Source organism: Phaenicophaeus curvirostris, chromosome 12, assembly GCF_032191515.1.
Source record: "Phaenicophaeus curvirostris isolate KB17595 chromosome 12, BPBGC_Pcur_1.0, whole genome shotgun sequence".
Taxonomy (NCBI): Eukaryota; Metazoa; Chordata; class Aves; order Cuculiformes; family Cuculidae; genus Phaenicophaeus; species Phaenicophaeus curvirostris.
The window spans coordinates 14094721-14638478 of record NC_091403.1 but is presented as its reverse complement, the minus strand read 5'-3'; the positions used below and the strand labels follow the sequence as shown (position 1 = coordinate 14638478).

The following is a 543758-nucleotide window of genomic DNA, read 5'->3' as shown; positions in this document are numbered from 1 at the left end:
ATTTTACTCTCAAGATGCTTTGGTTTGTGTTCACTTTTATCTCCTTTGTCAGCTGCAGGTTGTGGAACAGTTGCTAAGAAAGTGTTCATCTCCTCTAAACTTACATGCTGAAGTGGCAGTGCTATTAGGGTGAAGGAATACAAACCTAAGCTTGAGTTCTGACTGCATGAGGGGTCTGTTGAGGTTAGGGGCTTCTTCGGGTAAGCTGGACCAAATCCTCACAGAGCTCAGAAAAGGCCAGAGGCTTGACCTGACCTATATTCACAGTGACTCACCGGTGAGATTTAATGTTGCTACTTTGTTTTGCCTCCTTTCTCAGCAGTTGCTCGCATTTTAAATAAGTACGCTCTTACCTAACCAAATCTATAGATGAGTATAACTAGGACCTAATAGAATAAGACCAGTATTTGTAATAGTATTAGGGAACATTCCAAAGCAGTTACAGAAGAAAAGAATTTCAGATAATTAGGAGAGGAGTTGGGCTGTGATACAGATTTTAAAAGTACCAAATATAAAATAACAGACAATGAAAATATCAATATTGAGGTTAAATCCTCATGACTCGGTACTTAAGCCAACCTCTGTTGTCTAGGAATTAGTTAGAAGATGGTCCAAACAAGGCAGATTGTGGTCTATCACCTTGCTCTGGTGCGCTTGCACTTACACTTCAAAGAAGTATCTTATGCTAAAAAAAGATAGACATAGTTCTGACATAACAGGGCAACTGCAATATTGTCTGGAATATGTTCTGTAGATTTTTAAAAGTTGGTGGGTTTATTGCTACCTAGATAGAAGTCTAACACTGAATGCTCTGGATCCTGAATGGCAGAAGCACTGACAGCAAGGCCACAAATACATTCTTTTAGTCAACCAGTACATACTTTTAGCTACCTGTGACTCTCTAGCTAATTGTTGAGGAGTGATGAATGTAGCTTGCAAACAGAAACATGGAAGTGCCACATTTTTCCTTCTTTTTTTCTTTTCTGCATAATGTGCTTTCTGAGTAGGTAAAACATGTTGAAAGCATTGAAAGTACTGTAAATGTTGAAAGTATTTTGAAAGAAAGCAGTATTTGGAAAAGCATTTTGAAATGGTGTGGAGTTGCAGAAAAGCAGTTGAGCTATGTTATGAAAACATCAGCCATAATGTGGGTCAGATTTTCAGTGCAGATGTGTCAGATGCTTTTTCTTGGAAAGCCTCAGTTAGTGAGAAGGGTGACCCAATGTTTTCTCACTGTACAAAATAACTGTTCTGTTCAGTGATATCATGTGGATGACACACTGCTTGTATTTCCAAAGTGGTGTCTTGTTTCAGCTTGTTTGGAAGCAGAGATTTTTCTCTCTGAACAGTTTCAAACAGGTAGTTGAGCCAATCTTTTAGGTACTTCTTAACACATGTCAATCTGACTTCCCAGTTTTCTAAACTTTAATGATCTGGTTCTATTTCCCGATAATGACTATTTATGTTAATTAAATGCTTTATAAATAAATATGGAAATTATTCTGTGATACTAATTACAGGCTGTATGGTTCAAATACTTAGTATATTTAAAGGCAAACGGTGATGTGGATTGTCTTTGAGTCAATAATTTAGTTATTTTACTGGTTTCCTTTATTTTAGCCTGATTAATGTCGGACAGTGTTTCCTGAACTAAACCAGACTACGTTGTGTGCCTGGATATATCAACGTATATCAAAGGACAATGAAAATCAAAATGCATCATACAGTGGCAGCAGTAAATGGAAACCCAGGTTTCAGAATGTTTTCTTCTAAGAGTCAAATAAATCAGTTTTACTTGGAGAATCTTAGCTTAAGTGTTGTTAGCTATTTATTCAAAAATTAGATATTTTTAAATAAATTATAATCCTTTGTACTTCTGGAGAATTTCAGCAGTGTTCTACAAACATTAATTAAGATTGACTCCTGAGAAGTGGTTAAGTGACAGATATACTTCACTTAACCCATCACAATATAAGTGATCTCTAGTAGAAGATACAAAAACTTTAAAGAGCAGAACTGTGCAAGAGTTTAGAGCCTGAAGTAAGTATCTTAGACAGGTAAAACTGTAGGTAATTTTCAGGCATGTGGAATACAATTAGTTGCCCTAGGTATGATCTGAATATAAATAGAAGTGCAAAAACTAGGGAACTGAGATTTCTAGTGAATGAAAGTAGTTTTGTATCTGATACGAGAGAAGATACCCACTACACCACAGTGTCACATGGCATGACTCTGGATGATAAACTGAACTGATTCACAGAAAAGACTGCTATCTGCAGAAATCACCTCTAGATGGGCCAAAGAGCCTGAGTGCAAACCAAACCTTTAATGCTGAAGCATGAAGAGTAGTGATAGCAGTTAAGTTTCACCCCCAAGGGTACAGAAGCTGCTGAAAATAGGAACAAACCAGCAGTATCAGTGTGTACATTTACAGACTGAGATTGCTATTTTTGCTGGTGAATCTGTATGCATCATTTCCTTCCTGATATTACTCCACAAAGAGAAGCTTTTGTTTTCTTTCTTTACTGATGAAAGCAACACTTCAAACAGGTTAGCACTGGAACAAACAACAGGTTGGGTTTGGTATGTGCATTAGGACTTGGACCATCCTCAAGCAACTCTTCTATTCTCTCATTCTCCGAAATCTGCTGCAGATATTTGTTTTGGAGCTTCTAGTGTCTACAGGAAGAGACATTTCAGAAATATGCTTCAGCTGTACATATTTATTTGCCTACTAATAACAAGAAAAGAGGTGTGACACCACTTGCATGATACCCCTACCCAACACAGCAAAGCGCAATGCTAACTGTTTTCTTGCTAATTAATGCCAGTGGCCATCCAGCAGGTCTCTTACCATTCAATATTTGATAGCTGCTGCAATGCTGCGATGCCTTGTGAATAGTGCTAGCATTTGCTGAGGGAAACTTTCTGATGCACAGTCTAAATTCACCGATGCACACTCTGAAATCCTGGAGAAGCAAATCAGCACTGAAAAGTGAAATGGTAATGCGTTTGCATCAGATTTTTATTTATAGAAATGACTTGGAAACATTTGGGTTTCCTCTTTGGATATATTTCCTTTCATTTTTGTTTCCCAGCATTTCTGTGCTTTTGGAACTACAAGCTCTCACATAAATATTGGCAATAAAACCACACTGAGAAAACCTACCTGCTGGAGAAAAATCTGCTCATTCTATCCAAGCAAAACGCCTAGATTCTGCAATTAGACTTTATCCTTACTCATACAACAAACTTTTTTTGCATTTTGTGAATAGTAATTCATGACATACGCAACTCTCGACACCTAATGAACCCCCTGCAGTGCTTCTGCTGAGTTCCGTGGCCTTTGGATCAAGCCCAGTTTTCACTTCATTTCCCCTTATTTTTAGCTGCTTCAGTAAGTTCTTTATCTAGAGAAGGGTCTGAAACTTTTATTTTTTTGCATACTTGCATGATATTCTATTGCCTCTTTTATAATTTATAACCACTAGTTCCCCAGGAGTGCAAAAAGCTTTTCAGCAATGCTATACTTGAAGCAGTAAAAGGAAGGGTATCTGCACTGTTGTACTGCTGCACCATAATATTTAAATACTTTATTATTTCATAATCTGTCCTAGAACTTAATCATTCCAAGCAGGGATGGTGTTTTTATGTCAAAAGGGATAAGTTCCAGATTTTCAAATATGCATACATAAAAAAGAAACCATGACGAAGGTCCTCCTTTTCCAATGTGATTCTAGCTTGCCAAAGGCTCCATTTCATTGTGTAACCTTCCAGATGCTATACTGTAAAGTGGGTTACTGGACAGAGTAAGGCAATTCATCCTCTGGAATGCAGTGTTGTTTTGCCAGCTACATGGTTTTTAATTACCCATTATCATTACCTTCATAGTTATTTTTACCAAGGTTACAGATATGCCATGTCTCTCTGAAAGATGTTCTCTTGGGTTCTTCCAGAGACTCATTCTTCCCCCCTAAAGATGTAAATGAGCAGTGCATATAGCACAGCCAAGAAAGTTCAAACGGAATAAAATTGTTAAGAAAGTGAACAGATCAAGCTCCAAATTGCATCCTTAAGAAACTGAAAGTTTTGCCTGTGGAAGCCAGGGTCTGCCAGGAAACGATGTGATTAGTAATAGCTGCTTTGTTTGTTTTTAAGCACTGCTGAAACCTTGTGAATTATAAATAGTCAACCCTCAGGATCCTGGGATAAAGTCTGTTAAAACCATGTCCTGGGACAGGAAAGTTCTCCATTCCATTCCTGACTCTGTCATTGACCATCTGCCACTTGTCCTCTGCCTTGCCTGAGTTTACCCATGTGTAAAATGCACTTAAAATAAGCTTAACCATACTTTGAAAATTACTTTAGTGCCACGAGCTAGAAATGTGGGGTTGCAATACAGAAAAAAATGGTTCTGTGGTTGTGACTGCATTGAAAACCTGCGCATCTCCCTGGCTGCACTCCTGGGAAAGCTAAACTGGTTGCCAGCACTCTACCCTGCACTCGGGCAGCAGCAGAATACCACAGCAAGTATGCATGAAGCCTGCCCACCGGCGGTTGTTAACTTGTTTAGTTGATTTACTATGCACAACAAGAATCTGATCCGCCACTAACTGGAATTAATCAGAGACTTCTGTTGACTTAATGATCTTGGGGTTGATCTCCATATGTGTGTAGACCACTGCTAGAGATTCCTAATGTCCCTGTGAAGGGAAAGGCTTTGTTTGACTGACACACAGACACATTTCTGTGCAATGATCCTGCAGCAGCTAGGCACACAGTATATCTGTCTCTGCCTGTACAGGAACACTATTTACTGATGCTGCTCTTTATTCGAAAATAAACACAGTACTATAGTCATTAATTTTCATAGACCCTTTTGCACATTACTTTAGACAAGCCTTAATGCGGAAAGTTAATGACAAGCTATATGGGAAAGTTCTGCAAGTAGATATATCAGGAAAGGTGGCTTGATGGAAGTGGTGACAAGCTAATAATGAAACGAAACACTGCAATTAAACGTTTTGGTAAGGAGAAAGTGTGCCATGGCCAAGAGAGCAAGTAAGCAGCAGGTAAGTTGTGGAGAGAAAGCAGAGGAGGCTTGATGGAATAGGGTGGGGAGGAGGGGGAGATTTAGGAACAAGAAAGACAGGACAGAGATAAGCACTGTGGTAGCTATGATGGTAGGACTAGGCAGAAACTATTTTGTTTGGTGTTTGATACAGGCCTTGCATGGTGAGATCCACCTCCCTGACTGCGATTTGTTGACATTGATGCCATATGTAGTCAAATGCAGATAAGTCCTAGAAAGACAGAAATGGTAGAGGTAAATAAACTGGTTGGCCTATAAATTAAGAGCAAACCAAAGATGACCTACACGAAGTTTTATCTGTGACATGAGCTGAGAAGTATGAAAACTGCCAAAGAATGTTTAAGAATTATGTTTCTCTAAATGAAAGTTTCCATTAGAAACAGTCAAGAATTATTTTAATGGTTATGAACCAAAACTCTGCAAGATCAACTAGTCATATATCAGTGCAGAAATTTTGCCTCCGTTTACAGGCAGCTGAAACAATACTCTCAGAAGCAGGAACCAATCCATTAATCTTGGATGTTAATGCTGAAGCCTAAAAAAATTGGCCTACATAAAAAATGAGCAAGGGCAGAGAGCACAGAGTAGTTTGTGTATCAAAATTTCTAACACATGCCAGAAGATGGACTTAATTATTGCTATTTATTTGAAAAATATTTCCAGGATTAAAATATACCAGGAACTGTGAAAGGATTTAGAAAAATTTCAGCCAGCGCACGAAATAATTTACAGGCTCACTACAGAACGCAGACCAGCCTGCTGCAAAAAATACTGAGGTTCTGGGTTCTTGATGTCTCGTTTACTCCACTGTACATCAATCATAGAGAGAGAAAACATCTTTACAGGTGTGGCTAAGAATGCATTTTACATAGAAATATAAGGAATGGGCAATGTTGTTCTTGTAGTCCCTTGCCTTGGACAAGGGTTTGACACGTTCCTGAGTCAGTATGCTGCCTGTTGAGAAAAAAAAGAGATGGACTCAGCTCACAAATATCAAACCTGGCAGCACAAAGCTCTGTGTGCATGTGCAGGCTTGTACATAGGTGCTCCTTCTTGGGTAGAAACCAGCTTGTCAGCCGTACTGTTTGCTACACAGGGGGAAGGAGGAACAGCATTCCTGCTATGAACAGTCACATAAACAAATGCGTGCAGGAGAAAAGAAGTCTTATTTTGTACTTTTTGGTTTTATAGTCTCTATTTGGTCAAAGTTTTCAGAGGAATGAGGTAAACCAAGACAGTAGGTTTGAAGATATGTATTTACAGCCCAAAATTCAGACCTTCATAGGAGTTTTCTGTCTTTACAACAAGCCACAACCAAATCCTTGAGCCAAACGCCCAGAACTGAGAGAAGCTTGAACTCAAAGACCAAACTGTACAGTTAGAGCCTATCTCTAAACATTGCTTCAAGTGTAGCACATGGGTGCGAGGTTTTCAAGCCCAGGGCTCTGGTTCTGAGATGCAGGTGAAGCAGAGGTGCAGGTGAAGTCCTGTTGTGTAAGAATTTATGCCCAAATTCAGAACTTGATGTGAATTTTCTGTCTTTACAACGAGGCACAGCCAAACCCTTTGAGCCAAACGCCCAGACTTGGGGGAAGCGTGAACTCAAAGACAAAATTGTGCAGTTGGAGCCTATCTCTAGGCGTCCCTTTCAAGATCAGCACACGGGTGGAAGGTTTTGAAGCCCAGGGCCGAGGTGCCAGCGGAGCAGCGTCAGTGTGAGAAGCAGGTCTCCTCTTGCTGCACCCAATCTCCCACTTTGCTCATGTCCTGCCTGCTCTTAGAGGATTATTTTTGTCTCGGGTTCCTCTCTAGACTTTGATGCAACAATCTACTGCGGGTTACATTAGGCCCGCACAAAATCCCTTTTTGCTTCTCTTCTGCTCTCCAGACACCCGGCAGCTCCTCGGAGCGCTGCAGGTGAGCTCAGACCCAGCATTCTGGGGCAGGAGATGAATTTCTGATTAAATGAGAAGTGCTCGGGAATAAAGATGCGCGGGGGGACTGGGGGGGGGGGTGGAGGGTGCCCAGTTCCCCCTCCCCGTCGAGGTTCAGGGCGGACGCCTCACAGCTCCCCGAAAAGAAAAGAGGGAGCCGACCCGGAGCCGCCCCTTCACCGCCCCCTTGCCGCGCGCCACGATCGCGGCGCAGCACCGCCCCGTGACAGCCAAGATGGCGGTGCCGGGAGGCGGCGCGGCGGGGAGGGGGGGTCCGACTTGAGACGCCCACACGGTGGGGGAGGTGGCCGCCGCGGGGATGAGATAAGGGGGCTCCCACACTTCTTTTACACCCCTCCTCTTCCCCCCACCAGCGCCGGAGGCTGGAGGCGCCGCCCGTTCCCCCGGCGAGGTGATCGCTGCAGAGCAGGGAGGCCGCGGGTAGGGGGCAACTTTCTCCTTTTCCCCTTGGTTTTCCCCCTTGTTTTCCCCCGCCCCCCGGTTTCCTCCCTTACTATTCCGTCTTCCTCCTCCGCCTTGGTTTGTGCTCCCCCCCTCACTTGGTGTCCAGTCTCCCCGATCCCCGTTTCCCCCGGGCTTCCCCCCTTTTCCCTCTTTTCCTCCTTGTTCCCCCTCTTACACACCCCCCAGTTTTTCGCCTTCTAGCCCCCTCCCCCCCCTCCCCAGTTTCCCCTTTTCCCTTGGTTGTCCCCCTCTTTCCCTCTCGTTTCCCCTCCCATCCCTTCTTGCCCTTGTTTTTCCCCCTTTCCCCCTTGATCACCCCTGGGCCAAAGCACGGTAGCCCAGCGCTCCGCAGGGCTCAGAGCTCCTGCCCCGCATGTTCCAGGGGCTGGGAGAGGAGGTCGGGGAAACCGTCCGGGGTGCGGGCTCCCCGCTTTAAACACGGGCTGCGTCAGCTGGGATCATCCATCCTGTGCCTGCCTGCTTCTACTGGGGCTTTCCCTTCGGCCCCACAGCCTGGGACGCCGCTTACCTGGATTAATGAAACGAGGCTTGGATACGATGGTAAAAATCAGCCCCTGACATTTTAATCTTTCGTTCTGTCGTGATGCCTGCATGTGGCACAAGTTGCTGCCTGGGTGATTATAGTATCCGGCAACTTCCTCGTGATTGTTCTTGTTCTGGAGTGGTTTCAAATGGGCTACGTTTAAAATCGTCCTGCATCTGAGAATGTCAATTTGTTAAAAATGAGGTCTTGATTTGGCACTTAGTTCTGAAGTTTAATCTTTTTTCAATTAACTGAGCAGAAGCATGGTATTCTGGACACCTTTTTACTTCATTTCACGATTTTTTCTGGAACTGTTGCTCAACTCGAGGTTTCCGTAAAGCATGCTACATTGCAGCACATAATCTTTCACTTTCTGAATGATTAAGCACAAATGTTTAATCTTGGCAAGTATCTGTAATGGTTTAGGAAAAACTAATTGAGTTAGTCTAGCCAAGGAAGGTTGAGGGGGAGTAAATGAATTATTTCTGGTTTGCGTGTCTGGCATGCAAGTCTGACTTTGTAAGAGCCTACCCTTTCTCTTTTCTTTTTAAAAAATTAATACATTGAGAGTATTGGTGAAACTCAGTCTTGCTTTTAGAGTGTTGAGGAGTCTGTAAGCTCGTTTAAAATGAATGTTAAAGTGGAACTGCATCTCTGGTGAAGGAAGCTTAGTTTTATAGGGGTAATTATGACTTGGCACTGAAATTGTTTAATTATCAAAAATAGAGTGTAAGAGTTCTTGCAGGTAGCTTTCGGGGAAGGGGAAAATCGCATGGAGCCTTAAAAAACGGAACAAAAAAGGTTTAACTTCTCTTGCAGCCTTAAGAGTTTGTGTGATATATGTCTTGCTTGTTCCAGAAGCATTAGGGTCCAGCTGGATGAGATGCTTTCCTCAAGTTTATGCTCAAAGGGCTCAAGGAGCCTTTGCTCCTTTGGAAAAGAACAGGCTTAACCCAGTGGCCTCTTCTAAATAGTGAATTTACTAGAAACTAGCACAAAAGGTAAGGTCTGATCTGCAAGCAGTAAGCCAAAAGGCACTGTGACAATATTTTAAAATAAAGGCTTACTTAGAAATATTTTTCATGGCAGGGGCTTAGAAGTGGATGATCTTTGAGGTCCCTTCCAATCCAAACCATTCTGTGTTTAAGCATGCTAATATGCTTGAGCTTTCCTACTTTTTATAGCAATATAGTTGCAGGTCTATGTTTCTGGTGAACAGTTTGTTCTATATGCTTTGTTTGGCTGTAACACCAGCTTAATGGAGTTTGTGTGTGCATTAAAGGCAATATTAGCAATTTTGTAGTTCAATAGCCAGAGTTAATTATTAGTTAGTGAAAGCATAAATATCGACATAGCCTGGCACATACTGCAGGGCTCAGGTGAGCGTAGCTGATTCAGGTCAAGCATTAGGAACAATGTAAATAACCTGGTCCTATTTAAGAGATGTGCCTGAAAGGGAAAAGTGAAGGTAGAGCCCAGAGCCCAGCTGGTGCTCGGCAGAGAGTGAGGGTGTCTCAGGAGCATATCCAACCCATACTGGCATTCTGTGTCATTCTTGCAAAGGAGTTGGGTGCACCACTGTTCAGAAGCCAGTCTGGCAGTTTTTAATCTACAGGATTTTGTGTTGAAGGGTTTGTTCATTTCTAGATAAATTCCTACTGTGCTGTGTGATAGGGAAAACTGCGTTGTGGCTCTTCAACAGAGAAAGGCAACATCCAAACCAAATAATGATAATGGGATTTGTAATCTTGAGGTTTTAAAAGTGGAAAAAGAAATTTGCACTGTCACTTTAATATTCAACATACCTTTTTGATTTCTATCATGCTTCCTAGCAACTGAATTGTAGTTAGTTTTGCAAGTCATAGTAGATTGAAATGCTTTTTATAACAGTGGCTGTAGAAACAGTTGCACTCTTCATCAAGCTCCAGCAGGTTGTGGAAAGGGAGTAGTAGAATAGCTACTTAGTCAAAACCTTTCTCAATCTTAAATACCTCCCGAAATGAAGACTTGTAGGAAGTCTTCTTTCCATTTATTGCCCTTTAGTCAACTTTGACCTTAATTTTTATGTATGTTGTGGGCCAAAAAATCGAAGGCTAAAATGTTGCACAATTTATTGGATTAAAAAAAAGAAAAGTCAGTATAACCTCATAACCTTGTTCGACCATCGTGTTTGAGGTGTTGGTGAGTTCCAGGCATCTTGCTGCTTGGCAAAGGGTTCCAGTAGCTCAGGTCTTGATACATCTGTACCTGTGGATTTGTTTTGATACTCCCTGGAAAGAACTGTAATGCTTCTTAAAAGGAGGGATAAAGGCCAAAAAAAAAAAAAGACACCAGAATAATTTCTATTTAAATGCCTTAACAAAACATGATGCAATCTATGTTGATTGTTTTATTTCCAGTATGATTCTCATATTTTTTAAAATACTTAAATTCAAATTTTTCTTATGCTGACACTCCAAAAAATCCCCCCCAAAACTCTGCCTCCCCCCTTCTTGCCTTTTAAGAACATTTAGCTTGAACTTGCATAAAAAGCAAGTGTGGAGGTGTGGTTTAGAGGGCGAAGTGGTACTTGGCCTTCTGCTTTAGCCATGCTGCGTGGTCCTAGGCAGGAGCACAGAAAAGCCCCTGCAATTTGTTCCCTTGGACATCAGTTCTGTATGTAAATAAAATTTGCTACTGCAAGCACAAGTAAGAATAGAAATTTTATGCCATTCTAAAAGCAGCAAATCCTCTACAAGCTCAAGCCAGTTGTGCCTTGCTTTAATTGAAGCTAGCTAACAGGTAGGAGATAAATATGTATAAACAGTGAATGCATCACTCCCTTTGAACGATTTAAAATCACCTGTTTCTGACAGTGGTACTGACCAAATAGTTACTCAAAGTGAATGAGGTTCTATGCTGTATTGTATAATAAACCTTGGATATTTTCTACTGTGCTTCAGCTCAGGCACCGTCTCTACCTAGTCTGGAAGCTTGTTCTATGTCTGATCTGAAAATACTCTGCTAATGTGCATACGCTTATAAAGTGCCCACACAGGCCATAGAGTCAGAATTACAGCGTGTAGTGAAGGCTGTGTGACACAGGGATGCTGAGAGGTGTGATCTGTAGCAGTCATTTTGGTGGCAGTCTGTGATGCAGAAATAGTCATTGGTAGTTCCCCAAAGAGCTCAGAAACTGTAGCAAGAGGAAATTGTGGAGAAGTGGAAATGAAAAACTTTGGAAAGTGTTGGCCCTGCTTTCTTAAATGGCATATTTTTACCTTTTCAATCGTGGATTAGATACTGAGCTACTGTAGAAGCTGAAATAGAGCAAAATTGAAGTAAGCAATAACAGGGACTGGAGGTAAAAGAAGGAACGATGATGTAAGAATATGTTGCAAAGAGTAAGGCTGAGTGTTAGAAGTTAGCCAGTTATATGCTTGCTATTTAATTTTTACTTTGAAAGTTGACTTTTAAATTTAGGTCAGAAAAAATCATTAATACTAATTAATCAAATTATTTGTATTTAGCCATCTAAAGTAGAAGTGGACAAGCAATAAGTGTTGTCTAGGTTGTATGCATGTATATGCAAATGAAAAAGTCCCAAGAGAAAACCCCCATTTTTTGTGTGTGTGTTATGAAAATAAAGAGGAGGGGATTGTAGGCTGGGCTCTTGAGTTTGGTTTGTGCCTTGAGCTTCAGAAGAAATTTGTGAGCTTAAGGAATTGCTCTTAGTTGTACAACTGAAAACAGGATCTGGTCCAGCTATGACAGCTTCTGTACATCAGGAAGTTTGTCTGCATGATGCTTTGATTATAAAAATGTGGCAAAAGAGACAACGCTGTTCAGGTCTTGCAAGTGCAAAAGTAATCAGTATGTATGCTGGATGGTGAGAATTTGTTCTGTAGTATACTAGGAGCAAAACCTTCTGTGGTTATTACTTTCCTCGTAATACTTGGCACATAAGGTGACTCTTGCTGACTTGGTATGCTCCATTGCTTCTTTTAAGGGTGCAGTTATTGGCCCAAAAGATGGGGAGGAGTTTTTAAGATGTGCCTGTTCTATGTTAAAGAGGTATTTTCAGATAGCTTTGGAATCCTGAAGCGGTAGTTACATTAGCATATCATTGTACTGCAGCTAATTTACTGTCATTGTTGGGGGGGGGGGGGGGGGGGGGGGGCGGAACACTACCCTGAAGTTGTTTTGTAGTGCTTTGCCAGCTAGCACAGACAGAAGAGTGTCATGGCAATGCATGTGAGTTGATAGATTTATTTGTCGCTGGACTGCTACGTTACATCCACTATGTAGATGATGACCGTTTTTCTAACTGGATGTAGAGATTTAGTAGATCAGGGAGGTATTCAGTGTTATCTCCCCATTATAGTCAGTGTTATCTCCCCATTAAACCTTTCCAGTGTGGTGTGGATCATCTGCAAATGGCAGTTACAAGCCCAGCAGTTGCAAGCTTTGCACGTCATTCACTCAGTGCCTGTAATTTGCAGCACAGCTGAGTCCAGTTTTCTTACCTTACAGGACATTTTTGCTGTCCAGAGGCAAAAAGAGTGTCAAATGTTCCAAGTCACAATTAAGGTGTATTTCAAAATATAGCAAAAACCATAGAAACAATTCCCAATCACCTTTCCCCCCACCACACTATGAATTAAAAATTTTTATTTGGATAGAGAATGGCTTCAAAACAAAACTGAAGTTGGCATGCGTGTCCAAACGTGGCTGAGTGACAGCTGCGTCTGTCACTCTTGGTTGATGAATTTTGAAATTTTCAGTGACAGACTTGGGATTTGAAGCTCAATATTGGAAGATCTGCTGCTCTTGTTTGCCTTTATCTACTGTGCCAGGGAAAACGGAATATTGTATTTGGGAGAGTTCTTCCTTTAAAAAATTGTTGTATAATAAGTAGTTGTACCAAAAACATGCACTAGCTGCCCTCCTGAGTTTTGTTTTGGATGATGTAATATTTACATTTTATAGTGCTTACTTTGGCTTCCATCCCCCTCATTTGCTATAAATTGTTTTCTGCATCCCTCCCTACAAACACAGCGGTACTTTAGAAATTGTTTCTATTCTGCAAGTGTAAGACTTGGTGAGTGATAATGGGAAGTAGAGAATATATAGGAAATGCTTGATCTCTCCCTCAGGGTAAAGTCTCCTCCTTCTTGCCTTCTCTCTGCCAGTTATTCTGCTCCCTTCTCTAAGCTTTGATACTCTGATGGCTGGTTCTTGCTGACTGACTGTAGCAATCCCACTGAATCTAGATTAGCCTCTAAATTTAAGCCTAATTTTTCTTTCTTCCTAGGCATTGTTGAAAAAAATCTGCTTGTCCTTCAGTTCTTGGCCTGCATTCCTTTTTTCTGCTCCCAAACTCATGGTCTTGTGTTCTGTCCCTGCCTTCTTATCCAGCACTTTTCTGTTTCCGGGGCACCTCCTAGAGATCTTTTGTTGCCAGGTTTTCTGAGCTCTCTGGATGGTCTCTTCAGCTGTTTGGATCAAGGAATGTTAACCATGAGTTGCTACAGATGACTGCATATGGGCCTGCAAAACACTTCTTAGCAATTCTGGTCTAGTGAAGTAGGGGCTGAACAATGTTGGGGCTTCTTGTGTTTTGGTTTGTTTGTTGTTTTTTTTTATATTCCAGTATGTTTCTTAGCACCAGTACTGCTATTGGTGTAGCACCAAAGGGAGCTTAGTGACTTGTTAGTTACTGTGTTGCTTAACATTATTGAGTACAAACATATGCAATAGGGTCTAAAAAGTAGTGCAATTGATCCTTTTAACTCTGTTTGTTAGTAACTTTCTCTGTTGCTGTCACTTGTTTAACTGTAGCCCTTGAAAATGTGAAAAAAAAGTAAGTAGAGATAATGTCCTACTACATACAAAAATGCTATGAAAAATCTGAGTTGTATTTGGGTAATTATATAGGTCCTTTGCACCGTGTTTTTTGGACAAGTAGAATCATAGAATCACAGAATTGCTTGGTTGGAAAAGACCTTTGAGATCGTTGAGTCCGACCGTGCCTGTCCACTACTAAACCATATCCCTGAGCAACTCACCTTTTTAACACCTCCAGGGAAGGGGACTCCACCGCCTCCCTGGGCAGCCTCTGACAGTGCCTGATAATGCTTTCGGTGAAGAAATTTTTCCTGATGTCTTATCTGAACCTGCCCTGGCATAACTTGGGGCCATTTCCTCTTATCCTATCTCCTGTCACTTGGGAGAAGAGACCAACCCCACCTCGCTATAACCTTGTTTCAGGCAGTTGTAGACAGGACTCCCCTCAGTCTCATTTTCTGTGGGCTAAACAACCACAGATCCCTCAGCTGCTCCCCATAACCCTTGTTCTCCAGCCCCTTCCCCAGCTCTGTCTCTGGCTGAGCTCCAGCCCCTCAATGTCCTTCTGGTAGTGAAGGGCACAAAACTGAACACAGGACAAGGTGTGGCCTCAACACTTCCCTGTTCTTGCTGGCCACACTGTTTCTGATACAGGCCAGGATGCTGTTGGCTTGCTTGGCCACCTGGGCCACTGCTGACTTGTTTTCAGCCAGCTGTCAAACAACACACCCAGGTCCTTCTCTGCCATGCAAAGGGATGCTTTCCACTGGCTTGTGTTTCTCAAAGCCTCATCCAGCCTGGCCTTGAATGCCTCCAGAGAGGCAGCGGCCATGATTTCTCTGGGCAACCTGTGCCGGTGCCTCATCACTCTCACAGGAAAACATTTCTTCCTAATGTCTCATTTAAACCTCTCCTCTTTCAGCTTAAAAGTGTTCCACCTCATTCTGTCCCTGCACTCTGAGATAATGAACCTCCCTGCTGCAGTCCCCTTTGAGTACTGTAAGGCTGCTATAAGGTCTCCCTGTAGACCTGTTAGTAGATCTTTTAATTGATAGGCAGAGGACAACAAAGTACATCTAAGTACACTTTACAGCCTGCAAGTACACTGGCAGTGGTTCTCACTCAGTACCTTGTGATGCTTAAAAGTCTAGTTTTTTTTTCTTCCCTTTAACTCTCCTCATTGGCTTTCCAGATTGTTGACTAGGAAAACTATTTTATAAAGTCTCTATGGGGAAATTATTCATGTGTTAATGCTGTTTATTTCTTAGACATCTTTCAGCTGTGTTTGAGGTCTGCAGGTGATCTCAAAAATTATAATTTCTGACAATCCTGGAAATTTTGTATTACAGATCAGATCGTTAGACAGAAATGCGTCCTGCCACTGTGTATGCTCTCTTACTTTGGTGTAAAAACGTTTAAAGTTAGTTGCTGGAGAGTAGCTGCCTGTGACTGGTACTGGTCTACAGTGCTGTGTGGATTGGAAAGACTTGGAGCAGGGCTGGCTTCGCTCTCTAGGCTGTCACCTCTCCACTTGATGCTGCAGGAGTAATGAACAAACAGTGCTGATTGCTTCTGCCTGATCTGAAATAAGTTCTTTTGTACCTCAGGGTTATGAACAGACCCTTGAACTGTATTCCCAAAAATATAATTCTGGTAGTCTAGTGTGGGGTCTTTTTTCCCCAAAATTTTTCCACTGGAGGAATAGAAGCAAAACTTTCATCGTTTGCATAAACCCTCCTGCGATGCAATTCTTCCCAGCCTTGCTTATGTTACACTTTGTTTTCTGAGGTCTCACAGTAATCGTCTAAGACTGTTCTCCAAGTCTTGGCAAATAGAAGCCTCGTTTAGACAAAGTTTATTTTTGGCTACAGCCTTGCTGATGCTGATGAGTCATTCTGGGAGACTGAAGTCTGAACGTGTCTCCAGTGACGTGCTCTCTTCCATTCTGTGGTGGAAAGCTTTGCTTCAAAATGCTAAATTGCATCACAGGCTGCCTAGCCTACAAGTGCCTCGATAAAACACAAGCTCAAGCTGTCTGTGGTCATATTGGTATTTACAAGCCAATTATGTTGCACCTGAAGAGAAATAGTGAATCTTGACACTAAATGACAAGGAGATTTTAACTAACTGCAAGAACTGGAAATTGGGTGGATGGAAGAGTACATACATATTGTGTAGGGAGAAGGACCTGCTTTAATATCAGAATCTTACAATGAGGAACAATGTATTAAAGTAGACTTTGAAGAGTTGTTGAGCTAAAAGAGCACTTTCATAGCTGGCTAACACCTGTGAAGAGACATGGAAGGTATTTATTATCAGAGAATAGAGGAAGAGATTAAATAATTTGAAGAGGCCAGCTCAAACGTTCTTTGATTTTTGTTTTTTGGGTTTTTTTTTTTCCAAAGCATTAAATGTATTGTTATTTGCATTCTCAAAATATCAGTGCAGCATAAAACTTGAGGTTTTGTTTCTTCCGTTCTAAATCTGATCTCACAACTTTAAAAATAAAAAAGAAATATAACCTTGTCGTAGCAAGGGAGCCCTACAACAATTCACAATGCTCATTTAATGTGACTGATGCAGTGGAGTGTGCAGTAAGTAAGTTTCAACAAGTACATTGTTTAATTCTTCTTTTTTTTTACTATTTCTGTAGGGAATGAATCTTTAACAAGAGATCTCTGTTAAAGCCTCGCTAACAGCAAGAGAGGCAAAGTGTAGAAGCAATGCCCTGATGAAAAGGTAGGGAACATATCATGAAAGTTTTCAAAAGGCTTGTGTTCTGACTTGAGAGAATTCCTGTGATATTTGAGGTGCTTCTGCTTTGTTCCTGGGATTGTTTGCTTGCTATGAGGAAAATACTGTGGAGTGAAAAAGGCTTGTTTGTCACTTTTGCCAGGCAACTTTGGAGGCACCGGAATGGGGTAAAGGTTTTTGTCTGGGTAGCTGCAGTTATTCAAATGTTCTCTAGACTGTTGAGCTCTCATGTGATCTGTGCAGCATTAGGGCTGAGAAGAGGTTCTGAGTAGCCATGGTAGGATTGACTGATCCCATTAACTTCATTTTGCTCTTGCATGACTTGCCTCTACAATCCCATGGGTTGGGAACACACTTCAGCAGGGTGATGCAACAGCGCACACAAGACTGAATTGCTGGGGACTGTTAGAATTTACTGGCAGTTTTTAAAAATCAGCCAGCGATTTGTCTGTCTGCTCTTCATGTGGCTTCAGAGGAAGGAACTTCTTGGAATGGGATTATGTAATGAATTCTTTAAAAGTAAAAAATCCCCCTTTTCAGTAAATCTTTGAATTGTTTTAAGAAAGGTGTGTTACAGAACCCTGCACTGGTTCACAATCTACGCTAGGAGACACTTGTTCCTTCTCTACAAACAGAACATCTCTTTGGCGTTGGGCTAAGTAGAATGCCACCTGCTTTAGACAGATAGTGAACCTAATAAGGTACTCAATAAGCCATTTAATATTCTCAAAGAAAAATGCAGGAAGGAATGGGAATGAAGACAAGGAAGATCAAAAGATTACAAGGGAGCTGTATTTGTGTCTGTCAGAGGGGGAGTAGTGATGCTGTTCTAATGGAGTCAGATAGTCCTTTTCTTCTGACTGTCTTTCACAGGTCATGTGTCTCTCGAACAAGCAAAAAGCGTACAAGTAAACCCTTTTTGCTCTCTGGGAAATCTGGCTCCTGGAAAGAAGCTGGCACTGCTACAGCAGTTCTGGTCTGCAGCCCAGAGGTACCTGGGCTTACAAGTAACTTACAAGTTACCTCTATGAAAGTCTGAGAGTAGGAGCAAGTTGTATGAATTATGTCAATATTTTATTCCTTGGAAACGGTGTGGTATAGCTATAGTAAACTCTGTACTTCATGAAACATCATGCGTTTTACTGCTGCACGGATGGAGTATGTGGCACATCCTCATTAGTTCTGGTCAATTGGTGAGGAAAAAGCTGATGTGTACTTCCCTCATATAGTATTTGAATGAAAAAATGTGATCTCTTCAAAAAGCTTTTTAGTCATTTTATCTGAATGTGTGAGCTGGTATAAAATCATGCGTTTCAGTTTTTGTTTGCTTTCTATCTGAGAGTTGCAGGTAGTTCATAGCAAATAGAAAAAACTTCGTTGGAAGCAAAATAAGTTAGTGTGTGTGCTGCTCTTTCTGAATTCAGTGGTAAGATCAAAGTCCCACTGGTATTTTATTTATCACAAAAGAGTTAGCCATTTGGAACTCCTGTAAACCTCTCAATCATATTTCCCATAACAGCAGATTGGTTTGGGCTTTGCAGCAGGCTGGTTCCCTTTTAACATTAGGAATAGATCTATAGTGTTAGATCACAAAGCTGATTTTTCAGATTAATCTCTTTTGCACAGTCCCTAAAACGCCAGCACCCATGACTTACAACACCAGTGACAGACAATGAAAATTATTCGTTGCTGTTTCCTGAATGTTTATGGAGAAATACAATGATATTTAAAAAATTGCATTGAACAAACAATGAAACAGAGTTTAGTCTTCATTGTTCAGCAGATTAATCAAGGTAGTAGTTTGTGAATCTGTGGCAGAATTATCTGATTGTTTCCCCTGTTCCCATATTTTTAGAAATGGTAAAAGGTCCTTTTTTCTCCCATATATACATAGTCATGATCTGCAAAGTCTCTGTTTTCAGTACATTCCTAAAGTCAGTTTGCTATTTGCAAGGACATTTTGTTTCTTATTGATGTTTATGGAGTTTAATTTATAGTGGTGGTAATTAGATGCAGTCCATTCAAAATTATTGTCACGACGCGGCTCAAAGACTGTGTATTGCACTTGATTCCAGGGGCTTTTCTAGAGATTCTTTATGATCCCATGGCACTGACTTCAAAGCACAGCCTTTCGTCCCCAGGTGGCTGAAGTACAGAGCAGTGCTAGTAGCTGCTTCTTGGGGTGGCACTGCTAATGTTGGGTTTCAGCTGGGACTTGCTGCTCTGTGCAATGTGACTTCACTTCTGTTGTGGGGTTTTTTTCTGGAAGTTGACTTGTAGTGCTTTCTGATGTATGTAATGATAACGTTCTTAATGGTAAGAGTTTCTGCTGAAATTTTTTTCAGATTCATCAGTTTACAGGAAATTACTCTTCACAGAATGATTATTTGACACTGAATTACTTGACACTCACATTGTATACCTTCTTTCTGGGGCTTTTTAACATAAAGGTTGCATAAATGTGCTCTCGGAGTAAACAGATGTTGAAAAGTTGAGTATCAGAGTAGTTCTAGTAGAGTCTGAATCAGCCTGAATGAAATACCACTGAATTGTTTGATATCTTCTGCATTTTATCCCATTTTCAGTTGCAAACCTTTGTATCAGAAGGTAGAGATCTAAAGGGATGATGCATGAGCGACTAAGCCTTTTTTTCTCCCTTCTCTAAAAGCTGCATTAGATTATGAAAGTCTTGCTGATTTGTGTATTACTTGCTCTAACCTTAAGAAGCAAATTTGTGTGATAGCAGGTGTTTGTATGCAGAGGGTTCTAATTTTAACTGCCTCTAAATGTGGAGAACTTGTCCCAGTTTTCTTGAAACTACTTATGTGAATAAATGAGTCTTTGAATTTAAGACTTTTGGTATAACCATAATATGAAATAATTAGTAGTGAGGCTTAAATTGTGAAGTAGGTGCTGAAGTTAATTTACCACATTGGTAGCAATTTGTAAAGAATTGTTTTATTGATATCTTCCAGGAAGACAGAATGTAATTTCCCAATTCAGTGTGTCTAGAACAGCAGGACTGTATTTCTTCTCCTTATGAAAAAATTGATGTGGTCATGAATGGTTTTTTTGACAGTAGTTTGTAGTACATTTTGTGTATACATTTTGTGTAAAACCTGGTGTATTGCTGGCTATGGATGGGTTGCATATTAAGGATTTGAGCCCCAAAACACTAAAAATGGTATTAACTTTTAGCCTGCAAAAATACTCCAAGAAGATCTGGTCTTGGTATCTGATTGTTCTGGTTTCAGCTGGGGTAGAGTTAATTTTCTTCCTAGCAGCTGGTTCCTAGCACAGTGTTTTGGATTTAGTATGACAATAATGTTGATAATGCAGTGATGTTTTAGTTGTTGCTAAGTCAAGGACTCTTCAGTTTCCCATGTTCTGCAAGCGAGGAGGTGCACAAGAAGCTGGGAGGGAGCACAGCCAGGAGACCTGACCCAAACTAGCAAAAGGATATTCTATACTATATGACATCACGCTCAGTATATACACTGGGGATGGGGATGTGCCTAGAATGTTGTGATTGCTGCTTAGGAATGGGCTGGGCATTGGTCAGCAGCTGGTGAGGTGAGAAATTGCATTGAGCATTGCTCATTTTGTATATTCCATTATTACAATTATTATTATTAATGTATTCCTTTGCATTATCCCTTTGTCTTTATCCCAACCCACAAGCTCTACTTTTTTTTGCCAGTTCTCTTCTCCATCCCACTGAGGCGGTGGGGAGGAGGAGAGGAATAAGCAAGTGGCTGTGTGGTGTTCAGTTGCTGGCTGGGGGTAAGCCACAAGGCATGTGAAATCCCATAGGGTGAGGTGGCTGCAAATATTATAGTTGTATCTGTAGAATAATCAAGACAGGCTTTGAATATGTTTAATATTCAGGAAGCAAATGAACTGCAGATTGTACCTTAGAAGATCCTTTGTCATCATGAACATACTGCAGTAATAGGCTGTATGCAAAATAGGTGAGAACTACGTTTTGGCTCTGCTGTGAGCTTGAGGTAGTGAATTATTTGCAAAGCTTTGCACAGTATTTTGCTGTTACTGTTCTTGTTGGCTCAGCTGCTCTGGTGTGTAAGTTAAGCAAAAGAGGCTACTTGGGTTTTCCATTCCAAGATTTAACAATTAGCTCTCCTGATTATGGGTCAGAATTCCAAATTGGAAAGTTAGTGATTAGAAGTGAAAAATATTCCATGATCTGATGATTAATCTCTTTTGTATTCTTCTATTGTGGTCTCACTTACATTATTGCAAGTTTTCTGTTTTTAAAAATAAACACTATTTTATTGTTTCTGGTATCTTATTTCATTTAAAAATACTGATATCTATTTTTTCTTACCAGTTATAACATCTTGTAATGGAAGATGGAAGACAAGGGGGCTCGTGTTGCTGACTACTTTGTTGTCGCGGGATTAACAGATATTTCAAAACCACTGGAGGAAGAAATCCACTTCAATGATGCTTGCCATAAAATCGCTAAACCAAAAGAACCTGTTACAGATGTAACAGTAATTAATAAATCTCTGGGGGAGGAAGTTCCTCAGGGGTATAAATGCATAGATGTTACTCCCTCAGGACTGTCTGCAGATCTCAATAACGGTAGCCTTGTAGGACCGCAAATATACCTTTGCTATCGCCGAGGAAGGGATAAGCCTCCACTTACTGATCTGGGGTGAGTGTTTTTTCTGTTGCAGTAGGTGATTTTGTCAGTTTCATATGACTAATGAGGAAATAAAGGTGATTTGTTGGAATACCATACTTTTAAAATGTAAGGCAAAACTGTAAAAGTTTGTTGACTTGAGCATGCTGTAACCCAGTGTGGTAGGCAAAATGCATGATGGCTGGATTTTACTGACAGATGTAACCCTTTGCATTTTGGAGTTTTCAGAAGCATTTAGAATTTTCAATGTAAGTAATTTGCTTGAGATAAGATGCTTAACCTATTTAATACAGATTGAAAAGAAGGGGGTTGTATGATGTTATTAGGATCAGCCAATGAATATTTAATAGAATTGAAAATAACACTATTTTGCAGCAAATAAAATACTTAAAAGCAATTATGCATGAGGAGACCTAGTATAGTTTTATCACAAAGCTTTTCTATTACAATGCAGTTTGATACAATGTGACCTGAACTTGGCAGTAAAAATGTTTTGATCAGAGATGACACAAGAGCTGTTGTTAAACCAGTGCTATTCAGTTATAAATCTTAGTATAGAATTAGTATTCAAAGTGTTAAAAATGTCTTCTGCTTTTGTTCATCCCATTCTAACTAGGGTTTTATATGATGGGAAAGAAAGAGTAAAGCAAGGCTGTGAAATAATTCATACTACTCCGTATGGTCGGCCTGCCAATATTAGTGGCAGTGCCTCATCGCAAAAAGTGTACATCACTTACCGAAGAGCATCTGAAAACATGACACAAAACACGCTAGCTGTTACAGATATATGTATAATCATACCAAGTAAAGGAGAAACCCCTCCACATACGTTCTGCAAGGTTGACAAGAATCTTAACAACAGTATGGTAAGGTTCATTATCTGGATTTTGAACACTTGCTGTTGAATGATGTTATATTTGTGGAGTATTTGTGACAGCTCTCAGAGCACTTGGTGAAAAGTTTTGAAAGATAAATGAAATCTTGGAAGAGTTTGAGGATTACATATCTTGGAACGAGTCTTTTGGGAAGTCTTGGACGAAGCAATCTTCTTAGTGCTGACTTAGAAATGCTGACTTCAGCAGCTTTGGATTAGTCCTGAGAAGCTGTTGCATCACCACGTGTATAACTGGAGGTTTTACAGACGTGACTGTTTCTGACACTGATTTTACTGTTGTGATGGGAATTCTGTGTCTAACAACTGCCTTCTGTTTTGTTTTTACTCTCCCCTGTTACCTACAATGCTATTTTAAAATTCTATTTTAAATTGTTAAAAATGCTATTTTTATCATTCTCCTCAGTTGTTTCACAAACTTTAGAGAAAGACAGTTGTGTGTGAGCGATGTTGGATGCTGTTGACTGTAAGCCTGTTTAAATGATTGGTACAGTCCCAGTCACTTGGAACTCCTGAAATATGCAAGTGTCACAGCACTTTGTTTTGCAGAACTTAGTATTTAGAGGTCTCCTGATCGAAACACCAGCCCTATAGGGACATGGAATCACAGAATGGTTTGTGTTGGAGGGACCTCAAAGCCCGTCCAATTCCAACCCCCCTGTCATGGGCAGGGACACTTCCCACTGGACCAGGCTGCTCGAAGTCCCATCCAGCCAGGCCTTGAACACCTCCAGGTAGGAGCCATCCACAGGTTCACTGGGCAGCCTGTGCCAGTGCCTCACCACTCTCATTGTGAAGAATTTAAAATCTGATATAAGTCTTTCCCCTTCCAATTTAGAGCCATTCCCCTTTCTCCTGTCACTCCATGCTCTTGTAGAAAGTCCCTCCCTAGCTTTCTCGTAGACCCCTTCAGGTACTGGAAGGCTGCTATGAGGTCTTCCCAGAGCCTTCCCTTCTCTAGGCTGAATAACTCAAACTCTCCCAGCCTGTCCTCATAGCAGAGATGCTCCAGCCCTCAGATCATCTTTGTGGCCTCCTCTGGATCTGTTCCAATAGTTCCACGTCCTTCTTATGTTGGGGATTGTAGAGCTGGACACGGGACTCCAGTGGGGTCTCACGAGAGAGGGTCAGTAACAGTCAGTATGCTGATGAGCCTGCTGACCACATGTGGGTAGTATCATGCAAATTGATCATGGGAATTGATCAAGACTTGTCTTTAAATAAATGCCTGTAGACATTAACAAATTGATTTTTCAGTTCTACCAGTCCCTGTATTGACTGGGTTATGGGAGTGCTGTCTTATGGAAATTGCTGTTGCCTTTCTTCTATCCCTAAAAGCTTTGTGTGCCTTCAAAGGATGCCGGTCTCTTCCATTCTGTGGCTTTTTATGTTCTTTAGTCTCATGTCCAGAAATTGAGAACTTCAAAAGTATTTAAAAACATCAGCAATACCAGAAAGGAAATTGATGTTTAGAAGCTGCAAAAGCTATTCTGTTATTCTGTAGCATTTCATAGTATGAAATCACAGATGGAATAAGGAATTTGGCTTAATGTGATTAAAATAAAGATACTGGATCAAAAGAAAATTGTCCACACTCGTGTGTGTGTATAAATGTGTGCATGTATGTGTGATTGTCTGTCTATATACACATTGAAGCCAAAAGTTTAACAAAATTGAGAAATGTTTAAATATTTATAGGGATGACAATTGTACTTGAAATCCTGTAGTTGTGTTAACAAATGTCTTGGAGAAGAATTTATAGATGTGATGGTTTGATCTATAAACCAGCTCTGGTTTAGAGGTCAGGCTGAGGCTTGCTATGGGTTCATTAGGTCAGAGCGAACAGTACTTTTCTTTCAGTTATCTGTTTGTGGCTGTTGTCACACAGAGCAGTGAAGCAGGCCTACAGTTCTTACATGTTAGTGCTCTATGGTTTTGTGTGTAGATTATGATTCTTTGTAAACAAGGAGGAGGAGGTTTTCCTTAACTCTATTCTGTTACGTCCTTTGTTATAATTCATTGTGTAATCCAATAATTTCTTTTGTTTTACAGTGGGGTTCAGCAGTATATTTATGTTATAAAAAATCAGTGGCAAAAACCAACGCCATATCATATAAAGCTGGTATGTAACTACTATTTAGCTTTTTTATCTTCGATTCAGGATGTACAGACTTACTTATAATGTAGAATTATTTGACAAAGACACTGTCTTGGCATTATCCAAAAAGGAGTCTTTCACTGGAGAAAATTACTTTAAAATAATGCTGTAAAATAAGCATTACAATTCTATATCATGACTATTTTGTTTTAAAATTTGCTTTTAATTGGAAGCTTAGCTGTGTTTTGATAGGTTTCTACAAACCTGTGTGTCTCCCACCTCTGTTTTTTTTGCTGATAACTGTCTGTTAAGGATGTGTGTGTATACACAGAAGAAAATGCCACAAAAATTATTTGATTAATTTTTATGATCACTTTCTCTAGGAAACATTTTGAAGAATACTCCAGACTTCCATGCTGCCCCGAATATAAGTGGCATTGAGCTATTTATGTATTTTTGGATTGTGTGTCATCTTTATGTTGTTTTATTTATAAGACAGCATTAGATTTGCTATAGCTCTGATGAAATGTGTTGGGTTTTCTTTATTTATAAACCCTTGACTTTGCCAGTCATGAGGATGATTCAGACTTAAGCTTTAATTCACTTATATCCCTTTGAGATGCTGCTGTCTGTAAACAACAGTTGTTTAGGACTAACTAAAAGGGGGTCAATAAATTTTTAAATAAATAAGGATTTTAAAAGACCTCATGTCTTGTAGTAGCTTGCACAAAATTTGGTTCCTGGGGGGGAACCCACTGTCCTTCTTAATTATCAGGTTTTATTGCTTATGAATATTTCACCATATCTTAGAAAAGAATGTGTACTGCTTGTGTTTTCTAGTGCAGAGAAATCCTAAATCCCTAATCATGCAGTATTCATTCTCAGTTGGGAGTCCCCTGGCTTCACAATAGGAAAGGATAGCTTGCTACAGCTGTGTGATATAATTGAAGACCTGCATGTTAAGAGCCTCTGCTTTGGAGCTTCGTGTTTTACAGCTATGTTTCAAATCAAGTCTAAACTTGTCAGTCTGATGGCAGTCAGCTGAATCCTCAGCTGAGATGGATCAGCATAATTAATTGGTTTGATTCTATTGATATCACAAAAAATAATCCAATATCAAACATATTTTTTTTCAGGAAACTTGTTGGCTAGAACCAATTGCTTTCATAATTGAAAACATCAGTCTTATTTCTCAGTTATTCAAGGGACTATTTTTTCAGCTGTATTTTAAATCTTCACTCATACTAGTGATGAATGTGAGCCATTATAATTGTTATAACACAACCCGCAAACAGTAAAAGATAAATATGAGTGGTTCCTAGAATAGTCAGTAGGTCTTCAGCGTTGTAGTCAGGTGATTTCTCCGTAGGTCTCAGAAGCATGCTGTGCCTGATTATTTACAGCTTCTGTTTACTCATCTTCTGAGGTTCATGTATGCTGATATATGATTTTTCTGGGCATGTATTTACAGAATGAGCTATTACAAACACATTTGTGCTGTTCTTTTCGTAACTGCCTCTTTACAAATTGCCTTCATAGGTTTAATATGCAGATATCCTGAAGAAGATTATGAGTCATTCCCATTACCAGAATCTGTGCCTCTTTTTTGTCTGCCTATGGGTGCAACAATTGAGTGTTGGCCATCTAACAGTAAATACCCTCTCCCAGTTTTTTCTACGTTTGTATTAACTGGAGCTTCTGCAGAAAAGGTACTTTGAAAGCTTAAAAAAAATTACTGTTAATAATTTAAGTTAAAAGATTTGGTTGTTCATCTTTTCAGGATGATGATGGTGACGATTCATAATTTCACAGACAAACTTGAATCCATTTGTTTGGGCTTAATTCAAAGACTGCTTTAAAGAGTGGCTTGCATTTATTTCACTGCTAGACTGTTGAGAATATAAACCTCTACTTCTTTTTTTTCCAAGCATGTTAGCCTTTGAAACTACAAAGCTATAAAAATTCTGACTGCATGTACGTGCAAGTATACTTCTATTGCAAGCATAGAAATGACCTTGCATGTATAAACTTGTTCTGAAAAGTAAATTAGATGTCAGAGGAATATGGCTTTGAGTTGCTTATAAAGGACTCCTTAAAGAGCTTTAAAGGCGATTGTAAGGGTAATTCACTGTGGTTGTACTGTATATAATCATTATTTTTCTCTCATTTAAATCGTTTCACAAATTAATTTTTCTCATATGACATTATGTGTTTTAAATAAAGAATAGACAGTCTGGATTTTCACAGCTAGAAGAATGTTCTGCAGTAAGTTGTTTCAAAAGATGGTGCATGAATGTAACTTTTTAAACAGTAACATAAACTTGATTTTCCTTGCATGTTTGGAGTTTTAGATTGCTTTGAAGATTGAGGCAGATTTATTGACTTGAAATCAACTCTGCTGTTTGCAGGTATATGGTGCTGCTATCCAGTTTTATGAACAATATCCTGAAGAGAATCTCACAGAGAAGCAAAAGTCTCAGCTGGGATTAGCAGCTGCTGTTGAGAGCAAGTCAGATGCATGCAGAACAGTTCAAACAAATAAATGCATCTGTCTGCTCTCTCACTGGCCTTTCTTTGACGCTTTCAAGAAGTTTCTTACCTTTCTGTATCGCTACTCCATTTCTGGTCCACACGTTCTGCCCATTGAAAAGTAAGTGATTTCAAAAATTCGTAACAGTAGTCTCCATTGATGAGAGCTCTTTTTTACTTCTAAGTTTCCTATAATATTCTTTTGACTTAAGTAATCAAACATTAAACGTAATGGATACGCTAGTTTAAGCACTTTTTGCCATTGATTAAATGTATCTTTACGTTTCTGTAAAAGCTTAGATTTTTATTTGTGGTTTAAGTCCTGCAAAGGTATCTCTGAAAGCCTTTTTTCATTAGCTTTGTAGTCTTTATCATGGTGATTAGAAGGAGCAAGGTTATAAATCCTTTCTTAATGTTGTGTATATTAAGTTAAAATGAAATATGTAGTTTTTCATTTTTTCAAATGCCCATTTGTTGTGAAATGAGAGATAATAATGCAGGATTGATTTTTTTTTTTTTTTTTTTTTTGCACTAGTAATCCTCCTCTGTTTCTGATAAATAAACTTTTTTTTTCTTATGTAAAGGATTTCACATTTTGAAATGCAGAAGTCTTTACATCCTGGAAGTGGTCGATATCTGTAATTGATGTGTAATACTAGTTAACATCTCTAGGCTAACATAATTTTTTAATACATCAGGTTTAAAATGCAGTACTTGCCATTTTATTTTATTATGTATCAATCTTTTCTGCTTAAACTTCAGTATTAAGTTTGAGGAGACTGACTTTGTGAATTAAGCAGTTTTTGTGATTGTTTATCGACTTCATTGTTCCACTTTATTTACTATACTTGTTTTAAAATTCTGATGTGGAGTGAAAAGATTCTTATTCTAAACTGAGGATTATTTTTAGGTTTTGAGTTTTAGGATTGAATAAAATTAGAAGTAAATATAATAAATATTTTCTTAATTTTGATTTTACACATTCATTTGCTTATTTTGATATCTCTGATTTATAAGCTGACTGATCAATTTACTGTGGATAATTTAAATATAGCTGCACTGCATTGCATTAAGCTAATATAGTATCTAGCCTAGTTTCTTTGGCTATTTTAATGATGAAAGTCATCTGTGCCATACATGTGTGTTTGAATATTTCCAGTCAGCCCTGTTTCTGCAAGCAGCGGGCTTTTCCCTTGATGTTTGCTGCATGGTCCACATTTCTGCTGCCAATTCATACACTAGTAATAAAGACAAAACCCCAAATCCTGTATCAGCCTGGTTCCTTTCCTGCTCTCATTGTCATGTGGCTGCACAGCGCTGATGCTGACACAAGGGACATCAGTTGAGGAGTGGAGAAGAGGAGGCACAAGACTGCGTCTGGTTAATGCCAGTTATGGGATTATAGAACTGTAACAAAATTAAAGCTTAGCACAAATACAAAAAATTAAAAACACAGCATAAATGCTTTGGAGGTTTTTGCATAATATGCGGCTAGTTTGAAATATGTGTATGAAATATATGGTTTGGATTCATAGCTTTATAAAACATTTCTTCTATATGAATCAATGTTTCTTTGTGAGCTTATCTGAACTGCATCAAAATTTGGTTGGTTGTTGCTTTGTAGTAATGGTAAGAGTTGCAGAAATCACAGTAAAGGCTGTGCTGTAGCATGCAGTTGGTGATCGATTACCTGTTTCTCACTGAGTTTCTACTGATCGCATGTAGTTTCTTTTCATGTGAAGTGTGTATTACATGGATCTCCTCCTATTTTAGAACTTCTGTTAAATATAAAGAATTTATAAAAATAAGAACTTTGTCAACTTGTAAAAGCATTTTTCTGTGTTTCTAGTATATAAAGAATATTTGACACTTTCTTCATCAGAAATCTTACATAACATTTTGTATTTGGACAGGAAGGAAAAAGGTGAATGTAATGACTTGCATTGATACTCAACTGAATGTTCTTGGCAAATAACTGGTGCTAGTGTCTGAGGAGATGTGCTGTTTCAAGGCAGTCTCGTAAGCTTGATTGTGTATCACTATAGCATTTTACAAGCATCAGTATTTCTACTTTACAAACATTATTTTTTTTTGTTAAAAAAAAAAAGGCTCCTTGTAGTTTTTCAGTCTCACAAACCAAGCTTGTGGTCTGAAAGATAATCTGGCTTGCCATTGTGGTGGTCACTTGCAGTAAAATAGGTTTTCAAGGTCAGAATATCCCTGTTGGAGTTGGGGGTTATTTTTTTGCTGCCTATCTTCTGAATAAATATGTGCCATTTTTATATAACAATATTTTTTACCGGCCATGATTTTTGTCCTGAGGTAAAGCAGTTTAAACTTACCATTTCTACTGAATCAGTGTTTTTCTTTTCCTCTAGGCACATTTCCCATTTCATGCATAAAGTTCCTTTTCCATCCCCTCAGAGGCCAAGAATTCTAGTTCAGGTAAGTGTAGATTTCTTCTTAATAGCTATGTCTTAAGTGAAGTCAAAACAGCTGATGACCAAGTTAGTAAATAGAAAACAATTTTTATGTCCAACTCTTTCTTTTTTTTAAATTCATACTTAGTTTTACAGATCTCTCACCATTCTGTTTCCAGTTTAGCTAAGGACTTCAATGAGGTATTACAAGATACTGGTTAGTGAACTTGGAACTTTAATTTCCATGTACTTAAAAAAAAAAAAAGAAACTCTGCAAAGTTGATATCTGGTTTGACTTTCACAATAGCTTTTGAACTATTTTCTTCTTGCTATTGTATGAAGGCTGAGTGTGAAATAAATAACATTTAAGCCAGATGTGAAGCATGTTTCCATGATTACTCATTTTCCCAAAGGACTTGGTGCTGTCCTCTACATAATGGATAACTCTTAGTGAAAACTGCAAGAGCCATCCACATTCAGCAGAGGCACACTTTATCAAATGCAACTTACTCTGGCCTAGCTGCAAGACCTACCATATTTTAATGTGTGAGAGTGAAATAGTATAATTGCTAGAGTTAGGTTACTCATTCTTTGAAATTTCCCCCATGTCACTGTTGATAGGAGAGAACAAATCACTGTCTCAAAGACTTGTTAGTTATTATTGAATCTTCAGGGTTTTTTTCCCTTGTAAGAGGCAAAATGCCTCGAGACCTGAGGAAATTCTGTTGCTAAGAAAAGATGACAGAGAACTATAAGTGAGTTTAGGGAAAGACATGTCATGTTTTTCAGTCTGAATTTTGAGGAAACACTGTTGAAGTATCCATGGGTGCACATCCCAGAACAAAGTCTTACGACCTAGATGTAAGCAACGTGAAATTATGCCTGTAAGACCTTATTTTCAAAATGCTGTATGTGTCAGGGTAGTACAGCTATAGTAGCTGCTAGTACAGATGAAGAACACACTGCTTTTAAAGTAGGCAGGGATAGTTGAAGCCTGTGAATAAGCACATCCTTCACCTGTGATTTTATTCAGTGCATTATCTAAGGTCTTTTCCCAAATATAATGTGGGAAATGCCTGTATTGTTGGTCACAAGCTTTTAGGATTCCATTTCATTGAAGAAATAATTTCTCTCTGAAGCTTGTTAATATAAAACAGGCTAGTCTTCTGCTAAATAATTAGCAGAGCAAATCCTTCTGAGTTGTGTTGCTGTAGAGTGTCTTGCAAGTACCTATATGCTTTCGGAAAGTGAGACAGTGTATATTTTAGTAGCTGCATGTGTGCCAGTCTGGATGAATAACCCATTCTTGGCTCTTCCTTAGCATTTGTTACAAGTGAGAGATAACATGGCTTGTCTGACTTTTGAATTTCAAGGAAATTATAGCTATTAGTAAAACATCAAGAATGTGACAGATTACATTTTACAACTTTAATTGTTGATAGGTTGTTTCTGATCTGAAATCTCCTGGATTCCATTCTGTGTCCTACATCCCCTTGTAAATGCAGATGATTCTGTTCTAATGATGCATTCACAACCTGCAAACCCCAAGAGCATATGGAGTAATGTAGTTATGTGTTTCTCTCTCTGAAGAACGCGGGCAGTAAGTGCCCCTTCTGCCAAAGGGAGGTGTGCTCTTTGAATAGATGCTTGATTGTGTTTATCTGCTTTTTCTGATACACAAAAGTCATAGGACATTAGGCTGATGTGTCCTTTCTGAGGGTGGTTTATGAAGGTTACCTCAGGCTAAAAAAAATAAGGTCTTTGAATTCTTTCACTGCACAAGATAATGGTGGTAGTTGTCACAAGGTAACTTACTTGAAGACAAATCTAGCATGTAGAGCGGTGCAGCCATCCTCATTTGTCATTGAAGCTAAATGTAGCATCAGCCTTCAAAAGCTGTTATGTGAAATATGCAGTAAATAGGCAGTATTGCATAGGCACTTGTTAACATCGAATGTTTTGTGTGTCTGTCCAGACGCAGTATTAGGTGACTTAAGGCTTCAGCATTTGTATTTCTAATTAATCTTGTCTTTTTTGTCTGACTGTCTGCAGTGGGTCTAAGGTGAAGCATACTCAAAAGCTACTTCAAAAAGTGAAATGTTAATATAAGTTGTCTGAACTTGCAGCTTAGTTGTCCAAGATACTGTGACTTCAGTGAGTTACTGCTTGTCCTTTTATGTATGCTTCTGTACAACTGATAGCAAAGGCAAGACCGCTTAGCAGGGAGGATTAAGCTAACTGGTATCTTGTTACCTTGAATTTACCAAAGCTGAAAACATCAGTTGAGCTTTGATAAATTGTATTCTTGTACTCATTTAAACCCTCCTATTTATGCTGAGCATATGAATGATTTCTCCTGAAGTCATGAAATGTGAATTGATAGCATCTTTGTATTGGATCTTCAGCTACTGCAAGTTTTGAAGATTCTATCAAAGCTGAACTCTGGCGTTTCTACCAGCTAAGAGCTTAATTCTCATGTCTTTTGAAGACAATGTTACTTTACATTACGATCTGCCATCTCTCCCTTTCATGCCTGTTATCCATCTCCTTCCTCCTAAATCCAAAAAGTATCACCCCCCGCCTCTTAATATATTTTTTTTTTTTTTTTTAGTATTAGCTAGTTTAAATTCCTCTTCATGAGTATACAATATATTCAGTTCTGACCAAGAAAGGAAGATTGTGCTTTGTGTGGTTTATAGTTTTACTAAGAGATAGCAAAGCATAGCATTGCACACCACTTCTTGTGGTGCTATACAGCTGAGATACATGAAGTTAAACCTAGTTGAAATTTAATATTTAGATGTTCTTTGCTATAATTGTATAATTTAAAAAAATACTTACAAAGTTCAGAATAAAAAGAATGTTTACTAAAACCTTTTTTTCAGCTATCTCCACATGATAACCTGATTCTTAGCCAGCCTGTGTCATCACCCCTTCCACTGAGGCAAGTAGCTGTATCTTCTGTTTAATTGTGAAATGTCTTCTGATTTATGTTGTGGAAAAGATTTAGTATTTTGAGTTGTAGTTGTGCCAGTTAACTTAACTTGTCTGTTGCCTTTTGTAGATGGTGTACTTGAAGCTTGTTTGTGATTAGAACTGTACAAGTGTACATTCTTGATGAACAGTATCTGTGCTTTTTCAAATAACTCTTAGTGATCCCTGAGGCAGAATACAGATTGTTAGATCCTCCTAGGAGATGGTACCTGGGCTCCCAAGACAGAGCAGCTTTTGTATTGCAAGGTAGTGGAGGGAATTCTGTGGCTGCATTAACTTTCGTGTCTCAGTGCAGGAGAATGATTAAATAAATGTGTTTTGTTTCCTTGTAAATTCAAAATTTCAAAAAGAAAAGTCACCATGCATGTGTCCTGAAAATAGCATGGATTGATTGAAAAGTCTTGAGGAATCATGGATGCTATTGTAAAATAATCACTTTCTACTGAACAATGAAGTGTACCAAACAGTCCGTCCCACCATCTTCTTTAAAAGAAAGATTTTTCAGGTCTACATTTATAAAATGCTACTTTAATGCCTTATTTTCTATTTTGTTATTGAACATTTTGTTTTACAGTCCCTTGTGACTTACTGGTGTGTTTATATTCTGTAACAGTGGGGGCAAGTTTTCTACACTACTTCAGAATTTAGGACCTGAAAATGCAATAACTCTACTTGTATTTGCTGTGACGGAACATAAAATTCTCATCCATTCGTTGCGACCTTCTGTCCTTACCAGTGTGACAGAGGCATTAGTCTCTGTAAGTAATGTTTTTTTTAATCATACACCTGTATGTGGGAAAAAAAGAATGATTTTTTTTTTTTAGATAAAATCTGAAATTAGTGGTAGTGCTATTAGCTTTAATGGTTACTTAAAACCAAAAATAAAAATAAAGATCATTAGAGAGAAAAAATAACATTGCAAATATTATCTCACAAAGACAAAAATGAAACTGTTGTTGGTTCTTTGTCTGTGAATATTGCAAATAAGCACATTGTTTGTCATCACAATGCACTAAATAAGAGTTCTTCGTATTCCCAAATAGCACTGTATTCTCATGCTGAATTTTAAATGCATTTTTCCTACCTCTTCTCTAAGCATTGTTTTGGTGACTCTGCATTATAGAGTCTATTATACTGAAGAGCTTTTTCCTGAAAATTAAACAAATTGAATTTTAAAGATTTAATTTGATAATCTGACTCTAGATTTTCAGTAATAATTATCTGCCATGTTAAATAATTTTGAAGTGGCAGTTAGTGAAATGTGGTTTATACTTGCATAGACTGTGTTATTGTAGACATTTAACCTATGGTTTTGTCTCTGTATGCTTTCAAAGATGATCTTTCCCTTCCACTGGCCTTGCCCGTATATTCCTCTCTGTCCCTTGGCACTGGCAGATGTTTTAAGTGCACCATGTCCATTCATAGTGGGAATTGATTCAAGGTATTTTGATCTCTATGACCCTCCACCAGATGTTAGCTGTGTTGACCTAGATACCAATACAATTTCTCAGTAAGTATTTATTAACACCTTTTCTTCCATGTTATGTTTTTTTGCTTCCTGTTTTCAAAGACAAAAACTAGCTTTTTGGCAAAACTCTCTCTCTCTGTGCATTTTAAAACTCTGAACTTTCTAATCATAGAATAGTTTGGGTTGGAAGGGACTTTAAAGATCATCTAGTTCCAACACCCCTGCCATGGGCGGGAACATCCCACTAGATCAGGCTGCCCAAGGCCCCATCCAACCTGGCCTTAAACACCTCCAGGGATGGGGCATCCACAGCTTCCCTGGGCAATGTGTGCCAGGGCCTCCCCACTCTCGTAGTGAAGAAATTCTTCCTTATGTCTAGTCTAAATCTGCCCCTCTCCAGTTTATACCCATTGCCCCTTGTCCTGTCACTACAAGCCTTTGCGAACCATCCCTCCTCAGCTTTCTTGTAGCCCCTTCAGGTACTGGAAAGTCACTCTAAGGTCTCCTCAGACCCTTCTCTTCCCCAGGCTGAACAACCCCAACTCTCTCAGCCTGTCCTCATAGCAGAGGTGCTCCGGCCCTTGGATCATCTTTGTAGCCTCCTCTGGACCCATTCCAACAGCTCCATATCCTTCTTATGTTGAAATTCCAGAACTGGACACAGTACTCCAGATGAGGTCTCACAAGAGAGGTAGAGAGGGGCAGAATCACCTCCCTCAGCCTACTGGCCACGCTTCTTTTGATGCAGTCCAGGATGCGGTTGGCCTTCTGGGCTGCAAGTGCACGTTGCCAGCTCATGTCAAGCTTCTCATCAACCCCCAGTCCTTCTCTGCAGGGCTGCTCTCAATCACATCATCCCTGATTCTGCATTGAAATTGGGGATTGCCCTGACCCAGGTGTAGGACCTTACACTTCACCTTGTGCAACATCATGAGGTTCGCACAGGCCCACTTCTCCAGCCTGTCCAGGTCCCTCTTGATTACATCTCATCCTTCTGATGTGGCAACTGCACCATTCAGCTTGGTATCATTGGCAAACTTGCTGAGCATGCTAGACTGAGAGAGTCTGGAGGTTTGCTGGTGCCCTCTGTTGACAAAGAATGCTGTAGTTCTTCTTGTCATGATAATGATATAGTTAAGTCCAACTCTATGCACCAAAGACAAAGCACTTATTATATCAAATTGATTTAAGGTTACTATGAGCATTCTAGTCATTATCTCCATCCTAGTTTAAGTAATTACACCTCAGAACGTAACATGTGGTAGCTGCTTGTGCAGTGGCAGGTGCTTAATACTATTAATCTGACTTTAATGAGTTCTAAGTGGATTGATTTTAATGCTAAAGTGTGTGGCTGCATGACCATCATCCTGAAATATGGGGCACGGTTGTATGACTGTGATCAAATCTCCATATAACAAACCAAGTTTCACTTTGTTGGCTAGTTTTGAATCCTTCTCAGTCCTGTTTAATAGAGCAAAGCGTGTATGTTCTCCTGTATCCCTGGTGGAGTAGAAAAATCCTCTTAATAGTTGTATATATCCACATGTTCCAGTGCATACTCATACTGTTGGTTTGGTTTTTGTTTGTTTGTTTGTTTTTTTTCCTTCCAGAACGGGAGATAAGAAAGCTATTGCATGGAAGATCTTACCAAAGAAACCTTGTAAAAATCTGATGAACACGTTAAGTAATTTATATCAGCAACTGGCAGAATGTGAGTGGGAGAGTACAAAATAAGATTCACATTAGATATAATATGCCACATTAACAGATAAATATAGCTAACTAAATTCATTCTTATATAACCTGTTGTGCTAACCATGATGTTTTCATACAGTATGGGAAAATCTTTAAATCCAGAGATTAGAATCCTTGTGTAGGGGCTTTTGGGTTGAAGAAGACTCGTATAAGGCAGTGCTCAATAGATATCCGTTTGTGTTTGTTATCCTAATATCAAAAAAATGCTAAGCTTTTATACAAAGGGAATTGTAAAGCAAAGAGCAGGCCAGGACCTAATAAAGATCTTTGGTTTATCTTCAAAGCCTGCTCAAGTCTGCTAATATTTTGACAATTGAGATAACTGTCATTTGTACTTCACCTAAAATTTTAAGATGGAAGTAATAAATTGGGGTTTTAAGCACAATTGATGGACATTTTGAAGAAAAAATGATTGTTGATAGAATCCTCAAATATTGCAGAGCAAGGTATGTTGAACATCGATGTGAGAAAGCAGAAAAATGGATAGGGATAATGCCAGTGAAATTCTTTAGAACAAAACATTTGGAAATATAAATATAAAGCTGATGTGCTTGGGCATCATTGCTGATAGGCTTTTTAAAGTGGGAAAGAAGTCCATCAGCACACTGACATTACTTGTCTGTTTACAAGATGATTTTCATAGACATTGGAGGGAGCCTTAATGAGCAATAATGCAATTGTAAAATTATTTCTGTGGCAGGGACAGCAAGTGGTTAAGACATAAATCAGAGTATGAAAGGGATGGTGTAGATCAACACTACATGGTTGAGAAATAAGTATCTTGAAAATGTCTGAGGTCTTTGTAATTATCACCTGGATTTAGGGCACTTTTTTTGTAAAGGCTGTTTACATCTTCTTGGCTATTTAATCTTGTTCCAGTTAGGATGTCCAAGAACAGAATTGTATTGGTATGTGCTGCACAAGAAAAAAATGGTTAAAATTGTCTGTTGCTTCAAAATTTTTGCATGTTTTACCATGAGGTTTTCTTTAGAAAAATATTTAAACCTTGTGTTCTCTAAATTCTATAAAAACAGTGATGCTAATCTCTAAGCCATTTGCTCTATAATAAGAATTTAACCATGATATCAGTATAAGGTTGCTGTAATTATGTTCTGTGGAAAGACACTAATGAAACCATCTTTTCATTTTTTTAGGCATTATTAGAATGTTACCATACCCTGTGTGTTAGCTAGGATTCTAATGCCTTTAAAATACTGATGCAAGCATCTACTTTAAGAATAGAGATTTTGCTGGGTTTTTATAAAAATGCCTGCTTTCTCTCCCTGTGTTGTGTTGCTTTGTGTTTTGATAGCTCCACTTTGCCAACAAGTGGTGTTTTGCCTGTATATATAGGTCTTTAATATGTATAGTCTGCTTTTTGGGAACGCTTTGAAATGAAAGGCACTGTTTAAATAAACAGTAATACACATACACCCTTCATATGTTTGTCCCTATAATATGCTGCTTTAATCAGCTCTTGTATAAATTTTCACATGTTTCTACAAATGGCTTTTTTTGAGGGCTTTTTAAAGCTCTGTCCATGCTGATTCTCTCTGTTGCTGTATTAACCAGTGTGCTGAAAAGGTAAATGTATCTTACATTTGGTATTATGCAGAGAGAGATGAGCTGCATAAGGTCAAGTTGAATCTGTTGTCCCTTGTCATGATTGAATTTAATAGAATATATCATATCTGTTCCAAACTTAATGGAGCTCAGTAATCAGTGATTCTTGTAGGATAAAGAGATTTTTTTTTTTTACCAGCATTGGAAAAAAAATAATGTGAAACATTATAATGTCGTTTCTGTTCACAGTGCAACAGAGACCAAGAGAAGATGCATTAATGGAATTAGGAATGAATGACTACGATTTTAATTCTGGGAAGAAATTGCATTTGTTAGATTTGGAGATCCAAGAAGCATTCCTGTGTTTCATGGCCTCAATACTAAAAGGTTACAGGTCTTACCTCAGGCCAATAACAGAGGCACCCTCTGAAACAGCCACAGATGCTAGTTCTCTCTTTGAACTACAAGGTGAAGAGCCATAAACTTGTTTTATGCATCTTAGTTAATTATTTTAGGTTCTCTCTTATTTAAAGAATTAAAAAACCCCCAAACATTTGCAGTGTTAGTGTTGTGAATGATGGCACAAAAAAAAGTACAGAAGTGCATAGTAGTGGCAAAGATTACAGAAAGGTTTTTGCTTGCTGGTAGAATGTATGTTGACTTTTGGTAAGGGCTCCTTTGTTTTAGGCTTTCTTACATGCTTCTACTTTTACTTCATAGGTTTCCTCAAAAGCCGAGATCGTTCACATCAGAAGTTCTACACATTGATGACCAAAACTCAGATGTTTATTCGCTTCATTGAAGAGTGTTCTTTTGTCAGTGATAAGGACACAAGCCTTGCATTTTTTGATGACTGTGTAGATAAAGTAAGCATGTCTTCGTATGCATATAGTTTAACTTCTGCTGTTGCTTACGTTATCTGATGTAGTACAAGTAGAATATATCACAAGTACAATTTTCTTTTTTCTAGTCACTACAACTTTCCATTTTCCTTTGACTTTGTTTGATTTTCAGCTTTGAATTCTTGAAAGTCTAAATATAGTATCATGAGAACAAATAAGACATTACCATTTTCATATGTATGCAAGCTTCTGAAATACTGGCCCATAGTGATAGGTGTAAATATTCCGACTATGAAGTAGAATCTTTGAGCTTCTTTATCAGAGAATTATATTCTGTAGATAAAATGACTAGCATTTTTATAGATCGTCTAATATTTCATGCAGCCATTTAAGAATGGGGTTGATGAGCAGCACACTGAAAGATATAAGGCAGTCTTGCTGGTTTTTAGTCGTTGTAAATAGAAGATTCCTTGACCTTTTTTTGGACAATGTGCGGACCATTTCTTTCTAATAGTAATTCTCTAGTTATGGGGAATTTTTAGAAGGCTTGTATTATAGGTAAGTGAAACTTATCTGTATAAATTCTCCTTTCATTCATACTGCTGATGTAAAACTGAATCTGAAACTGGATTGCTGATGTAAATATTTTAAATATAATGCTTGTATTAACACTTTTTTCTTGGATAAGAATTTTTTTCTAATGACCTTGCTACATTTCATATACATCGATATTTGATATGGGTTTCTTAACATCACATACAGACTTTGCGTAAACTGACATTTTTTTGTGGGTTCTGTTACTGTGTGTGTGTTGCAGTAAAGAATACCTTGCTATGTGTTGCCATGCTGTTATCTCATTTGTAATGAAGCGAAAGCAATTGTTAAGGATTATGTGTGACAAAGTGAAAGTGCAACAGAATCACAATTAGTGTTTTTCTTGAAATAAGCTTAGATCTTCTGCTGGAGCTCACAGAATGTTGGATTTTCCAGTTCAAAGTGGATTTCTTTTTTATTCTTCCATGGAAGTATCACTCAGATTTTAAAAAACCCTAAGATATTTATAAGACAGGTCCACGTTGCAGTGTTCAACACCATACTAAAGAACCAGCTTTTTAAAAAGTACTGGTGTATTACTTTTGAAAATTCATTGTATTTTGAAAGAGGCTGCTTGAAGGTTTTGTTGCATTAGTTTCTGTTTTCAGAAAAATTGACTGAAACCCACAACCTGATATCCCTGTTTGCTCTTATTGTAACACGAAATAAATGTTTATGAATATTATAAACAATTCCATACCTATTTGTCATCTTACTGGCTACCTGTGACACTTTATTCTGGGACACTGATGTTTAAGTAATGCACGTTTGTCTAGGATTTCCTGTAAAGTAGGTCACCTGCTGGTTGTTCCACAGGAGTTAACACGTGAGACTATGAGGACTGCTATTTACAGTTTCTATTTATGACTATTTCTGCTGTCTAAGTGCAGGAGAGCTAAAAGGACTTGTTTTTAAAACAAATCTGAAAATAGTTAAATTTGGGAGAAATATAAAAGCATGATCTAGTGGTACTTAATGCTCTTTATAGCTTTTGCAAGTCTCAATATTTTATTAGCAACAGTTCTCAAAGGTGTGCTTCCAGTTCTACAGCGTGAGTTGCAGGTATTCCTGCAAAGGTTGTAAATTGATTTATTTAAAAATATTTTTGTAATGTTCACTGGGTTATTGATTAGCACTGGAATTACTGTGTGTTTAAGATTTGCCATGGTTTTAGAATTGCTTGTGAAACAAGGTTTTCAATAACATGGAAGAGTGTTCCCGTGTAAGATTTCTTAGAACAATGGTACATTTGCCTCATATTCTCCTTCCATACAAAGTCAAAATATTGAAGTAAGGACTGCTATACGCACTAGAGCTTTAGCCACCAGATGTTCTACTTTGACCACTTATCAAATATTAATTATTCCATTAAAGTGAACATTTACTTATATATTAATCTTTTTCACAGGGATGAACCAGTCCCTGAAAGGGTGATGTCATGGGTTGAAAGATGATACAACACTTTTCTTTTGGATAGTTCTAAGCCACTAGGTTGAGACAAATTTAATGTGCTGTGAAATTAGTTATCTATAAAATATAATCTAAGTTCTGCCTCAACTAATATACAAAACACTTTAAGCTGAAGAGTAATCTCTTTCTTGGGTTATTTTATCCTAGACAGTAGCAGCAACGATTGTAGTTGATTACCCATTTTGTCTGTGGAAAGGTGTGGTGTAATAATCTCACAAGTCTTCATTTTTTCTGGGAATTCAAAAATTACCTCAATTCAATGCATCTTTGAGCTACTGCCTTTATTATATTTTGCAGGTGAAATTTGTATCTGTGGTGTTCTTGCATCCTTAGAAGTATTTAAAATACCAAGTAAGGGTTTTGTTTATTTCTACTTTTCAGGAGCCATATGTTCTTCTTACTTGGCTGATGCGATGTGCTAATTCTTTCCATCTGTCTCACGCAGGAACATGAGTAGTTAAGAGCACCTCTTTGTATGTTTGTCAAATTTGAAATACTTAAGAACAGTACTGAAACTACTATATTTATTTCTACCTCAGTGGAGGGAGAGAACTGTGGAAAATGCTTCTTTTTTTACATTCATTCTTTGTTGCTAAACTCTTGAAACATGAAGAACACACATCCTTGGGGCTCCACAGGTTGCATATTCAGTACTATTTGGCTGTAACTTGGTTCCTATTTAAGAAATGGCTATAAATGTAAACCATAACAGTATGAGCAGAACACTAGGGCTACTAATGTAATAGAATCATAGAGTAGTTTGGGTTGGAAGGAGACCTTAAAGATCATCCAGTTCCAAGCCCCCTGCCATGGACAAGGGACATCCCCCTAGATCAGGGTGCCCAATCTGTGAATAAAAAGCATGCTCTATGCTCTGTGAAGTAAACGGTTTCTTAGATGAAGATGCATCTCATCTTGCAAGCTGAAGCAGTGTCGATGAGGTGTTGGAGGAGACACAATTGGGAACAGAATAACAGAGGCAAAGCAATACAATTGCTAGTACAAGTATCAAGTAAAGGCTGTCATGTGGGATGTAGTACACATTATACTTGCTCTGTCCCTAGTGATTTCTGGAATGCAAACTTGCGGCATTGTTAAAGGCTTGTCTGTTCTTTTTGTCAAAGGGGGACAGTTCATAGTTTCCCATAAACTTATTTAGAGTGACTGAGTTTTGTGTTGGTTCTTTATTTTTGTCTTAAACAATGGAATGAAAATCTTTCAATAAAATTGTTGGACAGTTATCCCTCCTTCTTTATCCTACAGTTTGATGTGTGGAGCCTTGGAGCGTCTCTACTGCTGTCTTTAAAACAGGGACATTAATTTGGGAAGTACAGATTTCTCCTCCCCTCTACAATAACCAGGCTAGCAAAGCAAAGTTTTATGGTCAGATTGCCGATTACAAAATTGAAAGCAAAACAAAACACGTGTATCCATAATTATGTTTAGTTATAATTTATTATAAGTTGCTTCTGTTATCCATGAACTGAATTTCTATCCTAGCCATGAGAGGACAGGACCACCCAATACATGGTGTATTTTCTCACGTACAACTGTTGAGTCCACTCATCTGACAGAAACGATCGTAAAGCTGTCCTTCACCTTTCAGATCATAGATCTTTTTAGGAAAACTACGTTACTTCTATCTCCATTTAATTCTAGTGAGGTCACGTGTTCTTATTCTGTTATCTCTTTGAGTGCATGTGTATTTCTGCAGTCTCTGCAAACTAGGATGAGCTTAACTACAATGTAAGTGACTGAAATTGCTGTGTTATTTGTAGATTCTGTATACATCAGACAGTTGGGTAAAGTTTGTTACTGATTTCAGTGGTTTAAACAGAGGAAGAAAACCAGCTATTATTTTTGTATTTAAAAATCAATTTCATGTTACTGCTGCAGTTGGCAACATAGTTCCAGAAATGGTTGTATTCAGGGAGATTAACCTCTTTGTACAACTGCTAGTCATATTTAACTGAAAACAGTCAATTCAGAGTCTATCATTAAACATCAATTATTGTGTTGGGGTAAAGCTTACAAAAATGATGCAACAATTGCTGTTCTCATGATAACTTTGCAAGGCATCCTTACTTTTAAAGTGCAGTCTTTAGATGCTGATACAGACTTTACCCTGCTTGACCATCAGCTTTAATGGCAGAAAGTACAGTGTTACTAATAACAACTTTTAACTCAACTTCTCCAGGTAGACATGGACAAAACTGGGGAAACACGACTTATAGAGCTGGATGAGTCATACAAGAGCGAGCACACAGTTTTCATAACACCACCTGAGATCCCTCATCTGCCAAATGGTGAAGAGCACCCTCTGCAATACAGGTAATCTAGGGACACAGCAGGATGCTAGCCAGAATCCAACAGTGGTAGAGTTTAGTTTCTAGGTTCTTTTAATAGCCACAAAGTACAGATTTTTTTTGTGTCTTTATGTTGCTCCAGTAAAAATGGGTATGGAATATGCCTAATGTGCCAGCTCCTTTAAAGTTTTAATGATTTTGTATGTGTGTACACACAGAAGCAACAGTACTTTATAAAGCTGGCTGTGTGTTCATGCTATTTTGTGCTTGCCATTGATGCTTTTTAAGGTAAAATTAACGGACCCAGTGTGTTGCCCTGCAAGCTGCAGATACTCTTTGGAAAGAGATAGCACATTTCAAAGGATCACTGTAAACTTGTGTTACTGATTTAGCAATTATGTCAGATTAGTTTGTCTGTTGGTTTCCTCATTAAGTCTGAGAAGCATTTTTAAATCTAGTCTAATGTAATCTTTTAGATAGTTTGATATCATTCACATTGATTTTTATAAACCTCTGTCATGTGATGCTCTCTAGGGACTTAGCCACTCAGATTATTTTATTTTTTTTTATTATTATTAACTAGAATCAATACTAATGCATTTGTGACATTAATTACAGACAGTGCTATGAAAGCAAATGTATTTATAAATTTAAGTTGCTTACACTGCAATAACAGGTGAAGAGACTTTGTGCAGGTGCATGAAATCGTGCAGATAGATTAGTAAATCAGTTTGTGAAAGGTGTCTGTAAAGGGTTACTTTTGTGTTTTCTAATTCTGTGTAGCATTCAGCGTAATCGTGCAGTTCGTTTCATTTGCTATTGTGCGACGTTTGCTTTGGAACTGCCTTGCAGGAGTTAAGTGGTGCTTTTCTTTTACAGCTACAATGGATTTCCAGTGTTAAAACTAGATTTGTTTGAGCAACCTGAAGGACTTCTCACAGCACCAAATAACAAACTGTCCTCAAAAGCCAATAGTCCGAACAGCCCATCGACCATGTTCAGAAGAACTAAACAGGTACTTATAGTAGTGTGAGGCACTTTGGAAAGTGACAGCTTTCTGCCTTTGTCTTGAGTTTGGCTATAAAGACTAACAGGCAGTGGCTGCAGCCTAACTAATGGTTCTTCACTGGTATGGTAGCTGTGCTAGTTATTTGGGTGATTACCTGTGCTTCTTGCCTTCACAATATTGTACAGGGCCTGTCTACACACATGGTCATTTGCTGTGCTGTCCCTATACCTTGCACATTCTTTACACTGTTCTCCATGAGCATGAACTTCAGCATCCACTTTTTCGTTGCTTTTCACTGTCCTGGGCTTTGGAAAGGGCTCTAACATTCAAGGGTTTCTTACAGAAGATGCAGATTGAAAGATGTAGACATAAATTTAAAGAAATACAAGGTTTTAGGAGAGTAATATTGCACAGCAGCTGTTCTTGGTATCACTCTCTCCGCTTTCATTTTCTTTCCCGCTTCATTGAGTACGTTGTTTGTATTAGTGTTGCAGTTTCTGTATGTATAAAGATATACGTTCTGTCTTTAACGTGTGGGTTTGTGTAATGTTCATGTGAATATACACAAATGATCTTTATGATTCTTTGTAGGAAATTAAATCTGCACATAAAATTGCTAAGAAGTACTCATCCATACCACAGATGTGGTCCAGGTGTTTGTTACGTCACTGCTATGGTCTTTGGTTTATCTGCCTTCCTGCTTATGTGAAGGTGTGCCATTCAAAAGTCCGGGCTCTGAGAACTGCATATGATGTGCTGCAAAAAATGCATACCAAAAAAATAGATCCTCCTGATGAGGTAAAATAATCAACCCCAGACTTCCCAAAATAGTCCATTGGTTTTATTGAATGGAGCGCATGTTGGACTACAGAAGCACAATACCATCTTGTGTGTATTTTAGGTGTGCTACCGAGTACTCATGCAACTATGTGGACAGTATGGTCAGCCTGTGCTAGCAGTGAGAGTGCTTTTTGAAATGCAGAAAGCTGGTGTTGACCCTAATGCGATTACGTACGGCTATTACAATAAGGTAAGCATTTTCGAAAGAGGAGGAAAAAATTGCATTTTTATCTAGGCAAATAGAAGGAAACAAATTAAGGAAGCAATCCAGATGTAATACTGTCATTTCTAGTAACTGGAAGAAACACAAGACAAAAATTGTTGCTTGGTTTTGTAGGGTTTGAAGTCTACTTTGTAACTGCTAATATAACCCGGTTTGAAATTTCAGTTAATGATTTCACGCCTGGCTGTTCCTTAAAATGATTTGGATTTTGATATTTCCAAAATAGGCAGTTTTGGAAAGTACATGGCCTTCAAGCAATCGAGGTGGCTATTTCCTCTGGATGAAAATACGAAACGTTGTTTTAGGAATAGCACAGTTCAAAAAAGCATTGAAAAAGCTACCAGCAAGCACCTCACATACAGCCATTCCTGGTAGAGTATTCACATCCTTTTCTTTATTTTCATGCTGGTACTTTCTAGACTAAAAAGGTGAGAATTACACATTAACTCTGAGAAACATACTATCCTAAAATGAACCAAGTTTAGATGCTCTTTAGTATTCATGAAAAGATGGGACATTTTGATCAACTAAATCGGGTGAATCAAAGACGAGCAGTGCTTTAGTACAGTATTTAGAAAAGCATGTTGCAAATTATCTCTAATTACATCCTGTAGAGCATCACTTCAATGTTTATACTGTAAAAGTAAGCCAATCATTTTTCTTATTTTTTTATGGTAAAGTGTTCACTGTTAATTGGAATGTACTTGATAAGAGACGTTTGAGTTACTGTGGATATTCAATTTATTCTGTTTAACAGTATTATGCTATTAAATACTGCTGTCATCTGTTTCTGTCATTGCACCGTGTGATAGGGGGACTTTCAGACTTTGGCAATATTAAGTCAGTCAAAGAAGTCAGGCAAGGGAAAACTTGTCTTCAAGATATACAAGAACAAAAAGAGTTCAAGAGAGAGAGCGACTCCAGTTCTCGTATGTATCTTGTAAATACAGGTATCTCGTTCATTGTGGGTAGGTAGAGATTTCGTCAAAACCTAAGCAGGGCAGCTGTGAGTGTATGTGAGCATGCTGATTTGTGCCTGTCTCGAGTTCTTTTCTCTAAATGTAATTTTTCTGCATGTTTAACTTTTAAAATTACAGTTTTTTGCCTTCTCAGTTTCAGATAACTGAGAAGGGTAATATAAGTGCTTAATGGTAATTACAGCTTAAAGTTTTTGTATTTTTAAAAAAATTGAAGTGCTTTATAGGCATAATCTACAGGAAAGCCTTTTCTGCCAGTTTGTTTTCTTTATAAATCACATAAAAGGAGAACAGCTGAATTTTCGTAGGTCTGAGAGCAGTTCTAAATTACTCGGCTCCCTAGAATTCTCCAAATTTAGGAGTTGCATCAGAAATGAGATGGGCTTTGGATTTGCTGTGGACTGTGGTTGACATTTTTCTTCAGACTTTACATCTGCTGCTCATGATTCTTTTAACTGCAGCTGAGCAGCGTAGGCTTTATGCAAGCATATAGCAGATAGATTGTGTAGTAAAAATGTGTAAGCGCTATAGATTCCCATACACGTTCAATTGAAAACACTCTTCATGACAAATGTTATCCTAATAATATCATTACTCTACACTTTTCAGTGTGCTTTCCCCTACTATTTGAATTAACTATCGTATTGTCACATGGAAGTGATGTAAAAGTATAAGAAAATGTGAAATGACAAAAGTTACTTTGGTGTTTTCTTCTCACCGTAGTCTTGCTTTCTAGTGTTAGTATTTTTACTTCAGTTTGCTGGAAGACTTTTAAGTGATAACGATGGTTATAAGAACAAACCTATAAGAAGGCAGGCAGGTTGTTTAGGATTAATGAAAATTCTGAGGACACAGAAAATGTGAATTCTGCTGGAAGCTTGTATTATTTTTAGCTATAAGACAAGTTTGTGGCTCTCTATAGTAACGGTATGTGCTGAAAATGTTTTGCACTTTTGATCACAACTTGAGAATATTAAGTTGCTTGAATTCCTTTAGAGAAGTAATTGTCTGTTTTGGGTAGTCACCTGACAGGAGAATTTCCTTCGTATATAGGGGAGCTTAATATAAATACAACAACATTTGCTTCATTTCTCTTATGTAGTCCTGGTCAGGAGGATAATGAGATGTGTACAAAGACAGGCTCATTGGCCCTGAGCCCTTACAAAGGCTGGAGAAAGTACTCTCACACCTGGCCTTTGCAAATGAACAAGAGTGGTCTCAATCTCCACAGCCACCACAAATTTTGATATGCAAGTACTGGTTATTTGGACTCCATGTACAGAAGCTTATGGAACTTCCAGTTGTAAAAGTAATGCTGGGAAATAAGTATCCAAGGTTTACTTATTCCAGGCTGAAAACCTCTACCCAAGTAGATACTGGCCTGTGCATCATGGCTTATATACAACATACTGTCATCCATCTATTAGGTAATGGCAACTTGAGATTTAAGTTGTTTTTGTTGTAAAGAACTGTCTGTCCTCTTCAATATACAGTGTCCGAAGTGGAGAGCACAAAAGAGAGTGGTGACTGCCTGCCTAAACTAAATGATCAGAACTCAAGTAATGCCAAAGCTGCTTCTAGAATAGTGCGACTCAACGGTACTCTTGACAACAGCATAGCAGAAGATAGCACAGGTGAGTGAAAGAGAAAATAGATTTTGCTTCTTGTGCAGTTTTGTCTATATATTGCATTTCTAACAAGCTCTATGTAGCGTGCCTGAGTTCTTTTGTCCACAGACCTACAATATTTTATTGGTGCAGTGGCTGTTGAAATTTGTGGGAGCAGCTTTGTGGCAATGAGTTTAAGTTAAGAGCCTGCAATGCTGTGTTAGGGAGATGTGTCTGAATATTCTGCATTTGCAGTTTTTTTTTTCTTGTTTGCGGTTTTGGGTTTTTTTTTTATTTTGGCTTGTTTGCCGTTTACAAACTCCTGGGTCGGGTTTTTTTCTTATTATCTCCGGCAACTAATTCTTTCAGGCTGGCTAAGAGGTTTCTATGGTGGTACAGTTAAAAGAAACTTTCAGACATTTTCACAAGCCTTTAGCAGTTAGATCTGGTTCTAATACTGTCAGCTGTGCTTGAAAATAATGTAGTGTCATATTTCAAAGTCTGCATCTTTATAGCCTGGCAAAACAATAGAGACTTCTCTGACCATAACTCCTTTGCTCGCTCTATTTCTAATTCATCAAGTTAGGAAGTAGTGTGCTTTTTTGCTATTTCCTAGATATCTTTACTGTTCCTAGCTTCCAAACCTCTTCATACTGGAGTGTGTCGCCAAAAGAGGCAACTAAATACAACTGAGACTTTCTTGATGGAGTCTCTCAAAGTACTTGAGTTTAATGCATGACCTCTTTTAAATTACTTATTGTCTGACCCTTTCTAAAAGTTATGGTTGTGGCCAGCACACGGATACTGAATTCCATCTCTAAGTTATGAACTGTTTGAATGGTGAGACAAATTTGCATACTTCTGCACTCTTGTTTTGTTTTCTTGTATAATGAGAAATAAATCACCTTGTTTCATGTGTTTTTCAGAGAGTTCTGTTGGATTGCTGTTTACATCATCTTTTGAGGATGCCAGTGAAGCAGAAGTTATAAAAAGTAAATCCTTAAGAAGAAGACATAAAAGTGCAGTGGAACCTGACTTAAGGGAAGTATCATGGGAAAGCAGGAACCGTAACCTGAGTGGAGATAGCTTGGTGGGACTCATGATAAATAGAATAAATCAGGAACCAAACCCTGGAGAAATTGTTGAAAAACTAGGAGCTGATGCCAAAATCCTGTCTAGTGCATTACAGAAAAATATTAGGCCAAAGACTCTCAATATCAGAACTTCCTCTTTAGGATCTAAGAGAGAAAGCCTGGAGAAAGAATCTAGTGATGAAGATGCAGCTTTTGATTGCAGTTTTACAGATAAAACAGAGTCTCCTGTTATCTTTGATCTGGAAGACTTGGATGCAGAACCTGAAACACCTACAGCAGTGAAATCCTCCAGTGAAAAATCTAGAAGGCTGCAAAGAAAGAGCAGTTTCCCAGTAAAGCCAGTTGAAAAGACAGATGTTGAAACTGGGTTTGATCCACTGTCCCTGCTGGTTGCCGAGACAGAACAGCAGAAAGAAGAGGAGGAAGATGAGGATGATAGAAGTGTTTCTACTCCATCTGCAAGGCGAGACTTAGCCGAAGAAATAGTCATGTACATGAACAATATGAGCAGCCCTTTGTCGAGTCGTGCCCCAAGCATTGAGTTGCAAAAACCCAATGGTGGCAGAAATGCTAATAAAAAGAGCCCCATGGTAATCCAACCTTGTAGGAGGTCCAGCCTTCCCCCGAACTCCCCAAGGCCATCTGGTCTTACCAAATCCAAGAGTTATCATGCAAAAAATGAAGAAAAGCCAAGAGACAGGCTTTGGTCCTCCCCTGCTTATTCCCCAAACAGCCCAGCCAAGGAACGGCCACAGGATGCAAGCAGTGCATTAACACTTGTGTCTTCACCGTCATTCAACTTGGATACGCTATTGACACCGAAGTTTGATGTTCTGAAAAGCAGCATGTTTTCTGCTGGAAAAGGGGTTGCAGAGAAGGCTAGCAAGTGGTATTCAAAATTTACAATGTATGCTGCATCATCAAAGGTAAACTTTTATAATCCTTCCCTCCCGCCCACCCCCCCCAGCCCGCAATTAAGGAATTATCTTTGTAAAGGTTTAATCACAGGCTCCTATGTGATGAATCCCCCATTTGAATGACACGTATCGTGCATTAAGTTGTTTTAATTTAATTTAGGAGTTGTTTAATTTGTGTTTGAATTTCCAGGACACTAAGTTTATTATCTTGGACAAAACAAAGCTTCACTCTAGCTTGGATTCAGAATATATTTAATGGGAAAACCGAAGTGTACAATGCTGTGGTGACAGGGCAGAAAAGAATACTCTGCCTTCCCTTCTTTACCTAAAGAAAAAAATGCTTAATATTTTTTTTAATTCTTTACAGCTTTTATGAGAAAGAGAAGTCTGCTTGTATTGCTTACCAAAGTGATTTAAGGCTCATGTTGAACTGAGGTCATTTGTTTAGGAAGTTCTTTGCTGCTACCAGGTCAAACCAAACCTCATTTTATTCCCAGTTTCTGGGAACGAAAAGAGAGACAATTTGCTGCTGGTATATTGTCTTAATGTGCTTTTAAGCACATCTGGGACTAAATTAAAATGTTTGTTTTCATTTAAATCTTTTTATTCGGAGAGTCTCTTGAAAGGATCCTGATGTAGCTATTTAACCCTGACTGAAACTCGCCTTGTTTCATATTTCTTCTCAATACAGACCTGAGCTGTGTGACTTTTCAAGAAGGGAAGTTCATGCCTTGAATTTGCTAAGAGAAAGAAGGCTGCCTCTTATTTTCAGAAATATTTTTGCATTCCATTTCGCAGTGGAATTTGTTTTCTTTTCTCAGGATCAAAATTCAGACCGAGCAAGCGTTTCATCCCTTGGAGCTCTAGATTCAGAGTCTACTTCTCTAACTGATGAAGATGTCTGCAATGATTTTGAAAGTGCTTCTCCTCAGGAGAACACCTCATCAGAAATTAAGAGAATTGGCCTCAGCAGGACAAGCCTAGAAAGTTCGGCTTCCCACGATGGCTCATCAAAACAATTTGACCACTGTGGTAAGAGGCAGCTTTTGCATTGTATTCGTCAATCTGAACAAAAAAGTTCCGGTTTTAGAAGCTGTTCTTCCATAATTCTCAGTTTGGAATTATCCTTGTTAGTTCCTTTTGTGGAAGTAAATTTTTCTTCTCATGCCTGCAAACGCTTACTTGTACAGATATGGCCATACGTATGGATATTTTTATTGTAGAACCTTGTTTTGAGTGCTCTTTCTTGTGGTATAACTTGCACAGTAACATTGTGTCACTGAGTAAGTTTTTGGATGGTACAACTGTGCAAATAAGAAACCCTTTAGGTCATTCAATGTTCATGTAATCAGCTGGTTTTGTGTAAGCTGTACAGATCCAGAAAACATCTAAAAAAACCCCTTTCAAATAGTATTTTTATTAGTCTGGATTTGTTTTCTAAAAGTAATAAAAATCCTTTTTGGAAAATTGTTACCATTTTCTGCAAGCCACTTTTGAAGCCAATTATCAGACTGACCTTGTACTTGTATTTTTCCTAATCGCTCCAGGTAATTTGCAGCGACTACTCTATTGATTTCTGTACTTCTGTCATTATGGAGTACAGTGTGTTAAGCAGAGTAAGGATGAAAGGAAGATCTACTTGGCACCTAGAAAAGCGTGCCCAGATTTGGCCCCCCAGTTTGTGGGATGTGGAGGAACCAGAGAGGGGCAGTGGAGGCTGCCATCATGGCCAGGGCATCGGGGCAGCCAGAGGCTGAGGCGAGCCTGGCTCCTTTAGGGTGGCAAAGAGAAGGGGTAGGGTTATCTGCAGTCAAAGCAACACCTCTTACCCTTGCCTAGCTTTTGTCCAGACAAAAACTGTAGGTGCAAATTACTTGATCTGTAAAATTTGTTTCCAAGCTACCAACTGTTGTAAAAGAAGAAAACTGAACATATGGAAATTCTTTGTTGGTAGATTTTATTTTTGCAGTTGTTGGTGCTGGACAGATGGAAGCCTTGCACTCCAGCTTCATGTTGCTTTCTGTCTGAGTATATCTGACTTGTTGCATCATCCATCACACATTTTATAACCACAAAATTTTTTGACCAGAAAAGCAGTTTAGTAAAAAATAAATGTTCCGAATAAGTAATACTTTGGATTTCTTCTGTTAACAGGTTCTCTTTCGAAGTTCCCTTTACCTGACAAATCAGAGTTAATCTCTTCTTGCAGTACAAGTAGTACCAGTGTGTTTCAGAACTACGCTATGGAGGTACAGGATGATTTATTGATTTTAATTGATATTCTGTAAGAATATGTTTTATAATGTAAATGCTGTCTGAATCTCTGTTAAAGTTCAAAGCTTAAAACTAATCCACTGAAAGACAGATGTTTCTGTGACAGAGTAGGTTTCACTTCATATCCTCTCTAGCTATGTCTTTATTGTAGTCACATCTTTTGGTCTTTAAAGATGCAGTTCTCAAGAGTTGGAGAATTGGATGTCGTTGAACTCAGGCATCTAAATCCCTTGCACAGCTAAATTTGTTTAAATTAGAAACACCAAGTCTTGAATAGCACTATATATTTAAAAATACAGAATAAATAACTAGCTGGGTTTTATTGTAACTTCTAGAAAGACAATTTTGCTTTTCAATTTTACAGACAATTTGGATTAGTGGCTGGTCGTTTTCATCGTTTTTTCCCCCTCATTTCTATTACATTTATATTTTTTTATTATATTTATATGTGTTTTTATTATACTGGCAATAATGTTTATTTCAGTCATTTACTGCTAATGCAGTTTGGATTTAGGATTTAATAGTTGTTCTGAAATATATAAGTTTAAACCCAGATGTTCCAATCTAAAGCCTAGGAGCAGATATGGCTGAACTGGTATGCAAGTGGTGAGCAGTATTCATCTAAGGGCAAAGATTTTGGCTGCAGTTTTAAGTGCTTTGTCAAAGAAGAGTAGTTTTGAGAATGTCATAGCGGTGTTGTGTTATCTGCTGTATGCAGGTCCTTATCTCAAGCTGTTCACGATGTCGAACTTGTGACTGTTTGGTTCATGATGAAGAAATCATGGCAGGTTGGACAGCAGATGATTCAAATCTCAATACCACATGTCCATTCTGTGGAAATCTATTTCTGCCTTTTTTAAGCATAGAAATCAGAGATCTTCGGCGACCTGGACGGTAATAACATTATTTGAAAATTCTTCAATTTTGAATGCTTACGATTGTGAAGTGGGTTTTGTTGGTTCTGTTGATAATATTAAGTTTTAGCTTTCCCTGCAGTTATTTCCTGAAGTCCAGCCCCTCTACAGAAAACATGCAGTTGCCATCACTTTTTTCCAGTCAGAGCGGGAAGTCCTGTAACACCACAGCTACTGTTGGCCTCACTACATCTCTGATGTCTGTTCAAGAGGACATAAATTCCAACAGGTAAACCTGCACGTTCTGCATAGAAATTTCTCAGGTGCCTGTGTATGTGCTTGTATTCCTCATCAGCAGAGATAAATTTCATAGGGTGCAACCTTAAGAAAAGAAATACATTTGAGAGAGGATCTCCTTGCTGTCTCTGAGAGACTTATATCTCAGTTGGCTACATCGTGCTTTTTCAGCATGGTGTTCCCCACTTCATCCCTAATGTAAAAATTCATGTAAGCATCTGTAATTCTGCAAGCTTCACGAACTCTTTTCAGGATGTTTGTGTTCATTATCAGTGCAAAGGGGAATAAAACTTGCACAGTAACATGAATGAGTGTAGTGACGGCTGACAAGGTAGAATTTGAGGTGTCAAGTTGATTATTTCTGGTTTATTTCTGTCTGTGTATATGTCTGAGCACCCAAAGTAAAACAAAACCTGAGATTCTTGACTTTTTTTTTCCCCTTCTAGCAAACCTCAGCAGCATGACAATATTTGCGCCAGAAGTATCCAGATCCCCTCAGGAAGAAGGCAAAACACCTCTGTGTCGGAATGTGCAAGTCACCCTGTAGCAAGGAGTATTAGTACTTTCAGTCCGTTGGAAGAAGATGAGAAGGAAAACCAGAAGATCAGCCGTATCGTTCCTACTGGTAGCCTGCCTGCTACTTTGCAAGGACCAACAGTGTGTAGTTTTTCTACCTAAATGTCCTTTTTCAAAGCATGCAATAGATTAGAGGAATATGAAACAGCATTTATTAGGAGAACAGAATTAACCATCCCAAATTACGATAAATACTAGGTTTTATTCTTTAATACCACTTGTAGCTTTTAGTTGTTGATGTATCTTATGGGGAGCAAAAGCATTCATAAGACTTTGTAAAGATGGTTACATTCCAGCTAATGGCACTTTCTTATTTTTCACTGTAGGATTCCTTGGGCCTGGAATGGCGCCTACCTAGTCCTGATCCTATCACAGTTCCTTATCTCAGTCCTCTAGTGGTATGGAAAGAGCTTGAAAGCTTACTTGAAAATGAAGGGGATCATGCAATAACAGTGGCAGACTTTGTAGATCATCATCCCATTGTGTTCTGGAATTTGGTGTGGTATTTCAGACGCTTGGACTTGCCTAGCAACTTACCAGGATTAATACTTTCTTCTGAGCACTGTAATAAAAACTCCAAGGTATGGAATAAGATAGGAAATATTGACATGTGAGAAATGCTTGCTTTCACACATAGGAAGTCATTAGATAATTCAGTAAGGCTTAGAAATGTCTTGCAATGTGCTGGGCCCAGTCCTGAATTGATAAAGAATGTGTCAACTGAAGGAGAATATGTGTAACTCTGGAACTTGGGCTCAGCAATACTTGTGTGGGCTAAATGTTCAGCTATTACTACTCACACTATAATTTGCAATTCTTATTTACAAAGAAGATGAGTTTCTAACTGATTTTATTGCAGTTCAAGTAGTTGAGCAGTAGGAAGAAGAGGAAGTAATGATTTTAGGAGCGTAGGAAGATGTGTAAAATACTTATTTGCTACGTCACTGATACCCTGTTCAGATTTGGCTTTCTCTGCTTTTAGTGTAGCTTAATATTAAAGCTCTTTACCATGAGAGCTATAGATTTGAAGATGCATTTTAAATACCGAGGTCCGCTGGCATGACTTCATAATAAAACATCTTTATGTATGCGTTCTCCTGTTCAGATTCCACGAAACTGTATGTCAGAGGACAGTAAATATGTTCTTATTCAGATGCTATGGGACAATATGAAATTGCATCAGGATCCAAGGCAGCCTCTGTATATTTTGTGGAATGCTCAAAGTAAGTTTTGTTTCGCGTGTTCTTCTTAAAGAACAATTTTCATGTTGAGAAACTGAAGAATGCATTTTGAAAAAGAAAAAGATGTCTTTGGATAGTTCATGCAAGATACACAACTGATTTTTTATCATACTGTTTTTTGTCTTGCAGGTCAAAATCGCACTCTTTTGTTTGAGAGTGAGTGTTAAGTTTGGTATTGCTATTCTAAGTTTGTGTGACTTGTTTTGGGAGGGAGGGTGGTTGTGTGTTTAGTGGTAAACCGCCTGAACAAGTGTCTGTTTTGAATCATTGACTGATGTCTCCAGTGGCTTTTTCTTCATTGAGAAGGGAGGAAATAGAGGGAATAAGTTTCTGTGATACACTGAACTTACATTGACAGTTCATCCACTTAGCTCATATTCTTATTTTTAGAATTTGCTTACTAAGACTTTTGTTGCCTGAAAATAGCTCATGACCATTGTAGCTGTTGGGTTTTGTTATGTGCTTTTTGTTTCCTTATATTGATATTATTTTGATTTGATGTTTATTGCTCTTGGTTTACTACATATATGTCAATATTTTCACAGTTTGTGTAGCCTCCCAACTTTTTAAATAACTTTCTCCTTGCTACACAAAGAATGTGTTTATTCTTACAGCAGTTCTAATGTTTTTCAGCCCAGAAGTACCCGATGGTCCATTTACTGCAAAAAGATGACGACTCTTTTAATCAGGAGCTCTTGAGAAGTATGGTGAAAAGCATTAAGATGAATGATGTGTACGGACCAATGAGTCAGATATTGGAGAGACTGAACAAATGGCCGCATATTAAAAGGCAGCGGTAAGAATACAAACATCCCTAACTGGAGCAAGCTTGGACAATAAGGCTATTGTAATACGAATTCTGTTTTCATAATGTGTTTATTAAAGAAAAAAACCACTATTTTTCAGCAGTGTTCTGAAGTTTATCACTCAGTCCTGTAAATATTTTTATTTTTTCTGATAACTTTCTCAAACTTAGTTTAGAAAAAAATTGGAGAAACTAATTTTCACCCTTTCCTCTCCCTCTCCCCCTCCCCTTTACAGCAACCTCTTTTTCATCGTACGTATGAATGATGGGAAATGAAGTAGGGAATGTGTGTGTGTATTTTGTTATTAAATGTTATGGGTTTTAAATTAGTAATAAAAAACTTGTTCCTAGGGTCCATGGGTGGATTTTTTTTTTGCTTGTTTTTAAGTTTCCAATAGTGAAAAGAAGGGGAGCTAAGAAAAGAAGTATCATTTCAGAAGGTTTTATTCCATTAGCAGTGGAATTAGTGAAAATTATTTTCTATGAATTTTTATTTCTTGCCTGGATTTTCTGCTTTATATTTACAATGAGATATACAGCATCCTTTTCAACAGCTGGTGCATTGACAAGGTGTTTATTTGCTTGTCTGTCTGCTTTTTCAAGGTAGTGTAGTAATGCAGAAGAGCTAGCTCCTGACCTCTTTGTCCAATTTGGTGGAATTTGATTGAGTGCCCTCAGCACGTACTTTAGACTGGAAGTAGAATCAAGGACCTACCATAAGTGATCTCTGTATGTGTAGAGGTGATTATCCTCCTCTACTCTGCTCTTGTGAGACCTGGAGTCCTGTGTCCAGCTCTGGAATCTCCAACATAAGGACATGGATTTGTTGGAATGGATCCAGAGGAGGCCATGGAGATGATCTGAGGGCTGGAGCACCTCTACTATGAGGACAGGCTTGAGAGAGTAGGGGTTATTCAGCCTGGAGAAGAGAAGGCTCAGGGGAGAGACCTTAGAGCAGCCTCCAGTATTGAAAAGGACTCCCCAGGAAAGCTGGGGAGGGGCTTTTTACAAAGGCATTGAGTGATAGGATGAGGGGGAATGGCTTTAAATTGGAAGGGAGAAGATTTCATAGAATCATAGAATCACCAGGTTGGAAGAGACCCACCGGATCATCGAGTCCAACCATTCCTATTAAACACTAAACCATGCCCCTCAGCGCCTCGTCCACCCGTGCCTTAAACACCTCCAGGGAAGGTGACTCAACCACCTCCCTGGGCAGCCTCTGCCAGTGCCCAATAACCCTTTCTGTGAAAAATTTTTTCCTAATGTTTAGCCTAAACCTCCCCTGCCAGAGCTTGAGGCCATTCCCTCTTGTCCTGTCACTTGGGAGAAGAGGCCAGCACCCTCCTCTCTACAACCTCCTTTCAGGTAGTCATAGAGAGCAATGAGGTCTCCCCTCAGCCTCCTCTTCTCCAGGCTAAACAACCCCAGCTCTCTCAGCCGCTCCTCATAAGGCCTGTTCTCCAGCCCCTTCACCAGCTTGGTTGCTCTTCTCTGGACTCGTTCCAGAGCCTCAACATCCTTCTTGTGGTGAGGGGCCCAGAACTGAACACAGGATTCGAGGAGCGGTCTCACCAGTGCCGAGTACAGAGGGAGGATAACCTCCCTGGACCTGCTGGTCACACCGTTTCTGATACAAGCCAAGATGCCATTGGCTTTCTTGGCCACCTGGGCCACTGCTGGCTCATGTTCAATCGGCTGTCAACCAACACCCCCAGGTCCCTCTCCTCCAGGCAGCTTTCTAGACAGACTTCTCCTAGTCTGTTGCACTGCATAGGGTTGTTGTGCCCCAAGTGCAGGACCCGGCATTTGGCCTTGTTAAACCTAATGCCATTGGTCTCAGCCCAGCGGTCCAGCCTGTTCAGATCCCTTTGCAGAGCCTCCCTACCCTCCAGCAGATCAACACTTCCACCCAGCTTAGTGTCGTCCACAAACTTGCTAAGGGTGCCCTCAATGCCTTCATCCAGGTCATTGATAAAGACATTGAACAGGGTTGGACCCAGCACTGAGGCCTGGGGAACCCCACTTGTCACTGGCCTCCAGCTGGATTTAACGCCATTTCCCACCACTCTCTGGGTCCGGCCATCCAACCAGTTTTCCACCCAGGAGAGTGTGCGCCTGTCCAGGCCTGAGGCTGACGGTTTCTCAAGCAGAATGCTGTGAGAAACTGTGTTAAAGGCTTTACTGAAGTCCAGGAAGATACATCCACAGCCTTTTCCTCATCCAGTAGCCGAGTCACTTTATCACAGAAGGCTAGTTTGGCAAGACCTGCCTTTTGTGAATCCGTGTTGACTGGGCCTGATCACCTGGTTCTCTTTGCATGTGCTTCATGATAGCACTCAAGACCACCTGTTCCATGACTTTCCCTGGCACTGAGGTCAGACTGACATTCCTGTAGTTCCCTGGATCCTCCCTGCGACCCTTCTTGTAGATGGGCGCAACCTCAGCCAGCCTACAATTAGACATCAGGAAGAAATTCTTCCCACTGAGGATGGGGAGGCCCTGGCCCCCAGGTTGTGTGAGGAATGTGTGGCTGCCCTATCCCTGGAAGTGTTCAAGGCCAGGCTGGATGGGGCTTTAAGGCAGCCTGATCCAGTGGGAGGTGTCCCTGCCCATGGCAGGGAGTGGGACTGGATGGGCTTTGAGGTCCCTTCCAAACCAAACCATTCTGTGATTCTGTGTGGGGAGACCAGGGCAGTTTCCAGAAGTTAGAAATGACAACATTTTGGAGATGGCAGTCAAATTATGTGCAAAATGTTACTTTTAAAAAATAATTTATCTTTAAATGCTTCTATCTGTTTTTAACATAGATTGTTTTGTGGGATATTATAGCGACATATAAATTAACATTTCCTTTATGATTTCAGGAGCCTTTATAGAGAAATACTATTTCTTTCGCTTGTTGCCCTGGGAAGAGATAACATTGATATTGGTAAGTTTTATAAATTACTCAAATACGCACAGGTGATTGATGTGTGCAAACTAGTTTTTCAGCTACCCTCCCCTCAAAAATGAATTATAGATTAGATGTGTGCCACTCCATGATAAGTGCTGAATAAAAAGGACTGTACACTTATATTCTGTTGATAAGCATATTGTCATTGTATCTGGATTGTGGTTTTGAGCATGGTATGTAGAAATTGTTTTTCTATTTTTGCAGATGCTTTTGACCGAGAGTACAAAATGGCCTATGATCGTCTCACAGCTAATCAGGTGAAGAATACTCATAATTGTGATAGACCCCCGAGTACGGGAGTGATGGAATGCAGAAAGATTTTTGGAGAACCATATCTTTAAATATACTGAGATAAAGAGGTGGTATCGATGATATGTACCTCTGTAAAATAACCACTTCAGTCACAAGGAACATCTCAGTCTTCAGTGTTTAAGAATGTACGTACGAGTGGACCGTGGCTTGGAAAAATTAGGCCTATCTACAAATGTGGAAATGAACAGAGTGAAAAATGGGCCAAATATAATTTCCTTGTCCCTCATCCTTTCTGCAAATCGATGCGTGGAAAGGAAGATTCTAATCAAAATCAGTTCTTTAACTTGGGACAACGTATTACAGTTCCCTTCTTAAAAAAAAAAAAATTACATGTGGACAGAAACAATGCACTGAACCTAATATGAGCGAAGTAAATTCTTCAGTATCTATTGTTTACATAGAATATTCACGATGTTATGAAGAGCATACAAAGTTGTATTATACATATTTTAAATTGTTTATAGTAAGTTGATATTTTTTTAATTTTTTAAAATTACTGAAGTGAATTTTAAATGGACTTTGCTGCATAACCAATACAACGCTTTTTTTTTTTTGCAGTACACTGCTATTTATAGTAACTTGTCCAGTTACTTTTTGAGGAGCAATTTGGCTTTCAAGCAGAATAAAAACATTGACCTTCACCTAGACAGTGCTCTAGATACAGGATTTCTCTTATGCATACATGGAAAATGTGTTACCACAGGTATCAGAAGGAAGGTATGGTCAGCTTCCATAAAACTCTACTGATGAACACACTTATGTCCCTGTAAAACACTTCTGGAGACATCTGTTTCGCTTCCTTTCCTTGTTCCCTTTACTCCCTAGTAAAGAGAAAGTGTCTTACAGGTTATGTTATAGAATCAGTCCATCTCAGCTGTTGGCATTTGTTAGTATGACCTCATTACAGATGTAATACAAAGCAAACAACAGCCTGCAAGAAGTTCTTCATAAACATGCATTGGTCAGAGTCTTGGTGGGTGTGTTTGAAACACAGTAAATACGACACGTACTTAATGCTAATCCAAAGCTTTTAACTAAAGTAGATACAGCAAACTTGCTACAGGGAATATTTGGGGAATGTAGCTTATTGGGGCATATTGTGCATAAATTAAATGTACTTGGAATGTTTGGTCTCTTATTTCACAGGCAAAACAACTGAGTTTTTTTCTGTGAAGCAAAACACTATGTCAGTCCTTGTGCTGCAGTCATGTCTTTTGTCTCATGTTTTCTTGTTCTAGAGATTTAAAATGTTCTGTAGTCTCAGTCACGTAGCGGCTGCTCTCCAGAAAGTAGGCTACAAATATCAGAAGTCTCATGTGCAGGTGGGAAAACAGACATTGAGTTGCATAAAACACCTAAACAAATTAAACTGTGCTTTGACAAATAGTTACCTTAATGATTTTCCAATTCGGATTTCTTTTAGTTGTTGCTGTTAGAATACTTTGAAACATTTGACTGTTACAGTAAATTTTATATTTTGGTCTGCCTACCAATAGGTATTCTTAAAAGTCTGTTAGTTTGCAAGTGTAATACAGCAATATTTAGTCAGACAGAAAGGAGGTAAACTTCAATGCTCACATTTACTCTATTAAATGAAATAGAGTGAGCCTCTTAGAGGCTTGAATGAGAAGTAACGCTGCTATGAAGCTCTATGTAAGCTCCTTGTAGACCTCTCTAAAGTAGTCAGAAGATGCTGCCCTAAGGAGAAGGTTTAAAAGCTGTAGAGCTGCAGGTGTGCGCTGATGCTAATGGCAAGACGTGGTCTTGTTGGATACGACTGTCATTGGGTAGTACATCCTCTCTAATTTGCTGCTAAAGGATGTAGCTGACCTTTCTGAAAGTATCACCCCACCCCCAGGGTTGAGCTGGCAATGCTACGCTTACCAACATTTCTCACTTTTAATTTATTTTAACCATTTGCGATGCTCTCTTTTTGTACTGCCGTGCTTGTAAAGTATTCCTCATGCATGAACTATAGCCACCTTTTTTACCCAAGTATGTGCTACACAGCGTATCAGTGTAGGGTGGACACATAGCCCTTTCGTTCTTCTGAACCAGTGTGAAAAACACCAAGGTTTTTGTTGGTTTTGGGTTTTTTTAACATATTCATTGTAAGTACCTACTAGAGTGCATGTGTGCTCTGCTCTGTACAGTAAGTGCACTGTATTTTCCAAGTAAAAGTTGGATACAGTAGTTGCTGTGTATATAAACTCATGCATGTTTGTGCTGCGTATAAGGTAGAGTTCCTAACTCTCTGCAGTCATGTCCCATATCATTTGCCTCTTGGGGCAGCCACTGTTTTATAGGACCTTCAAGCCATGAAGGAGGGCAAGTGGTTTTTCCAGAGCTGCTGTGGTGTGTTAGAGGTGCTGTGCTATGAAGCAAGCTTCCGCTTCCTAGTTTAGTCTGGCAGGAGCGACTGAGCCCAGTCTCTAACCACCTCTCACTAGGACGTGACACTGCAAACTGTGCGTGGAATAGGCGCAACACTTGCGATACGTGGCCCACTTCCTCATTCTAGTCCCAGCTTTGTTGTAAGCACTTCCAACTCTTTTCAGATGTATAAAACCAACAAGTTTGTGACTACATTCAAGCACTAACAGTCCTGCCAGTATTATCAGAAGAGTATATAGTGTACCGTGGAAAGGATTGTATATGCATCCTTCAAATGATCTTACTGTGGGGCACTCCTGAAGCATTGCTGATGTTTATTTGGGTGTGCTTTCAAATTATTCTATCAGGTAGTAGTTCATCAAGTTTAATCATTATATTTAATGAATTGGTTTTAAAGTCTGTTGTGAGACAGTCCACGGTAGAAATAATATAATAAAACATAGTTGTAATAGTACTTTAAGTGGGAGATTTTCTTCATTCCAGTCATAATAATGTTCAAAATGTAGGTCCTGACGTGGATAATTTTTAAGCATCATACAATTCAGTGTTGAAGCAGATTTCAAATCTCACTGTCCTTTACTAGAAAAGCAATTTGAGTATATTTTCCAGTACCGCAAAGATGAATAAATAAAATGAGACCTATTTTCAATTTAAATTTTGTATGAACTGAATTTTCTCCTTTTGTGTATTAAATAATGCTTATGTCAAAAACCTTAAAGGTTTTACATTTGCAGTGCAATATATATTTTGCTTTACTTATGGTTCCACTGGAATAATTATTGGAGATTAAATACTGAAATGTGAATAGGAATTGTGCTGTTTCTCTGACACTGCTGTTTCCCATTTTGAGGTGGTTTGCTCTTGATACAGATACAGTCTGATGAATTAGACTTCAGCTGGTAAATTAAATGATTTGTATCCCAAGAAAGAGAAAAATCCTGCATGGAAAATCTTTCTGTAACAAATGGGAGATGCAAATAGTAATAAGCGAGGGTATTTCTGGATATTATCTCACTGGGATTTAAAAATGGTACTTTGTTAGTCTGCAAGCAGCACTTTTTAAATGAATGGTTGTAGATTTGTAAATATGTAATGTTTAAATTTTATTTACTAAGACCCAGTGTGTTGGATGTTTGCTTTGGTTTATAGTTCCTTTAAAATATGCAAAGTCAGTGTTCATGATGTTAAGGGGTTTTTTTTTCCTGTCTCCTCCAAAAATGTTTTACAGTGAGACAATAAAAAGCTTAAAATCTTTCTGGTTATTGTCATTAACATTTTATTAGTTGGATTAGAATGATAGAAGTGTCTGCGACTCTTAACTACACTGTTTGCACACGTGAGGCATTCTTCACAGTAAACCTTTCAGGTTTGTTGAGGTCAGTGGCAGTCTTTCATAGGGCTTACGTCGAAGATTGCTGACAACAAGAATTAGTGCTGGAAATGGTAATCTGTAAATAGCAGATTAGTGTCAGGATGAAAACGAAACTCAAAGAGTTCAACTTCTTGTAGTATTTCTCACGCCTGGTTTTAACTTTTATTAGGGGCAGTGTGCTATTCTAACCCCAGATCTATCTTGTTACAGTTAGCTGTAAATCCATTTGACATCACGCTTGTACTGCTGGCACTGAGCACCAGTTTTAGGTATTTAGGTTGCAAGATCAGGTAGAGATTTCAAAGGAGCCATATGGATAACTTTCAGGATTGCTGTGCAACTCCCAAGTCTTTGGTTCTGCATGCAGAAATGACTCTTATTGTTTTGTTTTTAACTTGAAAACTGTAGAGATGTAATTCCCACAGGCTTTAGAGGGCCAGCAAGAAGCATTTCTTACAGAAGTGCATCACATTCTTGGAGATGTGTAGAGTACCAGCTGCAGGTGCTCCATAGTGGCATTCACTGAAATGAAAACTGCCTTAGCGTTGGGAAGTCCTGGCATACTGGCTGCAGCAGGAACCTCAGGGACCGTTGTGCTTATTGTTTACATGCAGTATGAGGGTGTTCACTTTAGAGATGCAGAATGTGTCCCCACACAATGATTTTTGAGTAGAGCAGTTGAGTAAGGGCAAGTCATAGAGGTGTGATCCTGTTCCCACTGAAGCAAGATCATTGATTTCAATGAGTTTGAGCAGTTATGAAGTAACTTAGAGTGTTCCTGAAAATACTACTGTAATGAGTAAACATTGTATGCTGAAAATTTGCTCCATTAATTTTGAGAGGATCAGCCATTCCAAGAACATGCATCTGTATTGTGTCAGCCTTTCCACAATGCCTAAGTATGCATGTTATTAATACAATGTGTATTTGATATCACTCCATTATCTGCTCTTCAGTGATCATAAAGAAAAACAGGAGAGGCTGATGTACCATTTGAGATTTGTTTATTTTGTTAGCATGTTAAATATATTTTATTCTCAGTAAATCTGTTATAATTCTGGTCGCTTTTTTCAGCAGAACAAATGCTACTTTAAGCCCTTTTGAATTTGACATATGCTTACATACATCTTGAAGTGTCCAAATGTCATACAGATACTGGGCAGGATATTATCTTGTCTTCTAACATCACACTGACAATCAAAAACACAAAGTAAAGAGCAAACATAGTGAGCCCCAGCAGTTTGTTCATTTTCCACTTACAGACAGCGATTGAGATAATCACAAATAGGAGCATGAGAAAAAGGAGAACAATTGCACAAAACAAACCATTGCTACTGACTGCAACTGGACTGAGCCCATTGAAGACAGAATAAAGGAACCAAGGAACTGGCAAACTGTAAGGAAAGGAAAAATAATTGAAGTAAATGTTTAAAGGCAGCTCATTTTCTGCATCATAGCCAAGCAATTTTCCCAAACTGTTACAGAAAAAAAATGCATGATTGCATCCAGTGTATCTCAGCATAAATCTAAAACTGATGTTGCTCTTGTAAAAAAAAGCATTTGGGCAATACTTGCACCATTACAATGCAATCCAAGAGTCTAAAAGGGTTTTTTAAAACAGTACCTATGAACTAAGTGTCTCAGTGTGCTATAATAAAGATGCAAGTGCCGAGGCTTTATTGATGAAAGATACAGGATCTGAATGTGTGAATGACTGGATATGCATTCTGTCTGCAAATCTTTGATGTTAGCCAAAGATTTGCTGTGTTCGTGCCTTAAAATCAGTAATTTTCTGTTCATTCAGAATTAGGTGAAGATGTTGGTGCTTCTGAGCTACATGCCATTATTTTAAGCTGCAGAACAATGACCTGAAATATTAAATTTAATATTCAATCTGCTGCACTAAGTAAGAAAGGTCTGTCTTTCATGTCTAGGTTAGGTTTAAAGGAGAAAGTACAGGTGAAATGAAATTAAGACCTTCTTTAGAATAAAACCAGCTTGTTTTGTACTTAAGAAATGTATCCTTCAGCTAATACTCACCCAACAGTGATATCGAAGATGTTGCTGCCTACTGAACTGGAGACGGCCATATCGCCCAAGCCTTTCCGTGCAACAATAACACTGGTGATGAGGTCAGGGATTGATGTTCCTGCTGCCAGGATGGTTAACCCCATAATTTCCTCTGATATCCCGATTGTTTCACCAACCTAATACCGCAAAGTCAGTCAGGTAGGGCTGTTAGTTTGGGAACATGGAGTTTAATTGGTCTGTGTGTATTTTAGGTTTCATGCTGTATTTGAGTTTAAATGTTTTAAACCCCTTAAGCACAATAGCATTTTTTCTGCTTTATGGGATGAAGGCCTAGATTTCATAGTGTATATTGATGTCAGTTTCACTCTGTAGCATAGGGCATCTGATCACAGGGTTGCCAAGATCAAGTCAGTCACAGCACAACCCTTCTGTCCTAAGTTCACCTCTTCTGGATCTACCTTTCCCTCTCCAAATTGAACATCAGCTACATCTGACCCGAGGGCTTTGGGGAATGACAGGTTTTGGATTTGTGGCTTGATCAGCTATACTGCGACTGTGCAGTATATCACTAGATACAAATTGTGGGTCTGTTTCTACAAGATGCAAAGTATTGTTTCCCAGAGCACCAGGTGAGCATTAAGGCAATGAGAGTTGAGATCATACAGCAGCTTCCAGGACCAGAACCTGTATTTTCCCAGAATTGTAATTGGGTAAGTAATAATTATGTTCTGCACAGAAGCATTCATCAATGAAAAGGCAGGATTAAGATAAATCTTGATGGCACTTTTCCTTTCATTGATGCACAAATTCCCTTAGAAACTCTCAAAAAAAGCATGAGCATTTGCCAAATGAAAAGAAACTGAAAATTCCCTTTTGGGTTCTAACAAAACAAAGTTTCTACTGTTTTGCTGGATGACTGCAGCTGTAATTCTTCAGATAAAGAACAGTGATACTGTTCCCTCTCTCTCCGTCTACTTGTTCTGAAATGGTCTTGTTTGCAGAGAGAAAATAAACCCCTCACCTGGTGAGCCCACCACACCATGAGGTACGAGAATGCAGCAATCCAGAGGATGGATCCAAAAAACGTGATGACAAAGAACTTCTTGGAGTCCTGTTAAAATCAAGTTTGAAAAGAAAAACATGGAGAAGTTTCAAGCAAGTTAATGATCCTCAATGAAAATTATTCATTTGAAACACTTCACTGCAATGAATTGCTTTAACATGGAGCCTGGTCTCTAGTTGTATTTAATTTTTGTCAGCTTAATTAGATGACCGATACTTGCTGGTCATTTGTGGTTTATTAAATTAAGCCTCTGGAACTCTGCTGTTAATGCTGCAGCTCCTGTATGCAAGGGCTCTAGATGTGGACAAGTAGAACTGGGGACTTTAGCTGAGAAGAAATCTATAGTTCAGTTAATGAATCCAGCAGCAGAAGGAAGATAGATTCTTACTGGGTTTCTGACGTCAGGCAGAGTGCTCCAGAGAGGAAAGACAATGGGAAAGAGGAAAAGGTAAATAGCTTGTTTTTTCCTAGTTTCTGGCCATTCAAGAGATAATGGCTGGTCATTTTCATCATCATCATCTGTGCTGTCATCATCATTGTCTTCCTCGCTCTCTGAGCTGCTGTCTTCTGAGGAGTCGCTGTCTGAAGAGGGCTGTCAGTCAGCAAGAAAGGGGAAAAAGCCAATAAGTTTTCACACGATCAAGGAGCTGCACCGGGGCCTTGCCTTGGCAGAGGTTACACTTGTAAAGTGGCTGAGGCACCTGCAGCCCCCATCTTCCTGTTGTGGGGCAAAATCCAGGCATAACCTATCTCAGGGCCTGTGTGTTTATGTTAAACGTGTGCCTGTTGTGTCAGTTACCTAGAAAAAGCTTTTGGATGGGGTTTTGACACAGATGAAAGGTTGACGGTTTATCTTTGAAAATCTTCCCTCATTACAACGGCCAAATTGCATTAAGTGAAAGGAGGGATTAGGGAAATAAAAAAAAACAGATACATGTACTGATGGACACAGCGCAGATGGATACTGTTATCTTCCCTTGTGCTGGAGTAGCTCTCTGACCTCAGAGAGTCATTTGAGCAGAAATATTATACGGTGTCAGTTGGAGTCATATTTTGATTTGTCTTTGTAATTTTAAATATTTCAGTTAACACCTTAATATATCTCATCACTGCCCATATGGTCCATTTATAGTCATCAGTTACAGGAAATGGGTTGGGTCCTGTCCCAAAAGCTCTAGAGAGAGGAAAAAGAAAATACATGTGTGGTTTGGTCTGGAGTAAACAGTTATTGCCTAGGATGCTTATTTAGATACCTGTCCATCTTGCAGTGCATCTGCTTTCTCTTTGTCTTTGCTGGGTTCAGAGTCACTGGCAGGGGTTACCTGCACGGTGCTTGGTGCCTTCTTGTCCTCTTCTGCTGAAAGTGATAAGAAGGAATACGGGTTTCAGTCAGCATCAGGTTGTCACCTTCCCCTTGACCAGCAGGAAGGTTTGAGCTTCCAACAAGAATGTGTGGTGTTTCATGTCAAACCCAGCCTGATTGCCTGGGTTTTCTGTTTGTTCTCTCTGTCTTCTGTGGTCTGTGATTGGTAAAAGCCTGGCAGAAACTGGTCTACCTGGCACAGAATGATACTTCGATGATCCTATAACTTTCTATCTGGAACTGCTGTACGAAGCACGTGTAACAACAGGGAAAGGCTAATTATCTGATCTACAGATGATGAATGTTTCTTGGTTTCAGTCCAAAGATCTTATTAAAGCCATCCTTAGAAGCCAGACAGGATGTAAAGCTTTGCTTCCCCCTTTTTTCTAGTAAAGCATGGCATTCTCCAAGGCTTCTGGGAAATGGCTGCTAGGTGCTGCCAGACTTTAATCACTGGGTAGATATTCAAGTGCAAATAGGAAAGTGCTGACACATACAAGGAAATGTCTGCAATGTCCTCTGTGCTTTTCCTGTGTTACCTGTGTAATCAAGAGGAACATGGCAACCTCTGTGCAGAACAGTGTAGAAATACGGATAACAGAGCAGAATGGAAGGAGCACCTGACACACTGCTCTGTCACAGCCAGGGCCCTTTTCAGGCTGCTGCAGTTTAGGTTAAGGGATCCCCTCTGCATAGTCAAGCCTGTCAAGTCAGTGGGGTTGTGATATCTCATTAATTGTACCTGGATGGAGCATTACAGGGTATCTTATCCTGAAAAGGGGAAGTTGATCCTCTACAGTGCTTCACAACTGCTCTAGGGAGCAAGGCTAGAGGGGAGATCTTCAGAAATGTGTGTTTTCAGTGAGTGCCACTTGGGATTTCTGAACCTGGCCCTTGAGGGTGTACACGTGGGATACTTTCAGCCCGAAGTGGGAGACAGAGTGATAATGCTTTTGGAATGTGTGCGGTTCTATCTATGCACCAGCAAAGTTTGTAGAACATGTCACAGGGTGAAAATTCATAGCTTAGAGAAGTCAATGTGGTGCTGAGAACCCACACCGAAAATTTACTTGTTTCTTAAGCAGCATTTTCTCCAAGTTTGGTCTCATTCAAGGCTGTGAGGTGTGTGGGCAACTGCTGTCCTGCAGCACAGCGCTTGTGGAGGTGGGACCTTCCACACAAAAGGTTCAGTGTCCCAGCCTTGCTGCCAGCACAGGCCCTGTCGTAGCGCAGGCTGCTGCTGCTTCTGGATCAGCTCGGAAAGCCTGTGTATCAGTAGCAATATAGAAAAACCAAAAGCTATTAAAAGGGAGGTTGCACAAATCCTTACAGTTGATATGGACAAAGTCAGAGTGGCTTTACTCTCTGGAGGAACTTTTTGTGCTCTCTTGTGAATGCCAGATCTCCAAGCTAAAATGAAGGTACTTTGTTTTAATGAACACCTCATTTGCAGGGCCTACCAAAGATCAGCAGCATAGCAGCACCCAATTACTGTCTGTAATAGCTTGACCTCCCTTTTCCACCCTTCTCGTGGCAATTCATGCTACATCCTTGCAGCACTCGCTGTTTGGATGCTACCTCACTAACCACTCCTGGACTCCTGGGGGGACGGCCTTTATTGCCCAATGTTAGCGCATACCGATTGATTTCTGCTGCATTATTATAGCAGCCATCTGTGACCAGCAATAATAGAAAAATCGTGTTAGACCATAGTGTTTCTTTGGCAGCCCTTGGGTGTTGAGTGCTGGGAAGCTGAGGGATGGCAGTGCATAACAAAGCAAACAGTACTGACTTCTTACACTCACCTTCTGGTTTTGATCCTTGTCCAGCCAGGGTCTCTGCTTTGGCCTTGGTGATGTTGCTCAGGATGTCAACTCTGTCTCTAAATTTTGCTGTGGATGAGAAGAGTACACTTGTCATCAGCTGTGAGCAAGGGAAAGCCTCCACCTTCCCTGCCTCCCCCAACACACACATGCTCTCTTGCCCCTTTCCTCTTGCATGGATTGCAGTCAGTGTCGACTTGAGAATTGTCTTTCTGGCTGTGGCCCTAGGTTTTGGCTGGTGTTAGTTGGTTGTAGTTATTATATTTAAATGCTTAGTAGTATGGCAGTTATGTCAGCAATCTGACATGTAACTAATACTTTCATATTTAAAAGAGAATCTGTAGGGAAGAGAAATCCTTTCCAGTTCAGTAATATAGGGGACAGTGTACTTCATAGGAAGGAAATGCAGAAAGAACAGAGGAGGAGTTTTGATGCAATATCATTTTGTTCCCAATGGACTGTTGAGTTTTTCAGGCTAGGTTATGTGCAAGTTAAACATGACGCCTGGTGACCTGATGAATAAAAAATGTTTTATGTTCCAGATATCTGGAAAATTATTGATTTTTCAAATATACAAGAGTGCTGGAGTCAATCAAGACTCCTGATATTCAGGTTCAACATGGTCCCGGCTGCAGTGTAGCATTCAGTCCTGTATTTATGGGACTGCTGAGAGCTTCTTCCACTGTAAACTGTCCTCGGCTCAGCTGAGCTGCTTTGTAATTGTTTTACAGAGAACAGTGAAAAGGTGTCTGTCCCCACAGTTAGGTGTTGTGCTCAAATATCTTAAGTCCTACTCACACTGAAATTGAGCAAATCATCAGCTCAAAGAAAAGGCTCCTTTTGCTCTAATGTGTACCCTCTGTTGAGTTGCCTATCCACTGACTGAGCCAAGGTTCACAGGGTTTGCACATGGACACTGGCCACAAGACATTAGCCATGCTATGCTTGACTTGTGTGCAGGGCTGTAAATTCATTTCCTCGGAAAGTTTTATCAGACTGATTTAATCTACTAAACTGTTGACTGTGCAACCAGAACATGCTGTTGTCATTTGCCTCAAGGGCAAGGCCCTGACACTTTATTCATCACCATGATATTGAGTTAATAGAAAGAGCAGGTCCGAGGCCCTGAGCCACTCAGGCAGATCTACCGTTCTGAGCTGAACCTCGTGAAAATCAGCAGACACTGGTATACGTTCAATAACTGGGACCTGCTCAGACATTAAGGCCTCTGAGGATGAGTCCTGTTCTGGTAAGAATCCTCTTACTGTCTGACAGAAACATTTTTTACCAGCTGGAATTTCCTCTGAACACTGGAATGGCTGGATAGTGACGGAAAGACTGGCTGGGACTGAAGAGCCTGGCTCTTCCATACTCCTTGTCCATACTGAACCCTACCAGAGAGGATGTGAAGCACTTTGCTGCATTTTCCATCTGTTGATGCTAAGCAGAAGCGTGCCCACCAGTGCAAGGCAATGAAGAGGTGACCTGTTGCTCCCAGTCTCCTCTAACCACTGGGTAACCCATCTTTCTGTTTAGCTTTTCCCAGAAATCGTTGCAAAAGCTTCTGTCAGCAGGGTCAGGGCGGTCAAGCTCAGCCTGAAAGCGATTATATAAATTAAAGCTCCTGGCTTCCTGCCCTCACCTGGGCTGCAGGCTGCGAGCACCAACCTGAGCAGAGCCTCTGAGCATCTCTCTGTCAGGATAAACAGATTGGGTCCAGGCCACTATCCAGTTTTCATGAGATCAGCCTCTTAAAAAGGTGTTAATTCCTCTGACACACATTTCATGCAGGATGGACTGAGACTGGAGGAAGAGCTGGCTATAAGCTGGCCAGATCTGCAGGTCAGCATGGGGAGGAAGGATATCTGTCAGCTCAGTCTTTGCTGGTGCTGGGGATTAGCTGAGCAGGGCAGCGTGCTGGCCCTGTGGGTGTGCAGTGCTGCACTGGCTGCCCTTTCACTGAGGACTGCAGGTCCCGGGAGTGTTTGCTGTAGGTAACTCTCTGCCCTCTGGTCTGAGAGCCTGTCACACGAGAAAAGCAACAAAGCTGGTGAAGGGGCTGGAGAACAGGCCTTATGAGGAATGGCTGAGAGAGCTGGGGTTGTTTAGCCTGGAGAAGAGGAGGTTGAGGGGAGACCTCATTGCTCTCTATGACCACCTGAAAGGAGGTTGTGGAGAGGAGGGTGCTGGCCTCTTCTCCCAAGGGGAGAAGGACAAGGACAGGGGACAGGACAAGAGGAAATGGCCTCAAGCTCCGCCAGGGGAGATTTAGGCTGGACATTAGGAAAAAAATTTTCACAGAAAGGGTCATTGGGCACTGGAACGGGCTACGCAGGGGGGTGGTTGAGTCACCTTCCTTGGAGGTGTTTAAGGGACGGGTGGACGAGGTGCTAAGGGACATGGTTTAGTGTTTGACAGGAATGGTTGGACTCGATGATCCAGTGGGTCTCTTCCAACCTGGTTATTCTATGATTCTATGATTCTATGCCTGTGTCCAGGGGCCTTTCAGGAAGATTTCTGTCCTATGGATTGAGAGCTTCCAGGCTGGACTTAAGGTGACAGCTTGAGCTTGAGTTTGGCTCTTACATTTAATTCTTATGTTTAATTAATTCTTTGGCTCTAATATTGAATCTAACAGGACTAACTTACAACATGAACAGCAGGAAGGATGTTTTTCTTTAAAATTTGGTATGGACCCAGGGTATTTGGGGATTCTGATGTCTAAAAGTAGACATAAAAAAAATTCATTACTTTTTTTACCCCTTGGTATCATGATTCTCTTAAAACAAGTGATTGAATGCTAATGAAACAAGGAGAAACTGTAGCTGCCTTCAGTCTTCCTGCTCAGCTCTAGCCTGCGACATTGCCTGCTGTTTTATTCCAGTCTGATTTCCAGAATCTTTAGCTTGTTAACTGGGGCATACTGAGGGTAGACATCTCTGTGGGAGCCTTTTTCTTCATTTAAAAGTAAAAGCAGGCTTCTATCTTCTTCCCTGTATGACTAGAGTTTAAAAAATAATCTGATGGTAAGATTGGAGGCTCAGAAGTGAGAAGGTCTCAGTCTTTCTAAAATTCTCATTCCCTTTAATTCTGCAATAATTCCCTCTGGTGTCTAACCAGAACTTGTTGAAAAGATCTCATGTTCTTCTACACACTTTCAGAGAAAGGGGAGGAAGGAAAACTGAAGTGGCTAAAAAGTAAAACACCACGTCTCCTGTAGACAGAAAAGGACTGAAGTAATGATACCTTTCTGTTATAAAAAGAAAAAAGAAACATTCTGAACTTAAACCACTGTTCAAATGAGAAATGTTGTTTCATGCAAGGGATGTTGCATTAGGAACAGTGAAACAAAATTTGTGTTTCAGACTACTGCCTCAGGAATTTGCTTTTGAAGGCCCAGTGCTGGCAGTTTTTCCATGTTTTTGGTCTCTTGCTGTCCTAAAAGAGCCTCTCTGCTGCCCAAGTAAAATGCAGCTGTAGGATAAGGAAGGAAACTCTACAGAGATCCTAATAGTAGGTTAAGTTAGGATCTGCTGAGAAATCATTGGCAACCTTTTGCTTTTGTAGAGTATTTTTTACTGCAGCCTCTAAGTGCTTATGCTACAGGCACTGGCAAGGAGGAACAAGGATCCTTAACAAAAGATAAATTGCTTTGGGATCATCTTTTATGTTGCAGCCTAGTTACAGAAATGTGTCCAGCACATACAGTGATGCATAGGCTGCAAAGAGAAGAACTTTGGTGGCGATCAGTTGGAACTAGGCACCCAGCTGTCCTGGGGTACCAAAGGGCTACAGTACTATTAACACAAAGGCTGAGCTTGCAGTCCTGATGTGCCTTTTGGTTTCAAATCCTTTTTCAGAGTCATCCTGGGGAAGTCACTTCATCTTTCTGGCCAAGATCCTCGAGGCACTTAAGCTTCTCAGTCTATTCATAGATGATTCTTTTTCTCCAGACTCCCTTTTCTTTAGGCATGAATTTATCAGGGTAAGGAGTGTCTCTTACTAGGTACATGGGACCTGGGACATCAGCTCCTTGATTCTGAGTGCTGTGATGTTATAAAATTGGTAACTTTCTTTATCATTATCTTTTCTAAGGAGCTGTCTCTGTTCTAGTAGTGTGGAGTGAAACAGGCAGGTACCTGGGGCAGAGGCTTTGCCTTTATCTCAGTGGCATTAAAATAGTAAAGGTTCTAAGAAATAACCTTTTGGAGGGATTGCAGCCCATCCTCACATTACCCCTGCTGTCAGACCTGCTTATGTATATATGCACACACTCCCATCTAGTGGCTGCCTCATCCAGAGACAGCAGCTCAGTCTGCCCAGCTGAAACGAGAGGGGAAGTTTTCTTTCCGAGAAGCTCCGAACCACTCCCCTCAGCCCCATTTGTTAGATATTCACAAACTGCGGTAATTCAGCCTCTTAAGCCAGACCAGCAGTTTACAACTGCCTCGAAACCCTCCCGCCGTGTATTCTGGGCTGAGCTGGCTGGGGCAGCACTGAGCACACTCCTTGGCCTGAGCTGGCATCCTCAGGTCCCCACAACTCCTGCCGAGGGCCCAGGGTTGCACCAGGACACCAGCCTAGACCATAAAGCCAAGTGTGTGCTGGCCTGGCATGGGAAGATGCTGAATAAAGGTATTTAGAGGTGCAGGAAGGATGAGAAGGCACTGGAGGATCTCTGAGGAGCCACAGTCCCTCTGGCCTGGTACTTTCTGATGCTAAAAGCATGTCTTCTTGTAAATTCTTGGGTTTACCCTTGTGCTGTTGATGCCACCTCTGGGGGGGACAGGAGGCAAGGACAGCAGAGCAAGCCCTGATGAGTCTGGCTCTTGTTAAGCTACCTTTAGTAACATGATGGATGCCTTTACTAAAACCTGTCGAAGTGGATATTCATCTGTCTTGCCATCCTTACCAAGCCTCCTTTGTTCTCTAAATCAGTTTGTGCAGATAGGATTTTGATCTGTAGAGTCCTTTTTGTAACCTCTGTGATAGACATGAGAGGTGTTGATCTGCTTAGCTTCAATCTCTCTTTGAATGGACAACAGATAATCTCTTTAGAACAAGTAGGGCGGTGGAGGGGCTGAGCATGTGCTGAGCTAGGAAAGAAAATCTAAAAAAAAACCGATCTTTTTTAAACATGCTTCTCCATTTCCTGGAAAATGAATCTCTATACTCGTTTCGTATTAAGGTTGATATAAGGCAGCACATTAAAAGTTTGTGAGCGAAGACTCTGGGTCTGTCTGGAAATGCTGCATCTCTGCACCCTGGGCAGTTTAAAAGAAATTGTATTAGTCCTGAGCTGATCAGCCCTGGGGAGTTGGACAATAGCCTGCAAAGTGCTCTGGGTACAAGTTATCATGACAGTGATGATACTGTAGCCTTGCAGGTGGGCTTTTACAGGTGCTCACTGTTGGTCTAAATCAGATATGGATTGACTCAACCATCATAATTGGAAACTGCTGTGCATTTTAAATCTCATTAAGATTTTAAGCCCAGTCAAAATGATATTTCTTCAAGGGTTTTAACTTCTTTTTCCTCTTCTTCAGGTTTATGCCTTGTGAGGGCCTGTGTGCACAACCAGAGAGGTGCATAGGTAATGAGCTCTCCCTGTGTACATATTCCCACTGCAAATGAGACTGATAGGTTGAACAACTCTTTCTCAAAAATGTAGTCAGCATTAAATGCTGCTGTCCCAAGGGTGGGGTGAGGTCTGAGCTGAGAAGAGGAAGGAAGATGTGACACATTATGAGATGGAGGGAGTTGGTGATTCCTGCTATCAGAGGGATAGCAGAAGACACGGGATGGTAATGACCACCACTGCTGGTAGGGGCTCCAGCAACAGCAGCTGCTCCACATGCCCTCATCTCCTCTCAAGCTTCAGTACAGCTACCACCACAGCAGCAACTGGTTTGGCACAAGCAAAGTAAGATATGGCAGGACCAAAATGTAAGGTGTTTGTCCTTGCTAGCTATGTGGTCAGAAGGGGTAACTCCCGCTGTTGTAGAGCTCCCTCCACCTAATGTTATCTGTGATGTTCAAAGCTTCATTTCAAGGGTGAGTTGCTGGCCTCCAACATCCTGACTTAACAAAGACTGTATTCCCAGTTACGCTGCTCTGCGCTCAGGGCTGCAAAGCCAACTCCCTCAGATGCAGAGCATTCACTCACCTTCTGCCAGGGGGTCCAGGGTGTGGATCATGAGTTGGAAGATGGTGCTGCGCATTTGAGAGTTGTGTAGGGAGGCTGAGCTGCTGCCTCGCTGTAAAGCTGATGCAGGCTATGGAAAGGTACAATGCAGCAGTCAATAGCAGTTTCCTCGTCAAAACTTCTCCACTGTTGGTTCACCTTTACCCCCAGAATGCATTTTTACAGAGGCTGATTTCTCCAACCCAAGGAGCAACCCTGGCATGGATTTTTAAACAGCCTCTGCATTTGAGTTCACAGGATGGCTGTCAGTGCCTACCGTTCACAGCAAGAGACATGCTCATAAGGTAGTAGGCCAACCTGTCCTTAGATCAGCATCAATACAATGTCATTATAAATTACAATACTCAAAGTATGTAGTGCTTTTAGTCATAAACTTATTAATAACTGTGTAGATTTATATGCCGATAAAAGGTAATGCTACCGTCCTGTCAAGTGTCCTGACTCAACTCAAAAGCTCTAGTGCTATGTTCTTATAGTCAACACCAGAGTCCTAATGAGCTTTTGACTGAATGTTAATTAGTACAGGTAGGTTACGTGCACAAAGGAACAAACAGCATTCATTCGAGGAAGCTAACACCTGTATTTTATGTACATATGCAGCCACTAATTCAGATCAGCCTCTCCATGTAACGGCTGGCAGCCACAGAGAAGACAAAGGGGCAGCAGTTTAACCAGAAGCAGAGGAATGAGCTCTTCAGTGTTGACTATGCAGAAGGGCAGACCCTACAGCCTCTGCTTTGGGAGCTCAGGAGGAAAACTGACCATGAAACTAGGTAAGAAAAGCCATGCCCTGATTTTCTCCATGCTTATTTACATCAAGGAATTAATAGCATTCTGCTAGTAAAATCCACTTCAGAAGCCTGAGCCATCTCTTAATTTTGATAAAAATTCCCTCAAGGACACAACTCAGTCAGGTGGCCTCTTAAGTAAGCTGTGGGTGTTGTGCCAAGCATGGCTGGTTCTTTGCACCAAGTAGGATTTGGTCCAGGTTTCTTGACACAGAAGTTGACACCTTTATTCACAACCTGACATAGAGAGAGGTTCAAAATACATTGGCTTCAGATCCCTGTAAAGTTGCTTAGACCTACCTGCAGCTTCTTGCCATCTGCTGGCTTCTTTGTTCCATCATCTGCAACTGCCCCACTGCTTTTCTGCATGCAAGCAAGAACAAAAGTGATTGAACATCACTACCACTTCACCTGCTTTTTCAGGATATAATGATAGCTCTTCTGAGTATGCCTGTGACACAGTGAGACAGCTAATACATGGATGCAACTGAAAAAGCTGTAGCTATGTGCTCTCCTTAAACCATGTGGCCTCCAGGAGAAACAGGATTCTACCTACAGCTCCTCAGTGATGATGCAGGTAACTGGAGGTGGACTCAAATGGCCTCTGCCATCTGGTTCCTATAGATATAGGCAGCTCTGGACTTCAACCCCAAACATCTGTACCCTGACTCTTTTTCCAGCAGAGGCAGAGTGAAGGTGCAAAGGGGTATTTTTTTTCCAGTGATCAGCATTATTTTCCATATAGGTAATTTATTTCTCCCAAGAGTGAGAGACCAGCAACTCTTTGTCATGCTACTATATGCTAGTGAGAGTTCTCTGTAAACTTCAATTACAGGGTTTTTTTTTTCTTCAGCCTGAACGGTTGGATTTCATTTGTGATGATTGGTGATGTCCACAGTGATGTATGTGTATAGCTGCAGTATATTCTGCATGTATCCCACTAGAATACAACACACAACCTTTCAGGACTCCCAGCTTTGAGTCCTGGCTGAAAGACAGACAAGGAGAAAAAAAGTAAAGCCCTTTCTTGATTCCGCCCCACTTCAACTATCCTCACCCCTCTTCCTTTCTTTCCTTAAATTATGTGGAGTGCCAAGACCACACAAAGCAAAGCATGCTTGAGTGCCTGTGACGCACATCTGACTAGTAAAGCATGCCAAAGCCAGAGGACTATCTGAAACCTAACGGTCTCTGCTCAACAGATGGCAGTAGCACAGGTCAAGAGGACAAAGATGCAGTAGGGGAAATGAGGAGGGACAGAGGAGGAAGAAGTAGGTAGGCACACTCAAGAAGACAAACCCCCAAGTGTTCTGGAGACCACATCCTTGCCAGATCTTCCAGTCTGGAAGGGTAATTGGCTGTGGGGACACATTCAGATACTATCTTTGTGTAAGCAGTCAACACTTCCTCCAAAAGACAATCAGTGAAGGGCCTTGGAATGCATGGTTACAGCTACAGACCTCCGTGTTTGAGCGCCAGAGGCACATGGAATTGTGTTTCAGAGCACATACAGCTGTGGTCAGTGCACGGAAACGGGATTTGGGCATTTTGATCTTGTTGCCAAATGGTGACTGGGAGAGGTGGTGATGGTTGCTAAAGGCTGCCAGATCCCTTTCTGTGCTGCAGGCTGTTTAACAAGTGACACACCCAGCAACAGAATGGGGAAAAGCGAATTTCTTCCATCTCTCAGTTGAAAGAGGCTTGGGCGGTGCCTCTTATCCAAAGCCTTTTTTTCCTCTGTTTAACACAGAATTGTCAAATGCTGTTCCCAGACTAACAACATGTTCCTGTGTTTTTTCTGAAACTCCTTTACAACAACGGAGTGAGCAAAATCCCACGCATGTCTTTGAAAGTACGTAAGTGACCGCAAATGGTATCTTTAGTAGCTGCATGGGTAAAACACCATTTTAGAGGTGTTCTCTAATCTCTTACAATCTCTGCTATCTAGATTGCATTTCCCTCATTTTATAACCACAATTATTAATCAGTACCTGTATCCCGAGGTTTTGTTTGAATGTGCACTTTGTGAAGGAGATGCAATTTTCTCTTGTGGTTTATGCTACAAATTGTTTCCAACTTGCCCTCTGAACAATAAGGACACCAACCTTCCGTATATGCTCTGCTGATGCTGCCTGCACAGCACTTAGCTTCTTGTTCAGTTCCTGCTTCACCCATTGTTCTAGGTACACGTTCTGTTTCATAGTGAATACATATGTAGCATAAGCAGTCAGTAAAAGGAGGCTTTCCCACCAATCAATGACACTGTCTAGAAAAAACAGGATGAGCATCAGTAAGTCTACAATGTAGAATGAGATGTCTCTAAATAAGGGCCACCATGTCAGGTGGAGTATCTCCCTTGAGAAGACGGCACAGGTGCCAATGACAAAGAGGATATTAAACACTGCTGAACCCACAATGGTACCGATGCCCACATTGCTGTGAGAGATGAAGACACCTATGAGGGAGGTGAAGAGTTCTGGTGCTGATCCACCTGCTGCCATGAAAGTGGCTCCAGCCACATCTTCAGAGATCTGCAACTTCTCTGTGATCACTCCCAAAGCGGGGACAAAATACTCATCACACACTATGGCCAAGGCCACAAATACATATATCATGCCAAAGATGTGAAGTACAACCCACCCTTGCCTGCGTTCTTCCACACTGAATAGGTCTTGGGGATATTCTCCTTTGGACTCATATGGTGGCTTTTCATCTGGGGAGATTTCACTGACATTTTCTTGCTGTGGTGTTTTATCCACTGATTTAGTGATGGGCACTGTTGGCTCAGGATCCACAAATACACAGTGCCTTATTTTGGGTGCTGCTGTGGCATTGCCTGTTATGGCAGTCTTGTTGCTGGAGAGGTCCCTGGAGGTCACTTTGACAGCATCTGTGGGTTGGGGTGCTGTGTGTGGTGCTGGAAGGGCAGAGGGGCTGAACTGGAGCTGATAGAGAGAGAGGACCAACACTACAGCCAGCAAGAAAAAGATTCGGCTCCGTTGTAGCCGTCTTCTCCGTGGTAAATGCATTTCCTAAGGGTTCAAAAATCGGAGCCGTGTCCAGAAGATACTGAAGACCTCTCTTGATCAGTGGTTTGCACTTACATCCACCATTGGAGGTTCTAGCTGATATTAAGTGTCAGGAGTGAAACTGCATGACTCAAAGTGTAGGATCCTGCAAAAGAAAATTTAGTGTGAAAAATAAAGTACTGCAACTTCCCACAATTTGGGTAACTACTTTGCTGACTGCTTTCCTTTTTTTCAATTGAAAGAAATGGACTTAAATGAGTAAAATCAGATCTAGATTCAGGTTTCACTCTTCTTTTTTTTAAATGCCTGGAGGCTATGCTGATTAATAAACATAGGTTTGGTTTAATATAGCGAGGAGTTGTCCAAGACAGTCTAATCTGAGCTGAATTCTGATCCCGCCTAATGCCCATATCCAGCACTTATTAATGTTTGTGGCTTTCATTAAGTCCAGTTGTTACTCTGTATTATTAATGATTGGGTCAGTATTCTGGTGAGGAAAGGATATAGCTTCTGTTAAGGAACCTACTTTAAACTGCTAGAAAAGATGATGCTCTGAAGACAAGGTCATGCTGTTAAAACCTCCCTCCAAAAAGACCAAGTAACCTCAACAAGAGGGTGAAAACTGCTTGATAGTCCCCAACTCTGTTGTTTCCTGGCTCTCCAGTCTTGCACTCCCACAGAATACAAACTAAGCACTGGAGAGCTTTTTTCCCTCAGTTTGAGAAGAGCAGGAGGAAGACTTGGTTCTAGTAAAACTGCAGGTGCTGAATATCCATTTGTTTCTATGATTACACTGTTTCAAGCCCTTTCTGTAGAAATCAGAATTGGCAAAGTGGAATTGTAAACATACCTTTTATTGGGGAGTAATTAGCATATCTTGCATAACTATTTGAACAGCATTTAGAAAGGGAAAAGAAATTGTAAATGCCAGAGTGACAGAGCCTACAGCTGTGACAGTATGGAGATAGTGATTTGGGGCTGGACAGAATTTACCCGACAGCACTAGTTGAATGTTTATCTTAGAGTACCACTCTTCATGGATTTTTTTTTTCCCCCAGTGTGGGAATGTTGCATTATTCTTGAGCTGGATGTGGATCACAGTTTTGTAAGCCATTCTCAGATAAGCTCTTCATACATACAAGTTATCGCACACTTACCCTCTTGCATAAGACCCAGTGAAGTAATCAGCCTAAATTTCTTACAAGACAAGCATTATTATCTTCTTTTAAATAGTTGGGAGGATCACTACAGCAACAGTAATAGAGGGTTGTGGGAGCACCTAGATAAACAGATGATATAACCTTTGCTTTCCATATGTTGAAAGAGCATGAACATGCATATGGCGCAACTGCATAATATAGTATGTACAACAAAGTACGTATTATTAGAAAAGAACCCTCCCTAACAAAGAGTAAAAAGAACAACAGAGATAACTGGAGACATATGTACATGCCCCTATTTAAATACTGTTTTAGATTGCCCTCTGTAAAATGAGATGCTTAAAAGACCTTTTGCAAGGTCTATTGCAGAAACATATTCAAAGCCAGGACCAACTGCAAGAGCTCTCCAGCCTTTCACAATACTTGACCATCAGCCTCCTTGTTTCTCTAATCTTCTGTGTTTAATATTTTTTTTCAGAATGTATTGCCTCTTACAGGTCAACTCCCGATCAAGTAATTTCTCATGGATTGTACTGTCTCAGTCATAACAGATCTGAAGCAATCAAAGAAACCTCCACACCTTACCTTCCAACGAGGCTGTCCAAGAGGAGAGGGAGTTGGTTGAGTAGTGGTTGGAAGTAGTTGAGTAGTGCTGGAAGCTCTTTGACACTTAACAGCCAGATGGGAGATACTGTTGTGGAGAGAGGCAGATGAAAATGATCCCATGTTCACAATGCCTCTGCTAGCAGAGTTCTAATACAAGAGAGGATCAGGTATGAAGGACATATTGCTGGAGGAACAGCCAATCCAGTTTAATACCTGCAGTCCCTAAGAAGATTAAATAGTATTGTATAGATTTGGGTCTATCTCTGAAGCCAGTACCTTTGTCTTCTACTACAGGTTATTCTCAGTATAAGGGCAGGTGATTATCTCTGTTACAAAGTACTGGACGGAAGCACCACCTGTGTGACACATTGTTCTCACGGCAGCTGTGGAAGAGGGCAGCTGGGGTAAATCACACTGCTCTTCTGCATGGAGCAGGGATCACTTAAAAAGGATAACTTGCACACAGATTTGTTTTGAAGCTTCTGGTATGGCAGACAGGGCAGACACGCAGTTCTGCTGGCCTTTGCCACAACAGGAGCCTACTTTGTATTGCCAGAGGTAGGTTTAAAACGCACTGTCTCCTGGAAAAAAACCCTTCCATAAAGAAATTTTTCCGAATATGCAAACTGACCCTTCATTGGCGCAACTTGAGGCCATTCCCTCTCATCCTGTCGCCTGTAACTTGGGAGGAGAGACCAACGCTTACCTCATTACAGCCTCCTTTCAGGGAGCTATAGACAGTGATAAGGTCTCCCCTCAGCCTCTGAGGAGGGGAATGGAGCTGGGGAAGGGTCTGGCACACAGGAGCTACGGGGAGCAGTGAGGGAACTGGGGTTGTTCAGCCTAGGGAAGAGGAGGGTGAGGAGACACCTCGTTGCTCTCTGCACCTCTCTGAAAGGAGGTTGTAGCGAGGTGAGTGCTGGTCTCTTCTCCAAAGTAACAAGTCATAGGAGGAGAGGAAATGGCCTCAAGTTGCACCAAGGGTGGTTTAGACCGGATATCAGGAAAAATTTCTTCACCAAAAGAGTTCTGAGGCACTGGCACACGCTGCCCAGGGAGGTGGTGGAGGTGTTTAAAGGATGGTGGACTGGTACAGTTGGACTCGATAATCTCAAAGGTCTTTTCCAACCACGCGATTCTATGAGGGCAGTTCAGGTCGATGCCTGTATTGTGCAAAAATACTGCCATGATAAAGCAACACGGCTGTATGCAGCGGGGGAGTTGATGGGAAAGCATCCCAGCTGGCTGGTGGTTCTCCTCCTGCTGGTTCTGTGCGCCAGGGACTGTGAGGGGACAAAAAATGGGGAGACAAAAAATGGGGAGACAGCTCCGGTTGGACTCGATGATCTCACAGCTCTTTTCCAACCAGGCGCCTCTGTCTCTGTGACACAGCCTCCCCTCTCTCCCCGGTGCGAGAGGCGGCGCCGGGCCCGGCCCTTCCCGCCCGGGCGCGCGGTTCCGGGGGGGACGCGTTCCGGGCGGACTGGGTGAGCGGCGCGCGCCCCTGTCCCCCCGCCCCGGGCCTGGGGCCGCCCGCACGGGCTGCTGCGGAGTGGGGCCGGACCCCTTGCCTTCTCCCCTTTTCCTTCTCCCCTTCTTTTTCCTTTCCTTCCTTCCCGTCTTTCTCCTTTCTACTCCATCCAGGCTCAGCCCTGGCCACTCTTGCCATTTCCAGGCCCTCGCAGCCTCTGGATGTGCTGCGCGTTGCTCAGGAGCCGATCCATTGACTCCATCTGCGCTAAGTCCCACTTTTTTTTTGTGGAGCATAAGGGTAATAGTGGCTTCCCTCGCATTAAGGTACGATCAGTGTGAGAGATGCATCATGGAATCAGGGGACTTTTGGTTGGATGGGACCTTATAGATCCAGTTCCAGCCCATTGCCATGGGCAGGGATACCTCTTACTGGGTCAGGCTGCTCCAAGCGCCATCCGGCCTGGCCTTGAACACCTCCAGGGATGGGGCAGTCATGACTTCCCTGGGCAACCTGGGCCAGGGCCTCCCCACCCTCACAGTAACAATTTTCTTCCTAAGTCCTCATCTAAATCTCTCCTCTTTCAGCTAAAAACTGTTTTCCCGTATCCTACCCCTGCACTCCCTGATAAAGAACCCCTCCCCAGCTTTCCTGTAGCCTCTTTCAGTATTGGAAGCTGCTCTAAAGTCTCCCTGGAGCGCGTTCCTTTCTCCAGGCTGAACAACCCCAACTCTCTCAGCCTGTCTTCATAGCAGAGGTGCTCCAGCCCTCTGATCACCTTTGTGGCCCTCTGGACCTGTTCCGACAGTTCCAACATGCATCACCTCATAACTGTGTCTTCCATAATCATCTCTGGTCTTTTTCTTCTCCCTCCACGCAGCAGATCACTGTTCTCTACTACGGCAGCAGGGAGGAGCAGGTCATCATGCCGACGGTGGTGGTGATGGATGTGTCACTCTCCATGACACGGCCGGTGTCAGTGGAGGGCTCTGAGGAATACCAGCGGAAACATCTGGCTATCCATGGCTTGACCATGTTGTTTGAGCACATGGCAACTAATTACAAGCTGGAGTTCACAGCCCTGGTGGTGTTTTCGTCGCTCTGGGAGCTGATGGTGCCCTTTACAAGAGATTACAACACGCTGCAGGTAAGGTGCATGAAAAACAAATGCAATAAGTTGTCAATATGAAAAGAAAACAACATCAAAACACCCAGACATGTTTCAGAATGACTGTGAAATCCTGTGATTTCATGTCATCCTGTGCACAGTATCTTGAATTGAATGTTCTATCCTTATTTTAAGGATAGGTGAAATCAATCCATTTGAAACATTTTGCTCCTTTGCAAATCTTCCCTTTGCAGGTAACCACTGGAATGTGCGTATTTACGTTAAAAGTAGAGATGGAGGAAAGGACCCCCTGATGAAGCTCTTAAAAGTACCAGTGGTTCTGTGATGTTCATGTTTTTGTGGTTATTGGTTAGCTCATGATAAATGATGCAGCAGGCAGGACTGTTTAGCAAGGTTTTGAGTGAAATGATTTGGTAGAAAGAGGGTGCTTTTCAGAGTGTTATACGAGTTGAAGCAGGGCGAGAATGAGAATAAAGTGATTTTAGGCCTTGCATGGGAAATGGAGAGAAAATGGAAAGGAGAAAGTCCAAAATGGGAATTTCATATGAATGCAGTAAGGCACTGAAAGTCTCTGAAGCCAGTAAAAATTGTACACATTTAGCTGGTTGTCATATGTAATATCAAGAAGAAATGATAAGCTACTGTCACAGAGCACGTTTGTCAGTTGTGGGACATGTAGATTTTAAAAAATATTCTCTGTTATGTTTGCATTGTAGCAGACGACTGCCAGTACATCCTCTCTCTTTGCTTTATTTTCCCTTCCCTAAGAATCCATTTGAGGAATTTCTGAAAGTCAAGAATCCCACCAAGCTCCTCTAGCACTTTAGTTTTACAGTTGCACCCTTCTCATGATGCTTTATTAAGCGTAATATTTCATTTTAAGGAGAAAAGTTTATTTATGGCTATAGAAGCAAGATGTGGGTGTGAGTTTTGTATTCTGTTCCTGTCTGTGCTGAAGAGTTTTTGTGCAACGAGGTCCGTGTGGCCTCCTCTCTGAGTCTTTAAGACGTTAAAGTTGCTCTGACACCTGGGAAGATTTTCTAAGCTAAATGTTTCGTATGAGACATTGCTTCAAATTTTGATTTTGCTTTGATTTTCTTTGAGACATGCAAAAGATTTTTTTTCTCTCCCAAGGAGCTGTTTTTTATAATATTATCGTTCCTTCAACAGCAGCTTCCATTGTTTTCTCATAATATCATTCACTATTTGCTAATCTTTCTTTTTTTCTTTGTTTTCACTTTGCAGGTCATATATAAGAGCATAGCACCCTGCATTGTGTTATTGTGCAGCTGTGTTACAATGCAAAGCAAACGTACTACAGAACTGTGAACACCTTTTCTATGTTTCCTGGTAGCAATATTTCACCCCACAGTGACAGTGGTGTTTGTCTTTACAGGAAGCCCTAAGTAACATGGATGATTATGACAAAACCTGTCTAGAGTCAGCACTCCTGGGAGTTTGCAATATTGTTCAGCAGGAATGGGGGGCAGCAATTCCTTGCCAGGTATGATGGATTTCGCTCTTCTTAGGATCTAGCGTATTCTTAGTACTCCCTGTAAGTTACAGATAGAAATGGAAATGTAATTTGGAAACTTTGAACACTCTCAGGCATATTGGTGCTACAGGAAGACAAAGGAGTCATGTTTTGAGTGTATCTGGAATATGAACAAAAGGAAATCTGTTTTTGAATGTTCAGCAGCAAAAAACTAGACTGCTTCTTGTCCAGCATGGGTTACTGCAGTGGAGTGGGTTATAAAGTCGTGCCCAAGAGTACTGTTTTGGAGGCTTGGCATTTGATCTGGATGCAACCTCCTGTCCCAGGAGCCTCACTCAGTTTGGAAAGTATATAGTCGCACATACAGTGGCCTTTCTCCTCCAGTACGTGTTGGTTTCTAGGGCTTTGTAACTTGCTGTTGTTGTGCAGGGTGGAAAGAGCAGCTGTTTCACTACCCTGGAAATGGCTGGGTCTCAGCTGAGTGTATGTAGTTCCATTATTCAGTGTAACCTTTTAGTACCTGTTTCTACAAAAAGTGACTTTGGATGTGCACCTGAATGGGAAAATATGTATTTTTGCTTTAATAGTTCTGCTGCAAAATGTGAACATGCTGCAGTTGTATTTGTTTGCAAAGAGTTATGGTAATTGGTATTACCTTTTGTATGGCTTTTGTGGCTTGTACCTGAAGCTGAGTCGCCCTCCAGACTCTGCAGAAGAAATAGTCATAGTTGGCCTTTATCTTCCGTCTGAAAATAAACCCGAAGTTCTTGAGTCCACCAGGAGCAGGCTGCTTTTTCGGCTCGATAGTCTTTTAATGTGCACTTGCAAATGGCCATGTCTGTGGCTGTGGAATTTAAATTTTAGTGCAGTTGCCTACTTACAACAAAATGTGTATTTACCATGCATGTAGTCCAAAACGCAGCAATTAAATCTACAGTTTCTCATTTATGTACCTGTTTCTGGAAATGTTACTTGCAGTTCTTTCCCCAGCTCAGTGGAAGAAATCCCCATGTGAGCAGGGATTTTCAGTATGGAAGCACATGCTGCTAGGAAGACTGCTGAAATGTGTTGGTATATAGTTGCCCTCTACAGCCGTAAACGCATCTTCTCTGGGAAATGCTAATCCATCCTCTTTCATTCAAGGTTGTTCTTGTCACTGATGGCTGCCTGGGGATCGGCAGAGGCTCCCTACGGCACTCGCTAGCTACTCACAACCAGCGAAGTGAAAGCAGTCGGTTTCCGCTGCCTTTCCCATTCCCATCCAAGCTGTATGTCATGTGCATGGCGAATCTTGAAGAGGTGATGTCTTTAACACATACCTTATTCTTTGTTACATTAGGTAATTATTGTTCTTCTCTGAGTTAATGGTCAGGTCAGCACAAAACATGCTTTGATGTTCTTGTGCTTAGTTTTAAAGTTTAGTTGTCATTCTGGTGCTTAGTGTTAGTTTTTTGGTGAAATGTAACTGCAGGGTCTTTGTGAAAGTTTACTGTTGCACTGTTATTATCTACTACTATTGCATTATTATCATGATCTCTATAAACTATGTCGGTTCCTCCCTGAGGCATATTATGCGATTTTTATTTCTCTGTTTATACTACTACCTTTATTCCACTAATTGCATTGAATGCTTTTGTGGGCTTTTCTTATTCAGGAGTCTGATTAGGGATTAAGTTACTTGTATTGCAAAGATACTCAGCACTTAAAACAGTAACAGCTTTATGTGGAAATGTGTGTAAGCAAAACTCTAAGGGCTGTAAGACAGTGTTCACACCAACTTCCCTTCGTTTTGAAGGAAAGGTGACTGTTTACTTTCTCTTCGGGTACCTTTGAAAATCAGTACTAGCTTTAAAAATCTTCACAGTAGTTAGAACCCTGATGAATAAAAAAATGTTTTAAAAGAACCCTACATAGACTAAAGTTTCTTAGATTAAGTTTTATTAATAATATTGCTTTTGACTGGCCACCTATGGGTAGATTTTTCAGCTTCAAGGTCTCTATCAAGGATTATCCTTTTGATTAGGGTGATGGATTGGAGCATTGTTTACAATTCAGAATAACTGGGAAAGTGTTTAAAATACATCTATTACTAATAAGTTTATGTGCTTTCACAAGCATTCTCTAAGAACTTCTCAAAAGAGAATGATGCCTGCCTTCCCTCCTAAAAATTGCATGATCCTGAAGGAGATGGAAACTTAGCATTACCAATGAAATGTTATGCTAGCTAAGGCATTCCTGTGCTCTTGAAGAGTAAGAGCTTCTGGGATTTTTGGTTGCTTGAACCTGCTTTCCTAGCAGAACGTAACACGATAGAGGAATGTATTGGGAGTTGGACTCGATTATCCTTGTGCGTCTCTTCCAACTCAAGATACTCTACGATTATTTGTTACTAGGCCAAATGCTGCATCTGGTCTAATATAAACGCAACAGAAGGAGTACTTTTCCTGGGGGACCCAGAATGCCGGTTTATTCAGAAAGGAATGAGATAATAATGAATCACGATAGCATCCAATTAGATGCTTTTTGCTGTGTTGTGTATGTTTTCTGCTAACATCCTGGTTAACAAAAAGGGATTAAAAAGAAAACTTCACAAAAACATTTCACTTTTTTTTTTTTTACAGCTTCAAAGCACGGATTCCTTAGACTGCCTGGAGCGGCTCATAGATTTAAACAATGGGGAAGGGCAAATTTTCACCATTGATGGGCCCCTTTGCCTGAAGAACGTACAATCTATGTTTGGGTTAGTAGGCCTGTAGATAATGTGTCTTCGTAAAGGTTTCCACTTAGTATCTGTAAAAGAAATCAAATACAACAAGAAAGTAGATTATATGGGGTGTTCTAATTGTTTTTTTATTTTAGTTTGTGATCTTGTTAACTCTGTTTTCATCTTGAGCTTCACTTGTTAAGATCAGTATTTATTTTAATCATTCTATAGCAGACCATAACATCTGTTTACAATTGACAGATAGAAGGTAGTAATTTCCAGAGTTAGTTTGTCATCAGTGGGATAATCTGCTGCTTTGTTTCATAATTTAGCAACGCTGGAACTATGATGTTAACTGTAGGTAAGAAAAAGTTTTGTGAGATAAGTTAGTGTGCTTTAGACAAACTATTGTCAATTGGTATGCATTATGTTTTCCTTAATAATAACTGATCGTGTTCTAGAAAGCTAATAGACCTGGCTTATACACCATTCCATGCTGTTCTCAAGTGTGGCCACCTAACATCTGATGTGCAAGTATTCCCCCGACCAGAACCCTTCATTATAGATGAGGAAATAGACCCCATTCCTAAAGCAATTAATACAGGTAACAAATCTTTGATTACTTTTTTACTTAAATCTATTTGATTTCTACCTTTTCACTACCACCTCTTATCCTGTATAGCTCCTGTTTGATTTATGTTCTCTCTGCAAGGATCAATCCCTGATTGTGTAGTTTTTAGGTAAATGTGGCACCAGGGGATAAGAACATCATCCTGTTTCAGCCACATGTACTTGGTAAAAGGGCTGGAGCAGAGCAGAGGCATTTTCAGAGTTTGGGGTGCCAATTCCTAGGGTCTAAGCCTACCAGAGAGTAGATGGGATTCCCTGCAGCTTCTGGGATGCTAGTTTGAAGCTAGTAGATTTGATTTAGTCTTTTGTTTTCTTTCCTTTTGAATTTATAAAATGGCAATGAATTGGGTGCAGAGTGAAAACAAGTGTGCACAATTCCGTATTTGTTTAGCAACGCAGTTCATGCACAACAGTATGTGTATGATGAAAATTGTGTTCTCATGTCATGGTATTATGTATGAATGTTTGTGTCTTATTAACACCTAGACATCCCTGTCAAGGCTGGGGCTCTGTTGTGCTACCTCATCATTGCTTCACAAAATGTAGCTGTGTAAGAAGTTGTAATGTTAAATTGAGTCTGAATACATTTCAGCTATTTCCAAATTTGACTTGAACCTGTTGTCTCCCTACAGATCTAGAAATTGTTGGGTTTGTAGATATAGCGGACATTTCTAGCCCTCCTGTCTTATCCAGACACTTGGTACTGCCCATTGCACTTAACAGAGGTGAGCAAGTTCTGTTTCTTTTATCAAAAACAGCTTTAAATTTCCACTGTGATGTCTGTGGTGTTTTAGACTAGAAGCACAAGTTTTATGCCAGATGCCTCTATAGACATATTTGTGTGGTTATGTTAAAATTAAAACCTTGAACACAAGCTCTTTCTTTTCTTGGGTACTATGTTCTCTAGAAAGCTAGTAGAGGGAATGATGTCCTTATAACATCATTATTAATAGAACGTGCTAAACTTGAAGCTAAAAATAGTTACAGGCCATGAAATGCATAGTGCAGAATGAATATTAAATGTCTTCATCTAATTGGGTTTTGGAATGATTTGTTGATGTGAAAAGTCTGATCTTAATCACAACTGGATTGCTCAGTTGTACTTGAGCTTTAATTGCTGCTCGTTGGGCCTGAGTATATATGTGTCTACACAAATGACTGATGTAGACCTTAAGGACCGTTAAGCATATTACTGACTCACAGCTACTTGTGTGTATCAGCCTATGATAACAAGGACTTCCCCTTTCCTTTTGTCATGGTCTTGGAGTGGAGCCAAAGAGAAGTGAGTTTTCTATTGGTAAAGAAGAATAAAAGCTCCAGATATGCTTTCATCTCTGTATTAACACTCTTATCCTCCTAGGCCTTTCACCTTAGAAGATATTAACAGTTAAGTGACAGCTGTATTCTGGCTGCTTAGAGCATAGTATGTTTCTCAAAATGACCACGAATTGTATGGAAGAGGAGGACTTGAAATTCAGGATGCTTTTGATTCAGAAGCAGACTTGTATTCATTGCCAAACTCTTAGTGCTGTTTCATTTCATTTATAGTGTCCTCATAGCTGAGGTCTTGCGTGCAGGCTTTTTGGTAACTTTTTTGTGAGTAGGGTGCGGTGGAATATTTATGTAACTACATAGTGCCACTTGGCCCAAATAGTTCATTTAGTGGCTGTTCATTCTACAAAGGTATTAATTGACTCTTGTATGGCAGATGATACAGGGTAGTTTCATGGAAATAGAACTAGTGTGTTTGAATTTATTCTCACATTGTTTCTTAATTTACAATTATTTTTCCCCAGAAGGTGATGAGGTGGGACCTGGGATCACAGATGACACTGAGGATGAAAATTCAGCTAATCAGATTGCTGGGAAAATCCCCAACTTCTGTGTTTTGTTACATGGCAGCCTGAAAGTGGAAGGGATGGTGGCTGTCGTCCAGCTGGGGTAGGGAACTGGATGCCTGCCTGAAAAATCTCTTACTTTGCTCATTTACGCTTTATCTATAAATTATGCCTATTTATATCTGTCCTGCTAGACAAAGCTGTGGATTTTTAATTGTGGTATATTTCTACCAGTATAAATGGCAAATAGTGAGCCTTCACACAGTGGCAGGGAGCAAAATCTAGGCAAAGAGAGGGGTGGAAGATTTTCAGCTTTTGGGATTTGCTCTTTTCAATAGGCCAGAGTGGTATGGAATGCTCTATTCACAAGCTGATAGCAAGAAGAAATCAAACCTCATGATGTCGCTCTTTGAACCTGGTCCTGAGCCCCTTCCATGGCTAGGGAAGATGGCACAGCTTGGACCTATTTCAGGTATTGGTCACGTTCATTTGAATAACTCTTACACATTCAGTGTTTTCTTGTATGAAAGACCTTGCAAAGTCTTAATTTCTTTTCCTCCCCAGATGCAAATGAAAATCCTTATGGAGAGGATGACAATAAGAGCCCTTTCCCCTTGCAACCCAAGAACAAGCGCAGTTACGCACAGAATGTTACTGTATGGATTAAACCAAGTGGCCTCCAGGTAATGATACAGGTTTTTGACTCAGTACTTTACTTTGATCTGTGGTACCCATCTTACAAGCAAAGTGGAGTCTTGTGTGTCTTGTCCTTTTAGTGTAATTGTTTTATTGCTTTTCCTTCATATTTATAAACACTGCCTCTTTAAGACGTCATGATTAAAGTGCAGTCAGAAAGCATAGCTTGTTTAATGATAGCTGTGTTTCCAGTGTAGCATCTGGCTTAGATTTAGTGTAATTACCGTTTATGTTCCGGCCTTTATGTGCTGCAGTCTTGTCAGTGGTCTGGTTAATTTAACAATGAATAGCTGAGGACTTTTTCTGCAGCTTCCCCTGCAGTTGCCAAGATGTTTTAATTTTTCTTTTCATTTCTGCAGACAGATGTACAGAAGATCTTGAGAAATGCAAGGAAACTCCCTGAAAAAACTCAAACCTTCTATAAAGTGAGTAACATTTCAGGATGGGCCAGGTTTGATCCATAGTGCTAGTGGTGCATTTGACAGAGAACACAGACTGTGTCTGAGGAATGATCGGCGCAGTCTTGTAGGACTCTGCAAAACATACATGGTTCTGTGAAGGAGACCTTTTGGGTACATTTTAAGGGCTAGTTCAGGTGAGGCAGGGCGGTCTGGTTTTCCTGCCACCACGTTCTCAGGCAGGGTGGTGTAGATGTGTCATAGTGACAGGTGCCCCTCATGATCCCTGCTGCTTCTGTGGTGAACTTTGCAGATCTTATGCTGTTGTCCAGGCAGAAAAAAAATGAGGAATCAGACAAGAATGTCAGGCAGGTGTCATTCTGAGTCTAAAAAGCATCTCCTGCTTTTTTTCTACAACTGAAGTGGAGAAACAAAATTCCAGGCACATTTGGCCACATGGTAATGATCCATAATCTAGAATGTAGTTGGAGATAATTGTTATTCCTCTTGTAAGCTTAGCGCTGAAGCGGTCTATTACTGTAACCCCCAGCAACTTTGAGAATGAATACCCTGCCTAAATGCACAAAAGCACTTATCACTTTATAGAGAAGAAAGACCTAATATGTATGTTTTGCTGGATGCTGTGGTTAAAGGCAGCAGTGAGTGAAGCCTAAGTTGGAAGCTGTCCTCGGTTGGGACACACAGAAAACAGGCAGGTACAATAGCTGAATGCACAAAAGGAAAATGGGGAGAAGTGGAGATTTACAGGAAGAGGTCAAGGAAAAAACAGCTGTTTAGTTGTGCCACTATAATTCTCAGCCCTGAAGTTTTTTTTTTGGTCTCATGAGTAGCTGGGCAGTTTCCAGCAGCGGTACTGACGACTCAGGTTATTTTCCTCAAAGCCAATAAGCTTGCCTCTAAACAAAGAAGAAAGAAAAGCAGTTTTATGTAAAGGCTTACAGTGGCTTTAAGAGGAGTTTTCCTTCTTTGCAGGAATTGAATCGTTTACGAAAGGCAGCTCTGGCCTTTGGCTTTCTGGACCTCTTGAAAGGTGTGGCAGATATGCTGGAGCGGGAGTGCACCCTCCTTCCTGACACGGCTCACCCTGACGCAGCCTTTCAGCTCACACATGCTGCTCAGCAGCTCAAAGTGGCAAGCACTGGAGCATCGGAATATGCTGCCTACGATCATAACATTGCTCCACTGCAGACAGACTTTTCCAGTAGCAGCACTGAAAGAATGTGAAGGTGTCTGCATTCTGGGAACCTCTATAGATTTCAGACTCAAATTTTCCTGTCCTGTTGACTTTCTAGGGCTGTTTCATTCTGTGTAGAGAACTTCCTGTCAAAACCGGGTCCTGTACCTCTCTAAATAAAGGTAGCTAGTTGTGGTGGCTTTAGTCAGACCTGGAAACTGCACTGTGTTGGATGATGTGCAGAAGTTATTCAGTACATGCGAGGTGAGAAGGAAAATGCCATCATAGGCAGCAGACTGCTCATGGCTTTTGACCTCAAAATGTGGTTACTCTGTAACTGAACTCACTTGTAAAAGGCAGCTACTATACTTTATACACCAATGTCATTAGTCCAAAGAAAACGTGTGAGTCACAGTGCAAGATCAGATGCACAGCTAATTGCAGGGCATTATCACTAATGTTATGCCCAACTTGAAAGACAGTCTGTAACACTGCAATGGGAGTTATTACTTGCATTGCAGTGCTTATGCTTGTGAAAGTAACTTAACCTTGTGAGACATATTTTTATTTGTGTAATATTAATAAAGAGTAATTCTTCATGAAAATTTAAGCTGGATTTCTTCCAGTTTCACAGCAGCTGGGCTGTGTGGCCTAGAACATTGATCTGCTGAAGACTCAGCTCCAGGCTGCTCATCACAGGAGTTAAATAATAAATGATACAACTTCTCGCATTCATGGTAAGATCAAACAACTGAACAAAAGCAAAATTTGTTTGTAAGTCTTTATTAATAGAAACGCAGTATTTCTGAAGGACTAAAATTCAGTAGTGTAGGATCATGACAGCTTGCACTAGGTACCACGCTTTCACCGAGAATCAATTTATGAATACACGTGAATTTAATAACAGAAGTTTAAATGCCCAGTGGAGAAATTAAAGTATGAGTGATCCTTGCTGTCCCATCACTCAGCTAATTCAATCCTTTCACATACTTCATACATAGGTACAGTGTGTACCAAGTGAAATATTAAGTAAGTGTGTAAATAACACTCAGTTCTCCTTGCGGTGGGAGCCTCAAGTGCCCCTAAAGAGAAGTTGCATCATGCCGCTTCCTGACAGGACACAATCTGAGAAATGCAGCATGGAGATTGTACCAGTTCTTTGTTAAAATTTCCTAACATTATTTCCTTTCCTTTACAGTAACAATCACTGGGTCCAGATCACAAACAGGATGTTGTTTGTTATCTTTCATACTGAAAATAATTTTCTGGAGAATTCATATTGTTTTACAGTAGACAAAGATAAACAGTAACATGGCATTAAGCTAATCTCAGCCTCCATGCCTGTTCTGGATTGCTGGCATCTCTTGGCATTGCCCTGGGAGCAGTGGCAGTTGTTGTGAAGCAACCTGTTCATAACCACAACATGGTTTAGAGCAAACCTTTTATATGTTTTCTGAACTGAGTTAAAGAGACCAGAGGGCTCTGGAGGTTACTGCAGGAGGCCAGCTGTGAAGGAGGGCATGTAGATGTTAAATCAACTGAAACAGAAGTTTTCAGGTGAGAGAGGGTAGATAACATGGAAGGTTTGGGGAGCTTCTCTTTTTTTTGCTGCTGTTTAAAGCAAGCACAGAAGAAAGGGTCCCTTCAAAGTCCATGTGGGGTCTCCTCTATTGCAATTTGATACATGCTTTTGAAATATTGCAGGGTTTAATTGACGCCACTACTCCATCCCACTGGGAGCCAGCTGACAAAGCATATATATTCAAATTCTCAGCTGCACCCCTAAGTTTAAGTAGAAAAGCAATCTTCACTGCCTTTCTGAAAGCTACAGCTCTGCCAGGAATGATCAGAGGAGGCCCATCTCCCTTGACAGTTCCACATTTTCCCTTCATATGGGTGAGATGGAGTTCTGCTGGCATTTGGTCACATGCTAAAAGAAAGCTGGTGCCTATGTTTCCTTCTTCTGTTGTGTTTCAGTGCTTATGTTACCCATCAGCAAAGTGTTTTTGACCAAGTTACAGAGCGGCAGCTTCCTTTCCCCAATGACTGGATAAGGATGTGTTGCTACAGGAATGCTAGGATCCACGCAGTGCTCCTATTCTGTTAAGGCTAAGCTAGAAACAGAATAAGTTGGTAGCATTTAAATCGACATTAGCTATGTCCAATTTTAATTCTGCTGCAGAAGAAAAAGGGGTGTGCGTATGCAGAGCAAGTTTACCCCAACTGTTAATGAACACCGTTCGCAGTGGTCTCAGACTGTGCGCCTCCTGCCATCAAGACGCACCCTAGGAACAGCACAAGCCAGCTCATAGTCTGTACCGACATCAGAAGCCCTATCTGCATGCACTATTGGAAAAGCAAATATCCAATTAAAAGATAAACACTATTTCTATTCAGTGCTGCTCCACCATTTATAAGTATATTATATGCAGATAATAGGATTTCTTTCTAATACGGAAGTTGACAGGATACAAGTTTAAATGTTACTGTTCAACGGTAAATGCCATGCATACATGATTGAAAGGGAACAAAATACAGTATATGGGAAAGTTACCTGAATTCACTAGGAAATCATGAAATCTTGTGTAATCATTTAATTTTACAAAATTCTTTACATTACAGTGGGTAAAACCCTAAGAATTAGAGGCTTGACTTGTCATTGAGATAAGTTAGATAAGAAAGCATTGCAGTCCTCCTTTACTTCATCTTCCTCTTCTTTGGTCCAAGATGCCGCTTCCTTTGCTTGTAGAGATAACGGCAGTTTGCAAATACTCCTGAAAAAGAATCAAGTGTTTAGGTCGGCTATTATTACATCTTTTTAATGCTAGTTGGCTGCCCCACATTTAAAAAAAAACCCCAAAACCACCAAAATAACCCCAAACCAACTACCACACAAAAAAGTGATGGTTTAAGGGTGTGCACAGCACTGAAAACTAATGCATCCATGTTCTTGTTGGGTGAAGAAGGAACTGCTGCACAGGCTGTTTGTTACAGGGCTGCTCAGAAGGCTGGTTTGTCACTTTAAACAAGTTGCAACACTGACTGTGCAGAGCTGGGGAAGCATCTAATAGGTATTTCAAAGTGAAACTCAAAGGTATCCTTTAAGCAATGTTTGTGAAAGGGAGAAATCCAGTGAAACCTCAGTTTAAAATTCTAAAATTCCAGATTCGCTTCTCCTGAGTTGTGGATACCAGGCAACTCTGTAGCATGCACACCCTGTGTAACTTCTATTTAAAAATATAACACCAGAAACCAAAGGTGTATCAAGCAATTTTGTGCTGCCATGACAAGATGCCAGAATTTAGTTTCCTTTGAAAAATACACTTGCTCAGATAAAACTGATTTTTTATCTCAATAGTGAGAAATACAATTAAATATCTTACCTAATACCAAGGCTATAGGGGATATTTGAAGCAAAAACGAAAACGGGATTGTGACGTTCAGCGGATTTGGCAATTGCAGACTAAACTTCCCTGTTTCATTGAAGATCGGAATGGATTGAACAATAGAGACAGCTGAAAGCAGAAAGCCACATCATCAAGCGCAGATAAATGTACAGTTGCCCAGCCCACACAAACCTTTTCAGGATATTGCCTCCTTATTTGCCAACTCTTATTATTTCTACTAATTTTAAGCTTGTTTTTTAAACATGCAGACTGATAGAAAATAGCTGCTAAGTGAGGGCAGCAGTTCAGCTATGAAAGCCTAAGCACAGTGAACTTTCCTGGCAAGACACTGCTCTCATACAGAACCGCAGCCTGTGGGGCCTGTGCGGCCTGTGCCAGCGGCATGTGCTGTGCAGAAATACTCGCAGCACTGGGACAGGCTTAGTCTTTGCCGGGCATGGAGTTGGGCAGTGCCCAAGCCTACTCCTGGCTCACAAGAGCAGGTTCCAACAGGTACAATTGCAACACCTTTCTTACAGCTGGATGCTGAGCAGGGATACGCTTCTTGAATAAATAAAACCAGTTCAGATCTATTAAGACAGAAGATGTCACTGCAAAGCCCCACAACTCCGGGGGTGCTACAGCAAGAAGTGGAGGGGCCTGCTTCTTCCACAGAGCAGCCAATCCCAAAGCAGAAAGGGAGCAGAGCCCTACATGGGAAGCATCGTGCCCATCTCAGAACAGGCTATGCTGCTTTCAGAGGATGAATTGGCCCCTCCTTGTCCTGTGCAATGATTTCCAAGATACTGTCAAGATCTGTGATCTGGTGTGAAGCTAGGCTGATCAACTCCAGTCTAGCAGAAAAAAGCAAATTTACTGCTTTGGATAAGCAGAGGGAAGCAAGCATTGCTGTCCTGAGTCGCTCGCACAGACTGCAGCCTGCTCTTGGTCAATTTGTTCATGTAACCTTTTGTTGCCTTTACTTCCCTTTCCAGTGTCCAGAAGAGACTTCACATCAAATTGAAAAGAAATACTTTCAATTCTTGCTTATGTTTGTTTCTGCTCAAAGCAAACATCTACTTATCTGTTGTTCTGTTTTTTTTCAGTCCAGCAGCCAAACAAAAAATCGAGTTATTTGCCCAGCCTTGACTCTGTTGCTTATTAAACCATCTTTTTCAGACGTACCTTCTGCCAGGCCTCCTAAAGGGTAGAGAGGGATCCAGGCAGTGTAACGGAGCCAGGTTAGTGGTTTCCATTCGATACCGATGCATGACAGCATGTAATATGGATACCTAAAACCAATTTCAGTGGGAGAAAAAAAACAGACACTGTTCACAATGGAAGGTGCTACTAGAATTTGTGTCACACATACATATATATGTATATACTGTACAGTCAATATAATTCCCAAACGACACAAGAATATAGAAAACATTGTTTCTGTGGATCACAACACCCTCGTGGGGCAGTTTACAGCACTAATGCTATTAGTCTGACCATACGGATGGACGTAACTGCCTGGCTTGCCTAAGAAACCTTTCAAAATGCTTCTTTTGAAAGAGAAGCAGAGCATAGTGTGGCTTGTTTAACAATGGGAATTCAAAGCAACAGAACCCTCAAGAAAAGAAGCAACAGGCTTCTCTGGGTTCAGGGCAGCATTCTTTCCAAACTCCAGCTTTGTCCTGGCTTTTAGCAGATGGAGCAACCCAGGAAGGCTGTGACAGTCTGTGACTAAAGGAGGTTTTGGTCTCTGGGGCCAATGCACCAGTGCCACTCTCCCAAAAGGTACAACGATCAAAATCTTCTTGGGAACAACCACATTATTCTGTGCACACCTGCTAGAAGAAAAATCCCCACAAACCTGAATAGCTCGATGATACTCCAGAAATAAAATATGAAGAACACCACAGGTTTGCTCTGCATTTCCTCTGAGCTGCTGAGGATAACAAACAAAATAAAGTTTCTTCCAAATACCTGTATAAGAAAAACAAATTGAGGAACAATCACACTCTTCATCCAAAGAAAGGGTGAGTCCTTGTTGTCAAAACCACACAGGATACTTGCTCTTCATGCCTGAAACACACGGTGAGCACACAACTAGCTCAGCAGCTGAGCTGTGACCTGCTGCTCATGAGCACACATTTTGCTCTGTATTGAGGTGGAGTCCAAGGGACCTGGTTTTAAATCATCCAGCCTCATTTTTATGCACAACAGTGGCAACCAGCATAAAAAGGGCACTGGAACCAAATCAAAATCATGTACTTTTCATCAGCCGCTTCTTGCATTTGCTGTTCTGATCTATCTTACCTAGGTGATGCACTGGCACACGTTGCCCAGGGAAGTTGTGGCTGTTCCCTCCCTCGAGGCGTTCAAGGCTGGATGAGGCTTCGAGCAACCTGATCCAGTGGGAGGTGTCCTTGGATGGGCTTTAAGGTCCCTTCCAACCCAAACCATTTTCATGTTTCTATGAAAAGGACAGCTTGTCATGGCTAAGACTGGGAAGCACAGATTCCTGCCTCTTGAAGAACATATTCCCTCGTCCAGTGCCAGTGAGGTTGTATCACTTATTTTTAGGAAAGTGTCAACAGTTGTGTGAAATAAGGGTTTACTTTAAACAAGGGAGGAGCAAGGAGATGAACCTTGAAGTGTTACCTGAAGTACAGCAGGTATCAGTGGTGTTTTGACAAGTCCTATTAGGGAGTTCACAATCTCCATTAATGCCAGGGTCTCGCAGAAATACATCATGTCACTAATAGTGTGAAACGTATCATAGAAAGAATCTGTAAGACAACATGAAACCACATTAGACAACAAATAAATTCCCAAGTTTGGGAAGCTGGTGCAGCAGCATAGCTGCTGATAACAGGATTCCAGCTGTATTTGAGAAAAACATTACGCATCTTATGCAACTTCATTATAGATCTTATCTTGAAGCCACAGCACTAGGTCAGTAACACTGCTCAAGTGCTATTTCATACAGGGAAGGATCAAGAGCTATTTCAGTAATTACTGTACAAAAAAAAGCGATAGTGCTGCACTGCAATAGAATGAATGGTTCTAGCTTAAAATCCAAAACATTCTTCCCAGCTCATTTTCAAAAATACTAACATTGCAGTGAGCAAGACGTTTTGTTCCAACTGATTTCTTTAGAAGTAATCTTGGCAGCATACATGTATCCTTCATCAGAATATGCAGTGTGATTTACAAGAGGACATTATTTTTGTCCTTGACACCAGGACAGCTTTTGAGAGGCTTTTGGTTTGTGCTTCAGTGACATGTTTACAGTTTTGTTTCCTAACTCTGTCTTCCTTTAGATCATAGAATCATAGACTCACCAGGTTGGAAAAGACCCACTGGAACATCAAATATAACCATTCCTATCAATCACTAAACCATGTCCCTCAGCACCTCATCTACCCGTCCCCTAAACATCTCCAGGGAAGGTGACTCAACCACCTCCCTGGGCAGCCTGTTCCACTGCCCAATGACTCTTTCTGTGAAAAATTTTTTCCTAATGTCCGGCCTGAACCTCCCCTGGCGGAGCTTGAGGCAATTTCCTCTTGTCCTGTCCCCTGTCACTTGGAAGAAGAGGCTAGCTCCCTCCTCTCCACAACCTCCTTTCAGGTAGTTGTAGAGAGCAATAAGGTCTCCCCTCAGCCTCCTCTTCTCCAGGCTAAACAACCCCAGCTCTCTCAGCCGCTCCTCATAAGGCCTGTTCTCCAGCCCCCTCACAGGCTTCGCTGCTCTTCTCTGGACTCGTTCCAGAGCCTCAACATCCTTCTTGTGGTGAGGGGCCCAGAACTGAACACAGGATTCGAGGAGCGGTCTCACCAGTGCCAAGTACAGAGGGAGAATAACCTCCCTGGACCTGCTGGTCACACTGTTTCTGATACAAGCCAAGATGCCATTGGCCTTCTTGGCCACCTGGGCCACTGCTGGCTCATGTTCAGTTGCTGTCAATCAACACCCCCAGGTCTTTCTCCTCCAGGCAGCTTTCCAGCCATGTCACTATTTAGAAAGTATTAAAAACACAAAAAATACCAAAAAACCCCAATGTAACGAAAATAGTGCTTATTACTTGCCTTTTCCCAAGATGAACAGTCGTACTGTCATGTTCACAAAAATCCAAGAGAATCCCAAAAACTGTACAAGATTATACATGACTAAGTATCCCTTCTTCAGGTGCCTGAAAGCTAAAAATCAATAATGAACCCATCAGGTGAGAAGAGCACAATGGTAACACTTCTGCAAAGAGCACAGCTGCGAACCAGGCTTTTGATGAGAATAAAGCTTCCCAGGAAGCTGTCAGTGGTGATAAAAGAGTTGCTGTGTGTGCTGTGGGTTCTGCCTGCTTTTACCAACATCTGCTAGAACTCAGTTCTTGCTAGTCAGATTTTTTAAATTCCTTGGAAACCACAGTTCATTCTTATTAAATTCCTAAACAGCTCACAAGACAAAGATCCCCCACTAGGATGCACCAAGTCAATCAAAATTGCTCCACAAGAGCTGAGGTTCACACGTAAGAGTGACAGCAGGTTTCTAAACCCCACTTTACACACTAAAAAGGTATTGCTACTTACAGTCTTTCGGGACTCTGGATTCTATTTTCATTTTGTTAATCTTTTCTTCTTCCTTAAGATGAAGGATAAGGTTTTAAAGACTGTTACTGTAATTAGCAAGTGATTTGTTAACTTCACTACTGCAAAACTAGGGTTCAATACAAAGCTAAGCAGTCAGTTGCTAGAGGGTTTAAATTTTCACAGCACATTCATCATCCAAAATTATGGTACTCTAAAAGTTAGAGGATGTTAACTAGTTATCCTACCTTCACTATGTATTTGATCCCAGCAATTGGATGCTTTCGCTGAAAAAGCCTCCTGTTTTCCATGTTAATTCTCAGTTATTAATGTTTCTTAAAAGCATTGCATGACCCACTAGAGACATGAGGGGAACCAAGAACATCCAGCCCAGGCCCTCTGCCTGCCCTTCACCACTGCTTGCTGGCTCCGGGCACTGCAGTGGCCCTTTCTCCTCCACGCTAGGCTCAGTAGCTGTGGAGGGGAACAGATTTGCAGAAATGTGGTTGGTTCAAGTCTTTCCCAAGACAGCCCGGCACCTCCCTGCTGCAGTGAGCAGCTCAAGCTTACCAGATGGCCAGAACGCACTGGCAGGGCCAGACCAGTGGCTTGGCGAAGAGCCTCAGAAATCCCTGCTTTCCAGACAAAGCGTGCCTGGGACTGACATCCCTGGGCTCTGCACGGCACACTGACAGGATCACAGAATGATCTGAGGTGGAAGGGACCTCAAAGCCCATCCAGTTCCAAGCCCGTGCCATGGGCAGGGACACCTGCCCCTGGACCAGTCTGTTCAAAGCCCCATCCCACCTGACCTTGAACACCTCCAATGAGAAATCAGCTACAACTTCCCTGGGCAACCTGTACCAGTGCCTTCCCCACCCCCACAGTAACAAATTTCTCCCTAAGAAGTCATCTAAATCCGCTGTCTTTCAGCTGAAAACCATTAACCTCTTGTCCTATCCTTACCCTCTGTGATAACGAGCCCCTCCCAGCTTTCCTGTAGCCCCCTTTAAGTACTGGAAGGCTGCTATATGGATCAGGGCATGTGATTGTGAAGGTATTAGGCAAAGGCTGGAAGCTTTCAGCTCCTGTCCAGTACGGAGTTGGTGCGCAGCCACCACTCCAGATTCACACTGCTGCTCTTTCAAGCCAGAAGTGTGCCTGTTTCTGAGTTCCTGCCTGCAATCTGGGCTGTTTAACTATTCCACGTGGTATCTGTACGAAACAGCAGTAACAATCAGCATGCCAGACAACTGGGAGTACAGTGAAGAACACAAGCTCACGTGCAAGGGCAGAGCTGCCTTTGCTTTGTAGTTGGCAGCAAGCAGAAGCTACATCCGCACGTGGGACTGACCTTCTCCTTCAGCTCCATTTCAGCATCCGATTCATCTAACCAGCGGTCGAAGTCAGGAGCAAGAAAGAGTGGGCGCTTCTCTTGCTTGGTGAGTCTCTCCCACCAGTTACTCTCTTTCTTCTGCACAGTGATGTTCAGCTGCCTTTGAGTTAACCTGCACACAGGCTGAGAGCAGACACACCAGTGTACATCAGCACAAGACCAAAAGAAATGAGCTCTAAGACTGAGTTGATACTCGGAGTTCTCCTTTCCTTATCACGGAGGCAGAAATGACATGGGCACAAACATCTCTCTGGTGCCCAAGGCCAGAACCTGTTCAGCTCAGGCTCCAGAGGAGGTGAAGGCCTTCCTGCAGCCGGGCACCATGCTGAACACCACTAAGGAGCCTCACATGCAAATCTGACTACGAGTCAACCACTTTCATGCCAAAAATACAGCAGCCCAACTGAGCCTCCTTTGAGCTCTTCTCCCTGCTGGGCAGCGTGGCTGCATGGCTGTTATCTCCCCTCACACGGAGACACCTCTCAAGGGAGCCCTTTAAAGCAAGGAGATCTTTTACCAATGACAATTCACTGGGTGAACCCCATATGAACCCTCCCTCAATGATAACTGGACTGCCCAGCCAGGCAATGCTCCTCTTTAACATGGATTAGTTGTTTAGTCTAAATAAACAACATTTTAAATAGAATAACTCAGTTATAATATTGTGTGGCTTAGTATAGCGTTAGCTTAAGTAAGAGTTATAATGTGTGATTTGGTACGCTATTTGTTCAGCTTTCTCAACACAAGTAGCAACTCTTGCTCTGAAGCACCAGGCCACAAGCTGGGAATTTCAAGTTAAATTCTTTCCCAGCACACACAGCCAAAACATAGCCTCCAGAATCAATGAAAACCAGGAAAATACTGAGGCTTTGAAGGTACAGATCATCAACACCCGCGGCACCAAGACCAGAAAACAACCTGTCTTAAAGACAGCGAAGGAATTCAATGAGGAAAGAGAAGCACCAGACACAAATATGACTACTGGACTGAACCATTGTGTGAGGGGTAGGTAAATTGTCTGTAGAGCTGTAATTGTCCAGGGATTTCTTGGTTTACGTTGGTCCTTCTCTGCGGAGTTGACTGTGCTAAATCATTATGAAACCTTGAAGCAGAGACCTGAGTGTTTCGTGAAACCTGGAATCTGGACTTCAGAGTGAACTGACACCTGGTAGAAGTCAGCAGGGTAACTAGACAGGAGGAGAGTATGGTGGAGATGCAAGATAACACTTTGAAAGCTTAGTTAAGTGACAGAGGAAATTGGGTGTGGACAGATGACAAACAGCAGCTGGGCCCACAGGATCTTCACTATCTGCCACTCAATACCCAGCAGGAGCCACACCAGAAAACTGCCTGCTGATGACCCTAAGAGTTTCCCCTCCAGCAGTCTCCTCCCTTGTTAAAGCAGCAGAGGTGAACAGTGGCTCCCGGTCTGACTGCAGCTATCCCTAACAGGCAGGAATAAGCAGAACAAATCCTGCACTGGGAGCAAGGCCCCAGTTCTGCTGTGCCGCTAACAGCTTTGAGAGGTACAGACAGACTCCACAACCACCTGTGAGTTACACCAAGGGACTGCTCTTCCAGCTGAGTTCTCTCCTACTGGACTCCCAACAGCAACTGAGAAGAGATTTTGAAGTAGGAGCTACAGAACATCCATACTGGCAAGCAAAGAAACCTGCTCAAGCCAGAAGCCCTAGTTCTCATGACTTTATCTTGTTGGGCTACAAAAGAAGCCAGGAAACATCACACTGACACTTTGCAGCACAGAATTCCCCAGCTCTCCAGTCAAGGTTGCATCAGACAATGCATTGCCAGATTCTTCCATTACTTTGCTGCTTTAAATCCTTTAAAAAAAGTATTGTAACTACTATTCACCTGCTGATATGTGTAAGGCCCTGCTTCTGTTAAATCTGACCCATGCAAGCACTAACTCCCACAAGATGATTTGCATAAAGGCAGGACTGACACAGGCAGTGTTTAATTTGCAGCACTTAGAGTCACCAGGCAAATCTAATCAGCAAATTATGGACTTTGAGCACAGCAACTTTCTTGTCAAGCTTTTAAAAAAACTACTTTTTCTTTGCAAGAGTTAAGTTAAAATACCTACATTAGGCTCAACCGGTTCTAGGAACTCGATCTCAAATTCGTAGATATTGTCCCCTTTGGCACCATGACCCTGAGCTAAAAGACAAAAAAGAACAGTCAGCGTGAAGGTCTAGGCCAGCTCTGCACACCCCACCTGCAAAGGATGCTTTAGACACAGAAATACCCAGTGGTTATTGCTTCCTGCTGCCTCGCTGGAAGGTCAGAGGAAACTCCAGGATAACAGGGAAGACACAGACAGCCCAAAATGTTGCTTGGAGGTGTAACTGCTGGAGCCGGCAGCTGAAGCTGCTGCAGCTCTGCACAGTGCTGGAAAAGGGTCCTTGCTTGCAGGAAGGCTGGATATGATCCTCCCAAAAAGAGGGGCCCAGAAGGCTGCTCACAGCTTGCATCCAACTGGAAATCCCCTGTGCAGGCCAGCCATTGGGGGATCCCACCTCCAGACTGAGGAGTCAGCAGGCAGGTTGGTAAAAGCCTGATGCAGGGAGTCCCTTCCCCATAGCACGAGGGGGTGTACATCTCCCATTTCCCACATAGGTGGGTCTCATGCCCAGAAAGGCTCCAAAAACCTGCATGCTGAGTTTAATTTCCACCCTTCTGTGCTGTAAACTGATCCTGAAGTGAACATGATGTGCAACACCCCCCTATCAAACGGCCCTAGCTGAGGCTTGCTGGAGAGGCAGCATTTCCTAGACAACGCGTCTTAAAGAAAACCACCAAATAAAGGAGAAAGCCCAAATAAAACCAGCCACAGCGCAGCCTCGGCGCTCCCCAGTCAGGCCAACTGCCATGAGCCCCACGGTGCTGCAAAGTGCACCTCCCCAGCTGAAACAAAACCATCTTTTAGGGAGAGATCTGCTTTACCTTTCAAATCAAGTGCTAGTTCCCGATGCAGAGGTTTGATAACAGTTGCAAAGAAAGTCTTTGTGAGAGGAAAAATTGCTGCAGTTATCTCTGGGGCTCAGTTGATGCAGGTAGCAAAGATACAGGGAAATTTCATGGATATTTAAATATGGGGGAGGTTGGGTTTTTTTCTCCCTAGATAAGACACAACCTGTTATTGTTCCTAGTGCTGGAATACAATGATTTGTAGATAGGTGCATGTTGTGACATACCCATAAATGCCTGGCTCCCAGCGCAGAGCTCAGTTTCTGCCACCAAGGGAGGTGATGGGGACTGGGTGCCTTGGGCTCTCCTGCGGGACCCCGCGGCTGGGGGCACCCTAAGCTCTCCTCTTGGCACCCATGGCTGCTGCCACCCCAGGCTCTCCTCTCAGCACCCTGGGGACACCCCAGGCTCTCCTCTGCAGCCCCATGGCTGATGTCACCCCAGGCTCTCCTCTCAACACCCTGTGCTGCAGGCTCCCTACCTCTGAACTGCAGGACGTTGTCGGTGATGGAGATGTCTGGGTGCTGCAGACAGAGATGAGGCGTCAGCTCCCATACCGCACTCCCAGCCCCTGCTGCTGCCCTTGCCCCTTCATAAACCCACGGGCGTGGAGCAGGGCTGTGTGGGCCCTCCCACAACCGCCTGCCCACACCAGCACCAGCTCACACTCCAGCTCGTGCTTGAGATCTAGCTCCAGCACCAGCTCACGCTCCAGTTGTACTAGCAGCCGCTCCAGCACCAGCTCATGCTCCAGATCCAGCCCAGCACCCAAGCCAGCTCACGCTCCACCTCATGCTCCAGATCCAGCACTAGCATGCAAGCCAGCTCATGCTCTAGATCCAGCGTCTCCCGAGCCACGTCATGTTCCAGCTCATGCTCCAGATCCAGCACCAGTGCCCAAGCCAGCTCACGCTCCAGCACCAGCTCATGCTCCAGACCCAGCACAAGTACGCAAGCCAGCTCATTCTCCAGCACCAGCTCATGCTCCAGATCCAGCACTAGGGCCCGAGCCAGCTCACGCACCAGCACCAGCTCACACTCCAGTTCATGCTCCAGCCCCAGTGCCCAAGCCAGCTCATTGTCCAGATCCAACACCAGCACACAAGTCAGCTCATGCTCTAGATCCAACTTCAGCGCTCAAGCCAGCTCATTCTCCAGCGCCAGCTAATGGTCCAGCACCAGCTCGCGCTCCAGCGCCTAAGCCAGCTCATGCTCCTGATCCAGCTCATGCTCCAGCCCCAGCGCCCAGGCCAGCTCACGCTCCAGATCCAGCACTAGGGCCCGAGCCAGCTCACGCTCCAGCTCACGCTCCAGCCCCAGTGCCCAAGCCAGCTCATGCTCCAGCTCCCCCGCCCCCGGTACCCGCACGTCGCTGAGCTCCACGCGCAGGTAGAGCTCGCGGTGCCGCTGCGCCCAGTGCACGTGCGGCCGCAGGCTGGGGCCGGCCATGGCGCGCGCCGGGCTGCCAGGGGAACGGGCGGGGGCGGGGGGACCCGCGCGTAGGAGGACCAGCCGGCCCCGCCTCTCCCCGCGCGTGCGCACGGCGCCTGCCGCAGGAACCGGAAGCGGCCCCGGAACTGGAAGCGGCGCGTAGGGGCGGCTCGGTGGAGCGCTGCTAGCACCGGCGGGGGTGAGCCCTCGGCAGGGCCCGCGGCTGCTCGCCCCTCTCAGCCCCGACCTGCCCCGCCGTGGATCCGAGGACGGGCCGGTTTCTTTGCTGGGTGCGGGAAGGTGGCGGTGAAACGCTTCGCGTGGTTAGGAGGTGGCTGCGGCGGAGATCCCGTAGGGGCAGATCCTCGCCTCGTGGCCTTAAGTTGCACCAGGGGAAGTTCAGATTAGGACGGACATTAGGAAAAAAATTTTGACGGAAAGGTGCATTGGGCACTGGAACAGGCTGCCCAGGGAGGTGATTGAGTCACCTTCCCTGGAGGCATTTAAGGCACGGGTGGACGAGGTGCTCAGGGGTATGGTTTAGTGTTTGCTAGAAATGGTTGGACTTGATGATCTAATGGGTCCTTTCCAACCTAGTGATTCTATGAGAGCAGTTCAAGTAGGTGCCTCTATTGTGGATAAGTACTGCCATGATAAAGAAACATGGCTCTACTCAAGGGAGAGTTAATGGAAAAGTGTCCTCGTCCTACTGGTTCTGTGCACCAAGGAGTGAGGGAGGTCAACAAAATTGATAGATGAAAGACTAGTATGTGAGGTGCTCAGGGATCTGCTTCAGTAGTGGACAGGTATAGTTGGACTTAATGATCTCAAAGGTCTTTTGCAACCCAGCAATTCTGTGGTTCTAAGCGTCTTGCGCTAGGATGAGAGGAAATGGCCTCAGGTTGCACCAGCAGCCATTTAGATTGGATATTAGGAAAAAATTATTCACTGAAAGGGTTCTCAGGCACTGGCAGAGGCTGCCCAGGGAGGGGTTTGAGTCACTGTGTCTGGAGGTGTTTAACTGGACAGGTACAGTTGGACCCAATCTCAAAGATCTTTTCTGACCTAGTGATTCTGTGATTCTTATCCCATACTAACATCCCCTTATGTTGGAGGGGGGCAGAGGGAAGGGACAGTGTGCGCTCTTGTTTGCTTGTTAAAGTCTGCCAATATTTGTTTTCTCTCTCTTTTTGGGGGGGAGTGTGAGGAGTCAGTTGGGTTATTACTTATCAGCATCTGGGTGTAAGTGAGGAAAGGAGATTTTCCTTCGTTAATATTCTGCAGTCTGTTTCTGTCTCAGGATTGAGGTCTCATTGTCAGTTTATAATGCTGTCTGAGCAGAGCACTTTTCTGCGTGTGGGTTTGAATTCTCCTTCCAGTTTTACAGGGCTCTTCAGCTTGTACGTTGGTTTTTCTAGAATTGTAGAGTGGTTTAGGTTGGAAGGGACCTTAAAGCCCATCTGTTTGCTAACCCCTGCCATGGGCAGGGACATCTCCCACCAGACCAGGCTTGTGTTGCAAATAGCTTGGACAAAAGCAAGACCTGTTTATTGTATTTGTGTTGTCAAAGATGGAACCAAACTTGTAATGCGCATTTTCTCTGCTTTGCCCTTTGTGGCTTGTGTTCAGATGGGTTTGGTCCAAGGTGCAGGTCATCTCTTTTTTGTTCACCTGTGGTCAGATCTCTCAGCTGCTGTGAGGAGCAGCCAGAAAGCCAGTCCATCGCGGAGCTTTGCCTGAGGTAGCTGTGCTGCCCAAGCCCATGCCTTGAGATCCAGTGGCCCTTTAGTGCCTTTTTGCTCAATGGGATTGCATTATTTAGACTGTGGTAACATTTTTGATAAGTTCAGGCCACCAAGCTCTGCCCTAGCAGTGTGCAGAACAGTTGTGCAGCTTTTCCGTTCTATGTATAGAAAAAAACTCTCCTTTTGAGTATGGATAATCCTTAAACCTTGGTCTGTCTGGTAATGAATTATGTGGCAGGAGTTTAGAGCTTAGATCCTTTTGGAGCTGCCCTCAGATCTGGGATTTACAGTGGAGAGACTCCATTTCCTCTTGCCAGACATCTGGACTGTTTATTCCTGCTCAGATCTGCTTTGTAAAGCACAGCGGCCTCCAAGCAGAGATATATGATAAATTGACAACCTTTTTGGGAGGATAAGACTTATCCTGCAGATAAATCTACTTGAAAACTGGGGTTTTTTTCCCACTGTGTGCCCTTTCTCTGGTAACGCCTCACACTTCTGGAAGAATCGTGTCCATACAGTTTGTAATGGTATCCCTCAGATGATATTATAGTGGTGATGATAGCTAGACCCTTTCAAGCTTTGTTTGAAAGGAGATGCAAACAAATTTTAAAAATTATAGGAGAATAAAGGAAATAAGGGCAGCAGTTGCCTGGGCCCATTGTTCCAAATCAACCACCAACGTTGTTTCTTTTAAGCCGCTGGTTGTCCCAGATCTCACTACAGTCCTGATCATCCCCCATTCTAAAACTAGTGTAGTGAGGTGATATTTGTGCAGTTCACGGGGGGGGAGAAACAGGTGGGAGGGTAACAAGGAAGAATTTATCCATTTAATGAACTGAAATGAATCATTGGTATGTGGAGGTTGGTAGAGGCAAGTGACAATAAATCTGTGTGGCTCTATGAAGTTCTTAGTCCCATTTGGAAAGGCCGAGTGATCACGGCCTGTTTTCCACAGCAGAAATCCCTTTCCCAGTGCTTTTCATTCTGCTGTGGTTTTGTTTTCCCCACATGACACGATTGTTGTCTTACCACACCTTTTCTGTAGTGTGTTTTGGGAGTCTGGAGTGAATGTTTGCTGGGCTGCTGGAAGGCAATGCTGAATCTGTGCTATTCTGTTCTTCCAGAAATATGCAACATGGCAGCAGCCATGGAAACTGAACAACCGGGCCTTGAAATCTTTGAAACTGCGGGCTGTGAGGAGCAGGTCCAGAGAGAGGAACAGCCAAAACTGGAACCGTTCTATGTAGAGAGACATTCCTGGAGCCAGCTTCGGAAACTGCTCACAGATACACGGAAGTATCATGGCTACATGATGGCAAAAGCCCCTCATGACTTCACGTTTGTGAAGAAAAATGATCCTGAAGGACCTCATTCTGATAGGATCTACTATCTGGGTAAGCTCACGACATCCTGTGCCTTGACTGAACAGTTTGAGCTGGATGTTGCTGGCAGTTTAATCAGAATGGTTTTCTGGCCAGATCATGATCATAATGTCTCATTAAAACTTGCAATGTAATCTGAAGAACTGATGTGGTTGGAGGTGACCCATTAGGCCTGTTGGAGGTGGAAGAGAACTGTGAAGTGTTCTCTAGGGTGTTTTTCTGCACTGAGATGATGATTTTAAGTTTGTTATCATAGAATCACCAGGTTGGAAGAGACCCACTGGATCATCAAGTCCAACCATTCCTATCAAACACTAAGCCATGCCCCTCAGCGCCTTGTCTATTTCCCCTCATTTCAAGTACAATATCTCCTTTCCAAAATCTGTGTCAGGTTGATCTCTTTTTCTCTTAAGAGAAAAGATACCAAAACAGAGATTATGAATGTAATTTTGAGAGTCCTTTGTGCCTCAGCTGCTGATAGAGTAGGTTTTCCAGGGATTCTGGAGGGAACAAACAGCATTGTACGGTGGGGACATCTTAAAACGTAAGTATTTTTGTCAACATTTTTGACCTAGATAATGAAGAGCTTAATGTAATTTATTGTTTTTGGCCTCAGTGCCTCAATTCTGCATTGTTTCACTGATAAGTGTTCACTTGGTGCATCTACATTTCTAAATTGAAGTGTTCTGACACTAAGCAATACCGTGAGCAACCTTCTGGGTGGCTTTTTGGAGAAGGCCATGTGGTAGAGGAATGATTTTGATAAAGCTGCACTAACTCAACATTAGTCCATGAAAAAATGGGTTAAGAGGAGAAGCAGTGGCTGGAGTGAGGGCCTGGGAACCAGAACCATATTCCAGCCCCATTGCTTGCTGCTCAGGCTGCTTGCTTAAGCTCAAATTTGTGATTCACTGAGTTTTGCATGTGGCTTGCAGGGACATAGTCAAAAAGCTGCTGATCTGTTTGGGTTTTTTTTCCCCTTTTCAGAGGATGGGGCCACAATCCTTGTGTGATGCAGGCATGTATCCAAGCACATTCAGGATGGATTAAGGCTGACCCTAACTGAGATGAGCTCTGGTTTCCTATGTGCTCCTTCCTGAGCTGTTGGTTAGACTTGGCCTTCCTGGGGCGCATCTGGCTCCTTCTGGGCTGATCTCCATGTGCTGTAGCAGGAGCTTTATGAAACCTGCATAGCACTGAGGGAGAGGAGCAGGAAAGGGGCATTCAGACCTTCTTGATTGCCTTATCTGTGATGCACAAGCTCCATCATGCTCTGTTCCAGCCAGGGGAATTAGCAGAAAGGCCATCCTTGATTTTAAAAGCTTATGAAATAGAAGGGCCTCCAGCCTTCAGGAAGACAAGGATATGCTTCAGGCAGTGTGGGGTAAGCCTGAGCATATTTCACAGAATCACAGAATAACCAGGTTGGAAGAGACCCACCGGATCATTGAGTCCAACCGCTCCCATCAAACACTAAACCATATCCCTCAGCACCTCGTCCACCCGTGCCTTAAACACCTCCAGGGAACGTGACTCAACCACCTCCCTGGGCAGCCTGTTCCAGTGCCCAATGACCCTTTCTGTAAAGAATTTTTTCCTAATGTCCAGTCTAAACCTCCCCTGGCGGAGCTTGAGGCCATTGCCTCTTGTCCTGTCCCCTGTCACTTGGGAGAAGAGGCCAGCACCCTCCTCTCTACAACCACCTTTCAGGTAGTTGTAGAGAGCAATGAGGCCTCCCCTCAGCCTCCTCTTCTCCAGGCTAAACAACCCCAGCTCTCTCAGCCGCTCCTCATAAGGCCTGTTCTCCAGCCCCTCCACCAGCTTTGTTGCTCTTCTCTGGACTCGTTCCAGAGCCTCAACATCCTTCTTATGGTGAGGGGCCCAGAACTGAACACAGGATTCGAGGAGCGGTCTCACCAGTGCCGAGTACAGAGGGAGGATAACCTCCCTGGACCTGCTGGTCACGCCGTTTCTGATACAAGCCAAGATGCCATTGGCCTTCTTGGCCACCTGGGCACACTGCTGGCTCATATTCAGTCGGTTGTCAACCAACACCCCCAGGTCCCTCTCCTCCAGGCAGCTTTCTAGACAGACTTCTCCTAGTCTGTAGCACTCCATAGGGTTGTTGTGCCCCAAGTGCAGGACCTGGCATTTGGCCTTGTTAAACCTCATGCCATTGGACTCTGCCCAGCGGTCCAGCCTGTCCAGATCCCTTTGCAGAGCTTCTCTACCCTCCATCAGATCGACACTTCCTCCCACCTTAGTGTCGTCCGCAAACTTGCTAAGGGTGCCCTCAATGCCTTCATCCAGGTCATTGATAAAGACATTGAACAGGGCTGGAGCCAGCACTGAGGCCTGGGGAACCCCACTTGTCACTGGCCTCCAGCTGGATTTCACACCATTTCCCACCACTCTCTGGGCCCGGCCATCCAACCAGTTTTCCACCCAGGAGAGTGTGCGCCTGTCCAGGCCTGACGCTGACAGTTTCTCAAGCAGAATGCTGTGAGAAACTGTGTCAAAGGCTTTACTGAAGTCCAGGAAGACCACATCCACAGCCTTTCCCTCATCCAGCAGCCGAGTCACTTTGTCATAGAAGGCGATCAGGTTAGTCTGGCAAGACCTGCCTTTTGTGAACCCATGTTGACTGGGCCTGATCACCCGGTTCTCTTGCATGTGCTTCATGATAGCACTCAAGATCACCTGCTCCATGACTTTCCCTGGCACTGAGGTCAGACTGACAGGCCTGTAGTTTCCTGGGTCCTCCCTGCGACCCTTCTTGTAGATGGGCACAACATCAGCCAGCCTCCAGTCCAGTGGGACTTCCCCAGTGTTCCAGGACTGTTGGAAGATGATGGAAAGGGGTTTGGCCAGCACATCCGCTAGCTCCTTCAGTACCCTAGGGTGAATCCCGTCCGGCCCCATAGACTTGTGGCTATCTAGTTGGGCTAGCAAGGCTCTGACCACCTCCTCTTGGATCACGGGAGCCTCATTATGCTCCTCTAGCTCCTGGGTTTGTACACAGACGGAACGACCCTCCTTACAAGTAAAGACTGAGGCAAAGAAGGCATTAAGTACCTCAGCCTTTTCCTCATCCCCTGTCACTGTTGTTCCTTCTGTGTCCGATAGGGACTGTATGGTCTCCCTAGTCCTCCTTTTATTATTTATATATTTGTAGAAAGATTTTTTGTTATCTTTCACAGACTTGGCCAATCTGATTTCTAGCTGAGCCTTAGCCCTCCTGATTTCCTTGTTCTCTGCCTTCTCCGTGACTTGCATTTCTGTGAAGTGGGGAATGCCGAGAGCAAGGCTGCACTGCAGAGGCTGTCAGTCCTTTCTGGCAGGAAGGGCCTGTGAAAGTGCTCCTCGGCATCCTCTGAAAGTGTTCGGATCATTGACAAAAAGCTAACACAATTTTTTTTTTTTCTTCTCACTTTCACTATAGCAATGTCTGGGGAGAACAGGGAGAACATGCTCTTCTACTCTGAAATTCCCAAAACCATAAACAAAGCTGCCGTCCTGTTGCTGTCCTGGAAGCCTCTTTTGGATCTTTTTCCGGTGGGTCCTGATTTCTCTTTTGGTTTTTTTTCAGCATAGCCAGTACCTACCTTTGGGGTTGTACTTATAAGCAGAATATAGAGTTTATGGTCTTAAACATTTTAAGATTCTCCTTGTACTTGCTTACCTGCAGCCATCTCAGAAACAGGCACAGCTTTCTCATTAGTGTTTGGAGTTACAGCCTCTGTATGTCGTAAAAACTGCGTGCTGGATGATTCCACTTTGCCAGCACAGAGATTGCAAGTGCTAGTTTGCATTAAATTCTCTCTGCTGTGAGATCCTGGAGAATGTTGAAGGGGCCAGTAGTCTCCTGTCATTGCTGTATTGCAAGAAAAATAATGAGTTTTCTTGAGCATCAGTCAGTGGCTCCATGACTCATGCTGGAGCAGAGGATCCCTTTCCCACTCTCTAGGATGTGTTATCCCTTTTCCAACCCTGTGCATAGCAAGCCCGCACCAATCTCATGCACTATGGCAGATTGGAGTAGGTAGGACAAAGTCCGTGTGGAATTATGTGTGTTTTTTCACTTGTTATTTCCTGAGGCTGCCAGCCAGACATAAATTCATGCTGTGTTGTCCTCCCACCATGCCAGTCACTGTGTATCTTGGCAAAGTTAGCAAAAGCTCTCCTGCTCGCTCTAGAAATAACAGACCTTCGGTCCAATCTTCCTTATAGCAATAAATATTGGTCATACTGCTGGCCTTGCTATGCGAGAAGCGGCTGTCGAGTTTACAGCTGTGTAAGATCTGATCATGGCCTGCACCTGCAAGAGCTGATGGCAGAGGCACAAGCAGGAGTGCACTTCTCGCCGCCAGCAGGATTCTGGAGGAGGAGGGTGTCTGCACAGCCATCTGCTCCGGGAAGTGTGACATGCAGAGATACTCTGATATACAGTCACACATGTAGAGCAGAGGGTGTTGATTGTGCTTCTCTGCCCGTATTCAGGCCATCCTGGACTATGGGATGTACTCTCGTGAAGAGGAGTTGCTACGGGAGAGGAAGCGAATTGGCACCATTGGGATCGCCTCTTACGATTACCACCGAGAAAGTGGCACCTTTCTGTTTCAAGCTGGGAGTGGAATTTATCACGTTAAAGATGGAGGGCCTCACGGATTCACTGTAAGTATACTCATCACTCTTGTTTTCTTCAATGCTCCTTTCCTCTGGCTAGAAGCTCCTTTGGCTTGGTAAAAGCAGGGCATAATTGTCAGTTATTGCTGCATTAGCACGACAAGTAGCCTTGATAATCCTTGAAACTGGAGAAGTCCCCCATAAGGATGCATTTCCATGACTGTAGAAACTCAGATGGTGAATAACAAGAAATAGTAGAAACTGTGTCAGCAAGGCAGGACACCAGATTTTGTTGATTTTTTCATAAGCAGCAATGACAATAAAAAGAAACACAAAGGCTGTGATGATCTGTGCTCTTTCATGTAGTCAGTAGTCACGTTGGAGGCAGCTTTGTTCCCAAGCTGTGGTTTAGAGGTCACTGTTCAGCAGTCAGTGCTCTGTGTGTGTTACAAAATTTGGCTGTATAACCTGCAGAACAAGCAGCCTTTACTCTGCTAGTGCTGAAGCTGAACTTCAAAGCTGGAATAATTTATTATCATAACAAATGCCTAATGTATGTCTCTTCCTGTTGTCAGGGAGAACTTAGTGTACCCTGATTTGGTTTTGGAGGACAAGATCGTGTGTTCTGCTGGCCCTTTTTTAGGGTGCTGTTTTTAAGAGCGTGCCAGGCTTCTGTAGGCAAGCTGCCTTCTGATTTGCAGCTAACACTCAGCACTGGGGAGAGAGGCCCTCGTGGGATCTCTGCAGCCATGGTAGAGGCACAATATGAAATATCAGCATAGTATTTTTCTATGTTTAAAATGGATAGATTGCATTTTAGTAAATCTGCGTCTTTGAAGTCAGGGTCCCCGCTACCATGGTGTTAGAGACCTGCTGACAATCCAGTTTAGTTTATCTAAATGTCCGTGTGTTGTCACTTTTTACTGTTCTTTGCTTTTTTCTTTCAAATAGCAACAGCCTTTAAGACCCATTATGGTAGAGACCAGTTGTCCAAATATCCGAATGGATCCCAAACTTTGTCCAGCTGATCCAAATTGGATTGCATTTATCCATAGCAATGACATCTGGATATCTAATATAGAAACCAGAGAAGAAAGGAGGCTAACATATGTGCACAATGGTAATGCGTCCTGAATTAAAGTCTCTGCACTTGTTCTTGCTAGACTGAATTAAGCAGTGGTACTAGTGGTTCTCCTGAGATCTAGGGGAATGGACACTGTTTATTCCACCTTTTTTGTTGCGTTCTATGTGTTTAGTCTAGTGCAAATATTGTGGAATTATTATTTTCCCTGCACTGTGGGATCTGGCAGAATGAGTTATTTGTTGAATACATATGGAAAGGCTTTTATCCTGAGACACAGTGCATTCCTTTTTACTGCAACAGCCCTTTTCGTGTGGAGGAGCTGTGGGTGGAATAGAGCTGGAGTAAAGCTTCTGTCAGTGAAATCAAGCTCCAGGCCTTTTAGAAACAATATAGACAGTTCCTGAGTAGCACTGTGGCTTCTGCTGGCTCCTCAAACTCAGTAACTTAGGGACTTGCTTCTTACCCTCTCCAGCTCTGTTTTAGACACGTTCTGGAGGAAGGAAAATGGGAAACTGCGGGTAAAATGCTTTTCAAATATTGATTGCGTTTCGTATTTAAAACATACTTTATATTTAAAGTATATTGTTTAAATTTTAGTTAAATTTCTGACACTTCATAATAATGCTTTAGCTCATTTAAATGTTAAAATATTATGTAAGTACATTAAAAAGAAACTGTAGCAATGGCTCCTTCTCAGATGATAATTATTTATGGAGCGCTGCTAAGTTACCTCCAGGGTAACAGGAAAAATATTGAAGCCCTATGGGTATGTCATCCTATTAAGCTATTACGTAAGTCAGTTACTTTTGGTTCGTACAGTGAATGAAATACCAATGCTATCATTTTTCTGAATGTTAAGATTTGCAGTTTTGGTTGTTCCAAAAGGATTGTGGGTTTTTTTCCTTTCATTTTCTGAAAAGTTGTGGTTCAAATTCACTGAGCTCAGGTGAAGACAACATCATCTTTCTTTGACTAGTGCATAGGAAATCGAGAGACTAACTAGGTAGGAGTGAGAATGAAGGGTGCCTTTGCTTCCCTAAATGGAAGTGCAATGTCAGTTAGGATTAGGTCATCCCGAAATAAATCAACAGAGCAGCATGGAAGAAGAAAACAAATCTGCTAAGTCAGATTTATAATCATGTAATTGTTCCCTGGGGCTGAACTTGGGCTATGTTTGGGATAATGAAGAACTGGTTTGATTCTGCAGCACTTCATGAACTAACTCTTTTATGTCTTTTTCTAGAACTGGCCAATGTTGAAGATGATCCAAAATCTGCTGGCGTGGCTACTTTTGTGCTGCAGGAGGAGTTTGACAGATACACTGGCTACTGGTGGTGCCCAAAGGCACAGACGGGTAAGTGTGGTAGATCCAGTGTGTCTGACAGGCAGAGGTATGGGTCCCCCTGCCATGCTGTCCTGTGCAGTTACTTTTTTCTGTTACTTGTCTTAGAAACCTTATACTCGTAGCTCCTTTTGGAGTATCTGCAGTGGTGGGCATGATACAGCTGCCGTGTGAGCACATTACTGGGGGAAGAGGCTTTCCTTCTCACTACAGTGGTAGGAGTTGTAAGAGTCTCAGTGTTTTGCTTAATAAAACGTGAATCACAGTCTTTGGATTTTAATTCATCCTACCAACCTGCCTGTGCTCCTGGGAGAATATTAATACCTGTGATATCCAGTAATGAGAGCTGTTCTGACCAGGGAATGCTAATTCATTTACAGCACTGAATGGGGGTAAAGTTCTTAGAATTCTTTATGAAGAAAATGATGAGTCAGAAGTGGAAATTATTCATGTCACATCACCCATGCTGGAGACAAGAAGAACAGATTCCTTCCGGTACCCCAAAACTGGTGAGAGCCTCATATCTTACATCTCTGTTTCTGGAAGACACATGTTTATTCCATGTGCCTGACAGCAGTGAGGCCCTAGCCTAGAGCAGGGGCTGGTTGGAGAGGTGTTGAGTAGTCTTTGAATTGTTGTCCAGGTGGTGGAAATGGTTTCGGGGAAACTTCTGCTGTGGAGGTTAGTTTAGTCACTGGTGACTGTGCTGTGGGCTTACGAAGAGCTGTGAGTCTGGATCTCTCAGGAGTTGACGGAAACCCTGATTATCACTATTTTGGAGATGCTGTCTCAAATCCTGGCAGATCTGAGTTGCTGAGGAACTGATTCTCATTACAGCCCTGTATCTCTGGGGGAAAAGCTGCACATTTATGGCCTTTTGATTTTTTGAGAGGATTTCTGTTTAGCTGCTGGCAGCACCCTGGTTGTTCAAGTTCTTTTGGACTCTGGTCTCTATGATTGCTTTTGGACTTTGAACAACAAACTTAGCATGCTTACAGCCTACCAAGAAAAACTGCTATTGACATATTTTCAAACAGTAATGATCTGGAGGTTTCAGCAGTAAAGAGATGAGGGCATGCTTGAAGTGAAGTGCCATTAGAGGCAGGAAAGTAGGACTTAAGCAGACCTGCTAAGAGCTGATCCACTGTCAGGTGTACAGGGCAAGCTGGAACTGTTCGACCCTTGTTCTTCTGAGATTTCTCTGCTGATACAGCAGGGCATGTTGCTCACAGATAACAGCGGTTCACTCACTTTCCTCACTCCCGAAATCTTCATTTTTTTGGAGAAATCTCTTTTCTTTGGTGGACCTTCCCAAGCTGCAGACTTCATTGAGATGTTGTGGATTCCCTGATCCACTGGGAAAAGTTTTCTGCTCATGATCCAGATTTGCCACTTGTTTCAAGGATGGTGAAAGGCTGTGTTAGCCTAGGAAGAAAGAGATGGCACCTCATGATTTTTTCAGTGCTTGTGTACATCCAGATTTCCAAGACTACTTTGCCGTAGCTCTGTTCAGTGCTAAGTGTTAGCAGTTTAGGGAAACAAGCCAACAAAAGTTCCGATCTCTTTAAAAAAAAAACCCCTAGGTTTTAGTTTATAGGTTTTTTTAATGTGAGTTGCTCTAATTTCTAGAGATGCTTTTTAGCACTCGATCACTGTGTACCACCTTGAGAATGGCAGCCGAACAGTAAATCAAAACTTGCTTTGCTATCCCAATCACTCCTGACCATTTATTCCAACTAGTATGTGCTTCCTTTGACTGTGGGAGAGAAGAGACTGCCTGTGACAGGAGCATGGCTCTCAATCTGATCAATTTGCGGGATGAGTCTATCTCATGTCTACGGTCTCTATTTTCCCTGCTTGGTTCTGTGCAGTCTCTCACAAGTGGGCCATTTGATCATATTCTGTATGAATAACACCACAGTAATCCACAGTTTGGGCCTGCCCTCTTGGAAGCAAGGAATTGGTGCCTGACTGCTAACATCTGTTTTTATAGGTACAGCAAATCCAAAGGTCACTTTCAAGATATCTGAGGTGACAATCAATGCAGAAGGCAGAGTAAGTTCTTGTTTTCCAAATAAATATTATTTCTGTGATTCTTTTTTGGTAAAATTCATTTTCCATTTGAGTACAGATAAGCTTTCTTGGTTGTGATAGTGCAATGGCTTTGCTGAAGGCAGCGCCTTTGGCTCATTCCTGTGCAGGTACATAGTGTCATATGTGTGTAGCAATATTTCTCAGGGCTTTATGTTCCTTCCCTGCTACTGGTTTATGAACTGAGCTGCAGAAGAGAATATTTTAGGTGGGGCTGCTTAAACCTTATGTGACAAATCTCTTGGTTGGCTGCAGATATTGGGGACGTTTGATTGCGAAGAGAATACGTCACCTTGTAAAAGCATGAGTGTATGGAAAGAGATGAACTTTACTTTCTCTCCAGGATTTTTTAACAGATGCAGAAGTTTCCATAGCCCAGTCCAAGATCTTTGGACGGCTGGGATATTAATCTTACCAAACAGATACAGTAAATGCCATAGGTTATTTGGATTCTCTCTACTTCAGCCATCAACAGTCACCTGCTGGGATAGTGATGTTGATGCCAGCCAGCAAAGGCAGGGGAAGCCACAGCAACCCTTGAGGTGCCACTGTCACTTGTTCCCAGTCCCGGCAGGGTCAGACTGCATGTCATGAATTAGAACTGCATTAACTGGATGTCATGCAGGATGTTCCACATCTACCAATGAAAACACCTTACAAAATAGCTTTGTACAGATCACTTCCCCTTTACATTGGGAAACTGAATGTTCAAGTGACTTGGCCAAGATGAGCAATGGATTTGTGAGCAGCACCCAGATTTCTGGAGTCCCAGCCTTGGCTGTGCTGATAGTGTGCAGCTCTCCTGCTGTTTTGGTGTCTAGCTGCAGGTGAGGTTCAATGCCCAGTGTCGCAAAGGCTGAACAATCTAAATTGCATGAGCTGCAGAGAGGAAGTTTTCTGTGTCCAGATGCTCAACGTGCATGAAAACTGGTTGTGGTAGTTTCTCTTAATGTCACTGAATTGCTGCTTTGTCAACAGATTGCAGATGTTGTGGATAAAGAGCTAGTTCAGCCGTTCGAGATCCTCTTTGAAGGAGTAGAGTACATTGCTAGAGCTGGGTGGACACCAGAAGGAAAATAGTGCGTATGTTAATCCTGTCTCTGCTCGAAGGGTTTGGGGCAATACATTTAGAAGCAGAATGTAGTGGTCTCTGTCTTCTTCAAGCTTAAGCCTGCTTTCATTTTTACATTTCTACCAACTTGTTTGTGCAAAGGAGACAATTTTTCCCAAGCCACAGCAGAGTTCTTGTTTCTTTCTCTGGTGCCTGGCCCTACTGCTTTGCTATTTGGCACTCGCAGCCTTTGATGTACGTGTCCTCTCAGCATCTCTGTGAGAGAGAGTGCAGTGCTATTGTCCCCATTTTACAGATGGGGAACTGAAGCCCAGAGAGGCTAAATGGTTTGCCATGGTCCCTCAGGAAGCCTGTGGCTGAGGAGAGAAATGATCCCAGGTCCCCAGGCCCTAGGCTAGCACTCTAACCACTGGACATCCTTGCTCACCAGACTTACTGATGAGAAAACCTGATGTAAGTGCTGCTTACATTTGTATGTCATTTTTAACCCTATAGATGATGTAGTACAGTGTTTCTAACTTGCCAGAAGCTTCTCCACAATTGCATTTCTCCAGTTCTTGTCTCTAAAGATGGCTTTCACCTTTTTAAGGCTTTTTTCCCCCCAAATGTGGAAGAAAAGCAGGGACGCATTTGCTACATCATCTTGTAGTTTGGGGCATTATTGATAGCGCTACATGTAAAGTCATCAGAAGTACGGCAAGGTCTACTGCCAATATTTAGATGCCAGTGTTATTCTCTGTCAGGTATAGTTTTAAAACATGAGTATTTTCACAAGTGTTCTGAAATTTCAATTGAAAGTTTTCTGCTTCATTATTTCCTCTGATTTTTCTCTTCTCTTTGTCCCCTAAAGCACAATTCAAATCTGGGAGGATAGAATTAATTAAACTTTTGAACCGGTAGCACTTATGCAATATTGAAATTAAGTGAAATAGGTTCTTATGTTGTGGGAGAGATTCATTCATGTGGGTGAAATTTTACATGTGGCTTTGTGCTTAATCTGAATGTTCTTGACTCCCTCAAAATGCCTAGTGCTAATGAGTGGCTGTTGAGATTTTCAGACCTGTCTAATGCTCATGGTTGCATGTTATTTTCTCTAATATCTGTCTCCCCAACAGCATCTGGTCCATCTTACTGGATCGCTCCCAAACTCGACTTCAGATAGTCTTGATCCCTCCTGCATTATTCATCCCCATGGAAGATGATGCAATGGAAAGACAGAAACTTATCGATGCTGTGCCAGACTCTGTTACACCTTTTATTATTTATGAAGAAACAACAGACATCTGGATAAATGTAAGAATTGGAATTTCAGCCTTCTCTTACAGTTTGTTGTTCAAGACCCTGTTTGTAGCACTTGAGCAACATTGGTGTTACTGTGCTGCTTAGGAGAATATTCCCACTGTGCAAGTTCAGGAGAGGTTTAGACTGGATATTAGGAAATATTACTTCACCGAAAGGGTCTTCAGGCATTGGAACAGGTTGCCCAGGGAAAGGTTGAGTCACCGTCCCTTGAAGTATTTAGAAGACGTGTGAATGTGGTGCTTAGGAACGTGGTTAAGTGATGAACTTGGCAGTGTTAGGTTAATGGTTGGACTTGATCGTCTTAAAGGTCTTTTCCAACCTAAACAATTCTGTGATTCTGTGCATATTCTGTGCTTCTTGCTGTAAAGAGCTCACAGTGTGCAGAGAACAGAAAGATTTGGGATTTGAAAGCAGAGCTGCTCTACTTGAGGCAGCACAGTGGTCAGACAGAACTAAGAGCAGAACCCAGGTCTCTGGCGTGCTGGGGCACCCCCTTTCCCACAGTGTCACCCACTGACAGCCTCCAGCTTCTTGGTGTAGTTGCTCTCCAACAGGGATGCCAGCAGATGTAGTGTTCTTCAGCCAACAAAGATGTGTCTACATGATAATGCTGTTTACACTTCTGCAAAGATCAATGTCTCTAGAATGACATCCCACTGGAGGTGTACCAGGGTGCAGGAAGGCCTGGAAACATCAATCACTGACAGGTAGTTGGATCATTCAGCAGAGAGTGTTTGCACAAAGCCTTCCAAGGAATCATCTGTCTACAGTGAGCACTCTCTATGATGCTGTGTTTTCTCCTTAATAATAGCATGCATGGTTTCAGGATGGTGCAGAGAGTTGTCCTTTCTCCACTGTTTTTACTGGCTGGAGTGGTTTTTGACTGGCAACTTGCAGTGTGCACATGAATGCTCCTGAGTCCCGCAAAAGATAGTCCCTTGAAGCAAGAGTTCGGAAGAACTTCCATGAGTGGGAAGATTGTCAGGTCATCTTTAAATAGCCCTTCACTTGTGATCTTGTAGAGTACTGGACAGAGAAGGCCGCTGAACTCTGGCTTCTCTTGGTGGCTTTCATATGCTGTCTGTACAGCTGGACCAACCTCTGTATCTAAGCTGGGAAAGCTGGTGCAGAAGAATTTGCTTAATTAGTTCGGTGGCCAGAATTTAGAGTTACACTAGCAAAAAGCCTGGACCTATGTGGCTGCTGGCTGCAGACCTCCGCTATCTGATTTTCCCAGTAAGGAACAATGCTGTAGCCTGCTGGTGTGAACAGTGTTTTTTGTATTGAGCAGTAAGAGGAAGTTCTTGTGTGTGTCTTCGGTGCCAAGGTCCTGCTGATAACACTGATCCACTGTTTTTTCTCCACAGATCCATGATATCTTCTATGTTTTTCCTCAAACCCATGAAGATGAGATAGAGTTCATTTTTGCCTCCGAGTGTAAAACAGGATTCCGGCACCTGTACAAAGTCATCTCCGTTTTGAAGGAGAGCAAGTATAAACGGTCAAGTGGAGGCCTCCCTGCTCCAAGTGAGTGAAATTATTCTTTTACTTTAATTGGGCACTTGCTGCCAACTAGTGAGGAAATAAATGTCCCTCCAGGTGGCAGGAATTACTGCCTTATTGGAAACTCCTGCTGTTGTCCAAGAAAGCACTTCACTGTGCAGTCATTCCTCTGGCAATTGTACAGGGGTTATTCTGTATTCGGCGTGCCTTAGTTTAACCCTTAGTCTTCCTCACAGACCAGAGGGAAACATTTCAAAAAGTCCAATGGGAAATGAGCTTCCTGTGATACTGTGAAATGCACTTCATTGGTTTTTCTTTGTCAGTGTTGGACAGTTTGTGTGCTGACTTTGCCAGAGGTTAATCGTTACAGCAATAGTGTGGCTACCTCTGATGTCCAGGCTCTGATGTATCTAATAAGTGTACCTTGGTTCAGGACTTGATTTTGCAAGTAAAACCAGCGTAGTTTTTGTCAGCCTCTACAAGCAGATTGGTAGCATAGAGTCTCACAGAGAGCACAATTTGAACACACTCTAAAGACGTCCGTACAGGGTCTCCCTGTCTGAGTGGGCCACGTGTCCCTTTAAAAAACCATGTGTGCTTGGCAGTAAAACCTGTGATACAACAACTATTCAGAGAATTTCTCTCTGCTTTTAAAATACGATCCCAGTATTGCTGTATAGACAGAGATAGTAGTAGGAGAAAATTACTGTCAGCTTTTGTGAATGGAAATGCAGGAAGAGTAATTTCAAGCAAAAAAGCTTAAAGGACTATGTGTTTTTGTGAGCTGTGGACAAAGTTTGGTCTTGTTCAAATGCATTGTAGTTGTGTGCAGAGCTTCTGGAGTGTTTTTTCCACAGCTTGTGTTCTTTAAATTACAGTTTTATGTTGTGGTACTTAATTATTGTATGTTGAAGGCACTTACTGAGCTCTGCATACACAAAAAATACACATAATTTTATTAGGGTTGCTAGTTTCATGCAACTGTTGGGGGGATTTATTCCCAGAAAGCATTATGTTCTGGATTATTTAGATTTCTCTGAATGTATCAGAGTTCCTTCTCCCTCATTCTAAAGGAAATGAAGCCATCTTATAAAAGCAGAGTTGTTCTGCAGCCTGCTGCAAAATTCCCTATTGTTGACACCTGAGATTCCCTGTGCAGTCCCATTTTTCTGCATAAAACCTCTGTTTCTGTGCCAGTGACACAGAGGGGGCGCAAAAAAAAAAAAAAAGGCCACAAACTGTCCAGGCTTCAGATTGAATCCCTTGAATCCTTTAACTAGTATTTCACATCAGTCATAGTGTTTGTTCAGGGAGCTGGCAGAGGTGTGAGTCTTCTGTGAAGGCAGGTTGCTCTTGGGTTTCATCTTGTGAAAAAGTTTGGAAGGATTATTGTGACCATGGGTTTTGTAAAATGCAAAAGTGTAAAAGTCTCTGTGTTGGTTATTTGCAGGTGACTTCAAGTGCCCCATCAAAGAGGAGACAGCAATTACCAGTGGAGAATGGGAAGTGCTTGGTAGACACGGTTCCAATGTAAGTCTCTGTTCTTGCTGCACCAATTCTCTGCAAGCAGCACACTTCAGGGAGAGGATCTCTGGGGCCTCACAAATCAGGATAAGTCACATTAGTGAGGCTCTGCTCCCTGAGAAGAGTGGACCTTGCCACACCCTGGTACATATGTATCATCTAGGTTTTTTTGTCCCATAGTGTGCTTTCATCCTTCTCTACCTCTGATCCATTATTCTGGACCAGAGGCTGTTGGTTTGGCAGTATGGGAAAGCAATCTGGGCAACATTAGTTGATTTTCTTTTCCTGCATATTCCTGTGTGGATCCTTGCTGACGAGGCATTTTCCCCACTAAGTTAGAGAGGAGGAGAAAGGAGCAAAAATACTGCAAGGTAGCAGTGAGGAATTTCCACATTTTCCAGGGGGAGCAAGATATCATGATGGTGTCCAATTGCTGTCCTGGAAACAAGAGATACTCATTGAAGGGAGCAGCATAAATCTGTTAGCCTTGTCTCTTTTTAGGTAGAACACACAGTATTTGTGTTCCACTTGGCCTCCGAGCTTGCATGAGGAGGGAGAGCATGCTTTCAAAACTGCTGCTTTTCTGGCTCTGAGCTGGATAAAATCTTTGATCGTTTGTATCAAACAGCAATTCAAGGAGAGATATTTGACTGGTTTGGATTTTGTAAAGGTCATTGAAATCCTTCCTAAAGGGTAATTAGAAATGGGATTAGGGAATGAGGTGTGTAAGTCAACCTGCATTTGAATCTGTTCTGCTGTCTGCTCAGAAGGAAGGGGGTAAGTGAGGAATGTTTAACAGGACAGTGGTTTACAGTCATCTGCTGCCTTGATTTCTTTCTGGAGTACTTTATATTATGCACAATTTAGGAAAGGATCTGAAGAGTGGGGAGGCGACAAAGTATTTGGGACAGATATTCAGCATAGCAAACAACAGGGAAGACTGGGAAGAGTAAAGGACACATGCGAGAGCACTGAGCAACAAGGTGTGAAGTGCAAATCAAAACTGACAGAGTTGTGAACAGTAGAACAGCCATTTGGCTTATTCCTTGCAGATTGTTGGGCTGTAACTCAGCTTTATGGAAGTGAGACGGGAGAATGGAGGGTGAGGCTTGGAGATGGTAGAACTGGGTGTTGTTTTGACAAGAAACAATATTGAGGGATGTGTTATTTGTTTTGATTCTGACAGATCTATGTTGATGAAGCCAAAAAACTGGTGTACTTTCAAGGCACAAAAGACTCACCTTTAGAGCATCACTTGTACGTTGTTAACTATGAGAATCCTGGAGAAGTAAAGCGGCTGACAGAACGGGGTTACTCTCACGCTTGCTGTGTCAGCCAGGTACCTGTCTATCTTGTGCTGTGGCTTAATCGCCAGTCTTGTCCTTCATCAGCCAGCAGACAAGACTGTATTTGGATATAACATAAGTAGATTTTATACGTTGTGTGCTCCTGTGTGTTGTACAGTGAAACCTGGAAACCAGATTTGATCTCCCAGTGTAGTTCCCCTTCAGCTCGCTTCAGACAGAAGGAGGCACAATGAATTATGGGTTTTGCCTGAAATGGGTTATATAGTGATCACCAGAGGAGATGAGCCCATGGAAGCATTGGGTAGGGTTCCAGGCATGTGGGGCTGAAACCTGTTCAGCTGGGAGTACTTTATCCAGAAGAGGATGTGTGACAAGGTCCTTATGCCACTGCTGCTTTTCCTGTATTTTTGGCTTTGTAATGTTAATACGAGTTTTGCTAAGGACTGCGGCTCCTCAGAGTACATCTGCTGTTATCACAAGAGCTCAAACTTTCTGGTTTGATTCAGTCCATAAGCATCTTCTGAAAGATCTACATGCAGAAAGAAATGATTGCTTTTGCTTGTGCCTCTGCACTGAGGAATTTGAGGTAATGTTATTTTTCTCCCTAGGATTGTGACATGTTCATCAGCAAATACAGTAATCAGAAGAACCCACACTGTGTGTCACTTTATCGGCTGACGGGTCCTGAAGAAGATGCAGCTCACAGGACAAAGGAATTCTGGGCTACCATTTTAGATTCAGCAGGTAGTGGCATGAATGAGGAACTGGAAAGCTACAATCACAGAATTAAAGATATGCCAGAATGTGCTTGCTTGACATCTCCTGTTGTGGGTGGATGAGACTTCTCTCTCACACTCATACTTGCATGAGTTCTTGGAAGTGCAGGACTGGCATTTTCAGCTCAGCAACGAATGTGTGTAAACTGAACATGAAGGAATTTAAAGTGGGAATTACCAAGTTTCTGCTACCATTGCCAGTAGAAACAGTAGAAAGCCAAGTTTAGCACTAGGAGGGGGATTTAAGTGTGCTCATTTGCTCTGTGCCTGCTAACAAGCATGATTGTGGGGAGGAACATATGCTTAGTTATGTGCTGCTTCCTATTTGTGTCTTTGTGAGACAGTTCTTCGGCTTTTATGTTTCCACTGTGTTTGTATTCGCTCTGATCTTTCCTTCCCTAGGCATGCTCCATGTCCTGTGCTTTCCATCTATTAATATAGTGAGTCCTAAGTGTGGTTAGGGAGGGACGGGATAGCTGTAATGGCTGTGTCAGGGAAGAGTTACTACTGTGCGGTGGAGAGCAGGGATGGGAACATGATAGGACTGAGAAAGTTCCCTTAGGGCTGGGGCATTCCCAGTCTCTGCCTGGTCCCAGCCCCATCCACTGGAAAGTGTGGGTGAGCTCCATTGGGGTTGCAGCGAGACTGGTGATAGGGCAGGGCTGGAGCAGAGCTGTGTTATTCATCTGTTCCCTGTTAAAGCAGTCTTCATTCCCTCCCATGGCAGGCCCTCTTCCTGATTACATTCCCCCAGAAGTGTTCTCCTTCAAGAGCTCCACAGGATTTACACTCTATGGGATGATGTACAAACCTCACAATCTGCAGCCTGGAAAGAAGTACCCCACTGTGCTCTTCATCTATGGAGGGCCTCAGGTGAGTGCAGCGTGTTGTCAAGTGGTGAAGTGACCTGGCCTGGATCTCTCTACCGCGCCCCTTTGTGCCAAGGACAAAGTGCAGCATTTTGCTTGTTTGGTGAGTAGCTGCTTGGCCGGAGGGATTGTAAGTGTTCATGATCTCCAGATCACAGACCGAGGTACTGCCACTTACCTGAGAACAGATATGGAGTAGCAAAGCTGGAACCAGAAGAAAGGGGTGTGCAGGTATTCCCTCTTCCCCGTGCTATCTCCCCCTCTTCCATAGGGGCTCCTATTCTTTCCACTTTCCCGGTGTCTGTGTGACGGAAGCTGACAGTTACCAATGTGTGCTCAAAAGAGTTTCCTCCAAAGTCCTCATTCTCCCACTGATGACCAGATGGTGGTGATCCCCTTAGCCCTGCGTTGGTTCCCCCAAATACTCTGCGCTGCTGTGGTCCAAGACAGCTAGAGTGACACTTGTTGAAGGGAAAGTTTTTCTCCTGGAAGAGAACAGAGAGAGTGGAGAGCAGAGCTGCAAACCCGGGGCTGGATAGGCAGCAGCCCAACTCTTACTCTGCACCCATTGGTGCTGCAGCAGAGCTTAGTTCAACTCTTTATATCTGTGGCACAGGGTGGCTTGCTACTGCAAGGAGTGTTTTCATAGCAGACTGCAAGCAGGGAGAGAGAATCCTGCAGCAGAGAGTAGGGTTCTTGAGAACTTCACATTATAAAAATGTACAAAACATTTAAAGGAAAATAAATGTAAATGAAATCTGAAATTGGATTAAGAGGTAGACTCTGGATTCCATTACATATGTGGTGGTGTTACTCTATTCCAGGTACAGCTAGTGAACAATCGGTTTAAAGGAATCAAGTATTTCCGTTTGAACACTTTGGCCTCTTTAGGCTACGTTGTTGTTGTCATTGACAACAGGGGGTCCTGCCACCGAGGGCTGAAGTTTGAAGGAGCCTTTAAGTACAAAATGGTGAGTGGATTCTGGTTCTTCATTTTCAGCCACAGGCAGGTTGAGTCCCAGGGTTACCTGAGCTGAACCACTGATGTGGGGCAGATGCCCAGCACTACCTGTGTGACCCTGCCTAGATTTGGGGAAGGGAACTGAGTATGCTTGAGCAGTGGGGATTTGAGGAAGGAAAGAGGTAATGTCAAGGTTTGAGGTTTTGAACCCACTCCAGCTTGGCAGCCACAGTGCAAGATGGTTCATAAGGGAGGCTCTGACTCCCACCAAGTATGCTTTGCTGCTTACATGAAGCAGGATAGTTTTATTCAGTGTGGATTACTATTTAGGGCAATTCCTGAGTCCAGCTGGAGGGGCTGAGTGTTCAGCTATTTGTGCAGGCAGGGAGGGCCTGTGCTAGGCTCTGCTGGGTTTGTGGTGTGGTGCCATGTGTTTGGGAACGGCGTTTTCAAGCACAGAGCTAGAATGCCGCCTTGCTTTTGTAACAGCAAAAAGCGAAAACACTGAAAAATCTCATCCCCAGACAAGGAAACAGATGTAGAAAAGGATAGTTAAGAGGTGGGTTGGTGTGCATTTATTGCCTTGCAGCGGAAAAGGGATTGTCTTTTTGTACCTTGCCTAGCCCATGGATTGCTGATGAATGGGTGGGTGCGGCACAAACAGAAGCAACAGTGCTCTGGAAATCGTTACCTTTGGAAATCTTTGAAGGGTAACTTTTGTCTGGAACAAACAAAACTTAACCTTTTTCTCTTCCTCTCCTAGGGACAAATAGAAATTGATGACCAAGTGGAAGGGCTGCAGTATTTAGCATCCCAGTATGACTTCATTGATTTGGACCGTGTTGGCATTCATGGCTGGTCTTATGGAGGCTACCTCTCTCTTATGGCTTTAATGCAGAGGTCAGATATCTTCAGGGTATGTTCATACATTGAGTACTTATTCTGGTGGTGCAGACAGAATTTTTCCCTTAATGATGTAACCTCCCATAGGGTGTTCACAGCACAAAGATATTTGAGTTTACTCTAGACAAGTGAGGACACAGTGCTCCGGCACTTTTCTTCAAGACTCTTCCATTCGGGTGAGATCAGAGGAAAACCGCTTTTCTAGCACACATTTCTTCCACAATATTTCTTATTAGGCTTCCAGGCTTTGGGTATTTTTTTTTTGGTACTTCACACACAACAGATCTGAAAATCTATTGACTCTTTAAAGCTAGTGTGTGGTAACAAGCCAGAGTACCTTTTAAAACCAGCATTCAATGAGTATTGCAAGAGCAGTTATAAGTTGTTGTGTGACCTTGGGTTGTCTCCTTGGTTCTTTCCACTTGTTTTTCTGTGTGAACATGGAGATGAGATGCTCTTCCTCTATCAGCCTGTTGTCACTGTTGGACAGGCATTCATATTGAGTCTGTATGGTACAACTGTGGGACTCAGCTTTTCGGAGGCAGTGATGCCAATACAGCCTCAATAACTCATACTAACAGATGCATCAAATCACAAAATTTCATTTGTGTAATTAAGTGCTGCCATTTTCTACCTCTCCACACAGATTTGCAGCTCCTCTTCCCCAGGAGAGTGTAGTGTTTCTTATTTGAGTATAACCACCCCGAAGAGCATGGTGTGACTGCTCCATCACTGTGTTTGCTTGCTCCAGCTCTAAATGAGCCGTACTTAACCTTGACCTGATGTGAAGCTGTGATGGTGTCCATGCAGCCACCTGCATTAATGTGAGCAGGGTGCTTTTGGGCAGAACATGCTTACCATCCAAGAAGCCTTGCATGTAAGAGGAGTATGAAGCTATTCATGCAGGCCAGTTGTACTGGAATATCTGAGAGTCTGTTCTGATGAGCTGGGATGAGGACTAACAACTATTCACTTCATTCAGTGGAGCAGAGAAGGATATTTTCTCTCTGAAACTGTCTAAGAGAGCTTTAGGCTGTTGGACCGTTCGCTCACAATAACTTAACTGTGCTGCTATAGATATGGCAGTCTCTTGTCACCTGTACTGAAGGTACCTTGTACAGTCTCGGCTGTTACTCATTTCTTGTCAGCTGAGCTCTTTGTGCTGTGAACCAACTAAGAGAAATGATCCTGCTGAAAAAAGACACCTCCTTCTCTTCCTCCTCCCCTTTCCTGCCCTGAGAGAATAGTTTCTTTGCAGATTGATCTATTCCTAGATCAAATTGCGCATGCTGCTTTGTAGTGGTGTGTTCTGAAGCATCCAGGGCATGAAGACAGGTACTGAAAAGAGGTTCTTGTGATTTTGTGACTTCAGATCACTATAACCAATGGCTAGACTGCTGTTGGACAAGTCTCAAAAGGCAGAGATGTGCTAAGAGCTGCGTATTGGTCTTGGGATGTGTTTTGTTTGTTGTGGCTGCTATTGCTTTGTCTAAGTCCAATGTGAATATTTGTGGGAGGTTTAATAATTACTTGTCTCAAGTCCATAAGGATTGTTATATTTGTACTTTTAAAATACCTGCCTTGCAAGGAGTTTTCTGGTGGTTTGGGTTTTTTTTCTCCTTGATCTTTTTTTCACAAGCTTCTCTCAAGCTGATGCAGCTGTGCAAGGTAGCTTGCTGAGTCCTGGGGAGCTATCGATCCCATGTTCTGTTAGACTTTTAAATGAACAAAGATTTTCCAACCAGAAAGCATAGCGCTCTGCATTTTGTACAAAATCCGTTTCCCTCAGCAAGCCTTGTTATGTGTTTAGTGTTGCTTCACATTTGTCTGTAGGGTCTTCCTTGCTTTCAGCAGCTGCCTTGCTTTCAGCACATGCAGCGGAACTGTGGTGATACCTATGAAGTGCAGGAGGGAGAGTGAGGATTGCTTTTCTTTTTCCACTGCAGGCTGTGCGTTATAAAGTTAGCAGTGTGTCTGGGGCAATTATAATTGCACTGGCATAGAGATGTGGGAAGAAGGGGCAGCCCCAGGTCAGGGGTTAGGTGTTATCATTCCCCTCCCCATGCTGAGAGCCCTGTTTCACTTACAGGTTGCCATTGCCGGAGCACCTGTCACGCTGTGGATTTTCTATGACACTGGTTACACGGAACGTTACATGGGACACCCGGATCATAATGAGCAGGGATATTACCTAGGTTCAGTGGCCATGCAAGCTGAGAAGTTTCCTTCTGAGTAAGTCCGTTTATGGCTCTTGCTTTCTACTTTTCCTACCAGAAAAGTTCCAAGTCCCACGGACACATTTTTATCTCTCTGTTCTTGAATCCTGGAATCACAAACACTATTATTAAATGATAATTAAAAGAAAACCAAAACAAAATCCAACACTAGTAAACTGAATAGACTTGAGTGAATATTTGCATTATTACAGGCCATTCCATGTAATCCCTTTTATCCTAGCTGTAATTAAAGACTACCTTTCATATCTAAAGCAATGAGAAACTTATTTTCAATTATATGGTTAGCACTTTAGAACCACATTAGGCTAGACAAAAACTAGTTGGTCCAGATGCTTTCTGCTGTATCAGCACAGAGCTGAGACCATGGACTTCCTTGCCAAAGGGATGAAAATCAGAAGTGATTCTGAGCAAGTGTTAAGCCATTGTATTGTCTGAGCTAGGAAATACTTCTGGGATAAAGAAGATAGACAGATAAAAGGTCTGACTTTGATGTGCATAACCAGGAAGAACATTTGGAGGGGGACAGAACGGATTTGGGAAACTTATGCATCTTCAGAGAAATCACTGTCTCCAATGCAAATATTTTCTTCTGTTGAGTCTATTTGAAGGGATGCGTGTGGACTGAAATGACCGGCAGGTTCTGGGATGCTCTCTAGAAATGTTTGTTTCTTGCTTTTCTCAGACCAAACCGTTTGCTGCTGCTACATGGGTTCTTGGATGAGAATGTTCACTTTGCACACACTAGTATTTTGCTCAGCTTTTTAGTGAGAGCTGGGAAACCGTATGACTTACAGGTAAGGCCAGACCAGGATGTCAAGGTAATGTATCTGTCTTTGAGGAGTTCAGAATTGCCACTTGCAAAATGGCTTTGCTGGGCAGCCTAGAATTCTAGGAGCCTAACTTTTCTTTTTTTTTTTTTTTAAGTAATGTTTTATGAGCGAACAAAAAGAAATTTTAGGCAAAGGAGCAGTTAAGAGCAGTTAAGGCTGCTTCCAAGGAGATCTGCAGTTTGGAGGCAGCACAGCGGTGTTTTTGCAGTGTGGAACAGCATTACGCATTTAATCAAGCCCTGGTGGTTCTGTGAGATGTAGCCCAAATATCCCACACTGGGCTGCAGAACTGGGAGGGTGCTGATGTACACAGTGGCTCTGGGCAGGATCTGCCTCTGTTCAGCCAGGCTTAGCGCCTTCAGCAGAGCAGTAGCTGGATTAGAGGGAGTGATGCGTTGTCTCTGGGGTCAGGCAATAGAGTGGGAATATTGGCTCAAGTGCAGGCAGAACTACTGCAGGGAGATGAACATTTTGAATGTGGCTATGGGGACCGGTTTAGATGATGGTACCTGCAACTCTTGTGGATACTTACAGGGTTTTTTTATGTTTTAGATCTACCCTCAGGAGAGACACAGTATAAGGGTACCCGAATCAGGCGAGCACTATGAACTCCATCTACTGTATTACCTGCAAGAGAATCTGGGCTCTCGTATCGCTGCCCTGAAGGCAATGTAACTGACCTCTGCAGAACTCTGCTCCACTGACTGCTTTACCAGATGAGATGTAGGAAACTGGAGAAAATAGGATGGAACATTGCGTTTTGGTGCCTGCCACATGTACATGCACATGCACACACAGAGACACTTTTTTAAAAGTAAATTTGGTGCCATACAGGGAATTAAAGTACGGTGACCTAATAACTTTAAAGCTTACGATGTAAATAAAATCAAATGTCTGTGGTATAATGCGGTACCATGGGTGTTCTCTTGGGGGAGGAGCTGAAACTGAAAATAATGCACTTCTACAGCACCAGATCTTTGCTTTTTAAAAGCATTATGACATAATTGATGTATTTTTACAGTGTGTTCCTTGGTATCTTATTGCATAATACTGGATGATTTACTCACTACACAACAAGAGTTTACCTGAATGGTTACAACTTGTACATTTTAAATGCTATCATATAGCTTTTATGCTTCTTGAAAGGGATATACCTCACTCCTTGGAAGCTGGTCACAAGTTAGACATATCACCTATCTAGATATTAATTGCTTTTTGAGAAGAAAGACTTTTAAGCTGCCTCCTAAAGAATTTAAATTTTGGATTCAGATCAGTTGATGCCAGCTTCTTTTCAATTTCTTCTCTCCCCAGGATAAATCATACTCTTATACAGCAACTCGAGATCCTATCCTGATTGTACTTGATTTCAGTGGGCAAGTGAAATGATGTTTTACTGTCATATGGGTATAACAGTCTTTTATTTGGAGATGTAAACTAGCTTAAGTCAAAGACCTGAAACTGTAAATTTTGAAACAAGCTTAAAAGTGCAGCCTATTTCTCATTGATGTTTTTTCCTGATGTTCATTCTGGAGCTGGGTTTGCAATATGTTTTCTTACCGTCACATCAGCATGATATAGGTGTATGCATCCTGTTACAATTCAGTACTCTAATTCAAAGGTCTATAGAGGATTTGGTGAGGAGAGACCTTATGAACACTACAAATGAGGCAATATGAACCGTTTCATTGAATTTCATGCTTTTTTGAAGGAGTATTTCCTGGGTTCGTATGCTATTCAGTCCTCCATTCCTGGATCCTTTCTAGCACCACTGCGTAGCATGATTATGATGCTGTATTTGAGAAACTCCTGTCTGTATAGCTTAAAGTAACCCCCCTAAGCCTAAAGGATATGCAGTCCCAGTTGTGTTTTTGCTAGTGAGGTTTTAACTAAGCAGCAGGCTTGGCTAAGAAGCACCATAAGTATGTAAAGTCACTTTTAACTTGCAACAGGTCATTTAAGATTTATTCTCTTTAATCCAGGAAATTCTCCCCTTGGGGCTTGCCTCTGAGACTCCTATAAGTTTTAATGGTTTTCTTAGAAACCCAAGAACTTCCTTTTTTTTCTGTTTTGGTGCTAGAGAGAAGCGGAGCATGATTTTCTTTTCATCTTCTAGAAATCTGGAATCACTCTCAGTGTTTAGGCTCTTAGTGCTCCACATGTTGTAACCTTGTATTTTGCTCGCTTTTGTACTGTTCAGCTTGATCCTGAAACTGAGATTTAGCACAGTCTGGCTGTATTGTATCAAACGGCATGTTTTTGAATTAGGCTGCTGTCCGTATGCACCAAAGCTATTGGAGCTGGGGCAGTTACACAGTTGTAAAAGCTGTGTGCGAAAACAGGATCTGGTTTTTGGGTTACACAAGAGAGAGCCAAAGCAAGCAGGCACACGGTAAATAAAAATTTCCTCTCAAGTGAGGATGTTTGGTTTGGGCTGTTCTCTGGTTTTGAGATCACAGTGATTATAAGTGGATCAGTTAAAATACCATTAGCAGCTCAATAATAGGCTTACAGTTTTCTTTTGGGAAGGATGTGGCAGAGAAAAAGCCCAGCTCCTGGAATGTCTTCTCTTAGTTGTTAAGTGTCACTGAAGTGAAATGAATGCAGCATCCCTATGGAGTGTGCTATAGTCAGTATTGAGAGATACAGGGATACGTGTGCTGATGCATTTGAACTAGAACAATGCAGCAGTTAGTAAAGACAAGTATAAGCTGTTACTATGGAATTTCATTGTGTCCCTTATGTGTTTATGCTGTATTATATATACATATATCTATATCTGTTCATATATACATATATGTATAAAATTACACATGGATAGCTTCACCTTTTCAAAGGTTGTTTATATTTTGTTCAATATTAAATGAACTGGCTTTTTGGGGTGTATTTGTTCCTTTTCTAGAGATGATTACCCTTGAATGTAAATGTATATGATTTTTAAGATGAAATTAATCCTTTTGGTTAAAAAAAACAGTACAAACATGGCCTTCATCAAACAGTGCATTTTTGGGAACGGAAGAACTAAGTGTTATGCAAGTAAACCAGGCTAGGTTTTGATTTAGCAGATGTGATTGTAAGTGCTGACATATAACTTTTCAATAATGCATCCTTTCATTGTTTTAAATATATCTATTGAAAAGCTATTAAAGTACAATGTACTGTAAGTACTCTATTTTACAACATAAATTATGTATTTCTTCCTTTCCTACAGTTATTTTCTCCTTACAGTGGTTAAGCACTTTAAGACCCCATGCTCTCTTATCCCGTGGAAATGCTGGGAGGATTCATCATCAGAGTTTTTTAGTTCTTGCAAAAGGCACCAGCTTCTAGATGAAGGTTTGAGAGATGCCTTGTGTGAAGTCTGATCCAGCCCTATGCAGTCTGTGACTAAATTTCCAGTGACAAGGGAGTAACGGTAAAGTCCATTGCAGTGGAGACTGCAGAGGTAGAAAGGTGTTAGTGTTGAGAACTGTTATAAAGTGTTTTGGGGAGGAGGAGGACTCGTTCGAAGTGTTGGTCTGGCACTGGGCTAGAGCTGGCATAGAGAGTCGTGGCTTTGCCCTGCTCTGCACTGCTGGAGTCACCTGCTTCCGGGACAAGGTTGTAGCTTGCAGTCTAGGAGGTGGTATCTTGTTTGATATTTGGGATTATACTTCATCACTTCCTGCATGTTAAAAAATGTCTTGATTAATGAGATCCTAGGGGAAAATGTGCAAGAAAGGTCGTCTGGAGGAAAAACTTGTGAGGAGGAACCATGCCTGTGGCTCCCAGAGCAGATGTTGGTATGTTCCCTTGGAGGATCTGCCTCCACCTCTGTGCCCGGCAGGACGCCTACTCTGAGCAGGATTAAGCCTTCGTTGCATGGTGGATATTGGTTGCACAGGTGTTTTTGAGATGAATGTTTTAATTTCATGTATTTTAAAAAATATATGGAGATCTGAGCGATGAGATACGGAAGCTGTTGAGGGCTGATGCCAGTAGTTTCTCCTTGTTTGCAGTGATTGGAGTTCGTTGTGGTTGTTTCTGGTGGAAGGATGTTCTTTTGCCCTGTTTTAAGGCAGCTTCTGGTAATTCCTCTTGAGTGTGCAATGCACAAAGCTGTTGGGTTTCACCCTTTGCATTGGTGTTGCATCCTTTACTCCCCTTTGTTTTCAATTATCTCTTTTTATTCAAAATGAAGAGTCAGTATCTACCCAGAGCTGTTTAATTGTTATAAACTCGATGAACTAGTGATTTCAAAGCACCGAATAAAGCTTTGAAAATCAACTGACTTCATTATATTAGAATGGAAGATGCTTTCCCTACTTAACTAGTGGCATTTGGCAGTAGGCTATGGAAATACTTCCGGGGCGGGATGGTGTAGTAATGCTTTAACCCTGGAGCATCATATGCCTGAGCCTGTGTGGTGAATTGTGGAGAACTCTCAAACTCTGAGCCCAGGGCTCCCAACACTTCTTCCCTACCAGGAACAGTGGGCTGTATTTCTCCTGTGTGTGTCCGTGTGCAAGGCAGGCTGTTTTGCCGCTGGTGTGGCGCTCAACTTTTGAAGAGGCCATAACAGAGTATAAATAAATCATCAGCCAGATTAGGACACTGCCTTGATTGCCTGATTACTTGAGTACCAGAACCCTGTAAAGAATTTGTGTGCCCCTCATGGTTCTCTGGACCGCTCCTTTGGCAGGGGAAGAGAGCTCTTCCTGTGGTTTTTACTTGGATGTTCTGCACAGTAGAAGTTCAGGTGTTTAATTTTAGAACATGAAGTGCCTGCTGTTTGCGTTAACAAAATTGCATGTCTCACTCCAGTGGGTTTATTGGTCTTCCTCCCTCCCTCACCTTTCTAGCTACTTGGCTTTTGATCATGTAAAGTGGAGACGTTAGTTTTGCTGCATTTTATTACGAAACCTTTGTTGCAATAAAGATGCTGCTAAATAAATTGAATTAAATGTTTTTTCTCCCTCTTACTTTCAGCTGTCTCTTCTTGATTTAGTGGAGTTTGTGTGTAATTAAATCCCTTCTCTCATTGCGCTGTGGAAAGCAGCAATGATGGGAAATGTGTGTGTGAGCTTTTTATATACTTGTTGGGTGTTTAGCAAAAGCATCTGTGATTTCTCCTGCCCTTTGTGCCTTGGTGGATTGATTTAAACAGGAAGATCACGCATTTGCTTGGCATCACTATATTCCCCTTCCTCAATGTTCCCATGTGTACGCTGTTAGTGGCTCTTGGCAGCCACCAGCTGGAGCTGTCGCACTGGGTACGGCACATCTGCAGCTTCACTGTCTGAGTTGAGCCAAATGCCACCGCGGAGGAGGTGGCCCTGGTGCCAGAGCAGAAGGACAGCGTAATCTGTGTGTAGTGGAGGGCTATGCTGTGAGAAGAGATGACTTTGCATACAGTCATCTCATCTTGGCTTCATGTATGTCTTGGTGAGCAGTCTGGGCTTTGCAGGCACCCTGGTTCTGCTTAGTGCTGCCCCAAAAGGGCTGGGGCAGGGGGGCTCAGGGCAGCCACAGCTTGCATTTTTACTTGCTCATTCCTGATTTTTCACTCCCAGGAAAGCACTGCTGGCTTTCAGAAATAAGCTGGTAACCAACCGTGTGGATATGTTGCATTCTGGGGTTTGTGTAGGCCCTACTGTAACATGGCAGAGCTTCCCCAGTGCCTTCAGCAGCTGTTGTGCAACACGAGCCAGGTCACCAGCTTCACACCAGCTGCTAGCTGTGGGCTTTTGGGTTGTGGCAGGTGGAGGGAGCTGCTGATGGCTTGGAGCTGGATGTGTAGGTGTGTCTGCATCACCAGAGAACAGAGAGAGAGGTTTCTTCATGCGCTGCTGTGCTTGGAGTATTTTATCACATCAAAGTACTTCTTTTGTCTTGCAGGCGCCCCAAGACCTCATGATGTCCTACAGTTTGGGGTAGGATAAGCAAGGAGAGCTGCCCTGCTCATTCCATAGCGGAATGAAGGTGAGCTTGCAAGTAGTGTCATTTAATACAAACTTTGTCAGTTCTTTGCTAGCTAGAAACTCCAATGGGTCTTAATCCTGGAAGTGTTAATATTGTAAACTCATTTTCCTTCTGTGGTCTAGTTTATAAAATGTTCCCACTTTGCAAGAGTGGAGAGTCTGGCTCATGCTCTCTTGGGCTGGGCTGGAGCTGGAAGAAGCCTGAGGCTGCATGGCTCACCCACGGGCTGTGCCGACTGGGAGCCGCTTCAGGAGTAGGCAGCTCTCCCGTGGAGGGGATGGCTCCTGCGTGGGCATTGTGGGCAGAGATGCATTCCTCAGGTTGGGCCTGGTGAATTACCAGCTCACCACATTTCTGGGGCACGCTGACGAACAAGCCTTTGTGCCATCCTTCTAATTCTAAATGACTTAGGAAAACACGCTGTGATCTTTTAAGTAACCATTCATCAACACGTGTTCACTGAACAGGAAAACAATTCCATGAGCCAATAGGCACTCTTGCTCTCTGCATTAATGCAGCTGCCCATTTCTTAAGCTCTGCAGACCAGTAAGGGTTTTGCATCAGGCGAATCACCTGAAGCCTTCTGCTATGGCCAAGTATTCATGTTAAGGTTTTGGGTATTCATGTTAAGGTTTTTGCCAAGTTCAGGAGGCCAAACATTATGTCAGATGCTCTGTGTGGGCAGTGCTGGATCCAGTGGAGGAATCCAGTGGTAGAAAGATGGGCAAATAGGCAGAGGCCAGTGAGATAATGGATAGGTGATCCAGGCCACTGCAGTTTTGCCTGTCTTGCCATGGTCATTGTCACCTGTTCCCATCCCTGCAAGCTGAAGAGCAGTAAGAAATCCCATTAATTCTCCCCCGGCTTGGACCTGGTCGCAGCCCCACTTCAGTCACTGGAGGAGGAGCTGTGGGAGGAAACGGCTGCGGCATCACAAGTTGCCCTTCAGCCAGGAGCCCCTGCCACCCAGGTGAGCTTTTTGATGCCAGTTTCTCCCCATCCCTGGTGAGATGTCAGCTGTGGCACCTTGCAAGGCCGCTCGCTCACCCATTTGAGATTAATAACCATGCAGTCCCCATGGAGACTCGTCCCTCCCGCTGCATCAGTGCAGCCAGAGCCCGAGGACTTCACAGCCTTTTCAGGTTCCAACAAAACATGTTTTCCACCACATTTTAAAAGGGGGGTTTATTTTCAGTTTGGTGAGCTGGCGGGCATGAGTGCTTTCTGTTGCTGCTGGAGGGACCTAGAAAATAGCTCTGGTGAAACCAACAAGTCTGTGCATTTGGGGTCTGGCAGGAGGCTGTTGGTTCAAAGCTGTCCAGTGCACCCTCAGTGAGGGAAAGAGGCCAATGCCCCCCACCCTTCAACCATAATTTTTTGTTGGACTCTCTCATCACTCTACTCAGCAGTGTCTGTGTTTTCATCAAGAGCTGAATTATTGCTGTGTCCATGAGGAGCTCCTCCAGGAGCTGTTTATTAACTTCAAGCTTCTTTTTTCCTGAAAACAACTTAAAAAACTAAACAAAAGCTTGCAGAAATGTGAGAGCCAAGGAAGGTACCCTGCCGGGGCAGGATAGGAAGTGCTAGCCTGGGAGGGGAGCAAACAAAGACCCGCTGCAGCTCAGGGTTTAAAAGGTGGGTTTTGTGGGGCATCATCTTAATTGTGCACCCAGATCTCCCTGCGGGGAGGGAATTTGGGTTACTTTGCGACATTTTGGCAGCAGTAGGGATCGGCTGAGCGGTTGTGGGTGACCCTGAGTGAGATGTTAGAGACCAGAGAATGGTTTGGATTGGAAGGGACCTTAAAGATTGTATCACTGAGGGATGTTGTCCTGTAGCCCTTAAAACCGCTGGGTTGGCTGCAGTTTCTGCCATGTTTGTGGCCCGATGGGTACATTATTAAGCGAGTGTTTGGCAGCACATGTTCTGTGGCTCAGCAAAAACTCCATTTGCTCTGGCCCTGCTGTCCTCCCAGCCCTGGGGCAGCAAAACCTCCTTTCCCAGACTTGGCAAACCTCTTTCAGCCTGGGTTTTTACCCAGCTTCTCTTCCTATTGGTAAAGCTATTAGTACTGCAGAGCTCATCTAATAAGGGAAACCAACAGCAAGCAATGATGACCAAAAAGCAGCGAGTTAGGAACTTACTGGAAGAAAGGGCGATGGTGCAGGCCCGGAGCAGCATCCCACTCACTCAGCAATTAGTTCTGTGATGGTTTGCATCCTGCATAGGATCTTTGCACCAGGGAAAAAACCTTTTGCTTTTCTAACAAGGCTGGTTTTGATGATTCACTCGCACCTTTCCTTTTCCTTTCGATTCTACTTCAAATTTGGTTAGAAATAGATGAGTAAATACCGTGTACGTTTATGTGGGAGCAGTGGTGGCTTGCAGTTTTATGATTTTCCCCCCAGCTGTGATTCATTGCTTTTTACAGTTTTTAATCTATTCCCCCGCGCCCCCCTCCTGCTTCTTCCTTTCTCTGGCACAGCCCAGCAGCTGTCGTTATCAGTGAAATGACTTGACTTTGTTTCTATTCATTGATTTGTTGAATGAAAACTATTTATCCAGGACTGACACGCAAGATTGGAGCCTTTCAAAAAGAGGCAACTCCGTAATTTTGCTCCAAAATGAGCAGAAGGAGAGCTCCACATTAAACCAGCCCAGCTGAAATCCCTAGCCTCTCCATGCTGTGATCATGCAGAAGCAGTGGCTCCAGAACCTACAGAGGTGTTCAATAGGAAAAGTATCTTTTCCTTTCCTCAACTGGTGCTATGAGCAGCCTTGCCAGAGGTGAATTTAGGGTTTCTCTAGGGGTGGGAATGCCATGAGGTGTGGATGGAGAGGCAGGTGCTGGGCAGCAGGTATCTGGGTGCAGGTTAGCCAACCCCCTCTGCATGGCGAACACAGAAATGCTGGAGCAGCAACCAGATGTGCTCCTTTACCTCCTGTATTTTCCATCCCCTGTGAGCATATCCCCACTTCATTACAGGGCAACCAGCAAAAACAACCCTCTGGATCCCTCCTGGGATCCAACCAGCCTGGAGAGAGGATTGCACATCTCCAAAAAAAAGTCCCTGCCTTGTCCCCAGTGGGAAGCAATGGGCACCTTCAGGGTGCACCTCGCCCCAGCCTGGTTGCTGGGGTTTGTGCTGGTGAAGGGTCTGGAGCACAATGGTTCTGGGGAGCAGCTGAGGGAACTGGGGATGTTTAGCCTGGAGAAGAGGCTGAAGGGATTGCTCTCTACAGCTCTCTGAGAGGAGGTTGTAATGAGGTGGGTGCTGGTCTCCCGAGTAACAAGTGGTGGGATGAGAGGAAATGTCCTCAAGTTGTACCAGGGAAGGTTTAGATTAGATATAAGGACAAATTTCTTTACTTAAAGAGTGGTGAAGCAGTAGCAGAGGCTGCCCAGGGCAGTGATGGAGTCACTACCCCGTAGGGGTTCAAAAAATGTGTAGGTGTGGCACTTGGGGACATGGTTTAGTAGGCACAGTGGTTTTGGGCTGGCCGTTGGATTGGGTGATCTTAGAGGTCTTTTTCAACTTTAATGATTCTGTGATTCTATAACATTGAGGATTATGCTGGATATTGAACCTGCAACATCCATGAGGTTGCAGCGTCTGTGATTGAGGCTGAGCAGGTGTTGGGTTGTTGATGCTCAGGTGGACCAGTGGAACACATGGGATATGAACTGGCCTCAGTTATGGCCTCAAGCTCCGCCAGGGGAGATTTAGGCTGGACATTAGGAAAAAATTCTTTACAGAAGGGGTCATTGGGCACTGGAACAGGCTGCCCAGGGAGGTGGTTGATTCACCTTCCCTGGAGGTGTTTAAGGCACAGGTGGACGAGGTGCTAAGGGGCATGGTTTAGTGTTTGATAGGAATGGTTGGACTCGATGATCCGGTAGGTCTCTTCCAACCTGATTATTCTATGATTCTAACTGCTTTGTGTTGCTGTACAGACAGAAGTAGGCCTGGAAACTGTGTCTGGTTTTGACATTGTTCATACTCAGGTCTCTAGGTTTGGGGGTTTTAAATTAAAATCACGGTGGCTGCTGTGGCTGCTCAAACCTGGCTACTGACACAGAAAATGACAGAATCTGGTTCCCTGCCAGCATCTTTTGCTCCATCCGCACAGCTTGAAGGACAGTTTGTGCCTGGGGAATACACTCTTGTTTGAGGGATTCAGGATCCCTTTTTCCCACAAAGCCTTGGGTTCTTTCTTCCTGGCACAATCAGCCCTCTTGCCTCTTTTCTTGCCTTTTCTTCCACAGCTTTCCCACATTCTGTTCACACCTTCATGAATATTCAGAGGCCATTGGCTATATGAAGCTATTGAGAGCTCTTGTTAACACTTCTCCTAATGACCTGCACCTTCAATAGAAAACAAAAACACAGATAAGAGCTTGTTAGTAGAGACCCTTGTTCCCCCCCTAACAAGGTTTCCATTGACTCGGACACTTGTGGTGACACATTGCTTGATCTCACTGTTGCCTTTTTTGATTTGCTACTGGCTTTTACGGAGGTTTTTTTCTGGTTTTTCCCCCCCTTTTTCCTTTTTTTTTCCTTTTTTATTGTGCAGTTTTAAGCTAATTAAGAAAAAGGTCAGGTCTTCTCAAACGGCGAGTTACCATGCTACAATGAGCCCAGCGAGCAGTGCATGATGCAGCCCCAAATCGTTGGTTGATGGGCTCTCCTGCCGTATGCTGCAGCGCGTGGGAAAGTTGTGCTGTGAGTGGCATCACTCTGCCCGCGCTGAGCAGAAAGAGCTGTAGGTGGGTCAAGAGGTGATTAAAGCCTGACAAGAGGCTCTGAAAAGGGGCTGAGACCACCTGCTGTGGTTCCCAAGGGCTCCCTGTCCAGCCTGGCTGGACATCCCAAAGCACCATTCGTAAAGCCATGCTATGGGGTGACTCTTCCAAAACACAACCAGGCTCCTGTGCTAGCATTGCCACGCTCCCAAGAGGCTCCTGATGATGTTGCTACAGATTTATGGGTGTATACAGTGACCATAGCAGTGTCCCCAACAGCATCAATGGCCATGGGGCTTTTCCTCTGGATAGAAACCTCTTCTGGCTTCAGCGACTCTTCTTTTCCTATCCTCCAGTTGTGCTTCCCCTTCTCCAGCCACCACCATCATCCGCCAGGCTTTCATTAGGCTGGGCCCACCCATTCAATTCCTTGAGGTGCCTTGCTTGTTGTTGTTGTTTTTTTGCCACACCTCATTATTTCCACTATTATTAGGCTCTCGAAGCACTGTTTGTCATCTTGTCAAGGCCCCTGAGTTTCTATGGATACTGCTCCCCTAAGTGGCCATGCTATCAATTAAGACAGCTCAGCGCCTGAACTCCTCTAGAGGACTTCGGGAAAATCCAGAGATAATTTCCCTGCGATGCTCTGGTTGTTACCAAGCTGCCTTTTGAAGTGGCCACTTGTATGGATCTCAGGGTATTTGGGGTTTCTAGGTGTAACCAATCTCAAAGGCAGGATCACCTGCTTGGCAAATAGAATTAGATAGCAGGTGAAAGGGGTTAATAGTAAATCACTAGATAATATATGTATATTTAAGGCTGTAATAAAGAAAGAATAATGAGATAACTGTCAGTGATGGAAACAAAAGGCACCGGCAAAAAAAAACCAACCCTGCTATGGTGTAAAAGGTCATTTTGTTGTGCTCTTTTGCAAGTCTCTGGGAGGAGGCAAAGCCTTTCCCCCCCACTTCTTCATGCCAAACCTGAGGCCAGATACACATGCGAAGCCAAGAGGATGACGAGTATTTCTTCTGAAAATGGGACTGCTCAAAAGTTTCTAAATAGAGCAATTAAAACTTGTTTTCCTTATGGAAAGCAGCATAAGCAGGCAAAAGGAAAGGGATAGCATTTTCTGTGGGAAAAGCAGACAGAGGAAGAATGTGCTGGGTTTATTGGGACATCAGTAGGAACAAGCTTGCGCACAAGGAACGGCTTTGCCCATCTCCTGGCAGTTTCTTACTCTCTCTTAGCTTCTCCCTCACCCAATATGCTCTCGGGGACAAGTTTGCTAAATTTCTTTTGCCTGCACTCAGCTACTTTGGTGTCTGCTGGCCTTGCAAGAGCCAGCGCTGTCTCTGGGCTTGTACCAGGTCATTTTTGCCCTTCCTGCAAGGGTGGGAGGACAGGAACACGTTACTGGAGGGATGCAAACTGCTGCCCAGAGAACACCCTATCCGGCTCCCTAGCTCTCAGACAGCTGCTTAGTTTTTCTGTGCCCTTCTGCAATGGTAAAAATGTAGATATGTAATGATTTCTCAGAAATATCAAGAGGTTTACAGCCTTTTGGGTGTAGGATAGAGAGCCTGAACACTGTTTGTATTTACTCTCCAAATAGAATTAGTATCTGGGGGTAGGAGGCAGCAGAGAAAAAGGCTTTGATTTGAATTTTGGCTGGTGATTACAATTCTTTATATGCTCTAAACCAGTTTATCTATCCCTAGGTAGATGTATGCTGCCAGCAGTGCTGTAATACCCATTGAGGGCTGCCCAGAGGTACAAGGAATAAACTCATATGTTATTAACTAATACAGGAAAGTGATTCGATATGGGTCTCAGAAGCCAGAGTAGATAAATAAGATGATAAATGTTGGCATTAGCAGACGTGACTGATTCCTCTGTCTCTGTGATTTGGTAGTGCCCAGTAATTAAACAGTTGGACTCTAATGTATTTTAAACTAGAGCTGCAGCCTGTAAATCACGGAGATTATGCTCTTCCCTGCTGTGCGCTCTCTGGGTCAGGAGGAATTTCCACTCCCATGCCGCAGCTGTCCGCGGGCTCCGGCTGGGTATTGCATCAGTTGGGACTGGGAAAGGCAGCACCAGCCCTGCTGCTGGTCCTGAACTATAAACCCATTCCCAGAGCCTTTTCCATCCCAGCAGGGCTTCCCTTCCAGCCCTGGAAGGATCCCAGCCCTGTGCTGTTTCCATCTTGGCTTGTCTCATCTATTCTGGCTGGAGCAGCTTCCTGCCCACAGGCACATGCGTGCATACCTGAGATCACTGCAGACCCTAAAAGCCAGAGTTCAAAACATCCCCAGGGGACAATTTGTTCCCCAAACCTGTGCTGTGTCACTGTGAGAGTGTTGGCCCCTTGGGCTGGTTTTGCTTTCAGACATGATTTTCATTATTATTGTTTTCAATGAACTCAATTTCATCACTGCATTTACACTGAGGTTTAGGTTTCTTTGCAGCCAGACTACAACCTTGTACTAAATTTAAGTGTTTTGTCTTTCTTTTTATATATAGGTAGTCCAAGAAGGAAAATCAGCTCTTTCCAAGGCATTGAAGATATACTGAAGGATAAGTTACTTTTTACCTTTATACAAAACTAGTTTTCATTCTCATCATTCATTGGCCAGACCCAATTCTTCTGCAGGAGGCTGCCTGTGTTGCACAGTTTCTCCATTAACATTTAGCAGGTTTAAGCATTTCCGTGCTTCAGCCATTTTACACCTTTTAACACAGCTCCTGGATTAGCTCAGGCTTTCAGTTGATAATTTCTCTGTGATAACTGGCCACACATTCAGCAGACATCGTTTTACAAGAGACCTGCTGTAATGACCCTGCCCACATGCGGAAGTGCTGCCTGGAACCAGAGCTGTGATAAATCCTATCCTTGCTCTTCCTGGGTATAAATATTTTTAATAAAATCTATTTGTACCTCAAATTCTTTCCTCTTCCATCTCATGCATTTTTAAATAAAATAAGTAATTCTGCCATATTGTTACAAATTATGGTCTCTGAGGTCTGCCTGCTGCTCAGCACACTGCAGCCATGAGAAACCTTCCCCCGATGGGAAGAATGAAGATGAGTTCTCCTTCTGTTTTAGCTAAAAGTAAAGTTTCTTCTGCCATTTTTATTAGTAGAAGGTGATGATCTTCAACCCATAGTCTGAAGCAACAACTAATCTTGCTTGCAGCACGGTAGCAGCAGGTTAACAACTGGTGAGCAGGGGTTACTGGAGAGGAGTTTGTATTTTGGAAAATGTAAGGTATAACCCTCCTTGGTAGGCTTTGGAGGGAGTTTGCTCATCTGTGAATCATCCTGTGTCTTGTTTTTTCCATATGCTGTTGCTGTTTTGCCTTCCAGCTTATTTTTATCCTGCCTGTTCCAGGTACCACTGTGACACGTGACCTGCATCAATGTGAGGGACGTCACCCTGTGAACTATCTTGTGTCAGCTGCCCTTGGCCAGCCGGAAGCCAAAGGATGCCGGGACCTTCAGCCTTGCCTGGTTCCACGGTGGACTGTGGTAGAGTTAAGGGTCAACCCTCTCTCCCAAGTGCCACTGTAGTGGCTTGCTTTCCATGCCATTGTGCCTCTCTGTGCCCTGTCCTTTGAATGGAGCCTGCTCCTTCCATTGCACGTGGGGTTGTGTGGGTGGGATACACCTCAGGCTGCCCATGACGCGAAGGGATAAAAGTTTCACAAGTTATTGCTGAGGCTTAAACAAAGAAAGATGTGAGCTTGTAGCTTCCTCTGGAGATGCGCTATTAGACCAGAGAGACTGTTTTGGTGTGAGAAGGAAGCCACTGAAAAGAAGGTGCTGGTAAGGGATGGTACAGAGCTGGGAGAGCTTTCGAACAGTAATTGCACACAGAAACTATGGGGATATTTTTCCCATGATGAAATATCTCTGGAAGGAATTAATTCTGAGCCCTGGATGACCTACAGTCATAAGCTTTGAGGAATGAAAATGCCCAAATCTTGTCCCCCTTGGAGCTGGAATTTAGGTTTCTTCCTGTCTGGTCCCCTTGTAATCAGACTCCCTCCTCCTTCAGCTAACAGTGCCTTTGCTTGCTAAATACCTCTCTTTTTAAGAATAAATATAAATGACTCAAATAAGACTGGTGTGTGGAAAGCACTAGAAGCCATCTGATCTGATACAGAAAGGATCGGGATATTTTAGCTGAGTGAGCTGGTAAATGGAAAATGCAGCTGAATGTAGACAAATACCAAATGTTAACTGGGGCAGTGATCAGAAAGAGGGCATATATGTAGTGGGGGCACGTAAAATGTGTAACAGCCACAGAGGGGAGACAGGGGTTACTGTAAAAAAAATGCTCAGAGTGGTCCACCTTACACTGAATGGAATGGAATAAAGTGCCTCCAGACCCTACTGTACATCAGCAAAGGCAGCTGTGGCCTTCGCAGAGGTTTCCCGTGTAAGCAGCCAGCCCAGGGCTTTGCAGCAGAAATAGAAAGTGTGGCTGTGTCCGATAAACTGCTTCTTAAAGCACCTTTGCTCTCACATCTCTGTTAAAGCAGCAAAGATGTGTCATTTCTCCAACTGTGTTGCAAACATTGCTGTGTTAATTCATTGGATTTTATGTGTGTGGAGTGGCAAACAGGAAAGCAAAGGGGCTCAGGTTTGCCTGCAGCTACCTTTTATGGTCCAATCAGCCAATTTTCTGTGTAACTATAATAAATCACGACAACAGACACGCAGGATGGTGTTGTCTTTATGTAATTATTCCATAAATCGCCTCATTTTCTCCCCTAGAAAGCCCTACCAATTCCTTCCCTTTTCTTTGCCAGAGAAGGTTGTTATCCTGAACACAATAGGACAAATGTGTTTGAAGAGTTTATTTTGTAAGCAAAGGGTATAGCGATGGAGCCTGCTCCTTTTTCCAACACGTGGCTCTCATGCGGCTGTTTGCTGCAAGGGGGAATTTGCAAAGCAAGGAAACAATCTTACAGCTTGGGAAATCGAGCGTGAACTCCAGGACTGAAGCAAAAGCATCTCGCTGAAAAGCCAGTCACCACAGAGCTGAGCTGCCCAGGGCTATGGTGGGGGAACGGGTAACGGCACTGCCAAGCGGGGCTCTTCATCCTCCTTTAGCTCTGCGTTTCAGTTCACCTGGGCTGTGGATTAGAGGTGTCTGCTGTATCCATGGCATTTGGCTTCTCCGCAGAAAACCACTTTTTTTTTCTTTCCCTCCCCTAAATTTTGAAATTCCATCATGTGGTGCCAAAGGGTGGCTTTTGCATCTGTGAGTTGTCCCCACGCAAGCGATATTTCAGGGCACTCAGGCGTTCCAGCTGCCTCAGATGGCACCCATCACTCAGCCCAACAAAGTCACCTTGCAGAGCAGCACAGAAACACCTCCCAAACCAGCCCAGCTCCCCTTGCAAATACCATGCTCTGCCACAGATTTGCTTCCAAGAAGCTTTTAATTACCTTCTTATTCCATTTCCATCCCCATCTCCTGGCTAACTGCTGTTTCAGACTGCTTAACAGTAAGCATGCAGACCAGGGCAGGTTCTGCCTGCAAGAAGCCAGATAAACTATTCTTCTGTGGGCGCTTGCAGTTATAAAACCCACACAATTTGTGTACAGCAAGACTTTAGGGACCTCTTGGCTTGGCTAGTGTTTCGATAACTGAGCCTGTGTTGTTTCTCCCTCCCCCTGCCCTGTAGAAGATACTTCTTAAAAATATGACAAGTGGGAAGAGGGAAAAAAAATGACAAGGATATAAAAGTTCCATCAACTTGTCCATGTCACTAGAGACCCAAAACTAATAAGTCGATCTTATGTCTGTATAATAAACTCATTTATTAGGTTTTTATTTTAAGAGTTGGTGGTTTTAATTAGATTGATATGGCCCATAAATCACTTGATTTGGCTAAGCCCTCAGATACTTGTATTTTAAATTAATACAAGTGCAGCTTAATTAATCTGACTGAATCCTGGGACAAGCAATGTTCTGTTTGCAGCATCCAAGAGTACATTGCAGAAAAAGGAGTTTTTTAAAGTAATGGAGCTTCCTTGTGGGAAGGCTAGATTGGCTCAGCTGGTTGAATCAAGGTACATGAGGAGCTGCTGAAGATGCAACTCCGAAAGAAAGCAGTGCAACCTGCAAGGTGAGAAGCTAGACCTGCAAAGCCAGGAGTCTCTCAAATACCACCAAGACTGGCTGCTTGCTGGGGTTCAGCACAAAAGGCAGGTGCGGTACGGCCACTCTTTGTCTCTGCCCTGCAGCCTGGCAGCCAGGCAACGCTTGTCACCAGGCCAGGCGAGGAGCTGAACGTCGCAACAGCAGCCACTCTGGCTTGGGGAGTCCTGCTCTGCTTTCATCCTTTGACACCAACAAATGCATTCCCCAGAAGGTGAGTTTAAGCTGTGAGTGAGTGTAAGCCAGGGCCTGATCTCCTTGGTGGTCACTACCTTAATTTTTTCTGCCTTGTTCCCCAGGGCACTGGTGATGAGCAGACCAGGGAGAGCAAGCAGAGTGGGCTGATGTGGAGGTAAATTGATGTACTCAATCTGAGACATACCTATCCCACAATTCCCTCCCCATCAAGAGTACTTCTCTGGTGATGCTTCTGGTTACTGGATCACGGTAGCAGGGATTTTATTGTGGCTTGGCTGTATAGAGAAGGCTGAGCTCAACTTCATGAGGGATATAAATGATAGTGTGTTCTTACAGGGATGCACCCATCCACTTCCCAGTGCTGAGGATCACTAAACCTTCACCAGCTGACTAATATCAGATACTTGGCTGTTTTTTCCATCTAGTTTTTTCCAGAATGCTCTGGGCTGACAGCTCTCAAGATTGATGCTCCCTGTCTGTACAGCCCAGACAACTGCTGTGCAGCCTTCTTCTTACTCTCCTACTAATTTGCCTTAATCCTGAGTTTAAGCGACCTCCCCAGTGGATAAGAGTGGAATTCATGGTCTGCCCCAGCCTTGGTTTCTCTCTTGCCCACAAGCGGTCCGTGTGGGACAGTGGCACAAGTCTGGTATCTACAGCAGCTCCCCAGAAGCTGAGTGAAAACCCCTTCCAAGGAGACGACAGCATGTTGAGCAGCAGAGCACCACAGGTTGTTTCTGTTATGATATGTATGCCATAATGTACGCTTTCTTTAAAAGCAGGAGATAATGCTGTTATAGCAGTTGGATTAATCTAATATTATCCTTTGTCTTCAAAAGGGAATTGCCTAAATAGCCAGAAAGAGACACATATTTTATGAGTCCTTCTTAAGGTCTATTCATCAAACTTTCCAAGAAAGGCATCGATGCCCTTTTTGCTCATGAGAGAGAAATCAGATTCCCCACGGCTTTGCTTTCAGCCTGCTGTAGCCTTGCAGCGTAATAGCTGCATCACAAACGGTATGGACATTCTTTTCCTCTACTGGTCTGCAGGAAAAACCCTTGTGGAGGGAACCTGTAAGAAGAGAGGGAAAACAGCCCGATTAGAGGCAATGGTCTCTTAGCTCTCTGCCCTTTCTCCCCCCTGGATGAAGCAGATGTAAAACAATAGCTTTATTTTTGAAAATTTTAATTGGGTAGTTCAAAGGAAGCAATGGAGGCTCTTTTGATCTCTTGGTGTGTTTGAATGCCATGTTGCAACGGTGCCTGCTGGCCATGGCAGTGACCTCTTGTGTTAATTAGTGTTTACCAGAAATCGAATTAGCTCACAACTGGGAGAAAGCAGAGTGAAAATCAGAGGATAATCGCAGATTTGTGTGATTCTCAATTAGAGGTAAAAGGGAGTCTTTGGCTGCAGAAGGTGACATTAAAATAACTCTGAGAACATTATATTTTCGCTCTGTTTTTCTAATACTCTTCGTCAGATGGTACTATTTCTCTTACTAATACCCTGTGCTGCCTTCATCTTTGCTGAGTCTGCTGGTCCGTGATGCTTATTGGAACTTAAACCATAAACCAACACTGAACAATGATGCATTATTTATAGCAGACCGAATGCTGTAAGGTTGACAATAGTGCAAAGCTTCTCTTTCTTGTGGTCAGTAATCCATAAATAAATACATCATCTATTTAGGTTTGCAGAACTGTCTGATGGATGGGAATAGCCTGCATTATACAATCAGGGCACTGCGGATGCTGTGAAAGCCAGCACCTGCTTTTGTGCAAACTGGCCATTTCTGAAGAACAGCATTAAACTCTTTACATCCACCGGACATGCAAGAGCTGCCCAGGAGCCTCCCTGGTGCCCATCTGTGGGGCTCTGGAAGATAAAGGGCAATGAGGGGTTGTCAATGCAAGAACAGAAATGCATAAAACATCAGGTTCTCTGTCTCTGTGTGAAATTTTAGCAAAGGACAGAATTTTATAGCTAAAACTATCTCAAGAGGCAGGTATATGGCCCCAGTTTCTCAGCAGAGAATAGCCAGGGATGTGGAAGTCAAACATCTGTCCACCATGTACATTTGCAGACCTTCGGTGTGTTGGACTGGAGTGAAATCCCATTCTAAGATCAGCTCCAGATCCCAAAGTTTCCAAAGTGCAGGAATGCATTTATTCCAACCTTGCTTTTTGCTCCTAAGCCAGCTTCAAGTGACATCAAGCTAAACAGTGGATGGTGCTTCTTGCACATGCAGCATTCATCAGCGTGGGGCAAGGCACTGGGACAGCAATCCAGTGGCATTTATGTAGTATCCTTGGGCAGACTTCGCTCTGTTTTCTGGGGTTAGCCACAAGAGGGTGGCATGATGATGTGCACCACGCAGCCTCCCTGCTTTGTCTTCTTTGCTTTTAGCCTGGCATTTTATAACCAGCTCTGTAGATCTAATAAAACTTTGGAACAGATCCCCATTTTTGGCAGAGGAACACATTTTCCACTACAAAGGAGGCTGACAGGTGTTTCTGAAGGCAGCCCTGACTGTGCAGTGTTCCTTGATGTTACATTTACATGTGTTCTTTATGCCTAAACCCAATCTTAGAAGGCACTGTAGCAGTGTATAAAATGTAGGCTGTTTAGGGATCAAAACTTCTATTGGTGCTTGGTAACTGCTGTAGGGAAAAGTCTACAGATGTTGTTTAGGAGCAAATGCTATTTTTCATAGTCTTGCATGTTTACAAGGCAGTGATGTTCTTATGCAACTGTTTTATACCACATTGGGATGTTTCTAGTGGGTCTTTATTTGATTATAGCTGAGAGTGACCAAGCTGGTTAACAAATATGCACAAAAAAGATGCACGTGACAACAAGAGAGACTAACTTAAACAAAACAGATTAGTTTCATCTAAAATCTACCCAGCCTGGATGGTCTCAGCATGTTTATTCTAAATCAGACTGTCAGTAACCCTGCCCAACTAACTCATTGTGAATAATGGATCAGTCGATGTGTTTCTGTGTAAGGCAAGTTAGCATTTGATTTTGCAAAGCCTTGCTTGAGTGAGTTTTGGTTAGAAGTTTTGGTAAGAGCAAGGAATAGGGCACAGAGGACATCCAGGTGGCAATACAAGAAACAACCTCCCCCCACATACTCCAGTTTTTTTGTGCAAAGCTGGAATGGGCTGTCCAGGGAGGTGGTGGAGTCACCATCCCTGGTGGTGTTCAAAAGATGGGTGGATGAGATGCTCAGGTTCAGTAGTGGACATGTAGGGTTGGACTTGATGATCTGAAAGGTCTTTTCCAACCAAATGATTGAGTCAATGAAAGCTGGATTTTTTTATCTTACTTTAACCTGACTACTTTCCACAAGTAAACAGACAGATGAAGTTGATGTTCAGAAAACACCTCAGTCTCACTGCTGTTCATAGCCTGGCACTCATCTAAATCAAAACTCCCCCATCCGTGCAGGTTTCTGCAGGGTGCAAGAGTCTCTGCACGCTCGTGGGTCTGGCAGTAAGGCCTTGTTTGCAGAATCCCTTTTGCCATGAACATATTTTAAATACAAGTTTCCGAATCTCGTTCCTTGCTGTCTCCATTTGTTTTTCTCCTAATAATGCACCTGCCAATATCTGCCCCTAAGCCTCATTTTAAGTAGCATTTTCCATAGTTAATTCCATTCTCCTGCTCCCTATCTATCTTTGGCAACTGCTGAGCGCCTGCAGCAGGACCAGAGGAAGAGGGAAAGCCCTCCCTGGGTATAACAATAACGCAACACCCATTCCTGGAAGAATGATGAGATAGGCTGTGTAATAAATATTTATGAGAGCAAGCATAATGAAATGAATGTGTAGGGTACTGAGGCTCCCTTAGGGTTTGGTCATCACATGTTTTTTTCCTCTTTTCTTTCTTCTCCGTTACACAGAATTGTCCTGATGTCCCTGGGTTGTTGAGCAAATTGCTTATTGTGTTGCTCACTTACACAATGCATGTTATTATGTGCAACCAGCTGCTCCTGTTTGGCATTACTCACACATACAGAACAGGAGGCTACCGTCACTTTTCTCATCTGGAAGTCAACGTTCCCTCTAGCGCCAAAGTTGCTGCCAGACCAGAAGAAGTTTGGCAACAAAATGAGTTCTGGTGGTAAAGGTCCCTGAGAGACTCCTTTTTCTGGGAAGACCGATGTTGCAGTTTTGTGATGAGTTTGAGTTGATCTAGCTTTGTGCTGCTGTTGAAAGCCTCCTCATGCCTCTGTCTGTATATTCCCATTCCTTTCTTTGTGCTGGCACTAACTCTCAAGTGATTGTACAGACAGCTGGAGCAAGGAACAAATTTTGTTGTTATTGTTATTGCCAATTAAGTTTTCAGCACCATCCTTTCCTCTGTCCAGCTCCGGGCTCATTCAAGCACTAATGCTGGCACAAAGGAAAGAGCAGCCAACTCTTCTGGTAATTAGAACAGCTTAAATCCATCATAAAATGCCAGCCTCAGTGTTCCAGACCTGTCTGGAGTCAGAGATGGTCAGAAACCTGAGGAAAGTTGTATTTCAGACTGGGAGATATAATCCTGCTTAAGAGAGAAAGAATCTAAGCATGGTTCCAAACACATCTGAGGCACTGACCCACCCTGAGGTGAGGGTTGAGTAATTGTGGGCAGCATTTCATACACTTCATATCTGCTGAACTGGAGGACACTAAGCCCCAGGGCAAAGTTTTCACTCAAAAGGAAAACATTTTTGAACAAGTGCTTCTACAAAGGCTTCAATGTGCTTTAACTTTAGAGTTTTAGGGTTAGAGAGCATGAGGGTTTGTGTCTGAGCTGCTCTTCCAGATCAGTGGTCAGAAGGAGCACACTCAGTCTGCAAAGACAGTGCCTATTCCAAAGTTAAACAGTTCCCTTTAGTGTGAAGAGGACTAAACTAAGAGAATTTAAAGCAACCTTCACCTGGGATAAGAACATCCTCATTGTTATTTTTAAAATAGCTCTTCTGCTTTAAACCGCTATCTCTTTTAACTGTGAAGTAACTTCCATTTCTTTCATTTGCTTTAGTTGCTGTGACCCTGGACCACATCTTCTCAAGGCTCTGAACCCCGACCCACAGGAGGCAGCCTGATGGTATTTTCAGTGCTAGGGTTCAGACTGAACCCAGAATCGGGATAATACTGTGCTGCCTATTTAATACAAACACGTACTGTGCAGTGAATCTTCTTGTTCCTCACTGCTTTCTCTGTGAAATGGCTGTTCTTCAGGTTTCTTTACTTCAGGGAATCTTTTGTGGCAGCATGTGTTTTTCTTTACCTGCATTTGTTTAGTATCTTGTGCAGCTGGATCCTGGTAGGTTGAATCCTCCAGCTGCCAGCTGGAAGTGGACACGGGCTGCTTAGTGTGGGTTTGTATTCAGAGTCTGGAGAAATTCTGGTTCAAATACCTCTGTAACTCATGCTGTGGTGCTTCAAGGCCTCTTGCATCTCTGCCAACCTTTCAAAAGGTCGCGTAGGAAAAGCTCTTGCTGAGCCAGCTAAACTCATCGCAGATTTTGCTGGATTTCCCTAATGAGCTCTTCATTGCTGCGATCTTATACAGACCAAGAGATGCCTATGATATATTGATTTTTTTCTAGCACAGAACTAATGTCTCCTGAAGGGGGAACGGAAAGCTCAACTGCAAACACCTGCCACTTGCTGCTGCTGCTCTTTGCCATTCATACTTTGTCAGCTCAAAAAGTATCAGAGGTTTGTGGCTATTGAAAGCTAGAAAGAAACTGCAAGCTGGTAGGGACAGGAACACTGGGGAATCTGCTTGCCGTAAGTATCAGGGCAGAAATGCTGTTGTCTGGGAAAGGAATGTTCCTTTTGTTGGGACAGGTCTGCTTTTACTTGGTTCATTATGGACTTAGAGCCAGGGAGTCATCCAATCCCTCCCAAATCTACAAAGTGGTTCTTTCTCCAGGATCTCCTTCCTCTGTAAATGCTGCGAGAAGTCGTTCCACGCAGTGCAGGGCATTGCTGCGGGCAGCTGAAGCAGCTAATGCCTACCCGGGATGTGTGACACCACAAATGCCTCCCTGCAGCCACAGAGCAGGCTCCTGTGAACGCAGGCATCAGCAAGTGTTGGCTTTGGTTATGAAGGAGTTGCCCTGCAGAAATGCTGATTTTTGCAAGCTCGGTTTGACAGTGGTGATGCGAGTGATGGGGTGGATGGTGGGGGCTTGGTGCTGCTCTCGCAGAGTATGCGTGTCGTCAGTGTGAAAGGAGCCGGTTCTCTGGGTCACATTACTCACAGTTCAGGGGCTTTTTTCCCTTCTCCCCAGGAATAGATAGTCAAGGAATATATCTGTTGCAAGCTTGGGTTTGTCTAAATGCTGGTTTAATTCCTGTTAACACTGATGTGCAGGAAAACAGAGAGGTGCCACAGAGGAATCAAGTAATGTTAATGTCAGGCAGGGAGCAAAGACAAGAATTAGACCTTGATTTCTAGGCTTGTTCCTGCTTCTAATTCTGACCTGTTGACAAGGAGCTGGGTCAATGCCTTAACACGGGCAGGTGCCGTTAGCCAGAGCGTGCAGTATTTTGCAGACCACTAGCAGTTTGTTATTTATATTATGCCAGATTTGCCTGACTGTTACGTAAAGGTTTCCTTGCTCAAAAAAAGGGAGTAATGTCTGGGATTTGTGGAAGAAAAAGGGCAGGGGTGTGTTTAAAAGCAAACCACTGGCAGACGTGATGGAGAGACATTCCTCTACAGCCTAGTTAAAGCAACTTGACAGCACCTTTAAAACAGTCTCATGAAGAAAGGAGCAGGTGAGGAAAAGCCTGGAGAGAAAGGAGGGTTTGCTGAAGTTGTTAATCTCTAGCTCCATGCTGGAACAATGGAGAGGGGAGCATGGCTGTTACTATCCCGTTTTCTTTCTGCAGGGAGGCAGGAGTATGGATGCTCAGGAAGAGGGTCAGTGGATTTACTGTGGCCTTATTACCCCCTCCTTCCCAGTCCAGGGCCTGATGCTGGGCAGAGCCTGCCTGCACATCTGTCCAGGACAGGGGACTGCTGGCTCCCCGGGCTCCCCTGTCCTAACAGTGCCAAGCGCTGATTTACCGCTGTGTAACTCACACACATGGGAAAGCTGCTTCCCACTGCACAGCCTTTCTGGTTTCATTTAAGTTTTTATAGTTCATTAAACAAGCTAATAAATACGAGGGCCTGGATTAAAAAGGTTTCTTTTTTCATATTCTGTATAGGTGGAGCAGACTCTGTGTTCCACACTGCTGCAGTAAAACACCCTGGTGTGCCAGGCAGACATTTCTCCTTTCGGAAACTAAAGCAGACCCCTTCCTACCCACTCTGGATGTGGGTGTCTTCTGCTTGGCACCAGCCACAGCTGCCCAAAGAAGGCCTTGGTGTCATTTGCCCTTAGGACTAACCCCGTACCTGCAGCTTTACACACAGATGTACAGTGTGACTTTGTGTCTGGGACCAAGCTGGGGAGGCAGTGGCTCTGTCTCCATCTCTCAGCACCCTTCAGCTCCATGGCTTGGCTGGGCTGGTGGAGGGGTCCGGCCTCTCTCCGCAGTGACAAGGTGCAGACAGGCTGAGCTGTGTGTATTATTTGCTTTATTTTCAAAGGCAGCTGGGAAGCACAGGAGACTTGGACACCTGAAAACCCCAACAAACGATATCCACCTGAATGAGCTGTGCTTCAAAATGGGTCCCAGCAGGACTGCAAGCCAATGGTGACAGTCACTGGTGTCTGTTTAGAATCATTTGGTTGGAGAAGACCTTTGAGATCATCGAGTCCAACCGTCCCTGTCCACCACCAAACCATTCTTGTGGGGCAGCAGGCTCTCCTGCTCTTCGTAGACACAAGCTTGCACCAGGGGCCATCAGACCTCAAGTGGCCTTGGGTCAGCCATAGTGGTCTGTCTGTCGGTCTGTCAGCAGGAATGTGGGCAGCTGTGGGTCCTGCAGTCCTGACAGGACAGAGGGTCTGGCAGAGGTGTCCCCATAGGAACCCCATAAAGAGGAAGGCAATGGTTGGCAGCAATGCATTCTCCTCCACACTCACCTGTGGCAGAACCATAGAATCACAGGATCATAGACTGTCCTGTGTTGGAAACGACCCACAAGTCCTTTCCAGCTCCTGTCCCAGCATAGGACAACCCCAAGATTCCTTCTGGAATATTGTCAGGCTTGGTGCCATCACCGCTTCCCTGGGGAGCCTGTTCTGCTGCAAGGGGCTGCTCCCCACCCTGCAGCCTGCTTGTAAGGGGAAAAGTCTGCCCCCTCCGCTGGAAAGGGCTTCCCCTGCTGCAAAGGGGCTGCTCCTCCCTCTGCAGCCTGCTTGTCAGGGGCAGCTCCCTCTGCAAAAAGGCTGCTTCCACTGCAAAGGTGCTACTCCCACTGCAAAGAGTCTGCTCATCCCGCTGCAAAAGGTGCTACTCCCACTACAAAGGGGCTGGTCCCGCTGCAAAGAGGCTGCTCTGCCAGCTAGCAAGGTGCTACTCCCACTGCTAAGGGGCTGCTCCCCCCACTGCAAAGGTGCTACTCTCCCTGCTACGGGGCTGCTCCCGCTGCAAAGAGTCAGCTCCCTGCGCTGCAAAGGCGCAGCTCCCGCTGCAACGGGCATCTCCCTCCGCTGCAAAGGTGCTTCTCCCACTGCAAACGGGCTGCTCCCCACGCTGCGAGGCGCTGCACCCCCTGCAAAGAGTGAGCTCCCTCCGCTGCAAGGGGCAGCTCCCCCTCCCCCCGCTACAACCTGTTGCGGCGGGCAGAGGCGGAGCGGCGGAGGCAGAGCCGCCCCCGGCAGCGGCGCCGGGCGGGCAGCGGGGCCGGGGCCGCGGCGCAAGATGGCGTTGGGGCGGCGGGAGAGCGCGCTCCCCGCGTAGATGCGGCGGCGGCCCCCGCGCCCGGCGCCCCGCGGGGCTCTCATGGCGCTGGAGGACCTGCTTTGTCTCTGCTTCGCCCTGCTGGCCGTGCAAGGTGGGTGAGGAACGGCAGCGCCCGCCCGGGCTCTTTCTCCTTTCAGCGGTCGCTCCCCGAGTCGCCCTCTCCTCTCGTGCAGTGGCCACCCCCGCCTCGCCGTGCCCTGGTCTCCCTCTTCCTTCCTTAGTGGCCACACTCCGAGTCGCCCTCTCCTCTTTTTCAGTGGCCACCCACCCCGTCCCAGTCGCCCTCTCCCTCTTTAAGTGGCCACCCCCGACTCGCCTTCCTCCCCCTTGAGTGGCCACCCCCTGGTCTCCCTCTTCCTTCCTTTAGCGGTAACTCCCCGAGTTGCCCTCTCGTCTCTTTCAGTGGCCACCCCCACGTCCCAGTCGTCCTTTCCTTCTTTCCGCGACCACCCCCTGTCCCAGTCGCCCTTTCCCTCTTTCATTGGCTACCCCCTGCCCCAGTCGCCCTCTCCCCCCCGACTGACCATCTCCAGCTTGCCCTCTCTCTCCTAGTCTGTCACCCTCTCCTCCATGCCTGCTCCCCACTACCACTTTTCTCTCTCCTGAGCAGTTTTTGTCCTCCTGAATGAGGTGACAGCCACGCTCCAGCCCTTGGAGGAGGCCTCCCCGTGACACGGGGAGCCCCCCTCCAAGGGCCGGGCCAGCAGCTGTGACCCTTGCCCTCCACCGTGCCAGCCCTTGGCGACACCGCTCAAGTTTCCTCTGGATCTGAAGCGCTTGTCCAGCGTGACGCTGGCCCGGAGGAGACCCTGGTGTCTCGCAGGGCCGTGGTGGGAACACTTTCTCAGCTTCTGCTGGTGCAGAACACTGGGTGGGTGGATGGCCCACTGGCCACCAAAGTGACCCAGGAATGGCTGTGCTCGTCGTGCTCCCCGTTTTGCGGTGGTGACGCTAATGGCTCTGTGTGCGGGTACGCAGGTGCCTGTTGCGCTGGCCCACTCTCCGCCTTCGCTGTGAAAGTTTGCGTCCAGGGTTGTTTGTTGGAGCTGCAAAGCTTGGGATGTGTGGTTTGTTCCCTTGGTGTGCACAGACCCAGTGAAGCTTTTGTCTGCGCTCCGGAGAAGGGATAGAAAGGTGTTGGCTGGCGGAGCTGCACCGAAAAATCTAAGCCGGTGTGTGCCCTGGGGTTGGTGTTGTTTAAAAGAGCCTCCTGAACAGGGATTGTGCTGGAGGAACTGTCCCTTTGTCATTGTGCATTTTTATTCCTTTTTATGGTACGTCCAGGTTCAGCAGAACATAATGACGCCACAAAGGATGTTTAGTCTTTATGGCTCTGAAAATAGCCTTTTGGGGAAGAATTTAGTGCAGTGGGTGGGTGCAGGGTTGGTCTTCTTTCCTTTCAATTTTGGGAATGTTGTGTGAGCTTCCTCCTGTCAGGGGTAGGTTGTCATTTGATAGAGGTGCAGTGTTACAGTGGCTTTGTGTAAAATGAATAACAGTCTGTGTAAATGGCCCATTGTCATCAGTGGGTGTAGGATTTTTAGGTGGTTGGCAGCGTGTGACCCCACCAGCAGATGAACGGGTGAGCTGGGGCTGCTGAGAGCTGCCTCTCCTGTGTGTTTGAACAAACAGCTATGTGGATCCTGAGGCTTGGAATGGAGAACAATCGTTTCAAAAAGAAGACAAAAGGGGGGTAGTGCAGTGAATGTTGTTTTTCAGACCCACTTCAACAGGAAAACTTCAAATGCTTTGCGGGAATTTGTAGTTGTGGCTTCTCTGCTTTTTTTTTTTTTTTTGTAAGCAATTAGGCAACCGGTGAAAAGTGTTTCTGTTTGTTTTCTGACCATGTCTTGTGCATAGGTAGGGAGTGCATGCATGTGGTCGGTGGATGTGCTGCTTGGTACATGTGGATGTGCTTTCCAACAGGTGGGTTTGATTCCGAAAAGAAAAATATGGACTTGTTTCAATATGAAATTAATTTGGCAGAGGGCTGAAATGGTTTAGGGAAAGTCTGCGTTTGATCCTGAAGCCCATGTGTTTTGATCCAAAGTTCAAGCCTCTCTGGGTATGCAATACTTAGGGAAGAAGTAGACTGGAAAACCTTTCCTCCTCTTTGGACTTGCTGAAAGCTGTGCCAGTTTACACTAGCTGGGATGCGATCCAGTGTTTTGAAAGCTTCCTGCCTGCCTTACTTTGGGACTGTTTCCCTTCCAGTAGCAGGAATGGGTTTATGGAATTATAAAACCCCCGACCAACCCCTCTTCAGTTAACTCCGGCAAGAGGGTTGTGCTGGTTGCTTTCCTTGGGGCTCTCCACAGGGGACGTGTTGGTGGGGAGTGGGCTGAGCTTCCCATCCGAGCCTTCAGCTGAAATGTATCTGGCTTTATGTCAGTGGGATTTGTGGTCGAGTCCTCTTGCTGCAGAACAGATTTCCTTTTTTGACATCACCTAACACTAGTTCTGGTTTGTTTTATCCTTCCTGTGGCATTTGTCTTGGCGGCATAACCCCGCAGCCTGTGGTGTGCAGTGAGTGCCTGGGGAAGTCAGCGTTGCCATTGTTCAGAGATTGTGCGTCTGCTGCTGCACTCTCCTGCGCTTTGCAGGATGTCACCTGCATGCAGATCCCTCTGCCCTGTTGCCTGTGCTGTTGCAGTCTTGCCTCTCTGCAGGCTGGGTTGTGAGGAGGCAGGATGAACGGCGCAGGCAAGGGGTGTTTCTTACAGTCCCCAAGAACCAGGGGGCCCTGACAGTGCCAAACCCTCATGCGCACCACGTTAGGGAGGTTTGCCTGTCTCATGTTTCGAGGGGCAGGGTTCTCACGAGGGAGTTGTGCTGTAGCTGTCATGACAGCCAGTCTCCAAGCCTTGACGGCAGAGGCTGCTCCAGAGTGGGAATGTTTCTGCTTGCATTTCTCTTCTAGTGTGTAAGGCTGAAGGAGAAACCGCTCAGGCTTGGTTCTGGTTTTATTTTCCATTTTCCCTAGCTTTTCCTCTGTCTTTTTCTCTTTTCATGCCCTCTCCTTTCATCACCTTGAAGTCCAAAGTAAAGCAGAGCCTGCGAATTTTCTGATGTGCCCCATTTCTGCAGCAGACTCTCTTGGCAGCTGTAGACAGTTTGATCTGTTGCGGGGGCCCACACGGGGTGGGTGTATGGTTGATGGCACAAGAGCCACTTCCAAGTGACACAAATAACAATTCAAAAAGAAAATGTTTGGCCATTTGCCTTTCCCTGGGGAAGCAGGGAGACGATTCTCCATGTGTGTATGCTTGTAGCCTCATTTGGAGCTCGAGACAGCTTCTGTGATACGGCACAGGTCTCTGTGCAGCAGGGACACCAGAGCTACTTGTGTTTGGGAACTGCTGGGATGGCTTGGATGTTTCCGTGGCACATGGGATGTCTTGCTTGAGTGCTCACTGTGATGTCAGGCTGGTAGCTTCACTTGTTCTGATGTCCTCAGGGTCCGTCTTTAGACAAAAATAGAGATGCTGCACATTTATCTGTCGAAGGTGTTGAGTGAAATCCATCAATGAGGATGAAATCTGTCAATGAGTGTTCAGCACCTGTATGATCTTCATCACTGTAACATACTGCTATCCCAAGGGTAGGGTTGTCCCATGTTGGCTCATGAGTTCATGGCTCGCCATACCGTATTGCTTGCTGGGTGGTTTGAAACCTACCTCTCTCGGACCTGCCTTCCTGAAGGCTGGCTGTTCTCCCAGAAAAAAATCCAGGTGCTTGTGAAGCAGTTTGGACATTTGCAGTGTAAGAGATGCTGCTTGCATGATTTACGTGCTCCTCTCCTGTTTAAATGGCTGCCTGGCCATTAAGCCTAGTCATGGTTATATAATTAAGATGGGAATTAATACTTAATCTGATTGTAATTTGTTGCTGTAATTAATCCCAAAGCATATTTGTGTTTGAGGTAGGCAGGTACCAGAGGGAAAACTGAGGCAACTGTTACATGTAGTGGATTTTCTGCTTGGACACTGAGAATTATAGGCCTGCCTCAAGTGATGGCAGAAACCCTAACCTTTATAAATCATCGTCATTGTGTTATCTGTAGGAAGCAAATGTTTGCTTTATAGTCAGCTGTAATGCTAGAGGGGATATGGTAAATCCTTGTTATCAGTATTTGCCAAGTGTATGTTGGGCCAAAATCAACTATGATGCAATTCTGTTGCTTTCTGGAGAAGAACTGGACTCGCTGGTCTACAGTATTTTTAGCCTGGTTTTCCAAGGAAAGATTACTTGCCTAATCATGCTCTCTGGTGTCTGTCCATCTCCCTTTCCTTTTCCAAAGAACTGGGGAAAAGCACAAGATTTAGAGTGAGTCCAGAGGAGACCATGAAGATTATCTGAGGGCTGGAGCACCTCCCATATGAGGACAGGCTGAGAGAGTTAGGGCTGTTCAGCCTGGAGAAGAGAAGGCTCCAGGGAGACCTTAGTGTAGCCTTCCAGTACTGAAAGGGGCTCCAGGAAAGCTGGGGAGGGGCTCTTGATCAGGGAGAGGGTGCAGGGAGAGGGTGAAGGGGAACGGTTTTAAGCTGAAAGAGGGGAGATTTAGGGTAGGTACTAGGAAGAATTTTTTTCTTGTGAGAGTAGCAAGGCACTGGCACAAGTTGCCCAGAGAAATCTTGGCTTCCCCATCCCTGGAGGTGTTCAAGGCCAGGTTGAATGGGGCTCTGAGCAACCTTATACAGTGGAAAGTGTTTCTTTCTGTGGCAGGGGTTTTGGAACTGGATGGGCTTTGAGGTCCCTTCCAACCCAACCCACTCTTTGATTCTGTAATTGTTGGACCTACTGGTCAGCCATAGCCAGTGTGGATATGGAGAATATGGAGGTTTTGAAAATCAATGATCAAGTAGAGCAGAGAGGTGCAGTTCCTGAATGGACTGAAGCAGAAGCACTGGAAAATCCACTTGGAGGAAGTGCCTCAGCTGCAGCAGGAGCTTTGAACAGAGCTTGCAGTGCATTCTGGTAGGACAGGGTCATCCAGTCACAAGAGTCAAAGCTGCAGGAAATCAGTCTCAAGTCCTTGTATCCACTTGCTTATTTTATTTTTGAAGTCCTCTATGCTTTAAAATATGCTGCTGATTTATGGTTGCACCAGCATTGACGTCACGGGGCTTGGTAACTGTTTTGCTTTCCTCTCTTCTTGGGAAGGCATTCTCCAAACACAGGACTTGGAGCTGCTGTGACATTGGGTCGCTGGTGTGCGGAAGTCAAACACCACTGAATTTCCTAATTCTGAAGAGTAACAGAGCCTTCACAGAGAGGAGAAGAGCTGTGAACAGTGTTGCCCTCCAGGAAGGCAAAATACCTGCTGGAATTGCAGCTGCTGAGGAGAGAGTTTCCCTGGGTCAACCCAAATGCTTGTCATCAGCCTGTCTGAGCATATCTAACACTTAGCTGTTTGCAGGTGTTGAGACACTTTGCTTGTGAGCATGTAGGTTGTGGTGCTTCTCCCTTGGACATGTTTTCTTTCATGTTGCTGATGCTTTGTGGTGTCTCTGAGTTGGATCCTCTCCTGCTCTTAATCTAGGGGATCCTGCTGTTGTGATGTGGGCCTGTTGTATCTGAGAAGTCCAGCAGATGCAGTGTGTTATCTCCGTGGGTAATAAACATCCTCTGTGGTGGTTGTGATAAGCAATTACTGTATTCCACTGTAGCTTTCATATCAGATGTTTTGAAATTATTTAAAAGCCTGTATCTGCATTTTAAACACAAGTGCCTATTGCTGCCATATTAAATTCAGCTGGCCTATTGAATAACCTGGTTTATGACTATGTTTTCTTGGTTTTTTAGTGTTTTAATTGCTTTTCAAGATCTCTTGTGTGGTTTTCTTGAGGACAGGTCACTAATATTAAAGGTGTGATAATTAATGTGAGCATCCCCAAGAGGCTGCTCTCAGCCCATATTGGTGGGAGAACTAAAATCCAGTGTGTGAAGGTGTCGCATTTGTGCTGTCTGCTGTGGCATTTTCCCTTACTCTGACTGACTTCTCTGCTCTCATTTCCTGCCTGGGTCTTTAAACCACATTCCCTTTGGAGTTGGGATGGCTTAGCAACTTGTTTAAATGTAAGAATATGGGAAATTAAACAGTTAAAATGGAACTCCAGGGAAGGGTGCTGGGATGGCAGTACTTAGAGCAGAGGTGGAGCAAGCCTGTGATCCAGCAGCGATGTTACTCTGTGCTTTATGTTTCACTGTCTGTGCTGAGAAAAATGCATCTTCGATAATTTCTAAATTGACTGTCGATAGATGATCAAGTTAATTGGTGTGAACAAAGGATCATTACTTCATAGGATGCGTTTCCTATGTGATGTTGTGTGAATATACTGAGGGTTTTGGCAAAACCTGGCTGTTATGCACTCAGGACCTTGAAAAATCTTTTTCAAAAGCATCAGCAGTGCTTTCAGGTTTTAGTATAGCCTGAAGTTTTGCACTTAACTGCAAGACTGTCTGCTCTGTATTTCTTGGTTGGCTGGTGGGATCTAATTTGCAGGGTGGGTATGTGTATTTTCCAGACAGAAGTGGAATTGGGCCTGATATTAAAAGCAAACTAGTGATTTTGGAAGTCTTCATCCCTTTTGGTTTTTTTTTTGGAGCTGGTTTACTGAAAAACTCCCATGTGCCCCTTGAGGTGCTGATGTGATGTGCTATTACCTTTCTGGAAGTGCCAGAGCTGCTTTAAAAGGATGATATGCAGAGTCCTGATAGTCAGTTGACGCAGAGGAATTGGGCCAGTTGCAGCCCATTCCTGTGCCCTACCGTCCCACTCACCTGTTTGACTCCTGGGAAAGCCTGAAGAGCCTTTTGTGACCAAAAACAAGCAGAGGATTAGCAGATGTTCAGGCTGATGTTCAGAGGGTTTAGCCTGGTCGTTGGGATGGGACCTTTCACTGTAGTGGAGATAAGGCTTGTGTACGAGATGCTGGGGCTCCTTGGAGGTTATCTGCAGCAGTAGGGTATGCAGTGTGGCATGGGGAGGAGGATCTGGGGCTGCCGGCTTGAATCCCTTATTTCCCACTTGATAGATATATCATTTTCTGCTGTCACAAAGAATTCAGATTGTCATCCGAGGGCCATTATATGCTCCACAGGTTTGTGTGCACTTGCGAAGGCGCTCTGCTTAGCAAGATGTCTTGGCAGAATACAGATAGAAGATAAAAGGAGAAAAAGGAACACAGCATCTGGTCCAATACCAGCTCCCTTGCTGGTTTATATCCTCCTTCCCTAGAATGCTTTTGTAAACATAATGCTGCCTATTAGCCATGTAAATTACTGTCATTGGTGGCAATTGTTGTGATGGAAAGATAAGCATCTTGAAATTCTGGTTTGATTTACCCCTCCTGCCCACCCAGGCTTGCTAACCAGTCGTTTATGGCAGCACTGATTGTGGCTTTTGTCAGAGAAATCAAAATATTGATCAAAATTATATAGCATTGTTTTTCCTAGGTCACAGATGATGCAACTTTTCTTTCTTTTCCTTTGTATTCTTTTCCCTGTACTGAAAACAAAACAAACCTTTCCTCAAGATGAGCTGTGTGTTCACAGAGTCAAATGTCATCTGCTTGAAGAGAGTCCTTAGGAGCAGACATCATATCTGGAGGCTTTTCTCAAGAGTCTGGCAGTTGAAAATCTGGCTGGCAGCATTACCACAAGTACTATTGTAGAGTTTTCTTTACGTGCAGAGTAGGGAGGGAAGGAAGTTTCTCCCAGCTTCTGGCAGAGAGTAGCTTCCCATTTACTTAGTGCTCGTGGCTGCTGCCAGGATTTTCTGTGTAGCAGCAGAGGGAGTTAAGCGTGGGGTGAAAGGCTTTGGTAACACTTCAGCATCTGGGCACGAGGCTGAGCTGTCAAATAATTCTTCTTGCTCTTTGTGTTTTATACGAGTCAAGGCGCTTGGGTAGCTTTGTAGGTCTAGGGCTAGAGAACTTGCACTGCCTTCACATGCGCTGTGGGCAGCTGAGGGCATTTCTCACTTCAGGTTTGGTGCTTTTGCTTGGACAAGAGCATCTCTTAAAGAGTAACACCCACTTCTGACTTAATATCTTGTTGGTGTTTGTCACAGCCCTCTGGGAAGCCGGTTTGATGTCCTTGCTCACCAATGTGTGTTTTCATTCAGTCTCTAGCAGTGGTTTCTAGGTGTATATGAAGACAGGTACCAGTATGAAAAGCCTCCCTGTGAGTATGTGTACTCTGCTCAAGTTTCCTGGTAACCTGCTCTTTACTAAGATGGTCCTTGAGTCTTTCACCTGTTTTCCATCCTGTAATCTCAGCCTTCTGTAGCTAACGCTAGGGTAAAACACCTGGTTTCTCAGCAGTTCAGCGTTTCCTCAGCAGAGGAAGTGTCTTAGCTACTTTGATTCAGAGCCCAACTTTTTGGATCTGAACACTGCAAGTTCCTGGAGGCACCTGTGCCCCTGCAGTTCAGCACAGAGCTGCCGTTCAGCTTGGACAGCCAGTGCTAGATGTGGCTTTCCAGATGTAGAGGGATGTGAGCCAAGCAGAGGGAAAAGTTAAGAAACCTTCAGTTCTGAGAGCGTCTCTTTGGTGAGGAGCCAGGCTGTTGCTGAGGCAGATTTTGAGTTCTGCAGCAGGATGCTCACACGCAGGAAACCAGAGGAAGAATCAGGATGAGGCACATATGTGATGCTTCTCTGTAAGTTTTAAGACTGCTGTCTAAGCTGGAATTGCATCATGTAGTTATGGTTGCATAGAGAAATACCATCTTAGTCTTAACAGCAGCTTTCACCAAGTAACAATGCAGCTTAACAGCAGCTTTCACCAAATAATAACATGGCCACATCCATCAATGCTTCAAGTACAGGTGGAGCATATGGAGGTTTGCCCTCTCCTACCCATGATGACTCTGCCCTTTTCCACATCACCTACATAACATGGTTTTGTTTTCTTGTTAGTGCCTGCAGCCTCTGCCTAGCAGTGTCCGTGAAGTAGCAGTGAGCCTTATAGAATGGTTTGGGTTGGAAGGGACCTTACAGGTCATCCAACCCCCCTGCCGTGGGCTGGGACACCTCTCACTAGACAAGGCTGCTCACTAGGACTTCTCAGGCTTTAGGAAGAAGACATTTGGATCCCTGCTGCATGACATGCTTAAGAGTGGCTTCCAGCAAGTCTCTGTCTGCATCATAGTTTTTAATTTGTAAAATGAGTTATTAAAATTCCTCTTAGAGGGACTGAATATGCAGACATTCAGGGTGGCGGTGTCCAGATGCTGCAGGCAGTGTGCTGCAGGGTGAGTTTCAGATGTGGAGGCCTGTAGAGGTGGGAGAAGAGATGCTGTACAAAATGCATCTGTGTATGTGGCTGTGCAGACATGGCTGTGCCTGCCTGTCTGTGGTGCATCAACACTGGGTGTGTGAGGGTGAATGTGAATACAGAGAGGTGTACGTGCTGTGAACAGGTCTGCAAATGAAAATTCCTGATTACTTGTTTATCTGTTTTAAAGTTTGTGGGTTTAAAAAATGCTGCCCTTGTAGGGAATATTTTCTTCTCGACAGAAACTTGTTAGACTGGAAATTTCACAGTATTAATTTTTATGGCATTTTCTAAGCTGAACTAATTGGGTATTTTGGAAAGGGTGCAGGCAAGGGTGTGGATGTGTGTTTTTATGTAGATGTCATTAAAAATGTGACTTGGATTATTCTGCTCCCTGTCTGAGGGATGTGAAGGTCTCTGCTGGAAAATGCAAGGGATTATAGGCTGGTGACTAACAAATAATCCTTGGCTAATATGGGGTGGGCTCAATTAATGTTAATCCCAGCTCAGCAGGAGTAAAAGTTGGATAAAGTCAAGGAGATTTTGCAAGGCCATTACTGACCTGAGTAGGAGAATGATCACACAGCGTTCCCCAAAATGAAACCAGTTCTGTGGAAGAGGCATCGTTCTTATAATTTCCTTCTTGTGCTGGAGAAGGAGCTCTTCAAAATGGACCAAGCGTGCCTGGTTATGAAGATAAGAATTTCTCCATGCTGATGTTATGTGCTTTTGCACGCAGGACCTCATTAAAAGAAGAGCAGCAGTAATTAGTGTAGATTAATGGAAATAAATCTGTTTTTACAAAACAAATGAGGTTGTGTTCCTTGGCCCAAAGCAGCCACCATCTAGAGTGCTCATCTAGCAGTCTGATGCACAAAGGCAAAACTTCTTCTCACCATGGAGAAAAATGGGTGATCTGGGCATTTTTGCTGAACTCTCAGTAGAAGGTGTTGGTTTTAGATGTGTTTCAGTGAAATAAAGCAGAAGCCTAGGGACAACAGGGAGCAGCATCACATCCGTGCTTGGACCACACTGACACAGGAGGGCCCCAAAGTTGTGGGATGGTCCCCATAGGCATTCTGCTTCTTGGATACTGCAGCGTTGAAAGTGTGTCCTTCACTATTTGGAAGCAGACCCAGTCCTTTTACTTCTTCGTCCTCAAACTGTCAGGTTTCAGCTGGCTGCAGTTTTGGAAAAAGGAAAGATTTATGTTTTCTGAAGAGAAATTTGCACTGACAGTGGGTAAATGCACTGTAGATGCTGGAAAGTTGAACAGCCAAGTAGATGTCAGGGATTTTGGAACACAGGCTATGAAATGTATTTTTCCTCCTGGTGTTATGATAGAAGTAAATTAAATTTTGGAAATGTAAGGGCTAATTCCCACCCATTCTGACCTTGATCCTACATCTTCTCCTTGTTTTCTTCCATCTTCAAGTGCATCCTTGTAGCCCATGGATATGGGCATTATCTTGCTATTTCTCCAAACACAATCCCTAAGCTGTAAGAATTCACTATGAGTTTTGAGAGATGACTGAGTTTCCAGATCACGATAGGATACTGGTTTGTAGAACTGGATTAGGTGAGAAGTTACTCCAGGAGGATACAGAGTCCTGAGATGGACAGGTCCTTGGTAAGGTCATTGCATTGTCTACCTGTGGGCACTCCTTTGACTTAAGAGTTCAGCATCTCAATTTGTATGATTTTCAATGTTTTCTTCTCAAACCCACCCTCTTGTCTACTGTTGTCCAGGTAAGGCTGGCTGGATAGCTCTATTGATAACGTACCTTTGTGGGTGAAGTGATAACTAAAAGGAGCAGAGCAGGGCTAGATAAAGCCAGGAGCAGTCCACACCCATGGAGGGAGCTGGTGTTGGATGCTGCAGCCTGTAGCTGGACAGTGAAGCACAGATGGATTTTGTGAGTTTCTGGAGGCCATGTGGTGGATGGTGACAAAGTTGCACCAGGATAGAGTCTGGTGCTTTGTCTGCACTGCCCTTGCTGTCTGTTCTCTGCAATGTTAACTCCTGGCCTAAGCCCTCCTCACCTTGTTCTTGTGTTCCAGTGCTGTGCGAGTAGTTACGTGCATTCAGTGATCCTTGTGTCCTCCCAGAGAAAACCTCTCTTGGGGTGATGCAGGCTCACAGTGGCAGTTGTGTGCAGTGAGCTATTAAAACATACTTTCAGATGTTTTTGTTGCCATTCTGAATTGTTTCTTCTTCCCCTGTGTGCTGGTTCATTATTTCTCATTAATTCATGGTTTGTGCAATTACCTGGGAAATTGCAGGAGAGTTGGCAGTTTGATAAGCCTGACTTCTCTTCTCAGGGGTAAATGACTTTGTAATAATACAACATGTGAGAGGTAGTTCTTCTCTTCTTGGAGTGGCAAGTTGCAGCTCGGCCCTCACTGCTGGGGCACTGCGGGACAGGCTGGCTGCATTGGAGAGCCAGAAAGCACAAAGGGGCAAAGAGAGGGGATCTGTGTGCAGATTTCTGGGATGCCTGGTAGGACTGAAACCAGAGCCACTCTTGGCATCTTGTGTCTGCTCTGTATTATGCCACTTTACATCCTGTCCTGAAGAGCCACTCCAGACTCGAATCCCGGCTATCAAGAAAGTGTGAGCAAGCAAGGGAGGCTCTACTTAATGTTAAAGAACAGAAACATGCAATAAGTACATGCCAGGGGCTGTTGTTTGTTGTTTCAGCTCAGTCTGAGGAGTGTGTGTGTCTTGGGATGTGTGTCAGAGCAGTGTTTCCCCTGCAGAAGGGTTCTTTGCCCTTTTCCTTTGCAGACAGCATTTCAGGTAAGAGTAGAGATGGAATCTGATCCCATTTTGCATGGAGAAATCCAACCCACAACAAGATAAAAGGGCTGTCACTGGTGAAAATATCACAGTTTCTTTGCTTGTAACAGTTTTTATGGGCAAATATGTTGTGCTGATGGTTTCCCTGTACAAATGCTCCTTTTTTTTTTGAGGGCTGTATTTACAGGTGAACTTCCCAGTTGCTAGGAAGGACCTCTTGATGAAAGCTGGACTAAGCAGTTTGAAAGATAGTTTAGCAGTTAGAGTACAGGCTGTTGGTAAAGTAAAGGGCTGTACCTGCTCTCCCCTTTCTGTTTTTATTTTCAGGTGAACTGCAGAATCTCATTATGAATGGCAGTGGCAGGGCTTTGAAGTTTTCTGGCCTAATTATCTTATTTGTGCTCTGAATAGCAGTGAAATCCATGTGCTGTCAGGGAGACTTAGCTATTGTGCCAGCTGTACAGGGGTGGAGGAAAAAGGCCTCATGAATGGACTTGTGTGGCAGATTTGTTTCTGAGGGTGCAGGCTGGCTTGGGCTCTCTGTGTGTTTCCAGCTATACAGGTGCTGTGGGATTTCCTGCGAGACCTGGATGGGTTGAATGAGGTGCAAAAGGTCTTGCCTGTAGGCTTTCCCTCTGACTTGGGTAGAAAATGCCAGGTGCTTCACAGAGGTCTTCCATGAACATTGGTGTCCAGCTGCCGCTGTGGAGATGCGTCTCATCCTTCTATCAAGAGGAATCTCATCCTTCTATCAAGAGGAACTGTTTGGTCGTTGCATAACTTTGCATGCTACACCATATAATGACAAAAGTGGTGGGTCAAATATAGCAAGCTTTAGTGGTGTGTGTGGGAGAGCTGTGACTATCGTGTATCTGCCCGTTATTTCTGAGACTGATAGAGACATATCTCTGCATTTATGTTTGGATATAAGGAATCTTCTGCTGTTTGAGTGAAAGAGGGGTCAGATATTATTAACTCTAGCTATTCCCATCCCAAAGTTTTCGCAAAATGTTGCAAAATGTCTTGTGTAGACAAGGAACTTCTGAGGCAGATACCAGCTAAGTAACACTAAATTCCATGTAGCAAGAAGGCTGCTAAAAGGAGTGCGGGAATATTTGTTGCCTTGATCATCAGTTGAAGGCAGAGGGATGAGAAAGATCTTTGATGATTAAGATCTTTGATCTTTAAGATGATGAAAGATTCAGAAGCATTAGAACGTACTCTATCCCAGCACTGTTCACTGGGCTGGGTTGGGTTCTCTGTGCTGCCCTTTCTTTATGGGAACAGGCATGACCACAGCAAAAAAGGATCGAGGGTAATAGCTTGTTTTATCAGGTGCTATAGCTGACTGGTCACTGAGGAGTTTGTAAGAGCTGCTTTCTCTGGTCTTCACTGTTGTTGTCTGGGTTCAAAGTCATCCTCCAAGTTTATGTGCAGTTGTGGCTGGGTGGAAGGCAATGGATCAAGTCCTGTGGCACAAAAGTTTGGCAAAGTGCTGATTCCGCCTTGCATGGCTTGAGGGGTCTGTGTGAACCCTCTCTGTACTGCTTTGTAGGTGAGGTCAGCCAGTCTCTACAAGGCTATTGTTTACTCCTAATAATGCTTCCTAATAATGCATATCCAGAACACTGATTGCTAAAATGAGTGGGAAAAGTCAGGTTATCTTTGCACATCTTGAATATTGTCTTTCCTTTCTGTAGTTACAGATAGCAGCTGGGAGAAAGTTGGTTTGGAAAACAAAGCTGTTGGGAACTGTTTGTTTAGACACAAGGCAAAATGAAAGTGGAAAACATAATCTGTCTGTTCCTCTCAGCCTCCCACCTTCTTTTTGTTTAGAATGTCCACATGCCATTTACTTTCAATAAACAAAAGATGTTTCTTATAAGATGGTGTTTACTAGTAGGGGAATGTGGTTAATTAGAGAACAGAAATCCCTGCTCGTGCCTGTGTTTTCTTACTGGAGCAAGAGTTCATAATTTTATAGACCTTTCAAGAATAGATTTCCTAAAGCAAACAGTGAGGAACTATTAAATTAGAGCTGTGTAAAACAATAGTGTGATTGCTTTGTACTAATGGGTTTACTTTCTGTAACAAATAAGAGTGATTTGTGCTGGAGGGAGATAACATGCCTTTCCTGACATAGCTTGGAGCTGATTCAGAGGAGCAGCCAAATTGTAGATTCTTGGGCAACTTCTTTTCCTCAGGATGAAGGAGATAAGGACCATATGGGTGTTATCTTACTCCATTTTTCTTCCAGGGTTGTGCATGGAGGAGCAGTTCCCAGAAAAGGGGTTTCTCTCTACAGTTTGAGAGCCACCAAAGTCTCGCTACCTCTCAGAGTTAGACAGGGTCACAGCTCCGCAGCATTTGCTTGGGGCATCTCTGAGACCTCTTTGCCCTTCAGAGGGAGCAGGAGAGTGATGCAGTTCCCTCCCTTGGAATCATGGTGTGTCAGTACTGCAGGCAGGTCCTGTTGAGGCCCAGGTTGGTATCCATCTGCCCATTTATTTCTAGAACTTCTCACATGGAGCTTAACCAAGCTGAGGTGCCAGATGCCTGGTCTTGCTTCTGCTTTCCATGTGTCTGTCACCTCTAGGTATTGGTGGCTCAGCATTGTGGTGACCTGGCTGTGAATGAAGCTCTGAAAATAGCATCCCTTTGAGGAGGGTTCGTGTTCCCTTGTGCAGCTCTGCCAGCTGTTACCTCCCTGGCTGTGCCAGGCAGTTTGTCAGTGCAGGCAGAGACAGGCACGACAGTACGGGTGGCCTCAGCTTGAGCTCCTGCTTCCTCTGGTCCTGCAGACAGCGTGCATATGAGGATGCCTGCCTGGAGCCTGGGTGGGATCTCTAGCAGATGCAAGCACAGGGCTCATTGCAGTGACCTCTGCTGAGACATGTACATTGAAAGGGACCAGTCTGCTGTGTCTCTAATGTTCTTTCTTGTAGTTCTCAACTTTTACATGGTCTGCTGGACTGATTTCTAACTGCCCTACACATATGCATGCTGGAAAACCTTGTACCAGCTTAACTGGGCTCTTAGAAGAGAAGGTCCTTGCAGAGAGTGCTGTGTTTTGTAAAGAAGTAGCTTTGCAGTGACATGGTTTCAGTGCTGCAGATGTCTGGGCTGACTTTCAGGTTGTTCCTGGGCTAAAAATATGGCCCATTAAGACTTCTGGAATGAGAAGTAGTCATATATTAAAGATTCTTTTTTCCTTATGTCTTATTACTATGAGATTTAACTGATACTGCAGTTGGAGACCTACTTTGTAGGATCACTTTGTCTGAAATAGACATTGAGAAGAGAGTCGAGCATGTGTGTGTGTTTTTGATGGTGAAGTCATGGTGCTGCTCCAGAGGGTTGGGAGCTGGGAGGGCTTGGGAGCCACGCTGGTGTCTGGCCCTGACTGATCAGGGCCACTGGATTAGCTGTTTCCATCTCTGATCTTCCCTGCCCGCAGATGACAAGAGATTCAGAATTGCGTGGAAAGGATTACCATTAGGAATTTTGCCACCTACTTTATTTGAAACTGGATGTGCTTCCGATGTGTTGAACAAATGGACAGTGGCCTTTCTTCTCCCTGGGGACAGCTTTTACATGTATGGGAAACTACAGATGGGGCCCAAGGCAGAAATGCAAATTGGCAGGGCTGTGATACGAAGCATTTGGCAGCATTGCAGGCTTAAAAGCTCCGTCCCCACGGCTGCTTGATCCCGCTTTCTCAGTTGTGCTGACACAGCTGGTTATGGACTGCACTGTGAACTGTGCGAGTGGAGCTTTGGCCTCAAAACTGAGGGATTAAGGGTTGTGCTGGCACTGTGAAGCTGGCCTAGCCTGGTCCATCACAGTGCTGCTTGCAAGAAACCCTTGGAGATGTAGTCGTTTCAAAATGACTGCTGTGATTACAGCTTTGCGGAGAAGCGCAGCAGTGCGAACAGCTAATTAGTTTTTATAACCCTCTTTTGTTTGCTTTTGAAGACACGAGTCCCTCACTTGCTTGCCTGGCTCCCGTTCCGTGTCGTGACAATGTCACTGCCAGTGTGTGAAGCTCGTGTTACGCGGAGAGAGTTCAGGCAGGTTTGGTTTCAGCACAGGTCTTGTCCCTGAGCTCTTCCAGCACTTCCCTGACTGGAGGCAATCGGTGTTGGAACAGGTTTGGCCCTGAGACTTCAAACAAAACAGTTTTGAGGGGTGGATCTCTCCTGGTAATGAGTTCAGTGATGGGTCGACTGCTTTTTTTAGATGAAAAGGTCAGATCTGTTGCCTGGGTTATGCAGAAAGGTTTTGTTCTTGAACAGCCTGCTCCTGATCAGCTCCCATCTGTGCTGAGCTGGCAGGCACTGGTCTGAACAGTGTTTCACCTCAGCGGTGAGTGTTGGGAGAGGTCACTTTTCCCTACATTTTCCCCATCAGTGAGTGCTGGAGAGTTTACTTTGAGGTGAGTGTGTTCATTTAAGGCTGGAAAATTTTGAGTTCAAATCAGCAACTTAGATAAACGTAAAACACCCTGGTTTTGAGCCTGCCCTACTTGGAGTTTGGTTTTAATCACAGATCTTAACAAACTGAGTCTATTGAAAACATTCTCAGTGAAACACCCTTCTTTTTTTTTTTTTTTCTCAGAAGCTATTAGCTGTCTTCATGAAACAATATTTTAATTGAAGCCATGATAAAAGCAGAGTGGCAGTGGTTGTTGTAAAGCTTAATTTATTGAACAGCCGTGTTTTTAGTGCAAAAAAAATCTGTAAAAAAAAATGCTATGCGCCTTAAAGCTGTCAAAATAAAACCTACAACTTTGAAGTCTTAAAATACTTTGGGAAATGCTGAATGTTTTTGACTGGTTATATGAAACAGCTGAACTGACTTAACTGGAACAAAATTAGAGGAACAAAGAGGTTTTGTTTCTAGAGTGTATTCTTTGCCCTTTGACAGCGCTGTCTGGCTCTCACTCCCCGGAGCAGTTCGCTGTCGGCTTCCACGCTTTGGTTAGACTTCCCATATAACCAGTCCACTGAAACAACAGTAACATGCATATAGATGAGTAAAAATCACAAGAAGATTCAGGAGCAAAGCAGGACTTGACCCTCCTGTTGTGTTGTTTTTTTGATGAATCCCAACTCTCATATTGATGGTTCCTCTTCCCCAGTGCCACGTGTTAGTGGTGAGTTTGAGGATACTGCAGGCTAGCAGGGCTTTTCCTGGCTGGGGGTTGATGTTGCATTCTACACAGGTGGACCTTCTCAATGTGGTTTCGAAGTAGGAGACTTGCCTTCTGTGGAAGATGCTCTGAAATTCTTCCAGTGAACACCTCCTATGGGCACAGCAGCTTTGATAGGCAGATGGTGAGATGGCTTCTGTGCACATGAAGTGTCCTTAGCATGGTGGCTGGTGTGCAGTCTCTGGGAGGTGCTTATGTGCTCTGTCCTTCTGTAGGTGCTATTTGTATGAAAACAGGCTCTATGTAAAGTCTGTCTTCTATTGGGGAAGGATAGACAGCAGGAGGAGATGAGCAGCTGAGAAACAGAGCTCTTGTTTCCATGCAAATATCCTATAAAAAACAAAAGGGGGTGAGAATCACTCAGAGATGCAAGCAAAAAGGCTCGAGTCATTTTCTGTGAAGCAACATCAGGTCCATGTGAATGTGATTTTTACACTGTTGTGCGCTGTGGGTCTCATGGGTAAGTCACAGATGCTGCTTTTGTTTTGAGCTTCTCTAGGACTAAATCCTTTACACTGTGGGAATTTTGCTGCTGGCTTCACTACACTAGAACTAGGGCTTTTAGGGTCTGCTGTTGAAATGATGGGAGTAGCCTCTTCTTTCCAAGTCCAAGCTTGTTTAGGAGGTAGAATGCAAAGTAACTCAGAAGTTGCCTCCTCTGCCTGCATGCTTTACTTGCTGTGGCCCTGAGGATCCTGGAGGCGTATTTCACCGTCTTAAGGACTGCACTGTGATTTCTTTCCTGGTCCATTGGAAAGAGGTTATTTCCCTTTCCTTGGCATCTGAGGAGACATCTTCCTTGGCCCTGCGTCCTTGCTAAGACCACCAGCAAAACAGTGTTGTGAACAGCAGCCTCACTGGGGTTGCCTTGAACTTGGCAGCACTGCCAAACTTGAAGGTCTTTGAGAGAAGGTGGGACTGGAGACAGGGACAGCCCTGTAATGTGTTTTGATTGATAAGGCAGTGGGAAAGCACTGTCAGGAACTGATGGGCATTCACTGCATCAGGCAGCTGGGGTGGTTTGAGACCTGGCTGCTCAGAGCTGCCTGCCCCTGGGGCATAGGGTACTACCTTGATAACACAGGTGTAAGGGCCATGGGCATATCTCCCTCTTCCATCGCTGCCCCTAGCAAGGCATGAGACTCTCTTTATCAACCTTCATGTCCTTTTGACCTACAGGTATAGAGGGAAGTGCAAGCCAGTGCACTGACTGAGCAGATGCATGCCACAATTAGGAGCTTACTTGGAAATAAGTATCAGCAAGATGTCAGCGAGGTTAGGCTCATTACTAGACCTCATTAATTCTGTGGAGTACCCTGTAGAGAATACATTAATATTCTTATTCTGTTGACATATATTAACATATATAATAGTTGTATAATTGTTACAAGTAATTATGGTAATAATAAGCTTCTTCTTATAGACAGTAGTCAAAATGGATACACAGAAGTCCCTGAAGGTACTTCTAAATTACAGTTGATGGACAGGAAGGTGCTGGTGTGTGTACTGGGTGGTGAGAAGTGCTGGTTTTCTGCCTGGGGGTGGAGACCAGATTTCACAGGTGCAGCTGAATGTGTTTATCTATGCTGGTTGGTTGAGTTCAGGCAGTTTGGGTCAGGAAGTTCCTCTGCTTTTAGCTGGGAATTACCATTCCCTGCCCTGGCATTTGCTGCCACTCAGCAGAAGCATAGTAATTTGATGTGTATGCTCTCCTATGCTGTTGCAGTGATGCAAAAGTAAAAGGATATTGCTTAAGTTACCTTTAGCCTGAAGTGTCAATTTGGAGAAGCCCGTTCTGCTTTGCATTGCAGAAGGATTACCATCAGAGATGGTCTTATCTAGAGGTATCCTTTCTTAAAGCACTCAACTCCAGGCTTTTCAGGTCACTGTCCTAGATGAGATAAAGCTTTTGGTTGTGTGTCATGTGTTCCTATATAGTTGTTAGCTTACTAGCCCAAATCTTTCTATTAATTATTACTGAAAACCAGAGCGCACCCAGATTTGTAGGTCATTAAAAGAACACTAAGAAACACACAGAGCTCAAAAGGTTCTGAGTAAATTCTGTTCTCCTGTTCTCTTAAATATAAAACCTGCTAACAATCGCATGGAGACCCACAACGATTACAGTACAAGGCTTGGCTCAAGGGGTACAGCTCTTGGTTTATTGGAAAATAATACCCTGTGGCATATGCGAAAGGGTGACAAAGCAGCACGATTATGTCAAAGAAGTAATATTCAAGGTTGTCTACAGAAAGATTAGCTTTTCAAGCCAGCTTTTACAGATGAAAATTGTCAGCCACTGTTGCAATAAGGAGTAGAAATAACTAAATATGAATTGTTGACTCATAAAGGGGGAGTCATCTAAAGTGCTTTGTGTTGCAGGGTTTCATGAAAATGGTTTTGAAATGTTCTGCTGCGTTTACCTTACAGAGAGGCCGGTTCTGCCAGCTGGCCAGTGCTCTCAGTAGCGCAGCATCCTGGAGATGTTCGGGGTGGAGCGTGTGCCCTAGAACATCCTGTCCATCTTGCAGGGGTCAAAACAGGATTGTTCCCAGTGCTGTTTTTTTTTTTAAAACAAAACCACAAACACAGAGAACACTTAAGAAAGGCTTTGTTCAGTCCAGGTGTAAAAGTTTCTAGCTTGATTTTCAGTCTCTTTTGTCTGGGTAACAGTTCCAAATCACTGCCAGTCTTGGCAGGGGTATGGCTCTCTAAAATATATCTTAGTGTTCCTGGTATGTAGGATCAATGCAAGTTGTGTTCAGTGAACTTCTCTTTCATAAAGTTCATGTTATACTATATAAAGGACTTTTTTCTTCTTTCCCAGTGTGACCACATTGCTCTGTGTTGTAGATACCTTGCATCTGATGCCCAGTGTTACAGGTCCTGTTTCCTTTATGGATTACTTTTTCTTCTGCTTCCATTGTCACTTTACCTTGTTTGGTTGCTTTTTTTTTTTTTTTTTTGTGTTATGGGGTGAGGTTTTCTGGTTTTGGGATTTTTTAATTTTTTTTTTTATTTAATAGTTTGTATTAAAGTCACATGCTCTTTACAGCAAGCATCTTGGGCTTGGTTTTTGCTTTGTGTTTGTGAAACATCCAGTGCGGTTCTGCTCTAATCTTCAAGGAAGGCAACACAAGCAAAGTAACGCAGCCTGCAGCTTTTATCTGAAGATGATCCAAGCGCTGGAGCTTCTCTGCTATTGAGGACAGGCTGAGAGAGTTGGGGTTCTTCAGCTTGGAGAAGAGAAGGCTCCGAGGAGGTCTTAGAGCGACCTTCGAGTACCTGAAGGGGCTACAAGAAAGCTGTGGAGGGACAAAGGCTTGTAGTGATCGGACAAGGGGCAATGGGTATAAACTGGAGAGGGGCAGAGTTAGACTGTACATAAGGAAGAACTTCACCATGAGAGTGGTGAGGCACTTGCACAGGTTGCCCAGGGGAGTTGTGGCTGCCCCATCCCTTTAGGGGTTAAAAGCCATGTTGAATGTAACTCTTTGAGCAGCCTGGGCTAGTGGGAGGTGAGGTGGAACTGGATGGGCTTTGAGATCCCTTCCAACCCAAACCATTCTGTGATTCCGTGATCCTGCTAAAGCTTAAAGGTTCTGATTTCTCCATTTTTCCCCAGACCCTACTGGGCTGGGTCCAAAAGGTGAAGTCAGACACCGCCCAGTTTCTCCGGAGCTTTATTTCCAGCTTCAACCCTTGCATCCTCCTCTCTTAGTCTAATTAAAACCCACTGTAACAAACGCTGTGAAGCCAGCTGCCGTGCTTTGGCAGGTAGCAAATGCAGGGCAGCAAAACCTCTAGCTAATCCATCCATGCTATGAAGTCATAAGAATCTTGTTAATTTTTAAAAAGCCCTTGATGCCCACTAATCCAAATCAATTTTCATTTCTTTCATAAAGTTGTACTTCCATTTAGGCTTCAGCTAAGAATTATAGCTAATTTGTTCGATTTTATAAAAGTATAATTGAAAAAGTGATTTTAATGTCCTGGCAACCATATTCCCTTTCTTTGGTTGTTAATGAAAGAATCCATTAAAGTTAAATGATTTGGGCACAGATTCAAGTTGAATCGCCTGAATATTCTAGGGGAGTGTTTCTGACCATCTGCTGCTCTGTCATTGGCATTTGTGTTGTAAATGGGACCAAGAGAAGGACTTCACAGGTCTGGTTCGAACCATTAAGTGTAAAATATCATTTTAATTTTCTGATCTCAGTGTAAATAGTGGGAATACTCGGGAGAGTTGAGGCTGTTCTGGTCTGTTGTATCCTGTGCTCATAAATATCGTTGCCGAGCTGTACTTCCACATCCTTGCCGGGGGCTCTTGTGGCAGTTATTGATTACAGTACATGATTCAGCAGCGTGTTTTAAGTTCCTTTTAATGACAGGCAAGACAACTGGAAGCAAAGCCCACAAAGGGGAATGTTCACGTGATGAAGAAGTGTTTCTCCCAGTGTCTCGAATCGTGCTCGTTGTTTCCATCTGCTTGCAAATGGAGCAGTGCATCCAAGTGCAGGGCTGGTGAGAATGAGCAGGGACAACTAATAAATTAGAGTGGCTGGTGTCGTTGCCTGTCTTCTTTGCATGTCGCTGTGGTGGGTGATTTAAGTCTGTTGAGCCAAACTGATTCTTGGAAGCACAGGCCTCCTATACTCGAGCAAGGGCAGAATCGGAGGGATTGTGTCTTCCTTTCCCTGCAACACACTTGCCCTCTTCCCTTTGCTGCCAAGCTTTCCACCCTCCATGGTGACACCTGATGTGGCCTGCTGGGAAACAGTACCAACAGCACATCGGGCCATGAAATCTGCTGGGGATGGCTCTGGCTCTCATTGGGTTCAAGCCCCTTCCTTGGAGGTGGATTAGTCATAGAATCATAGAATCACCAGGTTGGAAAAGACCCATTGGATCATCAAATCCAACCATTCCTATCAATCACTAAACCATGTCCCTCAGCACCTCATCTACCCGTCCCCTAAACACCTCCAGGGAAGGTGACTCAACCACCTCCCTGGGCAGCCTGTTCCAGTGCCCAATGACCCTTTCTGTGAAAAATTTTTTCCTAATGTTCAGCCTGAACCTCCCCTGGCAGAGCTTGAGGCCAGTCTTTGGCTTTTTGTTAACACTAGAAGCATATTCATCTAGTTAAGGATAGCTCAAGCAGCCACCCGCATGTTATGACATTGGGCTGCTTATCGCAGGGTTAATATTTACCCACTCAGCCAGCGCTCCCCTCCAGCCCCCTTTCAACAACCTTGCAGTGTGGGGAAAATGAAATTACAGATGTTTTCTTTCTTTGGAACATGTAAAGCATAGCCCGAGCTTCTGGAGGCCTTTCAAATGAAGGAGGGCAGGATATGCTCTGCCACTTTGCTCCAGAGCTTTACACTGCGTTTTGCATATGGAAGTCTGAGTTGCAGAGGTTGAAGAACTGTCTGGTCAAGAGGATAGGGTTTGTTTGGTGGGAAGTTTGGTTTCAAACCTACAGTGGGGACACTGCTTCATTCTTCTGTGCATGGATGTTTCCCAAGGTTTGAAATTGGGTGGGATGCTTATTTTTTTCTCTCTGTAGGGTGGTGGGAGTTGACAGATGAAATATTCACTGTCGGAGCTGAATGTTGTTCCATTTAGTGTATCTATATTTGTATCTTTGGAATATATAAAACCACTAATGATGGGAAAAGAACTACAAAATATACTCAGAATTTTAACTGTAGCCCCCAGTGAAGAATCTTTGTGTATTTTATTTGGAAACATTAGTTTCTACTTAAGTGACTGTTCTCAAGAGGCATAATACTGAAACTTGTATCACATTGCATACTTTAAGCTTTCTCAGGCATGGAAAGGTGAAAGTATATCCTAAAAATACGCTAAACAAATAGTTCAAGAGCAAAAATAGGTAACACTAGCAGGAGATCTTGTTTCAGACTCTCCTGTGTTGTTTGTAGATTGAACGCGTATATGATGCATGAAATAAAATCAGGAACTTCTGCCTCTAACAAAAGCAAAATGACTGGGTTTCCTTTCCAGCATCAGTGAGAAGTGCAGGAAGTAGTTATGAGTTTAAATATTGTCTGTGAAATCGTGCAGATCTAAGCCAGTCTTTTTAGCATGATGTGGGTCTCTAAAATGGTGAATATGAGGCTCATTCAGCTCAGACTGTTGCTCAGCAGCAAAATTACTCACTGCAGCAAATGGGCCTTCTAATGTTAACACCAGCAGATAACAAAAATAGCATTTAATAACTTTCTAGGGCTTTGCTCTTTCAAATCATTTACATAATTTGCAGGTACAAGCTGCTGTGCCAGACTGTCCATCTGATTCTCTCTCTGATTGGAGCATATTAATGCACTTGTTTGATGGTCTGTTACCAATAATTACCTTGGATTGCATTAGGAGCATTTCTAACATTGCAGTTGGTCTGTATTTTTCATTAAGTGTATTTCAGAGCCCAATTACCGGACTCTGATGTGTTACTCTTCCAGTGCGCTTGTTCAAGCTTGTAATTTTAATATGCCTCTACACTGTAAATTTCTGAATACAAACCCAGGGCTCTGTCCTGAGTTCCCCATGCATTCTGTGCTTCCAGCAGCTTCTGCAGAGATCACCTTGCCTGTTCCTCATCAGCCTTTTAAGAAGGGAAGGATGACAGCTAGGGGATGGAGGCTTCTTCAGAGGTGTTTGTAAGAGCAAAGCCTGAAGTTTGGTGTGCTGCCCGCTTGGTGTGGAGCAGATGGGCAAGGGACAGAAACAGCTCTGTCCCCCCCGTAGTTGGGCAGCATGGGGGATAGTGAAGAGGTTTTCAGAGATTTTAGTGTTTAAGTGACTTTGACACTTTAAATAAGCATCCTCCAGTGCAAGGGGGGTGAGTGTTGGTATCGCTATGCACAGGAACAGCTCTCCCTGTTCTGCTCTCAGTAGTGCAAGACAGCCCAGGGAGGGGAAGGCCGAGTTTAGCAAGTCCAGATTTTGGCCTACTCTAGACTTTAGCTGCTCTTTAAGAAGCCTTTCTGGGGTCAGAGAGGAGAAAATGCAAAGGCTTAACCTTTATGAAAGAGTCAAGTACTTTACCATTATGATTGTCATTGACAGTTCAACACGATGAATAAATTATTACTGCTATTGATTTGTTTCATCTTTCTGGACCATTATTTGCAGGGGATACATCAGAATAACGCTCGTCTCAATGAAACTGAACTCAGTCCTGAGAGCTGGTTTTGTGTTTATCCCTGTTTGGTAGGCGTCATCTCTGGGTACAGATAAGGTGCCTGGGCAAACCTGGTGCTTGTACAGAGGCATGAGAGCACTTACTCCTTCCTAGAAATCGGTTTGCACTTTACTGGGTTGGAGTCTGCAGGGTTTCATCAGCCACGGGTTGGTGGTTCTGAAGGTCTTGGGTGACTGAAGTGAGCAGCTGCAGTTGGCTTCAGCATTAGGAGTGTCAGAAGTGTCTTTGAAAATACTTAGAGAGAGACCTTTTCAGCTGCTTTATTTCCTCAATGCCTGGTATTTTATATTTATCCAGAAAGATATTAATTTACCCAGGACTTTGGCAGCCTTTGCTTTTATCTAAGTGAGTCTAGTCATTAACCTATTTACATTAATTACAGCTTCAGATAATATCAAGCTTTTCAGGTATGGCCTATAAATGGTGATGTGGCATTGCATGTGTTTTAGATGATGTTTCTTTCATGCCTACCCCTCTGCTCTCTTGCTTTTAACTGGGGGTTTGAACAGAACAGAGACAAGAGGCTCTTGCCTGGCATCGTTCTTCAGGGAGAGTTGACTTTGGAGCATGCTACAACAAATCAATACATTATGATTCATTTAACTTTTAAATGGAAGGGCTTTGTATACATGCAAAAGTACAGTAATGGACCACTATGAAATGAATGGGTTGAATTGATGTCCCAAGCCACAAAGCCTCATAAAGATTCCTTCGATGCAAAGATCTATATAATTTAAGTGAAGTGGAGCTGTAGGAAGAAGATATGTTTGTCTTGGCAACATGCTCACTCCATTGGTCTTGTTGCAGTAGCTGGGCTCCCTTTTGAGTGTTCCAGGAATCACAGAATCACAGAATCACAGAATAACCAGGTTGGAAGAGACCCACCGGATCATCGAGTCCAACCATTCCTATCAAACACTAAACCATATCCCTCAGCCACCCGTGCCTTAAACACCTCCAGGGAAGGTGAATCAACCACCTCCCTGGGCAGCCTGTTCCAGTGCCCAATGACCCTTTCTGTAAAGAACTTTTTCCTAACGTCTAGCCTAAACCTCCCCTGGCGGAGCTTGAGGCCATTCCCTCTTGTCCTGTCCCCTGTCACTTGGGAGAAGAGGCCAGCACCCTCCTCTCTACAACGTCCTTTCAGGTAGTTGTAGAGAGCAATGAGGTCTCCCCTCAGCCTCCTCTTCTCCAGGCTAAACAACCCCAGCTCTCTCAGCCGCTCCTCATAAGGCCTGTTCTCCAGCCCCTTCACCAGCTTTGTTGCCCTTCTCTGGACTCGTTCCAGAGCCTCAACATCCTTCTTATGGTGAGGGGCCCAGAACTGAACACAGTATTCGAGGAGCGGTCTCACCAGTGCCGAGTACAGAGGGAGAATAACCTCCCTGGACCTGCTGGTCACGCCGTTTCTGATACAAGCCAAGATGCCATTGGCCTTCTTGGCCACCTGGGCACATTGCTGGCTCATATTCAGTCGGCTGTCAACCAACACCCCCAGGTCCCTCTCCTCCAGGCAGCTTTCTAGACAGACTTCTCCTAGTCTGTAGCACTGCATAGGGTTGTTGTGCCCCAAGTGCAGGACCCGGCATTTGGCCTTGTTAAACCTCATGCCATTGGACTCAGCCCAGCGGTCCAGCCTGTTCAGATCCCTTTGCAGAGCCTCCCGACCCTCCATCAGATCGACACTTCCACCCAGCTTAGTGTCGTCTGCAAACTTGCTAAGGGTGCACTCGATGCCTTCATCCAGATCATTGATGAAGACATTGAACAGGGCTGGACCCAGCACTGAGGCCTGGGGAACCCCACTTGTCACTGGCTGGATTTCACACCATTTCCCACCACTCTCTGGGCCCGGCCATCCAACCGGTTTTCCACCCAGGAGAGTGTGTGCCTGTCCAGGCCAGAGGACTGACAGTTTCTCAAGCAGAACGCTGTGAGAAACAGTGTCAAAGGCTTTGCTGAAGTCCAGGAAGACCACATCCACAGCCTTTCCCTCATCCAGCAGCCGAGTCACTTTGTCATAGAAGGCGATCAGGTTAGTCTGGCAAGACCTGCCTTTTGTGAACCCATGTTGACTGGGCCTGATCTTGCATGTGCTTCATGATAGCACTCAAGATCACCTGCTCCATGACTTTCCCTGGCACTGAGGTCAGACTGACAGGCCTGTAGTTTCCTGGGTCCTCCCTGCGGCCCTTCTTGTAGATGGGAATGCACAGCTCACCTGCCTGGACAGATGCAGTTGAAGGCAGTCAAGTGTGTTTGCTCCCACTTTGCTCAGAAGGATGTTTGGACCATGAACCTCCTAAAGCTTTAGAGCAACACACATCATCCTGAGGGCATATTACAAAATGTTTCTGTCTAAAATGCAGTTATAGAGCTGTCGGACGCTGTTAGGACCTACCTAGGTTATGGGATGGCTGAGCCTGTGCTCAGCAGCCAGCTCCTGAATATCTCCATTGGACTGTGCATGGTCAGAGCTGAGCTGGCCCTGCCGGTGCTCATCCTGGCTCCTGGAACATGAGGGAAACTACCTTGACACTGCACACTCCTCCCCTGCAGCTGGGTCCATGCAGGGGACAGGGGATCACTCCTGGCATGGCATTGTACCCACCCCTTGATACAGGGACAGTGTGACAATCTGAGAGCAGTCTCTTGCTGCATGCAGTGCCAGTCTGGCACCCAGCTGCTCCTGAAAGGCTGGGATCTGCTTTGTGACAGGGGATGATCTGAGCGTCCCTTGCTGCCATCTGGATAAGTATTCCTGCAGCAGTGGGAAATGCTGCATTATTAAATAATCCATCTATCTTGCGTATATGCAGGATTAGGATAAGGCCTGCTTCCCGCTAGCGAGCGCTGCTCAGTACTGAAACTACTCAGCTGTGTGTGGATATCAAGTGTTAATAAAATTGTCTTTCCAGGAGCCCTGGAGATAGTTTTAGGAGGTTTCTGTTCCAGAGAGCCTAAATGCAAGTTGAGGGTGTAACCATCTTACTCTTAGCTTGTTCATGTTGCCGTTACAAGGTGGAAAGTTCCAGTAACATCTGGTAACTGGGAAGGCAAGGTAGGGATCTTGACCCCTCCATCTCACAGGCTTGTTACAGTTGAGTGGAAGAATGTTTCCTGTTTTACTGTGGCATGAGGAGGTAGAAAACCTGAAGCACAAGAAGATTTAGGTGTCCGGCTCCTCTTTCAGTGTTGTGTTCTGTAGGGATCATAGGAGTGAGGCATTCCCACCCCAGATCTCCTCCAGTCCTGCCTTCAGCGCTGATGTTGCTGAGCACCCAGAATGCAGGCTTCATCAGAGACCTCTGTCCAGATTTCTTTCTGGGTCACCACTTGCCAAGTGCAGTTGCCCTAAAAACAGGGTGAAACCAAGCTATTGACTTTTAATTGTCAGTGCATAAAGTTTCCAAGAAGAAAGAGGGCTTTGTGCTGCTTTAATGGGGACACACTGAAGTATAGTCACTCTTTGAATTAGACATGAAGGTTTTCTATGGTCCCAAGAATGTCTGAAGAGCATCACCAAAAGGTTACTTTGAGCAGAACAATGGCACGCTAGTTGGCTTGCTGAGAGGTAGGAAAACCCTTTGGAAGTAGCAATTGAAGTTTTTCTGCAGTGCTGTTCACTCCTGATTAAATGAGATTAATTGTGCTGTTGAGTTCCATGAGTTCAGCATCCAAAATAAATATATAAATTAAGAGAGGTGACAGTGCAGAGGCTCTACTGCAGTTTGAATTCCTGCCACCTCCTGCAGGCTGTGGAGAGGAGAGAGGAGGTTTTTCCTCTTGCTGCCTAATATCCCACAGAACACACATGATGACCAAGTGCTCTGCTCGCCTCTTCTGAGCCACTTTCCTTGCTCCTGGGAAGGTTTTCTTTGGCTAGAGCTCTGCAAGGTGCACAAACCGGTTCCAAAGTGCCAGATGTGTGTGGAATAGGAAACACGCTGGCCAGGCTCCAGGCTGTGGGAGCTGCAGTGCAACAGCGGCTTCCCAGGAAAATCTCCCATCTGCCAAGAACAAGAAGTGATGTCAGCTCTGGAAGTGTGTCAGATTAGAAATCCTTGTACTTTCTCTCTGTGAAGTATTAATCTCCCAAGGCCTGGGCTGTAATGGGTTCTATCTGGCTTGGTGCAACTTTGTTTTGGGCTGGAAGTGTTTGATGTTTTTTGAGTGAAGGCACTTGAAGCTGTCAGTATTTTTGCTGCTTTGAGTTGGGTCCTGTCCTCGAGTTCATCCTGGGGCCTCACTCAGCTGTGCTAAAGATGAGCTTGCCCTGCCTTAAAGTGAAGGTCTAAGCCTTGTATTTGCCAGGCTGGATGTTTGTGAGAATGGGCTGGGGTATGTGTGTGCCTTGTGATCTTGTTTGTGCCTAAGCTTCTTTGTCTCCCCCAGCTGAATGAGTTTGTTGAAGATAAGACAGTACATCTCCCTCAAACACTGCCTTTCTGTCTGCCTTTAGGACATCCCCTTTGGATGGTGACTTGGTTGGTGTCAACGTTGTGGTGGTGATGGGGAGCTGTTGGGGTGTCCTGACACCAGCCAGAGAAGACCCTGTGCTGTGTAACTGGGTTAGGTTTATCTGCTGAGTTTATGGCAGTGGTGCATTTGCAGCTCTGGCTGGCTGAACTAGTGCGACAGTGGTGGGTGTCCGTGTGGAGATGTGCTGTTCTGGAGCAGGAAGTGAGCTTACTCATGGACTTCACTCAGGAATTGTGGATCAGTTGTGTGAGGTGCTGTGCAAAAAGAAGGAATCATTGATAAGCCAGTAGCATTATGCCTGTATGTTTTGGTTTTAAAGTAATTACTCAAACACAGCTCCTCCTCTGAACAAAGCCATTTGTCTCCTGTTGAACAGTGACCTTTTATTTGCTCGTGCTGTGTAACAGAGCTCAAGGGCATGTTTACTGCCAACAGCCAAAATTTCACTTGAACAAGCATCTCCCTTGTCTAGGTCTTTTCTCCTCAATTTAAGTGGCTAGATCCCAAGGATGGGAAAGAACCCGACATCCAAGGAGACAGGTGGGGTTTTGTGCTGTTCTCAGCCATGGAGTGCAAGCTCCCAACAGATCTATGGGTTTGGAATATTGTGTGTCTTGGATGTGAAAACACTGCTCGGAGAGTCTTGTCTCTGACCAAGTAATTGCATTGTTAGGAATCTGTCAGAGTTCACTGCATTGCTAGCTCACACTTCACCTGGTTGTTTATGGGTATGAAATTATGAAAATCAAGGAAGTTGATTCTTTTTCTGCTTTGCCGAGTGGTAAGTTGAGTGATTCCTGCCTCTGATGCAGGGGACAGGGGATGGTAGGAGTGGGCTTTGCTGTGCTTTGAGATGTGCCATTTGGGAAGGGAGATATTGACTGGTTTAACATGGATTTTCAGATGCCTTCTTTGGAGCTGGAATCAAGTCTGCTGCTGGCAGGGGTGGTACTCCCATGGAGGGCAGAGGACAGCTTTGTGCCTAGGAGGTTTACAACCTTTGTTCATCCAAAATGCCCTGTTTTTTATCTCACTCTGCAGGAGACTTTTTCATTTACTTCACCAAGCCTTGACTGGCTGGCTGGCTGATGGAAGTGAGGACACAGATGGGAAAAAAGAACATCTTCTGGGCTGTTGTTGTGTGTAATGAACCCTCAGGGTCAGCAGCATGGCAGAGCCCTGCAGAGCCTGAGTCAGAAAATATAGTTTTCATGGGAAGAAAATGCTTTTAACTTGCTGCATCAAAGACATTTCAATACATCTTCATTCCCCAGAACTCTGTGTGTGCATACACATATATGCAGTATATATGTTCTATATATGTTGTCACAACCTGGACCCATGAGCCACATGCTCATGTCCAGCCCTGACTGGGGGGGAATTGGGTTCGTTTGTCTGTGTGGCGATCCGGAGGCCAATAAGGTCACTCCCAGGGTGAATATCAAAACAGTATTTATTTCTGGCTCTAGCAAATATAAACACACCAAGATACCGGGGCGCACATCAAAGACACGGGGGGGTGCAACCACCCAAAGTTACAGGAATGAATCCCTGAAAACCACCAAGGTCCCTCGGCTCCGATTCATCACACACACCATAAGGTAATGGGGGAGAGAGAGAGAAAGAGAGAGAGAAGGAAAGAAATCACCACATCGAAGGCAGCAGATGATCTCGGGACCACGTGGTCCATGCTGTGTGGTGCAGGCTGGTCCGATTGAAGTGTGTGAGTGAGAGCGAGCATGGAGGTGAGAGCGAGACTGCCCCCTGGTTCCTTGAGAGTCCTTTATAAGGCCAGCCCGACCCTCATCAGCCTGTGTCTTTTTGGGGGTAGCGGGGTCAGCAGCAATGGCTGCATCCCTTCCCCCCACCAAAGCTAGCTCTGGGGCCCGACTTCACCCCAGCGAGGGAGAGCTGTGCCTGCTCCTGCACTGCCCCCCCTGAGCCTCGGTACTACAGACAAGCTGGTGCCACAAGTGGGTAGTCCTCAGACAAAATGTTTAAGGCAAATAGATAAACATAGTCTGACTTTACATTCCACCTCGGGACTTAAGCATTTGTCACAGAAGTCAGATCGAAAACTCAGGTCTGTGCTGCCCATAGTGGTGACGCTTGGGGGTGCAACTTGCTCAGTTGAACCTGCTGCTGCGTCACCTCCACCCACCCGCAGCCAGCTCTGGGTCTGGAGTGCAGCCAAGTAAGAGAGAGCGGTGCCCGCTCCTGTATTGTCCTTCAGCTGAACCCAACACACAAGCAGGCAGTCTTCAGTCAAAACGGTTAAGGCAAAGAGAGCTGACTTTACATATGTAAATAGGTATTTGCACATATATTTATAATCTTGAAGCCACCACTGCCTGTCTTAGAGTAGCTCAGCAATTTGCTCAGCTTCATGGAGTTTAGTAGGAACTCTACTTTTACCTGGGCTGGATGGGCACAGACTGCACTGTTCCTCTCTCCTCACAACTCACCACTCTACTTTTGGCTTCTTTTCCTCCAGAGAAGTATTTGGAGCTGTTCTCAGTTGTGCTGGGTAGTCTCTGGGTAGCAGGTAGATGGGTGGTTTTATGTGCTGTGATGTAAAAGCCTGCTTTGAATATATATGTGATGTTGCCCTCCATAGGGCAATGCTGTGCAAGGTTCCCTGCCCTCAAATGAGGGAGCCGTGAGCTGAAAACTTCCAGTTCTGCCAGGTTTTGATGCTTGAAACTGCATCCAGGAGGTGCTAAAGGTAAAAAGCTCCCTGGCTCCAAAGCACACATCTGTAGCTAAATCACCTGCTTTGAGCTGGTATGTGGAAAGACCTTTCTGACTTGGAAGCCCATCTCCATGTTTGTGTCAATGTCTGGAGTAGCTGTGTGAGCCAAGTAGGTGTTTTGGGTAGTCTTCACTGTGTTCATTACAGCAACACTTCCGGCAGGTAAGATGATAAAGGTGAGCAGGAGTCTGCATGAGCGTGTGGCTGTGTGTTTGAACAGGGTCCTATCCATTTCTGTCACCATGCGATGAAGAATGGAGGTTGGAAGTAGTCAGCAGCTTCTGTAAGCACTAAACATTCCTGATTTTATCTCATTGTCAGGCTTGCTAATTTGGTGCTGTGTTTTGAACCAGACCTCCTCTTATGTTTCCAGAGCTTGGAAGGTATCTTGTCCTTAGTTGAGGAGTGTTTATTCAGTTTTATTAATGTCTTAGGACAAGATTCGTAGTGGGTTTTTTTGCAATGCCAAGTCTGGGTCCTGGGCCCTGCTGCTCCCACCTCTACCCGTGCAAATTGCCTGTCCCACTGGTGCCCATAGTGTTGATGCTGCACAAGGGATGCCTCTTCTATCCTGTAATGATAGCAATCACAGGCAGGGGACTGGTAGGACCCTTGTGTAGTCTCCTTCTCACTGAAGGGACACAGCTGGGCAAAGCCAATTTCTTGATGGTCATTCTGCAAACCAGCAGTGAGGGCAAACATGGCAAGTTTGCATCCCCATGGGCTTGGTGGGCACCACATCAGCCCCACATGTGGGCAGGGTTAGGCCCTTCCTTTCAGGGGCACCTACAGCTTCCAGCACATGCCTTGAAATAATTCCATCTCCCCACACGTGTAATTTTGCGTGTCATTGCCCCTAATTGCATGCTTAACACATACTCTTTTAAAATGCAGCCCTTTTATCAGCAGTAGGTAGTAGCAGGTTTAATAGGGTGTTTGAATTCCTATAAAATTAATCTGTAGCCTTCTGAGATAGGAGACGGGCAGGGAGCCATGTGGTTCATATCCAGTGTTGATAAACTTGTTATAGAGGCAGGAAACATTTCTGATTGGAGCAGTGACAAAATAATTTGGAGTGGAGCCATAAAAAGAGTGGATGGTGATGGTTTGAGCACAGTAGAGATTGAAATTGCTGGTGTGTGGAAGCAGTGCTGCCAGCTAACATTGACTTAGCGTCTCTGGAGAACTCTAACAACAAATGCATTTTATTAATGGCAGTATTCTTTTAGGAAATGCTGAGCTTTGTTTCAGAGGTGAAACTCTCCTACAAGCATGTAGGTTTGGAAACTGGCCAGACAAAGACCTGTTTGGCTTCGCTTGCTGCTGGTCACTGCTCTGGCCTCTGGCTGCAGCAGGCAGGTTGCCTAAGGGCATGTCATTGGTGAGATATGGTGTGGCTGTCCATTTGCAGCTGGAACATCCTTTCTCTTCTGGTGGGGAAGATGCATCCATCCATTCTTACTCTGGATTCAGCTATATGGGATAAAAGGCTCAGAGGTAGCAGGTCACATTTTTAGCCATTGTTCCCTTGGCTCTCCTTTGAGTCTTCCTGTACGTGAACATCAGCAGCAGACACTGCCTTTCCTGGTTCCCAGCTGGGCTCCAGCTCTTGCTGCCAGTTCTCTCTGAGGGTGTTGTAACACATCCTGCATCTCCTCTGAAGGAGTTTGCTGCTTTGCTGTCTAGGTCTTGTGGCCTTGGCCTTGTGGCTGCTTGTGCACCACTGGAGTTGTGATCGCTGGCACTGCGGTACCAAGCTGAGCTTAGACAACTTTGCTTTTGCCTCACTGACTTGTGGAGGTGATCAGCCTCAAAGGAGGCTCTGATATGCAGGGAGGTGATGGGGAGCCCTCCCTTCTCATGGGCTGTTATGGCAGGTGAAGGAGAGGTTGGGACCCCGATGCATCTTATGTCCCAATGCATCTGCCATTGCCATCACTTCACCTTCTTCCAGATGCTCTACTTTAATCCAGCATCAGAAAAGCAAGTGTGGGTAGAAAGAGTGACTGCTGGGCGCTGCTGGGAGTAGCAGAGATGGTGCAGGTTGTCCTTGCAGCCTCAAGGATGCGTTATGGAGAATGTAGTGCACAAGTGCAATGGGAGGTGCTGGTCACCTGACAAGGCTGAATTCATCCTGGTATTTTCAACCACACTCATGGAGAACTGTGCATCCTTCGCCATGTAAAACTAGGCTGTGACTAACCAAGGAAAGCAAACCCCACTGCAACGCTGTCTTTTCTTTGCAGGAAGGCTGTTGGAAGGGGATTCCCTGGAGCTGAGCTGTAGTGCTGGTCCTGCAAAGGTGATACTGGAGCCAAACCAAGTCGTGGTTTTGGACTGTAACCTGGCCCCTGTTGAGCAGGTGATCAATATCACATGGAAGAAGAATGGGTTTCCATTAGTGGAGGAGGAACATCTACACGTGCTTCCGAATGGATCACTCTTCATCGCATCCCAGGCTGTGGCAAAGAACAATAAATATCCTGAGAGGGCTGTTGCTGAGGGTAATTACTCCTGCATGTCTCACAGCTCCCTAGGGGCTGTCACCAGTCAAACAGTTGGAGTCAGATTTTCAAGTAAGTGTTGGGGTTTTTCTTTTGATTTTCTTTTTTCCTTCTCCTGGTGTTTATACAAACCATGTGCCTCCTAGAGAATCTGAGATAAAATGTCTGTGAAGTGAAATTGACGTGTAGGTGGGATTTGGGATAGTCCACAAATAAGCGGTGGTGTCTTTTTGTTATCCCACTTGTTACCATCCTCTGAAACCCTCCCAGGTAAGTGCCATCAGCTGTGAATGAAAAACAGGACCCTTGTCTCTCTCCAAAAGCCAATGGTGGTTTTTGCAGAGAACTTGACAACTTCACAGGGCTGAGTGCAGCACCCTCTGTCTGGAGAGGTGGTTCTGAAGGCCTGGCTATGACAGCTCTGGCTCTCCTGGCCAAGGCTCCAGTGGGGTTTTTGCCCCTGTGCCATAGATAAGGAGCGCTGCCTTGAGTCTGTGAGCGCTGGCTGAAGCTGAGGGGCCGGGTGATGGGGAGGTGGTTGGGAGAAAGCACCCATTGCCTTTCCTCTGCATGAGTCACCTCAGAATGGTGTGTGCTGGAGTGTGAGGACAGCTGGCAGGACTGGCTGTGTTTGGGATGGGACCACTTGCAATTGTGTGCTGTGTGCTCCCAGCTCAGTTTGCTGAGCTCTTTATACCATCCACACCCCAGAGGTGGCAGAGGATGGCCTGCAACTCTGTCCAGATCAGGATCTACCCTGAGTGAAGAGTGTTAATACACTGATAAAGAGTTAATCACCAAGAGACAGGTGGATGTGGGTGGTTGCTTGAGAGGCAAAAAGCATTGGAAGTGAGCCAGGCTCTACTCAGGTGGTCCAAGTTCCCCTTTGTCCTTGCTCTGGGTGGCTAGCTTAAATCATAACAGATCATAATAGGTTTCTAGGGGCACCTATTACCCTCACCATTTGTGACTTCTGGTGACTTTGACAGCTTTAGGGTGTCTGAATGTGGCCTTGTGGAAATGTTAAAGACTGAACACAGCTGGGAACTGGTGCTCCAAGGGAGGCCTTGGGTTCTTTCATCTTCTGTGCTGTGAGGTCCTGACAGACAGGATTTTGGATGTCTTCTCTTCTGATGGCTTTTGTTTGTGAAAGCTTAGCTCTGCCTTCAGCACAGTGAGTAGCGGAAGAGCAGGAGCTTAATCTTTGGCAGAGCAACTTATCTGATGAGAGCCCAGGCTGGTGACTGTAGAGAGCAGGAGCATTGTGGCTCTGTGTGCCTGGCAGAGCCTAGGGAAGTACCAGGGTCCCAGTGGGGACATGCAGTGAATGTATGTTCCCAAATGTACCTTCTTAAAGCACAGTGCTGCGGATTTCAGGTGTGGGAGGAAGGCAGGTAAGCCAGAAGAGTTTTACAATGCGCTGGTGCCACTGTGAGCAAGTTTCAGCATGGAGTGCTGTGTCCAGCACCCTGCTTTTCAACTGCATTATGCAGCATCTGCTTGGGGCTTCCTGAGTAAGGAAACCTTCATGCATTGGTGCTGTCTGAGAGGTCTGTAATGGGATCCTCCTTTCCCACAAAGACCAAACTAGACCAGGATATTGGACTTGTGCTGTTGGACTGCGTCTCACAAATCTTGCTGGGCCCCCATGGCTGAGCAAGACGTGGAGCTCCTGGCCCCCACAGCTACCTCTCCTCTCTGATGCAGGTTACTGGGCTGTTCTTGTCTTTGAGTTTCTAACAGTGCGTTTGAGTGGAGTTGGCAGTATCGGGACTGAAACAGGCAGGCAGGATGATGTAACCTTTTCTGACACCTTTGTGCTAATCTCAAAGTTCCCCTCCTGCAGTTCCAGTTCTTAGTGCTGGGCCTGAAGAGTGAGGCCCAGTGTGAATCAGGAGTTGATCAAATATAATACTGTTCCAGCGTGCCCTGCTGTGACAGGGTGGTCTGGTCTTGTAACAATTTGAAAAAGCCCTCTTGTAAGGAACTGAGAGCAAATTCAACTGGGAGGCTGCAGGGAGGAGGTCATAGCCCTGAGCAGAAAGGATGGCAGCTCTGGTAATAGGTTTTTGGTCAATAGGTTCTGGGTCTCACATGCTGGGTTTGGTTGTGCATATCAGCTCAGATGCTTCCAGGTCACTGTCCGTCTCTACTGGGTTCCCTGGTGAATAGTCAGCACTATTTGGAAAGGAGTATGGTGAGGACTTGAGGAGTTCAATGTGGAACAGGGAGTGAGGAGAGGAGGGCAGAGCTGAGCAGCTGTAGCTCCCACAGTAGCTGGTGAATGCAGTAGGTGCCACTGGGTTTGCTCAGATGTTCCCACAGGCAGAATTTACCCCATCTCAGCATAGTGAAAATCTCTGAACTCTATGGGAATCTCCAGACAATGAAGAAAAGTGCAGAGGCTGGGACAAACAGCTGTCTACAAAACATAGAGTCTGTGGCTCCACTTGGTGTTGGGACTGTCTTGTGAGGTGAATGTCTCTTTATAATGGGAGACATGAAAGAAAGGGCTCTTCAGGCTGTTTTTCCTTTTGGTGTGTGAGAATGACACTCCAAGCCCTGAACCGCTTAATCTTTGTGCAGCATTCAAGAATAGAATTCCTTTCTATTCAGGACTGGCTCATGGAGCTGTTGTAAGTGTGTGAGTGCCATAAATGACTCCTTGACCTACTAAACAAGCAAGGTTAGAAAATAATGCAAATACAGTCAACACTTCTCTCTAGTACAGTGACTTATGTAAAGGTTGTTGAATGCAGCTGCACAGCACGCCAGGAGACACAGGCTTGAAATGCATTTCCAGTCTAGAGAAATCGTGGCTGAGGTGGTTTTGCATTCGCTCCGAGCTGCGGTACGTGAAGATGAAGAGTTGGTGTCCTAACACCCACTTTACACCATGATGTATTAACCTCTGATACCACAGGAAGGGGATCCAGGTCTGGCTGAGCTCATGTTTCATTTCATTTTCAGTGCTGTAGAAGCCAGCGCTCCTGATGGCAGGTGAAGCTTTTGCCAAATTGGGAATATCTTTGACTTTTGCAACATGTCTCCCTTTCTGCTCAGAGTACGTTTGGCACACAGCACCCACAGATTGCAGGGCAGCCATCCCTCCTGTCTTCTCTTTTCCACAGCACTTTGGAATGCCAGGTAAATAGCTGTTACCTTCATTAAGTGAAGAGAGCCCCGAGGTTCTCACAAGGGTGCTGTGAAGATGGAGTTGGGGATACTGCACACAGATATTGTCTTGGGAGGTGGAAGACCTGGAGGGGAAAAGGCATCATTAATCCCAGGGATTTATTTGGCTGCTCTTGCCCCAATCCCAGCCAACGTGAAATAGGGTGACATGTTGATGCGCCTTTTAAGGATGACATGTTGATGCGCCATGCCTCTTGCCCAGTGGCAATGGTTTGTGCCTCTGTTATGGATCTCAGGGTTTTGCCTAGTGACTCACAACTGAGAACAGTGGAGACATCTCAAACCCAGGAGACTGGCTTAAATTGTTCTTCCTTCCCACTGGATTTTTCCAGAGGAGCATGCACAGGCGACATGTCTCTCCATCCCATTCTGGGATTCTCCCACAACTGGAATTTCAGGTCAACTCTCTCCATGTGTGTACTCATCTATCTCCTTTTACTGCCATCTGCACAGGGAAATGTGCTGCTCCTGTGGCAAACACATGCATCTGACATAACGTATTCATTTGTGTGAATGGAGAGCAGCGAGGGAATTGATTAATGAAATGCATCTCTCACTTTGATTTGTTTTGTGGGCTGGGCAGAAGCACTTGCTATGTTAGCATTCAGCTGGTGCAAACAAGGATTGTGAAGGCCTTTTTTCTCCCCTGCCACGGAATACAGTAGTCTATCCAAAGCTGTGTACTTGTAGATGGAGTTATTCTTTTTGCTGGTTAGCCTGGGCACTGCTGATCAGTACTGGGCAGTAGAAGAAAACCTGTTCAGCAGGTGGGATATATTAACTGACCAGCAGTTTTCCTTCCCTGAGTGGGGTATCCATCCACAGTCCGCTACCCTCACTTCACGACAGTGGTGGCTGTGGTGAACAAGGAGCGATGGCTCTTGGTGTGAGCATGCCTGTTAAGTAAGCAGCTGTTCTGTTGGATGAATTAGGTGTGCGGATTTCTCCGAGGCCTGCGTGCTCCCATGTGGAAACACCAGGGATGTTATTCTAGTGGTGGGAAGGTGTAGCTTTCTACCTGTTAATAACTACATTTGTGAAGATTTGTTAAAGCCATTAATTTAGCTTAAACATTGTGCACGAGGGAGGGTCTAGAAAATTACAGTAATTGTGACTGTGAGAGGAACACTTTTGCTGTGCCTGGAGGGAATGGGCTTGTGTTGTGTGGCTGCTGGCAGCGAGCGTGGGAAAGGTTTGCCATGTTGCTGCACCTGGAGGGACAAGGCCTTAGCAGGAATCAACACACACGCCTCTTGTGATCCGCTCTCTGCAAGGATAGTGTCTCTTCTCCATGATAAACGATGTGTCTGGGATTTGAGGAAGGACATACTAGGATATACTCTTATTTTATGAATTTCTTTTATGGATTTTATGCTATTTATTTTGTGGATTAGGTGCATAGGTGAATGACGGCTGGTGACTGTATACAGGGCAAAGCTGGGCAGGAAAACCTCCAGCAGGTGAATGCACAGGCTCTGAACCATCAGCAAGTGTGACTTTTGAATGCGGTTTCGAGTAGGCAGGGAACCAGCATCTGTGAAGAGACAAGAGCAAGCCCTGTCTGAATTAGCACAGGTCCTGTGCTGCCATATGGCTCTTTGACCAAGTGCTGTACTGGCTCTGCCTCCACCACACCATGGAGCCATGGCAAATCACTTCCATGACTTTCTGTGCGCGTTGCTCTTCACCCCACCAGCCAGTTCAGAAGTGAGCCGTCCAGAACCGTCTGGGCAGTGTATGTGATCTCAGTAGGGGCTGAAGTTGCCCGCATCTTAGAAATACCTACTAATATTTGTAAGAGATATAAGGGGACGAGCACACAGAGTCTGGGGGCAAAGCGCTGTGGGAGAGAGCAGCAAGCCTGTGTCAGAAGGCTGAATTCCTTGCATAGACTGCATTTTCTGCCTAGGGTGTAGTGTTGCTGGCTGGCAGTCTTTTTAAGCTCACGGCCGGCCTCCTGCACCGATCAGGCTGCTGGGAGAGGGGGAGGGTGCTCTTTTTCACCATACTCCAGTCACCCCTGGGTTCGGCGCTAAAAGCCTTGGCACACACGGCTTGGCTGCAGCTGGATTTAACATGTTAGGGGGGAGGGAGCTGCATGCTCTGTTCCTGAAGGCACAGAGCTTGATGTTTCGGCATGTTGCTGTAATGCTCTTTACCTTCTCACCTGTGGTGGGTAATTTTTACTGAGTGGCCTATTACTGTGTTCAAGGTAATCAGTGCAACAGGGCTGGGAGGTGTTTTGTAGCTCAAGGTGGCTTTGCAAACTAAAACTTAGCTAAGGAGTTGAAAATAATGTCGAGTATACATCTGTCATCTTTGTTTCCCTCTTCAAGCATCATCTTCCCTACCTCCCTAGGTGAAAACCTCTCACTTTGCAGCACTTCTGCAGTGGTCCCTTTCATCAGAATGTGTTTCTCAGAAGAGAACAACCCTTCCAAAGCATCCCAGTGGCCCTATGGTGAGCAGTGTGTTGGAGCCTGTCTTGTGCTTGCTGTGACCCACACACACGTCTGTGCAGTGCATCAGAGTAGCAGGACCTGCTTTCCCATCCTCTCCTTCCACAGTAGGCATACCTTTCTCTGGCAGATTCTCTTCTTTCCTCCCAGTGCCACCTGTTTGCAGCACAGCCCTGAACCTAGGCTGGGTTGCATTATAGGTACTGGACGTGTTTTGCTTCCTTTCTTCCACCCTGGTACTCCTTGGGATGAGAGAGGAGGGATATGAAGGATGACAGCATGCTGTGGTCTTGGCCCCAAGCTGGTGCAGAGGATTCTTGTGGAGTGGCAGTGAGCCTGGCCAGCGAGTTTGCCTCTGCCTGAGCCTCACTGGTGCTGAGATCCAGGGTTCTTCTTTAGTCCTGCATCAAAGAAACCTTTTCACTGTTCTTACCTTGTTTTGGTGTTGCCAAAACAAGGTAAGACCCCTGTTCCTGTTTACTGTTCATGTTTACTGTCCTTTCCTTCACTCAGGAGGTGCAGGCTGCTTCTGTCAGAGCTTACAGAGGCAATTTTTTTCAGCTGGTCCTCAGGAATTCCCACTATCCATCTCCGGATCCTGTGGAAGGAAGATGGCTGAGCTGATCAGTCTCTGGGTCACGCCACAAGAGTTATCAGAAGAAGGCACTGACAGGCAAAACAATGTTTGTTCTGCATTACGCTCCTCCACATCCTAATGAGAAATCTGTCATGGATGCATTTCTTGGCTCTTTGTTTTTGAAGAGCCGTTGCAGAGCCCCGCACAGCAAGCAGATGGGGCTGGGTGAAGGGCAGGATCCAGTGCTCAGCAGGGAATTTCAGTCTTACAGACGTAGGTCTGGCAGGTGATGGGGAGGAATGGCCAGCAACCCCTTGCTTTGAGACTGAGTGTTGTCTGAGTAACCCCAGAGAGCACTGTCACCTTTGGTGTACCCCCTTATACTTCATGCCAGAAAGTGCAGAGGGAAGCCTGGCTCACTGAACATCCAGCATCTCTTACCAAACTCTACAAAATGCACAAGCCATGAAGGAGAGCAGAGAGAGTGGGGAGCTTCCCACTGGGATTTACAGAGCCTTTTCACCGCTGTTGGTGACAGTGGTGTTGCTCTTTGTTGACACCAGGTGCTACTTAGGTTCTCTGGTCTCTGGAAACTGGTCGAAAGCTGCTGTAAACTTTGGGACCTTGTCGTTTCAGCTTAGATGATGGCACTTAATAAGGAACAGAAGACAGACAGGTAACCTGATAGGAAGTAGAGGGAACAGAGGTGGCTACAGATTTCATATTTTTAAAAGGATTCCTGCCTCTCATCATCACCTTTCTGGGTATGTGACCCTTCAGAGCCTACCAAAATATTCTTATTAACACTTGTAGGATGAAAAGAAAAGAATAAGAAAGAGCATTAAGGATATCTGTTCCCATGAGAAGGTTGTTTTGATGGTGACGTCCTGAACATGCGCTGGCATTTGATGGATTTTTTTTTTAAACTCTTGGATTCAAGAAGTTCTATTAACATGAGCTTAAAAGATCTTGCAATCCATAGAAATTGCTCTGGGTTAAAGTGGTCTAGAATGTCTCTTTGAACATCCTAAAGCAGTTGGCTGAATTGAAGCCTTACATATTAATGTCTTTTTCACATTTTTTCTAAGAAAACATTTTTCATTGCCATTCGTATAGAATTGAAAAACTAGACTTGGCAGACAGCTGGTGAGAGAATTCAGTCTGTGGCGGCTGCAGAGAGCAATGAGTTGCTTTAAACATGTGATAACTATTTAAATGAAAGAAAACCACTATTGACAGCTGAGAATACGCTGAGGTTAAAATGGGTCATGTAAAAGCATTTAATTTTCAAAACTGTACATACTTTCTCAAGCTAACACTGCAGTGAAGTGTGAGTGTGTATGCATGTATGTTTGTGTGCAATGCAAAGAAAGCTTCAGTTTGGAGTCCTAGAAAATCCAAACTGATGATGGATGTTCTTGGAAGCAGTGGTAGGACAAGCACATAATTGTGTTGGAGGACCAGAAAGTCAGTTGGGGTCCTTATAAGCACAGTGCTGTGCTTGGCCCAGCAGTCAAGCCTGTTTTCTGGCTGAAATTTGTTTATTGTGCCACGTTCAGGATTTCTGGCACTTGTGCTTTAGCTTTGCTGGATGAATTTGTATGGCAGGGTGGGTTTAACAGCAAAGGCAGTTTAACAGAGACTTATTGAAAGAAAGAGCCAGTTCTTCTGGTGGAGAAGAATACAAGTTTTCTGCCCCCATCAAGGAGCCAACATGCATATTCAAAACTCCACAGTGTGACTGAGATGCCTTCGGGTTGTGCTTTTGATAGGACAGATGCTGGTGGCCACAGGGGAGGATTACAGCTCCACTGAAGTCAGTGGGGTTTTGCTGTGTGTGTAGAAAGGGAGGAAGATGAGGTGGCTGTGTATGGATGATAGGAAGAGTGCAGTCCAAGAGCAATCACAAACGTTAGTGCTTTGTCTCCAAAGTGAATTCAGGCTTTGTAATACAGAAAGAAGCATAAAGGCAGGGTTGAGCCTTGGAGAGCAAACAAGTGTCCTGGCACGTATGAAATCCATCTTCCTTCTCTTAGCAAGATAGCTGTGTCTGTGTTCCCTTGGCTGCATCTCATCTGCTTGAGCAGGATGAAGCTTGTTGCTGCAGGCAAAGCCAATCACTATAGAGAGGGAGGATCATAACTCTTGGGTCTCTCATGCCAGTCTTCAGCATTGCCAGCCTCTGGGCAGTTGTTTTGTGCAAGTAACTTGACATCTGGCTTTGTTCTTCTTCTTGCCTTGTTCTAATTTCCTGTGGCTGCAGGAGTGCCACAAGGCAAGAGGAAACTTGTCTCTCTGGGTTGTGGTATTTCCCCTCTTCTTTTTCTCACTCTGTGTCTTTCCCAAATGGAGCAAGTGAACAAACAAGGAAGCGATTTAGGAAGGCAACAGCTGAAAACAGGTAATGGCCTATCTTTGCTCTCACACTGTTGCCTTAAAGGAGAAGATGAGGCAAGAAGCAAATTTGCACATTGAAACTTTTCAGTTCCTGTTTTTAGGACTTCTGAGGGTCTGGAGGGCATGAGCAAGTGAGGAATTAGATTGCAGGCTATCTTTAGGAAAGAAAAGCCTTCCTTTTAACTTGTGCATCATAACAGATTGCAACGCTCAGGAGAAACACTGAATTATTAACTTCCCTTCCCTTCTTCTTTCCCCAGCCTTATCGCGCTTTTTCCAACAGCCAGAGTCGCAGACAGTGGAAGAAAATGGCATGGCCCGGTTTGAGTGTCGGATTGAAGGACTGCCCTCCCCTGTCATCACGTGGGAGAAGGACCATGAAGCTGTTCCAGCAGAACCCAGGTGATTCCCTGATTGCTTTCCTGGGTTAACTTACAAGAAAGCAACCCAAAGCCTGACAATTTACAATGTGGAAATCCTTCATAAAAAGGTAGAATGGAGAGAAAGATGATAGGAACACCTAAATAAAATTAACCTTCCCCTAAATATCATCCAACCCACCACCACCAAGAACAAAAAAGAGCCAAACTCATTTATATTACTGTTCTTGTGTTCTGGAACCTTTGCTGTGGTGGACCAAGTGTTTGAAGCTAATGTTTCTTCTGGAGTACTGTGTGTGCTTAGTAACCTGGGAGGTTTTTCTATTTGTTTTATTCTTATGTCATCTAGTAAAAGACCCTGAATTTTCTCTTTTGGGGGATGAAAAAATAAGAATCCTGAAGCACAATACCTTTTCCTTAATGACAGTCAAGTACAGGCACAAGAAGAGGATAAACCATTAGTCAGCTGTTAGTTGGTCTGTAGACCTCACTCCTGCAGGCAATCAGTGACTGTATTGTCCTTTAGTTCCTAAAAACTTGTGTTCTGTTTTGCAAAAGGAGCTGTTTCCCTCTCAGGGATTTTAAGGCAGGAGGAGAGGAAGGAAAAACGGGGGTGGTAAGGTTTGGAATGATTTTGCTTCGGTAATTAAGAATAACTGCTTATATCCTTGAGTCTGAAGTGTGGCATCTAAGGGTTTGTAGGAGGCTGTTGCTTTGTAATGAGAAGAAAATTAATTAATTAAAGAAAGAAAGGAAAAAAAAAACAAAAAAAGAAAGGATTGCAGAGGGAAGCGTGCAATAGATAGGGCAATGGCTTTTTAATGAGACAGCTCGATGGATGTTGTGAAATTACTTGCTCGGAGATTGCTTTCAACACGAGCAGCCTGAAAATTGTTTTCCTTGTAATAGCCAGACTGTAATCTCTGGCTGCAGATCTTGCTTTTTAAATCATGTTTTAGCTAATATGCTTTTTCAGAAGGATTTGCTTTTATGTTGTTGTCTAGTTGTTGTTGTTGTATTTAATATAACCAGCTTTCAAAGGAATTAAGTGAATTCCAGGAAACACTGGCTGCCAACCAGAGCTCTCTGTTATTCTTACCCCATCACGCCTAAGGACCAGATCAAGCTCTGGGGCTGCAGGTACAACCCTTGAGATAATGCTACTACATTGGTGTTTATGGTGTCTTTTAAGGGGGATATAATCATCATGGCAAACTGACATTGTTTTTTCTTTATATTTTCTTTTTTTTTACCTTTTTTTTGTATTGATCTTGCCTTTGGGCAGTTTCTTAAGCCTTTGCCCTTGGGTGCAGCCACTAGCATGGTGCCACCTTGAAGTACTGAAGGCTGAGCTTTAAGAATACTTAGGCAACCCAAATGGTAGTGTTATTGAGGTTTTCAGAATACCTTTTTTGCTTTGCAAAAGTTCAAGACAAAACCAAACATTCATAGGTGAGTGAGGCACAAGTATTTTGCAGCTCTGGCTCTGAAGTAGTTTTAAAAACCATGATCTTAAATCTGCAGCAGCTGCCGAGAGGTGGCTTGTGGGATTTCTCTAGATTGCAGTTGCTTTGGGGTGTGTGCTGCGTCTCTTGGCATAAGCTCTTTTCAGTTTTAGGTACAGGCTGGGTTTTGCACCAGCCTCTAGAGCCACTCGCTCCAACGGATCCGTGTCCTTCCTGTGCTGTCCTTCCAGTATACAGAAATCCTGTCTTTCTTCCCTCCTTGCTACCCTGGGAGAGCAATGCTCACTTCTGTTGTGCTTTCCCAACAGGATTACTGCATTAAGTAGCTCTCTCTACATCTGGCATCACTGAAGGGACCGTCTTGAGCTACATGCTGATCGAGTCTTTTCACTCTGCCTTGCCTCCAGCTCCTGCTTTCTGTAGAGAAACAGTGTCTTGTTTTCTACCCTCAAGAGAAGCTGAGTGTGTGGGCTGAGTGTGACCGTGGACACGGTCCTGAGCATCCTGCTCTAGCTGATCCTGCTCTGAGAGGGGAAGGACCATGGACAGTTTTCAGAAGTCCTTCCTGACCTCAGGGGTCATTGATACATAATTGCAGTGTTTTTTAGTGGCTGGGAGATGCCTTGCCTAGTGTTTGAAATATGTTGATATTAGTTACAGACTCAAATAGCAGATGCATGACAAAAATAAATATTACCACAGTGGGAGGCTTCCCCTCTGCAGAGTTGAGAGGATGCAAGTATTTGTCTGCTTTCTCCCGAGTCCTGATGGGGCTTGCTGGTGAGGGCTTTCTGGGTACCACCTCCTCTGAGTTCTCTGGAGCTCGATCCTCATAAAGTGTCTTTGTAAGTAGTGGGAGCATGGCTTTAGGTATGTGGGACTGTTGCCCTTGTGTACATGGGAAGCTTTGGCGGGTCTGTGTCCATGAACCAGGCTGTAGGATTGTGCCAGTAGATGGTATGGTCACTGGAGGACCTCTGTCAGCTCTTCTGTTTCTTAATCAGCTGTGAAGAGGACTAGGAGTGATGAGCTCGGACTGCAGCAGCTGAGGTCCAGAGCAGACGCTAGACTCGCAGCAGGGATGTTTGTCTCTGGAACAGGCTGCTGAGGGCAGGGGAGGTATTTGCAATACTGGAGATTTAGGATAAGTATTTGGAGGAGCAGGTGTGCTGTTGGTGACCATGGTTTGAATACAAGATGGGTGATCTCTTAAGGTCCTCCTGGTTCAGTGACCTTGTTCATGGCGCTCCAGCTGTCTCAGCACCTGCAGAACCACAGTTTTACTTATTGGGTTTACATATTGGGGTCTTTGTGGATGTAAGAGCTGTCATTCATGGCTATAACTTGCCTTTGTGCTCTTCCCGTGGAATAGCTGCTATCCCTCCCCTTAGCAATTGCCTTTGAATGTGTCCTCTTCATAATGAAGACTGATAACCCAGAGCTGCCTGTCAAAGCTCGGCAGCTCTGTTTATAGAGGCTTGCAATTAAAAATGGATCTCATATATAATTAAAAAGGATCACGTAGGCTTTACGCCTTGCATTCAAGAATAAAGAGGCTGCCATCTAGGAATCCAGGCAGAAAATGGAGATGCTGACAGCCAGCTCCTACTTTTATGCTAATTGCTAATCATCTGCTTTGTTCAGTGTAATGCAGCAAGGGTTGTGTTCATGTTGTGAGCCGTGTAGCCATTTCACTCCATGGAAGTGCTGCCCAGTAGCACCCCATGGGCAAATAAGGAAACCGAATGCCCAGCTGTAAATTTGTCAGCTGCTGGTACCAGAAACTCTTGGAAGAACAGAAGCAATCAACACAGCACAGGAATAGTACAGCTTCAGGGAGCTGTACCGTGAAGGTGTAGCTGTGTGTCAGTTGGTCCGTTCGTGTGCTTGAGCTGCAGAAAGAAAAAGATGATGTTTAGACTTCTTTGCATTGTATTTTTATTCTGCTACCAAACCTTTGTGAAAAGCAAGTGGTGAAACCAGCTGAAGTGTGTGTGAAGGCACTCGGAGTTGTCATCAATCTGTACATAGAAATGTACTTATGTGTATGTAGTTGTTCTATGCTGCACAGCTGGTTTGTATCAGCAAAGCCTTGTTGGCCTGGTGTCCCAAAAGCAGATCCTGTGTTGTGAAGACTCCAGGGCGACGGGTAGATGTGTACCTGCTGCATTTTAAGAACCACCAGTTGGATTGCTCAAAACTTTCTCTGTCCCATTTGTCTGTGGCTACCAGGACCTGCATGTGATTCGTTGGCAGGAGAAAAGGAAGGGATAAAAAGAGCTTTGAGTTGATGGATAGCTCAGGTAAGGCGCAGCCTATCTCACACTCTCCTTTTGGCCACTCAGGTTTATAACGCTTCCAAATGGTGTCCTCCAAATCGTGGATGTGCAGGAAAGTGATGCTGGGGCTTACCACTGCGTGGCAACCAACGCCGCCCAAAAACGCTACAGCAATGATGCAGTCCTCAGTGTCCTAAAAGGTAAGGTGTGAGTGCGAGTGTGTTCGGCTGGGCACACATCTGCCGGATAGCCATGGTGTGTGATGGCAAGCCGAGCTGAAATATCAGTGAGCATCTCTCTTGCTGGTGGCTCTGCTCATGGCAGGGTTTGGCCCCAACATGCAGACATGGAATTTTAATATTGATTTCTCTGGCTTTATAAGCAGGATAAGTGGCTGGGTTGGGAGGTACTGCTGCCTAGGAGTCACGGCTGGTTGCTCTGTCTAACCCCAGGACTAGGCAGCCAACAATAATAATGGGGTTGTTTCTCCCTGTGCCCAGGGATTTTCTTTTGCACATGAATTGTAACAGCAGGTAGGTTTTAACCACCCCAGACTCGTTGGTACTCTGGGGATCTTGGAAAGGGCCAGGCATACTGCTTGCACCTTGGGGAAGTGCTAGTTGTTGTGATCTTACCTCCAGTAGCCTGGGATGGCAAGATGAGTGGAGACTGACACAAACAGAGGAAGAGGCTTGCTCAGGCTAGCGTAAGAAACAGTCAGAGGCTGGAGTAGTTGGCAGGGCTGTGTCTACCCTGGGATGTGTAGCATTGGCCAGAGGAGGTTAGGCAAAATGACTTCTTACTTGCGTTCTGTGTCTGTTGCTGGCTCTTTTCTGAGCTGTTGGGTAGGCTCCAGAGATCTTTTTGTGGTGTTTGGGAACAGCCTCAGCTGGGGTTTCTTCTGGTGACACAGACCACTGGAGCAAGGTTTTGGATGTGCACTATTCTTCACCTCCCAATCTGGGCCTCAGTCTCTTAAGTGCATTTTTCTCTGTAAACCGAGAGCACAGTGGGCAAGTCTGGACATGAGAACGTAGCTGAAAGCGTAAGTGCAGTGGGGGTCTCCAGACTCCAGCATCCATCCCAGCATGCCTGGCCACCTCCCCAGTATGGTATAATCCCTGTACTGCAAGTGGGCAAACTCATGGGGTCCAGGATTCTGGCTGAGCTGTCCCTTCTCTCAGGACAGTGCCCTCCTGCCACGTCCGCCTCCTGTTCACGCTGACCTCAGTGTATTTTGTAGACAGCTTTAACCTTGAAAGCTCTGAAGTCTTTCCCAGCCCCTTTTGTCTTTGTTTAGGATTGCGTTGCTTGGCATTCTGCTGCCAATGTATTTTCACAGAGATGGCTTTGCTGTTCATCCATCAGCAGGGAGTGTAATTAACCGTGGAGCCTGAGAATACACCTCTGATCAATGGATTGTGTCGTGGAGGTAATCTGTGTGGAATCTGCAGAGAATTCATGAGTGGTTGAATGCTCTGTATCTAATTGCCAGCCCCTGCCAGATCCTCTGTGTGCTTAATGAAGCACAGAGGTAAGGGGAGCGCTTGCTATGGGCAATTCCACACTCTAGAGGCAGCTCCCATGTTGGGTCTGGTTTGCTATTGATAAGTAATATTGATCAAACTACGAAGGTGAATATGCTGTCCTTGGCATCATAACTCGCTCTGCATAATTGTATCTTGTAACTCTGCAATGTTTAATCTGCTTTGCAAATGGAGGCAATGGAAGAGGTTAAGCGGGAAACATTCCTTCTGGAGCACCAGCAGGCCTGAGCAGATTTCTGCCTGGAGTTCTCACCCAAATCTCACTTCTGCAGCACCACACCACCCGCTGGCTGCAAAAACAAATATGTGAGGTTGAGTTTTTCACCAGATTGAGTTGACAGTGATGAAAAACATGCCTGTTAAATCTCTGGGTTTTTTTCTAACTGGGGAGGAGTATCTCCAAGACAGATGGGAACTACAGTGACCTGTGCCGGCTGCAAACTCCTCCATGAGTGACTGGCATGGTATTGATCCTTTTTTGTTTCAGCACTTCACCATTGGAGGCACATTTTTGGATGCCTGGACTGGCTTGAGGAGTCTTTCCTCCCTGTTCAGAAGAAGCTCATAGTAGTTGGAGTGAACTGATCCAGCAGAAATCCTTTGCTGGTGGTAAAAATAAAACCAAACTAAACCAAAACAAACAAAAAATCTCAAGCGATTAACAACCCAACAAAAGAACAATAACCTGAAATACAGCTGTTTACTGTTGCTTATTTGGAAATTTCAGGGACCAAACTCCTACGCGTGTGCAGGCAGGAGCAACTAAACTACTTCTTTCCTCTCTTCTGATTGTTGGTGAGTCATTTGTGCTGAGGTCAGGTGGGATTTCACTCCTGCTGCACTGGAAAAGGTTTGTGCAGTGGGACCTAGTGTCTCCTCACCAGCTGTGCTGGCAGCTTTGGTGCCAAAAGTGACAGCGCTAGGCAGAGCAGCGTGGTGGTGACTGAGTCTGTGTGTTCATGATGGATTTTGAGGCCGTGCTGGTTATAAAGCAAACACTTCCGCTTGCACTGGGTTCCCCACCCTCAGGCCTGGGAACATCTCATGTTTATGCCTCTTCCCCTGCCAGACAGTGCTGGATTTGAGCAGGCTGTGCAGAGCCAGAGAATCCATTTCTCTATAGCTCTTCTGCCCAGTTGTCCTTTTCCTCCTGCTCTCCCCCTTGTTCCCAATATGACGGCTGGAAATTATTCCACCTCCCTTATTAAAGACCTTCTTTCCATGGCCTGAACTCCCAAAAAGTGTCATTTCTTTTGGTGCTGGGATTTCCCTGTCACACAGGGAAGGCAGTATTGTGTGTTTGTGGCTGAACACATGCTGGTCTTGCCCAGGCAGGACAGAGCAGAGTGCGTGGTGATGCTGTAAGTGCTGCAGATGTTTTGGCTGTGCAGACTTGATGGTGCAAATTTCCAGACATTCCCTGGGGAATCAGCGTTTTGAGCTGGAAGGGAAGAGAGCAGACTGAGAGTGGGATACAGTCACAGAGCCCTGAAACAGCCTGCTGTTGAAATAAGGTTAACTTGGATTTTTGCCTTGGGTCTCCACTGCTCCCCAGTGGATGGAGTGCCAAACGCATCTGACAGCTCCGTCTCTTCACCCCTCACCTGGACAGATGATGAATGAGCACTGCAGCCCTGCTGTGCGCTGTGCCAAGAAGGGCATTAGGAGCTGGCTGTAGGATGCTTTTCCTAGGCACTCCGTCTGTGCGTGCTGCCTTCGCTTGAGGTCAGGTCTCAGTGGGGCTGTGTCTTGTTTCTTGAGCTCCTTTTTCGGGAAGCAGGCTATGGAACTCTACTCTGAACTCACATATGAAGAGTTAATTCCCCGTATGTCCTGGTCATGCTCCCAGATTCTTGACATACACAAGAAAGTGCTTCATAAAGCATGTCTCAAAGAGGCATAGCAGAAAGCCTTTGGGAAGTTGATGATGTGTGTTCTTAGCAGGTCGCTTTAACTATCACTTCACTTTTCGCCTCTGTGTTGTGCACATGCTTGCTCTTTGTAGGTTTTCTTGGGGATACAAACTACCTCTTGCTATGTGTGTGCCCCACATCTGGTGCAATGTGGCTTGCAGCCCCAGCGCAGCACAAGTAACTGTCAGAGGCTGTGCTTCTACAAGCACAGTGCATTTTTGTGAGGAGTTAATCCATTCTGGTTTTAAATGACACAAGGAGTGTGGCTCCCACTAACCCGCATTATGTCTTCTTCATTGAATGGATGCTGGGATCTCTCTTCTCCATACCTCATCCAATTTCACTTTTCTGAAGTGAAACTTTTTATAAGTTCATCTTATAATTTTTAGTTGCACGGCACTGAAGGTCTTGAAAAAAAATTCTCTTTCCTCCTTGGTTTTTAATCCCTTTGGTGTGTATAGGCAGTGTGATGTCCCCAAAATGACCTAAAGAAAGTTAAAGATATTAGTGATTTTAGAATATTAAGAGTCTTGTCTGGGATGGGAGAAGTACAAGAGGTAAAAACAAGACCATCCATTTTGAGATCCTGACCCCACCACTCCTTCCTGTGGATTCAGTGTTTGTATCTTTTTATATTTTATACTTACAGGGTGGTTATTGCAGAGAGTCAACAAAGCATGGGCCTGGGAGCCAGGAGCCTTGAGTTCTCCTTTCCTCTCTGCTCTCAGGCTGGAGAGGAGAATTGGTTCCTTAACATTTTAATTTCTGCCTCTGTAAACAGGGATAAGGTGACAGGCTTGGAGTTGTCCCCTAGAAGTAATGGGTTGGTCTGGACAGTGATTATGGGCATTTGGTGCTGGAGATCTGTCTGCTCAGGTGAGCTGGGCATCAAGGTGCCCTTGCAGAGGAACACGTAGATATGTACCTGGTTGTGGGTGTTTTCCTTCCTTGTGTCCTCTGCACTCTATTCCTGATGTGTGCAGAGCAGTCTTGATGGCTGTGACACATCACTCTGGTGTGTTGTTAAAGTCTTTGCCTCAGTCCAGGCTGGCAGGAATCAGAATGTGCAGCAGCCTTCCTCCAGCACCACCAAAACATCTCCACGGTGGTAGTTGGGTGGTGGTCTCACAGTCATGCTCCACGTGGTCCTGTGCTGCAGTAAATGCAGGAATGGGGAGAACGGATCAGGGCAATGTGTGTCACTACAGCAGGGCTGAGCTCTGGGCTGAGCGTGCTGCTGAAGAGGCTTCCAGCAGATGAACACATCCCCCATGAGCTGGGATTTAGTACTGTGTTATTAGAGATGACACTGCGAGATTGCCCTTGGCAGAACATCATTTACAGTTGACAGTTGTAGCAGCTTGCTGCAGCAGTGTCTTAGGAAATGTATTCTTGAGCCAAATATTTGTATGAAATACGATAACAGGGACAGAGCTTGGAGGCAGCTGAAACACCTTCACATTTTGAGTTCTTTGGTGTTTGTATTGCAGTGGCTCACAGATTGTAAGGGAGAGCCTGGCTTTGGCTGCTGGGACCTGGGTGGCTTCTGCTCCAGAGGGCTGTAGGAGAATACAACTATGGAATGGGATAGGGGGAAGGTGGTGATGAAGTGAGCAGCACTCGCAGTTGGCCACCACCTCACAGAAGCAGACATGCCGTTACCACAAGCGGATTTGCAGTCCCTGCATGTGTGAATGACATGCTGGATGCTGGGTTGGCTCTCAGCCTGAGCCCTGACGACACGTGCTGTGCTCCCCTCACAGCTTTGAGTGTTGGTGCTGTGCAATGTAGGGACAGGGCAGTTTGGATTTGGGTCATTGCTGCTTTATTATGACCTTCCTGACTGCAGCTAGGTGTTGATACCGTTGAGTATGCTGTCTTTGATGGTGAAGGGCAGCATTAACCACAGTGGGGTGATGGTTCCACCTGGTCATGGGTGGTTTCCTTGTGGTGGGAACCCATGCGGCAGAGGCTGCAGAGCCCTGCAGTGTTGGAGGGGAGAGATATCAAGATATCCACAGCTGTGTTTGTGGTCACAGCAGACTGCGTAAGGAAGGCTAGCAGATCATGGAAATGCACAGAAAGAGAAAACATGGGGTGGAATAAGGCAGCGCTATTTTTGCTGTGTTGTTGGTTTAATAAGCAAGTGATGCTTCACCTCTGGAGGAGGAGGCATCCCAGTGCCAGCCTGCAATTGCTGGGTCCCTGTTCCTTGTGTCTCTTTTGCTGAGCACACGCCTCTGTCACTTTTCCCTCTCTTTTTTTAGCATCCTGCTTTTCTTTGCCCTCTGCTGTCTTGCTTTCCCAGCAGTTAAGCAGGGGACTGTTTTCCACTTGGCATCCCAGAAACTCAGCCGTAAGGACCGTGTTCATGTGTGTTCCGAAGCTCCAGTTTCCTAGGCAGCAGGTGCCAGAAACTGTTTGCATAAAGCGTCTGCTGGGTTGTGAAAAATACTCAGGATCCTCCTCTGTGGCAGAGGACGCTGAGCGAGGCACGGTAAGTGTGAATTCAGAGCATAGCAAGATCAAGGAGGAGATACCCAGCATTTGGTGAAACTTGTGAAGGGTGGGTACAGACATGTGTCAGGCACCCACCCAAACACACAGCTTGCTCCTTGGCTGGAGTTCGTGTGGGGCCAGCATACATCACACCACTCACATCGCCTAGGGAAAGCTGCTCGCAGCTCAAGTGTCAGCAGCTTGTTCCCAGGAGCCGAAGGGGGAGTTTCAGCTCAGCTGTCTGTGAAGTTTGGTGGGGCTATGATATGCCATGCTCCTGACAGCTCTAGCAGCCTGCGGTGACAGAGGGTTTGATACAAAATTCAGAGCCCTCACCTCCCATTAAGCAGAACAGCTAAGCCTGGGGTTGACACCGAAGTGAGTGGCAACAGAGGTGTCAAGGGTAGTAGAGCAGAACAAGGGACGTACAGCTGGGAGTAGGTGAGCTGTTTCCAGGTCCTGTGGAGAAACTGGTCTCTTCCACACACAGCTATGCATGATGTTTGGAGCTGTCAGGTATGGGCAGTCTCCCATATTACAAGCAGCTCTGCCTCTGACTCCTGAAGACTAGAGATGGTGGGGTTCAGGGGTAATTTGCTCTACTCCAGTGTACTCCATGTGCAGCTTTTCTTAATTGAAATCTGCTATGCTTTCAAGGCTTCTTGAAATAAGAAGTGGTGTTTGGTAAGGTCTGAATGAAGCGTGGTATCTCTGAGAGTCTGTTGGTGCTGGTGTGACCCAGTAGTGCATCAGCACATCGGCACTGCTGGGATCACACCTGGTCTTTCCTGGAGGAAATTGAACAGCTTGTGCCTGCATGGTGAATCTGGAAGGAAGTTTAGAATATAGAGATCATAATTAGGTCAGCAGCTTGCAGTGGGCTGCTGGACAGGAAGATTGATGTGGTTGGGTTTCTGATGGCACTTGTTAATTATTAATCATCTGTGTCACAGCAGAGCCTCAGTAGCTCTCTGAGGTCGAGGGCTGGCAGTGCCCTGCAGCACTTACAGCATCCTAACAGCTGGAGTGAAGATGTTGGAAGTGTCTAGAGGCATAGCAAAGATCACAGTCCCATTGCTTTAGAGATGGGACAGACACATGGAGGAGACTTGTCCCTGTCTCTAAGTCCCACCAGTGTCTACAGGCCTGATGGTGCTAAGGAGGAAGAATGTGGTGAGTCAGCCCAGATCACAGGGGTGGCTGAATCAAGAGCTCAGCCATGCTGCTCTGAGCCCTTGCTTGGATATCTCAGATGCCAGGGATCGCTCAGGACACAACTGGGAGTTTGCCTTCAGTAAATGAGAGATGCTTTTGCCCTATTCTGTTTCCAGTGCAGCCAAGGGGCAATGCCACGTGGATTGTGAAAGAGTGGGAAGCAGGAAGAGAGAAGGATAGGATAAGGAGGGGCAGGCAGTGTTACCAGACATGTGTCTTCAGGCACAGCCTGAGACTGGGGCTCTCTGTGGCACTCGGCACGTGTCCATCCAAAGTGCTTTGACAGAATCTGTGGGTATCACTAATGACCTTTCCCCATGGAAAATGAGCTTTCCTTCCAGACTTTTCCTAGAAAAGCAGATTTGTGTTGTCCTGAGTTAATGCAGATGCATCCATCTGCCTTTAGTTCTTCCTTCCAAGTTGGCAATCTTCATGTGCTGCCAGACTGTGTTCTGTAGGCTCCCAGCATGTTGTGTGTTTAAAGCGTCGTTTGTAGGAAGCATTCTGCATACCTGGCATCAGGGGGACTGCAGTACAATGTGGTTTCCCATAATATTTCTCTTTTCAAAGCTGTGCATGACAGTAACATGAACTGCCATCGCTGGCAAATGGAATGGAGCAGAGCACAAGCCCTGAGCATAGAGAAAGCAGGTTGTGTCCTTCTGCATAGCCCAGGGCCTGCTGCCTGTTCCCTCTCTGCTGTCACTGGATGTAGATGTCTCTCGTTTCTGTGCAAGAAGTAACAGAGTATCTTCGCCTGCCTTACAGCTTTTTCCTCGGAGATGTCTCCTGCATCGTTCTGGAAGGTGATGCTCTGGCCTTAGGAAAAAGACAGAGAGAGCTGATGTAAGGATGGTTAAAGTGTGAGAATGTTTCCATTGAATCCCAGAGGCCAGCAAGCTTAGGTCCCCAGGGCTGTTTGGTGTTTACTGATTCGTGGGAGGTATCTATTTAAATCTCTGATACTGGAGTTTTCTGATGCTTTCTGGCTATTACTTCTGCACCTTCACTTCTGAGAATTAGGGCTTTTATGAACGCTGAGCAGATGGAGTCATGGAGATGCCAAGAGATGTGCCCGCTGCAGTGCAGTGAGTTGGTAGCAGAGTCTAGGGTAGACTTTCTTGAACCATTGGACCAGAGCCTGGCTGTGCTGGGAAGCTGGGATGTTGTCCTGGCTGGTCAGGGCTGAGGTGCAGTGCTGGAGCTGTGTGGAGGTCTGGTGCCCACAGCAGCCAGCCAGGTTGAATGACAGGAGTGGAGCAATGCAGGTCACATCAAGGGTGGAGTCTGGTTCTGCCCTTGTGTTGCTGTGAGCAGTGTGTTGCAGTAGCATCAGTGTTGTCAGCCACAGGACGTGCCTGGCATAGTGTGATGGTTCCAGTTCTGATGGTAACTTCGCACAGCATCCTCTTGCAGCCCTTGTCCTTCTCATCTCTGTTCCTGGCAGCTGCTGGGGAATAGCTGGTGCTTGCAGTGCTTTAAGGGCTTCATGTGAGTAACATAAGCTGTCTGGGGCTTAGGATTAGGGCAGAGAGACTGCTCTGCCATTCTTCAGAAGGCTTCAGAGACACTGGGATACCTCTGCGCCTTTCTCCACTTCTTTTTGTTGGCCTCTCACCTGATCTGTCTTAGCTCTGACTGCACTGAGTGACTTTCTTCAAAGGAGTTGTTTACACTAAGGTCTGTAAAAATGTGCCAAGAATGATTAAAGGCTTATGAATTAATAGTTATTGTCTAAAATTGTGACATTTTCAATGCCACTCCAACATGGTCCTTCTGGTAGGTTTCCTATGTCCTCTGTCCTCTAGGCTTGGCTTTCCTGTTGCTGCTTCTGCCTCCGAGAAACTCTATGATGTATCTGCAGCCTTCTGAGGATTCAGATGCATGGCCTAAAGTCTCCAACCCTTTGGCTAATTAGGGTCTCCAGCAGAAAAACAGAAGCGCTCTAATTCTCGTAAGAAGCAGCAGCTCTGTGCAGTGGAGCTACAGGGCCACATCGCTGTGGTTGTCGGCACGGCACCTCCTGTTTATTTTGCCTAGCTCCCACTCAGAACACTTCCAAGCGCTTGCTGGGGAAGCAAGCAGAAATTCATCGTGCAGTCTGGCTGGCTGCCGTCCCTTTTGGCGTGCTGAAGAGCAGCTCCAAATGCATGTACGCAAACAGAGAGCCAATGTTGACAGCTTTACAGGAGGTGGAGTGGCGGGCAAAGCACATTCTGACTGCTTTGCAGCAGAGCTAAATGTACTCTGGACATGTAAAACTCTGTACCCTGAAGGATCAAGGGCTTGAGGGTGTGGGAAGAGCCCCCCAAAAGTCCAGGGCAGTTCCTGGAAAGCTGCCACTGCTCAGTCTCCTTCTAGGCTTCTGGTTACGTATAGTTCAGGGTGTCAACTTATGGCTCAGCTTGTACATTAAAGGATTTAATTTCCAAACTGAAATCTGTCAGCTGTATAAAGAAGTCAGGGGGAATGAAAGAGGACTGCCTGATGGCCCCTCTGCCTGTCTGGACTTGGATCTGTGCGCTACCCAGGCTTCCAGACACAGGACACACAGCTAGGGAAAGTGTTGAACAGGCTGTTTCTCTTAAGCCAAGTGAAAAGCAGTTCCCAGAGCAGCTTCTTCTGCCACACTTGGCATGTAATGCGCTCCGTGGAGAGACCCCAGAAGCTGTGGCAGGTGCTGGGCTGAGGATTGTGTCCAGGTAGTAAATAAACACTCCTCATCCACACTTATTAATTTCTTTCCTTTTTTTTGTTTTATTTACAATCACAGAAGTGTATTTCATCTATTAAATTCTGCATTTCACACGTTTGTATATGCAGACCTTAAAGGAGGAAGTAATGTGTCTGCCATAAGAAGTGTAGGATGCACCATGTATTTTGGGATCTGTCTGTTGGCTTCTTTTCGGGAATTTTGCGACAGCAGTTTGAGGTACAAGTGGAGAATCACTGAGAAAGTGATTTAACTTCTGTGTTTTAATCATTTATGTATGTTCCTTTTTATGCTGCTTTAAAGATGATAAACGATTGCTTTACTGCAATGCTAGTGTAATGAGTAGGAAGAGAGAGACTTTGTCCCTGTTCCAAAACATGGAGATAAATTCTTCCCTGCTCAGCTTTTCAGTTAAATCTTTGCACTGACAAGTCCATAACTGCTTACAAAATGTTTTGGGGATATGAGGTAAAAGACAATATGAACCTGATTTACTTGAGACCATTTATATTGGTTGGAAGGAAAAAAACAATTAGGCCAATAGTGTCACTTGTGCAATAAAAGCCAGGTTCCTTTTCAGGCGCCCTGCCAAGCAGACTCGTGTGCTGACCCAGGCATGGCACAGCTGCCAGAAAAGGGAAAGAAAGGGGCATTTCTCATAACAGAGGCTGTGGGCAGTGGTGCTACCAGGTTGCACTGGGACAACTTTTGCAGTCCCAGTACTCAAGCATGGTCAGTGCTGGAGTTTCTGTTGAGGCACACATCTAAAAACTCCTGCAAGGCTTGTCAACCAAAGCCTGATCCCCTGCAGAGGAGGAGTTTTCAAGGCTGAGAACCATCCAAACAGTATCAATTGTTTGGTAAATCGAGTCCATAACCTTGTAACCAAAACCTGTCCCTGCCCAGCCTCAGTGATGGAGGAAAAGACAACCTGCATCCATAATGCCACAGGGACTGGTATAGCAAAGGGGGAAGAAAAACCCAACAAAGCAAATGGTAGTTTTTGGGTAGGATGCAGTGTTGCAGAAGCTGCATTTAGGGAGAAAAAGAGGCTAGGTTTGTGATACTTTGGGGAGGCCCGAGTTGTAGGATGTTGGAAGGGCAGCACCCAACATCTCTAACCACTTCTGAATAAAAACTGGTGCCAACCCTCTCTTGGCTGCTTTGCTTTCCTGTTTGCAAAGCTGTGCCCTGCTGTGTTCATATGAGAATTCTTGTAAAAGAAGATATGCTTGTTGCTAAGTATGCTTAGGTTTGAGATCTGACATTGTCTATATTGCCCCCAAAGCAGATATGCCAGAGCATTAGGGTGTGGTTAGGCAAGTGTCCTACCTAGAAATGTTAGATGCTTGTTATCTCCTGTCCTAGGTCCAGCCCAGATGTAAAAATAATCTGTAGATAGATTGCCAGGTCAGTGCAAAGGGATGAGAAAGGCACGTGTGGAGAATGTTTTTCTTCCTCTGTGCTTATTGACAGCTTTCTCCCTAAGCAGTTCAGGAGGTCTGCAAGCTGTCTGAGAAAAGGTAGAGAGCTGGGGAGTGGGAGCAGGACATGCTCTGCGAACACAGTGCCTGCATTTCTGAAGGTGTGTGCTTCGTAATGGGTAATTTGCTCCTTTATTGTCTGCAGAATAATAGCAGTGACAGTGCTGACTTTCTCTAATGAACAGCTGCTCAGTGCTAGAATCTGTTCCTGGGGTGGGGGGCGGCTCGCAGGGATGAGTAAGGTTTCATGCTCCTCCTCCAGAAAGGGTGAGAAAGTTCGCAGAGGAGAAGATTGTTGCTTGATTGTTGGATATCTCCAAATCTTGACCTGCTGACAGCAGGTCAAGAGAGCTGAATGTGTCACCGTGCAAGTCATGTTTAACCTTCCAGCACTTTCGCTGAGGCAGTGTGTTTATGGAGTGAGGAGAGGGGTGTTAGCTCCTGTCCAAGAAGTCATCTTCTTGTCACTGCAAACGACCATCACAAATTGGCTGAGGAAAAAACATTTTCCTGCTGTTGCACTGCCTGAATTCCTTGCTGATACTCTGTACTAACAAGAGCAGGGAGGCAGGCAAGGATAACTGATGAATTATGAATGTGTTAGAGGCAGACTCAAGTTGTAAATTCTTGGAGTTTGAAATCGCTCGTGTATGTTATAGCTCAAACTATAGCTTCAAATAAACATTATGAGCTTTGTCCCAGGCAGCTCCCCATGGTGCCTCCCTTCACATTGCAGCTCACAGTTCCCCTTTGCTTTGAAACAGTGCAGTGCTACAGGCTTAGGGAAGAGTGGCTGGAAAGCTGCCTGGCACAGAAGCACCTAGGGGTGTTGGTTGACAGCAGGTGAACATGAGCCAGCAGTGGCCAAGGTGGTCAACCGTATCCTGGTCTGTATCAGAAACAGTGCAACCAGCGGGATCAGGAAAGTTATTGTCATCCTGTACTTGCACTGATGAGGCTGCACCTGGAATACTGTGTTCAGTTTTGGGTCCCTCACTACAAGAAGGAGGTTGAGGGGTTGAAGCTTGTCCAGAGAAAGGGAACAGAGCTGGTGAAGGGGTTATGAGGGGTGGCTGAGGGAACTGCAGTTGTTTAGCCTGGAGAAAAGGAGGCTGAGGGGAGACCAGTCTCTGCAGCTCCTTGAATGGAGATTGTAGCGAGGTGGAGGTTGGTCTCTTCTCTCAAGTAAATAGTGATAGGATGAGAGGAAATGGCCTCAAGGTATGCTAGGGGAGGCTCAGATTGGATATTTGGAAAAGTTTCTTCACCAAAAGGGTTCTTGGGCACTGGCAGGTGCTGCCCAGGGAAGTGGTGGAGTCCCCATCCTGGAGGTGTTTAAAAGAGGGCAGATTAGGTGCTTGGGGATATGATTTAGTAGTGGACAGGTACGGTTGGACTTGATGATCTCAAAGACCTTTCCCAACCAAATGATTCTGTGATTCTAATGCAGGGTGGATTTTTTGGAGGTTAGGCTATGCTGACATCTGTCTGGCATGCTCACTTGCTGCCTCAAGGCTCTCTACGTTCCCTATCCTGCCTCCCTGTGGTTTTATACTACACTTGATCATAAGCAGTGTGTATTTCCCCGTGCCCGCTCATCACCAGGCTCTGGAACCCAGCTCCAGACACTGAGAGATGCCGGTGAGAGCAATGGAATGAAAAAGTGGAGCGCTCAAACTGGGCCTGACTTTCCTGTCTCATGATAGGAGTGTGGAAAAACACATAAACTGAGACGTCTGCTCTAGAGAGTCATTCATAAATGATAAAACCTGGGGGAACATTTTGACGTATTTCAGCATGTCATCAGTAGATCTTGTCACTAGCTCTGTGATGGCACCCTTGCTGTCTCCCTGTGAACACAAACATGTGCACGGGTTGATGAAGGAAAAGAGCTACCTTCCCTAACTCTTTCAGTGCCCAGAGGGTTTCTCTCAGCCCTAGTGCACAGCTCTGAGCCATTCCAGAGCCATGTTTGGCACCTTACAGGCATTTTTTTCAGTAGAAGAGGGTAAAATTGATCAATCTGTTTCAGAAGGGCAAAAAATCCACAAAAGCCATCAGTGACAGTGAGCTTTGCCATGGTTATACCTTGGGCTCTGCAAAGCTTTTGCTTGGAGCAGCTTTGCTACTTGGAGAGAGAAAACAAAGCTGAGGGCTGGGGGCAGAAATCTCAGAGATGCAGTTTTAAACAGCAGTGCTGTGAAAGCTTTTAATGCCATGGAAAGGACAGCATGGCGCAGGTGCATTCAGTGACCTGTTTTGCTCTGGCAGTGAAAGATATCTTGGAAACTGCAGTTCTTTTTTTTTCCCCTTTGGTTCTAGCAATATTCCCTCTTGACCTGAAATTGTCTTAATGGCAGTGGAGAAAAAAACCTCACACTGGTTTTACTCTTCGATGTTTGCTGGAATCCCTTGTGTGGAGGTTTTCCTGGTTAGTTTAGTGCTGTTCTTGGGAACTCTTCAAACCAACTGAAGCTGTTGCAGTTTCAGAGCATTTAACCTGCGATCTATCCTATCCAGCCAGCCCTTTGAAACAGCAGGTGAAAAATACACTCTATAAGGGGCTTGGTTTAAAGAGGAGCTTGACTTGAAGACTTGCTCTGGCAGACCCACAGTGAAGTACAAAGCTGGAGAGAAACGTGTTTGTGTGTGCAAGAGGTGTATGGGGCATTCATCCATGCATATGCTGAGGAATGTGCTGGGAAAGCAAGCAGAACTGTTTGCTTTTGTGATATGATTTGTATAATAATTAGCAACAAACAGACGTGGGATCTGGGCTAATATATTGCCTGATAGTTTTTCAAGGCTGACACCAGAGTTTTGGCTGAGGGAGAAGGAAACAGAAATGGATGTTGAAGCTACAGAGCCCTGTGGCTGTTGCCACTCTTGATTGTCAGAGAAACATTGAGTTGTGCCCTTGGGTTTAGCTGTTGGGAATCATAGAATGGTTTGGGTTGGAAGGGACCTTAGAGCCCATCCAGTTCCAACCCCCTTGCCATGGGTAGGGACACCTCCCACTGGACCAGGTTGCTCAAGGCGCCATCCAATCTGGCTTTGAGCATCTCCAGGGATGGAGCAGCCACAACCTCCCTCGGCAACCTGTGCCTCCCCAACCTCATGGTGAAGAATTTCTTCCTAATGTCTAATCTAAATCTTCCCCCTTCCAATTTAAAGCCATTTCCTTTCATCCTATTGCTCCATGCCTTTGTAAAAAGTCGTGCCTCCCCCTCTCCTGTTTTAGTATCAGCTCTTTACACTTCCTGCAGAGTGAGTACGGGGCTAGTAAGTGTCTAGATGTCAGTCCTGGTCTCAATGGTTGGTTACCTGGTTGTCAGTGAACTCCTGGCTCTCTCCTTTCCTGAGCACCCAGGGAGTGGGGTGGGCAGCACCAGGGGGAAGGACAGCATGCAGTGCTGGTGCAAGACTGTTAGGGTGAGGGTGGTGAAGCCTATCGTTGGACCTTCCCCAGTCAGGAGAAATGCAAGGCCCAAGGAAAAGTGGAGCTGGAGGATGTGCCTTTCCAGCAGCGCTTCACAGTGGTTCTGCTAAACCAGGAGATTGCAGAGCTGGGCTGATGGCTCCTGGGGCTGTTGCAGACTGACAGCTTGTACAGCTCCTAAAATCCCTCTCCTAGTGACTGGCAGCTGGCTAGAGACCAAGTGATCTCAGGTAAGGACAAGTCCTGTCACATCAAGTTTCTTTAACCTGTAAGGTGCCTTTGCCAGCTGGAACCTGGGACCAAGCACCTGAGTGCAACAGATGGCTATTTAAGTCAGGTTTGAGGAGCTTTCTGTCTTCCTCTGCCCTGAGCATGGTAGAGAAAGCTGCTTGGAAATCTGGCAAGGAATATATTGCCATCTGGCTGGTGTTATTTTTTTACTCCAGGTTCATTTTTCTCCCCCAGCACTGGACAAAAGGATAACTTTCTGCACACATACACATCTCAGCCATATCCGGCCCAGCAGGTACGCAGGCAGCTGGCAGTGTTGTGTAAAGAAGCTTGTTCTGTGGTAGGCTGGAAGTCTGTCCCCATATACTCTTGCTCCCTGGGCTTGGAGTGCAGGCTGCTGCCTTGTTCATTTTCATCAGAAGCTGTTGTGGCCCAGCAATGGGTCTTGAATCTCCAGGGTGGGCAGGTGAGGCTTACTGAGCCCTGCACGAGGGTGAGCCAGTAGTTTGTGGAGAGATGTGACTGTATCCAGCTCTGCTGCCAGCTCTTCAGCAGAGAGCAACTCCTCACCTGGCTCCTTTGCACCTCTTTTCCCCAGCCCACTCCCCAACCTCGTCATATGTTGTTGGGTTCTTTGGTGTCTTCCCAGTGCTGTGGCCTTCCCTGTAATGGCTGCTATAACTGCCTTTTCCTTTGTTTCTGGTGCCTTCTTATGTGTTTCCATCCAAATCCTGGCTGGAAAGCTCCTTCTTGTTCTTTCTCTGGTGTTGCTTTGTCTCTCTGCCATATGGGGTAGAGGCCTCACCATAGCAATGTGCTGAGCAGCCTCGCCTAGCCAGCCAGGTCTCAGTGGAGTCCCCTTACTCTGTTGTTTTGCAAGACTAGTGATTATTTGTGGATTTTAGTGCTTTGCTGAACTGGAGCTAGACTTAAAAGAAAGCTGCTGTTCCAAAGAGCCTTGCATTTCTCTGATCCTTCAGCTTACGTGCCTGTTGTGGAAGCTCTCATGCCTCTTTTTACATTAAGCTCATTTTCTGTCTCAGTAGTTCTCAAGCCCAGCCTTTGCGCCACTGTTAAGAATGGCCAGGACTTTGATCTGTTTGTCAACAAGGCCTCTGAATCCATAGTGTGATGTGGTTTCTTCTTGTCCCTATTCTGTCCCCGAGTTCTTCTGCTGTGGCTGGACTTGATGGCTGCTGGGCTGAAAGCATCCACGGGCACAAATAATGCGAACAGCTGATGTATGTGACTGTAGCAAAGCTTTGGCCAGCTCACACCGTGCTGGAAGCACAGAAGGAGGTCATATATGCTTGTACACACCAGGCGCTCTGTGTAGTGTGCATGTTCCGCTGGAAGGAGGATAGCTGTCTTGGCTTTTCCTTCGTGCCCCATGGCAGTTCTCACTGCTTGTGTTTGTCCAGGGCTGGGGTTGCAGTTCAGTGTGGTCCAGCCCTTGTCCCTGGTGGGGACCATGGGCACTCTTTGGTCTCTGCTTCCATCTGCTGGACAAGCGCTGGCTCCTGTTCTCTTCCCTTGGTGCCTCTGGGATTTTGCTAGCTCCTTTTAAAATGTGCTCATCTAATGCTACAGATGGAAATCCCTTTCACGTTTGTATGGACTGCAAGAAAATCTGTGTTGACCCAGCTGTCTTTGGCAAGGCTTCTGCACTAGGGTAAATGGCAACAAGCCTGGAGATGGGCTGAGCACCATGCATTCAGTGCAGCAGTGTGTAAGCTGCCTGCTGTGCTGTTACTTGGATGCCACGTGAATGGCCAGTGTGGGTCAGGCCAGAGGTCTGGCCATTGCAGTGCCCACCTCCAAAAGTGGCCACAGCAGATGCTGGAGGAAAGCATGTGAGAAAACTGAGCAGGGAGGATGTAGTGCTTTCCTCAGATATTTCCCTCAGCATCTAACAGTGGGGGATGTGGGAATGTTTTGGGCTGAGGACTGCAGTGAGACCTTATTTAACAGTCCTGGTAAATGCATCCTTCATGACCTTCTCTGACCATTTTGAGATGGTGAGTTTGTACTGTGCACAAAGGTTCTGCTCCTATGTGTTTGAGACCTGCTGCCAACAACTTCCTCTGCTAGATCATGGGAGCAGCTGGAGTAGGCCTGAGAATTACTTGTATTGTGTGACTCCTCTGCAGTTATTTTTCCCTTCATGAAGACAACAACAAGTGTCTCAGAGTTAGATGTATTTGGAAGAGCTGGAAGAACAGGATTGCTACTCTCGAGGACCGTGAACGGTCTGGTTTGCTCAAAAGTGCTCTGGTTGTTTTCATCTAACAACAGAAATTTGGCTGCTGCAAAGGCGTTTCCTTAGCTTCCCTTAACCTCTGCTCAGCAGTGGGCAGACAAAAGCAGAAGGTTTGTTTCTAGCAAAAAATCTCCATCCCCTTCTCAAGACATTGTGCAGTGCAGACTATGGATCTTTCTGTAAGCGCTGCTTGATTTGTGTGTTGGCTGTTTATGCATAGCATTAGCATCAATCTGCAGGGCACCACTTCATTAATTTTTTACACAAAGATATTGTAGACAAGTGAAATCAATCCCTGCTTTTCTCCTTCTACTAGGTGAGAGCTGTTACCATGTATGAGACCTGGGGAAGTATGGCTGGGGTATCTGGACTCTGAGTTCTCTGCTTTTTTAGGAACTCTGCAATTTGGAAGGATAAACTTTTCCTTTTATTTTTGACATTAGGTTCTCAGCCAGCAGGAGGAGATGTCACCATCATTGCTGCTCCAGAGAACACCACGGTGGTGGCCGGGGAAAGCGTGGTGATGGAATGCATGGCAGCTGCTGATCCCACCCCCTTTGTCTCCTGGATACGACAGGGTGAGCACGAAGGACAGAATTAAGCTTTTATTGTCTAGAGAAACCTGTGGACACTTTATTTAAAAATCTATTGAAAACGGGAAAGATCTGTGGGACAGGAAGGGTGCTTGTTCCTTCAGTACCTAATGACACAGGTGGGGCCAGCGTAGGGTAGCCTTGCTGAACTGGAATTACTGATTAAATCTAGAAGGTTACAAAGCACACAGCTTGCTTTGTAGCTGTTTGATTTGTGAAATATATGAAGTTATAGTGCCTGGATGCCTTTTGATCTAAATTAGTCATCCTCACTGCATGAGCTTGCGTGGTGAAGGTCATGAGATGGAGTCAGGTCTGTGCCACTCCTCTGGGGACTCAGAGGTCAGTGGGGATTCTGTGACATCTGCTGTTGCATTGGAGGAATAACTTGTGTTATCTTGCAAGATTATAAAACAGGATAAGATCTGTTAATCATTGGAGTGTTGCTGGGGCATTTTTACTCTTACTGTAGTCAGATTGGTAACTGAAGGATTGAGAAGATGCTGAGGTCTCATCAAAGGTTTACGAATGAGCCAGGCATACATTGTCCCAAGGTTGATAGCCTAAAGCACGAGTGGGATGCTAGTGTTACTGAATGTCACTTGCATCAGATGTGTTACAGAGGCTCTGACTGAAAATGTTCTCAACTTAGGAGTCAAATCCCTCCCAGAAGAGGCTCTCAGTCATTTTCATAAATTCAGGTCATGATTTAAGACTTCTCTCTCCTGTAACTATTTATTGTGGTTGGTCTTCAGCCCAGACTTGTCCACAGGCAGTGATTTTTGTGTATAAAAATATTTCCTCTTTCCAACAAAAAAAGGAGCAAAAAACCTTCAGAGGACACAACTTTGGAAATCAAATGAGCAAGGATTAAATGTTCTAGTAGAAATGTTTCTGTATAGTTCACAATTACAAGTACTGAGCTTTCCGATGCTGGATCACTTACTTATTGCTTTACTGAGAGCTACTGATACCCATGGTAGGTATTATAAGAGTTAATTATCACTGTGGAAGTTTGTTGGCTGAAGGGAAGAAGAGGGGAAAGGGAGGGTAGGTTGGTGAAACAGTTCACTGCATGCTTTATTTTTAAGTGTTTGGTCCCCCTCTGCTTCCCAGTGTGGATTCTTCAAACGAGAAAAGGTGGATTAACTGTGCTAGCAGCTCTGTGTTGTATAAGCACGTTTCATTCCAAGACTTCATTAAGGAACAGGCTGGGTTACTGGACAATTAGTCATGTAGGTAACACCGAGGACTGTACCTCCATGTTGCCAGTTTGGCTCTTGCCAGCCTTGGTGGTGTCAGCTAATTGCTACCATCTGGAATTGAACCGCTCCAGTGCAAATGAGGTGCACAAATTTTCTCCTCTTCTAAGTGTATAGCCACTGAACTCTGAGGCCCTCTGCAGACCCCCAGATTGGATGGAGGGGGCAGAGGGTCTGATCTCAGCTGTGTTGCCTGGTGATGGTGCTAAGTAGGCGTAGCTGCTCACAGTGGAGGTGGAGAGCTTGCTTCTGTCTCAAGATACAGGCTTAGCTGAAGTCGAGAGAAGCAAAGTCAGGTGAGTACTGAGGTTTTTGCTGTCATCCATGCTTCTGCAGGTCAAGGACGAAGTCTGGTGTTCCACATGTCCTCCCAATCTGCTAACTTGTGCCAGAGCTGGCTGTGGGCTCCTGACTTCCCATCAAGTCTTTCCTAGGGCAGACTGTTCCCAGCTCTTGGCTTTGCTTCCCATGCTCATTCAGTGGTACCAGCACCATGGTCCCCATATTTCTCATGTCGGAGCAGTGCTGGGAATCAGCAGTGCCCAAGACCAGCCTGCTTCCTTCTCCGTGACCTGCTGAGGATCCTAGGACTCAGCTTTTGGCCAAGGGGCTGGAAGCCACTCTTTCCTCCTTCCCTGCTCAGCAGTGCTGGGCACCCACCCAGGAGAATGGGGAGAGGGCAACTCATGGCCCATGTCTTGGACCCAAGCACCAGAGCTCCAAGGAGAAATGGGTGTCTTCCTGATAGCTGACAGATCAGGAGCCAAGCTGGAGGCAAAGAATGAGTTGGAAAGCTCAGTAAAAGTGGGTTCATGCCTGGGACCCAGCGGAGGGAAGAACCTCTCAGTCTTTAATGATTCAGTGCCCTTGCTGATGTTGGCATTAATGAGTCAGGGGAGCAGGTGTGTGTGTTCGTGCATGGGGGTCAGCAGGCAGATCCAGCATCTTATCCAAAAGGTAGGTTAGCATTGATTTCCCTTGAATGTGCTGTTCCTAGGGAGTCTTATTGATGCCTAGGGTGTCTCCAGAGACTATTTTGATCCAAAGCAGAACTTTTTTGGTTGTTACATGCTAAACTAAACCTTGGGCCAATGTTGGCTTGGGCTGGCTGATGTTCGGTCAAGCACTGAGCGGTATCCTGATAAGAATCCTTCTTGGGGCTGGGGTTTGGGATCTGGGGGTCTTTCCCCCAGATCTTAGCTGTAGTAGATGCATTGTTTACAAGTCCTCATAAAGTGCAGCTTGGGGCTCACTGCCATGTTCGTGCACATTTCTTCCTGCAGATGGAAAGCCCGTTTCTACAGATGTGATTGTGCTGGGCCGGACAAATCTCCTCATTCCCTCCAGCCAGCCCCATCACTCTGGGGTGTACGTCTGCCGTGCTAACAAGCCCCAGACCAGGCAGTTTGTTACAGCCGCCGCTGAGCTCCGAGTCCTTGGTGAGTAGGGCACGGGATAAATGCTCCAGATAAAAACACTGACCAGACAGGTGTGGATTTCCTGGACCAACATCCAGAAGCTCCTCAGGAAGTTGCGTTTATGGCCTGTGCTGGGTAAAATGAGAGCTAGGCTAGAGCCAGGAGACCCTGGTCTGGGGTAGTGTCACCTTTTTAATTTGGGGCTTAGTTCCTTGTATTTACTGAACCATTTTATTCCTTATTCTTGTTCTCCAGGGTTCCCCCATGGACATCTGTATCAGCAATTAACTTTCAGTAGCATAGAAGCCAGCAGGGTGAACAGCCTAGGATCAGGGAATGCAGCACATGATTGATATAGAATTTATTTTTCCTTTTGGACAGAGTCTAAATTAAGCCTCAAGAGTCTGCCTGGCAAATCCTATCTTGTAAGCAAAACTTCTACTGAATAAAACATAGCACCAAGTGGGGAGGAGAAGGGATTTGCTTTGCTATCTTTTCCTCCTCCTTCCTGCATTAATTGGTCCTCTCTGCTCCCAGCTACACCCAGCATCTCCCAGGCTCCTGAAACCATCTCACGCACCCGAGCCAGCACAGCCCGGTTTGTCTGCAAGGCAGAGGGGGAGCCAGCCCCAACCATTCACTGGCTGAAGAATGGTGAGGCCATCCTCTCCAACGGGCGGGTGAAGGTGCAGAGCAGCGGCAGCCTCGTCATCAATCAGATCGGGTTGGAGGATGCTGGCTACTATCAGTGCGTGGCCGAGAACAGCCTGGGCATGGCTTGTGCCACTGCCAAGCTCTCAGTGATCGTGCGGGAAGGTCTGCCCAGTGCTCCCAAGAAGGTGTCAGCTGTGTCCCTCTCCAGCACCACAGTCCTTGTGTCCTGGGAGCGGCCGGAATACAACAGCGAGCAGATCATTGGCTTCTCGTTACATTACCAGCGGGCTGTGGGTAGGTGTTACGCGCCTGTGCAACACAGCTATGTTGCAGTTACAAGATACAAAGTACAGGCTGACATTCTTTCCCAACCAGTGACAAGTATGAGGCAATTCTGATTAGTTTAGCCCTTTTCATTGCAAAGGGTAAAGGAATTTTGTCTTGGAGTTAGCATCAGCCTGTGACAGTGCCTGTAGGCTAGCTGAGATGTAGTAACTGCTGACCAGCAGTAGCATATTCACGTAGCTCAGTTGTCCAGATCCTAGTGGGACCAGGCACTTGTGGAAATTTATTTCTGTTCTTTATTTTTTTCTTCACTACAATGATTTTATATGCAAAGGATGCAGTTATTAATGGAGATAATAAACAGCTACATTGTGTGCAGGGGTAATAACTAAATTATTCACACCCAGAATCTGAAATGAGGCACTGGGGTCTCTCGGGGTCTGTATTCCCAAACAGCCAGCAAGCCAGTGCTCTTGCTGAACTGTTGCCAGAGCTCCTCTGAAAATTAAGCTGGTAACTTCAGCTGCTTTAGCGTGGATTAAAGAACTTGAATCAAAACGGAGATGTTAACATTGAGGCATTGAATGTTTCTGCCCAAAGAGTTTGTGTAAGAATGGGTTTTGTGCAGGTGCTGGGGAAACTGGAGAAGACATAGTGAGTTTTATGGGGTATTTATGCTATGGACTTTGTGAGTTAAGTGATTTTTCTAGGAGTGTCCTAACAGTTCACTGACCTGCTGATCAGAATTTCCTTGGCTCTAGGAACTGATAATGTGGAATACCAGTTTGCTGTCAATAATGATACCACTGAGCTGCAAGTCAAGGACCTAGAACCCCATACCAACTATGTCTTCTACGTGGTCGCGTATTCTCAGCTTGGAGCCAGCCGGACATCCACTTCTATCATTGTTCAGACCCTGGAGGACGGTGGGTTGAATTAGATGGTACTGGTGCCTAAAAATATTCTTGGCCTGTTTCATAGTGAACATTGAATATGCTATGAAGAATAGTATCCTAGAAACCAAAACCTGTGGCTCCTACAGCTTCTTGCCAGAAGCCCTTTTGAAAAAATACAAACAACAATACAACCAAAACCAAAGCTCCCTGGTCTGATCGTCGGCTTGGGTGATGAAGAGCATGAAAATGATCTGACTAACACTGGGACCCATGAGAATCTTGTGGGACCTGTGGTGAGCTCCTCTGAGCTCTCACCTAGCTGATTGTGTGCTTCAAACTGGACTCTGTGCTAGACTTGATTTCAACTCCAAACAAAGGCATCTATTACAGTTTGTAGGGTTGGGAGCAGCCTTCAAGTTGGATCCCTTAAGAACCAATAGTTTGTATGTGTTGATTTTACCATTTATCATGTAGCATTTTGTGAGCAGTAAAGGCAGAGTGCCAGAAGGACAGCTGCCCGGTGGGGGAGAACATGGACAGCTTTCAATAAACTGCAGGAGTGAGGCAAGAAGCAATGGTTTTGGCAGACGTTGTGCAAGGCCCTGCTATGCTGCAGGTTGCATTATGTGCTTTTAATACTCCTGACAGAGTGAACTGTGTGTTCCCGTGTGTATGTGTCTGAAGCCTGAAAAGATGAGTTGAAAGCACAAAAGCTGCTTGTAGCACAGAGCTGTGATTCTTAAGGGAATGGAGATTCCTGGAACTATGTGCCTTTGCCTTTAGTATCTACAACATAGGCCAATCAGCTGGTTTGTGCTAACCTGCCCAGTTTGCAGTGGATATAAGGTCACTTAGGTTTTGCTTCCTGAGGGAGCAGTGTGGTGTGGCCAGCAGGTTCTTATCAGCCTGTTGAAGCTGAGCAGCCCACCGTCTCTGCTCCCCAGACACCCCACCAATGCTCTGAGCTGTTGGAGAGCTGTGGGGTATTGCTTCCCCCTGTACAGACAGCCTGTCACCAGCGGCTGGGCGCAAACGAGACCAGGTAGTGGTCTTCAGCCAATGGAGAGAGCCTTTGATGTCTTTCTCTGGTCTTTGCTGACTTCCCATTGTTGCTTCTGCCCAGTTCCTAGTGCTGCCCCTCAGCTGTCCCTGTCGAGCATGACTCCTGGTGACATCCGTGTGACTTGGTTGCCTCCTCCTCCAGAGCTGAGTAACGGCAAGATAACGAAGTACAAGATTGACTACTGTACCCTCAAGGAAGGTGAGCAAAACACCATTTGTGTCTTCTGCTCTAGCAGTGTTAACAGCATGTCATGTCAAGGCAAAGAGGTGCAAGGCTGAAAACAGAGCCCTCTCTTAGCTCTGCTTTGCTAGTGGTGGTCTAGGCAGTGCTTGTTCTGTGCGACTTCACACCACTCTGAGTTGCCTTTTTCTGTGGTTGTAGAGGTGCCTGTGTCCCCAGGGAATGGCCTGATACTTGCATATTTCTACTGCCCCATGAGTGTCTTCATAAGCAGCCCTTTGGTGCCATCTCCACTGTGTGTTTGGGGGAAGAGCTTTATGCTGGCTGGGCAAGAAGGGTAAACGCATTTAATTCTTTTAAAATAGAGTCTAATCAAAGTGATCCTTGTGGAAAAATAGCAAGTATCCTGGCCAGACTGTGCTGCTTTATTGCTGGGGTTTATCTGGTTTTCTTTATGTTGGCAGACACTCTTAAGAAGCCTTCAGCTGGGTTGATAACATTTCCTTGTGCTGGATGTGGCTGTTCCAATTCCACATGTGATTGCTTTGCAAATCCTTCTGGGTACTTGCTCTTAAAACCATCAAAGCTCTGCAGCTTCTCACTTCCCAGGGTCATGATTCTTACCAGGAGAAGGATGGGGAGTGTGATGAAGTGCTGGACAGGTTCCCAAGTGTTTGATCTGGATTAGTAGCCTGCACTGTGACTCCTAGCTCTTGGGTTTTTGCCCTGAGCTTGCACATGGCTCTGTGGCTTCACAAAACCTTGGAAATATTTGCAGTCCAGGGATCATGCTCAGCACTATTTTGTTATGTAGGAGTGGCAGTGCTCCCAGCTGAGTTTACACCAGGTGAAGCTGAAAAGCAAGACCTCTACATTCACCAAATGGAGAATATGAATCTTCAGCAAGATCAATTAGTTGTTATAGTGAAATCCCAGGTCATTCTCAGTTTAAATTTCCTGTTGCCTCCCTATGAACTTGGGTGGGCTGAAGGGGGAGTGATAAAACCTCGGTCTGGCATGGATGAAGGTGTGAATTTTGCAGAAAGCAGGGTTGCTGGATGGGTCTGGTTCAAGTTAAGGTGAGAATTTAAATATAACAATGAGGAACACTGGAACAGATCACCAGCTACTGTTGCCTGTGTTCCTGTTCTGTTGTCATATAATCTGCAGCAAGGCTTCTGACAGCTCCCCTCCAGGAAGGCTCAGCGGTGCTGACAGCAGCATGCAATATTGAATAGGATGAAGGGGATTGTTGGTCAGGATATCTACTCTGCTCAGTCTTTAGTTCTAGTTTTTCCTGCTGGAGTGAGAGAGCCAAACCAGCTCAGGGTGTGCAGAACACGTGGGGGAAGCTGGGCTTTGTGGTTGCTCAGTTGTATTTCCCTTTGACTGGGAAAACCGTCTTTTCAATGTTGTCCCCTTCTGTCTGTTTCAGCAGATCAGGTCACCTCCATTGAAGTGGGTGGAAATGAGACACAAATCACTCTCTATTCGCTCCATCCCAACAAAGTATACAAAGTTCGTATTGCAGCCAGCACCAGCGTGGGCTATGGAGCCCCTTCTGAGTGGACCCAGCATCGTACTCCTGACAGAGACAACCAGACGCATGGTAGGAGGCTGGGTGGTGCCTGGGATTCGGCATGGAGTGTGCAGGACATTGGGGAACTTGAGGAATGATCAGAGGGGTTTGCTTTCATTAAGAAGTTATAACTGTTGGTTTTAGTACCCACCTTTATCTTTCTGTTGAGCAGCCCCTGCATAACTTGCTGCTTGCCTGGTCCTCCCTCCATGTGCAGCTGTGAAAATTCTTAATAAGGAAAGAAAGAAACAAAAAATCAAACCCCAATATTATGGCATTTGGGAGTGGATAGACGATTTTGCCACAGAGAGCTGAGCCCAAGCCAGACTCCAGCAGTGGTTAAAGATGTTGGTATCTTGGAATACATTGAGAAATTCCCATGCTGGCTTTGTGACATTGTTTTTTCCTGTGTTACCCAGCTGGTAAAGTCAACACTAGAGCATAACTGTACCACTCTCTCAAACAGTGGAGATATCCCATTCAACAGGACAGCCTTTCCTTACACCCCTTCCTCACTGCCCAGGACATGCCTGGGAAATGGAGACAAGTGGCTGTACATTTGTCCCTTATCTTTTTCTTCTTTCAGTTCCATTTGCCCCGACGGAATTAAAAGTCCGAGCAAAGATGGAGTCTCTCCTGATAACATGGCAGCCCCCAGCCAACCATGCCCAGATATCTGGCTACAAACTCTACTACCGAGAAGTGGGCCCAGAGGAGTCTAGTGATGAAAGCCCTTTGGATGGTGCTGAAGATGACAGCTGGGACGTGGGACCCATAAAACTGAAGAAAAAAGTGAAGCAGTATGAGCTCACTAGACTAGGTTAGCTGGTTCTGTCCTCTCAGCGGTTGATGTGGAAACCCTGGGTCTGGCTCTTGCACTTTGTAGCAGCCCCAGGATGTTCCCAAGAGGCTCAGTTGTCTGCTTGACTGCAGATACACAGGACCAGGACTGTGTGAGCTTTAAGAGAACTCAAAATCAGTTCTGGAGTTGAGCTCTTGGGCTCATTCTCAGCAGAGTTTAAAACAGAAATTTCAAGACACCAGTGTAGCAGGGAGTGTATTTTTAACCAAGGGCTACTAATATACTTAGTATGCGCTAATAAGTGGATGTGAATCAATTAGTGTTTGTTATTGTGTTACTATAAAGGGTGCCCTGATTAGAATCTGCAGTCAGGACAATGATCTCTCCTTCCCTGTGTATTTCTAAGAAGCTCCATAATTGAATGCTGTTTGAAATTTTGAAATCTCTCTCTGTTAAAATGTAGAGATGGGTTAATTCACAGCATGCTGGGTTTGGGTCACTATTCTCCTCCATAGAAGGATAGAAGACTGAGTATCCATGGCTGGAGAACAAGTCTGCACCACTGTCTGATCTGCCTGCCTGTGCTTGGTGTTTCCCATAAGGAGTGGTGTTTCTAACATCTGATTGTACTAATTAGTTGATTTGCCAGTTGGTACAGGATGGAGAGAGAGAGAGGAGTCATGGCAGATACATCTTTGAAACAGGATTCTACTTCTTAGAGCTCTTCCACCCCCACTCCATGCTTCATCCCTGTTGCTACCCAGTGAGCTGAGACTATGGGGCGAGTGTTTCTCATGCTGGTTCATCTACGCGTCTAGCGTGTTTATTATGCGTGGTGTAAAGGTCAGACTGCAGCACCTGGAAAGACAGTTTGTGTCATCACTGAGTAGGTTTCCAGCCATGTTACAGCCATCCTGCTACTGAGAAGGTGTTAACAGTTATGAGTTTCTCTGAAGAATTTAGATCTGTAATTACTGGACGGAGAAAACCACATGTGAACATCATCACGCGCTGCACTAACCACTGTCAAGTCAGTTAGCAGAGGGGCTTGGGAGTGGGCTGAATTGGCTCCAAATGCTCTGGCACGATGCTGCTGAGAAGGCTGCTTGTTCTTCTGTAATTACTTCCTTAAATTTGGGTATCCGTTAAGCCCTAATGGCTTCCTTATGATTTGGTGGTTGTGCATTGGCTTTCATTGTGTCAGGAAGAGAGTCTTGGGTTTCTGCCAGCCGTGGATGTTCTCTTTTCTCCTCCTTACACTGTTGACTGACATGTTCCTGCATGTGTACAATAAAGGAAGGGGTCAGGAATCTGGCTTTGCGAGGAAAGGCAGGGGTCTGGACATTAAACTATGAGTGGTTGGGATTTAGAGGGGTTTGAGTTTATATCAGGGAGCTAACCTGCACAGGAGCTTACGTCGGCATTAAGGATCTTAAGGCAGAGTGGGTGGCAGTCTCAGGAAAGGCTGGCAGCCCTAACGTCGTCTGTGTTGCATGTTGGCTGGTGGGGAATTAGCTGGGGGGACATCCCAGTTCATGGATGTCTGCAGTGGGAACCTCTCCTAAGAGCCCTTTGTAAAAACAAACAAAATACCCAACACTGTCTCTTGGAGTATCTCTTGATATCAGACTATTCAGTTGCAAGGGACCTACAGCGATCATCTAGTCCAAGTGCCTGACCACTTCAGGGCTGACCAAAAGGAAAAGCAAATCATTAAGGCTATTATCCAGACACCTCTTAAACACTAACAATGTCACTAACAGAGACATTGACCACCTCTCTGGGAAGCCTATTCCAGGGTTTGAAATGCTGTCAGGGAATCCCAGGGTTAGGCGCTGGGAATGCAAGGCTGCAGCTCAGGCATGGTTGCATGCCATTTTAGTGCAGACAAGATCCACCTTTCTTGTTGGAGGCTTCATCCTGCTGCCACACTGTCTCTAAATGCCCCATAACACCTCTGTAGTGTCCCTTGGCTTGCTTTGGCGTATAGCCTGAAAGACAAAACTCCTGCCCCACTGCTTGTTCCTGCATAGCTTGATTCTTATTTCTTGATTTTCCTTGTTTCTTTCCAGGAGAACAGCAGGGCAAGAGGGGAAATACTTCCTGGGGAGAGAGCTCCTTTCACAGTGGATGGTGTGCAGAGAGCAGTTTTGGATGGAGCTGCTTGAGCACAATTGCTCTTTATTCACAGTGATGGCACAACTATTACACCAGCAAAGAGCCTTGCCCACCTTTGCTCCCCTGATATCCTGTAACTTCAGGCTGTGTTTTAGGTTGTAGTAAGGGTCTTTGTGCTAGTATTCTTTTCTGTCTTCTCTTGCACTGGCTGGTGCTGCTATTGAAAAGGTGCTAGCTTTGTCCACCACCTCTTCTTCTCTGCCCTGTAGGCTTCCTCATCTTTTTGCCTTGCACTCAACATCTCTCTGCTTGATTTTGCTGTTGATAATGTCCCAGATCTTCCCATTTGTGTCATCTGAAACAAGAGAAGACTTTTTCTCCTGTGCTGTTGCTACTTCTGAAGCGAACCATGTTCCTTAGAGTGATATCGCTAATGGCATGCCTTGTGACTCTTCTGAGAGCTAGGCACTAAAATCCTGCGAGACCTGAGCAACTGTTCAAAGGCATGTGAGAAATGCTGCAGTTCTGTGAACCAACGAAATCAAAAGGAAGCTGTCCTGAACCACCAGGAGGACTTTTCCCTGAGAAATTCTCATTCATTTCCATCTGCATTCTATCAGTTAGTGCTCTGCGACTACCAGGCCCACAATCTACATGAAAAATGAGCAGTAAAGATCTGATCCTGTCTTCCACATCCCCATGAAAAGAGTGTGTTCCTCTGGGAGCTACTCCCTGGAGATCGGGGTATTTTCCCTTTTATAGAAAAGTATAATATATGACATCTGGCCAACATGAACACCTTGAGAAACTGAATAAACCAATGTATTTAGCATATTGGATATGTTATGCAGTCATCCAGATTAGTGATCTGAAATGATCTGGACTAGATTATTCTGCTAATATTTAATGTATGGTGGAATGCAGTGAAATACATCTGTTTTTATGCTGCCTACTAGCTTCTTGACAGCTTGATCGAGCTTTATGTCTGTATGTTCCAAGACCTTGAACACCTGGGCCTGTGTATAAAAATTGAAGCCAAGGCTCTGACTGAGAAATCCAAAATACCCCCATTTTCAGAATGTGAAATGCCTGATCTTGTGACAGAGCTCCTCTGGCTTCATGTGAAAGTGGCTGCTGTATTGATCCTACCCAGGGATGGAGATGGAGGACTTGTCCTTTGCTTCACTTCATTTTCCAACAGGAGCTGCCCACAGCTGTGTCACATCTGTGAACTCTTCCTCATCATTTTGAATTCATCTGTGATGAACTTGTGCCTCAGTGAAGGCCGGGCAGGAGGTGGAGCGTGTGTGCTGTTAAGAGAAGCTGTGTGGTTCTTTGTTTCCCTGAGCCTGTGGTCCCAGCCATTTGGAAGTTGAGTGCCCTTTGGCCTCATCTCCCCCTTGTGTGGGTTTGAAATGTTTTCCTGTGGCTGGAGAGTGTGGAAATGCAGATCAGGCTGCCTTGGAGGCAGACAAAACTCTGTTTGCTTTTGGGATTCTTTCGGGGAGAAAAATGTGGCTGAACTGTTTTTATATTCTGAGTGCGAACGTGTGTTGTGGAGCAGAGAAAGCCTTTGGTAATTGGTACCATTAGCCTTTGGGAGTGTAATCAGTGCAGTAATAATAAAATTGGCTTCAATAAGAAAGGTTTTATTCTGCTTGCATTGTCTGGCAAAGAAAGCGGTGATCTTTCAAGGCAGGGAATGTGCAGGCACATCCCAAATTAACAAACTTCATCAATGTGCTGCAGCCAAGGCAACCAAAGACAGTCTGGGCTGCTCTCGCTGAGCTTCTGACTGGGCTGGCTGCTGAAGATTGAAGCTGGCAAGTGTCTTATTGACAACTTTGTATCTCCCAAGTTGTTTCTTTGATTAAATATCTCCATTAAAAACAACCTCAGATATTACTTAACACAGCAGAGAAGTATTTCAGCTGGTGAAAGGCTGGAGGAAAGAGCAAAGTGAATTTTTGGCCAGGGCAGCACTGCTTGGAGACAGTGTCCTGTCCTACAGCTCAGTTTGGGTTCAAGTGTGAAGTTCCCTGTAGAGTACATGGCTGTCTGATGGGCAGGGTGTGCAGTGAGCATCATCCAGTTTCTGGTGTGGGTTTTGTGTGAGCTTTTCTACTTGGAAATCAAGGAACTTTGCTGTGGAGGCAAAACAATCACCACACAACAAAAGCTGCCAGTGACTCACCAGGGCATGTGAGGACTTGCTGGGAGATCCTCACAGCAGTGAATAAATCAGAGAGAACTTTAGAAATGGGAGGTGCATTTTGGAGAGGAAAGGATGTCCTCACCGATGAAGAATAAACAATGCATCCACCTCAGAGGGGTAGAGAGAGGGGTCACTGTGCGTAGGTTTCTTTAGTAGTTTGTGAGGGAGAAAAGTCAGGAGATCCTGAGATGATGTGCTGTCGGCTGTGATGCTGGTTAACCCTTGTTGGTGAGGGAAGTCCACCTGCTGCTGCTAATTTCTGTAAAACATGAAGGGAGAACCAGAGAGCAGCTGTGATGATGTCTTTGAATGTGAAATGCCTTTAAGTGGAAGGGGCGCTCTGGAATGCATTTAAGCAAATGCAACTCTGTACAAGCTACTTTCTTGGATAGTGAGAAAAGCTGGTCAGATCCAAGGAAACATGTTTAACTGGGGAGAGCTGGTAGCCAAAATAACCCCAGACAAACTCTGCTTGATTTTTCCAGCTCCTGGGAAACTCTATGAGGTGAAGGTGGTGGCATTCAGTAAGCACGAAGATGGTTACGCAGCGGTTTGGAAGGGCAAAACAGAAAAGGCACCTGCAACAGCAGTAGGTGAGGCATGCCCTTCATTTGTTGTCTGTCTCTTCTGCTTGACATGTGGCTTCAAAGGAGGGGTAGAGGTAAAGTTACAGAAGACGAGCTTGAAGGAGGACAATACGAAAATGGGGAAGGTCCCAGTATAAGGAAACTCAGTTTGAGTCATTGCACACTGCATTGGAAGAATATCTTGGGAAGTGAGAAAGGAGCAAAATATCCCCCTCCTCATTAGGGTTGTTCTTGTACTGCATGTGGTTGGCCTCCACTGTGTTCTCTCTGGCCCCAAGAGTGGCTCAGGGATGGTGTTGGAAATGCCAGACAGCCTGAGTTTCATCTCTTAGGTTATAAAGATTCCAGAGTGCGAGTTAGCAGCATGCCAGGCTTTTTGCAGTGTTATAAAGAAAATAAAAGCTCTGCAGGTCTAGGCTGCGTTCTCAGCTCTGCCAGGCTGTCGTGGAATGGTGGAAAGTGGTAGATTCCTCTACACTGGACACTTCTAGCGCTCAGCTGGACAGGGTTCTGGGCAATCTCATTTGAACTATGTGTCACCTGAAGAGGTTGGACTAGATGATCCCTGAGATCCCTTCCAACCTGACATTCTGTAATTCTATGAAAGCTTGATCTGCTCCTTACCCCAGAGTAGGCCTGTCAGGTAGGAACCTTTGAAGCTGATCTCCTGGGCTCCACAGCAATGCACCACTGCCTTGGTGTGTAGATCCTTATTGTGATCTTTCCCACATATGAGGAAAAGTGTGGACCTCTAAGGGCTAAGCTGAGGATCTAGGCTTATGCTGGAGGCCACCACATCAGTGGAGGCTTCACAAATTACACCTATTTGATTCCATGTTTACTGTACAGTCATGTACATCTCCACATCTCTCTTCTCTCTTTGTCTCGATCTGTAGACCCCCCTGTACAGAAGGGTCTTCCACTGCCCCCAGTCCAAGTCTATGCAGAGTCCAACAGCTCAACTTCCATATGGCTCAGGTGGAAGAAACCTGACTTCACCACAGTCAAGATTGTCAACTACACTGTGCGCTTCAGCCCCTGGGGCCTGAAAAATGCCTCTCTCGTTACATACTACACAAGGTAAGGAGGGATGCTATGGGTTCATCTGCCTTGTATTGCTTGTGTCAGGAATAAACACAGGGCAGGAGGAACCTGCATGGAAGTTCCAGTAATGAGCAAATTCCTGGGTATTTCACACACTGGAGATGTCTGCCTTGGTCGCAGATACATTCAGAACTGCTGAAATGCGGCTCTGGGACTCGTCTGGGACTTGAATACCAAGGGATCATTTATTAGCTGGTTTCTGCATCTTTTCTGCTGGTTGAACCTTACATGCCTGTTTCTGTGTTAATAACACAGCCAGGTGCAGTTATGGCAGTATCAAAGCGTTCCTGATTTGTGAGATGGTCCTCGCAGGTTTGATTTAAAAATTGATTTGATTAAAAATTGACTTCAAGCAGTTACAATAATTTGGGGTTATATTTTAAATCTGGATTCCTAGGCTGGTTTTCAGCCTGCAACCAGGTTGTGTTTTCAAGCTTTTCTCTGCAAGTACATCAAAAATAGTCCTGGAGGCTGGGAACCTGCTTTGCTCTGTAACTGGGACCTGAGTGCTCTTGCATTTGTATGACTTGAGATGAAAAATCTAAAGCTTTAGGAGTTTAGGATGATCTCTTACAGTGTTCCTGATAAGCTACCAAGGTGACATTGGTTTGGAGAACCATCTAGTGTTCGTGGCATTGTGAATGTGTCCTCTTTTGGCAGCTCGGATGAAGACATTCTCATTAGTGGGTTGAAACCCTACACCAGGTATGAGTTTGCTGTGCAGTCCAATGGTGTTGGCATCGATGGGCCCTTCGGCAGTGTGGTGGAGCGGTTCACCCTTCCTGACCGTGAGTATTTATGGGAATTGAATCCTGATTTCTCCTGACTTTCCCCAAATCTCTTTCAAATCCCTCCTAATGTACCTCTGAGAGATGTGGTCTCAGATCACCTCTGAGATCTGGCGTCCCTGAGTACATAAAAGGCTGAGAGCCACTAAGCATCCTGGTGGCTTTCCCATACCCACTGAAGGAGTGCTGCTTTGTGAACGGAGACGAGCATGTGCAGAGAATTAGGACAACATTGTTATTATGGGATTACTTCTGGGTTCAGAGAAATCCTTCTTGTCAGGGAGAGCTCCAGTTCAGCTTCAGAGAGCAGCAATGATGTGCTTTGGAGGTGTTGTATGTCCTGTCTCAAGCTGGAATAGTTGTGTTTCAGTATTCTTTCAGACATGACCAATGTTGCACAGTCTCACTGAGCTACATGGCTTTACTAGCACTGTCACATTCCCCTTGGCTGGCTGGTTACAATGCACAAGTCCTGATTGGGTTCAGCAATCTTCACCATACACTCTACACAGTTTGTTTGGATGAGATGTCTGGCCACCGAGGTCACTCAGCATTTTATAGAGTCATGGAATCATAGAATCCTTTGGTTGGAAAAGACCTTTGAGATCGTTGATTCCAACCATACCTGTGCGCTATTAAACCATATCCCTGAGCAGCTCATCTACCCATCTTTCAGGCACCTCCAGGGATGAGGACTCAACCCCCTCCCTACTTTAGCAGACACTGAAGGCACAGAGCAGTCATCGTGCTCTTCAGGCTGAATGTTGCTCTTCCCGTTTCTACTGTTCATGCTGTCTCTCTCCTTGTCTCTTCCAGGTCCCTCGACTCCTCCATCTGATCTGCGGCTGCACCCACTCAACCCCTACGCCGTCCAGGTGCACTGGTGCCCCCCTGCTGAGCCCAATGGCATCATTGTGGAGTACCTCATCCTGTACAATGCCAACAACACGCAGCCTGATGACATGTGGACCTTGCTGACTCGGGAAGGTGAGCCTCCTAAAGGTGTTGTTATACCCCACTAGGTCTTCCTCGTGCCTTCTTCCCTGCCCACAGAGCCCTGGCTGGTCAGTCCTGCTGCTCTGATTTTTACCCCTCTTTGAGCAAACACAAATAAACATTTTAGAGTTCACACTGCCAGCTTTCTTGGGGTGTATTCTGGGCCTTGCTCCTGGACACAACTACTGAGAGACATGACATAATACATGTCTAGGGCTGAAACAGGCTTTCTCATCCAGCAAGCATCCTGCAGATACAGGCTGGCAGCCAGTAATTCCTAGGAGAGTGTATGCCAGCAGTAACGTGTGCACTCTGCATCATCAGCTCTTTAATCAGCACATTTGTTAATACTGAAGAGTTGTAGCAATTACTCTTGAAGCTCATGACACAAAATCCCTCACTTCTGAGGGTCCAACAGAATTCCACTGCTGCTTTGCCTCTGAATACTCTTGAAACTGCACATCTTCAACCTCTTTTGACCTTCTTTTGATCAGGAAATATCTTCAGCACTGAAGTGCATGGCCTGGAAAGTGACACCAGATACTTTTTCAAGATGGGAGCAAAGACAATTGTGGGATCTGGTCCTTATTCAAATGTTAAGGATGTGCACACACTCCGGGAGAAGCTGTCTGGTATGAATTTTCTTTGTCCTGGTGCAGGAATGAGTTGTGTTGCTGAAGACCACAATTTGTCCGCAGCAGCATTTCTGTTTGCCAAGCAATTGCTTGATGTCACCGCACAGGATGAGAGATAGGACTGCGCGTAGGCCTTGCAGAGGATCACAGCAGAGTCCGCAGATATCCAGCTCCACAGGCCTCAGGCAGCTCCAGAACCCATCTCACAGCCAAACTTCATCTCTCTTTCCCATCCCAGCTCCTGTGGAAGGGCACATGCAGTCTGCATCTTGCTGCCTTTCTGTTAGGCCTGTGTAATGAATCTGCATAGGTGCTTGTTTGCTTTAAGCTGCTCTGAATTGTCCCTGCCAAGTAATCTCTTGCCCTTATGAGCATAGAGGCATCACCTTTTGGTTTTAGTGAAGCTGGTGCTTCTCCGTCAGAATAATCTTTGTACCTTCTTCCCACTAGCAGCTGAAATTATGTCTGTCCTTCCCCTATCAGATGTTTTGGATATCCACTCTGTCACGGGAATCATTGTGGGAGTCTGCCTGGGGCTGCTCTGCATACTCTTCTGCATGTGTGCCAGCTTCCGCAACAGCAAGCAGAGGTAGGTGCTGCCTCGCCGTTGCAGGAGGTAGAGGAGATGTGGAAGGAAACAAAATACAGTGAGCTGCTTCCCTGTGTTCAGCTGGGCTGTCTGGGGTGTGGTGTATGACACCAGTTAATACAAAGATCGAGTCTTGCAATGCTGACTGGCTGAGAGCTTATCTAGTATAATCCTTTCACTGGTTTATTTTCTCAGTAGTTTCTCTTTAATTTGCATTTTTAGACTAATAGGGCTTTCTCTGAGAAAAAAAAATAAAGAAAAGGGAAAAAAAAATCATTATTTGCCAATTATTACCTGTATGTGTTAGTGTGAGCAGTGTTCTGCTTCTGAGGTTGGACAACGCTGAGGATGTCGGGAAAGTGTTTGTTAACCTGCAGCTGGGAAATGATGAAAGGATTCCCAGTGATGGACGGCTGGTTTGAGGAGGCTTGGACTCAGCCCAAAGGCCTCTGCTTTCCCAGGGGTCTGAGTCCAGCCACAAACATTTGGAAAGACCATGATCAGAGGACAGCTTATTAGTTTTGGAGGAGAGGTTTGAGCTGGCAGCATATCTTGGGGCTAGGAACAAGAAACTTCAGAAGTGTTATCCTAATGTGGCCACCACACATTTCTGTCCCATTGTATCTCTTGTCTGTAAAGCAGCAGTGGCAGGACTGACACAGCTCCCCATGGGCAGGGGTTACAGAGCACTTGCTCAGGTGCTGGGAATCGTGTTATCTGCCACCCTTAGGATCCACTGGTGAGGGGAGGGCTTGGCATCCAGCACCAGGCTTTGTACAAGCTTTAGGATTAGTGAAGGTGGTGAAGAGATGTGCCTGGTGAGAGGTTACTGCAGTGAAAGCTGTTGCAGTAGGATGTGGGTAGAGGATCCTCTTCCTCAGGAGTGGCGGGGCAAGGGGGGGATTTGGCCTGGTTGCTTCCACAAGGACAGGCTGAGTGGCTCAGAGGGGACCGCTTTCTCTGGAGTCCATGGCTGTTTGGGATGGAGGACAGTGAGGCTCATGAGAGATGTCAACTCTTGCTTGTTTTCCCTCAGGGAAGCCCTGCCAGGCCTGGATTCCCAGGCAGCTGGCAACCACACTTACTACCACCGGAGCAGGCAAGGGGTGGCAGCTCCTGGTACCACCTCAGATTCACATGAGCTGGAGTCCCTCATGTCCCCACTCCCAGAGGATGCACCCATGCCCCTGGGAGACATCACAGAACTGACAGAAGTGCACAGCCTCATCCACACGAGCCTCCCTGAGGACATCGTCCATGGGAAGAGGAAGGTAAGGACCCAAGTGTGTGGTGGCTGGGCTCCCACCCTCGACGAGAGCCTTTGTTTGGTCTGTCACTGCTGGAAAGCCAGTGTCTGATCTCGTCCTGGCTGTGCAAGGTGCTGATAGTATTGGCTGTCAGATCCAAGTTGGGGATCCCCATCTGCTACCCCTTTTTATATCCTGAGACAGTGACCCTTCATCTGCAGAGAAGCAGTTACCAAACTTCCTACTGCAGAAAGCTGTGCTGTTTCTGTTGTGGTGGCTTATTGATGGGGTGAGAAAGCGGGATGTCCAGGGTAGATGCTGTGCCTTCAAGGATACTCTCGCTTTGTCCATAAACAGTGTGTTCACTGAAATACCCTTGGAGATACACAAGAGATGAAATTGCAGTAGCCTTGTTGTTTGAAGCCCTGTTTTCTTCTTCCTGCCCTGCTTGGTTTGCCTGCCATTGCATTGTCTTACACTCTTCCCTGCCCATTTCCTCTCTCAAGCTTGCCTGAAACATTTCATTCCATTAGGGAACCTCTAATTGGCCTAATTTAGTTAATCTGTTTATGTCTCTCTTTGTAGCCCAGGGAGAGCATGTGAAGTAATTAGGAGGTTCAGTAGAACAAATGTATTGTGAGCACATGGGATTTCACGTTTGCATTGACGATGCACTCGTGTGCCACGGGAAGAAAGGTGAGTTCAGGATACCTGGCTAACTGGGAGACCTGTCCTTGCAAGTATGGTCTTTTGGAAACTCCACGTCTTCTGCGGGCTCTACTGGTCCTGCAAGCTGAAGCTGTGCTCTTGGCCATCCCCAAGTGCTGTGACTGATCAGCACGCAGCTGAAGGAGAGGCAGTTTGCAGCTACGGTGCCTCTACGGATTTGGGTGGAATGTAGCTGCCTGTCTGGACCCAAGCCGAACAGCATGAGGCATTTCCTACAGCTTTTTGTTAAATAAGGAACAAATGTTTTCAGTGACGATGACTTACCCTGATGACAGGTCGCAGTGAGGGGAAGTTCCCTTTCTTGCGAGGCCTTTCTGGGGCAGCATATCCACATGTCTCTTCCAAAGCAGCAGTCCTGTCCGCAAAGGTTTACACAGAGATTTGTGCAGAGCAGGGGCTGGAGAGGGCAGTGCCAGTCTGAGCTCGGGGTCCTCAGCATCTGTGGCAGAGGCTGGCAGTGTCCAGTTGTGTTCAGAGATTCAGGGATGATTCTGGCTGTGTTTCTCCCTCCATAATTAGAACGGCCATGGAGAGTTAAATTCACTGGGGCTTTTTGCCAGCAGAATAAAGAGTTTGGGGTTTTTTGATGGATGTGGGTAGGGAAGCAAGGATCACTGAGGAGCAGCTGCATGCAGCCACCCGGAGAGCAGTGTTGTCACCCTTGCCTACTGGTGTGGATGACCTCGAGGTGAGGGAGAGCTCAAGTGGCCATCGGGAGCAACAGGCTGTTGTTGCTAGGAGTGGGCACTGGAGGGAGATGTGTTCCCACGCAGGTGGCCCTGCTCCCTCCACTGCCCACTCCCTGCTGGACGTGCCACCTGAGCCAGCCCTGAGCACGGCTGTGTCTTGTCTGTACTCTGATATCTATAATCAAAGATGAAAAGACTCAGGCCAAGCCCATCTTTATATTGCCATTTCCAAGAGACCACGTATCTGGATAGCAACGTGATTTTGCGTGGCTGGGCAGTCAAGGCACTGGGCAGTTCTCTTGAGCATGGTTGGACTGGTACCCACGTGCCTGGTCCCTGCAGCAGATGTAAATCAGAGTCAGGTGCAGCTGTGAGTGTGTGCATTTCCCTGCTTGTAGACAAAATGCTACCAGCCCAGGCCCAGGAGTGTGCTGTCAGTTCCTTGAGTTGCTGTGTGCTGCAAAAGGCTTCTTCCAGCAGCCATTTGAGCAAGGCTGCCAGAAACCCCAGGGGCCCTGCCTGGAGCTGAGTGTTGCTGGGAGCTTCATACCCTGCAGTGGCCAGCTGCCTTTGTTGCCTTCTCTTTTATTCTCTGATACCATGTGTGTTTAGGGCTGTGAAAACCCATGGCAAGAAATGTGTAGAGCCACAGGAGAGGGAAAATCCATGTGGAAGGGAATCTGGTCTAGCCTGGCAAGGGGAAGCTCCCCAGGGTGCTCTGGGTTGGGTAATATTATTTGCAGCCTTAGTCAATAAAGAAAGGGAGTGAGAAGTGTTTCAAGGATCCCTTTTGTTTAACAGCATATCATTTCACCACAGAGCTCAGGATGTTGGCTGGGACACTCTTAGTCTGATGCTGCTGCCAGCGCTGGGCAGGTTTGTGTAGCTGTGATGCCAGGAGACTGGCAGCTCCAGGGCTGTGTGACCTCCTGTTCCCTGCTTGCCTCTCTGTCCTCAAGTTACACTCCTGAAACCTGTTTTCTGTTGGCTGAGTAGCCCTTGCTGTTTGCAGTGGCAGTGAGAGCTGCTCCCATGCTTGCAGGCTTTTCACATGCTGGCTCATTGCTTAGCTCGTTTCATGGATTATTCTTTGCTATTTTCATTCTTGTGGCAGCTCCTGGTTCCAGTGGAAACTGGAGGCTCCATGTTGTTAAGAGATGTACAAAGACAAAGAAGGGGCTGTCCTTGTGCTGTAAGCAGTCAGCAGTGAGTGAATGTAATTTTGCAGCTATAGGGACCGGAGGACAGTGAGGCTGAGGACAGGAAGTCTTTAATAGCACTGAGACTTGAACTGGCTCCTGCAAAGAGTCACAGGCAAGGGTTTTGAGAAGTCCCCTTGTGTGTTTTCAAGTCAAGATTGGTAGTTTCTTCAAATGTAGGGCTGTGATTCCCCCTGAGCCACTGGAAGTAATGCTGAGGGTGCAGGTTGGTGCAAGCAGAAGGTGGGAGAGTATTGGTACTGCTGGACAACCCACAGAGCCCTTTGACCACCCCGTCCCTGTGTGCAGGACATGAAGGTGCAGCCTAGCTGTCAGCACGGGGCCCCTTGGTACGGCTGACAGCTCTATTAGCCAAGAGTGCGCTCGGCCATTTAGCAGGCCCTTTTCCTTCCTTTCTGTGCATTTCCCAGCGGTCACACACAAGGATTTGTAAATACATCGATAAGAAATTTTCCCCTCTTACTCTCTTCCCCTTTCAAGTGACTCCTGGACTGACGCTCTCATTAGTCCGCGTTATAAATGACACCGTAATGCACAGGCTGTGGTGATGCAGCTCTGTTTCCCCTGACAGATGGACTGAGGATGCTGCAATGGCTCTACTCCAGACAGCTCTGTCGCTGCTGCTTTTGGGCCAAGCAGTTTAAGGGTTGGGGAAGAATGTTGAAAAGCATCTGCTTTCCATGGACTACTTCAGCTTTTCATTGAATGAAGCCAAATGCAAGCATTTTGGCTTGGAAACATTTGCCATTGTGCTTCTTGTGAGCTGGAACCTTCCTTGCTTGCTGTCTCCCTCCTCCCCTGTGGGCCTCCTCCCCACAGGGACTGCATTTATTATGAAGGATCCCCGTGACTTGGAGAGCAAAGGCTGCAATGCATCAGGGAACTTGGATCGACTCAAGTGGTTTGTCATTTTGTGTTGAAATTTTTCTGGGTGGAAAAAAGTCCCAGTGTTTTCTGAGAAGCCTTAGATGAGAGCTGTGCTCCTGTTGGCAACCAGCAGAGATTCTCCTTTATTGGGTTGAGGAGAGCTTTGTGTTACGTTGCATCTTGTTTAGGGGCACAGCTGCGGGCAGGGTTGGCTGTGTGTTTGCATGATGCGGAGCTTTTGCATTACTGGTCAGCCATGAATTGTTTCTCTGCTGTGACACCCTTAAGCTGGACCATCCCCAGCCTTGTTTTGCACAGGATTTCAAGCTAGCTTAAATAACCATCCTCGTAAAACAAAGGGGGTTTCAAGGTCAACATTTCCTACATGTTCATTTTCAGCTCATCTGTTTGCATGAAATCATTACTTGTCACTGTAGGTGATGTGATCAAGGCACATTTTTACCAGTAAAAAGGCTAAAATGAAAACACTTATATGCTTTGATAAGGATTCAACTGTAATAGAAACGTCTCTTATTGGGAAATATTTTTATTAGTTTTCATTCTTGCATTTGCAGTGAACTGACAAAGGGCTTTTCCTTCTATAAATTAGTGCTAGACTCACACTCCTTGCTTTTGTTATTGTGTTGTAAAAAACAAGAGAACATTTCCTGGTCTTTTGAGCTGTTCACTAGTGTAGAAATAAATAATATTGTTTATTGCACTAGGAGATACTGCTTGAAAAATAGAGAAGCTCTCAGGCACACAAGACCTTCAAGACTGTGATGAAAACAGTCCTGCAGTTAATTGCTGCTGCCCAGCCTTAGAGACTAAGCCCCAAGAGGTTTTTTTTCCCCTTCTTTCAAACATAATGTACTTGAACAACATGTGGGATATAGGCCATGTTGTGTGGCTGATGGGTTTTTCTGTTTGTTGAAAGTTGCAAACTGGTACAAAACAAGTTTGTTCTTCACTGCAGCCAATTTCAGCCAGAGCTGAACAGGCTGTTCCCAGAGTCATCAAAACCTATGTAAACATGACAGATTGACATTTCCGCTAACAGATGGTCCACAGGGGATTGCAGTAGAGCTGCCTAGTTCTTTCCATGTTCTTTGGTATTCACAAGATGCCTGCAAGAAGGTTTTCAAGTTTGCTCTGAGTGTGTGTATGCGTACGATGTTCAGATCTTTCTGATGGCAAATATACATGTAAGCATCTATAATAGGACACACATTTCTGTGCATGTTTGTGTAGGTTGAATGCTGAGATTTCCAGGCAGTATTTGCTCAGGAACGTATGTTCCTTGGAAAAGGCGCACAGAAGCCATGAGTCAGTGCTGTAGCTGCAGAAAGCCTTTCAGATGGCAGCAGAAGCAAATTGAACACGTTCTTTGAATGCTCATGGTTAGCAATATTCCTTATTGTGATCTGTGTATGATTGCTTGGTTGGTTTCTTGCTATTAAAGTGTAGCTTAATGATTGTTCACTTAGAAAGGGAGCAAGTAGGGAATGCTACTGACTCAGAATATATTGTTGAGGATTGCAGAGAGAGGAGCAGCAAAGGCTGCCTCCAGCAACCACTTCTAAATTAGTGAGTGCTTGATAGCCCCAGTGCTGTGTTTGGAGACCACTGTTCTGCAGGTGCTGTCGAATAAACATATAGAATCATAGAATGTTTGTGTTGGAAGGGATCTTAAAAGATCCTCCAGTTCCAACTCCCCTGCCATGGGCAGGGACACTTCCCATCAGACCAGGCTGCTCAAAGCCCCTTCCAACCTGGCCTTAAACACCTCCAGGGATGGGGCAGCCACCACTGGACCAGGGCCTCACCACCTTCAGCATGAAGAATCTCTTCCTAACGTTTAATCTAAATCATCCCTATTCCAATTTGAAGTCATTCCCTATCGTCCTGTCACTCCATGCCCTTCTAAAGAGTCTTTCCCCAGCTTAAGGTCCCAGAGCCTTCTCTTCTCCAGGCTGAATGACCCCAACTCTCTCGGCCTGTTCTCATAGCCCTTGCATCATGTTTGTAGCCTCCTCTGGATCTGTTCCAACAGTTCCATATCCTTCTTATGTTGGGGATTCCAGGACTGGGCACAGGACTCCAGGTGGAGTTTCATGAGAGGGGAGTAGAGGGGAAGAATCCTCTCCCTCACCCTGCTGGCTGCGCTTCTTTTGATGCAGCCCAGGATACAGTTGGCTGCCTGGGCTGTGAGCGCATGTTGCTGGCTCAGTTGAGCCCCTAATATTTTTTATTTATTAAGCCCTTTAGTGCTTGTTTTCTTAAGATTTGATTCTGAAGTAGTGGCCGAGCTCCTATCACCTGGGGTTGGTGCTGGGATGTAACGCTCCTCTGCCTCCTACAAGGTGTGAGCCTCTATGGCGCTTAAGTTGAGATGGACAGAGAGTGATCATGAGAGGCTCAGGCAGCTCTTCAGCACATACACAAGCGCTTTAATGTGCCTTCTGCCAGCATGGACAGCACGAGGTAGCATTTGCTTCTTGCTGAATAGCTGACTTAGGAATGCCTGGCTCACATACAACATCTGGTTGTGTATTTCTACCTAATTTCCAGCCAGATGGTCTGAGGCACAAGGAGGTCAAATGACTCACATAGGGTCAGGCTGATGTCAGAAATCTCCTAGATGTCCTGGGTGGACTCGTGCCACGTTGACTGTTGTTGGAATAGGTCTGGCCGGTGTAAGTAGCAGCCACATATGCACAGCAGAAATCTCAGTTTCTCCTGCCTGATAGCGAACAACGGGTGGTTGGTGAGTTTGAATGCGTAGTGCCTTGTGTCTTCATCCTACACATCCGTTGTGCTTGCACCACCAGTACTCTGTATGCACATGTACACAGGCACAATTGTTCTGTCAGGTCAGGATTTTCTCTTATCTCCAGCCTTGACTCGGCCTCTTGCTTTCTATCCAGGCAACATGTACCACGTAACAGAAGGCCAACCTGCATCAAAAGAAGTGTGACCAGCAGGGTAGGGGAGGGGATTCTCCCCCTCTGCTCCTCTCTCATGAGACCTCACCTAGAGTCCTGTGTCCAGTCCTGGGTGTTTCCCGTCCCTGGAGGTGTTCAAAGCCAGTTTGGATGGGGCCTTGAGCAGCCTGATCCAGTGGGAGATGTCCCTGCCCATGGCAGGGTGGTTGGAACTGGGCGGGCTTTGGAGGACCCTTCCAACCCAAACCATTCTGTGATTCTATGATCTGTGGAATGAGCCCAGAGAGCACTGGCTCTCGTGGTCCTTAAATCTGAATGTGTGCATGTGTATGTGTGTATGTATGTGAGTCAGGAGCAAGGATGGGCTCAGGTATAAGCTGGACAGTCCAATAAAACCAGAATCTGGAAAGAAAATACTTTTCTGTATGTGAACTAATAGTCTGAGCTGTTAAATAACTCCAGCTCTTAAAGACACACATTTCCCATACACAGAGGTGTGCATTCAACAGTTTATTGCAAGGGGAAGCTGAGACAACCCAGAACAAATTGCATTCAGCCCATATAATTTAATTAGATCTACAAACAAGGTAACACTGGTTGCCCAGGGGATTTAAAGCTGAGCTAAGAATTGCTTGGTGGTCTGCTGCTAAGAAAAAAATAAGGCCCCCAGTTTTGTGCCTCTGTGTTGTTGGGGAATGGCAGAGTGTTAACCCAAACCTAGCTCAGAGCAGGAAATGTGTCTGCATCACAGAGCAAGCAGTTCAGCATTGTGAGGCGTGAGCTGAGGGTACTGCTCCATGCTGCAGAGCATCACTTGTGCCAGGGCCAGTGCTGTGATCATTCAGCCCAGGTTCCACTCTCCCCGTTCCCTTACAGCTTTGCAGTATTTGTCAGTAGGCTCTTACTGCTCTGGGTTGGTTGCAGCTTTGCAGGATGTTGACGTTTTAATAGTGTCTTGTGCCATGATGTACCTGTTGGCTTCACAAGTTGAGAATCCATGGAAAGCCCCTTATGTGACCAGTTGTGAACCATCTGACAAGTTCTATCTTGCTGTGCATCAGAACACGTAACAGAGCAATAAAGCTTGTTCTGTGGTGCCTGTGAGTCCGTCACAGCGAGTATTTTTATTTTGATGCCATCAGAAGTGTTCTCCACATATAACACTGGTATTTTCCCCGCTTGCACTTCTGTTTTTCAAACTCCTTCTCTTTTCAGGTTTACAAGGGTAAGAGTCTGTGATAATTGAATCTTTTCTCCTCCCACTTATCTTGTGCAGTCTTCATGGAATAAATCAGCCAACCAGCCCTGGATGAACAGCATCGCCAGATATGGGGACACCATCACAAAAGAGCCTCTCTCTGCTGTGAACGGATCGCTGAAGCTCCCATCCAGCACGGGACAGAAGCTTTTGTTACAAGCACTGGTTTATGACGCTGTGATGGTGGGTGTCTTCGGTGGTTTATGGTCTTGGGTGTTCTGATGCATTTTTTCCATTTATGTTCTGCATCTCCCTTTCTCCTTTTTGCGGCACAGGAGAAAATGTTTTTTCCTCTGAATTGGCTTTAGCTGGCTGGTCTTGGGCTTTACGTTTTTGCCAGGTATAGGAGTGTGTGCAGCGAGGCTGATGGGATTTGAGTAAAAGCTGTTTGTTTTTTCTGAGAATCGTTCAAAGCCTCAGCTCTCCCCTCATCTTCTGTCTTGACTCCAGCCAGACCTGGAGGGTGTGTGCCGTGGGCTTGTTCTTTTGGTGACAGTCAAGTGGGGCCACACAGCTTGGTTGTTGCAGTCTCAGTCTCGGAGCCAGGCGACAGCAGTCTGCTTTGAGCCTTTGCTGCAGTCACACAGCAGGCAGCCTGTGAACGAGTTAGGAGCTGCAATGGCAAACAGGTTAGGAGCTGTAGTTCTCAGCACAGTCTGCTCAGTACAGTCATTGAGATTTACACTGTGCTCACCTGAAGGAGGAATTGCATTTTTGCCTGTAAAAGGAGTCAAAGATCAAGGGTTGATTTAAACTCCATCCTCGGATAGGGCAGAGCAATTTCCACTGCACTTGTCTTCTTCATGTAAGTGCACAGATTGGAAGGAATCCCTGTTTCTGATACTGATTCATTGAAGTAGATATGCAGCCCTGTGTTTGGGAGAGTTTGTACAAGGATGGTGATGTCTGTGCCACGGTCTCAGCAAAGCAAGCTGACACCTGCTGAGATTGACTCTGTACCAGGAGGTTTCTTTGCTTAATGCTTTAAAAAGTTCACCCTCCACCTCCAGCAAGTACTTCTAAGTAACCTACTTGTGTTTCCTTCCAAGATAGTAGTGTGAAAATCAATTATACACAGGATGTAATTAACGTTGTGGATAGAGTTAAGACAGTGTTTTAGAGCCCAATTACAGGGCATTATTTACAGCACAGCTTACCCATCAGAGTTTGTCAACAAAAGGAGAAAAGTGTTAAAATATGTAAATGATACACAAAGTTGGCTTCAACAGAAAGTGCAAATTACACGTGGGTCTCGCTTCCATACTTTGAATTACCTGCTTGCAACTAAATCATGCTCAGTGCACAGTCTGAGTGCTGACTGCTGAGAGAGCACTGTGTGAGCTTCCAAAATGATTTGCCTGTTCCATTATTGGATGGTGATCCAGCAGAATGACCTGCTTTTTAGCCAGAGTTGTGGAGCCCTGTATCCTAAGCTCTGCTTAAACGCTGCAAGAGAAAACTCATTGTTTTCTTTCTGAATTAAAGAGCTTGAATTTTACAAGGGAATGGAGTGATAGGATGAGAGGGAGTGGCTTTAAATTGGAAGAGGGGAGAGTTAGATTAGGAAAAAATTAGGAAGAAATTCTTCACTCGACTGGGGAGGTTTGAAAATTGTGGTCTTTGACAGCAGTGTGGACGAATGGCTACACAGGCTGCCAAGAAACCATGGGCAAATCACTTCACTCCCTTGGGACTTGCTTTCCCAAATGTGAAATAGGAGCAATAATCCTGAGGTGATTTGAGATGCTTCTTAAGACTTCAGTTCTGAGAAGCATATCAAGATAATGCTTAATAGAGGCAGGGGTACATCCCATTTCATTCTGTGGGATTAAAAAGTCACACATTTCATTGCTTGGTTGGGTCACAGCCTCAATTATCTGAATTTCATTTAGTTTACCTTCTCTTTTTTTCTTTTTTTCCTCAATTTCCCTCATTTGATACCAGAATGATGCAAAGAAAAGCCACCCACCAACCAGCCTCCACCAAGTGGAAGCAGAGGTCATTGTTCATTCTGACTTTTCAGCCTCTGACAGAGACTATGACTCCCAGCTGCACACCCTGGAGAGTGAAGAGACAGAAACTGAGGACCAGGAGCCTGAAGAGATCCCCTCCAGAGAGCTGGCTCTTCCTGGCACTCCCAGCACCCAGCAAGATGCTAGCCAAGTATTGATGGAGTGCGCGGGCAATTCTGAGGTCCAGGCCCAGGACAAGGTGTTGTGTACTGGCAGAAAGACTGACAAAACAGAGGCTGTTGGCATCCGAGGGCTCACCAATGGCTTCCACAGGCACCGGGAAAGTCTGGATTCAGTGGAGAGTGGAGATTTGGACTCCATCCAGGAAGGCAGGGAGGATGTGCAGCCAGTCAAGTGCCAGTCACTTTCCCTGGCCCCAGAGGAGGTCCAGCTCTATAGTAACTCTGGTTTAGCCAGTTCATCCTCAGCATCTGAGAACATGGCATGTGTCCACAGTCATTGAAGAGTGAACTAATCTGGTTTTGATCATGGGAGAGCTAGAAGCGCTAGGAGGGCCTGTCCCTGTGAGGTACTGTGTGCCTCGACTCATTGAACCCAGCAGGAGCTGAAAAGGTGCAGCATCTTACCAGCATAGGATGAGGACCTGTCAGCTGTACGTTCTGCCTCCAGGAAATCAGGACTGGTAAGGGCACACCTTCTTCCTGCTGAAGCTGATGTTTTTTGTGGGAGCAGGACTGAGCCATATGTCAAAGCCTGATGTGAAACCGTGGCTAGGACAGTGCGTTCTTTGTTAGACTGGGGCTGTCACTGCACTGTAGTTCTCGAGGCAACTGGCACGACATCTTCTGATGCTGGGAAGAGGCACAGCACACCAAGCGATTCCTCTCAACTATCCCATCACCAGGGAGCGCCTTGGCACTACCTACTGCCCACAGCGTCGGGATGAGTTTTGTTGGAGGAATCACACAGGGGAGTGGAAGCCAACACAAACACAGTGAGCTGTAACCACCAGCCTTTTCTGCCCTCCCGTGGTTAAAAGGATCATAAGTCTGTCTTTGTGCACTACCACAGTAACTATTACTAACAGGCTGATGTAGTGGCCTTTTATTACACACTCTACGAGTGCCTCTAACAACTTGTACTGTATAGAACCTTCTTCAGTGTCTGGGTCATTTCACCAACCTGGACTTTGTGTTACGTAGGTTCTTGTACCTAATATTTTAGGTACACATCTGTCCTTTTAATGTACAACATGTATTTTTATTTCCTTGGAACATCTTTATATTATTTAATTTTATAAAGTGGAGTAGCGTGTGGTATAGAGTAGCATTTGTACTACTTCTTGCTTCCTTTTTTTTTCCTCCCTAACAACACAACTACCTCATGTCTGTTGGAGAAAAAAAGCAGTTGATCTACTCTTCTGTTATAGCCCATTATAGGTTTTAACTTATTCTTATACTGCCTTTTTCTAAAGAAGATGTTTGCACTGGTTGTTGACTCTTTTTTTTTAAGGCGTAGTGCTGCAGATCTGATGTCTCTCTTGCTTTGTTTTTAAGTCTCGCTATAGGACACCAGCCCCACAGCTGGAGAATTGGGCTGTGTTTCTCTGTAGGACTGTGTTTTGCAGGAGCTGACCAAAGGAGACCGCTTCAGCTGGTGGGATGTGGGTCTATCTTTCCTCAAGAAGCTTATACTAACAAAGACAAAAAAGAACAAACAATTGCAAAAGTAAATTGTGATCTCGGGGACATTGATTTCTCTTTTTCGTGCCTAAGTGGAGACACCTCAGATGAATTTGATTTCCCGAGAGCAGCTCTCAGCATTCTGTAAGCAGTGGCCTTACTGAAAGGTGAACCAGTGAAATTTTCCAGTCACTGATAGTCCCAGCCAAAGTGGTTTAGGGTTATTTTTTAACGACCAGAGCTTAAAAACTAAAATTAATTCTTTTCTCTTGTAACAGTCTGGGTTTATTATAGATGGTGTTTGAACATCACCCAGTGACTCTTCTTTGCTGACACTGTCTCCTTGCTGCTGACATGTCTTAGCCTGACCTTCTGGTGTGGGGCGAACTTTGTTCTGCCTTCCTCTTAGCCTGTCTGTGCCCTGTTCCAGGCGTGAAGCGTTTGACTGTGAATGCTACAGAATGGACCAGCTCCTTGAGGGTAACTGATCAGTAACCATTCATTGGGTGTTTGGTAAACATTCTGCCTTCCTGGTGGGTTCAGGTGTCTGGACGTTTGTTTATTAAAAAATGAGGGAAAAGATGCCTATCATCCTCTTTTCCCCACAGCCATACATGGAGCTCTGTGCTGATCTGAGATCTCATAAAAGAAGATAGACTTTGGGTTTTTTTGAGGTGAAATCTGGAGTGAGATACCACTGCCGCAGCGAGGAGAGCCTTGCTCCACCAGCATCCTATTCCTCCTTCTGTTGGGCAGAGCCACATTACAGTGTTTGGAGCTGAGCTGGACCAGCCTGTGACCTTGCAATCCTCCATCAAACCCTGTTAGCTCCAGCTCTTCAGCAGAGGCGTATCCAAGTCTCCACATGAGAAGAATATTGGAGATTCCACCTTTCCCTGTCCTACAGTGTCTCCTCCCAACATGATACACCATTCTGGTAAACAGGTATATTTCCACTTGTTGCACTTACTCTGTTTCTCCAGTTGGTGCTTGGTATTTTGAGGATTCTCAGAAATGCTGTTCCACGCTCTTGAAGCACTGTGCCTCTGAAGGGCTGTGGCACAAAGATTGGAAATCTGTGCCAGTCGGCAGACTGGCAGGAGCTGGTACGTGTGCGCTAGAGCAAGGAGCTAGAAAGGCAAGAAACCATAACTGGGCAGAGGAAGCACATAATTAACCATTAGTTCTCACTGCTACAAGACTTTGTGAAACTAATGACTTAGCAGGTTTACAGATCAGGCAGTGAAGTGTTATTGCAGGCAATAAGGGCAATTCCCAGTTCTATGGGAGCGGATGCAATTGCAGAGGTATAACCCCTCCAGCTGGGCAGTATTGCCACTGGCTGAGGAGTGTGCCACAGTTTCTGGGGTAGCCCTTTGTACATTCGCCCTCTGCTTTATCCGTGCTGACTAGCAATCGTAACACCACAGGGCGAGCATTGCTAATCGGCCAAAAAGCTGTCCTTGCCTGTCACTGAAGCCAACACAAGCAGATTCAGTGTGGCATCATTCACCTGCATCACCTTGGGTGATCAGCAGATCATAAAGTTCTCATAGTTGCATGTTTCAATAGCTTTGAGGGAGATGCAGCGGAGTACAAACGATTCTGCTTACACATCACAAAAGTACTTGGTCTCCTCACACTGTTGCTTATTCCGATCTTGTTACAACAACCAAGTTGTACCAAAGTGAAGCTGGCAGCCTTTGGATGTCCAAGGACTGTGGTAGCCGTGGACTGGTATGGCAGACTTTGGCTGCAGAAATCCAGGCAGTTCCCTCGGAGCTGGGAGATCACTGCTGAGCAGTGGCAGTGGCACTGCCTTCTCAGTACGAACATGTGTCCATGCAGAGTGCTGGATGTCCTTGTCTAACTGTGTGTACCCCAGGTCCCTCCTGTCCTGAGGGCATGTGGGACCTCTCTACTCTGAGCTAGAAATGAATGGAAGAAGACAGATAATACACGTCTTGTGTGTAAAGCTGAAACAACCAGTGCATATATTTTTTTATCATTAAATAAGTAGCTTTCTGGCAGATTTCTCACAGGCACACAAACTGCTGATACCTTTAATTACCCACCATACTTAATCTATGTTCCCACGCATCAGGCTCCTATTCTCCCTTTTCTTCGTTTCAGTAACACTAAAGATTATTGCTGTTCAACTTTTTGCTGGTGTATATTGTTTTACATTGTTAAAATGTCAGGTTTGTCTCACTGGCATAATTTTGTAGTGTTAATGTTACTGTTTGGCTACACAACTGTATATTCCCCATGCTGCTGCGAGAGTCACGATTCTCATCCTTTTATTTCTTTTAATTCCTTGTTTCCTGAAATACATGACTTGGCTAAAAATCTCTTTCAACTTTTTGTTGGTTTGATTTCTTACTTAACAGACAGCAAAGTTCTGGTTTAAATAGTTCAAAAGAGATAACTTACAATCTAGGGTTTGAGGATGTTTTCATTTCTAGCTAACAGTCCTGAGATCAACCCTTGAAATACGCTCTGTAAGGAATCAAACATTTTAAAAGAGCACTGTATATGGTTTTGATCTCATTAGAAATAGGTGTTTTGAAGGGATCATCGTGTCTTTTCTAATCAATACTTGTGTTAGAAAAGAGGTGTTTAGTCCAGCAGAAATCTACCATCTCATTCTTCTGTTTTTGTATTCCCTTGCTTATATTTTAAAATGGAATTTCATTTAATTTTCTACACAGTGCATAAGGATGTGTAACCAGAACTTGATCTCATTTGAAGATTGTGTCTGTGTTTGGTTCCCTGCTGTACTTCATTATAACTTTCTTTCTTCAGAGACTGTTCTGACTCCACAAATACTCTTTAGTGTTAAAGTGTAAGAAGACATTTTCCTCATATTCCTTAACTAATGGGTTATTAATAAAATATTTTTTAAAAAGAGTGGACTTTATCTCACAATTCAGTCTGTTACAGCTCTTTCTCTGGGAGAAAGTCTTGTCATGGTAGGCTGATCCTGCAGCAGTGTTTGGAGTGACTGGACCCTGGGAGATCTGCTGTACCCTGCCCCTGAAGACATGGAGAGTCTGGCCTAGAGCGCTCTGCCTGCATGTGTTTGCTGGAGATGGACCTGCGAGGTGTCCCTGCCAGTACTGTCAGCCTGGCTAGAGCTGTGCCTTGCAGAGCAGGGGACACTGTGTGCACTTCCTAACACCTGAATCCAGTTTCCTGCTTGCCTTGAGTAACTCCCTTCTGGATGGATCTAAACAAGACCCTGCATGTGGCAACCCCAGGTCAGGTGGTGGAGCACCTTCTGCAGCAAGGCTGTGCCTGGCTGGTGGGAAGCAGTGGTGGGAGCAGGACCCAGGATTCACACTCATGCCAGTTCAGTGCAGAAGCTTGTCATGGTGGAAGCTGGGAACGTGGGATTTCAGGTGGGTGCCTGGTTCCATAGCCATCCCTTTGGGGATTTCAGGTGGATGCAGAATTCGGGTTCATTAGGTATTTCTTGATGCTCGCTCATTTCTCAATGTTGAATTAATTCCTGTAAGAAAAAAAAAACTGTCCAGTTTTGTACTTTATCTTGATGGGGAATGTTTTAATATGAAAAACAGGCAGACGCATCTAGCAAACAAGTGGTGAGACTTCTCTCAGATGGTGCGGAGGGCTGAACACTCAGTGGCTTGTGTCCAGCTGGATTGGCGAGAGAATATCTGGCAGTGCCTGAGAACACACTATTAACCTCCCATGCGTCTCCCTGTCTTCCTAGGATGCATTCCCTACTAGAGTAGATAGTTTCCATTATAACTTCATGCTGCCAGGACTACGGGACCATAAAATCTCATTTGATCTGCATTAGTGAGGTAATAAATCCACACTTCTCTGATAGGTGTTAAAGGGAACTGTGTCGGACTGCGTAGCTCTGATGAATCTGTCTTCTGATGACAGGTAACCCTACGAACGAGCAAGGAAGGACCTCGAGGGGTGATGGGTGACTGCAAATCCCACTGCCAGCTCTCAGCTCACAGAATGAGATGCTGGTGGGAGGCTGCTGAGAGAGGACACAGTGGGGTGGCTGGAAACAGGGCAGCACATGGGCAAACAGAGAAGAGGGGTGGACGCAGCAGGTACAAGGGACCTGGGACCACAGGGAAGTGCAGTTAAGAGCAAGGGGTTTGTTTGTATTTCTTTCTCTTCCCAGCCGTTGCCACCTCAGTACACTATGCCATGGTGCAGCTGGCAGTATTTGATGCAGCGAGCTGGGGTCTTGTCTAGTCTGGAGTAACTCAGTAAGCTTCAAGTGTCTGGTGCAGTGTTTTGCCCAGCTCAGCCCTCCACCAAATGGTACAGTGTGAGGTGAGGGACTGTGTGATGCATCAGGGTGGCCAGGGATGCTCAGCAGACACTAGTGGTAGAAATTGCATCTTGGAGGAATCCTTCAACCTTCTCCTTTCCAGCAAAACTCTGGAGCTTTGGTTACATCAGCACAGTCAGACTTGTGATTTGCATGGCAGGTACAATCATGGGTTTCATCATTCACGTTGGGTCTCCACACTCATTTCCGCTGGTGGCAGCATCACTCAAAGCAATCGTTTTCAATTAATGGAGAACACACAGCTCCTTCTCGGCCAGGCAGCTAAGCCTCTCCATCTGGTGACAAGTGCTGGCTACTGCCACCACAACAACTGTGTCCTATAGAGCCAAACGTAAATGGAAAAGGGTTTCTGCTAGGGAAAGCAGCAGGCAGAAGCATGTCCTGGGGTCATCCCACCACTGCTGGTCTAAGCTCAATGCCTTGAGGAAGGTGCCATGACTTTGGCTCCCCTCTCTGTTGCTCACTGACCACGAAACAGATGCTAAAACCCCATGTGTACATACAGAAGCAAAAATCTCACAGGCTGTTAGCAGACAGGGAAACCGCAATTATACATGGAATAATAAATTGAGTGAATTCAGACAAGTTAATCTCCCACTTCATCCGCTGAAACTACTAATGGTGTCTTGGGGACTTCAGTTTGTAGTTAATTGGTGTAAATCAGGAGCACTACTGAAGCTGATGGAAATTCACTGTGCAAGGTGTGAGTGGTGAGCAGTACCTCTGAGGTCAGCTCTCATGGAGGATAACCTTGTGGAGAAGGAGGACGGACAGATCCTGTGCCCCTCTGTGGGACAGAGGGATGGACCCTAGGACCTCTCTGCAGGGAAGAGGTTTAGATCCTGGTTTTGGGTTGGTCACTGCCACTCCTGTGACTCCCCTGCTCTTCCCCAGGCTCCAATTTCTGCTCCCAGTGTGATAAGCAAATCCCTGCCTCTGACACAAAGCAACTTTTTTTAACCCTTGTGGTTACAGAGGAGCAGAGAAAAATATGAGTGCTCTGGATTCCTGCTCTCAGGTGTCTGAGAGCCCCAAACCTGCCTTTTCCTTTAGAAATCTCAAGGCTTTTCATGTGAATCCACCTGCACTTGTGATTTTTGAATGTGATACCAGTGATGTTGCCAGTGTTGTTTGCAAGATGCAGGGCTAAACTCTTGATGCCCTAAATATGCAGCTACCTCCCCTGGGTCCTGCTGTTGCCATCCTGGCCATTGCCTGCACATGGAAGCAAAAGCACCTGAAATCTATGGTTCCTGAGGAAAATGAGCCCTGTAAAACACAGTGTGCTTCGTTTCCCTTGAAATTATTAATTCCCACAAGCCATCCTTGGTGCTGGTGGCATCCCAGGAGCTGCCACAAGCCCCGTGTCTTGTGGTTGGCTGCTGGCTGGTGGGGCCCCCCGGAGGAGCCAGGGAGACGGCTGGGGAACAGGAGCAGGGTTGGTGCCAAAAGGTCAGGGACAGCGCAAAAATTCAGATGTTACTGAGAGGCTGATGGAGCCAGAGCAAATTCTTCCCTGGCTGAAAGCAACCTCATACAGCTCAGCCCTCCACTAAATGAGGGAAGCGTTAATGTGGAGCAGATGTAGTGACGTCTTCTTTCCTCGCTAGCTGACTCCAACGTGCTCAGGGTGCAACATCCAGGGGAGCCACACATTGCTTGTCTTTAGAAAGGATTTTTCACCAGGTTTCTGGGCACGGTTATGAGGTTTAGTAACCTCATCCATCAGGCTCTGTTTTTATTCTGAAAAGTAAATTACAGCACAGAAGACTTTGAGCCGTCACTGTAGAGCTGACTGCTGCTGCTGCTGGTGATGTGTCCGTGGAAAATGTGGGCCAAAGGGCTCAGGCAGGGTCATCTGGAGGCAGCAATATACTGTGTGAGTTCTAGGGGTGTGGGGACACGGGGATGCATTATCCTCATTTCATGCCAGGAGGGCAGACAAATTCTCTTGAGGGTTGTGGCAGGATTTAGGAGCAGACTCATTCCTTACTGAGGCCTCTTCAAGGGTGAGCTGGCTGGTTCATCATCTGACTGACCCAGCTAAGTTGCCTTATTATAGTGTCTAAAATCGGGAGTGCAGAGGTGGGACAAGCCAAGCTCCTCTTTGATCCTGTCCCCAAGATCCCGCCATGGCTGTCGCTCTGTGACCCCTCTGCCCTGCTTCCTGGGGACACCAGTTACCTCCAGGCATTGCCTGCTGCCTCAGTGGGTGGTTCTGTTCCTCAAAACAAAGCCTGAAAGTGAAACTCTTGCTGCAACCAGGTGGAAGTTTTGCTCTCGTCAGTGTTTTCCCTTGGTTCAATGCCAGATCTTCGGATCCCTCCCTAAGAGGCAGCTCCTCAGCTCAGGGATGGGACCCTGCCCTTGTCTGCTACTGCAGATCCAGATACCATTGCCAAGAGTGTGTGGCTTTGAGCAGTGTGAGTAGCCCTGTGAGATGGCCCTTGGTGAAGGGTGCCCTGTGAAGGGGCTCTGGTGACAGGGCTACAGTGAGTTGAGCTTCCTGTGGGAACCTTGTAACAGGAGCCCTGTGAGTTGGCCCCAGTGAAGAGCCCCATGAGAAGACTCTGGTGACAAGGCTGGGGTGAGGGAAGCCCTGTGAGGGGAACCCCTTGATGTGGCCTCAGTGAAGGGATCCTCAGGACTGGGCTGTCATGACAGGGCTCTGTAAAGGGAGCCCCATGAGGTGGCCATGGTGAAGTGAGCCCCATGAGAGGGCTCTAGTGCCAGGGCTCCAGTGAGGGGAGCCCCAGTGAGGTGGCTTCAGTGAGATGGACCCCATGAGGGGGCTCTGATGAGGGCAGCCCGATGAGGGAGCCCATGAGGTTACCCCAATAAGCCCCAGTGAGGGGGTGCTGGCGATAGGGGTTTGGTGAGCGGAGTCCCATGAGAGGACTCTGATGAGGGCAGCCCTGTGAGTTGCCCCCAGTGCGGGGAGCCCCGGTGAGGGGTCTCTGGCATCAGGGCTGCAGTGAGAGGTCCCCAGTGAGGTGAACCCCATGAAGGGGCACTGTGGAGGTGACCCCAATAAGGGGATCACTGTGTGGTGGCTCTGGTGACAGGTCTTCAGTTGGGGAAGCCCCAGTGAAGGGAACTGCTGAGGTAACCCCCAGTGAGGGGAGCCCTGTGAGTGGAGCCCCATGAGGGGGTTCTGTTGGCTGGGGTCCCAGTGAGCGGAGCCCCTAAAGGTAGTCTCCATCCATTAATTGTGAATGCTGTGTTCAGCAACCAGAACCACGTTGCACAGAGTAGTGCAGTGAGCTGAGCCACCAGCAGATTCTGTCTGAAAAAAGAAACCAAAATGATGGGCTCCTTCCAATTTCTCTTCTTCTTATGCAAAGTCTCAGGACAATCAACTTTTCTTTCTCATTATTCTCCCTAATGGATTTTATAGAATCACAGAATCATAGAATAGTTTAGGTTAGAAGGGACCTTAAAGATCACCTAGTTCCAACATTTCCTGCCATGGGCAGGGACACCTTCCACTGGATCAGGCTGCTCGAGGTCCCATCCAGCCTGGTCTTGAACACATCCAGGGATGGGGCAGCCACAGCTTCCCTGGGTGACCTGGGCCAGGGCCTCACCACTCTCAGAGTGAAGAAATTTCTCCTTATGTCTACTCTAAATCTGCCCCTCTCCAGTTTATACCTACTGTCCCTCGTCCTATCACTGCAAGCCTTTGTGAACAGTCCCTCCTCAGCTCTTTTGTAGCCCTTTCAGGTACTGGAAGGTCGCTATAAGATCTCCTCGGAGCCTTCTCTTCTCTAGGCTGAACAAGTCCAACTCCCTCAGCCTGTCCTCATACGGGAGGTGCTCCAGCCCTCGTATCACCTTTGTAGCCTCCTCTGGACTCGCTCCAACAGCTCCATATCCTTCTTATGCTGAGGATTCCAGAACTGGACACAATAATCTGGACAGAACAGAATTTCAGAACTGGATGCGATACCCCACACTTTCTGTCCCTTCTTAATTCCTACTCCTCTTGGAGTAAATGATGTCTCTCTAAACGTTTTGGCGGAAGCAAAGCACAGGATCACGGAATCACAGGATCACAGGACAGCCTGCCTTGGCAGGGCCCTTGGCGGGCAGCCCAGCGCGCGGACAGGTCCCGCGGCGGGCGGGGCGCCCCGAGGGGCCGGTGAGGGTCCCCGCCCCGCCCGGCGGATGCGCCAGATGGCGCCGCCCCGCCCGCCCCCGCCCCGCCGAGCTCCGCGCGGGGAGCGACGCTCAAATCCGCTTTTTTCCCTCCCCCCACCTTACACCTCCTTCCCTTTCCTTACCACCCCCTCCGACCCCGACCCCGTCCCCCCCCACCCCGCCCAGCTGGGGGTGTTTCTCGCCTCCCTCCTCCGCTCCCTCCCCGTGGGGCGCAGGGATGCCATGGCCGCGCCGGGCTCCGCGCTGCCCTCCTGCCTGCCGGGGCTGCTGCTGCTGCTGCTGCGGCTCGGCTGCCGCGGAGGTAAGAGCCGGGGAGCGACCTGCGGACACCGCCGCCGCTCTCACCGACCGCCCGGGCGCCCTTCCTGCCGGGCTCGTCCCCAGCTCCCCGGGCTGATCCCCGTTCCCCCTTGCTCTTCCCCAGATCCCTGTGGTCGTCCTCAGCACTCCCCTCTTCGTCCCCAGCTCTCCTCTTTATACCCAGCTCCCCTCTCCGATCCCCAGCTCTCCCCTCTCCGATCCCCAGCAGCCCTCTCCGATCCCCAGCACTCCCCTCTCCGGTCCCCAGCTCTCCCCTCTCCGATCCCCGGCTCTCCCCTCTCCGATCCCCAGCAGCCCTCTCCGATTTTCAGCTCTCCCCTCTCCGATCCCCAGCAACCCTCTCCGATCCCCGGCTCTCCCCTCTCCCATCCCCAGCACACCCCTCTCCGATCCCCAGCTCTCCCCTCTCTGATCCCCAGCACCCCTCTTTATCCCCAACTCCTCTCGCTCATCCCCAGCACTCCTCTTGTTTGCTCCCGGCTCTTCTCAGCCCTGCACCAATGTTCCCAGCCCAGCACTCAGCCCATCCCCGTGGCTTCGAGCCACTGTGGAGGCTGAACGGGAGCTGAACAGCTCTGGGGGCTCAAGGAGGGCAGAGCATGTGTCCACCAGTGCAGTGTGGAAGTGTTCAGCTGCTTGCATCTCCCCTCTGCTCATCCCTTTGGAGTTCGGTGGTTCTTGGCAATGGACTTCTACACCAGCCTATCCAACACCTTAGGTGGCCCAGCGTGTGCCCCCAGTGCTGTGTTTTCAGTTGGAAACCAAAGTTGTGGCCTCTGGGGAGGGGACCGTGGTCTTTGAGGGGCTGCAGCCGCCCTCACCGAGTGGCCGGTATTGGGCAGGGATGGGGTGACCACTATGGCATCCATGCCCAGAGAGCAGCCCCGAAACTATCACCTGCGGTGTGAGCAGGAGGTGGCACCCATGTGGACGTGTCATGTTTGTCAGCAAAGATGGTAGCTACAGGAAAGAGAAATTGGGCTGCAAGTTGTAGGGATGACAGCTAACTACTTTAAACCTACACATACTGTGCTCTCCTGTAATGCCTGGCTCGGTTCGTACAGCTGCAGTCGGTAACACCACCCTCCGGACCAGGGCCGAACTACAGAAACATTCTTCCCTGGACTGACTATGTGCACGCCCTGCTGATAAATTACAATATTTTCCTTCTGCTGGTGCTGCTGCTTAAGCAGAGGTCTAATCTGAGAACGAACAGGAGAAAGATGCTATTCTGCATTGAAATACCTGTGTGCCTCCTGCTCCCTCTTTGCTTAGCAGCCTTAAAGATAAAGAAAAATAGGAATTGTTTAAAAAAACTTGCAATCAGCCCAGCATGGTCAGAGGGAGAAAAGTGTGTGTTAGATTAATCAGAGTTTAGCTGCCGTGGTGTTTAGGAAACAGGGCTGTGGGCTCTTCCCATAATAAATCTCGCCACGTGGTTCGTAGCAGCCATGGGGAGGAGGAGAAGCTAGTGTAACTCACAGAAAATGTAAGTTATCTGTGAAGTGGGTGTAATGAGGCAAGTCTCATTACTCTGTTGCGATTCCTGGGTGCACAGCAGTGCAATGAGGATCGTTAAAAAAGTACTTAATTTTTGGGGAAGGAAAGGGAAAGAAGTGAATTTTTGAAAGCAAAACTTGAGTAAGTTGAGTTTGTGCCTGGTTTATTGCCTACTGTTGTCCAAATTGCCCCATGTGTTTATTTATGCTGTGACTTGGCAGGTCAGTGGCTCCTCACTTTGGGGTGTGTTTTGCTGACCTCGCTAAAGAGTACTTGGCTGCACTTTAAAAGTTTTTCTGTGTTGAGGAGGTTTTTGTCCTCCCCCCTTGGTGGGTTCGTATGCTCTAGACACAGTTAACAGTGAGCTAAAGTGTTTCTGCGCTCTGCTGAATTTAATAAATCCTCCTGCGTCGATGTCAATCAGCGCTGGAGCAGAAAGCCTTGCTACAGGGACGGATGCTGTGGCGGGAGCGATGCTGAGCTGCACGGGACGGGATGCTCTGCTCCCAGCCCAGAGCTTTTCAGGCTCCCCAAAATGCTGGCCTGGTGACCATGACCGAGGTGGTGGGAGCTGCTGGTCAGCATGCTGGAGTGGGCTCAGCAGTGAGACCGTATTTTCTTTTCTTTTTTTTTTTCCCCTTTTAATTTCCTGGAGCTCTTTGTTCTGGGTGGTGGACAGCTTTTGTCTGTTATTGCTGAGCCTGGCATTCAAAGGCAGGCATGGGATGTGAGAAGCTCCCTGACTCTGCCTTGAAATTAAACATAGTCATTTATATTTAAGTAGGCTTAACTTCTAAATTATTGAAGCTGTAAGCTTTCACTAATTCCTACTCTGTGCGGCTTTGTTGTTTTTTTTAGATGCAAAAAGAGGATTGCTTTCTCCTAAATTCATGTAATACTCCATCTTTTTTTCTTAATATACACAGAGGGTATCAGGTATCATTTCCTCAGTAACACTCAGAGACCCTATATGAAATTCAAGCCCACATTTGGGCTTTATCCCTCTTGGGGAGTTCGACAGGAGACTCTGAGGACATGGTTTTCCTGCGTGGTGGATGCAGCAGGCGGCTCGTGAAACAGAGTGGTTGTCTCACAGCCGTGCGCTTGTGCACTGCGTTCGGGACCTGTGCTGGGTGTGAAGCTCACTCAGGGGTGCGAGTGTGCAGCCGCTTGTGCTGGTGGCACTCAAATGTCTGCTGGGGCCATCATGGTGCTGAAGCTAAGCTTCTCCTTGGAGGTATTTAAAACCCAGCCGACAGAGAGGGGAGAAAGGCAGGTTGGTCTGCTGTTTATCTGCCCTGCTGCCCTGTGCACAGGGAGCTGCAAAACCACTCTCATTTTATGTGTGAGAATGAGAAAGCATCTCTCCGTCTTTTCTGTCTGCCTGAACTTTTCTGTCTCCAATTTTCTTGTTTCTGGAGAGTCCCGTATTGCAGTGCATGAAGTGCTTCACAAACGCTTGGGATGCTGCTTCCCCTGCATCTTTTTGTCCCAGTGCCTTGAAACATCTTTGCTGTGCAGGGACCCAGCTTGCTCACCTCGTTGCAGCACGAGGTCCAGCACTGGCTCCAGTGAGAGCAGGATGGGTGCACGGCTTCCCCTGCTGCAGCAGCAAGCTTTTGAGCAGACCTCATGCTTAGTTTTGCAGCCTACAACGGATCTGAGACAGGAGATGCTTTTTTCTGTGCCCCCATTCCTCCCTGTATTTCATGCTTTGCACTCCTGAATAACATTGGGCAGGAACAGGAATAGTCCATTCAAAATTACTTTGAAATCACGGACTTATTTGAACTTTACTGGAGCTTTTAGTTTTACAGAGTTTAGAAACTAATAAATTATGTAGCAGGGCTCATGAAAATTTACCCGAGTCCGCTTATCCAAAAGAATATTCAACTTTTTGGTTTGCAAGAAAATAAAAATAATTGTTTACACGTGTTCTGGAGTCATTGGCAAGCATATAAAACTGATGGTTAAGGAGGTGAACATGTCAATAATTGCACTTTTAAGAGAAGAGAGAGGCAAATAGGAGGGCACACTGAGAAAAGCACACAGCATACTGATCTGGCCTCGCTATTATATCAGATGTCACTGTTGTATCGCACCCTCCACTCGAGAGGAGCCCAGTAACTTAACAACCCAGACCCACTCCTGCGTCGGTAATTTAAAACCAGAGTTTCAGAGCAGAGTCAAGGATTTGCTGCCTTTCTTTTTGTTCTTGCCCATGTGATTGTGTTGATGAAGCTAATGGCAAGCTAGGAGGACGCGGGTTGCGGCGGGTGATTCTGCTGAGTTGTGAAGATCGTTTTGCAAAAGGATCTTTCCCACTGAAACCTGAGAGTACGTGAAAAGTGAGAAAAGTGCTAGTGTTTCGCTGAAACGGCTCTAGTTTTGGAGCAAGCCGGGCTCGCTGTGGTGCTTGGCTCCATGAGAGGAGTGAGGCAATGCTTTCCTCCATCCTGAGTTTCAGGGTGGGAGGTGGTAGGGCAGAGGACATGGTTGGGAGGAGAGGGTGCAGTGTTTCCTTTGAATCCACTGGATGCAATTAAGAGTTTCAAAGGTTTTCACGTGCACAGAAACTTCTCTTCCTCGAGAAGAACTTATCTTTCCTTTCCTTGCACGCTATCCAGTCCTGCCTGCCAGAACTCCAGCTGAATTTCAAGAGCTGGATGATGGGGCTGTGCTGGCTGGTGGTTTTGGCACCACGATGCCATCAAGTCTGTGGCTCTTGGCAGCCTCATGCCTTCATGCTTCTCCCAGCTGCTGTCTCTCTGATCCATGGGCACCGTCACCCACCACGTGGCCAGACCATTCCCTGCTGAGTCTGTGCAAAGAAACAGCCACAGGGACAGCCACCTTCTTGCTGCTTTCTTGCAGAGTCGGGGGCTGAAGCTGGGCATTGGCATTAGAGCAGCCTTGGGGACCCTGGCTTTGGGCACGGCGTTTCCCATCTTGGTTGCTGCCTTTGCCATCTTCTCATGTGCGATGGTTTCCTTCTCAGTGTTTCTAGGGCTGATGCCCTCTGCAGTAGGACTGTGATCTGGTCAGGGCTGTGAAACACATGGGGAATTCATATAACACCACGTCCTATGCTCTGTTTGCTACCCTGTTCTCTGGATGCTTTACCGTGGATGGGGCTACTGTCAGCGATTAACTCGGAAAAGGTCTTTGCCCTTTTTCCAGCCACATAACAGGTTTTACCCTGCCTTCCTTAGAGATGGGGGAGCCCACATGGAGTCAGAGCTTGTCCTGGAAGGGGTCTTTGTGCTGTGAATGCTTCCAGCTTCCATGCTGTGTTTAACAAGCGACCTCCTGGGATTTGCCCAGTCTGGTCTCAAACATCTGAAAATTATTTGGGGCAGCTTCTCTGGCTCTTTGAGCTCTGTTTACCTTCATGGATTAAAATCTGTGTCCCCACTGAGGACAGCGATGCTGGGCGTTTCTGGGCTTCGCATCAGGTTGCTGAGAGGTCGTGTTATTCTCGATAGAGACCTGCAGCTGCTTAACAAGTGGATGTGGTTTGTGTGCCCTGTTGGAAAAATTGCTTTATATAACCTCCTGTCCAAAAGGAAAGGGAATAAAAAATTCTGAGCTAGTAAACTTTACTGCCAGCAAGATTTTGGGCCTGTTACAGCCTATTCTCCTCTTCTTTAAATGTAAATCTTTCTGGATGCCCTAAAGAGCCAATTACTGCAGTGCAGTGTTTTTCTCCTTAGGGTCTGAGTCAGCCTCAAGGAGATTTAAAGGGGCACCAGCTGGATTTTTAGGTTGCCAATCTCATCAGCCTGAAACCTGCTATAATCATCCAGGGAACATCTTTCAGGCCCAGCTATCTCTCCCTTGCATATCCTCCCATTGGCAGAAGGGTTTTAAATAAACATAAACACCAGGCAGGAATCATTTTTTATAGGGGTGTCCCAACCAGCATCTAGGTTTTTGGTCCTAGTATTAACTTGCATCTTACTTTTAAACACCTCTGGTCCTGAGCTCCTGGGACTCCAGGGGCACCTTCTTTTGGCTTTATTGAAGCAGGATGGGAGTGGCTGTCCTTGAGGATGGTAAGGCTAGACAGTGGGTCGCTGCTAGGTTATGCTGTTATGTTGGCAACTAACACAGTAAATCAGGAGAGGGTGAATTTCTGCTCGAGGGGCAGTTTGCATGTGGAAGTCGTGCTGTTGGTGTGATGAGAGAGGAGCTGGTGCTGCCCTGGTCTCCCTGCTGGTGCTCCTGGCGATGCTACACTGGGAAGAGCAGGGGGAACCTGACTGCTCCTGCCATATCTCGCCTTGCCACAAGCGCAGAACGAGTCCTTGGCAGGGCACTTCAACTCTCTGTGATTCATGTTCCCTGTCTAGAACAGGAGCAATAATACCGGCTTCATCTGTTGGGATCGCGTGCTCCTGGGATAGGGATGGCCCTGCTGGCTGTGGGTCCGGACTGGGTCCAAGAGGATGAGCTGTGTTGTGACTGAGGTCCTTTGCAATGGATGTCACCGCTAATTAGAGCAGTGAGATTAGCTGTTGTGTTTTTCAGAAGCAGAGGAGGGAAAGCCAAAACCATGTTTCCCAAATTGAAAGGGACGATGCCAGGGTATGAGCAAGTTCTTTTGAAGCTTTGAACATGAATCACAGTGTCAAGTAAAAAATAATTAAACTTTTTCTTTTTTAAATGTACTTCAAAGTGTTTTGTAAGCTTCCCATTAATTCCAAGTTCTTTCTCTCAGCACTAAATAAATCTCTTGATTCAAAAGCCCAAGTGCTAATTGGTTTCTCTGAGTATGCCTGCCTGCTTGATCAATAGGGGAAGTAGTTTTTGTTAAATATTTGCACATATAGTCATATACTGTATCGCTTAGGGAAATTGTAAATGTTTCTCAGAAGCAGATTTGTGGGATGAGGATTCCAGTAATTTTCCTGTGGCCTTTATGTCAGAGCTAACAACGCTTCCTCCTTCCATCCTTTTGAAGAAAGGAAAGCGATTTTCCCTCGCTTGCTCCCCAGCGCAGCCTGCTGGCGTTGAGGCAAGCAGTCTGTTCAGCTGCCTGCACAACACCCCTGCCTCTAACTACAAACTGAAGCTGCTGTGAGCCGAGTTTTACAGTTTCTGCACTAAGCAGAGGGTGGTTATGAGCCATACTGCCTCGCAGTTTGTTTTAGGAGGTATCTGGGACGTTGTGCGGGATGAGTGGGGTTTGGATACACAGCCAGCGGTTGGAGAGGGATAGGGCTTTCGGAGTCCCCAGGTGAATGCACACAGCAACGACGATTTCCTCTGTCTGTCTCAGTTAATTACACTTTCACTGTTTCCAGTGCCTTTGGAGCATGCTTTGAGCATGGCAGCATTGTTTTGTGCCTCTCTGCTAAAGACAATGAATTATTTATGCTAACGAAGTTGACTTCTCCTTTTCTCCTGTTACCTCCTTGCTTTGTATCTACTCTCCCTCTTGCCCATCTGAAGTGGACTCTAGAGCAAATGCTTCTTGCTGTGCTAAAAGCCTTCTTGTCCCACCATGGAAATTCCTCTGTAAGTGTCCCTGTTCCTTTGTCTTCCATCCTGAGCATCCCTGGATGGCAGAGCTCTGTGTTTGAAGTCCGCCTTCCAGATCTGGAGCTGTGTGGTGTCTTGGAAGGTGAACTCCTATGTTGCTGTTCAAAGCCCAGTCCTTGAAAACATTTTTGATGTGAATAATCCCATTAACTGGAATTTCCCCACATGGTTACAGTCAAATGGATGAAGGAGGGTATTTAGAAAGGGACGAAGAAGTTGTAAGATGCCCAGCTCCTACCATGCCTTGCACCCAGTTCTCTTCAGAGCAGCTGTGACATGTGGGTCTCAGGCTGGGCTGTTTGTGGACCGGTTTCTCATACCCGTTCCTCATAGTGTGCAACACTGCAGTGCAGCATCCTAGGGCCTCATTCTTTGCGGAGAAACCCCCATGGAACATGATGTCCTGTAGAAACACGGCATTGAGAGGGGTATCCTTCAAACAAACCCACTTTGTTCCCCCAAATTAGGCCACAAGGCTGAGGGTCATAGAGAATGGGGATGGCTTCAGGGTGACCTTTGGCTGGAGAAGAGCCTATGGCCACTTCCTCAGAGCTTGCTGCTTGCTGGGGACCTTCTGGGCTCACTTTCCCTGCATCAGTGGAGTCACACTGGTACAGACACACTCAGATCAGCTTGCCAGTTGCGTCTTGCCAACTGTGCCACCAACAACTTTCATGAGACTTCGACATTTACCCCATGAAAGGTAAGAGCCTATGGTTGTGCAGAGTGGGGTACTGAGGTCCTGGGAGTCCAAAGCTCAGCAATTTCTGATCTGTCTATTTAACAATGCAGATAGGCAGCTTTAGGATGTCTCACGCACCCTTGGTGCCAGAGAAAGGCATAGAGACTTTTGAAGAGCAGTAGATGCCCCTCTACGTCTTTCAGAATCCAGGTATCCAGGGAGAAGTGAGACTTTTGGCTGAGATTGCATTGAAAGCCGATGTTGAGGTGAAAGACAGAGCTTGACCACTCCCTAATTCCCAGATGGGATGGCCTTGCTTCTCCCCATGTGTCTCGTTAGTTTGTCGCCTGACCCTGGGCCCCAGGAATGTGGCAGTGGGATTTCTTCAAGGTCAGGGCATTGATTGAGGAGGATTTTGGAGGACACTGTGAGTTATCTGCTTGTTACAAACCTGCTGCACAGTGTTGCGCATTCAGGCATAATCCCACTCTTGACTACAACCTGGGGAGACCCCAGCACCAGCCAGTGCCCGTCCCCATACCAGCATGTGTCTGAGGGCACCAGTCCTAATTATGGGTGTCACGGCTTCTGCTGCTCACGCAGCCTGGAGTTAGGATGCAGAGCGAATGTTTATGGAGGTAAACATGATTATCTCCAATCACAGGCCTTAATGATGGTTATTATAATGACAGCTATTGTGGGAAGGGCATGTAATTATGTTGATTCTTCCTTTTATTGTACATATAATAATAAGCTGTTTTATCTGAGAGTAAAGGAGAGCTGCGGGAAGATGGGGCATTTATTTCATTAGAGACTTTTCTGATTGCCTGCTAGGCTAAATCCTGAAATTTTGTTCGGTCTTTCTGGAGTCAGAGGTTCCCTTTTCAATGGGGAGTCAGGACATGAGGGTCCTTATCCTACCTGACTCCCTGGAGTGCCCATGCAGGGAACATTTTCTTCGCTGAAAGTTTTACCAGGCCCTGGCACAGGCTGCCCAGGGAGGTGGTGGAGTCACCATCCCTGGAGGTGTTTAAGAGACAGGTACATGAAGTGCTCAGGGATATGGTTTAGTAGTGGACAGGTATGGTTGGGCTTGATGATGTCAAAGGTCTTTCCCAACCAAGTGATTCTATGATTCTATGACGGGGGCTCCAGTGGAGAAGGGGCTGTTGAGACTCTAGCCACCTTACAGAAGAATGCAGAGCATTCACCTAATTCCTTAATTTTCACAAAAAGAGTAATTGATGGGTTTGTGCTGGATGAAGCCTAACTTGCTGTGAGGACCCCAGGGTTATCTCATAAAAAGAAGTCACAGTGAGCGATAGAACATTGACATGGCTGGAGCTAGCCTGACATTTTAAGACTTAATGGGTTCATAAAGTGTGTGGTTTAGGTGTCTGTCACTAAGTAGAGTTTGTCCATTCCCTCCACACACTCATACCTCGATGGCAGGACATTTGACCTGCCGTGCGCTACCTCTGCCTTCTTTGTCTGTGCTGTCCATCTGCCTTGGCTCGGGTTGCACTCAATGTTTATCCTCTGTAATCCAATTTAAGTTGCCGCAGAAAGCAATGGGGATTTACAGAAAGAAAGGAAAAAAGTCTCACTGGGTTTGCAAAGCAGAAAAGACAGACTTTTTTTCCCTTCCTTTTCTTTAGGATAACTGCCCTCTCTCTTTTTGGTTTTTTTTGTTTTGTTTTGTTTTTTTTACCATGCATTAGTAATCTCCCTCCACTCTGTTTTTCAACTTGGTGTGGTGGGGTCCTGTCCTTGGTGGGGTCTGTGTTAGGGACAGGCATCACAAAGACTGTGCTGTGGCTGCTGTTTGCCCAGGGAAGTTGCCTGTTGTGCGTCCCAATTCTGCAAGCAGCTGTGGAGTCAGTCCCCTGAGCCATGAAAGAGTGTAGAAGCTGTGTTGCAGGTCTGAGCAGTTGGAAACCTCTGCCTATTGATGGGCTGTTGCCTAAGAAAGGCTTTCTCTATATTGGGATGAAATTGTAGTTTTCTTACTCTGTTGGAATTTCTTCTCCATAGCTCTTCTTTAAACAAAAAAATTGCCTCTATCCCTGCATTTACACCATTCAAATATTCATGACTCCTGTTTCTTGGTTGCTTTATGTCTTTCATATCAGTCTGTATTTTTGGCTGATCTTTAAACAGCAGCTCTATTTCTGTAGTCTTCTGCAGCATCTGGTCCTGACTGTATGGTGAATTAGACCCTGATAAGGTATGCTGGACCAAATGAAGCATAACATGCCAAAGACTATGTTTAACCTTCTGTTGGCAAAAGAAGTGAATTAGTATGTATCTGTGTGATGGGAAGCAAGGGTTTACCTATTGTTGGTACAAATTCTGCAAGAACTTCTCTCTTGTGGATGTAGTTTAGCATAATTACTTTTCAAGAAACCTTTTGCGTGTGTGTTTGTATTTTGGTGCTTAACTTGCTCTTCATTAAGGACTGAATAGCACCATCCTTTGCCTGTTACAGTGTGAGAGAGACCAGAGGGATAGAAAGACACAGTTATGTGTGAGAGGCAAACAGCCTCCTGCTCTGCCAAGCAGAAGTGGTGTGAAGGTACTAGGGACAGTATGGTCTGAATTGGGAGGTGCCAATTCCTCTCTTCACCCCCACTGGCTGTGTCACAAAGGGGCCTGGGGCATTGCGCAGCACCCTCTCTGCCTGTGGGGGAAGGGAGCAGATTTCTTGAGGTGCTGTAACTTCTGGGAATGGCTGGTGCCCCATGATTGTACAAATTTTACAGAATCATTTAGGTTGGAAAAGACCATCAAGTCTAACCGTAAACCTGACACTACCAACACCACCACTAAACCGTGTCCCTAAACACCACATCTACATGTCTTTGAAACACCTCTGGGGTTAGTGACTCAACCGCTTCCCTGGGCAGCCTGTTCCAGTGTTTGCAACCCTTTCAATGAAGTAATATCTCATGATTTCCAGTCTGAACCTCCCCTGACACAGCTTGAGGCCATTTCTTCTTATTCTATCAATTGTTACTTTGGAGAAGAGCCCAGCAACCATCTCACTACAACCTCCTTTCAGGAAGTTGTAGACAGTGATAAGGTCTCCCCTCAGCCTCCTTTTTCCAGGCTAAACAGCCCCAGTTCCCTCAGCCGCTCCCCATAACTCCTGTGCTCCAGAGCCTTCACCATTTTTATTGCCTGTTGCTGCACCCCAGCAAAGGGACGTGAAGAGCCTATCTGCAAGAGGGTATGAATTGGAGCTGGGGTTTGGCAAGCCAGTGGAGGGGTGTGCCTGCTCATTGCCTTCACTGGAGACTCCAAACACAGGCTTGAAGGTCTGTGCCTGTGTTTGTGCCTCTGGAAACTGCACCCTGAGATTTTGATAGCAAAGCACGCCCAAGGGTTTTGTGTTCCTCCAAAACACTTGCACCCTGTAGCCCTACTGTCACCCACCCTATCCAAAGTGGTTTTATCGTCCCCTGTAAACTGCCATAGCAGTTGGCTCTTGCTGCTTCTTGTGAACACAATGCTGACTCTGTCTTTCTCTCATTTTAGATTATGGTCGTTCCTCTGAGCTGGCGTTTGTTGTGGAGCCTAGTGATGACATAGCTGTGCAGGAGCAGCCCTTGATCCTCTACTGCCAGGTGGAGGGCATCCAGCCCATCACTATCACATGGCGGAAGAATGGTGTGATGGTCATGGACAGTGAGAATGCCTTCGTGTTGGCCAATGGGTCGCTTTATGTCTCCCGCTTCCAGAGAGTCCGGGGAGATGGGTCTTCAGATGAAGGCGAGTATGACTGCATGGCGCAAAACCACTATGGGCTGGTGGTGAGCCGGAAGGCGAAGATTCAGGCAGCAAGTAAGTACGGGCATTGTTCCACCTGCACCTTGTGGGGCAATCGTGCTTTTCTGGGATGCAGGAGGGCAGTGTGTGTGTGCTGGGTGTTCAGGGAGGGTGGATTAAAGAGGTGAAAGAGAAGAAAGAACCTGGAGCTGGTGTGGGGATCTGACCGGCAGCTGATCTGTGTAGCTGTCCAGGTGTGAAAGAAGAGCTAGTCAGCCTTCTTGAGGAGAGGAAGAATATCTGCCTTCTAGCAGTAAATGACTTGTCTCAGAGGGGTAAGTTACATTGAAGTCATGCCATGAAGTGGGCTGTGGTTTGTATCTCTTGTGGTGGGTTTGGAAGCCCCTTTGCTGTGCGGCATGGCTGGGCTCTGCTTGGTAGGTGGTGCTTCCTAAACCATAGGTGAAGACTTTCTGAAAGTCATTGTTTCTTTCATTTTGTTATTTAAGGCAGGCAGTGTGGAGGCAGCAAGGTCTTATTTGCTACCCGACATGGTAGAGCCTTTGGGGGCAAGGCTAACAACACCACACAGATTGTCTTATGGGGGAGCCAGGAGGAGGAGAGAGATGAAAATGTCAGCGAGGGATGAAATTTAAAGGCGGGGGAGGAAGACTTACAGGGCAGGCTGTGACTCCAGCCCTGCACAGTACCCATCTTAGCCTGTTGCATCACCACAGCTGGAGCAGTTGGTCCTGTTGGGTCTCCTGCCATGAAGGCTGCTGGGTTCCCCCTTGCTTGCTGTATTTGCTGGTTTGTGTTTGTCCCAGCACTGATGGCAGAGCTGAGGTGTCGTGGTGGTTTCTGTCCCTTTTCTGTTGGTGACCAGCTTTGCCCACAGACTTGTCTGTGGGTTCTGAGGGTGCAGCTGCTGATCCTTTTTGTATTCAATCAGGAGTCACTGCTGGCTGCAGTGTCTACACAGGTGTGAGGTTGGGTGTCCGGTATCACCCCGAGACCCAGTCAAATGCTGATTTGTTAATTAAGTTCTACTGAAGGATTCTCCAACTTGTTTGGGAGATGGCTATCGCACCTCTTTCTCTGCAAGCCACTTATTACTGCTTCTGCTATGTTTGCAAATCTCACCATAATATTTTGGTGCAGGAAAAGTCTATGGCAAAGTCTGGGACCAGGGTCCCCTGGCTGCACTTCTCAATTTGGGGGGCCTTTTGGAGCACTGCTGCCTGCTCCCTGCAGCGCCAGGGCCGGCTGGCAGCCCACCAAGGGAACACTCCAGCCCTTGTGTATAACAATTCCTGGGTGCATGAAGTGGCCATCTGCAAACCTAGCTTTTCAGTAGTGTAAGAAGTGACATTGTCCAGGAGCCAAGGGCTTTGGGTCTGTGCCAGATTAGCAGCTGGATCTCAAACTCCTCAGTGTTGTGGTGCTAAACCTTGGAGCACTTTTGGTGAATGGCTCTGGCATTTATTAGCTGGGAGCTGGCTGATGCGCAAGCACAGTGTCAAACTTCTCAGACCTATAAAGAGGAGACGTGAGAGCCAGCAGGATTACCTTTGGGATAGTGGATTGTCATTAAACAGTTTTATCTTGGCTTCTGCATCAATATGTATGTGATGTGCTCTCTATCCCTGAATAGCATCTCCTTTTGTAGCTGTAGTTTTGTGTAAATCAAAATGAAAAAGGGTTCATGTTGAAAATGCTCTGGACTCTTTCCTGGCTTCAGGCTTGGTTTCTTGCCAGCCCTGAGAAAGATCTGGGAGAAGCCAGCACAAAACACAGGGCAGCTGGCCTCAATGCCACAGGTGCCTGCAGATAATGGGAATAAAATGTGATGTTGTGGCAAATGTAACCTGCTGCTCAGAGTGAGCTCCTCTGCTGTGCCTGAACCGCAGGAGCACACACTTGCTCTTAGGACTTGGCTTAAATATACATGAAACCTCCTGAGATAGAATCACGGTTGTACCCTCAAGTCTCAGGGTGGTTACACACAAGTAATAGTGATTTTCTTTGCCCCGCGTCCTGATAAACAAGTCAAACAGAGGAGAAGGGGAATTATCCTGCTTTAGAGACAAGGGGACGGCTACATTGAAGAAATGGGTGCTGGCTGCCTGGAAGGAAAAAACCTAGAGTGCTCAGCAGACCTTTGTGAAGCAGAGTAAATACTGCTAGTGGGTAAAACCTCATCCAAGTGCTGACCTCTTCTTTCCTCTGAGCCTGACATCTGAACACAAAAGCAAAGGAGAAATAAAAACCTTTCACAAACAAAAATCTTGAAAGTTGATCGAGGCCATGCTATGGAGGAATAAAAGGGATCTGACAGACTGGAGCCCCTCGAGAGCTCTGCTGCACTTTTTGCTGTCTTCAAAGGCAGGCTGTTAGTCCCGAATCACCGTTACAGACCCTGGCTTTGTATTATTACTTGGAATATAATCTTCTTTGCTCAGAGGAATGTACATATTTATATTCAGGAAATGTGGGCTGGATATCATATTTTTATGTTTCAAATTTACTTCAACACTTGGCATTGAGTAAAATTTAACTGGAAGAATATGGTGCTCTCACCTGCTGCGCGTGCGGGCCCAATGGGCTTGAGGTGCATGCAGTTTCCCTGTGGAGCAGACACTTGAGGAATCATGGAATGGTTTGGGTTGGAAGGGACCTTAAAGATCATCCAGTTCCTCCATCCCGCCATGGAGAGGGAGACCTCCTACTGGACCAGGCTGCTCAAAGCCCCATCCAACCTGCCCTTGAGCACCTCCAGGGATGGGTCAGCCACGACTGCTCTGGGCAACCCAGGCCAGTGCCTCCCCACCCTCACAGGAAAACATATCTCATCTAAATCTCCCCTCTTTCAGCTTTAAACTCTTCCCCCTTGTCCTATCCCTGCACTCCCTGATAAAGAGCCCTTCCTCAGCTTTCCATTAGGCCCCCATTTTAGTACTTCTTAAAAGCTTCCTCCTAAAAATTGACTCATTCAATTTACTTAACTAAAATTTCTCTATGTCATCATTGTTAACTGGAGGTGCTCAGCAGAGAGAAGTGCACTGTGGGCTGATTTGTGGATTGGCAGGTCACGTGCTAAACACATTGATGATATTTTTCTAGTGTAACCTTCTTTTGAACAAGTGTGCAAGGAGCTTATGCATGACTGAGCTGAGCCGAGGCACTCAGCATTTCCACTCTCTGCCTAACATGCCAGTCAGAATTTCTTCAGTCACTTTTTCTGTGTCTATTCAAACCCTGGTGTGTTAGTTTAAAAGATTTTGGAATGCCACACATTTTTATAATCTGATCAGGTTATTGAATACAGATCTTTTCTTTCTCCTAATGACAGTTTCACAATTTCATGAGAGTCTGAGCCGTCTTTATTTAAATCAGTTTTGTAGGCAGACTGTTCTCTGGAGGCACTGCTTGGCTGTGTCTTCGTGGAGCTGTCTTTCCCTTGTGCGTGCCAGAAGCTGATGCCTTTGCTGTCTGTGGATAAAGGTACCCTCTGAGGAAAAGTAATAGCTAGAGTCCACTCCTTTGGCAGGTGAGCTCCCAAAACACAGCCACTTTTCTCCTCATCACCACTCTTTGCTTAACTTGGCCTTATTTGACTGTGATCGTGTTGTCTCATGGCACTTCCAGCCCTTTTTGCTGATGCTGTAATTTGATGGAGCTGGCTCAACATCATCATAAATCACAGCCTGGCTGGTGGAGTAAGACCCATTGATTATATCACTCAATAACAAGCAGTTACTACTAATTGGAAATCACCATCAAACTGGAGATCAGATCAGGCTCTGCACGCATCTGGCTTGAGAACAGCAATTTTCCCTGTTTGATCTGGTGCTATAAAAAACAGGAAAGAGGAGAAGTCAGTCAATTGTGCAACTTAGAGCCAAGGAGGCTTCTTGAATCTTGACGAAATGGACCTACGCAGTATTTGAAGTACTGTGGGACCTGAGAATAGCTCTGGAGATATCTGGGCTTGTAAAGATGCTTTCCTCATCAGGTCTTGCTGCAGGTGGACAATTTTGTAGCCAAGCATAGCACCATGCGTCCCTTCTCTGCTCTCTTACCCCCTTCCCTTCTGCATTCTGCCCCAAGTCCCACTATGCCTGGCTGTCCATTGCACATACTCTTGCTGGAAGGATGGAAGGATTGATAGGCCGGGCAAGGCAGATGTTTTTTCCCTTCCCTGCAGACAGTGGCAGCTCTTCTCACCCACCCTGGGGCCAAGCATGTTCTCCCTGCAAACACACTGGCCACTGCGACCTCCAGGCCAAGGATCTCAAGGTCGTCTTCAGAATGAAAGAAGCTGGGAGGTCTGGTGTGTATCCATACTTGCAAACTTGTTTCCCTGCCAAGCTGTGTGGCTAGGGGAGGAGGCTGGGAATTGCAGGGTTTTTAAAGCAGCAAGGATCTTCCCATCATTTCAGCTTCTCTGCACAGAATATATTCAGGGTTTAACCTGCAGCCCCCTTTCCAGGCTCTGGGGTGGTGGGAAGAGCTGCTGAGCCCAAATAACGGTAGCATTTATAAGAGTGTAGAGACAAGAAGGAAGTCTAAAAGGATTAAGGAGAGACAAAGGGGGCTGATTATTTTATGGGTCACAATACAAGGCATTAGAGTGAGATCACAAAGGGATGTAATTACAAAAGAAGGCCATACTGGGGGAATCAAACCAGGATTAGAGTGGGAAATGTTTTTACACAGTTTTGTTCTACTCATTATGAAGTTAGCATTTTAAATTAAGGTTTAAATAAGGTGGCACCAAAGTTGTCACCAAGGTATTTCCTGGCCAGTGCCACTGTTTGGATGTAGATTGTGTCTCTGCTCAAAAACACCAAGGCAGACTTTAAACACATTGTTTTGCTGTTGTTTTTTCCTGTGTGCCTGTACAGTATCCATACAGTCAGCAGAGCTCTATCTATAGCTCCTGCTTAGATCGAGTGAACCTCTTTCTGCAGTTGGAAGCGGGATACTTTTGTGATGACACATTTTGGTGGTACAAAACATGTGCTGGAGGTAAAGGTATGCTTTTAAAGCAAGTGCCCTGATGTCGGTTTGCAGCTCTGGAGATGCGGTCCTGTTACTCCCACGGACTTTTAGCTGATGGTTGCTTGCGTTTTATTACAGTTTAACCCCTGGTGTTTTGTGCCAAGTTTCCTCCATCCACAAACAAGGGTTGGTTTTGGTTTTTTTTTCAGTTGTGGCTCTGCTTGTTTTTAATGCCTGAGCATGAAGGCTCAGTTCTGATGCCAGTAATGCTTCTTTATTGTTTGTGATTTGAATGCTCACAGCTCTTGTTAAGCCTACAGCAAATTCTGGGCTTGTAGCAGTAGGTCTCAGAGGGGAAAAATACCCATGAGGGTATTTTTTTTGCCTTTACCAAGTAAAGGCAAGAAAAAGAAATTAAGTGAAGCAAAAAAGGCTCTGAGAGGTTTCCAGGGGATGGAAATGATGGGTTATTTCTCTCCATCAGCTCTTTGGCTGCCTCTAGGACGTGCTGGCTCATGTGATGCTGCCTCTCACATCTCTCCTGTTGCAGTGTTTGGCCCTGTGTGTGCTGCAAAACAAATGTACAAATATACAAATATAGGAGTCACCAGAGGGAGATGGGGGAGATTTGACTGGGAATTTTAGATTTGCAGGATTAAAAGAGTTTGTCACCACCCACTGCATTTCAGCGTCTGCATGTAGCAGCCGGGATTCATCCGGAGACTTGAGCACATTACAAGACCATATTTCTTTCAGCTGCTCATTTCTTAGCAGTGTGATAGTTATTTAAATATCATCTTGCACTTCTCCGTGAGGCTTCTAATGTGGATGCGCCAACCTTCGCTCCAGCAACATTATCTCTCATATAGGGGGTTTGCACTGCAGGCAGTAATGTCACTTAGTCATTTACAGAAAGCTCAGGGGAAATATATCAGAAGAATTTCATTAATGGTAGCACTGTTGAGTTATTTGTCTCAATTAACTCTTGGAACACAGCTGAGGAACTTCTGACATCTCTGTTGCATGAGGCTGCTCCCCAGTTTGCTGCCTGGGTTTTTAACACTGGAGGATGCTCTGCTGGTACTTGTGTGGACAACACGGTGCCCAGCCTCATGGGCTTTTACACCACTTGTCCCTCTGGCTGCTGCTTTGCTCCAGCCTCTCCTTGAAGCAAAGGGCCCCCCTCCTCCATTATTTTATTCAGGAGGGCAGGTCTCTGCTGCCGTAGTCGTCTTCTTGCAGGCATCACCCTGTGGTCTGTTTGGGACTGTCACCTAAAGCAGCTCTTTCTCTGCTCAGGCTTGTCTCAGCTTAAGGATTTACAATGCCAGTACTTTGAGGGTTGTGATGGTTCTACGTGGGTTTCACTCCCATACTGCTCTACAAGGATCCCAGCTGGTTGAGCCAGTCATGGTGTGGACAGCAACGCCAATCTGTGCCTCACTTTCCCCTGTCCGAACCCAGGATGGGTTTCCCTCAGTACCATCAGTTGCACAGCCCTGTGAGTATCTCGGAAGGGCATGCTGCTGTTTTGTGTTTGCCTACGTTAGCAGTGAATGGTGTTTCATTTGCTGTTGCTTCCCTGCAAGCTTGCCAAGAGGCAAAGGGCACGCAGTGTCAGTGAAGGGCTGCTGCCCAGGTGAGAGCAGGGCTGTTTTTCTAATGCCATTTGTTGGCAAAGCTGTGAGTAGGAATTGATTTCTGGGGGCGTTTGACCAGAGCAATCAATGCTCTTGATCTAGTGGGTAGCCATCGAGTTAAAGGGAAGCATTGTTGCATTTGCTTGGTCATGGTTGTAACCCACAGTTACTGAAAATGGCAAAATATGTAAACAAATAAAAAGACACTGAAGTGGTAGAGAGAGATACCTGACTTTGTCAGGGCTGGGTCTTTTGTGCTTATCCCAGCCTGCAGCAGCCTGCCTGCTATGGGATCAGGATCTAGGGAACCTTTGGGTGCAGCAATGATATGAGCAAGGGCACTTTGGAAGTCCTCTCTTACTGCTAAACCTCACACAGAGGCCAAAGCTGCATTCCTAGGGCTGGTGGGATGAGACCTAGGAGAGTCATCAGCCAGAGCTCCCTGACACCAAGGAGCTTCATGTACACCTGTTCCACTCCAGTTTTGGTTCTACCTACACACTGAGGGATGCTGGATCCCAGCTTCATGCACACCTATTCCATTTCAGTTTTGGCTCTACCCAAACACTGAGGGATGCTGAATCCCAGCTTCATGCATGCTTGTTCCGTTTCAGTTTTGGCTTTACCCACGATTCCAGGCCTGTTGCTGGGAAGGGAGTATGCTCCCACTCTTCCTAGGCACAGCATATGGTTTTCAGAGAGGTTCTTGCTTTAAACCCAATTTTACAGTTGGGTTGACTGAGGCAAAAGGAGGTCAAACGATTCGCCTGAGGTCACTCAATAAGTGGCTCAGATTAAATCTCAACCCACGACGCTGCCTGTTCCCAGCACTGGCTGTGCTGGCCGGACCAGATGGCCTTCTGAATGCAGCGTCAAGATCCTCGGCTTTTTCTCTACCTCATTGTTCTCCATTGTGGGCTTCTGAATGCAGGACCTTGAAAGTGAGAGTCATTTGGATTTGCTGAGTCCAAGTTATTCTGTTTAATGATACGGATTTGCAGGAGGGTTTAAACACACTGCTTGGCTGTGGAGGTTTGAATTTTGCAGAAGTTTACCTCTTTCCTTTGGTTTTGTGATGCTAAAATTCTTTCTGCCTTTTCCAGATAGAATTGGTCCCTTGCCTTGTCAGCTTGCCCCGCTGCTGTCTCACCAGCTGAGTGGGGCTGCCCTGGCTTTGTACGTGCTCAGGTTTGTCCAGAGGGCTCTCAGGGAGTATCATCTCCCTGGGATAATTCCCTGGGTGATTCTGCTGCAGCTTGCACCCAGCTCTGGTCTCTCTGTGCTGTTTGTGCCTTCAGCCTTAGCTTGATCCTGGGATCGCACAAGGGGCTCAGTGCAGAGTGCTGCTGGATGGGCGATGTCATATGTTTGGCGCCGGGAGCCTGCAGGCTCTCGTGTTAGCTCTGGAAACACTGATGGAGATGCTGACATCTCCCCCCTGATCTGTGTCCTGTCCCGTACATAGCAGGGCCCACAGCCGCAGTTCGAGCAGTGCTTTGGGTATCAGGAGACAAGCTCCATCCCCATTCTCTAAACCAAGGAGCAAAGCATGGGAAAGCATGCTTTGGGTAACCTTTTTTGGAAAGCAGATTGACAAATTTTTGGGACATGCAGGGCAGAGACATCTGCCCAGGAAGCAGCAATGCTCTGGTAGCTGTTATGTCCTACGCACACCTAGCTGCCCTGGGGAAGGCTGTGGTCCTCGAGGTGGTGGGGAGTTCTGTGCCCGCACATCTTTCTGCCAACAGCCTTCTGCAGGAGGGCCAGACTTGGGACTAGCACCACTCATATGTCTTGGTAAGTTGGCACCTCTTGAGCACGCCTTGATTAATGGTGTTTTTTTGTTAGTCCTAAGAGGGCCCCCATTATGTCCCTTTGATGCTGCATTTCACACTTACCACTGTCACTGAGCTCAATGACTAATTTTCACAGGTCACAGGAGAAGGACAATGGATCAGGCCATATTTGGAAGAAACAAATGAAATTTTGCTGCAACTGAGAGTACCAATTAAGAATGAGGATCAATTTGGGTGTACAAAAGAGATAGTTTTAGGCTGCTGGTGTGTAAATGAGTGGCCGTGTCAGTAGCAGAAAAAGCTCAATGTGTGCATACTTCAGCTGCAGCATTGTACTCTGCTGCATTTGACAATACTTCTGGGCTTATTAATTGAGGAAAAACCAAGTGTTTTCCTGCCTGCTGTGCCCAGGAGGGGCAGGCATAGCAAATATGCTGGATCAAGTCATGTTTGATCCCTGTGAGATGATTTTGGCCAGGAGCAGGAGCTTGTGTCTCCTTAGTTGCATTGCTTATCTTGCAGCATGGCTCTGTAAATTGAGTGATGGCTTTTGAGCGCAGCGCAATGTGCTCCCTGCCCATCTCTTTGGGTAAAATGATGCCCATCCTCATCTCAGACTGTAGCTTGCCCTGCCAGGGACTGTGCTGCTTTGCTGAGACTGCAGAGGAGCACTGATTTGGGGGAGCTGTCAAAGAGGAAAGGGGTAGAGTGAACTTTCATAGAGGAGGATGTCATGCAGCAGGAGGGTTGAGGAAAAGCCAAGGGTGCATGAGCTGGGTTTAAGTTTGCCCAAGTCTGCACACACAACAAAAATTCAGAGCTAATGTGTATTTGGGATGAGCTAATTGCAAATGTCCAGGTCCCCAGGCTGTGCCAGGTAACATCAGTCTGCAGATCATTTTGGTAAGAGCATCGATTGGAGTATCCTTTTGCTGAGAGGCTTCTCCAGGGCCTGCGGGGTTCCCACAGAGCAAAGTCTTGAACAGATTTAAATCCAAACAGATTTATGGTACTGAGCAAACCTCCAAAATGACCAGGTGGAAGCAGTGGTCCCCTGTTTTCCCTTGTTCCTTGGTGTGGTTTATCCATTACCATTCAATTTTCCCTGCAGCTCAGCATGTTCCCCAGAGAGCAGTGGGACATTCAAGCCTTGGTGCAGGGGCTTGCTCTCGTCCTGACCCTGTGTGGTGACATTGCCCTGTATGGCGAGGCGATGCAGTCGCATCCCTTTGGTCCCCAGCATGGCAGTTCTGTTTGAGGTGAAGGTGCTTACCAAGGCACTTTGTTTGCTCAGAGCAGCATCTGTGTCCAGCTCACCATGGTTTCCCACAGCAGTGTGTAAAGGAGTGGGAAGGAAAGTCCTGACTGCATCTTTCATTACTGACCCTAATGCTTGAGGGGAGAGGAGAGGCAGAGCCCCAAGGGAATCAGCTTGAACTGTCTCTCAAATAAAAGGGAGGGGAAAAAGAAGAAAAAGTCTTTGCATGCGGTACTGGACATTGGAAAGATAACAGCAAAAATAATCTTTTTTTTTTTTTTATGGTAGACAAAGAGAAAATTAATTCCTTGTCCCTTGGGGCACCCATGGATGCTCTAGAGCTTTGTGAGGGTGAGAACTCTGCAGTTCCACATGACAGAAACTGGTTAACATTTTAAATATAGGGACCAGGCACTAGTTTTAAGGATTAAAACTTGACCATTTAGGCCAAAGCAAAGAGCAGGTCGATGCCTTGGAACGCTTGGCTCTCTGCTACTGCCATACCATGTGATCTCAGACAAGTGTCCTGATGTCCATGTGTCTCCAGGAACTGGGGACGGAGGCACTGGTGCTCCCCAGCTCCTCCCAGCCTCTTTGGGTTTGGGGGCACATGACCTGTAGCAGTCTATGGCACGCTGTTGGGAGGTGCCTGACCCCACTTGAAGCTGTCAGAGCTCAGTATCAGCACTGGCAGCTTGTTCCCACCGCAGTGGATCTGGGGAGTCTGGTTGGTCCCATGCATCTGGTGTGGTGCTGGTTGCTCTGCTGCTAATCAGGGCTGAGGAGCTGGGGTGCTGTGTGGACCTCGTGTCACTGCTGAATGTTGATTATCTTGAGGCTTGTGGGTCTGCCTTTTCTGAGACCTTTGAGCTTTTATCCAATCAACCTGTTATCAGCAAGGGAGTTCAGAACTTCTTTTAAGGGAAGACAGAGATCCCTGTACCCTATATTCGTATGCAAAAGCCTCTTGGACAATGTGTTTTCAAAGCCACTGTGGATATATGTACACAGGAGGTGTTCACGTTTCTGTGCTGGGGAACATGTACCAGGCTTTCTATTTTAAAGCGTAGTTTGCATATGTTTGAAGCACCTCTGTGGCTCCTGCAGGGGAAATGGGATTTGTACTTGTACAGCTCCCTGCCCAAGGGGAGCCTGCTTAATTTTTCTTTTGCTAACTAGGTTCCCCCAAGAATGAGAGATCACCTGATCTTCCAAAAGCATTTCCAATATGTGGAGAAGTCTGGATGACTCACAACTTTTAATTAGCTCTCCTGACCGAGGCAAGGATCCCTTCCTCCCTTACGGAGAGGTGGTGATTAGAATTACAATGAAGATAATCCAAACTGTATGTGTAGGGGTTTCTGTAAGCGGAGAACAAAGCAGGACATCCATCTGGTGGTGTGAGCCCATAATACCTTTCTGCTCATTTTTCCAGTGCAACAGGAGCTGCTTGGGACGGAAACAGGCTCATTATTTTGGAAAGGCTTGCTGACACGCAGAGCAGGGCTGGTTTGTAATATCTGAGGCACTGAAACCACTGCTTGGGAAGGAGCGTTGCTTTTATTTTTAAATCCACCTTTGTATTTCTCCTTGTTAAAATCTGCAGCAATGAGGGATAGCAACCTCTTCTGAGCCTGCCGTTAATTAGTGTATGAATGAGAGATGCCCTTAGTTTTAGCAAGGCTAATCAAAGCTGTAAGGGAGTTTTAAAAGGAGATACCCAACAGCCAAGCTAAGCCTATCCTGCCACAAACATCCCAGCAGCACTGGGGAAATGCATCAACTGGAGACAACCTCCTTTTTGAGTGATGCTATTTCCCCTCACTTATAATTTCCTTCTCTGTATTGGGCAGAGCTCCTGCCTCAAAACTTTGGCATCCTCTTATGCCCTGTCTTTGCATTAGGAAGGTTGCCTTGTGCCATGGGATCTGCTTTCCCGTACTGTGCCCTGCAGCAGGCAGGGAAGAAACAGAGTGTGCAGCAGAGGAATGCGATACTGGGCCCTCAGCTGCGGTGCTCCTGTGCTTTAAGGGCAGCTGCATTTTGCCAGGCTGCTCCAGCACTGTGAGAGGATGGGGGCATTGTGGTGGGGCTGCCTCAGTGCAAATAGAACAACAAAAAGCCCCGTTGTGGATGAGCGGCCCGCACTCCATGCTGCTGCTTGCTGCCATGCCAGCAGCGCAATGCATACTTCAACTCGTGCCATGGCAACAAGTTCATCCTTGAGCCAGTCCAACCGTTGGCTGCAACCTAGTAAAGCGGCCAGGAGCTGGTCCAGCCTTCAGCATCCCCAGAGGGGCCCAGGGAGGGAAGAGGGATGGGAATACGTTTTGTGCCTGCAAGATGCTCTGCAAGCTGCAAAATTCAGGCTGTTTTTTTTCCTACCCTAAAAGGACAGGCAAGGTGCTGGGTGGTCCTTTTGACTTCTGAGCTGGTCAACATTGATGTGCAGAATCATAATAGCTCTTGCCCTCCAACTCAAAGAGATTGAGAAGGAAGATGCAGAGCCCAGATCCAAGGAAGTGTTGTTCAAACACAAGGAATCCATTCCTCTTATTAGTGCTTCAAGTAGTAAAAACACACACCCTACTTATCAGAGTTAGGGGCAGTGTTTGCATTGAAGGAAATGGGATCTTGGGTGCCTAACTTGCTGCCAGCACTTCTAGGTATGCCGGTAGGGTGCAGCTGGTGCAGCTCAAAGGGAAAGTACAATCCACTGTTGAATGGCAGAGATTTGAGATGTGATGCCAAGGCTTTGTGTTTCAATTTTTTGATACATGCTGTGAAATTTATAGGTGGAACATTTCTAGGGAATTGCTTGGCTTCCTGTAGGAAAAGGGGGAAAAAAGTGGAGAATAAATAATGTACAACTTTGATAGCTTCCAGCGTTCAAAACCTGAGTCGAGCTGTCTTTCTCTCCTGAAATCATAACTTTTGTTCTGAATTCTTAATATTAAAAAATAAAAAATTAAAAATTAAAAATAACAAATTCCTTTAGCTTGTATGTGGACTTTTAGCTGTTGTGATACACTTAAGTCATGCGTCTAGCATTTATGATTTGTGGAGAAGAGAAAACTTGAAAACATCTCTCTCTTAACATAATGAGACCTAAGGTTGACAGAGCTGTGAAACGCTGAAAGTTGGGGCTTAGTGGCATTGCCAGACATCAGAAGGTTCTTGATGACATGATGAGAGCTGGGAAAGCTGACTAAACTGATGAGTTTCTTCCATTTCAGGCCCTTGTCATGTAAATAGGCTCCAATCTGCATGTCAGATCCCTTGGGTAAGGGAGTGTAATGACATTAAAAATAAGGCAGCAAACCCCTCAACGTGTGTGTTTTAGCAATCTTTAAACAGGCAGAAAAAATGCTTGGAGGAGTTTGAATCGGGGGAGAGGGCTTGTTAGCGCTCTGCTTCCAACGTGAAAAGGTAACTGCAGTGGCTTTAAAGAAAGTACTTTAATGCTACATAAATATAATTGCTTCGATGAAATGTCTTTAGCCTCCTGAGGGAAGTTGGAGTCTGGTAAGCCTTTAGATATGAATGGACGACTCTGTAATTGCTATTGTTTCAGAGACACATTAGGAAGGCCTAACACTGATCACTTAATGCTGATCACTTCTGGCATGTTATGGAAGCAGCGTAATGGCAATCCCACGCAGCGTGCAGGGAGAGGGTAATAGTGTGCATTTTGCAGGGCGAAAAACTGACAAATGCTTCAGGACTGGAAGTTTTTTTCCTAATTAGATTGTGGGTTTGTGAATTTTATTTGATTTTCTTTTCCCCTCCCTTTTCCTGCTGGTCTGCAGAGTGAAGGTACCTAATGCTTTGCGATTTAGGCTTTGGATAATGAGCTTGAAGGCAACATCTCAGAGGAGTGCAGAATTGATGGGATAGGACATCATCTCTAGTTGATGCAGTCTTCTGCCTCAGACAGGGTCCAAACCAGCTGGTTGAGAGGGCGAGATGTTGATATTGAAGATATCATATATATCATTTTCATTTTTTTTTAATGCTGATTAGTAAAACATGGGATGTTCTGGTACCTGAGAAGTGCTTCCACCTCTGGACTGGGAGCAGTTATGTTTAAAAATCAGAATCTGGCCTTAGAGATAATTCCTGAGAGATATTTTGGGTTGTCTTCTGGTTTTGGAGACTGTAGGCATCCTGGTTTTCAGCTTTTTCTCATAGCATAGGGGCCAGAGAGGCTAGCAAGGTGCTTTGGCATGGTAGGCAATGAGCTGAGAGCTGTAAGACCTTTCCCTATCTTAGCAATTTTGCCTTTGGGGGCATTTTTCCTAGGAACAAGTGAAACCGAGGTCCTGAGAGGTAATGGTGTAGCTGAGAGGACTGGCACGTCCTTTGGGATATCAGTGTATTTCTCATGCTATCAGTTGGACCTAAGCTTATTGCTCATTTTCCACTGGGCAGTGTTTTTAGGTGCTTCTGATTGCAGTGTGTTCCCTGCCAGAGATGAGGGCCTGTTTGCAAAACCGGGGAGGTTTCAGACCTGGCTGTAATGATTAAGGCCAGCACCATGACTGGGTAGGGCAGGCAGTGGAGCTCTCCCAGTGCACCAGTACTCAGTCATTACAGATCAAGGCCTGCATGTGACTGGGTTGTCCACAGGGGTTAGTGCATTGCCTGTGTCTTATCAGAGATGGCATCACTTGCCAGCTTTGTTATCATTTGCTTTGCTTTTCTATCAGTGTGCCTTATTTCCACAGCTCTCCTCTCAGAGGTAATGTTACCCAGACTAAGCAAGACATACTCTCTGTTTCTGAGGCTGGCTCAGTGATCCCCAGCGTGGGAGCATGGCCAAGCAAAAGCTGTCAGATTGCTCATTTTATCTCTTGCTTCTGTGTGCTGACATGGACATTGACAGCTCGTATACTTCATCGCTGATGCTCAGAGCTACGGATGTGTTTTCCAGCTTCGTTAGTGCTGACTTCTGTTTAGAAGTGGTATCAGCTTGTGGCTATTTTATTGCTTGATCCTGCAAGAATATCTATCAGGTAGTAGCCAAAAAGGAGATGAATTTCTGCCTTTGGGTTCGTAAGTGTCTCCTCTAATACGCTACTTTTCTCTCACCACCCCACATGCAGCTCCAGTTTGTCTTCCCAAGAGGAAGTCAATTCCAAAGTATTTGGCAGTTGCTACTCAAAAGGCCTGGAGAAAGAGCCTGCAAAGAGCTCTTCTGGGGAGAAACAAAAAAGATGGGGTTAGGTCCTTTTATCTTAGCCCTGTCCTTGCATAGAGACTGATGCAAACATAGTCCCCATCACCGCTGCACAATCAGCATTGTATTATGAAACAAAAAGTAATAACTTACTGATGCTTTCCCTTGAATGTTTAGCCTCGAGTGGTAAATCTTGGTCTTACTTGGAATTTATTTTCATTCTGGATGGTTTTACTGCCTTCAGAAACTTCACTTAAAAGAGCAGGATTTTATGGCTCTAAACTGTTCGGTTTTAAGGACTTTTTTCCCCCTGTGGGTTTGTTTTAAGGAAAATGAGACACACAATAGATTGTCCCAGATTAATAACACACTTGTTTTCACTGTGAATGCAATCCTGGGCTGCAGTAATTTACTCTCTGTCTTGGCACGCTGCTAATTAGGATGAACACTGATGTGAAAACTCTACATATGGCCAGTGCCAGCTTTCGTAATAAGTTGCCCCAAAAACATGAGGAATGAGGGGTAGTGAGTCAATGAAAATCCTGACATAAATTGACTTTTTGTATCCTGGCAGTGCTTGGCTGAAAGCCAATGACAATAAGAGCCTGTTGTGCCAGAATTCACAGGCAAATAACACTTGTCCACTGCAGCATCCTTACGAGACACTCTCCCAGCAGCCGTCCTTCCTTCCTGCCACTCATTCCCTTGTGTCCAAGGAGGCTGCCGAGGAGCAGGGGGAAACGTCTCAGTGTTATGATGGGGTGCAACGAAATCATGAGTGACAGAGTGACATTTTGACAGCTTGACTTCAGGTTCCTACTGCAAATGTAAATACGTTCATTTGAATCCAATTTACATAACCAGGGAAATAAACAGAGGTTTGCTTAAAGGTGACTTTGGGGGATTTTATTTTTTTAATCTGGCACATTTGTGGACTTTTTTAATGAGTTCAGTTGCAAATTTCCATGATATTGTGGAGGTCCAAATGGCCTTCATCCCAGTTTCCTCCAGTCATGTGTTTTTACACTGAATTGCTTTGTTTTCTCCCAGTTTAATGCTACTCCTCTTGTGGGTTGAGAGACCACCAGCAATATAGTTAATTAAATGTACCTGTTGAACAGCTGATAAAATTGAATCACAATTCTGTCCTCCTCAAAGCAAGGACTCTTAAACAGCCCGTAGTCCATTTTATCTTTTTCGTAAGGGATCTTATCATAGAATGGTTTGGATTTGGGGGCTGGGGGGTTGTTGTTGTTTGCTTGTTTCTTCTTTTTGTCCTCATGAAGTCTTTCTCTTTGATTTGGAAGGTTTGCACTCCCTGGCAGGGAAGTCTCAAGCAATAACAAAGCCAGCACTCTGTCATGCAGCTAATTTAGCTGATTCACCACCCAGCCTCTCCCCAGCTAATCTGACTTTACACGCGGCATTAGTGTAAGGGGGTTGGACTGTACAGTACTCCATTCCTGGGTCTAGAACTGGAGTTGGATCAGTTATCTTGGCTAAGAGCTAGAAAATCTTTAAGCTTAACCACAGATGTGGAGATCACACGGACCTTGAAGCTGCAGGTGTTTGATTTAGGCATCTGGCTGCCTTAAGCCATGGAAGTGAGAGATGGGCACCTAGCAAAGCCCTAGTTTCACACCTGGGGTTTTGTCTCTTGTCCCTCCAGGAACTTCAGCAGCATGCATCGCTGCAAGTGGGTGGAGGATGTCACCCAGAATTCCTAAGAAGTAGCAGATTGCTTGCTGTGAGCACCCAAATGGATGCTGATTAAGCATCTGCTTTCTTCTCATTTTTAAGTGAAAGGGTGGCAAGGTAAAGTGACAGTCAGGCCTCGTTTATCTTAACGAGAAAGGTTAGGAGTTTAATGGAGTTTTGCTGAGTGAGGGTGTTTCAGCTGATCATGTGTTTGTTGGGGAGACATCTCTCCATTTTGGGTGCATTTTAGCTCGAGTGGTGTGGCTACCTGGGATTTGATGCTAATGTCCTCTGAAGTCTTTCCTATGGAGAGAGGCTTTAGAAGAAATCCAGGAGGATGTCTAGCGTTCCTGCTGTGACTTGGTAAATGACTTGGATAACGATACAGTGAATTGTGCAGATAGCTTCTCCCTGGTTTGCATGGTGCCTGGGGCTGTGTTGCACACAGCTCTGAGATGCTCACTGTGCTCAGCAATGGTCACTTTGAAGCTCTTTCCTCTAACAGTTTAGACATTTAGCAAACGTACTTAGCAGATACCAGCAAGGAAATGTGGTCGTTTTTATGTTCCAGCCTCTCACCTTGCACTTAGCACTTCTGAGGTTTGTTTGACTTATTAATAGTGTAGCCTTACTGTATAGAGCCAGAGTAATCAGCCACTCACTTGGGCCTGCATCAACTAGGCAGAAGTAAAGCTCTTTTACTAGTTCACGTGCAGCACCATGCTGGGTGTATAACCTTGTTTCTCAAGCCTGTTTCCTAGAATATAAACCCAAGCAACACCTACCCCTTAATGGGACAGGCCTCCAGCTGGAGTCTATCAACGCAGCTCCAGCTGAGAGCAGTGCTCTGTCTGCAAAGGACTGTGCTGAGATTAGCGAGGGAGTTCTTGCCGGGGCAGCAAAGCAGGTGAATGCTATCACTGGCATTTACAGAGGGGACAGGAAGCAATAGGAGGGGTGGGATGGTGCTGAAACAGTTCTGAGCTGGCGTGGAGTATGAAAACCTCCAGTCTCTTGTTGGGGCTGTGTGCCCTGCCTGGAGAAGAATTCAGACCCGCTCTGCTGGAGGCGTTCGTGCTCAAGCAAAGGCAAGATCAAAAGCTTCCATTCTAATTTGATGCTTTTTAACAGACAAATAGCAGTAAGATCATTAATTATTGTACTTAGCCAACTTCAGTGATTAAGCATGCTGTGAGTATCAAGGGCTGGTGAAATCTTTCTGGTGCTGAAGAGCAGGGATTGTGCCTGCTGTTGAGGCTGGATGGTGTTATAAGCAGGCAAGCGGTGTGTCTGTGCCAGGCTATAAGCTCCATGTGGCCCAGAATATTTTCATGTCATGCTTGATGGCATGTGAGTGCTCTCTGCTTTGCTATCCAGGTAGGTAGGCAAGGATCATGCCTTTTGGAAGAGGGAAGCAGAAGCAGCAGTATTCTGTGCTGTGGGAGTGTGGAGCACCTTGTCTCATCTAGACAAATGTCCCTGAGGTCTCCTGCAGGTAAACCCCTGTTGGTTTCTTGATTTCAAGTAATAGCTCTGATGGTGTTACTTTTTCTCCACTGAGCACAACGTGGTGGGGGCTAGAGTAAGGGCCATTCCCTGGGGAGGGTGCCCTCCACCTTGGCAGGTACTGTCTTGAGGCAGAGGTGCCTTGGCCTGAGCTCTTCCCAAGCTGAGGAATTCTGCAGACATCTTGTAACTATTTATGCTGAACAAGGCTGGTGGGTAGCTAGAAAGCTAGGTGGTTGTTTTCCATCCACCCATAGTTTGTCGCTTACTGCTACCCATGGGGAGAGAGTTTTTCCCCTTCCTCCAGAGTGTGAGACCTCATTGTTCCCAGCACCTGAGGCATGCAAAATCCCCCTCACAATCCTGGAGGAAGGGTCCAAGGGCAACCGTGGCTGATTAGCGGGCCCTGAGCAAAACATGGGCCAAAAAGCTCACACGCATTACTGTGCAGGGAGAGAAAGTGGGCCTTCTGAAGAGATTGCAGGTCCTGCCCTAGACCATTCTGGCTGCAATATTCTCATTGTTGTGGGTTGTGATGACCCTGTGGGGCTGTGGTGCTTTTCCCCAAGTGAGAGCTGGCATTTGAAGGATTGAATTGGACCTGGGATAATCACGCTCTTCAGCTTGGTTTGTGTTCAGCATGGTGGGGTGGACGCGTCCCTTGCTGGGTGAGTGCTTGTAGATGTATCTGATGTTTTTGTGACTCCTTCCCGAGCTATTTCCTCTAAGTCTTTAGTGTTAAATCAGATACCTCCCCCAGCCCCCTAGTGTTGTTGGTAAAGAATGATGCAGAGATAACGCTCTTTGGGGGTGTGTGTCTGCCTTCTCTTCATGGTTCTCTCTGAGCATCTCATGTACCCTGCATTAAGGGCTGTCCAGCCAAGCCCATCATGGGTGCTGCTCACCCCACAGCCCTCCCAAGGCTTTGTTACAGAGGTGTTTTGGAGCAGATGTCCCAAATGAGCATTTTTTTTCAAGTTCTTGCCCCACTAGAGATATTCTCAAGAGAAACATGCTTCAGTTTTATAATGTAGATGAGCCTCTCTCTCTTTTTTTTTCTTTTCCTTTTTTTCCCTTCAATTTCAGACCCAAAAGTAGGCAGTGAATTCTAAGGCTTGAGGGAAGCAACTGCACAGAAGGCTATTGCAGCCCAGCTGCGTTGTGCAAGGTGGGAATTTGCAATTTTAAGTGGAGGGAGAGGGAATCGTCCTGATAATTAGATAAAATACTTAAAGTACCTATAAATACAGATGTATATTTATATTAAGACTCTCCCAGCACACGAGTCCCCTGTCTGCTCTGGGTTGCCAGACCACCCTGTCCTGCACAAACAAATGAGTTAGAAAGTCCGAAATTCCATCTCTGCCTTTCGGGGCTTGTCTGGGGAATTCCTGAGTAATGGAGGTTGAATTGGGTCACAAGGGCAGCGAGGAATAAATCTTCAAAGGTTAGCTCTGGCATGAAGTCTCCTTTTTTAGGCATGTCAGGGATTCTTTTGTTTTGTATTGTTTTCCAGAGTCCCCGGGCCAGGGTACAATACCTCGCTGGGGCCAAGCCTGGCCGGGCACAGCCCCCCAGCATTGTCCGGGGGGCCGGGGAGGGGGCCGGGGGAGAAATGACATCTTAAAGAATGGCACTTCTTCTTATGGACACTTAGTAGATCAGTGTGCATTCAATTAACCCTATAAACCAAGCGAGGTCCAGGGAAAGAGCCTTTCAGGCATTACGGATGGGAAGTATTAAGGAGGGTGGGGGGAGAGCTGTTGATGATAAAGCTGTTTAAATAAAGCCCATTAGGCAGAGGTGGGGGTGTAAAAAGGGGATGATTTTTTTTCTTGAAAGCTAAATTTACATGCATTCTTATGTGCTGGTTGAGGTTTTCTTTATGTAAAGTTCAGAAATGGTTGCATAGCTGTGGCTGAGCATCTTAGGTGTTCGGTCCAGCTGTCTTTGGGTCTGCTGGGAGCAAAAGGCTCCTGTAGGCTGTGATGAGTGGAAAACACATTTTACACGAGTATTTTCTTCCCCCTCACATTCCTGCTCAGCCCTGTGACAGCCTATGGGACATTGCTGACCTCCTTGAGTGCATGGTCGATGGTCCCCTGGGTATGAAGACATCTAAATGTTTCTGTGAAGGATCAAAATGCCTTGGTTTTTCTAGTTGTGTGTCATATATCTTGCAGGGATGCTACAAGACATTGTCATGGTTTGAAAATACAATATTTATTTCTAATAATCTCTGGAAACTTCTGTGTGCCAGCAACTGCACCTACACCATCCTCACCAAGCCCCTGGTGCCAGTCAGGGCTAAGTACCCTCTCCAGAATGAGAGCGACATTGTGAGCAGAGAGACCAAAACATCCAAATTTCTTTCTCTACATATGGCTAATATTCACTTGGAGAAATCCAGCCCATTTGGAGATATTAAACTAGGCATAGTAATAATTTCAGTACGTATTTCAATTTACTTTGCTGCCAATAGATTTAATTTACCAACTGTGGAGTTTTGGATAGAACTGCCTGTATTCCTGCCATTTTATGGTGCATTCTGAATAGATTATATGTAAAGTTGTAAATTAATAAGCCTCTTTCTGATTTGTTGCACGTATGACATGGACATGCAACTAAATTAACAGTCAAGTCTTAGTTTTGCAGAATTTAATTATATCTGCAGATGAATAAGCATCTAATTCCTCTCTCCCTTCCTTATTGTGAAGCACACTGGAAATCTTTTTTTTCTAAAGACACTGGTATTTTGGATTATTTTGAGAGGAGATCCATGAGATCTGCTGCACTCCCAACTTATCTTGGAACTGCTGTTTGAATTCACAGTGCAACTGCTCTAACGTCTATTGATTATTGAGTGAGAAGTGGCATTTCTGCAGTGTTGTGGCTTTCTGGACATGGTATCACCGAAGTCCCACCACGCTAGAAAAGCAATGTGTCCCTGGGACCTTGCAGCCCAGGTTGGTTCATGGCAGGTTGCTGTGGTCTCTAGTAGACTTCACATGGGCTGCAAGTGTAGGCTCACAGGAACACATGGGAGATGGCTAAAGCAGAAAAATGGCCTCAGCCTTTGGGAAGAAGGAAAAGAAGCAGCTGAGAGTTTTGCAAGTGGTTTGATTTCTCAGCCCTTCAGCTGGGGAAGACCTGCAGCCTGCAGTAAAAAGCTGATGGTGCTGCAAGGTGATGGCTTTCCTGTGATGGTTTTTCTTGGAAAGTGTCCTTAACCAGGACAGCACAAAGGTGTGGGCTGCAAACTCTAAAAACAGGCTGAGCCCGTTACTTTGCTGTTTTTAGGTGGGATGTTTTCAGAATGGGGCAGGATCAAGCAGTGCCAACTGTATTAATTCACTCTTATGAGCCAATTCCTCATTACTAGGGGTACAATCATGTTAGTGAGCTGGGAATATGACCTCTGGAGCTGCTCTGCTGACAGTTGGTAAAGTAAAATGCAGTCTGATTTTTGAACAAACATAGGAAAACAGCAGCAAAATGAAAACACCTGTCGTGTGGGTGGTACCTACTCAGTAGGTGGTACCTAGCTCAGTGCTAAATTAGGAGGGCATCATCCCCTTCTCTGTCTGCTCTATGTTGGTTTCCTAAAGAAATAGCACCTTTGTAGTTACTTTACCTTGACAAGTGTTCCAGAGCCTGGTGATAACAGCCTTGTGCTCTAGAAAATGTGCAAAACTTGTTGGGCTTCATGGAGGAAAAGAGCTGATGATGTGGGGGCTCTTAGTCCTGTCCCAAATTAGTCCCTAAAATGCCTGGTTCCCTCAGAGAATAGATGCCTTGGGCCTGGATCTCATTAAGGTGTGATTGCAGAGAGTGATGTCCTGGGGCCACCCTGGCACTGGTCTTCCATGGTTGCAGAGGGCCTCCATAGTGTCAAGAGTTTGTTAATGTTATCTGTTACTGAAAAAATAAACCCAACAGCTCTCTTCTCTGCTATCCTTCATAGGCTTCAGCCTCCATGGAGGAACATGCACAGCTTGGCTTTCTGGAGATCCATGTCTCCGTGGGATCTCCAGAAGCCTTAGCTTTTCTAGGATCTGAGCCACAAAGTCACCACTTGGTTACGTTACTCCCAGGTCTGAATTGTGTAGGTACTTTACTACTTCACAGGATTGAGGACTTTTTGCACAATGCCTTTGAAAACTGTCTCTATCCTTGCTGTGTCAGTGGCATCTGTTGACCTTTCTTGAGCAGCACAGATGAGATAATGGTGTCCTGCTTTATTAGCTCTTTATTCTGACAAAACTGATGGGTTGCTTTCTCCCTGCGTTGTGCTGATTATCCTTTTGCATATCCCTGTGCCCTCCCCTTGATTTAAAAGTAGCTTCTCAGTCAATTGCAGTGTGGATAGCATCCTAGGAGTAAATACTGCTTCTTTCCTAAGCAAATACCAGAAGAGCCAGCAAGTATCATAGAATGGTTTTGGTTGGAAGGGACCTTTAAAGCCCAACAAGTTCCAATGCCCCTGCCACCAGCAGGGACACCTCCCACTGGATCAGCCTGCTCAAAGCCCCACCCAGCCTGGCCTTGAACACCTCCGGGGTGCCGGGGGTGGGGGGCAGCCACACCTTCCCTGGGCAACCTGTGCCAGTGCCTCCCCACCCTTCAGCATGAAGAATTTCTTCCTAATGTCTAATCTAAATCTTCCCCCTTCCAATTTAAAGCCATTAAATATGAAGTGTCTCTTTTCCTGTTGTCGCAAAACTGTGGTGTTCCCTGAGATTGATTGTGTTTGCTGGAGGGCGTGCTTTAACACAAGCACGTTTTTGATATAAAGTGGGAAAGGTTCTCAACAGCTTTTAACTGGAGTTGTTGCTTTTGATGGGGCTGCACTAATTTCCAGTGTCTTCAAAGCTGGTGGGGAAGAAGGCTCATGAAATCCCAGCTCCATCCGTGTGCGGTGGCAGGTTTACGGTTGTCTCAAAGGGACGTGGTTTGATGCTGCTGTGTTCTAGGAGAAAATAGAATGAAATCCAAACAGCACCAATCCACACACTGGGGTTGTGTAAATGAACTGGAATTTAGATTTGTGTCTATCACTGCCCGAAAAAAGCAGTCTGAACTATGGTGAAAGTTTGTGAGAGGAAACTGAGCTATTCCACCCTCCCACCCCCCAGCCACTTTCTCTAAGCCATGCCTGGTTGCCAGTAGCTTCCTGTCTGTTGCTAGTTTTTCTTTTTGAATACAATTTAGTTTCTGCAGGCCAGTAGCTTTTAATGATTTCCTTTGAGTCCATGCATCCTCTGGAGCAGCCCTCTTCTCCCTTGACATTTGATGTGGGAATGTGTACATCAGTATTGTTGCTTAAACAATACCCTTCAGGCACCGATGCTGGGCCCTCAGATAAATCACAGATTAAAATGAAGCAGAATTGCTTGATAAAGTCTGTGGTGTTCTGGCATGCAGGGAACAAACTGCACAGAGCCCAGGTAATGGGAACTTGTGTGTGTTATCTGGAGACCCATGTAATTAATGAACAAGAAACCTGTTTACACTGACAATGAGTGGCAGAGTTACTATAATGTCTTTCTGCTTTGACTGCTGAATGAGTATCTCTGGAGGAACAAAAGCCCTAGCAGCTCAAAGTCACATCTCAACCAGAAAGGCCATTTGGAGACAGTGCTGAGAATCAGAGCCTGTTTGCTTTTATGAAGAATATGAAAACAGCCTTCCTTCTAATAAACACCTCATTTATTTTCTCCTGCCTCCTGAGAGATCTAGTTTGCAAATCCTGTGGATGGAACAATTAGCGGATTCGATTCAGTGCACATGCCATTGCTGAGCAGGAAACAAGCACGCTGGGCATGAATAGCATCAATCTTATTTTCAGGCATGTACAAGTATCTGGCACTTTCGAGAGCTTTGCAAACAGCCTGTAGTTCTGTTTCCACCCTGATGAGGCTGCAGCTGTATTGCGCTGGGCTTCACCGTTACAGCTGCTGGAGTGCTGATGGCTTGGTGGGCTTTTATCTTGCTTGATATTTTGTCCCAGCTATTTTCCACGCATGGAGAAACGCTCCCGCGTAGGAGACAGCGTGGCAGCAGGCGCTGGGAAGAAAGAGCTGTCCCTTTAACTGTGCAGAGCATGGGGCTGGTTTTATTTAGAGCTCTTTTAGCAAGTTGTCTCAGCACATCAGGGCCCCGCTTTTATCATGCCTGGCGCTTTTTTTCTCCCTCTTTGAGACCTAGAAGTCAGAGGCCACGGAGGCGGGGGGTGGGGTGGGGGGTGGGGTGACAGAAAGCAGTGACCTCTGCATAAGTGGGGGACCAGATGGCCACTCCTCTTCCTCTGAGCCTTTCTCCCCTGGCCCCAGGGCACAAATCTGTGACCTTCCCTTTAACTGAATGCCCAGACTGTGTGACTGGGGCTTTGACATGCTCTTTAATAGGCATACATTATCCCTCTATTGCTAAAAGCCCAGAAAACTGGGTTCGTTTAGATGGAATTTAAGTAAAACTGTTTGGATTGGTCTTGCTATCCCCTAGCTGCCTCCTGCTAAATTGTTGAATTTCGTGCTTATGAAAGGAAATGCACTCAGGGATGGACAGGGAAGCATTTTGTTTTCCAAGCTTTGCAAGCCTCAGTGTTTTCTGCCAGACAGGGTGTTTACAGAGTGTGTGAGCCTGCTTTTGTGCCCACACAAGCAACGCCCTGGTACTTAGACCATGTCAAGCCCTTCCCCTCTGGTGCTGAAGTTTTGCTCCAAAGTTTGCCTCCCAGTTAAAGAAAACTTTGTGTGTTAAATAGCAGCAGAACTTGGGCTTGTAGCCCGTTACTGAGTTTGTAGGCACAATGGGGAGATGTGATCACTAAAATTTCACTAATTTTCAGTTCTGGTGATAGGCATTGGTCTAATTTCCAAGCGTGGGCCAAGCTAGAGCGTTGCAGTGTGTTAGCACTGTGAGAATTGGTTGATGGGTTTTGCTGCAGCTGGTTTGTATGCTTTTGTGATGTGGATCTGTCTCATGTCGGGAGATGGTGTGCAGACAATCTTCAGACATAATTGGTTAATCTAAATAAATATTCTTTGAGAACTTACACCATTCTTTGTCTAAAACTAGTATGTATACTGAAGGCAAATCCTGGCCAGCTTGCAGTAACGAAGGAAGGATGTGATTGTAACAGAAGTTTAGCTTGTTTACTAGTCAGAACAAGGACAGTTCCCCAGCAGGAACAAAGAGCAGACCTGAGCTCACCAAGAGGAGACAATGAGCAAGGAGATAAGCTAAAGAGCATCAGAGGATTCTGAAGACACAAAGGAACTGTGATGTACATTTGAGAGTGGGTGATATGAGTTCTGTGTATGGTTAACTAATATTCCTCGAGTATGTAACCAATGTTTCTCAAAATCTGTATGAATATACATGTTTAACCAGTATAAAACTCCTGTAACCGGCCTTTGCAGTATGCCTTTTTTAGAAGGGCATCCAATTCAGCGCTGAATTGTAAAATCAAAATATTATTATCTTTGCTTTGAAGACTTTGTCCTTTTTAATATTTTACCAGTGAATGAATGTTTCTCACAGCACCCCTCAGTACTGAGCACAGGCTCAGGGAGAAAAGGCAAAAATACCCCTGAGGAGGAGGGCTAGCACTAGCCCAACTGGAAATGGAGGAAATATTTTGTTCTCTGTGAATTAGGAGTCACTGGGTTTTTCTCCAATACCCTGGTAACTGAGAAGTTAATCTGATATTTCTGTCTCTTCCTGTAGCTGTTATTAGAAGAGGGTAGGCTCTTGTTAAAGCGATTTGCGTAATGGTAGCTCTGCTTTTCAGGAATGCCCTTGGGAGAGACTGGAAATACGCTCTTTTCCAGCAGAATGGAAATGCAGAGGTGTTTTTTTTTCTGCTAATGACCAGCACACATCTCTACTGATCGGCCACGGATGGCCTCCAACCTCTGCCAGGCAAGCGGATGCTGGGGAGGGGCTTTATTAATGCCTCCCATTTCTGAAGGGTTAAGGACAAGAAAGTTATTTAAGGAATTTCCTTTCCAGGGCAGACCTAGGGAGGTAGGTATAAGTGAAGGCCAATTTAGCCCGGCTGAAAGTGATAGATGCAATTGTCTTTGAAGTTCTTGGGAGCTGCACTTCCTTACTGCATGGCTGAATTGAATCCAGAGATCTTCAGCTATGAATCCATAGCCACAACCCACGGTTTTGTGACATCTGCCGTGGGTCACCAGCTACTGAATGTGGGAAGGGAAGAGCAAAAAGCTGCCAGGAGTGCTGGTGCCGATGATACTGGAGATTTTGACTGCGCACAGCTCATGTTCCTGTTTTGAATTAAATTAGAAAGTATTTGTGGATGAAGTGACCCATTAGTTGGGTAATAACACTACCTTATCACACCTGCTTATCAGTATTAGTTATGCACTATAAAACCCATCCCAAAGCCCTTGGGGGAATCAATTAAATTGAAGCGGGCAGCTTTGTGTATGTGTGTGATGGAGCTGTTGTGGGATGTGTGGCATGTTTGTACAGCAAACTGTTGCTGTCTTGAGGCAGGCAACATTTCCAAGCTTGTACAACCAGCCCTGCCTGTAAGCTGTCAGCATCACACATCTCTGTTGCCCTTACCGATTCCTCACTGAACAGAAGAAACGGGCCATAAATTTGCTGATTATGTGCATTTAGGCGGACTAGCCCCCTTAATGGCCTTTACAAGGGTTGCAGCTGCCAGTGATGGAGTGTTGCATCCCTAGCTTCTAATAGGAGATGGTTGCTTTTTCATGCCATACGTCCCGTTAAATAAATCTGAGCCAATGGTGACTGATTGCTGATGTTAAACTGTAGAGGGAGAGATTAAACATATTATCCCTGTCTGCTTGGGAGGGCTTTGTTCAAGTCTTGTGCATTATTTTTAAAGCAGAGATGGGCAACTTTAAGAAATAGTCTTGTCTGTCTTCACAAGTGTTTGAGCCTAGAAGCAGGTAAGGGGAGCCTGATTTAATGCCATATTTAACAGAGAGCTGGGTCTCATCTGACCCTGCTTTGCAACACTTGAGGAGCGATTGGTGCCCTGTCTGCTTGCATCAATAATTATCCCTTATAAAGTATTAAGGGGTCTGGTAGCACAGATGGTTGTGGTGGCTGATCGGCTGGAAAGGGCTTGGTTTACAGGTAAAGGCTTCTAGTGTAGTGATTGAATCTGCTAACATTTCAGCTGGAAAAAAGAAGCCAGAAAAAAGCAGCCTTCTTGTAAGTCTTTCAGGGCTGCAGCAAGAGGAAAAATGCAGTGGTTTGCATCATCCATTAGAGCTTTTGCTGCTGGGGCTGCAAAATGGCTGGTTGCCTCTCGTCAAGCGGCAAGGAGCGGTTGGAAAGGAAAGCCAAAGTTTGGGGTGATGCAGGGTTCCTCACCATGGCCCCTTTCACACCCTGCCAGCCACCACCGGCTGGGGCTTAGCTCTGAGCATCCTCTCCCTGCTTTGAACCTGAGGAGCCGTCACACCTTAAGGTCAGGCGAGGGACCCTGTTAGTGGGCAGGGGGAGGTGGAGGGAGCAGAATGTCATTTTGTCATTAGCCAGGCTTCAAAGGCAGGCAGCATCGGGGAGGGGGCGAAAGGAGCTGTGGGGTCATGGGGGCTGCGAGCCCCTTGCCCAGCCTCCCCACAGGCTGGCTCACCTGGTGCACAGCTGCTGCAGGGCGGGGAAGAAGCCCAGGGAAAGCCAAGGGATGGAGGAGGCAATGTGGGGAAAGCCACACTGCCAATGCCTTTGGCCCCACTGCCTGCCAACTTCAGCATGCAGGCTGTATGCTAGGGGCATGATCTTTAGCAGTGCTGGATGATGGCATGAAGCACTGCCTGTGGGTTAAAGCAAGCTTGCCTTTGGAGCAGTGCTGCCTAAAATGTTGTAAGGGGGTTCTGCAGGTCTCTTGGAGACTCTGGAACGTGTTTTTGGCTTGTTGGGGCTGCTCATGTTCGAGGCTGGTTGCAAGGCTCTGTGCCCTTGTGTTCATACATCCTGCTCTGGATAGGTGTAAGCTTTCCTGAATCAGATCCAGACCCCAAAAATCAATAGTATGGGTTAAAATTATAAGATTGCCAAAGGAGGGAAAAAATCCCCCTTATTTGGGGGATCTGTGACTTTGCACTCTGGGCCTTGAGGATACTTTGGGGTCCTCTGTCAAGGGTTTTCTCTGCAGCCGCCAGGGGCAGGTTTGTTTATTCTAGTCCAAGCAAAGATCCTCCTGCAGATCCCTGCAAGCAGAATTGGGGAGAAACGCCAGCTGCAAGGCTGGAGATCAAAGCACATATGTTGGCAATACTGGGAGGCTTCTGGGATCAGCTGCTCTTTGACCTGCCCCTACAAAAACCAAAGACCCCACTGCATGGCACGCAATGGGAGGTGATGGGAGAGCTGGGCGATGAGATGAGGTGCAGCAGGTCTGGATGCAGCTGGGAAGCATGTGGAGCAGCGTTTGGTGTAACCTAGCCAAAGCCAGCAAAAACGTAGCACAGCTCTGCTTCACAAGCCTCTTCCACCCTGAAGCCCAGTTGGGCTTGTGTGCTGGTAATTAAGATGTTTGCTGTCACTTCTGTGGACATGACAATGCATATTCATCAAATATGTAAATGAACACATTAAGCTATTTGCACAAATTTTCTAGATCCAAGAGGATGTTGGAGGTGAATTGCTGTGAGAGTAGCTCTGTAAACGATTCCCTGATACGTAAGTTGCACTAGGGTCCTATGTGCTCTCTGCGGGTGCTCTGGTGATGCAGAGCAGGAACTCATTTGGGAGAAAGACTTGGGGGTTGCTGATTGATGAGAAACTCAACGTGAGCGCTTGCAGCCCAGAAGGCCAACTGTATCCTGGGCTGCATCAAAAGAAGTCTGTCCAGCAGGGTGAGGGGGGTGATTCTTCCCCTCTACACTGCTCTTGTGAGACCCCACCTAGAGTCCTGTGTCCAGTTCTGTAATCCCCAACATAATGAGGATATGGAACTGTTGGGGTAGGTTGAGGGAGAATGGTTTTAAGCTGAAAGAAGGGAGATTTAGATGAGATCTTGGGAAGAAATGTTCTCCTGTGAGGGTGGGGAGGCACTGGCCCAGGTTGCCCAGAGCAGTGGTGGCTGCCCCATCCCTGGAGGTGTTCAAGGCCAGGTTGGATGGGACTTTGAGCAGCCTGGTTGAGCAGCCTGATCCAGTGGGAGGTGTCCCTGCCCATGGCAGGTGAGTGGAATTGGATGGGCTTTGAGGTCCCTTCTGACCCAAACCTTTCTATGATCCTGATTTGCACAAGTGCAGGCGTCATTACCTCTGGAGCAGGGTTACAGCTGCATTTGTACAGACAGCTCTCGGATAGCCTTTCTTCCTGAGTGAGGATGGGTTGGAGGGATGGGCAGGCAGGTGAGGAGTTATTCATGGAAAAAACAAAGCTTCCCAAGTGCTAGATGAACAGTAACACACAGAAGTTTGCTTGGGCTTGCTTTGAGCTTCCCAATAACCCCCAACACAGCCACTGCCTCCAATGCATCTGGTACTACCAAAAGGAAAATACATGAGACCTGTAACCCTTGCCTGCAGTAGCTTAACAATACCTCTGAGTATTGCTTCAAATACATATAATAAGTCTGAGCTAATAAAGTAACGAGTTTATGAGCTTTTAAAAGATTTTACTAGATAAATGGAGGGCCTAATATGATTTGATTTCTTAATATAAACAATGCTTTTGCTGGGGCCTCTTAAAATATTCTTAACTTTAACTGTAGAAAATCCAGTGTATGATTTCTGTTTCTGTCTGCTAGACGCTCTGGCTTTCGCTCTCTGTTTATGCTGCAATGCTAGTTATGCAATAACAATAAGATAAGGCTTGTAATGTTTAATTTCTAATTGTTCTAACATGCAAATTATTTCCAAAGCTGGCACACAATAGGATAAGAGGAAGGCAGGGACTGTGTTTTGCAGATGCCAGCTGTGTGGGTGGATGTGTTGTGCTGCAAGGTCTGTGAGAAGGAATTACAAGTTGATGCTAAGCAGGATGCTGGGGTTTGGGACTAAAGTGTCAGTTAAATGCAACTAAACAGCAGCCCTTGCCTGGATGGAGAAGCCTGTTTGTGGCTGCAGGATATTTCACTAATGCAAGCATTGTGACTGATTTTTTTTTTTTTTTTTTTTTTGTTTTTCCTTTCCCATGCCACGGGACTTGATAATCACAGAATGGTTTGGGTTGGAAGGGACCCTAAAGATCATTCAGTTCCAGTCCCCCTTGCTCTTCTTTCTGGCCATGCATGCTGTCCCTGCCCAGTTTTGGTGCTGCTGTGGCATCGGTGACACCATCCAGCCAGTGCTTCCCGTCCCAGTATTTGGCTCCTTGGAGGAAGTTTCCCACTAGCTATCTCACAGCTACTGGGTATTGTGCTCTGGCTGTGAATAGGTCCCATTCAACCTTGTTTTATTCATCATCAGCATAGCACGAGATTACAGTGGAAATGCTAATAGGTTTCTGAACAACTTAGTATCTACTTGGGTGAAACAGTTACTCGTTGACTAATTAGTAAGTTAATTGTTCTGTATCTCCTTGAGATCAGGTTGCTATTTTAATGTAGAGGCAGGTGATATGAGTGGTTGTTATTATGGCTGGGCTGAAGAAGTACAGGGAAATGGTAATGTTTCTTCCAAAAGGAGCTTTTCCCTTTCTGTTTGCCATGTGCCAAGCCTGGATCGAGCAGACTTGTGGTCTAGGCCAAGTGCAAAGTGCATGGGTGTCACACGTGTACTCTGTAAATGGCTTGGACCTTCTGGCAGGTATGGTGTGCTCGGCTGGACCTGTAATCAGGGATTTGCTTTTGGAGCTCCTGTCAATGTCCCGGCACACATTGAAAGCTGTAGCCTGGAGCGAATCTTGGTGGAGTGCCTGCTCAGGGTCTTTGTGTTGACCACTGCAAACCCACTCCGAAGAGTTGGAAAGGGGCTGGTGTTGCTTGGAGCCACACTACAGACAATGGGTCCTCCAAGAAAGGGTGAAGGCCTTTGGAAACCTGACCATCTGCCATGATATTGACACACATTTTCTCTCCCACTCTTTGATTTGGAGCCAGGGGGATGAGCTGTCCTTCGAAGCCAGGATGAATCTTGCTGGGGCACTCAGCTTTTCTTGCAACCATTAACATGTCAGGCTTCTCAGCTCCTAGAGCTGCTTACAAACTTCGGGCACACTAATTAAAACCATTCCTAACATAAAACCCCTTTTTTTTTTCAGAAAGAAAGGAAAAGACCTCTCCTTGAAGTTTATGATTGGATGTACGAGTAACCTGGCCTTGGGTTTCTGAGACATGAAGTCTTGTCTCTGGCTTAATTTGTGTGATGTAAAAAAGACCTTCCTGTTCTCCTCATCAGTAGCTTTCTTCCCCCTTGTGACCCTGTGCTTGTGTCCAGGAGAGGTTTTCTGATGTTAGGAAGTCTTAAGTGGTGTCTGTGTATAGATAGTGGCAGTAGTGGAACATTGGGAAGACTCCTCCAATGTGGTTAAGCCATATTGCTTTGGATAGAAAAAATATCCATGTTCTTCTCCATCCCTCCCCATGGCAAGGAGGTTGGAACTGGATGGGCTTTGAGGTCCCTTCCAACCCAAACCATTCTATGATTTATTTTTCCTGAAGTGGCCAGCTTGCTTTTGAATCTCGACAGTGGGATTTCTGCTGTGCAGTGTCCAGAAAAGCCTTCTGCATGCATTGACTGGCAAGAACAATCCCTGGGTAGCCGAGGAAGCGAGTATTTTTGCAGCATGCATCCAAGTGTGACTCAGACGTTTCCCGCTGCCACAAGAGCTAGGATGGGCTGTGAATACAGATCGTTCCTTTCCCTGCTTATCCCAAGCTTCTCATTGGGGAAAAGGCCCTTGCTCAGGGGCTGTCAGAGAAGGAGGTTATAAAAGTTTTATTATTGAAGTGGAAAGATGTTTTCAGCCTTGTTGTTCCTTGGGAAATAACAGAGAAAAAGACAGGTAATGTTTTGTGTCTTTATTGGATTGGGAAATAGTCTATAAAGTGGAAGTGTATTCAGGCTCTGGCAGAAGCTGCCCAGGGAGGTGGTGGAGTCACCATCCCTGGAGGGATTAAATAGACTGGTACATGAGGTGCTCAGGTTCAGTAGCGGACAGGTACAGTTGGACTCAATGATCTCAAAGGTCTTTTCCAACCAACCAATTAATTCTGTGACTGAAACTAAGCCCCCATGTCTCTCATTAATGCCGAGTCAGCAGCATCTAGCTGGTCGGATGGAGGATTTGCACAATGAGGGGCTTTGAATAGGTTCTGTTATAGCAGGATGGGCGCTGGAGAGCCCTGAAGGAGCCCAGTGTGAGGTGAGAAGACCAGAGCCACCAGCCCCTCGTGGATCCTTGCAGCAGTGCAACCAGGTGCAATCTGCAGGCAGGAAAACTGGGCTTGACGGGAAACTACATGCCTGGTGAGTAGGCAAGATCTTGTGTGTGCTTGGGGTTGTTGGTAAGACACTGAGGATTACCTGTGAACCATAAACCATCCTTAAAAGTAGCAAGTCCAAGTCAAGCTATGTGGCTTAAAATGTTTTATTGTGTCATATGCCAGGGCTATTAGTCCCCTTCTGTGCTCCTGTCAGGCAGTGTGGCATCCAGGAGTGAAGTTTAATCAGATATTAAAACCTGCTTTTGAAATTTCTCCTAATGCCAAATACTAAATCAACCTCTTCATGGTGCTGGATTTTTTTTTAATTCTGATGCTGTTTCCTGCCTGGCAGCTTTACCTTTATTTCTCTTTCTTTCTCATTTTCCATCAGCTCTATCTGTAACCATTTTGTGTTTTATTGAGCATGAAGGAATGGTGATATCTTTTAGATGAGTGATATTTTCATCTGAAGATGCTTGTTTAATATAAGCCTCTGTTCAGCCATTATCCCAACGGTGCTTTGTGTTTACCAACAGATTATTTCAACTAGTTTGAATTTGGAGGCAAACTGGTTGTGTGGAGAGTTTTTCCCCCATTCTTCCACCCCAGTGAAGATTCTCCTTCTCTTCTGGTAAGATGTTACACCCCTGGAACAGGATTTGGAGGTGGCACTAGCTGTGCAGAGCTACAACGTTGCTCCTGGTGCTGAGTGTAGCCTATGTTTACCATTATGCTACAACCCTCCCCTTTAGGTAAAACGGGTGTTTCTGCCTCCCTGCAAATGGTAGCAGCTCCAGAGAGCAGAGACCATCACCATTCAATCTCCTGCTGTTTGGGTCTCTGCATTTGGGAATCAAATTTTCCATCTGTGGGAGTAGATTATGATTCCAAAGTCATTAGAAAGGGTCTGGATTTCCTCTTGGTGCTTTAAGCAGTAGCTCAACTCTCAGTGACAGGGACAGATCCCCAAATACCTGCTTGTTGCAAGGCATCCCTGCCACCCTATGAGATTCCCCTGCAACAGCAGCTGTACTTAGGGATGCTGAAATGTGCCTCAGTTGTTAAAGATTTGGTTTTGTTTGGCCAAAGGTTTGTCATAGCAGTTCCTTGGAGTGGAGATCTCAGCTGATTTGAGTTCACCCTTGGAGGTATGTGGCTGGCTTTTGGCACTGGTGATAAGCAGGTGGCAAAGGCATGTGAAAAGCCAGCAAGAGCGTCATTTGCCTCTGTCACACTGAGGTGCGAGGTCATGTGTAGGGGGCTAGCAGTGCTGCTCACTGCATGACGAATGCCATAGCAAAACCACAGTGGTCAGAGCCTGCTGTGCTCCTTCAATGCTCCTTTGATCCTCCCAGGCTCTTCTTTGCCTGTCCCTGAATTAACCCTGCTGTCTCTGATCCCCAGCTCAGGCTGCCGTGGAACTGGGTTCCCATCAGTTCTCTAAAGCAGGTGGTGGAGGGGAGAATTTTGCTGCCAGGAGTTGTTTGAAAGCATGGGCATGGAATAATGGAGGGTGTAAGGGACTTGATGCATCTGCAGAGGATCATGGAATCATAGAATTGTTTGGTTGGAAAAGACCTTTGAGATCACTAAGTCCAACTGTACCTGTCCACTACTAGACATATCCCTGAGCACTTCATCTACCTGCCTTTTAAACCCCTTCAGGAATGGGGACTCCACCACCTCCCTGGGCAGCCTCTGCCAGTGCCTGAGAACCCCTTCGGTGAAGAACTTTTTCCTGAATTCAGATGTGAACCTGCCCTGGCGCAGCTTGAGGCCATTCCCTCTCATCCGGTTGCCTGTCGGTTGGGAAAAGAGACCAACACTCACCTTGCTACAGCCTCCAGGGAGCTGCAGAGAGTGAGAAGGTCCACTCTGCCAACATAAGCAGGGTTGCTCCCAGGGAGAGGCACTACTGTTGAACCTGGCTCTGAGTGCTTGAATCAACATTTTTATCCCCATCCCTGGTTGTACCCTGTGCACAGTAATTCCTGAGCTGATCTGCTCCATTAGGACATTACAGGAGCATTAGTTAACAAGGCTGGTATTGAGAGCGATGTATCAGGCTTTTCATCTGGGCCGTCCTCACTGCTGTGGAATTTGCATCTGGCTGGTGTTGTGCATCTCACAGGTGAGCTCTGAGTGCTTGGTGAGAAGAATCTGTGCTTCCAGATCCCCTCACCATGCAAATGAGCAAGGACCACCCTGGCCCTGTTTAGTATGATGGCTGGGCTGTAACTCTGGGCTGGTGTGAGTTCATGTCTCACTGCAGTGGACTTGCGTGACTGTCTTTGCACCCAGCTCACCAGCGAGCAGGCCATGCATCTGTGTTAATTGAGATAGCTTAATGTGGGGAGCTCATCACCTTGATTTCCCCTGGGGCTCTGGGAGTCAGCTGGGGTGCCGGGGCCTCCCATCAGTGGGCCAGTTTGGTGCCAGATGGCGGGTGATGGCTTGCGGAGGCTCCAGAGCTGACATGCCCCATTGTGTGGGAACACAAAAGCGAGCTGGGTTGGATTTTTTATTTTTCCCCTCATCCTGCTTTCATTTTCCTTCTGCGCTGTCACCCTCATAGCTAATTCTTGCAGTTCTCTTTATTTATGTCATTTCATGGTGGGGAGGGTTAAGTTGCTGGTGATGTTTTCCATGTGGATGCTCCTGCCTTCTCCATGTGAGTATCTTACGGACTTGGCTATTTCCCACCTTTTTTTCCCCACCTGAATGTGCACGTGGGTTGTGTGGTCTCATGTGTGTGCAAACACCCACAAAATCCCTCCCCAGGCTGGGCATTAGATACTAGATTTTTTAACAAGGTTTCCTCTTGTCTTCTGTTCACCATACTGAATTTTGCTGCCAGGAGTTATTTGGAAGCATGGGCATGGAGCTTTGGAGGTGTAAGGGACTTGATGCATCTGCAGAGGGCTTATCTGATGGTCGTAGAATCATAGAATCGTTTGGTTGGAAAAGACCTTTGCGATCACTAAGTCCAACTGTACCTGTCCACCACTAAACATATCCTTGAGCACCTCATCTACCTGTCTTTTAAACATCTCCAGGGATGGGGACTCCACCACCTCCCTGGGCAGCCTCTGCCAGTGCCCAATAACCCTTTCAGTGAAGAAATTTTTCCTGATTTCAAATCTGAACCTGCTGTGGTGCAGCTTGAGGCCGTTCCCTCTCATCCTATCACTTGTCACTTGGTAGAAGAGGCCAGCACTCACTTCGCTACAACCTCCTTTCAGAGAGCTATAGACAGTGATCAGGTCTCCCCTCAGCCTTCTTTTCACAAGCTTGCAGGAGAATCTCTGTCCCCTAGTCAGGGGACCAATGCTTGGAGAGAGCAGCAGCCTGTCCACCCTGACCAGCTGCATTTGTGTTTCTGTGTGTGCTTGTGCAGCCTGAAACTCATTTGGGTAAAATATAGCAAGCTATGGGAGAATGCCTAGAGGACAAAGCTGGTGAATGGTCTAGAGGGGAAGTCATATGAGGAGCGGCTCAGGTCGCTTGGTCAGTTCATCCTGGAGAAGAGAAGACCCCATCTCGATCCAGCTTCCTCACAAAGGAAGGAGGAGCAGCAGGTGCTGATCTCTTCTCTCTGGTGACCAATGACAGGACCGGAGGGAACAGCAGGAAGATGCGCAAGAGGAGGGTTAGATTGGATATTAGGAAAAGGCTCTTCACACAGAGGATAGTAAAACACTGGAACAGGCTCTCTGGGGAAGTAGTCATGACAATGTTGGGTACATGCGGAAGAGAGAGGACTCACTGCAGGTTCAAAGATGCTTTTGGATGGAGGAGCTGCTTCATGTGGACCTGGTGTGACGTATAAGTTCTCACATTGTCATAGGAATGGGTGTCTGGAGGGACCCCGGCTACTGTTCATACGCTGACAAGCCATACTGGGGCCCAACCCCCAATACAACCATCCCAGCAGAGGTGCAGGAAAGGAATTGATTCTCGCTGGCTCATGCACAGAAATACAATCTCTGTCTCCTCCAAGCTCTCGGTGAGAAATTGGTGAAAACATCAAACCACACATCCTGTACGGTGGGGCTGATATGCTGGAGCTATGAACTTTCTCTTTGAGGTGGTAATAGTTTGGCTGGCAGCCAGGAGCGGCAGCCACTAATGGAAAGGGGGACTTCCAGAGATAAGCTATTTTCAGCCAACGGGGCTTCTCGCTGCGAAATAAATAGAAAAAGGACGAGCTGTACGTCTGCGGTCACGTGTCCTGCTTTTGTGGATTTGGCCCTTTTTCTGAAGAATGGCTGTAATTCAACTTGAATTTCCCCTGGATCGCTGCCAGGAGGGTAGGAAGCTGTTGCTATTGCCAAGGAGTGAACAGGAATTTATGTGTAGCTCAGCCACAGGGATGAGATGACAGCTAACGGCTTAGCTGTTGCTAGGAGGAAAAGCAGACCTAGGAGGAAGCTAGATTTTCTCAGTGTCGCAGCAGTTTAGTCCTTTTTGCATCTTTGATACTATCACATTCCATCTAGATCAGGTGACATCGTAATGCAGTGGCCTGTGCTGACCGCAAAGAGGGGAGCAGAGGCGCACTCAGAGTTTTGGATAGTCATTTGCATTTGAGTGAAATGTAGAGTTAGAATGAACAGAAAGGAGCTTTAGAGCAGTACTTTATAATGCCCAATCTTGCACTGTGGCTGTGCTTGGGTCTGTTGGCTTCTCCTCTCCCCTGCCCATGGGCACAGGGAAGGCTGAGTGTTTCCCTTGCAAGGGTGTGAGGTGGCTACTCTGCATCAAGCAATGGAAATGCGGCCTTCTGTGACTGTTTTTTTATATGAACTACTTCTTTAGTCAACATATGCACCACTTCCACCTCTATTTCATTCCTTAATAAAGAGGGCAGTTTATCATGCTTGGCACAGAAAATGGACATGGAGAATGACATACTGTTCTGAAGGCTTTGAAATTAATTTCTGTTGGACAAAGAGACTGTTGTTTGGGTTACTTCTGCTGGAAGCCACCTTTCTCCTGCACTGCAGCCAGTTTGAGTCTACAAGGAGCCTTTACCTTGTGGCTTTGTGCACTGGACCTAGTGCTGCTGGGAGGTCTGTAATGTTGTGGAGTCTGAGCATTGCAGCTGAGACTCAAATGTGCTGTCCAGCCCATGCTGTGTAATGGGATGTGGCAAAGAGATGTGTCTAGGTACTGAGGTCGTAATATCTTAGAATGGTTGGGGTTGGAAGGAACATCAAAGCCCATCCAGTTCCAACCCCCAGCCATGGGCAGGGACACTTCCACTGGACCAGGCTGCTCAAGGCCCCATCCAACCTGGCCTTGAACACCTCTAGGGCAGGGATATCCACACCTTCTCTGGGCACACTGTGCCAGTGCCTCCCCACCCTCATCGTGAAGAATTTCCTAATGTCTAATCTAAATCTTTCCCCCTTCCATCTGAAAGCCATTTCCCCATGTCCCATGACTCCCGTGTCCTTGTAAAAAGTCCTTCCCCAGTTTTTCTTGTAGCCCCTTCAGGTACTGGAAGGCTGCTATAAGATCTCCTTCCAGACTTCTCCAGGCTGAACAATCCCAACTCTCTCAGCCTGTCCTCATACCAGAGGTGCTCCAGCCCTCAAATCATCTCCGTGGCCACCTCTGGACCAGTTCCAACAGTTCTGTTTCCTTCTTATGTTGTGGATTCCAAAACTGGACACAGGACTTAAGATGGGGTCTCACAAGTGTGGAGTAGAGGGGGAGAATTCCCTCCCTTACCTTGCTGGCCATGCTTCTTTTGATGCAGCCCAGGATACAGTTCCATCATATCTGACTGCTGGATCCTTATTGAAAGCCTGATTTTCTCTCTGTGCTGTGCTTGGGAGTTGTGCTGAGTGCGAAGAGATCCTTCCTTATGTGTGTCGCAACGTTTAAGACCACAGATATGGTAAAAAAAAAAAAGCAGGGCATCATCTTGGAGGCAGTCCCACATGTCGGAACGCCTCCTCCAACACTCATGCAGCTGCTGCCTGAGAGAATAGCTTGGTCTGTGTAGTGGGCACCGTAGTGCAGAGACACAATGGGCTGTAGCTCAGTTTTCTATGGATTTGGTGGTCTCAGCCATGCAGGAGCACTGTGATGGCCATGGCTCATCAGCACTGAGCACTTGCTGAGCTGCCTTGCCCAGTCAAAAGTCCCACCATAGCGGGGCTGACCCCTCTGCAGCAGAAAGGAAAATGGAAGAGTGAGTTACCAGTACTCGTGCGCTTTGCTCTTACCTTGATGAAAATGGCAACTTGCTCAAGTCTCCTATAAATCACAGGTTCCATTTGGAAAGGAGTTTTCTGTGGTAATTAATGAGCCAGTATAAAGACATTAAATGGAGAATGTGCAGTGATAGAAAGGCTTGTCAGTCACTGAGCCATCTTCCCCCATGTGAATAACCACACAGGAACAAAGGCCAAACTCCTTATAGACTGAAGTGCACTATCTCTGATAGCTAGGAATGAAGTAATCCACTGAAAATAACAAAGGCGTGCAGAAATACATTAGTAAACTAATTACAAGAGAGTTGGTAAAAACAGATGCTGGAAATTTAAAGCTATTATTGGAATGATTGCTAGCAGAAGAATGGTGGCTGGCAACAAAAAATTAAGAAATGCATCTCATTTAATATTCATTAGCCTGTAAATCAGGAGAACTCCCTGTCTGACAGAGGGGGTGATGGCATTTCTGTGGGCAGGCATGATGAAAAGCTTCCTTCAGCTTTCTGGATTCCACCATCACCTGTGGAGATACCAAAACAAAGCTTGTGCTTGTTGGTGAGCACAATAAACCAGGGATAGCTGGCTGCTGGCTTTGCAGACCAGGATGTTTCTACACAGATGTATTGCAAGGGCTGCAGCAAGGCGGGATAACGCCTTGGGCTTGGAGGATTCACTGCCCTTCTGAGCTGATGAAAAGCAGGATTGCTCATCCGCAATTAGTATCGGAAGCAGTTGGCTGCAAAAAAAGTGATCCAGGGCCAGAAATGGCAGTGTGGGAGCTTCCTTTTCTACCATCTCCCATCAATATTTGCGAGAGGGATGGAAAACATTGCTATTGTGTGACAAATCAAAATGGAAACTGTGTAATTTGTCTTAATTGAGTGTTTTGGAGTAGGAAAAACAGGAGGAGTTCTGGATGGGAAGCTGGCAGGAGAGACCTGCTTGCTGGCAGTGTGCTGCATGCCTTGCTTTGCCCTTGCTGAGCCAGCCTCTCCTAGAGGCTTGCCCTTATTCTTATTACTTCAGGGGTCTGCAAGGGCACTTGACTGGGATAAATCATAGGGATTTTGCAAAGACAAAGTCCTGGGAGGTGGCAAGGTCCTGAAGAAGCTATTGCCCTAAGCAGGGTGGACCATGGTTGCTGGAGGAGAGCTCTGCTTTGGTGTGGGGGAGCCTCATGTGATGCTGGGGTTCTCCCACTGAAGAAGACACCATGCAGACATGCAGGAGCCTTTTGTGGTGACTGGTGCCACTAGGCAGGTGTGACAGGATCACCCTTGGTGCTGGAGCGCTGTAATGATGACGGATAACCTCCTCCTGCTCTGCAGAGTCACTAGCCCCATATGCAGTGTGCCCAAGCAAATTAAGAGTTGTTTATGACATTTAATACACCCCCTTCCCTCCAGCAGCAGGGCGACAGGACCATAGGTTTGGCTTCACAAATGGTCGCCTCAGGATACACTAAACGCTGTCATGAACCAGAGAGCAATTTTGTCTTGAAAAATTACTGCAATAGTGCTCTGTGATAAAGGTCTCTCCCAGCCATGCCTCCCTTTCCGCCAGAAACTTCTCTCCCTGAAACCAATTTGAGAGCGTTAAAGGGGCTCTTTATTAGTTGATTCCCCTGCAAAATGAGAGGGTGCTGAAGATGAATAACCACCTTGGGCTGTCAGCTGTGCTGTTCTGCATGGCAGGTAATGTGATGGGGTGCTGCCACTTGCGCTGAATGTGAGGGGAGTGAGCAGTTTGGTCCATGGGATTGCCAAGATGCATCTTTAGAAGCGATTTATGAAGAGTAGTGTTGCCTTGTGGGGAGAGTGTGCGTTGGTACTCAAGGGATGATGTTGGATTTGGGTTGTGACAATAGATATCGCTGTTGCCTGTGTCTGTTGCTGTAAAATGGCCAATAGGTTTATAAGAAAGTTTTAAGGATTCTCAGACAGCCCTGGTTCCTTGCTGGACTTCAGAGAAGAGTGTTTTTGCATGGACATTTCCATGTATCGGGACTCGCTGCTCCTTATTTCTAGGTTAGGATGATTTCTGGCTGCAGCTGTGTTACAGGAGGTCTTGTGTGGGAGCAGGAGACGTTTGGGCGGTGCTGCTGCATGAGGCCAACTGCTTTCAGGGGTTTCTTCTGGCACAGGCAACTCCCCTGGTGCTCTCTGTTCTCCCTGTTCTCCTAAGCCAAGATAGCGTGAGGGTGGTGTGGTGTTGGATGTTGGAGGTGCTCCCTGGCATGGCGTACTGGGACAGTGTGGGCTCAGTCCCTCTCCAGAGCGAAAGGACTTTGTGACCTTTTTTAAACTGTGAGATGTTTAAAAACAGCCCTTGGGGTGTATGGCCCTGTTCACTTCCATGCGTGGTGCAGAGACTGCATTTACCCAGACAAAAATTTTTCCCACTCACAGGAGTGAACCCTTGCATTAAGAATTGGTAGCATTGTACTTATTTTTCCAATAAGTGAGCTATAATCCATACCATAAATCCATACCATAAGTGTCCTTTAGGGTTGGGAGAGCAGCTTGGAGGCATGTGTGATTGTGCAGGAAAGCTGGGGTGTACTGGTGATGGGAAGTGCATTAAAGGGAGCCTCGGATTGTGCAGGAAAGCTGGGGTGTACTGGTGATGGGAAGTGCATTAAAGGGAGCCTCGGGAAGTGGAGTGGAGCTGCAACACAGGCATTGGAAGGTTTTCTAGGTGCTATGGTGACGTCTCTACAGGGGCCTTCGCAGGAGTATCCTGTTCTTCTCCTCCCATGCTTGTGCAGCATGGGTGGAGCAACCAGGTACCACCAAGTACATTCCCTCTGAGCCCGCTCCTCCTGCGTGCAGTGCAGATGTGCTCATTACCTTCAGAGGATATTTGTCATCACTGTGCAGAAGCAGCCCCTGTGGAAAATGGCAGCCAAAGCAAAACAGGAATAAGCATTTTTTGCAAATAAGAGTTCAGGATTGTCCCTCTTTCCCTCTGTCTGTCTAGCACAGAGCAAATGGGGCTTCCTCCTTCTCTCATCTCACCATGTACTTTGGTTCCTCTCAAATGAGCTCCATCCCTGCAAAATGTCTTCCTCGCTTCAAACTCTCCTGACTCTTGCAGCCAATTTTCTTTTGAGATCTGAGGCCTAGTGTGGGCAATAGAGATTTGACATTTTCACTGCTGTGATTACTGGGCAGCAGCAGAGGGGATTTTCCTCTGTACTGGGAGAGACATGGCTGGTCTTTAATATTTCCCTCCTTTTCCAAAGCCAAGAGAAAGGCAATTTTTCTTCCCTATAGATGTGAGTGAAGGCTCCTGCTACTCCTGGAGAATTAAATAGATAAATGGGTGGCGCAGTTGTTCACGCTTCACTATGCACAAAGCAGCTTGCATTCAAAATTGGGCTCATGGCAGTTCAGCAACAACCTTGCACAATAGCATCATTAGACACGCAGGGCCGACTCACAGGCGCGGAGGCTGCTCTGCAGCTGGAATAGCAACCGGGCTCTAGTGACGTGGGCTGTTTTTATCTTTATAAAAATGCAGTTAAAAAAAAAGATGGAGGAAGAAAATACAGCGTCATCTTCTTAAAGACTTGGGAAGCATCCCTGTTGGAAAACAGAGAGGATAGGATTTGTGATGTCCATACGCCCCCCATCTTTTTGTGCTAGCTCTTTCTTGCAAGCAAATCCTTAATTTCTAGAGTGTGGAGTAGAGCAAATAAGGGACCTGTGTCTGTGAAACTGACTGCTTGCTGACTGCTTTGAAAATATTCCTTGGCTGGTTGCTGACTTGATGATGAAGGTCTCCTAAGCCAGGAGGGAATGGAAGAAGATGGAATCCCTCTGTGTGCTTCAAGGCAGCGAAGCTGTTTGGGAAGGACTTATGGTGCCAAGGAGAATGGGGGCTTTTTACAAGGGCATGGAGTAACAGGATGAGGGGAATGTCTTTAAATTGGAAGGGGGAAGATTTAGATTAGACATTAGGAAGAAATTCTTCATGCTGAGGGTGGTGAGGCCCTGGCCCAGGTTGCCCAGAGAAGTCGTGGCTGCCCCATCTCTGGAGGTGTTCAAGGCCAGGTTGGATGGGGCTTTGAGCAGGCTGATCCAGTGGGAGGTGTCCCTGCCCATGGCAGAGGGGTTGGAACTGGTTGTGCTTTGAGGTCCCCTACAATCCAAACTCTTCTATGATTCTGTGAATACTCTCCTAACACCAGGCTTGGCATTGAACCTTTCAGGCCATCTTCTTCCCCTTGTGCCTTAAGTTGACGATAATGTTTGCGTTTTAATGATTCTAACAGACCTGGGATTTGCTTTGACATAACAAGTTAATGTTTTCTTTTTCGATATCAAATCTGGGTTAATCTCCAGCTTAGCACTAATGCTGTATGGAGCAAAAAAGGATTGGCCGCTAATGGGTTCAATTCAGTTTTTCATGGAGTAAAGAAGATTTCACTCAATACCTATTACCATTTTTATTCCATTGGCCTTTCCAGAGGGCTGGTTAGAATGGAGAGAGTGTTTGCACTCGGATTAGGGGAGACCCAACAAATTTGTCTGCCAGAATGAATCCTCTGTGAATGTGGATGAGAATGAGAGCTGTTGCTCATCTGTGCTGTGTCTGTAGGACATGCCTTCAGGAGCTGCATCCTGGTGAGGGTTAGGTAGTGGAAGCTGCCAAGCAGAGGTTTCTTTTCAAAGAAGAGCCTCACTTGTGATTCAGCCTCATCCTAGTTGAGGTCCCCCATGACTTTAAATTGGAATGGGGAAGATTTAGGTTGGACATTAGGAAGAAATTCTTCATGGTGAAGGTGGTGAGGCCCTGGCCCAGGTTGCCCAGGGAAGCTGTGGCTGTCCCCTCCCTGGAGGTGTTCAAGACCAGGTTGGATGGGGCTTTGAACAGCCTGGTCTGGTGGGAGGTGTCTCTGCCCATGGCAGGCGGATTGGAACTGGATGGGCTTTAATGTCCCTTCCAGTCCAAACCATTCTATGATTCTGTGGCGGGGGAATAAGAGATGAAGACTAACTCCTCTCCCTCATGTGTTGGTGTAGCTGTAAACAACTGAGCCTGAATCTAGCCTTGACGAAGGTCTTTGGGCGAAGGTTCACCCATGCCTGCAGTGAGGGAGGGCTGCTAGGACCGTGTCTGCTGTGAGCCCATTTTATTTTGTATTTCCCTGCCCTGTGCTGGTCTGTGCATACCATGGCCAAAAACAAGGTGTAGTGATAGCAGGAGCTCTGAGCGACCGTGGCTTGGAGCATCAATATGGAGCAATGAGTGTGTGCGTACTTTGGGACTGATTTTGTGGCTTGATGACCCCCCGTGCTCACTCTGTGTGTGTATGGTGCCATGCTACATGTGGGGTGGCAGAGGGCAGTTTAGTGGGAACACGGTGACATTTGCCCCATCTGATGACACTAAAAAGGGGTGGGGGCAGCACCTGTTCCTCTGTTAGCACATGGATGCTGTGCTGCTGGACAACTGGTTCCACAGGCAGGTGGATTAGAGGGTGCCTCCCCTCTTTGGAGCTCACGAGTGAATATTGTGATTGCATGTATTTATTTTTTAAATTATTACGGCCGTTAGCATAGAGATGAGATGCAGCTCCCTGGCCACTGGCCAACCCCACCAGGGCTGCTGTGCTGCTCTTCTCCATTGCAACTCTAACAATAGCACCCGGCTGCTAACAGGGGTCCTGGTGTTTGCTGCAGAAAGACAAGAGGCAAACAGGAACAAGGACTCCACTATACGAGTTTGTTACAGTCAGTTGGGTCATATATAAAGATCTCACATGGGGCAGCAGAGATCTAACCTCTCTCTGCCCTGTAAAGCAGTTGTGCTTCTATCTTCTTTCTTTCCTTATACCCAGGCTGAAAACGGCATCCCAGGTAACCACTCACTTTCAAGTTTTCTTGCTGTTTTACATGAGATGCTACAAAAGCTTTTGTCTGTACAACTGTAAATAAACTCATAAATTGGTTTTAAAAATAGTTTTTTGTAGATCAGTGCATGAATTTTTAATGCATCTGTTGCAAACCAGCTGGTCTTGGCAAGGGGTCACAATGTTTCCTAGGCATTTAACATAAAACCGTGCTTCAAAGCTACATTATAGGGTCATTGAAGAGTAATATTTTACTTAACGTCCTCATAACTGAATTATTTATAACTTCCATGTTTTATTCATGATAAATATTAATACTGGTGTCTTTAAGAGTAGAGGTTATTGCTGCAGTTTTACCTATAAGAGGTGATATTATTGAAATAAAGGAACAGCAATGAATTATGGAGCCAGCAGAGCCAAGTCAGTGCTGGGGCTGTTCTCATTCACACCTCTCTCTTCTTATCAACCCTGTCAGCTACTGAAAAACCTCAGCGCTGAGCATCTGTACATTTGAAAGGAATTTTCCTGCAGGCATCTGAATCTCTGCTTTTTTTTCTTTTCTTGTTTTTTGTTTTGTTTTGTTTTTTCCTTTATAAATGAGCTTTGTGTCATTCTCATTAATTCCTGGATTCATTTCTTGGTGAAAGTTCATAAGCTTTGGTTGCAAGGTGCCCTCCCTGGGCTGGATCTCCAAACAGCACCCTTGGAATACTCTGCAGGCTCCTGTTGAGTTCTCCTGTCACTGACATCTCTAGACTCCCTGTTTTTTGAAGCAGCCCCTGCCACCTTGGAAGAGGATCACCTGGTGTGGGAGCCCCCCTCAGCAGACTTTCGACTCCTTCCCATGCGGCCATGTGCTCTGGGCCACGAGTGCTCTCATTTCAAAGCTAAATCTGTGTGAATTGTTTAAATTACTATTGCACGTTGCACTTCATCCCTTACCAGAGAGGATATTTCTATTAGCTTTCATCTTAGGAAAGGGAAATATATTTTATGATCTTTTGCCTCGTACTGTGCAACCGCATCCTGGGCTGCATCAAAAGAAGCATGGCCAGCAGGGTGAGGGAGGTGATTCTCCCCCTCTACTCCTCTCCTGTGAGACTCCAACTGGAGTCCTGTGTCCAGTTTTGGAATCCCCAACATAAGGATATAGGACTGTTGGAATGGGTCCAGGGGAGGACACAGAGATGATCTGAGGGCTGGAGTGTTTGTGCTGTGAGGACAGGCTGGGAGAGTAGGGGTTGTTTAGCCTGGAGAAGAGGACACTCCAGGGAGACCTTATAGTGGCCTGCCAGTATGGAAAGGGGCTCTAGGAAAGCTGGGGAGAGACTTTTTACAAGGGCATGGAGCGACAGGACGAGGTGGAATGGCTTTAAGTTGGAAGGGGGAAGATTTAGATTAGACATTAGGAAGAAATTCTTCATGCTGAGGGATGTGGAGGCACTGGCGTGGGTTTCCTGGAGAAAGTGTGGCTGCCTTGTTGCTGGGAGGTTGGATGGCGCTTTGAGCAGCCTGGTCTGGTGGAAAGTGTCCCTGCCCATGGCAGGGTTGTTGGAACTGGATGGGCTTTAAGGTCCTATACAACCCAAACCACATTCTGTGGTTCCCATCTGGCTGTTGGATTGCACAGCCACTTCCAGGTTCTGCTTCCCTTACTGTACCCTGATGTAGGGCCGTCTGCTCATCCCACCCTCATGGATTCAAACCTGCAGCCATGCAGGGACGGAGCTTTGCTGCATGTCCCTAGATCAGCTTAACAAATCTGCAGTCAGCGTGTTGAGAGTGGTGGTTGCGGGAGCAGTGCGGGTTAATGCAACACATATTTAATGTATGATTGCTAATGGCCATCTCCCATCTGCCTGAGCCCAACTGGAGTTTGCAGATGAATGATTAAACTGCCCTGACACAAATGCAGCTTGTTCCTTAGCGAAGGTACATTCATTACACCTGACGTGCAGAAAAGGGGATGAGGTTTTCTCGCTAGTGTGAGGGGTATAATCGGGCTGAGGTCGCAGAGCAGGGGTCTCTCTTGGAGTTTATCTTATATGATAATGTGAGAGATTATCCTGCAGATGCAGCACTATAAATTAATCATGAGCTAAATAACCACTGGGATGTTTATTAGCTTTGGATATGTTTATTGCAGAGTCAACAGCCAGCACCTTCCAATTAATTAATAGTAATAATTACTGTATTATTTATGTAGTCTTAACAGTGTGCCAGAGTCTTTCTGCACAATGGTTACAGCTGTGGCTATGCTGAAACAGTCTGGTCTGTATTTATCCTGCGCAGGCATACTGAGGTTTGTCATCCCAACCCCAAAAGCCTGGGTGAGCTGAGCTGCTGAGCTCTTGGCAGCTGCTCTTTCTATCTGCTGAAGCCTGTTGCTCTGCAGCGCAGGCCTGTGGCCGTTCTTTCCGCAGTGCTGGAGAGCAGAGTGTGCAATGAGCTGGAGCATGTGCCAACCAGAGATGGAAATCAAGGGCTGCAAGTTTTACTGGGGTAACTGGGAGCTCTTTTGGTCAAGATATTTTAAAAAAAAGTAATTTAGTAGCCAAACCATGCACATCAGAAGGATATTTACAGCTGATAAGATGTTGGAAGCAACAGAAAGGCTAGACATTTTTTTTCTGATGTGAGCTTGGATCCAAACCCTGCTGAAGCTGTTGAGAATGACCTCTGATAAGTGGCAGTGCAGTGTCTGTGCTTCTCGCTGCCCCTGTAGACCTTGCTGTGGAGCATGTGTGTCGTGGAGCAGTCTCCTGTCCTGGTTAAGTCAATCATTTCAATGTGCAGAAGCAGACATACAGCAAGAACTTGCCACTGGTGGTGTTTCTCCATGCAGGAAGTTAGGCTGTAAAACAGACTGCTTTTCTTGCATTACAGTCCTGTCTGCTGTCAATGGGAAACTGGGGTGTTTCTAGGTCACGTGAAGTTGTTGGCAGTGGATTTCTTCTCACACATGAATGTTTTTTTCTCTCTCTGTGTCTTCCAGCGATGTCTGACTTCCACATCCACCCTCAGAATGCAGTGGTGGAGGAAGGTGGTGTAGCCAGATTCCAGTGCCAGATCCATGGCTTGCCTGAGCCAGTCATCCTCTGGCAAAAGAACCGTATGCCGGTCAACACTGACAACGAAAGGTAGGACATGTCAAAGCCATGTACTGCTGTCATTCTCCGGGTGGAAAAAGGTGGCCAGGCTCGCTCTTGCTCTCATAGTTGTGATGGGTTACAACTGGCCAGAGCTGAGGGTCTTGGCCACTGTTTCTGCTATAGGAAACTTTCAGTTAATGTGGATTGTGTGGGCCCCTTCTGGCCAAGCACTGTGTAGAAATACTGCATCTTCCAGGGGAGGTGGGTAAAGCCCATTAGTTGACTTTGGAGGGGCAAGGGCTTGCATTGACTTTCCCTGATCAGTGCTCCTCCAGGTTAACATTCCGGTGTGAATAGCCCGCCCAGCAGTCCTAACAGAGGGATGACATCCATCATCCCTCTGTTGCTTCATTTTATACAACTGTTTCTGAGCCAGATCCATGACTTAAACTCTTCCACGTGGGTCCTGAACTCTTGCAAACACTGAATTACACTGGGGCTGCTAGAGTTTCCTTCCCAGGTGGACTCCCTTGTGTGTGGCAGCAGGGAAGCTCTGCAGAGAGCGTCCCACAGTGCCCTGGGCTGCTGTTTCCCATGCAGTTCTCCTAAAGAGAAACGCCAGCCACTCCCCTTCCCCAGCCTAGACCTGGGATGGCACGTCCTCGCTTCCTGTGTTTGACAGACTGCTCCTTTCATGTCGGAAACCTCCCTCATCATGGTTTGATCCTCTGAACAGTAATAGGGCCTGGCGCAGCACAGGTGGCAGGAAATGCATGCTCCATGCTGGCAGCCTCTGCTGGTCCCAGCTGTGGTTCAGAAGCTGCACAACCTATGGTGGAAGCACACCTCGATCATGAATTGACATCCACGCATTGGGAATAGGCGGAACCAGGAAGCTGTAAATATTTTCATGAAAGCCTCTATTCTTAAAAATGTCAGTACTGCAGCAGAACGTGGTTGGGTTCTTTGGAGGCAGGAGAAAACAGGAGGGCTGGAACAATGCCTGACCTTTTCAGCATTACAGTGAACTTAAAGTAGAAAGACCCAAGAGGCCCAACCCTGCCATGGAAAGCTGCAACTGTCAAGTTTTGTTTTTCCTTACTTTTTTCATCTGAACTTTTTTTAGCCTGGCACAGGGTTGATTTGTCGAACTTGATCTCCTCTCCTCTGAAGGGTCCTTACCCACACAAGTGCAAAACTGGGGGTGTGATAGAGCAGCAGAACTGGTCCAAGGTAGGATCAGCAGGAGTAAGGGGTGCAAAACTGAGCCTGATGCCTTGTGTGTATCCTGTTGCAGGAAAAGTGAATTTCCCTTGAAGTCCCTCGTGCTCCTTTCCATTTGAGCCCAAGGTTGCAGGTATGGAGGTGGTTAGGGATGTGGCAAGGATTTGAGTGTGACCAGGACTTCTATTCTCCAAGACTGAGGAGCTCCAAAACCTTTCTCCAACCAAGCTGTGCTCATTCCTGCTGCTTCTCCACCAGGGCAGGAAGCTTGCCCAAGCCCTGGAGAATGAGGGCTGGGAGCAGTTTCCCTGTGTTGAGTATCCTGATTTTGAACAGATTTGATGCTTTGTAGGGAGTAGAGTTACTGGAGAAGGTTTCTGTTGTCAGTTCAGTAGATTAATCTCTGACACCAATGAGCCTGGGTGATGAGGGTTGCTTTTCTAACTGAATTGGATTTCTGCATTAATCACGCTTGGTGCATTTCTGCGTATAAAGTGTATATAAATTTGTATGCCGAGCCTTGCACTTGGAGGCTTTGAAGGCAGAATAATAGCTTTGGAATTGAATCTTCTAATGCTGTGGGCAGATTGTTAACAAAAATGAAGGCTTCTTGTGCTATAATTCATCCAAAACAATGGGCATTTTGAAGTCCCAGAGAGATTGCAATCAACTTTGGGACGTGTAAGACTGATTGCTGTCATGCCGCCACTGCCACTGAGCCACATGTTAGGAGCCCAGCACAGGGAGCAGGTTATAGGCACTTAACCATATGCTGATATAGAAAAAGATATTCTTCATCTTCCAGACGGAAATGGATTATTAACTCATCATAGGGTAATGACCTACTACCAGCCAATTTAGACACATGGTTGTCAAGCAACCTGTAATGTATGTATACGTATATGTGTGTACGCACACATGATTTAAATGTACCTGTGTTTTGAATATATTAAATCACAGAATGGTTGGAAGGGACCTTAAGTTCACGGAATTCCAACCCCCTTGCCATGGGCAGGGACACCTTCCACTGGACCAGGTTGCTCAAAGCCCCATCCAGCCTGGCCTTGAACACCTCCAGGGATGGGGCAGCCACCACTTCCCTGGGCAGCCTGTGCCTTCCCACCCTCAGTGTGAAGAGTTTCTTCCTAATGTCTAATCTAAATCTTAGCCCTTCCAAATTGAAGCCCTCGTAAAAAGTCTATCCCCAACTTTCTTGTAGCCCCTTTGGATGCTGGAAGGCTTTATTCATGTGCAAATGCACTGCCAGAACTTTTTCACAGGTTAAATAGGAAGCATCTACTTAGCCTTCCAGCAAAAGCCATCCTTTCTCAAGGATGCACCAGCAGATTAATAAGGGGGCACACTCCCTGTAAAAGAAGACCAGAGGCTCAAATATCCACAAAAATAAAGAACCGATGCAGTGATAAGCATGGGCTCAGCCTGCCAGGGGCTGCCTTGCTCAGGTGATATTAGCACCACTGCACTGATGCTGGGAGCCAGCTTGCCCCACCTCCGTGGGTATGGAACCTGACTTCTTGTCATGTCCCACCTTGCAAGTTTTTGTCTCTGCTTTTCTCTTCCCACAGGTACACGCTGCTTCCCAAGGGGGTCCTCCAGATTACAGGACTGAGGGTGGAAGACGGCGGGATTTTTCACTGTGTTGCTACCAATATTGCTAATGTGAAGTTCAGCCGGGAGGCCAGACTCACTGTGTCAAGTTAGTACTGGGAAACACTGTCCTGACTGTCTTTCCATCTTTTAATTCCTGCTGCTGGTCTAGACCAGGACAGCTAAAGAGAGCTTCAGGCTAACAGTGCTAAGAAGCCATAGCACCATCCTTGTTCTGGATGGTTATTAGTTCCTGCCAGATCAGTGCATTTGATAGCAGATAAATCTGTGTCTCTGCCTCTAAATTAATGCCAGTTTCTGGGTGGAGAGAGGACAGTGAGAAAATGAGTTACAGCAGCTTTACATTAAATAAGTTCTTCTGGAAATGTGGAAGATTCATCATTTCCTTATGAGAGCTGCCCACTCTGGAAGTAATTGCAGCACTCAGGGTGATCAATTATTTATCTAATGGGGGAATTATGGTCTGTAGGCTGTTAACATTGCATTGGGACTGAAGCGAGCTAACCTTTCCTCAGAAGATGAGAAACTCCGAGCACCTCAGGCTGGATTTTGACTAGGTTTTCTATCCATATGTGAAGTCAGTCGCTGAAATGGGTTTTTACCTCTGGAAGCTCCAGCTGAAGAAGCAACAGTGCCTTATGGTCTCCTTCCTTTAAAAAAGGGCCCAAATCACATACTTGGTGTGTGGCTTCATACTGCCAGAGGCAGGATGTGATGAAGCTGTAAAGGCAAACCGAAGCAACTCACATCCATGCTTTGCATGTGCACAGGTTTGATCTGTTTGTGAGAGCACACAAGACAGAAGGGATGACCTTGAGTACAGCAAAGGAAGCATTAGGGTGCAGATATGGTGCCTATCACATTTCCGTAGCTGTTCTGCCCTCCGCTGACCTGTGCATTGTCTGTGGGGAACCCAAGCTGATCTCTTGGAGCCCCTTCAAGCCATAAGTCATTAGCCAATTTCTAAACCTGATGCTAAATTGTTACCTTCTAGTTAGGCTTTATCCATTTGCCAGTCTTTTTAGTTTAAAACACTTCTAGCTTCAGAAGTCTCTCCTGATGTTTCAGTAGCTGTTCCTAGTGTGAAGGAAGTGGGAAGTATGTTAAATGACATGACCCAGCCCAATCAAGCAGCCAGAAGTGAAATCTGTGTTTGTGACCTCTTCTTGGAAATGTCTTTGGCGTGCTCATCCTCCTTCAATGAAAACAAGGCAGCTTGCTTCTCCAGGACATCAGAGCATTTGAGGGTTGCCATTATAGAAGATAAGGGTGCCAAAGATGTGGTCTCCTGCAAATTGTGGTTATGTGTTGCTGGCAGGGTGGCTGGCCCCTGAGAACTCCATACAGGTCAGACCCACCCCTAAGATGCTGGGTACCTACTGTCGTTCCCTCTGAGAGCAGTGGTGAAGCATCTGTAGCTTTTGGCTAGGGGACCACCCTAGGTTCCTGGTGGAAATGGAATGGACATAACTGTTTTGGAGATAAGAGACGAGGGAAGTCTGCACAGGGTGGGTTGGGTGTGTATTTCTCTGTGAGCTTTTTTAAGTTGCAGCAAAGGATCTCCCTGACCCTGTGAGCTGTGATCCTCCTGTCCATCAGATACACATAATTGCTGATGCCTGGTGGTTGGAAGCTTGCCAGCGTACGCTTGTATCTCACAGCCTGCCTTCACCCTCTGAAACGGCTGCCTGGCCGGTGGTTCTGGAGTAGGAGACTTAATGCCTGTACAAGTGTCAGATTAGCTTCTGTTGACGGTAAAAATGCAGCATGTGTGAAATGGGGTGGACCTGAGGAAGGGGTGAAGCTGTGTATATCAATTCTGATGGGGAAAGAAAGCAGGTTAACAGGTTCTGAAAGACCTGGGAGCTTTTGATGCCTGTTACTTATCTGTTTTCTTGATCTATGCAAACAGTAGCCACGTGGAAGGAAAAGAGAGAGGTAAATTATCGATGGGGTGAAGTCCTTTGTGTCAATTTACTAGTCTGAGTTATTGTTTCTCGCAGGGCAGCAAGTGCTAGTTGTTTTCATCTGATCATCCCTCATTTCAGATGGATGTTTTCCAGGTTTCCTGTCTGTGAAATGTTGGTGGGTTTTCTGTTCCTTAAAGCAGTCAGATGATGTGATGAATATGGGGACCGGGTGTGTTGAAGGGCTTGGACTGCGCTTCAGTAACTGCATGTCAGCACAGCTGCTGTAATGGGATGTTTGCATGCTTCCAGCCCACGGAAAACCCGTTGCACTGGGTTAAACCTCAGTGAAAAAAGTTTATGCTCTTGGTGTTGGTGAAGAACACAAAAATATCTGTTAGGTGAAGACAGCAGGTATGTGCTAGCATGTTAACCCTAGGCTTTGGCCCACCACCAGAGGTGATGGTGTGCTGCAACGGTAGCACTGGGATGTTGCTTCACTGGTGTGGGTGTTGTGCCAGTAAATCCTAACATGAGTGCTGCTGTGCACATGTCGTTAGGCATCATGAGGTAAACAATAATCTTTCATATCTCTCTGTCTTTACCTATTCTTGTAAAGCGAATGGTGCTCTCTGCTCTCCTCTTCATTGTGGCAGGAGGGCTCCCTATTTTCTTAACAGGGCAACAACTTCAGCCATTGCTTCACCCACAGAGAAGCACTGGGTCTGCCTCACTGAGGTTTCCAAACCAAGCCCTGGCTGGAGATGGAGAAGGGAGAGGGAGGTGGGCTCTGAGAGCCTGTGCCTTGCAGGGCCCTGCCACAGCCCAGCTGGAGAGGAAGAGCAGGGGATGAAGGAGCCTACTCACAGCACTTTCCTTCCTCTACCCAGCAGTGGTGATGGGGCTGCCAGCAACAAGCAGCATGGATATCTCCTCCAGTCCTCCTGATTGATTTTTTTCATGCACCTGGTTAGCAGAGATGCTCCCAAGGGGCTTCCTGCCTCGCTGCCTGCCTCTCTGCACTGACACCTTTTCAGCATGAGCTGCAGCTCTCTCTGCTGCTGTCCTTTTGATCAAGATCTAACAGCATGTGCCAGCAATGCTCGCATCCCTGCTAGAGTGCCTGTCACTCCTGGGGGTGCCGGGAACCTCCCCATCCTCACCATGATTGCTGCTGGCAGAGTCCCTGGGGACCATGTGCGTCATTGAAGGCTTTTTCCCTTTCAAAGCAAATGCCTCCACGTGTTGCCCTGATCCCAGTCGCCTATTGCAAATCCCTCACTTTGTCACTCCTTCCTTCCTGCCTCTGCGTCAAAGAGCTTTCCTGGATAGAGAAGGAAACCTCCTGCTTGATGGCTGGGCATGGTCAACCCCTTTACATGGTGCTTGCATCTGACCACTGCATCCCTGCTGGGTCACTGTCCCTTCTAGCTCTGGAGCTGTCACTGCTGCGGGTGTTGGGCTCAGCATCGAGGAGGCAGCAAAGCCAGAAGGGAGCATTCCATGTCCTTTGCAAGCTGAGGTGAGCAGTGGTGGAAATGCCACTTCTAGAGCTGTACAATGTTTGACCAAACTCAGAGACCTGAGCCCCCACCTAAAAACCTGAATGTGTATTTGGGACTCAGAGTATAAAGCAGAGTGTGTGATTTTTTTTTTTTTCTATTTTTATTGCCAAAATAGTGCTTTATAAATTCTGGTTTGGACTCAGCTCCCATTTACTGATATTCTTGGGTGACCTTGGACAATTTATTTCATTTCTCTGTTTTGAAATATTGAGATCACTATATAACACAATAATATCGTATTATTCTAAGTGTGAACATTTAGTATTGTGATTTAGAACAATAAATCTCCATGGGCTTTAAAGGCACTGCAAGATACTGAGGGAGAAGGTATTGTTTTTCAGATCTCTTGGGGTTAACCAGCCGGTCATATGAATTTATTGTGCATTCTGGTTCTCATCAAAAAATCTGCATTTTATGGCTTGCAGTGAAATGCATTTAGCGAGAAAGTCAGCTCTTAAGTCACACTGACACGGTGATTTTTCTTGGATTTTGCCTATTGAGACCCAGCCTCTGAGTCGTTTTATCGCTCCCTGTTTAGCCCTTGTAGGAGCGATTAACAAACGAGCCACTCTGATCTGTGCTTGCCCTTGGACCGCTGCGAAATCCCCCCGCTAATGCCCCTGAGCTGCTCTGAAAGGGCAATGCTAAGAAGCGCAGGAAGAAAAAAGAATGTTTTCTTGGAGAAAACCCCTTGCAGATGGGTTCTCTTTAACAAGCTTTTTGGACATCAAAAAGTCCACATACAAGAGTCAGCATGGGATGCTCCCTACAGCAAAGCCCAGCCCATGGCAGAGCTCAGCTCCCCAGCCTTCCCTGTGCCCCTGTTCTGCCCGGGGGCAGATGAGCAGCCCAGGTATTTCTCTCTGCAGGTGTACAGAGAAATTTTGCCAGCAGCAGCTGTCAGATGGTTGAAATTCCTGAAACACTGCTTGACCTCAGCATTTCTGGAATAAAACACAGCTCTCGTTGGAAAAGGGGAGAAAACTAATGCAGATATTATCAGTGTTCCTGTTCACTGATGGAGAACTGAGACTATGTCCTTTTATTCCTCCTTTCCTGCTCCCAACAAATAGGAATGGAAGCTGAAAGGACCTTTTGTCCTTTTCAGGAACTTGGGAGATGTGGGTTCGGCTGTGGGATACTTGACACAGGATGGTGGTTTTGTCCCACAGTCTCCTCCTGTCTGGTGAGATGGGGTTCCTTTTGCTTATCCTATGCCTTTCTGGTTTCCAGAGTCCTTGTGCCAAGGTTTTATTTTATTACGGGTCTGTGCATCATCGTGTATGATGGGCTTCATTCTTGATTGCTGCCACTTGGTGCTACTGTAGTGCAAATAAACGATTTGGGATTGCATTATGAGCGATGATTCCATCACGGTTATATGAGATAAAAAGGATGCAACCTTTCCCTGTATCCAGTTACACTGGAGCGGGCCAGGACAGGGGTTCTGTAAAAGGCAGGGAAATGACCACCCTGGGGGCTGCCATTATCAGAGGAGATTTCTTGAGTTTCCTCTCAAAAAGGAGTCAGGGACTGGCAACTCCATCACTCTGTCCCAGAGCAGGGCTTTTGGAGCAAATTACACCATGAGTGAGAGAGGATGCTCACAGAGAGGCAGATAGAGGCATTATGGACTGCGTGGATTACTTTATGGCTTGAGGTGCTGAAAGATAAAGCAACTCCTTCACTTTTTTTCATTCCTGTCTGCACAAGCAGTCCTGCAGCTTCTGTACTTCCTATATACAATGTTTTTTTCCTGCCTATCTGCTCTCTGCAGTTCACATCACGATTCCTTCTTTATGCTGCCCATACCTGGGTGTAAACAGGGCTGCTCATGGCTGGGCTGGTTGACTAAGAGGTTTTTCGCAGGACTATCAGTGTGCACTTGAAACACGATCAGACAATGTGACTGGGAGGTGTGTCAAGGGAGGCAATTCTTCCTCTTTACTCTGCTATCATGAGACGCCACCTGGAGTCCTGTGTCCTGAGAAGACCACGGAGGGCTGGAGCACCTCTGTTATGTGAGAGTTGGAGTTGTTCAGCCCGGAGAAGAGAAGGCTTCCTTAGACCAGCTTCCAGTACCTGAAATGGCTCCAGGAAGGCTGGGGAGGGACGTTTTACAAGCGATAGGATAAGGGGGAATGGCTTTAAATTGGAAAGGGGAAGATTTAGATTAGGTACTAGGAAGAAATTCTTCACGCTGAGTGTGGGGAGGCCCTGGCACACGTTGTCCAGGGAAGCTGTGGATGTTTAAAGCCAGGCTAATGGGAGGTGTCCCTGCCCATGGCAGGGGATTGGGACTGGATAGGCTTTAAGGTTCTTTCCAACCCAAACCATTCTATGATTACATTCTGTAACTGCGCTCCTTTTGTTTCATGTACATCTCAATTTTATTGAGGGTTACACCAGCCACATCATTTTTACTTAGAGAATATATGAATCCCTTGATGTTTTCCCTAAACAAGAGAGAATCAGGTACCTTGTAACAGTGATGCTGTCATTTCAGGTTCCCACTCCACCGTTTACAAGGACCCCATGATTCTTGTTGGTCCGGAGAACCTCACACTGACGGTGCACCAGACTGCTGTGCTGGAGTGCATTGCAACAGGCAATCCCCGGCCTATCGTCTCCTGGAGCCGCCTAGGTAAGCCCTGGGGTGACCAGGATTTCCTTCTCTCCATTCCCATTACGTGAAAAATAGGCAGGTGCCACTGACTATTTTATGCCACAAGTGATTCATCCTTTCTCTTCCCACTGAAGTTAATTGTAGGCTTGAAGTTCTTTTTATCCTCGTGTCTCCACTTTGTTTTTTCTCTCTGCCGAGATGCTGTTTTCACCTGTTAGAGGAGTGGGTTGGTTAAAGCTGTAGATGTTTCATGAAAGGTAATAATTCTATCTTTTCTTGAGTGGAAGTGTCTTCTTCAACTGCAAAAACATTACCACTGTTGGCCCAGAGAAGTAAAATCATACACAAACACATCTTTCCCATAAAACAGGCTTGAAAGGAACTTGTTACTTGTTCAGGGAGCTTTAAAAAATTTTTGAGGGGAAGAAATTGTTTAAAGTAACGTTTCTGAAGCTCTGAATAAAAATGTTTCCTGTTAGGGTCTGTGATATTTTTATTAATCAGCATGGAGACCAGAGACAGTGTCTGATGGAATCACACAAGTGAGAAAGAACAAAGTGCCATGTTTCTCCCAGTTATTTTAGGCTCTAACTTTGCAATAGTAGCTTGGAAGCTTGCTCAGAGCAATCCTTCCATTGCCCTACAGAAATCTGTGCTGTGCAAAAAGCTGATGGTTTTTGTTCTATTTTCTGGAGCTTGTAACTCTACCCATGTGCAGTGTAGGGTTGGGTTCAGTTAGTATTTCCCATGCCCTTGTGGTCTGTGGGGTTATGTCACTTTTGGGATGCCAATCTCCCCAAGGTGGCTGTGAAGCACAGACAGAGATGATCCTGTCTCATGCTGTTTTGCTGGATGGGGGCCTTCACCTCCATCTCTCTCCAAGGGTCAGGGTCCAGCTCATGGTATGAGTGACTTCCCACTCCAGGGGAGTCTGCCAGGGGATGAGAACATGCATCCAGCATCAGCTGCATGATTTCTCTGTATTTGCCCTCCTGCTTGCATCCTCTGATGGCTTCTAAAATCAGCTGGTGTCTACTGCTGGCTGTTTTTTTACCTCCAGAGCCATAACTGATGGATTGATGCTGTTTCAAAAATTCCCCAGATAGGCTGTATCACTGTTTTGGTTCTCTTGGACACCAGGCAGCTCTATATTAGCGCTCAACTATAATAAACTACCTTATAATTGCCTTAATTATAAGTGCTTATTACCTACTTCAAAACACTTGTCTGTAGAGCAGTGCAATAATAGTGTTGTGCGATGTTTGTGTGGATAGTCTGAGCTCAGCATCACTTTCCACCAAAAATAAGTACCCTCGTCCTGGTGCTTTGCAGCACAGCAGCAGAATTAGAGATACTGAATGGGAAAGAGATCCCGTTATTTGCCCTCCCCTTCAGCAGGAATGTTTCCTGTCCAAAGCATCACAAGATCTTGTTTAGTATTACACTGATCTTGACAGCGACGTGGTGTACTCTGATGAGTTGGTGGGTTTGTCATCTCTTTGTAGCTGTTTCGCAAGTGCTTTCATGTCTCTGTGTCTGTGTGATCATGAGGAGGGAGAGGGGTTTGTGCTGCATGGGGAGGTCTTCCAAGTATCTGTTGTCTGTAGATGTGGCTTCCTCCTGTGCAAAGGTCTTCTTCCCGAGATTCCTCCTACAGAGCTGGTTCAGCTTGAGTAATCAGTTAACATCAAAAAACTCCTTGTCATTGACTTCCAGAAATAAAAAAATCCATGGCCACAAAGTCTTAAAGAAATGCAGCTGATTTAGTAATAGGCCTGACTTAATTTAAGCAAGAAAAGTCAATTCTATGTGGACAGCTTTCTTGCCTGGTTGAAATAAAGAAGAGTCATGGCGTTGCCATTGTGCCAGGACTTTGCACAGGGCAAGCTGCCTTTTCGGAGTGTCTCTCTGAACCCCTTTGCTTACAGTTTTGATGTTGTATTTTTTTTCTCTTGGAAAGGAGGCAGAACAATTTTGCTTTTACAGCTTTCTGGTGCAGGAGAAAGCAAACCCCAACATTTGCACTTTGCTTTGGCTTTGCTAAAACCCGGCTGGTTTGGAAGGCAGCTATATTTTGTGTGAAGGAAATCATTCAAATTCTGGACCAGTTTTTGAGTGTCACACAATCAATTTTGAATTTAATTTCCTTGGGAATATGTTGTAGCCCCTGACCACAAACAGAATTCCTGTGTCTCTCTGTGCATGAAATGTCAACATTCATTAGAGAACAGGCTCTGAGAGAAATGTAAAATCATTAAGGGTTTGTTCAGGGAAGATAGGGCTTTTCCTTTCAGAGCTACGCACTTGAGGCTTGGACCTGTATGTGTGCACAAATGAGTATCCAGGGCACTTACTGCAAAGCCTTTTGAATGAGTGACGATTTTAATGTATCCTTACCCTTTAACTGACAGGCCACTGAGCTGGCCTCCATAAAAGGTACCAAGGCAGAATAATAAACTATTTAGAGAGATACAGAAAAGTGAGGCGAGAGAGAAAAGACAGTGATTATCTGATAGCATTATACAGAAGTTGTCAGAAAGGGTCGCACAATGGGAAGGAAATTACTAAAGAGGGAGGCATTCAAGAAGTAAACTATACAACAATTGTAGGAGCCAATTAATCGGTAACTTATTGGACACAGAAGCTTGCAATAGAAGGCTGACTGGTTGACAGGAGCACCGTTCCTGTGAGTGTTTAGAAATAATAGAGTAAATTTCACCACTTCACACACTGAATACTCAACTGTTGCAATGTACTCTAAATATGCTAATCCACAGTGCCCAGTGTCCACCGGAGCAGGAGACCCATGCGTCTCTAAAGTGGAAGGCTACTATGGCACAATACAAAGAATTCATAAAAGACCTAAATGATCAACATTAGAAAGTTGTTACTTTCTTTCCACTTGCTACTTATAAAAGAAAGGCGTTCGTGTCATTGCATATTCATATTGCCTGGCACGTTTTAACGGGTCTCTGTAATTGGTGCCAGTGTGCCAATCACTTGGTTAGCAGGCGGAGAATAGATTCCAGAAAGCATCACATACACCTTTGAAAAATAAATCATGTGGCTCCCAAAGTACAGGCAGCTTTCATCCAGGCTTCTCCCCAGCTGGAAACCTGGAAGCCTCTACTTCTCCATAGCCAGAGCATCTTTTGGGAGCATCTACCATCTGGAGAACGGTCTCCTTTATTAATCGGTTGCCTGGTGCTCTTCACAACCTGCTGAACCTCCTCCTGCCCTCACCAAATGAGGACTGGCAGAGAGAATCTGTCACACTTCTACCCAGGCTGGCTTATTTTCAGCCCTCAAATTCTCTTCTTTTGACTTCATAAAAAGAAGTGTAAGGTCATGTCAAGCCATCAGCAGTTTCTAGGCTGTGGGAATTGAGTGACAGTGTTGGCTTTTGCAGTCTTTCAGATCTTCTCCGAGAAGAAATGACTTGCTGATGGCAAGTGATGCCAGGAAGGTAGGTTTTCAGGGTTTCAGTCTCTTGATCCAAGCCACTCTTTAGGTCTCCATGTAAGGGAAACAAGGTTAAAATAGATAGCAGCTTTTGCAAAGCAGGTGTGAGACATCAGTCCCTCTGCACAGCACTTCTGCAATGTGCTGAGCTTTCAGCGTGCAAGGAATTTATTGTGTAAATACTATATATTATTTGTGTGTTGTCAGTGTAACTGAGTTGGTCTTGATATTAGCTGAAGACCACCTAACTGGCCACAGGATAGCTCAGGTTGTGAGGCACAGTAGAGAAGGATGGAGCAGGCTGGGAAAGCAGAGATACTTTGAAGAAGCCCTTTTCAGTGCTCTTTGGACAGAAGGGCTTGTGTGAGAGGCATATGGGATGATGTGGCACAGTAATCCGCTGGCTGTTAGAGTTGGCCATGCTCTCTGAATCAAATGGCAGATCCTCCAGACTTCTGAGCTTGGAGAGCTTTGTTCTTCGGGGAAGAGGCTTGGTTGACAGGAGACGTTTCTTCAGACAACCATACCTTTAATTAATAGTTGGAGCTAGAGGGATGGCTGAGGAAGTGTGTGGACTGTGTGGAGTACCTGCTGCAGGCTGGGTCTTTGCGTGCTTAAATTATGTAGCACGTTATAAATAATACAGTTAAACTACTGACATTCCAGTCACATTTCTGTGGTATTTCTTAAGGCAATGATTTGATGAAGCATCCAGGTATGGCTACTTTGCATCTTTCACTGCTCCAATCCCTCCCTCCCTTGAGAGAGAGATTTGATTTTTACACCTATTGTAAATATGGACTTCCAAAAGGTCTCATTTAAAAGATGAAATCAAGCTCAATTTAAATTCAATTCAGATCTCTCTACACTATCAGCTCAAATGATATTTTAAAGGAATAGTTCCTTCTTATTGCTCATTAAGTATGGGACAGGTCATGTTTTACTGTCCGTTTTATGACTGAGCCATTTACTGCTGCAGTAGCTTGGCCAGCTCTGTGATCATTTAATCATTTAATGACATTGTTTTTCTCTTGCTAAAGGACCTGAGCATTTTTCTTTGCAATGCAAATACTGAAGAGGTCTGGCATTGCCTGCCTAATGAAGCAAGGAAGACGCTAAATTTAAAACTTTCCTGAAAAACAATATATAAAGAGCTTGGCAGGAGCTACATTTGTGAAGTGTTTTGCAGCTTTCAGTCCATGTTTTGTCAGTGTTTCCTAGCTGTTACTCTGAAATAGGATCCCTCACTTCCATGTCTCAGGCCTTCGAGCTGACGAGCATGTACTGCTCTCACTTGTGCTGCCAGTCACTCGCTCTCTGTCCTATTACATGTCTTTCCAAGGGAATCCCAGTGCTTGCTGGGCAGCAGGTTGCAAAGTAGCATTTCTGGGCTGGTGGTTAATTTGTCCTTCTCCTTGAGTGCTGCTTTGCCTTCCTGTTTCCCCAATCTATTCCAGAACCTGTTGGTTGTGAATGATCCAAATCCTCATAATATTCAATAATGTTCAAGGCCAGGTTGGATGCGGCTTTGAGCAGCCTGATCTAGGTTTCCCTGCCCATAGCAGGGGGATAGAACTGGGTGATATTTAAGGTCCCTTCCACCTCAAATCATTCTATGATTATGCAAGGCACGATGTTACATCTAAAGCATATGATTGCAGGATAACTTTTAGCCCTGCATGCCTGCATTGAATCACGAAGCCTCCCTGAGGTCAGGCGTGAGCCAGGTCTCATCTAGGGACCGTGTTGGTGTGCAGCAGAGGCTGTAAAGGAAAACCTTGGGGATAATGAGGTGTCTCCAAGTGACCGCTGCAGTCCTGAGGTGTCTTGTATTTTCCATGAAGGTTTCCCAATGCTGGATTACACCAAATGCAGCCACTGAAGTGGTTGTGTGCCAGAAATAGTGGTAACCATCCCAACTCTGAGGTCCTTCAGCGCTAAATGTCCCTGGAGACTGTTCTGCCCACTGGATGACGACAAATTTTGAAGCAGGTTGAACAGCCATTTCCTAGCATCACTCAGGAGGTCCCTGCAGGAGCAGAAACCAAATAGAGCATCTCAGGGCCTTCCCCATGACCCATTGCTTCCTACAGAGCAGTTCTGGGTTCATTTGGTGTTTTCCTCAGCAAAATTGGGGCACAAACCAACAGGACTCCCAGGAGAATTCTTCCTTTTACTAGCCACACCTTTGCATTGCAAGACACAGACACAGGCTCTTCTGCTATTGCAGAGAACGTGTGTGTGCAGGGCTCATGGGATGCTCAGATGAGATCACCAGGACCAGTTCTTGCTTCTCCAATTTCTGTAGGTTTTTGAAACTCCTCCTTGAGCAAAGGCGAGAGAGAAACTGAATTCCTGTTTCCTGTCTGATGAAAGTGTGCTCCCTTTAGCTGCTCCTCCAATAAAACTACTCCCGTGTCTTACCTCTCTGCTCAGACACCCTGACGCGTTCTAGGACTGATTTAGAGCTGCTTTTGTCAGACAGTGTCTTAAACCACAAACCAATGAAACAATAAAAAGTGATAGCCTGATACTAATGAAACACATTGTAATTAATGCTGGCTGGAAATTTTCCAGCGAAAACAGGCTTTGTTGGAACAAGGCAGATAGTCTAATACTGAGCTATTTTGCATTAAGTGCTTCAGTTTTGAGGACCTTGTGCTGGAGCCCAGGGATGCTGTTTTGGAAAATTTGCTGCTGTCCTGCCAGCCTGCCTTGGACCCAACACTCAGGATGGAGGCAGCCCTTGCCAGTTGCCCTTCCAAGCCAGAGAAGCTGAACACCAGCTCAGAGTTTGTCTCCTTGGTCCTGAGCTATTCTGTGTTCAAGAGCTATGGAATCAAAAAAGAAATGTTCACATAGTTTCCAAAACTACAAAAATCGATCAAGGGTTAGCAGGCAAAAAGGCATAAGTTCTGACTCAGGAAATCCACTAGTCATAAATTGCTGGTGGCTGGGAGCACTGCTGGAGATTGTCTGGTCTTCTCCTTCTGAGAGCTTCTCTGTTGGGAATGGGTTGTTGAGCTGGTTGGGTTCTTGGTCATTCTGAGTACGTACTCAGGCAATGGTTCACTGTAGCTGATATGATTCAGTTTGGTTTAACCACTCTATTGAACAGTGTTCTGGGTGCTTCATCTTAAGGTAAACACATGGTTGAAAGCTTTCACATTTTCTGTGATGGTACCTTGGTTTTTCAAGCAATACAAAGTGTGGGTTTGGGTAGACATGTAAGTGAGGATGCTAGTTTTCTCCAGACAATGCTAGGAACATCAGTTAAAGCCTGTTAACTTTACTTTGCAAATCAGAGCATGGCACCACTCTGTAAGTACTCAGATTGGACCTCACTGGAGGGCTGCTGTGCCCTAGAGAACCTCACTCAAAAGTCCATCATATGACTCTTATCCTTTTCCCCTTCTTTCAGATGGCCGTCCGATTGGCGTGGAGGGGATCCAGGTGTTGGGGACAGGAAATCTCATGATCTCGGACCTCACCGTGCAGCATTCTGGCATCTATGTGTGTGCAGCGAACAAACCTGGCACTCGGGTGCGAAGGACCGCGCAGGGCAGGCTTGTTGTACAAGGTGAGCAAACCTGGGGCTTGAAGAGCAGTGATGCCTACTTTGCAGTGTCCTCTGCATGGGCTCTGTGTGTTACATGGACACTGTGGTGGGTTGGGTTGGACAGATGGTGAGTTTGCTTCTCTGATGGTATCCGACAAAGGACTTCGTTTCTAGACGTGTGTGTGTGTCTCTGTCCCACACAGATGAGTGGCAACCAGGTATCATTCAACTTAGGCCTCAGCAACGTGAGTTGCAGTGGTTTCTGAGCCCATCACAGGCATTTATTTGGCTTTAACAGAGACACTGAATTGTTACTCGTTATTGTGCTTGTAGATACCAGCAGAAAGCCTTGGCTGTACTATTCAGCCAGATTTATCTCTCACTCCTGCATGGTCCTTAGTGATATGGGGATGCAGGCACTGTCCTCACATTGGACCCCTCTGCATGATAGATATCGCTTCTGCAATGATATCCAGAAGTAGACATCAGTGACAGAGTATTGTTCTTCAACTGAAATGGTGCCAGTAAGTCTAAAACCATTTCCAAACAGTCAGTGAGATGGTTTTCTTGAGCAAAGAAACACTATCTGAGCCTCTTGCCATGCCATAAGTGAAGCACCTTTTGGGGGAGAGATCCAGGGGATGCAGGTTACTTCTCCTCCCCAGAGCAGCTGTCCTGAAATGCCACTTTTAAGGGTGATTCAGCCGAGAGCAGAGACCAGCAAGAAACCAAACAAATCCCCTCTGCATACTCCATACATCCAGTCTCCATGGCAAGTGGAGTCAGGCAAGTATTTCAGAAGGCAAACCCAGCTGGCAGCGTGCTCTGAATGGCAGTAATCCACCCCTGATTACAAGCACTCACCTCCTCTTCAAGGCACTCTCATCGGTTCACTCATTAACCATTGACTGATGATATCCTGAATCTAAAATTATACACCTCCTGCTGGAGCGAGCTAATTGAACCTTTCATGCTGGTGATGGGGAAAGTGTCCTGCTCCAGCCCTGATGCTCACCTGACAGGTCCCAGGAGCCGCTGCTGGTGATCCGTCACTGCACCAGATGGTTCCCTGGGCTTTTCACCTTTGCCTTGGGAGCAGTAAGAAGCAGTGTAGAAAGGGTCTTTGTACAGGGCTGCTCATGCCTCTTGAGTCCCAGGTGCTGATCAGGCATGAGATGAGGTGAAAACTCCTCATTTCCTTTGCTTTTGGATTTCTGGGTGAGCAATGCAATGAGGGGGACTCTCAACTGACTGGGGGTGGATGCACTCTGAGTCCCCTTGTTGAGAAACGCCAACCCAGGCCTTAAGAACAACCTCGCTGTACTAACCCTTAAGAGCTGCTGTAGGACAGCTCTACACATGGTGCATGTAGCGAAGGCCTACTAAATGCAAATGCCAAGCTGATTGCAGGCACACAGAGCCAAAAGAAATGACTTGGAAGATCTATGAAGTTGTAAAAATGCAGCTATTGAATACTATTGGCTTCTCCTGTTAGCGGTTGGGTGAGAGGGGGAAAGGTAGCACTACTTCTCATTGCTACAGATTGGCAGTGTTCTGTCTCCTTGGAGATTTGAATATCAGGTCCTAGACAGCTGGAATCTGGGGTTCATCTTGGGTAGAATTGTTATCTGTTTTCACCCAGGGAATCAAGATGAGAATTGATCCCTAAAACGGTAATCACCAGGCCTTGCTGTGGAAGGGGGATGCTCCTGTGTTCGGCATTAGCAGAGAAGTTGGCAGTGGTATGGAGAAGCATGGCCAGTGCACCCTTAGACATGAGCTGCAGCACCCAGGACCCCAACCTATGATGCCCACCTGTACTTCATGTGCTTCAGGGAGCTGTTCCCCAGGGAAGCTAATGGCAGACCCTGGCCAGGCAGCAGAGCTCATCCTAGGTTCACTCACCCTCCCTCTGGAAGCAGCTTTTTCTTCCTCTGAATCTTTTTTTGCCTGAATTTTCCAGCGGAGAGGTACAAATGATTGCTGTTAGGTTTGTCTGGAAAGAAAACAGCAATAATGACTGACATGGGAGACTGTGGGTTTTATCTTTGTCAAGATGTCAGCAATGCAAATTGCATCCGTAAAGAGGAAAAAAAAGCAAAGAGCAGGCTATCAAAAGCCTGGTTGGAGAGGAAGTTAGCACAGGGCTGGGACAATACAGAGTCCTCAAAGCACACCAGGCCAGGTACTCGCTGCCTTTATGCAGGGGCCCTTGAAGTGCCTGGAGGAACAAATTAACTTGCCCCGTCTTTTGAAGGAGGTATGTTTTATAGGTGGGAAACTGGTGGAGAAAGAGTGATGTTTCCTGTTGTAAGGCAAGGAGGTAGTGGGAGGCTGGGACTGAGACCACATTCTCCCTCTTGCTGCCAGCATTGGTCATCGTCCCCATCACAGCAGCTGTATGGGCAGAGGTGTCCCAGTGCAGAGCTCTGTTCTTGCTCCAGCAATAACGTCCTTTCAGGTTGCGGGCTCTCCTTCAGATCATCTAATGCCGCCTTATTATCTTCCTGGGAATTCCTCTTCCCTTCAGAGGAGAAGGCGTCAATCCCCCGCTCTCTCCCTCCCTGCCTTCCCCTGGCCATTTAGGCTCCTTTGATCTCTTTTGTAAGGTTCTTACACAAGAAAGTTTTCATTTTCTCTTCAGATGTCAGCACAGCCATTTGAATATTGCTTTGTGCCGGGCTGCAAATGAAAGTCTCTCGGTGGGAGTTGTCCAAGGGCCCAAATGCATCGCTGGCTGAAACGGGGGCTGCGCGTGCATGTGGTGCAAGGGAAGAGCAGGCTTCGGTGGCAGGGGAAAAAAAATATATCAAAGCGCTTTCTCTCTATCTCCTGTGCAATCTTTTGTGCTTTATTATGTGTTTGGTGTCATAACAAACTGATGGGCTGTGAATGGCCAGATGGTCACCAGTGTTCTCCGCTCCACGCTTCATTTCCTCCTGAAAGCTATGCAGAAAAATGAGATCCCATCTCATAAATGAGTGCCTATCTTAAGGACATGGTTTTGAAGGCTCTGCTGACAATGACAGCCTTGTTTGCCTTGCTTTCTGCCAGCAGAACTGGGCGGTGCTGCTTGGTCCAGCAGACCCGGCCACTGCTGCATTTACTGATGTTTCTTCTGTTGTTCTTGCTTGATGGCATTACAAGCCTTGGCCACAAGGTTGAATTCATCAGCAGATGTACTGCGGTTGCTGTGTTTTAGACTCAGCTCAGTGATACTTAGTTTGTCCTCGAGTTTAGCCCTAAATTCATGCTGCAAAACCAGCTTCTATACATGCTGTGTGGAGCAGTCTCCTTCCTGCCCACGTTTTCTTTCTCAAGAAAAGCCACCATGCAGGTATGTGGGCACTCAGATCTCCTCTGTTGGGATACTGGAGTGAGATGGGGTACCTGAGCTTTCTGGAGCATCCTCCCAGAAGCTTGCCTGTAGTTCATGTGGGAACATGTCTCACTGCCACAGACCTCCAGCCTGCACCTTGCCAGGAATGGGAAGTTCATGATTCTCTGAGGGCTGATGATCAGTCACCATGACAGCCTCCTTGAGCAGTCTCTGCCCTTTTCCTATGGGACATGGTCACGAGTTCTGTATTTGGCCTCAGCAATCCCACCAGCTCTACAACTTAATTAAGTTACTTATTTAAGCATCTGGGCATCCTCTGTAGTCAATAGGGAGAAGCCAAGTGGGCAGCAGTTCTTTGTCTTAAATCTCCTGTGATCTGATGCTGTGCTTCACTGACTTCTCCATTGACCTGTCTTCCCCTTTATACCCTTACTTCAAGTTCCAGTAGCCTAATTTTTGAGGTTGTGTAGTTTCCATATTACTCTTCCTTCTCCTCATCCCAGCCTCCCTCCCTCACTCTGCCACTCTGGCTACTTGAGAACTGATGATGGCTCTGCACTGAGGTGCAAGGAACAAGGATTTGTCTGGCACTGGTGCATCAGCTTTCAATGCTCCCTCATCCTTAGGACAACCCTTCTTGGTGAGCTGCAATAAGCACCATGCCATAAACTCACAGCAAGGGCTGAGAAGCTCCCCATTATCTTGGGGGACATACTGGTGGGTGGTTACTGCTGAGATGAAGTGTCTCTGAAGAGATGAAGCCAGCCTGGGTCTCCTGTTGCAGCCTGCTGTTATCTTGCATGTTCACGCTATCACAGTTTGTTGAGCACAGTAAAAGCTATTGAAGCACTTCATTAACAATTCTGGGGATGGTATTAAGCGTTATTGCTTTTTGATACTAATGTCATGCCTTTAAATATTCATTAAAAATGCATGATCCCCTCCCTCCCATTAAGTCCTGAATAACCAACAGTCTGGTTTCTTCATACTTCCCAAGCCAGTGCTGGATCCTACCCACTTCTCCTTGCCAGTTTTGAATCCTCCACTCTTAACAGTGATCTTCATTAATATCTTGGTTAAGATTCCCATGGAGGGGTGAAAGATGCTTCCTCTCACTGCCTGCAATGGCCTTTTGGCATGTACGGAAGATGGAGAGATGCGCAGGTCCCTGTGCCTCTGTGCAGGGTGAGATGAGCACTGACAAGATACTCTATTAATTATGAATGACGAGGCGGGTGGAGGGCTTGGCTGAAGGCAGGGCTTGGCTTCTGCTCCCTTCCAGCTAATCCAAGGCCAGGGGTGACAAACTCCTGGTTTCTACTTGAAACCATTAGAAAGGGCATGGAGAGGACTTGAGGAGGGGAGAGCAGGCACTCTCCTGTCCAGGAGGGGAGCTGTTTTCTCCAGATCATGCAGCAGCAGCCATCTTGGGACACCTTGCTTGGAGATGCTGGTATGAACTCTGCGTCGGGTCCAGGGTAGCAGAAGGGCGTCTTCTTGTGACAGCGTTAAGACCCTGGTGGTGCCCAGAATGTGTCCATTCTCTGATGCTGTTAGAAGGTGGTGATGGGGAGCCTTTTAATTCCATGGGGTTTCTGCTGCAGCCTGGGCCCTTTTGCTGCCGTAGCTCCACATTGCTGCATCTTCTGCCCCAAAGGAGAGGAGGGGGAGACCTGAGCAGGACAGAGTGATGTCTGGAGAAAGCCAGGAGGAGCAGGAACAGCAGAAAGGCACCCTGTATCTTACAGCAAGGGATGCCACCGAGCAGGGACAGCTTAGCACAGTGGAGGTGGGAACTGTTTGAAGGAGTGGCTGCCTGCTCCCCAGAGAGTTTAAGCAAGTTAAACAGGGTCTGAGGTTTTGATCTGGTTGTGTTTATCGAGACAGTGAAAAGGACGGATGGCAAAGGGGAGCAGGGAACTCAGGAACCCGAGCGGCCGTGGTCTTGAATAGCATCGCTGGCACTGAGCCAGCAGCCACAGCTGCATGTTTGTTACCCCCCGAGTCACACGTGACACTGCTCCAATTACTCCCTCTTGACACGGGCTAATAAGGGAGGATAAGGAGAGCCAGTGATTCCAGAAGGGTTATCCTGGATGCCTCTTACCATGCTTAAACTTTGTTTCTGCTGGAACAAACAGTGGATTTGGGATTTGGTGAAGCGGGGGGGAGGTAGAGGCAAAGAGCCAAGTGGCAAGATCTTTAATGAAGCCGCAGTGAGAGCTGGAAGATGGCTGTGCCCTTCCTTGGCATCGTGGGATTGCACCTGTGAGCATCACGGGTGCAATTCATGAGCCCAGATGAAAGCAGAGAGGTGCAAAGCCACTTGCAAAATAATTGCTCCTACAAAACTGTGCCAGCACAAAGCGGGGGGTGGGAGGTTAAGGAAGTCTTCAAAATCAAGTCTCTAATGCTCTGACTGTATGCAACAAAGAGACCATTCACTGCAGGGAAGAGGGGGTTTTCCCCATTTATCCATGCTTCCAACTTTTACTGAACCCTTCCTGAGTTTTAGTTTAATTCATAAATCTGGAGGGAGTGGGAAGGTTGTAGGAAGGAAAAAGAAAGACAAGGGGTCGATTGGCACCTGGGGAAATTTAGCAGGAGGTTCTAGATATGTGTCCCTTAGGTTGCTGAAATCAAGATCATCAGTAGACCCGAGCATTTGCAGAACTGGCCTGACAATAAACTCTGCCAGTGGACACTCCCTGCCACTAACATAAGTCGGCGCTGCCATGCTCTGCTTCCCTTTGATTATTAAAAATGAAAGAGGGGGCTCCTTCGAGGTAGATGGGCTCTTCAATGAATTTCTGTGTCTTTCTGCTTGCAGGACTTTTAAGTGTGCATGACTTTACTCTTACACACAAGCACCTTTGGCTGCTGTTTGGCCTTGTTGCAGCAGTAGCGATGTTCTTCCCTTGCATAGCTGGAGAAGAGCTTTATCACCCAGTGCTGTTGCAGCAAACCCTGTGGGGGGTTTTGGCCATGAATCACAAGGCTCTGCTCTTGCATAGCTGCTCCTGCTTGCAGCCTGGCCACCTCTCAATGCATTTTGCTGGACCAGTTTCCTAGAATCATAGAATCATTTCGTTGGAAAAGACCTTTGAGATCTTTAAGTCCAACCATACCTGTCAGCTACTGAACCTGAGCACCTCATCCACTCGTGTTTTAAACACCTCCAGGGATGGTGACTCCGCCATTTCCCTGAGCAGCCTCTGCCAGTGCCTGAGAACCCTTTCAGTGAAGAAATTTTTCCTAATGTCTAATCTGAACTGCCCCTGGCACAACTTGAAGCCATTGCCTCTTTTCCTGTTACTTGGGAGAAGAGACCAACTGCCGCCTCACTGCAACCTCCTTTTATGTAGTTGTAGACAGCGATAAGGTCTCCCCTCAGCCTCCTTTTTCCAGGCTAAACAGCCCCAGGTCCCCCAGCTGCTCCCTATAACCTTTGTTCTCCAGCTCCTTCACAGCTCTGTTGCCTTTCTCTGGATGCGCTCCAGCACCAAAATGTCCTTCTTAGAATCATAGAATAACCAGGTTGGAAGAGACCCACCGGATCATTGAGTCCAACCATTCCTATCAAACACTAAACCATTCTCCTTAGCACCTCATCCACCCGTGCCTTAAACACCTCCAGGGAAGGGGACTCAACCACCTCCCTGGGCAGCCTGTTCCAGTGCCCAATGACCCTTTCTGTGAAGAATTTCTTCCTAATGTCCAGCCTAAACCTCCCCTGGCGGAGCTTGAGGCCATTCCCTCTTGTCCTGTCCCCTGTCACTTGGGAGAAGAGGCCAGCACCCTCCTCTCTACAACCTCCTTTCAGGTAGTCATAGAGGTCATGAGTCATGAGGTCTTCCCTCAGCCTCCTCTTCTCCAGGCTAAACAACCCCAGCTCTCTCAGCCGCTCCTCATAAGACCTGCTCTCCAGCCCCCTCACCAGCTTTGTTGCTCTTCTCTGGACTCGCTCCAGAGCCTCAACATCCTTCTTGTGGTGAGGGGCCCAGAACTGAACACAGTATTCGAGGAGCGGTCTCACCAGTGCCGAGTACAGAGGGAGAATAACCTCCCTGGACCTGCTGGTCACGCCGTTTCTGATACAAGCCAAGATGCCATTGGCCTTCTTGGCCACCTGAGCCAGCAGTGTGCCCAGCAGGTCCAGGGAGGTCCAGGTCCAGTTCTTGTAGCGAGGGGCCCAAAACTGAACACAAGTTTTGAGGTGTGGCCTCACCAATGTCAAGTACAGGGGCACGATGACTTCCCTGCTCTTGCTGGCTACGCTGTTTCTGATACAGGACAGGATGCTGTTGGCCTTCTTGGCTACCTAGGCCACTGCTGGCTCAGTTTGCTTCCTTCTTCCATACCAGCATCGCTGCTGGTGGCAGAACTCACCAGCTTCATGCATGGAAAAGTGCTCCTGAGTGGCACTGAGCGCATGTCCCTGGATAATATTGCTCTTGTCAGAAGAATTTAATACCAGCCATCCATTACGTGACACTGGTCAGTACATTAATTACGGACAAGAGGCCCGTGCCTCTTGTCTGTTTGTCTTCATTGTGGCTGCTGCCAGTTCCACCTGATTTTAGGTTTCAGCAGCAACATGGAGAATATTTATCACTTTCTCCGTTGAAGTGTGACTGCTTGAATAAACTCACCTTTTTGGCTCTGTCTTTCAGGCCCTGTCTTCTGTAAGCTGGTAGCACTGGTTTATTCTGATAAATGATTTTAAATCTATTTTGACATGCTGGAAGTGGGGGGAATCACTTTCTGTTTAAAAATATTCATGTTAAATATGAAAACATTTGGTTGTGAGGTGAGCAGCAATTACAGGTATGGTGGAGTCTTCTGCCAGGCTTGACAAGACCCCAAAGCTGCAGATTTGTGGTAAAAAAAGGCTCCCCAATCTATTCCTACCAGAAAAGTCTGCAGCAAATCTGATATTTACTGGGGAAAAAACAACCTGCCGGATTGCTGAATGCATATCCATGCATTTCTTTCCATTTGCAAGCAGTTTGCTGATGCTGCTTCGGTCTTTTGAGCAAAGCTTTAGCACTGCTCAAGCTCTGCCATTGATAAAAGATCAGATTCTCCCAACTGTAAATCCTCTGATTTCCACAGGTAGTTGCTGCCCTCTGTCATCATTACTTTCAATATATGCTAATTTTTGCAAGCCTCCATAGCAGAGGGCCCATTTCTGCCAGGGTGACGGTCCTGCAAGGTGTGAAGTGACATTCAGGTACCTTCATTGAAGCCCTAACTGGCAGGATGGGCAATCCCATTGCAGCATTACATGGATCACAGACGCACCATCCAAACCATAATTATCTGCTGCCTATGCTGTGGGTTGTCCAAGAATCCTGTGTTCCCAAGGCCTGTTAAAGCTCAAGCTACGAAATTGCTCTTTGTACTATGATAAAGTAGGGTCATTATGACTTTTTTCATCCTGCTTCTCCTTCCTTCTTGTAGCCCCTGCAGAGTTTGTGCAGCATCCCCAGTCCATTTCCAGGCCTGCGGGGACTACTGCCATCTTCACGTGCGTGGCCCAAGGGGAACCCCCACCACAGATCACTTGGCTGAGGAACGGGCAGATCCTAGAAACCAGCGACCACATTAAGCTGAAGAATAACAACAGGTAAGTCCTCATGTGCTGGCAGCTGGCACGGTGGCACGGAGTGGAGGGCAGCCTGAGACGTGTGGCTGGATTGTGCCATTCCTCAGTGTCGATCTGCATGTGTGGAGGACTGATCTCACCTACCTGATGGTCCAGATTCTGTCTCTGCAGGTGTTATTCTTGGACAAAGAGCAAGTTGGTTTGCACAGGCTTCAGCTTTTGCACGGACAATGGTTTTGAAGCAGTAGTTCATTTGGGACTGGTTGGTGAAGGCTGGCAGAGAGCAGTCGGGTCTGCAGCATGTCCTGGTTAGCAATGTAAGCTCTGCTTTTGCTGTAGCCCTGTTGCATTGGGCGGTGGCTAATGTGCTCCAGGCCGAGAGGGCCATGAGTGAGCCAGAGAGATAACAGCCTTCCTGCTTCAGCACCTCGAAAAGAGAGTGTTTTACAGCTGGGTTGGCTTTGGCAAGCAAGGTGAGTTGCTGTCACGTGTCCCCCAGACTGATGTAATGCTCCCTCATACTGCTTTTCAGGGAGGCTGAGTTAAAAGCCATTGTTTTGACTCCAGTGGAAAAGGAACTGGGGGAGGTGTTGATGTATTTTCTGCATTAGTAGAGAGCTAATGCAAAGGTGTTAGCATTCAAAAGCAGGTCTGTGGGTTTAACTTGAGCTTTGATATACCAGAACACCGCTTTGGTCCAACTAGCAGTGCTTTGTAGGCTTACAAAGCTTTGTTATACCAGGATATCAGTATGAGACTCTGACTGATGATGAGGGTTTCTTTTTTGTCTTGATCACCATCTGAGTATTTCTGAAAGGACCAAATGTTGTCCCTGGAGTTGGCAGGGACCCCACTTATTCCTCAGTGGAGGAACCACGCTTTAAGCCCTGAATGCTGACCTGTGTGTGTAAATGCAAATACATTTGAAATAACATTTGCATGGAAGCTGACTTGTACTGAACTTCAGCCTTTCATCTCACTGGGGAAGAGCGTTCTCTCTGAATACTAAATAACTGCATTTTAGCGAGAGGTGATGGGGATGTTTGTACTGAGGTAATGATATGGTGGGATGCACTTAGTGTAGAAATTGCAAGTTGACAACATAGTTTCTATGGAAATAGAATGAAAAATACACTGAAAAATAACAGTACCTGTATTGTAAACCTGAATTATTGGTAGAGGTTTGTAGTCTGTGGTGTTATAACTGCTGTCTGTTTTAACAAATGCATCTCATGAGTGCAACTGTCCAGCCTTGCTGGAGGGTCTGGACCTTCAGTTTAGGTTGTTGGAAAGCACTGTGCAGGCACTGTGTCGTGTTCCTCAGAGACAATGAGTGAGTTTATTTTTCTAAGTTTCTGTATAATATGGCTTTTTGTTTTCAGGTTTGAGGCTTTTTTAAAGCTTTGTTATATGAAGGATGGAAGGATGTGTGTTGCAAGAAAGATAAGATGTGAGTTGTAATGAAATCTTTTCAGTCAGTGGACGTTTTCTCTGAGCTGGAAGTTCTTGGAGCTTCAGGGAAATTTGCGTGTGCACACATACAGATGCCATTCAGTCCAGGCTCATGGTCTTATAGTTCATAGCGTGGGTTTCTAGGGCATGTCTGCCGTACAATATGAACAGAGCAGAAATGGGAGAAGGGATATGCGTGCATCCACTTTTACTGACAGGAAAGCAGAGTCAGAAGTGACCAAAGAGTTTTAAATCCATGACAAAACTCAAATTGAATCCAGCTCTGTGTCTTGCCCAGATGTCTTGCCTGAGAAATCATTCCTTTGTGCTGTTTGAGGAAAGTAAAAGTAGGGTCTTTGGTCATGGCCATGTCTTCTGGCCAGGTCCCTGTGCCTGGAGCTGTGCTACACGTGCACGTGAACTGTGACTCGGTGAACATCGCTGTAATCGTTTTCTTATGGCAGTCATTTAATGTAATTTAGCATCAGTCTTTCCCACTGCAAGATAAATGATCAGATTACATTGCATCTGGTGCAGGCTGAGTGAGCTCAGCCAGTTACTGGGGCTTGGCTGACACGTGGCATCTTCTCAAGCTATAGTAATGCGATTGTAAAGCTGAGCCCTAAGGACATCGCACTCGACGATGTTGAACTTTTGGCTTCTTTCGCACTTGTCTTGGTCTACTCTGCCTCCCATCTTCAGGCTATGCCTGGTAGTTTCTAAAGCTGTCAGTCTGAAAAAAGCCTTTGGTGGTACAGCAGGGCTGGGTGTGCCATGAGTTGGAGGAAACAGATCAGAAGCTTGGTTTTTTCTCTCTTTTGTTTTCTTCTCATGGGCACGACGAAGTGCTGTAACCCACTTAGTTCCAGGCAGAATCAGTTTGTGGTTGTGGCTTCGATTTATTAGTCTATTGAACTTAGAAAATATTTTTCCTTGTGAAGATGGATCTCAAATCTACTCATAATGAAGCAACTAAATTGCACTCTGAGCTTTTTAATTAGATTACGTGGTTTCCTAGAAAATTAATTTGGATTAAAACTCTGCTTAATATGGCAATAAAGGTCTGACTGTACCCAAAGAGATTTTTAGGGAAAAAAAGAGTAAATTATCCCAAATCATATCATGTGCTAATTGATTGCGAAATGTATCGTATAAGCAACTGTGTTCTTGTAAACGAACACAGCCACAAGTGAGGTCCAGACCTTCATAACAGGGTGTGTTCAAGATGCTGCTCTGCTCCTGTAAGCTTAAGGCGTTGCTCCTTTCGTCAGTAGCGTGGCTGCACAAACCCACAGCCAGTGGGAAGGTCTGTCCACCAAACTGTTGCTTCGCAAAGTTGTGACGGGCCCTTTGGCATCTACGTCACCCCACACTGTCTCTAGTATGCAGTAGCTGCAAACCCAAGGAGAGGGGACTTCAGAAACCCATTGTCAATGAGATAGCACAGCAACTTCAGGACTGGATTCACTTCAGACTGGATGTGGCTGCTGGCATGACATCAGATGGTCACTTGCTAAACAACTTCCAGCCTTTCTGCACGGTAAAATAAGCCTCATAGTCTGTATCTAATAAATACCTCTTCCCTTGTGGTCGCTCAGATGTGACTTCTCATCACCTGGTGTGTTGATGGTTTCTGGGCACATTAGCATTAGAGATTGGCCTTCTGCTGTGCCCTCTCCAGAGGTTGGTTGTTATGTTTGGAAAGTGCCAGCTGGGTGGGAACAAAATATCCAGTTGGTGATTAGCAAAAATCAAAAGCAGTCCTGGGATAGCGGGTAATTCTCAATGAAAAATGCATGGAGCCTCAGTGTGGGGAATTGTGGGCTTTTCCATTAAAAGCTGTGAATAAAAATCACTGAAGGAGCTAACGATGGGGCTCTCTTGCCGTGTAATCTTGGGGTTGGGACTAACAGCTGCTGGGGTGATGCTGCGCTGGACCATGCTCTTGGATGGAGGAGCTGGTGGAGCCTTTTTCATAGAATCAGAGAATGATTTGGGTTGGAAGAGACCTCAAAGCCCATCCAGTTCCAACCCCTCTGCCATGGGCAGGGGCACCTCCCACTGGACCAGGCTGCTCGAGGCCCCATCCAACCTGGCCTTGAACACCTCCAGGGATGGGGCAGCCACAGCTTCCCTGACAACCTGCGCCAGTGCCTCCCCACCCTCAGCGTGAAGAATTTCTTCCTAATGTCTAATCTAAATCTTCCCCCTTCCAATTTAAAGCCATTCCCCTCATCTTGTCACTCCATGACCTTGTAAAAAGTCCTTCCCCAGCTTTCCTGGAGCCTCCTTCAGGTACTGAAAACTGCTCTAAGGTCTCCCCAGACCCTTCTCTTCTCGAGGCTGGACAACACCAACTCTCTCAGCCTGTCCTCATAGCAGAAGTGCTTCAGCTCTTGGATCATCTTTACAGCTTCCACTGTATGTGATAGACTTTGGTGGAGCCCAGCAGCCACAGGGCCCGTCCCTCTCCGTCGATCAGAGGTTCCATTTTGCCCATATTGTACCTAGGATGATTCAGATTAATCACTGTCCAAATGCCTGAGAGGTGTAATGGGCATTTCCAGCAAAATTCCCACCTGGCATCACCAGCCTGTCCCGAAAGCAGGCTGCAGGAGGAAGGGGCCATTACTGTCTGAGTTAATTGTGGGCTTGTGTAAAATCATACTTCCTACTTTATTACTTCAAAATCTACAAGGAAGCATGAAATAGTATCTGAATTACCACTCTGAAAGGTTTATGGCTTTTCTTCCTTTGACCCAACCAGGTTCAGGGGGTAATTTTTAGCCTAGAAGTATATCACACTGTGGGGTTTATATTGCTGTAATAGCAAGGAACAAAGGCCAACATCTCCAGAGAAAGCAGGCTGTAAATATTGATTTTCCAAGAAGATTTTATTTACAAAATGATAATTAAGGGACTTCATTTGTTCCACTGGAGAAAGGCTTCGTTGGAACCTGGGCTCAGGTGGCATTTGCTCCCCTTGGTGACCTTCACTTGTGAACTGTCTTCTTTTTAAATTCTTCCTCACTGGTTTGCACTGATTTTAGTGCTCTGGGTAATTCACTTCAAGGGTCATGAATGCTCAAGGCTCATCAGAGAAAATACTCCTCTTTGCATTTAATAGCAGTTGTTACTTAATCCTAGGACAAGCACTTGGGACAGGACAACCCTTTTGGTACCAAGCCCAGGGCAACTACAGCCTGTCATTCACATTACCTGGGTGCAGGGAGTTAAGGGTGGGTTTGTACATCCCCTTGTGGTGTGCTTGCCCCACAAACCTTTGAAATTGTAGGGATTGGGACATCTTGAGAGAGGACAGACAATCTTGCAGCTGGACCCTCTTGTCCTGGCAATGAATGCGAGGGAATGGACCTCATGAGGAAACTGGAGCACTTGCTGAAGGTCTTCTGCGTGGAACTCAGTGCCATGCTGGGAGGTACTCCAAGGCGGGGCTGAGCTGCAGAACTGGTTGGATGTGTCCTTCTCACCTGGCATGGACCAGAGTTAAACCCAGGAACCCGGAACCTCCGAAGCATTGGTATCTAGTTGGATTGTGGAGCTGAGACAGCTTCTTCTCGTCCTGAGTATGGTGCCTGAGCAGCAGCAGGTTCCTTGAAGGGCTCAGCATGTGTGCTTGGTGTCATATCAAGGGAGTGCAAACTCAGGCGTCACAAAGCCAGCAAAGAAAGGTCAGTGTTTCAGGTTGAGATGGTGTCACTGCTGTGCCTCCTGTAGCAAAAGTGACACCATTTACAACTTCCCATTTGCAGATAACATGCTTAACAGCCAAATCCCTGTCCTACCTCACTACATCCTTTCATAAAGGAGAGAAGGAGCGTCATCTCTAACCAGCTTTGCAGGCTGAGGGTCTGCTGGCCCTTTCATCCAGCACCAGTGGAAAGAGTGGGCTGGCTCCTCACAGCACCACGTACCCCACTGGGACCAGCAGCATCCCTCCAGAAACTGTGCTCGGGTGAGTCTGTATCTGCAGAATCAGGCTAGGGTTGTGGCCAGCAGGCTGCAGAACCTGCTAAATATGTCATCTGCTTTGTGCCAAAACGGATCCTTCTGCATAACACAGCCCAGTTTCACCTAGGAATTTGCGCCCCTTCACGATATTTAATTTCTGGAGCTGCAGGAACATCTGTATAGAGGGCTGGGGATGATGTGCACTGTGTATTTGTGCGGGAGACTGTCACTCTTCAAGCTTTGTACCTTATCCTAAGCCTGAATGGGGCAAACCTCAAATACAGGGTATTTCTCTAAAGCTGACAACAACGAGCACTAGGTGGGAGAAAGCTCCCTTCCAGCACGGCACCAGCCAGCAGCCCAGGAACAGCTCATTCGGTGCAGCATAGCACAAATGGAGGCAGAGCAGGGCATCTGAATGAGGCGCTGGTGGCTTTCTGTAGCTGCCAGCACTTAAAATGCTCTCGGTGCTAGCCACGGCCTGCTCTCCGCATTAATTTCATCACACTCCCTCTTTTGTGAGCCTGTGTGCGTGCGCATGCTGATATCCTTCCAGATGGGCCCCTCTTCTTTGTGCTGCTGAATCGATGAAGAGGCTTCCTTCAGTTCTCAGACTTTTTCAGAGGAGCCTTTGGAAAGCCGATCTCCGGTCACCGGCCCAGACCCTTGACCTGAGCCAGATCAGTCATCCTGATTGCCTATGTACTGGGAAGACAGCTTGGGAATACTGCGGCTTTCGAGGCAGTGGAGGCCTCTCGTTTCAGCTCAGCCGGGTGTGAATCTGCAGCAGCTCCTCTCCCCACTTCCATCAATGCCTGTCAGGGCATTGTGCAGAGATGTGATCGAGCCCTCGGCTCGCTGAGCGGCTTTGGTGACCAGCAGAAAGCCTTCTGGCATCTCGCCTTGTCTGACGTGCTCACGATGCTGCCAGTCTGGCACTTGCGGGAAAGTTTTCCAACAGCAGATGTCCCAGAATGACAGATTTTTTCCCTGTTGATGGGAAGAAATAAAAGGACACTGCATATTTCAGATGGTTGACATGCAGAGACGCTTTGTGAGTCCTCACACAGCAACTACATATTTTCCTTTTGTTTAAGCTTTCTAAAAAAAAAAAGAATAAGACAAAAAGCAGAAAAACCTGGGAAAGCTGCTGGACAGAACATTGACCCTGCTGTGCCGTGTCCTCCACATCCCAGGGGGTGATGCTGTGGATGAGGCAGGATAAATTGTCAATAGTTAAGATGAAAATGGATGCACAGCAGAGGTATCAGCTGAGAGGATGCTGGGGTTCATGTAACTCACTGCCAGCTCCTTCCCTCCTCATTGCAGCTACCAACATGCTTCAGAGCTCACACCAGGGCTCGCAGTGAGCTTGGCAGCCTCTTCTAGAGATCTGCCTGTGGATGTTAGAGGGCCTAACAGAGAGAGAAAAGACTTATTCTCATGAAGATGGTGTATAGACATCAGGTGTTCTACTTGCCAACTTCTCCACATGGTCTCTGCTCCTCACCCAGGTTTATAGGCATGGCCAGAAACACAGTTGTTTTATTGATCCCATTGCCTGTGCATCATTCCAGGTAACATGGGCCTTAGGTAATGGGTGGCTGACGCTCTTGCTGCACAGTACGTCCAAACCCAGCCTTGTGAATCTCAATCAAAATGCGCTTCTTGAGGCCTGAAGCAAGGTCCCAGATACTTGCCATGTCCTCTTTGTGGAAATGTGTTTTAGTCATTTCTTCTGACTTGACTGTGCATGACAAGTGTTACCAGCCACCCTGGCACCACTGCAGAGAGGCAGCTGGGATGTCCAAGGCTCTGCCCAGCTCCGGGTCCCAGCAGCCAAATGTTATCCTGCTCCAGGATCACTGGCATCCGGCACGTCATCTGTGTTGCGTGAGAGGAGCTTTGCTCACCCCCTAGTTCTCCCAGGAGGGGGGTGTATCTTTGTCCCCAGCATCATTCTGTTGCCATCAGGCTCCTTGCACTGCTTTTCCAGCCAGGCTCCCCTCTGCAATTTTTCCTGTCTCTGCGTAAAGCAAATTAATACCCTTGGAGGTAGCGGAGCCTGAATACTTCTGGTTGTTCATGGGCTGCTTTGTGCTTGGGAAGCTTGACACTGCTCGGGACTTGCGTGCCAGTCCAGCCTGGCTGCTCCTGGGTGCCCAGATGCACAGCAGCCACGTGGAAATAATCCCTGCATTGACAGGGGTAGAAGGAAGCGCTTGTGCTCCTTCCACACATCTGCTTTGTGCAGAGCTACAAGTACAGCTTTTGGACGGCATAATCCTGCTTTCTGCCATCTGTCCTCCCAGGAATCAGCCCTTGTTGACACAGTTGAGCCACACATCGGGGTCCTTCCTCCCTGCGCCCACCCCCAGCTCTGCCTTTCTCCTTCCATTTAATCAGATACGTTGAGCCTGTGGCAATGAGAGGAGCTTAGGGCTGATTCTCTAAAATCACCGTATCAGCTGAAATGATCACATTTGATATTCCTTTTACAATGTTTCCAAGGAAACAAAGGCATAGGACACAAATATATGACTGTTAAACATTTGCGCACTCACCAGTGCCCCAATAATTTGCAAGGTAGAAATATGAATGTTAACTCAAGAGTGATAATAAATTTTAATAGAGGAAGACCAATATTTTGCTGCAATTAGAAGAAACATTCTTTCTGACGATGGTGGGTTATTTATCATTGCCACTTTCCATGTACAATTTTTTCATTTACATAAAGGGCAGCTTTGGTTGTGACTCCTGAAAAGCCATGAAGTGCTCCTTGGGTCAGCAGGGGTGCCTGGGTTTTACTCATGTCCCAAGTCTACCTAGAATTCACCACAGGAGAAGAAAATAATTTATTTCTCCCTAGAAGTGAGCAGGGGATGTGGATTTGATTGGGTTTGGGTCATTCCTTACAGAAAAATAGCAAGCAAAAAGCTCATGCTAGCTGTGGCACAAACCAACGAGATGATGCTGAAGCTTGGAGGCATCGTGGTCTTCCAAGCATTCATGCCAAGCCAAAAGCAAACCATGGTTCAAACGAACTGGGCAGGACTGGAAACACAAATAGGGATTAATCCTGAGTGGTGCATGTATGGGTGATTCTCTAAAACGGAAGAGGAGGCAGTAGTGAGCATCATTTCATTCACACAAATTGAATCACGTTGTTCCAGGCTTGATTTCTGAGGAAGGGAGCAAGCCCTGGAAGGAGCAGAGCTTTCATTGATGGGTCCCTGTTTGTGAACAAAATCATAGAATCACAGAATCGTAGAATTGTTTGGTTGGAAAAGACCTTTGAGATCATCGAGTCCAACCATTGTTCAGAAAAGCTGTTTTGCATGCTGCATAGCAAGATAAAGTGAATGTGTTGTATAATCACTTCTGAGTCAACATCTGTTGGTGTTGTTTTAAAGGCACTGGGCAGTGAAACCTTGGTCTGGCTCTGAACTTGCTCTGATTGTACCCAGCCATTGCCGGAAGGCCATGCAGCTCAGAAAGGGCCTTTAGTTTAAGTGCCTGCATGTACAAGGACTCTTGCTGTCCCCATACCCACCAAGCCACTAAAGACCCCTACCCAAGGTGGCACAGAGATGGGTACCATGCTCAAGAACGTGCTCGTTTGGGAGCTGGTACATCGCTGGCTTTTCCCCCTCCATTTAGGAATGTTTTCCACTAGGGTAGCCAGTGCCTGTCTTTATCTTGGAGGCTCAAGATGGCACCTAAGCCTGGTGTGGAGGTCCCCAAGAACAGGCTGGAGGAACTGTCCGCGTTGCTGCCATGGGAGAGCAATTTTTGATGCACCAGCATCAAAGAGATGCTCGGAGGTTTAGCAGATAAAACCTGCAACTTGCTCCTAAGCTTTGGCTTTTGGCTCATGGTGATCACGTTTCTGAAAATGCAGAAGCAGGAGCTGAGGCTGTGACCCTGCCAGATAAGTCAGCTAATCCCAGTGTTACCCTAAGACTGCTCTAATGTGCTATAATGCAATTAGAGCATCACCAGAGGGCTTTCTGCCCGCTCTTGATTAGACTTGGCTTAGCAACTGTGTGTAGTGCCTGCATGGGTTGCACTGGTGTGTACTGGAACTAAGCCAGTTAAAGCTGGTTTGGGTGCATGGATGCACTTGCCTCAGCGGTCTCTCTGGAGTGTGGCTGGGCTCTTCCTGAATTCAGGGCTTCAGATCATGTCATTCCCCGTCCCACCCTTTATCCCCATCTGGCTGTACTTGAACCACAGACTCTGCAAGTCAAGACAATCTGCTCAGTCACAGCATCCAGAGAATGAAGCTTCCGCCTCCTGGGCTTTTCCTTTTCCAAAAGCACCAGCCCACAGTTTCCTGGAAGCTTTCAGTGGAAACTGAGGCACATGGCTTGCTCAGCCATCAGAGCCATGAGGACCATGGCATGGCTGGGGGGAGGAATGTCCACTGCAGAGCGCTCAGTGAGATGCTTGTCCCTCTCGTGTCCCCATGCAGCACTCTCTCCATCTACGGAATCAACCAGGCGGATGAAGCCATCTACCAGTGCATCGCCGAGAACAGCGCCGGCTCCACGCAAGCCAGCGCTCGCCTGACAGTCCTCTGGGCAGATGGGCTGCCCAGCCCTCCGCAGAGCGTGAAGGCTGAGACAGTCTCTGCAACCACCATCCAGGTGTCTTGGAAAGAGCCTCTGCAGAACACCAAGGAGATCATTGGCTACGTGCTTCACATTCGGAAAGCTGCAGGTACTGTGTTCTACCTACTACCCAGAGCATCCTCAGCCTTTCCGTAGTTTAGCAGCGTGGCCTACTAGGTAAACCAGGTCTGCATTGCAGTAGACAGTGCTGCAACCCATGGTCTCCCTCATCTTCATGCTTCTGAAAGACAAAGATGAGGCAGTAATTCTGCTGTAAGTACCTAAAGGGTAGGCAGGGTGAAGCTGTGGAGTCAAATCTTGCTACCCACCTAGGTCTCTGGCAAAGCGTGCAGAAAATTATGTGGCCAGATATGTATCCATGTTAAGGACCAAAATTACCACTTAGAACATCTGTTTAGTCTCAGAACCTCTTACGAAGTCTAACGCCGCCCTGTTCTCTCTTTGTTTGCACTTCAGATCCTGAAGAGATGGAGTATCAGGAGGCTGTTAGCAAGAACACTTTCCAGCAGCTAGTGACTGATTTAGAGCCCTCAACCAGCTACAGTTTTTATATAAAGGCTTACACCTCCCGGGGTGCCAGCAAACCCTCAGAAGTCACAGTGGTGAGCACGCTGGGAGAAGGTAAGGAACACTTTACACTTGGACCATCAGATGCTGAAACCCGCTGTGCGTAGCAGCAGTGCTGGTCACCCCGATACCCACTCCGAAGTGTTTTGGCACAGAGCCTGTGGTGTTGATGCTCCTCATTCCTGCTTCTCATACTCTGGGATATCGTGTAAAATTCACTTGTATTGTGACACAGGGGCTGGCTTCTTACCTTAAATGTAGCATTGCCTCTCATAGCTGATGTTGTAGCAGACGGGGGAGTGCAAGTCTGGCTGGTCTCATGCGTTGCAGCTGCTCTGGACTTTCTCTGAACTGCTTGCTATATGCAGTTTTCATGCTCAAGCAGTATCTCTGTATCCTCCAGCAGCTCTGGAACTCATAGCTCTTGCTTGATAGGTGCCACACCTTTTAAAATTTTTTTCAGCTTTACCCTGGACAAGTCACAATACAGCTAAGCTGTCCTAACTTACAAATCCCTGCCTTGGAGCAGCCTTCTGTTTTAGTGGGAATTTAGGGTGATCTTGAAGACTTTTTACCTGACTTAGCCTCCCAAATGTGGCCACCTGTTAGCTTCTCTAGTAAGAAAGTGGGTGCTCTAAAGCAGGACCAGGCACACAGGTACCAGACAGAAACCCCAGTCCCAGTGTGCTCTGTCAGCTGGTGTTCTAGGAGCATTCTCCTAGAGACTCATGTGCCTCTCCAACACCTCTGAATCCTGGCTCATCTCACGTACCAAGACTTTCTTAGGAGTACTGCATCTTTCTCATGGGCATTCAGTAATTGTGAATGTGCAGTAGAGAGGGCCTTGGGTGTGAGGATGTTATTTCGGATCAAATGAAAGAGTGTATTAACTTCCAGCTGGGGGATCCAGTTCTCTTTCCGTTTTCAGCCCTTGCAGATGTTTACTACAACATTTAAGCAATGATGCCAATAAATCCTTGCCCTTCTGGGTTGTTACCCTGCAAGTTTATTTTCTTTGGCACTCCACAGGGAATTGGTCACCCTTGGAGTTTGTTTTTCCTTTCAATTTAGAGATCGAGGGATGGACTAAGGCAAAACTTGAAACTCCTTGACCCAGTGCTTTAGTTCAGCTACTGGAGTTAAAAGCCAGATGTGCTTCAGAGAGCTTGGAGTTTCTGCAGAAGTCTGGGTTGAGCTAGAGAGGACTTTTTGTCATTATTACCCTCAGTCATGACAGAAATAGTTAAGTATCTGATAAGAGGATCATAAATTTCTTGGCAGGCTGAAGTTTCAAGCATTACTGTCCTGCCCTGCTATCCTTTGAAAAACACTTGTCTTGGGTAGTGAAGCTTCAGCATTTAGCTCCTTGTTCAGGATTGACAAGCTGGCCTGGTTAACATCATTCAACCCCAGCTTGCATTTGCCTTGTAGGAAGATTAAAAAAAAAAGATTTCAAAGCCCCAGTTCTGGCTTGATTTGTTTGCTTTGCTTCACTCGAGTGCCTGTTGCCTTCTGCTCATGGAGGAGAGAGTAGATCAGAGAGCCGGAGTCCAGTGGCTTTTATCACCAAATTAAGGTTTCACGTTTTTCACAGCCAACACATTTCACCCTGTGCCTCCCTGAGGTGCACCAGAGAGCTGTGACTTGCCTGGGCTCAGGCAGCCCTGGATCTATGCAAACAAACTCAGAAAGGGACAGCATTTCCTGCATCCTGGTTTTGCCATCCTTGTACAGTGCAATGTGCACGAGATGTGTGCAGAGATGTGTGCAAAGCCCCATGGTGACAGAACCCTCTGTGTCACCACAGTGCCATGTCCTGCCTTGTGTGGAAAGGACACGATGGGGGAATCTGCTAGCCAGGCACAGCTCAGCAGAGCTGGAGCAGCACTTGTCTGAGTGGCCAGCAGAGATTCTGTCAGCTGGAGACTGATCTGAATGACCACGTTCTATTGACATTGTCTGAGGAGCAGGGCTGGTTTCAGCTTGGGAAGGTCAGCTTTTCAGGGCTAGGAGTATGCTTACTCGGCTGAAGCCTCCAACGCTTTCTCAAAGTGTGGTGCTTCTTCCTTTGTGCCAGTGACAATTTTGGATGGAAAGTAGAAGGGAAGATGCTATAGAGAGCTACCCAAGTGAACCTTGTCCTCCACAAACCTCTCTCGCTAGGAAGGCCTTCCTGTCTCCTCCCTGTCCTCCTTTATGCCATTTCATAAATGCCGTGCTATTTTAAATCTCAAACTCTCTGCTTCATTAAGCAGTGCACACTCCTTGTTCTTGTCTTTTAATGCTTTTTAGGGTTTTCTCCAGGACTTTTTGACATTTCTCTAGGATGAAGACCGTTCCTTTAGTCATCTTCGGCTAAAGACGCCTTCAAGAAGAAAGTTGAAATGACCTGGGGAAAATTCCAAACAGCACAGAAGAGGAAAACCAGTATCCCAGCCCTTAGCATGAGGGAGATGCCTCACTTAAATTAGATCCATATTATGTCTTATATATACTTCTGTGAAGCACATATACACTGCTGTGTGTCCATATATTTATACACACAGAGATATACTCCATCTGTATACACTTATTTGTGTAATGCTATTATAAACAGCACAGAGTGCGAACATATAATCAGTATTATACATATATATACTCAAAGTTTGAATAAATACTATATATTCCATACTTTGAAGGAGAGATCTTCTTGTGGTTTTTATTAAATGTAAGGCTCTGCAACCATAAAATAAAGCCAACTCTTCACAAATCAGGATGGCCCACATCAGTGTTTCCTTGTCCATGTCCCTTTATGTGGCGCTTTGACCTGTGATTTGGAAAATGATGCTTTAAGGAAGCGTCCAGTTTCTTAAAGGGGAGATCCAGGTAATTCCTAATTTCACCCTAGAGGGAACTGGGAAAATTAGGGAAAAAAAGGAGTATTTGATTGGATTACAAAACTATGCAGCCTCGGAGAGAATAGTACATTCTGGTATACATTCTGAATTTACTCTGTTTTGCACCCAGAAATTGCTGTGTATGGCCTTCCCATCAGTAAAATGCACATTATAATAAATCCTAGCAAGAAGTACTTCAAGCCATTTTTTTACTGTTGGCAGCACTCAGGCAGGATGGGATCTCATTAACCTGACCCAGGACAGCTGCTCTCTGAGCCCTTTCTCCTGAATTCACATAGAGATGCTCAGAGGGCATCAGGCAGAGCCCCTGCAACCTGAAGGAGAGCATCACTTTGATAAGGGACAGGATTGCCCAGACTCTCTTGCTCACCAGGAGAGATGTCTTGTCTTCCCCTAAATCTCCTCACGAGAAAGCTTGAGCTCTCAGTGCTGGTGAAAAGACAAACTGTTGTGCTGTGTGGTTTTGTCTTTACTGTTAAATGGAGGAAATGCCCTTTTTAGCTTTCATCAGTCTTAGATTGACACGGCCACATTTCCTCCGCTTTTCACCATCGCTCATTAAATGGCTGTGCTGAACCCTCTGCCAAAGGACACCGTCAAGGCCGGTTTGCACTGCACATCCTTTAGAGACCCTTTGGGGAAAAACAAGACAAAAAGCAGCATGGGCCTAATGCAAACTCAGCAGTCCTTACATTTGGGAACTTCTGAGCTTGTAATCATGTGGGACTGGGAAAACAGCCCTGCTTCAAAGCCTGGAGGCTGCTAGAGAAGCAGGGCTATTGTTCTGTTGGGTAATTTTGCTGCGGGATCTACCTGAGCTCACTGACTGGTACAGCAGAGCCTGAAAACCCGTCTCCCTCCTGGTGCTGGAGCAAAATCCTTGGGCAGGGCAGAGCTTGCAGTGCTTGGTGCTTTGCACCTTCTGAGTGGTGCCAAAGGCTGGAGAACCCATGGGAGCATTTGGCCTGGGGGTGTTTTATGGAAATGAAGTGAAAAAAAGTCAGCAGTGAAATGTCCTGTTTAGACACATCTCTGCCTTGGGGTGATCTGTGTGTGAGAAAGGGAGGGAGAGGGGCAGGAGGAGGTTTGGGGGAAACGTGGTCCTGTGTGCCCCAGCACTGCACATGGCTTGGTGCAGAAACAGCTTTGGAAAACCCTATTTGCCTCACAAGAATATTGGCTTTGGTTTGCAAATCTTTACCTCTCAGCCCAGGCTGAGAGGGGCTGAGGGGCAGGATGGGGCCAGGCAGCTTTTTGGGGACCCTGGGGGGTAATGGCCATGTCCCCCCCTGCTGCAGCACACCCCGAGAACGAGGGCAGGGCTTGGGGACATTTACTGGAGCAAAAGGCATCCCGGTGGACTTTGAATCAGGCCTCGGTGACACCGGGCAGCAGTAGGGACCTCTTCCCAGCTGAACCCCTGTGCACCTCTAAGGCCAGGTAAGTGCTTGCCACAGCTATGCAGGGATCTGGGCTGCTCTGGTAATTAGGGCTGTTAATGAAGATGTCCTATTTCTCTTCCAAGTGCCCAGCACAGAATCACAAACCTCCCTCCCAAAGCTGACAGGAAGAACACCATGCAAGTCAGTGCAGGTACCTAACTCACTTAAGATGGATGTCTCTGGCTCCATCCCTTCTGGTTCCTTCCTTCCTGGGGGATTAATCACTCTGAACGGTCCTCACTACCCTCAGGGCAAGGGCAGAAAAGTGGAATTTGGGAATGCATTGGCAAAGTTGCGTTCCTGCCCTGACCCGAGGGGTTTGAGCATCAGATTGCAGCCAGAGTGTAAGAGTAGCCTCTTTTCATGCTGAACTGAGCATAGGAAAACCTTGGAAACTTGTACAGCTCCTTGAAGAAGTCCAAAGCTGTTAAACCAGGATCTGGTCCGATCTGATTTTTCTCAGTCTCATCCAGCACATGTTTTGGTGCAGTGACCGCAGGGAAAGCCTACTGGGGAATTTCTCATCACCTAGACTGAAAAAGCACATGCAATCCACTGTCTTTCTCTCTCTGTTTCAGTCCCAGCCATGCCATCCCTCTTTATTAAAGTCATTAACAGCACCACTGTCCAGGCAACGTGGGAGCCCTCCATCAAACTGGGCCAGCATGAAGGCTTCAAGCTGTATTACCGCAAGGTCCACCTCTCCCAGTACACTGGCCCAGTTTTACTGCCCAGCAACGTAACAACGTACAACATTACCCACCTGGGTGAGTACAGTGACAGCTTGATCTGTGTCTCCTCCCAACCCTGGGAGAGCCTGTCATGATTAGCAGGAGGGAGCTGGGATGTGTTGCACAGCCACTGAAAGGGAGATGCTGCAGCTCTCCCCTACGTTTTTGGGATGATTTTCCAGTAGCAGGTGCTTGTCTGCAGTATCTTGTGTGTATTTGATAAAATATGTGTATCCTAAATAAGCACCACTTGGGGAGACAACAACAGTGATTAATCCTGAAATGCCCTTCTTGTGTCTCCTTTGAAACAGATGCATCAGTGGTGTATGAAGTCAAGGTCCTCGCCTTTAACCAGCACGGGGATGGAAACTCAACTGTCCGCTTTGTGTCCTTGAGGGAAACCATGGAGAGGACAGGTGAGACAGGACATCAGTCTTGGTGGTGGTTTGTGAAAACTGCTTTGCAGGAAGGTGGTGAGGCCAGACATCCCCCCAGAAACCTGTGGCTCTACCCCCGTCTCGTTTTCAGCCACTCATCTATTTTCAGCATCACAAGTAATGACGAAGTGAAACTCAGCGGGCTGGGAGCACCTGGTGCAGGTAGAGGTGGTTTCTCACTGTTAACCCTCGTTAGTATTAGCAAGCCAACACCCCTTCACAGCAGAGTTCAACCTCATGACTTATTTATTAAAGGAGAGAGGACAAACCAAGTATTCTTGTAATTGCCAGTTTTGTCCCCTAAGCTCGAGCAAGAGGTGAGGCCATGGACAGGAACCCATGAACCCCACTATAAGCTGAGCACTGTGATCATTGGGTGGGATGTGGTGCACCAAGTACCTCCACTCTCCTGGATATTTTGACCTTCACTGGTGCCAGGAAGGGAGGACACGTGGTTTTGGAAAGACAGGCTGCAGAGTATGAGCACTGCATTATGTGGCAGAAAAGGGGAAATCTCTAACTGATCACACCTTTCATATTCATCTACGTGTAAAAAACCATTCTGCTGCTCTTGGAAGCCCAGGTAACGAGGCTGGCTCTCTATGGACTTTCTAGTCCTGTGCTTGCTGTGACTACCTTCCTGCAGTACCAAGAGCAGGGGAGCTGCTTTGACGAGCAGTAAAACCTCCCAGTTCCCCACCCTGCTCTCTTCTTCCCTGTACATGGCTCCCAGTACCGCCTGGACTCCAGCTTTTGCTCTGAACTCCACAGAAGCTGGATGACCAACAGGCAAACAGCACCACTGACCCCCTTTCCCCTTTCTTCTGGCAGTGCTGAATCCCCCCTGTGACTGCATGAAGGATGAACAGAACAATAAAACCTCCACCACCGGCATCATCATTGGGATCCACATTGGCGTCACATGCATCATATTCTGCGTCCTTTTCCTCATGTTTGGGTACAGAGGAAGGTAGGGGTTGTTCACGCTACTGTGGTGGTCCCTAATGCCATGTGGGTATCCCTGCAGGCATCTTGCACCTCCACTTTGATGATGGGATGTTTCCCATGCACGCCTCAGGATGCATATCCCATGGCATGTGATTGCACATCCTGGCTCCTGTGAATGCTGGATGCTGTTTGCAGCACAGCTTCTGCCTCCCACCCAGGCACACAGACCCAGCAGGCTTCTCCAAATACATCCAATCAGGTCTGGTCCCCATCGAGGGACCTGGAACTTCCTGGGAGCATTACTATTTCTGCTCTGGCAAGACCTGATCCTCCCAGTAAACCAGAAGCCCTTTCATGGCAAGACCAAGAGATGTGATGTTATAGGAGGGACTTAAGGAGTGAAGGAACGTAAGACAGGGATAAAGCAGACTCAGGCTTAGGGGAGGGAAGCTGCGGAGATACCAGCTTTGCTCCCCTGCAGGCTCCATCTCTATTTTTCAGGCTGCTGATGTGCAAAAATGTGCAGGAGCAGCTGTCAACCCCACAGATCCCCAGGAGCCAGCGGAGCGCCACAGGCCTTGTCCTGAATGGGGCCTCTCGCAGGGATAGGGACGACCGGGACATGAATGGAAAGCAGCTGGATATGAACGAGCTGGAGAGATTATTCCCAGCATCCCTGACGCAGGAACAGCAGGATAAGGGAATAATGGTAAGTCCAGCAGTGGAGGATTGGGGCATGCCTGCAAAATGGAGACACAACTGCATGTCTAAGAGCGTTGGTGACCAGCCACTGTCATTGCATTTTCCCCTTCTCTCTCTCCAGTCAGCTCACAGCCCACCGACCACCCACAATGTCACCCAGATATCCACGCTCCCTCTGGATGAGTTCAGCATCATCGAAGAGCAGACAGACCCCCTCCCGAAAAGCCCCTCTGGCAGCAGCCCTGCTGCTTCTGCTCTCGATCACAGTCCCACCAATGAAGGATAAAACTGCCAAGACTCAAACCCTCTTGTAGGAGTTACCAGAAACCAAAACCATGGCTGGTGATGTCCTTACAATGAGTTGTCAATCTCAGGTCAATTGAAGATTTCTACGGTCTGATTGTTATTTTTTTGTTTTGCTTTATTTTTATATATATATATAAATATATATATGTATATGGCCTCTTGGAAACTCTGTGAAGTTTATCTTCCTGACCTCTCTCAGGCCTCTCAATGCATTTTTTCTGATGATGGCTTTATCGAGACTGGTCACGATGGATTTTTTCCTGCAGCTGCTAAGTAAAAGACTCCTTGACAGAGTTTGGCAAACTCTCCCGTCTCTGACAGACTGGGGATACGGTGGAGCCTCCTTCTTTTGGCATCCCGGATCAGCAGCTTTAGGACTACTTTTTAGATCTATTTTTTATTTCCAGAAGACTGGATTCAGAGAAATCCTTTTAACTTGACTCCAAAAATTGAGGCCTGGGAAGGCCATCTTTCCATGGATTTGATGATTTTGTACACTTTCGCTATTTCTCAGGATACCTTTTTTGCTGATTGACTCAAAATAATATGAAAAAAAAGGAAAAAGAAAAAAAAAAGAGTGTATGTGTCAAAGGATGCCTGAGGGCTACTGACAGACTTGGACAGACAACCCCAGTGAACTCAGAACCTACCTCAACCGGAATGAATGTCTTCTGGGAAGCAGAATTACCTGCGTCTTCCTTCATGTTCTAAAAAACAAGTAGCGTAGCACTTGGTCAGTACAAGCTTGGTCCTACCTCAGCAGTCACGCTCTGTACCTACCGCCTTGTTGGTTTCGTTGTTGTCGTTCCCATGTAAAGCACTTCCAAACCTTTGAAAGCAATGTTCTACCTCAAGTGTGATAGAAATGTGTGTACGCATGCGTGCATGCATGCGTGTGTGTGTGTGTATGTGTCCTCTTCCCCAATTCCTGCCTCTCCCACCCAGCGCCACATGAAGCAAGGTGCTTCACGAGTGTTATGAGCTTTACCTTTTAGGCACATAGCAGGGCTCTGGTGTGAGTTTTGTGTGGCAGAGATTTGTATCATGGTTTTTTTTTTTTTACTTTAAGGACTGTCGAGGCCATCATAGCCACGCAGCTCAATGCCCTGTGGCTTGCCAGCACTGTTGCTCTTGCAGGGCCGGATTTGTTGCTGGTGGTGGCTGTCTTGGTCTATCCTGGGTATATTCAGGATATATCCCCGAGGCTGATTCCCTGCAGGATGATTTATGGCACATGCCAGCAAGAGCAACGTAACACACTCCCCAGAGGTGGGAACCTGGTCATCACCATCCTGTCCCTTCAAAGCCCACCCTGTCATCAGGAGCACCTACAAGGAAAGCCTGATACAGCACTTCCCAACCCCCTTGAGATGCTACTGAGCTGCTCCCAGATCCTCCAGCGTATTTCCAGTGAGCAGGAGCTCATCCAGGGGAGCTCATCCAGGGGATGAGCTGAGCCAAAAAAAGGGCTCACTTCCCTGGGAGGGCCAGTGTGAGGAGGGCTCCCAGGCAGTGATGCTGGAGGATGCTGGGGGCTGCCCCTCCCAATGCCCAGAGTGGGCAGAGCAGCTCTCAACACCAAAGACAGGGTTTGTGTGAGACGTCCCCCTCCAGGGACTGACCACCAACCTGCCACCATGGGTTTTTCGTTGTCCTGGCATGGTGCAGTCTTGTGAGTTGGTGTGCAACCAGTGTTGTTTGTGGGGGCATGCACTGGGGCCAGGGATGTCCACCAGCCAGTGCTGGAGGGTAACCCTTTCCCCAACGTGTGTGTTGGTTAAAGGCTTGAACTCTCAGTGGTGGTGGTAAATCAAACATTGTATTTGCAAGGACAAGTGAAAGGAATCAGGAAAGGAAATGAGTTTAAGTTGGAAAAAAAAGTAATAATTTTATATTTTTAAATGGGAGAGTCCCATTTAAAGTCTCCAGTGGGAGAGTCCCTTGCATCAGGAACATCCCCCATCGCCTTCCCACTTGGCCACGGGATGTCCCTAGTAACTGAGTAAACAATATGATACACAGGATGGTATGGAAAACACCTTTTGCCCTGTGCTGGGTCCTGGTGCTGGGCTGGGTGAGCTGTAAGCAGGCTCAGCCCTTCCAGGTCACATTATCTGGCCTGGGCCAAGCAGATGTCACAGCATTGACCTCGACAGCAAGGAGCTCGTGAGGCTTGGTGTTTGTATCCCTTGCCCATTTAAATTTCTCCTCCTGTAGACATCTTGCAGGGTAGAAAAAATGTGAAGGGTTAAATTTATGTATTAAAAACCAAAACAGCCTCTCTCCACCCACCAAAGAGGGTCAGTGGGCATCAGACTGGTTCCTGCTCGCAACTACTGTGGGGGAACACTCCCTCCTGTGCCATGCTGGGCCTGGAGATGGCCTGGGGAGGGAATGCGAGGGGACAGTGCTGGTGGCCCCATGCAAGACTGGTTGCACAGCTCAGCCCATCCTGGGAGCTGGAGGATGCCAGGGCTCGGAAGGGGCAGGAGGGAGGAGGAGATGTCAACCAGCTCGAAATATAACCTCATATCAAAGAAATCTCAATCTCCTCCTGCCATCCCGCTCCATCTCAGCTTTTCTTTTTGTTGTTTCTTTGTGTGTGTGTAACGCTGACGTTCACATCAAATAAGTACCTTTGCCAAAGTGAACACAGAATTTAGACTAGCTTTCAGCTCAGACTTCCTGGGGCTGTGAACATGCTATTAATTTAATATCATATTATTGTGATATTGTAATAGTAACAAGTATTTGTCACTACTTCCTTTTATTAAAGGGACATGAGGTGCCATTTGAGTAGCTGAAACATGGTAGTGTGTCCAGAATAGAGCTTTTTCTTTTTCTAAACAAATAATTATGCAGAAACGTCATGGCTTAAACCACCGCAGATGATGCCTTGGTTTGAGATGGTTGAAGATGGATGTGAATCTTTAAAGACTACTTTTTAGATGTGTAGCTTTTCCTCTTTTTTGGGGTTTCTTTTCCACTCTTGTCAATCTGTACTGTTGGGACCTAATGCAGACGCCTGCTGCAGGTCAGCCCCAAAGGGCTGAGGCTGAAACCTGGAGCTCCAGCAGGAGGATGTGATCTTACCTGAATTATCCAAGTCCCCAAAGCTGGGCAAAAAACTCCTCAAAATGGCACATTCTGGCCTCTCCCTGCCACTTTGCTGGAGAAGTGACCATAACAGCCCCTCTTGCTGTTCATTGATGCCTGAGCTGGGCTAGAGGCAAAGCTGTGCCAACCGAAAACTTGAGAAAACCTCACCTGGAGTCTGTCTGGGTTTAATCTGTAAAGCAAGAAGGGAAAAGGAACAAACAAGGAGATTGTGTTTGGTTTTGGCATGGGGGACAGCTTCAGGTCTGGTCTCGGCGGGGGTTTTATCCTGTATTTGGGGTGCAGTTCTGCTGGGGTGGGCAGGTAGGACTGCAGGTCCATGTCTGCTGCCAGTGGCTTGGATGTGGTTTTATAGGTGTCAAAAATACTTCTCCTGGGTCTTTTGTGACCATTTGCATGGAATCAGAGGCTTTTCCAAAGGAGTTTCCTTCAGGCTTTGGCCAGGCTGTTGGTTGGACAGGAGCATGGAGCACTCTGGGAGTGTGTCCTTGTGCTATCGTGACAGCATCCCAGGGGTGATGAGCCCTCCTGAGCCTTGGGGCAAAGCCCTGCTGCATCCATGCAAGCCCTCTGGCCACAACCCCATCACCTGTGGGGCGAGAAACGGATGGGCTGTGTTGGGCATGGGGCTGTGCCACAGCAAAGGCGTACAGGCATCGTTCTAAGACCCTGGACTGAGGAACCGAGCCAGCCCAACTGTCCCGGGGGCCGTTTGCGGTGCCTCACACCCGTCCTCGCCCGCCTGCTGGAAATTATCTAAGGGTGGGTAGTCCCTTTGCCCAGTAAGTTCATTTTACACCTTGAACATTTAAGCAACAGCTTGCTAGATTTCTTCTTTCTTTTCTTTCCCCTTTTTCTTTGTCGGAGGAATCAGAAAGTTCTATACAGAGATAAAACGGGCAGGTGTTGGATTTGGTGCAACCACCTGTGTTTGGGGTAGGAATCTCATCCGCTAGCATTTTCCCAAGCAAATAATGCCACTAATTTAACTTGCTGCCTTCTCTAGGCAGATCCAAAAATTCCCTCTTGCTTTTCTGGCTGTGATGAGATGAAATTACAGTGAGGAATAAAGTATCCAAAAGCTGATTTCTCTTTTTCTTTTGGTAACCCATAGTGGGCACAAGCTCTCAGAGCTCTCCAGTTTCCCAGAGATGGCTGCTACCTCAGGGATAGTATCCACACCATCTTTAGTTGAACAGGAAATAGTTTTATGCTGTGACAGGGTATTTCCATGCTGTTGGATTCAGGTATTTATGTGTCTACCATATCCTTCTTCTTCCTTGTTTTGTAAAGATGCTGAAATATTTAAGTGCTTGATCAGTTTGGGACTTCTAAAGCTTCCACCCAAAATTAGACCAAGAGACTGGACATTTGGAACTGGCTGATGGTTGGGTTGGAACTGGATGATCTTTAAGGTCCCTTCCAACCCAAACCATTCTATGATTTTAAGTTGGCAACAAAAGAGGGGAGAGAGGCAACAAAGCATTGATGCTTCTGGATGGTGAAGGGAAGGGTTTTCTGCCGGTGCGGGTGTTTCTCTGCGATAACCATCCCATGGCATTTTGGGGAGGATCGAAGTGGTGTGTGAGCTCTCTGAGCTGACTGACAGCACTTCAGCCTGGGAAGATCAGTTAGGAAAAAGGAAATTAAAAGCTTATGAAAACAAACGGCAGTGGCGCAGGGGGAGCTACTCACTTACTTCATCTGTGCAAACAGTGTTTGGAAATCCATCCCTCCCCACGCTGTGTTTGTGCAGGCAGATTAAAGATCCTATCTAGCAACTTGATGCCTGCTCATTTATTTCCCTTACCCACCAAATTAAGGAAAGGGAAAGGAAAGGGAAGGTGCTTAGGCTGGAAAGATGGTTACGTGTGAAGCACCAGCATCCCCAGCCAAAAGCGCTGCTGGTGCAGGGCCACAGCACCCAAACCCACCGTGACACTGGGGAGCAGTGAAATGGCTCTGGGTTTCCTCTGAGAGCAGAGTCTGAGCCTCGGCATCGCATAACAAGAAGGGACGGGGCCAGTGCAAAGCACAGTGAGTCAGGAAAAAACCTGATTTCATGGGGCTTTGCATCAGGGTCTTACAAAGCAAAGAGGGATTTTTACTTTGATCACATTTCCATAATTTATGCTTGGGATGTCTTTATGTTTGTAATAAAGTAATAATAAAGCTGATGCTAAACCTTTGTCTCAGTCCTCTTCAGGAATCAACCATTAAGAGTGATATTAAAAACCCAAATTGCAAAGCACTTTTCTAGTGTTTATTTTCCACCTTTCTTACTTGGAACTGTCTCAATATTTGAAATCCCACTGATCCTATGATTGTTAGCTCTGTATAAAAACAAAAATATTAAATAAAGCCCTTTCTTTTTGTAGTTTGCTCTGTTTAGATTTTAGCCTGTGGCTACTTGTACAAGAAAAATAAAGCTAGAATAAATGAGCTTGCGCAGTTCAGCCTGTGATGCTTTCTTTGTGCCGCAGCCCGTGCACAGCTGCGGCGTGGGGATCTTGTGTGGTGGTTCAGGGCTTTGCCACTTTGGGCTGGTGATTTGGCTCCTCTCAAAGAACAGTTTCCAAAATGCAGTTTTCAAGGGCTGAGGGGTTTTTGTTTTGCTGCTTTGCTCATAAACCTCTGCCCAAGCCATGAGCGGAGACGTGCTGGAGTGTTGGGGGCTCTGGTGGCTTTGTGGCAGCTGAGGAGGTGGCTGGGATGAGGAGCTGCAGGGTCACGCTATGACTGACACCTCCTACTTGGAGGTGCAAATTAATCTCCAATTAATCTTGCCTCTTGCTCAGCCATTGCTGCCACCTGCTTTTCCCACTGCCTCGGGCACTAATAGAGCATCACTCTGCCTGGCTGCTCTTGGCAAAAACCCTGGAAAAAGCTGTGCCCCAACCTCTTCCAGCTGCAAACTGGTCTGTGATGGTTGAGGTGGGCTGGGTGTTTCCAGGAGTGAGCAGTGCCGAGCTGTGGGCACAGCACCAACTGAGACAGCGCAAAACTTGGCATCTCAGCCACAGTGGTCAAACCCAACATCAGCATCTCTGCAGGTCCTGAAGTCCAAAGCCTAGTGACACAGCAGCAGCTGGGGGGCTGATGGAGAGGCCGTATCTCTGCCCCAAAGTGGGGGCTGTGAACCATCAGCCACCTTCTTGCAGTTGTCTTTTGTGCCTGAATGTACCTAATGGGGACCTGCAGGTGATGGTGAGCACCTGAGTGTGCCCATTGCCACCTGACCCACACTAATGTCCCACCCTGAGGAGCCCCTGCTTAACCATCAGAGACATTTAAGTCCCAGGAGAGTTTTGAGCATCGTCTTCTCCTCTTCAGTCTGCCAGAAAAATATCATCCTCAGCCCAAAATCACCTGCGTGGGTTGGAGCAGCCAGCAGCAAGCGGACTATGTCAAGTTTTGCGGATTATTTTAACTGACTTAAAACCAATTAATGAAGTTTCACCAATGAGGCAAGGTGCATTAGTGACAGAGGATGGGTTGCAGATGCTGAAAGGGCCAAGAATGTCAAACGAGAGGCCCTCCACACCGGTATTGCATGAAGAAACAAGGGTGCTGATGACAGCTCAGCTTTTGTCCATTGTGTCTGATTTTTGGGGAGCCCAGCTGAGCCCTGTGGGGACACAGACACAGACACAGCCCTGCAGGGACTTCAGGAACCTGGCCAACTCATATGAGCCAGAAATCCAACCCAGTTACAATATCTCGTACTTTTGCACTGTTTCAGCCATGTTTTCAGGCACTACCTGTGCAAAGGCAGAGAAGGGGCTGGAGACAGTGCCCATCCACACATCCCAAGCTGCAGGACCTGGCTGCCCAGCTGACTATGAGCATTGATTCTGTGCCAAAACTGAAATATTGCAACACCTTTGGCCTTAGCCTGGTCCATCCCAGGACAAAGGTGGCTTCAGAAGCAATATAAGCTGTAGACGACCCCTTCTTTCCCAAAGCAATGAGTTTGGCAGGTGTCTATCCACACAGTTGGCCCTGGCAACCCACAAGGTGCATGCCAGGTGTGCTTGTGGCAATGGGCTTTTACAAGAGTCAGCAGGAACCCCACAATAAAACCTGAACACCCAATGCTCAACCAAACCTCTCATCCCAAGGGACACTGGAAGCTGATGCAGTTGACCCTTTGAGCATCTTAATGGGCACAGAAATGGTTTTGGCCCCCTCTAAAAGCTTGCCTAAGCACGCAGAGGGGTTTGATGCTGGGTGGGGGCTGCACAGGTAATTAGCTGCTGCTGAAAGTAATTAACTGCCTTGTGAGTGAGGGCCGGTGTGGGGGACTGGCATCTCCCTCGTGTTAATGGCAAAGCCAAGCCCAGCCACAGCAGCCCAAGGACAGGTTGTTCTGGGAAAACACCATTTATTGAGGAGCTGGCCAGAGAAACAGCCCTGTCCTCTTTCCTTGCTGCTGTTCTTTCTGCCAAAGGACAAAAAAAGCGAAGGCTGCAGGAAATAAATGAGTGAGATGGAGCCCAGCAGCACTTTGTAAAGACCGTTTCAATAAGCAGGTGAGTGAAGCGTCGCTTCAAACAACTCCCTGAAGCTCTCAAAACTGCTCACTTGCAGCAAAGACTGTCTAAATATATACTTCATAACAAATACAAGCATAAAACCTTGTTTTATTTCCCAGTGGCAGCGCAAGAGGGGGAAAAAAGATCAGAGCTGACTCACTCGGGGGATTTTTTTGTGCGAGTTCAGTGGAATACGGTGCTCCAAATAGCAGCTGCAGAGTCAAGGTACTGCATAGAGCTCATGGCTTTCATTAAAAAAGGACTTTCCTTGCCTTCACAACAATAAAAAAAAGGCTTGACAATATTAATCTTAAGTCTTAGAAACAGAAGAAATAAAAAACCCAAGCAATCTGTTTAAACCGCTTTGATTTTTGACTGTTGGAAAGAGTAGTAGTCTCAAAAAAAAACTGTTTGAGTGCTTAAAACTCATCTTTAATAACAGAAATCTCCTTTTTTGACCACACACATTGAGATTTCCACTGGAAACAGCTCATAGCAAGTCTTTAGAAATACTCCAAAAAATTGTCCTGTGTGTTCTCAGTGCCAAGTGCCGGGTTCCTGCATCGAGTATTGCTGGGGAAGATGTTACCACTAATGTCCTGGTTATAACCCTGCTAAGGCAGCAAGGATTTATACCATCCCATAAAGCCCTAACCATCCAAAAGGTCATTTTAGCTCTAATGCCACTTGGGCATCACCGTTTCATTTGCTGACACTTTTACGAAGCCAAGCGTAATTCCAGCACAGCTGCTGTAAAACCTTTATAGCGACGGCCGCTGCCTCGGAAAATAATCTTTAAGAGCCAGGAGTGAAACATCTTTATAGACGGGTGTGGGAGGCCCTGGCAGGTCCCCCAAACCCAGGGCTGGGTGTACTGATCTGCTGAAGACCTGGTCCAGAGCAGGGTTGATCCTCAGGTCTGGGTCTCCATCCCTGTTGCTCTCAGCACCATCAGAGCCCTCCAGTGCTCCCTGCCTCGGCTAAACTAAAAGTCTTTTAATTTCATACAAACTATCAAAGCCTCATCTTGCCCGGAAAGCCATTTCCTTTGCACCAAAACAGCGAAATTAGTCTTGCTTGGCGTTGTGAAGGAGCTTGTCTTGTTTATTGAGCAATAAATATAAAGGTATGGTAACTAATTCATCAGTCCTTAAGTACAGCCGCTGGGAACGGTCTTTTCCCCATCCAATCTGTGACTGCATGAATATTTCAGAGTCCCCTTTCCCCTGGGTGCTCGCCTTATCTCTAGAGCCTGGATATTATTTTCTGCTTTTCAGCTTTTTGAATGTATTGGAGGAAATGTCATTATTTGGACCTGGGTGGATTACAGTTGACTTTCCTAAGCCAATTTATATTGGCAAGCTGCTGTTTTTAAAAACCCCTATAAATCACTCCTATGAATTTTAATAGTATGTGGTTTCAAACATACTCCCTTAATATGTGACACACTATTACAACTGGCAATAGCTCCTTGGGTCGCACACTCCGTTTTACTATCACCTTCAGTGGCCCAAATTATGGAGATACTGCCTCCTGCCCCAGTTAACTTGTAGGGATTGCGATTTAACGGTGTGCAAAAAGCACGTCTCTGCTGATGCTTTTGATGTTATCTGCCTACCCAAAGCATAAAAGGAAGAATTAGATCTTGATTTCATGAAGCTCTCGGCTAGGGGCTTACCCAGAGCATTTGAAGTGCTGGAGGAAAGGAACGGGGGTACTGGAGTTCATCCCCAGCCCCCTCACCTGCATTGAGCCCTTGCAAATTCACCCCAGCTGCCCCACCTCCCCCTGTCACAGTGATGGCACTTTGAAGATGTGTCTGCAAGCACCGTGCTGCTGGGGATGCACTGGTACAACTCCCCACCAAGGGTCCCCTCCAGCCCACCTCTGCCTACCCATCCCCATCCTTCCCCAGGGGCCATGGGTGCTCTCCTGGCTCCACATAACGCCATGAGCCCAAATGCTTCTCAAGACAGCCCCCATCCCTCTGCAGGGTGTTGGGTACTGGTCACAACATGGTCACCATTGGCAAGAATACGGTTTCAGGCCATTTAATTAATTTCCTTATCTGAAACTTTGTTTGGAAGATCAAGAATTTCCTTCCTCTCTGCCAAGACCCTGTTCCCAAGACAGAGGTGGGATCCAGTGCTTGGGGTGAGACCTTAAAAGATGCTGGCATGGAAATCACTGGGATTAGGACTATTTTCTGCTATTTCCCTTAATAAAGGCATGACGTGCATCCAGAGTGTGACCCCAGGCTTGGATTCATGGCTCTGAGTGATCCAGAAACTCCCTCCTACCAGGGGATGAGACCAGACCTCCTAATCACCTATTGACTTACTTTGATGAGCTCTGTCCTTGTCTTGTGCAAATTGTATTAATTTTCTTCCCCTTCCTTGGCTGCTGCTGGCTGTCAAGGGGGGCTCACACAGAGGGGTGTTGTCACCTGATCACAAGAGAAAGGGCTAAGAGGGATGGGTAGTAAAAGCCAAGGCAGAAAGGAGACTTTGGGAAACCTTCTTCAAGGAACCGGGTCACTGAGCATCTCCTGCGGTTGCTCTCGAGGAGCTGATGATGAGGTTTGAGACTCCAGTGCTGTCACCAGTGATGTCCCCACCAGAGGGAGGACTTGTCCATCTGGCATGGGTTTAGTTGTCCAGGACCAATATCTTGCACATCTGCAAGAAAGAGGATCATTAAGGGATGGGCTGATTGCAGGCAGGGGGTGGGGTGGAGAAAGACCCAGACTGCTGTTTGGCTTCTGAAGGCAATGAGGGCTCCCCAGCACGGGAAACAGCAGGACAGGGACAAAGGGTTGCTGGGATCTCCTCAGACCTTGCTACTGCTGGCTCCGCTGCAGCTGGCGTTGCTGAGCCCTGAAGCAATTGCTGGTTTAATGTTCTTGGGAGAGAAAAAACCCATCCAGTTTGTGCAGGGAGCATAGAAGCTTTTCAAAGGCTTTCACTGTGATGATTTACCCTGAAATGTTGTCATGTTCATCATTAATCTATTTTCCCCCTTTTCTGTAACTTAACCTACGACAAGGCGGCAGTGTAAGTGCTTGATTTTTTCAAGAATAAATTACAGTTTCATAAATGGTATTTTGCTTCACTGCTCAATTTGCAAGTGAAATGATGCCAATTGCTTTGTTCACAGGATTTTACCCAACACGAAAAATACCAGCCTCAAGATTATTATTTTTTTAGCCCTCAAGATATTTTCGTATCCTACATAACAGGAGTGCACGACAGCGCATATGTTTTTGCACTATCAGCTAACCATGAGCAGATACAGGGGCACACGTGCCCATAAAACCCACATACGTCAATCTAGGAATGAGTTAAATAACACACTTCCCAAAGAGTAAATAATCATAGAATGGTTTGGGTTGAAAAGGACCTCGAAGCCCATCCAGTTCCAACCCCTTTGCCATGGGCAGGGACACCTCCCAATGGACCAGGCTGCTCAGAGCCCTATCCAACCTGGCCTTGAACACCTCCAGGGATAGGGCAGCCACCACTTCTCTGGGCAACAAAGATACATGAAGGCAGGCAGAATGGATTTGCTTTGGGATTTGCATTGTGAATCTTTTGTTTCTGTGGGATTTCAGCATTGCCTCCTGGGGTTGGCCAAAAGGCGGTAATTCTGCTTTGTCATGGGCTGTGAGGTTGGAAATTTGTTCGTTGCTGGAAGGAACCCAAAGCCCCCAAGGGCCTAGGACTGTCCTGAAACATCCATTTGCAGAGGGAAAAGCAAAAACCTTTCTTGGGGTCTCACCAGCATGCACAGGGCTGCTGGCCATGACCTCCAGGCTGCTATGGGCTATGCAGCCGAGGCTGATAACAGCTTTAAGCAGCTCCTAGTTGATCCGTGCAGCCCCTGGTAATTATAGACCTGGATATGATGGTAAAACGCTGGCAGGGCATTAACTGCTGCAGGAGGAGAAATCCAAATCACAGTCACTAAACCCCCTGTGTAGCCCTGTCCCCAAATGTTGAGGATTTCCCATCACGTCCAGAAAAAAGCAAAGTTTTTTTGCAGAAAGGAGCTGATTTCATGAAGATTTGATGGGAGGGAAGGTGACTGCTTTGCTTTTTGCTATTTCTTTGCATTTTGCCTTCAAATCCAGGCTGAGACAGTGCACAGCTCCCTGACTTTGCCCACCCTGTGATTGACCAACAGAGCAGCCCCTAATAAAAAGGTGCTCAATGGAAAGCACTAGGTATCTCTGCAGTTAATTAGCCTTAATGATGACCTCTAGCAGCATCAGTGCCCACAGCCAAGTGTTGCAGGGTGATGTAGCAGAGCCACACGAAGAGCTGCGTCCCTGTGCAACAGGGACCTACTCCGGTCCTTCTTCCTAGCACAATTCATTTAATTATCCTAATTAAAACACATGATGATAGGTACTGCTCACGATGAGGGGCTGTGCAGGGACAAGAGGGTGAGCAGGCTTGGCCCCCAGCTCCTGCCCATGACCACAGGCTCCCAGCAAGAGGATGCGGAGAGGAACGAGCAGGGGAAAGAGAAGGAGTTTGGTTTGAGGATGGCACTTGAAGTGACAAGGTGTAGGAAGACAACACTGTTTCACAATAACCTCCTAACCTTCATTAATACTGCTGTCACAGCACAGATGGGCTGTGTTAATTGAAATGAATGGTACATGACAGAGCAGGGATGGGAGGTGCAATAATTCCATTATTCCTCCATGCTTATAGAACCATAGAATCATAGAATAACCAGGTTGGAAGAGACCCACCGGATCATCGAGTCCAACCATTCCTATCAAACACTAAACCATGCCCCTTAGCACCTCATCCACCTGTGCCTTAAACACCTCCAGGGAAGGTGACTCAACCACCTCCCTGGGCAGCCTGTGCCCAATGGCCCTTTCTGTGAAAAATTTCTTCCTAATGTCCAGCCTAAATCTCCCCTGGTGGGGCTTGAGACCATTCCCTCTTGTCTTGTCCCCTGTCACTTGGGAGAAGAGGCCAGCACCCTCCTCTGTACAACCTCCTTTCAGGTAGTCATAGAGAGCAATGAGGTCTCCCCTCAGCGTCCTCTTCTCCAGGCTAAACAACCCCAGCTCTCTCAGCTGCTCCTCATAAGGCCTGTTCTCCAGCCCCTTCACCAGCTTCGTTGCTCTTGCAACTCTCCAGGCTTCATCCTCAAGGAGCAGGGCAGGGGGTGCAGGGGACCAGGGTGCAGCATTCATCCTGCCGGTACCAGGGGGTTCTGAGCAGCTAGAGTTTCCCTGATCTGCTGCCTCCCATGAAAACTAGGATGCTCAGGCAAAGCTGAGCTGCTATTGCTGCTATGGCAAAGCTGCTGCAGCTACAAGGGTCCCTGTGCCACATCCACACAGGGACACTGGGAGGGCAAGGAGGCCCTGGAGGCTGGGAAAAGCATCCAGCAAAAAGATGAACCCTTTTCTCCTGCAATTAGCAGCCAAAGCAACAGACAGGTACCAACTGATGGTGAATCACCGGGTTCGTTCAAATGCCTCATCTGCAGAGGCTGATCCTCCCCCCTCCTGCACCTCTCCCTGCCTTCCTCCAACAGCATTCCCAAAAGACTAAACACCTTTGGTTTCCATGGCAGCCTGATTTTCAATGAGCATCCTTCAAGTCCTGACCAGAAAGAAAGTGTTTCATTAATGCATACAGGACACAGTGGCATCTCCCTGGGGTGACAGCATCCTGTCCCCCAAAACTAGCACCTTCTGCCCATGTTTTTTTTTTTTTTTAATTTTAGCCGACTGATGGGAGCCAGCAGCCTTTGCTCCCACCAGAACCGTAGGAAGAGGCTGGCTGGGCACTGCCGCTCACTTCTGAGATGGAATTTGCTTGTGGCCAGGAGAGGGAATCGAGTTGCTTTTTCTTGGAGGAGAGTAAATAAATAAAGTGCTGTTGAGCATCAGGAGGAAGCTTCTCCTAAGTGGCTGCCTCCCCCAGCCCGTTGAGACTGTCTCCAGCTCACAGGAGACAGGGACACCTCCCAGGCTGCCCCAGACACAAATCATCTTGCTTTATTTTACCTGTTACCATCCAGGCTCTGGTTCTCATCTTCACAAGCCCAGCAGTTTGCACACTTGTGGTTTGCTGTTTCTTTCAAGTTTAACCCCATTTAGCGGCTCTGCTGGGCAGAGGGTGTCCAAAGCTGCGAAGTGGAAAATTAATTCCAGTACTTAAAGGGGGCTCCAGGAAAGCCAGTGAAGGGCTCTCTATCAGGGAGCACAGGGATAAGATGAAGGGGAATGGTTTTCAGATGAAAGAGGGGATATTGAAATGAGATCTTAGGAAGAAATGTTTTCCTGTGAGGGTGGGGAGGCACTGGCCCGGGTTGCCCAGGGAAGGTGTGGCTGCCCCATCCCTGGAGGTGTTCAAGGCCAGGCTGGATGAGGCTGTGAGCAGCCTGATTCAGAAGGAGGTGCAGGGAGGGTGGAACGAGATGATCTTTAAGGTCCCTTCCAACCCAAGCCATCCTAAGATTCTAATGAACCCACAGATTTGAAGCACAGCTCTTCAGTCCTGCAGGATTCCATCCAAAAGTGCCCATCTAAGAGTCAAAGGATGTTCCCCACCAGCCCAGGGCTGTCCAGGGCACAGCAAAGCATTATGTGTTGCCAATGTGATGTCTAAATAAAGTAACCATTAAGCAGAAGCAGGGGAATTTTTTTGCAGAGGATGCTGAGGGAAGGATACGGAGGACATGCCGATGCAGAGCAACCTGGCACTTCACTAAGCTTAGGACCTTTCAAAGACTTTTATAAAGACTCCAAGTCATGGAGCAGCTTTGGCCCTGGCTTTTCCCAGCCCGGGGGATAATTGCCATCCAGCCATGACGTACCCTTTCGCTGACCCCGCCGAGGTCCCAGCCACCCTCCAGGATCTGGCAAGGACAGATATATGGCTGGAACTCAGGGGGCTCTTAAAAGCAGGTCATGCCGAAACAATAAAGCTTTGTCAGAGGCAAAGAGGGAATGAAGCTGCAGTCAGACCCAAATGCTGCCACAGGATTTACTGCCCACAGATGGGCCAGAGGCTCCAGATAATGCACCGAGCATCACCTCAAGGCAGCCCGGGGAACAGGGAACCAGGAAGGTCTCCCCACAGCCAGGACACTTGGTTTGGTTTTCAGTCTGTGCAAGCAGCAACTTCCTCAGCTGTAGCAGAGGGTCCTCTCCAGAGACCAGGATTTGGGAGGTCCCTGGTAGGGAAGCAGCAGGATCCAAGGGTCTCAAACAGACCCAGACTCAGTCTTTCACCTCTGAAAGAAAGAGGGACGCTGCCATGCCAGGAGCACATACTTATCAGGACATATTTATCCTAGAGGTTAGGAAGGAGCTGGAGGGGCACAATAAAGACTGTGCCCACGCACCAAGGGGTAGTCAACACACATCAAATGTAAATGTAGATAAAGCCGGTGCACAGGACACAAGTGAGAGAAAAGCTACTAATTTTTAGAACACCTAACACAAGCTAATTTTAGTGTATAATGACTGCCCTCCTCAGTGGCTCCTTCTCCACTGTTCTGCTCTTAAGAGGACACACAATTCTTTGTTAAGGCTCATAATCTTCAAGCACCAAAAACCCCAATAAGTTTTTACTTGCCCAGTGTCAATAGTGCCACCTGCATTGCATGTGGCTTTTTAACAGCAAAAAGCATATTTTCCTCATCCTTTTGCAAAATCAGCACAGTTTCCATCACCAAATTTCAGACCAGCCCTACTCCACCAGCCCAGATGTTTTTACACAGCACAGGGTGTGAGCGCTTGCAGCAAAGCCTCCAGCTTTTGCACGAGGCAGCTCTCATCGAAAACCCACTGGAGCCAGCAGCAGCATTAAAGGAATATTCATAAATTATTTTGCTACATAAACAATATTAATATCACACCCTCCACCTTCAAAAGCGCATCGCAGGCATGGATTCATTAAGACCGCAGACTTCCAGAAAAGATCCTTCACAGACTTTTAGTTACATGTAAACTCAGCAACTTTATTAAACACTAGCAATATATTTATTTTAATAGAGTACAAAGCCTGGATTTGGCCACCCTAAAACACCACTCGGAGTGCCAAATCTTCGAATAACCCGATCAAACAAAGCTAATGTGTGCAATATATCTTGGGTGAGTAATATACAGCCACATTTCCTGCTCCATTTACCCAGTTTTAACTACACCTGACCTACTCTTATCCTAATAGAAAACGGCTGCTCTTCTCATTGCCTTGTCCTCCACACATGTTTTTCTGATAATGGCCAAACCTAAATCACTTCCCTTTCTCCTAAATGCTGGGCACCAGCTGCCTTGTGACATTTAACGACAACAAGTCCTTTTGCAGGACCTCCAGGTTAGCTCCTGAGGCTCTGGTCCTTTGTCCTGTCTCCACCCTGCATCCGGATCCTAGATATGGTGATCTAAGGCATTAAGATAACTGCCGGGTCCTGCCCCTGGGTCACAACCCCATGCAATGCTAGAGGGTTGGGGACAAATGACTGGAAAGCTGTCCAGTGGAAAAGGAGCTGGGGAAGGATCTGGAGCACAGGGGCTGTGGGGAGCAGCAAGGGAAATGGAGGTGTTTAGCCTGGAGAAAAGGAGGCTGAAGGGAGACCTTATCACTGTTTGCAGTTCCCTGAAAGGAGGCTGTGGTGAGATGGGTGCTAGCCTCTTCTCCCAAGTAACAAGTGATAAGATGAGAGGAAATGGACTCAAGCTGCACCAGGGAAGGTTTAGATTGGATGTTAGGAGAAAATACTTCACCAAAAGGGCTGTCGAGCACTGGCAGAAGCTGCCCAGGAAGTGCTGGAGTCACCATCCCTGGAGGAATTTAAAAGATGCGTGGAGATTAGGGACATGGTTCAGTGGTGAGCTTGGCAGTGTGAGGTTTACGGTTGGACTCGTTGATCTTAAAGGTCTTTTCCAACCTGAATGATTCTATGATTCTATGATCTCAGCTCAGTGAGATTTCCTTTCTCATGGCCTCACCCACGAGGTACATGAAGGAAAACCTGGGAAACACCCCAGTCCTTACTGACACTGGCTTTGCAAGCTAGTGCCTCACTGCATCAGTGAGGATAATGCTTCCAAGCATGCACTATGCATCACCTTGCAGTGGGGTGAGAGGTTCCCCCAAACCCATGAGCATCACCTCACAGAGCAGGTTCAGCTTCAGCAGTAAAAAAATCAGGGGGAAGAAAGATCTGCTTCCAACAGTGTTTTTCCCCCCATGGAGCTTAGCTTGTAGTGATCCACCGAGGTAGAATTAAAGCTTCCCTGAGCAGCAAGCTTAAATGGCCAATTTGACCCGAAAATGTGCTTGATTCACAAGCAGTGGCAGTGCTTCTCCGGCACTGAGAAATCACAGCTATATTTCATTATTTTTACTAATTGCTATAAAGTATTATGGGGAGGTGATGGCTCAGGAGGAAAGAAATACCTACCACTTGGAGTATATTTGCACTAGAGGAAAATTTCCCAAGCTTGCTTAGGGGTGCAGAAATTGGTTCCTGGTGCAAACATACGAGCAAAAGCATATTCTCAAGGAATTAGCGCATGGCACAAGCAAATTGCAGCAATTGTCTCTCTCTTTCCTAAGTGCTGAATTGCCTCTATAATTCCCCATCATTTAGCTGCATAAATCTTGCACAAATAAACCGGCAATTTGCATATGCACAGAAAAGAAATTACAGAAACACGAGGAAAGAAGTTACAGTTTTCCTTCTCAAGCTGGAAGTAAATATGCATTGCTTACTGCCTAAGCTGTGTTTGGCCCAGCTTGGAAATAAAAATTTAGGAAACCCTTTAATTTGCAACAATAAATACGTATCAGAGGATGAAAAATATAATTTGTGGCATAGACAAGCCCATAGTTTCTGGGCTGCTGCCTCATGAAGTGCAGCGTCTGCAGTGGTGGAGCCGTGTGTGCATGTGGAGGATGCAGAGTTACAGGTGATGCTGATGTTCTCTGCGGCTGTGGCCAAGGGATGCAGTTCGCCAGTGCGGTGGAGCAGCCCCATGACTGATGGGAAGGGTGACACCGTGGGCGTGAGCACCTCCAGTGTGGTGTGATCCAGCTCTTACTGAAGCAAGTGGAGAAGCTTTCAGAGAAGCGAATGTCTTCTTGCAGGTAACAACCCTTTACAAATCATCTAGATTTGCAGTCCATGAAATTCCTACTTATTGTAATTTCTATGGAGAACTCTGAGGTCTTCACTACTACAAAAAGCCCAGATTCAAGTCCAGAAATAATTAAATTATTTCTCTGAATTATTGAGCCATAATGCACCAGCTGGCCTTATACCCCTCAGGTGGAAGAAGGCACCAGCGGGCAGCAGGCGGTGGGAATGACTCTACTAGATCGACTGTTCATCACGATACTGGAGGCTTCCCAGAGGAGCAAAGTAGCTGCTTCTGATTAACTCCCTATGGGATTGATCTTATTCTGGAATAAGAGGGCGTTATTCAAAAACACCACAATCCTCCTTCAAATTACTTAATTGCATTTGGAATAATGTGTTTTTCTTCTAAAACATTCCTACAGGGAAAACATGATGGGGGAGGGGAAACTCAATCAGAAGCAGCCCTTTGGAATGATGCCTTATGAAGAAGAGCTCTCAGTGGGGAAATGCGATAGTGGATGGGTTTACAAAGGTTTAATAAATCGCTGTTTGCAGTAATTCCTGCAGGCTGGTAGAGTGGTGCGACTGAGAGGCACATGGCATCTCCTCCTTCCTCATTTTGTCTCCAGAAGCTATGGACCTCCAAAGCTATCCTGCTGTACATATTTTTAATGCTGGTGCTTCAACCACTACCTGTGTCCCCATGGACCATATAATGTGGCAGGCACCTCTCCACACCATGTGGCTGGAGCAATGCTGTGAACACGCTGCTCAGGGATGCATCAGTCAGGTCAAGTTGGAAAGCTAAAAGGAGGCAACATTTTAGCCTTAGAGGGGAAATGAATGATGCTTCTTTAAAGTAAAAGATCTTTGGAAAGTGGGAGAGTGAAAAGTTGATTTAAACCAGCTGATCATCACCAAAGCCCTCCTTAGGAGTTTCAGTTGGTATAACTCTAACACTGCTTGCAGAATAAACGCCTCAGGCTTGGAAATCTATCTGTTTTGGAAGGGCACTGATGGAGCAACGTTCATTGCCCTGCTCAGACTGCAGTGGAAACAGGTCTGGCTGGAGCTGCATGGACTGTGTTGCAGATGAGAGGGCCATCTAAGGTCCCCGGCACTGGTGGAAAACTCGAGAAAGACTTTTTTTCTTCAAGGGGTCCTCCTGCATCATCTGCTGCACCAGGTCCTGTTGGTTTCACCAGCACAAACCAAAGCAGCATTTCACATAACCTTCCCTCTCCAAAATCCAATTGCCAACTGTGATGGTACCACCAGGGATGGCCTAGTCTGTGTCCCCGGCAAAAGGTACCACCAATACTCACTCATTCCCACTGCAGAGCCCATCCCTTGCTTCCCCCTTCGCCTCTCCCATACTGCCAGGGCAAGAAGAGCTTCACATCAGGGAGGAGTAACAAGCAGTGACCTGGGATGAAAGCACAAGCTCTCACATCTTTCATCCATTAACTGATCATTCCTCCTGCACGACACATGCACCAATTAATCATGTGTGATCAATACCTTCCTTGAGGCCCCAGGATGACGAACGTCCGTGCTGATATTCAAAAGACCTTGGGAGAACAGGGACAGCTCCCCCAGGCGCAGGTCAAAGAGCCAAAACTGAAGCACTCTGTAAGGTGATTCATGGTCCCAAGATCTCTCCACAAGGCATAGAGAAATATTTTTGACTAGAAAGCTTCTTCAGCCACATGATGGAAGATTTTAGGTCATGCAGAGGCAGAAAGCTGATGCTGGACCAAAAGGACCTGGGTTTTATGTGCCACGCTAGAGAAAAAGGCTGTCACACCCACCTACAAAAGGGCAATGTGGTTTCCCATCCCACACTCTTGCTCTGTGCAAGACCTTGGTTGCGGTTAAAGATGGAATCAAAGACTCTGAGCCAATTCAGCGGTGCTGTTCTCATGTGTTCCTGTAGACCATCAGCCCTGCATTCTCCAATGTGATGTGTGCAGTCACACTCAATCCCATGCCCAACCCAAGGCCACGTAATGAGTCTGTGACAGGATAAGGACCAACTCTCAGCCAAATCACCATGCTAATGTTCATCTTGCCAACCTCAACCAGGATGAAATCTGCTGTCGGCCATAGGGCTCTCTTCTGCTCATTTCCAGTGGTGCCAGCAGGAAAGTAAAACCCAGTCACCCTCCATATGCAATGCAAACAAAGCTCAGCAGCACAGGCTGCCGGTGGACTACAATGCATAGGGTTTGCTTTCCTCAGAGAAGGTGGGGAAAAGATAAGCAAGCAGCATCCCCACCTTCAGACACCAAAGAAACTGAAAGTCAACCCACTAAGGCGGCTGTTTGACCTGCAAAGATCCATTTTGTCCCAAAAACAATAAATAAAAAAAAAAGGTTGAGAACTAGGGAAGCTCCTACAGTAGTTGTTTGCATGATTTAGGTTGAAAATAATTGCTGTCCAGAGTTATCTGCCTGACATAAGTAATTAGATAACAGAGTACTTACAATCTGTCATTTCCTATGAGCTTATTTTAACATGGCCTTTATAATTTGACCTTTATATCTGCAGTGGCTTTATCTCCTCCCCACTCCTGTGATGGATTTATTCTTCAAGATCAGATGCATGCTTGCCAGTCCTTGGGCAAGGATGCTGCACAGGAGATGTGTTACAGACCCAGCAGTTTCTGTAGTGAGGAGGAGAGACCCTTCTCCCAGATGCTCACAGCTGGGCTGGTGGCAGAAATGCCAGACCCAGACCCTGCTGCAGCTCCACCAAAACTTATCCCCAGGGTTAAATTTGTTGTTTGCACCAAGGGAAACGTCTGATGGGCACAAGAATATGTTGGGCAGTGAGGATTGGTGGGACATGTCAACACAGCACTAGAAGGAAATGGGTTATATTATTAGGGATATGTTCATATATCTCATATATTCACACTTCTCCTAAAACTACAGAAACCTAAAGATCCCTTCTATTACTTCTCAAAGAGCAGGGAGGTGCTTCCCGTTTTGTGAAGGAAGCACCTCCCTGCTTCCCAGTACCCACAGAAGCCCAAATGCAAACTGCCAAGAAGGAAGAGGACCCAGGAGATTTAGATCACCATCACTATTTTCAGACATGAAAGCAGCTACAGGGAGATGCTGATGCCCCTGCAGAACAAACCCTACAGACACGCAGCAGGGACTGGAGCCCTTCACAGCTGAATGGCTCCAAGTAAATAAAACCCCCCAAAATCTAAGACAACATACACTACTTTCTTTCCTTTTTTTATGATTCCCAGACTTGGGTAGGCTCCCTCTTCCTGTCGATATCCCTTGAGAAGCAATCTGATTTTGCTGAAGTTATCAGATTTCTAAAAAAAAGAGATTTCATTTTTACACCTCATTCAATATTTTTATTAAATCTTCCTTCATTTTAGAAAACATTTTCAAACTTCCCCTCATGACTGAAAGATTTGTTTTTCTTTTATTGTCATAACTTCCTTAATGACTTAAGGACCCTAAATTTGAAGAATAAGTAGGCATTGCTAAAAAGACAGATTTTGTATTCATTGCAGTGGTGTATGCGACGCTGCTGCTCAGATGGTGTTTCTTTGCATGTTAAAACTCCACACATCAACCAAGAGACATGAACCTGTATGGGAATGCAGCCAACACATTGCCTTTTTCATGTTTGGTGCTCAAAAATAAACTCTCTATTTATTTGTTGTGCCTCTAAGAGGCAGTGCAGTCTTACCACACTTTTCTATGAGAAAAAAAGGCAACGTGTTATCAACTCACAAGAAGGCCACCACACACCCAGCAATCCTTTTTTGCAGCAATCCTTTTTCTTCACAAACCAAGCAGCCAAGCAAAGATGACAACTTTTGCACATGCAGATTTCGATGGCTGATGATGCTGCACCCAGGTACGTGACAGGTACCAAGCAGCCCTGTCCTGACCATGCTCAGCTTCTCCACATAGTCTCGGCTAAACATACTTTGCATCAGACTCCTCTCATAGGAGTCAGAGCACTAGCTCGACTCCCACCAAAGGTCACTCTCAGATGAATCACTGAGATGCTTCTCGCACGTTTTCCATGTCACCCCAGGTCCCTCTTTGGCTCTGTATCCAGCAAGGTAAGGATTTCACTGCTCCTACTTGGGGGTGCATGTTGCTGCGGTGCACGGTTGGGACAGCTGCCCTGCATGCATGGAGCTGGGAGGAAGAGGGAGGAGAAGGGGCGTAGACAGAGCTACCCCTGCCATGAACTATGGAGGGCTCAGCACTGGACCGATGCTGGTTTTCACATTTCCTCAGCCATAATGAGCAGCAAATATTCCCTCTACAGACCCTTTGCCAAGGAAAGCTTCCCGGGGTGGTTTAAGGGGTCTGAAACATTAGGTCTTACATTGACTTTAATGTTTGCAGAGCACTTACACATCTTCAAGGGTGGAAATCTCTGTTTTATGAAGCCTGAAAGCTTCAGAGACCTCTGTCCCTCTCTTCATGCAGTTAAAGTCAGATATTGGGGTCAGAGTTATTTTGGGACAAGGACACATAGACCAAGGTCATCTTCTTCAGGGACCAGGCTGAAATTCCTGCAAGTTGCCAGCCAGGCTCTCTTCCTACTGAGATTCCCCAAAATACGAAGCAGAATGATAAAGTTAGCAATGGTGGGTGATCTCCTGTCTAGCTCCTCTAGGACTCCACACCTTCAGGGTATGTGGAAAATCTAACAGGCAATTAATCCCTTAACATGGATAGGACCTACCCCTGATTGAAAAGATGCTGTATCATCCACTCAAACAGTATTTTCACCAAGAACTGCCTTCCCACCACGTCTCGAGCAAGCCCCCAGTATATTTGCCATGGTTGCCAGCTGGTAGCTCAAGGCAGATTTGAGGAGCTGTGAAGACCACCAGTCCTATAGAAAAGCCAGGGCTGTGTTGGAACTTCAGTTACTTTCAGAAGCGGTACAGGTGGAAACAGCTGCTGCAAACCAGAGCTGTTCCCCATCAGGTGGACAAAGTGAAGGGTGTCTTCTGCGTTTGCCAGGAGTTCATTTCATTTGTGAGTTTGTCCGTTTTCAGGGGAGGTAGAATATCTCTTAATAGGATTTTAGGACTGGTTTATCTATCAAGGACAAAAATCCCACAACGAGAAAACATCACAGAGAGATTATCCCATATTCTCTGAAGGAGAGATCACAAGATTATCCTGAAATCAAGGCTTGTTTGTCTTGAGCTAATGAAAGATAATTGGTAACTGCCTTTGCATAGCTGGGTGACTCAGTGAGTGGAGAGAAGTAGAAAAGCAACAGCATTTCAAAGGGAAGGAATCCAAGGTCTGATGTGGACTCAATCTGAAAGAAAAACTTCTGGAAAGGATCGGGGCAAGGCCATGAATTTATGAAGTGGTTGTTTGGCTGACTCTAATTTTTAAAGCATTATTATCCTTTTAGCAGGGCTGTCGGGCAGATGGAAGCCAGAGCTGGTGTGATAAAGAGCAGCTGAACAGTTGATTTGCAGCAGTTCCTGCCTTCCACACTTTTTTTTTTTTGTAGAGCAGTGAGCCAAATTGCTTGTAAACAGCTTACTGCAGCCCAAAGTACAGTGAAAAGGGAGATTTCAGGACATGGGAGGAATGAAGAGGGAGACTGAAAAGGGAAAACAAATACCAACACTGACTCCTGAGATCCACCAGCCCAAAGTCAGAAGGAATCATAGAATGGTTTGGGTTGGAAGGGACCTCAAAGCCCATCCAATTCCAACCATCCTGCCACGGGCAGAGACACCTCTTGCTGGATCAGGCTGCTCAAAGTCCCATCCAACCTGGCCTTGAATACGTCCAGGGAGGGGACAGCCACGATTTCCATGGGCAACCTGTGTCACTGCCTCACCACCCTAAGCATGAAGAATTTCTTCCTAATATCTAACCTAACTCTTCCCCCTTCCAATTTAGAGCCATCCCCCGCCTCACTACATGCTCTTGTAAAATGTCCCTCCCCAGCTATGCTGTAACCCCTTTCAGTAGTGGAAGCTGCTCTAGGGTCTCCCTGGAGCCTTCTCTTCTCCAGTCTGAACAACCCTTACTCTCTCAGCCTGTCCTCATAGCAGAGGTGCTCCAGCCCTCGGATCATCTTCATCTCCTCCTCTGGACCTGTTCCACCAGTTCCACAGCTTTCTTACGTTGGAGATTCCAGAACTAGACACAGGACTCCAGGTGGGGTCTCACGAGGGAGAAGTAGAGCGGGACAATGCCCTCCCTTGCCCTGCTGGCCACACTTCTTTTGATGTGGCCCAGGATACGGCTGGCCTTCTGGGCTGACGATGGTGGAAACGCTTGCTTTGAATCCTTGAAGCAAACCTGCTCCTTCCTTCTAGACTGACCCAAACAGTGCAAACCAAAGAGCCATTTCCATAGTTTTAAATGCACTCCACTTGCCCTTGCAGCAATTCCTCACCCCCGCTCACATCTGTATTTCTCCTGCACTGCGTACGTGCAAAAGCGGCTCAGTTGGATGCTGCATCTCTCTAAACTCCCAGGCACACAGGTGCCACCTTCCAAGTAATGCAATCAAAACAATCCAGCTAAAAGCATTTCATCGGGCCTAGACTGACATGAATTGTTTCTAATAAAACTAAAGCTCTGTGGGACAACTAATGGGTGCTTATTAGTACAGGCAATGGACCATTCAATCAACCATATAGGGAAACTAATGGGGATTGATGGCCAAAATACAAGATGAGGACTTACCTCTTTAAATAAATAGCAGATGGGCTGGTGATTGGATTAATCTTAGGTTTCTATGGAGAAAGTTTATACCTAGCTAATAAGAGAAAAACAAAATGTGTAGAAAACAGCATCACTGGGTCCCTAGAGGTTTTAATATCACTGCTTTTGCCACCGTGGCAGCAGGTGGGCTTCCAGAGACACCCACCTTTCCAAACAGCAGTGGTTTGGAAGAGGGGTAGCAGTTGGTATAGCCAGATGATTTAAAAAATGTACAGAGTAGCTAGAAAACCTCTGCCAGCTTTTTTGAGGTCTCTGGCTCTTTTTTTCATCTCCTCTTGTGACAGTTCTGGGAGTCACTACCACAACCTTTGTATGGAAAGCACAAGCAGCAGGCTCAGCAAGAGCATCTCCTGATGCTCTGGCACAGAGCGTGCTGCAATAGCAGCCTAGGGAAGGCAAGCTGTAACGCTGCTTCATTTCAGAATCAAAGCCCGATGTGTGCAGTCTGCAAGTGAGGCAATACCCCCTGTCCAGGCAGCACTTTTAATTTCCTTTCTCTACTGCAGGAGTTCACACCAGACCTCAGAGCTTTGTCAGTTCCCCTCAACTCAGACATCCTGTATCTAACCTGGAAAGACCCTGAGCACAACAGAGGCTCCAGAGCATGCCAGAACACCCTGCATGCCTTGCTTCTGCTTTATTCATCTCTCAACAGCATTCTTATCTTCTGCTGGGGAGAGGGTTCAGGTCTGAGCCTTTGAACTCAGTATGGTCCCTTTTTTAACCACCTTGCAGACAATCCTAACTCTGTGCTTCAAATCCTCCATTCAGCAAAGGTTTCCCAAGATTTTTCTAACACTTAAGATTTTTCTGTCTTTGTCCTTGGGCCAATGTAGGAATGGAGTGATTTCCAGAGCTGAATGAAGTGTATGTGCACCTCCAAGGCTTGCGAGTCACTCTTCCCTGCAGCAAACCATTCCTTGATCTCCACCCTCCCGTTTCCTCTCCTTTGAAAGGCCTCTGACCGGATCACAGATGGCAATTCCTATGTGACAGATTCTAATGTCATTATTGATGACAGACCAGATGTCCAGGGAAGCATATTGCTCCTTTTAATCCAAAATTCATCAAGAGCCTCACCTTTGTAGTTTAGGGCCACTGTAAAGGTATCTCCATGGGAAGGCAGGGGGGCACACATTATTTTTCCCCCTCTTGCCTCATTTTTCTTTTCCTTTGAGGAGGGGAGACATTTGCACAGCATGGTTTGGAGTGACTAAACCCGACACCAAAGGGGTCCTGGTCTGAATAGCAGTGTCATTAAAATGCTACAAAAGTCTCTCTTGAACTTTACAAGGACACAGGAAGGGATATGGTCTGCATGACAGGGTGTGTATGAGCTGTGAGACATTACAGCGTTCTCTCCCTGCTCACTGCTGCCTCTTAGGTACATAATTCCTAGTCAAGAGAAATAAATAATTTCTATTTTGGGCTATGGAGCAATCCTGACTCCTGCTCTATCAGTTTGTCTTCCAGTACTTGAAGATACCTGACCACTCTCAGTTGGATGTAAATAAGATCTAGTACTTGCTTGCAAACACTGATTATGCCAGTGCAAAACTACTCAGAGAGACTCACTCTACGCAACCACCCAGCATGTTTTTCCTTCCTTAAATCACACAAAGGCAGTTGTTGTTTTGAAGGTGCATACTACTGACCTGGCTCATTTTGTCTTTGCCTGTTACCTAAATAGGGTGTATTTTTCCTGTAGATTAAGCACTGTACAGCTCCCTTGCTACAGGGCATGGCAGGATAAAAAGGAAACTACCTGGGATGAGCCGTAAGTAGGAGGTGCGGTGTGGACTGTGTGTAGTTACACCAGGTGAAACACCACAGCTGACTTGCTTCCACTAATATTTTAAAGCCAGAACTCTCATGCTTTCTCTCTCTCTTAGTGACAGGGGAAAAAAATTCCAACAGCCTTTGTGGCAGCAAAGACAAAGCTTTGCTCTGTGGGAGATGTTCTGTATGGCATAATGTATGCTGGGAGCAATCCTGTTGTTTTATGGGCCCAGTTAGTGTGAAGTGCAAAGCAGGCTTGGGGCTGAGGCTGCATTATTTATAGGAGAGCTTAAATATTTCAGTGTGAGGCTGAGGTGGGGAACAACATAACAATTGTGCATTGTTCTCTTTCTTCTCCTAAAATCATTGTTTGTGTTAAAGAAGACAAACAGGGAATATTCTTTTCCGTTAAATGTAATACCACGCATCAACACATCCCAGGGAAAAACAGCAGGGCAAACCCCACAGCTTCTCAAAGGGAGAGGGAATCACCCCATTATGTCCCAGATCCCAAGGATACTTCGGTCCTGTCTTTACAGGGGGAACAACTCAGCACCTGGCATTGATATTTGGAGATGATTCATTGTTTCTGCTGCACTGGAAGGGGACAGCTCAGCAGGTGGGTGTACAGACAAGAAAAGTTTCTTGTAGTTTTCCTCCTCTGAAGCAGCACTTATTTACATGTCTCTCTGCATGACTTAATTGATGAGAGGCAACAGCAGGTTCGCAGCAGAGGAGCGGGAAGCTGTGTTGTAACCCTTAGTAGTAATATTTGGGGCGATGTGGTCTGAGCAGCCAAGGGAGGAGGCCGGGGAGCAGGCAAAGCTGCCTGTCCCAGTTCTGCCTGCTCCATCCCTCCCTGCAGATCCACTGCTGCCATCAGCCGGCAAATGGAAAACAGCACAGGGCACGAGCAGGCTGCTCAACATGCCAAACCCTCCTTTTCCCCGTTTTCTCTCCAAAGAGGCATCCTTTGGCACAAAAACAAAAAAAAAAGGGCAATGCAGCACATGGGATGCTCAGACACAGGGGAAGGCTGGACTTCGGCAAGCAAAACTCACTGTTAAGAGCACTTTATCTTCTCCAGCGCCACAGAGTGGTGTGAGTGGAGTGAGGGTGTGGACAGTCCTCCCCAGGTCCCAGGTTGAGTATTTTGGAGCTCAGCAGAAGTGAGACTGCAGCTCCCTATATACTGTCCACACAGTGCTGAAGTTGCACCAGAGCCATTCAACCCATTGACATAGAGAATAAACAGTCCCAAGAAGCAAGAAGGCTCATCCATCAACATCAGTTCAAGGATCTTTCTTTTAGATGTTTTTATATCATTCTCTTCCTAATTTTCCAGTTCCTCTCCTCTGCCACCTCCTGTTGAGGCACCCAGGATCCTGTTCCCCCGGCACAGGCTTGTGCCACATGGAATTGCATTTACGAGGTCCGACACAAAACAAATGAGGGAACCAAGAGTGGAGGAGTGAGACAAAGACACGGTTATAGAACATGTTCTACCCTGTCATGGTGAGATACAGCTCAGCTTGGTTGCTTCACTCGGTGCAAGTGGATATGTGCTCAAATAGAGAGAACATTCCCAGGAAACACTGTGGCCCCCAGGACAACTGTTGCATGATTCCATCAGTCTCTCCCTGCAGCACCAATAGGACTACTTTGAAGAAATTTCTTTTGTTTAGATTACCTGATAAGTAACAGACACAGCTCATGTTGCCTTTTCAAGTAGCTGGAGGAGAACAGAGATGCAGTGCAGGGCTGAGCACAAGCTACATGCCAGCTTCCTTCAACAAGAGCATTCCCAAGACCCAAATCCTGATGCAGCCCCCATGCTGCCCTGGCGATGCCAACACTTGCTGGTTAGGTACAGGACTATGTCAGTTATCTCCCTGGAAATGCTGCAAAGCTCTCATTTGGGAATGAGGGAAAAAGCAATAGGTCCCTCCTTCAGCGCAGGGTTTGGTGGTGGGAGGCAGCAGCCGGGCTGCCCTGCAGACCCGCTCTCACCATGCTAGTGCAGCACAGACATCGTCACTGCTGCCATCCCCAGCTTCCGCCTAAGCTGACCTGGAGGCTTGCTCCTGACCTGGCTCGGATTGGAGCCCATGACCTAGAGGTGAACTGTTCTATACCCCATATCCAGTCTCCTACTGAGTTTATTTTCTAGTGTGGCAGATCAAAGACTGCTGTGAGGAGCAAATCTATCAAAGGCTCAGCACCCTAAGATAGATCCTGCTTGCTTTTATGTTTATTTTTAACAAGCATACTCCTTCCTATTGTTTAGCAATTGCTTTAAAATAGATAATTATCAGATTTCCCTATTAATGGAAAAAATAAGGCAATCATAATATGTGCTACTATCTGTGCACTGCATGCATCGCATTCAGGGAAAAACAATCTGCAGAGCAAAACAGTTACTGAGTGACCACGTCTCAGCTCAGCAGTTGGTTTCCATTTCAGCAAAAGAACCCCTCTGCTTCCCAGCACTTCCAACAGCACTGCTCTTCCCACCACTTCTCTGTAAGAGCTGAAGAACTCCAGTGTTGGGCTTGCACATCACATGCTACAGCAATTCAAACAGGGAGAACCTGTGCATCTGAGACAATGAATGCCAGCTCATTACTGCATCTGACTTGCCTCTCTGTACACTGTGAGCCCAGCTCTCTTCACATGCTGCTTTTCAGTCAAAACTATACTCACTTTAGTGGAGTCATTCCTGAATTTCACTTGAACAACTGAAAAGGGCTTCTCTAGTTGCCTGATCATAGATACCAGCTCTCAGAAAGCTCTGGAAAAATGCCATCCAGTAGGAATTAACTGACAGCACTTTGTATCCTCTGGCGTGCCTGGATGAAGTGAAAACATCCTTTATTTCTGCTATGCAGTAACCTACACAAAGCCAACACAGACTCAAAGGATGGATGGACACACTGCCTTTGAAGTCCTGCTGTCTTCCACATTGCACGAAGAGCAAAAGAATAAGGGAACATAGGCCAAAAGATAAGGGATGGTCTTGTGGTTAAAGCAGCAGACTGGCATCAGGGAATCCAAGGTGAGAGTCTGACCCTCTCCCCCAAAAAGGGTTGGAATCAACCACAGCCATAAAGACTAATCTGAATTTTGCTATAGATCATGAGTGGCCTTGAGTAAATTGCTTGACTGACCTCACTGCCCATACTAGCTGGGATACTCATGCCCATTTTTGCTGGGATGTTGCATGAATTATTTGGTATTTGGGAAGCTCTTAAATCCATGTAACTCACATGTAACAGTTAAATGTGGTCCTGCTTTTAGACTCAAACTACAACCGTTCAGAGCTGAGCACATTTTGTTTTGATTTTCTTATGATTACGTGAATTCGCCGAAACAAGTGACAGAGAAATGTGAATCATCGCATTCATACGAGTATTTCCAAAACAGTTCCTACTTTTGTCTGAGGAATTGGAAAATGTTAAAGGCAAAGCTATTTCACCCAGCTGACCTAAGAAGGGTGTTTGATTCCACATTTCTGTTTTCAACAAATCTCTCAGGACAAAACCATCCCCTGCACCATATCTACGCAAAGGACAAAAAGGCATTAAATCCTAAGAGGGGGGCTGGAAGAGATAAATAGTTTACTTCTATTATCTTTACCATATGTTCAATTCAAAGTGGATACACATAAACAGCATATAATCTTCCATCTCAGCTTTAGACTCTTTGAAGTGACCTGACCGTAGTACTGATTTATTTCAAACTAACCTTTCTCTTTGAACCCTGGGTCAAGGTTAATTCTACAATAAAACATACCTTATACAGCTGGCTTTTCCAGTGGTGCTAGCGAGTAACGAACCCCTCAGTCATAAGCATTTGTTTCACTGAGTCTAGTATTGTATTTCTAGTTCCCATTCCCTATATTAATTTCCTTTGCAGACCCTAGTTAAGGGGGGAAAAAAAGTATCTTTTCCGGTCCATGAGGTCAATTTTAAATACACTGGAATTAAATGAAGACATTTAAACCACCTTTGTCTGCTGAAATGCATCCACCAACACCAGAAACTATTTTTATTACAGTCTATGTTAAATAATCAGATCTTCAATTTCATAAGAAGCCATACAGCTACGCTATTCAAACTCCTCCACTGGCAATGACCCTTTCAGAACCTTTTACAAAACCATCTTTGCACTGAATCATAGCAAAGCACTGAGGATAGGTTTTCTATCTAGGAAAATAAAATTGGAAAAGGGAAATACATTTGAAGAGGACTTCTCAAAAAAGAAAGAGAGCTCCTTGCAAGTGCCCCCAGCCAGTATAACCTGCCTGTAAGAGGTGAAGGGTTGCACAAGCACATGAGCTAGATTGGTGAGGTGGGATGCAGTCGTTAAGAGATGCTGAGATGCACACCATATTGTTCAAAGGCTGCTCATCGGGTTGTTTTTAAGAGGATTGGAAAGCTGCTTTTGAATCCCAGTGTACAGCCCACAGCACATACTTGCAGCACTTAATTAAAAAGCAGCAATGTGCAAGCTAAACTAGCAGCTGCTATGTATATCTTCTCACTCCAAAGCCTTGCAAATGGTGCCTGTTGTGAGAAGGATGAGATGAGATCTTCTGGGTTTAGGGGTTCAGTGAGGCACAGGCTGGACAACCTCATCTACTGTAGCTAACACGAGGGGGAAATTGTGCTTCTCCTCCAAATGAATGATGGCTTTATCTTGCCTTAACCTAACATATTTTGCAGGCCCAAGCCTACAGTGGGTTGGAGACTGAAGGGAGACCTCATTGCTCTCTACAACTACCTAAAAGGATGTTGTGGAGAGGACGGTGCTGGCCTCTTCTCCCAAGTGACAGGACGAGAGGGAATGGCCTCAAGCTCTGCCAGGGGAGGTTCAGGCTGATCATTAGGAAAAAATTTTTCACTGAAAGGGTCATTGGGCACTGGAACAGGCTGCCCAGGGAGGTGGTGGAGTCACCTTCCCTGGAGGTGTTTAAGGGATGGGTGGACGAGGTGCTAAGGGGCATGGTTTAGTGTTTGATAGGTATGGTTGGACTCGATGATCCAATAGGTCTTTTCCAACCTGGTGATTCTATGATTCTATGACATTCAGCATCAGTGGAACACGGAGGTGCATCTCCCCTAAAATGAGCAGCAAAAGCTTTCAGGGCTTCACCTCTGGCTTAGTGACTGCTTTGTAAAACAGGAATTTGGTCCAGTGTTACATGAGTTTGACCAGACAGCACTCTTTGTCAGCATCGATACAGCAAACTTGTTATCTCATCAATATCTGTCATTGACTAATGCAGATGAGCTTGCCATAAAGGAAGTGCCATCCATTTGAAATCCCAAAGGCAGGCATCAGTTTTAGATCAATGCTCTCAGAATCTCCATTAACTATTATGATGCCAGATCTATTTTTGATTATTTTCTTCATATTAGAACAAGTCAACTAAGAGTCTTCACTTGCTTGAGAGACTCTCTTATAGTAACAAAGTGGTGGAACAGTGAGTCCAGCGTCTCCAGAACTAACGTGGTTTTGAGAAAACCCTTTTCCCTCTGCCTTTCCCACCACCGTTTCACTTTGTCCTTCTCTTCTAGCTTCTCCTCAGAGACTATTGCCTGTTCCACTCTTTAATCCCAAGCCAGGATACCCCATCCACCACAGCAGAGCCCCAGTTGGCAATGCCATATGTGCCCTGCCCACTGCTCCAAAAATCACAGCCCTGGGCATGCTGTGAGGTAGAAGCTTCAGCATGCTGTCTGTCACATCAAAGTGCTGAATGGGAGACCAACACCAATTCCTGAGCTCAGAACAGCAATGTAAAATTCCACCCAAAGGCACTGAAAGAGACATCCCTGCATTTTTCCAATATTCTTAACAGGTGCTGAAAATTATTACATCTAATGATTTATTAGTGAACAAAATCAGCCAGTTAGACAGCCAATGACTGATTTTCAAAGGGATTACACAGAACAATTTAATATAATGCAAGATAATAAACGCATCCTGAGCTGAATCACTGAACGATGTCGCTAACAGCCTGTCAGAGGTATCAGATACGCACAGTAGAATGAGGCACCACATCAGATAAAGTAAAATACATCCTCTCAAGGATACAGAAACACAGAAAGGAATCTCTCTAGCTGCATTTCAAGTACAGGCAATTTACATAACTCCTGAGAAAAAGCTTTGTGTGATGCCAGACCTCTTTTTAAGTCATCCATCCATTCTGCTGGCATATGGGAGACCCTCTGGACCAAATGCTTCGTGGCATTCTAAGAAAGCCAACAGCACAAAATACAATAGGGAACTGGAAATGCGCTGGTTGTGACATTCAAACACATCTCTATTGGTATGAGAAGTTCTGCAAAGAGGGAGAAAACATACATTTTAAAGTTTCACCCCAAGCCTGCACAATAACAATCCCTTACCAATAGGCCAAGAAGGCGTAAATCTCATAGGCTAGATATTTGAAAGATAAAAACACATGTAGGTATCCAGTAAATTGGATAACATAAACCAAAGGTATCTTTAAAATCACTTTTTTCTACATGTTACCATTAAATATGTCAGACCCAAGCAGGTATTTGTGCTGTCCTAGATTTGATGGCTTCATATTGCAGGTGTGCTCATGCAGCCATTATTGAAAGATGCATTTTTAATAAAACGGTAAAAAGCAAGTAAACAAACCTACAACTCAATTCAATTTCTACATGTTATTGTGAAATCATTTTCAACTCGATATAACCGTGCACAGCCTACGCCCTATCTGATTCTATCCAGAATTACAAAAGCGCGTTATACTCCCAAACCATTCAAGCAGGTGAGTAAGAATAGGAACTCTACACTTGGGAATGAAGTTCACATTTTGTTTGCTTTGATTTCACTTTGTCCTCAAATGGCATTTAATATCACTGGTGCTCCTGTTTGCTGTGAGTAAGGCTGCAAATTACAGCTCAGAAAAGGAGCAAGACAGACTTTGGAGATCCACTGCAGGATGAGAACCCAATAATGGGTACCCACAAGTGACCTTAACATTTTTCCAACCATCTGCAAGAGTCTACATGTGTGGTGCCTTTATCAGTTACTTCATGGTCCCCTCCTACTAGAACAGTAGCTATGTTTGTTAGAATTGGGAGGTTAATTTGGCCAGCTGTCATACTCAAACCATTAATTTACACAACTCGAAGAGATATGACTTGCACAACACCTACTCTTTTAAGAGAAAAACATTATGAAAAACAAGCTAATGCATTATGGAATCATAAAATAGTTTGGGTTGGAAGGGATCTTAAAGACCATCAAGTTCCAACCCCCTGCCATGGGCAGGGACATCCCACTGGATCAGGCTGCTCAAGGCCCCATCCAACCTGGCTTTAAGCACCTCCAGGGATGGGGCAGCTGCAACTTCACTGGGCAGCCTGTTCCAGTGCCTCACCACTCTCACAGTGAAGAAATTTTTCCTTACATCAAGCCTAAATCTGCACCTCTCCAATTTATACCCTTTCCCCCTCATCCTATCACCACAATCCTTTAAGAATAGTCCCTCTCCAGCTTTCTTGTAGCCCCTTCAGGTTCTTGAATAGCAACTTAAAAGTCAGAAAGGCTTTATTAGTTGTGAGATGGAAGGTTTGCATCTCCGGGGAGGTTTATTTCTCCAGTGTTTTTGGCATCGATGCCCTCTCCCATCCTCTGTTGGGGGACCACATCCCTCCCTGCCCCCAGCACCTACATCCCCCAGCACCAGCCCTCCCCTCAAGCCCTTCTACCTCCTCCCAGCCCCCTATCTAACTCCCTCAATGCCCCTATATACCCCTTCAGCCCTTCTACCTCCCCCCGTACTCCTAAGTCCCCTCACAGACCCTCTACCTCCTCCGTGCACCTCTACTTCCCCCCTAGCCCTCCAACCTACCTCCCTCAGTACCCCTAACTCTCCCCACAGCCCCTCTACCCCCCAGCATGCCTGTCTACCTCTCTCAGCACCCCCATCTACCCCCCCAGCCCTTCTACACACCTTGGACCCCTATAACCCCACGCAGCCCCTCTACCTCCCCTAGCACCCCCTGCCTCCCCCCAGGCCTCCAACCTACCTTCCCCAGCCCCCATCTACCTCCCTCAGTAGCACTATCTACCCCCCAGCCCTCCTACCTCTCCCCTGCACCCCTAACTCACCCCACAGCCCCTCTACCTCCCCCAGTACCACTAACTAGCCCCCCAGCCCTTCTACCTCTCCCCTGTACACCTTAACTCGCCCCATAGCCCCTCTACCTCCCCTTGCACCTCCCCTCCCCCCTCAGCCCTCCTACCTCTCTCCCCAGCACCTCTATCTACCCCTCTAGCCTTTCTACCTCCCCCCTGCAGCCCTAACTGCTCCCACAGCCCCTCTACCTCCCCCCTGCATCTCCCACCTCTCCCAGCACGCCTCTCCCCTCAGCCCCCTATTTACCTCCCTCAGTACCCATATCTACCCCCCAGCCCTTCTACCTCCCCTGCACCCCTATCTCCCCCCACAGCCCCTCTACCTCCCCCAGCATCCCCCATCTCTCCCTGCACCTCAACTTTCCCCCAAAAGACCCTAGCACCCCTATCTAACCCCCCGGCCCTTCTATCTCCCCCCTCAGCCCCTCTACCTCCCCCCAGCCCCCTATTTACCTCCCTCAGTACCCCTATCTACCCTCCGTACTCCTAACTACCCCATAGCCCATCTACCTCACCCCAACTCCCCCCACAGCCCCTCTATCACCCCCTGCACCCGCTACCTCCCTCCCCAGCACCCCTATCATAGAATCATAGAATGACCAGGTTGGAAGAGACCCCCTGGATCATCGAGTCCAACCATTCCTATCAAACACTAAACCATGCCCCTTAGCACCTCGTCCACCCATCCCTTAAACACCTCCAGGAAGGGGACTCAACCACCTCCCTGGGCAGCCTGTTCCAGTGCCCAATGACCCTTTCTGTGAAAAATTTCTTCCTAATGTCCAGCCTAAATCTCCCCTGGCAGAGCTTGAGGCCATTCCCTCTTGTCCTGTCCCCCGTCACTTGGGAGAAGAGGCCAGCACCCTCCTCTCTACAACCTCCTTTCAGGTAGTTGTAGAGAGCAATGAGGTCTCCCCTCAGCCTCCTCTTCTCCAGGCTAAACAACCCCAGCTCTCTTAGCCGCTCCCCTTAAGACTTGTTCTCCAGCCCCCTCACCGGCTTTGTTGCTCTTCTCTGGACTCGCTCCAGAGCCTCAACATCCTTCTTGTGGTGAGGGGCCCAGAACTGAACACAGGATTCGAGGAGCGGTCTCACCAGTGCCAAGTACAGAGGGAGAATAACCTCCCTGGACCTGCTGGTCACACCGTTTCTGATACAAGCCAAGATGCCATTGGCCTTCTTGGCCACCTGGGCACACTGCTGGCTCATGTTCAGTTGCTGTCAACCAACATCCCCAGGTCCCTCTCCTCCAGGCAGCTTTCTAGACAGACTTCTCCTAGTCTGTAGCACTCCATAGGGTTGTTGTGCCCCAAGTGCAGGACCTGGCATTTGGCCTTGTTAAACCTTATGCCATTTGACTCAGCCCAGTGGTCCAGCCTGTTCAGATCCCTTTGCAGAGCCTCCCTACCCTCCAGCAGATCAACACTTCCACCCAGCTTAGTGTCGTCCGCAAACTTGCTAAGGGTGCACTCAATGCCTTCATCCAGGTCATTGATAAAGACATTGAACAGGACTGCACCCAGCACTGAGCCCTGGGGAACCCCACTTGTCACTGGCCTCCAGCTGGATTTCGCACCATTTCCCACCACTCTCTGGGCCCGGCCATCCAACCAGTTTTCCACCCAGGAGAGTGTGCGCCTGTCCAGGCCAGAGGCTGACAGCTTCTGAAGCAGAATGCTGTGAGAAACTGTGTCAAAGGCTTTACTGAAGTCCAGGAAGACCACATCCACAGCCTTTCCCTCGTCCAGCAGCCGAGTCACTTTGTCATAGAAGGCGATCAGGTTAGTCTGGCAAGACCTGCCTTTTGTGAACCCATGTTGACTGGGCCTGATCACCCGGTTCTCTTGCATGTGCTTCATGATAGCACTCAAGATCACCTGCTCCATGACTTTCCCTGGCACTGAGGTCAGACTGACAGGCCTGTAGTTTCCTGGGTCCTCCCTGTGACCCTTCTTGTAGATGGGCACAACATCAGCCAGCCTCCAGTCCAGTGGGACTTCCCCAGGCTTCTAGGACTGTTGGAAGATCTAACCCCACAGCCCTTCTAACTCTCCCCACAGCCCCTCTAGCTCCCCACAGCCCCCTATTTACCTCCCTCAGTACCCCTATCTACCCCCCAGCCCCTCTACCTCTCCCCTGCACCCCTAACTCCCCCAGCCCTCCCCACGTCCCCCAGCCCCATCTTTCTACTTCTCTCCTCTAGACCCCTATCTGGCCCCCCTAGTCTGTCTACCCACCCAGGCCCTTCCACCTCCCTCCAGCACCTCCCTCTCTGCACCTCCTATTCTCCCCTCCTCCCCCGCTCCCGTCATGCCCCGGGGCGGTGCCGGTGACGCGCGGAAGGCGGGCGGCCCCGCCGGGCATGGCCGGGCTCGGCCCTGCCGAGGCGGCGCGGGGAGACCCGCTGGCCGCAGACCTGCGCTGCAGCCTCTTCGCCGCCGCCCTGCAGAGCTACCGGCGGGACTCGGCCCTCCGGCCCTTCCCGGGCCGCTACGGGGGAGGCGGCAACAAGGACTTCGAGGGGCTGGTGAGCGCCCGGCAACGGGAGAGGGGAGGAGACCTCGGAGCTGCTTCCAGCGCTGAAGGGGGCTACGGGAGAGCTGGGACGGGCTCCTTACAAGGGCACGGAGTGACAGGATGGGGGCAAGGGCTTTGCATTGGCAGGGAGAAAGTTTAGATTAGACGTTGGGAAGAAATTCTTCACGCTGAGGGTGAGGAGGCCCAGGCTGCCCGGGGAAGGTGTATCTGTCCCCTTCCCGGAGGTGTTCGAGGCCAGGCTGGATGGGGCTGTGAGCAGCCTGGCCCAGTGGGAGGAGTCCCTGCCCGTGGCGGGGGTGTGGAACTGGATGGGCTTTGAGGTCCTTTCCAACCCAAACCGTTCTGTGATTCTATGATGGGTGCTGGGGGAGCACAGACCAGGCTGTCCTGGGAGAGAGGGTAGGGCTTGCCCACTCAGGGGACAGCAGTGTCTCACAGTTACAAGTCATTTGATTGGGAAAGACTTTTGTGATCATCGAGTCCAACTGTACCTGTCCACCACTAAACCAGATCCCCGAGCACCTCATCTACCAGTCTTTTAGGCACCTCCAGGAATGGGGACTCCACCACCTCCATGGGCAGCCTCTGTCTGTGCCTGAGAACCCTTTCAGTGAAGGAATTTCCTAATATCCAATCTGAACCTCCCCTAGTGCAGCTTGAGGCCATTTCCTCTCATCGTTTTACTTGTTACTCAGGAGAGGAGACCAGCACCCACCTTGCCTCAACATTCTCTCGCATAGTTGTAGGCAGTGCTAAGGTCTCCCCTCAGCCTCCTTTTCTCCAGACTAAACCAGCCCCAGTTTTCTCAGCTGCCTCTCATAAGGGTTCTTCTCCAGACCCTTCACCAGCTTCTTTGCCCTTCTCTGGATGCATTTCAGCACCTCAGTAATAGCAATAATAATGCAAAATGATCTCATTATGCAAAGAGCCCAGGATTTAAAGTACAATTGGGATTCTGAGCAATAAACCCACACCCAGAAACTGCCAAATCCTGCGTTGGGATACAGAGCATTTGCCCTATGTGAAATTCAAATTAATTTTGAAGGGCTTGTTTTACATGGCCCGAACCCCTCCCCCATGCCTGTCCTGATAGATACTTCACCCCAACAGGATGTTTTCTTTCAGGATCTTGTTTGATTATTCTAGCATGTACCTAAATATAAACATTTATGACTTGTCCATGTTAAGCTTTTAGGATAAGTGACAAAACTTTCCCACAAACTGGATACAAATGTTTATATTCTACAGCAGAAACTGCTTTTCAGTTTGCAACATATTAGAGTGAAATATTGTTTTGTTTTCACTAGAGGTCTCTGTTTAATCACAATGAAAAGCAGGAGCTTGTACTAAATGCCTGTCATGTTAGCTTGCAGATACCAGTGCTCTCCCAAGTCTGAAAGAACTCCTGGAGTCTGTTCCAAACACAGAGAAAAGGACCTGGGATTTGTTCAGTTGGATTTTGTCATCTAAGGTCTTCAGAATACAAAGTACTAAGAAACAGGAGGTAAGTTCAGAAAGAGCGATGAGTTTGTCTTTTAAGACAAACTTGCCCTTCCTCCTACCAGAAGTTAGTTTCTCATTGTGAGAGCCTGACAGTTCAGTGTGATTCCATTCTTTTCTGTGTATACAGACAGGTTGGTCTGTTTTGGTTTTTAAATAAAATTTTCAACAGCTCTGGAGGAAGAAACAGTTACCACTGTCAGCACCTGGTAATGGGCAGTGACTGTAGTTGGTTACTCCCATTAATGTAGCACCTGCATCAATGTTTTAGACCAAGAAAGCCTAACTCCAGTGTAACAGAGCTAGGTCCTGGTTCTCGCTGAGAAAGACAGCTTTGAACATCTGCACACTACCCCAAAAATAGAAAGGTTGAAAGCCACTGAGGTACTTCTGCAGCAGGGGTTGACATAGTTGTAGGGATTAGTAGCAACAGGAAAACAACTTCTTTTCTCACTATTTTTCCTCTTCCAAGGTCAGCTGATGAATGTGTCATCTTAGTAGCCGAAGAGTTGTGATATTTTCCTTACATTATTAATCCCTTATGAATTAATTCAGAATCACAGTACAGGGTTGTTTTTTTTCTGGGAAGAATTGAGATTTACCTCTAGTAGCAAGAAACTGTCAGAATTTTTACTGTCCACTTACTCCTTCCAAATTGTGTTGAATTCCAACACAGAAAACAATCAAAATACTCATGGAAAAAAAAAAACTATATGAAAGATTAAGGGGCAATAAGCAAAACTTCCAGTAGTAATCTAAGCCCAGAAACCAACGCTTGTGTTCCTTCCTGTTTTCAAGTACGAGAAGATCCAAGAACTCACAGGGATGTCTGGGGCTGCAGTTCCTCCTCCGGACTACCTCTTTGAGATAGTGTATTGCGATCAAATGAACACCAAGTTTGCTGAGACCAAGGGGGAGCGGGACCTCATCTATGCCTTCCATGGGAGCCGCCTTGAGAACTTCCATTCCATACTGCACAACGGCCTGCACTGCCATTTGAACAGGGTGAGGCTCTTGGAATTGGCACCATCTTCTGTTGGTCACTTGAAGCTGTTGACACTTTGTAAAAATAGGCCCAAATTCCTTTAGGGATATGAAATGTGCTGCTGACCTTGTAGTGCTGTTTTCACTTCCTTGTAAGCCTTTTGGAGGGTTGTGTGGGATTTTCTAGGGCAGCCTGAGGGGTAAAAACAAAGTGGCATAAACCCCTTTTCTCTAGTGTGAGGAATCATGGCTATCCTTTGCTTCTTTGTAAAGGAATGTAATGCCTCCAAAACCACTGGCCTGCCTGACAGCTTGTGGCTGGGAAATGCCTCTGCACAGAGGAGGAGAGGGACCAAAGGCAATACAGAGATGCTGTCTTTCTTCCTGGCCTCAAGTGTAGATCAGCAAAGTTTTAGGTGCTGCTTGCAAATGGAGACTTCTTTAAATGGCCTGGTTAAGGGAGGCATTCTGTAGGATTTGCACCTCTTCCAATTTCAGAAGAAAGGGGCAGCTGGGACTCCTGCTTTTTGTGTCATCTGGGGAGAGGCTTTCACACAGCAGCTGCTTACCTTTCCAGTCAACCTGGGCTATGTTTTTCTCCATTATTTATGAGTAATGGCTTATCAGGTACAGTAGAGTTACCAGATTAATATTTGTAGCCAGTGTGGCAAGTTCTCTAATTCGAAGTTATTTAAACAATTTATATTTGAAAGGAATTCACAATTGAGAAGTACTTCCCTTTTTTCTAGTAAAGCATGGATTGAAAGGCAAGTGAAGCCTCGCCTTGTTTGTGGAGGTCGGATTATTTGAATGACGGCAGTCTCAATGAATCAGTGAAAATGCCTCTAACAGCAGTGCAGTCATGTTGATATAAAATACTTATGCTGGCAGACTAAACCCAAATCCGGGAAAGCATGAATCTGTCCACACCAAGGGCTATGCCAAGAGGCTAATATGAGGGATGGGAGAGGGCAGCAGCCCCACCCCAAGAAGTTGTGCCAGCACAAAAACAGTGCGTGGACTGGGCCCAAGCTGGGTCTTTCTTAATTTACCTTCAGAACTGCCAATCTGAAAGTAAAGAGCACTTGTATGTTGTTTATAGTGGCACCACAGGATTTCAGGATGTACTTCTGCTCCGTTTCAGACATCTCTGTTTGGCGAAGGTACATATCTTACTAGTGACCTGAGCCTGGCGCTCCTGTACAGCCCTCATGGCCTTGGTTGGCGGCGAAGTGCGTTGGGCTCTGTCCTTAGCTGTGTGGCTGTTTGCGAGATTATTGACCACCCAGATGTAAAGTGTCAGGTGAAAAAGAAAGGTGAGTCCATTGCAACAACTACTGATTTAGCACTTCTATTTCAGGTTTGTGCTATGGTATAAACAGTGCAGTATATGGAATGTGGATACCCTTCAGCAGAAACTGGCTGCAGACTCCTTTTCTGATTGACCTCCCAAAAGCAGAGCAGCTTCCTTATCTGTGAAGCTTCTCTTGAAACAGTATAGTTAAGGAGTAGAAAATATTTTGATGGCATAATTTGTTTTTCCTAGTTTCAGTAATATAATGTGATGTTCCGTAATACCTCATGTTTCACCTGGGATGGTGGAACAGAAGCATCACAAACAGATCAAGGTAAGGTCTAAGAAGCCTCTGCCTAGTTTGTCCTTCTCCTTTGACTGCTTCCTACTTGCAAGGCTCTATCGGTCCTTCAGTGTTGTTTTATTTTCCCTGTTTATACTAGCAGCTCCCCAGGCTCTGCACAGGAGACCTGCCTTCTCTCCCCAGTCTGGGCCATAATGCCATCCATACCAGGGCTGACTAGGAGTGGTATAGCCTCAAGCAAACTTCTCAGTCTATTCTTGGATGCTAAGGAATTCAGGGGAATACCAAGACTAGATCTTTGATTATCTCATTCTCACTCCTGCGGGCACATTTGTGTGTGTGCAGGTTGTTTATGTGCCTTTTTACACTCACTTGAAGTTGCACTGCTGGTTTTGCTTTTCTGTTCCCCAAAAGACCTCCTCTTTTCTATTCTGATGCAGATTCAGAGGAAATAGACAGAAAGAGAGCAAGAGTGAAAAACAGCGAAGGGGGTGATGTGCCACAGAAGTACTTCATTGTCACTAACAACCAGCTTTTGCGAGTTAAATACTTGCTAGTATATTCACAGAAACAGCATAGGAGGTAAGAGTTCAGCCATCTACAGCTATGAGGGGGCTGTCACAGCCAGAGAAACACATCTTGGTTTTGAAAAACAACAGAAAACAAGAAAGATATACTGCACTGGCAGAGTTTGTTTTTAGCTTGTTTCCTGTGAAACAGGGCTTACACCATCATGTTACCTCTGTCTCATTCTTGACGCTCCCAGGCTCAGCTAAATTTGCTTTTTCACCAGACCTGTAAGCACTTCATATCCTTGAGAGCTCTAAAGTTCTGTTCATGGTAGGAAACAAAGGAAACTCATGGCTGCAGCTTCAACTCTACCCTTATTTATCCTAAATGGCAGTGATCACCCAACAAATCAATGTGTGTGCCCAGGCCAGGCAGTTACAGCTCCAAACCACAGAGAAAGGTGTGAACATGGGCAGGAAGGACGGAATTGTGCACTGAGGCTTAGGTAAAAGGGATGGGCAAGCAGGCTCTGTCACAGGGATTGTGGAGCAACTTTCTAGTTTTAATGCATTAGCTTAACTCTGTAAAATAACAAACCCCAAGATACTCTTTGCCAAGGTGTTTGCTCATCTCTGCACTTTTTCCTTTCCAGGCCTTCCAGTCAATCTTCCTGGTTTTACACGCACTGTTTTGCCATAATGATGCTGCTGTACCTGCTGCTGCTAATAGTGATAGGGGCCAGCAACTCGCCGGCCTTCGTCTACTACTGGCACAGAATGTTTGACTCCGAGAGATGAATTGCCCAAGATTATAAACTATTTTCACCACGTGCCTTAATAATAGCCAATCTGCAATGCACTACATCTCTTCTAGAGCTCTGGAAATAAAGATGCCTGGAGCTTTCCAGTTCCATCACCAGTATATTATCCTCATGGCATCTTTTCATTTATTCTTATTTCTGTGTTTGTGATTCATGAGGGTGCCCATGCAGCTGAAAAGGATCACAGCTGTGCAGCTTAGCATGAACCAGTTGTTAAGGGTCTACAGGAAGGAGTTATGTAAAATTAATGAAAATGAAGTGTGGAAACACTCAGGTGTAACCAGTTCTGTGAGGCTGAACTGTGTTTGCAGTATTTAGAAAGGAGGATTTTTCTGTATGCCAGGAAAAACAGCCTGTAGAGAGTCTCACCAGTTTGTTTTCAGAAACTGAAATTAGTGACATTTCACCTGTATCTATGGAGATGGGATCACTGTTAGAACTAACTTTGACCAGGAATTTTTATATTTGAGCATAAAGATTGTAAGAAAACATCAAGAAATAAAACAACCACCAAAATGAGAGTAGTTTCTAGTATGATTCCTTCCCCTCCCCTGTAAAACACTGACAAGGTTTGTGCTCTCAGCCACAATCTGCCTTATCCTTGGTTAGTGTGCAGACCAGACAGACTCAGGCCCTTCAGCATCAGTACTGAACAAAGATTATTCCTGTCTCTCTGCCTTCCACTTGCATTCTCTGCAGCAAGAAGAGGGAGGGTGAAGGGTTCCACTTGCGCTGCCACCTGACAGGCATTTTGGTGTTGGGGCTGCCTGGGTTTTGGAATCTGGTTCAATATTTTTACCTGCATGGAATTGTTTTCAGCCTCCATTTATGAACAAATGGACTAACTGGCAATAACATGCCAACTGTTTCCCCAAAACATTTAAGTACTGGACTAAAGTGGCAGCAGAACTCTTAGGGTTGTATTTTGTCTGTAAACACTTGTAGTACAATTACCTGCATGCAGACTTCACTTAGGCCTCCAGATGAAAACTTGTGCACAGTACTGGATGTTTGTAAGACAAGGTTCTCCACTCTTAAGTTTCCACAAAGAGATCAAGTTTTCTATGGTCAGAATTACATCTGTCCCACTGTGAAATGTTTTGGCTTAACACTGGTGCCTAAAACCTCAGTATATATCCAATTCATTTTTTCTAACCTTCTTACCCAATACTGGGGATTTGTTTTAAAAACACACACAGGAATCACAGAATGGTTTGGAATGTGCAAGCTGGCTGTGAAACATAAGGAAGGAAGCTCTCCTCCTCCTGTCAGTCCTTTGTATTTGTTATTGTTACAAAGCAACCTGAAATGGAAAAAAGGAGGAAAGCACTGTTCTGTGATGAGTGACTTGGCGTGGGATAAAAATGACAAGGAGCCCAGGGATTCTAGGCAAAGAAAAGTAAGATATGCACCACAGTTCAAGCTTGCAGTCTGGCTTTTAGTAGTAGATTTGATAAACGCAGGTTTTCATTGCACAGTGAACCTTAACCACAAAAGAAAAAAATCTCATCACATATTTCCAGCAAATGAGTCTGTGATTACTACCTTACTTGTTAAATATTTCAAAGAAAATCTCTTCTTTCTCTCATGTTTGGCACCTAATTGCCAGAAATAATGACCTGGTAATCAGGTTTTCTAACTCAAGACTGAGAACAAGTTTGTCTACAGAAACCCCTCTTGCTAGAAGCATTTATTCCAGTTAATTTTGCTGCCAGGACAAATTTATTTGTTTGCCATACAGCTTGCAAAACAAGAACATTATAATCCAATTCCCCATTGCCTTTTACAGTCCATTAATAATACTCACTGTTAGAGCATGTTGCCTCAGCCCAAGAAATGTACATGCTAATTATAGCCTTGATTTGCAATTAAAATGTACATAAACTAAAAATTTATTGCACAACAGATTCATCTACTTTATAGCAGTTTACTCCTTGATATTCCAGTGAGTCACACATGGGGTTTCTGGGAGAACATGCTCATTTTTGGTCCAACTCAGCACGTTACATGTGATGTTGTGCCATATATGTGTCAGTTTAGGGTAAAAACAGCTAGAAATCTTAGAGGTATTTGCTGCTATCTGAAGGGTATTGTGTTGTGAGAAGGCTTGTACATCTGCAAATGGAACAGATGGCCTGTTGGGGGGCCCTTTGGAGGAGGAGATTAGGCAGCAGTTATGGGGTGGATGGCTGCTTGTACTGCAGGGAAAGGCACAAGCCTGGGAGTCCACAAAGCAGATGAAAGGAACAGATGGAGAGGGACACAGCAGGGCTTTGAGGCTCTTTCCTTGAGGATTCTTTGCACAGGGACGTTTCTGAAGAGTAAGCAAAAGGAATGAATGCATAGCAGCCACTCAGCACTATCTCCTAATGTCTGTCTGGGCTTTTATTTGGCTTCCAGTCGCTCAGGTGAGCACTCTTCCCAAGTGTGAGGCAATTGCATCCATGTGGGCTGTAGGCAGTGAGTTCCCAAGCTGAGCACCAGGTGCTCTGGGCCGTATCCCAGGACAGAAAAGTATTGCAGGGGCTCTCGCAGCAGATGCATGCAGTCCAGCACTGTGATTAATTCAGCAGGTATCAAAAGAAAAAGTCAGCTTTCTCCAATGTGAACAGTTCAAACAGACCCACAAGAAAGAGATGGCTGCAGGCAGGGGCCTAGTTCCTGTGGACTCATCTCAATTGCCCCATGGAGGGCACCTAACCCCATTCCTCACAGTCTCAGACCTGCAGGGATGCTGGGCACAGCCTTCTCCATGCTTCAGCACCACATCTGCAGAGTGAGACAATGCTGTCCTCAAAGGCAAGGGGAGATAAATACATTTAAGGTGCTCAGATTCTACCTTTGCAGGCCAGAAAAATACTTGATATTCTACTCCCACGCTTGTTTTCTGTGCTCCCTGCTGATTTCAGCATGTGTTTCCCAACGTGGCAAGAGGCAGTCAACTGAATTAATGCGAGTATTGTGCTGAGTAACTAACAATATTATGAATTAACCCAAGGTTCACATTAACCTCTTAAGCCACTTGTATGGCTCTTTGAACGTGCACAGTACCATCAAAATGCTAATGGGGAATGAATCAGAATTCCCTCCGAAACAAAGGACTGCTGTGTCTGAAGCAGGCAGCCCAGGGTGAGGTTGAGTTGTAGAATATAGAGCTACCTGTGCTTATTGATACGTTCATTACATTACTGCAGTGAATATTAAGGAACTGTTACTGAGTCAGACAAATCTGATCCTGCTGTGACTGCAAGAAGTGTGGCAGCTGGTGTTTCCTAGGAGGAATGGGCAGATTTTGGGGAAGCAGAATTTTCCTCCCATAAGGGGAAAACCCAGCCATGTTCTGGGCTGCATCAAAAGGAGTGTGGCCAGCAGCTAAGGGAGGGCATTGTTCCCCTCTACTCCTTTCTTGTGAAACCCTGCCTGGAGTCCTGTGTCCAGTTCTGGAATCCTCAATGTAAGAAGGATGTAAAACTGTTGGAATGGGTCCAGAGGCCACCACAAAGATGATCCAGGGGTGGAGCACCTCTGCTATGAGGACAGACAGAGAGTTGAGGTCATTCAGCCAGGAGAAGAGAAGGGTCTGAGGAGAACTTATAATGGCCATCCAGTATGGAAAGGGGCTCCAGGAAAGCTGGGAATGGGCTTTTTACAAGGACATGGAGCGAAAGGATGAAGGGGGGATGACTTTAAATTGGAAGAGGGAAGATTTAGATTAGACTTTAGGAAGAAATTCTTCACACTGAGGGTGATAAGAGAGGTATCAATCAATCTCAGGAGCCAGCTGCAGATACTGTTGGAGAGCAGGGGTTGAGGCAGTGTGAGGAGAGACAGAACCACCACAAAAAGCAAAACCACCCCCATGGGGATGACAGGAGCAATGCTCCAGGTTTCATGCACTTGAGGAGTGATGCAAAAATCTTTTGCTCTCTAAAGTACAAATTTAAGAGATGCAGGGACATTGAAACCAGGCCCAGGCTTTTGTCAGCAGGACCCAGACACAAGCTGATCCCCATGACCTGGAAAATACCTGCCCCAAATGCCCATAGGAAATGCTAACTGCCTGCTCACTCCCCCTTTCTGCCTCCCTTGGGCACACAGCTTGGCAGCATGCTAATGAGATATTCCCTCTATCATGAAAGCTGTCGCTTTGGGCATCTTGCCCATGCTCCAGGCTTCCCAAAATGTTAGCCTTGAGCACCAGCAGTGGGAGGGAAGGTATCAAGAGGCTGGCAGAAGAAACACCACTGGAGTGCCCTCAAGCATCCCAAGGGACATGCCACACTTCCCCCAGGGACCAAGGGGGATATCCTTACCAGAATTCCAATTTTCCTACTCTTCACCTAAAGCCAAACCTACTTCTGCCCTCTCATCATAACCTTGATGTGTAAAGTTGGTGTGTTCCTCCCACAAGGGAAAAAGTGCTCGTCAGTAAAGCTCTCTGAGGTTCCCCCCTTGCACAGTAGCAAGAGAGAAGTGGCCTTAAGTGCACAAGCAGTGCTGGACACGTTCTCTCCTACTTAGCAGAAAGCAGATAAGAAATGTTTTCAGGACATTAAAGACACTTTCCTACTAAGTTGAGGTTTGCCAGAAAACCAACATGCCTTCAAGGTCTGCCTCCCATTAGCAATCATCAGTAGTATAAACAGAAAGACCAAATGAGTGTCTGATTAATAAATTAGCTTCCCCTACCGCAAGTCATTCCCATCACCTTACAAGAAACACTTTTTATGCACCAGTTGAGCCAAGCCAACCTGGTGGCAGCAAGCCCCGCTCCCATTAGTGTTGCGTAATTAATCTTGAGTAGAACAAGCCCAGGAAAGCCAAATGGCGATTACGCATTTCATTGGAGTTTAGATGCTTCCTAAAGGGCTCACACTAATCCCCACCAGTCAGTCTGGGCTCAGACAGCTCTAATTGATTTTTTTTTCTCCTTGGGCAGCATGTTTAGCATAAACGATGCGTAGCATGGGAAAAGGCAGCTCAGCACCACCCTGAGCACCATGGCTTCCCCTATCATCACTGCCCAGCCTCAGCCAACCTGCAAACACCACTTGCCACCGCTCCTAGTTCAAAAATCTGTCAGCTGAGGCACTGGAAGACCAGTCCAAATCCTTCTGATACAGGGTCCACAAAGCCCCCTCAGTGCCCAAAGGAGATTTGCTTTCTTGAAGGGAGCTATCTCCCAGCTTCCCTATGCATGCAACCACAGTAAGTCACGATTTGTTTTTAAAACAAAGCTTTTTCATCTTGATAAAGTCCAGATGCTCATTCAAAACTGCAGTCATCACAGAAATACCCAGGGAACCACCTCTTGCCAAGTCCAGAGCTCCTGAGCTGCCCAAACATCTCACAAAACAAACAAAAAACCCAAAAAAACCAACAAAAAAAAACCCAACAACCCCACCTGGCTAAAAAATTTCTCTTCAAAGGTAAAAAGTGTATTTAACTACTATCAGCAGAAAATGAACAAAGAAATAATCCACTATTTCTAATTACACGGAAGGGAACAACACAGTTGAATAAAGCCACCTCTTCAACCCACACCCACAGAGGAAGCCTCCACCTTCACAAGCAACTTCTGACACATTGGTGAAAAGCAAAACATCCATTTTACTCACCACAGCTCAGCCGCTCCCCTCCAGCAGCATCCTGTGCCCTCACAGTGCAGCCAAGGAGCCCCAGTACCCCCCTGGCTCCCATAAGTACTGATGGGCCTTCACCCATAGGCGGTTCCTACATCCTTCGTTGGAACAGCCCAGGCATCACCTGTGGGGTGGCTGCAGCCAACTCTCAGCAGAGACTGGGGTTGGGTCAAGCCATTAAGGTAAAGAAAATATGGGTAAAGGAGAAGGGGAAACAGAGAAGAGGAAATGTGGGGTTTACTCCCATCAGCCCATATCAGCTGCTGGGGACAGCCCAGCATGTGGTCTGAGATCTGCTCGCTCTGGAGCAGAGACAGTCAAGACGGGCTGGGCTATGACACCCTCTGGTTACCCCAAATACTCTCTCTCCTGGTCAACCCTGTCCTACAGAGAACGGCTATGTAAAGATATGTCCCCACCACCTTTGCATGCCAGAAAAAGGTGGCAGGGACTATTGTCCACTCTGTCTGTGTCCAAAAGGGAGAAAAAACCCCAGTTCCATCCCTCTGTGGTTCTTCATTCCCCTCTTGCCCACACCCTTCTATCCGCACAGCACCTTCTCCCTCCCACCATGGAGGCAGCCCAGGTGGAAAAATGCCCCTGCATTGGTCCCTCCCCAAAGATTCACATCCTTCCCAGGGCTTCACGCATGGCTGTGGGATCACCAAGTAAGCTCTGAGCCAGGAGAGCCAGAATTTCCAGAGGGTCTTTTCTATAGCAGGTGGAGAAAATGGAGTAAAAGCTTGTCATCACACCTTTGCAGTCTCTCAGGGTGACACCACATAGTGCTGAGCATCTGTGCAGCTCCACATGTCAGTGTAGATGCAAAGGGCACTAATAGATTGGCCACCCTGGGAGACATGGCCCTGGACCATAAAGGACCCAGTGTGTCTCCTCCCTGGGGTCAATGCTGGAAGTGTGGCAGATCCCAGAATCGGGGCTACGGTAAGTGCAGGGTACAAAAAAGGATGGGTTTCTAGATGTGATGGGATGCCAGAACATGGAAGAATGACCATAAACACCCCCAAATGCTTTTCACACTGAGTACAGGTGGGAAACACTTTCCCATTTTCTGACCAGAGACCCTCACTCACCAACGTTGGGTGGCAAACCTCCATATGACAGTCTCCAGAATGATCCTATGGGACAAAGCAGCCCCCAAAGCTGTGCTTCCCATCTCCTTGTGGGTATGTCTCTTCAGCAGACCATGTTGACTGTTATCCCATTGGAGCCCCCTGATGCCACCCCAACATTTACAGCACCATCCTTGATGTTCTTCTCTGAGACTGAGACGGGTTTGTTTCTTCCATGCCTGGTAATGGCTGTTTCAATGCTCCTGAGGTACAAATGCACATCCTCCCAAAAGGAGGGGGTGTACAGTCCATAAATGACAGGGTCAGTGCACGTGTGCAGCAAGCCAAAGAGAAAGAAGCTGTGTTTGACATACTCCGGCATCTTCTGGATCATGGATGGCTGGAACCAGTACCACAAGCCCAGGAGGTAGTATGGGGTCCAGCAGATGATGAAGGTGGCAACAATCACTATGGTCATCTTGAGAGTCTTCATGCATGCCTTGGAGATGTGGTCATTTTGATTTCTTATCAAACCTGCCAGGAGAGTCAAAAGGATAGCTAGAGATGGAAGAAAACCAGGAGAACATAAGCAGCCATGACCGTACTTCTGCCAGAGGCAGCAGACCATCTCATGGTGTGGTCCATTGCCCACAGGAAGCAGAAGGCAGCAAGGAGGGGGATCAAGAAGTTTGCATAAAACCCCTTAGTTGGAACACCCTTCAATGGGTTTTGGGACAGACCAAACAATTCTCCAGGCTGGAGCAGGGTCTATCATGGATTCATGGTGGGGTGGAGAGTAAAGGGCTGGGATCTGCTTACCTCTATTGATCTTTAGCTGCTTACTGATCTCACAAATTATCCGGATGTAGCAGATGATCATGACACTCAGGGGGGTGATATAGAGGGTGGTGAAGGTGAACACGTTGTAGATGGTTTCCTCATAGTGTGTGCAGAAGCTGCCATGAGTAATGCACTGGGTGAAGTTCACTCCTGGGACAGTGTGCAGGTGCAAGAGGAAAAGCTGAAATGGAGAACCAAATAACAACCCAGAGAAGCTTTGAAACAGGGCACCATGTCCTGCAGATGCTCCTAGCTGTGCACGGAGAGCACCTCTCTGCTGTTGTTGGGCTGGGAGAGGTGCTATACACACCTAAATGGCTATGGCCAGGATGGAGTGAAATCCCATTTTCTGACCATACCATATGTTATTTTGGCCAATAACTGCTCAGGTTTGTCTTGGTCCATTCCAACATGTTTAGTAGCGGTGCAGTGATATAATTTTAGAAGATAACCATGTGCGTGAGGACTAAAGAATAGTGGACACAATTTGTTTTCCCAGCCCTGAGCATAACACCCCAACTGTGTTGCAATGAATCAGTGTTGTAAGGAAGCTGCAAAGCATTGCTGAGCACCCAATGCAGCAACCACATGGCTTCACTCAGCAAAGCCAGTCAAGTGGTGATGGAGCCTATTGGTTGGGATGGACTTATTTAGGCTGCTGGCATGGAGAAACCCTTCTCCAAAACCATCTTAACCTGGGCAAACATGCGGGGAGGGCACAGAGCCCTACCTGGGGTGAAGCCAGGAGCACGCTGGCAGCCCAGGCAGCATGGAGCAGCAGCCCATTGCAGCGGTGAGTGTGGGACAAGGGATGGAGGACAGCTGCGTGTCAGTCCAGGCTGATGACCACCAGCACCAGGGCAGCCGCATACATGGCAAAGAGCTTGAGGAAGTTGAGGAGCTTGCAGGAGATGTCTCCTCCGTACCACTGGATTGTTACATTCCACACCGCATCCAGGGGCATCACAGCCACTGTGACCAGCAGGTCAGCCAGCGCCAGACTGAGGATCAGCGGCTGCACGTGGGATTTCCTCCTCTTCCTAAGCAGGCTGCTGCGCACAGACACGTTGCTGCCGGCTGCCAGCAAGAAGAAGATGGCTGTGATGATCACACGGACCCTTGTTGCTTGCGTGAACTGGGGCTCGACCCAGTGCTCAAGGCAGCCAGAGGCTGAAACATTGGAGTCCCCCTCCGCGGTGGGATGGCAGGGAGATGCCTGGAGCTGCTTGTCACTCATTCCCTGCCAAAATTCAAGTGACAAAGTAAATCCCATCTTAGGGATTGTGTCATGTGCTGCAGCTTCAATATAATGAGAAATGTGGAGATGGTGTGATCTGCGTTGGAGGAACCAGCAGTAGCATCCTGCAACTCCCAGCCTGTCCCTGCCAGTGCTGGCATGTCCCAGCCTGTCCCAGCCTCTCCCCTCTGTGTTGCTTGTTTTGCCAAGCTGCCACCCCTCCTGGTTGCGATATCACTGCCCGGCTGCCCGCTCTGGCTACCCCCTGCTGTAGCTATAGTGATCGCTCACAGCCATACATATTTTTAGCTCTCTGCAAGGTGCATGAGCAGCTGGGAAGTGGGAGTGGTGGCCAGGACCATGGGATGAGCCGCTGCCTGCCAGCACCCAGCTGGGAATGGGTCACACTGGAGCTGAGCCTATGCCAGCACAGTCGTGCTCGGTTCAAGGACTAGTCCTTCCAAAAGGTCTTTTTAGAAGCTTTTTAGCTTTTTTGCCATTAGTGTGTTAAACCTTAATGATCCACCTGCATCTCCAGCACCAGGTGCAGGGCCTTGAATGGGAGCAACTGAGGGCAGCCAGGAGGGGAGAAGGGGGGTCCCATGCTGTCTGGGGACTGACAGCAGCTCTCATGAGAGGCTCATGGTGGCATTCGGGAGCCTGGACCTTCCCAGGACCTGAGCAGCATCAGCTCCCTTTGCCTTTGGAAGGTGAAGCAGGATGAGGAGGTGAAGACAGAAACACACCCACACAAGGAATGGTGAGCGGCTGATGAGCCACATGGTTGTCCCTCAAGGCTTCACAATTAATGTCCTTCTTTCCCAAGCACAACCAGTTTGGGGACAACTCACACTTCAAGGGCAAATACTTCCAACTCTTGAGGACACAAGCTTCTAACAGTTCCAGCAGCACACAGGGTAGGTCTCCTACCATATCAAGCATCTTACGGTTTGCTGATACCAAAATAATATATCCCCACCTTTGAACAAACAACAGAAGCTGCAGAGATCTAATCTGTCTCCTCTGCTCTGTGGGATGAAGATGCCAACATCTTGCAGCAAGCTGTAGCCCTCCAGCCCTGCCACCTGCATCCCGAGCCCCTGAGAACAAGCCACTTCGCTACCTTCACCCCCGTCCCTCCAAAGACCAACCCAACAAATTGGGAGAAGAAAATGTAGTTTTAAAAGTACCAAGCCACTCACAGGTTGTCCGGAAGAAACAAGAGGAAACCCGTGTCCAGGTCTGGACTTGTCCCAGCTGATGGGAACATACCTGGCATACGCATGCCCTGATGCTGAGAGATGATCCTTGACTTTCCTGATGGGTCTCCCACTGCTACAGTGCTGATTCAGGATACTCCAGTGTGTCTTTACATCACATCCCTGCCACGAACTTCCAAAATTTTCCTTTGCCGGCTGCCGAGCTGGGCGTTACTTTGTTTTTAGCAAAAGCCTATGCAGGCATTTGGGGATGGCAATGCTGATGCAAACATCCTCTACGCTGGCAAACCAGGAGCAGAGCATGTGGAGATGGGCACCCACAAGCAGCCCAGCTCAGGCAGCTGCTGGTGTTGCACCCTCAGGAAGGGGCTGGCACCCTTGCCCTTGCGGGCTTAATGAGCTGCCCTATTTGAGGCTTAATGAGCAGGCAGCAGAGACGATGATAATGCTGCCGTATTGCAAGAAATGGCCAAAATTCAAGACGTTGTGGCCAAATGTGGTCCTATCAGGGATAAATGCCAGAACTCCCTGCATCAGTTTTCTATAAATACAGAAAAATGAGTTAATTATCCTTGGAGTTAGCAATGAACATCCCGTTGCTCAGACAACTGAGAGACTCACAGCACACACAGACACACACACCCCAGTGATGTTCCTGGACCACACAGGTCCATGGGAGCATCACAGATAAACACAGGTGCATGCCTGGACTGGAAATGCTGTAAAGAGGGGAATTAATAAGGAGAAACTTGGATTGTTTTGCCATTTTAATGAATACACCTTTTTTTTTTCCAGCACTGTATCTGTTCCCACCTTTTTCTTTTTGTATTTCTTCCAGTGTAATACAGTGAGAGCTTGATGTGTGGTGTGAAACCCTGGGAGGTACGAAGAGCTCACAAGAAAAATATAATATGCAATGCAAGGGCAGGGCGGGAAACTGAGGACACCCTGCTCCTCCATCCAGCAAAAAAAGAACAGTAGGGATGACAGAGGGCCAGCCTCAAGCCCCACTGGGGCCAGCACAAACACGCACGCTCCCACAGGCATCACAGGGACTTCAACTACACTCAAACAGACATCCACATCTCCCCATTTATTAAATTAAGAAGTACATAGCATACAGGGGAACCACAGTTCCCAGGCTGGTAGTGGTGGCTCAGTGTTGCTTTCCCAGAGAAGGAGGTGCAGTTCCTGGGATAGGAGATTCTCCATCATTGAAACTATTCCCACTTCTTTTCTGGAGGAAATGCCCAAGCTCTGAGGGAGGTTTTGCCACCTCTGAGGCTGCTCTGCGTGCAGGAGAGCTCCTGGGCACAAGCAGAAAAGGAGAGCATTTTCTCCTTTGTGGGTTTAAGTGTCAAATTGAGTTTAAGTGTCAGCAAGACTGGCTCCGGAGACCCAGGATATGCTGCAGCCCTTAAGTCACTACCGTCCATCAAGATCCCCTAAACCCTCCATCACTTCTGAATTTAACCACCAAAAGGGACCAGTCTGGGACCTCTCTGATCAGAGGCACAGGGGGCAATTTATGCATTCAAAATGCTTTACATTTGAGGGGAAAGAGAAAAGCAGACCCACCCCTGGCACTGCCAGCCCTCACCCAAAATGTGGTCTCGCAAGCTCAGAGTGGAGGGACATCATCCTGCCAAGACCCATTTTCAAAGCTGCTTAACAGCTGCAGCCCTGACATCAACAGTATCCCTCCAGAGAGGGATACCTGCCCCCAGACCCTGCCAGAGCCTGACTGGAACCCCAGAGCCACCACAGGCAGAGCAAGGGGGCAGATGAGCACCAGCCTCCCCTGCCACACAGGAGAGGATCATCCCCATCACCTTCTTACCTGGCCAGAACATCACCCATCACCGCCGTGGGATCAAGCCTAGTCCCTGAGGGAAAAGAAGAACAGAAACCACAAAGCAGTTGGGTGGTAGCCCATTTATTACAGCAGCCACCTCCTTCTCATGTTAGGCTTAAAGGCGAGGTTAATTCAGCCCCACACACTCACCCCTATTTTTCCTTTCATTTAGCTCTCTGCACCTGCATGAAAGCAATTAAATAGCAAGTCAGGAATGTATTCCCTGTTTGTCCTTGTTCCCGGCTGGCTGCCTTTTTGTCTAGAAATGTCCTCTCCATCCCCAACTGTATGATGCAAGAGAGGGACAGGAGTTTTCTAAGGAACTGTAAGCCTCGCTCATGCCACAACAAAGCCTTTGGTCCCTATTTAGAGAGGATTTTTTAGCATGCCATCATGCAGCGATGTCCTGGGCACGCATTAGCAATAAGTTATTTTAAGGGTGGGGTCCCTTACTAAAATGACTATATGTCTCTGGCGTTTGCACAGTAATCCCCTTGTGTTTGGTCTTTTTTTTGCTTCTCTCCTCAAAGGTCAGATTGGATGTTGTCTGCTCAGCAGCCTTCAGCTGAATCTCTGAATGCTGGTTTAACAATCAGAGGGTTTTGGTCCCTGGGATTAGGAAACAGCGCTGGCAGGCAGGGCTTGTTTCCATACACCCCTGCTCGTCTCTTTCTGAAATCGCCTCCTTCTGGGATGCTGCCCCAGGACATCGTGGAGCTGCAGCCCAGCACTGGGTCACGGGGAGCCAGAGCCTATCTAGGCAACCCTGAACGGGACTTTTTTCCCCTGAATCCATATTCTAGAATCATAGAATCACTTGGTTGGAAAAGACCTTCGAGATCATTGAGTCCAGCCATGCCTGCCCACTACTAAACCAGATTCCCTGAGCAGCTCAGCTACCCATCTTTTAAACCCCTCCAGGGATGGGGACTCTACTGCCTCCCTGGGCAGCCTCTGACAGTGCCCGAGAACCTTTCGGTGAAGATTTTTTTCCTGGTGTCTAATCTGATCATCCTGGGATGTTGGAGAAAACAGAAATCAGAAAGCCACACCAGGTAGCACAGCCCCATGGCAATCTTTTGCACAAGCAGACCTTGAACAGAAGTGCAAGCACTGTGTTTTTCCATCAGACATCACCTATAAATCACGATCTCAAGCAAGGAAAGCGGCATGGGATGTAATTTCCACTAACCCAGTGCAAACACAGGCAGGGAGCCTGCTGCTGTTTATCCTCATAAATCACCGCTGGGGGCTTGGCTTCACAAAAGAGAGAAAAACTTTGGTTTTCACTGCTGAGAGAAACTCCTGCTGGATGTGATGGGGGAGTAATGAGGGCTCGTCAGCGAGCAGGGCCACCCTACAGCAGTTCCCATCACTTGTACCCTCACCCCCATCACCCTCACCCCAGGCAGGTGCTTCTGCTGGGCTAGTTGTCCAGAATTCCCTTTTCCTCAGAAAAACCTCATGATTTCATAGTTTTTTATGCTCAGGGTTTTTTTGCTCCAATATTCTTCTGCTCCTCCAAGCCTTGAATTGTCTCAGGAGCAGCTTGTCCAAGGAAATTTTTGTCTCATACTGGACTCGAAACAGAAAGTCTAGTCAGGGACATCTGACATGCAATGTTTTTGTGAGTAAATACCAGCATCCATGAAGTCATTTCCCGGGGTTAGAAATGAGCTCACCTCTGGAATGGCTTCTCTTCTTCCCCAAAGTTTACAAGTCAAGCAGTTGTGAAGCTCCCAGTTTTTGCTCCTGCCATTAAAAAAACAGCATCAGGGCTGCATGTGGCGCGGTGCCACCTGCGGTTTTACACAACAGACAGACCTTGGGCATTGGCCGTTGTGGGGCATCACCCTAAATTCCACAAAATCTTTGCAGCAAAACGCAGAGGACTGAAGCTCAGCGGTCACTGGGGTTAAACCAGCTGCTCATTCTGCCTGCTCACCCGGCCCTGGCCGCTCTGCCAAGCCTGCCAAGAGGGATGATAATTGCTGTCCCTCCTGGGGATAATCTGGGTCATTCTTTCCCCCTCCTAAAAGTCCTTGTTTAAAATAAAGGGAGGGAACTCTTCTGCCCAGTGGCTCAGTATCTTGGCAAACTGTGTCTTTGGGCTGTTTCTTGGTGAAATAAAGTGCTGTTTCTGATTTGGCTTCAGATATCAGAGCCTCGCTAAAGCTCTTGCTAGTAACAGCTCTTCTCTGGGACGTATCATGCCATCAGACAGTGATGCTGAGAAAAACATGCTGTCTATGGTCAAACCTGCTGCAATTCCCATATTTTAATACCCTGGCTGGTGGTCCTGGTGTTGCTGGGCCCAGAACATCATTCTGGATATCCAAGCCTGGATGGTGTAAAGGACAAGGATTCTGCTGGCAAGGGAACCCAGATGTCCAGAGCACCATGTTCAGAAGTTCTCCAAATTTACAGCAACCCACATGGAGCAGCAGTTCTCAGGGTCTTTGTCTTTCACTGGAACATCTCAATCAGATGAAAATCCCCCTTCCCCACCTCTAAAACAGACAAGAGAGAAGGTGAATCTATTGCCCTTAGACCAAAGCCTGAGGTCAAACACCAGAAAACATGGTGGGTTTCGGTGCTGAGCCCTGTCCACTCACCACTAAGTGGTAAAACCTCAGTGTGTGCATTGCTGCTCCATCCATCTTTCCCACCGCAGCTCTGCTTCCTTGCCCAGGCTGGAAAACCCAGTTGCAGGGATTTATTTGGAATGACTCACCTGTCACCCCAGTCCTGCGATGATCCCGTCCTCAATACACCAGGCAAATCCCCTACATGGTCAGTGGAGTAACCATGGGTCCCCTTTGGCTCCGGCACACACTGACCCAGGTGAGGTTTCGCTGCCCTAACTAGGTATATTTCTTGAACTGGAAGAAATTATGAAATTCCAGTGATTTTATTGTGACTAACCCATGGAAGGGAACAATTTTACCCTTATTTTTGGATAGGTTTTTGTTGCTATCCTTGTCTTTGCCTTTAGTGCCCTCTTTTATCTTTAGCTTTTTTTACTCCCTGTGGGACCTGCCCATCATGTTGCTCCAAACATCAAATATCCTTCTGTCTCCATGCTTCCAATTTGGATTATGTGTCCCCAAGGCCATGTTTCAGTGCTCCCTTTGGATGCTCCTTCACAACTATGGGCCAGATTCAAGGGTTGGTGTCTTCTGTTTCACTGGGGCAGAGGTGAGATGTGGGGAAAGCTGAAAGCCCCACAAGACCCTCAATAGCATTACCCAAGGCTTGCAGGAGTAAAAAGCAAGGAAAACCTCCCCCAGCACCTCTTTCCCCTTCACTTGGTATCTCTAAGCAGTTTTCCAGGCTTAAAAATGCCCTTGAAGGAGCTTCCTGTGGGGACACAACTGCTTATAGGAAAGGATTGGTGGCTCAGTGGAGAGAGATGCCATTAAGGCTGAATTAAATAAGCTGGAGGAAAATAATTTTTACTTCCCCACCCTGTTTTAACTTTCCCACAAGAAGCTTGGTTCTGGCTGAGACCTGGGACCATGGGACACTTGGTGTTCTTCAGGATAAGCATCGGTGTTGACATCACCCCTGGGCTAGATTTGGCCTCTCAGGGAGGTGTTTCTGGAAGGTGGTGCTCGATCCAATACTGGGAGCTTTGCATGGAGTTTCTCTTGGGAAGGGCTTATCTCCCATGCCTCCTTCCCAACCTGCTCCCAGTGGTTTTCATCTCAGCCGGGCCAACCTTCTCGCACCAGAGGGCTGCCAGCTCTTCCCTCCACCCATGTTCGGTCCCCACCAAACTCCTCTGCTTGCACTACTGACAAACACACATCTACCCTTCAGTGAAAGCTGATATGGCCACAACTGCCCTGAGGGGAATCCCAGCAGTGCCAGAATTAGCGTGGCAGAGACCAGCTTTTCCAAGCACGCCCTCAGCACGATGCAGGATGTTGTGAGATATTTGACAGCTCCAGTCGTCCCCATGACCACAGACACTGGGAAGGGGAGGTGTTTCCATGCCCTCTTTTGCCAGCAACGATGCTGCCAAACACTTTCAGAGCTGAAACTTGGAGGTAAATCTGCCCTGATTACCCCAGCCTGGACTCAGCTCCATGTTGCTCTGAAATAAATTCAAAGTTATTTAGTAGTGGACAGGTACAGCTGGGCTTGATGAACTCGAAGGTCTTTCCAACCCTTTCCAACCCAGAATCTAGCAATTCTATGATTCTGTGGTCCAATGAGGTGCCCTCACCACCCACCTAGCTCCATACCTTGTACATTTTCTGCCCATCCCGAGTAGAGGCTCAATCCACACGCTAAAAGGCACCTTTTAGCCTGATATTCCAGTTTTGCTGCCAGCACTAGCTCCTCCAGTCTGCCTTATGCAGCCCATGCCTCTCTAGTGCACTGTTGGTGCGATCTCTGCAGAGCAGGAGGAGACAAAGCACAGTGTGCCAGGAGACCCAAGCCCTCCCCTGTACAATCATGGATCATGCAGGATTTTGCTGGTTTGGGGCAAAAACTGGCTGGTGCTTTGTTGGTGTAAATCAGCTGCAAACCTGCCCACCTTGACCTGGTTTTCAGCAAGAAAATAGAGGAGGAAAAGGCACAGATGAGACCAAGGACTACCATCCCATGGGTTGACCTCCCTGCCAGGATGGGTGCACAGTCCACAGTACATCCAAGCTCAAAGTCAGTGCCAGTAAACACGAGCAATAAATTGAGGATTTCTTCAGGAGCAATTAATTGCCCAAAGCAACATGTCCTTGGACACAGCATAGCCTCTGTCCACCAAACCCTGAGCTAAAGCAAACATCCAGTGTGCTGTGGGTTGGGCTTCTGCTCCTGCTCTTCCTCTGCGGTTTAAAATGTTCCCATTGAGGCGCTGCCTTGGCTTGGAACTGGCCACCTTCCCATTGCACCCATTCGCATCCTGTGTCCATGTTTCCATCACTGACCCAACGTTGTGCAGTAACTCAAGCCGTGCCGCTAGCCTGCATCTGTTCCCAGTAAATACTGGTGTTGTACCAGCACATGGCACTGTGATGCTGGCCTGCTAGTGTCCCCGAGGAGTTAATGCTCCAGGCACAGTGCGGGGAGATGCTGGGATGTGCATTACCCATGGAGGGCTCAAAAATAACAGCCTTCTCCATCTCATAGAGAGTTTCTAAACAAGCTAGAATACTTACCTAAATTTCCCCACCTCAGCAATGTAATTAAAAGGGGATTTGCTATTGAGACACTTCTCGCACCCTCAAAGCATCTCCCATTTTGGTTCTTCTGAGTTGTAATTCAGAAAGAGAGACAGCAAGGATGGACATGGCATCCAGGAGGGAAACCCCAGTGGGACCCTTTGAGGGTCCAGGATATCCCTGTGATCAGCAAATCCCTCCCAGGCGACATGGGTCTGGGCGTGGGGCTGTATGCATGCAGCAGGGATGCAGGTAACAACAGTCTGTAGGCACTCATGTAATACCCATGTCATGTAAAAGCACCAGGAATAACCCTTTTCCTTGACAGATGTGATCGTAGAGCAGGGGACACCCCGAATTTTATGTGCAGGAGGGGCCAGTCGTGTTGTGCTGGTGCCAGCATCCATTCGAGGGCTCATCCCCGTGGCCAGACCCCATGAGCAGCGTGGCTGCAGCTGCTTGCTCTGCCCCAGCTCGAGGCTCTTTCACCATTCCAGAAAAAGCCTTCCTGACTTCCAGAGCTATAATCAGGCTTTCCCTGACTTCTGGTGTCCACCCTCTGTGGTGCTTTTTGCATCTGTTTCATAAAAGATGTACGTGGAGCCCAGCACCACTCAGCCACAGTCAAGGCTTCAGCACCTAGGTAAATCCTTCAGGGGAGAAAGGTCTGCTTGCTCCTTTTCTCCCAGCCACAGCCTGTAAATCCTCATCCACACAATAAAAACAAACTCCAGTAGCTCATTTTTTGGGCTCTTTTCCAAAACTTTTAGGCAGCTGGAGTGTGATTTTGTGCTGATGAAGCGGTGGAAGTGGGCTTAAGTGAAACAATATTGCAGTGGCTGCGAGATCTGCTGGTGGTTCAGGGCTCAGAGTGAACCATGGGGACCTGCCACATCTCCAAGCTCTCTTACAAACCATGGAAATCGTCACTCCGGCTCCTGGGATAGCAAAACAGGATTTAAAAAACAATATTAGCCACCCCTGGAGCATGACTGGAGAAGTGCCAGGAGCCAAGCACTTAATGAAATCCCAGCTCCCAGCTCACCCTCCTAAACCACGCAAACTTCCCCAAAGTGTTTGGGATGGAACAAAGTCATCAATCAGTTATTTTAACTCCCATCTTCGTAAACAGGAGTGAGCCTAGAAACATGCAGCAGGGGAAAATAAATGTCAGCTGCCTTTGGTGAAGCGAGGAGCATGCAGGGAGGGAGGACTGGGGCAGCTGGTGAGGAACTGAACATGGCACCAGCCGCAGAGAGTATTTCATGAAACCCATAGGGGATTTAATGGAGCCCACAGAGCATTTCACAGACCCCACAGCCTGTAAACCCCACCCCTGACAGCCTTGAGAGCAGACCCACCACCCACATTGCCCTGCTGGTGCAGTGTAGTCAGCTTTTGCTGACAGTCACAATTCTGGTGCTGTATCAGAAAGGATGGGAGGTGCAAACAGCCAGGATGAGCATCAGTAGCCTGTTGCCCCTTGGATTTATTAGAGGGACACGAGAAGAGCAATGGGGACAGCCAGGGAGGTGTGTGGAGAGGGTGGTGCTGTGGCACCGTCAATTGTCACAGTCCTCTTCCACTGCCCCATCCCTGGCACTGGCTGGGGAAGAACATTAGGCATTGCAGCATTCATATAAATATATTACGGCCTGGTAATCACATATCAATGATGAAACCATAGAAAAAAACCCTGAGAGCTGGGCAGAGCCCCCGGGGGTTTATCCAGGAAGGGAATGCATCTGTGGGGCCATGGCTTTGCTGCACTGGTGGTTTCATTGGGAAACACTAGCTTTGGATGGCTGAATCCACAGACAGAAAGATAAGAGCAGTTTGGTCTGGATTGCATCCTTCCCCACAAACCAAGGGTGCCACAGCCCTGCAGAGCAACAGCGCAGCTGCATCTGGGTATGGGGGAACACCGTCCTTGTCCCCTCTGCCCCATGGGCTGGGGCATCTTCCACCCCAGGCGGACAGAAAGCAGCTGAGCATCTCCTGGAGCCACAGCACAGCCAGTGGTGCTCAACACTGGAAATATCTGGTGCTCTGCTCATGCTGCTCCATCCAACATCAGCCACATGCCGGAGCTGCATGCAAGGGATGGCAAAGCCAAGAGAGATTGTGCAACCAGACTCTTCTAGAGACCTGTTTTTTGCATAAACTCACATATCCCAGACCTGCTCCCGAGGCTGCACACGTGTCTCCTGAGCTGGCATCACAGGAGCCATGCTGGAGAAGAGACACTAAGGAGCTAAGCTAAGGAGGCTGCAAAATCCCAAGCAGAAATGTCTGTGGCTGAAATGGTCTAGAGCTAATGCCTGGTTTCCATAACAAAGTGTAACATCTTTTGCCTTTTCAGCAGAGCACATTTCTTTACCCTGCAACATCACCCATGGAAAACAGTGCCAGCATGTGCCAAGCAGCTGGCAAGACCAGAGCCACTTGCTGAGCCATTGGTGCTGTACCAGGGACGGCCAGGCTATGGTGGAAGGGAGGCGTCATGCAGGGAAGATGAAGTCCTTGCTCTTGGTCTCAGCACCTTCCCCACATCTCATCCTCATCACGGTGGTGAAATGTGGCTGAGCTCCTTGTTTATCTCACAGGTCTGAGGTGTTGCTGTGCCAGTCGCTACTTGCCCACCGGACAAATATTCTACCATGTTTTGGCACATTTCATGTGGTTTTGCCTTTTCCCCTGTAAACATAAACAGGAGTTGGTGCAGGCCAACACCAATTATTTTTAATGTGACACTTTGAACAAGGTTCCTCTTCTACCTCTCCCTCTGGCAGTGGAGCCAATCAGGATTAGTGACAGGCAGCCCAAGACACCACTGGCACGTCCCGCTTGCTGCTGGCTGCTCCAACAACCATCCCCACCCCTCTAGGGTAGCTCCCGCTGTGTGTTGCACATGCTATTGCAGCAGCACAGCCCCAGGGTGCAGGGGCTTCATACCTGGGTAGAACTCACCGGTACAAGGCTGCACACTACATGCAACACCCAGGAGCCCTAAGCCAGGACAAACTGCTATGAGTTACGCAGGAAAATTGTGGCTGCAGAAGGTAAAAGGACCTGAGGGGGACTGAAGCCAGCCTGGGAGCTCTTGTTAGGGGCCTTTGCTGAATCTCCCGTGGCTCAAGCAAGAGGTAGTCATATTTATTTGCAAGATGTGCCCTGCCTCTGCAGGTCTGTGCTACCCTGGGTGCTGAAACCATGCAACCAGCTTTGTCCTCACATCCCCACAGCATCCTCACTTGACCTCTGCCAGAGCCAGCACTATGGCAGAGGTGAGTGGATGGCACAGGCAGCATGGGCGTCAGTGCTCAGCTGAGACCGGTCCCACACCTGGGAAACTTGAGAACACCATGGGCAATGCTGGATGGGCACCGCACTTGTCCCAAACCAGGTGGGAGCCAAAAATGCATTCCCAGAACTCAATGCACTGTGTTCTTGAATGCTGCAGCTCCATCTTCAATGCTTAGCAGCATCTATTTCCAATCCAGACCCAGGACAAATCTCTAACAGCGCTGTGCTGGGATGCAGTGCCCACACAGGGATGTGGTACCCACACCATGCCCTGCCCTGCCACTGGCAGCACCCTGCCATGCCATGGCATCATTGCCAGACCCAGTGGCTGCTGTTTCGCTGAGAGTTTGTGTTTACCATCACCTTGTTAAGGGATTATTCAGCCTGTGGTTTCCTCACTTGTCTGATCTGTTTTTGCTCGGCAGCCGGTGGCTCGCTGCCATCCCCTAAGCTACACGCCGAGCTATATAAGCGACCTCACCGCCTCAGCTGTGGGGAGGCTCGCGCGCAGCCCAGCTCGACAGCAGTGCAGGGGAGGTTTCGGTAAGCTGCAACTCTCTCTCTTCTTCCCAACTGGCTGCAACTCCCTTAACCCGCAGCTGACAAGCCCTCATCTTGCCCCTGGACCACAGCTCGGCTGGTGGCTCCGCGGTGAGAGGACAAGACTCTCCTTAATTGGGGGTTTTATGGTTTTTGTGGGGAAGAGGAAAAAAAAACCAACCCTGCTAAGTTTTTCCCCTTGGTCACAGCTTGCAGTTATATAATTCTGCTGTGTTATTAAGGCAGCATAATTAAGAGTGGCCATGATTGAGGGTGAGGTGGAAATTAATTGATGGGCAGATGAAGGCACAGAGACTGTGGGCTGGAAAACATCAGTGGGAATGCGGTTCTCTGTGTCCTGCTTCCCCCCATCTTCATCCAATCTAAGGGGTTTAGGACAGGATTACTGGAATGCTGGAGCAAGGGCTTACAGCAGGGGATAGTGATGCTTTTCTCATGCAGGGCTGCTGGATCTCCCGTGGCTCTGTCCCACACCGGCTCCCCCTGTAAGAGAGGGGATGCAGGCGATACCGAACCCTCCCTGCTGCCAGGATCCAGCCACTTGAGCCCCCCCAGCACTGCATTTTCCTGGGGACAGAGGGACATATCCCACCCCAAACCCAGCACCGAACAAGTCGCAGCCAGCTCCTAAAATAGCTGCCAAGAGGGAAACAGCCTTTCAGCCTGGATTAATTTTTCCTGGTTATTGTCTGGCTGCGAGTTCACGACCCTGCCGTAAGCCCACAAAACACTGCTCATGTGTTGCTTGTTATTTTTGCTTGACTGGGATTTGCTGGGCCATAATCAAAGTATTTCCTAGTCCCACATTCCCCGGTCTCAGAAGGGATGGTTAATACCACTTACAAATAACAGGGTGTTCCCACTGTTGGCTGCTCTTTGTTAGCCTCATTTTATGGGTAAACTGAGGCACTGAAAGGTTAAGACAACATTCTCCCCATCCCCAATTCATTAATTTGAGGTACACAAAATAAAGCACCCGGAATTCCAGCCAGTTCCTTGTGTACCTTCAGAAATGTTAGATGCCACAACGTTAACGGACTCACTTAAAATGAGATCTGAAGTCACTGAGTCGGGGAAGAGCAACACAAAGCCTCAGTCTCTCATCTTTGCATGCAGAAAAAGGAAAATATTTGGCTTCTTGCTCACATTTGCAGCGAAGGTTTGGCTTGTGCATGGACTTTTCCACTTTCAGAGGCACTCAGGAGCCTTCCCCTTACCCATGCTACTGGGATGTACTGGGATAAGGTGCTATACGCACACTAAGCTCAGTTTGCAGGCAGAGGGATGGAGACACAGAGAGGTCCCTGCTCATGTGGGGGACAGAGTGGGGTGCCAGGGGGCCTGTGGAGCTGTGTGGGCTGCGAGAGCACCCCTGCAGAAGTATTTAAGCTGTTAAAAGGCACTTTAAGGAGATGTTATTACAAAGCAGCACTCTGCAGAAGAGATTTGGGCTCAGATGTGCTGGTGAGAAGCAGAGGGGATGCGAGGGCAGATGCAGAGCCCCTGATGCTCCCCACTTTGGGAGGTTAGTGGGGAGCTGTTGGGGGTGGGCAGAGGGTATAAGCAGCCTTTCAGTATGTTTTGGACTTGTTCTTCCTGAGAGAGGCTCCCTGCAGTTGACAGGACCCCAGGTGAGCTTTGACATGGTCGGGCTTGCCTCCACAGGTCTAGGGAAGGCAAGAGACTGCTGTGGATACTCCAAGAAGCCCCTGGACACCTTTGGAAACAAAGATGATCAGCACAAAAGGATGGATCCCCCTTCTCCTCCTGGGAGCCACGTCTGTTTTAGGTGAAGGTTAAATGTTTCTATTCCCGTCACTGTGCTGTAACCTGCCCACAGGAACGCCAACACAAAGGCACGTATGCTGGCGGCCGCTGAGCCAGCAGACACAGGCTTGACATCAATGCCAGGCACTGCTCTGGGTCAACACAGCATTTGCCCAGCCAGACAACTTCCAGATGAGGGCTGGCGCCTGTCCAGCCCCCAGAGCACAGGCAAAGTTCATCTGTGAGTCAGACAGCCTCTGGCTGACCAGAGATGAGCTTCTCTGCCCATTGGGACTGCTGAGACCATCCCTGCCTGCTGCCCCTGATGCCCTGTGGTGTCCAGCCTACACCCTGGCTCCTATCCTGGCTCCGCTGTGCTCCGAGCAGCCCCACCTTGGCTGGTGCCTTATCCATTGCCTGCACACACATCAACCCCAGCCTCCAAGCCAAGCCCGCCGGAAGCAACAACATGGCTCTTCTCTAGGAGAAGATGCTTGGGAGCAGCAGGATCTGTCCACTGCTGGCTCTGACAGGTCGCACATACTGAAGTGCTGAGCAATAAGCAACCTGCCCCTCTGCGCTGGCAGATCTCAGCAAAAATGTGTTTGCAGGCTCTTTGGAGTTTTTTCTGAGGCTATAGAGGGTTTTTGCCCTGGAGGGTTCTGGTCATACAGCCAGGGAGGGTCAGTTTGTCCCTGGGGAGACACCTAGGAGAACTGCTGAGGCCCTCGGAGTTGGGCATAGGCAAGAGCTGGTGCTAGGCAGCTTTGGGCTTAGCTCCCCACGTAAACACAACTGTTCCAGATAGCACCTTGGGAACTACCCATGACCACCAGCCCATGGGCAGCCAATAAGTGCACAAACCCGTCCATGTCCCATAGCAACAACTGTCCTCATTAGTTCCAACCTCATCCACCTTGGGTTCATTTCTCCCCATGCATGGAGAGGCAGGATATAGTTTACATCTGCAGCTATAAAAAAAAATTTGATCTGAGCTGTTCCAACACAGAAAGCACAAAGAATTTTTTCTTGGGCTCTAAGGGAAATCACAAATGTGCATCATAGCTGGGCTGCAGTGATGCTGTGGGACATGTCCATTACTGCCTTCACTTGGCAACTCCTGCACGTGCTGCACTGCATCCCACTGGAGCTCTATTAAGCAGTTCCAACTAACCACAACCCAAAGGGAAATCTGGAAAACTGAGCCTAAGGATGTCTGATCCCTTGAATCTGATTCATTTATTATTAATCTAATTAATCTATTAATCTCTCATTTCTTGACCCTTAGGTCAAAGGCTTCTGCAACCAGCCCTTGGCAGGATCCAGATAGGACAGAAAACCTTCAGCCCACTGGTAATGCTCAGTTTGGAAAGTAAGTTATTTCCCAGCTCAAGCAGCTATCCCTCGCCACGACACGGGGTGTTCGCATGTGTGTTATTTTTTTTCCACCTTAACTTACAACTGAACAAAATTATTTGAGTAGATGAGGACATTTAGGCAATGGAATAAATGTTAATCATCTGTGACCTTCTATAGGGTTTTGTCTATCACTGACACACACAGTTGGCTTCTCTCCTGGAAAAGTGAAGGTCAAGTGTATGACCACAGCCTCCACTCCTGCAGGAGGCACGCGCGGCCCCTCGCCGCGTTGAGAGGGTGAGGAGAACCCTCAGATGGGCAAGCACATACTCTGGCCTGCCTTTCCACTGTCTAGTCTGTCCTGACACCCTTGAGACACCATAGATTTAGGATTAAAGCCCATGGGGCTTTAATTACCCACAGAGCCCTCTCTGCTTCTTAAGCCCCAGGAGATACCTCAAGCTTTCCTGCCTAGGGCTTTGGGTTTAAATTCCAGCAAGCACTGAAAGGGCTGGATGTGCTGATGCCATAGCTGAGGGATTAGAGCACTTCCCCAGCCTCCCATTCCTCTCCCAGAAGCAATCTTAGCCAGCGGGGAAAACCAGAGCACTGAAAATGGGAGCATTCAGAGAAAGGGTTTGCACCTCTTCTCTCCACCTGCTGAAAGGTATTTTTAGTAAAACTACCAGGAAACTTGTTTTACCCTCAAAGTGGATGGCACAAGGCAGTGATATTGAGGCTGGGGCTCACAGAACAGGGGTGACTCCTGCTCCTCTAGAAAGAAATTAAGCAAAACCTTGAGATTTTGACCAATGCAAATGGAAACCAAAGCATTTACCCTAGGCAGCAGTGAGGTGTAAACTTGTTTTTTACCTCTAGAAGAGGGTATGCGAGATGTGATTGGGTTGAGCAGCTGGGCTCAGTGCAACCAAGCTGTTGGGAGGGACTAGTGCTCAGCCAGGGAACAGGCAAACCTTGTCTGAATCATCCCACACATCCTCTGCCCGCAGGTACAAGGAGCAACTCTCGCAGGGGAGACCCAACCTTTATCTACACCAGACGCAGTACGTTCCTGCCCGTCATGCCACGGCGTAGCCCCATCCGCCTTCACTTCCCTCCCAGACCTCAAGCTCCTTGGCTTCTCCTCTGTCCTCCACTTTCTGCTTTTTTCTGCTGTCAAGGTGCTACCCAGAGCCATATAGGGCCATTTTCCTCCACAGGACTCCCCTCCTCTCTTCTCATCACCACCATCCCTGCAGATTAAAAGAGCCAATCCCAAATAAGCTAGAAACTTACTGAGACTTTACTTCAATCTGTTGCATGTTGAATATTTGCTTGTCTCAGGTAGATGGGCATTTATCCGTGTGTTGACTGGGAAGGGAGAGCATCACCAACCCATCTCCACCTACGTCCCCCAAATTGCTAAATAAGGTCTACGGATGCACCACTCAGGATACTGAATAGGAGATGCCAACATACCAGCAGATTAAAAACTTGCCCGTCTAAGCCAAGTGCTCACTCCAAACCAGACATGATGTTTCTGTGGCTGCTCCCACTTAAATGGCCTTTTCCAGCCACCTGCTTTTGTACGCCAGGGGTTCATTTATGCCCATCACTATTCAGATAGTCCAGCCATCTCCCTTCCTAGGAGAACCTAGTTTATTACAAATCAGGTGGAAACGTAGGAGTGAGAGATGACACAGCACACATTTCCATTTTTAGAAACTTTAGTCACAAGCCCATCCTCATAAATATTATTAGAACATTGTCATTTAAAAATAAACCCAAACCATCTAGTAGCACAGTTAAAGAAATTCCTTTGCAAAACTAACCACATATTAAACTCCCAATAAACCCTCCCTGCGTGTTACAAATCAGCTGGCCCTGAATACCCTCAGCTTGCTCAGTAGCATCTTAGGCTTCTGTAAAACCAGTGCTTGCAATAGGACACATGCTTCCCCTATAGAGAACATACGTTGAAGTATGGCTAAAGGCATTCAACGTGACCATACCAACAATTTTACTTTCTTCTTTTTTTATCTAACCATATTTGAAATGCAGGCAAGTGTTTCCCCTCAGACAGCATTTAAATGACAATGTGTGTTTGATTTCCTTTAAGCCAAAGTTACCCAACACTAAGCATGAGCTGCTTGCACTTTGCTCCCGTCGAGTTTATCTTAATCATCCTGACTTCGGTAGCCTGCAGGGAATTAAGTCAGGAGCATTCAGGCGCCTTCTTGTGCTTTCTTTCCCAGCTCCCTGAACATGCTTTGCATTTATTTAATCTATGTGGTGTGTAATATCTAAACGCATAGTTTGAGCTGTATAGACGCTGCTATATAGAAGCTGCTAAGAAACCAGCTGCCTGTTTTTGGGCAGCCATACGTGGAATGTGCGTCTCAGTAACACACCGCTGATGTTATTCAAGGTCCGCTGGTGCAAGATTCAAAACGCTTTTTGTCTCCATGGTCGAAATGGAGTGAGTGCTCAGGAAAGTGTGGCCAAACCGGTGTGCAGAAGCGTACCAGATCCTGCCTAGCCGAGCGCCTCTGGGGTGTGCACTGTAATGAAGCAACTGAGGAAGGGCGGCTCTGCATTGGACATGTTTGCTCAGGTGCTCCTATAACTTCACTTTTGGGCACAGGATGATGTCTTGATCTCGCCACTGTGTAGGCATTGTACTCCCTTCACTGTCATTTTACCATCTTTCTCTCCTTTGCCAGAATTTTGTGATGCTGGTGCCTTCCCAAGCAGGGCTGGAGAGCACTAAAGGAACAGAGCATGGGGAGTTTGTAGCCAAATAGCAATTATAATTATATTGTAATATAATGTAATTGTACATTATATTGTAATTATATTATTCTGTTAATCCAGTTTTAAACAAAGCATTATGAAAATAGCCTATGTTTTCTCCAGGAAAGTGGTTTCAAGTTTTCCCTAATTTCATCCATTTATTTCCAGCTAGAAAAAAAATTATCAGGTAGCTGCTGTACAGGGATGCTCAGCAATTGTAAAAGGAATGACCTGAGCTCTAGCCTTGGGAAGACAAGGTTTATTATTTAGGATTAAATGTTGTAGGTAATGAAACTGTTTGAGAATCACTGTTTGGGAGACCATTCATTAAACCCATCAGGTAATGCTCATTTGGCAATTAATTTACACCCTGCTTGAGTCAGGATACCATCAAATAAGGGGAGACATTGAGACAGCTTTTAAGAGAGACAAATCATGACTTTCGGACATGAGTTGGTAGCAGAAACCTACCAAGTTTAAGGCATTTGGATTTGTAATTTTGCCAGGTTTGAGCTAAGAGCTCATGTGCTGATCTGTATTAAAATTTCCCTGAAATTCAGCCCTTTGGGGAAAGTGAATAACAGTTCCTAGCTGTAATTATATCCACATGACTGCTTTCTACTAATTGTCAGGTTCAAAATGACATCGTTCCTGTGTTTCTAATGCACAGCTGTTGATAATCAGTAAAAATACATTTTGGGTACAATTTATTCCTTATGCAGTATCTGCCTTATTGCACCTAAATTAAAAGCAGACTCAAGACAGTGCCGTGAGCGGTATGGGGACTTGGGGCTGCTTTCTGACTTGCCTGCCTCTCCTCCAGCCTGCAATATCACCTGCCCCATGGGCCGCATCAACGCCGACTGCGATGCTTGCATGTGTGAGGATGCAATCCTGCATGGGAAAGTCTCTCTAGAGGACGGGTCACCCGCTGCCGATGCCCGGGTCTACCTGCAAGCCACGAAACTCAAGCTGTTGACAACAGCTGACAACAGGGGCATGTTTAGGATCCCAGGGGTTTGTCCTGATGGCAAAACCAGCCTTAAAATAAAGAAAGCCAAATATGCAACAGCGACTGTCACTGTGCCAGTGAGCAACAGAAGAAACCTGGCAATCCAAGTGCAACTGCAACGATCAGGTAGCCCCAAAGAGGTGGGGGATGGGGGGGTGGAAGGGGTGGGAATGTGGGAGGCTTTATGCAATAATCAGAAATATACTCTGATTTTAGGAGAAGAGTAACGAGATGGCCTTTTCGTCTTCCCGCAGGCAAACCCTACGTTTTCAGGAGCCCTGAGGACAAAGCCAGGAGAGTGGGACAGAGCGTGTCTCTCTGCTGCGATGCCGTTGGGAACCCAGCTCCTGACCGCTATCTCTGGTAAGGAACTAAAGTTTGATCAGGCACAGGTCTGATTCCATTTTTATCTCCTTGCCATCTCCATAAAGGTTTTTTTTAAGCTATTAAACAGCTAAATACTCGAAGAACTGAGTGCTGGAAATGACGGTTTCCTTGAGATGTGTGGAGCTGGCGTTTCTCACAGGTGCAGTAATGTCATCTGCAGAGGGACTTACTGGAAAAAAACACAAATAAGAGAGTGAGAAACATTAGCAGCTCTGCCTGACTGCCAGCCACCCAGCAGCCACATCTCAGTACTGCCAAGGGAAGGGAAATAACTTTTAGGTGGTGCTACCTAGCCAGACTACAAATGGGGAAACTGAGGCAAGAGGTCTGGCACAATCCACATGGCAGGATGCAGGATTAGGCCATCACTATCCTGCCAACACTCTGCTTTGGCCAGATGGTCAGTCTCTGTCCCCTTAACTTCCTGTCTGTTCCTGGCAGGTACCACAATGGCTCACTGCTGGATCCCTCCTTATACAAATATAAAAACAACCTGATTCTGAAGAACCTGAACAGAGACCAGTCTGGAGAGTATTTCTGCAAGGCCAGCAGTGCTGGGGGCTCGGCGAAGTCCCAGTCTGCCAAGCTTGCTGTAATAGGTAAGAGAAAATGTGCACGATGCTTTCCAAGCAGCTCGGGAGGTGGTGGAGTGCAGAAACCAGAAACTGTGGTAGATGTGGGAAAGAAAAGTCACAGGGAAAATTTTGGGGTTTATTTCATGCATCTGTTAGCAGATAAGCTTGTGTGTGCTGGTTATGAACCAGATGCTCTCTACAAACAGGAGCTCTGGGTTGCAGGTGACCTGCCAAGCTCACTCTGCTGGTTTCAGCAGATTTCTCACTGTAGTGCCTGACATGCAAATATTTCTGTGGTTTTGGTTTTGGTTTTACATCCTGGGACCTGGTTTTGTCTGTCCATAGACAAAAAGTCAGGCAGCTGCAGCACATCTGGCTGAGGGTAGGTTGGTTGGTAGTGGTGGGTAAGCAGGAGCCGAGATGCTCCCACAAACAGCACTGCTGTAAAGTTAAAGCTGAGCACCTGCTTCACCAAAATGGAGGCCAGATGAAATCAGCTAACCAAAATCCTGCAAAACATCTGTTTTTATTGCTGCAAAACCCTCACTGTTATTGGTAGTAATGTTTAGCTCTGAGGTTTTCAGACCACATAGTGGTTGTACAATTATTTCATGCTGCTCATTAAGAATTTCTATTCAACAGGAAGACAAGAGGCAGCCTGTAACTCCCAACCCCAAAGCCACCTCATCCAGCTTCCGCATGACTGCTTCCAAAAAGAAACTAACTCCTTCTACTATGATGTGGGGAAGTGCCCAGCAAAGACCTGCACTGGGAAGGTGGATAAAGGACTCCGGTGTAAGGACAACGTTGCCTACTGCTGTGGGGTGTCCAAGATGGTAAACAGAGACATCTCCTGCAATGGGTACACGCTCCCCACTAAAGTAGTCGTAGAATGTGGCTGCAAAAAATGCACCGAGACCAAAATAACAGTTCGAGGCAGAGCCACAGCTGCAGATAATGGTGAGCCGCTAAGGTTTGGCCACATCTACATGGGGAACAAGAGAGTGAGCATGACTGGCTACAAGGGAACCTTCTCCATCCAGGTCCCAGCAGACACAGAAAGACTGGTTCTAACTTTCGTTGATCGTCTGCAGAAGTTTGTGAACACAACAAAAGTTCTACCCTTCAAGGAAAATGGAGGTGCTGTGTTTCACGATATCAAGCTACTAAGAAAGAAAGCCCCTATTACACTGGAATCCACAGAAACCAACATGATTTCCTTGGGAGAAATGGAAGATGATCCAATCGCTGAATTAGAAATCCCTCCCAATGCATTTTATAGGAAAAATGGAGAAGCCTACAGAGGCAAAGTGAAAGCCAGTGTGACATTTCTGGACCCAAGAAACATCTCAACAGCTGCTGTGACACAAAGTGACCTGAACTTTGTAGATGATGAAGGAGATGTATTCCCACTCCGCACGTATGGCATGTTTTCCGTGGACTTCACTGATGAACAGGGAACCGAGTCTCTTAATGCAGAGGAGGTGAAGGTTCATTTGGATGCTGCTCAAGTCAAGATGCCCGAGCACCTGCAAGAGATGAAACTTTGGTCACTGAACCCAGAGACAGGATTATGGGAGGAAGAAGGGGACTTCAACTTTGAGAAAAGCAGACGACGCAAAAGGGAGCAGAGAACATTTTTGGTTGGGAACATGGAGATCAAAGAAAGGCGGCTTTTTAACCTGGACGTCCCAGAGAGCAGACGGTGCTACATTAAAATCCGAGCATACAGAAGTGAAAGATTTCTGCAAAGCGAGCAGATCCAAGGGGTTGTGATTTCTATTATAAACATGGAACCAGAACCAGGGTTCTCCTCCAACCCCAGAGCATGGGGCCGTTTTGACAGTGTGGTCACTGGTCCTAATGGCGCCTGTGTGCCCGCTTTCTGTGACGAACAAAACCCTGAGGCCTACACAGCTTATATCTTGGCAAGCATGGGGGGCGAAGAGCTTGAAGCTGTACCCTCTGCTCCCAAACTCAACCCTAACGCTGTTGGGGTCCCACAGCCATATCTCAACAAGCTCAACTACAAGAGGACAGACCACGAGGACTCCAGCACTAAGAAAACGGCATTCAGCATTAACATGGCCAAACCAAGCCCTAATTCCCCAGAGGAGAATAATGGCCCAATTTATGCATATGAAAACATAAGCGAATGTGAGGAAGCCCCACACAGTGCTGCTCACTTCAGGTTTTACAGGATAGAGGGAGACCGGTATGACTACAACACTGTTCCCTTCAGTGAAGATGACCTCATGAGCTGGACTGATGACTACCTGGCATGGTGGCCCAAGCCCATGGAATTTAGGGCCTGCTACATTAAAGTAAAAATAAATGGACCCCAAGAGGTAAATATAAGGTCTCGTAACATGGGTGGGACACACCCACGTACCATTGGTAAGCTATATGGCATCAGGGACGTCCGCAGCATTCGGGATCCTGGGCAGCCAGATGTGTCAGCAGCCTGCCTGGAGTTCAAGTGCAGTGGCATGCTCTTTGATCAAGACCGTGTGGACCGCACACTCGTTAAAGTTGTCCCACAAGGCAGCTGCCGCCGAGAGAGCGTCAACAGCATGCTGCACGAGTACTTGGTGAACCACCTCCCCATGGCCACAAACAACGACTCCAGTGAGTACACAATGCTGGCTCCTCTGGACCCACTTGGGCACAACTATGGCATCTACACTGTCACAGACCAAGACCCAAGGATTGCCAAGGAAATCGCCCTGGGCAGGTGTTTTGATGGCACTTCTGATGGCACCTCCAGAACCATGAAGAGCAACATCGGCATTGGGTTGACTTTCACATGTTCAGAGAGGAGCACAGCGGAGCAAAGCATCTTCCAGTCTCAGAGGAACATGGGCCAGCAGTCCATACTGGTTCAACCAGGGGAGAGCCCTGCGTACCGAAGGCAGCCGGCAAGCCGACGAACCACCCAAGGCAGAATCCCCATGAGAGGTCAACGTTCTCCTACATACTAGACCAGTATAGGACTCTCGGTAAATTTGCTCACATCTAATCAAATATAATTTGAAAGTAACACCTACTTGCTACTAAGTGAATTCAAAGCTGGTAGGTGTCATTATTTTTGAGACATAATTAAGGTGCACTTTTTTTTTTTTCTTACCAGAAGAAAAGACATAAAGCAAAAATTGAGAGCAAGTAGTGACAGTAGTTTCCCATCTTATTAAATGCATCCATTAAAATCTTCTTTCTGCCTGGCATTAAACAGCTTCACATGCTAGCCTAAAGGGAAGACTAAACAGATAATTCGATTGGGTCATGTACATAAACCATTCTTCTGTTCTGCATCTGCAGACTGTGCCAGCCCAAGTACCTGTACAGTAGTTGGTAACATGAAAAGGTATAAACTGATTTCCTCATACTGAATTCAACTGCAAGGTTTTGTACTTGAAATGTAAGTATTTTATTTATTTCTAGCTTCTTTTAGAATGACTGTATTCAAGCTCAGCTACCAGCAGCTGCATTTCTAAGAATTCACATGCTTGATAGCACGGAGAACCTATGTGGATTTGTAGGATCCACATGGATAAAACTACAGTTTTCTCTTGCTTCTTGCATTATTTGACAAGAAAATCCATGCTTTGCGATAGAGTAGGTTAATAAAAATGTAATTTTGTAACTTTGACAATGCTGTGTTGCTTCTGTGTTTGAGATGCCCAAGTAAACCAGGTATAAAGCCGACCAAAGAATAACCTGCAAAATGTCACCTTTCTGTTCACAAACAGATCACAGCTTTATGGATGTGGGACTGATCCTGTGTACGGGTGAGGGGTTTGGTGGGTAGCTGGTGTTCCCCTAAGTCCAGGGCTTGGCCACTGTCTGCTGCAGTCAGAGAATGTGTCCCCACCTTGAGATGTGGAGAGTCAGCAAAAGTGCTGGGAGAAGTAGAGCAACAGGTCAGGGCAAGGGATGAACTAAGGAGAGAGTAGCAGGGCTCTCGGAGTGGGACATGATGCAGGGGAAAGAGGGCTGGAAACCCATGCTTTGAGGATAATAGGAAACCAGGCACTGTAGAACAGGGCTGGGAGGTGCAGAGACTGGGAGAAGATAGGCTTCCTGTCACGTTCAGCAGCAGCGAGCAGGATGCTATTGGGCAAGAAGGTGCTCTTAGCTGAAGGTACAGATCGCCACAGAAGGGCTTGGACAGACAGTAATCTATCTCCAAGTGATCTATCAAATCTATGCTACTTCTAGTGTGGAATCAAGGACCGCACCAGCACAGAAGATATCCTATGTTTACACCCAAACACTGGCAATAAATTTTTGGAGTGCAGGCAAGCCAGCAAACCTCCAACACTGAAATTTCCACCAAGAGATCACAAAAAGGTGCTACTGGATGTAAACTCAAATTCAAACACATGCTCAAGCATAGATTTCCCTCTCCTACCTGATTCCCTCCTGTGGGTGTGAAGCCAGTTCTAGGTCTATGTTTTCTTACCTACAACCCATTAAGGGCATGGAGAATCTTTCAACAGCCTTTAGCAATCTTCAGAATGGGTTCTCAAGTCTGACACAGGGTATCCTAGGCATTAAATGCAGAGCTGTGCAAGAGTGAGTGCCTATGCAGCCTAAAAATGTAAAAAAAATCCCTTAAAAATCTATGGGTTTATGCAAATTGACAGTTATCAAAGAGAAGCAGAAAAGGAAGGGCCATGGAATACTCTGGCAAATCCTCTTCATAGCAATGAATTTAGACTCCGTGTGTTTTCTTTTGTGTCTAGTCTGCTGCAAGGGCTTGGCAGGAGCTGGGGCCAAAGCAGCCAGTAGGGAGCATACACTCAGACCTTCCCACAGACCTCTTGGCTTTTGCTGCAGACTCACAGAGCAATGTCTCTTCCCTTTGCTCCGCTCCTCCTCTGCAGACAGACAGCCAAATCCCAAACTTAGTTTCATCACTTTGAGGGTGAAGTAACACAAATGACTTCTACAGACCAACCCAGGAGGTACATGGATGAAAGCAGACCCAGAATCTCATCCCTGTGCTGTATGTGGGCTTGCCAGAGCCAAACACAGCAGAGTACAGGGCTCTTCCTTCTGGGAGAAGTATCTGTTTAACAGGAATGAAATGGAATGGTCACAGTCCTACAGCATGAAAAGGCAAGAAGCTCTCCAAGTTTCCCCAAACTGTCCCCCACTGTGGCTTAACTCCAGCTTGGAGGAACAAACTAATCTCTGCAATCACCAGGTCTCTGATCTCTCAAAGAAGCTGCTGGTAGAGTACATTGGATACAGAGCAAGAAATAGAGGTTTCAAACATGGGTGTTTAAACACTCTCAACAGAAAACAACCTTGGCCCAACAGCCACCACTTTGTCACTAAGACTTTGACATTATTGATTAGCCACCATGCCAAATACATTATGTTTTTATGGTAGAAAAACTTACAGTGGGTCCTGGCATCCAGCCCTCTCACAGGTTTTATGCTGTAGTTCAGATGCCAGTCCTGCCTTCAATCCTGCCTTCTCCAGCTCCTGAGCGTGTTCACGGTCAGCGTGTGGCAAATTGGCCCCTTCTGCAGTCTGAAAACCACACTCCCACATCTCAAAGGAGAGCATCAGGTGGAAGAACGCAGGAAGGCTGTGACTCTTCTACTCCCTCAGCCTTAGCCTTCGGACCACCAACCTTGAGAAACAAGCTGAAATAGACGTGGCTCCAAAACACCAGCAGATTTGCAGCTAATGGCAAAGCATCTTCCATTAAGGTCACATAGTTTCCAACCTTCAGATAAATCTGTTGACCTATCCCTCTCCTCCTGTTTTTAGGAAAGGGAAAAATATTACTTCCCAGAAACTATCAGGCTGTCAGCAGTTAGGATAAACAAAATAAGAGATATTCTTGTCTAGCCTCAACCTTCAAATTGTTCAGGGATTTTGCAATCAACTTTTTTAAGACTCAAGTACCCTTGTGATTTGTCACTTACAGATTTTGTTTACTTGACATTTATTCAGCAGAAAACGGGAATAATGAGGTTTCCTAGGAAGCAGGGGGAGTAGCAAGAATTCAGATCATGAAACAGATGCATCTAACTGCGAGTCACCAGCATCCTAGGAAATATCACTCCCTCTAACATTTATTTGAAATCCAACATGAAATCATCCAATACTGGAGCCCTCCTGGTGCCCAAATGTTTTGCAGTTCTACCAATAATTTGGCTTCAGTGATGTTAAACTGAGCCATAGTGGATACTGGCTCTATTAACACCTCTGCTACTTGCCCTTTCTTATTTGAGAGGACAGATGGTTTATTTTGCTGTATCACTTTCCAATTGCTAGGGTGGCTGTGCTTGACCTCAGCAGTGGTACTTGGGGACCAAATCACCACATGTTCAAGTCAGCCCTGACATGCACACCTCATCAGTGAATGCCCCATTTTTGTTTTGTCCGTTCTGCAAAAATAATCAGATTTTCATTACCTACTGGGTTGAATCCCTACAGAGCTAGGCAAAAATGAAGTTTCCAAAGAGACTTTTTGGCTAACAACTGCCTGGGGAACACCAATTCCCTTTAAAGCTTCTCTACCATGTCAAAAATAGCATGCCAAAGACTTCCTCCATAAAAAAATAATCTTTCCCTCTTCTCCTCTATAAAAAAAACAAGGGTAAAGTTGTGCCTGTTCAGAGCTAGGACATTAACTAGCTAACCTTTGATAATCTCTTGCATAGAAAGCAGTTCTGAGAAGCCTTAAAGCAAACTGTGCAGATCAAAAGATAAAGTTACAAGCATAGGTATCCTGGCTACAATCTGGTTTAGACATTATTTGGTATAAAATAACTAACTGAAGACATTCTGTACCGGATTTTCACAATCCTCTATCCAGCTGGCCTTGGTTTTCTCCTGAAAGAGATGCAGTGAGCACCATCTACAGGGTTTCTGAGCACACACCACCTCAAATTCCCCCAAAACCACAGAGGAACTCTGCTGTTGCTTTATATTTTACTTAGAATTGAAATGACTGCCTGCCAACAATAACTGACAGCAATAGATCTCACATGAGGCACAATCTAAAACAGTCAGCAAGAGTTGTACAAATTGCCCTACAGGTTCTCTCCAATGCATCTAAAGCAGACACCGCTGGCTGGAAGTTGATATTCCAACAAATAGCATTAATGCCACCCAGCAATAATATTGCTTTGCTTTTTATCTTTTTGGAGATGCACAGGATAGAGACTTCAATCCTCTTTGCTATCACTTTATGATGTCAGAGCAGATTCAAAAAAGCAAAGAAGTTAATTTTCAAGGAATTTTCTTCAAGTCATCCCTAGGAACAAAGCAGTTAGTTTAACAGTTTGGTCATCTAACAACTTTTAACCTTAAATTTCCTGAATATTTGACACTATTCTTTCTACAGGAGTCACATATCACTGTTCATTTTGCTCAGGTCATAACAAACCACAATTCACCTTCCAGTGCCTGGGGACCTGACAGATGAGAAAAGTTGGGTCCAGTCATGCTAACAGATAACTAACAAGTCTAAAATGCTCTATCATTTGTGCTTATTGGTCTTATTGTGCTTACCTATAAATTGGGGAGGAGGATGTATGGGGGTTTATTGTACGCTCATTTCTCTGCAAATTCAACTAGTGATACAATCCCTGCCTGAGGCCAGGTCCCTACCTTGCAGCTGATTAGTATCAACAACTTCACTGTCTATAGGGAAGGTGCTTTAGAGAAAATGTTCTTATCCTCAGCAAACATCAAATATTTGAATTCCAATAGTGCCTATAAACGTTCTTTAAAAATAACTGATGAAAAATTCCAGAAGCTCTAGGAGTGAAAGCACAAGACAAGCAACCATACAGCCAAGTCCAATGATGTAACAAAACGCAGAAGATCCCTGTACACACCCACCATCCCTTCTGTTGGCATAAGCTGGTAACTAACCTTTCACAGACTGATCTGAACAGATCAAAAGCAAAATGATTTCACAACCTTTCCTTGCTGGTAGAAGGTGGAAACAAATCACAAAACCACTTAGTTTGCTTGGAAACAAACTTGCCCATTCTACAGCTTCTATAGGACAAATTGCACCCTTGAGTCTGCAATCAGAGAAAAAATGAATTCTTGACAGGTGCCCGACTTCCACCTTACTTTTGTTGTTTGCAGCTTTTGACTCAGATTCATAGGCTTGGATTCAAGAATCACATGTTCTGGAAAACCTGTCAGAGGCAGATTAATTGTTGGAGCAATGGCAATGAAAGAAAAATACCACAGCATCTGTTTTAACAGATGCTTCTTCTAAAAAAAATCTAATCCATCTTATATAACACATTTTTCTAGATCTATTGCTTTTTTTCATTGAGTCACACTCAAGCGCATCAAGCTCCTGCCGCCTTGGTATGGCTCATGAATTCAACACCTGGCTTGAGCTCCAAGGTCCAGAGCTGACTGCAGGAAAAGACATGAACACACTGAAAAGTCTGAAGTGCCAAAAGGATGAGTGGAAGAGGATGTGCGGCTATTTATTGATGAGCACACAGGAAACAGAACCATTGTAACATTAAGGCTATGCAACTCCTGGATTTTTTTTTCCCCTTGAGGCTTCCAAAATTTCCGTGATGACGTTGTAAATATGAAGCTAAGAGAACAGTGTCCTCCCCAAGTCCAAACAGCTCCAGTGGCTCTGCTTTTGCTTCAGCAGTATTCAGAAAAAGCAGGGCTAAATTGAGCAAATAACACTAGAGGAGCTCCCAAGATGCAGCCATTCTTTGTTTGCTGTTATCCTCCCAGTGCTACGTTATTTCTAAGACACAGAAGTCATCAGTTTTAGGCTTCCTTGCATGAAATGTTCCTTCTGTGTTAAAGTGCATTTGACTCTAAGAAAATTACTGTGGACAGGAAAAGGTACTCCAGTTGTTCCCAAACAAGGCTTAAGTTATTCTTCTCAATCTGGGTTTAAGGGTCTACAAGAAACTAAAAGCAGACAATCTATGAGCCTCAATGAATGCTAAACTCTGAATTAGAGCAGCACAGGACTTTAGTATTTCCAGATTTAAGCGACTGTGCAAAACTTACGCTTGAAGAAAATTAAAGTATTCAGAAAGAAATTAAAAACATTGTATAAAAACAAATTTATTACTCAACAGTGGAAACAGGGATTTATTCCCTCTTCATCAATAACAGAGATTCTCCTCCTTGTGCAAAGACAAAGGATAATTGTCCAGAACCAACAATGAAAACATGAAGATGTCAGTAAGATCAAACACTCTGGGAGGAAACTCCTCAACAGAGTTGAATGTTATAGGTGGGCAATGAAAGATTTCACATTATTAACTTACAGGCACCTTCTTTGACATTTTTAAATACATTTATTATTTTATATCCTATGCCAATATTTCCCTCTCTTTCAGAGTCTTTTTTGATGGGCTAAGTTTGAGTGTTTGAAATCTGCATTCCTGATGAACTGTTCTTGGGTTCTGCTGGAACCAAGAATGCATGTATCCGTTGTAGAAGTCAACTGCTGTAAGCTTCTTCCTTAATATGACTGTTTTGATTCCAACCCAGTCTTCCTAAAAATAAATAAAAAAAAAATGGCAGTAAGCTTCTTGCATGCTTTAAAATTATCTTTAGCTGTGACTAGGCTGGCTTACAGAATGCACGTAATTTAATGTCATCATGTTCAAATTACAAGCCAAATTCTTGCTTGCAAGTGAAAAGCCTGCTAGCGGAACTTAAAAGCTCTTCAAGGCATCAAATCAGACAAATAATGCTAACGTAAACTAGTTCAGTGAATAATAATGGACAATTAAGATCAAAGTTATGTAACACAAATACTAAAAACTGCATCTTCAGAGCAGCAAATATAAAACAAAAGGAAAAACCTACCTTGCAACGAGCTACTAGTGTTTGGGATGGTTTATGATATAGCAGTGAACCAGGAACAGCTCCATGGCCATTTAATATTTGATCTAAAATAAAAGCAAAGCAAGGTCGTCTTGCATTTTTATGCCAACAAGTACAAAAAAGTTTGAAGCACTTTTGTATCTTTGAAGCACACTAAACATCTTGAGTCACTACTTTGCTCTAAATTACTTTATTGTTATTTTGCATTTTATTACAGCCAAGGCAGCGTGGCAGAATCAGAACAGTCACTCTCTGGCACTGCTCCCCATCTCCTCCCCAGTCAGAGCCCCGTGTGCTCTCACACACCGCTTGGCCCACAAAGCGCTCAGAAACAGCAAATGGTTTAAGCGATAGTACACAGGGACAGCTTTCCTTGTGAGAGATCTCCAGACAAAGGCATTAGAAGACAATCTCGTAACTAATTAGAGGATTACAATCCTCCAGTCTCAGGATTCACAGGACTATACCTGCTGCTCACTCAACATTACCACAAAGCAGGAACACCCTTAAAACCCATTTTATGCTCATCTTTGGGCAGAGAAACTTACTGCACTCCAAGTGTATATATGAGAATAACTCAGTTCTACTGGAGTTTCAGAAAGCCGTAATTAAAGCTATCGTTTAGTACAACTGGTTGCTATATTCAAGCCAATGCTTGAAAAGACAGGAAAATTTAATTGAGCAGATTAATTTAAAAGTAAATACCAGCAATGTCAGGGACATTATCCACTTCCACAAAATCCAGGAGTTTAACAGCACTACCCTTCCAGAGTGTCTGTAAAGGAAACTGGAAACAGAAGCAGATGACACAGAGAATATTTTCACTATTTCCAGGCAACTGCCTAAGTTTCTTTCTTATGCAAGACAGTTGTGCTAATAACATCAGGGCAAAAATTTAGGTATATGTCCAGATAAGAGACGTTCTTCACTATATCTACTTTTACTTGTTCTTCTTCAACTCATTGACAAACAAACCTCTAGCATAAGCAGTAATGAGTTAAGCATCCAGCTACAGTAGCTGTTCAGTTGCACTGTTTGCTGTCATGCAGAGGTGTCACTACAGTGTTCTGAAACGCTCTCAAATACATCAGTGGAAACCTCAGTGCTAAGAAAACAAAATAAAACTGTTGAGGTGATTTCATCCTTGGGGATCAAATTCAAGAAAACTCTTCCCCTCTCTAATTCTATCCCTAACACTAAACTACACTGGGATTTTAAAACACATGCTGGGTTTTAGAGGCTAAAATAACTACACTTGTGTTTTAGTCATCAGTTAAAAAACATCAAATCAAACTCAGACACGCAACAGGACAGATAAGAATTCTAAAAAAACACTGTTTTACCATACTTCCTATGGCACGATGCAGTCGAATTATTTGTGCAGCTGTTTGCTCTTCCCATTTTATACAACTCTTAGCTACAGATATTTTAGGAGCTGGGGGAAAAAAAGGTAATTAAAGGACTTAAATACTTAGCTTTGCATCTTTTTGCAAACAAAGAGCTACTATATTATCTTATATAGAGTACCATATTATCTTATTTTAAAGTACTTGGCCAATGCCAGGTTTGCCATCTAACCACATGTGCTTTAGACAACAACTGCACAAAATACTTTGTAGAAATCTCAAATTGGCTTATTTATATTTTATTCTCAGCTATTTACCTACTGCACTGAAAACAGACAACATATATTTACTAGCACAGCTGTAACATTTGTGTTAGTGTTACAACCATGAAGAATAATAAACTGGTTCAGATTTGTGACGTTGCTAGCAATTTTGATACCATACAGGCAACCGGAAAAAAACATTAATGTAGTAAGTCTGAAAGAATTCTGAAGCATTTTTCCCCTCTGTATGAACTTTTAAGCTAGAGAAGGCAGTGAAGAGACACATTGATAAAGGGATCTAAAACAAAAATAACCCAGCACAGTAGGAAGAAAAATAGTTTTGCAACTAATAAAAGAAGAAATTAACAAGTTGCATTAAATGTGTGTACCTACCGAAGGTTACTCCTTCTGTTGGCTGCTCTTTTTTATGTTTTAAGCTTTCAGGCAAGTTTCTCAAAACTGATATCAGCTGCAAAATTAAATGTTGAACACAATATTAACAAAGCTCTGTAGAGTATATTTAGTAACAGTATCAAATACAGTATTTGATTTTTCATCACCGAAACTCCCTTGTGAGCTTTTAGAAAATTGGGTCAGTATATTCAGAAGACTTTATCACACACACAAACAGACTAAAGGCATCCTTCCCACTGAATTGCAACGGAAAAGACACAAGTATTCTCTTATGTATAATCTCCCCTCTGACACTAATCCCAGAACAGGACAAAAGCTGATTATTTACACAAAAAAGCAGATATTCACTTCAGTGAAAGAAGAAACTGTGCTGTTTCCATAGAAAGCACTTCAGTTCTTCACAGAATAAAACCAGAATGGAAAAGCACAGGACCAACACCGATAGCTTATCACATACCACTAAGACTTGCTAAAAAACACTGTTTCAGATAATTTTCCTCTTACCAGTTGTGTTCAACTCAGAACAAGATTTAAAGGAATTCTGTTTAACACCAGGTAAAAGCAAGGTACTAATCAGGAGTGACACTAGTGTGCATGACTTTACCATGTTTGCACCCAACTTCGACAACATCACTTCCAGTTCCTTTGCAGTGCAGTGGGGAGGAACAGCAATCTCTTCTTGCTTAATAATTGGACCTACATCAAACCTGTAAGGTGGAAAACATACGTGCTTACTGGTGGAGAAGCTATAACTCAATTAGCAATTCGAAGGTCTACATTCAGTACATTAACTCAGTTAATAACTACCTTTTCTTTCCTCTAAAACTTCTATTTTTCACACATTATCAATAATGTTTGGTTCACAAGACAACACAGGGAAAAAAATGCAAGATATACAGAATCATAGAATCACCAGGTTCGAAGAGATCCACCGGATCATCGAGTCCAACCACTCCTATCAAACACTAAACCATGCCCCTCAGCACCTCGTCCACCTGTGCCTTAAACACCTCCAGGGAAGGTGACTCAACCATCTCCCTGGGCAGCCTGTTAAGCAAGATTCAACTCAGCAAGCTGAGATTGCTATGAATGCACAATCACAGCTCAGAAGCATAAAAACTCAGAAGAAACAGCCTGAAACATTCAGAATAAATTTGTTTCATGCTTTCCCCAAGATCTGCAATTAGACAAGCGTCTAAGAAAGAAAAGATAGCTATGATGACGCGTTTTCACAAGCCTTTTAAGCCAGAGTTGATGCTGAAGGTAAAACATACAGTCTGTCTCTCATCCCTAGATAGGCATTTGCTTGTCCTCCGTTTCACTTACAGAAGGTTACAGGCGACTCTGAAGTTTGAAAACCAGATCTTTTCTATCACATCCATCCTAGCTATGTGACTGTTGTCTGTCTGCTCCCTGTAGCAATGCTAAGAATTACAGAACAGGCCTAGAGTCTGGAGTGCAAATTATGCATTCACTAAGACACGGTATTTGTGGCAAGTCTCTTATGGTCAGATGAAAGCTTTCATGTTTCATATTTTAACATTAAACACAAACACACATTAGAAAAGTAGTGATTACATAGAAAGATTTAAATGATGACTTAAGTGGTTACAATTTAAACTCCTGAGAGGTAACAGAAGCAGGGAGTTGTTTTGGAAAGCACATGTAAACCTACCTTTTTGGCCTTATTTCCATAATCGTCACCCCAGTCACTTTGTCACCATGAAGCACCGTGTGGACTACTGGTGCAGGGCCACGCCATCGCGGGAGGCAGCTGGGATGGACATTCAGTACGCCACTGAATTGGAATATTTTAAAGTTAGAATAGAGACAGTACTTGAAGCTGAACCTATACATAAGTGGGTGTGCAATATTTATTACACTGAAACTACTTCAAGGATTCATTACTCAGACCTTTTGAAGTGTTACTGGTTTAAATATACATTTAAAGGAAAACTCACAGTACATAAATAACCTTCAGTTTCTCAGCTAAAAGGGAGGCAAGGAATAAGGTAAACAAATTATGCTGAACATTTGCATAGATCTACATCAATGTGTTAAAGACCAACAGGGAAACCTACAAAGACAGAAGCAGGGCTCAGGTAAGCAGATGAATCCAGGGAAGAAGGCAACCTCATCTGCTACAAGTCATAGGTGCTGACCCAAAACAGAGTTAGCTTTGCTCACAAAGCAGCCCTAAATGCCCTGTCAACTCACTTACTATGGGAACTGCAGAATAAGGTCCTCACTTAGGAGACGTCCAAATGATGCCACCACACCCACATCGAACTGCCCCACAGGTCCCGTGTCTGGCCACTCATGAACTGGCAGCTGGAGCTCCCGGGCACAGCTCCTCACAGGAAGGTCCCCAGGCAGGCGGGAAGACAGGGTCACCACCTCCAGGCTGGACACAACTGAGTCCTCTCTGGGCTCCCTGGGGTGGACAAGGCACTGAAGACTCTGTGCAGGCAAAGCAATCCCTTGCTGTGCCCCTACAGCCTTCCACAGCACCTGCGCCTCCAACTCATATCCCCTATGTGCTTTCCTTGCCTCCCTTCACTGACCCCAGCATCCCAACCTCATCCAACACCCGCCACCCACCAAACCTCCTCATCATCCTGGACTTCCCCCTTTCAATCTCAGATGTCTCTTCTCACCCAGCCCCACGGTTCCTTACCCCAGTCTAGTGCTGGATTGTGAAACACTGGCACAGATTGCTCAGAGAAGTGGGAGATGCCCCATCCCTGAAATCATTCAAGGTCAGGTTAGATGAGGCTCTGAGCAACTTGATCGAGTTGAAGATGTCTCTACCCGCTACAAGGGGGTGGACTAGTGACATTTAATGGTCCCTTCCAATACAAACCATTCTATAATAAGTCCTGATGCCCCCGAGATCCCTATCTGTTGACCCACTCATTTTGCTCCAGTTCTTGTGCCATCCTAAGGTCCCTTCTCCCCCTCCAAACCACTGCCCAACCCCCAGTCCCTCCTCCACCAAGCCCAACTCATCCCCCAACACCTGAACACCTTCACTATCTCCCACTCCTCGATGCCCAGCCCTCCTCCAGCACGTCCAGCCTCACCGTCCCCAGCCCCTGCCGTCCTCCCTCAGTCCTTGTCTCCTAAGTTTCCATTCCTTCTCAGTCCCTGTCCTCTCAGCCTCCATCCCCTCAACCTCTCTCTCACCTGCCCGTCCGCTTCCCCGCAGGCCCCGTCCCCCTCTCTCACCTTCCTCCCCGGAGGCCTCGCTTAGAATCATAGAATCATAGAAAAACCAGGTTGGAAGAGACCCACCGGATCATCGAGTCCAACCATTCCTATCAAACACTAAACCATGCCCCTTAGCACCTCGTCCACCCGTGCCTTAAACACCTCCAGGAAAGGCTTCCCTCCCCGGAAGCCTCGCTTCCCTCCCCGGGCCCCCTACCCGGCAGGTACCTGGCCGCCTGCAGGGCTCTGAGGGAGGTGACAGCGAAGCGGTCGGTGCCGAAGAACAACACCCGCCATGGCGGCGCCTTCGCCCCCTCGCGCCAGGCGCGCAGCAGGCGGCCCCGCATCGTCGCGCTTCCGGCGCAGCGCGATGACATCAGCGGGCAACGCGGAACCGCCGCGGGGGTGGAAGCGCCGCCGCCATCTTGGTATAGGGCGGAAGGAAGGGCAACGCGTTACAGTGGTAGGATCGGAGAATCGTGGGATCGAATTTTGGAGTCACTGTTACAGAATCAAGGAATGGTTTGAGTTGGACGGGACATTACAGCCCATTCAGTGTCACCCCCTGTCATGGGTAGGGAGACCTCCCACTGGACCAGGCTCCTCAGAGCCCCCCATGCAGCCTGGCCTGGAGCATCTCCAGGGATGTGGATGTGCTGCAGCCTCTCGATGTCCTTCTTGCAGTGAGGGGCCCAAACCTGAACACAGGATTCGAGGTGCGGCCTCACCAGTGCCGAGCCCGGGGGGACGATCCCTGACCTGACCTGCTGGCTGCGCTGTTTCTGATGCAGACCTGGATGCTCTTGGCCGCCTGGACCCCTGCTGGCTCATGTTCAGCCAGTGTCCACAAGACTCTTCCAGCCACTCTTCTCCAAGCCTGTAGCATTACATGGGGTTGTTGTGTCCCAGGTGCAGGACCCGACACTTGGTTTAGCAGCGATTATAACTTAAAGAATATTTTCATGTAAACTCTGGGGTCAGCAAAACCACTTAAAGAACTGTCTTCTCCCATAACATAAGAATGAAAATATTTTATCATTCTACTACGTACGTTCTTCCCCGCCATGGCAACGTGGTTTATTTGTGTAGCTTTTTGTTTAATGTCAGTTATATACACAAATACCCTATGCATCTAAACCACATAGTTTTTGGCACTAGGGATATCTAAAACATGGAATGTGGGAATCCTATATGCCAGTGAAGACATGTAAAATTGGCTGGTGGGATTTATGTTAGGCCGATACACCAGGGAAGGATCACTAAGGAAAGAGAACTTATGTGCCATGCTGAGAGGCACAGTGCATATTCATTCTCTTTTTCATGTCTGGTGTGCTCATTGTTAGGACTTTCTTTTCTCAAATGCAGAAGATGCCTTGATCTCTAGTGGTAGAAACTGGAAAACTAGTGAGAAAGTGCTGTTACAGGTACAAAAAATAGAGTCAGGCCATTTGAACTGAGGTGCTTGTGTTCCTGCACCCTAAGAAAAGGAGAATATGCTACCAAACATAAAGGTAGTTTCCTAGCTGAGAATCAGTATGTAAAAAACAATTGCTCCAGAACACTGGATTCTCTCTTAACTTGGGAAACCCCACAAACTCCTCAGTTTAGTCACATGCAGGGCATTTCAGTTCCAACCACCTCATCTTGCGGTGCATGGATGAAAGGATATGGTAAAACAATAAAAAGATAAGTGAGAGGGTAGGAAGGATGAAAGAATGGCTTCTGCTTGAGAAGAGATTAAAGTAACCAGCATAGTTCATCTTGGAAAGTGGACGGGGGAGGAAGGGTAGGCAAGCAGTCTGTCTTATCATAAATAGTATAGAGCTGATAAACAGGGAACAATCAGTCCTTGCACAATGACTGAGTGATTACAGGCACTTAGGGATATCAGGCCCCAAAAGAGAGGAAGCAGTGTTCCACACAGCATGTATGTTGACCGCTTATCTCAGTTGCTGAAAAAAAATTGACCACATAATATCTGATGTGCCGAAAAATATGGTTTCCGGAAGTAAATAGCGCAGTTGCTGGAAGGCAGCCTGGATCAAGGCATCTCGTGTAATGAAGGAGAATACCAGCTCTCTGAGTTCTTGGCTGAGACCCTGGAGTTATCACCAGCACTTTGGAAAGGCTGGAGACCAGACACCACCTGAAAGCTGGGGATGTGAACCTGGTATCCGGCTGCTGCTTGATGTTAATTTCCAGGTATCAGATTCTTGCACGGGAAGCACTGACTGTCTCAGCAGCACATCTGCACGCTGTGCAGAGCTTCACCTGCTGCTCATCAGGGATTTAAACCCTGGAGACAGATCCTGGGTTCTGCCAGTAGTTAAAGCTCCTGGATATAACTGCAACTCTGTGCTGAGTTTTTGCCAGACTTGCACATGAAGTAATTAATGTTTCATTTGCAGTGAGTTTCTTAAGTGAACTTAAATTCATCCCAATGAATTTAACATTTGCTGCCAAGTAATTCATCCTCAGCTCTGATACAACTGTACATTTCAAACAGGTTATGGCTATTATTTAGTGTTATGCCATGGGTACAGTGTACATGAGCGTTAACTGAAGATTTATTTTGATGTAATTGTTTTCCAGCAGAGTGAAAGCAACAATCTGATTGTTCCACAAAGGAAATAAAAAAAGAGCTCACAAATGTTATTTTCCTGCTGCATTTGAACTCTGCTTTTGTGCATGGAAATTACCGAAAAAAAAAAAAAAAAAAGCCAGCCCTGAATGTATTCTGTATTAGTTACTCTGTAACCAGGCATTTCGGGTCAAAGACACAGAAGGGTTCAAAAAAGATAAGTAAAATGAAAATGCCAAGGTCAGACTACTCCTAAGAGTAGTGAAAACAAATCTGAGAAGGAAGCAGAACACAAATCAACACCCTATCTCCACTTGGCTTCCTAGCCAAAGACAGTGAAAGCGTCTCCAAGAAGTCAAAAGTTCTCTCCCATTAAAGAGTGGCAGTGCCATCAAGGGGAACATGAAATAAAACACGGAACAGCCATTGCTGAAGAGATTGCTTCTGAGCGCATTTGTAGTCCTCCGGAGAAGAAGAGAATTACTGGGCACAAGGGCCAACTTTAACTAGTAGGAAACTAGTTTTATTTACATGTGCATCAAGCTGAGTCCTAAAGGCATCTTGGCCACACATTTGCATCCTGACATTATTTTAGGGGTCAGAGGGCACAGGAGGTGAAATACAAACTTTTGCTGATGAACTAAGTTTTGTCCCTGACCCACACCACTCCACTCCAGGGAGGAGAGTGGAGCTACCCATCACTTCACCACTGCCTGTGGGACTTTGGATTTGCATGGGCTGCAGCAATGCTTTGGAGGCCACCTGTGCAAGAGGAGCTGTTGGACACCCTTCTGCAAACAGCCCAAAGGCAGGATGGGACTCAGGTGGCCACTGCGGAGCTGCAGAGCTTCCCAAGACCTCCCAGGGGCTGCAAGCTTTCTGTCTTCTCTGATTAGGTTTCTCCACTTGCTTTCAGAAGCTTCAGTTGAGGGAAATGTGGGTTATACCATCATACCCATCCTCCATGAAGCAGTTCGGGATGTTGTGGTTTTTTGTAATTAAAATATAGATACATAAATCTAGCCATGTAGGAACCTGAGTTGAAAAGGGACCTTCTTGGGCTTTGCAGTCATCTTTCTCCAGTTACAGCGACATCTTCACCACAGTTAATAACACCATCCCTCTACTCAGACATTGCAGTACATGAAATTGGACCATTCTATGATTCTGCGTACCAGGCGTTTTCTTTGTGCCTTCCTCAAAGACCATGAGCCGGAGGGTTTGGTTTTTGCTTGTGAGGCCACATGTTTGCTTGTCAATGTACTCCTTCCCTGGCAGTGGAAGGGACACAAGGACATGGAGAAAAGCATTCCCTAGTTTTATGGTACTTTTTAATTGACCCATCTTGAAATGAGGAGGAAATATGGCACAATTTACAGCATGGTGTGTTGTCCCAGCTTGAACTGCTTCCTTCAGCAGAAGGAAGGTCTTGTTTTCCAGAGGATGCATTTCTGAGTGAGTGCTCCCATCCAGTCTCTGCTAGGCTGCTGCTGAACAGTAAAACATCTCTGTCTGGGGAGTGCGTGTGTCTGCTGGGTAAATTTTTTTACAGGGGCACTCAGAGAAAGCTCTGGTTCAGAGGTGGGGTGGGATTCAAAGGATTAATCACACTGGAACATGGCTTCAGTGCCAAAGACACTTTATTTCAAGCTGGAAAACACTGAGAACAGGATGAACATAAGGAGACTGTGCTCATCTCCAATTAAGCTTAAGCTAACCGGTGCTAGCCGTGTGCTCCATGGCCATCATTAAGAGGTATCTAGCTTACTTTGCGATACATAGCTCCATCTATGGCTCCAGCTGGTTCAGGGAGGAGGAATCCTCCTTTCCCAATGTGGCTGCTTCTTAGCAATCTATTGACTTAGCCAGCTGTTGCCAGTACCTGTAAAACAGGGATGGCAAAATCTGATGGGTGCTTTGTGCTTTGCCTGCAAAATCAGTTGCTCTGGTAAGATGCTCTGAGAGCCTTACGATCACTAAAAATAAAAGGGCTTTATCAGGATGTGCTTCCTTTATGGAATAAGGACCAAGCCAGGGTGAACATTATCATATTTTAACCTCAGGGTAACTTATTACTGAGTGTCATTCCACTCGGCATCCTCTTTTAATACTGATTATGCCAATAGCTTGAGCAAATAAGCTGGAAGTTCCTGAGGCTCATTCTTTGGGAAAGGTCGTTCACCCCAAGCTGTAAATGGACCCACTGAAGAGGTGCGGTTTTTTCAGGGTCTGGAGTGAACATCGCCTGTTGAACTGGCCTCACACATGACTCAGGAGCGGAATGAATCACAGTTCATGTGGCACTGCAAGTAGGAGGAGGAAAGGCAACCTAGTTGCTGTAGTAAGGCACTGACGGGTGCTCAAGGGAGACGTCTTGATGCGGCAGGGCTTAAAGAAGAAATGTAGCTTCCTCTCTGCTGGGAACTGGATGTTTCTGGTGAGTTAGTGGAGATTAATGGACATTCCTGGTGCACTAGCTGGAGGGTTAATTTATAGCTATCTGTAAAGAAAGGCTTGTTTATTAAATTCAGTTAGAAGGCTCAGATCCTTGGAAATTTTAAGCAAAGGCTGTATAACTTCCTTAAGGAGAGGTTGAATGGCAAGCGAGAAGCAAGCTGGGCTAACTCCTGCATGCAAACTGCCTGGAAAGCAGTTAAAGGAAAACATTTAATTTAACTCAGATTTGCTCTTTAACTTTTGACTTTACAAAGGTTAAAATAGTACAGCCTGCCTTCTTGCTTTAGTATTTTAAATATTAAACATCTTTCTTGTGTTCTTTAACTGAACTCAGTCCTTAATGTATCTTTATAAACCAACCCATCTGTTTGTATCTCCATAGTATGCTGTTGTATATCCTATGCGAATCCCAAAGACAGGGCACCCCACTTCTATGATACATTTTGAGTAACTGACACATTTTAATGCACTCAGTTCAGATAAGATAACCACCAGTGACAGAGTCTGGATTACAAGAGGACAATATTTTACCAAGACTGGGACATTATGAGTGCTTTGCCCCACTTAGTGAGTATCAAGCAGGGAGTCCACAGATCCTGATTGTGAACAAGAGGGTTTGAGGCAGCATTGATGAGTGACTCTTTGTTCCTGAACAACAGCATATAAAATTGGCAGCATTGGTGTGAAAATCTCATTGGCAAAAAGAAAAAAATAGCAACATTGTTCAGGTGTAAATATAAATTCAGAGTAACACAGGCAGAATGTTTGCTTGAGAGGTCCTGGCCTCTCTGGAGAGGTTCTTTCTACCTGCTTTCATACAAGCATAAAATGAATGAGCTTTCTCTTGTTTGAGCTTGCCATGTTGTACCCAAGCTGGAAAGCAACCTCTGAAGGGTCTTGGGTGTCTTCAGGGCGTAGGAGGCCACAGCTCAGAGTTGTCAACAGCTGAGGCATGTGGAGAGGGGAGCAACAGAGAAGACATCACCCACACTCTCCCAGCTTGTTTGGTGGAGCAGTACTTACCCACACAGGGATGTGGGCAGTGGGGCAGAGCAGCTGTGCAGGGGGAAACTCGAGGAGATAATTTTAAAAATCTCTCCTTCAGGATGGAAGATCCAAGCTCTCCGGAAAATCTCCAGCCCAACTGTGGGACTTAGTTTCCTTGCTGGGGAAACTGGTGATGCAGACAGTGTTCTGGATCCTGCTCAGGCTCTCCACTGGGGTAGATGCAATGGAGAGCACTTTCGTTTGTAGCTTTGATGAATGAAACTTCCAAACTAGTTTGGTCAGTTTGAAGTAGATGTAAAAGATCTTTAAAATACTGTGTTTTCCCTTAAAAGCTTTTACCTGCATAAGATAAATATCCATTTCTACTACTGTATGGTACCTGAGACATTTCAGCCTCACACATCTGAGTGAGATTTGGTGATGCTGAAGATTTTATGAAGTAGCAAAATTATTTTAGCAGTTTTCTAAGCATCCCTGCTGTGCATGGCAGCTTTAATGTGGATGCTGGCAGGTGGCCCACAAGTTATGAAACACCTTAGGAGAAAATCAGTAACATGCATGTCAAATATTCCTGTTTGAGCAAATAATTAAACAGAAGACTTGCACAGCAAGATTTAATGCCTGCAAGTGGCATGTCTTATTAGGGTGTAGCAGACTTGCAACTTGATTTCATTGTCACCAAGACTTTATTTCCTTCTTTCTTAGGTGTGATCCATGTCAATAAGCTAAAGCTCACCTGGATGGGAAGGTAATCACCATACTTCACTGCAGGGAGCAGCTTTGCCCATATTTTTTGAAGTACAGAGTCAGTGGACCACGTATTTCAGAGACCCGTCCTCCAAGAATCGGTAACAGGTGGTTTTCTGGCAGCAGGGAGCAAGCCTGCATGCCTGGTTGGCTATAAAATGTGAACTTTGAATTGCAAAGACGTTGAGAAGGGGGGAGAAATAGTAGCAATCATTAGGTCTATAACCGATAGGACAAATGCTTCCCTGAGGAGTCAGCAGCATCATTGTGGACACGCCTGGCATGGTGGAACCTACTTGTGAGCAATTTCCAGGGAACAGTTTCAGACAGTGCCAGGCCTCATACTGTCATAAAAGTCTTAAGACTTCGTATCATAATTAATGACCTATGGGCCAGCTTGTCTGTGTGTTGTGGTGTCATTCACCTGCAAGTGAGTGATGGTTCAGAGGAGGCCAGTGAACAGTGGCTGAGCAGTGGGCCAGGGAGAACCACCCTAACCGTCTCCAATGAACTCTCAGAGGATGGACAGGAAAGCCCTCTGCTCAGCTCTAGTGCCTCCAAAGGAGGATGAAGAACAGAGCTGAACAAGCAGCCACAAAAGTTGTATTGATGCCACTGACAAATGAAGGACTAAAGGTAAAGGAGGAGCTTTCTTCTTCCTTGAGGAGTGGGAGATACCTTTGTCTCAACAGCAAGGTGGCTTTTCCTCATCTTGGAGTGAAGTTCTCCACTTCCTCATCTGTACACTCTTATACTACCATCTGTGGACTGGCAGCAGGTAATCACTGTCCACATCATGTGTATTCTCTAAGGACTGTGGCAGGGGAGCAAGGAGGGAAGCAGTGAGGTTAGTCGAGGCTGGCTCTCAGCAGCCAAGCTCACATCTGCACAGGGTCACCTAGGCAAGAAGTGAAACCCCAGCCAGCAGACCCTGTGCCAGGCCTGTTCTGTTGCCTCAGTGGCTCCCAGGATGTCTGCACCCTGTCCTGGCAGCTCAGACTCACGTTCACAAAGGAAAATGGATGCCACAGCTGCAGGGACACATAAGGTCTCTGCTCTGAGTAGAGCTGGACCAGGGAGGGGAATTGGCGTAAGCACAGAGTAATTTAAAAGATCATCACTTCTATTTGTGGTTTTGTCTCCTTTCGTCTGCTGTAGACACCAAAGGAGAAAGGTGCTGGCCTACTGTCTCTTGTTCCTCTGAATAATAACTCCTGTAGTTCTCAGGCCTCCTGCTGATAAAACCAGTGGCACTGTGCAGTGGGAGCTAGCAGAGGATGCTTTGAGGTTATTCTTCACCTCTTGTCTCGCTCTCTTTCCCAGGCATCTGTGCACTGAAGAAACTCTAGCGAAGGTGTGATCCCTCCCAGATGCACATACAAATATGAAGTTCTTCTGGATAATCCCATTTTTCCTGCTGCAAGGTAGAGTCTTGGCTTAGAGACATCAGGGTATCTGTCCCCAGAGGAAGCAGAAGCCAAAAAGGAGGCTCACCAAAGGATTTGAGCCTCCTCTGCCTCTTGAAACAATCCAGGAGAGCAGACTCCCACCTCCCAGGAACAGCAAGAAGGGGCTAAGCATGGGCCAGGCTGTGTGGGCTGACACCAGCCAGCATGCCAAGGAGCCCACCAGAGTTCAGGTTTAAGAGAGGAGCTTATCATCATCTCTTCTTCAATGAACACTTAAGATACAGAGCTCAGTCACAAGGACAGTCTGGTGGCTTCACAGAACCTACCCTAAAGGATGTGCTTGAGCCACATTTGCTGAGAAATGTGGATTAAAGAAAGCTCATCTAGGAGTCCCAACAGCCCTGTCAAAGAGAAGCTGGACCGGAGGCAGTTTGCCTCTTGAATGCCTTTTGCTCCATGTTGTTTCCCAGTTCTAGAACTGGGTGTCATTCCCATCTGCCCTGAACACACTGTGTGCATTTATGTCCAGTGCTTAGGCGATGGCCACACTCATATGGTGGTTTCTTTCAGATACTGAGGCTTTTCTGATGAAAAATGCTAAAGTCAAGAGGTGTTTACAAGCCAGCCAGATGGATGAGAATTTATTGCTGGAGGACTGCAATCCAGAGTCAGATTTCCAGAACTGGTCTTGGCAAGGCGATTTTTTGATGAATCATGGCACGCAGAGCTGCCTCTCCGTGGTGGTAGCCGACAGAGTGCAGACAAGTCACTGCAGGAGCGTGGGCAACATGCACTGGGACTGCTCTGATTTGCTGCTCTCTCCTCTGGGCAGCAGCCAGGGCTACCTAGTGGCAAACAGGAAAGGAGTCGCTCTCAATAATGTGAGAGGCCTCAAGGCCCAATGGCATGATGTTGCAGACAGGAGTGTGTGTGAGGAGAAGGCAGGTAAGTGCCACACACCTGGGGAGCAGTGTTACACGCACACATCACACACACATGCTGCTGGGGCATGTGGAAAGGCACAGTCAGCATCCCGGATGCCCCACCATAACAGAATCTGCAGTATGAGCCAGAAACTTCCACTTCTCAGAGCACGAGATAAGGTTGGGCACTTGCAGCTGCATTCTGCCTGCTTGGAGAGATTCTGGGCAACCCTGGGAGCCATGGGGAAGGATGTTTCTATCCCAAAGTACTGCAGTGAGCAATCATTGCATCTTTTTGCTCTTTTCCTCCACAGCCAAGGCAGACGAAGCCGGATACTTTCTTGCAGCCCTCACCAGCACACAGATGTATGACCGCACAGAAGTCAATGCCACCCTTGCGCTGGGTATAGATCAAGAGGAGCTGGAGGAGCTGCTCTGGTTCTTCCGCACAGAAGACCGTAAGTCCCATTGATGTTCCCGAGCTGAGAGTTGAAGTAGAGATACACAGTCCTTGGCTGTTAATCCCCCTGCCTGCTAGAAGTGCTGCAGGGAATTACCCAAGGAGGTGATTTACCCCAGATGCATAAACCCTCAGTCTCACCTTCAGAAGAAGCAGGCTGTGGGTGAAGACAGACATGAGGCTTTGCTGAGCTAGTGTCTCCTCCCAGAGAGGGGTTCAGCCTCTTTCCAGGCATGGCCTAACAAGAGAGCGAATGTCTGGGATGAACAGGATTTTGGAAGGATGGAGGAAGTAGATCCATGTGAGCAGGTCTCCACCACGAGGATTAACTTCAAAGTCACAAAAATAAAGGATAGAGCATCTGCTGCTATCAGTGCTGCACACCCCAGCCAGTGTTTGAGGGCAAAATCTCCCTGCCTGAGTGTGGTGAGAGAGGCTGCAGAGCAGAGGGGTCCTTCTAGCAGTGCTCATGATGGGATGCTGCAGCTTTCGGCCATACTCCCACCCTCCAGCACAGCTGCTCACAGTTCTCAGGCAAGGTTGAGAAGCCATGCATGGCAGATGTGGTCAGTGTGAGAGACAGAGCCCAAGGGGGAGAGCTGTGAGGGGCAGAAATCAGTTGTGTAAGTCTCCTGCCCAGGGGAGGGGATTTGCCTGAGGTTATCCCCAAAAATGTGACCTGGGGGCTCTCCTCTGTGTGCAGAGCTGGACACCAGCAACTCTGCCCTCATCCAGCACCCAAGCCATGGAGCTCTGAGCTGGTGATCCTCGGGAAGCGGCTGTCCAGACTCTGCTGGCCATGCTGCTCTGTGCACACTAATGCTGCTTCTCCGTGCTTCCCTCCAGCATCAGCATGGAATTACTCCGTCCTTGCGCTTTCCTTTGTGGCTATGATTTTGGGTCTTCTCCTCCTGGCCATCAACATTGTGCGAAACAGGTGAGTTAGGAAGATTTGGGGGTCCTTCGGTGTGTGGTGATGCACTGAGATCCCCCTCAGGCAGGGCAGGGCAGGGCAGCGCAGCGCAGCGATCTAGAATGCAGGGCAGGAAGGACCCCTGAGTGATGGGAAAAGAGCAAAGACCGAACTCTCTTTGAACTTTATTGTAAAACCTGGCCTGACTCCTTGCTCTCCTCATGTGTCACCTGGAATTAGCCACTTCTCTGGGCCCTGGATCCTCACTGTAAAGCATCTGAACGGCTCTGCCCAGCACACCAGGGCTGTTGAGGGGGAAGTGACATTAAATGTGTGGTGTGAGGTGCTCTCCTGTAAACACAGGTGCATATGGGATCTTGAAGCAGGACTCCCCAGCCTTTCCCTGTTGGAATTTCCACAGTGTTCCCTGGGGCCATACTGTTGCCCAACAACGCTGCAGCTGAGGAGCAACTTGCTGTCTTCCACAGCAAAAAATCTTGCATCTAGGTCAGAGCTTTCATCTTAAAATGAGAGAAAAAGAGTTAATGTTACAAGTTTGCCATGCTCTCATTGTAACGACAGCTTGCTGGGTGTCACTGCCTCGCTATGGGCAATGTTCTGCAGGTGTGAACCTCATGTCTGTGTGAGCTCAAACACTTCAGACCACTGTGACCCAGTGCAGCAGGTGGGGTTTGCTCATGAGCAGCTGTTGTGTTCCCGGGTGCAAAGAGATGGATGTAACAATCGCTGGGGGCAGGCGCCCGCCTCAGATGCAGGCTGAGCTCGCTGCTTCACTCCACATTCGCCTTTTATGCCTTCCCTGCAGGAAAAGGAAGATCCACGAGTATAGAGAAATGGTGCAAACTGCACAGCAGGCTGAGCTACAAGCCAAGCAAGCCCTGATGTACAGCCCGGGTGAACTGCGAAAGCAGGAGCCAATGCTCCAGGAGCAGAGATCAGGAGGAGTGATGGTCCAATGGAAGGATGGGACCATCACGTCGCTGTACACAGGGAGCACTGAGGATGCCATATAACGGCAGCTGGAGTCAAACCATTCAGGCCCGAAGGGATGTCTCAGGATGTCTCAGAATTTCTCAGTTCTTAGATGGAAGTTTAAAAGTGCAGTTTAGCCTGGGGAAACGAAAGAGAGATGGAAAAGAAGGCAGCAGAGCTGCATGAGCAAAAGTGGCTCTGGACTGGAGGCAGACCTGTGCCTCCCCCGTTTCAGCTCCTGGCTGGTCCTCACCTGCTACATTCAGCTGCCTCCAGCCTTTTCTCCCACGCCAGTCTTGCCTCCTCCCTCAGCTGCCCTCTGCCTCCACCGCTAATGGGTAGGAGCCGAGCTGGGGTGGGAAGTGGGAGGCTTTTCTGCGGTCAGCCAGGGAACGCGCCGTCACATCCTGTCAGGAAAACAGCCACGCTGACTCAGGGGCGCTTTTGTTCTTTTCGGAAATCAACTTTATTAAAATACTTTCCAAAGTGGTTGATCAAAATCTCATCTCTCTTTCCCTGTCAGTAAGGTCATATATATATATGTGTGTGTTTGTGTAATATATGTACAAATATACACATGGATATTTTACTCTGCAGAGTAACTGCAACTCCCGGAAGAAGCAGAATACTTAACCTGATACAGACATTTTTGGAAGTACATCAGTCTTTTAAACAAAGGCTTTTCAGGGCATGTCCAGTGACAGCTCTCCTTGCAAAGTCTTTGAAAAGGAAAACTGTTGTGTAAAAAACTGATGCAAACCCAGCTATTTTGGTATGACTTATTTGAAGCATGGCAATCGGTTTCAGGACACCTGAGGCCTTTAGTTGGCAGGAACAATATCTGCCCCTTATCTTGTTTGGATTAAAAAATAGAAATTCCTCCTACTTATTGCTGAGTCAAGGCACCCATGAGATGAATGAGACGGGTGCCTCCCTGCTTGATTAATGATAAATTTCCCCTCGCTGGTCTCCTGTTGCTGTGCACCAGGTGCCTGAGCTAGCTGGTGAGCCCTGGGGATGGCCCTCACCCTCCCTCAGCTCCTGCTCCTTCAGGAGCCGCTTGGATCCGCATGGAAAGCCGGAGTGGCCCCCAATGCTGGCAGTAGGACAGGGAGCGAACGCCACAGCAGCGCTTGGCCAGGGGTGATGAGAGCCGGGCTCGGGGCAGGCAGAGTGATACCACAGCAGATTCTGGCCTCTCGGGACCCCAAATTGCTGCCACAGGCTTTGCCCCAGCACAGAGACCGGAGCCGTTGTCTGCCAGTGGCTGCTGCAGTGCCCCTGAGTCCATCATGCACGGTGTCAGCCCTTGTGGAGCCAGGGGAAAGGGTCCTCTCACCACCACCATCCCTGCAGGCTGCATCCTAAAATATCTTGAAACCTTTCAGCAAGGTGAGCGTGGGAGCTTTCTTCTTGCTCTGAGCCCGCGAGGTCTTGACGGTGACCAGCTTGGCCTGGGCTACTGGGGGGATCTCCTTGTAGTTGACAGCGGAGAGTGTGTTGAAGGTGCAGCTGGCCAAGCCGTGGTGTGTGGGCAAGGCGACCGGCGTGGCCACTGGCGGACAGGGACGCTCCTCGGTGATGAAGAGCGGCCGGACGGGCAGGCTCTGCTCTGCCTGGCGCCGCACCTCCCGCACCGCTTCATGGAAGACGTGCTGTACCCTCGTGAAGTCCTGGCACGCCGACACCTCATAGAAGAGGCATGCGAACCTTCTTGCCAGGGACATGCCTTCGGCTGCAGACACCTGCCTGACAAGAGCCGAGGGGACGGGTCAGCATCCCTTGGGAGCAAGAGGTGCAGACAGGGAGCAACAGCCCCTGCGTCCCATGCCTGCTCCCCAGTGAGCACTGGGGCAGCACCTGCTCATCCCTCCTCATGGGACAAGCAGAGGGCATGAGTCCAAAAGAGTTTTGCCTTTGCTGAAATCCCAGAGCAATGTGCATTCCCTGGGGAATCACACAACGCCTGGCACAGGGGGCTGGATGTAGTGGCAGCACGCTGGGACACGGGGAGGAGATGGGGCAGGTCCTTGCTGTGGGGAGAAGACTCCATACTGGGGACATGAGGGAGTTCAGTGATGCACAGGGGGGTTCAGCAACATGCATGACTCAAGGACCCATGGGACCAGTGCTCAGCACGGCCCCCGTGATGCATAAAAAGCCAGAAAAACACACCAGGGACATCCAGTCCTGGCAGTAAGGATGGAGTGAGAGAGGGCTCCAGGGAAAGGGCACATCCAGGAGAGAGTGAGGAGCAGGAGCTTCCCTTGCCTGGGAAGGGTGATTCTGTCTTACCATGCAGCCATAAAACATCCCACTGAAATGCCAATGGGATCAAAATAAACACCACATCCTGCAGGCAGGAGAGAAGGAACCTCAGAGATATGAGAGGACAGGGCAAATACCCACAGGAGAGGAAATAACCACAAATAAATCACATTTGGGTTTTGCATTCCAGCTGGAGGGATGGAGGGTGATCTGTGAGCTCTTCCCCCACCAGCAAAAGACAGCCTTGCCCCGTTCCCAATACCTGTACTGCTCCATGTCCAGCTTGTTGCCCAGGAGGAGCATGGGGCAGCGGTGCTGGCAGCCCCTCGCATGCAGGGCAAGGACCTCCAGGTAGCGCTGGCAACTCTCAAAGCTCTTCCTATCATCAATGCTGTAGACAACGAGGAAGACGTTGGCCCAGCGCAGGTAGCGTTCACAGTTCCCAGGGCCATCCTGAAGGCAAGAGGAGCAGCTGAGCTGTGGTCTGGCCAGGTCACACTGGGCCTTTGGCACCACTGGTGCCCCCATGCCTCACCTGGTCAGCGGTGTCCATCACTTTCAGCACCACAGGCTGCTGGTCCACCAACTCCTCCGAGGTGTAGGTGTCCTCTGCAAGGAAAAAGGTGTTTGTGAAGATGGGCTGGGGTGTCCTGTCTTCTCCAAAGCCAAAGCAAAGCCCTGGATGCTTGGGACACCACAGAAAAATCCCAGCCTCCAATGAGGAGCATCCTCCACTGATGCCTCTCACATTGTTCATTCTGAGACAACGTTATTTTGGGAGCCTGGTGGTGATGCTGCTGGGCAAACACACCTAGGACCTATTGTTTCCCTTGGCATGCTGCAAGCATGGGCTGCTGAGGGAGAAGGAGAGAGGGGAAGGAGCCCAGCACCACCATCACTGCGTCTGGAGCTTGGCCCTTATCTAATTCATGACCTGGCAAGATAAAGTGAGCAGGGGGCTTGACACTGGGGCTGTTTCCCTATAAATCAACCAAAAGGAGCACCCCTTTCTTCTGGAAGTAGGGCAGGCAGGGAGAGCTGCTGAGCCATTCACTGGTAGAAAGATGCCTTCTCCCAGCCAGTTCCTAATGGATGCATTTCAGAAAGGTTTTGACATGGGAAGGTGAAACCGCATTCCCAAAAAGGATCTGAGGAGGAAAGGATTTATTCTTCTTTCCTAAGAGTCACTGAGTTATTAGTGGCTGGAGTCGGTTCCTGGACAAGGTCCATATCTCCATTATGTCCCCAATAAATCATTTATGGTTCTTCCCTGCACTCTGGAGTCAGGCCTAGGAAAACAGTTATTAGTTACATAAATGAGTGGAAAAAACAGGGCCCAGAACTGAAAAACATGGACCCTGGGGCTACCCACTCTGTGGCCCCTGCACACCATCCCAGCTCTTCAATTGCCCAATATCCCTAGAATGAGCAGGAGGCACAAGATGCCCCCCAAGGACCCCCAATAATTCAGCTTTCAATTTCTTTGGGGTGATGCGAGGAGCCAACATTCCCTGTGGGACATGCCCATAGAGAGAGTGCTGCTTTCACCTCTGTTTTTACAGGCGGGTTTGGGTCAAATCCAGCCTTTCCGTTGTTTTTCATGTAATTTTAAGTGGTTTGGTTTTTTTCCCCCTAGATGCCATATTCGTGGGAAATACAGGCGATTGGAAAGATGCTCTGTGGGAGCTCATGGGGGACAATGGAGAGGAAATAGCCAAGGAAAAGCATCTTACCCAAGTTTGGATCATATTCACTTATGAACCTCTTGGTTAGAAACTTCACAGTCAGGGCTGCAGGAGGTGAAAGAGGTGGGTGAGGCTGGCGTTCCCTCCAACACCGGCACCCCCCGAAGTCCAGCCATCCCCGTGGTGGTGGGGCACCTGTCTCACCTGACTTGCCAGCCCCTCGGCAGCCCAGAATGGCTACGTTGCATTCGGCAAGGGGGCTTGGGAGCTGCCGCTCGCCACCGGCTCGGGACTTGCCGAACATCAAGGATATCCTCTGTCCTGCAGGAGAGAGCGGGAGGGACGTGGGGTACCCGCTACCATTCCATATGGGGACCTCCTTACTGCCTGGCTGGTGGGGTACCCCAGCGTGGAGGAAAGAGTGGCTCGACAACACTGGGGAAGGGGATCCATTGTCCTCCATCCACATCCAGGAGCCAGGATAGCCAGCATCACCATCCCACACTGGTAGTCAGCATATCATCCAAACAAAGACAGGGACACCCTCATCCCTCCGCCCACCCTTCACACCTCAGACAAAGAAGAGAAACGCAGCCTCCCACCTTCAAACCCACTGCTGGAGGAGATGTGGGGCTCACCAGGGTGCGTGGAGGCCGAGGCCAGGGCTGGGGAAGCAGCAACCCCTGAACCACTGGGGCTGCCAATGAATGAAGCAGGTGGGGGCAAATGCGGCTCCCGCCGCACGGGCCCCAGCCAAACTCCTTGTAAGGAAAGCTGCTGCACTGACGACGGGCTGGACACGCTGTCCTGGCCATCCTGAAGACGGTCCCCTCGACAGGGGACACACCAGCCCCCAGAGCTCCCCAAGCTTTGGGCAGGGAAGTCTCACCCTGAAACCCGTGGGGCCTACACTTGGCATCCACCTCACCACATCCCCAGCACCTCATGGTGTCCCGACACCCCACCGCAGCCCCAGCACCTCTCTGTGTCCTGGCACCTCACCACATCCCCAGCAAGCAAAAGCCCAGTCCCACTCCCTTGGCTGAGGCTGGTGCACTCATTACACCTCCCGCAGGCAGGAGTGATGCTGCCATCACAGCCACCTGTCTGCCCACCACTTGCCCAACTCTTTCGGATGCATTTAAGCACAGGAACCTTCTGCTGTTGGCAGAGATTTTGTAGAGGGAACAAAAAAAAAAAAACCAAACACCTTTTTCCACCCAAAAGATGTGATTCTGAGAGGGAAAAAGGAGCAGAGGGAGTACTCACCGCTGCTGCCTGCACCAAGCCATCAGCCAGCACCCAGCAGGCTCTGAGCCCAAGTAGGTGGTGGAGGCTGAAGTCAGCGTTGTCATGGCAATTGCCATGGGATGCGGCTCGGTGCCCAGAACCGCAGGATCCAGCCCCCAGGCTGGCCCCAAGGGGGTTCTGCAGGGGACATACCCGCAACCGGAGAGGGAAGCTGCTCTGTGGACATGCGGGGCTGCTGCACTGTTGGGATTATTGCCTGTTAATGCAGGGAGGATATTTTTAAACCCTCCCAAAATAGCCTGGGAGTGTGGAAGTTCCTGCAAGCCCCAGGGATGGCGAAAATGAAGTAGATGGGGATGACTTCCCTGTGGGAAGCAGAGCCCTTCCAGGAACCCCAGTCCCCTACAAGACATAGTTCAAGGATGCTTAAAAGCAATCAAAGGTAAATGTGGGGGTTTTAGCTCGTTACAAGTAAAGATCAATGGCAGTAACACAAGTGCAAAGTTGTCACTTTCTCCGCTAAACTGAGATTTTCTTAGGGAATGTGCTGGAACCACGATCCTGGGGCAGTGGCTTTGCCATCACGCAGTGCCCTGGGGGCTCCCAGCTGCTGGGATGAGGGGCTAAGTACGGAGGGAAAAAAGCATCTTTGGCAAGGTGGATTAAATATGCATTGTTACACTGCTTGAATTAAATTATGCATCAAAAATGAAGACCTGCTGGAGGTGTTGATGAAGGGGATTGAGGGTCTAGTTGCCAGCCCTCCTTGGCACCCCATGGCAGAGGTTAAATGGGATTTATAGCCCGAAAGAGCTATGAACAGCACACAAATGAGAGATGTGCCACAAATAACACTTTTCTTCAGCATCAGCCTCTACAGGAGTTTGGGGCGGGGTGGGGGGGGTGTCTCTGCCCACAGCTGGGTGTTACAGGAGAGCAGGGTGAGCCCTGTGGCTGGAGGGAACCTTTCTGGACAGAAGGGGTTTGCTGAACTTCATTGTTCTCACCATGGGATCCCTGGATGAAGCTCAGGCTGGTTTGTGTCTCCATGCACCTAGGGATGGATGTTGCTCCCTGGGCATCCCTGGGGAGGGTTGCAAGGGGAACGGCTCCATAAACGTACCTCTCTGCCCATGGCCACACTCAAGGGCATCAAAGCCCCTTTTCCTCAACTGGGCTGAACGGCACTGAGATTGCTGCTCCCTGTGGTTGTAAAACCCACTTTTTACGAGGAAAAAAATAACAGAATGGTGACATGCTCTTCCCAGCTGTGCAAACGTGTTGCCCTCCCCAGGGTGGGGACGGTCCCTTCAGGATGTCACAGGGAGGATGATTGAGAGTGGGTAGAGTAACACCCATCGCTCCCAGGGTGGCTGAGCATCCTCTGTGGGCCAAGCCATGATAGAGTTGGGCATCTCTGCCGTGACCCACACCAGCCAGTGACGCCGGAGCCCTGCTGTGTTTTGGGTGGGCAGCTGAGCCCAGTGGATGCCTTTGAAAGGCCCTGGTCACGAGCTCAGCTATCTTTAGCGGGAGGTATTTATATTACAAACAGTGGCTGCTGGGCAGCACAGCAAAGGCATCAAAGGGTGGTGGAGGCAGGAGGGGGCTGCACCGGGGCACAGCACAGAAGAGCGTTGGGTGCTGCCTCCCACCCCAAGAGCCACTGAGCCCCCAGGTGAGGATGACCCCAGAGGATGAAGGCTCCCGGGCAGGGCCCCCAGAGCAGGTGCGTATCTGGGTGGAGGAGCAATCATTCTGTGTGGAGAAGACCTTGCTGGTGGAGAGCAGCGAGTACTTCCGTGCCCTCTTCCGCTCTGGCATGAAGGAGAGCACGCAGGAGGAGATCAAGCTGGGGGAACTGAGCGCAGCTGGGTTCCTCGCCATGCTGCAGGTGCTGGCAGGCAAGAGGCCCATCCTTGGCAGCGAAGAGACCATCCAGGCAGTAGAGTGTGCTGCCTTCCTGCAGGTAAAGCCCTTGGCCAAGTTTTTGATCCACTCCATCAACTCTGACAACTGCATCCTGCTGTACCAAGCCGCTGCCATATTTGGCCTCCTGGATCTCTTCCACTGTGCTGCCCTCTACATCAGGGACAGCTATGCTGAACTGGAGGAGTACCTGGACTGCCTCTCTGATGACCTGCTGGCCTATGTGGAAGCCCTCCTACCCAGTACCTTTGTGGCAGTGGGAGCCCACACGCCCACCTTCGAGTTCTTGGAGGACCTCTCTAGGACCATCTGCTACCTGGATGAAGAGACAAACACATGGAGAACCCTTTCCTGCCTGCCGCTGAGCGCCAGCACGTTCCTAGCCGGCATAGCGACCATGGATAATAAGATATACATTGTGGGTGGTGTTTACGGAGCCAGCAAGCAGGTGGTGGAGAGCAGCTTCTGCTATGATGCTGATGCCAACACCTGGAGTGAGTTCCCTAGCCCTCATCAGCTGCGCTACGATGTCAGGCTGGTGGGCCACGAGGGCTACCTCTACGCCATCGGTGGGGAGTACGAGAAGATCTCGCTGAAGTCTGTGGAGAGGTATGATGTGGCCTCCAACACCTGGACATTTGTCTCTGATCTGCCACAGCCGAGCTCAGCAGCACCCTGCGCCCAAGCCATAGGGCAGATCTTTGTTTGCTTGTGGAAGCCTTTGGACACCACCGTCATCTACAAGTATGAGACTCAGCAAGATGTATGGCTTCCCATCACTGAGCTCAAGCGGCACCAGAGCTACGGGCACTGCATGGTGGCCCACCGTGACAACCTCTATGTCATGCGAAATGGCCCTTTGGATGACTTCTTGCGTTGTGTCATCGACTGCTTCAACCTGACATCGCAGCAGTGGACCTCCCTGCCTGGGCAGTTCATGAACAGCAAAGGAGCCCTCTTCACTGCTGTCATCAAGGGTGACACTGTTTACACTGTCAACAAGATGCTGACACTCCTATACTCTGTGGAGGAGGAGACCTGGAAGTCCAAGAAGGAGCGAGCAGGTTTTCCACGCAGTGGCTCCCTGCAGACCTTCCTCCTGCGGCTGCCAAGGCGCGACCACAACATCGCAATGTAGGTGGCCCCCCATCCCACACTGGGATGCCCTCCTTGCATGTGGCCTCAGCTCTGCATCTACCTCTCCCTCAGGTTCCTCTCCTCCTCTGTGGAGCCATGCCCAGGTCCAGGGACGTGTCACGTTGGACTTTGGACGTGACACTAGACCCAGCCAGGGGGAAAGAGGCTGCAGGCAGCTGCTGCTTGACTCTGCCTGCATTGCATGGGCTGTGTGCAAAGTCCTGCCAGATGTGGACTTGCAAGCCAACTCTTCATGGCTTCTGCAAAGGACAGGTACTATAGAGGTGTAAACATGGGTTATATTTAGTTTGACCTCACTCTGAAAGTGTGCAGCATCCCACCTCCTCTCTGCTCCTTTGGAAAATCATTCGTTATATCCTGGAATTAAATGGAAAGCTATAGAAACCATTGTGGTTTTCATTGCTTTTGGGGTTTGTGTCTTCCCCACACACACACACTCTGAGCCTTCTGAAGGAAAATACTTCCTAACAGGGATCCACGTCAAGGCTTGCTCCTGCCCACTGAATGCTTTTTCAGCTGCACTCTGTTTCAGAGCCGTACGTGGGAGTGTGGTTCTCATGCAGCTCCGCACTCCCTAGGGAGGTTTCCATGTCTGTTCCCGGCTGCAATGGAGTCTTGGGGGGGGCGAGATTGGAAGGAGGGTGAAGGACATTTGTCTCTGGTCTGCCACAGCCAAGTGCAGCAGCACCTGTGCCCAAGCCACAGGGCAGATCTTTGTTTGCTTGTGGAAGCCACTGGACACCACCGTCATCTACTGCCCAGGGAGATCTCTGTGGCTGGTCCTGATTGCAATGAGGTCCTGGGAGGAACTGGGTAGATTGTGAGGGGGTTGAAGGAAAGCATCTCCTGGGCATCAGGTGCTTAATGCACTGAGGGGTTTCTGGGACCTGGGGACTATCCACTACCCCCAAGGGCATTTGCCTGCTACCTCCGGGCTTGTCTGCCAAGCCCCAGAACAGACCCAACAGGGTGGCAAGTGCTGGCATTCATCAGAGGCTGGTTTGAGCCAGGACAGGGTCTTTTTAGGGAGGGTGGTGAGACAGTGGAACAGGTTGCCCAGGGAAGTTGTGGATGCCTTCTGCCTGGAGCTGTTCAAGGCCAGGTTGGATGGGGCCTGGTCTGGTGGGAGGTGTCCCTGCCCATGGCACGGGGGTTGAAACTGGATGATCGTTAAGGTCCTTTCCAACCCAAACTATTCCATGATTTCTTTTAGGACATGGCAAACCTTGGGAATATAAAAGGGTGCAAAAAGGAAAGGAAAGGAGAGAGTGTCACCATTGCATGGCCATGCCAGGCTTGCAGAGGTCTTCTTTGTTAGCAAAGTTCCATAACTAGATGTGCTGTTCTCATGAAACACCATCCTCCGGCATCAAAGGCTGCTGGCACTCAGCACCAGCTCTGGGGCGGCTGTAGAACACAGAGCTCCCCTTTGTGACCACAGCACTGCTGGGATGAGGGCAGCAGCAAACTCAGACTACGGCTCAGCTGGTTTCCCATCCATGGGGCAGGCTTCAGGCTGCCTGTGACACCCTGGCCGAGATGCAGCAGAAGGGAACACCAGCTGGGATGCCTCAAATACCTCCGCTGCTGACCATCGCCAAGTTCTCAGCATTTTCAGAACAGTTCCCGCATTTGAGAAAAAAAACACACACCACCAGCACAAACCAAAACAAACAATAAAACCCCAGCTCACAACCATGTTCAGATTTAAAATCACTTGATGTGCCTTCTCCCCATTTGCCCTCTGCTGCTGGGCCAGGCCACCACCCCGTTGCCACCCCTAGAAGGAGGACCGCAACCAGTGGAGGTGCAGGTCTGCTGTTGGCATGGGGGAAGCAGAGGACACTGGTGGATCTCACTCAAGTCTACAGCATGCTGCAGCATTAGCTGAGATGCAGGTCGGATGGTGGGATGAGGGAGGCAGGGGACACTACTGGAGCTCACCTGGCTCCACACTGTGCTGCAGCATGAGCTAAGTGGCATTGCTATCCTCAGGCAGACTGTTAGCAGAAAGCCCATCAAGTCAAATCCTTGTTCCCTTCCTAGACGAAGCCAATTAACATTTCATGCTGTCTTCTCCTAGCTGAAAGCAGCACATGGAACCACGCTGCTTTAAAAGCATTTTAAGTTGAACAAAAAGCTTAAATCCATCCATTAAAATAAAGTTAAAATAATTCTGTTACTAAAATATTTATGACAGGCTCCCGTGGCCAACCCAGGACAGCTGAACTTGGCAGGCTCTTCTCCTCCCTCCAGCCCTGGAACCACCGAGCGATACAACCTCTCCCCCCATGTTCATACACCGGTTTGGGTTTTTTTTGACAGTTTAGGGGTTTACAAAGATATTTGCCAACAAAAATGATAAATGTTTTAAGATTTGAAGTGTAACAACTAGGGGAAATAGCAGGTCTTGGTAGGTACTGTTGAGGTTGGCATGAATGCTCCCAAGAGAGGAGTCATTTGCCGCATCCATCAATCCAGATCATGATACATAAAGTAATACAATATAATTTTAGGTGCATAGGGAGGAAAAAAAGTTATGGTTCTTACCTCTGCAGGCAGGACGGGGCAGAATGATGAGCCAGAAGCAAACAAACCTCTAACGAGAGCGAGAGGCTACTCAGCCTTTGCACACTGAGTGGGCACGACACCGCAAATGTGCCTCACTCCACCATAATTTAGTCCTCAACATTACACATTACTGGCACCAGCACAGCACCGTTATCTTCCTCTTTCAGTCTTCACAGTGTTTACTCCACCAATGATTACAGTTTGAGGCAAAGTCATCTGTCTAATCACAGTTTAACCTTTTGCAAGTTTCTTTTTTAAGGTGACATCATCTTGGCAAGGATGAATGTAATGAAAAGCTGTCTGTGGAACGGACTTGCCTTATAAGGGCCGTATCAAAAATAAAAGCTTGTATTACCAAGGGAAAGCTGGAGGAAAAACAGGACTGGGAGCTCCAAGAAGAGCCTGTGAGCTCCCCATGAATATCTCTGTTGGCCATAGAAGGTGCCACATTCTCCTCTTCAATGCCATTAAAGAAGAGAAGAGTCACTGAATCACTAGGTTGGAAAAGACCTTTGAGATCATCAAGCCCAACCGTACCTGCCCACTACTAAATCATATCCCTGAGCACCTCATCTACCCATCTTCTAAACACCTCCAGGGATGGTGACTCAACCGCCTCCCTGGGAAGTCCCTTCCAGTGCCTGAGGACCCTTTCAGTGAAGAATTTTTTCCTAGTATCCAATCTGAACCTCCCCTGGTGCAACTTAAGGCCATTCCCTCTTGTCCTAGAGATACAGATGGGTCAAATCCACCAAAACCTGGATGCCAACATTCCTCGCTGCATCCCAGCAAGGATGAAGGCAGCCAAGGAGGGCTGTGACCTCCTGCTGGTGTTTGGCACCTACCTAGATATACACGGAGAAGGGACACAGTGTTTTCCCATGGGCTGGGAAATAGTTTGGAATGATTCAATGGAAATATGGTACTAATGCAACCAACAAAGGATTTTCTCTGCTAGATTGTGCCAGTTGGCATTTTCACAGCAAAAGACACAAATACATTTCAGAAGGACCCCTCCAACCATCTTTACTCAAATAAATTACATCCGTATCTAATTCACAGGAAAACAATATACTTTTATGTGAAAACAGTGTCCACTGTTCCACTGCCAAGCCAAGAGACATGGCCCATCTGATCTGAATCTCCCATTCTCTGTCCTTCAGTGACATACAAGAATACCCCATGACATCCAGTTTTCCCTGATCCTGACATTTGTGCTTAACTTCATTTGGAATCGCTGCCTCTATAGTTTAGGGAAGCATCTCCTGAATTTTCCTCATTTGGGCAGAGCACAAGGGCAGCCGAGTTGTTTCCTTTCTGTTCTGATTTCATGAAATTGCCTGAGAACAAACCCTTGCATAAGCCATTTTTCATGGCACTGGATAAATTTCATGTATTTCTAGACCAAGGGCAGCCTATTTTCTTTCCTTACCCTCAATGAATTGTGTCTTTTTCTCATGTTTCTGGCTTAAAGGAGAAGCTAATGTGATTGGACTGGATTTCAATTATGATATCCAACCATGACTAAGCCAGCTGATACTATTCCCAAGCAAGGACCAACAACTGTTTCTGCAGGAGCCCTCAGTTTTTATGAAAACACTCTCTTCTGTTAATTTATGCAATCTTCTCAGAGTCCACATTTGATTGTATTTGAAAACCTATCGCCCTAGGCAGAGGGAGAAACTTGGGGTTTGGGTTTTGCAAAATACAAGCCAAAAGTGGTTTAGGTCTTATTGCATCTAATCTAAAGAGCTGAGATGATCAAGGATGGAGATGTGTGGGTGAAGAGATAAACACACCTGCTATAAAGCCTTTGCCTTAGTGCAGTGACAAATACACTTACGACAGAAGTCCATAAAACAAGAGGAGACACCAGGCTGGTGCTTTGAAGGTTTGTGCCTGGTGAGACGTGCTGCTCGGGGTGAGGATGGAGCAGTAGAAGAGTAAGGGCGGGCTGACCCACCCAAGCCCTTCAGTGGTCCAGTCTGGAGAGGGGAAGCTGTGAATGGAGTCCAGGATGCTGGTTACTGGGCTTTCATCACAAGCTCTTCCAGTGCCTTCTCCCTCTGATTCCCACAAAGCAAGAGAACTTCTTTGATTTCATTTTGCTGAAAACCCATATCGTTAAACTGGGCTAACAAATGCAAGAATTCAGCTGCCTGGAGGAGGAAGGAAGAGAAAGGAGTGATGGTATCATGAGGTTATAGGATGTATTTATTGCAGAGTTGCAGCAGAAACAGCATTGGGTGACAAGGCTGCAGCCAGACAACGTGGCTGGGTTGTATTACCGCTGAAGGGCACTCCTGGTGCCACTGCCAACAGCAGAGCGAGGGCACACATACCACTGCTAGCATTTAAAAGGGTGCCTTTATGCCATCTTTTAATATCAGAAATATTTACTAAAGTTAGCCTCTTGCTTCACTTACTCCATATAAAGTTTAATATGAATTCCATGCAAGTGATTGCCTGCATTATAAGGACACTAGGGAAAGGCAGTGAGTATAAACCAGATTTCATTTGCCCTGATTCCCCCCTTGCTCAGGCTGGGCCCCAGCACCACAACACCTCCCAGAGCCACGTCCTTAATAAATAACCCCCAGCTTGACACCAAGACCGGGCACCCTCTTGCTGCCACAGCCCTAATGAGATGGCAAACCTACATGCAGTTAGCATCATGTGAAACACCACCAGGCCAAATTTCAAGCAGCTTTTCTCCCACCCCAGCACTTCATTACACCCAGGAGAAGACTGCTGGTGGAGACCAGCACCCAGCGTGCCACCGTGGATCTCCCTGCAGGTTGAATGCAAACAGGGAGGAGGGATGGAGATAGGGAGCACGAGTGCTCCTGCACTCAAGGGTGGGGGATTCGCTGCACAGGAGCTGAGAGAGCATTTTGCTTGCATGGTGGGGTGAGAGGATGGATGGAGAAGAGTGACGGAGTGGGTGTCTTTCTCAAGGAGTGCTTACAGTGACAGTGCCCTGGGGGACTGCTCTGAGTGTGGGCTCACTGCTTGCAGGACAATGGGCCTGACAAGCCAGGAGGCTGCGCAAGGGGCAGCAGAGGAGGAGGGAAGCGAGCAGCCCACTGGAAAACCGAGTCTGAAGGACACACCACAACAGGCTGGACTGGGCCACCTGGCTCTGACCTTTTTCTCCGAATACTGGAACATTTCCATGGCCTCCTCGACTTGCCCTTCCTCATAGCCCTGCTTCAGCAGCCGGTCACAGGCACCCAGGTAGCTCAGGATCTGCAGAAAATGACAATCCAGGTTAACCCAGCCTCGCAGACATGGGGAGTGAGTGCATTCAGGAGACCACCTTATCAGCATCCAAAGATGTGCTTGTGGGGAGGCCCTGGGCCACCGCTGTCCTTCTGGCTGCTGTCTGATGCTCAGTCAGGGTGGTTTGTCCATCAGCAGGACTCCCACCCAGAGAAGACAATATCTCAGTGCCCTCCACTCTCCCAGGGTGAGAATGTGAACAAGAGAGGGAGGACAAGGAGCAAACCAAACATCTGAACCATCTGACACACGAAGCGCTGAACTCCAGGTTTGGGGTGAAGCAGAGCCTATCCCGGTGAGATGTCCAACCTCGGCTGACTCGGCCTTTGATGTGCTGGGGTTCAGGCGCCCACGGGTTTGTTCCAGGGACCAAGCACAAACCCACCCCAAGGGAGGCCCATGAGCTGTCATTACTGAAAGTGAACAGTTATTTTTGGATTTCCTCGTTGTTCTTGGAGTGCTGACAGCACTATTCCCAGTGGTATCTTTTAAATACCACAAGAATCATTCGCTATCCAAAAAATTATGGGACAGACAATAATAAATGAACTATACAATAACAGGGGGAATAAAAACATCCCACAGGTCTCCCTGAAGACATGTCATCTGCATCCAAGGAGGAGCTGATTCTTATCTCCCCAGATCCACCAGAACACAGGCCTCCACCCTGCCCAGCCAAGCAGAATTCAGTAAAAGAACATAAAATATACAAAAAAGCCAAAAAAGTCCTTCAGGTATTGAGTTGATGTAGTCTGGATGAAAAGCAGATTAAGAATTTTAAGAAATGTCAGCCTTAAGAAGTTTGTTAACTCAAAAATTAGATAGTCATTGGCATTCATAACCTGGTTTAATTTTCCTTGCTACCATACTAACTAAACATCCCAGATCATTGCTGTATTTTCTTGCCCAGCTGCAGCAGGGACAGCCACTCACCATGCTCACAGCCAGTCCTGGCAGCCTGGAGTGTTGTTCAAGCTCAGCATGAAACTGGTGTGGTTGTCAACTCAGTGTTTTGTATCAGTAAAAATAAATAATATATATATATCCTGAAGACTAAACAAAACCAGGTTTTAAAATGCTATGACCTCCTAACCCCTTGCATCTGATACCAGCCCCACCACTTGCTGGGGAGGAGGAGGTGCCACTGCTGCCTTGAAGCTTCTTCTCACCTTGTAGCTCTCAGGGAGGCTCCTTATCACACTTAGATGTGACATTCCTCCAGTGCAGGCACCCCTGGAGAGGGTGGCTTTACCCGCTACATGTCCAAACCAATAGCCTTGTCACAAACTGCTTGTGTAGGAAAAGCTTTGTGAGAAGACCGCCAGGCTCTCATAGAATAGTAACCTGCTGATTTATCTCTTCCCTCATTCGCTGCTGCTTGATGTTATGTGCAGCAATGTAGCTTTTCACAATAAAGATGAGCACATGCAGTGAAGTAAAGGAAATCCCTCCTCCACTGGGTTTTATTTTCTATGTCCCTCAACCACTTTGGCTGAAGCTCACCAGAAAAGCTCATCACCATAAGATCTGTGCTTCAAGTGCTCCAGCAATTGTCTCCTTAAGAAGAGCAAAGCATTACCGCCAGCATTTCACCAGCCCACCTGGACCAAGGACTATAAGCTGCCAGCATGGAAAAAATCACAAGCCAACACCACCAAAGACACAAATACTGATTCCATCGTGGAAGAACGGGGTAAGCACCTCCCCAGTCTTGCAGCACAGTTTAGACTAGGAATGCATGAACCTGGTGGGCAGTACCCCTCAGGGGCTGAGCCTCCAGGGACAGAGGCTCTCTGAGGAGACAGGAAGATCCCAGCCAGCACCATGGCAGACAGCCGTGCTCAACTCACTGCCACAGATGCTGCCACTGAGAACACAACACCTACAAATGTTGGAGAGGCTCGAGGAGCCACTAGCAGTGGGGACAGCTGATGGAAGGCTTGTAGGCAGTGCTAAAGATCTAGGTTGTCACTTGTGGTAAGACAGCAAGTTCTTTGGAGGAGGAAAAGGGCAGAGGCACATTATGGGAGCACAGCTGAGCACATGGTTTCAACTTTATCGACTTGACAAGAGTCCAACAATGCATAGGAAGAGGTTCCCCAACCATGCACAGCCAAGAGGTGACTGGTGCAGTGGGCTATGTCCCATGTGAGCATCCTGCTCTGAACCCTGTATTTATGGCTATCTGGGGAGATGGAAGCTGACCAGCTATAGCCGTCTGTCACTTCTCACCTCATATAGACACTGAGAGCTTCAGGGATCAATGATGCATTTGTGATTGATTGATGATCATTGATCAAAATGCAATGATGCATTTTTGGTTTAGCCCTTGGCCACGACATCCTAGATTATGAACCTCTGGCACATTGGGGCTAGTAACCCTACTTGAGCCTTTTACAGCAGCTCTTCCACCAAAACTGGAAGGTGTTGCCTCCTTAAGGCAGCAGAGTTGCCTTCTCCACCTGGGTGGGTTTGGGCAGTTTGACTTGACAGTGCAAAGAAATTGAGCAATTTTTGGCTACCAGCTGGTACTACAATCAGTCTTCACCATTGAAGCTGTCATCATCACACACTGAAACCCCGTGTGACTCCAGCAAGCAAGAAGAGTGCTGACAGCTCTTGTTTTTCACTTGAGTTGAAACATATTTTCCAGGAAGGTTTAGCCTAATTTGGCAATTTTGTACTCATAAGAGACACATAAAGGTCTACGCCTTATATTTTATCCTGGCTGTATTGGTCTTAAATGGGGAAGACAGGAACTTCTGGTGAAGAAGTCATAGGATGTAAGGCAGACCCTGTAATGTGGTGCATTAAGCACCTCTCCAAGAGGATGGGAGTCCCCGCATTTACACAGAAGGCAGCAGATTGTACCCATTTCCACCCTTAATAAGATGTGTTGCTTCTTCAAACTGAAGACAGCAGTTGCTACAAGATACCCTTGCATGCAAAGAACATGGGCTGGGCTCATGCCCATCTCCCTCTTCCTAGATGAAACCTTTATGAATTGAAGAAATAAAGCTTTCCTTCCCACCTCAGCTTGTAGCAATGCTCGCCTGAAACACCAGTGAGGGTCTGGGGAGCTGGTCCAGCTTGGGGTGACTCAGGAGGGAGCTAGAAGCTGCAGGATGACTCAGCCAGAGAGCAGCTTCATGCGCCAACCAGACAGGTAAGAGCTGGCCCATGCAGCACAGTAGGCTCCTGGGAGCATGGGAATGGGACCAGCACCCAGCAGTGACTCCTTGTTGCTGTGCCTACTCATATCTCCACCCAGGGTCTGTTCCTGCTCCCTGGCATGCGCAAACCCTGGTGGATGCCCCTCTTGTTGAGCTGCAGTCAAGGCCCTTCTCTCTGCATGAGCTACTTGGATACATTAGGCCTATTATATCCTCTACAGGGAGCACCAAGCTTGCCACACCAGAGATGCAGAGCCAGCAGTATCCCTCATGGCATGGATGCTCCGAGCCCACCTGGACCACAGGGGGTTTGTCTGGACAGGCAGAGACCTCAGGAAATGGTTATTATAGAGAGTTCCTCAGGAAAAGAGCTCTGAGGCCCAGCTGCAATGCTTGCAAGGATTCCCTGGTTGCTCCAGCGTGGGGAGCTTGTGAATTGGCAGGACACCAGACAAATCTCTGAGGTATTTGTACAGTCCCGCTCTAACATGATGAGCCATGGCAATAATCATACAAATCTAACAGTTGGGAAAAAATGATGTGCAAAAATTTTCCATATACGGGGGCACAATTTGTACTTCACAAAGACAGCATGCTCCACACAAAAGACTGAACAGATAATGTTACCCAGCCGTTATTACTTGCTGAAAAGCTGAGGGCGACTCCTGGCTGTTTTATTCCAGCAAAAGTGCAGACGTAATCTCATGGCAAACCCTGTCAACAGAGGCCTGATACCAAAGTGGGAAAACCCAAGGCCATCAGAAGTCCACCCCAAGCAAGAAAGCCATCCCTTTCTCCATGAAAATCAAGTTTTTCTTGACCAAAATCTTTTTGCGGCGCCATGCCAGCTCCACCAACCTGACTTAAGCTTTGCCTTCCAGTCTTCTGGAGGGTGAGGATGGCTTTGCGGGTAGGGTAGCCCAAGGCTATAACAGGCTCAATGAGGTCTCGCTCCTCTTGGCTCAGCGCCGAGAGTAGGTCAGCTGCTGAATCCGGCTGGGATCTGTGGGAACTGAGAGGTCGCGCAGGCGTGGAGGCAGCGGGGAGGCAGGCGTAGGGGCTGAGGGACTGTAAGGAAAGAACAGCAGATAGTTTTCTTGCTCTAGCTTATGAAATGATGTTAAACAACCCAGGCTGAAGCAATGTTTTTGAACACTGGCAGTTACCTTGCTCTCTGCAGAAAACAAAAATTCCCATACATGGAACAAACCCTCCTGGGCATCAAAGGAGACTGGACTTAATTAAATCCAGGCTGATTTATAGATACAGATAAGAGAAAATAGAGCTCAGGAGGATTCATGGAGCAAAATGAGACAAAGCAGCTTCCTCCTTCCCTGGGAACCCTGGTATCTTCCCAGCATTAAATGCCACGCTCGTCCTTGACCATCCAAGCAAGAGCCACGCTGCCCACAGACAGGCAACGCAGCAGCCCAGGTGGGAGGATGTTCCCCTGATGCCCTGTTTGTACCCATGCTGTTTATCAGGTGTATTTAGGTTGCTGTTACAAAGCCACCTCCACAATTGACCTTGCACATAGAAATGCTCACCTGAGTATGAGGCTTTAGTATTTGACACAATCCATTTATAACAGCAGCCGAGCAGAGTGAGCAATGGGTTAGTAATCAGTTGCAACAGCTATTTAGTGTATAAATACACATGGGCATTTAATTTTTCCTGCATATCAAGAACCTGGCCTTTCACATGTCCGATGCTTTTAATTGTGCATTTTCAGTAACTCATCTCCTAAATCTCTCAAGTAGCTCAATGAGGTGTGATTTCTTAAAAACTGTCAGATTTAAGGTGGTGGAAAGAAATATTTATTCCATCATTCACATCACTGTCACTACCACTAAATTATTTTTATTTCTAGTAGGACAATGAAATCTGAAGTTTCCTACTTTAAAGAAAAGACAGAAAGCCACTGCCACAGAGATATTACAAGAGGAATCAGGTGAAGTGGCCTTTTCCAGCCATAAAACAGGGTGAAGGAGGGCAGTGAGCATGATGACAGGGAATGAGGGAGACACAGAGCAGAGGGGACAAAGAAAGAGCCTGGTTTTGTCTCCATTCAAGCCCCAGTTTTTCTCTGGGGCTGGCAGGAGGAGCAGCTGTGACTGCTGTTAAGGAGCATTTCCCCATAAACCCCGTTTATGTCTGCTGGAGGAGGGAAATAGAGAAGAAAGAGGGGGTAAAAAACCCTTATTTCAATTGGGTGTTTTAAGTGTTTTACTTGAAAACCAAATAAGATGCCTTGCTTGTCAGGAAAAACAGAGATATTTTTGTTAGGACAGAGCAAGTAAACATCCTTCCTGAAAGCTTGCCTTTAATTCCTGAAAAAAACCCAAACCTTCCTTCACTCTTTGAAAACTTGCCAGCCACTTCTCATGTTCACAAAGCCCCATTTCAGTTCCATTTTGCTGGCCAGACCCCAGCAAATGGGACCAATTCAATGCCCTTCATGCCCCTCTTGTCTCAGCAAAGGGCTACCAGAAGGAAGCTCCTCACCGGCACCATGGGCTTATGCCGTTTGATTGGAGGGATCGGTGCGGCCGTGGCCGGAGGAACTGGCACCAAGTTTCCCAGCTGGGCTGTGGCTGGACCATACTTGACACCACGGCTGATGCAGGGACGCTGAGGGAGCGGCCGTGGCACCGGGACCCCTCTCTTCTCTGTGGTGGCTCTGTTCAGAGGATGCACCAAAGCAGCCAGCTTCCTCCTGGCTGCTTCCAGCTCATTCTTCATGTTGTTAAATATCACCATGGATCTTCTCTGCTTGCTTGGGTCTGGATTAGCCAGGTTATGGTTGACATTCTCTGGTGAGGGCTCCAGCAAGCCAGGCGATGTCTTTGGTCGGGCCTGGTAAAAGCTGGGATTTGGAGGCACAGATCTCCCAGAATTTCTCCTCCTGGAAACCTTTTCATCCTTGTCATTCTCTTCCCAGGAGGTCGAGGAGTACTCATCGTCCTCTGAGAACTCGTCCTCCTCCGAGTGCCAGGTCTCACTCTCTGTGTCAGACAAGGCACCTCTGCCCTTGGTGTGCCCGTAGCTGCTGTCGGCAGCGCTCAAGCTGATGCAGCGCCGCATTGCCCCGTCACGTGTTCTCCCTCCGTAGCTCTCAGTTGGGTCCACCAGCAGCAGCCAGCACGGCGGAGCCGTGGGAACGACTTCAGAGGTGACCTGATGCCTTGAGGTTTGCTTCTGAGAGGCCACCTCAACCCAGTAAAGCACTTTTCTTTCCAGAGAGAAGTCGTGCTGTGGAAGAGCAAGAAACTGCTGGTGATGGCATCTGAAATCAGGCCACACAGCCCCAAACAAACCACTTGCTTCACACAGACACATTAAAGTTGAATCCTTCCCATACTGGCTCCTATTTCCCTGAGTTTCGGGCTGGCTGCAGGCACCAGGGGCAAAGGATTGGGCAGTATCAGCCTCATTGCTAAAGGGAATCACCAATTTTACACTTGAAATAAGTCTGTGTACAAACATTGTTCCCATTTTGAGTTGTATCTACAATTCTTTTGATTGATATCTCACACTTGGAGATGCTTTTGTGTTAGTTTGGCTGCTGTGGAAGGGGACAGCACCCATTCACATGGCACTTGGCAGGGTCACATTGGGCACGGAGGCCTGGGAGCCACCGAGGGGGCAGATGCCACCTTGGGCAAATGCAGGATTGGCCACAGGAGTCTCCAGTGGCACTGGAGGCTCAGCTGGTCCCTGAACAGAGTCATCATTTCCACATAGTCTGGCTTAAAATATAAGCATGTTTGAGACTGAAATCTGAGGGATTTCCTGGAACAAACAAGACTTGCCTGTACAGAGTTCTCCAAACAAGGTCTCCGCCAGACAAGCAGACAAGTACATTCACAGCCCAGGAATGCTGTTTTTACTGCTCCCTGCCACTTGTCAGCACAGACACAAACCTGCCTCCCCGAGGAAAGCAACACCACATGCCTCTCGAAGGATCAGCCCAGACCACCAGCACAATCACTTGGCCTCGGTAGGGAGCACTGATGTGTCCCTGACCAGGAAGAAACCCGAGGCTGTGGGTTTCGTGGGGGAGGATGGCATTGTGGACCAACTCAGCTGGTCCATGGGGATGTACACCATCACCTGCCTTTATGCAGGAGGCAAAAAACCGCATGCATTAGCATTTGCTTTGAAGAAATCATTCGAAATGAACAATGTGGTGACTCTTCATGTTAAACACATCCTGCTGATTTTGGATGTGTCGGTTTGGAAGATGAATGAGCAAGGCTGAGCTCGTGAAAAAACAGATGTGGGGTTTAGTGCTGGTTCAGCCATCACCAGGAGTGAGTAGAGGCTGTTAGGGATCACCCAGACCACCTTTCCCCATGAAGTGCACTGACCCCATCTATGGGCGAGACTACTTAAGTCTGAACACACAAAGTAGTTCTGAAATCTTCTTCAACCGGAGCTGTGCTAGCAGTGATGTGCTACCTGTGAGCCTGGAGAGCCAGCTCCATACCTTCCTTCAATGCGGTTATATGGGGAAAGGCTTCCTACCCCCATACAAAGCACAGACAGCTCCTTCAAGTTGCTGTACCAGGCTTTAAAATCAGTGAGAGAGCTGTTAGAGCAACAGATGTGGATTCAGAACCAGTTTAGGACTGAGCAACATGGAAGATCACAGAATGTTATATAGAGCTATATAGTATATATATATTTAAAATATATATGTCTTGCCAGCACAGCTAGTGTTGCTTGCTTACATCTCTATTAGATATATTAATAAAGATTTAATAAATATTATTAATAAAGGAGATGGTGATGATTCCAGACTAGAAAAACCCCAGAGCAGAGCCTGAAGTTCATCCTCCTATCCCAGAAAGAGCTAACCATCCTGCATGGATGGGATTAAGGAAACTCCACCCGACTCCTACCCACCACAAATCATCCTCACCTCCTCACACTCCTGCAAACCAGCCAATTAAGAGGAGCTCAATTAGGAGGAGAGGTTTCCCTTCCTCTCTTTCACAAGAAAAGGCAAATACCACTGACATCCCTTTGAGCATCCCCCAGAAGTGAATCCGTGTGTGGACACAGGCAGAGTGACTCACCATGGTGCTCATGAGGATGTCCGTGCAGTCGGGCAGCTCAATGGCTGGAGCAGTAATTAAAATGTTTTCTTCCCCTGAGTCTCCGTGGAGGCTCATGGTTGTCCGGAAGGGAATGTCATCCAGGTAGCTCATCACTGCCACCTGATTTCTTGCTGTTGGAAGAAGGGACAAAACAAAACTGTAAAAGGCAGGACCAGCACCTTTTCAGCTAGGTGGAAGGAGAGAAATATGAGCTATTTCAAGCGAGGCTGGTAAAAGGAATGCAGAGATGCTGCTAGTGGAGTAAGAATCACTGTGCGCAATGCTCAGATGTGTGAACTCTTAATGACTGATACTGGGAAGATTTTTCTGAACTAACCTTTGCTATTCCAAGCATGAGCCAGCAGGACCTGACCAAGCTAACAGCTGCATTTGCCAGAGATTCTGAGTATTCTTCTCCTGCATTTCCACCTCCATGCATGCCCCGCTGTTTACCATCCCTCCTCCTGCCCCTCCCTCCACTACGCACTGCAGAGCTCCTTCCCCAGGCCAGGATCAGACCAAGCACTTTTTCCAGTTACGGAGGCAGAAACCACAGCCAAGGAAGACACCTTGGAGGTGCCCTCTCTCTGTGTGACCTGAGGGCACCCATGGTCACAGAGCTCAGGCATGAGGCCGCGTGCTGCTAAGCTGTCCCACAGAGCAGCCTGGGGGAGCTGGGGTGAGGGCAGCCCCTCCAGCGCCGCGGCATCTTAGTGAGAGCCAGACAAGGAGGATCCTGAATCGGGCAAGCTGTGGTGTTACAGGGAGGTCAAGCAACCCACTTTAATGCCAGATGAGCTTTTAAGAACCATTGAGTCATTGTAAGTACAGGGATTTTTTTTCTACATGAGGAATAGCAGGGCAGAGAAAAAATCCTGATGAACTGAGAATGGTGGCAAATATTGCTGCAATAGCACAGCCAGCAACTCTGTATAAATGTCTCAGTTTAGCAGAGCCACTACTTGCTGCACATAGCCTCTGATCCTCAGCTTCCCAGCATCAATAGTGCGCAAAATAATTTCCTCTATGTACTGTCAGCTGGCAAGAGCTGAGGTCAGGCTTCCACCCAGCCCTGGAACCTGTTCATCCCAGAGCAGCAGTGCTCCACAGCCGTTCTCAGGACACGAAGCGTAAATACTTGGTGTGACATCCATAAGGGCTTTTAGCTATTTTTTTTCCCTTTAAAAGGAAATGGCTTCTATTTCATTGAGGATAAACATTTCACAAAAGGAATATAAGTAGACAAGTGTATACAAGGAAGAAAATGTTGCCTGTTTAATGTAAGAATATAAATCTAAAATGGGAAATGGCATTCAAGGTTGTTTCTTTTGTTAGAAAAATGCTAACAAACTTCTTCCAGCCCACAAAGAGCGACACACACAATTGCTCAGTGCAGCTCAGTTGCTCTTATCAGAATTACAGAAGAGTTGTGGCTTGCCTGCTTATGCCAGGAATCTTTAATACCCGGGGCTGTAGCACAGGTAGAGCTCCTAACCAGCTTTGCAGCTCCTACACGTGCTGCTGCTAACACGCGACACAGGCAACATGCTGGGAGCCTGCTCGGAGCCAGACCATCTGCTCCCCAGCCTAAGAGGGCTCAGCCTAAGTTGCAAATCACGTCAGCACTGACGAGGCATGACAACATCAGCCAGCAAAGCTGCCTTCCCTTGGCTTTCGGCAGCTCCTCTGCGTGACCACGCAGCCCTTACCTGCAAGTGGGATGGATCCTCAGAATCACAGAATCATTTAGTTTGGAAAAGACCTTTAAGATCATCAAGTCCAACCATTAACCCAAGTTCACTACTAAACCACTACTAAACTACTTGTCTTTTAGATCCCTCCAGGGATTGTGACCCCACCACTTCCCTGGGCAGCCTCTGGCAGTGCTTGGCAACCCTTTCAGTGAAGAATTTTTCCCAATATCCAGTCTAAACCTCCCCTGGCACAACTTGAGGACATTTCCCCATGTCCCATCACTTGTTTCTTGGCTGTAAATCAGCTCATCCCAAAAGCTGCACTGTAGAAAGGTGCAAAGGAAAAGAGCACTTTATTATCCATCACCTGTAAGGGCATTTCTTGGTTTCAAACTGAACTTTAAGGGATGGAGATGGGCAGTGAGTGTGTCCGAAGCCAGGACAAAGAAAATACAGAGAGATTATAGTACTGCCTCTCGCTGTATTTCACTGCTTCAATATTGTGTGCTGAGAAAGGCTCCTACAAGTGTGAATTCCCCAAAACATTATTTAGAAAAAAAAGAAGTACCTTTGGGTGAGAAGTGATGACAATGAGAATGAGACAAAAATAAAAGAGGGTCAGTAGTAAACACCCACTTGCACCAGAAAGCAACTCCTGCAAGCATTCTGGCATCATTTGCTTCACACCAGCCCTGCTGGCTTTCGCATCAGAGACACAGACAGGCAAACAAACCAACCCCTATAAGGGATAGGATGTGCCTTTAAGGCATGAGAAATCCAAACAGCACTGGGACCAGGGGAGGAATAGGGTGTAAATGAGTCTCAAAAACTCATAGCCAACTCTTCTTCTAGGATATATTTTAAAACTTAAAAATAGTAGGAAATACTGTACTTAGAATTGAATCTTAAATCTGAACACACAAGAGTTTTTTTAAGAAGTAATACCCTCTCTCTGTGTATGAGTTAAGATTTTAAACATTCCTCTTCCATCTGTGGTTTCAACATCTTTCTCATTTAAAGATCTTAATGCAGATGTCATTAGACAAGAGCAAATACATATTACAAACCACAGAAAGCTAGAGATCAAAACATGTCTAAAGGCACATCATCTGCTGGCATTTCTAAGTCCTATTTTTATTAAGAATATACAGTCATCCTTACTGTCAGACGAAATCATGGAGCTTTTCTAGCAGGGCAGGGAGAACAAGGTTGTGTCTACGATGCTTGCTTATCCGCTGCTCAGTTCTTCAAGCTCCTGCAGTGTCAGACAAGCATCTGACACTAACAGTTTTAAGATTATCGTAGCTGAAACTGCTAGTCTGTCCCATCAGATGCGCTGATGGGATAAGGAGCCTAACTATGTAAGCAGAGCATCCTCCGGTCACTAAGCTCCCTGCGCTGAAAGCAGTGTTTTAGCAGTGCTTTAATGCTATTTGAACTTCTGCTTTTTCATCAGGGGAGACTCCCCAGCCTTAGGTCTTGGAGCAATGAGATGCTAGAAGAGAAAGCAGGGCTGGGAGGATGCACAGACACACAAATTGGAACCTCCATATCCAAAAGACCTCACAGACATCCGCATTTTGGGGTACTATAGGAAGACAATTTACACGTGAACAAGATCTGCAAACCTCTGCGCCCAGAATAATTCTATCAAATTCTAGCTATTTTGTGTGCTCTTACTAACAGTAATCAATGCAAAGCTTCAGCCAAGAAACTACTAACGTTACATGCTGAATTCAGGCAATTACATGTTGCCTCCTCCATGAATTACACAATGTTGTGATGCAAAGACGTAAGGAACTGGAGAGATTAAATCCATTCCCGCACATTAAGGCAAAGCAAGAATAACAACTGCAGCCCTGGAAAGATGTCACAACATTCTGTGTAGACCAGCAAATCCCCAAATCCACATGGCCCACGACTGTGCCAAGCAAACTGCCCAGAACAGGGAGAGCTTTGAAATCAGGTGCCTCTGTCACCCTGTACGAGGGATAAGTTCCTTCACACAAACCTTTTGCCAGCAATTCTCTCCACCTTGGAGTTGTATGTGATACCAAGTAACAGAACAAATCTTACCCTTGGAGTAGAAATGCTTCAAACAAAAACCTTCATTTATTCTGTACAAAAAAATTTACAAAATAGAGCTGCATTTTTCAATCAATTATATACACGATCTGTCCCTACACAAAAATAGATATACAGGCAAAACCAAATTATAGCAGGTTAGACTTCAGATTTTAGTGCTTTTTCCAGCAGGCTTTCTCATCAAACTTCTATGTACTCACACGGCTGTCCGACCTATTTCACCACAACTGGGAATTTTTTATCACGTTGTAGTACCAGTTTTAGTCCACAAAAGGAAAGTGTCAACAGGCTGCTTTAACCTTGAAAAATCCTGTCTTGTTTGCACCTCAGAATTTGTTTAAACTCATAATGGGTTGGTTTCTACACATAAAAATACAAGAACTATTTTGACTGTGATGCTTGACGTGATTCATTTAAGAAGAAAAACATGGTTAATAATGTTCTCTTTTCTTTCACCTTCCTTATTTCTGGAGATTTCACCATCACCTGGATTTTGTCTTATAATGATAAAAGCCACAACAAATTCGATGTTAATACTGGCACAAAAGCCCTTGTCTACAATGTTTCTTCATTAAGATTGAGATTTGTTAATACAAACTCACAGGGGGACTGTGATTCCGCACCATGAGAAGCAGCAGCTTTGGGCTTGTTCAGGTACTTCCCTACAGAGTCAGGTGGCAAAACCATTTTTTACACCTTTACTCAAGACATTCCAGTGCCTGGCTACAAAACAGAGGATGAGACTTCCTCTTTGAATCCTCTCATGTTTACACTGGAGACTATAACAAAACATTCCTCCAATGTTAATGTAATTACTACTAAATTATCTGACAGCTGTGGCCCAAGTATCATTTGTGGGGAGACTTGGAAGAACCCATCCTGGAGGAATGCAGCTTCCTTCGGGGTGATCAGCTGGCACCAAGTACCGATCCCATTCATGCCTTTAAGAGAGAAAGCACTGTTTGAGAGGAAAGCTGGTATGAGTTTGGTAATAAGATCTACAATATACCCACACAAGCATTTCTTTGTATCAATCAATACAGAAAACCACTATAACTGTACTCTGAAACTTTTTTTCTAAACACAAACATGAAAATCACAGAATCATAGAATGGTTTCGATTGCAAGGGACCTTAAAGACCATCCAGTTCCACCTCCCACCAGATGAGGCTGCTCAAGGTCCCATCCAACCTGGCCTTGAACACCTCCAAGGAGGGGGCATCCACAACTTCCCTGGGCATCCCATGCCAGTGCCTCATCACACTCAGCATGAAGAATTTCTTCCTAATGCCTAATCTAAATCTTCTTCCTTCCAATTTAAAGCCATTCCCCTTCGTCCTATCACTACGTGCCTTTGTAAAAAGTCCCACAGCAGCTTTCTCATAGGCCCTCTTCAGGTACTGGAATTACAAGCACTCTTATATTAAATGGAATGGTCATGCATGGAAGTGATTTCTGCCTCACAGGCATCTGTTGGATAAAACTATCAAGCAAGAAGCTTGAACTTCAACTGAAACAAACAGAATTCATTGCATAACCATATTTGGAAGTTAACAAACTAAGAGACTGTAATTTTATAAACTCAACAAACAGCATTTATCATCTTTGACAAGAAAATAAAGATTTGGTTTGGTTTTACCTGATCTGAATTAGAGCTGCTACAGAACGCTCAGCTTGTAAATAATAATCTCTGAAGGGCTGCAATAGATGGGCTAGAGGAAATTCATCTGTTAAAATACAAACACAGAGATTATTCAATAAACCAAAGAGATCTCCAGTTCAGGTGAGTATTAGAAGCCCCAAATCCGACAACTCATTTGCGACTCCCCAGCTAAAACTCGAAATCACTTCCGTACAGAATATTCTAAGGATGTTATTTACACATTTTGTACATCTCATCCTTTCCAGAGCTGTCAGAGACAATTTAAGACTAGCAAAACTTTTCCTGCCTCCATCCCCTAAACAAGGGGAACACACGGACACAGAATCTTTGCAGATTACCCAAGTCGCACTTACCAAATCACCAGACTAAAGCATCTTTTGGGTGCTGTAAGCCTTCAGTCTATTCTGTTTATTTACACTTCAGCTTAATCTCCAATCTCTTCTTGTAAAACATTGTGAAATTAGCTTGAGATATACTGCAGTCTACGCTGAAGAGCTAAACAGTTGTTCTTACATCACACATAAACAACACCCTATGTTTATCCCATCTTTTCCTCAAAGCGTAAATTTCTCCAGTGGATAATCTCTCAACTATTTTTGTGCCTGCATTTTAAACCCAGTGGCTACAAGATGGGGGTGTGGTGGGGAAAAATACAGTAAAGTTTGGCATGCAGAATTTACCTGGATCCCCAAAAAGCTTGGAATCAATTTCAAGTTTCTGCTGTAGGAGTTTTTCCCTTTCCTTCTTCTGTTTCTTTTCCATTTCTCTCTTCCGTTCTTCCTCCTGTTCTCCCTCCAGCATAACTCTTAATGCTCTCTCCTCCGCTTCATACAGCTCTGTGCGATTTTTGAGCAATGATTTGAGACTTTCCACCTGATTTTCAAATGCTTCGTCTGCCGAGGGGGGTGGACAAACGCCTAAATCGAAAGAAAATTAATTTAAGATTTTCCACATTCAGAAGGGGCTCTGCTATCAGGCGCAAGAGCAGAGCTGCCGATATCTCACAGGAACATGAGCTTAACCCTGCTAACAACTATTCTTACTGGGAAAATTCTTCTATCAAGAAAAATCTTGGAAATGTGGGAACACAACCGCTGTATTCAGCATATGGTAGCTTTTCTTGCAAAACTAAAATCACTAATAAACAGCTATTTCAAGCTGCACCTTGCTAGTCAGCATAGGGCACACACATCATCTTATTTCCCGTATGAGTAATATAAAGAGTTTGGTAAAAATCTTGTAATTAACCTTTCCTGCCAGCAGCCTCTTTTCTCAGTTTCCGGAGCTTTTCTAATGCATGCAGGATGTCCATCATCCTTTTTGTGTCTGCCTGTTTCTTCCTTACTTCAGATAAGACACTGTCCGCAGCAGCCTTAAGCTCTTGTTCCTACCAAAGAAAAATACAGACCAGACACATGAAATATCCCCTGTAGACAAGAATTAAATGGTAATATCAAAAAGATTAGAGAAACATTTGAAAGTAAAATAACTTCCTAGTAACACAGCCATAGCATGTAAGTCAACTGCAACTTTATCACAGAATGGCAATGTGGTAATGCTTTGGCCTGCCCTGGAAACCCTTGGGCAGAAGGGAACATCCTTTGACTCTTCCATAGGCTCTTTCTGATAAAATCCTGCAGGACGAAACCCCCTCTGCCATTGGCAGAGACACCTCCCACTGGACCACGCTGCTCAAAGCCCCATCCAAACTGGCCTTGAACACCTCCAGGGTTGGGGCAGCCACTTCTCTGAGCGAACTGGGCAAGGGCCTCTCCATTCTGACAGAAAAACATTTTTTCCTAAGATCTCATCTCAATTTCCCCCCTTTTAGCATAAAACCATTCCCTCTTGTCTTATCCTTGCCCTCCCTGACACAGAGCCTCTCCCCAGATTTCCTGCAGCCCCTTTCAGTACTGGAAGTCTGCTCCAAGATCTCCCCAAGGCCGAAGTGCAGGGGCCAAGGCCAGGCAGCACCTGCTGCAAGCCTATCACCTGCAGCTCTCCCCTGCTCCACTACTCTGCCCTGCGCCCCAGAGGGGAGAGCAGGAGACCCAGGGAGGCTGCACCGCAGGGCAGGCAGGGCCAGGCCGCTTGGGACCAAGTGACAGATGATAGAACAAGAGGGAATGGCCTCAAGTTGTGCTGGGGAGATTCAGATTGGACATCAGGAAAAATTTCTTCACTGAAAGGGTTCTCAGGCACTGGCAGAGGCTGCCCAGGGAGGTGGCAGAGTCATTGCCCCCAGAGATGTTTAAAAGCCGGGTAGACAAGGTGCTCGGGGATCTGGTTTAGTAGTGGACAAGCACAGTTGGCCTTGACCTCACAGGCCTTTTTCCAACCAAGCGATGCTATGATTCTATAAGAACAGTTCAGCTCAATGCCTGTATTGTAGAAAAGCACTGCCACAATAAAGAAACACGGCTGCACATAGGGGAGAGTTAATGGAAAAGCGTCCCAGCCGGCAACGGTCTTTCCCGTACACCGGGGAGCGAGTAGGGCTCAAGAAAACAGGTAAATGAAAGATGGGCAGACGAGGCGCTAGGGGATCTGATTTAGTAGAGGACAGGTAGGGTTGGGCTCGATGATCTCAAAAGTCTCTCCCAACCTTGCGATTCTACGGTTCTAGGCACGCACCCGGTTCTTCTCCTCCACCTCCTGGATGCGCTTGGCCCGCCAGCGGTCGATCTCGGCCTCCCTCTCCGCGGCGCGGGCCGCCTCCTCCTCCCGGGCCGCCTCCCGCTCTCGCTTCCTCCGCTGCAGCCGCAGCCTCCTCTTCCTCGCCCTCTCGGCTCGCCGGCGCAGCGCCTCGCGGTACCCGGGCTCCCGCAGGGGCCGCACGATCTCCCGCAGCTCCCGCCGCGCCTCCTCGGCCTCGTCCCGGGCGCGGGCCCAGCCGGGCTCGTCCCGCAGCTCCTCCCGCCGCCGCAGGGCCCGGCACAGCGCGGCCAGGCGCGACACCGGGCCCAGCGCCGAAACCGCCAGAGCCCGGGCGCCGCCGGGACCGCCCGGAGCCGGCGGGGGGAGCGGGGGCGGCCGCCGGCGGGCGAGGAACTGCGAGAGCCACAGCTCGTCCCGGCGCCGCTGCGCCTCCTCCTCCGCCTCCGGGAAGCAGGGGAACCGCGGCCCCGCGCCGCGATCGGGCGGCGGTGGCGGCGGGAGGAGGAAAGGAGGAGGAGGCGGCACCGCGAAGGGCGCCGGGCGGGCGGCGGGGCAGGGGAAGGGGCGGCCGGGCGGCGGGAACGACCGGAACGGCGGCGGGAACCGCGCGGGGAAAGGCGGCGGCTGTGCCATCGCTGCCCCCTCGGCGGCGCGGAGCGGGGGGGGGGGGGAGCCACAGCGCCCCCCGGCGGCGCGGAGGGGAGGGGGCCACAGCGGCCCCCGGCGGCGCCTCGCTTTTTATCCCCTCATGGAATTATTTGAGGTGAAAAGAGCCTCAAAGCCCAGCCAGTCTCACCCCATGCCCTGGGCAGGGACACCTCCCACGGGATGAGGCTGCTCAAAGCCCCATCGAACCTGGCCTTGAACAGCTCCAGGGAGGGGGTACATCCACACTTTCTCTTGGCAACCTGTGCCAGTACCGCCCCACACTCAGCATGAAGAATTGCTTTGATCTATCACTCTGCATTTGTAAGCCCCTTTCAGTACTGAAGGCTGCTCTATGGTCTCCCAGGAGAGCCTTCTCTTCCATGCCCTGACCTCCCTGGGCAACACGTGCCAGTGCCTCACCACCCCCAGCGTGAAGAATTTCTTCCTAGTGTCTGATCTAAATCTTCCCCCTTCCAATTTAAAGCCATCCCCCCTCATCCTCTAACTCCATGCCCTTGTAAAACGTCATCCCTCCCCAGCTTTCCTGGAGCCCCCCTTCCAGGCTACTCTAAGGTCTCCCTGGGAGCTTTCTCTTCTGCAGGCTGAAGAACTCCAACTCTCCCAGCCTGTTCTCATATGGAAGGTGCTCCAGCCCTCTCACCATCTTTGTGGGCTCCTCTGGATCTATTCCAACAGTTCCATATCCTTCCAGAACCGAACACAGGACTCCAGGTGGGGTTCCCCCCTCTACTCTGCTCTCACGAGAATCCCCTCCCTGACCCTGCTGTCCCTGCTTCTTTTGATGCAGCTCAGGACATGCTTGGCCTTATGGGCTGCAAGCCCACATCTTTATCTTTCAAATAGATCGACTTAAAGCCTCAAAAGCTCCAACAACCCATAAAAATTAATGCTTCTGGGTACAAGGTTCAGGTATGACAATTCTCCACTGCTCAAATACTCTGTTTTATTCAAATACCAGAGGTGAGGTACAAACTGTAGTTACACTGCATTTTGTTTCCTTAAAAACAGGTCTGAGTTACAGAATTCCAAACAACTTTCAAAACTAAGTTGTTGAACAGTTCCACCTAAAATGTTTTTTCAAACTGTTTAAAAAAGCATCTGAAGTAAAGGATTCTGAAGTAAAAGCGGTTACGGTTTTCTCACTCTACAAAGAGGAAAGCGAGGATGCAGGCACAGACAGTTCACCACACATTCTCATTGTGAGGGGATGAAGCTTCTCTTAGGAATAGCCTCAACTCCAAAAGCCGCTTTTCCTGAACCATTCATGGGTCACTTCACCTGAAAAGCCTGAAATCCTAAGGGAAGTATCTGTTGAATCTAGCTACCAACTGCATGCTGCTGCTTTGAGGCAAGAACAGAAGCATTGCATACAATTTACATTACAAAACCAACAAAAATAAGGTAAACACACCTGACGTGTCCCTTCCTCTCCTAAAACATCCACTAGGCTGAAAATGATGGACTTTTTAGGCAAATAGCTTGAATTAATATTTTAAGAAAAAGGGATTAGGAAAACTGAGTCTGTGGATCACTGAATGACAAAAAAAGTTGTAAGCAACGATTTTAATTCCTGAAACAAATAAAACACATACAGGTCCTCTAGTGTTTTATACAAAGGCTTTCCTAAAGGATTGAATTAATTGTGGTGTAAAACAGAAGAGGGAGGATCACTGTGCTGCAAGACTACAAATCAAAGACAAACCCACAAGATGCAACATAACTTAAAAAGCACTGTATCATGTGAACAATCACTATGGATTACATCAAAAGTATTATACATTTGATTCTTCCATCTCTTAACATTATAAGATAGGCTGGGCAAATACATGGCACCAAAAAATTGATGCATGATAGTTCCAATACGCTAAACAAGATGTACCATATTAGAACATTAATATTTAAAAAAATCGTCGCCTTCTTGTCCAAATTCCGATGGCTTACCGCTTCCTAGAAATCCTGTTTACCCTTCTGGAAAAATTAGCAAATCACTGACTTCACCTTCTTTCACAGTATTCAAGGTGACCCAAACGTACTCCTAAGGGAGAGGTGAAGGAAAAGGTATTATTCAACATTGCATTCAAATTGCTGTAACAAACTAGTGTCACATTAGCAAAATCTCCCAGCAGTATGACAAAGCCTGTCCCAGTTTTCCAAAACCCCATTGCAAGGGCTGCCTCCCCCACCAATGTAACAAGTTACTCCAACACCCATCCAGTTTCAAACACCAACAGCAACCCAACACTGACCTGAACACAACCCACTGGGTTATACGAGGAGCTAAGCGTTTATTCACCTGCTACAGATTATTAATCTTGATTTCCCATTTGTAGAGTAGCATTTATTGTAAAATCTAACTACTGGCAGCACCCGCATTGCTGGTTTAGTTTCTGGGAAGAGCAACCCAGGTGCTGCTATATTTGCTATACATTTTAATTGAACAAGTGTAATATACAATTCATATTTGAACATTATGGCATCCAAGTCCACACAATGTCCATCAAATAAACCAATGCAATGTTGCAATAAAATAGATGATCTCATTTATCTAACAAAGTTCCTCATCATGTATCATGTTCAAGACAGATCCAATGCCTTTAGTATCAGACTGAAGCCAGAGGCAATCATAAGGAAATAACCCAGTGTGCTTTATGCGGATGAGCACTCTTGACAGTATTTAATGGTTTGCAGCATCTGCTTGTCGGGGCCAGCCTTCTTCCTCAACGCCAGAGTCGTACTCTTCCTCAGATGAATCTTTAGTGGGAGCCCTATAATTAAAGTGAACGAATCAGACACTTGAGAAACTGAGGAAAAGAACGGAGACAGTTTCCATAGCTTCTGGTAAACAGGCCATCTGCGAAGTGCCCCAACAACGAATATTCTGACAAGCACTCATCTGCTAAACAAGCTACTGATCTGAAGGTGCTGCTGTGCAGATTTACTCTACTACTAGCATGCTGTCCCACTACTGAAAAATCAAAAGGCTACCAATTCAGCTAGGTCACTTGATTTAACCAGTAAATTTAACATTTCCAGCACACGTGAATGCTAGTGATCTACAAAATCCCTTAAAGCAACCATTAGGGTGAGTACAGTACTTTCTAGTCTGACTCTCTTTAAAGACACCAGGTGTGCCAAGACAAGCTTCAGCACATAGATGAATATAAAGCATTTACCTCAGTGGAGAAAGTTACTCGGAACACTTCTCAGAGGCAGAAACCAAGCCAGAGTTCCTAAATCTCAGTTTTGAGTTTTTAACGTGACCCATGCCCTCTCAAACTCCAACCTTTGTTCACTGAGAGAGCAATTTTTTTAATCTGGATTCGCCCGTTGCTTTCTGTGCTGGATCACATCATTACCACAACACAATCTTTACATTATTAAATTGATTTTAACAAATGTTCACCAAATCAATAGATGGGCCTTTTTGGCCCTCCACTGCTGCAAGAGCGATGAAGGAGCAACCTGCTGCAGTCTGGAGCTTGTGCAAAAAAAAAAAAAAACACTAACCAAAAAAACCCAAAACAAACAAACAAAAACCCCCAAAACACCTTAGTGATACAAACCAGGAGGAGGAAGCAAAAAGTTCCATTTCAGAGACTTCAGTACTATCACAATTAAACTTCAGATTTTAACTATTAGCTTACGATGCTTTTCATTTACTATTTCTAGAGTTATTCACACACACACACGCACAAAAGGCTTAAAGTAACTTCGTATACAAGTTTATTTTTAAATTAATATGTAAAAACAAAATAATAAAACCCAAAGTCTCTAAGACAGAAGAGGCACTAATTCAGCTGTGTACAGTATACAGAGAATTGGATCCTTTTAGGTTGTGTGCATGGGTTTGTGTTTATATGCTTGCTCCTATAGCAAATATCAGAATACCTGTCTAGCTGTATTACTCGTCTGTTCTCATACTTCTTTTACGGTTTTACCTAATGTATCCTGGCTCTTTTTTGCCTTCTACAACATCTTTGTCAACCTCCACGCATACAATATCAGAATTGGGAACTTCAAACATGGGCTCCAGCAACAGCTTTTCCTACAAGAAAATAAAGGAGAAAAAATATTTCTGTATGCCCTTCTTCTACCTAACAGCATGGTTAGAAAGTGATTAGTCAGAGATAGAGGGTTTTCTTAGAAGAACTCTGAATATCCACAGTTTTAGATCGAGACTTACTGCATCCCTGTAAGACCCAGAACTGAATGAGGCTTTGACTGAAGGTTGTCGCAATTAGGTCTATACATATGGGCATAGATAGCTTCATTTACTCAAGTTGAGACTTAATTTACTCACCATTATAGATCGAAGACCTCTTGCACCAGTTTTTCTATCCAGGGCCAGTCTGGCTATAGCCTTCAATGCATCTTCAGTTACATTTAATTCACACTGCATAGAAAATGATAGCAAGTTTAGTTAATTATGTAATTTGTAACTCAGTTTGCTGAGTGCAATAGCACAATCTTTACTAAAAAAAAAAAAAAAAAAGTTTTTGACTAACATTAGCAGTACTGACTACATCTCTTTTCCTACAACCACTACAAGCACACCTACAATACATGAAGTGGCTCTAGATGCCTTCTAGGCAAGGTCATGGATGTTCATTAGAGCACCTGAACTGGTTCCAGATTACTTGCCCCACAAGGACAGTTATCCAACCTAAACCAGTCAAGTTTTAACAAATGAACTTGCTAACTGCATAGCCCAGAGTGGGGAGGTGCCCATGTGAGGGAAGAATCGATTTCAACTGATACTTTAAATCACTTTAACACTGTATTTATAAACAAGAATACTGAAGAGTTGTCAAATAAAAATTCAAACCTTATCCATGCTGAAAAGTGCCTGGTATTGAGGAACCACAGCATTTCGTGGCTCAGTAAGAATCCGTACAAGGGTTTTCTCGTCTAGGCTGTGTAGAGGAACCACAACAGGCAAACGTCCCACAAACTCTGGAATCATGCCAAACTCAATGAGATCCCTGGCTTCCACATGACGCAGCAAGCGATCCTTTTCTTCAATATCTTCGTGTGGATCAGACTCTCCACTTATATTCGCAAGATCAGCTGCTGCTGCAGCCCTTCTGCCTTTTCCCATATTACATGGTGAACCAAATCCTAGATACTGCAAAACAAATGTGTTATGCTTATAGAATTATAATAGTTATGGTTACTTTGTGTAACTAAATTACTTTATGTGAATAAAAAAAACCATGGAGTGACTGATTATGTCATTACATATTAATTCAAGCTCAAAAAATTACGTATAGTAAAACTGGATGATTTGCACACCATCAATTTCTTATAACATATGATTCCCTCAGCAAGTATCAACACAGAGTAAATAAGTCTTTCTTAAAACAAAAATGCTAGCAACCTAGCCTGCTAAGTTTACAAATATCACTGACACTAAAATGGGCTCTTCAGGAGTGAATAAACGCATACAAGAATGCTTGCATGAAAAGCTACATGAACTATCATGAACAGTAATTTGCATTACAGTCACTCCCGTTAGAAATGGGGTGCACATTTTGTCAGAAAGGTGCAGAAGAACTCTGTCCCCAGGTATTAACGCACTAAGCAGTAAACTGCATGACTAGGTATTCTAAGATGATGATAACTTTTAGCATCATTTGCTCAAACTATCCAAGTATCAACAGTAAAGCTTTTTCTCACAGTTTCAGGTATTTCTCAGAAATCCTTTTGCAATGCCTAGATCTGTTTCACATCATCTGTTTCTAGGAAACACAGGACATGACAATAATGTAAAAAGTTTACCACTCAAGTATTGACAGCAAGTCCTCTACCAAGAGCTTTCAACATTCCACCTCATTCTTTTCCTATTTGCATATGCTAAAAATGTCTCAAGGGAAGCAAAGACCACTGCAAGCTACTTAACCCTACTAACAATAGGCTTGCTCTTTGCTACCTTTATTAGCTTGACCCTCAGGTTCCCAGATAACAGATGGAAAACCACTGCTCTACAAAGAGACTTAATGGGTCTACAAATATAGCAAGACCTTTAAGAGCATACTGTGAACAATAACTCAGGTAGTTTTCTAGGTTAAATACAGCGTGATGCACTCACTTTTTCATTTTTCCTCCTGCTGATAATTCTGTCAAGACCATTAAAAGCACCAGAAGCTACAAAAAGGATGTTTGTTGTGTCAACCTGCACCGTTTCTCCACGCAGTTTACGAGAATTCTTTTCTGGAACGTTTACTATTGTGCCTTCTAGTAATTTTAACAAGCCCTAAAGAGGAAAGAAGAAAAACAACATAAAACTCGTATAAGACAACACAGCATACTGAATGCTACACCTATGTGAATGCTACAAAGGCATTTTTTAATTCAAACATTTCTGTGAAGCAGTCTCAAGTTGTTTTTGAGTTTTTTTGGGGGAGAATGAAGAAAGTAAGCATTTCAAAGGTCAATTATTAAGGAACTGCAGAGCTATGACAGCACATACTCCTGTGCTATGTGACATATAATATGACGATATATAGACTTGATAGGGTGTTAGTTTACAAAGCAAAAACTGCTCCACACAAGTACTTACTTGTTGAACACCTTCTCCTCCAACATCCCGTAACTGATGAATACCAGGAACGCTGCCAATCTTATCTACTTCATCCAGAAAAACAATTCCTGCAGTTACAGAAAATGGATTTAAGGAAAAGTCCAATTTTTAAAAGAAGCAAAAAAACTTACACACAGGCACGGACACAATTTAAGATAGTTGCGATCTGTTCTACTTCCATACTGTAGATTGCAAAGTTATATGAACAGAATATAGGCAAATCTGTGGACAAGAGCAATAACTACAACACATGTTTAGAGCTCTTTTCAGGTTTATTATTTCTGATTTAAAGTGTTAAAATTCAGGAACATGCAACAGGAATATAAATTACAGAAATACTGATGGTTTAGAGCACTTAGGAGAGGTGTGGTCAGTATGTTTCCTGAAGACTGTTCATAGACTGTGTTACTGTTTACCTTGCTGAGCTTTGTCTACATTGTAGTTGGCATCTTGCAGGAGTTTTGCAATAACAGATTCAATGTCTTCACCAACATAGCCAGCTTGAGTCAAGGTGGTACAATCACAGATAGCAAAAGGTACATCTAGGCATTTAGCTAGAGTCTGAGCCAGCAAGGTTTTACCTGGTGAAACAAAATCTGTATAACTGCCATATGCAAACTCAAATATCTATCATAAGATCAGCATTACTACCATTAGACATTTTGAATTACACTAGCATACATGTTCATATACTCATATTTTTCCAAGGGAGCTACTTTTTGTAAAAGTGTTTTTTATATTAGCAAGCTGTACTTCTGAATTAGACTGATACTACACATTTGAGGCAGCTCGAAATGGATACAGCATCACAAACAACATGCCACACTGTTTAAACTAAAACATATATACTTGCATAGATTAAATAGATCATTAGGCCTTTGCAGACACCCAAGGTGCAGCACAAAGTCCAATTGCTGCTGCTTTGAACTCATGGAGAAAGAATTAAAATATTTAGTGAATGTTCTCCCAAATAGTCTGAAAATGTTACTTCAGCACAAGCTCTCCCACAAACATACAACACAAATATAATTTCCCTTTTAACCCGTCTGTAACTGATCTGTCCCAGAGACCAAACAACACAGTAACTACAACTCAACTTGCCATCTACAGAAAAACTTCAAAAGCATTTAATTTCAGCTTAGTGAAATTTGCACCTTTTAATTAGTCAGTAAATATAGGCATTTAAGAAAGAAAATCACATGATAGACTCTCCTTCCTTTTCAAGGCCACTTAACTCAGCTTGTTACCATGACATAAAAGCAAAAAATGCCAATTTGGAATTCACAGTTCAGCTTGTTATACACCAGATCAAAATAGCTGCAAAAGATGAAAATCACTCAATTAACAACCAATTCTGTGAACAATCTGACACCTATAAGGATGGGCAGCCGTGTACCTGATCCAGTTGGTCCAAGCAGCAAAATATTACTTTTTTCAAGTTTTATGTCGTCATTGGGTGAATCTAGTACTTCTCCTCCCCGTTTTTCCTGAGGTATCTGCTGGTTCATTTGTTGCTGCATCGATGCTCCTAAAGCATTACCATGTGGACTGATTCCAGCAATCTGCAGGAGTTCTGAAGAGAACAGTAACAGCACTGTTTAAGCATTGACAAGGTTTGCCATTGCCTTAAATACACAACAAAAGCTCAATGCTTGTTTTGTTCTACAAACCTGCAAATCTATCTGTACAGAAATTTACAGATAGGATTGCAACAGAAATATGGCACAATTACTACAAAAACATGAGTTCCAATTGTATTTTGGCACAAGCACATGTTTGCATACATGGAAGTACTTCCAATGGTACTGCGGATTATCTAAAAATATTTTCAACCTTCGGTCCTTACAAATTAACTAATTTTAACTGGGTTTTCATTTTTGGACAAGAGAAGAAATAAACCCAAATTGCTGATCTCTACCATGAAAAAGCACAAGAATTGGTATAATATAACAATTACAAAAGGAATGTACAGGTCTGCTCTCAAGAGTGAAAGACTTTCCTTTCAGTTGTTACAGGTTTTGTCTCTACACATGGATATGGAGAGTGAGCTGCATTTTCTTTTTTTCAGAGCCCTAGTTTTAAGCGACTTGCAGGGTAGAATTTTGAAGATAAGAAAAGTGAGCTATAACTGGGATCACATATTGATCTACACCTAAAATAAACATAACTGACATCATTTGGACCAAAAAAAAAAAAAACCGTTCTGAGGTTCAAGGTGACAGTGGCTTTCAGAAGTACAAACAATCTGCAGAAAACAATTGCACAACTTCCTTCACCACCTACCTCATCACATTCTGTATAGCATTACTGATACAATAACACCTCAGATCTAAGTGAAAAATTCAATTTCACTTGACCTACTCTGAATAATCCTAAGAACAAGTAATTTAACCAGCTTTCATACAAGGTATTTTTACTGTTTAGGTACTTTCCACCTAGAATGAGATAGAATCAAATCCTAGTATTTTCTGTTAAAAACACACTCAATGCTATCAATTAAATTTACTTGCAGAAGAAAAGTAAACAGGATTTTACCCTGTATTTCAAACCAGTGGTCGCTAAAGACTATTCTACATTAACATCGAGAGTAGATATTGCAGAGGAGGACATGAGGAGAGAGTTCACTTACTTGTAAATCTGTATTCATCCTCCCGTCTTCTGATTTCTAATTCTAAGAGAGAGGATGAAAACAGTAATAAAAACACATTTATAAAAGCTTATAAATTCTCCACCTCTTGCCCTCTTCTGAATATATCTCATCACAGTCTATATTTCTAACATGAAATCCCAACACAAATTAGTTTCTATTGCTGTTGAAATAAGTCCAAACTGCAACTTGCATGCTTTCAAAACAACAGCAAGCTTTCTACAACATAAAACAGTAACAATCTATTACCTCCAATCAGATTACTTATAGAAGGGGGAAAAAAACTTCTATCATATAATTTTGTTTTGAAAAGGCTTCCTTAAACTTACTATGTTATAACTCTGATACAAATGTATTTCACATATTTCAAAGTACTATCTATTATAAACATTCACTGCCAGTCCCTCTGGATGTGCACCAACTAATCTTCCTGCAGAGGGTCAGGAACTGTGCCCAGTACACAGCTGCTCTCCTACCACTATCAGAGCAGTGCTACTAATGTTTCCCCCTCAGTTAAAATACTTATTTACATAAAATCACAAAAAGTTTTCTGTTTGCTTAGCATACTATCTCTTGCAAGACAGAACAAAGTACCTTAAAAAAAAAATTTAAAAAAAAAAAATCAAGGTACACTTTGAATCAGAAGCAGTAACTTAATCCTACTTCTAAAAATAAAATAGATCAACATAGCTACACAGTTACTCAGTAGCAAAAGTACTGCCAAGAGTAACTCCATCTACACCTGCTGGATATGGAACAATACTATCGTGACCAACAGATGCTGCCAACTGCAGCAAGTGAGGTTAGAAAGCTATTCATCAAATTCACTACGCAAAAGATCATCTTTGTGATCTGCATTGTTGCTTGCAGATCAAGCAGCAGATTTACTGTTAAGTAGTAAATGAGATCAGAAAGAAAAATGCCGGAGTCTCACTTTATAAAGTTAAAGGAAAATAACAGTGTTAATTAAATTGTTAAACATCTAATAAGGCAGGTAAGAACCATGGCTTCATAAGCCTTCTAGATTAGTATTTAAATAAATCATAGAAGCACACACAGTGAAAATAATTTAATAGAAATTCTTTTAGATCACTTCAATTACAGAACACCTAGTGGCGAGGTAAAACCCTTCTCAGGTTTCTTATGTTAGGGCCCTCAATGGTAAGTTTTATTAGACCAGAAAAACACCCAATATCATACAAACCTCTTGGTGTTAAAGAGGTCTGCTTTTCAACTTCTGCTTGCTGTCTCAGGTTGGCTGGGATATTATTGTAGATTCTCTTGTAATGATTGTACACAGCAACTGAAAGCACCTTCTTGGCAAAACACTGACCAACAACGTATTTGTCGAGGTAGTTATAAATCTGAAAAATAACTCAGTCTTAGTAACATTTCTCAGTCAACTTGCAACAGAAAAGAAAAAAAAGCCAGTATATTGTGCCAAAGATGGACTCTTGGCTAAACCAGCCACTACAGAACTGAGAAACAGAAACAACATCTCAAATATAAAACATATTCCTGTTGATAAGTTTACTGTAACATGTTACACACAATCATATTGTGTCTGTCAGTTCCCCCCTACTAATATCTAGAACCATTGTAATTTTCACCCAAATTTGTAAGAGGAACAGACATCTCAAGAATATTTTATTTCTTAGGAGGCCTATCCGGGAGCCCCATGCAGCTTCAGAAACCATGACAGTCCACTAAGAATTAAGAAGCACAAGCTCCCTCGCTATTTAGGAAAGGGAAACCACATTATTTAAGATAAGTCACAGCCACAAGCTAATCAGCCACAGCTCTTGCCCAGAAATGGGTCAAATCAAAGGTTCTGCTGCTACAGATGAAGCTGCTAACGTTAGGGTGCAGAATATGAGGCCATAGCAGGCAATAAAATACACTACCACTAGTGAGGGTTGAGGTTAACCTTGTGGTCACAAGGAGAAAATCACAGTACTGGACTTCAGTCAAAAGACAAAGCCAGAGGAAAACAAGCCAAACTAGTTGGATTTGATCTGCTCTATCAGTGCTCTGCTGGGTCACATAGCTCTCAAAGGTTTAATCTTCAGATAATCGCCTTTGTTGTTTGTCGCTCTGTCACAGCAGACCATTACACACCTGATGCAGATTAAGAATTAATCACACTGGAGTACAAGAAAACATTGGGGTAAAACAAAGGACCATACCTTTTTCGGTGGAGGCGGTGGCTTCTGCTGGAATGCCAATTTGACAGCTTCTGCTGCTGACTCAGGCTCTTTAATGATGCTCTTCTTTGTGTCTGCCTCGGACAGTACAACAAAAAAATGGTGACACTTTTCACACTTCACAAATCGTGTGGAAGCTGCAGAAAAAGTAAAATAGAACAGTAAAAGGAATTGCTTAGACAGCATCCACTCAACTGCCTCAGTTCATCACACACAGATCATGCCTTGGTAAGACAGTACAGTCACCTGTTCATTCAACATTTACCCTTCCTTCACCTCAGAAGCTTTAGAAGTAATTACTGGACTATAAAAATTGCCACAGAGGGAATGCAAAAAGTCACAATACAGGACAGCATCTAAATAAGAGTAAAAATCTATTTTGTACTTAGTAGCTCTATACTTGGAAGAGGAAACTTTGCATCTCAGCAACACAAAACTAATGAAGGCTTCTACCTATGCAGAAGTTGTTTCCACCTCTCAAACCAGCAGGCAAGAAAAGGTTGTGCTTAAGGACAGACTACTCTAAAGCATGGAGAAGCAACCTACAGTCTCAGACAGCATGCAGCGGGTTCAGGAGAGGACAGCTGCAGCAGCTCCCGCTCTCTACGTCCCACTGGCTGTGGAACACCACAGAGCCGGCAAAGAGTCACCCAAGAGCAGGCCATGGAGCACAGAGGGGTCACACAAAGGACTCATCCCAACAGGAGGCAGCTGTGGTAGGTAGGCAACAGATGATCAGGACTTTGTTGTTTTGCAAGATACTTCGCTTATTTATTTTTACTGTCAAGAGCAGAACAAGTTTCTTTCAAATTCCAAAAGCCAAATCCTCCTCCCACTGACTTTGTGAACCATGCCTCAAGAAATTAGGTTATTGGTAAAGACTGGTTTCAAAAGCCTGCAAACAAAAACTTGCACTATCAGTCATTTTCCTTTGGAAAAGTGAAGTTTAACTATTCAAAATAGACAGTAGAGAAGAATAAATTTGTCATTCAAAATAGATCTTTTCTGACTATATTGCTATGCTGTTACATGCAAATCATGTGTAATAGGATTGATTTTAAGTGAATATATTGGTAAGTGTATTAAAAGCAAATTAGATGTAATGAAACAACCACATGAAAAACTTCAGTGTCAACATTGGGAAATCAAGAAAAGGTTTTAGAAGATGGATTGAACACTGTGGTACCAGCTGATTTGATAACAACCTCTAGCAATAAACAAGCTGCTTATTTATAACTTGTTGCAGCCTTCCATAGAGCTGGCATCAGCAGAAGAGGAGTGGGGTTCTTTTTTTAATACTAAACACCTTATGAATGTATAAGTAAGACCAGCGAGTTATTTTAATAGCATAGCACATAATACTGTGACCGCCACAGGCTTCATTAACCCCACTCCAAAGAAAATCGGTATAACAGCTTGGAAAGGTCTCCTGGCAACATTCCAAATTACTGTTATCTGCCTGATGGGAATTCAATGGAGATCCACCTGCCTGCATCCACCTATTACTTAGCAACAATATTGTATGGAAAACCCACAAATTTTCTCTAAGACACTAAAAGCTATAGCCGGTTAAGGCTTCTCATGTCAATCAGCTTTGAAGCTATTGGATTTCACTTTGTATTCAAGGCTCACATCTTATTTTGCTGATCGCAAAACTCCTTAGAGAACGCCACAATCCAATACAGGGACTGCTGAGAAAGTGTGTCAAAGCAAATTCCTTCTGGTTTGGGACACAGTCTTCCTTAATTGTTAATTACTGGAAAACCATTGCCAAGTAAACCCTTGTGCAAGATTTACAGGTGCAACGTGAAGAAAAAAAAAAGAAAAACTCCACTAGACAACTAGCCCGTTGTATTGCTGCTCAATGGCAATTAATTTACCAATAAATGTAGCTTTTATTCAGTATTCCGTTTCCCTACTTCTGTTAAAATGACTAAAAAAAAAAATCTAATACTTAAAAACTGAAAGAAATGCTGATTGCATATTTCCCTTTGGCTTAAGATATTTACTTAAGTTGGGTAGTTATAACCAGAACTGAGCAAATTAATCATTTTTCCTGACTAAGCAACAAAAGTTTACCTGAAATCAAGTTTCGGCATGCATAATGCAACCTGCAACCCATTCATTTTGGGCAGAACTGCACAGATTTTTTTTTAATTAGTTTTTGTTTTCTTTCTAAAAATAGTTTAAGATAATTAGAACTTAGCTCTTCCGTTTTCCAGCCTCTCTATATTCCACAATTTGGCTGGGAAGCAAATTAACAGACTAAACCAGGAAGACATTGGTCTAGAGAGAATTTGACCATGACTTTCAGAAAGCAGAGCAACTACAGTTTTTGGTTTCATTTTAAGCTAACAATTAATTACAATCTGACGACTGCTGTTCAAGTCAAACAAGAAGTCTGCTCTCCTCCATTATCTGGCGTCACTGTGCCGAGTCTGAACCAGTAACAGACTGTTCAAAGGCTGTAAAATCCTAAAGCCTCAGAATAGAACATGTAAGTGTGAGAAAAGTAGATACATTCAATTAGTCACAAGCAGACTTCCTCCTAATTTTGACTTTCAAGCTTCTGACAAACCTGCCCAGCTGCAACACAGCATTTACAAGTACAAAGTCAGTTTCCAGTCCCAAGCAGTTTATAGCACCTGTGTGATTCTGATGCCACCATTCAAGTGCATCATCACTCCTGTGAAACTGAGATTGCAAATACCAGACACTTTCTCCAATAATTTTAGTATGAACAACTCCTCTTCCCAAGAAAGCTTCCAAGCATGCTCAAAGATTCCTAGTGACGCTGACAACATACTACATCAGACCTCTGCTTTCCAGGGATACGCAACAATCGTTCTAATCTAGAGTAATGCTTGAATGGCAATTCCAAAGAAAAGCACCAACTCCAGTAACAAGCGGAGCAAACACACCAAGGAAGTGCTTCAAAATGTCTCTGTCAGCTCATGAATCATCTGATAAGAAGGTAAATGACATTTAAAATTCATCCACTGTTTTCAACCACACCTTGTCCATGGAGACACTAAGAGACACTAACGTACTGAACACTCCCTAGGACTGCATCTCTACTTCTATAAACTAGACTTAGATTTTTAAGAAAATCTTATTGCATAAAGTTTCAAACAACAACAAAAAAAAAGCTTAATATTTCGGGGCTGGGGGGAGCAAACCAAAACACAGTAGGTGAGGACTGATCTTTTTATCTAACAAATAAATATACTGTTAATAGAGACTACCTTGTGATTCATGATGTTTGATCATTTTTATTAACGAGAATATTAATCCACTCATGTTCACTAACTGCAAAATTAACTGTTGAAAAAGTTTATGCTGCCCTCGTCTTAAGCTTCTTAGTGCACAAGTCTGATTATGAGTTGATACTTCCCCCTTGTGCCCCATCACCGATTATGGGCATTTGCTTTCTGACAGCTTTTTGCTAGGCTGGTCTCATTAGCACTGAAATAAGGAGAAACATCTTCAAGTCTGATAGAGCATTAAGCGTAACTGGTATTAACTTGGGCCATAGTTCAAAAAAATTGTTACTGCTGCTGGACACCAGGGTTCTGATACATTTTGGATTTTCTACCTGGACTTTCCTGCCTCCTGTTTGCAATGTTTTATGGACTTGACTTCGCCATAGAACACCACTCCACTTAACACTACAAATTCCTCTGCTGGATAAGCACTTGGTTATGGTGCATGCAGGATCATTTACGTGAGCATCTCTTTCAGTGAATAAATTCTAATGAACTCTTAAAACTGTCTATTCACAGCTGCAGTCCAAATTCTACTACTACATTCTGCTCCAACACACATCATAGGGAATCACATAAACACATCCGCAGAAGCAATACACACTTACGCCAACGTGGCCAAACTAAGCATAATAAATTTTTTTACACTGTATAATTAATTAAAGGTCTAGGCAGACTAAAACTTGGCTATCAGAACTATGTTAGGTGATAAATACAATCACATCTGTGGCTAAGTATAGGAGAAAGTATTCTTTAGAACTTACACACAAAGGTCTCCACGTGCGTGCACAAGTCACCACACTTCGGGCAGCGCAGCTGGTTCCCTCCTTTCCCTGAGCTTCCAGAGCTTGACTTTTTACCACCCCCCTCACCAACAGATTTCTAAAAAAGATTTCCAGACAATTAGCCCCAATTTATTACATTAGGCATTCAGCAGCAGATTAGAAGAATTCAGTAACCACATATTGCAATAGATGAATGATAAAACAACTATTGTTGGGTTTTAAAAGGCTTTGAAAACTTTGGGCAACAACGCAAACAATTTGAAGTGTACAAGCACCTGCATTTCCCAGGTCTGCCAGTTCTGGATGCCTATGGGAGAGGCACTCCATAGCTACATTAGAACTGTTTGACTGCCACTGGAACAGTAACATGCTGAGCTCTGTCAAGAGCTTTATATACTTTTAATAGTATATTCCAACATAATTTATTCTAACCACAGAGAAGAAAAAAACATACAGATAGAGTCATTTCTTTATCTCAACTGTATTGAATCTAATGGTTTTGGAAGCCACAACTCCTCCCAGGCCCTTGACAGATGCAGCTATGCTGGCAGGCAGCTCTAAGGCAGATATGGCCATAAAAAAAACCATCTAAAACTGCTTGGAAATATTTTATTTATTTTTCACTTCTAAGGCAGAGTCCCCTGACAGAGACCTTGGCTTTTGCCATGTTACTCTGTTTAGTGCTGTTTAAGGTTAATAGCTTCTAAACCTATATCCATTTTATGCCTTTGTACTTTAATAATAAAAGCTAATATATTTTAGGAAACAGCAAAGATTTCTCTTACCTTTTCTAAGATAGTTCCCTATTTTTTTAAACCTTGCCTACCCACCAATTTCTCCTTGCAAACCTTCAAGAAAAAAAGACTATTGGAAATTTTTATCTTTTTTATTTTTCAAAAAGGTTTGATCTGAACTTTCAGAACACACCTGTGCCACCAGGACAGCTCCTCAGATGTCACAACACACCCCACTGAGGCAAAGTTATTGCCTGTGAACTCTCAAAATCTTATTTGCTGACTAAAGAGCAGTTTTATTCTCAGGTAATCATTTATCTGAAGAAGCTGTTTATTAACTATAATTAGAGAAAGACTAGAATGAAAATAGATTACAATTTAGTGACAAGAATAAAGCTAGATTCCTCACAGACTTGTCTTGCTGAATACAACTGCCAAACCAGTGCTGAGAACGAGAACATTTTAAAATATTCCTACTTTCAGAAGCCTGCTTGGGAATAGTGGGCTTTGGAAGGAGAACAGCTCTGATTACCACTCTTTCCTGAGATCCTGAAACTTGTTATGGATTTATAGCATCTTACAAAGTTTAAGTGCCCCTTTATGCTACACAAAAGTATTAATAAACCTTGGAAAAGCTTTATGGGATGTTTGTAAGGTTTGGTGCTAATACATTCACAATACAATTTATTTTGTCTTTGCTGTCATTTGTAGCAATTTGAAGGACCAGAAATGTCAACAGTTAACAAAAATTTCAAGAGGACTCTGATTTTAAATATGGAAAAAAACCTACTAGAAACATTTAAGAAACGTGGAGATTACCTTGCTTCCTTCTCCAGAACCATCCTTGCTTGCACCATCCTTTGAAGCAAAATATGCTGGTGTTTCTGAGAAGTTTCTAAGAGGAATTCGTCTTAAGGAACAAGTTTCAAAAGTCCCAAGTTTTCCTAAAACAGGGATGCGTGTACGACCACAAGTAATACCTAAAAAAACCCCAGAAACACGAAAATTAAACATTTAAAATTCTCTAGTTCTCATCTCAATGCCATCAAGCCCCAGAATTTATTTACACTTAGTGGAGCTCAAAGGTTCCAGCAACAGAACTCAACTCTGAACATAAAGATTATTATTATGTCAGTTATCCAAAACAAGTTCTCTTCGCCACCTCAATGTTCATCTCATTAAAAGTTGCCTGGATTGTCCAAAAATGACCCAAAAGTAACCCCATATCCTCTAATGTAATTCAATTGACAAGCCCCATTGTGTCATAAAATAGTGAACGCTCTAGTTATGAAGCTCCTTCTCAGAATGACAAATACAATCAGTACACAGCACTTACTGTGAAATAATTCAGCCCCTGAAGGAAGGTCTCCTTATTAGGCAAAAAAACCCCACAGAAGCATCTTGGACTCATAGACTGCACGTCTGGATTTGGCTTTCATTTGTGAACTCTACTAAAAACCAGTTTCCAGGAATCTGGGGTAATGCTTGACAAAACCAGTTGTCCTGAGGAAAACCGAGAGGTCGTGTCGTATTCCGTACGTGCTGACAGACACGCACAGGTAAATGCAGTGCAGCCTTAACCTTGCTGAAACAGCTTATTGCCAAGCAGGAAAAAAACTAATTGAGAAACCAACAGCCTTTTCCTCCTCTTGCAACAGCGGGTAGGATTACATTTCATAACTAGGCACAATGTGAATCAACATATGTCATTCGTGTGATTTCAAAATCTCCCCACACAGACGAGAACCCGGAATGCATATCTCTTATCTCTCTCATTTAAAGTGCAAATTTCTCACTTGCTCTCTGGTTTTGAGAAGAATTCTGCGACTTAGAGACAGAAGAGCTATGTAACAACAATGACAATTAAAAACTTGCCAACAATACACGAGCTGAGAGAAGCTTACTAAAAACTATTATAAAAAATAATAATAAAACCAGTAAGAATGGCAAGAGCAGCACAGCTCATTTGTTCTGAAAGAGGTAAAAATGGTATCCAAGAGCTGGAATCTTAGTTGAAAGAGGCCTTTTAAGAAAACTCACCTTGCTACTGTAACAGGAAACAGAAAAATAAAGAAAAGCGTTATGGATGAGCTTAAATTTACCAGGAAAACTCTCACAGGCATCTGTGAAGTCACAGCTAAGAAGGCAGTGTTAAGAGATCTGAAGCTATTTTACTAACCTACACACTGCTTAAGATTTCTGAGCCTGAAGATGATTTGCAGTTATTTTTAACACGACTAAATATGTAATCTTTTAAAAACCTGTAATAACGTTACTTGTATCTGTAAGTGTTAAGGGAGGAATAATTATTAACGTGCTTTCCAATCTTAAAGTCCCCTACTGAGTGCCACAGCAACACAGGAGGATGCTTCAAGTTGCATATGATAAACTATGAAACTATTATGTTAAACTTAAAAGTACAGGCCAGCTTTCACAACCATCGCATTCCTTCATCTGTACCTCCAGAGAATTCTGAAGACTGTGTGCACCAAGTACACTTGTTGAGAAAGAATAAGTTGTGATAAGTGTTTTACAAGGCAAGTGCTGTTTGGCACTAATTTTCTGTCATGGGGGCTTATTCTGCATAGATGGTTTCAATCCAGCACAGCTCTGTGACACAGAAAAAACACCAAAAAACAGACTGGATGAACTAGGAAAGCGTACACAGTGTCAAGTATGGAGCAGATAAATGCTACGCTACTGACCATGTTCATCTACTGATCAGAAATGCTGTGGTTGGATGGGACACTGGGAGCAGATCCAAACTACCCTGCAGCACTGTACACACGCTGTAATGCTAAACTCACTCTCACAAAAGCCTTTGCTGACCAGCAACTCACCCTGCTACATGAGATGAGCTCTCAAGGGTATAAGTATGCTAAACCACAAAAAAAAAAAATTAAATAAATGGTATTACTGCTATATTCCTTATGACTAAACATGAAAAGCCTTATCCCTGTGCTTTTTGTGAGGTCTGAGTGACATTTTTTGACAAAATATCATCGAATAATCGAAGAATGAAGCAGTAAGAAAGTTATCACAGCTACTTTTTTGCATAAGTAATCCCAGAGGCAGATACTTGGTAGAAATCAACATTCCAGCCTGATGCCTGGCAACTTCCACGCAACGATCCAGACACTGATAAGTGTTCAATACGCCACAGCTGGCCAGCCCAGCAGTATCTGCTCACACACACAACCAGCAGTCAGGGCCAGGATGGTTCTTAAGCAGTAAATTTAAAGAACATTTACCCAAGAACGTTGGTAGCGGCAACAACATCTGCCCAGCCTGTGCAGATTAGCAAGTTAAGAAATACTGGGAGGTTCCTTTACACCTTATTAACCTTTAATTGATAATTGAGAAAAGAAATACTGACTTTTGGGCCAAACTTCAAATATCCTGGAACAACCTATTGCTCAAGGTAGGGAAAGAGAGGCTGTGACAAAACAGAAACCTCCTCTCTGCCCCCTGCAACAACTGATTGACCAGACTAATCCACGCATTCTGAATGCTCTCAAGTTTGTACCAACCAACAATAGCAAAAATGTGCCTGGCAGAAGACATAATCCACTACAACAACAAAAGTGGATCAAAATAAGCTTGCCCGTTTTTTTTCCTTAAAGAACTTCCGCAGAAAGAGGACACACAAATAACCTTATTACTCTGCATCTGTGTTTTAGCCTCATTTGTTCTTCTACACATTCCTTTTAAACCCTAGTTCTGACTGAAAAAACACAAATTTTAAAAGATAAAATTCTGAAGTGCAGCTGATAGTCACACTGTATGATCTTAGAGGTCTTTTCCAACCTTAATAGTTCTATGTTTCTAAGTTAATTCAGCACATTACTTGCTTTAAAGTCTATTGTTTCAGTGGGTTTACACAACACCAGACAGACTGGAATTGACAGCACTGGTTTAAGCCTTTCAACACAGGTGATGGAAATGTATGACAGGTGATGTAAATGTAAAGTCAACTACAGCGGGTTAACTCACCTCTTGAGGAAAACAAATCACCTCTGATTCCTCAGGCTATTGCCAAGGGTACAATCATTGAAAATCTTGTTGCAAATGTAGTAATGGCATAGATTTTCAGCACAGTAGGGGGTCTGCCTCACACCGAAGCCGAGCGCTGTATGTCAGCTCTCACTACCCCCAAGAGCACCACGAAAGGGACAAAAGTCTTCAAGCAGTGACAGCCTCCCTTTGTTCCAGTTCCTGTAAGTGGTTTGCACAGACTCACCCTTCTACCAAGCTGGAAACAATCACTTTTGCCAAGTGAGCCCAAGTGTTTATGAGAAATATTTCAAATTCAGGCTGCACACAAAGGCAGTTTAATCAGGCACCGAATCAGGCTCATTTAGCAGCACTGCAGGGTAACACACTGCGTAACTCCTGCTGAAAACGACTCCCGAGGAAACAAACTCTATTCTCGCATTTCCCGAGCGACATGGCAGCGGGGGCCGATTTCCCACAACCCCGCACCGCGTGGGGCCGCCCTGGATCCCGTGCCCGCTCGCTCCCCGGTAACACCGGCTGAAGATAAACAGAGAGAGCCCCGCCCGCCTTTATCGCGGCGCCTCACCGGGACCGGACCAGCCCGGCGAGGAGGCGCCGCCGCTTCGGTGGGGCCTTGGAGGCCGGGGATGAGGGGCGGGCCAGCCCGGGGAGGGAAGACAGGTGGTTACCTCTCCGCGCAGAGGGCAGCGTGGAGCCCAGGAGGCGGGCGGCGCAGCTGTGGCAGGCGGACATGGTGCGGCCACGGGCCCAGCCCGCTCCCCGCGCCGCCGAGTAGGCCTCGTTGGCGGCTGTGCCGTAAACACCCCCGGCCGGCACCGCCCCAGTGACGACAGCGCGCCCGGTGGCAAGCCCCCCATGGACTACCGCTCCCAATGGGCACCGCGCGCGAGCCTCGCACACCAACAACCGGCACCCCCGCGGGGCCTCATGGGAGATGTAGTCCTGCGTATGAGAGGAGGCCGCTGCCCCACCGCCCTCACGCTACTGCGCGGGGCCTCACGGGAAATGTAGTCCTGCGGGTGAGAAGAGATGGGTGGCTGGCCGCGCTGCATCATGGGAAATGTAGTCTTGGCTGAGGTCCCTCGTGGACACACCCCCCCGTCCCCTCGACACTGAGATTTCAGGCTTTTTCTGCCTTTAATTCTGCTTCCCAGATACCACACGAGAAAAAAAAATTTTGCTTGAATAATTTTTAAAGGTCTTTTCATGAAAAATCAAAGTGAAGCAATGGCACAAAACTTGTAAGCAACGTGAAGCAGCTTGGGGAGATGAAAATACTGCCACGTGTCGCACAGATCTTCAGGCAGGGAATGATGTTATCTAATCAGCTCTATCCTTTAGCTAGCGAATGGACCAACTATTCACAAGTATCTACAGGTCTGTTTTCTTTCAGCTCCTGTTTGTCACGTACCAATCGCACAAAGCTAATTGATCCCAGATGGTCTTTAGAGAACGACTCAGAAATGCCCTGCGAGTAACAAACAATTTATTGCCTTCAGAGATGAGTTAATAGCAGGTAAGGCACACCATGCTGTACAGCTGCACACATTGAATATTGTTTTCAACTCCTGCAAGCACTCAAAGTGGATTTTTAACCCTTGTAAAACACAGGCTTAATACCACCACCTACAGCCAGACAGCTGCCAGCCTGATTTTAATCTACCTTAAATCCACCATTGTGTTTCCTTTCAGGAGCTTTTAGAAGTTGGGCAGGAATAGCAGGTTAGGCTCAGGGACGTGCTGCCGTGCATTGGTATTACTGGTTTGCCTCACGCTCACACCTTACAGAAGCGCAAAGGGAATGGTGGCAGCTACGGCTGTAGACTGCTGCGAGTGTAGGTTCAGTGCCCAGTGCAGATAAGCTGCTCACAGCAGCAGGCAGTGACCCCCACAAGCCCCTTTGAACTCCCTTCTCAACCTGGCACACAGAGAATGAACGATGGGATCTTACTGAAGATGATGTGCGTGGACAACTGTGTCAGCTCAGAGCTTTAGCTGCAAACTGTCTTATATACAGAAGGCAGACAGCGATATTACAGCTTGTGACTAACCCTGTGTAACTTGGGTTTTAGCAAAGCCTTGATTTTAGCTTCTTTTAAAAAATAAATCTTGCTTAAACAGACCTGGCTGATTAAAAGATCCAGATTTCATGGGAATCACAGGATGTTTGGGTTGGAGGGGACCTCAAGACCCATCTAGTTCCACCCCACCTGCCATGGGCAGGGACATCTCCTACAGTATCAGGTTGAGAGCCTCATCCAACCTGGCCTTGAACACCTCCATAGATGAGGCAGACACCGCTTCTCTGGGCAAGCTGTATCAGTGCCTCGCCACCCTCAGTGTGAAGAATCTCTTCCTAATGTCTAATCTAAATCTTCCCCCTTCTAATTTAAAGTCATTCCTCCTCATCCTGTAACTCCATGCCCACTTCCAGCCTACTCTAAGGTCCCCCTGGAGCCTTCTCTTCTCCAGGCTGAACAACCCCAACTCTCCCGGCCTGTACTCACAGCAGAGGTGCTCCAGCCCCCTCATCATCTTCGTGGCTCCTCTGGACCCGTTCCAATAGTTCCATATCATTCTCACGCTGAAGATTTCAGAACTGGACACAGGACGCCAGGTGGGGTCCCAGAGAGAGGAGAAGGGCAGAATCCCCTCCCTCACCCTGTCGGCCACGACGTAGAACAAACACTGCACAAAGTCTGGTGTATTAAAAGCAGAACCCCAACGTGAACCCACACGGCTTCGCCCCTCGGTACTTTCACTGAAACCACCCGGGATTCTCCCAGCTTTCTCACACACACCACAAAACCGGCGCTCTCCCGCTAAGTGGCAGCGCCAGGTCACAGCGCCACCTGCGCCAAGCACAGCGGCAGCGAAGAGCGCGACAAAACGCCCCTGGAGAGCTGCAGTGCCTTTGTTTCTAGGTTAAAGCCTCCGGTCCTGCGAGGAACCGGCGGGACCCCAGCCGCAACCGGTTCCTCGCACTCATCCACGGTCCCTCGCCGCCCGCAGGCCAATCACCGCCCCGCTTCCGCCCCACGTGATCCACTGGCGCTGCTCCGCTTCCGCCTCGGTAGCGATGGCGGCCGCGCGCCTCTTGCCCCTCCCCGCCGTCACGTGGGCGTCACGGGCGCAGGGGACCCGGAAGTAGCGGCGGGCGCGGAGGAGCGAGGAGGTCCTGCGTATCGCCGTCCCGGTGAGGGGGCGAGGAGTCCCTGAGGGGAGCGGGGAAGGGGCCCTGAGGGGCTGGGTGGGCTCTGGGGAGAATGAGAGGAGGGGATGGGGGGCTCTGAGAGGCCGGGTGGGCGCTGGGGACACCGCAGGAGGCTCTGAGGGGCCGAGAGGAGCCCCGAGGAGAGCGGGGAGGGGGCTCTGAGGAGAAGGGTGAGCCCTGAGAACCGGTTCTGGGGAGTAGGGGAGAATGAAGGGTTGGTGATCCCTAAGGAGAGCGGAAGTTGGGGGTCTCTGAGGGGCCGGGGGACCACTGAGAAGAACGGAGAGGGGGGTCTGAGGGGCAGGCCAGGTGGTCCCTGGAGGACGCGACTGGGGAGTGGAAGAGTAATGAGGGGGTAAGGGGTCCCTGAGGAGACTGGGGGTGGGGGGCTCGGAGTGGCTGGGTGAGCTCTGAGAATGGGGTGGGTGAGAGGGTGTCTCTTAGGCTGTGGGACAGCATTGCCCCTGTGTAAGGCTGTATCTGAAGAGTCAGGGGGGCTCTAGGGTAGACAAAGCTGTGGGGAGGGTTATTGCGACCCCTGAGGGGTCCATGGCTGGGGTGCCTGTGTGCTTGGGGGTCGGCCCCACAGGGAACCCCTAGCCCTGCCCTGGGGGCTCATCTTTTGAGGTAAGGAGCTTATCTCAGCCTCCTCTGTCCTGCCAAGCTGGGGTAGCCAGCTGTGTTCAGGGAGAGGGAATGGGGCACGAGCTGGAGTCGATGGGAATGATGCTGGGAAGAGAGGAAAATGTCTGCTAACTTGTCCCAATTATCCATAATTCTTCTTTTCCATTGCCCGTGTTTGCTATTCACAAAGCACCCGTAGCCCTGATGTCTCCCCTGCCTCTCTTGATGCGTGCCTGCAGCCCTCATCAGCTCTCTGGGCTGGTGTTGCTGATTCAGGCCTCTTGGCCTGTGGGAGTGGGTGCTGTGTGGCCAGCACAGCGAGAGAGCGGCTGCGCGTTGGCCCTCGCTCAAGCAGAGCCGGCGCAGGGGAGAGGAGTGTGTTGCACTCCTCTAATCTACTCTGGCAGAGGTTCCTCTCCAGGGGCAGGATCAAAGTCTGTCTAAGTCAATAAGAAATAGAAAGTTTTACTAGTGTGGTGGGGATAGCTCACAAGGAGAGTATTATCAAGGGCTCTGAATGCATCCATGGGTGATTCTTCCTTTAGGGGAATTATTTTTAAGAAGTTAGAGTTCTTCAGGTTGTTTGGGTTTACTGAAAGTGAAACAAGGTCTCTGGAGGCTGGCATACGAACAGCATCAGGCTGGAGTTACTTTCGGTGTCTTGTTCCTCTGTTTTGAATTCATGGTTCAGCTTTTCTGTGACTGGAAGAGCACATAGCAGTTGTTGACGTGAATATTAGTACTTGCAAATCTAATGCTGCATTTCTGTGCCAAGGAAAAAAGATACTTCGGTAATAGGACATTGACATCCACAAAAAAATCTTTAAGTAAAGAAAAAATGTTTAGTCTTGCTTTAGAAGAGGGGTGATCCTTAAGAGCTGTGGTCACAGGTGCACCTTTGGAAGAAAGGAGCTGGGGGAAATCAGCTCAGGTCCTGGTGACCAGTAGGTCGCTTCCACAAGTGGTAATGGGTGACCTGGGAAGCTCAAAATCTAGGCTTCTGTTGGACTCAACCTGCTTTGGTGCAAGCTGAGCTCCACTGACAGGACTAAGTTCATCTGCATGGTGCCTGTTCTGTTGCTTAGCCTAAGGACAGACAGCTGCCTGCTCCCAAGGGATGTGCCTGCCTACAAATTAGCTTAACAGTGCCGAAAGGCTGCGATGGCAGAAAAAGAGAGGAGGTCACAGTGGGGAGAGATCATTGACCCTTTATGGCAACCAGAATTATTAGCAGAAAGTCTTCTCTCCCATGCCTCTGTCTGCGCAGTGCTTAGCATTGTGAGGCCCTGACCATCGCTTGTGCTTCTTCACCCTGCTGTAACACAATACTCAAAGAGAATGCACTGTTTTAAGGCATTTGCTGTAACTTATTTCTGCCATAATTTTGTCACGCTGGTTTGCTGAATTGCTTTTTGAAAACTAGTTGTGATGTGGAGTTGTGGAAAGGAATTCATAGATTGAACTGCTGTTTCCTAACAACTAGCTGTTCCCTAATGACCAACCCTCAGTTCTATAACACATCTTTGTGCCTGCTCTGCTGTGCAGGTGGTTGGAATAGGTATTTTTTACTTCTGCTGTAATTCTGCCTGCTGCCAAGTATGACAAACAGCAGAATAGTTGATGCAAGCACCAAAACGAAACCATGCAAAATTGAAACAGTGGCCACACAGCTGAATTTCCTGCCTCTGCCACCCTTGTTAGGTATGAAAGGTATATCGCTTGCTCTGTGGAAGATCTGTGCTGTCTTGTGGTTTAGAAAGTACTTTCCCTTTTAAAGTTCATGTTTTCTGTGCATAGAAAAAAGCAAATGAAGACTGAAAGATGAAGAAATTGCAAATAACTGTTAATTCAGCTGTAACTCAATAAGCTAGTTAAACCTGCGTGCCAGCAGGCAGAAATGAATTGGAGTGACTCACTGAATGTACTGAGATCTTATTTTCTGAAGAGTTAAGAAAAAACGTATTGATTTGTGCTTTACAACTGTAAAGTAAAAGAAGCAAAAGTTGCTTTGTTTTCTTATGCATCACACACAGCACTGAGCATGCAAATAATCTCCTGGGGCAGTTGGTCTTAAGGGCAAAGCCTTAGAGTCTGTAAGCTTCAACACTTTGATACCATCTGCTGTGTAAATGGAAGCTAATGGTCTCTTGCTGCTTTAAAAAGAGTTAAATCTTGAAGTTACCTGAGTGCTTATTACAAATTAATGGACATTCAGGTATTCAAGGACATTCTGACCTTGAGTGAATTAGTGGCATTCCTGTGCCACCCGACTCTGAATCCATTTGTTCTGTATTAACTGATGTGCTTCAAAGATCTCTTTGTTGGTTGCTCCTGTGGAGAATTGGCTTCTGTGTAGACAGAATTAAAACTTCAAGGCTCTTCTGTAAATGCAGTCTCAGATCAGCTGATGTTACCAAGGTGCTGTAGGACTCCTTGGGGGCTGTTACACTGAGGTGGAAGAGGTGGTCTGAATACATAGGCAGTAGTTTGTGGAATAATACAAGTCTGTTGTCTGAACTGCAGAGTGAATCCTACGAGTATTTATTAGATAAAAATCTGGAGCGCTTTGTAAAATGAAAACAAATTGAAAACATTCTTTAGCTTTTGAAGTGGCTTGCAGCCTGCAACACAATTGTCCTCTGCAACTGTTACACAGGAATGCTGTTACAAAAGCCTCATCACTTCATAATTAGGCTGGTACAGTAAGACTGTCAGGTGACAACCTCTTGGGAGAATAATTAGATGATTTGTAATGAAAACTGAGGATAACTACAATTGGTGTGAGCCAGAGGTAGTACCATCAACTGATAAGAGCAAACTCACCCTGCAAATCCTCTATGTGCACAGCATTTGAGTGCTGCCTCCAGTAAAGCTGTTGTATTGATTTCTAACTTGTCTCTCTCTCTTTCAGGCTGGCCTAAACTGAGTTTCTTCTAAACATCATGGGAGAGATTAAAATCTCTCCTGACTACAACTGGTTCAGAAGCACAGTTCCTCTTAAAAAGGTAACTTGAGTTGTGGGTGAAAAGTGACCTGTCCAGTGTGGGTGTGTTTTGTGATTGTTTTTTCTGGGCTAAGCTGACTATAAGCTAGTTCAGTTCCTTAATCTGGATGTCTGTGTGGGCTGCAGGAACACAGGTAAGAGCAGCAGCATTATCTCATGTCAACAGCAAGTTGGTTGCAGTTGGGCTACTCAAAAGGCGCTGTGTCTCCAAACCTAAGGAACAGTTCTTAAGCGTGCCTAGCATTATTTCTACTGTGTGGTGTGTAGCTTTCTCTAAGAAATTAACTTTATGGAAGGGTTGAGGATTTTCTGTTCAGGGTTTCTCATTTTTGCCAGTCTCTGTCTTCAGGAAATAAAAAAGGCCCATTGCTGTTGACCTGATGACCTTCAGAACAGAGAATACTTTACCATCTTGAGTGATGGGGACTACTGAAAAGTAAAGTGATGCCACAGTGGTGAGTGTGGGTTACAAGGTAGTTCTGGTGTCTGGAGAGAGAAAGGAAAAAAGCACAATTTGAAGATTTAATTAATCACCAAAGCCTTCTTTAGGAGTACATTTGCTTGCATTATCCCTCCAAAAGCATGTGCAGTAGAGAGTAGGCAATGACCAACCATTGTTTCTGCTGGTGAGAATACATCATTGCAGTCAGATTGACCTAAGAAAGCAGAGTCGGAGCTGTCGGTCTGGAAACAGGTTGAGATGCTCTTCCTGACAGGAGCAGAAAAAAGCACAGCTCCATCGCCCTTCCTGCTCTTTTCTGATACAGGAAGTACAGCACAGCAAATAACAGTTTCAAATTAAGTCTCTACCTTTGCCTGCGAGCCTCCATTTGCATACACCACTTGCTTGCTTCCTGGAAGCCTTCAGCAGGGGACAACTCTAGCAGGCCCTGCTAAGCTCAAGTGAAGTTTTGCCCCTTGTTTCAATGAGGTGCAGATTTTACCCTTTATTTTAAACTACAGGGGATCTTGGTTGATCTGTTAGAACAAGAAGAAGGCTGGTGACTATCACATCAGCAGTTAATCACACTGCTGGCTGCCTAAGTAGTGCTTAGACTTGGTTTGGAGCTGCAAACTAGCCACTATGCAGCTAGAAATCAAACAGAACAATTCTCTAACCCCATTGATTCATTGTCTGGATTTGAGGAAGCCTAGCCTCAGTTCTCTTGATGTGGATTAACTTGAAGCTCTTGAGTTGTGTATGCAGGGTTGTTTAGAGGGGCTGGGAAGGCTTTTGTAAAAGGTTTACTTTTAAATGGTTCCAGCAGTCTGGAAGCTCTGGTATGCAATTTTTTTTTTATTTTTTTTTTTATAGGGACTTTACAAACAGCGTCATCATGTGATTTCTCGTGTGCTCTCAGAGCCTGAAATGCTGGCTTTATTACAAGCAGATTTGTTAGTCAAGGAAACCACTGCTGTGGTGGAAAAGTGAATTGTGCCTCTGTATTGCTATTCAAAAAGCTATAACATCTTGTTGCAGAGGAGATGAATTCCCACTGTGGGATGCTGGCTTTCCCCAGGGATTTGTGCTTGTTGATCTGTTGTGAGCTGCACGGTTTTGGTGGGTTCTGGAGGGTTGAAAGAGCATCCTAAGTACATATAACAGTTTGCTGTTAGAACAGGCCCTGTAGAAACAAGTCAGGCTCCAGCATTACTAGAAAAGATGACCTTTACCTAATTCCTTTGCTTTTAAATATGCTAATTGTGCTAAGACTTCTCTGCCCTGAAAAGGGCTTTGTATGAGGAACTGCTCAGTAAGGATAGCAGCTCACTTGGGAATGATCTCCTTCAGCCAGCTGTGTGTCTTAGTCTGTCCCAGTGCTTCTGAGATGCTGCCAGATGATGGAAGCATTTTTCATTTCGGGTGACTTCTGCAGTGCTGCTTTGGGAGTTGTGTGTGTTTCTGTTTCTGGCAGAGGCTGTAACAGTTTGAGATCAGTAGTTTGTGATGTTAGCTGGGTAATTCATGTACCCAGACCTGTAGCATTTTTCGTTCAGGGAATGCAAATGTGGATAGTTGTTTAAAAAGCTGCCCTGGGGGCATGCTGGCTCTTTCAGCCTACAGCTGTTATTTCAATACCTAGAACTGACCTTCCAGGCCTTTCCAGGGCCATGGCACGATGGCTACTTTCCCAGGCATACTTTTCTGCATAGGGAATATTGCATAAACCTGATCTTTTGGGACACAGCCTTGCTGTTCCCATGATTTACTTCTGTATGAATTCTTAGATCCAGATGTATGATCTTAGTTGAAATTGAGAGCAAAACATTGCAATCTTGAGTTAACAGCACTTCCTTAGAAAGGACAAGAGGTTTTTTTCCCAGGTACAACTTCTGAAGGGCATTCCATAGCTATAAAATCAACATAATTCACAACTTCCAGCATTGCACTGTTCTCCAGTCACTTGCAGAACGATGAGCTCCCAATAAGACACCACTTATTGTGCTGCTGCTGACTCCACATGGCATGGTATTCGTTATCCAGCTTCTGTCAGGACACAAAGCATTCTGTCTGACTATGGGGCTGCAGTTCTGTTTCTATTAATATTGACACAAACAGTGTAATTCCTATTAGTTACAGCCTCGGAGATGAAAGCTGTTGTGAAGAGGAGTAAAAAATGGTCTTGTTCAAAGGAGACTTGAACATTAGAATATTTACTAGGTGGCAGAAATTTGTAGAAGCAATCCTTGAAGCTGACTGACAAAACTCACTTCAGTCCGATGTGTTTGTCCTCCCTCCCGTGCTTCTCTTTTTCCAGATAATAGTAGATGATGATGACAGTAAAGTCTGGTCGCTGTATGATGCGGGACCTCGGAGCATTCGGTGCCCACTCATATTTCTTCCTCCTGTAAGTGGAACTGCGGATGTGTTTTTCCAGCAAGTTTTGGCGCTGACTGGATGGGGCTACAGAGTTATCGCTGTGAGTATTCTCGGTCCTGTGTCAACATTAGTGTGCTTGTTGCTCTAATCAGAGGTTGTATAATGAAGATGAACTTCTTAGCATTGGCTAAGGAGAAACCACAAAGAAATTGATTCTAAATTATGCTCCAAAGCATGCAGCGTGCAGATCCAAGCTGAAATCTGATGTGCGTTCAAGGCTGTGTTTACCCAGAGCCTTGACCATGCACATTGTTAACTTCTTGGTCTGTTTTCTCCCTTGTGTGCCCTGAACACCAGTTGTCTTTGACTCTGGCTAGGTCTTTGCTAGCCATGAGGCAAGAATATGGGTTAGTTCAGGGTTCCCATGTTTTCCTTAGGGGTGGTGGATAATCTGGTTCTTAGCCTGATTAGCAGCAAATGCTAAGTAACTCCTTAAAATCCTGACAGTGTGCTCTTTTGTGGCTTCTCAGCTCTGGATCTGAACTCAAGTGACTGACTTGCACAACAGTATTTCTTGCTAAACCATGTGGCCTCAGGAGAGCTGTGCTTTAACCTGTAGTATTTAATGATTCCTGTACATGCTACAGAATCCTGAAAAATCATTCCCACCTCTCCTTCCAGTTATCACAGAATGAGGCAATGCTGCACTTTCCCCAACAAACTTGCTCTGTGTTACTTTCAGTTGTGTATTTTTGTACAAATGAGGCAGGGGTATTTGCGCCCTCTGGTTGTAGGGACCTTGCTGAGGAGCTTTAGCCTGGTGCGGAGGGAGATTACTATCTTGAAGCCTTTAGTGTGAGAATTGGTTTGACTTTTAAGTGTAAAGCTAACAGATACGGATCATGGACTGGCTTTTCTAACTCATTGTTTCAGTTGCAGTATCCAGTGTACTGGGATCATCTTGAGTTCTGTGATGGATTCAGAAAACTGTTAGACCACCTTCAGCTGGATAAAGTGAGTGCTTGGAGATGGGGAAATGAGTGTATAGTTGCAGTAAAAAACCTGATGTTTGAAAGAGTCTCATTTAAGAGCAAGCGTATAAAACATGATATGAAAAAAACATAGCCTATAAATAAAGAGGCTATGTTGCAATTTTACTTTTGACAGAAGTTTGTGTTTGAAGATGGAAATTGTCATACTTGGCCTAAACTCAATTGCTGGTCTAGGCCTGTTAAATTGTAGTGGTTAATTTCAGTTTGTCCCATGGAAGTTTTCCTTCCTAACTCATGTAGTACTGAATACCACAGGAAAGTGTCTTCATTTGGAATCACTATTGGAGACAAAGTGAAACGTTCCATTTCTTCCTCATCCTTGATGAGCACCATCAAAATTTGAACTGTGATCAGGAAACACTTCCTTCTTTCAGTGTTTATCACATATGCATAAACCCAACAACTGAACAGAAGAGCGATTCATTTAAAAAAAAAAATGGGTTGTAGGGAATGGGTAAAGCTCAAATGACTTCTTTTTGTAATGAAACGTTGTGCCTGGAGGTCACTTATTTCACAAGCGTAATGTGATCTGTTTTTTTCCCCGTGAATAAGGTTCACCTTTTTGGAGCTTCTCTGGGAGGTTTCCTGGCTCAAAAATTTGCTGAATACACACACAAGTCTCCCAGAGTTCAGTCTCTGATACTGTGCAATTCCTTTAGTGACACTTCTATCTTCAATCAGACATGGACAGCAAATAGGTAAGGGAGACTTGACACAAGCAGTTGGGTTAATGGCATGAATTTCTGTGCAATGAAATGTCACACTGATCTGGTGGGATGTGTATCCAACCTTTTACCAGCCTGGATGAGGGAGGTATGGGATGGAAAACTTGTGACTTTTAAAGCCTCACCACAAGGAGAATGGAAATGCTCACAGTTGGGAGTGTGGAATTTGGTGGACAAGTCATTCAGTAATCCTCAGTGGATGTGTGGGCAGATTTAAGAATTCTGCCTTTTTTCTAGCAAAACTATTTGGAGTGAGTGGGGAAAATGTTATTCCCCGTGTTTAAAATACTTCTGCAAATACTAGCAGCTTCCCAGAGCATTTCAAGCACCCAGCTGCCAGGCTGTCCATCTTAAAGCATAAAATCTGTGCAAGGAAAGGTAGTACTTGCAAAAAGCATCTTAATGTTGGAGTCTGGGGTGCTTGAAGATTGTTCCTTCTTGTTTCTGTTTTAGCTTTTGGCTGTTGCCTGCTTTTATGCTGAAAAAAATTGTCCTTGGGAATTTTGCATCTGGTCCTCTCGATCCTGAAATGGCTGATGGGATTGATTTCATGGTGGACAGGGTAGGTAGCTGTGTTCTCTGATGGCTGTGGTGTCAGTCTGTGTGGAAGGTGTGCTTTGCAGGAGGTTGCAGGTGTTTCTGCTGCTTTCCTCACGGATTTACCCAGAAGGGAGGAGTAGGGAATGGATCCTTAGCAGGTGTTGACTGTCACAGCCACAGCAATTTAGCTGTTGACCTTGCAGTTCTGTTTCTGTGCGTGGATCAGAAGAAAGGAAGTTAAACTGAGGGAAAACAGGAGAAAGTGCCAGGATAGGTCTGTAGGCCCTGCTCTGGAGGCAGAAGCAAGTAATGGGACATGTGTTAGGTGTCTGTCTCATGCAGAGCAATATTATATTGGAACTGTGATCTTCATCTGAAGTGCAGTCACGTTTCCCTTCAAAATTCACTTGTCTTTGGCTGTATCATTAATACTGCAGTAACTTCCTGCGGTGAAATTCTGTTAATCAGTGTTTTTTCTCTACTGAAAGCTGGAGAGCCTGGGTCAGAGTGAGCTCGCTTCAAGACTTACCCTCAACTGCCAGAACTCCTACGTAGAACCTCATAAAATTCGAGACATTCCTGTAACCATTATGGATGTAAGTTAATCTCAATGTAACCTCTTTTGTTTTAAACACCATTTGCCCTCTTTGGCAGTTGTTGCCTGGATATTGTTAGCAGATGAATAGATGTTTGCAGGTTGTAACTTCATGTTTAGAGCAGCCTTCTACTGCCTGGGCAACACTGCAACTCTTCTGTGTTAAAGTGTGGGTTGGATATTCTGTGCAGTAACACAGGCGTATGTTTATACATCGCAGCCTTAGTTGTTTGCTTGTTTTCTGTTTCATTACACTCTTCCACAGAGAAGCAGAGCATTGTTTCTAGGAGCAGCTGCTATCCAGTCTGATTCAATAAGCAAAATCTTCTTCGACTCAGGACTAACTGCTGTGACTTATTACATAGGTGTTTGACCAAAGCGCACTTTCAACTGAAGCAAAAGAAGAAATGTATAAGCTTTACCCTAATGCCAGAAGAGCTCATCTCAAAACAGGAGGCAACTTCCCGTATCTGTGCAGGAGTGCTGAGGTCAACCTATATATTCAAGTGAGTCTCTGCATTCAGAACCCATCTGCTAATGCCTATGGCTGGAATAGTGCTAGGAGACTCCTGTTCTGTGCTTGCTCATTTCTTAATCTGTCTGAGCTCTGTTTGCTCTGGCTTCCAGATTGCTGACACACAAGGGCTGGGAGTAGCTCTGTTCATGGAGGGCTGGCTTTGGAGTTTTGGCTGTGCCCGTTCCCTCTGTCTGCTCTTTGAGCTCTTGTACTCCAGAGCCCTGATTTCATTCTCACAAAAACTTCTTTGAAGCAATGTTTTTCATTTACCAAAACTTTTATAGTTCTACACCCATTTCAGTCTTGTCTTCTATGTCCAACAGATCCATTTACTGCAGTTCCATGGTACCCGGTATGCAGCCATTGATCCCTCCATGGTGAGCGCAGAAGAACTGGAAGTCCAAAAGATCTCTCTTCACACCAGTGATGAGCCAGAAGAGCCATAGGCTTTGGAATGCAGGTGAAAATGAGGAACTGGTTCTGTGGTCTTCCTGTGTACAATCGACTGCTCCCACTCTGCCTTCTTCTTCGCCATTAGCCGATGATCACTGTGCGATTCTAGGAGGATTCAGAGTTGGTGAACAACCTGTGGATGGTAACCTCCAGCAGGGTAATGGGATAGATTGGTTTAATTCTTAGTCTTTGAAAGCCAGGAGTTGTCTTTGAAGACTACAGTTTTAAGAACAAAGACATTTTTGCTACCAAAGTCTTCACTCACGTTCTTGTGCAGAACGGTATTTCTTTTTATATTTTCCCCTCATCTGTACATATTGCCACATGCAGATTGTATACTTATAAGTTGACATATATTTTTGTTGAATATTTGGTTTAAAAGAGGTTTAAGTGCCAATGTTGCCATCACTTACTTGCTTCCTATGTTGTGCTGTAAGCTAGTTTCTATTTGAAATAAAGCATTTGAATTTTTAACTTTCTTGCTCTTTGAAAATGGTGTTCAATAAAACTTCACTTCCAGTAAGCGTCTCATGGTTTGACTACAAAAGAACAGCAGTGTCATCTGCAGTCCTTGCTTGCCACCACAGCTACCTCTAGAGGTTAAGAAAATCGGCACCTTCTGCTGGAATTCACTTTGAACACAGCAGCTCAGATTACAAGGCTGCACTTGTTTAGCTTTAAGTAAGAATTCTATAGTATTACTTTAACAAGGAATGACTAAGATACAACTTGAAATACAGATGTTATTTTCCCCTTGGAACACCATAAAAAAAATAAATACACAGTATTACATGACAAGGTGGTTTTTAAGCAAACAATGTGTCCTTGGCTGAGGCTGTGTCTTAACCAGTGAGACATCTCTGGAGAGAGGCAGCAGAATGCCTGCAGTGACGCTGTAGTTCAGACCACTAGAAGGCCTGTGTCCTTATCCAGTTCACTCTCCTGTCTTCCCACCTTAGGTGAGAACAGAGCTGTAAATCTTCCTTGTTAACTCAGAAGGACTCTTCTGAGCCCTTCTCATCTTAAACTTTTCAAGTTGAAACCTAGGGATTAAATAAGATCCCTATTTGACTTATAACCAGTACATGTGTTAACATACACAGTTTGTAATTGTACACTAACATCATGCTCAGAAATTCCTTGTAGAGTCAAAATGTTGAAGATCACAAGCCTCAAGGTTCTAAAAGTCCCTGTGGTAGCTTTGACTTTTCTTAAGTTCCCACCCTAATAGGGAAGTTATAAACGCATAAGATACAAGGGATAGACACCCCTAACCAGGTAAGTAAAGAACATGCCTGAAAACAAACCTTTTACTCTCAATAACTTAAAAAATTGACAATTAAAAATTGATACACAAAAATGTGATGTAAACAAGTTCCAGCTGAGCCATGTAGTGTTTCCCAACATCCACAATACAAGTGAGGCTCGCTCACTGTACTCTCCTTGCAGTACCCAGACCGTAGGCAGGAGCTGAAGCCAATCTCCCTTCTGCCTAATTTTTAGGCATTTTAGACCATTATTGGCATTTGCTGATACCCTTTGTCATTTCAGAGCACACAGGGAGCAGCAGCTGTTTACAACAGGAAGCACTTGAGTCACAGCTGCTCTCTGATGAGCAGCAGAGCAGGTGTTTCTCCCACAGCTGGAGGCAGAGCTGCAGATGGGGCAGCTGGAGGAACTGTGGGTGCCCTCCCACTGTTACATCGCTGTGCACCTCCGGGGAGAGGCAGGGTCTGCATTTGCCTTTTTCCGAATGCTTTCTGTAAAAGAAGAGAGAACATTCCACTGCATGGCAAGCACGAAGCTGTGGCACGGGTCTGTTAATATATCAAAATAAAAGGAAGAAATGCAGCATAATGGTAGCAAGGGGGCAGGGCAGAGCATTTTCCAGCTTGTGTGAACTGGCTTGGCTGAAGTTTCCCTCTGTGCATGTTGTTTAACCACAGAATTCAGGCAGTGCTCGCTGTGCATTATTTGAAGGAAGACAGAAGTATTACCTGCTAAATCTCTTCTTCCAATCCCCACAAGGCCTTCATACAATCCCTTGACAGGATTTTCACCTGCCACGATCACACCATGGAGCCAGATAAGCAACATTCTGTGGCCATGCTCCCTGTAGCTTTTAGTACCTGGCAAGACCAAACCACAAATGAAATCCTGCAGTTGCAGTGCACAGCCTTGATGGAGCTGATTGCTGAACTGGTGGGTGGGGACACTACTCCCTCCTCTTTGGATTTTATTAGGATGCTCTAAAGTACAGTTTATCTTAATTCCCAGTTGTGGTGTGATTGCTGCATTAACCTTAAACTTAATGGAGTCAGCCACAAATGAGCTTTGGCCTCCAAAGCAGCTGTTTATGGTAATACAGAATTTCTGCCTTCAAAGCACAGCTCAGCATCATGCACGCTGCAGGAGTCCTTACAGTAACCAAACCAGCTGTGATCTGTTCCTGGAACTCTGAACCCGCTTCTCCTAACATCTCTCTTAAATTCTAAATGGGGCTTCACTGCCTCCTCAGTTCAGCTCCTTTAAAGAAAAAAAAAATAAACTTGGCAAGTTTCTGCCATCCTATACAACAAGGATTGCAGCCAGAACTCACAGGTCTGGTAAGCACTTCAGAAGTGAGCAATGAATCACTAACTCCCATGCTTGTGCGCTTTACAGCTAGACAATTCCAGTGCAGAGATAACTCCACATTCACTAAAATCAGGATTTTTAATCTAATCTATTGGTTGTTTCAAATAAGCAAGCTGTTTTTATTTCATGCTTTGCCATTACTGCAGACCTATCTCCTAGAAAAAATCCAAGTGAAGGATGGAAAGTAACTGGGCAGTGTTTTATACCTGTCCATTGTTGCTCAATGGCCCTAATGTGGGCATCAGTGAATTTCCAGTAATGTGCCAGCTTCTTCCATTCCCCAGGTCTGAGGTACTTGGTAGCTAATCTCCACATCACTGAGCGAATGTGCTGTGTTTCCAGCCTGTGATCTTGCTTGAAAGTCAAGTCCTTTGCTACCCAGGAGTCGGAGTCGCTGTTCAGATTGTCCTGCAAAGCCAGAAGACAGGTTTCAGTTGGGATGCCACGTATGTACCTCTCAGTCTGCAGCCACCCACAGCCTCAGCTCTGCAGGTTGCTGTGAGTTCATTCTGGCACAGCGTGTTTATTTTAATTCCCTTTATTCTCATCTCACTCTGTTCTAATCATTCATGTTAACAAACATTGTTAACAGGAGCTTTGCTGTGGAAGCCCATGTGGATCACAATTTGCATTTCTACAGTGCCTTTTATCTGGGGCTTGTAGGCAGAATCATTTAATTCAGTCTCCTTGCTCCCCTGCAATACAGGCACGTGCTCGCCTCCCGTACACTCCAGACTGCAAGGAAGCTAAACGACTTTCCCTAGGGCTGTGCAGGAATCCCGCACAAGGGCCTGACATACACCGTGTTCCTCCTGAACCTATGCCTGAGCCACCAGCATATGCCCTCCTTTCCTTCCTCCTGGTACAGGAGGATACCCAAAGTCTTGCAAAGATGCAAGGGATGCAACGTTTGGCTGTACTTGCAGCTCAATCTCTGCTCAGATAAGCTTGGGCACAGGTTTGGGGTAGGCAGGATTTCAGATGGGGGAGTGGGGCTGAGTAGTTGCGCCTTGCACACAGAGCCTTGGAAGAGAAAGCCTGCTGGGCTACACTGGGAGGTACAGGAGGAACAGCCCCAGTTTGAGAGGGAAGGTGGCTGTAGGACTCCAAGAGCTGATCACTCTGTTTGCACAAGGTGTCTCCTTACACTTTTGAAAAACCTCACATCCCATTTGGTGACCTTGTGTCAAGAATTGTCCTGCTTCAATTTCTCCTGCTGGGAAAAAGGAGCTAATGCTATCCCCCTCCCTTCTACAGGGCTTTGGGAACATCTGCCAAAGAATCCTTGGAAATAATCCCTGTTCCCTTCAGCACAGCCTGGGGCTTTTAACAACAGGGTTTTTTTTTTAAATAAGGAAAGTGGGGAGGGGGGGTTTAAAATAAGGAAAGCCTTGAGGAGGTGTATTTGGCATCGTGAAGACTTTTGTTTTTCTTAAGCAAGGTGATGAAAGTAGAGGTCAGGCTGCCACAGGATACCCTGCATTTCTCTTCCTTTTGACAGCTGGTGACATGGAGTCTCAAAGGAGATGATAAAGCCACATCTGCCCTGCACAGCACAGAGGAAGGCAGCGCCAGCTGCTCACCTTTTCCCATTTGTAAAACCGATCGGCTTTAATAATCATGTCTGCCAGGTTGATGTGATTGCCTCGGGCAGCGACATCCAGAGATGTTTTCCCCTGCTGAAATTAGAAGGGGAAAAATGAGTGGGAAGAGACCTTGTACATTTAGGAGACACAATCTCCAAGCCCACTCGGCAATCTGCAGTGGCAGGCAGGATGCCCTATTGAGCAACGCTCCCAGCAGTAGGAAAGACCCCTGTCCTACACTTGTAAACACCTGGGATGTGAGCTAGCTTCAAGCTACGGTGTGCAGCGCATGGGGTATAACTTTCTCTGCTCTGCAGCATCTGTTGCCACAGGGGATCTGCTCATTTGTCAGGGAAAGCATCCTACAACCCACGGTGGATGGCAGGGTGCTTTCAAGCTCCCAGCACCCTGGGTGCAGCCAAAGGACCAGCTCAACACTACAGTCCAAGACATTTCATACCTTTGGCACAGCAGGTTTGCTGACACATGAAACTGAAATGGTTTACATAACCTTGTCAATTTTATAGGCACCACATATGCCAGTCACAATGGTTCTAGCCTCAGATGTGAGCAGAAACACAATTTCATACAGAAAAGTGTTAATGTGTTTCCTGCCTGAGTCCCACAGTGGTTCAACACACTGCTGGAAGGTGGCAAACATGCACTAAGGCTGAAGGCCATTTCAGCCAGGTGACTTCGAGGCCGTTTGTGGTTTAATCCACTGCAAATGGCAGACACTATTTTAACTTCCACCCAAACCCCTTTCACCATTTTCTAGGCACATACCATGCGCTTCCATGCCGCACACAACTTGCCTGATTCCTCTAGAATTCCTTTTGTTGATTTAATCAGAAGGCAAAACCACTGGACACCAGTGCCAGAAATACACCAGATACTTTTAACCTATTAAAACATGTGTGCTGTAATTCTTGAGGATACTGTTTTTCATTAATACCAAATATCTTCTCAAATAATTTGCATGATAGCACAAGTAGAAGAAGGAACTAGAACGACTTTAAGGGGAGTAAAAATTTGCTCATTGTGAGAATTTTATTCTACCTTCTTAAGAACCAGTCACTTCTTTCCTGAAAAACACATCAAAATAACCCATGCAGCAGTGTTTCAAGGCCTCCTCCCTGGAAATATCCAGATTTTAATATTATTACTAGCCTTCCCTGAAAATTATGAAAAACTGGCAAAGGCCATCTGTATTTTCCCTCCATACCCACACAGAATCTGCTCGAGCCATGGAGACATTTACCTTGTCTGTTAGCTTCAGATTAACTCCTGCAATAAGAATCATCTCAGCGATGTCCTGCCTGCCATGCTCTGCAGCAATGTGGAGCGAGGTCTGCTGCCTCTGTGGAAGGAAGGTGAAAGGACTACGTTTCAGAGAAGGCCAAGGCTAGAAGGATAGGACAGAATGATACTAGGAGGAAGCGCTGTAAGAACGCTGTCTGCTCTGCCCTTCTTTCCCCTCTACCCCTTTTTAAACTGAGGGCCAAGCACCCTCCTACCTCATACTGAAGTTGGGTTCCTCAGGCTGAGTAGAACTGGTCTGTCCATGTCTTAACACTAGCACTAGAAAGATTCCTTGATAATGTTTCAGTCTGAAGAAAGAACCTCTTCAGTTCCACAAAGCTCCCTAGGGTCACCTATATGACTATATTATTTCCTGCTATTAAAACAAGTTCCGTAAGCAGAGCATTTGGCCAAGAGAGGAAAGGACCCATGCCAATTCTTTGTTCCTGGAAACCAGGTCCGGCTTAATGTGTATGCACTGTAAACTATGTGCACCTTGGGACTGTTTAATGGAAACAGCCAAAATCAAACACAATGTGGCAATTTTATGGTGTCATCAGGAGAAAACATCACTACAAGAACAAACATTAACCAAAACAATACAAGCAACCTACACAAAACCCCTCATTCACAAAATTACACTTTGGTGAGACAGCCAGCTACCTCCAGGCTTGCCTCCCATTCTCAGCCCCCCCAAACATTTTGTTGAATATCTTCTGTCCTGAAATTTCTCCCACTTGCTTCCAGCAGGAAGGAGAGAGCCTGACTATGCAATGATGCTGCGCACAGGTCCCAGGGACATGGCTCAGCCCACGTGTTGAATGCCATCAAGCGATTACTTCATTGCAACACTCTGAATCATTTCACAGGTTTCATGTTTCCCAAGTTGTGCTTTCACTTTTTCCCCATTTTAAAGCACTCCCTCTTTAATCCTGTCCCCAAGGTGACCAAATTCCCCATGAAACTGGCTTGCATTTCAAATACAAAGAATAGGAGCTGCAGACTTACATTATCTGGAATGTCGAGGTCACACTCTGCCTCAATGAAGAGCTTTACCATGGCTGGGAAATTCTGCAGTACTGCAATGTGTGTGGCTGATGCATTTTGCTGTGGAAAGAACACCCTGAGGTTAGGAAAAGCTTGGCTCACGGCACCAAAAGGACCATGCTGTGCACAGCACGTCTTATTCTAAGACAGTTGCCAGCCTGGACAGGGCGTGGAATGTGGATACTGCCCCATAAGCACAGACCTCACAGCAGCGTTGGTCCTTGCAGGGTTGCTTTGTGCTTTTAAACAACTCCACAAACTGGCTTTGCCTTTTTGTAAGTGATGAGAGCATTAAGCGGGACTTACATGATTAACAGCATCTGTGTTGATTCCTGCATCCATAAGGATCCTGGCTATCACCTCATAACCATGCAGCGCTGCGTAATGAAGACAATTCATCTTCTTCTGAGATGCACAAGAGAAGAGATTGCTATTAGTCAAAGTTTCTTCTCAGAGGCTGCAGTTATTACAGACTGTCCACAGATATCTCCCTACTTCCCTCATGCAAGAACCCTTTGCCCCTGTACTGACAGATTCATAGAGATTGTCTCCACAGCCTAAACGGTTCCAGGGAGCCTCTCTGTACAAAAACATGTGTACTTTCCTCTGGGCTCCCTGCGCTGTGTCTGAAGTGCTGGGTTCCACAGGGCCTCACGTGATAATGGGTACCCTCCCTGGGAGGCCACAGGTCTGGGCAAAAGTCCACAAAGTAGTATCTGGAAATGGAATCACCTCCCCAGAGCTTACCTGGGTTTGGGCATTGACATCAGCACCTGCTTCCAAGAGCAACTTCACACAATTGCTGTGACCCCCCTCAGCAGCCAAGTGCAGAGCCGTGAGTCCTTCCTGGACAAGGCAGAAAAGAAGACAAGCAGCATTTCTGTAGATGAAGCCAAGACAGAGCTGCAGAATAAGCAAGCCTCTACCCTGTCTTCTCAATCCATGACATCTTAAAATATCAATTCTGAGGGCCAGTAAGATTGCTAGGAAGATAAAGGACACAATTATCTGCCACTGACATATCAGAGCACTGTTTTGTCCTTATGCCACTGGGAACAGCTCAACCATGGGCCACAAGACAGACTCTCTATTTACCATCTTTTCCCTCTTTCAGCACACTGGCAAACAAAAAGGAATTTCAGGTGGACAATGACCATTTTCCTGGAGCAGCCCAGAAACAGCCACAAGCAGAACTGGAAACCCATAGCCTTCAGCCACTGGTTCTCCCTTCTGAGTGCTGCAGCTCATTTCTTTACAAGAAAACAGAAATAGGCAGAATTCCTAAGTGGTTTAATCTGGTTTTATTATTGCCCTTTGTACAAAGGGCAGCTCATCTAGGGGAAGACAAATGCTATCACAGTTAACACAGAAGGTGGCTTCCCCTTTCTTTCAGGTCTTAATCGCAATCAAATACACTTTAAAAGCCAGTAACCAAATAAGATTTAAAAAACTGTTGATAAACTTAATTGGGAGTGTGCCCTGGAATAAACAACAGTGTTACTAAGCCAATATTTGCTATATAAATCATTAACTGTGTTCCAGTCACATAATTTTCCCAAGCAGGTCTGACAGAGATCTCAAAACAGAAGGTCCGTATGTTCAGTGACTAAGTCAACACCATAAAGCACAGTGAAATTTAGTTTAAAAGACACTCAATAACCATTTAGGCACTTGAATGTACAAGGGTCAGGGAGAAAAAGGGAGATTAGATGGAGTGATAAGGTAGGTCAGCAGATACAGCAAGAAAAGGCAACACTTCAGAATTGGATGTAGGTTCAATGAGGACGTTGCCTTTCATTGATACTCTGCAAGCGTGACCTGCATTTACACACATATGCTTTAGATAAAATCAGCTGTTTGCTAAACCTCTCCTGTTCATACTGACTATTCAGCTGGATGACTGTGGCAGGACAGTATTTCCAGGGAGGGAAAGTGCGCAGCTGATATGATTTTCATTTAATTTAAATGTACTTACTAAGTTCTTTTCGTCAAGGTCCACTCCAACATCTATAATCTTCTGCAGCACAGAGAGATGTCCATTTTTAGCAGCTAAATGCAATGCTGTATTTTCTTCCTGAAAGTAAAGGTCACTTCATACATGTACGTATCACAGTGTATCCTGTATTGTGCATCCTGTCTGAAAGCCCTTGAGAGAAACGCAGCACAGACTGAGGTGCGAAGTGTTTGCAAGTGGATAGAGAAGAAAAGCCCTGGCATACCACAGCCACCATTACAGCTGCAGACAACTTGCCTGCATGAGCCTCACTTGGTATCCTGTTTCCTGACTTTCACAGCCTCTAAGCCATGGACTTCACCTCCCTGTGTGTGTTTTTATGCTCGTACCTTGTCTTTGGCACTGTGAGAACAACTCAGTTGAATCAGGAACTCCACCACCTCCAGCTGCCCAGACTCTGCAGCTAGGTGAAATGCTGTCCTGTCCATCTTTGAAAGAAAACAAAGAAAAACAGTCCAAGAAAAGCTCAGAAAGCATAAGATTAGGTCATCTGCTGCAAGCAATATAATAATGCCTTGGGCAATAACCCAGTCCACAGGGGGGTAAAGTGCTGTACTCCAAAATAGTTATCTTTTTTCTGCTGTGAACTTCCATTCTGCTTTACACTTGGGACAACCCTATCAAAACAAGATGAATAGAACTACCCACTGGGGCTGACAACTCCATGTGCTTGCCAAACACAGAAGAATAGATTCTTTCAGTCTTTATTTAATATAGATAGAGGATAATAAATAGTTCACTAAAAACAACTAAGGAAAAAGAATTAACATCTGAGACCCCAGTTATGGAGTGAGTTAGAGTCTCTTTTTGAGGAAAGGCAGCTCTTATCGCCTCGCTTAACTCCCAAGCATCAGAGATCCATGAAACCAGGAAGTGGAAAAGAGTGTGTGTCAGCTCCTGTGTGTTCCTATGCTGTCTTCAGAAACAGATCAGTTAATGCTGGAACACGCTGGAAGTGGGTTTTCCTTGGTTATCGCTTACCTACAATACACCCTGGAGCATCAACTGCACAAATGGAGGACACTGAAATTCCTGAATTCATTCTGCAAAAAGCTGTATTTGGAAGCCTTGGCTACCAAAGCTTGATCAATGCCAGAATCCTCAGCATTCCTAAACCCCTTTCTATTGGAGGGCCAGCAGCTATATGGGATACCCTTGGGTCTCAGAGAGTAGCATCTGACTCCAAATTTCTTCCCAAGATTAGCATTCCTGCTAAGCTCAGCAGAGCAAGATCAGACCTCATGAAACAAAGCCATAAAAAGCCTTTCTACCTTGTCTGTCTTATCCACACACATGTCCTCCAGGTCCTCCATGATGAACTCCATCACCCGGATGTGTCCTCTCTGAGCAGCACAGTGGAGCAGGTTTTTGCCATTCTGGAGAGGAGATAACCCATTTCTCAAGTCTATAACACCTTTCACCTCAGCACTATACAAACCTGAGCTGAGAAAGCCATGTACATGTCTATTGCTACAATTATTACACCAGTATTAGTAATATAGCAGTAATGCAGATGACTGTCTCCACAGCAGAGGCTGCCATGCACAATTACCTTAGCTCAGGGGTAAGCCTCTGTCTCTCACCCCGTCACTGACAAGAGCTGCATGATGGACCCACGCAGGGAGACTCTCTCACCTTATTGACACAGTTAATCTTGGCCCCAGCATTGACTAGGATCTGCAGGACGCGGAGGTGGCCAAACCAGGCAGACAGGAGAAGCGGATTCATTCCAAACTGGGTGAAAAAGAAGAGATATACAGCTAAACTGCAGCCAACAGCACCCCCATCCTGGAAGGAAGCTGTTCCTCCAGCTTCATGAAATTTGCCAAATATTTTTGCTCCTCCCTCAGATTTTTTTTTAGCCCCAGTTTCTCCAATTGCTATTATTCCTGCCACAGATGTTCACAGCAGCTGAGAAGAGATCTGCCTCTTGATTGACACTTCCTAGTCAATGGTGCTTATTAGCCTGGTTGCTACGGGGGAAGAGAGAACTTGCTGGCTGTCACTGTTTTCCCACAAGACCCAACAACAACATCCAGAAGAAGTCAAGCTTCCCCGTGCTATACAGAAAACCTCACAGATTCTATAAGCCTACTTCCCAGTCACTGTGCATGCCTGGAAAAGGCCAAAAGACAGAGCACAGACATAAGAAAATAAAGCTTGCTCCAGAAAGACACTCCACCTGCCTCGGCAGGGAGGCCATAGATTCCCCCAAGCACTGCAGTCCCCAGTGCCACCCATCCAGGGCTAAGGTGAAGTCCCCAGTGCTCCCCCAACACAGAAAACATTCACAGGACATGCAAGGGAGATTTGCCTTCATACACTGTCTTCATCATCCACCAGGACATCATGGTCCAGGAGCAGTCGCACAGCATCCACACTCCCTGCTCCCGCAGCCCAGTGCAGGGCAGTCCGGTCCATCTGGAAGGAGAGGGGGAAGGTTGACGGACACAGACTACATGTGTATCCATTAGACTTCCTGAAAGCCCAAACCTCCTTTGCCATCCACGGAGTCATAATTTCTCATATGGTGCAAGTTTTTTCTTTGGACATAGGCCTCTGCCTCTTTGCTCTCTTGTCAGGCAGACAGGTGCCAATCACCTTCTACTCAGAAACTGACTATAATGACAGCACAAGAATGAGAAATATTGCTGGCCATGGATGGACAAATTGATATTATGACAGAGTCATAACAGTAGGGATGGGTGCAATCCCATATTTCCAAGAACCTACCGGTTAACAAGGGGAGACCTGCACCAGGAACTGAGTTAGTCCCAAAGTTTGGCATACAGAGACAGCAAAAGTAAAGCCTTTAATTGCAGCCATGAGTATCTGGCACATGTGTTTCAAGGGGAACCATAAATCACCTTCTCTTAGCACTTAGAGCTTTCCAGCGCAGCCATGCTGACAGTGCTGCGGGTTTCAGTGTGTTGTGAAACTGCTCAGTTACCACAAGCACTGTTTAGCACTGGGCAGTGTATTTTAAATCTTTGACCCATTGAACAGCTAATGAGAAGAACAGCTTTAGGGAGCCGCAGTTCTGGAACACACAGCTCTGCAGCTTAGGGGCAGAAAATCCCAGGACTTACATTGGTTTTGGCTTTGATATCGACCCCTCTCCTGATTAGCTCCTCCATCCTGGCTGTGTCATTACGCTTTGCAGCATCATGGAATTCCTTCTCTGAATGAAGCACTGCAGCAGAGACAGAAGAACAGGCATTAAAACAGTGCTGGCAAGAAGCATGGAGCAGCATGCTCCCAACAAACCTCCCCTTCACCTCACCAGCCCCTGGGGCTTCAAGGCAGGCTGACTGCAGATTCTTCCAGGAAGAATCCCAGCACTAGACATGTTGGCATACTTGCTAGATTTGTCCTCTTCCACTATCTCCCCTTCCCTAAGTACCCCTGTGTCATATCAATGCTCTTCTACTACCAGCTTCTCTTCTAAATCACCATCTTTCCTTGCATGGGTTTGCTCCAGACACAAAACTTTTTCATCCATAAGGTCCGTGTCCTCTGGGCATCCTCTGAGGCCAAGAGCTGGTGTGAGGGCTCAGGCAGATGACATGGTCCCTTTCCTCTATCCTTCCACTTACATACTGCTGCTCTACAAGGAGACCTTTACACATGGTTCTGCTGTTGACCCTCCAGGCAACATAAATCAGCTAAGCAGCAAAAACCTGCTAGCCTGGCCTGTAATTAGTGTTGCATCTCTTAATAGACTGTGGCAGTTCTGGGCATAATTTATCATAACTGGCAAAATTTGTCCTGCACAGTTAGGCACAATTTAAGGGTGTTTACTCTCCATGCTGGGCCTTGCCCCAGCAAGCTTCTTGATCAAACAAACCTTCCTGCCAAGAAAGGAGAACAAGGCTGTGACTCTGGGCCTGCCACAGCCCCACAGGCAGGTTCTCAAGGTTTTTGGCAAGGCTGGTATCAGTTTTATTGGTCTCAGCTTCTGCCTGAGTGCTGAATTCTTTCAAGAGGTATTTGAGGCAGACCCTCAGCCTATCACAGCCCACTGGAGAGCTGTCTTGGATGCTCTACTCTCTTCTGTGTTTCTGCACATCTCAGGCTACAGTTTGAGGGTAGCAAGAGCTCAATGCAGCTTCACTTTGCATCAATGCATCAACTAGACACTAATCATATGCCATACAAGAGACACTGAAACATATTACTGTTCCCATACCACCACAAGGGGATAAGAGACTTTCTGTCTAAATAGTACTACCCCATTTATTTCTGGAGTGCACAGAAGGAAAGCATCCCTATTGTGGGCTTTTAGGGCAGCAGAGGTATAACCTCATCCTCCAATTCCTGTTCCTCTTACCTTCGAACAAAAATTATTAGCTCAAGAAAATCACAAATAACACAAATCTTTTTATCAGACAAACTCATTCAAGAGTGTTGGACCTGCTGCTTCACTGAAGGCAGCAGAATTTGGACACTGATTTCTGCAGGAACAGGATTTTCTGTATTGCATATTGAGACTCTTTTCTCTTCTGGTCAGGTGTGTTAACAGGACTGCATTTCCACACTGCACAGCCCCTTCAGCTGAGAGGAAATCCCAGCAGAACTTGAGAAAAAGCTGTGCGGTTTATCATAATTATTAATACCAATGGCTACACACATACTACCACCTTGCAAATGCTTATCTCTGGTCAGTGGAGTAAACCCCTATATTTCAATTACAGAGACGTTGTTCCCCCTGCTCTCCTGGTGACAGAAACGTGTTCTTACATTTTATGATTGCATAAGGCAGCATTGTCAAGAGATGCCAAGCTGCCTCTTGACTTATTCTGTCCTATACCTGATGATCTGGTAACAAACCTTGCATTGTGAAAGCTGTAGAAACTACAGTTTGTTTATTTTCAGCAACACATGGGAAAACACTTGACAGTCTGAGTCTCCTACTCAGTGTCCACACCCGCACAGCCAGCCCCATAAATGCAAACACGCTGCTCATCATTGCATGCACCTGTGTAACAGTGGCATTTCAGCAGATATTTAGCAGTCTTCCCTTCTCTTTTGAGCTCACGTTTCAGGGTAATTCATACCTTATCGTTCTGAACACAAATACAGCTATCCCAAGCAGCATGAAAAACAACTGAAGTGGTTTATCCTCAGTGCAATGCACCAGTTTATTATATAAGAGATTTAAAAAGCAGTAAAACAGATGAAAACGCATACAAGGAAACGTGCTAAGACCATCGCCTGGGCTCTACCTGAGGCTGCAGGACACAGAGACAGCCCGGTATCATCAGGGACTGGTTGATAAAAGGGGCCAAATCACAACAGCGGCATCTTAGGGGTACAGATAGGGTGCCTTAGGGGGAAAGCAATCTCAATCCTTGCCTAGGTTATACACCTAGCCTGCTCTGGAGTGGATTTTAATAGAATCCTAGAATAGCTCGGTTGGAAAAGACCTTTAAGATCACCGAGCGCAACCGTGCCTGTCCACTACTGAACCCGAGCATCTCATCCACGTGTTTTTTAAACCCCTCCAGGGACAGTGACTCCACCACCCCCCTGGGCAGCCTCTGCCCGAGCCCGAGAACCCTTTCAGTGAGGAATTTTTTCCTGATACCACCTCTAAATCTCCCCTGGTGCAACTCGGGGCCATTTCCTCTCATCCCTCGGAAGAAGAGACCACCCCCCACCCCCGCTACAACCTCCTTTCAGGGAGCTGCAGGCAGAGAGGAGGAGCTCTCATCCTCCAAGCTGCAGCATCTTAGCTGTACAAGATGCTTCAGGGGGGTTGTGGGGAGGAGAGCTGTCTCCATCCTCGCCTCAGGCTATACACCTTGCCTGCTCTGAATGGATTTTTAACCCCTTTTATCCTCCCTTCGAGCACCACCCCCCGCCGCCTCGCCCCCACTCACGGCTGCCGCCCTCCAGAGCATCCCCCATCCCGCCGGCTCCGGCAGCCCCGCCTCGAACCGGGATTTAAAGGGAAAAGGAGCACGATTAGAGGCGGGGGTGGGTCTCTTTGCCCAAGCGATAGGTGATAGGGCGAGAGGGAAGGGCCTCAAGCTACGCCAGGGGACGTTCAGATTGGACATGAGTGAAAACTTCTTCACCGACGGGGTTCTCAGGCGCTGGCAGAGGCTGCCCAGGGGGGCGGTGGCGTTCCCAGCCCTGGCGGCGTTTAAAGGATGGGTAGGTGCTCAGGGAAATGGTTTAGTAGTGTACAGGTACGGTTGGGCTCCATGATTTTAAAGGTCTTTTCCAACCTAGTGATTCTGTGATTCTATTCTATTAAAATAAATCCCCTTTTGGACAAACGCAGTGTTTTGGGGCCGTCTGGGGATGATTTGAGGGGGAAAATCCAGTTACTGCCATTTCAGTGAGGGGGCTTTATATCACTGTGCCTGCCCACCTCACTGTGACTTTAAGGCTGTGAATGGTTTAATTCTGTTTCCCAATGAATTTGGGAGGAGGTGTCCCTGCCCGTGGCAGGGGGTCTGGAACTGGATGATTTTTAAAGCCCCTTCCAACCCAAACCATTCTATGATTCTGTAAGTCTATGATTCTATTATGTGTGAAATATAGGGTGTATGGTCGATTATTTTTCTTCCCAAAATCAGCATTCAGGGTCTGGCATTCCCTGGGAATTGGGTGCTCCCATCCCACATGCTCCCACTCAGCAGCAGGTGCAGGAGGGTTAGAAGTGCTCTTCATCCAGTTGTTTGGTTTTTTTTAAACACTTCACCCAGAATTTTAGTTAATTCTCCTATTTTGGCATATGGGTCTGGGTTTGTCTTTTAATTTTCTTGCCCATTTTGTTCATATGTGGAAGAGGGAACCAGGCGGTGACTAAGCTGAGGCTGGGGATGGGATCACATCTGATTCACAGAGGTCTGAGCTAGGCAGAAAAATATATATATATTAAAGTAATGTTCCAGTACTTAAAGGGGGCTACAGGAAAGCTGGGATGAGTCCTTTGTCAGGGAGTGCGGGGACAGGACAAGGGGAAGGGATTTTAAGCTGAAAGAGGGGAGATTTAGATGAGATCTTAGGAAGAAATATTTTACTGTGAGTGTGGTGAGGCCCTGGCCCAGGTTGCCCAGAGCAGCGGTGGCTGCCCCATCCCTGGAGGTGTTCAAGGCCAGGCTGGATGGGGCTTTGAGCAATCTGATGCAGCGGGAGGTGTCCCTGCCCATGGCAGGGGGCTTGGAACTGTAAGGGCTTTGAGATCTGTTCCAAGCCAAACCATTATGTGATTCTGTGAAAATATTACTGCCAAAAATATTACTGCTGAAAAATTACAAAGCTGGGTGTTTGATCCTGTCAGTGTTGGATCCTGTCAGTGTTGTCTGTCGCCAGGCTGGAGAGAGGCTGCTGCCTGTTGACAGCAGCTCTCCTGGCAGCAAATCTTCCCTGGAGATACGCAGGGGCCACTTGTTCTGGCACAGCCATTTACACTCAGACTGTGCAATGTCTCTGGTGTGGGTCTGGACCCATAGCTTTCTCCCTGTACACAGTTTGTGTGGCACTCAGGTCGCCCCTACTCCTTGCATTTTGTCACTTTCCTTGTATTCACTGGCACTCAGTCTGGCCATGGATATGGAGTTGCTTGGGTTGACTGAATAAATGCTGTTTGTTGGTCCTCAAATGCACAGGAAGGTGGTGCAAGGAGAAAGGAATGACCTGTTCTGCAACCCCAGGATGGGCAGGACTGAGAGGCAGGAGCTTCAGTCATAAAGGGCAGGAATTTGGTGCCTCCTGTGGCCAAGACAGCAAAGCGGATCAGGCTGCAGAAAGATCACAGGGTAGGAGAGGTGACATCGGATTTGTATTCCCTCCCGGCATCATGCCGCCCTACAGACATGGTCCTTGTGACGCTCCAGAGATGCTCCCGGTCCTGCGGTGCCGTGGGTTTGGCTGCCAGCACCAGCTTATCCCGGCAGCCACACGAGGGTGCCAGTGCCGTTCATCTGCTGCGAGCAGCCACCTCCAGGGCTGATCCGTGTGCGGACGCCAGTTCTGGGGGACTTCCCTGTCCCAGGGACGCTCGGGAGGGTCTGTGCTGCTCCGGCGAGAGAGCTCAGGGTGTCTGCACATGGTGGGAGGTGCAGGCGGTGTCCCATGGGAATGCGGAGATGCAGGGACTCTGCTGCTTCAGAATTGTCCCTCTATGGGCACGGCTACACCTCGCACAGGGACACCAGAGCTGCTTTCCAGGCTGGGAACAGCAAGGCTGAGCCGATGGTTTCCATCTCAACGCAGCAGAGGTCTCTGTAGCCAAGAGCTGTGCTGGGGCAGCTGACCCGCTGCAGGGACCACGAGCAGGGCTTGGCCTGCCTGACTGTGAAATGGGGAGGTAGACCCTGAGCACCTGAACAGATGAGGTGTGGATCTGGGGCTAGCTGCTGGTCTCAGAGCTTTGGATGTGTGTTTTGTTTTCCTTTTGTTCAAATCGAATTAAAAACAAAAAACCCAACACCTTATCTCATAGGAAAGCAAACATAAGCTCCGTCTGCATAAAGGGGAAGCCTTCTGTTGAACAATAGCTCAGCGGGAAGAGCATCCTCCCCCAGGAAGGGGGAAAGCTAGGTTTGATCCTTGCTTCTGCCAGAGGGGAGATGGAAACCCTGGTCTCCACAAGGCCCCAGAGAGTATCATAAACAGCAGGCTCTGAGGATGTCAAGTCTGGAGAGTTTATCTTGCTCTTTCCTGTTATTTTAAATAATTAATGATTTGATGGAGCAGGGAGTGGAGAAGGCAGGTGTCCTGTCTCCCTGGAGAACCGTCTGTACACCCAGAGAGCAGTCTGTGCAGCAGGCGAGACAGAGTCTTGCTCCCGATGAATATTTAAGTGTCTTTAGACAAACTGGACCAGTGCCAGCAGGAAGGACTGATAAGGGCTGAGCCCTTTCCACTGGGTATCCCAGTGCCTGGGGGCTGAGGAAACAGCCCTGAATAGGGCAAAGAATAATCCCTGCTGTAGGGACATTCTATGCATCTCAGCTTTGGGTGAGACCTCTGGCTTTTGTTATGATGTAAGAGATCCTTGGATGTAAAGCTGTCTGGACTTAACCTGCCCTTGTTAATGTCATTGTCTGCACCTCTTCCAGAGCTTGAATCGGCCAGGACTGGTTGCCTACAGCTCTTCTGCTGCTTAATGCTGACCTCTGAAAAGAAGTAGTGCAGATGCCCCAAAAGTTTGCATTCGTTTGTGGGCTTGGGTGTTTCCAGAGTGCAGAAGAAAAGCAATGTGGGCAGTTCCTTCTGTCCTTACTAAATTGGTATGTGTTCAGGGTGGAAGGGACAAAGACTTTCTGCTGATACCAAGTGCAGAATGCAGCAAGGATTTATTAACAACACTGAACACTTGCCTAGTGATCCATTTATAAGCTAGCAGACCTAAAAGAGCTTTTGAATTTTCCCTTTAATGTTATAGCATGATGAATGACAGGAGTGGGGAGGTGGTAATTTGAACTCTTTTTGCAATATATTGCTGATATTGACCCCAGATTCTGAAAGGTGTTAAAGTCTTCAACTTTATTTCACTTAAAGCGTAATTTTAGCTAATCCAGCCACGTATTCTTTTTTACTTAGAAGTGAAGCTCTCTGGCACAGCATTTTGTACTTCTACTTTGCATGCACAATTTTTATGTGTTAGTTTAGGATAATTCTTTCAAAAAGCTTTCAAAAATCATGAGTCAGGCTGGTTAAATCCTTGTGATTTCAAATGTGCCTCTGTTTGCTCTCTGGTTTAGTTGTGACTTAAAGTCAATCAGATTTGTAGCTAGCCATGTAATACAGCCCACAAACCAGTATGTGTTTATGCAGAAACAGTTGCGTACCTAAAGGTTTAGCAAATTGGACTTTAATTTATAATCTTCCTTTGGAAGAA

At 45.7% G+C, this 543758-nt stretch overlaps 19 protein-coding genes across 32 annotated transcripts; 10 read left to right on the top strand and 9 right to left on the bottom strand.

Moving 5' to 3' along the window:
- The first annotated feature begins 7371 nt into the window (after positions 1–7371).
- DENND4A (DENN domain containing 4A) lies at positions 7372–61842 on the top strand. 2 transcript variants are annotated; one of them, XM_069866377.1, is made up of 33 exons: positions 7372–7467; positions 16515–16600; positions 20964–21293; positions 21898–22147; positions 24226–24295; positions 25811–25980; positions 26680–26921; positions 29179–29245; positions 32106–32164; positions 32828–32972; positions 33549–33724; positions 35293–35393; positions 37250–37468; positions 37721–37866; positions 42104–42237; positions 43092–43227; positions 43813–44019; positions 44123–44251; positions 44511–44655; positions 45097–45213; positions 46755–46895; positions 47795–48888; positions 49701–49911; positions 51034–51128; positions 51872–52047; positions 52150–52296; positions 52751–52961; positions 53207–53461; positions 53986–54103; positions 54251–54277; positions 54755–54917; positions 57794–57858; positions 58087–61842. In XM_069866377.1, exons 3-33 carry the CDS (start codon positions 20986–20988, stop codon positions 58221–58223), a joined length of 5661 nt encoding a protein of 1886 aa, XP_069722478.1. In that variant the 5' UTR covers positions 7372–7467; positions 16515–16600; positions 20964–20985; the 3' UTR covers positions 58224–61842. The 2 variants fall into 2 exon arrangements, with proteins under 2 accessions (XP_069722478.1, XP_069722479.1); XM_069866378.1 differs by lacking the exons at positions 7372–7467; positions 16515–16600 and adding an exon at positions 7908–8052.
- A 1262-nt stretch (positions 61843–63104) lies between these two features.
- Positions 63105–78262, bottom strand: SLC24A1 (solute carrier family 24 member 1). 2 transcript variants are annotated; one of them, XM_069866385.1, is made up of 9 exons: positions 77339–78262; positions 75534–75596; positions 74407–74515; positions 68223–68309; positions 66308–66411; positions 65443–65646; positions 65013–65102; positions 64001–64167; positions 63105–63354 (listed from the first exon to the last, which is right to left on the bottom strand). In XM_069866385.1, exons 1-9 carry the CDS (start codon positions 78260–78262, stop codon positions 63105–63107), a joined length of 1998 nt encoding a protein of 665 aa, XP_069722486.1. The 2 variants fall into 2 exon arrangements, with proteins under 2 accessions (XP_069722486.1, XP_069722487.1); XM_069866386.1 differs by having other exon boundaries at positions 66308–66408.
- A 3272-nt stretch (positions 78263–81534) lies between these two features.
- On the top strand, positions 81535–92189 carry INTS14 (integrator complex subunit 14). The gene is made up of 12 exons (XM_069866387.1): positions 81535–81825; positions 82380–82646; positions 84025–84132; positions 85267–85422; positions 86745–86863; positions 87289–87431; positions 88090–88182; positions 89254–89398; positions 89634–89767; positions 89860–89978; positions 90351–90416; positions 91383–92189. The coding sequence occupies exons 1-12, from the start codon at positions 81721–81723 to the stop codon at positions 91632–91634; spliced, it is 1707 nt and encodes a 568-aa protein (XP_069722488.1). The 5' UTR covers positions 81535–81720; the 3' UTR covers positions 91635–92189.
- A 162-nt stretch (positions 92190–92351) lies between these two features.
- HACD3 (3-hydroxyacyl-CoA dehydratase 3) lies at positions 92352–105413 on the bottom strand. The gene is made up of 11 exons (XM_069866393.1): positions 105294–105413; positions 104413–104455; positions 103048–103121; positions 100902–101066; positions 99551–99602; positions 99053–99163; positions 97623–97750; positions 96832–96944; positions 96156–96262; positions 94968–95099; positions 92352–94358 (listed from the first exon to the last, which is right to left on the bottom strand). The coding sequence occupies exons 1-11, from the start codon at positions 105378–105380 to the stop codon at positions 94282–94284; spliced, it is 1089 nt and encodes a 362-aa protein (XP_069722494.1). The 5' UTR covers positions 105381–105413; the 3' UTR covers positions 92352–94281.
- Positions 105414–107084: 1671 nt separating this feature from the next.
- Positions 107085–135877, top strand: DPP8 (dipeptidyl peptidase 8). The gene is made up of 20 exons (XM_069867170.1): positions 107085–107103; positions 108235–108504; positions 111935–112047; positions 112993–113166; positions 114070–114238; positions 115446–115556; positions 115925–116053; positions 117538–117599; positions 118614–118714; positions 119823–120000; positions 121377–121536; positions 122963–123042; positions 124223–124375; positions 124952–125087; positions 125847–125992; positions 126813–126959; positions 127713–127865; positions 129942–130084; positions 130772–130883; positions 131472–135877. Exons 2-20 carry the CDS (start codon positions 108246–108248, stop codon positions 131592–131594), a joined length of 2649 nt encoding a protein of 882 aa, XP_069723271.1. The 5' UTR covers positions 107085–107103; positions 108235–108245; the 3' UTR covers positions 131595–135877.
- A 20927-nt stretch (positions 135878–156804) lies between these two features.
- On the top strand, positions 156805–254429 carry IGDCC4 (immunoglobulin superfamily DCC subclass member 4). Of its 3 annotated transcripts, none has more exons than XM_069866381.1 (20): positions 156805–156955; positions 190867–191196; positions 200013–200154; positions 203944–204077; positions 221622–221756; positions 224317–224472; positions 224989–225399; positions 226152–226316; positions 227410–227547; positions 228968–229138; positions 229695–229928; positions 234729–234836; positions 235727–235910; positions 236595–236722; positions 237539–237709; positions 238213–238350; positions 238837–238942; positions 239979–240213; positions 247916–248080; positions 249842–254429. In XM_069866381.1, the coding sequence occupies exons 1-20, from the start codon at positions 156862–156864 to the stop codon at positions 250370–250372; spliced, it is 3876 nt and encodes a 1291-aa protein (XP_069722482.1). In that variant the 5' UTR covers positions 156805–156861; the 3' UTR covers positions 250373–254429. The 3 variants fall into 3 exon arrangements, with proteins under 3 accessions (XP_069722482.1, XP_069722480.1, XP_069722483.1); XM_069866379.1 differs by having other exon boundaries at positions 228965–229138; XM_069866382.1 differs by lacking the exon at positions 156805–156955 and adding an exon at positions 179662–179701 and having other exon boundaries at positions 228965–229138.
- Positions 254430–260162: 5733 nt separating this feature from the next.
- IGDCC3 (immunoglobulin superfamily DCC subclass member 3) lies at positions 260163–364352 on the top strand. The gene is made up of 14 exons (XM_069866384.1): positions 260163–260356; positions 271640–271945; positions 319420–319564; positions 322327–322457; positions 328348–328485; positions 335351–335509; positions 344292–344457; positions 354335–354582; positions 354951–355115; positions 359979–360167; positions 360443–360547; positions 361400–361538; positions 362018–362225; positions 362340–364352. Exons 1-14 carry the CDS (start codon positions 260278–260280, stop codon positions 362502–362504), a joined length of 2343 nt encoding a protein of 780 aa, XP_069722485.1. The 5' UTR covers positions 260163–260277; the 3' UTR covers positions 362505–364352.
- Positions 364353–399345: 34993 nt separating this feature from the next.
- Positions 399346–405485, top strand: PARP16 (poly(ADP-ribose) polymerase family member 16). Its single transcript, XM_069866740.1, has 6 exons — positions 399346–399543; positions 400921–401058; positions 401853–402059; positions 403183–403354; positions 404077–404218; positions 404799–405485. Exons 1-6 carry the CDS (start codon positions 399379–399381, stop codon positions 404941–404943), a joined length of 969 nt encoding a protein of 322 aa, XP_069722841.1. The 5' UTR covers positions 399346–399378; the 3' UTR covers positions 404944–405485.
- Positions 405486–411538: 6053 nt separating this feature from the next.
- LOC138725455 (gonadotropin-releasing hormone II receptor-like) lies at positions 411539–415829 on the bottom strand. The gene is given in 4 exon segments (XM_069866392.1): positions 411539–412215; positions 412501–412702; positions 413252–413761; positions 415031–415829. Coding segments are annotated over 3 exon segments (1119 nt in total). The 5' UTR covers positions 413759–413761; positions 415031–415829; the 3' UTR covers positions 411539–411805.
- Positions 415830–425704: 9875 nt separating this feature from the next.
- On the top strand, positions 425705–437416 carry CILP (cartilage intermediate layer protein). The gene is made up of 9 exons (XM_069866370.1): positions 425705–425853; positions 427537–427660; positions 428927–429010; positions 430008–430061; positions 431426–431611; positions 432614–432928; positions 433057–433165; positions 433631–433788; positions 434407–437416. The coding sequence occupies exons 2-9, from the start codon at positions 427603–427605 to the stop codon at positions 436743–436745; spliced, it is 3303 nt and encodes a 1100-aa protein (XP_069722471.1). The 5' UTR covers positions 425705–425853; positions 427537–427602; the 3' UTR covers positions 436746–437416.
- Positions 437417–442839: 5423 nt separating this feature from the next.
- Positions 442840–449206, bottom strand: MTFMT (mitochondrial methionyl-tRNA formyltransferase). 3 transcript variants are annotated; one of them, XM_069866808.1, is made up of 9 exons: positions 449088–449206; positions 447871–448083; positions 447325–447447; positions 446254–446356; positions 445629–445704; positions 444970–445061; positions 444332–444413; positions 443609–443691; positions 442840–443292 (listed from the first exon to the last, which is right to left on the bottom strand). In XM_069866808.1, exons 1-9 carry the CDS (start codon positions 449204–449206, stop codon positions 443107–443109), a joined length of 1077 nt encoding a protein of 358 aa, XP_069722909.1. In that variant the 3' UTR covers positions 442840–443106. The 3 variants fall into 3 exon arrangements, with proteins under 3 accessions (XP_069722909.1, XP_069722911.1, XP_069722910.1); XM_069866810.1 differs by having other exon boundaries at positions 447871–448002; positions 449089–449190; XM_069866809.1 differs by having other exon boundaries at positions 447871–448100; positions 449088–449180.
- Positions 449207–453760: 4554 nt separating this feature from the next.
- Positions 453761–460850, top strand: SLC51B (SLC51 subunit beta). 4 transcript variants are annotated; one of them, XM_069866401.1, is made up of 7 exons: positions 453761–453877; positions 455611–455653; positions 456976–457076; positions 457632–458006; positions 458299–458442; positions 459291–459381; positions 460184–460850. In XM_069866401.1, the coding sequence occupies exons 3-7, from the start codon at positions 457037–457039 to the stop codon at positions 460389–460391; spliced, it is 858 nt and encodes a 285-aa protein (XP_069722502.1). In that variant the 5' UTR covers positions 453761–453877; positions 455611–455653; positions 456976–457036; the 3' UTR covers positions 460392–460850. The 4 variants fall into 4 exon arrangements, with proteins under 4 accessions (XP_069722502.1, XP_069722501.1, XP_069722500.1 ...); XM_069866400.1 differs by having other exon boundaries at positions 455611–455753; XM_069866399.1 differs by having other exon boundaries at positions 455611–455760.
- Positions 459537–471610, bottom strand: RASL12 (RAS like family 12). Of its 4 annotated transcripts, none has more exons than XM_069866398.1 (7): positions 471192–471610; positions 464508–464624; positions 464352–464408; positions 463154–463227; positions 462881–463071; positions 460604–462099; positions 459537–460488 (listed from the first exon to the last, which is right to left on the bottom strand). In XM_069866398.1, exons 2-6 carry the CDS (start codon positions 464605–464607, stop codon positions 461715–461717), a joined length of 807 nt encoding a protein of 268 aa, XP_069722499.1. In that variant the 5' UTR covers positions 464608–464624; positions 471192–471610; the 3' UTR covers positions 459537–460488; positions 460604–461714. The 4 variants fall into 4 exon arrangements, with proteins under 4 accessions (XP_069722499.1, XP_069722498.1, XP_069722496.1 ...); XM_069866397.1 differs by lacking the exon at positions 471192–471610 and adding an exon at positions 465573–466141; XM_069866395.1 differs by lacking the exon at positions 471192–471610 and adding an exon at positions 464942–465056.
- KBTBD13 (kelch repeat and BTB domain containing 13) lies at positions 467136–469238 on the top strand. Its single transcript, XM_069866389.1, has one exon. It carries the CDS (start codon positions 467239–467241, stop codon positions 468619–468621), a length of 1383 nt encoding a protein of 460 aa, XP_069722490.1. The 5' UTR covers positions 467136–467238; the 3' UTR covers positions 468622–469238.
- A 449-nt stretch (positions 471611–472059) lies between the features above and the next one.
- UBAP1L (ubiquitin associated protein 1 like) lies at positions 472060–485989 on the bottom strand. The gene is made up of 6 exons (XM_069866390.1): positions 485625–485989; positions 482749–482900; positions 480173–480919; positions 478526–478735; positions 474360–474461; positions 472060–473371 (listed from the first exon to the last, which is right to left on the bottom strand). Exons 1-6 carry the CDS (start codon positions 485638–485640, stop codon positions 473237–473239), a joined length of 1362 nt encoding a protein of 453 aa, XP_069722491.1. The 5' UTR covers positions 485641–485989; the 3' UTR covers positions 472060–473236.
- A 562-nt stretch (positions 485990–486551) lies between these two features.
- PDCD7 (programmed cell death 7) lies at positions 486552–491503 on the bottom strand. The gene is made up of 5 exons (XM_069866391.1): positions 490846–491503; positions 489460–489598; positions 488892–489128; positions 488188–488275; positions 486552–487489 (listed from the first exon to the last, which is right to left on the bottom strand). Exons 1-5 carry the CDS (start codon positions 491500–491502, stop codon positions 487372–487374), a joined length of 1239 nt encoding a protein of 412 aa, XP_069722492.1. The 5' UTR covers position 491503; the 3' UTR covers positions 486552–487371.
- A 961-nt stretch (positions 491504–492464) lies between these two features.
- CLPX (caseinolytic mitochondrial matrix peptidase chaperone subunit X) lies at positions 492465–512591 on the bottom strand. Of its 2 annotated transcripts, XM_069867288.1 has the most exons (14): positions 512437–512591; positions 508571–508731; positions 506997–507114; positions 502952–503106; positions 501970–502129; positions 500748–500789; positions 499515–499691; positions 498535–498699; positions 498098–498186; positions 497627–497791; positions 496364–496663; positions 495839–495931; positions 495477–495583; positions 492465–494303 (listed from the first exon to the last, which is right to left on the bottom strand). In XM_069867288.1, exons 1-14 carry the CDS (start codon positions 512498–512500, stop codon positions 494213–494215), a joined length of 1887 nt encoding a protein of 628 aa, XP_069723389.1. In that variant the 5' UTR covers positions 512501–512591; the 3' UTR covers positions 492465–494212. The 2 variants fall into 2 exon arrangements, with proteins under 2 accessions (XP_069723389.1, XP_069723390.1); XM_069867289.1 differs by lacking the exon at positions 500748–500789.
- Positions 512592–514823: 2232 nt separating this feature from the next.
- SPG21 (SPG21 abhydrolase domain containing, maspardin) lies at positions 514824–525787 on the top strand. Its single transcript, XM_069866518.1, has 9 exons — positions 514824–514964; positions 518518–518611; positions 521370–521531; positions 522365–522445; positions 523036–523181; positions 523662–523770; positions 524237–524344; positions 524709–524849; positions 525184–525787. The coding sequence occupies exons 2-9, from the start codon at positions 518549–518551 to the stop codon at positions 525304–525306; spliced, it is 933 nt and encodes a 310-aa protein (XP_069722619.1). The 5' UTR covers positions 514824–514964; positions 518518–518548; the 3' UTR covers positions 525307–525787.
- An 894-nt stretch (positions 525788–526681) lies between these two features.
- Positions 526682–541610, bottom strand: ANKDD1A (ankyrin repeat and death domain containing 1A). The gene is made up of 15 exons (XM_069866501.1): positions 541550–541610; positions 536989–537092; positions 536222–536320; positions 535535–535633; positions 535171–535275; positions 534229–534327; positions 533861–533959; positions 532633–532731; positions 532192–532290; positions 531847–531945; positions 530798–530896; positions 529534–529629; positions 528157–528358; positions 527311–527442; positions 526682–527073 (listed from the first exon to the last, which is right to left on the bottom strand). The coding sequence occupies exons 1-15, from the start codon at positions 541599–541601 to the stop codon at positions 527012–527014; spliced, it is 1545 nt and encodes a 514-aa protein (XP_069722602.1). The 5' UTR covers positions 541602–541610; the 3' UTR covers positions 526682–527011.
- Between the last annotated feature and the right edge of the window lie 2148 nt (positions 541611–543758).

Bases quoted from the DNA above. Each gene is read 5' to 3' on its own strand.
- DENND4A (XM_069866377.1), top strand. From the start codon at position 20,986: ATGGAAGACAAGGGGGCTCGTGTTGCTGACTACTTTGTTGTCGCGGGA. The intron at 26,922-29,178 runs GTAAGTGATTTC...CTTTTCCTCTAG, and splicing joins CACGTTCTGCCCATTGAAAA to GCACATTTCCCATTTCATGC. The intron at 52,048-52,149 runs GTAATAACATTA...CTTTCCCTGCAG, and splicing joins GATCTTCGGCGACCTGGACG to TTATTTCCTGAAGTCCAGCC.
- SLC24A1 (XM_069866385.1), bottom strand. From the start codon at position 78,262: ATGCATTTACCACGGAGAAGACGGCTACAACGGAGCCGAATCTTTTTC. The intron at 65,647-66,307 runs GTATCTAAATAA...GCTGACTGACAG, and splicing joins ATGCACTGCAAGATGGACAG to CCCTCTTCAGACAGCGACTC. The intron at 63,355-64,000 runs GTGAGTATTAGC...CTTTCCTTACAG, and splicing joins ATCTTCGATATCACTGTTGG to TTTGCCAGTTCCTTGGTTCC.
- INTS14 (XM_069866387.1), top strand. From the start codon at position 81,721: ATGTGCTGCGCGTTGCTCAGGAGCCGATCCATTGACTCCATCTGCGCT. The intron at 81,826-82,379 runs GTACGATCAGTG...CCCTCCACGCAG, and splicing joins GTGGCTTCCCTCGCATTAAG to CAGATCACTGTTCTCTACTA. The intron at 90,417-91,382 runs GTGAGTAACATT...CCTTCTTTGCAG, and splicing joins AAACTCAAACCTTCTATAAA to GAATTGAATCGTTTACGAAA.
- HACD3 (XM_069866393.1), bottom strand. From the start codon at position 105,380: ATGGCCGGCCCCAGCCTGCGGCCGCACGTGCACTGGGCGCAGCGGCAC. The intron at 104,456-105,293 runs GTACCGGGGGCG...CTCTGTCTGCAG, and splicing joins TGGAGCTCAGCGACGTGCGG to CACCCAGACATCTCCATCAC. The intron at 94,359-94,967 runs GTAAGATATTTA...ATTCTTTTTCAG, and splicing joins CCCTATAGCCTTGGTATTAG to GAGTATTTGCAAACTGCCGT.
- DPP8 (XM_069867170.1), top strand. From the start codon at position 108,246: ATGGCAGCAGCCATGGAAACTGAACAACCGGGCCTTGAAATCTTTGAA. The intron at 113,167-114,069 runs GTAAGTATACTC...TCTTTCAAATAG, and splicing joins GAGGGCCTCACGGATTCACT to CAACAGCCTTTAAGACCCAT. The intron at 121,537-122,962 runs GTGAGTGAAATT...GGTTATTTGCAG, and splicing joins TGGAGGCCTCCCTGCTCCAA to GTGACTTCAAGTGCCCCATC.
- IGDCC4 (XM_069866379.1), top strand. From the start codon at position 156,862: ATGCGGCGGCGGCCCCCGCGCCCGGCGCCCCGCGGGGCTCTCATGGCG. The intron at 237,710-238,212 runs GTGAGCCTCCTA...TCTTTTGATCAG, and splicing joins GACCTTGCTGACTCGGGAAG to GAAATATCTTCAGCACTGAA. The intron at 238,943-239,978 runs GTAGGTGCTGCC...GTTTTCCCTCAG, and splicing joins TTCCGCAACAGCAAGCAGAG to GGAAGCCCTGCCAGGCCTGG.
- IGDCC3 (XM_069866384.1), top strand. From the start codon at position 260,278: ATGGCCGCGCCGGGCTCCGCGCTGCCCTCCTGCCTGCCGGGGCTGCTG. The intron at 322,458-328,347 runs GTTAGTACTGGG...CTGTCATTTCAG, and splicing joins GGCCAGACTCACTGTGTCAA to GTTCCCACTCCACCGTTTAC. The intron at 360,168-360,442 runs GTGAGTACAGTG...CCTTTGAAACAG, and splicing joins GTACAACATTACCCACCTGG to ATGCATCAGTGGTGTATGAA.
- PARP16 (XM_069866740.1), top strand. From the start codon at position 399,379: ATGGCCGGGCTCGGCCCTGCCGAGGCGGCGCGGGGAGACCCGCTGGCC. The intron at 399,544-400,920 runs GTGAGCGCCCGG...CTGTCATGTTAG, and splicing joins ACAAGGACTTCGAGGGGCTG to CTTGCAGATACCAGTGCTCT. The intron at 403,355-404,076 runs GTGAGTCCATTG...ATTCTGATGCAG, and splicing joins GTGTCAGGTGAAAAAGAAAG to ATTCAGAGGAAATAGACAGA.
- CILP (XM_069866370.1), top strand. From the start codon at position 427,603: ATGATCAGCACAAAAGGATGGATCCCCCTTCTCCTCCTGGGAGCCACG. The intron at 427,661-428,926 runs GTGAAGGTTAAA...CTTGACCCTTAG, and splicing joins GGGAGCCACGTCTGTTTTAG to GTCAAAGGCTTCTGCAACCA. The intron at 433,789-434,406 runs GTAAGAGAAAAT...TCTATTCAACAG, and splicing joins TGCCAAGCTTGCTGTAATAG to GAAGACAAGAGGCAGCCTGT.
- MTFMT (XM_069866808.1), bottom strand. From the start codon at position 449,206: ATGCGGGGCCGCCTGCTGCGCGCCTGGCGCGAGGGGGCGAAGGCGCCG. The intron at 446,357-447,324 runs GTAGGTTTACAT...TCCACCTTACAG, and splicing joins ATGGAAATAAGGCCAAAAAG to GTTTGATGTAGGTCCAATTA. The intron at 445,062-445,628 runs GTAGGTACACAC...TTTTTCCCCCAG, and splicing joins AACAGAAGGAGTAACCTTCG to CTCCTAAAATATCTGTAGCT.
- SLC51B (XM_069866401.1), top strand. From the start codon at position 457,037: ATGAAGTTCTTCTGGATAATCCCATTTTTCCTGCTGCAAG. The intron at 457,077-457,631 runs GTAGAGTCTTGG...GGTTTCTTTCAG, and splicing joins CCCATTTTTCCTGCTGCAAG to ATACTGAGGCTTTTCTGATG. The intron at 458,443-459,290 runs GTAAGTCCCATT...GCTTCCCTCCAG, and splicing joins GTTCTTCCGCACAGAAGACC to CATCAGCATGGAATTACTCC.
- RASL12 (XM_069866394.1), bottom strand. From the start codon at position 464,772: ATGTGGATGGAGGACAATGGATCCCCTTCCCCAGTGTTGTCGAGCCAC. The intron at 463,072-463,153 runs GTGAGGCATGGG...TCTTGCCTTCAG, and splicing joins TGATGGACACCGCTGACCAG to GATGGCCCTGGGAACTGTGA. The intron at 462,100-462,880 runs GTATTGGGAACG...GGCTCTTGTCAG, and splicing joins CTGGACATGGAGCAGTACAG to GCAGGTGTCTGCAGCCGAAG.
- KBTBD13 (XM_069866389.1), top strand. From the start codon at position 467,239: ATGACCCCAGAGGATGAAGGCTCCCGGGCAGGGCCCCCAGAGCAGGTG.
- UBAP1L (XM_069866390.1), bottom strand. The intron at 478,736-480,172 runs GTGAGGAGCTTC...CTTTCCTTACAG, and splicing joins GGCATAAGCCCATGGTGCCG to TCCCTCAGCCCCTACGCCTG. The intron at 473,372-474,359 runs GTCAGAGCCAGG...TTCCTCCTCCAG, and splicing joins TCCAGTATTCGGAGAAAAAG to GCAGCTGAATTCTTGCATTT.
- PDCD7 (XM_069866391.1), bottom strand. From the start codon at position 491,502: ATGGCACAGCCGCCGCCTTTCCCCGCGCGGTTCCCGCCGCCGTTCCGG. The intron at 489,129-489,459 runs GTTAATTACAAG...CTTTCGATTTAG, and splicing joins AGAGGCTGCTGGCAGGAAAG to GCGTTTGTCCACCCCCCTCG. The intron at 487,490-488,187 runs GTAAAACCAAAC...TCTCTCTTAAAG, and splicing joins GCAGCTCTAATTCAGATCAG to GCATGAATGGGATCGGTACT.
- CLPX (XM_069867288.1), bottom strand. From the start codon at position 512,500: ATGTCCGCCTGCCACAGCTGCGCCGCCCGCCTCCTGGGCTCCACGCTG. The intron at 503,107-506,996 runs GTAAGTTCTAAA...CTTTTTCTGCAG, and splicing joins GCACGTGGAGACCTTTGTGT to CTTCCACACGATTTGTGAAG. The intron at 495,932-496,363 runs GTTTGAATTTTT...TTTTCTATGCAG, and splicing joins CACTTTTCAGCATGGATAAG to TGTGAATTAAATGTAACTGA.
- SPG21 (XM_069866518.1), top strand. From the start codon at position 518,549: ATGGGAGAGATTAAAATCTCTCCTGACTACAACTGGTTCAGAAGCACA. The intron at 521,532-522,364 runs GTGAGTATTCTC...TCATTGTTTCAG, and splicing joins GGGGCTACAGAGTTATCGCT to TTGCAGTATCCAGTGTACTG. The intron at 523,182-523,661 runs GTAAGGGAGACT...TTTCTGTTTTAG, and splicing joins CAGACATGGACAGCAAATAG to CTTTTGGCTGTTGCCTGCTT.
- ANKDD1A (XM_069866501.1), bottom strand. From the start codon at position 541,601: ATGACTGAAGCTCCTGCCTCTCAGTCCTGCCCATCCTGGGGTTGCAGA. The intron at 535,634-536,221 runs GTATGAAGGCAA...TTTTTCACCCAG, and splicing joins TGGTGGATGATGAAGACAGT to TTTGGAATGAATCCGCTTCT. The intron at 528,359-529,533 runs GTGAGCAGCTGG...CTGGCTTTGCAG, and splicing joins GGTTTTACAAATGGGAAAAG to GACAATCTGAACAGCGACTC.